Source organism: Equus asinus, chromosome 22, assembly GCF_041296235.1.
Source record: "Equus asinus isolate D_3611 breed Donkey chromosome 22, EquAss-T2T_v2, whole genome shotgun sequence".
Classification (NCBI taxonomy): Eukaryota; Metazoa; Chordata; class Mammalia; order Perissodactyla; family Equidae; genus Equus; species Equus asinus.
This window is the reverse complement of record NC_091811.1, coordinates 36029403-36568609: the sequence shown is the minus strand read 5'-3', so window position 1 is coordinate 36568609 and position 539207 is coordinate 36029403. Positions and strand designations below refer to the sequence as shown.

General features: G+C 38.2%; 1 protein-coding gene and 1 long non-coding RNA gene across 5 annotated transcripts; one reads left to right on the top strand and one right to left on the bottom strand.

Moving 5' to 3' along the window:
- The first annotated feature begins 62809 nt into the window (after positions 1-62809).
- Positions 62810-528036, top strand: ITPR2 (inositol 1,4,5-trisphosphate receptor type 2). Of its 3 annotated transcripts, XM_070494989.1 has the most exons (57): positions 62810-63379; positions 98107-98177; positions 149274-149389; positions 150507-150593; positions 152620-152778; positions 158224-158322; positions 158630-158713; positions 158995-159141; positions 164372-164467; positions 179600-179644; positions 188073-188224; positions 192425-192524; positions 193096-193256; positions 202082-202223; positions 204195-204356; positions 207881-208053; positions 209309-209428; positions 209538-209723; positions 211111-211362; positions 211827-211971; positions 213435-213585; positions 234517-234710; positions 238221-238350; positions 240331-240388; positions 241832-241997; positions 243052-243225; positions 271338-271427; positions 271535-271660; positions 274311-274433; positions 275083-275283; positions 277323-277574; positions 280598-280723; positions 294111-294239; positions 295467-295587; positions 310807-310997; positions 315977-316119; positions 321171-321279; positions 370918-371026; positions 372034-372221; positions 378407-378590; positions 379522-379778; positions 382826-383026; positions 385449-385559; positions 389545-389640; positions 391069-391191; positions 424229-424336; positions 428897-429089; positions 431860-431985; positions 439205-439380; positions 447480-447644; positions 450857-451052; positions 455199-455291; positions 465678-465808; positions 466861-467026; positions 478244-478404; positions 524464-524625; positions 525317-528036. In XM_070494989.1, the coding sequence occupies exons 1-57, from the start codon at positions 63288-63290 to the stop codon at positions 525401-525403; spliced, it is 8106 nt and encodes a 2701-aa protein (XP_070351090.1). In that variant the 5' UTR covers positions 62810-63287; the 3' UTR covers positions 525404-528036. The 3 variants fall into 3 exon arrangements, with proteins under 3 accessions (XP_070351090.1, XP_070351091.1, XP_070351092.1); XM_070494990.1 differs by lacking the exon at positions 455199-455291; XM_070494991.1 differs by lacking the exons at positions 62810-63379; positions 98107-98177; positions 149274-149389; positions 150507-150593; positions 152620-152778 and adding an exon at positions 153750-153812.
- LOC139041630 (uncharacterized) lies at positions 446565-453307 on the bottom strand. 2 transcript variants are annotated; one of them, XR_011497129.1, is made up of 4 exons: positions 453143-453307; positions 451761-451874; positions 450791-451027; positions 446565-447738 (listed from the first exon to the last, which is right to left on the bottom strand). It is a non-coding gene; the product is annotated as an uncharacterized lncRNA (long non-coding RNA). The 2 variants fall into 2 exon arrangements; XR_011497128.1 differs by having other exon boundaries at positions 450806-451027.
- Positions 528037-539207: the final 11171 nt, after the last annotated feature.

Below are 539207 nucleotides of genomic sequence, written 5' to 3'. Positions count from 1 at the left end.
TTTGTTTTTATCCCTGAATAGAGTCTTGTCCCCTCATCTGTCAGAAATGTCATGGTTATATGGTATATGTTTGATGAGTCTTCTTGCGCTTTGTCATCTGGAAGCTTATAACATGTTGCAAGGAACATGTTATTTTAATGTTAAGTGCTAGTTCCAGGCTTGTCATTTTTCCTCAAGTATTTATTAGAGGAGAGAAAAAACTCTGTTTAATATAGAGATTTGATATTTTCTATTAAAAAAACAAGAACTGGTATTTAAATAAGGGTTCATCAGCCTCCCTTGACAAGCCAGTGAAATTTACATTGCTCTCTTTTATCAGTTCTTGCCTCATTCTCAGCCCTTGCATCTATCCTTTCCCGTAAGCTAGAGCCGCTTTTATTCCTTACCACTGTGTTTAGATATACACATACACAAATCACACACAAGCATGACTAGGCCTAGTTAGCACTTGAGACTTGAAAGATTTAAGGAGCTGTAACCCAGTACTAAATGATTGGAACATACTTGCTTCTGGCTGGATTCTGACCTTTTGTATCTTGATACCCATTTTTCAACTTGGGCCCACTTGGGGTCCTTGGTTTATTTCTTGATCCAAAAATCTTTCCTTCACAGCCCATCTTCACTGACTGGGATCCTTCTTTATTCTCAGTTTATGCTTCTCCCTTCCCCATGTGCTAAGGCCATGCTGCTTGTTGACAGTCTTGCCTACATTTCAGTCTCCATTTTTAGATACTATTTATGAACTGCTCTACCAACTGGGAGAATATTTCTATGGCTGCCTTTTGAACAACTGTGCCAGTAGCTGTCTCTATCATCCCATGTTGTTGGTTGTTAGGATTCTTCAGCTGAGTCATTCTGTCTGCTTAACTAGCTATCTTTTGAGCCCCTCCTCCCCCACTCCTACAGAGGGTCAGGCTGTGCTTGGCCTTATCTTGAGATACATATTACAGCCTTATAGTGGAAGTGACCATTTTTGGAAAAAAATATAAGAATGTTAATTGTTGATTCTTTTAAAACAGGATCCACATTGAGGATTTACTAGTCAAGAGAAGTGGACAAAATTTAAATTAAGAAAAAAATTTTACCACTCATCCAATACTGAAATCTAAGTTTAAGTCCAGACTTAATGATTGTGGGAATCAAAGTTATCCTAGAGAAAACAGGTGTACTTTCAGTTATATTAAAAGATTCTGACATCAGCATGATGGTAGCAAAAGACATCCTTTGTTCGTGCCCCCTCCCCCCCAACACACAGAACAATTTGTCATCCATCCACAGACAAAAGTGCCTTTGAGGGAGTGGTGGGATCCAGCACCATAGGCCAAAGGACCTGGGAGGCATCTTACCCACCTGTGCATCGAGTAAGAGGCAGACAGATCTCGGTCCCAGCTGTGGATCCTGCAGTGGCCCATGAATCGAATCCAGCCCCTCTTGGCCATGGTCCAGGAATCCTTGGAAAACACTATCTTAGACAATTACCCACAGACAAAGAGCCTTTGTGAAAGTCCAGGTTTCTAGAGGACAAGTTTCAGCACACGTAGGAGCAAAAAAATATGAGTCTGGATGCATTGGAGTGGGTGAAAGAAATAGCTTGACTACCCATATCACCCTTCCTCAAAGGCAGCACAACTTAGAGCCAAGAGAGATTTTCTCAGCCTGCGATTTCTCCCACAGGGGAAAGGGAGAGCATATGAGTGAGCACTCAGCTCCCCCAGCTGTGCAGGATGCTGCCAAGGGGTCTCATTTCTCTCTCGCCCCATCCAGAATACTGAATTGTGAGCTACATGACTGGTGTCGGGGAGCGGGAAGAGGCTAGGAGAGTGGCAGATGGGACCCTAAGAGGGTCACAGGGTGTTAAAGGGATGCGGATGCTACTAACTGCATTGTGGACTCTATCAAGTAGCCCACTCACAAGCCACTGGAAACACCTCACCCTTGGATCTTCCCAACTGGCCCATAGGCAAACCCTAGCACTCCACATGCCTCACCCACACACTCCTACTACCTTGTGGCTGGCTCACAGTGTGTGCTCTCTATGGCAGCAGTGAGAGTGAACTTTTGACAGCTAGTGGGCATGTGCAGAAAGCTGGCTCGACTATGCAGGCCAGGGAGAGACCATAAACTTGAGTCTTAGTGCCGCCTTTGGGAAAACAAAAGATAGGCTGTCAGCACTCGGCCTGGTGTGTTGCAGATCCAGAGAAGGCATACAAGCTTAAGAATTCTGCCACAAGAGGGAGCAAGAAGCGTGGAGGTGGTGTACCCATTAGAAGTTCTGAGATAGCCACAGAATCTCTAGCAGGGCTGATGAGGATCTCTCTCTCCCGAAGGCAATTAGTAAAGACTTGGGGAGGTGACTGCCACTTCAAATACAAAGACAGCAATGTAAAACGTCAAGAAACATGAAAAATCAAGATAACACGACATCACCAAATGATCAATAACTTCCAGTAACTGAACCCAGACATGATGATCTACAATTTACCCAATAAAGAATTCAAAATGGTTTTAAGGAAAATCAATGAGCTGCAAGAAAACACAGAAAGACAATTCAACAAAATTAGGACAACAATACATGAACAAAATTAGAAGTTTAAAAGAGAGATAGAAATCATAAAAAAGAACCAAACAAATTCTGGAGATGAGAATACAATGAATGACGACCAGCCCGGTGGCACAGTGGTTAAGTGCACACGTTCTGCTTTGGCAGCGCAGGGTTCACCGGTTGGGATCCTGGGTGCAGACATGGCACCGCTTGGCAAGCCATGCTGTGGTAGGCGTCCCACATATAAAGTAGAGGAAGATGGGCACAGATGTTAGCTCAAGGCAGTCTTCCTCAGCAAAAAAAAAAAGAGGAAGATTGGCAGCAGATGTTAGCTCAGGACTAATCTCCCCCCCTCAAAAAAAATACAATGAAATGAAATGGAAAATGCGATAGCATCAATAACAGAATAGATCAATCAGAAGAAACAATCTATAAGAGGAACTTTGAAATTATCCAGAGGAGGACAAAGAAAAAAGAATGAAAAAGAGTGAGCAAAGCCTACATGTTTTATGGAATACCATCAAAAGAACAAATTTGTGAATTATTGCAATTCCTGAAGAAGAGAGCGAGAAGGGGAGAGAAAGCTTATTTAAAGAAATAAGCTGAGAACTTCCCAAATCTGGGGAGAGATTTGGATATCCAAGTTCATAAGGTTCATAGATCACCAAACAAAATTAACTAAAAAAGATCCTCTCCAAGACATGTTATAATAAAACTGTCAAAAATCAAAGACAAACAGAGAAACTAAAAAGTGGCAAGAGAAAAACACCTTGTAACTTACAGGGGAACGACTATAAAGCTGTCAATGGATTTCTCAGCAGAAACCTTACAGGCAAGGAGAGAGTGGGATGATATACCATCCAAAGGAAAAAGCCTGCCAAACAAGAATACTTTACATGGCAAATCTGTCCTTCAGAAATGAAGGAGACATAATGAACTTTCCCAAACAAAACCTGAGGGAATTCATCACCATGAGACCTCCCTTATGAGAAATGCTGAAAGGAGTTCTTCAAGTTGAAATGAAAGGAGTTAATTAGTAACATGAAAATATACAACACACTGGTAAAGGTAAGTATAGTCAAATTCAAATACTCCAATACTGTAATGAGGTGAAGTATTAACTCCTTAACTCTAGTATAAAGGTTAAAGGACAAGAGTATTAAAAATAAATATAGCTACAATATTTTGTTAATGAATACACAAAAAGGTAAATTGTGACATCAAAAACAAAGGCGGGGAGTATAACAAGTTTTTGCATGAGATGTTATCAGTGTAGAATAGACTGATATAGCTCTAAGATGTTTTATGTAAGCTTCATGGTAACCACAAAGCAAAAACCTACAGTAGAGTCACAAAAGGTAAAGAGCAGGGCATCAAAGCATACCACTGTGGAAAATTGTCAGTTTACAAACAGAGGCAGCAAGAGATGAAGAAAGGAACAAGGGAACTACAAAATAGCCAGAAAACAATGAATAAGATGACATTAGTAAGTCCTTAACTATCAATAATTACTCTAAATGTAAAGGGATTGAATTCTCCAGTTAAAAGGTGTAGAATGGCTGCATGGGTTTAAAAAAATAAGACCCAACAATATACTGTCTACAAGAGACTCACTTCAGCTTTAAGGACACACACAGACTCAAAGTGAGAGAATGGAAAAAGATATTCCATGAAAGTGGAAACCAAAAGAGAGCAGGGTAGCTACATTTATGTCAGGTAAAATAGACTTTAAGCCAAAATGGTAATAAGAGACAAGGCCATTATATAACAATAGGTAATATAACAATTTAAACTATATATACACCCCAAATCAGAGTATCTAAATATATTAAGCAAACAGTAACCAATCTGAAGGGAGAAGTAGACAACAATACAATAATAGTAGAGGACTTCAGTACCCTAATTTTAACAATGGATAAATCACCCAGACAGAAAATCAACAAGGAAACGTTAGGCTTTAGACTAGATGGACCTAACAGACATATACAGAACATTCCATCCAACAGCAGCAGAATACACATTCTTCTTAAGCACACATGGAACATTCTTCAGGGTAGATCATATGATAGGTCACAAAACAAGTCTTAGCAAATTTAATTGATTGAAGTTATACCAGTTATCTTTTCTGACCACAATGGTATGAAACTATAAATCAATAACTAGAGGAAAACTGGAAAATTCACAAATATGTGGAAATTAACACAATCCTGAACAACCAATGGGCCAAAGAAGAAATCAAAAGGGAAATGAAAAAAATATATTGAGACAAATGAAAACAGAAACACCACATACTAAAACCTATGTTATGCTTCGAAAGAGTGAAGTTTGTAGTGATCAATACCTACATTAAGAAAAAAGAAAGATCTCAAATAAATGACTTAACTTTACATCTCAAAGAGCTAGAAAAAGAACAAACTTAGACCAAAGTTAGCAGAAGGAAGGAAATAACAAAGATCAGAGCAGAAATAAATGAAATAGAGGCCAGAAAAACAATAAAAAAGATCAACAAAACTAAGAGCTAGTTTATTAAAAAGATAAAATTGACATCTTATCTAGACTAAGAAAAAAAGAAGAGTCAAATAAATTATAAATGAAACCACTGTGATGAGCTTGTTTTTAAGCTAAAGGTAAAAATACAATGGAGAGTCAAAGATTTGATAATTCTTTGCTCATACATAGTAGAACTTTAACCTATTTGCCAAATTTATTATTTATTGTAAATTATTCATGCCTTTATGCTGAAGATTGTAATGAGTAACTTGAATTGGCAGTTTGCAGCATTTTTCATGTTTTGAGATATTGTTGCCAATTGTGCAATTACTTTCCATAAAAGATGAGTCACTACATAATTTTGTTTATGGTAGTCATGGCCTGAGTGACATAAACTTATAATTGACCCTCTGGGTTTCCAAGGGGAAATAAGTGATTAGGATTAATTGATAGTGTGTTAATACAATTAACACAGAGGATGAATTATTTATTGTTTATCTTTTGACAATTTGATTCAGCAATTGTTTATTTTCCTAATTTCTAGATCAATTAGCCTTGTTTCTCAATCAGTTATTTTTGTATTTGGGCTTCTGATAGCATTTCTTACTTTTCCTCTGGCTAATGAGATCCATTTGACAATAGAATGGGAGTTAATGTCTTGGATGTTGGGAGCATGGCTGCTCTTGTTTCTGTAGCAGGGATCACATTTTCTTTGTAAGGTTGATGTTGAGAAGACAGTGGTACCCTTCTCCATAATTGAGGTGAAGGTAGAACTTCACACTCCAAGATAGATGGCCTTTGGGGCCTTAGCATATCCATTCTCCGGCTAATATTACTTATTAAGGTTCTCCTTTGGGGCTGGCCCCGTGGCCGAGTGGTTAAGTTCGCGCGCTCTGCTGCAGGCGGCCCAGTGTTTCGTCGGTTCGAATCCTGGGCGCGGACATGGCACTGCTCATCAGACCACGCTGAGGCAGCGTCCCACATGCCACAACTAGAGGAACCCACAACGAAGAATACACAACTATGTACCGGGGGGCTTTGGGGAGAAAAAGGAAAAAATAAAAAAAATCTTTTAAAAAAAAAAAAAAAAAGGTTCTCCTTTGAAACACCAGGGACTGAGGAACAAGAAAAGTCTTATAGTTCTTACAGAAATGATAAGCTACACTTGCTGCTGATGCCACAATCAGTATATACACATCAACAAAGCCAGAAGATTTCTAAGCCAGGGGCTATTTTCTATGCTAGATGAGGCTAGAATGCTGTTTTCAATTTACGACCCATTGTCTGGCTCAAGAGTAATGCAGATTCCACTATATATGATGTCCTCAATTGTGCCAATTTTGTATTCTGGTAACAGCATATACAGAGTTTGGATGGACATTTCCATCAGGCATCCTTAATTTAAACATCACTTGCTATATTACTCTGTTAGGACACCATTTCAGAGAACTGCCATCGACTAAACATAAGGCTCTGTTATACAGGGTATAATATTAGACCCTGGTCTCAGGGTAGTTAATAAGATTTGTTCAGGGCTGCTGGAGTTTAGATAGTCAGTGAGTTTAGTAATAAACAAACCAATCCTCTATATTTTCCTTTTTTTTTCTGAGGAAAATCCACCTGAGCTAACATCTGTTGCCAATCTTCCTCTTTTCACTTGAGGAAGATTCTCCGTGAGCTAACATCTGTGCCAATCTTCCTCTATTTTGTATGTGGTCGCCTCCACAGCATGGCCACCAATGAGCGGTATAGGTCCATGCCCAGGAACTGAACCTGGGCTGCCAAAGCAGAGTGTGCCAAACTTAAACCACTAGGCCACAGGTCCGGCCCCCATTTCTCTCCCTTCTTTATCAATGTGATGAAACTGTTTTTGTGCACAGAGTGTAAGTGTGGCAGGGTGTACTTCTGGGCAGCTTCAGTTCAATGGTCAAAAGCATCTGAACAGCTGGGCCTCCAGAATCAGCACAAAGAATAATTTCCTGAGGGGAATATTGAAAATCCAATTCTATGGGATATCCACACAGTATTTGATGAGTTGCTTTAAATTACAGCCAGCTCTCTGGGCCTGAATGATATTCATTTACTGATTTTATTGCAAGCATCAAATGAGTTGAGTTGTTATCTTCCTGATCATAAAATGTATCAAGGAGGATTGGGAAATTAAGTCTGTGCCCAATAGTTGCTGTTATCAATTGAATTAGATTAACAAATGTTGGAAATGTGTTGGATTGACTTAGAAAGAACAAACAAGAAACAAGTTTCAATAAACACCACTCTTTTTTTAAGTGTTTAAAGTAGTCTTGATGGTCTACTTGTTTCTCCTATGTTCACTTTTTGCCCTGATTTGCATAGGAAAGTGGGAAAGCATCTATTGATACTCACTAGATATATGTATGCCTTAGTAGGCCATCTTGTATTTGGGTACCACATAAGTAGCTCTAGAGAGAAGTGAAAAAGACTGACTTCTTTCATCTGTGTTTTTAGCCTTTGATTTGGGGACCCTTCTTCCATCTACTCAAGGGTCAGGCTCATCTGTCTTAAGCCCTGTCTGCCCTTCCTCTTCTGTTTCCTTCCTCTCTCTTCCCTTTCTCTCTCCTCCTCCCTTCTTCATCTTCCCTCTTACCATCAGCTGGTAGATTTTGCACTATAGCCCTGATGCTGTATCTACATATTCATGGAAGTTGTTAGTTTCCAAATTTCCTAGTCCTTTCAGCCTTAAATTATAATATGGAAGAAGATCTTGAAATTAGTTCATTGATAGTATCAAGTGACCAAGTCTGGGTTAGGAGGCTTCAGAAAAACAAAATTTTGGCAGTGGGCCCAAATTCCTAAACTAATTGTGTGTGTGTGTATGTGTGGTTAAAAGCTCAATGGGGAAATTTTAAAGTTCAGGACATAAAAGTTGTATAATTGAAAAGAGATATAGTGATAAACCAGGGCTTTAATTTCAAATAAGACATTTAAATCTCAAAGAAGCTAGAAATCAATGCAAGATGAAGCATTTTTCTAACTGTGGCGGACCATAGGGTTACAACATATGATTAGTGTCTTTCTGAGACAATTGAGGAATAATAATAACTAGACAGAGCATGGTGTAAGTGATGGTTTGAAGTTCCTTCAGGTCTGTGAATCTTTGATAAATCTTAATATTGTATTTAAGGTGTGTAGGGCATGAGATGAATACTGTATTTTGTTGTTGACTTTTCTTACATAATATATTAAAATTTTTTCTCCTGAAAATCTCTATGTTCCTTGTAGAAATATTGGAAAATACGGAAAATATATAGAGAAGAATATCAAGCACTCATAATTTCACCACAGTTAACATTAGGCACTCTATTTTAATCTTAACACTCTATTTTAATCTTAATATTTTAACCAACATTAGTTGGTTACTGCTTGCTAGTTAAAGACTCACTGAAAAATATAGCAAACAGGAAACTAAGCAACTACCATGATCTTACCTTGTATCTTATTAATGTCAGAAAGAGTCGCATATCTTGTTATCAATAAGGTTTTGGAGGTATGTGGGTGACATCACTATTTCAGTAGCATCCAGGTTAAACATGTATTGCCTGGCAAAGTTTTGCTAGTGCTTGAGGATTTGCTGAAAGCTAAATGTTCTATGCCTGAGTACCAGTCGCTACAAAAACACATTATAGTTTTTGAGCCCATACTTTCAGGTAACCCAAACACGGCTACAATTTTAGGCAGCTCAGAAAGAGACGAGTCAGATAAATCATGTAGCTGAGTCCTTGATGAAGTCTCCTTAGCATAAGACTGAGTTTTCATAATCACATCACATGACGAGCCTTCCTCTAAGAGGTTACTGGTGAAACAAGGAGTTTCCCAGGCAAAAGAATTGAGTTGGATGTTCTATGCCACACAAGTTTTGTATTTATGTTCCTGCCAAGAGTTGAAATTGTTTCTGTGGGAATGAGGAATGAATGAATCTGTTGAGAAACTTTAAGAGTCTCAGACATGGGATTATGCTCATGAAGATGCTTTTGCTTTAGCTGGCTCGACAAGGGAATTGGCTGAAGTCAAGGAGAAAATGGGAGGCTGCCAATGTCTCCCTTGCTGACGCTGAAGGTATCAAGAGACTGTTGGATCACTGTACAAATCCTTCCAGGTAGATGGGAACAGAGCCACTCCACTTGCTGAGAATTGTTGCCATTGAAGATCATCCTTCTGAAGGTGTGGCTATTTCCTGTATTACTTCTTCAGAGACTGAGGACCCAAGAAAATGAGAGTACCTGGAGAAGACAAGGAGGGCTTGTGAATACCAGGCTTGACTAATTGATTCTGAGACAAGGTCAGACAAAACAGGATGCTTTTGTATTTTTGTTCTGTGGGTTAGGGTGTGCCTCTGTATTTCCCACTCTGTAGAGTCTAGTTTTTCTAATAACATTAATATTGTTGAAGTTCTGCTCTGAAGGAAGCAAAAATCTGTGAATGAAGTAGCTGTTAATACCATAGAAGGAAGGACTGAAGGGAAAGCAAAAGAATATTCAAGTTGGTTGTCAAGGACAATCAAAAAGCAAGAGAATATTCAAGGTTGGTTGTCAGTGAATTCTGTGATACTACTGTGTGCAGTGGCTTGTAATTTTTGTGCACCTTAGAGTATTTGGAATAAAGTCAGGATCAAGGATAGGAGTGATCTGTCTTAAGGCAGCTTATTAGCTGGGAATTGATGATGCTTCATCTTGGGGAATCCAGTGAGTCACTAAGGTGGGTAACGAGACAGAGAAAGCCTTGCTTAGTTTTGTGGTCATTTTAGTTGACTCCATTGTTGTGAATGGGATAGCCCCTAACTGTCTGGGTCTTCTTTGAGATTTTTGAAGTAATCTCTAACCTTCAATTTTATATCCCAAAATTTGGTTAAGATACTTAGAGGAAGCATGCTGTTGAAAAACTTGCATTAGCTCGGGCAGTAACATAGAAATCTCGTAGGCCAACCACAGGCCAGTGGAATTGTACAGGGTGACCTTATAAATGAATCATGTGCCTAGGATCTTCAGCCAACACTGGAAGACTCCAGAGGTGTTTGTTTATCTTGCTTCTGAATGGGCTTATAGTCACTAAAGAAGGATCCAAGTGGAAATAGTCTGCCAGTGTGTATACTACAAAGAGACCCTCTTGAACACCAAGAGCTTCAGCAGCTGCCTTGAGAGTAATTTCAGCTCTAATAGAGGAAAGCTCCTTTGAGCCTCTTTGGGCCTTAACACTGAAGATTTAAAAGAACAGCACAGCGTGGATTATTGCTTTATTAGCCATTCCTTATTTTGATGTACTCCTTCAGAGTGTATATAGTATTCTCACATATATCATCTCATTGCTACCTCCAATAACTAGGAGGGAAGGGAGGACAATTATTATAATCTCTAGTTTATAGTGAAAGAAACTGAGATTCACAGTGGCTAAGTAAAATGTCCACAGGCACAGAGAGAAGTGCCTGGTCCAAATCTAGGTGTTCTGACGTCAAATTGGAAGGTAGGGGTTTCAGTGGAAAAGTTGTGGGTTTTGGAATTAGAAAAATTTTGAGTTATTTAATTTATCTGAGCCTCAGTTTCTTCAAACAGAAAACAGGAATAGCATTTACCTTGTGAAACTATTTTGAATAATAATTGATATGAGGCATTTTGTGAGTTACCTGGCACCCAACAAGTCCTTCATTCTACTGTGCCTTTCTTGTTCCTTTCTTCCCTTCTCTTCCCTTCCCTGTGACCTATCCTATTCCTCTCTTACCTGTGTCCTTCCCTGTGTCCTTCTTTTCATCCTACCTTGTGTCTTTTTTTTTTTTTAAAGATTTTATTTTTTCCTTTTTCTCCCCAAAGCCCCCCAGTACATAGTTGTATATTTCTCATTGTGGGTCCTTCTAGTTGTAGCATGTGGGATGCCGCCTCAGCGTGGTTCGATGAGCAGTGCCATGTCCGCGCCCAGGATTCGAACCAACGAAACACTGGGCCGCCTGCAGCGGAGCGCGCGAACTTAACCACTTGGCCACGGGGCCAGCCCCCCCTACCTTGTGTCTTTTCCTTCCTTCCATCCTCCTCTCCTTTCATCCTTCTGTGTCCTTCTCTTCCTTCCACCCTTCCCTTCGCTTTGCTTTGTTATACTTTATCTCACATCTTTTGCATCTAGACTGACAGTGTATCTCCTCTTGAACGGAAGTACTAGTTAGTGGTCCCTACAGTTACTAAATGTGCTCTTTTAAGTAATAGCCTGTGATTGGGCTTCCAGTTCAGAATTGGATTTGTGAGGCCAGTATCTTGAAGAGCATAGCTTCGCTGAGTGGAAACTCAAGTAATAACAGATTCAGACAGTATCCAATGGTGGGATAGCTCTAGTTTACTGTTGAAATGAGTAGGCACGCTACACCAAAAATTAAGTATAAAGGAAATTCTAGGTCTTTCAAGAAAAGGAAAATAGGATTATTTTTAGGGTGAAATGATTAGATTCTGTTTTATATGTTTCCATTTCTTCCCTCTATCTCCAAGACTTTCAAATGTGCCATGGAGTCCACACAGCTTTTCAAGTTGCAGGCTCTCCTAACTTCCCCAGCCTCATTTCCTGCCCGCCCCAACTGACACTGTGTTCCAGCCATACCAAACTTCATGTGGCTTCCCAAACATACCACACTGTTTTAATGTTTTCATAACCGTTAAACAGGTCCTCCTTTGAGCCTAGAGCGCCTTTCCTCATTTTCTGGCTAGCTAACTTCTTCAGCTTTAAAAATCTATCATGGACATTACCTCATGCAAAAAGCTTTTGTCTACAATCCTCCCCCAATTTGACTTAGCTACTAATTTAGCCTTTATTTCTTATATATGGTTCTGTTAATGCATTTATTACACTATATTATAATTTAATTTTTTTAACATTTCTGCATACCCTACTGTACTATTTATTAAGCTGAGTTCCTTGGCAGCAGTTTATTCATATTATCTCTGACTCCCAGCTTGAGGATCTGGCAAAGAGTAGGCACACACCAAATTCTTATTAAATGAATGAGTGACTAAATGAACAAAAGAATGAAAAAAGATGCAGTGATATATATGAAAGCACTTTATAAATTGTGAATTTCTGTGTAGGAGTTAGTTATTATTGGCCTGAACTATAATTTTCATAATTTTTCACACAAATTCTTTTAGAAGTTAAAAGCAACTTTCTAGAGAAAACTTTAAAATTTTAGATTGCAGAATAGTAAACAAGAAGGTTATCTCCATATTGGAAAATTATTTGAGGAAAATAAAGGCTCAAAATTTGAATTGTTAAACTAGGTAGAACTGCCTTTTAATTTGATTTTTAATAGATAATATATGAACACAATATAAAATTCACAAGGTACCTTTTTTACCCCCTCACCCTGACTGCCCAACTTCCCAGTTTCTCTCCCTTACTGTTGCCACCATATTCACATGCATTCCATGCTTATAAGGCATACACATATTCAGGATGCTGCCTTTTGAATGAGAAAAAGAGAAAAGACTGTTTCCAACTAGTGAACAGTCCAAGAGTATAAAATAAAATGGTATGAGAGGGGCGGGCCCGGTGGCGCAGCAGTTAAGTGCACACGTTCCGCTTCTCAGCGGCCTGAGGTTCCTGGGTTTGGATCCCAGGTGCGGACATGGCACCTCTTGGCAAAAGCTATGCTGTGGTAGGCATCCCACGTATAAAGTAGAGGAAGATGGGCATGGATGTTAGCTCAGGGCCAGTCTTCCTCAGCTAAAAGAGGAGGATTGGCAGTAGTTAGTTCAGAGCTAATCTTCCTCAAAAAAAAAAAAAATGTGTGAGAAATAAAAACTTAGTTCCCAAGATTTTATTTATTTTGTAGAGGTTGTTTTCTAATTCTAGGAATCACCATCACAAGCTTTGTTTTAAGATCCTGTAGGTTAGCAACATTGTAAAATGTCTCTACTTCCCTTTGTGATGGTCTTCTCTTCTTCACTCTTTCTCTAATACAAGGTTTTACTCCTTCAAAGCCTGCCCTTGCTCTTTTGACTAAACTCATAAGCTGAGCACCACACACAGCTGCCCTAGTACTTATTAATGAGGATACTTCCCCACTTGGAGATGGTATCAAGATCGCTGCCCACACTTCATTCCTAGCCAGCACATGAAGGGTAAAGATGATGGACGCTGTGCTTGCTGGAAACAGAAATCCCCAGACACTAGCACTGTGATTTGCTACTCCCTTCCCTCATCTTCCAAGGGCGGTCCTTGCAAGGTCTTGCTGGGAGAATTACATCCCTGCCGTCTTGGCAGTTTGATGTTACGAACCAGTGTAACCTGTTCAATTACACATGAAATAAAGTCTGAACTTGCCTTTAGGAAGAGATTTTAAATTTGTGTGCTCTGTTCCTGCGGCAGAGCAGTGATACCAAGAGTTAAAGATCTTTGTTGAGGTATAAATGTCAAGTTTCATCATAAACTAATGTTTTTTTAAGCGCTGAAAACATTCTTTCATCTTTCATCTCAGGCTTATAAAGTCCTTACGAAAAACACAAACTTTGAATAGAAATCACAAAGTAATCATCAAACTCATTAAAATACCTGGCTAAGTATTTCACTAAAAAACAGTTCACCAAATACTAGCAAATACTTAATATGACTGACAGTTAAGGCTTATGTCTAAAAGCGCTGTTTCTATTGAATTCAAATACTGGATTGTTTTTCTTTTCAGACTGGGTCCCTCATAGTAGATTGTTATTGATGAGCCTTTAAAAATACTTTTATTTTCTCAATTAGTGCTCTGAGACACCTATCCATAAATTATTGTAGGGAGCAACTTAGAAAATTTGAGCCCTATTTATTTTTAATATCTATAAGAACACAATGCTGAACAGGTGAGTCAGAGACACTTAGATGCTTACCTGAAATGGACTTATTTTCCCTTGGAAGGCATATAGAGACATCAGAAAATAGAGCAATTTTCCAGTAAGAGCAACTATGTCTGGCACGCTGCGAAGAATGTGAATCTCTTCACATGGATAGTGAGTAGTGACAGCCAGCATATTCATGGAGACAGATGTCAGCCTCAGCACAAGATTTGGTATTGCTGGAACTCTTCTGATCCGATTCATGGACAAATGGTGCCAGCGACGTCTGCTCCAGCGCATTTCCGACTGGTATCCATTGCCTCCGTATACTTAGCTCCACTTAGGTAACTGGACATCAATTTACTGAACCTCAAACTGCTTAAAAACAAAAGCAACAACAGTTGAGCTCAACTAAAAGTGCTTCTTGGGAAGAGGGAAATAGATTTATCTATCTTCAGAGCAATATTCAAGGTTTAGAATCCTTTTGTTTTCATGTATCATTTGCATCAACTAATGGCAAATTAAAATAAAAATCCTACTCTCTCAAAACATCAATGCTCGGTGACAGTAAAGAGAATAAGAAAGGGAGACCACTGATACATTTTGACATGGTGTCAGCCTTGCATTGCTTCATTGTGTGATCTCTATCCGGCTTTACCTAGTGATTAATATGGAACTCTTAAAAGGACGAATTGATGCAATAACACAACAACAACAACAACAACAACAAAGTACAAAACAAACACAAAAAGCCTTCCTCAGAGAAAGCCTTATTCCCATTTTCCTCTGTGTCCCTGTAAATAGACATCAGAGGTTTCTGACTTCTCAGCATGCCTGTTCCTCTTTTGCTCATAACACCCTCTCTTTGGGAAAACTTCCCTCTCCTTCCTCATGACAATCTGATGTAGCTGCCAATCACAGTCACCCATCTTTCTAGCCAAAGGGCTGAACAAATGACTCAGGCCTGGTCAATCATAATACTCAGTACCTCTTGCTACAGGGAAAAACGAGGTTTGGGTAGAGGACCCAGGCTCAGCCTACCAGAGTCTTTTTCTGTTTTCTGGGATTTTTATATGGAAACGCTGGAACATAAAATCTCTTGCTGTCCTCTAGGCTTGCTATGTTAACCTGCAGCTACCTACCACTATTCCTTCCCCTCCTACTCCACTTCTGTCCTCTTCCAGCAACCCCAGTTCACCTTCATCTGGTTTCTGTGACTTGTTATGGAACAGGCCAGTCATATATAGGCACTCTTGAAAGTGTCAAATAACCTCTTGCGCCAATTATCAATTTGTTGCCTCTCAGCTCCTGCATCTACACCGATAATGGACTGGTCTCTATAGCGTTTCTTCTTTACAGTGAGCACAGTGTTAAGTTTGCCAGTAGAGGGTGCAGGAGAGGCATTGCAGGAAGAAGGCGGCTTCTCCAGATTTCAGTGTGCCATGTTTTGCTTTTGCTAACTGCTGCTGTAAGGTCATCAATGTTGTGTGTGGAGGGAGATATCCTGTGGCACTCTGCACCAGCCAAACACTGTCCCTTGGTGACCTTGCAACCCATGAACCCTGTTCATGACTTCACCATGACCTTCCTGACATGGGCACTGGCATGTGTTCCAGACCTTGTGTCAGCAGGGGCACCCAGACTCTGTGCACCTGCCCACCAGCCTTGGCTCATCTGGGCCCTGGAGCATCATTTCGTGCTGCCTGGTGACTGTGGACCCGCTCTGGCCCAAGCAACCCAGCAAACTTCCTTACCATCCTGTGGGTGGCAACCATATTTTCTCTAATGAAGTCTAAATCCCACCCTTGGGGAGTGGGCTCTCCTCCAGGTTTCCCTGCCTTGGGCACTCACCAACAGAACTCAGATACCCTTTAGAGTTCTTTTACACCTTTTTTAGTTCCTCTCTTATTTTTAATAATTCTTTGTATAAAATTTCCCCTATTCAAATTTCTGTGAGTTTTCTGTTTCCTGATTGGACCCAGACTAATTGACCCCTTATTCTGAACATTACTTTTAGTTTCTGTGACTGTCTTGGTTCTTTTCTTACCTATATATTGTTAATGTTTTTATTATTGTTCCACCTCTGAAGTCTATGTAATATAGGAGAAGCAATGTTGTCGTGCATAGGAAAGAATTTGTAAACTATGAAATGACAGTTTATGTTTGTTGTATTTGTCATCTAACGGCACTTCCTCATCTTTGCTGGACTTTCTTTAGCCTCAGCCTCTCTCTGAATATTTCCAGGAGACTGGTTCTTGACTTTCGCCTTCTCTCTCTACCTTTGTTTTTCATATCTATAGACATTCTGGTCTCTTGCTGGAACTCTAGGCTCACGTCTCCGTTACTATTTTCATTTATTCTCCACTGTCTAGATGCTGGAAGATAATATCCTAAATTTTTAATTTGACAGTGAAGCCCTTCATTAACTCAACGTACTTGAGGACTTATAGCGTGCAAGGCACTGTTGTAAGTGCTGGGCACACGAAAGTGAACAAGATAGGCAAAGCCCCTATTTTTATGGAGTTTATAGTCCACAATTTAACCTGCATTAAATTGGCTCCAGGGGAAAGCGAACGTGTTATTTTCCTGCCTCTCTCCAAGTCATCATGCCTGAAATGATCTTCATCCTTTCTGTCTATCCAAACCCTACACTTTCTTTAAGACCCAGTTTAAACCCATCCATGAATCCTCAGTAGACAACTCCCAAAGCACTTCTTATAGGAACGATTCCAGCTTTTTCCCAGATCAGCTTACCTGAGAGAGAAAATATGCCCTTTTATAACAGTGGCTCAATATGCATCTATTCTCAATGGGTAAAGGAGCATTGGTATCAGAACCTCAGCATGTAGGTGTTGGGGCATATATAATTTGAAAGAAGATTCTGATATGTCTCCGTAGAAGGGTATGGCTCCTTTCCTGTTGGGGATCACTGGTCTATACTTTATGAAATGGGAATGCATTAGAAAGAAGTCAGTGGATCTACCATTTCTTGAGTCTTCCCTGCCCACAATCCCTGGTTCTATATATTACACACAAATTGTCAAGAAATCTGAAATGATTATTTGTTTTATTTGTAAATTACTATGTATATATATTACTATTATTAATCACCTTAACAACTGTTGCCCAATGCTTTAATTTTTTTTTTTTTTTGCCAAAGGATTCCTAAACTCGTTCCTCGGTCTTGTGCCTCACACTTAATTTCAGATTAAAAAAACCAAGGTTATACTTAAATATAAGAGTTGAAGCTATAAAACTTCTAGAAGAAAACTTGGGGAAAATCTTTATGACCTTGGATTAGGCAAAGAATTCTCAGATAGGTTATAAAAAGCACATAATTACTAGAATGGTTAAAATGGCACAGCCACTTTGGAAAACACATTGACCGTTTCTTACAAAGCTAATCAGATACTTATCGTAGCACTTCCCAAGTACGTAGTTTATTATTATTTTTATTGGCAGTATAACATTACCACAACTCCAAATTTGAAGTTACCTTAAAGATTAGCATTTTACTTTTCAGTGAGGTAATCCCTCCTTACAATATCTCTTAATGTTTTTAGTTGATTTTTTTTCCCTGAAATCACCACTTAGCTCCTCTTCGTCAGGTAAACATCTCCACCTCATTAGGGTCCTGTAGAGAAATCACTTCTCATCCTTTAGCCTTTTTAGTTGCTTGTCTCAGACCCTCTTTAATTTCTCCAACATTCTTTCACATGAGGAGAGTAAAAGTAGACACTACGAAAGGGATTCATCTTGTCTAAATATAAAAAGACCATTTCACCAAAGGGATTCCTGAGGATGCAATGGAACAAAGCCCCTGCAACACGCTTGAGGCTGCCTCGGGGAAGTGAGCAGATTCTATTAGAACGCCTGCCACCCCTGCAGGTTTCCCACATCTGCCGAGCTTCCAGCTTTGAACTCCCATGAATAGAGTGATGGGGCCAGGAGGGAATGCATGTGGGTCTCTGAAAGGGAATGTGGATCTGGACCATCTGCCATTTGTTTCACTATAGCATCTTGGAGTTAATGACCCAAGAAAGTTAAAATCCATCATTCTGATGAGTCCTGAAAATAGAAAGCCCCCTCCAGTCAACAGCTTGTCCTCTTATTAGACATTTAAGACTTTAACAACAGAATGATAAATGGAAAGTAGAAGAATGAATGGGAAGCACTCTGAATTGGAGGGAGCTAAGAGACCTGGGTTCTTGTCCCTTTCGCAATTAGCTAGTTGGGACACCTTGGGAAAACCACTTCCCTTCTCTGGGTCTCAGATTTCACAGTTGTTACATTAGAGAGGGTCAGACTAGAAGTTCCCTACGGTCCCTTTGGGTTCTTGCATTTTACGATTTCGTAGTTACAGATGTCAAGAACATCACTAAAGTGAATCATTTCCTTTGTGGCCGTTGTAAGAGAATTAACAAACTACCCTTCCTACTTGGCTCTAGAGAGAGAAGCACTTCAGTGACTCCAGAGGGTTGAAGAGACTGAACACTTCAAATTCCATTTCATAATACACACCGTGAAAGAAATCCTCAAATAGATTAACTGGATAGCTTGAGAATGTGTGATTGAGTTAGTTAGAAAGCTACCGTCCTTTTAAATATGTAGTAACTTTTGCTTTTTCTTCTATTCCCTGCAACAACTGGTAGCAATTAGAATTTTGTTCAGGCAGATGTTGCCAGAGTTTTAGATTCTGTGTTCCCTTCGGTGAAGAGGATGATTGAAGAAGTAAACAACTGAGGATGAGCCCATAGTGTCAAAATCTTGATTTTAAGGTACTTTTCCAAAAGAGAAGGACATTTCGAATGCAAGATCTAAAAAGCATGCCAATAAAAAAAATCTATGGCTAGAAAATTTGTGAAGTTTTGAACTTGTAAGGATTAGAGGTTGCTTCTTTTTCTTCCCTGAGAACTCCAGTGGCTCATTTAGATAAATTGCATGGAACCGTTGCCTAATTACTGCTTGTTTACGGTGACTGGGGGCCGCTTCCCTGTAGCCTAATTACAAAACTAGAAAATTCAGGGGAAAGACAAATACTGAATGACTTATTTCATCGTTTATCAAATTGGTTTTCATTGATTTCTAATCTTTCTGCATTCTTGTGTTTTAGGAGCACCAGCTTCAGACGGCTGGATTTTTAAAAATTCAGTCTTACATTGTCTTCTTTTAATGAGAAATTTAATACATTTTCATTTATTGTGGTTATCGAAATATTAGGATCGTAGAAATAAATCTTATGTTCTTTCTCTTTGTGCTGCCTTTTTGACCATCCCTCCTCACGGTTGCTGTCTTTCAAACTCCTTAAGTTTTCCCTTCCTCTTATTTGATTTTTCCACAGGTACTAACTTGGAATTAATACGCTCTGTGTCTTTTATTTTGGTGGTTATTCAGACTATTTTAATATGAATACTTGTCAGAATTTACAATTATTCAATATTTCGACCTTCCAAAAAATGCAAAGACCTTAGAATGTTTTGCCTGGTCACTCCTTCACAACTTGCAAGCTACTCTAATGATGTTCTAAGCCAATTATTACCATTGACTTTTATTACATTATAATCAATGTTATCAATTATTGCAAACAATCAATGTTGATTTATTTTGCCCAGATATTACCAATGTCTTTGTGAACCATTTCTTTTGCAACTGAGTCCTTCCTTTAAAATTACTTTAGTGAGCTCTTTTGGTAGTAAAGTCTCTCAGTTTTTATTTGTCTGAAAAATATTTTATTTCCCCATAGTTTTTAAAGGATATAAACTAATCGGCAGTTTTATCTCAATTGTTTATCCTGTTGAAGATATTATTCCACTGTCTCTGGCTTCCATCCCTGCTGTTGAAAAGTCAGATGTTGGCCTAATTACTATCCCTTGTGGGTAACATATCTTCTCTCTGTGTGCTTTTGAAGTCTTTTTGTCTTTTGGTGTTTTGCAGTTTTGACTAGGTATGGATTATTTTTTCCATTCTGCTTTTTTTGTTTGGTTTGGTTCAGTTTTCCTGGATTTGTGTCTTTTAACAATTCTGAGGTCTTCTCAGCCATTATCCTGACAAATATTACTTCTTACCTATTCTATTACCTTGTTCTGGAATGATAATTAGATCATACTCTACATTCCATATCTTTTAACTTCTATTTCAGATTTTTCATCTCTGTCTGAGATATATTCTGAACTTCTTTGTATCTTTCTTCCAGTTCTCAAATTCTCTCTTCAGATGAAGCTAACCTGCTATTAGTCCTGTCCATTGATATTTTTATTGATTTAAATTTTGACTCCTAGAAATTCTATTTGCTTCTCTTAAAAATCTTTTTGGACCCGGCCCTCAAGGCCTAGTGGTTAAACTTGGGTGTGCTCCACTTCGGTGGCTTGGGTTTGGTTCCTGGGTGCAGAACCACACCACTCTTCTGTCAGTAGCCATGCTGTGGGGGCAGCTCACACAGAAGAACCAGAAGGACTTACAATCAGAATATACCACTAGGTACTGGGGCTTTGGGGAAGAAGGAAAAAAAGAGAGAGAAACAGGAAGATTGACAACAAATGTTAGCTCAGGGTGAATATTTCCCAGTGGGGCAAAAAAAATCTTTTTTGGTTCATCTTTAGAGTCTCATGTTCTTTACTGATATTTTGAGTTTTCACTTTTATCTATTTAAACATGGTAAATATAGTTATTTTATATTCTGCATCTGATAATGCCAACATCAGAAACTTTCAATCTTTTTTCCTGTCATCTCTTACTCACGGTGCCTTGCTTCCTTGTATTTTGTGATAGACAACTGTGACCTTTTCCTTGGATCTTTATCTATGGGAATTTTTGAGGCCTCGTTTTTATTTTCTTCTGCCAAACATCTAGGGGACAATATCATCACTTTGAATAAAATTTTCAGCTTAAGGGGTTTTTTGGGGGGTTACAGTAGCAGCATAAATTCAGGCTGTAAATCCGTTGAGAGTCAGGCTGTTAACTCCTGTCAGACAGTGCTTTTACTTGGTTTGAACATCTGAATATTTCTTACTTTCCTGCTATCTCAGGAGTTTAAAAAGATATTTTTATCCAATATTTTGTTTGTTTCTACTGGGAGAGCCATTTAGGGCATCTAATCTGTCATATGACTAGAAATGGAATAGTTTTATAAAATTCCAAGTTGCATGCAATTTATTTTTGTCAATAGCATTTCTTTTCTAACACAAAGAGTCCAGTGACTAAAACGCCACAAAATTTGGATGGAGCTTAGCAGAAAGAGTAAATGAGAATTTATTACAAGGTAAAAGAGATTGTAGTTCTAACTATTTCCTTTGTGACATCCATGGCATATAGACCTGACACTTGTTGGTTTCAGGATTTGCTATACTTAAGATCTGTATCATCGACTTTGAAATGTGAGTTCTAAAAGACACTTGGGTGAAATGCCTCCAAGTAACTTAATAAACAAATTATACTGACTTAAGTGTGAGAGCCACTCTGGGAGTAGTTTGTACTTGATCCTGAGTAGGAGGTCCACTGATGGACGTAGTCAGGTGTGCTGTGCTGGCACCCAGAGAAAACATTCCTCCTTGCCTTTCGTTTTTTCTTTTCACTTGCTCAGTTGCCCTGTGGTCAGAAATGAGAATTGTTTTCTGAGAACATTTCTGAAAAATAGCTCACTTTGGAAATTCATGTGAACTATTCTTTTTTTTTTTTTTTTTTTTGCAGGGGAAGATTTGCCCTGAACTGACATCTGTTGCCAATCTTCCTCCTTTTTCTTCCTTTCCCCCTGCCAAAGCCCCAATACGTGGTTGTGGATAGTTGTAAATTCATCTAGTTCTTCTATGTGAGCTGCCACCACAGCATGGCTCCTGACAGACAAGTGGTGTGGTTCCATGCCTGAGAACTGAACCCAGGCCACTGAAGCAGAGAGTGTCAAACTTTAACCACTAGGCCATCAGGGCTGGCTCTGAGCAAACCATTCTCAATGCAAAGAGTGAGATGGTAAATGCTGTGTTCCTAGAAAAAGGCAAATGACAGTATCCCTATTTCTCCCTCTATGGGACACAATGAAGTCTGTTACAGCAAGAGTTCCTCAACCAAACCAACACAAAGAGGGAAACTCCACACTCAGCTGCTGCTTCCTGTAGCCCACACAGACCCAAAATTTCTTCCAGCTTAAAAATGCTCTCATTTCTTTAATTTACTGCAGACTGCTAAGAGGAACTTTCATTGTCTCTGGGAAAGCAGTAGCTGAATGTGGCTCCTCACCATAGGGAGAGCAACTCATGGCCAGTGATGACTCCACCCTCTTTCCTCCAAGTCCTGTTCAAGTAGGCATTCTAGAACACCAGTCAAAAAGAGACAGTGAAGCAGTTTAGAATGCCTGAATAAAAATCTCACAAATGGCTGCTTATTCAATAACTTAAAAAATATTGATTGAGTGGTCACTGTGGTCTGGCATTGTTCTAAGAGCCAGAGAGACAATAGTGAGCAAAACAAGCCCATCCCCACAGCTCCCAGACCTCCAGTGGAGGACACAGCTGAGAAAGAGACATTCCGTTATCAGAGTTTAAGGAGGGCCAGGATAGGGGTGGGAGATGCTGCCCCTAAACCATCTCTAGGTCCACCCGACTGGGTCCACACTGAGCTTTTAGTCAAAACTGTAATACACATCACAATGGAGCATATAAAACGGTATGCTAGAAATTCTCTCCCTAGCATAAAAGAGATACGGAGGGTGGGGGAAGGTGGGTAAGAAAGGGAGCAAGGAATGATGATGAAAATATTAGAATTATTTGACCTTTTTGACCTTTCAGAAAGGTTTCAAGTACATCTCACCAAGAAAGGCTGTTTAATAAATGAAATAAATTGGTACATTTGCCGGGCGTATGTAACTCTTAGACAAGAGTGGGAAAAGGAAGTGAAGAAAATTTTTGGTTTGGAACTAGGAAGTCAGATTTTAGTATTTTTCCATGTTCACAAAAACAGTCTTATTTTAAAAATTAAATCCTTAGGTAAATAATTGTTGTAGGGCAGTGAAAATACTCTGTATGATATAGTGGAGGGTGCATATCATTATATATTTGTCCAAACTCATAGAATGTACACTGCCAAGAGTGAACCCTAATGTAAACTGTGGATTTGGGGAGATAATGATGTGTCAGTGTGGGTTCATCAATTGCAACAAATGTACCACTCTGGCTGGCGATATTAATAATGGGGGAGGCTGTGCACGTGTGGGGTCAGGAAGTACCTGGGAAATCTCTGTCCTTGCCACTAATTTCGCTGTGAACCTAAAAGTGCTCTAAAAAACTAAAGTTTTGTTTAAAAAAAGAGAATATTTTACATCTTGATTGAGAGCTCTGAGTGCATCCCCTTAGAATGCAGCCATGTAAGTGAATCAGATAGTACAGACTAACAAGCCCATCGACACGCAGGCTCTGAAAGGAACAGGAATGGCCCTAGCACTCAAATGTGTTTTCTCAGGACTGATGGTTTATAAAGCGTGACATTCCCACTGCAGCATTGAGACCATTTGATTTCCTCCTTGGGGAGCCAAGCCTGAGTGCTGGCTCCCTGCAGAGCTCTCCCACCATATGCACCTTGTAAGTGGTCGTTGCTACTGAAGGCACCTGGGCTTCTCTGCGTTCTCTTTGCTTGAATTCCAGGAACAAAGGCAGAGTTTGATAGTTAAGTACTTTAGTGACTGTCTCCATATTGATTGTGGCAGCAAATCATCTTCGATGTAGTGGAAGCCTGACTCCAGGCCTGTAAGCTTTCTTCTGCATCTTGCCTGGAGAAGCCCAAGGCTGCCGTGTTTTCCCGTGGGCCCTGGCTGTCTGGCCCACTCACTGTGTGTTGTTTTCTCTAGACCAGGAGATCAGGGCAACCACCATTCTTCTTGGTGGGGAGCAGGTGAAGTGGGGTGTGGGAGTGGGAATACTTTTAAAATGGGAATATCGTGGGCACAGTGCTTACCAGGATAGCATAGTGTGATGAGAAATCTTTATTTTTCTCATGTCTTCAATGATATTCTTCTGCTCAGTATGCCTTTCTCATCACTAGTCCTATCTGAAATTTTTACATTTATTCTTTCTTATTGAAAAAAAAATCTGTATTTAGTTAAAAACATTACATTATTGAGAAAACTAAATTTTAAGTACCTGATCCTTTGCCGCACATTGTCAGGTCACAAAGAGAAGTTGTCTTAGGGGGTGGACGTAAGAGAGTGTTTGCATGAGTCCTGGGAAAATAAAATGCTCTTTCTTGGGAGATAGACTACAGATGGGATGCTGTGTGGCAGCCCTGGGTGTCGGTGATAGTCTTGGTGGAAGTGAGATAAGCATCAAGAGAAAGGAGGGGTATAACATGATGGACGATAACTTGGCCTGCTTCACACATTTTGCTCGGGGCAAAACTAGCACGCATCATTAGCATATTCACCCAGAGGTAATTCTTCTAGTCACCAGCAGGGGGACCTAGCGGACTGCAGTCAGGTGACTGCATTTTGAACTTACGGAGAAGGAAACCAACTGGCTTTCACTATGAACTTGGGGACCTCTGTTATGCATGTAGCTTTTCTTTAAATCGGTTGCAACTTCGTGCTTTATGTGGTTTTTATCGGTAGGTTTAATAGCTCGATTAGATTGAGGCTTTTGTTGTTGCTGATTCCGTGACAGATTCAATTGTCACTAAGTTTAGAAAAATTCATTCAAATCTCCTTAATTTTTCTGTTTGGTTTCTCGTTAGCTGATTTCAGTTTTTAAACCCATTCTCAGGCACGTTTTATCCATTCATATGAAATTCCAGGTAACTCTGGCCTGCGCAGGAATCAAACTTGACCCTTTCCTTTACCTCATACCCTACATCCAAATCTTGTTTGTTCTACTTTCAAAATATAGCATATGCCTAAATGAAGCCTGTCTCAACATTACTATCTTAGCCTAGAACACCATTACCCATTTCCTGCACCACTGAAATCGCCTTATAACTGGTTTCTTTACTTCCACTACCCGTTTCTAGCAACCCAGCTGTCAGATTGGGCCATTAAGTGTTCCAAGGTTCAAATGACAAACTTTTTTCAAAGAAATCGGCTTGGTGGCCACCTCCCCTCCCCCAGTTTGTTTTTGCCTTATCTGGATGGTCATCCCTGGGTCATCCCCTGACAGATGGTGTATGGGAAACTAGAGATTACATAAGTAAGGACAAGGAGCAGCTGTGGAGTGTGGAACCCACAGAGAAGGGCCATGAAGAGAATATTCTAGTTCATGTTGGATAGGAGGATTTTTGCAAAGGATTCAACCAATAAATGACTCTTACCTTAAAAACTTCTGCTTCAAAATAAACAAGTCCCAGAACAAAAGTTTAATATGATAAGAGACTCTGAAGGGTACACGTAGAAGTTCACATAAACCATGAGGAGTAAGGTCCGTGAATTTTCAAGCAAAGGTAAACATGGGGCTATCCAAACAAATAGGATGAGCTCATGAATAGGACAGCAGTATCCTCAGGAGCCAAGTTGAAAGGGATATTTTGTCTTTAACGAATTTCTGTTTTCCTCCAGATTTCTATTTGTAAGCTTCAAGTACTGTTTCCTTCTCGATTCTATCTGAAGTATGACTATCTACTACAGATACAGCTGTAGCAAAATGAATGCCAGTCTGCAAACTTAACTGTGCAAGAAATCTGTTTATTTTTCTGTTACCTAATTTCTGTTTTGAGCCCCCATTCCTCCAATGTGGCAGAAATTAATCTCTGTCCATTTGGGGATTTCTTCCCACCCTTCCCAGAGTTGCATCTAATTTCTGGAGGATGTTCCAGTGACAAGAGGTGGGGTCTAGGGGTGTAGGATTTGGGTCTGGTCTCTGGTCATCATTTGTGCATGCTGGCTTCCACTGTGATGGCCAACACTGGGAAGGTAGAAAACCTCCCACCCCTCCAGCTCCCACAGGGACCACACCCTCAATATCTGTCTGCTGGACACACCTCACAGTCATTTTTCTTCTAGGCTATTCTCACTCTTTCCCTTTGATCTGAGAATCCACAGACCTATCTGGAGCTTCCATGATCCCTCCTTCCCATCTGACACTTGAATGGGTGAGGGGGAAGGAGGGGAGTGAGACCCTTCTCACGGGTCACATTAGCATTTGTGTTCTCCTGACTTCTAACATACTTCTTTCCCCCACCCTGGGTGATCTCTCTGTAATCTTGGGTGGGAGCTCTTCCTCTAAATTACCAAGTAGACTTCTACATCTTACTTACGCCGTGCATGTTTCCCATTCCCCATGGGCCCTAGATTTTGGAGACTCAAAAGCCAAAAGTAGCTTATTTTTTTGTCTGCTTCCTGTTAATCTATTCTGCCTAGGGGTAATAGAACTCAGAATAACTTGTCGGCTGCTTGAACGATGGTAAGAATGAAGAAGTAGAGAAAATATTAGAGGAAAACATTGACTAATACTTCAGAAGTGTATCCTACTTCATAACTTTTTGTTGATTAATTCCCTAACAGAAGTAGCTGGAATAGCGTCTGGAACAGAGACGAAACCTTTTGATGCTTGCTAAACGATGCTTACAAGCTCCAATAAAATATGCAGGAGCTCTTGAGAAAAAATATTATTTGTAACAAATGGAAATGATTTAGGATATAATCAGATTATATAGGGGCCATCTCTGCTGTGATCTGGCTGTAGAAGCCTAGGCTAATCGCTTTACCTTCTAAGCATAGATTTTCTCATTTGTAAAGTGAGGATAACAACCTCTATCCCACAAGTTTTTTGTGAGAATTAAATTACCTTAAATAATCAAGGTGATGTATGATCGTCATTCAGTAAATGCTTGTTTGTTCCTTCCTTCATCCATCCTTTCATGTGTTCATCCTTTCTTTCATCAGATATGCTTGCCTTACTCCTATATAGCAAGACAAAAGCCACTGTTAATAAACCTTTTGTGATATGTACAAGTAAGTCATTGAGTGGGTGTGATTCTGCCCTAGCCATTGATCTAGTCAGTTATAGATATACATCCTAGGTAAGGTCAATGAGGATAAGCTCTAGATTCCCTTGGATCTGATGAATGACACTCATGACTAGGGCTCCTCCATTGCCCTTACTGATTTCCAGTGAATGAGTTTTAAGCAGAAACAGGACCTTTAATGACAGAGAGCCTTTGATTATACACAGTATGGACAACAGCATCCCCCTCACCTTTTCTCTAAATGAATGGCATCAGGGATATTTTCCAGGCTTCACATAGAGGGTTGGATGGGATAAAATCCTAGATCCAGAGCAGAATTCTTAACTACTCTTTTCTTTTAATTGAAGTATAATTTTTGTACAATAAAACACACAGATCCCAAGTGCTCAATTCAACGAATTTTTACAATTCTATACACCTATGTAACTACCACTGAAAACCACAATTTAACGTTTTCATCACTCCCCAAATTCCCTCATTCCTCCTTCCAGTCAATCTTCCATCTAAACCACAGAATTTTTTACTGTGAAATCTCCCAAATGTTCTTAGGAATGTCTTCTATTTTATTTAATATTTGAATTCTCACAACTTCCTTTTGTTGGAAGTAAACTAATGAGAGCCAACGTTTGCTGAGAGGTTTGCATGCATCATCTCAATATTCATAAGTATCCTATGGTGTACAAACTATTATTTCTTCCATTTTACAGATGAGACAACTGAAGTTTAATGAGATAAAGTAAGTTGCCCAAAGGGCAAACAGCTCTTAAATGACAGAGCTGGGATGGAACCCAGACTGGTCTGATTCCGGAACTTGACTTTCAAATCACTATGTTAAAGAGCAGGTACACCCTGAGGTTTAACTAATGACTGCAATTTTCCTGGGTCTGGATTTTGTGCATCTGTTATTTTGAGAAAAGGAGAAAGAGTAAGTGGGTTGATAAAATACCATCTTACAGTATAACTTCCGTTTCCTTTCTTATATCCTCACAAGCCATATTGCCTTTTCATTAACTCACGCCTGCAAGATTTTCACCAGTTGACTGTTAAGAACCATGATGAAGATCTTAATAATGGTGGCGATTATGAGAGCAAACATTTTTGAGGGCTTACTATGCGTCAGGTGCTGCGTAAAGCACTGCTCCTGAATTTCCTTATTTAGTTCTCATAACCACTTTCGGGGGAGGATCTGTTATTAACATTTCTGCAGACTGAAAATCTGAGGCTTAAGAGAATCCGAGTGACCTGTCCAGCGCTGCACAGCCCGAGGGTGCTGGAGCTGATTTTGAATCTCGTCAGGCTGTCCCGAGAACCTGTGTTTCAACCACTGCTGTGCACGGCCTCCTGATCCTCTATTTATGTCCTCAGTCCTGTTAATGAAAAATGGTCGTGGTTCTGCCTGAACCAGATTTCACCAGTGTAAATATGTGAGTGTGAACTCTGCCAGCTGGCACTCTTTTAGATAAGATCCTGTTAGTTCCAAACACTTAAGTCCACCTGGTCTTCAGAAACTTGGGAATCAGCCAGGCTGGCCCTTGGCCAAGTGGTGAAGTAGAGGAAGTTTGTCTCGGGCATTTTGTCCTCCTCTGCACTCTCCCGTATCCTCTAAGTATCCCATCAACCAAACACTCCTCTAATTTTCAATTCCTGGAGCCCACAACTTGTGGGAATGACAGCCCTTCAGCCGATGGCTGTTTACTTGTTGAGACCCCCCGATACTCCTTCAGCTCCCTGCCTGCCCCTGTTCCCATCTGTGTCTGAGTCCGTTCCACTCTGGCCTTCCCGTCCGGCCCTGTGTTAGCATCCTCGTGGAGGGAGGCTGGTGGAGGGCCTCCAGACAGCTGAGGCTTTCTGGAGAGAGGCCCCCTATCTATTTGGGCAGCCTCAGTGGTGTGTCTTCCAGGACTGATAGGAAAGGAAGGCAGGGCAGCCTTAGCGACAACAACAGCTAGTCACATAGCATTCAATCTGTGCCCAGTACTTATCTAAGACTTTATATGTATTGATTTATTTAGTCCTTACAACAGTCCTATAGAATGTGTTAGTCAAGGCTCTAGCAAGAAATAGGAGGCACACACAGATGGTATTCCGAAGAGAAGGTAAGGAAGAGACTGTTTGCAGATGTGTAGGTAGATTTAAGGGAACCAGTCAGGGATATTGAGGCATCTAGGAAATTAGCAGCAGTAGGAAGCTGCTCTCATGCCTAGGCCCAAAGGACAAGTGAGGAAATGGGGTATCCAGAGCCTGATGAGCTCTTCCGGAAGAGCTGCTCTACAAAGCCATCTGCCGTCATGGAGGGATGTGGCCAGAGCCCAGTGGTTGGGGGTGGGGGTAGCAGGTGAGGTGAACAGCTGGGAGGTCAGTGAGATGTTGGGGGAGCAAATACTCTAATACTACCTTCCTCCTTCCGATTTCCTGTTGGCTGAAACAATTAGAAGCCTGAAGTCAAGGAAGTCTGGGTAATACAGATCTGAAGTATCGGTTGCCATGGGGCTCAGTATGGGACATAAGGACAAACAGAAATAACCAGTCCATGAAGAAACCGAGGCACAGAGAGGCTAAGCAATGTGCCCAAAGTCACACAGTTAGGAAGTGGCTGAACCGAAGCTGTCACATCTACTCTAGTCTTCAGGCGTTCTCCTACACTTACATAGTGTCTTACAGTTTACAAAAACGCCTTCTCCAGAGAGATTTTGGCAGGCTTCTGAGGGAAGGATTTTGGAAGAGGTGCCCCAGTCATATTATTCTCCTTGAGCTGGGGCTGATTCTTGAATGGGGCATTTAGTACCCAGTAATGGGTGGCACTGCTCTTTGGGATGAATCTAGTCCAGGGCGTGGAAACCCATATGTGTCTAAAAATGGTTCCCACTGGTGGCAGAGGGGAGCCCCTATTGCAGATAAAAGGGCTCCATGCATCTCTTTAAAATGTCCCTGTACACAGGAGAGCCCTAGCAGAAATTACTTCATTGACAGATAGGAGTAACATTTTAGGCCCTGGGTTAATCATAACATGGTCAAGTTTATGAAACAGAAAGATCGTGAAATAGTAAGTTTGTCAGAAAACTGCTAATAAGATGGGGAGAATCATTTTGCCTCAACCTAGGAGAAACTGAGACTTGTGGTTTCTGGGTGAGAGAAGTCAGTACTCAATTTGAACAACTTCTGCAAAAAAAGGAAAAAAGCTACCCACCTGGGTTGAACCCGCTTGAGGCAGACCAACTGATAGAAAATATATACATTGTGTGGAGACATTTCCTGTGAAATGAGAAGAGGTACAGAAAAGCACTCTTTTGTGAAGATGAGAAGATTCAAGAGAAGAAAAAATTCGAGAGAAATGAAACGATTAGAATAAGTCCTTTTTATATTAAAGAAGTAAAACTCTAATGATAGCCTTTTATAGTTCACTAATTTATTTCTAATTAAGTTTTTTGTTTTTTCCTTTGTAAAATGAGGCAGCAAGCTTACTAACATACAATTTTAATGTTAGCCAGACAAAGGTTTCTACTAGGAAAAAGTAAGGCTGGGAAAGCGAGAAGAGGCCCCAGATGATGCATTAAGAGGCGTGAGTATAAGAAACATACCAACATTTCTTATGTAATTTAGCAACAGAAGCGTGTAGTATGTAATATGGTACTATGGCTTGGTATTATCCCTGGAATCTGGGAAAGGAAAGCAGCCTTATCGACCCAACAGTCCTACGACAGAACGCTATGAAGAGTAAATGAAATGTACTTGGCTTATAATCGAAGCAAATGTTGTGGACCTAGAGAATACTTCTTCCTTCTAGACATTTTTTCTCTCCCACTGTTTGTTCAAAAAGTGTTCTTTTAAAATGGTATCCTATTTGAAATGTGGAGGTTGGCTTTAGGGAAGAAATTTTCATTATTTATCATAAAGATGAAATATAATTGCCTTCATTGTTATTCTTTCCAGAAGTTAGCTATTTCTAGGAGTTGGTTATTAATAATATTCATTATATAGTAGGGTTTCAAATTACAGCTGGTTTATTTCAAGCCATAAATACTGGAGGCACACTATATAGAAATAGCCATACATACATGAAAAATGCACTATCCATCTTCCTTTCCTCTGGACTCCAGATTTCTTAGGATGCTGCGGGACTGGCCGTGGGAGAGTAAGGACCAGTAAAAGGTTGTCAGAAGGGGCTCCAATTGAATAACAATCTCAGGAAAGGAGAGTCAGAAAGATAAACAGTCTGACGTATGTGCATCCAACACTCGCAAGGGCAGGAGCTCATACCCGCAGTGAAAAGTAAAAATTGAGAATGAGATTTAAATGCTATTATCCAACTTATAAAAATAGAAGATAGGGTTGAGTGATGTCTTTAAGAATCTTAAAATTTAAAATACTATTTAAACCCAAGGATATTTGTTTATAATTGATACTTATAGGAAGTGGCCGTGACTATGGTCTTTAACCAGTTAGAAATAAAGTGTGTAACATTGTTTTCCAATCAGACTTATAAGATGATTTGGCCAATGGGATATAGAGGATATAAAAAGAGATTAAAAGCATGCTTTGTCTCTGCTTTCTCATGTTTTGGAGGTAGGGAAAGGAAAATGTGTTTGTTGAGCTTTGAAAATACTTCCTCATTACCTACGTGTGAGCTGTCCTTGAGTTAGGATGGAAAGGAAAGTTATCCTTATTCAGGGGGATAACTACTAACCTACAGGCTGTAATTTTACAGCAGCATCCCCCTATAGGACTCGTGTGCCTGCCAGTAAAGCAGGGCTTCAATTAGGCACATCCACCCTTTCCATTCACTCAGGCATCCTTCACTGGAACCTGGGACCCATGGTTGGGACCCATATGTGTCCCCACACCAACCCATCCTCAACAGATGGCTGTCTTCCCACTCCTGCAGTCCACACTCCTTCCTGTACTCTCCTTGCTCCTAATTGCTCGGCCCTCTCTGTCCTAGATAACCGGTGTCTCTTAGGAGAAGATGACACCCAGCCTTGGGGATGACTGTTTCCAAATGTAAGAGACACACCTAAGTAGTCAATTTCAAAGTGTGGGTGGTTTTAGATTAGATAAAAGTCGCTAATATTGGGAAATCAACATTTGCATTTCATATTCTCCATTCAATATTAATTTCTCGCATATCTCTGCATATCATGGTTTCAATGAAGGTAACTTCAACTGAGTCCATGTAGTGAGAAACTGACATATTTAACAGAGAATAAAATGTTATAAGCAGTTTCAGGACTGTCTTGGTATTGAATCCTATCCATCTAATAAAAATTTGTAAATATATTGTCAAAGTCATTGTATTTTGCTTTATCTAGTCATTGTCTTATTGTTCCCTACTTCCCTTCTCACCTCCATAAACCTCTAAAAAATAAGTTACTTTTATTGCACCTTTACTACTTGCCAGAAACGATGTCAGTTCTTCACAGGTATTTAATCCTCACAACAACCCGATGAGATAATAACTTTTCCTCCCAGTTTACAGATGATAAAAACAACAATCAGAGAGGTTAACTTTCCCAAGGGCACACACTAGTAAAAGAGAACAGGGTCTCGTTCTCAGAGGGTCATGTTCCAGAGCCCAAGCATTCAACCACTAACCTGAGTGTCTTTGCATGATTTTAAGTGGTTGACACTAAAGAAATGGTTTGACTACTTTTCATGTTTGCTCTTATGCATGCTGACATAAATATGATTGATAGCGAAGGGACCGTATGTGTATTCTCTTCACTTTCCTGCTCTGTGCCCTGATTTCTGTCTGGGTCCCTTATGTTCTTCCTGTGGTCACACCATCTGATTCTACAGTATTCTGAGCACTTATATGAGGGGAAGCTCAGTCAGTTGGTGATTCACTGCTGATCACCCCCACTGATCAGATATGTGACTCCATAGGAAATCTCATGTCAGTCAGACACATAGGGAAAAAGAAAGATCGGATCTCCTGTACCCAAGCATTATTTCTAGATATTGGAAAAGTGGCCAGCCCTCTAAGATATAGGCCTCTTTGGATTGTCTATGAAGCTGTGGCTTTCAAAATTCTTGAGCACAACTTACCATAAGAAATATATTTCTATTGCAAATTCACAGTAGATATATTTACATACACAGAACTAAAACAAAATGTCATTAAAACAACACTTAACTTTACTATGTTGGATGAGATTTGGAAGTTTCTATTCTGTTTTATTAATTTTTTAAAAAGATGCTCATCCAGATTCAGTAAATTGATTTCACAACTCACTAATAGGTCATGACTGGCAGATTGAAACACACTGCTATAAAGAATTATTTTTGACTCAACATATAATGAATTTTCACTAATAATAGATTTAAACCAAAATATGATTAATTCCTTGAATATCCATGAAAAATTTTGCAAATTATTTGTTTTTCCTTTGTTCCATATCTTTGCTGGAGACCAGAATGCCAGTAAGAGGGAACATCATGTGAGAAAGATGTTAATATTAGACATATGGGGGTTGAGATGGTGTTTGATTGTACACTAAGGAGATTATGGCCTTTCCTGAATCATGTCAGCTAAGATTACCTCTACAAAGTTATAATCCCTTAAAACATTAAGATTTGGTCGGTTGCATATTGGGGACAATTGGAAAAATTTGAACGTGGTCTGGGTCTGTGGGAATTACAGTTAATTGTATTAGATGTGATAACAGTATTGTAGTTGCGTAGGAAAATATCCTTTCTAAATGTTTATATGAAACTATTTATGGGTTATATGTCATGATGTCTATAATTTACCTCAAAGGAAACTTTAACAATGAGAAAAGACTGAGGATGGGCAGGCGGAGAAGCAGCACCAAACCTCAGTCAATGGCAGCTGCAGCTGATGCTACCATTGCCCACTGCTGCTTCTCCAGTCCCCTCTGTAGTTAAAACTCCAGTTGCTGGTGATGGGTAAGAAAGAAGAGGAGGGGAGAAGCTTCCACCGACCCACTGAGAGTTAGACGTTAAAAAGATTGGTGTCGTGATTCTGGTCATAGGATAGATGTAGGAAGCATGTCCTGCCTGTCTCTCCCACTGTGTGCAGCTATGCAACTTGAAAAGCATGCATGGAGCAGCTACCTGAGGTCTCTGAAAAGAAAATAGGAACTGGCAGATAGGGGAAGAGACCAGAATTTGAAGTAATATAAAAATAGCAGTGAGGTCTCCTATTTTTTAAACTCTAATATTGCCAACCTGGATTCAAGACTATCTGAACTCTGGGAGTGGACATCAGGGTGGACAGAGAGAACTCCAGAAGCCTCTAGTTTGGGCATGAGGAGTAGGAAAGGGGTTAGATATGAGTTCCTAGATGTAAAACCAAAAGCACAAGCTTTAGAAGAAAAACTGTCAATTAGACTTCATGAAAATGTAAAACTTTTGCTCTGTGAAAGACATTATTAAGATGAAAAGACAAAGTACACAGGGAAAATTTTTGTAAATCATGTATTTGACAAAGGACTTGTATCCAGAAAATTGTAAAAAACTTTCAAAAGTAATAATGAGAAAGCAAACAGTCCCCTCCCCCGGAAAAATGGGCAAAAGGCTTGAACAGACACTACACCTAACAGGATATATGGAAGGCAAATAAGGACATGAGAAATGCTCCACATCTTTAATCATGAGAGAAATTCAAATTAAAAACACAGTGAGATACCACTAAACACCTACTAGAATGGCCAAAATAAAAGATACTGATAATACCAAGTACCGACAAAGATGCGGAGCAACTAGAACTCTCAAACTTTTCTGATGAGAATGCAACATATTATCACCATTCTGGGAGAACATATGGCAGTTTCTTATAAAGTCAAATATTTAGTTACCGTGTGACACAGCAATACTACTAAGGGGCATATACCTTAGAGAAACGAGATCTAACATTCGCAAAAAACCTGTACATGAATGTTTATATCAACTCTATTCATAATTGCCCAAACTGGAAGACACAAATGTCCTTTAATGAGTAAATGGATAAACAAAGTGTAGCATATTCATCTATTGGGAATACTAGTCATGCAACAACTTGGATGAATCTAAAAGGAAATATGCTGTGTAAAAGATGCCAGTCTTTTTTTTCTTTTCTCCTTTTTCTCCCCAAATCCCTCTGGTATAGTTGTATATCTTAGTTGCAGGTCCTTCTAGTTGTGGCATGTGGGACGCCGCCTCAATGTGGCCTGATGAGTGGTGCCATGTCGGCACCCAGGATCTGAACCAGCGAAACCCTGGGCCGCTGCAGCGGAGCACATAAACTTAACCACTCGGCCACGGGGCCGGCCCCCAAAAGATGTCAGTCTTAATAGGCTATATACCATATGATTGCATTTATATGACATTTTTGAAAAGACAATAGGAACAGAGAACAAATTGGTGGTTGCCAGAAGTTACAGGAGGAGGGAAGATGTGACTGCAAAGGGATACCATGAGGAAATTTTTTGGGTGACGAAACTGTTCTATATCCCACTTATGGTGGTTGTTATTTGAATCTACACATGTATTAAAATTCATAGAAACGTATACCAAAAAAGTAAGTTTTACTGTATGTTGGTTTAAGAATAAAAACTTAAATAGATGAATCAAAAGTTGCAAAATTCTGACAACTGTTAAAACTAGGGAATGTCTCTTCTTTTCTGTATGTTTGAAACATTTCAAAATAAGATGTAAAAGAAAATAGATTTGTTCTGTCAAAACACTAGTTTACAATGCAGCATGGCACATTGTGAAGGAATCAGCCTCTGATTTCAGATTTTTAGTGTTAACTCCTAGCTCTCTAATAACTAGTTGTGTGACCTCAAGCAAGTTACTAAACCATCTGTGGCTTCAGTTTTTTAATCTATAAAAAGGGAGAATAATAATATTTATCTTTTACAGTTTTTTTAGAATTGAGTGAGTCAATAGTGTGCCTACATATAATAAACACTAGTAATTGTTATCTATTACTGTTTTTACTTTACTATCCCAAATTATTACAAACCATATATTTTGAATATTGAATTTTTGACCCATCTAATAAAAGTCTATGCCTCTGGATCTTTTATTTTAGAACAAATCAAACAAAACACAAAACGTTAAGATACTTTTCTACTAGTGTAGAAATTCTTTGCTTGGTTTCCTTGCTTCTTTTTTTTTTTTTTTTTTGAGGAAGATTAGCTCTGAGCTAACTGCTGACAATCCTCTTTTTGCTGAGGAAGACTGGCCCTGAGCTAACATCCATGCCCATCTTCCTCTGCTTTCTATGTGGGACGCCTACCACAGCATGGCTTGCCAAGCCGTGCCATGTCTGCACCCAGGATCCCAACCGGCGAACCCCAGGCTGCCAAAGGGGAAAGTGTGCACTTAACCGCTGCACCACCGGGCTGGCCCCGGTTTCCTTTCATTCCCAGGGAAATAAAAATTTCATTAAGAAAGCACCTGGACACTGTATTGATAATTGTTATTTTCTAGATCATTATTATTATCCTAATATTTTAGAAAATCTGCAAGAGAATTAAAATTAGTCAATATAGTTTTTTAAAGATAAACAATGTACAGATACTCTATCTCTTCCATATTCTATGGTCATTTTGCCTTTGAAAAGAAAAAGAAACTTATTTATACTCATCAAATGGAAGCCTATGAACTCATCCTTGATCCTGGGAAAAATTCTAGATCATATTAGTAGTGATTTATGAGCACCTAGAGAAAAACCAGCACAGATTCACAAGAAACAAGTTCATTGGATTGTCCTCACCTCCTTTGGTAGGATTGCTATCCAGGAAGTGTGGACCACTTCAAGGCCTTTGTGAAAACCTCATGATATTCTTTTGAATACAATTCAAAAATACAGGTTAATGAAATACAGCAAGGCCATTGATAAATGATGGTTCCCCAAATCTGGAGGGAGGTATATCTTTCTTGGTTTTTTCCTTTGTTCTTCCTGCGTTAAATATTTTGAGTGGTGATTTGATTAATGAAACTGAAATAAATATTTTTATAAAAATATCAGTAGAGTCCATGAAGATGGAAGGATTATGCACACTTGGATATCGGAATCAGGTTTTAGTAAATTCTTGATAGTTGAAAGGATGAGATGAAACAAAATAAAATTGATGTAGGTAATAGTTGAAGTTTTGTTTGTACATCCGGAAAATCAACCGTATAAATGGCATGCGGAGTTTTGCTACAATATATACGAACAAGACCTATATCAGCTTAAGCTAAATATGAGTGTTTAGTTTTCTATTGCGGCTATGTAAAAATCATCACAAATTTAGTGGATTAAAGGAACACAGATTTATTCTTTTACAGCTGTGGGTCAGAAGTCTAAAATGGGTCAGCCGGCTGGCTGCTCTCCTTCTGGGGCTCTCGCAGAGAGTTTGTTTCTTGCCTTTCCCAGCTTTTTAAGGCTGCCACATTATTTGGCCTATGGCCCTGCATCACTCCTACCACTGCTTCTGTTGTCACATCGTCTCTGACTCAGGCGCTCCTACCTCCTTTTTCTAAGAACCCTTGTGATTACATTAGCCCACCAGGATAATTTTCCCTTTTCAAGATTCTTAGCTTAATTGCATCTGTAAAGTCCTTTCTGCTATATAAGGTAACATATGCACATGCTCAGGGATTAGGTTGTGGACATTTTTGGAGGACTATTATTCAGCCTATCACAACAAGTCAACAGTGTGATGTTATTGCCAAAAGTTATGGGGTCATTGGATGCATTAATGTTTGAAATGAGATTACATTGATAATATGTAACAAATATATTAATCATATAACAGATAATAAAAATAATATTATATAATACTTCAAATAAAAGAGGTTATAGTTTCACTCTACTCTTCCTTATCAGAGAACACCTAGGTAATTGTGTTCAGCTCTGAATGCCATACTTTAAAATCTAACCAAACAGGGGGACCATCAAAGAAATATTGTGAAAGGACAAAAAAGGAGGAAATAAAATAAGAAATTGGAGCTGTCTACTGGGGCAAAAAAGTTGGGGGAGTATGTGATAGCTATCTTCCCTCTTTGAAGGGATGACATATGGAATAAACATTAGAGTTGCTGTGAAAAACTTTAATAGAGAAAACTCAGAAAAGAGCTGGAAACATCAGGCAAATATTTTCAGTTCAACGGAAGGAAGAGCTGTTCCACCTGGAATGGGCTCCCTTGAGAGCTATTGAGTTCTCTTTCAGTGGGGACGCTCGTGCCTAGACTTGTGATCTGTATAGAAGCAGCGCTAAAAAATGGAGAGCACTGAGCCAGACGAATTTCAGTGCCACTCCCACATTTCAAGTTCTGTGATTCCAATGACTAAATGTCTGCTCCTTCTTGAAGAAAGGAAAGAGAAAGAGCCAGAGCAGGAGAACCAATGGGTAGATAAGGCCTTTGTAATGGCCTGAATGGGCCGTTTTGATGAGTGACAGATTTATGGTGGAATAATTTCCTCTGTTTGTCCTGTAATGAGTGTTTGTACCTTGGGTTTGCAGAAAACTCCCTGCCCTGTGAACATTTCCAGCTGGATTTCAAAGAAAGGAAATGGTTTTGCTTAAGTGACAACAGAATTCCTGTGATTAATTTTTTTCCTTATTGTTTTCATCACAGGGAAACAGGTAGCTACTTGTTTCAGAGTAATAAACCTAAAGTCTTATAATTTCAAGATAAAAGTTTGGTAATTTATTTGCACAGCAAATTATTTCCTTAACGCCTGAACTTTACTTGGATCCTTTTCTTCTGAACACAGAAATATGAACTTTATTTCTACCCAGCAGCATCCTAATGCCCTCTCATAGCAAGTGTTACTTTCTACCAATCTATTCCTTTTCCATTCTACAAATAAAAATTTTTCTAATAAGTTCCTGTCTCTCTCTCACTCTCTTTGATTATTTCACATATTTTCCCCTCTATTCTAACCTTCCCTCTTTCTCCCACTTCTTCATCCCAGTTCATTGAGAAAAAAAGGAATCAGATGGCGCTTGCTCATCTTCCCATGAGCAATCCTGCGAACATATCCACTTCTGCACCCATCATCTTCCTCTTTCTTGCTGTTTCAGCGAAAGAAGTGTTCTTCCTTTTTTTTTTTTAATTCCAAAAGCACTTTTGGTTGAAGATAAAAGGAGAGCTAAGTTCTATGTTTGTGAAGAATTAGTGGAAGTCGTGTTAGAGAAGAACGGGCTACATGTGAGCAACAAAAGTGAGCTAAGGTTATTTTTGCTCCCATAAAAAGAGAAAAATAAAATGACTTTGGAATTCCTACTGTGCCATCTAAAATTTGATTGCATTCAGCGTGTGACAGTGAGGCAATAAGTCCACGAGCATGTATTGGCCTGTTCCCTGGTACACTGTAAACAGTGTTATGTTTGGAGGCAGTTGTATTGAAACTCAGGTAGAGTGATCACATCTTGATTCTGTTTCATCACAAGCATGAACTTATCCATTTCCTGAGTCTCCCCAGAGTTCTTTTCACTCTTCATCAGATTTTTCACAAATTTGTATATTAAACTTGTCTCATGAGATGAGGTCTTGCATCAGCTCCTGGCTGGATAAACAATTACTGGGCATTGCATGAAAAACAGAACTCTGTCATATTCTTTAAGAGATTTAAGAAATAATTGACCTTAGAAATTTAATACCATTCTACTACCCTTATGACAGCTTCCTGCAGGGCAATTTGGTTCACTTTTCTGCGAGTTTGTGATGACTCTGAACATTAGGAGATAGTGTCTTTTACAAAAATTTTTCTTTTCCTCCACAGCTTTATCCAATTCATCATTAAGTCCTTTGAGTCTTCCTTTAAGATAATTTTACATGAGTCCACTTTTCTTCATCTCTACCACCACCACGAGAGTTCACACCAATACTATTTTTTATCTAGACTACTACACTAGCCTTCTCACTAGTACTACTATATCATTTCTTTTTCTCCTTGAATCCTTTCTTCAGAGCAGCCAAAGCAATCTTGTGTCAAATACTGCTGACCAGTAGGACTGAAAGTTGTCTATTAGACACACAAGCATAGATGTCTAGGCAGTTGGACATAGACTTTGGAATTCAAGCCAGACTGAAACACTTTTGAGTGAAGATAGACTGATAAGAGAAGAGGTCCAATGTCTAAACCCTGGGGCACTTCATTGTTTAGATGTTGGGGATACAAGGAGGACCCAGCAAAGAAGACTGAGAAGCAGTCAGTGAAGTACAAGGAAAACCAGGAGAATGCGGTGTCATGGAAGCCAAGTGAAGAAGATGTATCAAAGAGGAGGGAGTCATCAACTCTGTAAAATGCTGCTGATAGGGCAAGTAAGATGAAGGCAGAGGACCACCGATACAGCATCGTGGAGGTCACAGGTGACTTCAACAAGAGTAGCTTCAATGGATCAATGTGGCAAAGCCAAAGGGTTTAAAAGAGAATAAGAGGAGAAAAATTGGAGAGAGCAAACATGCACAACTCTGTTCAGCAGATTTTCTGTAAGGGGATTAGCTGGAGTGGGGGTGAGTTCATAGCAACAGGATAGAAGGCACAGGAAATGGCATAGATGTGTTGGCAGGTGCTTGTGGAAGTTCTGTTTCAGTTGCTCCTATTTTCTCAATGGACTAGGAAACAAAGCTACCAGCAGGATGAGAGTGAGGATTGGGGAAGAACTGTGGCATTTGAGGAGGGAGGAGAAGGTATGAAGTAGTCATCCAGAAGAGTGGGAGAGTGGATGGATTAAAAGGAGTATAATGACTGCCACACTCCCTTGAGATCCAGTAGTTATGAATTTAGAATGAGACTGGTTAGTGTGGTTTTACATTTTTCCCTAGTAATATTAGTCAGCAGTGCAGGTATAGAGAAAAGTGAGCTTTGAGTTTAACCAGGGTTTGAGTTTATTATTAGGTAATTAATACAAAGAGAGAGAAGACAAAGAGTTGAAAATAGTGCATGGGAGTGATTATAATGATCGAGTCTAATCTAACTGAGTGAAAAAGGAAAATAGGACATGTGAGAGGCAGGTTACCATATAATAGTGGGGGATCAGTGGGACTATGGGGGTTAAAAGCTGTTGGACTTAGAGTAGTTAGAAGGATAGGAAGTAGATAGTAGAAAGGGAATAAGTTGCTTGAGACTGATGTTATGGGTTGTAATTGTTAGTAATGATGGGATCAATGGCATATGCATAGAAGTGAGTAGCTGAAGCAGAAAGGAGGAACTGGGGTTAAGTTAGAGGCCAGGATGTGAGAAAGATAATTTACACAGATATTGAAAGGGTTATGAGTTATGACCAGAGAGCTGTTGGCAAGAGTCATAGTGAGCCAGGAGGTAAATGTGCAGAGAATTGAGAAGGATGACTCAGGGGTCTATAGATGACTGCAGAAAGGAGGATTAGTGTGTATTTATAGTCTGCTGACATATTCAACCTGGATGCCACAGGACAGTAAAACTAAAAAGTTTTACTTCTTACATTCCATGAGGCTGGAATGTAACAGATCTCATAAAACAGGCACAAAGTGCTATGACAATGGTTCTCAAATTTTAACAAGCATCAGAGTAATTGTTAAGTGATTTGTTAAAATACAGCTTGCTGGGCCCCACCCCTCAGAGTTTCTGATACATTAGGTCTGGGATGGGGCCCAATAATTTGCATTTCTAACAAGTTTCCAGGTGACATGACACTGATGGTCCAGGGACCACAACTGAAGAACAGATGTGCTATGAAAACTCAGAATTGAGAGAGATTGCTTCTGGCTGGAGAGACCAAGGAAGGTTCATGGAAATATTCTTTATTTCTCTGCATATGTTTAGAAACAACAGTTTTACATCATCAAATACCACATATCAACTACTAAGAAGAGAAGTCATACTTTTGGGGTCACATTTAATTACTCTGCAAGTCAGAGGTGCAGAGGAAATAGAGTTCCTTCATTTGTCTAAAACTTTGTTGTATCAGATCAACTTTAAATTTATACAATGTTACACATCAATTATATCTCAATAAAGCTAGAAAGAAAAAGAAAATTTCATTGTTTAAAACTGATCTGATCTTCATCAAGTCCCCAGCTGCTGGATAACCAGCAAAAAACTGACCTCAGTTCATTTTGTTTAAAATTCGATCCCGTTAAACAAATTTAAACCATCTCTTTAGGTAAATATCTAATCTCTTTTGGGTAAAATGTTTGGTCTTTTAGATTTCACCTGGCGGGATGTGGTTTTGTGACCTTGTGGCTTTGGGGGGATGGTGTCCTTGTTCTGTGCTCTGGCTTCTCTGTTCTCTGCGGCAGTGTCTCTTGTCTGCCAGGTTGTTGCTCACTTTGCTGGCATTCTTGACTGAGGTCTGCACTGGTGTAACTCATGGTCTGGTTACTTAGCTTAATCCGAGCTCAGTGGTTCACCTTGACTGACTTCACATTATCTCGCTCACTTGGGCCCCCTCTGAGTTTCTGCCCTGTTCTCTCTCTGGCCACTGGCCTAGCAAATTATGGATCATCTCATCCTTCACCAGAGTGGGGAGAGATGTGCTATAGTGGCCCGGTGGCAACCCTACTGCATCTCAGTTCACATGCCTTCACATTCTTACCCTGGGGATCAGTGCTTTTGAGTCTCATCTATGTCACATAGAAGTGGAAGCAAACTTTGGGAACTTGGTCTCAAACTTCCCTCTCTGCCCAATTACACTAGGTCACCATTTTTTCTCTGACATGGTATCTTGCCTCCCTGGGCATTAGTATGGAGATTGCCTGGGAGGCAGCCTCTTTTTGGAACCCTGACTGGAAGCAGGGTAAGACTCCTTCTCTGCCCTCAGCAAACTAGCTTATGGGTCTTTCTCCCTCCTCCTGCTTCTCAAGCTCTGGAACGAGGGGATCAGAGCATCTCACCTCATCTCTCTTTCCTCCTTTCTAGTCCATTTGCTTACTGTATTTCATGCATTCTAAGGTGCATTCTCTACCCTTTCCGTATTTTAACATCTTTGAAATTGGGTCTTAGAATTTGTGCCATCTCCTGGTTTAAGTAACAGAATTTTTTCTTTCTTGGTGGTAAAAGGATGCATCTTAGAATCAATGCTCTCTTAGATTCCATAAAAAACTGCATTTCTCCATTTCTCCTATCTCACATTCTCCTACCTTCCACTTTATCCTCACAGCTGAGTGAATTAATGACACCAAAGTCATCGTCCCTACTCTGCGGCGATGTTCTCTGCTGAATGGGAGATAAAGAATTTAGTAAATTCCCTCTCCATCAGCCTAGCTTGCTAGCTTACTGTCTTGATCAAGAAGCCCAAAACAGGCCATTTTAACCCTAGGACAACAAGCCTCCAGGGCTTGTCTCTGAGATGGAGGCTGCATTGAAACCTGGCTTTAGAGGGAGGAAATAAAATGCATCTCTTTAATAGTTGCAAAACGTATGTGATACTTGTTACACAATTAAGATATCAAAGCAAAAAATACTTTTATAGGGGTATTTGCTGATAGTGATGGCAGCAATTTCATGCATATAGTAGTTTTTCAACACATTTTAATTTCTAATAATGACAGCTGATTTTCTAAAATTGATTGGAAAGTATTAGTATAGATTGAGCCATCTTTAAATTCAATTCTTTCTAACTGAAATAAGCATTTGAGAAACAAGTCACATAAAAATTTATTCATAATGGAAGAATGATAATGATCTACCGTTTAGTGAGAAAAGCTGGTTTCTAAAGAGTTTGGATAGGATTATCTCATTTTTGTGAAAACATATTATTTATATAAATATACATAAATAGTAAATACTAAAAAGATATACCAAAGTGATTAAAGCATTTTTATCTGGAAGGATAAGGAGTAGTTCTTTTCTGATTGTTAATGTTATTTTTTATTTTTCTACTATAAGCATGATTTATTTATATATTATTTTAAAAATTAGGCGTAATTTGGGGCTGGCCCAGTGGCATAGTGGTTAAGTTTGAGTGCTCCACTTCGGCAGCCTGGGGTTCTCAGGTTCAGATCCCAGGCATGGACCTAGCACTGCTGGTCAAGCCATGCTGTGGCAGCATCCCACAGAAAGGAGAGGAAGACTGGCACAGATGTTAACTCAGTGACAACCTTCTTCAAGGAAAAAGAGGAGAGATGGCAACAGATTTTAGCTCAGGGCCAATCTTCCTCACTACACACACAAAAAGGCATAATTAGTGTTATTAGGGTTAAATAAGGAAAAGACACAGCTGTATACAATGCAATAATCTAAGAAGAGAATGAGAAAATAATGATTTAATTTCTGATTTATGAGTGAGTCATCTGATTTATTTGCTTCTTAGTTTTTTTCCCCTTATAAAATGGAAAAAGATGATAGTCATCTAGCTGTGGAGATGTTATCAAGTCTGGGAAAGTTCTGTTTGCAAAATCAATAGGAAAAATGAGTTCAAAACAAAACAACAAAATAGAGAGCAAAAACAGATACCTCAGCTTAAACTCAAGTGTTGGGCTATTTCAATATAGCATGAACCATCGAGAGAATTGCTTCATTTCTCCAAATCATTTTGCATTGTTAGTAAACACCGTCAGAAACACCCACAAAATTAAATATTTTAACTTCTTCACCTATAAAATCTTAAAGAATTTTAAAATATTAACTGAAAATTGTATATAGAAATAGTCACCTTATTGTTGCTATCTTACGGATATTAAGAGTAATTAATACTGTTGATTCAGTCATTTCTCATAGTAAGATTGAATAATAATAGAAAGCTCATGATCGTTGATTCCTTTCCCTTCTCTCAGATACACCTCTGCTCTCCTAATACATCTTGGAATATGAATTATGTTGAACAAACTGATGAATAAGGAATTTCCTGTCCATCTGGAATATGCAAGTGTTACAGTGAGATAAAAGAATTTTCTTTTTAAGGTTAATCACCATTAAACATACTTGTAAAGTATCTGTCAGGAATGTAGATTTAATCCTTATGTGATTGTCACAAATTTATATGGCAATTTTCTTCAGATTACATAAAATTTAACAATATAATCTTTGGAATTGTACCAAAGAGAGAATAGATGAATTTTCTGTTAATAAATCCAATTTTAGAAATTCCTCTAACTCAGAATAAAGATGAAAAATCTAAAGGTGGACAAACTCAGTGTGCAGCTGGAAGCTATGAGGTACTTTTCATTACAAGTTAGGAGATTAATAAAAAATGAGAAAACGCAACTTATTTTTCCCAAAACATTGCCAAAGAAACAAGTACTGGTAATCTATAATATATATTGCAGTTTTGTTTGCATTTACTGATACTCTCCCTGTTTTCAGACATAATTTTTTACATTTTCTCCCTTTTTTCACTGTATCTATTTGAGCGTAGCTCAACTGGATATAAAAATAATTCTGAAAATTGTAAAAACTGTTAAAATATATGATAAATGATAAAGTTGTTCTAAGCAGCCCTTATAGAAATGGTTAGGCCAAGAGAATTTTGTTATAAGAATTCTTATTAAATGTTAATATGCAGACAGTTAAGTCTCTGACTTATAAGCAGACCATGTTATGGAGAAAGAATTGTGATGGAGGATGCTCCTTTCTGGCCTTTAGTTAGACGCTAGTCCAGATTTGCTGAAAATTGCCAACATAGAATAGTAGTAATAGTATGTGATGTTTGCTGATTTGATAATTATGACAACTTCCTGATTTGCTTTAGCTTTGCAAAGATGTCTTTATTATCCACATTAATACATACTAACTATAAAAAGGCATAACACCAATAAACTGTGTCCTTGATGCAATTTTTGCCGGTGAGACATGAATTCAAAATATACTACAGATTTGATAAAAACTAATATGCACATTTTTTTATTAGTTGTTTGGGAACAAACTGTATCCTGGAAGCTATAAAAACCTTGAGAGGACAAAATCAGAAATTCTCAGTATCAGTAAGTGCTCAGTTGTTTAATTATTACATATGGGAAGCAATTATTTTTAATCAAAATGCATCTTTTTATTCTTTGAAAAGCAGTCCATGAAAGCATCTGTGGCACTGACATTCTAAAACCCAAAGAATAAACACATCTTAGTGACTGAGCCGATCCTGCAAAGGCTGGCTCTTGCTACCCCAGACACGACTACATAGTCCTGCATTGCATGGGGGCTCGGGGGATGTGGGTGGGGGGTGGGAAGTGGGATCCTTTCCTTCATTACTCTCTTCCTTCCCCTCCCCTCCTCTGCCCTTCTACCCTCTCTATTCCTTTTGCTTTCCTTTTCTTTTCTTTCTATAAGTTTTCTGTAACTTAATAAAAATTCCTAGTTTTGTCTTCTTTGCAATTGATAAAACACATTTGTAAGAGTTATTATTCTATTAAAGATACACTACCAAATAATATTTGATTATAAAAAAATTCACAAACAGGTAGAAAACATTATGAATTGATTTCATTTTGGGATAAATTATGGAAATGAATAATAAAACATGTTTGGCTTTTATAAGTAGAAAATATTATTCCCACAGATGCTGAACTTTATTGTTTAGCTATTTTATTGAACTAATATTTTAATATATCTTTGAATGTGAAAATATTTGATATCCCTTAATTGTAATACAAACCACTCAGATCTGCCTTTTCTATCCTTGAGAGTCTCTAAACTAATAATTATCTTAAAAATATAGGTGCCATTATACTTGTTCATAGGTGACAGTATATAGTTTGATTTTTTTCCCTCAGCACACCAGTTTTCTAGACTCTCATCCTTGTGCCAAATGATTTTCTTTTTAAGGAAGATTAACCCTAAGCTAACATCTGCCACCCATCCTCTTCTTTTTTGCTGAGGAAGACTGGCCCTGAGCTAACATCCATGCCCATCTTCTTCTACTTTCTATGTGGGACGCCTGCCACAGCATGGCTTGACAAGCGGTGTGTAGGTCTGCACCTGGGATTCCAATTGGGAAGCCCTAGAGGGCTCGAACTTATCCCTACACCACCGGCCAACCCCCAAATGATTTTTTAAATAACATACAAGACAATACATCTCTATCAGAGGCAAGTGGCAGCCCAAGAAATTCAGGAGCTTAATTTTTATTGTCAAATTTTAACTTAAACTTGTCAAATGACAAAACTAAAACAATTTAGTAACAAGTTTGATATCCTTTATTCACGGGAAAACAACCCATGGATTGGAGGAGTACAGTGTCTCATGAGCAATGGAGCGTTCTTCCTGAGAGATTTTTGGGCAAGAGAGAGCTTTATAGAGTGTTAGAAGTGGCAACATGGACACAGGGCATCATTGGCTTGGGTTGCATATCTGACCTTATTTAAAAAGATCAAGGAACAAGGAACTAAGTATAGAGCCCAGCGCTGGCGTAGCATGTGGGGATTGGCTGACCGGACATACTGGGTTTCTAGTCAAGCAGAACATTTACAAAAACGCCAGAGTTGGTTTGCGAATGTGGCACCTCGGCAGAAGCAGCATCATCTTGGGTCTAGAAATTTATTTCAACAGACTTTGACATTTGTGCAGAAAATAAAGAGGAAAATAACAATTTCAGTAGTGGAGGAGGTTTTGCCTGCCTCTTGCTGAGTGTAGCTCCTGGAGAGAGCATGAGACGGGAGTGATCCATCTGCTCTTCTCTCTGCTTTGGTGGCATCTTACCTTTGAGAGTGTGAGTATGTGACTGTCTCCACGCGATTCTAATGTTTCAAGTGTAATTTTTTAAAATTTATTCAATTTTCACCTTAATTCTGATTTTAGAACTCAATCTTTAAGCAAGATGAAACTGGACTGTATAATTCATAAAATATTTAATATCAACTTTTTATTTTTCCTTAATATCTATCCAATTTTACGTGATTTACAAAAATAGGTTGGCATTTTCTAAAGCATGTTTAGGTCAAACTCCTTGAGGGCAGAAACAGTTTCCTCTCACTCTTGAATGACGGCCACTTAGCATGGTTCTTGGCACATAGTTGGTGCTCAATAAACATTTGCTGAATGAATAAAATGCCTGTCAATATGTTGTATTAACTTTTACATTTAAAGCATTTAGAATGTTTACGTCTACTTGCGTTATCAGAACATTGTCACGTGGATGATAACACAGTTTTGGTTTTTTTTTGAGGAAGATTAGCCCTGAGCAAACTACTGCCAATCCTCCTCTTTTTGCTGAGGAAGACTGGCCCTGAGCTAACATCCATGCCCATCTTCCTCTACTTTGTACGTGGGACGCCTACCACAGCATGGCTTTTGCCAAGCCATGCCATGTCCACATCCAGGATCCGAACCGGTGAACCCCTGGGCTGCTGAGAAGTGGAACGTGGGAACTTAACCGCTGCGCCAGGGGCCAGCCCCCAAAGTTAGTTTTATGTTTCCAAATCCTGTGTCTTGTTGGGTACAAGTTAACCTAGTCACGGATGAAAAAAACACAGGGAGACCCAGTTTGGGAAGAAAATGAAGGCTGATACTTGCATCAATTTGGTGGAAGAAATGAGCGGATATTCAGAAGTAGACAACATGAAAGCATCTAATGCAACGTAAACATTAACAGGGCTCTTGGGAAGGGACAAAAGCTATGTTAGAAATAAACGTAAATGGTGCCTAGTGAATGATGCTGTTTGGATTGGTAGTCTGTGTTGCAGGAGAGTTGAGTATAGAGAGAATGAAATCTCTCTCTCTCTCTCTCCATATTCCTGTGCTTCATCCAAGAAGAAGGCTGACAATAAGAAATTCTGTGAAGGAAAAAAAGGATAAATATTAAGTTGGAAGAAACTACTGATGACTAAAAAACAGAGATTTTAAAACTCTAAGAATGCAAAGGAAAGTTAATGTAGATTGGTAATATAACTGTCAAAAAACCAATATGGTACAACTTTACATGAGTGTACACCCGCATGTTGGGGGAGAGGGCATATATTAAGAAATCTTAGGGGCCAGCCCCGTGGCTGAGTGGTCAAGTTTGCAGGCTCAGCTTCGGTGGCCCGAGGTTCGCCAGTTCAGATCCTGGGCACGGACCTACACACTGTTTGTCAAGCCGTGCTGTGGTGGCATCCCACATAGAAAACTAAAATGACCTACAACTAGGATATACAACTGTGTGCTGGGGCTTTGGGGAGAAAAAAAAGAGGGAGATTGGCAACAGATATTAGTTCAGGGCTGATCTTCCTCATAAAAAAATTAAAAAATGTTTGTAAAAAGCTCCTATCCTTCAAACTCAGGGAAGGGGGCCCAGGACTAGGGACTGCCCAGGAAGTTGGGAGTGTGTGAGGATTCAGGGAGACAGCTGCGCCAGAAAAAAAAAAAAAAGAAATCTTAGTATCAGAGATATGGATAATTATGGAATGACTCTAGGGGAGAATATTTCAGATGACATGAGAATGGAGAAATTGTGACTTGAAAGTCAATTAGCGTGTTCACTAGAAGCAAACAGAACACATACTGCTAGTAAGTTTTCTTAAACTTTCTACCACTCCTCTCTGCTCTCCCTCTAGTTTCACCCACTGCCATTTACATATTCTTGCAGAAATTCTACAAAGCAAAGACAGACTCTTAAACAGTCTGCAAGGAAATGAGCATGCATTCAAAACCTGGTGCCATGCTTACACACAAACATAGGTAGGAAGTGACATCTGAGGCAGGTGTCCATCCTTTCAGGGAAATGAAAGTCTGTGTGAAGCAGCTGCGAGGGGTGTAACATTTGAAGGAAAACTGAGTTTTCTCTAGCATAAACTTACTTTGATAGCAAAAATACTGAGTTAGACCTATACAATAGTCTCAAAGCATTCTTAAGAGTAAACAGAATCTGATTTGGGAGAGTTTTGGGGAGGTGGGTTTAGTTCCCTCTATTTGAATTTCTGTAAAAAGCTCCTAATGAAAAGAGTTTAGCATTTTATCTCTCTATCAATATTTCTGTCATTTATTGCAAGGTTTACTCAATATCATGCCTGCTCCAGTTTGATAAGCAGAGATTTTAACAGTGAGTGTGGCCAAATCCTTGCTTAGCCTGAGGCCCATAGCTAAGGCAAAAATGGTAACAAGTTTAGTTGCAACACTTTCCTGGAACATGGTACCCAGAAATAAGCAGACCCCAAACACTGATAAGGTTGCCATGGAGAGCTACATTCCAGTTTTAATCCTGTTTCTGCCAAGAAGAAGGATGGATTCGAATTCTACGTGCTTCTTGAATTTCCTCATAGCAGCTTTTCGTCCTAAGATGTTCTGAATGATGCCGGGAGATTCTGGCCCAGCAACAACTGAATTACTGAAATGCCACGAAGCTTATGTGCTCTGCTTATGATTTCACTACAAAGAACATGATCAACATTTTCTTAAAAATACACATTAATAGGCAAAGATCAATTAAAACAACAAAATCAAACAACAGTTTCCTAGCACGTCTTCTGCACCGACGAATCTGATGATCCCGTTTTCTACTGTTCTGCATTCACTCTACTATATCAACTTAGACTTTGTTTGAAAATCTTTCTCATGATGTCTTCTTTTGGAATTTTTCCATATAAAAGCAAGTGTTATATATTGCTGTATGTCTTCCTTTTTCATTTAAAAAATAATACATGCCGTCTAAAACATTAGGAAAGTAGAAAAAACGACCCATAGTTTTATCACGCAAGTCTTTTTTTCTAGGATTTTTTTTCCTACATTTTAGTGTCCATGCTCAATATAGAACTTTTATCCTGCTTTTTAAATCATGAAATAAATCATTTTATATATTATTACATAGTCTTAATAAGAATCATTGGCTACATACCATGTCAGCTGCTACAGTGTACATCATTAATTTGTTTTTTCAATATTTAGAAACTTTGATTCCAATGTTTACTATTATTAATACTTTGATAAACATAATTGTGAATAAAGTAGTTTCATATGTAGGATATTGAAGTTATTATCCATATTGCCAGTTAAAATGGTTGTATAGGACATGAGATTAGCTGTTTACTGTCAGCATCGGTTATCATAATTAAAAATGTTTTTTGCTAATCTGATACCTGAGAAATGATATCTCACCATTGTATTACTTTTATTTCTTGCCTATAATTCATCTTTTGCCTATAATATTTGTTGCAGATAGTTTTCCCATTTTGTTTTCTTTTAACTTTTGTTTATTAGAATTTTGACATAAAAATTTAATGTTGTATGAATTAAATTTAAGATATTTGCTTTATGTTTTTATATTAATGCATATGTATTTCTAAGCTAAGAAATCCCTTATTCATAGAGTTAATTACTAAATTCCATTTTCTTTTTTTATGTTGAATAACAATACATTCACCTCAATTTATTTTTATCTTAAAATATAATGTAATATCCTAAAACTGTGCCAAACTAAACTTCTGCACATAGTATTTATTTCAACATCATTTCTTGAATAATCTTATGTTTCCCCATTGATTTTTGATGTTTTCTTTATCATATATTGAGTTCTCGCAAATAATCAGGCATGAAGACTGTGGCCATGTGCCTGATGGTCCAAGTAGCTGGTACGAAACAGGCCCCACTCACCCCTCCAGGTGTTTGCTCTGACACTGGTTAAGTGAAGGCCATGTTTCCAGGAGCATCCCTCAGGAGGCCCAGGCTTCTGCTTTCTCTGAGGTTTACTTCTTTGGTGCCTAGCATTTAAATAAACATGTACACCTCACTCCTCTCAGTCCTTTAGATTAAATTGACTTGGCTCACATATCTCCAAATGACTTGAAAAGACAGACAAGCCCATCAGATGCAAGCCCATTTCCAGAGCATTTGCCCCAAGCAGAGCATGAAATGGAAGTGTAAGGACCAGGATTCAGGAGCATTTCCTGGGCTAACGACTTCAGCACTGTGTGTGGACGTGAGGGGAGATGCAAGAGAAGCAGACGACAGAGTTCTTACCTCATGTTTCGGTTGGGTAATCAGGATTTAAATGCCTGAAATAAATACTACAATTCATACCATATACACAATCAAGAAGAAACCAAGGCAAATTTGTGGAAGGGGGCTGGGGTGAGAAAAAGACTCAGGAAGTTCTCCCTGGGTGTGTCCTCCTGGTCTTTCCCTTTTCTGAGTTATGGTGCAGTTTTCTCATTTCTCTCCATGTATCTTTCTAGTTGGGTGACCTTGGGTAGGTTTCTTAACTTCTTAAGTCTCAGTTTCTTCCGCTGTAAAATGGGGTTAATAACAGCAATTATGTCAATGCTCAGCACAGAGACTCAAACATAAAGTTATTAATATGTGTTAGCTTCCTTCCTCACAGTCTGTCTTTGCCCCGTCCCCCAAGACTTGTTCTTAAATCTTCCATTCCCATTGGCATTGCCCAGGTGGTGAGTTTGCCCTTAGTGGTCTGTTTCCCTTCATGAAGACAAGGTTAAAATTCCTGAAGGAAGCTTTTAAGAGCAGTCCAGAAATCCAGGGGATCTTAGAAACTGGACTCCACTTTGAGAAATTGCTCTTAATTTGGAATTTAGGGACGTAACGACCCAAACTGCCCTTCTATGGTCAGCAGAAGTCCATAAGAGGTGAGAGAGAGTCAAAGTTCTGCATGACATCTTCCTCGTTATCATCCGGGGCACTGCAAGCATGAGAGCATTCTCTGGTGTTAGACGGCAGTTTTCTCTGTGGGTTTTATCTGTTCCCTTCTGTGAAGAGATAAAAGCTGTCAGCTTGTGGAAGGCAGAGTTCCCATGTGACATTTTCAGGTGGTTTTGTAGCACTGGGCTGGAAATGTAGCTACTTTTGTTTCTTTTGTCTCAAAACTTGTTTTCCCTATTTTGTCTGAATTTTCCCCAATAAAAATTAGATTTCCTTCTCCGTCAGATATTTTTTAAAAACATTGAAATATCCCTGAAAGAAATTGAAATTTCAATAATTATCAAGCATTTCTTACTGTTTACTGAGGGGACTGATGTGTAAACGAAAGAACTATTGACTCAGAGTCACGGAGGGCAGGTCTGAGGCTGGCTCAGTCACTAGTGTGTCTTCTTGCGCGGGTCACAACATCTCTGATGCTCGGTTTTCTGATGACTTTCAATATCGCTTTTCTCTCAGATAATGGTAATCACAAAAATAGCTAACATTCAGTGAGGGCTTACTTTGTGCCAGGCACCATGCCAAACTCTGAGTGTATTTTCTAACTGAAACCTCACAAGGACCACAGGAGGTAGGCACTGTTATTACTCTTGTTTTACAGGTAAGGAAAAGGAGGCCTCAGGAGTTAAATGTTTTCGCAAAGACTTGCAGAGAGTAAATTAGTGAGTTAGTAACTTAAATCAGTTCTATGCAATGACTGGATTCTTAAACATTCTGGTAGACAGTTACAGGATCCTTTTAAGTGATTGATAAATGCTGTCCTGATATCTAACTGGAACTGTGAAATTATATTTGGAGAAGAATCATTGCAAATTGAAGTAGGCAAGATTTGAAATATTCATTTTTTTTTTTTTAATTCCCATTCTCCTCTGTTATCAAGATTGGGCCTTGAGCAATTCATTGGCAGGTAGTGTAAATATCTCTCAGGGCTGAGATCCCATCAAATAGATGAGAAGAATATTTTAATAGGATGTTAAATTGGGAGATTCAGTGGAGGCATCAAAATAAAATAAATAAGATCAAGATGCAAGTTTTGAAAGGAAACATTTGTAAACCAGGGCTATAATGTTTAAAGATCTTTCTCCTAGACCAAGGATAGAAAACTGTTGGTCTGTCAGGCATGAGAGAGGATTTTGTGAAGATCAGTGCTGTGGAGTGAGCTGCTGCTGTGTTCTGAGTCCCACCCTGCCCCCAGTGCATGGCAGAGGAACTGTGTGTGGTGGGGTGGTGGCAGAAAGTCTGAGGACTCTCACATCTAGTCTAGTAAGAAGAGTTTCAAAGGGACTGCTTGGGGAGCATGGTGTTTGTCCCTTGCTGGCAGGGAAACAAAGTTGACTGATGTCTGACTCCAGCTTTGGAAACAGAGAGGTTAAGGGTCAGGAGATGGGCTGCACGGTATTTTGGGCAGTAAATCAGACTTGCTGCTGCATTGCTGGAGTTTTCCCAGGCTAAGAAATTATTTCTTGTGGCCCACAACTTGAAAAGAGAGCTGGTTTGGGATTGTTCCTAAACTCTTGTCTACCAGATAACACTTTGACAGTAACCAAAACTAATGTCATCGAGCCAGCCCTGGTGGTCTAGTGATTAAGATTTGGGTTCATTTCCCAGACGTAGAACCACACCACCAGTCTGTGAGTTGTCATAGTGTGGGGCGGTTCACATAGAGACTTAAACTAATAACTAGAATACACAACCATGCCCTGAAGAAGTAAAAAAACAACAAAAAGCTAGCGTCATCAACAAGGAGGCAGATGGACATCGTGTATCTGAGGTACCTTGGTACCTGGGGAAGAACACATCACTGCTTGTATAGTTTTCTGGCTGGAAATCCCTAACCTCATCTAATTATGAAGAAATACAAGACAAATCCAAATTAAAGAATATCCTATAAGTAAATGGCCTGTATTCTTCAAAAATGTCGATGTCATTAAAGACAAAGGAAGGTTGAGGAAGGTACAGATCAAAAGAGACTAAAGAGACAGGACAACTAAATGCTATATCTGATCCTGGAGGGTATTCTAGACCAGGGTGAAAACATGCTATAAAGCTCTCTGTTTGGACAATTGATACATTGGAACATAGACAGTAAAGTTTTAGGTGAATATTACATTTTCTGAACTTGATAACTGCAGTGTTTATATATAAGAGAATCTCTTTGTTCTTAGGAATACATGAAGAATTAAAAGGTAAATGGGTATGATGTATGCCACTTACACTCAAATGCCTCTGAAAATAAATTGCGTGTGTGCGTATAGAGAAAGGCAATGATAAAAACATGTGGCAAATTTTAAAATTGCTGAATTTGGGTCAAAGTTATGTACTCTTTTTGTAACTTTTCCGTAAGTTGGAGATTACTTCAAATAAAAATGAAAAACAAGTCATTTTCTCAGCAAGTCCTCCCCACTAGCCAAGGTTTGTTTCAACCCCATCTCCCCCTGCCCACACTCAACCATCCCCTTCAGAAACGCTAGTAAGCTCATCTTAGACCTACTAAATCAGAACGTCAGAGGATGGGGCCCAAGGAGCTGTGCGTTGACAAACTCTCCAGATGGTTCTCACACATACTAAAGTTTGAGAAGTACTAGTTTAGACTAGTCAGGATCTATGCTTGGAGTTGGGGGTGATGTTAACGCCATTCAGGCTGTTAGATATGCATGAAGGTGCATGGGTATCAGGAGGCCACCAAAGGATCTACCTCACAACGATTCTCATAAGAATCTTCTGAGATTCTCCTTCTAAATCCCCCCCATACCACTCATCTTTCTCCTTCCAGCTTGTACTTGGAGGCCTCAGGGACACAGCATTTTCTAGTCAAAAATTTCAAGCAGGAAGTATAAATGCTAACATATATTTATTAAAGAACAAATCCACAGAACTCTCCATAGTGAATATAGATTGATTATGGTGAATTGGCAGTCATCCGTTGTTGGTCTAGTGAGGTAGCGAGGGGTGGCAGAGCTTTTTCCTTGTCTCCATGGAGGATATTTTAGAGGGAAACTTGTAAAGAGTGGTGGTGCCCATGAGAGGAGGAGCCTGCCTTTATCTCCTAATTGGAGGCAGGTTGGTACTTGGAATGTCAGACTTGTTGATCTGAGTAGGGAAAAAGGAACCAGAGAGAGATGAAAGATTGATAGAATGAGGGGGACCAGTGGAGCAGTTTATATGCCCACTCTGGCATGGTAAGGATACCTGAATGCAGGACTGGCTACATAATTTGCATGGCCCAGTGCAAAATGAAAATGTGGGTGTCTTGTTCAAAAATGACCAAGAATTTCAAGATGGCAGCAGCAAAACATCAAACCAAGCATGGGGCCCTTCTAAGCATGAGGCCCTATGCTACTGCACAGGTTGCAAGACTATGAAGCAGACCCTGCCGGAATCTCTCATGGACAAAAGGAGGCCAGACTTGCTAGAACCACATGCAAGAGGGTGGTCTGGCTGTAGGGTATATTGTCAGTGGCAGAGCTAAGGGGGTTTGAAAGAAGTCAGGCCTGTGTCAGCTCTCCCACTTCAAAGGACTGTGCACTGCAGAGGTCCTTCAGAGCAACTAAATACCTCTCCCGTGTGCCCAGCAGAGAGCCAACATTTACCACCTACCTGACAAGGAGGCCCCTGCAACTAGTCAGTGTTGGCCAGACAAGAGCAAGGGTCAAGAGAGGACTGAAATCACACACCCAGTTCAGAATGATACGTTTGCCCAGTTCATGCAGATCCTGCTTCCCTAGCGCAAAACCAAGGAGCTCAGAGCAAAGATGTATGGTAGAAGAAAAAGAACAGACCATGCCCCTTCCCTGTGGCTGTCCCATTGATCTAAGGAGGTCTGGAAGGGATGGGACCAACGTTTTAAACTGGACTGGGGGTGTGTGTGCGTTTAATAACTGAAAATAGCTAAATCCAAAGGCTCTCCTTGATATATCATTAAGGAACAGAACATGTAGATTTGACTGTTGCAAGAGAGTGATTTAAAAACCTGTATTTTATTTGTACCTCATGAGGCAGACTGCACAATAACTCAGTTACACATTAAAAATTATATTTATTACAAGGCAGAGGAGTGAGGAAAACTATGCATGAAAGAGTCAGCTGACAGGTAACAGATTACAAACCTTTCACTTCTAGTATTGATCTGAGGATATCCGAGTGAATAATGAGTATAAATTACCCTGAAAACATCGCTGATGGAAGAACTCTTTGCTGGAAGCTTATTTTTAATATAGTCAATCCTTTGGGAATAAACATTTCAAATATTACACTCTGCTCTAGTTATTACTTCTCCCTATAGATTTTTTAGGGCAATGATGACCAGGGCTTTTGCTGAAGTGATTTATAGTCTCAGCACAGGAGACCCTTTGAATGCCATTTGGTTGAATTGATGTTCAGGACATCTACTGTTGTCATAGTCAGAGGTAAGAAAAATACTTAAGCATTCAAAAATTCCACATCAGTTATTTATTGTTTCATTTATCTATCAACTATTTATTGAAGCCCTAAATGGGTACCACTAGGCCCCATAAGGACTAAAACATGAATTAGACACTGATCTCATTCTCAGGATGCTTCTAGTTTGGTAAGGCTCAAGATGTACAGAAATAACAAGAAGGCAGGGTGGAAAGTGTTACATGGTACCTTAAAAGGAAAGTGTACCTTAAAAGCCTGTGTCTTTAGATTGGGTATCTGGGCTCCTGCCCTGGGCTCTGAGTTTTAAAGGGCTCCATTCTGGACTAAGGAGACATGCCCACCTAGAGCCTGAGCTTCCTCCCACTTCTAGACTCTGTTCTCGGTATCCCAGACCCCAGAATCCCATGCATAACTGGCCCCTCACCCATCTTCCCAAGTGTAGACTGCACAGCTGGTGTGCACAGGGGAGGCCCAAGGAGCGGCCAGGGGATGGCTGTTTGGAGGGGTTGTAGATAGGGAACTTGAAAATGTGGGCCAACTCTCCCCGCACTACCTTAACAGTTTATTAGCTTAATTTGCAATTTTTAACATTTAGACTATGTCACAAGGGCCTCCAATTACTCTTGCCCTGAAGACCTACAAATGTTAGGGAAAGGGTGGCCTGGCTATAGGAATCCACAAAGAAGGAGAACTTTGCCTTCACAGTATCTGGGAGGCTTCACTGGGGAAGCGGAATTTGAGTACGTAGAGGTGAGAGAAGGGAAGGTGGGAGAGGAATTTCTGGCAGAAGGACCATCACACTCAAAGACACGGAGACTAAAAGTGCCAGCTTATAGGTGGGAAGACTGGCTTTCCCTGAAGACCTCAGGAGTGGAAGAGTAGAAACTGAGATTATAAAAGGAGGAGACCAGATCACAGATAGTGGAATGCTAGGATATGGTGAAATGTCTCATATTCTCAGCACAGGAGAATCTATTTATATGGACTGATACTCATAACATCTACTATTCATACCAGCAGGTTAAAGCCTTTGAACTTCCTTCTGCAGACAATGGGGTGTCATTGTAAGTTTGAGCAGTTTTGATCAGATCAGCTTTGTAAGGAGAGTGACCTGGCTTGCCATGAGGATGGTGAGTGGGGGAGACCAAAAGGGTGGAGACCAATGAGCTGGCAACACTATAGAACAGACTAGGATGAGGGAGGGCAAAGAGGAGACATTTTTGAGATAACAGAAAGGAAGAAATAGGTAGAGAAATAAATGAAAAGTGACTCTAAGACTTTGTGCCTGGATTCTTAAGAGGTTGGTGATGCCATTTGATGAAAAAGGTGATTTTTTTTGGAAGATGGGGACATTTTTGAGTTTGTGTAGTCACTCAGATGATTAGTGGGGAATTAAGTAACGCGTCTTACCCCACCTATAGCTTCACAGAATTCTTTTCAGTTGCACCCTAACATCCTTTCCCCAGTCTTGGCGGCTAGAATGAGGCTACCCTTGCCCAAAGTATGTGTCAGGGAACCACAAACTCAGAGGTCAAGTTAAAGTGAAAAAAGTGCTGAACACAAGTGTAAGTTTCAAGGATACTTTTTCATCACCCCAAAAAGAAACCCTGTGCCGTTTACTTACCCACTCTAAGCCCTAGGTAACGACTAATCTACTTTTTGTTTTCATGGATTTGCCTATTCTGGACACTTCATATAATATGTGGTCTTTTGTGACTGGTTTCTTTCACTTAGCCTGTGTCCAAGGTTCATCTACATTGTAGCATGAATCAGTACTTCATCCCTCTTTAATGGCCACATAATGTTCCATTGTTTATCCATTCATCAGTTGACGGACACTGGGCTTTATGAACAAGCTACTATGGACATTTGTGTACAAGTTTTAGTGTGCACATGTGTTTCATTTCTGTTGGATATATACCTAGAGATGGAATTGCTGGGTCAAATGGTAACTCTATGTCTAACTTTTTGAAGAACTACCTATGTGTTGTACCATTTTACATTTCCACCAACAGTGTCTGAGGGTTCCAATTTTTCCATACTGTTGTCAACATTTATTATCTGTCTTTTTGATTACAGCCATCCTAGTGGTTATGAAATGATATCTCATAGTTACATTGGTTTGCATTTCCCTGATGATTAATGATGTTGAGCATCTTTTTATGTGCTTATTGACCATTTTAATATCTTTGGAGAAATGTCTATTCAGATCCTTTGCTTATTTAAAAAATGGAGTTGTCTTTTTATTGTTGAGATCTGTTTTTAAAAATATATTGTAGATACAAGTCCCTTATCAGATATATGATTTGCCTATATTTTCTCCCATTCTGTGCATTGTATTTTCCCCTTTTTGATAGTGTCCTTTGAAGCACTGAAGTTAAAAACTTCTGTGAAGCCACATTTATCTATTTTTCTCTTTCGTTACTTATGGCTTTGGTGTCATATTTAAGAAGCCATTGCCAAATTCAATGTTATGAAAATTTACCTCTAGGTTTTCTTATGAGTTTTATAGTGTTAGCTCTTATAGTTAGGTCTTTGGTCCATTTTGAGTTAATTTTTGTATATGGTTTGAGGTCAAACTATTTTTTGATAATTTAATCTGCTTCTACTGATGGCAAACTTGATCTAGTCAGTTCTGGATAAATTCAGTAAGTTCAGGTTTTCCCAGTCACTGGAGGTTTAACTCAGTAAATTCAGGATTCTCCCTTTTCCTTCATTCCCCTCTTACGTGCGATTTAGCTAAGTCACAGTGGGTGAACAGAATTTGTTGACATGTAGCATAGAATGGGTTTGAATTAGAATTAGGTTTAAGTGGGGGTCTCCATCTCAGAATTAGCTTCAAAGGGAGGACAATAATAGAACCTGAAGAAAGTTTTGGGATGTGAGATTAGGGTGAACATGCACCCCAAAGGAAGCATAGTTACTCTTGGAGGCAGCAAGCTACACAGAGGTCCCTGAGACGCCGTAGAGATGGCTGCACTAGGTGATTTTCTTCCCCACTCATTCCACATAAACTTATTGATTGCCTATCCTGCTCCAAGAACTATTTTATAGCAGTGGAATAAAGCGGGAATGGAAACAGACAAGTTCTCTGCCATCATGGGACCTATAGTCTAGTGGGAGGAGACAGGACGATAAATAAATAAAAGTATAACATGCCGTGATAAAAAAAACTAAGAAAAAATACAGAGCAGGGGAGATAGCGAGCAAATGGGGCTGAGGATGGTATTTTATATAGGATGGTCAGGGAAGGCCTTCTATGACACCATGACATCAGAGCAGAGTCCTGAAGGAAGAGAGGGGGTGAGCCTCGCAGATACGTGCGGGAAGAACATGCCAGGCAGAGGGAATAGCTAGTGCAGTGCCCTCAACAGGAGCAGGATTGGCAAATGTGAGGGTGAGTGAGGAGGCCAAGGTGGTCAGAATGGAGAAGGTTAAGACAGTGGTGGGAGACGAGGTCAGAGAGGTGGTAGTGGTGGTGGGCTAGACCTGACCAATTGTTGCTCAGAATGGTTGTGCAGGTGTGTACTGCTCACTGCTCACTCATACGTAAAGTGCCACTCACACATGTGTACCTACACCACTCCACTATGTTGGCCAAGGGGGCAGATCAATATGGGGCCTTGCAGGCCATGGAGACGCCTTTAGAATTTACTCTGAGATAGGAAGGCATTGCAGTGTTTTGAACAGAGACTTGATCTAACGTCTATTTTAACAGCAACAGTCCGGCTTCTGTGTTGAGAATAGATCATAAGGGTGCAAAGGTGTAAGCAGAGAGATCAGCAAAGAGTCTGTTGTAATCCAGGAGAGAGATGATGGAGGCATGACCCAGGATTGTAGGAGTGTTGAGAAAGAGTTGGATTTTGTTTATAGTTAGAACACAGAGCTGACAGGATTTGCTGATGGATTGAGTGTGGCATGTGAGAGAAACAGAGGAATCGAAAAGGATGCCACGGTTTCTGAGTTGAGCAAATGGAACGATAGAGTTGCCATTATGGCTAAGGCTGAGAAGACACTTTTTTGTGTGTATGTGTGAAGAAGATTGGCCGTGAGCTAATATCCGTTGTCAATCCTTCTCATTTTACTTGAGGAAGATTGTTGCTGAGCTAACATCTGTGCCAGTCTTCCTGTATTTTATGTAGGATGCAGCCATAGTGTGACCAGCGGTGCTAGGTCCATGGCCGGGGACTGGAACATACAAACCTTGGGCTGCCAAAGCAGAATGCAGGAACTTAACCACTACGCCACCAGACTAGCCCCTGGGGAGACGCTTTTAGGGAAGCTTGGCTGCCAGAGAAAGAGAGCCTGAATCTTTGGTGGTTGGCTGACCATCTTTGTCCTGCTGGTGCAGAAGAGTAACCAGATCCAGTCCTCAGACTACACTGGACACCTCAGTACGTGATGGGTGGTGGGGATGGGGTGAGGGGCAAGAAAGACATTGGACTTGAATACATGGCTTGAAGCTTATATCTTTTCATTAGCATAAACAATCACTTGTTTTATCATGTATTATTCACAGACAGTTTGTGCCTAGAGGAAACAAAGACTTTAACCAATAATTGTTGAACATCCATTGGATGTATAGCACAGGACTGTGCAATATGGGGAACCATAGAATATAATGCACAGATCCCTTGGATAAACAGAAACCTCTGTTTCCAAGGCCATCACCTTGTTCCATATCGAGCTTTGAAATAGCTCATATGTCTGATGTCCTAGAGGCTCCTGTCAGTAATGTCATTTGTGCAGAGAGAGGAGGGCTTCTATCATATAATAGGCATTTCTAAGCTGCTAAGTAACATTTCCCAAAAGAGAACACAGAAGTTAAGAGAGAGCTGTCAGCTGCATGGTAGCACAATGACTGGGTCTAGTTTATCTCAACACATACAGGCCTTGTGCTGGCATTTCCTGGATTCTGGAGCTAACACTCTTATTTTCCTCTATCCTGCAGCCTTTCTAAACACAAACGTTTGAATATTAAGCTTATTCTTTCATATTTCATTATGTGATTCTAAGTCTCAACCCAAACCATCTTTGGACTGTAAGACATATTTGAACCGTAAATTTAAATTTTGGTCAGTTGCACAATTTGGCACCCACCCTTCTGCACGCCCTGAGCTCCTCGGCCTTTCTGCAAACCTTGCTGTGCGGGGATTACTTAGTTGCAGCTCTTTGATAGTGTGGCTAGTGTCACAACCGTCGCGCAAAGTTTGCCTTCTTCGGGTCTTCTAGAAAGCGAGGGCAAAGGGCTTCAAAATGTTGTTACAAGATGAGGGCTACAAAAGCAACAGAGAAGGCCTGGAAAAGTGTCTCGCCGCCGGTTTCATTTATGACCACCGGAGCTTCAAGAGTCAGCAGCTTTAACCGTAAACAAACGAAGACTGTCAGGGACCAGTGACAGCGCGCTCCCGGAGGTGGAAGGTTAAACCTCGCCTTGTAGTTAAGGAAGCGCCGCAGGCGCGGCCTTGCAGGCTTAAGAGAAGGTTCCACCGCCAACGGTTGGCTACAAAAATTGCTGGCTCGGCCAAGTGACGTTCACCTCCCTGGAGGCTCGCGTCTACCTGGACATCTGCTGACGGGTCAAGTTTCACTAACGCCATATACTTGAGACAAAAACCAAAACTACATGCTCCAAATAGAGGCCTTAGTTCCTCGCTCTCTCCCTTCCTATTATCTTTACCATGTATTTATTTTTTATTTCTATTTCTTCCTTTACTTCAACACCTTCCTCTCCCTTCGTCAGCCGATTACCCAGCCCCACTCCACCCACTCCACCCCGGCTCCTCCTTTCCATCTCCAGGCGTCTCGCCGGCTCATTCCACCGCTCCGGTCCTTCGCGCCCCTCCTCTCCCGTCACCGCTACTTCTCACCCTCCCTGCCCCCTTGAAGCTCCGGGAACGGGTCTCGACTCCGCCATCCTTCGCTTTCCCAGGCAGGGACTGTCACACCCGAGGGCCGGCCCCTCCAGGGCAGCTATACCGCCCTCGTCGCCCCTCCAGCGCCGCCGCGCGCTGCGTCTCCTCCCCGGCCCGCGCGGCCACAGCCGCGGCTGCCCGGGTGGCCCGGCCTCCCCAGCGTCGTCCCGCCCCCGTCCCGCTCCGCCCCCGGCCGCCGCTCCCTGATTGGCCTCCCGCCCCCTCCTCCCCAGGCGCCTCTCCTCCCCGGCGCCCAATGGGCACCACCACCTGGTCCAAAAATTCCCCCGAGGGGACCGAGGGGCTCTGCACCACCAGCTCCCGCGCCGCGGCGGTGACGGCCGCGGCGAGGCGCCGAGCGGGGAGGGGACACGGAGGGGGAGCGGAGGAGGGAGGAGGAGGAGCAAAGGTGTTGGAGAGAAAACTTCTGAAAGGAACAGGAAACCTGCCGGGGAGGCGGCGGCTGCGGCTCTCGGGGCGCCCGGGCGGCGCACGGCGCGGGGTGTCTGCAGCGGCAGCTTCGCTCGTGGCCGGCTCCTCCGGCGCCGGGCAGGGCTGAGCCCCGACCCTCGGCCACTCGGGCAGTGCCCTCCGCCGCCGCTCTCGGCGCCGCCGTCGTGCGCTCCGCTCCGCCTCTGCCGCGGCGGCTCCCCGGAGAGGGCGGCCAGGGCGCAGAGAAGAGGAGGGACGTCTGCTCTGGAGCATGAAGCAGCATGTCTGATAAAATGTCCAGCTTCCTCTACATAGGGGACATCGTGTCCCTGTACGCGGAGGGCTCGGTCAACGGCTTCATCAGCACCCTGGGGTAAGCCGGGGGCGCGGGCTGGGCGGCGCTGCGCTCTGTCTCTTCGGAACCCATCCCGGTCCCTGCGGGCGCCGCCGCCGCGTCCTCCCGCGCGTGGCCGGGCTGCGGGGGCAGGCTCCGCGCCCGCGGACAGCGCCGTGCGCTCGGCTGGCTCGCAGGAAGCTGCCTGCGGAGGCAAGACTTTCTCAGCAACTTCGTAATCTCCAGCTCAGAGACACATCCGAAAAGGAGGAAGTGATTCAAAAGCCCTGAGACAGGCCCTGCGAAGAAGTCTTCGCTGGCTTCTCCACGGGTTGTTTTGATGAAAATGTTTGTTTTCTCTTAAAGGTGAAACAAAACACCTCTCCTCCCGGTCTTTGCTCGCTCCCGCTCTCGAGCCCTGTCTCTCCGTGCCGGGTTTGTAAGAGCAGGCGATGAAAGTCCTTGGCCTTGGACATGAAACTCGAGCGATGCGGTGAGCCAAAGTGTGGCTTTGCCCTGCGGGAGGAGCGCACTGTCCCCTCTTTGCCGAAGTAATTTCCTTTCGGCTTTGCCAAACGGGAACTCGCCCCGCCGTCAGGGGCAGCCCAGGGGCGTCCGCAGCGCTGTCCCCCTGAGAGCTCCCTGGCGGCCTCCTGGGTTCTAGAACTCAGACCTGCTGCCCTCCTTTCCAGGCCTTGGCCCACTGAATCTTCAAGCTCTCCTGGAACTCGGCCAAGTGCAGGGCTCTTGAGATTCGACTTGATTTATGAATGGTGGAAATATATATATAAACATCACAGTGTGCTAGATGGTTAAGTAGGACTTCCTTGATTGCTAGTATTTTCTCTCTGTCCTGATTGTGAACACCAGTTCGCCGTTTCAATGCACACTGCAATATATTTTGATGCGCCCGTAGTTTTTTTGTTGCCTCGTGGTCTCAGTACTTGAGACACCCCAGCCTTAGAGGTTTCAGGCTGTGGAACTGGTGTTTCCACTCTTGGCTGGTCACTGTGTTCTGCTGTTGGGTTTTAGGACACATGACTTAGTATGCAGTGTCCCTGGACCGGGACTGCGAGCCACCGTGTAACGGAGTGGTGCTTGCTTGACACCGGACGTGGAAGTCACGAGTACTTCCACAGTTTCTGTTATTCGTGCATCTCCCTCCCCCATGGATGGAAGAAGATTTAGTTTAGTCCCTTTAAGATCTGTGTTATTTTACTTGTGAAACTGAAGCGTGGAAGAAAAACCGTGTGGCAAGTGCTTATGCTGGGTTTGTAAATCAGGAGCTCCCAGTGGTTTCTGAGAGAATACTTAGTCTAAGTTCAGTTTGGGACCCCTAACAACATTTTGCAGATGAAGTCTGCTGCACTTCACCCTTCCGCTCTCTAGAGGAGGTGTGTGGACTGTGGTAGTTAAGCAAGAGGGGCTCCAGGGCCCGGACGCTTGGGGTCAGATCCTGGCTTCTGCACTTGTGCCCCTTGTGACCCTGGTCAGGTTACGTAATCACTCTGTATCTCAGTTTCCTCAAGTCTAAAAATGGGAATAATAATGGTTTCTACCTTATAGGGTTGTGGTGGGGAAGAAATGAGTTAAGATATGTACACTGATCCGTGTGAAGCCTTAGCATGGTACCTGGCGCTTAATGAGCACTTGCTCATTATGTTAGCTGTTGTAATTATCAGTACCTTGGTGACTGCGAGCAATAGCTGCAGTTGTGGGCAAAATAATAAAAAGGATTAGGAATAGAGTATAAAACCTAGATAAATAAAAGGCCACGTTTTGCAGTGTCTTATTCAGCAAAGGTATGTGTTTGGGTAACTATGCACGGATAGGGCTGTAGTAGATGGTCAGTCAGGAAGCAGTTGTGGATTCTTTCCTGCTCATTTGAGAGATGGAGAAACTAGGAGGAAGAGAAAGGAAGTGACTTTCCCAAGAAACAGAGGACATTAACATTAGTGCCAAAAGCTGGAACTGTAACCGTCTCTCCAGATTCCCAGCCACGTGTGTGTTTCTTTGGTTACACATCATAGTCTTTAAGCCTTTAAGGTTGATCTTTAATGTAGCATATACATTTGTATAAATATTTCTTCTTTGTAGTCACTATTTCTAGTTGGTGTTTTGAAAGTTGAGTTTCCTTCGAATGTGTTTGTGCAGTGTTATTTTTCTGTTAACAAACTGAGTCTTGTTGAGGTTAGCGTGACAGGACCTCCGTGCAGCTTGATCCTAAGGTGAGGAAGGATCTTCAGAAATGCTGCCATTGGTGGAGTCTGGTGCTTTCACTGCATATTCCTTTTCTTTACTCTGTGGAACCGCATTACCCTCAGATTTTTTAGGGCTTATAAAGCTTGCAGGAGTATATGTCCCTGCCACATGAAATGTTATCTAGGTGGGGCAGCATCACCTACTTTATTAGCTTAGAATACAATTGGTAGATATTTTATTTTGCAAATTGGCTTTAGGGCTATGAAATCAAAGCAGCATGGCAGTTATAGTTTTTCATTGTATTGTTGTAGGGTCATTATTTATTCACTTTTGGTAGCAAAGACGTGAAGTGCATACTTCACGTTGAATTTCCTTGATCTTCTATTAGTTGGAGATCTCTTGTCCTAGGTCTGCTGCTAATGAGCCGTGTGACCTTGATCGTATCATTTATTCTCTTTTTGTGTCAGCTTGCCTTTCTGGAGACTAAAGAGCGTATATGCTGTGCCCACTTCTCTGGGGTATGATAAAATTATGTGAATGAAAGAGACAGAAATGGAAGAGCCCAATTTTTTTTTTTCAGAAAGTTGCTAGGAAAATCCACGTTATATTTTTTGTGGTCCTTAAATTTCTTCAAAAAGTGTGTGAAATGTTAAAGTGAATCAGAGAGCTGGATTGGAGACATTGGCATTGTTATCTATTTAACCAAAATAGTTCGTTCCATCGTAATATTAAAAACTCAATGGAAGAGCTAAAAATTAAGCTTAAAGTTTCTGATTTCTATTTTAGCTCTTTATCTCTTTGGCGCTTTTGATAGCATGATGATTTTTCAAATTCAGCTTAAGAGGGTAGATAATGAGAACGGAGTTCACAGAACACTTCAAGGTAATTAATAGATATTTGCAAATAAGTTTTGTCCGATGTTAATATTTAGTGTGTCAGTAAGTTTGGGAAAACATACATTGTTAGTTTTTTGCTTTTGGGAATTTTTGCAGTAAGGTAACAAATTCTTCAGCTGAAAAAAATCAAGAGTTTCACTATATGAGAGTTTAGCTGGCTCCTCTCAGGGGCCCTTCCAACTGGAAATGTGGAAGGATTTCCTTAGCCTCTGTGACCCTTTTAAGTTAGATTTCTCAGTCTGTGAGGAATTAGAATGCCCCGGTTGCAAAGATTTGCATTTCCCATTTTTCCTCCAGTTATCCTTTAACCAGTATTTACCTGATGTTTCTGAATCCTGAATTGTTGCAAACTGAAGTAGAGTATTGTTCTCTGAGCTTGTGTAGGTCCAAAACGGGCCTGGTTTGTATATTCTAACTTAATTTTTCATCTAAAGATCTATTTAGGAAACCCTTATATTGACTTAAGGAAAAGCTGCGTTAAATCCTATTGAATGAAGATGGTGAATGTATTTTAAATAAACAAATTTTTTGCTACTGGTACATTTTAGGGTTATAGTTTTTATTTTTCTTTTAAAAAGGAAGGAGGAAATTTTGGAATATGCTGTACAATTTCATATGCAGTATTGCTTGTCCCTTCCCTCTCCTTCATTTTCTTTATACTGGGATTTACTTCCCTGGTCATTACCACATCTAAGACTTTATATTTCTGAGTATATTAACTTGACCAATGGTCAGGTACCACACAGTAGACTCGGTGACAGATATATAACTCCTTCATTGTCGTTCTCCACTATCTGTTCTTGCATGGTTGAGAATGAGAAGTGTGCATGTGAGTATTTGTGTGTGTGTGTATGTCCATCTACATCTGTTTCAGGGATTGCTGCCTTTGGCTTGAGGTTTCTTCTCAGGGTCTACCAAGAATTGACACCCACTGGTTAAGGTCTCAGAAAATTGTCAGGTGACCACCCATTGATGCAAAGTATCATAATAGTCTCTTGGCCAGAGTGACAAAAGATTGGGGCCCTTATTTTTACTTCCTGCTTGGATTTTGGCCAGTTCAACGAACTTTTAAATTCTTTTGTTTCCATATTCAGTGATGGGCATCAGGTAGGGTGGTGGTGGTGTGTCACACAGTTTATAATTCTGGCTTTTTTCCTTAGATAAGCAAAACTGTGTAAATGCTTACGTCTTATTGTTTCCAATTATAGTGCCTTGAATTTCCCTTCCTGGTCTTTTTTTTCTGCTTAATGTTTTTGATATTTGAATGTTTTGCAGATTTGATTTGTTATCTTTTCTTTTTTTACTTTTTTAATTATGCTGTTCTTATCGTAGTTTTAAGAATCTGCCCCTTAATAGGACTCATCAGTGGAGAGTCATAGATGAAGCAAGGAATGGTTATAGTCATTTCATTTTGTCATAATTTGTAAGTTACCTTTAGTATCTTCCAAATAGCACCTACCCAAGTAACAGCCATTATTTCCTGCTATAAGTAGATGTATAAACTTAGCCTTGTTTTGGCTGAGGCGTATGTTGTGATAAAAGTATCTAAAAATCCATTGGACGTTTGCATGCTCGTTGAGGGCGGGGGAAGAAGACAATATAATTTTGAATACTGAGTTGTTTTGGAAACTCTCAGTGTTGTAGTCACGTTATGGAACTTGAAATCAGCTCGAGTACAAAGACAGTTTCTAAAGTAGTGAACATAAAGTCTATTTTGAGCTGAAAGGTTGACTCTTTCTTAAGCTTAGCAGTCCTTCCATAAATAACATTGCAGCTTTTAGACCCTCTCTTGTGGAGAGCTTAGTCAGGTAAACAACCATCCCTCCTCAAGTGCCACTGACACTTGGCTTGGATAGAATAGAATTCAGAGGCAGCTGCTTGACCTCATTCTAGGTTTGACAGAAGCTGTTTTTTTTTTTGCACTGGTAGCACTTTTCCTAATCACGTTTTCCCTTTGGAACTGTTGTTGTACAGATAGCATGTAGATAACTTACAGAATATAGACAGAATACTATAGACTCAAACTTTAAAACTTAAATTCCAGGCACAAGGTGTGTCTTCATATATAAAGATAAAAGAAGAACAGTGGACTTTTATGACAAATTTGTAGCATAATAACAGAATGAATTTTACTCCTTTTTTTTTTTTACATCAGACCCTGGTAATAGATCACCAGATTATAATCAGGGAAGTGAAACTTGAATGATCGTTCATTCATTCCTTTATTTAATGGAAAAACCTGTGCCTTTCAAATGTATTGATTCCTCTTTTGTGGTTATCTTTCTACTCCTATGCAGATTTAGATGAGAAAGTTTTCAGTATATGCCTTTAGAAAACTATATTTCAAATAAAAAATATATAAAATAAGATAGGTGGAAAATAGTGAAAGAAAATAGAATAGCGTATTAACAGTGGTGACACTGCATGGTACATGGATGGGTGATTTTCATTTTCATTTTTATATCTCCTATATTTCCCAGATTCTACATATGTCTCTTTAACTATGCATCTATTACTTTTATAATCAGGAAAGTTAACTAAAATTAAAATAATGTTTTTAAGGACTTTTCGATTTTTTGCTACTGTTAGTTAACAATATTTATTTTAAAAAGCATGAATAGTTTTCCCGCTCATGGTCAGTGGAGGAGGAAAACCACAAACTAGGAAATGCATGTTGTTGAAATAGATGGTCATATGTTTACTGTAAATAAAGTTTATTCCTGGTTATTATTATGACTGGTTGATTTAACTTATGCAGTAAATATATAACCTTTTTTATTTTAGAAATCTGTTTCCACATGTAAGAAGTACGTACTTTAGCATAGCTGACTTGCACATTTTAGTAATCTTGTTAGTCACTATCAAACTTTTATTGCCTGAGTCAGTTTCTATAGGCATTAGTTTGTGAGGCGTTTGTGTGTCTGTGTGTGATTGAAATCAATCACTTAAGTGTTTTTATTGAATATCTTTGAAATGAATGGATCAGCTTTCTCAAAATTCAAATCAATGATTGGTTAATAATAGCTATTTTATAGTTTATACCAACACCCACCCATAGGTCTCCAACCTTAAGTAAGAATAAGTTAAATTATCAGATTATTCAGAAAAACCCTTAATCATAAAATTAGAAATGTGTCCGCATCATGAATCAAGTCCATGTAACTTTCCTAGTAATGTGGTTTATGTGGAGCATGCTGCAGATTGAATCGTTAATTCATTCAACAAATATTTAATGAACCCTGACTATGTGCTGGGGATACAGTATGAAGAGACGTCAGCTATTAAGGTATTTTTAATTGTTATCTCAAAAACTCGAACTTCCTTTGAGAATTGTTAGTATGACACTTGGCTAGGATCTATGGGAGACACGAAGGCATTTGATGCCTTCTTTGCTCTCAGTGTCGTACAGGCCACAGGATCAGGAACTGGCTCTGTCTTTTTAGTCCTTGTGTCCTCAGCACCTCACACAATTCCTGGTACATAGTAGGTGTTGAATGAATATTTGTGAAATCAAGGTGGAAATAATTTAGTAATGGAAATAAGACTGGTATTGAATAACCACAACTTAAAGCAATTCTTTTCAAATCCCATAAAGATGATTAAAAACAGTATCATAGGGAGTCACCAGAAGATTCTTTCTTTCTGGCTGGTATGACCCAGAGAGGGCTTCCAGGAGGAGGTGATATTTGAGCTGAACTTTGAGGGATCATTAGGATGGATATTTGTCTTAAATCTATGCCCATAATTTGCTCATATATTCTTGGTACTTTTTCTTTCATTTAAAAAAAATTCAGTTAAATTTTACTGTCCTTTTTAATAGCTCCAAAAAAGCAAGCAAACAATTTGATATTATCGAGATATGCAAAAACAGAGTAATCTCAGAACATATTTTATGCTTATTTACCAAATATGAGAGCTTTAACTTTGGTTCAGACCCTCTGAGTTTATTTAGATAGCCTTCAATCCTTGTCAGGTATGTTAAGTTTACTGGGACCACAGATAATGAGGGCAGGACTATAAGCAGGGAATTTATACAATTTTTCCAGCTCCTTTGGGTATTCTATTTTTACTCCTTTCCTCCTTACTTCTCCCCATCCCCAATGTTTCATAGTTTTTCTTCATTGTTCATGGACCTAAATAGAATCTTATAGATCCCTGGAAGCTTTGGCAATAAGGACAACTTTTCATCTAAAATAGTTCTAAATTTTTTTGCCTTATACTGCCTATGGATTGTTCAACACACACGCACACTCCCACTTGGTAGAGAATACCCTTCTGGTATGTATGGAGTCCACCATGCCCTCTTTTCTTTCTGGTGTTTCAACAAGTGATAAAGGCCATAGATAGATTCTTATGAATGCAGGAAAAGACGTAGGAAGTGAACAAAGCATAATCTATATTCATTTCTAAATTCTTAGAATTCAAACGTATGTCATTGAGGTTCTATTACTAAGGTTTTTGAGCCACTGTTAAAATATCATCATAGAAATCTCTCTGTGAAAAGTACAAAATGCTGGACTTTTATTATATATTAGTTATCTAAAACAATTTCTCAACAGAGTCTTAGAGAAAACTTAGGTCTTTGATTAAGTAATTCCTGATATCTAGCTGTCCAAGACCTTGTGGTAATGACTAATTTTGAAACAATCACTATGAGCAGACACTACTGCTCTCCACATATTATCTCCTATTGAAAAGAGGATTGTTTAAATTATGTAAGAAATTATATGGTCATCAGAGCTAAATGTAAGAGCCCAAACAAACAAACAATTCCCGAAAAACCCAACAAAAACCAAAATTGGGTTAAAAAGTTGTTGATTAACTTTTCTAGTGGCAAATCAAAGTGTATTATTTGTAAAAATTTCAGAGAATAAAATTCTCTCCAACTTGGGTTTCAACTCACATTTAGTTAAATTATTTGCAAGCCTTATATTAAATTGTCTTGGAACTCTTGAAAAATAATCTATAGGTGTCTCTTGCTATCCTAATTCTCACTATCTGATCTCAAAAGCCCAGAAGATTTGGAAAGCAAAGGATACTTGTATATCACTTTGCCCACATGGATAAAGCTTAAGAATTGAAAGACTATATGATATTAGAAGTAAGTTTCTTTTGTTTGTAAGCTACAGAAACAATCTCTGGCTAGCTTAAGCAAAGAAGGAAATTTATTATAAGGATACTGGAGGAGCTCCAAGAAGTTGAATGATGAGCTGAACAATTCAGCATTAAGAAAGGCAGAAACTCAGGGCTGCTGTGGGAATCGCCATAGCAAAACCTTCTCCCTGGGCCTGCTGTTTACTTTACTTGGATCAGGAATTCCTATACTGTGTGACTCTTTTCTTCAATTTCAAAATACAGAGTGATAAAATTTGGCCCCACTTGGGTCATTCACTTATGTCCGTGAAGGGAAGTCACAGTGCCAGATCCGATTATCAGGGAAATCACTGTGAGCAGGGCTTCGATTTCTGCCTGCTTCTAGGGAAGTGTGATGTGGAGGAAAGAGAGCAAAGAAGACCTGGGCATGAGCTTAGATGTCACTGATTAGTAGATAATTTAACAGTAACTTCTTAGTGCATTTAAAATAAATTGTGGTAAAATATACGTAACATAAAATTTACCATCTTAACCATTTTTAAGTGTAAAATTCAGTGGTATTAGGACATTCACAATGTTAGGCAACCATCACCACTATCTATTTCCAGAACTTTTTCATCATCCCAAAGAGAAACTCTGTTCCTTTTTTACATCAACTCCCCATTCTCTCCAACCCCTCCAACCCCTAATCTACTTTCTGTCTCTATGAATTTACCTATTGTAAGTGCCTTATGTAGGAGGAATCATACAATATTTGTCCTTTTGTGTCTGGCTAATTTCACTTAGCATAATGTTTTCAGGATTCTTCCATGTTGTAGCATGGATCAGAACTCCCTTTTTGTTGCTGAATAATAATCTGTTGTAAGGATACAGCACATTGTGTTTATCCATTCCTCAGTTGATGGACATTTGGGTTGTTTCCACTTTTTGACTATTATGAATAATGCTATGAATATTTGTGTACAAGTTTCTATGTGGACATATGTTCTTAGTTCTTTTGGCTATATACCTAGCAGTGAAATTGCTGGGTCATATGGTAACATATTCAACATTTTGCCCCAGCCTTTCCTAGTCTCCCTACCTTGCTCTACCTTTTTTTTTTATTCTGTCTTACTACATATAGTATAATATACTATTTATTGTATCTGTTGTTTATCATCTGTGTACCTCTGGTAGAATGTGAGCTCTTTGAAGACAAGGATCTTTTGTTTTGTCAGTGAGTATCTCAGGCGCTTGGCTCCATAAATATTTATTGAATGAATATTTGTTGAATTAGGATATACATATTCTCAAATCTCTAAGTAGCTGTTAACATCCGTTCTTCTCTGGAAAAAATTCAGTGTAGTTGTTCTTATTTATAAAAGTATTTTGAGAATCCATATAGGTAGTTCTTTTAAAGTGAATGAAAGTTGTCATTGGATTTATGGTGCCATTAAAGTCTTGCCGTAATAGGTACTTGAATCATCTCTTGGGTCGGATCTATGCACCTACCTAGCCTAACGTGTGATAAAACTTACAGCCTGGAAAAAATAATGTATGTAGCCTTATTTAATGGTTTGCATGATATAGCCATGTTAAAAGAAAGATATTTCTGAAAGTTCAGTTTTGTTTTTGTGTGTGCAGAGTAAATTTGTCAGCATTTGTGAGTCCATTTCTTAATTTAGATCAGCCATTTCTATTAGTGGATAATACATAATACATCCATGGAGGCATTTTGTGCTTTAACTGCGCTTGGTGGAAAAGTTTAGTTGGAAATAATTTGTTGATATGAAACCAGAGAGTATTTGGGGTATTTATAGAACTTCAGAAAAATAGAAGAGGGCATATGACAATTTGTAATTTTTATTTTTGAAATTTAGGAATAAGTGTCTGGAAAAGGATAGGCATTTAAATATAAGTTGAGGGGGACAAATAGTCAGTATTTGGTTGTTCATTAATTTTTATTCCGTCTATTGACTAAGTCTACTATGACGTGCTTTGCCTCAGGCTTATTCGAGAAGATACGCGTTTGGCCATTCTCTTTAAGAACCTGAAATTCCCCAGTGTTGTGATTCACCCTTATTCTTGGAATCCTCACTGGTAGAAATGTACAAATGAGAACTTCTTTGAGAGTGTATTTGCGTATAGGACAGAGAAATAAAGTGAAAAAATAGAGGTATGTACAAATTACAAAATAATTTAAAAAAGTAAAACAATGTCATTCTGTTCCCTCTAGTTCTAACATGCTATGATTCTCTATGACAGATGTTTAAAAATGTAGTGTCTTTAGAAAAGTAATTTTGAGATGAGAGAAAATATTTTCAGAGTTTTGCTTCATTTCTGTAACATCCAAATTAATCCAATTGAAGTATATCATACCAAGAAAAGACAGTGACTTAAAAAATCCATTTCCAAATTACCAAACACGGTTACATTAGGAATCCAAAGTAAGTTAATGATTTAAGGACTAGTTACTTGTGTTTGGCTAAAGTGTTCAAGGTCATTGCTAATATCAGGGACATAACTACTTAAACATTTGCATTTCAAGTAGATTTTTGGCTTCTACCAGTTGTTTTCAAAGAGGGTAATTTCAGTCCTGATTTGTTAAAATAGGCTGGGAAAGTGAAGAAAGGAATTTAGTTGTACTTGGGGCTTTATAGTTGTGGCTAGGAATGGTAAATATTATGACATTTTAAGTGAAATCAAAACTCATTGTCAATGAAAGTTTAGTTATTTAAAACTTTGCGAAATTAAACCATCTCTAGGATTAATGACAAATGAGAAATGGGCCTTTGTTACCTTTCTTCCCTATTAACCTGGCAGGACATGATTTAATAGTTGAGTTCTAATTCTAAACCCATGAGAAGAATGAGCTTCCTTTCCGTATCAGTACAAATGAAGTCATTGTTATCTGATGGGTGAAACCAAGTGCTTATTTCCAAAGTCTTAGCCACTAAAGAATCTTCTAGAAAGTCTTTGAAATATTATCAAATTGCAAGTATATAAACACTATGTTAATTATTGGAGAATCTGGATAAAGAATTGCTTAGGCAAATTGTCATGTAGAAGTTTTGAGAGGCAGTAATTACCCTGGCAATAGATATCCATAAGTTATGCTATAAACATTTTCTAAAGAGTAGATCAACATTCATATTGCACATTTTTTTCAAAATGGAAGTATAATGAATATAATAAACTCTAAAGAATTAATATCAACTGCATAATTTAGTTTGAACCCTATTTAACTTATAAAAATGCATATTAATTTCCATTTCTATGTCAGGGACTACTCGTTATTCCCTTGCATTCATTTACCCCTTCTTCCATACTAACAGAAGTACTTGTTTGTGGGTGCCCAGAACAAAGACCACATTTTCTGGCTTCCCTTGCAGCCAGGTGTGGCCACAGACTGTGTTTTGTGGTCATGCCTTTAAGAGAGGCTTCTGCCAGCGCCCCCCCCCCCCCCCCCCCCCCCCCCCCCCCCCCGTTCAGCTATTTGTCATTTGGTCAGGGAAGACGCCATCTTGAACCATGCTGATGAGGCCAATACATTAGGAATAACAGAAAAATGAATCTGTTCTCTGGATGTCCTCCAATCCTGGCTCTACTCTATTCTAACAGAAGATGAAACTAAATGGACAGACAAGGGCTAGATCGTGTATTCCCCATTAGGCAAGGTGAAGCTGTTGAAGGATTTTTAAGTGGGAGAATGGAATGATCAGGTTTTGATCCAGGAAGATCAGGCAGTGAGTGGTAAAGAGAAAGAAGAGGAGAGGCTGCAAGTGGTAGGCATGGGAGGAATCAGGGTGATGCATGAAGGCAGCCTGAATCAAGAGGCTGTAGTGAGGATGAAAAGTAGCTTGTCATCAGAATCATTGAAGAGACAATATCTTTGTTTAGTGTTTCACTTAAGACTTAAAAGATTTACGGATTAAAATACTCTTTGTTACTATTGAGGCTTTATCACTTTTAAAAAAACAGAACATAGACACTTAAAAGAAGTTTCTCTTCCATTTGCTTACATTTGGATAAAATGTCATTAAGCCCAGCATAACTTCAGGCTTTCCAGGGTTCTCAGCTACAAGCCTCATCTTGTCCCATGCTCCCTTCCTCTGCTGTCTGCTTCAGGCACAATGCCTTTTTTTTTCTTTTTTAGTTGCACAAACATTCCGAGCTCCCTCTTACCGCAGGGCCTTTTCACATGTTTTTTTCCTCTGTCTGGTAGGTTTCCCTTCTTAACGCACATGCCTTTCACTAATTAATACCTATTTATCATTCAGATTTCAGCTCTGGTGACTCTTCTGCAGTGATTTTTTCCTGATCTCCCAGACTGTGTGAGCTCCCTTTGCTATATATATGCTCAGACAGCACTATATCCTTTTCCTTTAGAAAATTCATCACAGTTGTAGTGTTAATTTTACTTCTATTTCTATGATTATTGGTTATGTTTGCTTCTCCCACTAGACTTAATCTCTGTAAGGGCAGAGACTGGGTCTGGTTTTGTTCACAGTTTTGTCCCCTATACCTCGCACAGTATCTGTCACATAGTAGGTACTCAAGAAATATGTTGAATGAACGAATAATATTTTAGCATAATGGTTGAGAGGAGGATGGGTTTTTGATTCAGACAACCCTGGTTTCAAATTAGGACTCTACTCTTTCTCATGGGATGACCTTACTTAATAGTGAGAACCTCTGTTTCTTTCTCTGTGAAGTGGGATTATTGCTTAGTTTATAGTAGTGCCATGAGATTAGTTAACATATGTAAAACACTTAATAAGCATCAGGCACCTAAGTATTAAATAGGTGGAAACCATTATTATTACTTTTACTATTATATCTGACAAATCAACCTGAGTCTCTTTTTGGAAGATTGGCTAAGTTTCACTTGCACTGATGTTAACAGTTCTGCTGTATTATGTTTATAAAATTTTGCAGTAAACCAGTTTTTAAGCTGGTATTTGTTTAGTCGGCTGTTCAAAGGCACACTGCCGTATCTATTATTTATTTTGGTTTGGGATTTTTTTTTCTTCCTCACTTTGATAGTGCGCCTTACTAAACTGCAAGCACTTAAATTTATCTTTTGTTAGTGGTTTGATGCATGCTATCCTTTTGATGTAATGCAAACACCTGAAGTGTATCAACATTAGTAATAACCTTAGAATTGCTTGGTATATGTATGCCATATCTTCCTTGATTTAGAATTTTCAAGTCTTGTTATATTTTAAAGCCAACATGTTATTTTAGTTGCTAACATTTTTTCCCTGCTAGAACATAGTGGTAAAAGGAAACAATTTTGTTTTATTTATTGAGACAAAAACAAATGTTTGCTTTGCAGCCATTAGAATAGAGGTTTTGCACAACTTTCCACTGGACAGCTGGTGCTACTGTCCCTTCTCTGAAGTTTCCTATTGGCCAAGAATTCCAGTTGAACTTCTGTGACTGTTAGAGAGATTAGCAAAAACATTTATCTAATTTGGGTATAATCAGTTTACAAATAAACACATTTGTCTTGGATAATCTTGTCAAATTTTAAAAATGACTCATCAAATTATCATGGTTACTTATCTTGGGAATTCTAATGATTTTTAAACAAAATTATAGGGATCTGAAAGGCACTGAGAGTATAAACTTACTCCTGCCTCTTAGATATACCTAATGAACAAAATTGTGCAGGCTCTAGCCTTTTTTCAGTTAAGCCATAAAAGGAGATTTTCCTATTTACGGGATCTTAGTATATGTGTGCACACAAACTATTGAAATACCTTTAAAAATTAAAGCATTGAAAAATACTTAAAAAACCCCTCGACTTTGCAGACTCTTGTTTGAAAAGTTTTCTATGAGAAGATAGTTCCTTTTATCTGACATAAATTCCTATGGTGCAGTTTACACCAGTTTGCTCTTTCTAGTCAATTGGAGCAACTGGTAATGGAGAAGAGCTTGGAAAATGCCACATTCCTTCTTAGGACAGAGAACTAGTGAATTTGAAGACCATTTATTAATCAGGATGGTTTTTGGTTGCAAGAAACAGAAAACCCAATTAGAACAATTGTCAGCAAAGAAGAGAACTTTGTGATCCAGGTAACTGAAAAGTCTAGGCATGGCTTGTTACAGACTTTCTCTCTCTCCTTGATTTTATCGTCAGTGTCGGTCCCGTCCTCAGGCAGACCTCTGCCCACCGTGGCAGCATGGCTGCTAGCAGCTTCAGCCTTAGAGAACCCTATCCTCTTATACACAGAGCTGAAAAGAGAGTGTCTCGTTTCCTCAAACTCCAGAAGTACTGCAGTCATCGCTATTGCAATGACTAGGATAACGGTCCCATCTTCAGCCAAACTCTGCGGCCGGGGGATGAGATGCTCTGATTACGGAGGTGACATCATCTTGCTCTGAGTGGGCGAAGAAGAACCCTTCTCCCTTCTTCCGTCAGGGCTCTGTTGCCAGAAGGAAGGCAGTGCATGTTGAAAAGGCAAGGACAACAGGTGTCCACTACAGCCAGATAGGATCACCCCTCAGCCTCCACAAAGCCACATTTCCTATGTCCTTACAGTGAGCTTTTCAAATGTGAAGCCCTTCATTATTTTTGGTTCTTATGTGAGACTATTTCCTTTCCAGTTTACTACTTTTGGACTTTATATTAGCACTGTTTCAGGTGGAGTTAACTTCCTGATGAAAAGGAGAATTATCTGAGTATTTTTACCTGCCATAGTAAAGCTTCCATAGTCTGGTCTGGTCTCAACTTTTCTTTGGCATCAGCTCATAATGGAAAGGATTCCCAGGAAATCAGGGGTGGGGGTCAAAAGGGAAGGCAGCAGTTTATTGTATGTAAATGATACCCCAATAATGTTGATACAAAATGAAAAAAGAGAGGGGAGTTTATGAAACATACTTTTTCAAAATGAGTACATCATTTACAAGCACATGAATAAACATGCTTTGATAAATGAATCTCATCTGTGAAAGTATACACATTCAAATCTCTATTCTCACAGTAAACCTAATTGTGAATGAATTTGCTTTTAGTGTAGATAGCTTCTGTTTCAACACAAGTAGCTTATCTATTTTATGGAATAGTTGTGGTGGCTTATGTGTATACGATGTACATGAATTAATTATGATGGAGATGTGTACAAAGCAGGGTGTAATATAAGCAGGATTTAAAATACAAATTTTAAAATTAGAAAATCATTAATTTATATCTCAAAAATTAGAAAATTTTGTTGTTAAAATGCTTTTAATGAAAAATTCCCCCGGTAAAACAAATACATTTTGTGCTAGAGCTAGATATGAATTATAATTCCTAATTAATATGTAATATTTGAAATGTGACCTCTGTGTAACCTTTCCGGAAATGACACAGTAAATTTTTCCAGGTCTTAAAAGTCAGTATCTTCAACTCCTTTTTTCTATCTTAAATATTTGAAACTCAAATCTCTTTCGAACTATTGAAGAAATTGGTTGATTATGATACGACTATCTGGAAATTGTATTTAACTTCAAGGTTGAAGTCACACCATTGAATAAATAGATGTTTGATAATGAGTTTTTAAAGGTAATATGGATTTTGGAGAGAGCTGTTCAACTGCTTAGATTTGAATTCTTTTCTACCCTGAGGAGGTTCTAAGAACTTGGACAAATCATTTACTCTGTGAATTCAGCTTCATATCTTCAAATTGGGAGTACTAATAATACTTATCTTCTGTTGCTCAGTGGTCCTTTGCGGGTATGAAAGGATGTTATACCTCTGTGAGTATTTGGAAAGCTATACTGGTACATGTTAGATGTTTTAAAAATTATTATTATTTTTTCTTTTTTAATGATAAAGTCATCAGGAGGTCACCTAAACCTATTAGCAGGAGTTGAATCATATTACATATTTTAATATCAATGGCTTATTTTTCCGGATTTGCTATAATTTGAAAAGCAGGAAAATGTTTCCCCTGTAGCAGTGATGCAAATAAAAAGCAAATGTTGAATTAGTTACATAACTCAACATTTTCTTGCTTTTATTTTGTGTTTATTGATAAAGGATCCTAGTATTTGAAAAAGAAAAATAATTTATTTTAGTTATACATGTAATTAAATATCTTGTTTTAGGCAGTGGTTTTAAAACTGCTCTCCAAATATCAACTTATTCCATTTCAACAGATCAATCATGATATTAAGGTATCCTTTTGTTCTTTATTATTATTATTATTATTATTATTTTAATTTGAAACACAAGAGAGGAGATGAGACATGGATTTAAGATTTGTTGATTGTTAAAAAAAAAAAGCCTGGTCAAGCTATTTCTTCTAAACTCCAGTGTTCGGGGAAGGTTAAAGGGTGAAATACTAAATAGTAAATCAAGATATCCATAAATTAAAGGAAATGTCACATTAAGTGAGGGAAAATAAAACATTTCCTACCACATCCTTTCTTTTCCTGTTTTTAAATTCCAAGCTCTTTAAAGAAAACTTTTGCTACTCAGCAATTCTTTAGGTCCCGTTTGGAATGATGATGAGTCTGGCTTGGTAACAACAGCCCCAGTACTGCCAAGTTCTTGGAATTTAGATTTTCTACAGTCATGGAAGAGGCTTTTGATTGGTGTGTGAAAGGAAGGGAGGACCGAACATCTTGTGGTGCTGTGCTGAGGAGAAGGGAAGAATTGAAAAGGGTGGCTATGAGGAAAGTGGCAAGTCCCTACTTTATGACTTTTTTACATTGAGAGAGAATTCAGTGGTTTCGAATAGTGAATAAAGCAGGTAACTGAGGAGATGTCATTTCACTAATTTAACATTGAAATATGGGACACTACGGGAAAAAAAAGCTATAAAGAGTTTTGGAGACCATTTACTGTAGAGACGATCCATAAAATTGCTTTGCAAGGAAACTGAGAAAGGAACAGGGTGCTTCTATTAGTAACAGTCGATCTCAGTTCAGAGTGACTCAGGTGTCTTTCCCAGACCTTCTTCAGACAGGACGAAAACAGAGGGCCAGTGGGACTGAGAAGGTTTTTTCTTCTTTATGATTTAGGAAAATTCCTACTTATCTTGGCAGGAGATGCCATCATCCTGCGTGGATGTGGCGTTTCAGTGACAAAGCCCTTAGTGTACCATCCAGAAACAAGATGCAGTTGAAGAACTGTTTGTCTCCTAATGGCTGTATTTTTTCCATGTAATTTGTTATATGAACAGCATTATGACTTAATGTGCAAAGCTAAAACAACTTTAAAAATAAAAAGCTAAAAGCTGTAGTGGTTTGTGGGAGAGAGGGAGTGTATTATTAAATCTAAGCATGTCCAGTAAGATGGGGTAACCATAGGGGTTTGTCTTTTTCGTCTTGATTAGAGGTTTGGTTGGAAATCATCAGTTTGGCGAGATGAGTGGACCCTAAAAACAATTGCTCAGAAAGACAATTTAAAAAATACTTTTTTAAACCTAAAATTATTTTAAACAGGTTAAACCTGTTTAAACCTTGACATTGTGAAAGAGAAAGAATGAGACAGATAGATAAGAGAAATGATGAGAACGTGTGCTACACAAAGACAGTAGCTAGTTTTATTTATGGGGCAAAATGGCTGCTGGTGACATTGTTTTTCTCTCACCTTTCCAGGAGGCAAGAGAGACAGACCATCATGGAGGGATTTGGGAAAATCTTACCAAAATGTCAAATGAGATTGCCTATCCCTAGGGAGAAAAGAGTGAAGGTGGTGGGTCCCTGGCGAGGATGAATCAGTGAATTATTTGGGCAGGATAAAAAAGATTATTGTGTGCATTTGACTGCTTGATCTTCGGTTTCACTCGTAAGGATGGCAGGAGGTTGAGAAATAAATTGTTTTGCTTTGAAAAGGAATCTGCTTTGGGTAGCCTAGGATTAGGAGCAGCCAAAATGAAATTCACCAAATCGCATTCTTAGAGAAGGTTTTGGTGAGAAAATCATTATAATGCATCAGCTGCGGCTTAAACATCTCCAGTAGATCTTTTTTGAATAAGGGAAAGCAGTGACCCTGGTTCCTGTTTTTCTTTTTTACCAGATAGGAATCTTATGAGCATCAGTTTAGAAGAAAACCATTTTACAGAGGAAAGACATACCTTTCCTTTTGGGTCCAGGAAATGCAAGCGTGAAACAGATAGCCTATCTCTATGCTTCAAAAGGACTTAGAAAGTCGAGACTGAGATATTCCTGTCCACTCGATAAGGGCAGAATGCAGAAGGTGATATCTTTCTTGAGATTGTCTTTGTAAATTTATTTTCCTCTCGTTGAAAATTCTAAAGATGAGGCATATAACTTCAAGAGAAGATTCTATAGCATTAATTTCCCCCATGACTTTCCAGAGTTGTTGACATTTTGCTTGTTGCAAGTTAATTGCTCTTTAGTTGTATTAAATTACAACCTGGAGACTTTTAATTTCAAATTAGGGAAAAGAAAAAAATATGTAAAATTGGGTATTGATGATAGCAATATTTGTAAACTAGACCCTTTAAAACTTAATTCGAGGGGGAAGGAGGAGCATCCTCCTTTTGAAGAGATGTGTGCAATTCCTTCGCTTCCCATCAGTTATTTAGAAATTATCAAGCTGTATTTTGTCCCCAGACAGGATCCTAGGAAGCTGTGATTGTGTGATATAGAGGCGAGGGTCTATTTTATCTTCTCCATACAGGCCTTGATTAGAGCACTAATATTTGAGATGCTCTCCAGTTTACTAGGGGTTAAGGCAACCAGTTATTAACTGTTAGTTTCGTTTCCGTAGAAAAAAGGAATTATTAAAGGAGTCAGCCTCATAATATAAAGGAGAGTGATATTTCTGTGAAATGCCTGTTAAACAGAGTGTGTCTTTTTTGAACAAAACTATGCCAAGGTTAAGAGATGAGAATTTCCATAAGAACTTGGAGATATCTCAATCCTAAGGTATGCTTATGCTCTAAGAGTTTTTCTTAATCTTCTTGGGGGTCATATGTCCCTTTGAGACTAAGAGAAAATTTATGTTGCACTTCCCAGGAATATACACAAACGTTAAGATTTTACGTATATTTGAGGGTGTTCAAGACGCCCTGAAGTCCACTCCTTGGACCCAAGCTTGGGAGTACTTGTGCTAACATGCAATAATGGCTCTTACATCAAAATATAAGCTCTTGGTTTGGTCTGTGTTGTCCTCTGCTGTTTCCCCAGTGCCTAGGGCAGTGCCTGGCTCATAATTGGTACTCAATGAATGTTTATTGAATGAATGAATCAATGACAAAATTAATGTATTTTATTTTTTGGTATGTGGCTAGTTTGGATTTTCTGGTTGCTTATACTTTATCAGTTCTTTACTAGCTATGTGACCTTCATGACTACATTTCCTTTTTTTTTTTTTTTGCAAGGAACAGAAACCCAATCAATTTAAGTGAAATAGAGGCTTTTTTGGTTTGCATTACTGGGAGTACTAGAGGAGGTCTGGCTTCAAGTACAGCTAGAATCAGGCATTCAGTTGATGAGACAGGATTTTGTCTCTTTCTTCACTTCTTTCCCTGGGCTTTATTCTCTGGCTGACTTTTTTCCACCCATAGCAGAAAAAAATGGTTCCTGGCAGTTTAGGCCTACACTTTCCCTCATAATGCTTGATCTTCGAAAGAATCAGAACCTATGGTATTCTCCCTCCCCCTACTTTGCTTTCATTGTTCATATCTGCTTCTGTAAAGGCACTTTGGCCCTGCTTGGGTTATGTCCTCTCTTCTGGACCAAGCACTTTGTCTGGGGTGATGGGAGAGAATGGGGCCAAGCTAGGTCTCATACCCTCCCTTGGGTGGTGGAGGGGACCTGTTAGTTCTTAACCATGCCATGTTGAGAGTTATAAGTGGGAAAGGGGGGCCGGCCCCGTGGGCAAGTGGTTAAGTTCGCGCCCTCTGCTTCGGCGGCCCAGGGTTTCGCCAGTTTGAATCCTGTGCACGGACATGGCACCGTTCATCAAGCCATGCTGAGGCGGCATCCCACATGCCACAACTAGAAGGACCCACAACTAAAAATACACAACTATGTACTGGGGGGCTTTGGGAGAAAAGGGAAAAATAAAATCTTAAAAAAAAAAAAGAGTTATAAGTGGGAAAGGGAAGTTTCTAAAACGTAGGGGGCAGAATAAGAAGTAACAGATATCCAAGGCACCTTTTCTGTATAATTAGTTTAATTTAAGGTTGATATTATGGTCTGAGGGTGTCCACCAGTTCCTTACTGAGCACCTGGTTTTCTGGATGATATCGCCAAAGACACATATGTCTTCAAAGGAAAGACTTCTATCTTTCTTGCAGACTTTTTAAGAATTAAGAGAATAAATACCAACATTTGTACAAAAAGAAAAAAACCTGGGAGAGCGTTGTAGGCATCTTGTGAAACCTACTGTAAATCAGAGAGAGTTGCTCCCTTCAGATCACAGAGACGCTGATTTGAACTCACCATATATGACATCATGTTCCAGCTTTGGCTTCTCTTCTGTGCTGTAGGTCCTCCCGCAGGACATTGGCATGGGCTGAACACACTGTGCTTGGCAAGTCTTATAAATAGAACCAGTGCAGGTGATTCTGGGTGGGGAAGGAAGTACTTCGAAATGTATAGGTGTTGTTGAAATACTTTTCTGCGTCCTTTATTACAATAGAAAACAGTCAAGATAAATGATCAAGATTCCAAATGACTGCAGTTTCGGTTACTCTTTCTTTGACATGTATTTCATTTGACATTGGTTTTCTAATAATGCATATATATTTTTCTTGAAAGAGAAGAGGAAAACTTTCTTCCTGTATTTATCATGCAAGTTTGAGAATAACTCACTTAGGAAGATTCAGATGCATTTCAAAGCTTGAGATATATTTTGTTAAGTTGAGATGATGGAATATTTAAAAGCATAACACTCTCAGTTTTCTGTTTGGTTCATTGTGGCCCCATGCTGAGCAGGAGACTTAGTTCCTTGATGCACTACTAACTTTTGAACCTTAGATTTTTCATATGTTCAGATCTTTACCTTCAACTTCTTTTCATGTTTAGTAACTGAGTGTGAACTTTTTGGAAATATTTCCACACCTTTATTTATTTTTCTTGAGGTCTTAGTTTAGGGGTTCAGTTAGAATTTAGTGTGCCTGACACATAGTAGGTGTTCAATTGTATTTGTTTAATGAAAGGATGAATGAATGTTCATTAATATGTAACTTCATGAGCAGCAGGTCTGAGTCATATTTTTCCTGTTAAAAGTCATGTTTGAATAGCATTTTGTCAAGAAGTTGAATAAATTAATTTACTGAATTAATTAAGCAATTATTAAGTATTTATTCTGTGCCAGACACTGTCCATGTTTTTGACTCTGAAGTACTTAACTGCACCTTGTTTGAGTAAATACTATATTGCTCCAGTACTAATTGCTGTGATATTATATGGTAAATTAAAATAGTATATTTATATTAAATATAAATAATATTTGTAATTCCATCCTAAAACCCATACAGTGTAATAGCCCTTCAAGAGATGATAGCTGTTTATATCTTCCATGAAATTTCCAACTGTTCTCCTTAGTTAGGCAATTGATAACTTGTGTGAACACATTTATAGACCCTCAGTTTTCTCACCTGGATTACTGTGCTAGTGTCCAAAGTGGGCTCCCTACTTCTGTCCCCCTCTCTCCCACCAGTCTGTTCTCAGCTCAGCAACCAGAGGGGTCTTTTTACATATAAACCAGATCACCTTGACTTTTTTCTACTCCAAATCTTCCAGTGGCTCCTATCTCACTCAGAGTAAAAGTTAGGGTCTTTACTGTGATGTAAGAGGCCCTATAGGATCTGGACTCCCATTCCTTGACCTTTCTGACCTCCTTTCCACTCACTCACCTTCTGACTCACTCCCGTCAGCCTTGTTGGCTTTCTTGCAGGTCCTCAACCATGCTGAACGTGCTCCCAGGGTCTCTGCCCCGGTGTTCCCTCTGCCTGGAATGCAGGTCTCCTAGGTGTCTCCCTCACCTCCTTTAAGCTTTTGCCATGTTTTATGTTACCCTTTTTTTTTTTATTTAAGATTTTAATTTTTCTTTTTTCTCCCCAAAGCCCTCCGGTACATAGTTGTGTATTTTTAGTTGTGGGTCCTTCTAGTTGTGGCATGTGGGATGCCCCCTCAGCCTGGCCTGATGAGCGGTGGCATGTCTGTGCTCAGGATTCAAACAGGTGAAACCCTGGGCTGCCAAAGCAGAGGGCGCGAACTTAACCACTCGGCCATGGGGCAGGCCCTGTATGTTACCCTTTTTTATATAGCAGTTATCCTTTAGCACACTATATAATTTATGGATTTTTTATGTTTATTGCTTATTATTGGTCTCCTCCCCACACCCTCCCATGAGAGTGTTGGTTTTGTTTGCTCTTAGAATAATGCCTGGCACATAGCAGTTGCTCAGTAAATATCTGTGGAGTGAATGAATTTCCTAATGAGGAGATTTAGACTCATTTTTTCTGAAGTGATTATCTTACTGGTGAACTTCTTTCAATAAGTTAAGTGTTAATAATAAGTAATGATGGAAAAGATGATAGCTAATAATTATTGAGTATGTACTTTGTGCTTGGCGTTTATAATGAATAATGTTAATGATGATGATGATAATGATAGCTAACCTTTATTGAATGTTAACTTTGTACTGGGCATTTTGCATTAACAAATCAGTTAATTTTCAAACCAACCTTGCTAAGTTAGTACTGTTATTATCTTAATTTTATAGTTAGGCCAGAGAAATAACTTTCCAACATCTCACACTTAGTGTGGAATAGATACAAGTGTGATATTAGAATCGTAAAAGGAAACATATATTGTTAAATTTATATTATCCTATTTTTATCCTATTCTAGCAGAAGCCAGTGTGTCCCTTTCGGAACTTTTGTTTGTGTTTGTGATGACCACTGTCTGAGGGATTAGGAATTAGAACTAGAAGAATCCTTGCCTTTAGAGGTAAATTCATTACCTAGGATTAATTATGAATTCCACTTTAAGAGTACTACTATTTCTGCCTCCAAGGGTTGGAGAAGAATTTTTGTCCAACCTGAAAGCAAGGGAAATAATTTAATTTAATGCATATATAATGTAACTCTTTTCCGCCATGACTTATCTGCTTGTTTTTGTTTACCTCTGATTTTACCCTCAGTTGGCTCTGCTTTCAGGGGTCATGTGAATTGCTTCATTATTTTCAGATAAGGATTCATTCACTCCGTCCCAGAAAGAGAGGTCTCTGCTCTTTAATTAAAACCCTCCGAAACAGTGTATATGTCACTTCAGCCACAACTAGACCCTTGCCAATAGAACGAGTAAGTGTTCAATTATTTTCTTTATGCACAGAAATGGCTTAAAAGAGGGTCTTATGCCCATTGATTCCATCCATACCATGCTAGGTATGACTTTAGAATGACATCTGTGTTTTTTTTTTAACTCATATTTATTCACATTCAGCCCCTGTTAATTCAATGTTGGAAGTTATGTCTCTGAAGGAATTATATGACAATGGGGTTTTTTTTTTTAAGAAGAGTTTTTAGCTCTTCCCTTTTCTGGTAGTTCTTAGACATATCCCAGTTACTTGTTGACTCCAAAACAAGAGTGATCTGCTTTTAGCTTTAATAAGGTAACTTTTATACTCTGCAACTTTTTGGGAAAAAAAGTCTACTTTCTCATGCTGTAATGATTGTGGGAATTGGTCTAAAGTTGCCAGACGTTTTTCTGGCCAGGGAACTTCTCTTGCCAACTATTTCTTCCTAGGTATGTTTCTCTTTTGTGTAGGCTTAGCTGGGTAGTGGTAGTCGGTCTTCATATTCATCTCTTTTTAAAGAGAGTGGCATACTTAAAGGAACAGGGAAGAGGCACGTCCTAACAGCTATAAAACTAATCACCAATTGCATTGTGCTCTGACGATTACAAAGGAGAGAAATGTTGTTGGCTAATTTATGTTCTGTTCTGCCTAAGAGCTCTTACCGACTGGCTTACTTTTTGAGATCTCCTTTAGCCATCCACTTCTAGAATTTATAATTCACCATTCCTTTATGTTTGCTGAGGGGATGAGCCAAGGATGAACAGTTGTCTCATTATTACATATTTACTTCATCTTTCCTTCCTATCTTCTTCCTGCTACATCGTCATCAACCTCATTTTGTCTTTTGCAACTTGTTTTCTTTATCTTCATGGTTCATTAAAGTATCAGTTCATTCATGCAACAATTATTTTTTGTGCACTGACTATGTAATAGTCACTATGCTAGGTATTGAGGATATAAAGATTAAAAATAGACTGCTGCATTCCCCAAGGAGCTCACTGTTTATTAGAGACATGCAGCTGGAGATGTGATACAATAAATAATGGCCTGAAAGGATGCATGTCAATATGGTGGGATCATAGAAGGACACCCTAAGGCTCTGGGGGAGATGAGTGTGGGGTTTTTAGCTAAATGTAAGTTCACTATCAGCCAAGAAAATAATACTTTTTAAAAAATCCTGTAAGTTTAGGTTATATTTTGGAAATATAGAGGGATATGAAAACCATATAATCTGAAATCAGTTGAGGGACCTGGTATAGTAATGTTCTACCTATGCTCAAAAAGAAAATATTTTCTCCAGGTGTTGAGTTTTATATATTTCCATGAGAAGTGATATGTTTTATGTATGTCCATTAGATCAGGCTTGTTAATTATGAGTTTCAAAGCATGTATCCTTACTAAATTTTATCTCTTTGCTTATCAGTAATTGAGAAGTATGTTGAAATTGCCCCCTATGATAATGTCTTTGTTAATTTCTTCCTGTAGTTCTATAAATTTTGTTTTTATATTTTGGGGCTATTACATGTAAATTTAGAATTGTTATATGTTCTTAGAGAACTGAAGCACTTCTCATTATATGACAGCTCTATTTATCCCCAACAATGCTTTCTTTTCTTAAAATCTATTTTTCTGATATCACTGCTACATAGCTTTCTTTTCATTAGTATTTCTCTTGTCTTTTCCTATCTTTATGTTCTAGATATGATTCTTATAAATAGCATATAGTTGCCTTTTTTTCCCATCTAATCTGAAAATCTGGTTTTTTATTTGGAAAATCTGTCTTTTAAATGATAAGTTAAAAAATTAAATTTATTATGAGTTTTATTGACTTATTTCTACTCTCTTAGTTGTACCTTATATTAATCATGATTTTCCCCTGATTTTTTCTTTTTTCTTAATTCTTTTTGGATTGATTAAATTTTTGCTATTTTTCTTTTTATTCTATTCCTCCATGTCTACTGGTTTTGTATTTATATATTCTGTTCTGTGTTTCAGTAGTTTCTTTTAAAATTACACTGTACATACCCAATAGAGTATAAAATTAGTTAATATTTTAACTCAGTCCTGTACAATTCAGAACCATAGAGCTGTTTAACTCTAATCACTTTCTTTCTACTTGTATGCAGATGTCTGATATTTCAGCCTGTTTTCTTTAAACTCATGTTAGTCAGTCATTATTATTCTTTTATACTGGCACTGTTTGTTTAGATTAATTCATGTCTAACAGTTTTTTCCCTCCCTATTTCTTCTTCTAACTCATATTTTTCTACTAAGATAATTTTCCTCCTACCTGATGTATATCCTAGAAGGTTTTTTAGTGAAAGTCTGTTTGTGGTAAATTCTTAGTTTTTATTTATCTAAAAATACTTTGATGTTACTCTTGTTCTTAAAAGTTAATTTTGCTGGGTATACAATTTTGATTTGACAGCTAAATTTTCTCTCAGCATTTGAAGAATGATTCTACTATCTTCTGGCTTGTATAGTAGATTCTGAGAAGTTAGCAGCCTAATATGTTGTTTTCTGTATCTGTGGATTCATATCTTTCATTAGCTCTGGAAATTCTCAGCCATTATCTCTTCAAATATTGCCTCTTCCATTGTCTCTGTTTTCTCCTTTCTAATTATATATACTTGGTAACCTTCTTATCCTACCCTGTATCTTTCTTAATTCTTCTTTCATATTTTCTCTGTCCTTCTTGTCCTCTGTTTCGTTTTGAGTAATTTCTTAAGATCTATCTTCCAGGTTATTAATTAGCTGTGTCTAACTTACTGTCTTAAACCCATCTACTTATTTCAACAATTATTTTTCATTTCTAGAAATTCTTTATCAAATTTGGCCATTTTTGATGGGCTCTTATGCTTTAAAAAATTATCTTTCATGTCTGTAAGCATTCAAAATAGTTATCTTACATTTTTAGTTGATAATTACTGTATCTGTTTGTTGTTATTTGCTGATGCATGCATAGCAGCTTGTTGTCTTGTCTTATTAGTAATTTTTAAAATATTTGAGCTCGTATTTCTTGAATTTAACGTGCAATATAACAACTATGAACTCTGGACAAAATATAAAAAACAGCTATGTGAAAGTTCGAGAGGGGAACCCAATACAGGCAGAAACTTGGGGTGGTGGAGGTGTCTACACTTGGAATGGGACAGTGTCCCTAGGTGAGTTTCCCATTTTATGGCTTTCTCCTGAGAACACCTCCAAATTTGTGCCAATCAAGGGGTGGAAACTCAGATAGGAATGACAGTCTGGTAGTAGTAGACATCTGGACCTGAGCTTTGCCTAGTGAGTCACTTACCAGTATCAGTGATTTTCTAGCTCTTTGCAGATAATTGAGAACTGATAGTAGTTAAGGTCAACTCAGCCATCATTAAACAATTGATCTCAACTGATAGAGATGTCCATTCATCTGTTCAGAAAGGGACTTTGCAAATGCTTGACTTTCATGACAACAGTAGTGGACGGACTAGGAGAAAATGCTGCACAAACTGACCTGCAATAGTATTGGGTTCAAAGAGGTTGAGAAGGCAAGGTAGAGAGGATCAAGAAAAGGAAGTATTTAGCTGTGGAGGGAAAATTCTAGAAGAAAAAGTTGTAAATTTCTTTCTTTGCCTGGATTAGGGCTTTAAGCTTTCAAAATATGCAGACAAATCCTTTCTGAAATCATGGTCAGATATACATCTTTCTCTTTGAAAGGCAATGTGTAACTCTTTTAGTTTCTTTTTCTGCCCAGTTTTATCAGTATCTATACTCTGAAGATAATTGTTTTGCAAAATGATGGCTTCTTAGAGTAATTTCTAAAAAGGTTAATATGTGAGCGACAGCATTCCCTTCGTAGTCCATGTGCTACCCTTTTCTTTTGAAGGTCTTTAGGTCTTTCAGTGTAGGCAATAGCACTGATCAAAAAATTTGATCATAAGGATTCATCCAGTATTTCTAGGGGTTTCCATGTAACAATAATTCAAAATTTAGTGTTTAAAAATTTTTTTTTAAAATTTTTGGAAGATTGGCCCTGAGCTAACATCTGTTGCAATCTTCCTCTTTTTTTTTTTTTCCTTTTCTCCCCAAAGTCCCAGTACCTAGTCATGTATCTTAGTTGTAAGTCCTTCTAGTTCTTCTATGTGGGACGCCGCCTCAGCAGGGCTTGACAAGCAGTACTGGGTCTGCGCCCAGGATCCGAACTGGCGAACCCTGGGCTGCTGAAGCGGAGTGTGCGAACTCAACCACTTGGCCTTGGGGTTGGCCCCCAAATTTAGTGTTTATGTTGCAATTTATACATGGTTTAGATTGATTTTTATCGTTAATGGAAAAATAACTGGAAACATTTTAAATACCTAAAAACAAGCACAATTTCAACTTTGGAAGGAACTGGTTTTAGAAATATTAGCAGCAACAAACCTGTGCTTGATTGAAAAACTTATGTATGGAATGAAACATACTTTTAATATTTAAACTTAAAATATTTGTGTTGGTAAAAAATATTGTTGAAGTAAGATGTCTAAAAAGAGAAGATAATGTTAAATTTTATTGGTTTAATTTTTTAAAACCTCATATTTCAAATGGTAAACAGAAGTTAATTTAACTCTTGTCATCATGGACAAGTAAAATGTGAGTACAGCTACCACTGAGTTTGATATGTTGCATCTGTTTTGCATTTACAAGTTAGAACAATTTTTGGCAGAAAGTTTTGCAGTGAATTTATTTCCCTCTTTTCATGATTTGAATTCTTTATGGCCTTGGGCAGGGGTCTATCTACAGGACCTATCAGATATAAGGTATGAAATTGGACATTTGTAGAACCTAGTATTTCCTGTTAAGATACTCTTAATTATGAGATAAACTAATTGGCATACAAACAAGAATCTACAACCTGAGATTGGCTCCTTATTTGGGCAACTTGAGTATTGGTAAGAAAAAATGTCCCTATTACTAAATGGCAAGATTTTAAGTTTTTAAAATATTGTGTTCTTAGACTATAGTGAATGAATAGAACAAAGTCACATACTAATAGTTTGCTTAGAATGAGAAAATAATGCATATCCTTTTAAAAAATAGATACTAAATAAACTTTCAAACTACAGTGTATAAAATATTATAAATGTCAGAATTTGTCATCGAAAGATGATACTACAAGGCAACTCTAATTACAAAAACAGGATCAGAGAAATGAAAAACCACAGAAATGGAAGGAACTTGTGAGATTACAACTGCTCCATTTAAACAAATGAGGCACAGAGAGGTGAGGTGACTAGCATAGACACAACTGGTTATGTAACGGCAGACCAAGGATCAGAACTGGAGTATTTTTTCTTCTGTTCCAGTCTACTTCTTTTTTTTTTTTTAAGATTTTATTTTTTCTTTTTCTCCCCCAAAGTCCCCCGGTACATAGTTGTGTATTTTTAGTTGTGGGTCCTTCTCGTTGTGGCATGTGGGATGCTGCCTCAGCGTGGCTTGATGAGCGGTGCCATGTCCACGCCCAGGATTCGAACTGGTGAAACCCTGAGCTGCCTGCAGCGGAGCGCACGAACTTAACCACTCGGCCATGGGCCAGCCCCTCTAGTGCTACTTCTAAAGGAAGGTGAAAGGAGTTGAATGCTGTGCCAGGGTTATGGGGGCTGTGGTGATGGTGGGTGGTGGGGTTGTGTGGGGAGGAGGACCAGTTTACATAAGAAGCCAGAAGTTGTAGCTCAGGGAGAAATTCGTATGAGCAGCAGAGTAGAAATCCCAGAGCTGAGGATAAGGTTATTTGGATAGATTTCTGAAAGTACTTTAGAGGCACTCCATCATCCTTAGGAACCTAGCCACAATCTTAACTCACTTTCTTTGTAAAAGTATTTAATAACGTCCATTGTAGATTCTCCACCTTCTCTCTCCCACCGAATTCATTTTATTTAAATGTGCTTGAGAGTCATTTTGTTATTACTTAATGGTACAAGGATCAAATATGTGTGGTAAGCACATGTCAGGAAAATAATACACTTATTTGCGAAGTATTCAAGGTAGAAATGCCATTTATGGCTTCATGAGGAAAAAGACAAGCTAACATCCACCTATTAAGTGGCATTTTCTTTGCAGTTGGTGGAATAATAAGGGACTGGAGACCAAAAAATAATTTGCTTTCCTTTGGAAATCTATTTAAAAATCAGATAGCCATGTATTTTTATACAATAATTTATTTATACCTCATTATATTCCTAAAATACATGCTATTTTTGTTGTTAGGGTGCCAAGTCGACTCCGACTCCTAGTGACCCTGTGTACAGCAGAGCGGAACCCTGCCTGGTCTTTTTGCACCACCCTCTCACCTTCTGGTGCTGTATCGGACAATGTTCTGCTGCTATTCATAGAGTTTTCATGGCTGGTTTTTTCACAAGTGGTGGCCAGGTCCTTCTTCCTAGTCCGTCTTAGTCTGGAAGCTCCGCTGAAACCTGTGCACCATGGATGACCCTGCTGGTATTTGAAATCCTGGTGGCGTAACTTTCAGCATCACAGCAACACACAGCCACCACAGTATGACAACGGACAGATGGGTGGTGTGGGTCCCTGAGGAAATGAACCCGGACTGTGGCTGTAGGAGTGCTGAATCTTAACCATTAAACCACAGGGCTGGCTATATGCTATTTAGTTTTGCCTATTTGTGCCTTCCATGTAAATGGAATTCTGTAATGTTTACAAGTTTAGGACTTGGTTTTTTTTTAGCTCAGCTTTATGTTGTTGAGTCTTTCAATGCTGTTGCATGCAGTTGCAATTTATTCACTTTTTAATGGTTATCCATTGTGCGAAATTATTCGTTTAGTCATAATTTAGTTATCCATCTGTTGTTGATGGACATTTGGGTTTTTCCAGTTTTTGCTGTCATGAACAGTGCTGCCTCAAACACTCTTGTGCATGTCTCCAGATGTACGTTTGCAAGACTTCTTTAGGGGCTATAATATATCCAGTTAAAGTCTGATTCAAATATGTTTTGATTCATACTCATGTGTAAAATCATTCAGGGCCAGACCTGTGGTGCAGCGATTAAGTTTGCACGTTCTGCTTCAGCGGCCCCGGATTCGCTGGTTTGGATCCCAGGTGTGGACCTACGCACCACTTGTCAAGCCATGCTGTGGCAGGTGTCCCACATATAAAGTAGAGAAAGATAAGTGTGGATGTTAGCTCAGGGTGAGTCTTCCTCAGCAAAAAGAGGAGGATTGGCAGCAGACGTTAGCTCAGGGCTAGTCGTCCTCAAAAAAAAAAGAAAATTATAAAAAAAAAGAAAATCATTCAAAGTAGTTATTGAAATCTCCTTATAGATACCTTGGAAAGTCTAATAGTTGAATGATGTTTTTCTTATAAATTAAAATGAACAAATTATTTAGAGTTGTAACTTTATGAAGAGAAGATAGATATGAAGTAGAATAGGTTTTATGCTAGTTGAGTTTCAGTGACAGATTGAGAATTTTAGGCTAATGCTATAATTGCCCGTTTGGCTTACTTGCTGATTCAGATGTGAGAAAAATAAATGCAGCCCATTAAAAAGTGCTCTAATATTTTGAGTTGAAAGGTGCTATATGAGATGTTGTTATTTAGAGCAGGCTACCTCGGCCATTTTCAGGATTTGCTAATTTTGGTAATTTTCTGAGACATATCTGGATGGGGAATATTTCTGACTCTTTCTTTCATCTACTATTAGGCAACCATTTGTTGGTTCCAGTTATCTTTACTCTTTATGTGATCTACCAAAAATAACATTTTGATTTATTCAGTGATTCAGAAAGTCATTCGCTCAATTAATAATTATTTAGCACCTTCCATGTTTGAGGCCTAATACTTAAAGTTGGGCATATTATGGTGAGCAAAAAAGAAATGTGCTGATTCTCTTGAAGTTATAGTAATGGAGTTGTAGTGTTATAATTTATAGGTAGAGAAGTACTTATAAATGCGAAATCATGATGGAGTGTGATGTTATATTGATAGGTGGTGACCTAAGGTACTGTGGGATTGCAGAACAGGTATTCCCAATCCACTTAAGGATGGTTAGAGAGCTTTTGAAAAACAGACATTCTTAGTCCTGATCCCCAGAAATTTTGATTTTGTAGGTCTGGACCAAAGGAACCTTTTGTTGTTGTTAGCATTATGATGATTATTATTATTTGAACTCCCCATGTGATTCAGCCAGTTAGCTGAATTTGGGAAACACTGTTTATGAGTGATTAAAATGGGGCAGTAATCATGACAGGGTCTCTAAATGAATTAGCTAGGGATGGAATAGATGATTTTCAGATGATTTCTGTTCTTAGGTCAAAGGTTGATCTTTATATTTGTCCCTGTTCAATTGTAAATTCTTGTCCTTAGGTTATAAAAGTTAACTGCCCCAGTGGTGAATGGGAGAGCCTGGCTTATCAGCAGTGCACATGAAAAGGACCTAGAATTGTTGGTTAGCTGGAAACCCAATGAAAACCAGAGGTGGGCTTGACCACCACAGAAACTACTATAATCTTAGGATGCGTAATTGTAAGCTTAGTATCAGAAAGACGGAGGTGAGTCCCTTGTCCCCTGCGCTTGCTGGTGGCACATCTGTATTCATGTGGACAGTCACTAGGATCACATTTAAGGGGGATGTTGGCACTTGGGGTGTATGGAAGAATATTGAGCTCCTTGGTAAATATCCATGTGGGGAAGAACTGGAGAGAAAATAGTCTTGTTCCAACGGGTAAAAGATACCTTAGCCTATATAGTTCGAGAAGGAAGAACTGGGACCAAAAAGGGCAAGTTATTTGGGAAGTAAGTCTCATTTATTCATTGACTCACTTATTCATTTAACAAATATTTATTTAGTATCTACTGTAACTCATTCTAGTAGATGCCAAGGATAAAATGGCAAACAAGATGGATTCAGTCTTGACTTCATGGAGTTACAATTTATTGGAAGACCCAGACAATTAAGCAAGTGATAAGAAAATGTGTTAAGTACTGTGGTGGGAAAGACGGTACTATTTCACCTCCATAAAAACACATTTCTAGTATTAATACTGTCAGAAAGGTGGTAAATGGTAAAATCTGCCCCTGGAGGTATTCATGTAGAGGCTGTTGGGGCTATTGGAGAAGTTGTGCCGATAACTACCATTAAAATCCTGTTTAACTTTTAGCATCCATGACCGTATATGTCTGCATAACAGATCTACTCCTTGCTTCTTTCCACCCTTCCTATCCTGTCCTTCTTTTTCTTCCATTCTCCCCGAACTCAGTTGCAATTCTTTAAGTCTACGTGATGAAATGATTGTCTTAGTGATTTTCAACGAGGTTTGCGTGTAAGGAATAGGACACATTCTTAGGACTGAAGTGACTCTTAATTGTTATGTTTTTATCTGGACTACCAGGTAATTGAGGCTAGGTGTGAGTGTTTAGGTAAATGCAGTGTGATCTAACTTACAGCTTTAGTTTTTCCCATACCTCTTGATGGCTAGCCCACACAGTTGGGGACTCTTGGGGCGTTGTAGTGGGAGCCTGTGTTTCTGTGGGAATGGAGGGGCACAAAGAATAAGTAGAATGTCAATGCCGTTTATTATGTAACTTTTATGTGTCTAAATAAGGCTATGATTTCTTTTAATCATTTTGTTTTAAATTTGTAACGTATCTTAACTAATAAGAAAGCTGATCTTTTCCTTATAGTGTGTTTTTTAAAAATGTAAATATTACATTGTGACATTCTCCGCACTCTGAGTCTTGCACATTCAATGTTGCAGGGTGAAGTTGGATATTGTGGAGGTTTGGGTTTCCTTTCTCTTGACCCAACGTGACTTCCTGTTTCTAAGAAAACAGTTTTAAAAACTCTTAAAAGGAATTTCTTGCATGCTTGGCAGCTCTCGTAAAACCACATTTTTGTAAACCAGTGTGAATGAGGTATATAAAAAAATCAAACAAAGAACCATATTGCTTGATCCAAGTAACATTTTGTTTTGTGGAAACTGGATCCCATGGAAAAGTCTAGTGATTTAGGAAGTGTCTCCTTCCGGTAACCAGATAAACCAGGAACCAAAAGTTTCATTTTTAATTTGATTAATCATCCCCCTAGTTCAGGGGACATTTGATCACAAATTAGGCTTTATTCTGTGCTGGAGTTGATGCATACTAGTGAATCTGATTAACAAGTTTTTTGAAAAACAGTTGCAACTGGAGTGTCTCCCTTCAAATGAATTGAACAACTTGGAACTAATTCACATGCCTTCTCACCATACCCTAGAAAAACCCCAGTTATTCCCACCACATAGTCAATGGAGAAAAGGCATGTTAGTCAGTCTTTGGTGGTTAGATGTTCCTCTTTGAATGGGGGAGGTTCATGTCTCCTGGCTGTCAGATCAGAGATGTAGCTTCTCTCTCGGAATTGTCCTAGAGATTGGCTTCTCGTAATATTTTAGTAGGGATTAAACATGTTTTTGACTACAAAGTCAGTTTGTCGTTTGATTATATTTGTTGAGTACCTAGTATGTGTCAGGCACTCTTTTAGAAGCAGATAGTATGGTGAGGAATAAGGCAGGCAACGTCCTTGATGCTATTTATCTATTAAATAATCATTTAAGGGCTTACTATATGCCAGAAACTGTACAAGTTATTTTACAGATATTGAGTCTTGTAGTCCAGTGCTGTGTATCTAATGCTACCAGTGCTATGAGGTGGGTACACGTAGCCTTATTTACAGGTGAAAAGAGGGAGGCCCAAAGTCACCTAGCTAGAAAGTGGCCAAGCCAGGGTTTCAACACAGGATGAGTGCTCATAACCACCCACTCTATGGTCACTTTGTAAGCCTGACCTCAAACGCTTACACATTCCTTGTAAAACAGAACAAAACAAAACGTACATATAGGAAAAAAAAAAAAAAAAAAAGAAAAGAAAAACTACGGGTAATCTGACCACTGTTAATGTTTTGGTGTTTGTGTTCCATTTCTTATATGTGTATGTGTAGAGGTGTGTGTGTGTGTGTTTAAACATATATGATATCTTATTGATGGGTTACCACTTATTTTCACAGTCTAAATGTTTTGTGGGCTAGTGCATTTTTAAATAGAATTTTCAATAGCTCTACGGTGCTTTATGGTTTGCCTACATCAGGATTTATCTAACCTGTTTCCTACCACTTAACAGTGTTTCTTAATTTTCAATTTCAAAACCGCTGTTTAATATCTTTATAACAAAATCTTTTCACAAATCCATGATTATTAGAAGTTCCTTAGTAGAGAATGGTAATAAAACTCTTTGTAACTGTTTATACAATATTCACATGCAGTCTGTGCTTCATGAAGGGGACAATGTTAACAATGTAAACATGATTTTCCTTCTAGGTTAGTGGATGACAGATGTGTGGTGCACCCGGAGGCTGGAGACCTTGCCAACCCTCCCAAGAAGTTCAGAGGTAAGAAATAAATATATATTTTTTATTATGAGACCTAAGGGGGGCCAAGATTATTTTTGTGTCTTAAAATAAGTAATATTAAAACTTTATTCAATGTGAAACTTTCGAATATAAATATATCCACTGAAAATTCTTTCAAAAATTTCCCCGTTGTTTTTCTTCTTTTACACATTGAACAATGGATTTACAATGACGAATAGTTTCAATTTTTGTTCTGCTGGATGATAGTCTATCTGTTGAAAGGAAATCTTGGTAATTAACTGGGAAAGGCCATTTTTCAAACCAGTGAATATAAACAAATAATATATATTTATGTATTTCTGTGACAGTTATACCATAAATGTTAGTGTTTCATTATCAGCTTTTTAATTTATCTTTGTAAAATCTCCAGGAGGGTGAGAGTGATGTGTCAGCTTAGCTTATAAAATATCACCTTGGATGATGTGCAATAGCTAACAATTGCCATAGAACTCCTTTCTCAGTATAATTTTAGAGAAAGCTTGATAACATCAATTGAGAAATTGGTTATGGTAGGAGACTGATTATTGTAACTCGACTATTACAAAAGAAGGATTAATGGAATCTGCAGAGAATCATAGACAACTGAAACCAGTAATTAAAAGCTTGCTCAAATCAATTTCCTAGTTTGTATGTACTTATGATAATAAAAATAATTTTCAAACAGCATTCATTTTGAACCCACTGTGTATGCCTTCCTCCTCACAGTGGTGAAAAGCAGCTGTCCTTAATAAAGGATAAGGCTCTGGAGAGAGAATCAAGGGAAGTTCCCCAGAGCCCCAGACCCAAGTCAGGCTGTGCTGGGGAAGGGAGATGCTTACCATTCGGTAAATGTTTCCCAGGTTTCACTCCCTGTGATAGGCACTTTCTACACAATTCTCATGAGACTGCCATATACATTTCATTTTCCCTAAACTCAGAAACTTGCAGAGAGAGTGAGAAGCACCATAAATGTCCTTTGAGTTAAATCGATTGCTTTGAATAAGAGATCCAAATTTCTTCCCAAGTGGAGAAATTGAAACGGGTTGTGGGAGTTACACTGCCCATTAAAAGCACCCATAAAACTACTCAGTAAGGACACTCCCCTGACCCCGGGCCAGTGAGGTCTTCTCACAATAAACAGTCCCTGCTGAGGATTGACTCACAATAAACTGCCGTGCGGGAGAGTCAGCCGTTGTGACAGACGGCCAAGAGGTGCTCCAGAGCAACCTGCCAGAGACTGTGCAGTAAGTGTGTGGAAATGATCTCAGAGACAGAAGACGGTAGAGAAACCCTAATGAACGAGGGAACAATATGAAAAAAGAACAAACAGGTTCTAAAAAGTTGGAACTAGCCTATTACATAAAGATGAGGAGAGAACTAGTGCTTTGGAAGAGAGATCTGAGGAAATCACCAGAATGTTGTACAGAGAGATACAAAGAAGGAAAATATAAACAAGTTGTGAAAAGCTTGGAGGAGAGACTGAGAAGGTCCAGCAGTATCTAATCAAATTCTAGGAGAGGCTGGAGCAAATGGGAATGAGGCCATATGTAAAGAGATACGGGCGAGAACTTTCCTAAATCAAAGAAAAACACTATTCCTCGGGTGGAGGAGGCACATTGAGTTCAGAGTAGTGATGATAAACAAAAGCAAATCCACAGACTCTCCTTTGTGAACTGTAGCACGTTAAAGATAAAAAGAAAAGTTTTAAAAGCAAACTGGGACAACAAATCTGTACTCGTAACAGGAAAAAGCATGGGTTCAGGTTTTGACTGTATCGTTTGCTGGCTGTGTCGTCTTAAGTAGGTCGCCTAACCACTTTGAGCCTCAGAGCACATCTGTCATTGGCTGGGGGGAGTAGGGGTAGATAGTAACAAGAACAATGCCTACCACACAAGGCTTTGTGAGGCTTGAAATCTTTTTGGAGAATAAATATAAAAGTGCTTTAAGTCATTATACAAGTGATAGTTAAAATAGAATGGCATAGTGTGTTTCCTTTAAACGTATTTGACTCTACTCTTACATTATAAGCTCTTGAAGGGCACAGTTTTCTTTTCTCTTTTTTCATTTCCCAGGCACAAAGCTTTGTCCATAGTAGACATCCAAAAAAAAAAAAAAGCCATTAGATGCTTTTCCATGAGAAGCCCAAATTTTCCCTGGGATCATGTGATAAAACTTCGTTCCCAGGAGTGCCCCACACTTCACTGCCACAAGCTTGGTAGCCTTGTTCCTCTGTCAGTCAGGGGAGATTAATCTTTCAAAGATAAGCCTTCAGGGTTTGTGGCTGCCTTTTTTCTTTTCCTCTTTCCCAGTGAAGTGAATTGTTTTAAAGTGCAAAGATTATTTTGGTGTATCTGAGGGAACCCTGGAGTAACAGCTGTGTCCCCAGCAGGTAATTATATACAGATACTTGGTGTCATTTTATTCAGCGGGCACTAGTTCAAAATATGAATCACTCAGGTGCTCTATCTGGCCCCCTGGAAGGCTGGCTTTTCCTATAATCTAGTACCTGAGGTCATTGTCCTTGCTGATTGGCTCTCATTTTCTACTTCTAGTTTAAGACTAAACTATTTATCTTATTCCACTCGTTGGAGAAGGAGAGTCCTTTGGAGTCCCTTTTATCTTAAAGCTCTGACTCTTCTCCTGTGGTTCTTGGAAGCCCATCCTGATGGAGCCCCAGAGAACTCCCTGAGATGGCTTTGCCTCTGCCCTAGTCCTTACCCTGCCCAATAGCCATAAACAGACCTTGTTCTCCCAAGTGTCTCATCCGTTCACGTAGCTTGTCCTTTCACAGCTCTCGCATTTTACCATTCTCTCCCTGAATGCATATTTCCCATATTCCCTTTGGCTTTAAAAGCCATCGCTTTTTCATAGTTTTGCCTCCCAGAATCACCACCCCAGTGTTTCCAGGCTCCTCTGCCAAGTTTCCAGAGCACCCTCCCTTATTGTTATTTTTTAGATACTTGAAGAAACAATAGCATATCAACAGTTCAGCTACACAGTTCCTCTTGCCTCAGCCAGATAGATGATATTCTCAAATTAATTTGAAAAGATTTTTGCTTTTTATACTCTATGATTTATTCACGTGAATGATAAACTTTTATAGCTTCTGGGTAATTAAAAGTAACTCTAGGACAACTCCTTCATTTTTTGAGTAAGGAGCCAAAGTTCCAAAAGGTTAAAATGATTCTCCCCGAGACGCACAATTCTACGGTGAAATGTTCTCTTGACTGTGTCACATTGTCTAACCTGTGAACAGAGGAAGCTAAGTTTTAACAAATAAACAACTTCCCAAGGGTTATTAAAAGCCTGTCAGACAGCTAGTTTTCAGTAGAAACCACACTATCAGAATAATATTAACAGAAGCACAGTGGCTTTCTCTTAAGTGAGCGTAAAATTCCTTTAATGATTAAATATTCCCTATTTTTTGAAGATAAACTTTAAACTGGAATAAGTTCAGATGTACAGAGGAGTTGTAAAGGCAGTATAGAGAGTTCCCTTTCACCCACTTTCCCCTAATGTTAGCATCTTACGTAACCATGGTAATTTGTCAAAACTAGGACATTACCATTTGTACATAACTATTGACTAAATTCCAGACTTTCTTTGGATTTCACCAGTTTTTCCATTAATGTCCTTTTCCCGTTCCCAATACCTCCAGGATCCCATGTGGCGTTTAGTCGTCATGTCTCCTGAGTTTTCTCTGGTCTATGACACTTTCTTGTTCTTTCATTGTTTTTCATGACCTTGATACTTTTGAAGAGTGCTGGCCAGATATTTTGTAGAATGTCCCTCGGTTTGGGTCTGCCTGATGTTTTTCTCACGGTTAAACTGGGGCTGAGTTTTTGAGAAGAATACCACTGAGGTTAACTGCCCTTCTGCTTGCGTCATACCCACAGGATTTATCTTTTTTTTTTTTTGAGGAGGATTAGCCCTGAGCTAATATCTGCTGCCAGTCCTCCTCTTTCTGCTGAGGAAGACTGGCCCTGAGCTAACATCCGTGCACATCTTCCTCCACTTTATATGTGGGACACCTGCCACAGCATGGCTTGCCAAGCAGTGCCATGTCTGCACCCGGGATCCGAACCGGCTAATCCCAGGCTGCTGAAGCGGAACATGCGAACTTAACCACTATGCCACCGGGCTGGCCACTGATTTATCTATTTTTTGATATACAATTTAACCCTCCTCCCTAACACAAAATTATAGCAGTTATTTTTGTTGACTTTATATTCTTTTGGTTTTTCTTTTTTTCTTTCCCAGTTCCTTTATGCACCTCTCCCTCCATTCTCTAGAAAACTCTTCTCTACTTTGGATTTTTCCAAAAGTCTATGCCTATTGATACATGTGCATTTTTTTTTTAGGGAGAGAACCTGATATAAATCAAAGCAAGAGAAGTTTGTGTGTCCTTTTATTACCATCAGGGTGATAAAAACATAGAAGTTATGGAGAATCCAGGAAGCCACTCCCCAAGGGGGCTGAGGCAAGAGAAGACAGCCCCTTGTCTTGGTTGATTAGATACTCCCCAGGGTTGGGCCATTTGGTCTTGAAAATTCCAACTCTCAGATTCTGTGGTCACTTGACTTGTGACTATTTCACAATCCACCATGCCTGCCAGGTGGCCTCTTCTGGCAAGCAAAAAGTCCTTCTGAAGCAATAAGTCTGAATGCTTCAGGAATTGGGATAAAATAGAGAATTTCCCTGCATGCCATGCAACAATAAATAAAGCAAGTAGTGAAAATCAGGGGCTTGGGGGGCAGATCGACAAGATCACACTTCTTTAACTCAATTCCTTTTCTTCAGATATTTCAGGGGAGTCCTTTTGAAGGCTGAGACTCTCACCTTCTGCCTCTACTCATGGAGCTTGCATGCTCAAGTGCAAAAGTGAAAAAGTCATCTTGGGGCTGGCCTGGTGGCATAGTGGTTAAGTTCAGGCCCTCCACTTTGGTGGCCTGGGGTTCATGGGTTTGGATCCTGGGTGCAGACCTGCATATTGCTCATCAAGCCCTGCTGTGGCAACGTCCCATATACGAAATAGGGGAAGATGGGCAAAGATGTTAGCTCATTGACAATCTTCCTCAAGCAAAAAAGGAAGATTGGCAACCGAGGTTAGCTCAGGGCCAGTCTTCCTCACCAAAAAGAAAAAAGTCATCCTGCTAGTTTGTAGCTTTGACTTTTTATGTAGTTGAACATGTCAATCTTGTCTAATAGTGATTCTCCAGTATGAGCCAATTATAAATACTTCCTCTACCAGCTTAACAATTGCTTTATTGAATTTCTTCAGATTTGGTGTTACTGTAATTTTTTTTTTGGTGGTGCTGACTAAAATAACGAACATTTATTGAGCATTTCATACATGCTACACTGTGCTTGAGCCTTCCTGTGCCTTATTATTTAGTCATCTTAATAACTCTATACAGTCGAAACTGTTACTATCCCAAATTTGCAGTTGATAGAGTTAAGTATAAAGAAGTTATGCAACCATCTTAAGGTCCCTGAGCTCATTAGTGGTAGAATTGGGACTCAGCCCAAGTTTGTCTGACTCCAGTGCTGTTTGTTTTTAACCATTATAGCATACTGCCTCTTGAATTCTGCCCTCCTATAAGCTTTATCTGTTGGTCCTGCAAGGCCGCATAGATTAAATCTAATCCCTCTTACACATAATAGCCGGCAAGTATTTGTTGAGAATGATCCTATTTCTGTAGATCTTTTCTTCTACAGTTTTAATTTTTAAAAATTCCTTCACCTGTTACTAGCTACAAATTCTTTAGTGGTTTCTCTAGTCTTCCTACTGCCTTGTTTGTTTTCTAGTTTGTCTCCTGTTTGTCAGTGTAATTCTTAGTGGCGTAGAAAGAACTGAACATAGTACATTTGGGTGCAGTCTGATGAGAATCTGGCTCTTTTTCGGGTGCCACACTTGTAGCCCGAGATTTCTGGGCGGGGAATCCCTAAGTCACCTCCAACTGCTAGTCAACCCAAACTCCTGATGCTTTTTCATTGGCATCTCTGAGTCTTCATTTCCTTCCTCCTGGGCTGCGTGATTGGCACTTTGGAACCAAGTGGAGAATGTGTTACAGTTCATCTTAGTAGCAATGGCTACTGCCAAAGTCTCTCTCTCTTTTCTGGTTTTTTTTTGAATCGTAACTCTCATCTAAATTATTTATTTAAATTCCCAGCCTCATGACATCTTGAAATTTGTTAAGTTGATAAAAGGTATATGCATGATCCTCTCATTTCATGTGTTACTTCAATGTTACTGATTATATCTGAGGAGAAATAGATTAGAATGGTGTCAGTCAGACTACCTACAAATCACACCTTGGAAGACTTGGATGGAGGTAATCAGTTTGGGAGGTGATCCCTGGAAGCACAGATTCCGAAGTGGGGGAGAGTGAGCCTAAAGGAAGAATAGGCAATAAAGTGTTCATTAATGTCCACCACTATGGCAACTGGAACTCAGTCCTGCTGTGGCCCTCTAAGAAACCGTGAGGAACACGCCTCAGAAATCTCCTACCCAAAGACAGAGAGGCTGGGGCCAACTTCCATCCTCTGTGAGTTGTGGGTTGCCCCTGAGGGTCTTATCACCCCCTTCCACAGCACACTTCTGGGTTGTTGCTGCTTGCAGGTGAGCAAGTTCTCCAGGTGTCAGGAAAGCCCTCATGAAGAGAAGAAGAGAGATTGCAATTGGAGGCTGCCGCATGCTGAAAACTGTCCACTGCAGTTGTCAGTGAACTTGGGCCTGAGGACACATGTCCACATGACTTGTGCGTGCTTAGAATTTGCACCTCTTTCTTTGAAAGACCTGCAATTAGATTCTAAACCGTATGATGGAAAGACTGTGTTAGCCTGTGCTCTGTTGAATTACCAAGATCATGAACAGTGTTTTGTGTATTGTTGAGGCTGAATTAATTTTTGTTGAATTAATGAATAAAGTTCTAGAAACAAATCGTAACTCTTAAAGGCAATATAATTTCAGTTCGGTCATCAGATGCTTTTTTTGGGGTCCTCATACTACCTTATCATGTCACATAGTTACTAGCTGATTGCTTCTTTTATGCCAAAGCAATGTGTAGACTTGTTATTTTATTATAGTCTTAAATTCTATATGTCTAAATTTAAGTCCATTGCTGTCAAATGTGCATTGTAACATGTAAATCTGTAGTGTAACTAGTGTAACTAGCAGCAGAAGAAAACTTCTACGTATATTAAGAGAAGTTTTCTTAGGTTGTAGGATTTTGTAGTTTGCTGCTACTCAAATAAAAAAATTGCAATGGATTTCCAAGCCAACAATTACAAAATTCATACTAAAACATGTTGAAAATTCTCCAGTTGACTGTTATTGCTGTGTATCATGATCCTGTGTATTTGTGGTAAGTCATCATATTAAGAACCTTCTTCAGCTAATCCCCTATTACTAAACTCTTAAGGGACAGTGGAAATTGGGTAAGTTTACTCTTCTCAGTGAGGTTTCAGAGAAGGACCAAAGGATGAAATGAAAATAGGTTGCTTTGCCTCGTTGCTTCTCCCGTTGAAGCTGGTCAGGATTGTAAAAATGCTTGCACTTTAAGACACTTTAGTCTCTATTGGAGGCAAGTTGCGGTAGTTCTGGATGGTCAAGTAGGACAATTTTAGTTCTCATGGATTGCTGATTGTGAGTGGCAGCACTCACACAATTAATTGTGTGTCTAAAATGTATATGATGTATAAGGTTTGATTTGTGGCTTTAAATTGTGAATTTTAATTCTCTTCCTTATGAGTAAGGAGTGACGTGCAGAAAATTAACACCTGATGCCCGTGGTTTAGTAGAGTGAGAACAACTCTCTGACTCCCTCACTTACTAATCATGTGTCCTTGGGCCAATTTTCCAGAGCCGCCAGCTGATGTGTAAAAGTCTCCCTTGCGATGGTGTCTAGGAAGTTAATTGTATGTTTAAATTGCTTGTAAGTACTGAATAAATACCTTTTGTCTGTATTTCAACTTAATAGTCAAGACTCCTCTTTCCAAGAATAGAAAGTCCTATATATTGAAATTCTTAACTTTGAGTGCTTATGATGGCCTTTATCCATGTTGCCTTATTTTATTCTTAATAGACCCATTTTACAAATGTGGAAACCACACTTTAGAGAAGTAACATGCTCAAGGTCACACAGCTAGTAGGTTTGCAGGTTTGTTTGAAGCTGGTGTTTTTCTGCACTATAAGGTCTTGGGTACCTCCAGTAGAGATTTATTGAGTATCCACTGAGAGCAATGCAGTGTGCGAAATAGCTACTCAGGTTTAAACGAGTTAGAAATGAATGCTGCTCTCAAGGAATTTATAATCTAATGAGGGAGATAAGATGTGTATATAAATAGTAATAGCACAAGGGAGAAAGTATTAGGCTAAATAAAAAGGTGGTGCAGGTATTGTGGGAGGATGGAGATTCTGATTTCCTGTTTGGAGAGATGAGGAATGCTTCTTAATTAAGAGAACATTTGACCTGTAGTTTGAAGGATTTGTACCCGTGGGGAAGGGATGTCTAGGTTTTTCAGGCCTACTATGCGCCTTTTCATGAAAGCAGCTCTGAGGGGAATAATTGGTGTGCAAAATTAAGTTGTATTTCCTCTTTAAACAGTAACAGAATGTTTGGTATTCTTTTGAGTATAATACTGAGATGAAAGTGCCAAGGCTTTACCCCAGTAAATTTGGTCCTGTGCAGTAAGTAGGCAAGTACATCAATGACAACCAAATGTGACCAGGACTATGCTAACACCACTGCTGCTAATCATGACCATTTATTTAGTCCTTACTGTATGTCAGGTAATGTTCGAAATGCTTTATATTCTGTTAATCCATTTAATCCTTACACAACCCTAAGAAGTATGTATTATTATTAAGATATTATTATTATTTACATGTATTAGATAAGATGCTATAACAGAAATAAGACAACAGCAACAACAACAGAAACCAATGGCTTATATAAGATAGAAATTTATTTCTCTTTCATTTAATAGTTTCTAGGTGTGTGATCAAATACTATCTTAAAATTTTACCCTCCTCAACCTGGCTTCCAAAGTTGCTCCAATAGTCACCATTTCCCAGTCAGCAGAAAGGGGCTAAGAAGAAAGAAGGGTAAGAAGATTCTTCTTTTAGGAGGACATCTGGAATTGCATATATTGCTCCTACTCATATCTCATAGTAACATAGTCTGTTGGGTTGAGAGATGGTCCTCCAAAAGATAAGTCTACATCCTAATAGCCAGATGCTGACTGTTATCTTATTAGGAAAGAGTCTTTGCAAATGTAATTAAGTTAAAGATCTTGAATTACCCAGGTGGGTCCCAAATCCAATGACAAGAGTCTTTATTAGAGACAGAAGAGAGGAAGACACACACACAGAGGAGAGGCCATGTGAAGACAGAGACAGAGGATGGAGTTGTAGGGGAGGAAGAATATTTCCTCTACCCACTCTAGGTCCTTCTGGCTGGGCTACGAATTAAATTGACATGAGACAGAATAACAGGAGAAAATCAAACAAAGCTTTATAACATGTATACATGGGAGAGACTCAGGAAAACTGAGCAACTCACCAAAATGGCAGAGGCTCTCATCTTAAATACCATCTTCAGCTAAAGACAAAGGAGGATATTGGGAGTAGTGGTTTAGGACTCAAGGGAGTAGAAGGCAATTTACATGGAGATGGAAATGTGTATGGGCTAACTACAGACAATGTGACCTGAGAGACACGTTTTACATTACATTACAGTTATCTTACGGCATTAGCTCCTTCCTCGAACAGGCCCTTCTATTTTAAATTCTTTTAGGCAGTTAGGGAGAAGGTCAAAGTTTCTTTCAGAGTTTTTTGTTCTTAAAAATAATGAAGCCAAAGAGACACATTTTGGGGTGACCAATTCTGATCCCCCACAGAGTCATGTTGCCACAAGCCAAGGAATACCTGGAGCCATCAGAAGCTGGAATAGGCAAGAGAGGCGTCTCTCCTAGAGCCTTCAGAGGGAACGTGGCCCTGAAGACTCCTTGATTTTGGACCTCTGGCCTCCAGAACTATGAGAAAATAAATTTCTGTTGTTCTAAGCCCCAAATTTGTGGTAATCTGTTACAGCAGCCACAAAAAACTAATGCACATGGCTACATCTTGCTTCAAGGAGGCTGAAGAATGTGTTAGTGGGCTGGCCACAGCCATGTGCATACCTAAAACTCAAGAGTTCTGTTACTCAAAAGAAGAAGAGGATGGACATTGGGAGGAAGGGGTAACAGTCTCTGTCACATCCCATTTTATAGATGAGGAAATTGAGGTACAGAGAAGTTAAGTAACTTGCCTCAAGGTCATATAACTAGAAAGAAGCAAAACTTTGATTGAAATCCGGATCGTTAACCACTAACTATACTGCCTTTAAGCCCAAGGAGCTACAGAAGCACAGAGAAGAGGATTGTAATTGGCTTTGGAATTCAGAGGAAAAATGGAGGTAAGCTGGAGCTATGGAAGAATGGGCACTTGTCAACCAAGTGGAGAGGAGGAAATTGAGGAGAAAGAGCCATTTCTGGCTGAGGCACAGAGGCGTGGAGTAACATGACCCATTTGTGGTTGTGGCTTTTAAGAATGTTTAAAGCTTAGGAGAATTGGAAGAGTGGTGCAGATGAGCTTGGAGGAGGGTCCCGGTGCCTAATGGCCTTGTGTGCCACACTGACACATTTGATTTTTCTGATAAAGATAGTGGAGAACTATCAAAGGATTATAAGCTGGGCTGTGACATAAGCAGAATTGGAATTTTGAAAGACTATTGTCTTACATGAAGAGGTTGACGATGTAGGATGGGATGTCAACTAAGAGACTGTTAAAATAGTTCAGCAAATTTGATAATGGACTAAGACAGTAGCTATGGATGGAGAGAAGGGGATGTATTTAACCATATTAGGACTTGAAGATTAATTGTATGTGGGAGTAGGGTGAGAGGCGGGGGTGAGGGAGAGAATGTGTTCTGGAATTCTCCCAGGTTTCAGATTTGGCCATTGTGATAGACATTAGTAACATTTACTGAGATATAGAATATAACATAAACTACTTGATAGGGGAGAGTAATTGTGTCAGTTCTCTGTTACTGTGTGAGAAACACCTCCAAACTGAGTGGCTTTCTCAGCATCCCTCTATTTAACTCATGAATGTATGGGTTCGCTGGCTGATTCTTTTGTTTTGAGCTAGCTTGGCTGATCTTTGCTGAACTTGCTCATGTATCTGTGGTCACTTGGCAGCTGGATGGTCTAGGATGGCTTCATTCATGTGTCTGCTAGTGGATAGGTTGTTGATGGGGGCGGCTGGGCCGTGTATCTCTCATTATGTGGCAGTCTGGCTCAGAGTCTTCACATAGGGGGATAGTGTCGTGAGAACAGCAAGAAAGGACAAACCTTAATGCTCAAGCACTATTCAAACCTCTCCTTCTGTCACATTTGCTAATGTTATATGGCTAAGTTCAGATGCAAAGAGTGGAGAAATTGACTCTACCTTTTGATGGGAGGAGCTACAAAGTTACTTGCAAAGGGACATGCATACAGGGATGGGAAGAATTTATGGCTGTTTTGCAGTTTACCACGGTAATGAACTTGGTTCTGGCATCGTTTCTGCCAGAGTAGTAGATCTAGAAGATTGCTGGATATGTTTATGTGGAGGCTCAGGAAAGAAATCTAGATGGAAAATACAGATTTGAAATTTACTAGCCTGTGGATAGAATTTAAAGCTGTGTGAGTAAGGAGAAAAGAGTACCCTAAATGGAATCCCTGGGAATACCAACATTTAAGGTGCCCAAAGAAAACATAACATTATCAAGAGCCACAATAAAGTTTGTTGTTGTTAGTGCCGTGGAGTTGATTCTGACTCCTAGTGACCCTGTGCACAACAGAGTGGAACCCTGCCTGGTCCTTTTCCACCATCTTCTCACCTTATGGCACTTTATCAGACAATGCTCTGCTGCTATTCATAGGGTTTTCATGGTCAGTTTTTTTGGAAGTGGGTGGCCAGGTCCTTCTTCCTAGTCTGTCTTAGTCTGGAAGGTCTGCTGAAACCTGTCCACCATGGGTGACCCTGCTGGCATTTGAAATATTGGTGGTATAGCTTTCAGCATCACAGCAACGTGAAGCTGCCACAGTATGACAACTGACAGACCGCAATGAAGTACCACTACAAAAATGGCTAAAATAAAAAAAATACTGACAATGCCAAGTGTTGACAAGGATGTAGATCAACTAGGACTCTTATACATTGCTGATGGTGTACAAAATGCCACAGCAAGTTTGGAAAAGAGTTTGGCAGTTTCTTATAAAGTTAGACATTCACATACCATATGACTCCAAAATCTTACTCTTCAGGATTTGCCAAAATCAATGAAAACTTAAGTACACACAAAGATCTGTGCATGAATGTCTATAGCCAAAACTGGAAACAATCAAAATCTCTTTCAGCTGGTGGATGGATAAACAATACGTGCAATGGTGTATCCACATAATGGAATACCACTCAACAATAAAAAGGAATGAACTACTGATACACCCAGTAACACAGATGAATCTCAGATGCGTTATGTGTTATGCTAAGTGAAAGAAGCTAGTCTCAAAAGGCTGTATGACTCCATTTATGTGCCGTTCTGGAAAGGGCTGACGCAGGAGAGGTGAATCTAGCCAACTCAAGCTAGAATAGCCCTGAGAGGGAAAAATAGCCCTGAGGCTGTTAGAGCCAGTTGATCCAGAAATACTCTCTTGACTTCATTGGAAAAAAATGAAGTCTCCCTACTCTACACTTCTGTGACTTTTTTTACCTCCAATGGTGGCTATATGGGAAGATGGACAAAGACCTTATTTATTCAGGACTCTTTGTCTCTCTGGGTCTTCATAGGAAGGTCCTTGGTGAGGTCTTCAGATGTTTACATGGTCCAGTGTTAATTTTTGGGAAAAGAATGATCCTTATGATAGTACAACAAAGTACATTTTAATTGTTTTATAGGATACTTGCTATTCTAAATGATATGGAGGGTTAGACTATTTGTGCCTATTCCATATTCATTATTAACTTTGTATTTGCTGGGAAAGTAATCCTAATTATATTATTCCAGTGGAATTTCCTATGGGAAGTGCATTCTTTTTACAATATAGTTTTTCCAGGAGTATGTTGTGGTGAGAAGCATGGACTATTTGTAGAGCTGAAACTATGGCTCATTCAAAAACTCTTAGGGGCCGGCCCTGTAGCCGAGTGGTTAAGTTTGTGCGCTCTGCCTTCAGTGGCCCAGGGTTTCGCCGGTTCTGATCCTGGGCGCGGACATGGCACCACTCATCAGGCCACATTGAGGTGGTGTCCCACGTGCTACAACTAGAAGGACCCACAACTAAAAAAAAAAATATATACAACTATGTACTGGAGGGATTGGGGGAGAAAAAGCAGGGAAAAAAAAAAACTCTTAAAAGAATTAAATAGCTATTTTAAAATAAACTATTTCCCTTATCTTCTCTTATTTTGTCATGCGTTAGGCATATTAAAAGGCATATTAAGAAGTCAGATCACTTCGGTTTTCATAAGCTCTATAGCATAACTAAAGTATCCCCAGTGTGGGGGAGAGTGTCATACATATAGTATTTGTTATTTTAAGTGGAAATGTGTGTGAATTAAGATTGTACTTCTATGGTTTATGGTTGGTGGGACTTACTTGTTTTCCTCTTCTGAGTATTAAATAAATTAATAAAAATTATATTTTGTTTATGAAAGTCTCTGTGTATCTCCATAAAGCTGACGAATCATTAACTTATTCGGGCTTCCACTAAGATAAAAGATTGATTTGTACATTGTGTATTCAAGTCCGAGTCAACTGCCTTTTCTTCCTGGGTGTTGATTTAGCGAGTGAGCAGTTTAAAGATCTTCTCTGATCAGGTGCGCTTGTTTACATTTTGTGGTTTTCAGGGTAAACAGAGCAATTTCAGAATAAAGCCAACATTGCTGGCGGGTGGTAGTGTTTGCTTTACAAATGCTCGGCAGTAGTTTGGAAACTTTGTCTTTTAGAGAATAAGATAGGTAGAAACCTCATAATAGCCTTCACATGTGGAGGTTCAGCCTCAGTTGGTGAGGCACTGCTGGCTCACCCTTGTTCTTCTTGAGCCTTACTTGCCCTTTTTTAGCTGGGAACACCGACAAAGAGAGGTTGATGCCCTGAAATTAAAGTCATGGGTCCCCAGGGACTCACTGAGTCTTGGTACTTCTCGAACATTTTGGTCTATGGCTGTGATTGGTGTGTGTGTGTGTGTGTGTGTGTGTGTGTGTGTGTGTGAATCTTTCACTGGATGGCTTAGAGGTGGGTAAACTTAAATTTCCAGAGGCTCTCAAGGGTCATGAAGAACTGAAAGATGATAAGCTCCTTTAGAGAGTATCGTATCTTGGAAGCATAGGTATAGGTAGGCTAAAAATGCTTTTTAAGCTAGCGTTATTCTAAACACGAAGCTTCAGCTCTGTTTGGAAATAGAGCTGCAGAATTTGTCCCTCTGGTTCTATTTAGTTGTATGTGTGGAGCACAAATGCAGCTTTAATTGTTGTAAAAAGCTTCACAGTTAGGCAACTTGTATTTGATTATATCTGCATAATTAAAACCTCGATGTGGATAAGTACTGGAAGGAAAGGAGTTAAAGTTAATGGTATGGTTAGGTTGGGAGTTAGGTTCTGTAATGTTATCATATAAATGAAAAAAATCCAATACCGGAAATGTTACGTTAGAACAACAGTGTGACTGTCCGGTGGGCATATGTAAAAGCAAAGCAAAAAGCAACTGATTGAGGGTAATTCATGTTTTGATTTAATAACAATGGAAGTCCTTTAATTCCTGTTTCTTTTTCACCTTGTTTTCTTTGTGTTTATTTGACCAGTGTTGTTAGTAAAGTTCAAGGCAGGTATCACCACTAATTGGCTTACATATTCATAAGCCAGGAGAACAAGCTAGTTCTTTCACTGTTACACAAGAGATAGGTAGCACTCTTCTAGAGGCTACTTTGGATATTTTGCCTGTTCCTTCCTTGCCCTCCTAAATGCAGTTTATTAAACAGCCTGGAATTCAAGGTTTCATTTCTTAAATCGTCTAGAACATAAACAACCCAGAAACATTGACTTAGTTGAATAAAACCTTTGGGACTTGGAAACTGATTGCTTTTTGCAGAGAAAACAAAAGCAACAAGGAGCATTTATTGCATGTGCCCTGTGAGCCATATTGTCATGGAGCATCACAACCACGCCAGCTGAAGACAGTCCCCCTGTGGTGGCCCTGGGCTATAAGAGGTGGTCAATGCAAAATGTGAAGTAGGTAACACAAGAAGTCATAGGACAAAGACCTGCATATAGTTCTCTATCTTGGAGTGTCCTCAAGATCCTTTTGGGAGGCTCTGCAAAATCAAATTGTTTTGGTAAGGACACTGAGACATTATTTGCCTTTTCCATTTTGATTCTTTCTTGAGTGTACAGTGGAGTTTTCTAGAGGCTACATGAAGGGTGATGGTGTCACCTCTCTGTTGGATAATTAAAAATGTGCTTGTGTTTTACTGTGTTGTGAATTTCTCAGTTTTAGTTTGTCATACAGTAAATATAGATAGAAACAGCCAACAAAACAAAATCTCTTTGGGGTCTTCAATAATTTTTAAGATATTAAGAGGTCCTGAGACCAAAAAGTTTGACAACTGCTTGCTAGAGGAACAATCAAGTATCAAGAGTTAGGAATGAGCTTGACTGAATGATGGGAAAAGGCATATTGTCTTGTCCATTGTGTTAGGAGCAATGAACAGACAAGGAATAGGCAAGAACTGTGGTCAGGGACAGTAATTAGAAATCAGAAAGAAGATGCACCAAGGAGGCAGGACAAAATGAGGGGACAGGAGAAATAGCTATTTTCTGTGAGCTTTTTGAGAATCAGTTTTGTATCCCTACCATGGTGCCAACACCAGGATAGACCTTTGGTGAATATTTGTGAATGACTGAATTGATAAGTAGAACCAAATAAAAATCTGAGAAACATATGAGATGCAATGTTTATCACAATATTACTTACAGTGGAGGAAACTTAAATATGCAAAAAGAGGAAAAAGATTTATACATTATGATGTATCCTAAGTGGGAATTTAATATTTATTGTCAAGTAATATTTAATGACATTAAAAAATATGAAGTGGAAAAAAGCTTTATGTGAAACTTTATATATATGGTATATATCCTGTATACAGTTGTGTACTGCATAACAATGTTTTGGTCAATGATGAATTGCAGATACAACGGTGATCCCATAAGATTAGTACCATATAGTCTGTGTGTGGTAGGGTATACTCTCTGTTTGTGTAAGTACACTCTATGCTGTTTGCACAGTGGCGAAATCACCTAAGAGTGCATTTCTCAGAAGTATTCCTGTTGTTGAGCGATGCATGACTGTGTAGAATACATTTCCAGTTATCTAAAGTATATATGCATGTATAAGTGTATATTTTGGTAAATGTGTCTGTCTGCCTGTCTCTCTAAGGATATACACTAAAACAGTAAACATGGTTAACCTAGGGGCATGAAAAAAGATGGGACTCTTTTTTTCTTTATATTCTTTAGATTTTCTGATTTTTTTTCAGTGATCATATATCAGGCTTATATTCAGAAAAAACCCAGGCTTTTTACACATACAGACATACACACACACACACACACACACACACTTTTTTTTAAGCCACTAGAAAAAAATTTGAGTCGTTTCGTATTGAGATAGCTCTCTATCCCAGGCTCAGACTTTTTAAATTTCTTTGCTGCCTGTGTGAGGCTGGAGGTAGCGGAGTGGCGTGGGAATTCCAGGTGGGGGCTGGCACTGCAGCCTAGCATTGCCCTTACCAGAGGGAAGACACAAGTCAAGAAGTTGATGAGGAGATCTTTAACAAACTCTAGGCGCAGGAGGCCTGGCTGCTACAGATGTATCATGGAAAAGAGAAGAAAGCTTGTAGCAGCGAGAACAAGAAAGTAAAGAAGGAATGACTGGTGGATCTGCAAGTTGGCCTGCACTTTGCCATTTGGAAGGGTTAAAACTAAGACCTATAATAGGAGGAAAAATAATAATTAAAAATATAAATTATATGTTATATACACTCATACGTACACATACATATTACTGGCTTAAGGTTTTAGTGGTTTGAATTTTCTAGTACTATACAATATAGATTGTCCTTTACTACTTCACTTTTATCCTTTTTTTCTTCTCTCTCTCTCTCTCTTTTGTTTGTGGGGAAGATTGGCCCTGAGCTAGCATTTCTAGACAATCTTCTTCTATTTGCTTGGGGAGGAGTGGCCCTGAGCTAACATGTGTGCCAGTCTTCTTCCACTGTGTATGTGGGATGCTGCCACAACATGGCTTGATGAGTGGTGTATAGGTCTGCTCCCAGGATCCGAACCTGTGAATCCTGGGCTGCCGAAGTGGAACACATGAACTTAACCACTAGACACTGGGCTGGCCTCTTTCTTCTCTCTTTAGAGTAGTAGGAAATCTTTGGGCATTTAAAAGTGAAAGGACCATACACAAAAATTAACTAAAAAAGGACCACAGATTTAAATGTAAGAGTTAAAACTATAAAACTATTACAGGCAAACATTGGAGTAAATCTTTGTGACCTTGCGTTATGCAATGATTTCTTACATATCACACCTGAAAGCACAAGTGACAAAAGAAAAAATAGGTAAACTGAACTTCATCAAAATTGTTGTCCTTTTGGCACTGGCTTGGTGGTATAGTGGTTTGGTTTGTGTGCTCTGTTTTGGTGGCCTGGGGTTTATAGGTTTGGATCTCGGGCATGGACCTGCACACTGCTTGTCAAGCCATGCTGTGGCAGCATCCCACATAAAAAAACAGAGGAAGATTGGCACAGATGTTAACTCAAGGACCGTCTTCCTCAAGCAAAAAGAAGAAGATTGGTAACAGATGTTAGCTCAGGGCCAGTCTTCCTCTCACACACACAAAAATATTGTACTTTGTGCTTCAAAGGGCAACATCAAGGAAAATATAACCTACACTCAGAAAAAATATTTGCAAATTGCATATCTGATAAGGGACTTGTATCTAGAATATATAAAGAGGTCTTACAACTCAATAATAAAAAGACAACTCAATATAAAAATGGGCAAGGGATCTGAATAGATATTTCTCCAAAAAAAGGTATAAAAATGGTCAATAAGCACATGATAAGATGCTAAATACCATATGTCATCAGGGCAATGCAAAGAAAGTCACAACGACTATCACTTCACATTCACTAGCATGGCTATAATCAAAAAGACACATAATAACAAGCATTGGGGAGGATATGGCGATATTGGAAACCTCATACATTGCTGGTGGGAATGTAAAATGATGTGTGACTTTGGAAAACAATCCAGAAGTTCCTCAAAAAGCTAAAATAGAGTTACCATTTGACGCAGCAAATCCATCCCTGTGTATATATACCCAAGAGAGATGAAAGTGTATGTTCACACAAAAACTTTACACAAATAGTCACAGCAGCATTATTTATAATAACCCAAAGTGGAAACAACCCAAATACTCATCAACTGATGAATAGATAAACACAACATGATATATCCCTAAGTGGGACATTGTGTAGCCGTAAAAAGTAATGAAGTGCTGATCCATCCTACAACATGGATAAACCTTGAAAATACTATGCTAAGTGAAAGAAGCCAGTCATGAAAGACTATGTGTTGTATGATTCCATTTATATGAAATGTTCAAAAAGGCAAATACATAGAGACACAAAGTAGATTTGTGATTGCCTAGGGATGGGGGAGGAGGACATGAGAGTGTGGTGAGTGCAAGATTTCTTTCTGAGGTGATAAAAATGTTCTAGTTTATGGAGATGTTTGCAAAACTCTATGAATATACTAAAAACCAGTGAATTGTAGACTTTCAAGGGATAAACTTGATGGTATATAAATTATATGTTAATAAAGCTGTTAAAAAAAGCAAAAGGTGGGCCGGCCCCAGTAGCCTAGTGGTTAAGTTCAGTGCACTACACTTTGGTGGCCTGGGTTTGGTTCCCAGCCATGGACCTACACTGCTCTGTTAGTAGCCATGCTGCGCTGGTGGCCCATGTACTGAAAAATAGAGGAAGATTGGTACAGATGTTAGCTCAGTGTGAATCTTCCTCAGCAAAAAAAGAACAAAAAGCAAAAAGTATGTGGCCAATGTGATATAATGTTAACACTCAGGGCCAGCTCCGTGGTGTAGTGGTTAAATTAGGAACACTCTGCTTTGTTGGGCTGGGTTCGCAGGTTTGGGTCCTGGGTGCAGACCTACACCACTCGTCAGCCATGCTGTGGTAGCAACCCACATATAAAGTGGAGGAAGATTGGCACAGATGTTAGCTCAGGGCTAGTCCTCCTCAGAAAAAAAAAAAAAGTTAAAGCAACTTGGTGTACCATTATGTCTGTCCAATCAGCCAAAATATGAAAAATTAAAAGCTTTAAGAGAGGCTGTGTACCACTCCCCTTCTCTCCCCCCAAAAAAACCCCCTAAAAACAGAGAAGGTGGAAATAGGCATCTTACACTGAAGGAGAAACTATAAATTGGCACAGACTTTCTGGAGAGCTATCAGATGAACCAAACGTATTTTATAAGACTTTGGCTGAGGGAGGAAAATATAAGATAATCAGCAAGCAAAGAATTCTGATCTTGAATGTTAGGTAATAAAGTTCCGTCTCTACCTACTCATGAGCATACAAGTTCAATTATGAACCAGCTCATAAAATGTATAAATAACATAGGTTGTTGAGTCAGTATAGGATGGGCAAAATTCAAGGCAAACGAAAGCATCTTTACTTGTTTTGATGTATGTCCCGTAGAAAATACTGGCTATTTTGTTGGGTTTTCACACAAAATTCCAGGCTATTGCTTAAGTTGCACTTACATCAAGAAGTGTTCCAGGTGGTGTCAGTTAGCGTTTCCTTACTGTCCTCTGTGACGACAGATCTAGATGAAGGGCTTGATAATCTTATCAGTCAAAGCCTTTGTTCTATTGGGTCTTTGGGTAGCCCCAAAGCAGACAAAGAATTTGCAAAGAGACTTTTTTTTAGCTATGTTCTTCGTAAGAGCTAAAAAAGGAAAATAATAAAAATATTCAATTTAGGAATGGGTAAGTAAACGGTGAAATATCAATGCCAGTTAGAAAGAAATGCACTTTTCCATACACGTTCATGGATATACATTCCCCCATTAAGGTAAAAGCCTTATAAAGGGAGAAAGTATAACTGTCTTGTTCATTTCTTCAATCCCAGAAAAATATCATAGTGCTTGGCACATAGTAGGTACTTACTAAATGTCTAACAAATGAGTCTGGAAAATGTTACTTTTTGTTATGCTTTTCTGTATATTTGAAGTAGTTAATAATTAAGAAAAACTAAAAACAAAACAAAATATGCCTACCTTTATTGTTACCATGTAGCATTTTGCTTATTAATAAGGATTCAAAGAGGATATGTTCTTTTATGTTTTGAAATATTTTCCTTTAAAATTGTCAGTATGATGAAAAAAATAAGAGCAACACATGCTGTTCATTGTCCTAGAATATTAGGAGCTCCTCTTTGGTACAGATTCTCCTTCGTTCAGTCAGTGTCACAATCCACAATCCACAATTCAGGTTCCGATATCAGTCTTTCTGCCTCTGGTAGAAGGGCAGATAAGGTGTTAGGACCATTTTACAGATGAAACAAAAAGCCCGAGGGATAAGAAAGAAGGAGTGAAAAGGTAACTTCTCCTCTTACTTGACAAATATCGCTTGTTGGAGGAGGAGAAAGGGAAAAGGAAAGACAAAAGATGCCATTATTAGATCAGCCTCTGCTTTCTCCTGCTTGTCTCCCACCTGCAGTTGTCCTTGCCACACTTTGGGCTCTGCCACCTACAAAAGGGCTCACCTCAGACCTGGGGGACATTTTCAGAGGCTTCTGGTTTAGGCTAATTCTCTTCTTCTCAAGGCTTAATAGATTTACATTCTACTCTTTTTACATTTAATTTTATATTATATGTACTTTCCTATGTTGCTACAAATTCGTTATAATTATCATTTAGCTTTTAAAGTTACTATAGCCTTATTTAAATAACTTTTATGGTGAAATAAAGCATACATTCAAAGATATAGTGTATATATATGTGTGTGTGGATATGTGTATTTGTATAGATATGTGTGTGAGTATATGGATATAAATTATATAGGTACAGATATAGAACTAACTGGGCAGAGTCGAAAAGTAGCCCTGCTCTTTTTTTTTTTGATAGACACTATTTTTTAGAGCAATTTTCACTTCACAGCAAAACTGAACACAAAGTATATAGATTTCCGTAGAGAGAGATTTCCCATAGAGAGAGATTTCCCATAGACCACCTGCCCCCGTGTATGCACAGCCTCTCCCACCATCAACATCTCCCACCAGAGTGGTACATTTGTTACAACTGATGAACCTACACTGACACATCATTATCACCCCAAGTCCACAGTTTACACTAAGATTCACTCTTGGTGTTGTACATTCTGTGGGGTTTGACAAATGTGTAATGACGTGTATCCACCATTATAGTATCACATAGAAGTTTCTGCCATAAAAATCCTCTGTGCTCTAACTGTTCCTCCTTCCCTTCCCTCTAACTTCTGTCAGCCCCAGATCCTTTTTTTCCCAGTTTTATGGACATAATTGACACACAGCATTGTATTAGCTTAAGGTGTACAACATAGTGATTTGATAGATGTATACATTGCAAAATGATTACACAGTTTAGTTAATATCCATCTTGCATAGTTACAATTTTTTTTCTTGTGATGAGAACTTTTAAGTTTTACTCCTTAAGCAATTTTCAAATATACAATACAGTATTGTTAGCTATAGTCACCATGCTGTACATTGCCTCCCCTGAACTTATTTATCTTATAACTGGAAGTTTGTACCTTTTGACCATCTTCATGCATTCCCCTCCTCCCCTATCCTCCACCTCTGACAACCACTAATCTGCTCTCTGTTTCTATGAGTTTGGTTTTTTAGATTCCACGTATAAGTGAGATTATATATTTGTCTTTCCCTGTCTCACTTATTTCACTAAGCATAATGCCCTCAAGTCCATTCATTCACAAATGGTGAGATTTCCTTTCTGTTTTTTAATGGCTGAATAATATTGCATTGTATATATTCATTAATATTCCATTGTATGCAGCATATACCACATTTTCTTTACCCATTCATCTGTCAGTGGACACTTAGCTTGTTTCCATGTCTTGACTATTGTAAATAATGATGCAGTGAACATGGGAGTGCAGATATCTCCTCGAAATAGTGATTTTGTTTCCTTCGGATACATACCCGGAAGTGAGATTGCTGGATTGTATATGGTAGTTCTATTTTTAACTTTTTGAGGAACCTCCAAACTGTTTTCCATAATGGCTGCACCGGTTTGCATTCTCACTGACGGTGCACAATGATTCCCTTTTCCCCACATCCTCCTCAACACTTGTTATCTCTTGTCTTTTTGATGATAGCCATTGTGGTTTTGATTTGCGTTTCCCTGATGATTAGTGATGTTGGGCACCTTTTCATGTACCTGTTGGCCATCTGTGTGTCTTCTTTGGGAAGATGTCTATTCAGATCCTCTGCCCATTTTTTGAATTAGATTGTTTGTTTTATTCCTATTGATGTCCTTACATATTTTTGATATTAATCCTTTATCAGATATATGACTTGCAAATGTTTTCTCCTATTCTAACTTCTGATTCTTTTACTCTCTCCATAGTTTTGCCTTTTCCAGAATATCTTATGGTTGGAATTATACAGTAGGAAGCCTTTTCAGACTGGCTTCTTTTACTTAGAAATATGCATTTAAGGTTCCTCCATGTCTTTTCATGGCTTGATAGTTCATTTCTTTTTAGTGATGAATAGTCTTCATCATCTGAAGGCCCCACAGTTTATTTATCCATTCACCTACTGAAGGACATCTTGGTTGCTTCCCAATTTTGGCAATTATAAAAGATGCTGTAGACATCTGTGTGCAGGTTTTGTGTGGACATAAGTTTTCAGCTCATTTGAGTAAATACCAAGGAGCATGATTGCTGGATCAGATGTTAAGAGTCTACTTAGTTTTATAAGAAACCACCAAGTAGTCTTTCAAAGTGGATGTACTGTTTTGCATTCTCTCCCGCAAAGAATGTGCGTTCCTGTTGTTCCACATCCTTGCCAACATTTCATGATGTTAGTGTTTTGAATTTTGGGCCTTCTCATAGCTGTGTAGCCGTATTACATTATTGTTTTAATTTGCAATTCCTTTGCATCTTTTCATATGGTTATATGCCATCTGTATATCTTCTTTCATGAGGTGTCTATTTAGATCATTTCCTCAGTTTTTAATCAGGTTGTTTTCTTATTGTTGAATTTTAAGAGTTCTTTTTATATTTTGGATAACAGTCCTTTATCAGATATGTTTTTTGCAAATTTTTTTTGTCAGTCTGTGGCTTATCTTCTCGTTCTCTTGACAGTGTCTTTTGCAGAACAGAAGTTTTTAATTTTCGTTAAGTTCAGCTTATCAATTCCTTCTTTCATGGATCCTCCCTTTGTTATTGTATCTAAAAAGTTATCACCGTACCCAAGGTCATCTAGGTTTTCTCCTGTGTTATTGTCTAAACGTTTTATAGTTTTGCATTTTACATCTAGGTCTGTGATCCATTTTGAGTTAATTTTTGTGAAGAGTGTAAGGTCTTTGTTTAGATTTATTTCTTTTCATGTGGATGTCCACTTGTTCCAGCACCATTTCTTGAAAAGACTGTCTTTTCTCCATTGTATTGTCTTTGCTTCTTTGTCAAAGATCAGTTGACTATAATTATGTCAATCTATTTCTGGACTTTCTATTCTGTTCCATTGATATGTTTTTCTATTTCTTCACCGTTGTCACGCTGTCGCAATTACTGTAGCTTCATAGTAAGTCTTGAAGTTGGGTAACCCTTCTCTTTTTCATTAAGGACAAATTGAGGAGGGGTGAGGAAGATGGATGCAAAATTTCACCTTTGATGTGGCAGAGGCTAGGTTTGAAGATTTGGCTTTACGAATTTTGGCCAAGTGGATGTGTTAATTCTGAATCTAGCATTGAGGAGAACTCTACTCAGTCATAGGTAGCATTCAGCTTATCCGGTAGGCCCCTTCATTTACCCAAGGTATGTAAGCAAAGGGGTGGAAAACTGGCACAGTTTCACTATTCAAGTTCCCATCACCAGAAAGCAGCAATGGAAGTGGTGAAGAAATTTCCCACTAAGTGTACTGTTAAAAAAAACAGCCACGTGATCCCGACTTAAGAACTAGAACCTCCAAGTACCTTAGAAGCCCCTGGGTGCCCCTAACTCACTGCATCCCGTTTCTTTCCTCACAAAGATAACTACTATCCTGACTTTTGTGTTAATCATCCCTTTCTTCAGTTTTATCACTTACAACTATGTCTCTAGCCCTAAATTAAGTGTACATGTCTCATTGTTCTCTGGGTCCATGAACTTGGATGGAAAAAAATTACGTCTTTATTTTCATTAGCCTTTTTTCTTGAGTTTCACTATTTTTACTAGTTTATTGCCTTCAATTATGAATGTAAGTAATAAAACATTATTCTGAGGAAGGGTCCATGGGCTTCACTAGATTGCCAAAGGCCTATGGCACATTCCTACTAGGGTACTTTGCTAGGGGTAGCATTGCTGGATCTCAGAGAACGTGTGTTTTCACGCTACTGCTAGGAAACTAGCAGATGCTCCTTTCCAGCCTTTCTCACTCGGCTTCCTCATCTACCACAGAACACACATGATAATGTGAGTGACTGTTTTCTCAGGTCTCTAAAGGATGGTACCCAACTGGTCCATTCTAGATGGGTAGCAGAGAAGTGAATTCATTACATAGTGAATTCCTTAGGGTTTTAGGGCTTACTTCTCTCTTGGAACCGCAGTTTTGGCATTCAATTCTTGATTAGCTTACTGGGAACTTCTTTTTCCTGCACTGGGTGTAATGGAGTCAGACTGATTGAAGGTTAGACCCTGGCTACACCACTTCCTAGGGCTGTGACTTTGATGGGTTAGTTAACCCCACACTGTCTCGTTGTACACACTGTAAAACGACGGTGATATAGACATCCTGGGGTTATTTGAAAATTAAATAAAATAATTTGTGTAAGGTAACTAACATAGTTACTGGCATAAGGTAAGATCACTAAAGGTTGTTTTCTTCCTAACTCCCATTCCCTATATTATACAGAATCAGAGATACAGATGTGAAGATATAGTTAAATTTACCTTCTTTCCTTCCTTTCTGCCTTGGAGTGCTGAGAGTTGTTTTTAATTTCACCTTTATTACTCCAATGCATTCTTCTTCTTCTTCTTTTTTTTTTTGGTGAGGAAGGTTTGCCCTGAGTTAGCATCTGTTGCCAATCCTCCTCTTTTTTCACTTGAGAAAGATTAGCCCTGAGCTAACATCCACGCCAATCTTCCTCTATTTTGTATGTGGGTCATTGCCACAGTGTGGCTGACAAGTGGTGTAGATCTGCACCCAGGATCTGAACCCACGAACCCAGGCCGCCTAAGCAGAACATGCCAAACTCAACCATTAGGCCATGGGGCCAGCCCCAGTGCATTCATATGTGATTCCAGTGACCTGCATATTGCTATGAGTTTCCTGGTTCAAGCTTTGCTTTTGGATTTCGTGGAAGAGCTAACACTAATCACTGGCAGCTCTCGGAAGATGATGTGGGGGGTCACACTCCTTGTTTCTGGGCTTGCCCACAGCTGCTATTTCATTGTCTTAGCACATTGTCCTTTAGTCCTGTTCCACCACCTCTATTACTCTTTAGTCTATGAAGGCATCTTTCTCGCCTTTCGTTAGGTAGTTTGTGTGTGCCAGCTCATAATGTTAGTAATTTTGTATTTAATTTATCTAGATTTGCTTGGTGTTTGCAAAGCTTGTGTAATTTCCTTAGGTAAGATATAATTTACAACAGAATGACACCTCACAATTTAAATAGCAGCTGTTGAGAGAAGGCAGATAGTTATAAACTACTCTTTCTGTTCCTTAGCAAAAGAGCTATGCTGTGATGAAATGAATAATGTATTTTAGGACATAGCTGGGTTTGCCGGTGTGGTTTGATTTACATGGACAAAGGAAAAAAACCCTGCTCGTTTGAATTTGTTTTCAAATGAAACACAAGTTGGGTTCCTGTAAGAGAATTTTGAAAGAAGAACTGTGCTGTTAATGAGAAGGAAATTCTATCTGGAGTTCATGTAAGGCACGTAGCCCATCACCTACTTCTGGGGAGGGGTGTTTCTTTTGAAAGGTGAGAATTTATATGTGTGCACCACTTATTGAATGCTCTTTATGTGTTAGGTACTTTAAATTAAAAAAAAAATTTTTACCCCAGCTTTATAATTGACAAAAAAATTGTGTATATTTAATGTATATGACATGATTTGACATATGTATGTGTTAGGTGCTTTGATAGACCCTGAAGATCTTATCGTAAACAATACAGGTACTGTTTCTGCCATCGTGATGGAAACAGCCCACGTTGCCCAGAAGGTTTAAATTTGGCCTTTTGACTGTGGTCATGAAGGAGACTGTGTGCAGGGTTGGATGTGGTCCATAGAGAATCAATAACCTGTTGTTGGAAAAACCATGCATTTTATAAATATTTCCCTTGACATTCGAGAAGAAAGTTTAAGAGAACATGCTGACTGATTTCATCTGAGCTAAGGAGAACATAGAAAATCCCTCTTCCCATCCATGTGTCCAGTTCAAAAGGGGGAGCCGCAGACCTTTGAGAGATGGTCATGTCACTTGCAGCAGGTAAAAACCTTAGTGGAAATTGAAACTCAGTAGGATAGTCTGGCTACTGGATCAGACATCCTCTTATACCTGGAGCTTCTCCTTCAGTGTCTGGTCTGTGAAGATTTGGACATCCTCTTTTCTGACCTGTCTTTTAACAGAAACGTTACAAAGTTGGAATTTTTCAGAGCCATTATGGCCAGAAAGACTGCCATGGGGAAAGGTGAGTGTTAAGGTGGGGAATTCTTTTATCTTCATTAAGGACCATTGATCCTGACAAAATTAATCAAGTAAGGGGCCAGTTGCAAGGCGAAAAACAAACAACAAATAAGCAAAGCAGAGGGGAAACTAACATGAACAATCATGTTATGTACTGGGTAGTATTTGATGATTTCTAAATTTTTGTGTTCAACTAATCTTTTAAAATTGAGAAAAGGAGATATCAATGTATATTAAATGGATACGTAAAGTGCACTTTTATGTACTCTGTAGAGTGAATAAAGAAGATTAGAAGTGGGGAGATGGAGAGTGAGAAAGGTGGGAAGAGAGGATGAGTAAGAGACTGGCTCTAGGTGACGTAAGAGATAGAGATGAAGAGAGAGCCAGATGGGGGAAAAGGAGGCAGGAGGAGAGGTTCTCATTCGGGTCTGTTAATTTGAGCAGATTTTTTCAGAATCAAATATTAGTGACTATTAACATCCTTTGGAATTCTAACGAATGCATAAGCAATTATTCTTAACACTTCTGGACCTGTCTTTGACTTTCTACAAATTCTCAAGTAGGAGAGTCGTAACAGCCGCCTCCTATCCTTACTTTCCCATCTTATACGTGCTGAAGAGGATATTTTTCTAAGGACTCTGTCTAAAGCGCCATCACAACATGGGGAACTTCCTGAGAGTCCCATAAAATCAAACAGAGATGAATTTGGATCAGATAGAGAAAGAATAATAGTTGAGTTAGACATTTTCGTGTATTCAAAAATTATGCAAATATGAAAACTACTCATTATCTCATCTGACGATAGGAGAAACAGGCTGAAGCATTCAGAGGAATTTAACAGACAAGAAGGACTCTATTACTAACAAAGAGGGCTGTTGAAATGAAGATGAGTTTTTAGATGTCGAAAGTGAAATCTTTCAAAATTTTTGTAAAAAGGAGACTGTTCACCCATGTAAGTTAATTTTTAATCCTGCATATGCATTTGACCTCTCAAGACTGTTAAAAGGTAAACTGAGGCACATTAAAATTTGGAAGAGTTTATGTGAGCAAATATTGATTCTTATCAGGCAGTGCCAAACTGAAAGTGGTTAGGAGCGCTCGACGAAAGGAGCTGGGGCCAAGATTTTTATAGAGAAGACAAGGAAACAAAGAAATGATTTGATTGGTTGTGATGTAAGCGGTTCCCCTATTTGGGAAAGCCTCGCTGGCTGTTTGTGATTGGTTGTCCTCAGATTTCGCCTTCCTAGATTTGGGTGCGTTGACTCTGGCTTAGGTTCTGGTTTGCCTTGGTAGGCTACCAAGGCATTAGAGCCACCTCAGTCTAACGGCCTCTCTGTTTAAATAACAAGACTATAGACACAGCTCTGTAGTTCTGTGGGATTCTGCATGTGGTAAAAGTAATTTCATGCCTGGGTTTAAAATTGTGTTGTTCTGTAGTCTTGGTTTAGGACCTTTAAAACTTCTAATATAAGGTGATTCTTTTTGATGTTTCAAGCTCAGTTGATTTGAGTTGATGGGAGTTTATTGTTGGCATGTATGGAGAGGGGAGTGTAAATCAATCTGAGTCAACACCACCTGGGCCTCATGGTGACAGCCCTGGCTCTAGTAGTTTGAGGTTAGTCCTGATGATGCCACAGTGACTGTAGGAACTGTCCCCTCAGAAGTGGGCATCCATTGCTCTGGACTTGAGAGCTGTGGTCTTTCAACATCTTTGATCGTATGCCCCATCAGAAAAAAAGTGAGCATAATAGATATATTATAAATTATATATATGTATGTATTACTATAATACTGAGTACTATACAGTATTGAACATACACAAAAATAAATTTAAAATAGGGAATAAATATAAATATAAATTCAGTTTCTAGCATTTTCTTCCACACCCTAGGAGACTGTTTGGGCAGTCTCCTAGAGTGTTCCCACCTTTTTTTGGGACCTATTGCCCTGATATTTTGCCATTATGATGACTCAGCTGTTTTCATTGCCTGGGTGATGTTAACTAGTTGCGTGATCTTGGGCAGATGTTTAGATATTTGTAAAGTAGAGGTAATTGTAGCTATCTCATAGAATTGCTTTGGTGACTAAATGCAGCAAGATATTTGAAGTTGTTGGTACAGTGTCTGAAATGTTAGCTCCTTTTCCTGATGCTGTTGATACATTTTTCTCCATTCCCACTCTTTCATGTCTTCTGTTCATTCATGGTACCTACTTCCTTTTCTTCTTCTTTAGGATTTTTGCTTACTGCTTTCACTCTGTGTGATTCTGCTGGCTTTCTTAAGTCTCAAGTATGAGAGGATCCATTTGGACTGATTTGTTATATCCATATGTCCCATTTTACCTGGGACAATCCAGGTTTTTCAACTATCGTTCTAGTGTAATTACATTGGTTCTTTTAACTTTTAAAGGTGTCCTGGTTTAGAATAAAGGACATGGTCACCCTATTAATCAGTTACCATCAAGTATAGAGGACCTCTGTGGTGGCAGACCTCTTGAATGAAGGCCACCTCCTTGGCCGTGCATAACCTAGAGATGGTTATCTTCAGATGAGGTGTTAATCACTAGTTTACCCCAGCTATTAGCCGAAAAGAGGGGTTCCATGACTTACTACCTATAAGGAAATGATGAGGGGAGTGGTAAGTGTGGCACGCCCTCAGAGAGATGTCTAGTGTAACTATCTACCCTGATTACAAAATGAAAGTCAAGAATTTATTGGGTATTGATCTCAGAAATCTAAATCTGTGACCTGAAGCTCAATATCATGGTGAATATTTTCCAAATTGAGAAAAAGTTCTTTTGATTTGGGAAAGAAATGTGCTACTATTATGTCAGGTTACATCGAAGTTCATAACAGGAGTTAGATGTAGATCTTCTTGTTCTCGAGTCTCTCTAGAGAGAGCAGAATCATTTCTTGTTTTCTTTTTTTTTTTGAGGTAGATTAGCCCTGAGCTAACACCCGCTGCCAACCCTCCTCTTTTTCTTAAGGAAGACTGGCCCTGAGCTAACACCTGTACCCATCTTCTTTCACTTTATATGTGGGACGCCTACCACAGCATGGCTTGCCAAGCCATGCCATGTCCACACCCGGGATCTGAACTGGCGAACCCTGGGCTGCCGAAGCAGAACGTTCGAACTTACCCACTGCACCACAGGCTGGCCGCAATTTCTTGTTCTCTTAATGGTTTACTCGAGACTGTTGCTCCTTGTCCTGTGGAGTTTTTCAGTTCTGGCTCCATGCTTTACTCATATTGGACACTCATCAAATATTAATTAGCAATTGTGAAGGTTATTCTAACAGTGCTGGGGGAAAAAGCCAAACAAGATTAATAAATCTTGCATGTCTTCTTCACTTTCAAATGATTGCTGTGACCGTGTATCTGAGGCATAGTATTTAAAATTACTAAATTATGGAGTCATAGATAGAGGACATATGTTTTAATAAATAAAATGGGTTTTTTGGTGTTTATTCTGACTTTCATGACATTTATGGGAATTGATAAAATGAGAAACTAATGGACCAGATTAACTTTTGCGTCATCTGAGATCTGTAGGCTTGGTTTCCTAAAATGAACGTAATATTTGGTTGTGATCCGTACATCTGAAATGTTACAATCCTGGTGTAATACTTGAAAACAAGGGTCTTTATTTCCTCCTATAGAATCAGGAGCAGGTGGTGTAGTGGAACATAATATTTCATCATTTTGCCAAGAGAAAAAAATAAGGATTGAAACTGTATGAGTACTACAGTTAGAAAATCAGTTATGACTTACATATGGCTACAGTTCAGATTTTTCCACTAATGCTTGACATTTTACATTATAGAATAAGCAGTAACTTTTCCCTTAGAAATTTATGTGAGTAATATGTCTGGGTGATTGCTGCTTTGGATCACAGTTCATTTTTAATTTCCTGGTCTGGACATTTATAAGTCAATGCCAACTAATCATGAGTTCATTTTCATCCTCTAGTTTCCATATTGGACTTTCAAACTGAAGAGTAGGGATAATAAGCCATAAAAATTTAAGATGGAATCAAGCTAATATTTTTGGAGAAAGGATGCATGTATTTGAGTAGTGTATGGTACCATCTAGTCAAATCCCAGTAATGAATCTCACTTCTTTTAGTCATTCAACATCTACTTAAAGGTATAGATTTCCCTGGGTTTTGGACTTTTCCCTTCGCGCTCTTTATACTTCCATTTTAAAATTTCATTTATTCCTGTGGTTTAAATTGTCATCTTTATGCTGATGGATTCTAAAAGTTGTATTTCAAGTTCCTTATAATTTTCTCAGTCTCTCCAGTGACTCATCACCCATGAGTTTCCTGGAAGAAATGGTATTTTAGAATCTCATCTGTTGTTTCATGATTTAAAAAATGACTTATCTGAATATCAAGGAATGGCTATTCTAATTCCTATTAAGGCTAAAAGGAAGGTCTTATCTCACATGGAATATGGGACACCCAGTGGATGTGTTCTGCAGACAACTGGGAAATCATGGCACTAAGGCTTTTATGAGATGGTTTAGAGATATATATCTGGAATTCAGGGAGGAGCAATTGTCCAAACAGTGAGAAAGAATGATTTTTTTTGGGTAATATTTTAGGATTAATTGAGTGTTATAAAATTAGTTAGGGAAGGTTTCCTGGAGAAAGTGTTTGTTCAGGGTTTTGAAGTTAGAAGGGAGTTGAATTAAATGGAAAATTGATAGATTGAATTATTCAGATGATAGAATAGCACACATAAGTCTCTTAGGAAGGAAAAACAAGCTGTGGGTTTGGGGCAGGGAATTTTCTTGTCTAGACCAGAGAATCTCTTGGAGAATAATGAAGAACTTTAATGAAGTAATGACATGAAATAGGTGACTTGGTGGAAGACACTCAAGATGAGGTAAATAAATTTGCAGTGGATGCAGGAGAATTCTTAAAGAGGAAAATATGTTAAAAACAGTGTTGGAAGAAATTGATCCAGTGGTCTTGAGACTGGGTTGGAAGGGGAGATATGAATGATAGAGAGTCAAGCAAGGACATAGTTACAGTTGTCCTGCTCAGAGGTGATGATGAGCTGTGACCTTCAGTGAAGTTTAGTAAATGGAGAATCGTGGCTGTAAAAATAGAACAGGAGACATATCAGAAAAATATTATGGAATTTGATTAGACAAAACTTTGTAGTATTTGAATGAGTAGCATGAAGAAAAGAGGAGTTGAAGATGTTTTTAAGCATATAATAGGTTTGAACTATGTGAAATTACCAATATTTGACTTTTTAAACCTACCAAAGTGATAGTTTTATATGGTTCCTTGTAATATACATCTGATTGGAGATGGCTACTGTCAAAAATGGATAATGGCATCAATGAGGAACCCAAAATTGCAAGCATAGCAATTAAATGAGGACAAAGGTTTTAAATGACTGTTGGTATTTTCCAAGCTCTGAGCTGGGAGCAGAGTAAATTTTAGAATTGAGAACAAAATAAATAAATAAAGGCAAATTTCGTGAATTATTTTTCTTTGATGTTTTAAGCATGTACATTTTTCTGTATTACCTGAAAGTCCAGCTAAAACAATATGGGCTTTGAAACTGGGCTGAATTGTGCTTACCAGTGTAGAGAAATTTCGGAAGATTGATTACCTCATCAGGAAATTTGACCCTGATCTGGGCAATTGCTCAGTTTTGAATTATTTGGATATTTAGCATGAAAAAATAATTGTGAGTTTGAAAGGGAGTTTTTCTCACTTTATAGTTATTCTTATGTAGCTACTAAGAGAATTAGATTCAAGTTAATTAAGAAATTAAAATAAGTCTCTGAAACACACACTGTCATTAAGAGAACACTTGAAATTTTTGTAGAAGTCAGGCACATACAACAATGCACTGTTTTGAAATACCCAATTAGGCTGAGTCACCTTGATAATCCTCTACTTTTCTTCATGCAGGTCTTATTGTTGAGTATAAATTAGTCATACATGGCCCACATGTGCTTCAGTAATAAAGAAGATAGCATTGCCAGATTAAGTTTGTGATCTGATCTTAATTGCCGGATTAAGTTTGCGATGTTCTCAGCAAACCCAGGTGGTATGAGTTTCTAGATGAAATCTCCCTCAGACTTCTTTGAAAAAGATGTGCGTCACCAGACCAGATGTCCAAGGAGGCATGCCACACTAAGTAGGACCAAGCAGCCAGAGAGGAAAGAGTTTACATGTTTCAGAGTGGCAAATTGTCAGGTTGTTCTGCTCATTTCCTATTTAAACTCACATCCAGCGCTTCCTGAATACCGCAGAAAACACTAGCCCTGTTTTCTTGAAGCTCAGTGAATGTGGGACATGGAGCGAAGTAGAATGGGCCCTTTCTCCAGGTTCCCTTCATTTACATGCATATTTTATTGAGTCTTTAAGGAAGTGCCTCATGAAGAACTGTGCAAGAACGTGTGTGTGTGTGTGTTTTATTACATTTCGAGCTGTTTGTGCTCACTTGGGGCAAATGGGAGTAGATGTTTCGTATTTAATCCCACTTTGTGTTCCCCCTGCTTAGGTCCTGTTGGGTTATTAAAAGAAATTTAATGCTCAGTCTCTGAATTTGAGGGAGGTGCGAGATAATTTGGGGAGATGGGCGTCTGTGCATAAAATAAAGAACTACAAAAACAGTTGATAATCATTGTTGGATAGTAAGCATTGTAGGGGTCTGCGAAGGGGGTTTCTTGTGAGAAGGTATAGTCAGGGAAGACTTCTTAGAAGAATGAGGTTTAAGCTTCAGAATTAAATTTCAGTTAAATTGGCATTTATTGAATATATACTGTGCCAATCTCTGTTTCAGTAATGGGAATAAATTTGAGTTATGGATAAGAAACCCCTCTGTGTAATTCCCTTGATATGGGTAGGTAAAATCATTTAAATGCTTTTTGGTAATTGTGCTCCACAAAACAACACTATGACCACATTTTTTTTTTGTCTTTCTGTTTTAAACCAAATATTTCCTCATTTTTGCTTGGTGAAACTGTGATTCCCCCATAGACTTCTGTACCTTCTGTAAGTGAGAATTTTGTTAAGCAATTTCTTCTTCCTGGGAAGGAGTTCAAGGGTGCTTCTTCAAACCGGGTGAGTCAGCTGTCTTGGTAGCAATTGTTCTAACAAGCAGATGGCTCTGCTTTGCAGTTTAGGCTATCGAAAAACAATCCCGGACCATTTACTGGATTGTTAGAGTATCCAGAATTTATGCCTCAAATAAACTTTTATGTCTGCGGTGTCGAGGGTTCTTTTGTCTCCTGCCCGGATTCAGTCACACAGAGTGAAGATCACAGTGCGTCGTTGTTAGAAGTGCAGTCAAAACCGCGCATCGTTGGAACCGGCTCCTCTTGAGTGAAGTCACCTCTGCTTTCTGTCTGTGTTGGTTCGAGGATAAAAGGAAAGAAGCACCAGGGCTCCTTTATGTTCCCGTGTTTTCATCTAGCAGGCGAGGAGCACGGGAGGTCTGTTGTTCGTCATTCCGGGATGACATCAAAGCCCGCCCGTGCTGGCAAAGCCGAGGCTAATCCATGGGCTGGATGGGCCTCTGAGACCCTTGAGAACACGGATAATGCTGCTACCTGGGAAATTTTTCTCACTTTCACAAAACATTTTATCTGAAAACAGTTGCACCTACCATCATTTGCCTAACTTTTAACAGAGAACTTCTTCTGACCATCTATAAATGAATAACATTTTGCCTGCAAAATTATTTTCCTCCATACTCACATTTTCCTTTTAAAAGATCATAGTAACCACTTTACTTTACAAGGCCACGGAGAGGGTAAGACAATCAAGAGAAGAGAGCATATTTCCTTTTGCTTTATTGTTTTTGTTTTACTTTTTGGACATATCATGGATAGGATCCAATTAAGTTACTAATTAAGTAAGCCTCCTGTGGTTGTGTCTTATATCTTCTGTTTATGGTCAAAATAATCTATACTTACGATAAAAAATTCAGATTGTACTAAAGGTTGTGGGATTGTGTTCAACATCCAGGAATTAGTATAGCTAATATTTATTCATTTCTTTTACTCAGTTGTTCATGGGTATGTTCATTCATTCAGGAAACATTCATTGAGCACCTACTAAGGGCCAGGCACCTGTCAGGTGGTGATAGACTATGTAGCAAAATGAAGCAGGGTAACAAGGAGTGCTGGCTGGAAAGGGGTGGCTGTTTTCACAGGGCTGAGGGGGCCTCACTGATGTTTGAGCAGGGGCCTGAAGTAGAGGGAGAGTCGGTGATGCAGAAATCTTGGGGCAAAGGCACAGGCAGAGGGAGTGTCGAGGGCAAAGGTCCTGAAGTGGAGATGTCCTGGATAAGTACCAGTAAGTAGGGGTGAGGAGTGGCGGGGTGGAGTGGAACTAGTGGGTGGCCTGAGGGTAGCAGGAAGGTGACGTCAGGAAGGTCATGGGGCTGGCAGAGAGCCATTGGAGGGTTTTGAGCAGAGGCTGACGGGACCTGGCTCATATTTTCGCAGGCTCCTCCCCCTGCCACTTGGAGAATCAACAGAGGGGCAGGAGTGGACACAGGGAATCTTGTTAGGAGGCTGTTTCTATAGCTGGGGAAGAAATTACGGTGATTTGGACCAGGTTGATGAATTGGTAAGAAACCAGATTCTAAATATATTTTAAAGGTAGAACCTTTAGGAGTTTTGTTATTTTGGACATGAGGTACAAGAGATGGGTCTAGGATCAAAGATGGCCCTAGGGTTTTTAATCTAGGCAACTGGAAAGGCGAAATTGCTTCCTTGGGCACATACTATGTGCTAGACACTCTTCTGTGGGGTCTACACGACTGTGGTCTTATAGAGTTCAGGAATTTCTTTTTCCAAAAAATACTCTGTCGAGGGGCCGGCCTGGTGGCTTGATAGTTAAGTTTGTGTTCTCTGCTTCAGCGGCCCTGAGTTCACGGGTTTGGATCCCAGACGGGGACCCATGCACCACTTGGCAAGCCATACTGTGTCCGTGTCCCACATACAAAATAGAGGAAAGATTGGCACAGATGTTAGCTCAGGGACAATCTTCCTCAAGCAAAAAGAGGAAGATTAACAATAGATGTTAGCATAGGGACAATCTTCCTTACTAAAAAAAATATATATATATATAGATATTTTGCTGAAATACATAACTTACATTCAATAAAACATACGAATATTAAGTGTAAGCTTAAGTGTATCAAGTGTAAGCTTGTTAAAGTTTTACATATATATGTATTCATATACCCGTTATCTAGATCAAGATATAAAATATTTCCAGCCCTTGGAGGTTCTCCTGTGCCCTTCCCCCTCCCTGTCAGTGCCTCTGTTAAAGGTAACCACTGTTTTTACCCTGATCACCATAGATCAGTTTTGTCTGTTTTTGAACTTTATATAAATGGAACCATATGGTACATATTCTTTTTAAAATTAAGGTTTTTTTTATTGAGATATAATTCGCATACCATAAAATTCACCTTTTAGAACACACGATTCAGTAGTTTTTAGTGTATTTACAAGTTTGCGCAAGCATCACCACTCTCTGATTCCAGAAGTTTTTCATCACACCCAAAAGATACAGCCATTAGCAGTCACTTCCTGTTCCCCCCTCCTACTCCTGGCAACCACTACTCTACTTTCTATCCATGTGGACTTGCCTATTTTAGACATTCGTATAGATGGAAACATGCAAGCTTTTGTGACTGGCTTCTTTTACTTAGCATGTTTTCAAGGTTTATCCATGTTGTATCATGAATCAATAAATCATTCCTCTTTGTGGCTGAAAGATATTCCATTGTATGTATATACCATGTTTGTTATCTACCCTCAGTTGATGGGAATTTGGGTTGTTTCCAGTTTTTGGCTGTTGTGAATAATGTTGTTATAATCATTGATGTACAGGTTTTTGTGTGGACATATGTTTTCAGTTCTCTTGGGGTATACAGCTAGAAGTGAAAAGTGCATATTGGTTTGTGGCTGACTTCTGTTCAACATTGTGTTGGTGTAATTCATTGATGTTGCAGCAGTTCATTCTTTTTCATTACTTTTTAGGATTTCATTCTATGAACATACCACAATTATTTATCCCTTCTCTGATTGATGGACGTTTGGGTTGTTTCCAGTTCGGGGCTACTATGCATAGTACTGCTGTGAGCATTCTTTCCATGTCTTTTGGTGGGTGAAAGCACTCGTTTCTCTTGGGTAAATACACAGAAGTGGAATTGCTGGATCATCCTCTTTTTCTTTGTCTTTCTACGTCATTCCATCATGCTTGTTCATGCTGATGCTGGGCACTCTGCTGACCCCCTCTAGGAGTTCTTCCCTGCCTGGGCACACACTGAGGATTGACTCTTCTTTCCATTCCTTCTAAAGCGTCTTGTAACAATCCTCTCCTTCCCTATGTACTTTTTCTTCTATTGATTAACAAAGCAGAGTTTAGCTCATGCCTGCCTATGACTCAGTCTGTTTGTACGGTTACCAGCTAGAGAGCCTAAGATGATTTATAGTGGTGCATTCCCTTATAGTAGTGGCTACTATGAATTTTTGAGGGGCCTAGATCCCTTTTCAAATCTGATAAAAGTTAGAGGCCCTCTGATAGAAAATGCACCTGTGAACACACAAACACACACACACACACAGTTTTTCTTACACTTTTAGGAGATTTGTGGACCTCCATGAATCCCACCAAACTGAGTTCATTGTTCCCAGATTAAGAATCTTCTCTAATGCCTTAAAAAAATATCAACACACTTCAGTCGTCCCTTTACACTTTAAGATCTTCTATTCCAAGCTGTCACCGTCCACTGATGTAGACATGTGAAGGACCATATATGCATTGATATAAAACTGGTAAATACAGAGATCCCAACCTAGCTGGCAAAAGAGGTAAGAATTACTCGCACTTAAAAAAATCATTGTAATTGTGGAATCTTCATTCTTTTCAGTTTTGCTAGCATTTGAGAAATTTTCTAACTGTATCCTTCGCTACTCTTGTTAAACTGCTTAACTAGAAAATAAAAGGAATACATTGCAGTTGAGCTGAGGATATTTTGCCTTGGCCATAGGGACAGCTGGCATCCGAGTGGGATGTGCACCCCTCATCTCCCTCCCTCAGGGGGCGCCTTCCCCTCCTGAGCCTGGGCGAGTTTCCTGTCTCCCGTTTTCTTAATGGGTGAATAATTGGTGCTACTCAATTATAGAGTTCCATGGGAAGAATGTGTGTGGACTAAATGAAGTAGATAATAGTCCATAATAAATTAGATCTTCTTCTTGGAAAAAATGAAATGTTTTGTTTAAAAATTTATTGGTTTAAAATTTTTACAAAAGTAATAAAAAGTACAAAGTGAAAATCATTTTTCCTTCTCTGCAATGCCCATTTCCATTTCTCAGGTATGACCTCTGTTAATAGTTTCTCTTCCCAGAGTTTTTATCAAGCATATAAAAGCAGGGTGTGGATTTGTTTGTTTTTACCACAACTGGAATCACGTTATATGGTGTTGTGTGGCTTGCTTCTTCCACTTTGCAGAGTAGCACAGACATGCTTCAGTGTGTGTGCTATGTATGTGCCGATCTATCTTCCTTTCTTCTTGTCTTATTTTTTTAAAGCTTATTTTCCTTTACTACTCATTTTTAGAGTAATGAGTTGATACCCTAACCTCCCAAGTTGACCAATGAGTATTTTTTTATAACTATGAACTCATGGATTTTAACGTTTGGTCATTAATCTCAATGCTCAGATAGTCTCGTCTTTGTTCACTGGGAGCCTCTTCAAATCCTTTTGATCTGACCCGGTAGTCTCTGTTGGCTTCCTCGCTTTCAGGTGTGACAAGGTATTCTAGGCTGTTCTTTTCTCCAAATTAAAATTAAATTTTGGATTAAGCCTCAATTTTATTTCATGCCATGTTTTGGAAAATTTGTCTCACTAGGTTTAACCAGAACTACCTGCTGCACCCCTGGGTGTGCCTTATCAGTCAATCACCAAATATTTTTGAGACCTGCCGTGCGTGGGGAAGCAAACCAGTCTCCCCAGTCTTCCTCTTCCTCCATGCTAAGCAAACCACAACCCAAACAAAAAAACCCAAATCCCCATTATATCTTCAAAGTTTATCTTTCGTCTTAAGAATATTTATGAGAAACCACTGATCCATAGGAAGGTAAGTGATTGAAAGCTATTTACAAATATAATAGCTTATTTTTTTCAGTTTTATTGTATAGTAATTTACATACAACAAAAGTCACTCAATTTAAGTGCTCACTTCAATGAATTTTGGTAAATGTATACAGTTGTGCAACCAACACTATGATCACATTTCATAACCCCCAAAAGTATCTTCTTGCCCCTTTGTAGTCGATCCTTGTCGCCACACGAGTTTCAGGCGACCACTGGTCTTCCTTTTGATGCTGTAGTTTTGCCTTTTCTAGAATTTCATACAAATGGATCACATAGTATGTAGTCTTTTGTGTCTGGCTTTTTTCACTTAGTATGATGTTTTTGAGATTCATCTTTGCTGCTGTGTCAGTAGTTCGGTCTTTTTTCTTTTTTTTTTTTGGCTAAGTAGTATTGCATTGTATGGATGTACCACCACATTTGGAGCTGGGTTGTTTCCCCCTCCTTTTTTGGCCATTATGAATAATACTGATGTGAACATTTGCATACAAGCCTTTGTGTGGACATATGTTTTAATTCTCTTGAATAAATACCTTGGAATAGGATTGTAGGATCATATATTAAGTGTATGTTTAACTTTTCCAGAAATTTCTAAAATGTTTTCCAAAGTAGCTGAACCATTTTGTATTCATACCGTGAATGAGGGTATGAATGTGTGCATGTACCATATATGAGGGTTCCAGTTGCTCCACAGCCTCACCAACATGCAGTATTGTCATTCTTTTTAATTTTAGCTTTTCTAGTGGGTTTGTAGTAGTACGTAATTGTGGTTTTAATTTCCAGTTCCCTAAAGACCAATGATGTTGAGCATCTTTTCATGTACTTGTTGGTCTTCCATTTATATATATATTTGAAGTGTCTATTCATATCTTATTGGGTTGTATGTGTTCTTTTATTGAGTTGTAAGTGCACTTTATATATTCTAGATCCAAGTCCTCTTTTAGATACATTTTGCTTTTGCAGTTTAATTTTAAGTTGAATTTTGATAAGAAAGTGTCCAATTTATCTATATTTTTATTTGAAATACTAAAGAGATAGTCTTATTCAAAGAAAATAATAATACATTTTAAGCACAATTTTATAATCATTAAAGGAGAGAGAAAGAAAAAAGAAAGTAAAGAGAAAGTTTGAAGAAGAGCGAAAGGAAATATTGGAGAAAGAATGAAATAAGACAGAGTAAAGGGCAGAAAATGATTAGGAAAAAGTAGAGAATTAGATAAAACAAGAAAGAGAGATGGAATGAGAGAGAACCTAAGAAATGCAGGAAGAGAACAACAAGCAAATTTAAAGTTATGGAGGAAAAAGGAAAAATAAATATGAAAGGAGAAGACAAAAAAAATCCAGGGAGAAGAAAATGCCATCACTGTACCTTTTATTTCCTGTCTTATCTCCTGCGTCAGCTGCTCTGTCACCTCATTGCTCAGTTCCCTACTTCTCAGGCCAGCCTGTTTTTTGGAAGTCTTACCTTTGCTCGCACTCCCCGATTTTTCAATATTTTACTGCTCTTCCAGACATGCAAAATAGCTGGGTTGCATGCGTCCTTTCCATCTTTAATGTATAAAAGCACAGACTCTGAGGGTAGTGGTTTGGGTTTGAATCCTAGCTCTGCCACTTGCTAACTCTGTGACCCTGGGCAGAACCTAACCTTCAAGCTCTGGTTTCACCATCTGTAAAATGGGAATGATGCCAGTATGTGTCTCACATTTTTCTAGGAAGGTTAAAGAATCCATGTGAAGCTCTTATCTTATCAGTGCTTGTACATAGTGGTTGTTCATTCAATGTTAGCTGCACATTAGTGTGAGTGTGTTGGGGAGAGGAAGTGTTTCTTGCTTATTATTCTTTTTACCTTTGTCTTTCTGTTCATCTTTTAATTTGGGAGTTTCTTATGAAAGTAAAATACTTAAGTGACAAAATATCACAATAAGCCTCATGCTTCTGAAACTCCGACATATAAACACAACTGTATTTGTTCATCTGGAGTGTAAAGTTGGAAGTGATAATAATGGATATTTACACAGAGCTTTAGCTTTGAGCATTTTAACCTACTCCTCGCAGATATTTAGTAGCAGAAGACTCACAGGGTCCAGGGCTGGAATTTCTTGGTCTCTGTAATAGTGACAGGTCAAACCAAACCAGGCTGTGATAAATACAGCTGAGGCAGGTGAGAAGGCTGAGCTTTTCATCAGTAAATACAGGACGTGAATTCTGTCCTTTCATGCCAGTCACCTCTGCTCCAATTCCCATCATAAAACAGAAGGTAATATTTGGAAGGGCTTCCTTCCCAAGGCAAGATCCCTTCTGCAGCCTTTCTCGTCTGCCTCTGCCTGAACACTATTGTCGAAGTGTGCTTCCCTATGACTAACTTGTACTTTCTGGACTTTTCAATTGCTGACAAGATTTTTCTTACATTGAACTAAATTTTGCTTTGACTCTGGGACAGTATGGGTAAAACTTTCTTCCGTCTTTTACATGTAGACCGACAGCTACATAAAGCGAGATTATGCCTGCTCTTTATTTTCTCTTAGGCAACGTTTCCTTGTTCCTACTATTGTTGACTTCTATATTTTGCTGCTTTCCCATTTGCTTAACTTTGGGTACAAGCTAATTTGTGAGGGTGCCACTTACAATGTGGCATCTATAATTGAGCCTAGTATTCTGGATGTGTGTCCTTGAGCCCAATGATCTGGATGTGTTCCTAGTTCCTCTGGTTGCAACTCCGTTCTTCCAATAACCAGCCTAAAACAGCTGCATCAGCTTTTTAGCTGCCACATCACAGCATTCATTTATTATACTTGGGGTGATCGTACACTTTACTGTCCAAACCAGGACACGTTTGAGAGTGAAAGAGGACACAATTAATGGTTAGGGTTAGGTGACAAGCATAAACCATTGTCCTGGGCACGCAGGGTTGTGTGGTCACTTTAATTATATTAAGTTGAGCTTCAACCTAAAGTCTAGGCTGTTTTTTTTTTTTTTTTTTAATATTAGTTCTTAATAGCCCTGGTGCTTCCCTCTATCACATACTTAAGCAGTTGAATTTTTCTGAACATAAGTGCTGAACTTTGTGTTTAGGCTTGTTTAAAGTTTAATTGTGTTGATGTTTATCTTGTAGAGATGAAAATCTAGATTTTTATCTGTCAAATTAGCTATTCCTCCCCAGTCTGCGTCATCTGAAAATTTGATAAATATCTTTCCTATGTATACTTCCCAGACGTTGATAATCTACAGGATGCCTTCCCCAGATCTGTAGCACCAATCCACCTCACCTCATGGGGCCATCAGGCTCCAGTGGGAAACTGGGAACCAAGATGTTAGTGTGTTCCCTTCTCAGGTATTTGCATTTTAATAGGAGACAAAAAAGACTGTAAAACCTTTCAGATTAGAAAGAATAGATATCTACTCATTGTTTTCCAGGGGACTTGGAGGAGTTTCCTTCCGCAGATTCTGAGCATCCTTGGTATATCAGATAACAGATGCTGAATGTGAAGTTACCTGTAGACTTGTTAACTAATAAAAGACACCATCTGATGGATGGGTGTTATAGTAAAGGTAGAGGTCAACCAGAGTGGGGGTAAAAAGATAGTTTTAAAAGAGCATCTTCCTGTTTCATTGTAATTGCCTATATAAAAATTTGATGGGGCAATTAATAAAAGGATAGTTTTTGTGGATTTCAAAAGTCATTCGTAGAGCAAAAAAAAATGTTCAGTCTGTTTTCGGTTTCTTCTCTTCCTGACCACAGGATTTCTCTCTCTCTCTCTTTGTTTATACATATATTTAAAAAATTTTCAGTTCCTTTAACCATAACCTGTGCAAATGTGTAGTCCTCTAGGATAGGGACTTTCAAACACTTTTTATTGCAATTCTCAGTGAGAAATTGATTTTATATTATAATCCAGCGTGTACACACACACACCAGAAACACACACACACACACAGCAGAAACAAGTTTCTTGAAAGAGTGCTTGCTACTTGCAATGTTCTTTATTTCCCTTCCCTTCCCTTTCTGTTCCATCCATTCCATTCCATTCCATTTTACTCCATTTAAAAAGGGCTGATTGAGACCAAGTAAATTGATTGCAAACCTGGTTTGCACAATTACAGTTTGTAAAACACTGCTCTAAAGTTATTGTCCATTGAATCCTAAATGATCTGTAGAGGTAGATGCTTTATGGGGTTATAATCAATAGAAAGCTAGTCTCACTCGGGCATAAATCTACAATGATAATGATAATTAGGACTCCATGATCTTTTTTGTTCTTATGCATAAATCTCTGCTCAGACAGGACCTAGCACAACAAAGTGATTTTGTTTTAGGTCTCCCATATGAGAATAGTAATTAATTCAGTAGCTAGACAATGAACAGAAAGCAATTCTTCAAATATATCTATAACTTGGCGTAAAAGAGCCTGTGTTAGAGTTTTAAAAAAAATTTTAGGCTAGGAGTTATTATTGCCACGCTAAAATTGGTTTAAAAAGGCAAGCCTATCTCTCTAAAGTTAATTTACCTGTATTAATAGTTTAATTGTTCTGTTATTTGAAAATTGTTACTTTCTAAGTGGAGGGCTTGAGGCTGTGAAATTCCCTGCCTGCGTGTTTCTAGCTTGTTACTTCACTGCTTCTTTTAGGTCATCGTTAGAGATATTCAGATAGTCTCTTTTTTAAAATTTTTTTAAATTAATTAGTTAATTTTTTTTTTTTTTTTTTGAGGAAGATTAGCCCTGAGCTAACTACTGCCAATCCTCCTCTTTTTGCTGAGGAAGACTGGCCCTGAGCTAACATCCATGCCCATCTTCCTCTACTTTATATGTGGGACGTGGTCCACAGCATGGCTTTTGCCAAGCGGTGCCATGTCCGCACCTGGGATCTGAACCGGCAAACCCTGGGCCACCAAAGCAGAATGTGCGCACTTAACTGCTGTGCCACTGGGCCGGCCTTCAGATAGTCTCTTTTTAATATGTTTTTGGGTCTTCATAGGAGAAGTTCAGCATCTCAGAGTATGAACCCAGGGAAAGCTAGACCATCATGTTGTGTGTTTTAATTTCAGTGACTGGACCTAGATATATCTGTTTAAGTTTTGATTTGAGAAATGTAGAATGTCTTCTATTAAATTATGAAGATGGGCTTTGGAGACAGATGAATATGGATTAAGTCGAAAAACCAGCTTTGAGACTTTAGGATAGATCTCTAAAACGTTCTCAGTTTCTCTTTCCTCATTTATAAAACTAATGCTTACTTCACAGAGTTTTTGGAAGAATGAAATGAGGTGGTCTAGTTGATAACCTATGATGTATAGGAGGTACTATGCAAGTGTAATTATAAATAAAAATAAAAATAAACATAAAATATATACATATATAAAACTTACATGTGTGCATTTATGTATGTGTGTATATGTACATATGCACACACACATTTATGTATGTATGAATTCACTTCTGTTTCTTTTCTTTCACACCTGATATTTGAGTAATGGGATTTAGAGACTTGTGTTTTGATTTCTGAATCAGTCGGCTTATTACTCTTTTTTGATTATCAGCATTCATTTGACCCCTTGAGATTGGAAAAATTAATTGAAAAATGATACATTAGGATTTTCTGATAGAAATTTGACTTATGTCTAGTATAATGGTTTGCTTAATGCTAAAATTCGGACTTTGACAAGAATGGAAAGTAGCGTTGATGCATGTGATTACATTTTTCCTCCCCACTCCAAAGGAAGCAAAATAGAAGGTTTCATTTATTTTTGAGTATTTACTCATTAATGCGTGAATCAGGTGATAAATGTTTTTGAAACAGATTCTGTAACATTCCTCTTGATGTCTTAACAATTATTTAATTATATATGCACGTGGCATATTTCTCGTGAAAAACCCATTCATTAGTTTCTTTTGAAGTATTACCAACTGTTATATCTATCTATCTATCTTCATACTGCTTCTCTAGGTGTTGTATTATGTTGCAAGACTGTGGTAGGATGGAAACTGAGGCACATCTCACTTTCTGGCCAGTGTTTTTTCCATTGTCTATACCTGCTAACTACATTAAGTGCTTTAATAAATACCTTAAAAAGTCATTCTTTAATTGGCTAAAATCACATCTATTGTGAGAAAAAAATATTCTTAGTATTTGGTAGTAAAATGGTACCTTTCGAGGAGATCCTGCTGTGATAATTCCATCAGAGCTGAGGTGGAGATGTCCATGGTTGCTGTCTTTGGATATTTAGGGCTATTGTGTAGAAGTTGAATTAAATTTGTTTTAAATGGCCTCAGAGTTTTACATGTAGAATTATGAACAACATTTAAAATGAGACAGTTTTTGCCTGTATATGACAAGTCTGCTTTCAAATGGCACCATCACTAGCGGCAGAACACTGAATCGGGTTTGGAGGATCTCAGTTCAAGTTCCAGCTCAACTCCTTACCAGTTTTGTGGACTTAAGAAGAGTCTCACTTTCCTTCTCTGGAACATGGAGAAAATAATCCTGGCTAACTCTCAAGGTTGTTGTGAAGACCAAATGATCCTCATTACCGACATGTGGTACTCTCCATAGTTTACACAGTGCTCCATGGTAGGAAGCTGCAGTGAGCAAACCAAGTGCGTGCGTAACGTCCCTACCACCAAGGGGCCAGACAGTCATTTGTCAGGGCATTCAAGCATCCTAGGTGTGGTTGAACTTGCTCATATTTATAATCTGTTTTAATCTGGAGATTTTATCGTGAAGGGCCAAGGCAATTCCCTCTCTGAGTTTTTACTTCTTTATCTCGGAGAAAGGAAAGGTCAGATTTTATCTGAGCCCCCTTCCACTTCTAACATTTTAGTAGCCTACAAGCCTGTAACTACAAAAAAGCCATTTCCTCCCTCTTCAGTAGTAAAATAGCTGACTTTTGCCTGAGGAAGTTATCCTGCGGTCTTCATGGTTGCTCATCCATGTCTTGTGATAAATTTTCATCCTTCTAACACTTGCGATAAATTTTCTTTGGCCTTTGTGACATTCTAGAGGACACTTTCCATCTAAGATACCCTCCCCACACTTCCCTTAGGCTATGATCAAGGGAGGTAGATGTTTGGTTTGAAATTTCCATGCTTAAACAAAACAAAAGACACTTCTTTTTAAAACATACTCTAAACATAAAGAGTTTTATACAAACGTGTATTCACGATGTCTTTCTTAGAGAAACTGAAGAGCAAAAAGAGAGCTACCATTATATTTTCAGCTAATGAATGTGTACCTCTCCTCTGACCAACTGTGAATTCTAATTGCTAGTGTCCAGTGGCCCCTTGTCTGCCTGTCCCTTACCCTGGGGAGGGTTTTCTTACCACTTCCCATTTTTATCATTGGGAAGGTCCCATTGTCTTCATTGAACTTTGCTGCATCCTGTTTATATCATAAAGAGAAAAGGAAAACCTCCCCATGCCCTCCCTCCCTACCTTTCTCCACGTGGAGATAATAAAGCCCTTGGCAACCGTGTTCCCCGTAATCAGTATGAGGTAATTTTACAAGCTACCATGAAAGAGCCATTTGTTGAACGCCAGCTTTGTAACAGGCATTTGCTGATGGTTTAATATGTCTTGCCTCATTTAAATCTTACAACATCTTTAGGAGGGAGGAGAAATGAAACAGAAAGTTTCTTTCTACCATTCCCAAAGAAAGTTGCTGGCCACTGCATAACTTGAACTTGACATATAATAGTCCCAAATGGAGACTGCCTTAGATAACAAATATTTTAGAAAGTGCTTTGATAGGTACAAAGCAAAACATTTCAAAAGTATTTAGCTAGGTGTTGTAAGTGGAGGTTTAGACTGGTTTCCTGCCAGATTTACACAGAACCATGTGGGAAAGTTGCGTCTTTGACATACAGTGTTCTGGGCCGTGGATTACGTGCTCCACACCGCTGGAAGGGCTTTCCTATTTCTTCCCTCCACTAGGATTTACAAGCAGGCTAAAAATGCCGCTGATTCTTTCAGTTTAAAGTGAACACTTCTGGGAGGCTTAATTTCCTTCCCCAGTTGTTAACAAAAATGTTCTAATTCTAAGGCATAGTTCTTCGAATATTGCCTGGGCGAACATATCATGTTTTGTCAGAGCACTAACGTTTCCTGAACTTCTGTAATTCTGCAAAATTGTTGGCTTCAGGTCTTCAGGTTAAGCTTTTAAAAGAATGTAACTCAAATTGCTTCCTGTTATTTGTGTTTTTGGTGTTTGCTGTGTGAGGCAAACCTTTCCTTTTGTATTATTCTTTGAGTTTTGAAATGCTGAAGAGATTGTTAGCAAATTAACAAATGACACTGAGTAGTTTCTAATTGGAAAACCCCGTAAGACCTTTTTCTTTGAAGTATATACACCTCTGATTTTAGAGAGCCAGCAGACTCAGGAATACTAGAGAGCTAGTGTTAGAAGTATGGCGAGGAGGACGGGAGAGAGCGGACAGCTCTGAGATGGCGGGAGGGAGCGGACAGCTCTGAGATAGCTGGATTTCTCCTTGCTCATCAGTCTCCACCTGTGCTGGTGTTAGTGGCTGTATCTGCATATTTTAAAAGATGTTACAAAGTAAGAAAGATTGCAGCCTCTGCTCACTGCCATGCTGTTTCAGGGAACTCAAGAATTTGATACAAAACCACATTGTGGCATCTTAAACCAAAGGGGCAAACACGTTGTCTTGGGCAACTTGGGGTTTGGGTTTGGGTTTAATTAGAAAATTCTACTTTTGTGGCTCTTTGCTGAGAGCTCTGTAAGGGTTTAGTCATCTCTTAATCTTAGTGAAGCTATTGCTGAACGAATGAAGCAATATTAATAATAATACATTGATAATAGAGCTTTAAAGTTCACAGAGTACTTTCACACAGATTATCTTTTTGTGCACCTCAGCAACCTTGTAACTTAGGCGTGGCAGATATTATTGACACTTTTATTATGCAATAAATTTAGAAACAGACAAAATACTTGACTAGCCCAAGACGAGTGGGTTTAAAAAAAAAGTTTTCTAAAAGAGGCAGAGAGAATTAAACACACACACACACACACACACACACATATATACACACACATCCATCACCATCACCACCACCACAACCAACAAAAGCATTTTTACATAAGTCAGTGTATGCCCTGCGTTCCCTCCCATCAACCAGAATAGTCCTGTGGTATTAGTTCCCACGCAGAAACAGGTCGGTTATTTACTGTAATATAAAATGAGATGCCACCTGTGGGAGGTTGCTGACGAGGACCATAAAACGAAGGCCATGAAAATGGAAAGGGCTTTTGAAACCTAAGGCTTTGTATCTCAGACAGTGTGGGTGGAAGCTTGTTCATCTGTCCATCTTCACTTTCTCTCGCCGTCATCTTTTCCCACTCTACATCTAACAGATAGAAAGCCTGTTGGTTCTTCTGGTTTCTTTTAAATCTATGGCTATCTTAATATTACCATACAGCCCAAATTCAGATCCTCACTGTCTCTCAGCACACTGGCAGTGGGCTTTTGTGCTGGTCTTCTCACCTTGTTTGCATCCTCTAGCATATGCTGTAAGAGCTTAACACCCTTTAAGAGTTTGATGTTTCCTACGGGATGAAGACCATACTCCTTAGCCTAGCACATAGTACTCTGCAGACCCTGACTTCAGCCAAGCACTCCATTTTCCTTTCACAGCCCAGGCCATAGTTTTCCTGCATGGTCAGCGGGTCCCTTAGCATAATTCTTCTCTGCCTTTGTAGTGGCTGTTGGCTCTGGAACCCCTCCCCTCTGAGCATTTGAACCCTCTTGCCAATGTGCTGAATTAGTATTGTTTCTTTAAAACTCGGCTTGTGTCTCCCCTTTGGGAAGACTTTCTAGCCTCCCCTTGTGAAGCTGCCACATGCATCTTTGTGCCCCACAGCACCTTCTCCAGAGCTCCATTGTGAAACTTCAGCACGTGGTAGATGCCTGTCTCACCCAATCAACTGTGACCTTTCTGAGGACAGGATCTGAGTCTTGTGACCCAGCAGCAGGACCTGACCAGTAAACCTGGGTTGGCGGAATGTTTGGCTTCACTTCACAATACCTTTACCCACAACGATCAGGACCACAGCACACGCAGTTTCTTTGCGAGCTACCCAAAGATACCACTAATTAGAAGGGCTGCTGGGGTGGTCTAGAATCTAGGAAAAATATTTTCTCTGTCAAAGGGCCATTTCCGAATGAACTTAATTAGGAATTTGAAGTGATGGAGAAGAAAACAATTTTTCTCTTTCCTTTTCGTACGTGAAGGAAGTTGGAAGTATAGACTGCAGATTACAGAGTTCAGTTCTGCTTGAATACGGATTTGTGTTTTTGCTGCACTAAAACAATGCAGAATTTGGTTACTTGCCTAATATAGGACACTCAGAATAGTCTCTTGTGTTAAATTAGGAGCACTCTTTTGGAGGTATCTGTAAACAACCTCTGTATTTGTGCTTGAAAAAATTTGTCAATTCTCTTTGTAGTTGTTAACATATAGGAAATAATTTCTAGGGCTTATAAAATATGTTGCCAAGGAAAACACTTTTCAGGTCGACTTGGTGTTCACACACATGTGCCAAATGGTGATTCCTTTATCATATTGTAATTGTGACAGGCTCTCAGCCTGCGTTTAGCACTTAGAAGGTGTGTATTTTCTGCTGCTTATAAAATATTTAGTCATTCACATCAGTAACTTTTAAACCAGAAATTAATAATTAGTTTTCTGTAGGCTCGTGTGTGTATGAGCAGAGGGCAATCAATAGAATTTGTGTTTACAAGCTATATAAAAAAAGTTATTTCTTCAGAATTTTTTAAATTCCTTAAAAAATTTAGTTACAGTTCTTGATCATTTATGTCATTAAAAGCATGAGAAACTGGGATTTGAAAAGAGTTCAAGCCTATCATTTAATTTTATAATTAATTTTAAAGAGAATAAGAGAATGAGCGTATATATGATATAGTCAAGAATGTGGCTGAAGTGGATATTTGAGTTGACTGAATTTTATTTTTGTGATGTGTATTTGAAAAATGAGAATGATTATTATAAATATTAACACATCCATTAAAATACAGTAAATTTGTTACTCTGAATTCTTACAATTTTTTGTGAGAAAAATGAAAATAATGTTTGGATCTTCTATGTCACTATTCCTTTATCATAGAATATTAGGAATTGACCTTTATTCTAGATTGTCATCCATTCCACAGACATACAAAATCATTAGCGTATGGAAATATTGTTTAGTCAAACTTCCATTTTCCTCATTAAAAAGAAAAAATATATTTTGCTTTGTGCCTTAGAGAGATCACTAACTATATTATTCCGCTAGAATTTCCTATCTTGATATTTAGTGGTAGAGTCAGGACTATAATCTTGGCTTGTTTGTTTTCTTTTGCTTTGTTTTTCCATTATAACACGCTGCATCTCAGATTTCTACACCATATTCATCCCAGGTATGTGGAAACTTTGGGAATGGATGACTGAAATGGTCAGCTGTGATGGTTTCTACTTTTTGCATCACTCTGGCTGTCAAAGATACCATGAAAAAGTAGTTAATTGTGCAAGTTCAGATAAGGCAGTGAAACTCACTAATCTCATTCTATTCACTTTCTCAGACCAGGTACTCCATTATAATTAAGAAGTGCCTTGCCATATAATGATTACATTTGTTGGATTTCTTTATAAATAACACTAGCTATGGTATCCTTTAAAAAACCTAAACTAATGAAGAAGGGGGTATTTTAACAGTCTAATTATTTGAAAAGAATGTTATAGGGGGAATTTAAGAGTTGATGGGGGAATGGGCTAGATGACCTTTAAATGTTCTTAATACTCAGGGATTCCAAGATTCCAATGCTAGGCTATACGGGAAATCTCAGAAATACTGGTTGTCTTAGTTACAATGTTTTTGTTTTGTCATAGACTGTCTCTTTAAGGTGTGCCCTATGAACCGATATTCTGCCCAGAAACAATATTGGAAAGCTAAGCAGGCCAAACAAGGGAACCACACAGAGGCAGCCTTGCTGAAGAAATTACAGGTAAGGGCCAGGCTTCCATTTGTCTGGCTTAGTCTGGACCAAGAACTGCAATAACAAAAGATCTCTTTTGTAGCTTAGTGATTTCACTCAATACACAGAGATTTAGAATAGATGTAGCAACACATTGAAAGTGGAAAGGACGTTTAAGTTACAGGGTGTGACTCCTTATTTCCTGGCATGTAGGTAATACATTCCTGCTCCTATTTTGTAGGGTGTGTCAGACTAATTCAGAGTCACATCAAACTGGAAACCAGTTCAAATTCTCTGTAGGAATATCAAATCCAGTTATATTTTACTTGGCATGGTACTTAATCTTTTGAAAAACTATGGGAAAAGAATTAAAGTCTCTTGTTTCTGGTTTGGGCTGAGTGTAAATTTGATAGAACTTAATTTTGTGTCATTGAAATTCCTGTTACTTTCAGAATTAAAACTATATTTTGAGGCTTCAGAAATTCACCTACTCTCTAGCATTATTCTTCTGAAAGTAATTTTATAAGACCAAAGAGCCTAGTACTTTTCTGAAATTTCTTACATTAGAGCATCCAAAGGTATTTTGGGCCAAATTGCAGCATTGCATTGAGAGAATCATCACACTGTATTATAATCATGTTTTAATCTTTGACCCTCCTCCCCAGGCACCAAGAGTAAAGCAACTAGCCTATTTTATTTTTAATTTATTTACTTTTTTGACTTTTAAAAAATTAAAAAATTAAAAAAAAATTTTATTGAGGTCATAATAGTTTATAACATTGTGAAATTTCACTTGTACATTATTACTTGTCTGTCACCATATATAAGTGCCCCTTTACCCCTTATGCCCCCCCTACCCCCTCTGGTAACCACTAATCTGTTCTCTTTGTCCATGTGTTTGTTTATCTTCTACATATGAGTGAAATCATACAGTGTTCATTTTTCTGTGTGGCTTATTTCGCGTAACATAATACCCTTAAGGTCCATCCATGTTGTTGCAAATGGGACGATTTTGTCTTTTTTTATGTAACCAGCCTATTTTATTCATGGTTGTATTTTTTGTTCCTAAAAAAAACTTATTTCTTTGTCAATTACTGCACTCCACTTGCTATGTTTCCACATTGAATATTTGATAATCATTTTCTAGCATGCTGCAGAACTGGAACAAAAACAAAACGAATCAGAGAATAAGAAACTCTTGGGAGAAATTGTGAAATACAGTAATGTTATACAAGTAAGTGTCTATTTACTTTCTCTTAAAAGAGGTGGATGTTTTATGGGTAATTTGCATTTGGTAGGAATGCCAAACTCCATTAAAATTTTGGGATACAATAGTTTGTTCTTTGGTGAGAATTATGGATATTGTGATATTTTTACTTGATATTCCGTGCACTATTCTATGTGTTTGTGAATAAGTCTGGTGTGTACACATAAAGAAGTGAGCTTATCTAGATATGTGCACAAGTTATTACAACAAAAGGAAGAAGATGGGGAAACATAATCTCTAAAGGCCTGTAATAAAATAGTCCTTTAGAGTTAATGGACTAACGTGTAACGTATGAAGCTTTATCTTTTCATATTGTGGGGAGGAACATTTTCAAATTGTACTTTTAGTTGGAGATTGTCCTTGAGTTGTTATTAGAAGGTCTTCTATTTCAGTTGGTTTGCATACTGATTTATCTCAGCTGCAGTCCTTTCTTGTGCTTCACTTGGATCTTAACTTTGTACTTGGTTATTTGTTAATATATGCCCCACCTTGTTCCAAAAAGAATGTAAGGCATTTTCAAAAATACATACCACAAAACAAGATAAAATGGAAATAAATAAGGCAACTGTGTCAAAGGGAAAATAATGGTTGGATGAATAGGTGAAGTCAGGGGTGAGGCATGTTTATAAAAACCATGCTATATGAAGTCTGGTAAACTTTGGCTCAAAGCCTTTTTGTTGCCCACGTAGCTGTAAGGAAAGTGTGATACATTACAGCATTCACATAGGAGGTCCATAATATAGAAGTAAGTCAGCAGTCTAGAAGCACATCTGTTGCCAGGAAGAAAATCAGAGAAGTGTTTCTCCAATGAGCTCTCATAAAGAGGACACTGTTTAATATGGTAAACAATAGCTTTAACAACTTCCTTACAATAAATACTACAATGAGGTGTTTCATTGAGCTGTTTTAAAAAATAATATTCCTTAGTGTTTTGTTTATTGGCCAGTGGCAAAATGCCAGAGCACAGGGCAGTGGAAGCAGGTCTTTCATGGGACGAGGTGAGAGCGCCTGTGTCTGCAGCTCCCTGAATGTGTTACTTACTCTAATGATAGATTATGTGATACCTGTGGCATGGGTGCACTGCATGTCCCTTGGACAATCCTCCAGAAATAGAGTTTCTCTTAACCAAGTTTTGATTAATATTAAGTGCCAGCAAGTCGAGCTATGTTTTCATCAAGAACCTCAAGAGCAAATGTTTGCTTTGTCAGTTAGGGGCTGAGCCACGTGCGCCAACATGGTGGATCCCAAAGGAGGGGTGTTGGCCCATGATGGTTTTCATTGGTTTATGAGATAATTTCCTTCATATTGTGAGTATTAAAATGACTATTCTGTTTTGAAATGATTGTAATGCTAGACAGGAAGGTTATTTGTTTTACTTTTCCTACTCAGTAGAATAATGTCTCGGAATGATTTTGTCCATAGAATCCAAAAAAACCTGAGAAGTGGTGCTTCTGTACTCCTTTGAGACGCAAGTAGGGTCAGCGTCCTCTGTCAGAAGGTGCAGAGCCTGTTTAGGCTGCCCAGCCCGCATCCTCACAGAGGAAGAATTAGGGCTGTCTGTGGGCAGGGTTAATAATATTACATGGGTTGGTGCATTATTTTAGTTTCTTGGATATTCTTTAGTAAATTCGGTTTTTGTGGCCATGCAGGAATTGAGAAAGAATGTGGGTTGAGGGAACCTCCAGGTCTCCTTTGGGAAGCCTGGTTTTATTCTATTATTTATCAGTAGATAAAAATCATTTAGAGGTGTCCTCTGGTTTGTTTTCCTCATGTGCCCACTTTGTTTTGAAGCAGAATTGGGGGTGGAGGTGAGGAGGAACCCAAAGAAAGTCAACTCGGAAGGATGGTGAGTGAGGAGTCTGAAAAGAGTGCCTTTGTTTAATCTCCACCCAAGTTGTGTTATGTGGGCGCATGATATATCTATAAACATACACATGTAATTAACAGAAGAGATCAGAGAATAAAGGCGGTGATCCATGTCTTTTCCCTACAGCTGCTGCATATAAAAAGCAACAAATACCTGACAGTCAACAAGAGATTACCCGCTTTACTGGAGAAGAATGCCATGCGTGTGTCCTTGGATGCTGCAGGAAATGAAGGGTCTTGGTTCTATATTCATCCCTTCTGGAAGCTGAGAAGCGAGGGTGACAATGTATGTGAATATAAAATTGAGAGAGAAATGGTGCACTCATAAGGACAATAATTCTTAATAAGTGAGAATCCAGAAAGTACAAAGAGAGGAAGTATAGTTTTCAAACTTCAACACATTATTTTTATGTTAGTATGTTTAATAGGTTAAAAGTATTTATTTATGGCACAAATTGTGCTCAGGAATTGTAAAAAGATAACGTTCAGATTAATTTAAAATCATCTTTCAGTTAGAATTTGTGTGAAAGAACTTAAGTAACCTTAGTATTGGCTGAGACTTTTAAAAGAGAGGTAGAGTTTGTTTTCTTTCCTAATCAGGAGGGAGCATGGTTGTAAGGAAAATGAGCTGTGCTTACGAAATGTTGTCTACTTCTTTGAATTAATAGAGTAACACAGTGAATCATGACAATATTTCGTTTACTGGCTTTTTGGTCAACTGTTTACACTCTGTACATCTTAATAGATGTGTGATATATGAGGAGCTATAGATTGGCACCTGCTTGTTGATGACAATATTTAAAATACGTTGTGGAATATGTGCATGTTGTATCATGTAAATTTTAGTAATTGCTAAAATATTTTCTGCTACTTTATAGAATAGAGAAAATAAAAACTGTGTGAAATGATTCAATAGGCTCAATAGTTATTTTTGTGTGTAATAAATACAGTAGCTAGTGACAGTCTCTAGCACATGGGAGATGCTCAGTAAATGCTGGTTGACACTGAATACTGAATACCTTTTGTAAAAAGAATACCTTACAAATATTAGGTCAGATGATCAAGAAAAATAATTGAGATTTAGAAAAATTAACACTGTAAATTCAAAGCAATATAAAAGTATAATTATTCTGACAGAGTTTTCTCAATACTTTGATTACATTTTAAATATGTTTTGGATATTTCTTGTCTTAGAAATGTCTTTTTTTTAATAGTCAGTCTATTTTTTCCAGTGAATTTTGAAGTACAAATTCAATTCCACAGGATGCAAGCTTCATGGTTTAATTTGGTTAATAAATTATCTGGTGATAACCTCCTTAGGTAAGGTTTGGGAGAAGCATGGCATGCAGAAATGTAATGCACTTTAAGTTTTGTGTTGGATTCCTTAAAAACAGAAGCCCCACTTTTTTTTCTTTTGGCATCAAGTGATGTGTGCTGTGAGCATGGAATGTATTTTAATTTCAGTAGGTAGTTAATTACAATCAACTCTCAATTATTCAGGGACTGATTATGTAGTTTATGAACATCCTGTGTCTTTTGATGCCCTTTCTTGTGATGCTCTTGCCCTCTCCAGCCCTCCACTGAGTAGTGTCCCTGGCTGTAGATGCTCAGTGATGACTAAATGTCAGAACAAAGAAAACCTGGGCTCAAGCTCTAAAGGAATGCAATGAAATAATTGGATAAACTGGGGCCTTTGGAGTTGCTGTGGACTTTATTAATTCGTTCTATCTGTTTGTTTATTCATTCTATCTATTCCTTTCCCTGCTCCCAAATGGCTTTACAGGATCAGCAGAGAGTTGAATGTAATGAACTATTTCAAATACTTAGTTGTATTGGTAGAAGAAAACCCTCCCACTCAAACACTCCATCTTGGTTAAAGTGGACAATGTACTTCTTAAGTGCCTTATAGAAATCCTCCTTATGTAGATGTGTTCCATAAAGCATGGCTAAAACAGTCTTCCACGTTGCTTTTTGCTGAGACAGCTCACTGTTTTTGCTCGCCACTCCGTAGCTTTTGTATGTGATTAAGATTGTTGTGAAAGCATAAGCACACCCACAGCCCTATATTTGCCACATAGATAATTGTATTGTAATGCTCATTTTCTTCCCTAAGAATAGGTAGCATTTTTCTAAAATACAAGCCTACTGTATTTTATTGAAGGCAATTGGAAAGGCTGTCACTTCAAAACAAGTGGTTTAATTATTGCTGATTTTCTTCAAAAGCCTATTAAGATAAGAAGAGGAAATTGCAACGTTCAAAGGACTTTTAAAATTATATTTTACTATTTAGCAATAATTTAACTTATGATTTAGATTGTAAGTATCCAACAGGATGTTTGGTGACCAAAATGAAATGTAGGAAGGAGGCTGCTGATAGTCTGGGGAGAAAAATGTTCATATCCTCAAAAATCAATGGTTTCTATCATTTAAGAGCACCTTTGTCATATGTCTTATAGAATTGTGGGGTGTATAGTTTGGGGAGAAAAATAGATTCATGGATTCCTCAACTTTCGGCTGTCTAGAAGCTTTTGCTTACTGTTGAGCAGTTAGAAAGTCACTGGGGACAGCCTTGAGCAGAGTACATAAATATTTCATTTTCATTTATTTTCCCATAATTGAGTAGTTAATTTTTCATGTTCAACTTTGAACTAAGAAGACGTTAGTTCTTTACCTTGATGATAGATTTTAAAAGGGAGAAAAGGTCAGATATTCTTTCAATCAAGAGAAAAATTCAGCTCCTAGGGAGAAAGCCCCTTCAAATAGCACATAAATTTTTGCTGTTTTGCAAAACTAGATCCCTTGGAAGTCTAGCAAAGGCGGGACTGGATCCCTGGTGTTTTGATTTCTATGGCAATGTTCTTTTCCCCATAACAGGTGCCACTTCAAAAGAAGGGTCGCTGCCAGTAGTATTTACATTGCTCTTCATTTTCGGTACAATCCCAGCTTGAATCTTATATGGCTGTTACATAGAATCAACAAAAGTGATTTTGGAATTGGAAATTTTTTTAAAGATGTTTGTGCACTAGGGTGAGTGTAATATGGCAGAAAATGATTTCACCCTCAAGTTCTATATTACATATACAGCTTCTCAGAAGGCATCTGACCCTGTCAGTGGGTCAGGCCCCATGATGCACCCTTCTGAGAATATTACCATCTTCCATATTTGCCAAGTTTGTGTAATTCAGTGTGAATTCCCTGAGAATAGGAACTATTTCTTACACACTTTTGTATTCTTCTTGGTACTTCTTACCGTTCTTTTTATTTCTTTTGATTGGCGTCTTGTCTATTTCATTTGCAAGTTTCTTTCAGCTTGCTTAGTCAAAGTAACCATTGTCAAGAACAAGACCGAGGATCTGGAAATTAGTGAATTAATATTAGATTCTCCTTGTGAATAGGGTTCTTATGAACCCTTGGAGTTTGGAACATTTTGGTTCTATGGCTGGTCTCTTAAAAATATAAGATGTTACAAGTGGTGTTTTGAAGTAAATATAGCCTATGGACTGACTCAAAGCTTAAGACAACTATAGTAAAGTAGTAAGACTTAAAACAGTGGATATAGGTACAACCAGAAGTATTCTTTTAATTGGAAGGACATAGCTAAAATATATCATTATATTTAGCAACTTATTGGCTAATGTTTATATGATACAGATAGTCAACCAAATCCAATTTTTCCTTAAGAAATTGGAAGACCAGATGTAGCACTGGCAGAATGTGGTAGTAAGTCCCAGTATGCATAGTATGGGCGACTACTCAGACTGCTACATGGCTCTGAGACTTGGAGCTGCCTTGGTTTCATGTGCAATAACAAGTATCTTGTTTATTTTTTTCGGAGGGGGATGTTGGAAATTTGTTTATGTCATGTTGACTTTTATATGTTTTTGTTTATACTTAATCTTTTCAAATACCAATTCATGGTTCAAAGATAGAAAACAGTATAAAGATATATTGTGAAAAATCTCCCTTCTATCCTCTTTTCCATCTCCCCAATTCCTGCCCCTTCTTGCACAGTTAACCACTGGAAGGATTTCTTATGCGTATACTCTTACTTCCTCCCTCCCTTTTTTGCACAAATATAGCTCTGCCCCCATCCTCTCACTTAAGACTGTTTCGTGATGATCTTTCCTTATCTGTACATAGAGAGCTTCTATGATGGGTCTTTATGAGTCGCAGCATCTGGCTGATTATGGACTTGAAAGGCAGGTGATGAATAGAGACCAGTCTTGTAAACAATAGAAGTTATTTCTGCAAACCAAAAAACAACCTTCCTTTGCTCAAATAGTGAGCGTGCGCCTTCTCTATCATATTTGAATCTCCAGATATAGTTTGTGACAACAGTACCCCATATGTAAATGTAGACTCCTGTATATAATCCATAAAAGGTTAATTTATATTGAAAATTTGAAATTATAGAACATAATAAGAACATAAGATACAGGGAGAAGAAGTTTTATTTATTCTTATTGTCTGAGTCCTAATTTGTTTTTCAGTTATCTGTCAAACTAATCTATTCTAATATTCAGTTGGAAAGAAATATGCAATGAGAGAGTTGGTTTTCATTTCTGAGATAGTGAACAATTCCATAAATGAGAGTATAGCTTCTCCAGTAATGCCTTCTAACAGAATTTAACAACAAAAATAACTTTAATAACTCTAAAATTAAACTGTTCATTATTATCATTAAGAAAGCATAACTTCATTTCCCCACAATTTGAGTTATGAGTAAAAATACTTAAAGATAAATTGGACATTGTTAATGATAGCATAAATGAAAAATCAACTTAGGCTTAATTTCTCTACAGCACTTTTCCCATAACCAATTTAAAAAATTTTTAATTAAAAAAATTTTATTTAAAAATGACCAGGGGCCAGCCCCGTGCGCTAGTGGTTAAGTTTATGCGCTCTGCTTCAGCAGCCTGGGGTTTCACTGGTTTGGATCCTGGGCACTGACCTTGCGCTGCTCATCAGGCCATGCTGAGGTGGTGTCCCACATAGAAGAACCAGAAGGACCTGCAACTAGAATATGCAGCTCTGTACTGGGGGGCTTTGGGGAGAAGAAAAAGAAGAAAAAAAAAAAGATTGACAACAGATGTTAGCTCAGGGCTAATCTAAAAAAAAAAATGCATAGGCTTAAGAAGCAATAATAGTTTTGGATGTTTAAGATAAAAGTGAAGCAGATGCTCAAGGCCCAAACAATAAACATATTTCTACAAGGTCATACCTAATTCTTCATTTCCTGAATCCAGATGATGTTGGAATGTTTAATAAATTTCTGGGCTTATGGGAAAGATCAAATTTAACGGACTTGTTTTTAATTCCAGAGATAATGCAAATGTATAACATTTTCTGCTTGCAGTTGAAGTGGTTCTAACATTTAGGCAGATTGGTTTTTTGTGGTAGATGCATTTACTCTATCTGCTGTGCTCATGGTATAAGACCTCGTGTGGAGGCATAATGACCTGTTCATCGATGTTAAGAAAGCTCTAACTGAAATGGGAGGCTAACAGGAAAAGGATCTACACTAGCTTTATGAATCCAGACTGATAGGCACTATGGGACATGATTATGTGATCATTTATCAGAAGATATTTTACCTCAAAGAGAAAACAACTAAAATTTGTATGGAGGTGTTAGGTCAATAACAAGGACTTCTGGGCAGTTATTTTTAGCTTCAAATATAGCACCAAAGATCCATGCAGTGTCTCAACTGTAACTTATTTCTGATTCCTAGATTGTTGTAGGAGATAAAGTTGTTTTGATGCCCGTGAATGCAGGACAGCCACTACATGCCAGCAACATAGAGCTTCTTGATAATCCAGGGTGTAAAGAGGTAAGTTCGGGAGGAAGGGAAATGAATTTGTTGATTTTTCTCATGAGAGAGAGAAAAAAAATGTCATATTAGTTTCTTTCCTTGTTTTCATGAGCGTAAAGCCAGTTATGCTAATTAATATTCCTAAGGTACGTGTGGCTAATGAGTAGCTGTTGCTATTTCTGGATGGTCTTTTGAAGATATTTGCATTGAGGTACATACTTCATTGTCCAAAGTTGTCTTTTTTCTCTTTTTACTAGTTGACGTAATAATTTCTGGTATAAAATGGAATCTGCAGTCTTATAACGTAACATTTCTTCATTAATAGGTGAATGCTGTTAATTGCAACACTAGCTGGAAAATCACTTTATTCATGAAATACAGTTCCTACCGAGAAGATGTACTGAAAGGAGTAAGTATGTGCTACACAGAAAGTTTATTGGAAGACCTGAAGTCTTTCTGGACTTCTAGATGCAAAGCAAGTGTATTCATAGTTTAGAATGTGACTATAAACCTTAGTACTATGAGTGTTGTATTGTGTTTCCCCCCCATATTTGGAAATGTATAAATAATCATTAAAAGCCAAGTAGCTAGCAGAAGGGCCCAGAGTGTCAAAACCAGAGACACCTGCTTCTTATGTCTATTTATTCAGACTTCTGTTGGAAATGCATTTTTCTTGACGTGTTTTTATAGGGTGACGTTGTTAGACTGTTTCATGCTGAGCAAGAGAAGTTTCTGACTTGTGACGAATACGAGAAGAAACAGCACATTTTCCTTCGTACAACCTTGCGTCAATCAGCCACTTCTGCTACTAGTTCTAAGGCACTCTGGGAAATAGAGGTATGTAAATATTTTTTGGCTTTTGATAAATATACATATCAAAAAGACGAGATTCACTAGGCTGATTGTTTTATTGTTATAGGCATCATTTATGATAGACCCATAAAGCAATAATTTTTGTCAACCAACTTGTACCTCTTCTTTGCTCTGGCCAATTTGAAATATTACTACTTTCTTAACCTATCTTCTCTTGGGCCTCTCTCTCTCTAGCTTAATAAGGGCATATATATGATTTTGTTTTTAAAAAGCCCGTTGTGAAATGTTGTCAAGACTGATCGGACTGAAGGCCATGTGTCTCAAATGGCACTGGAGTTAAGATGGAGTAGAATGATTCACTTTAAGTAAAGACAGATACCAGAATTACATAGTCACTGAAAGAACATTTATTTCTTCTGGGGATGCCATTTCTATTGGAATGAGGAGACACATAGTTAAGCATTCATTCATCCTTTAAAAAGTATTTCTTAAATGTGCCAAATGGTAGAGTAATTAAGAAAAGTATGTGTTTTTCTTTAAAGGACCTTTCAATACAGTGATACACATGTATCTTCAATACAAGATAAACATGATCACCTATCAACAAGCCACATCTGATTAATTCTATCTTGGTTTAATGGACATCCAGGCTTATTGCAGTGGTTCTCAACCATTTTAAACCCATCTCTCTCCTTTTACAGCACATATTTTGAGACACTTCCTTCAATATCTTAAAATGAAATTGATGGATAATATTATTTATATATTCTCATGAGTAAAAATTAATAAAATGCCCAAATTCTAATATAAAGAAGAAATAAGGGGCTGGCCTGGTGGCATAGTGGTGAAGTGTGCATGTTCTGCTTCAGTGGCCCAGGGTTTGCTGGTTTGGATCCTGGATGCAGACATGGCACCGCTTGGCAAGCCATGCTGTGGTAGGCGTCCCACATATAAAGTGGAGGAAGGTGGGCATGGATGTTAGCCCAGGGCCAGTCTTCCTCAGCAAAAAGAGGAGGATTGGTAGCAGATGTTAGCTTAGGGCTAATCTTCCTCAAAAAAATGAATAAAAGGAAAAGTTTATAATAAAATAACATGTATTTCAAAACATAAATAACTACAAGATAAAATGTTTATACCTCTCTTTGATGAATACATTTGGATTTGAAGAAGTGGTAGAAGAAGAGCTCAGAAGACATTCTATGCAAGTACAGGAAAAATGAAAGAGAAGAGGTAAATGTGGGCCCTTGAGTAACTAGTGTTAGAGGAAGTAATAACGGAACAGACTTATTTGTACGTGATTTAAAAAGAAGAGGGAAGTAACCATAATTGAATTTGGGATAACGAGGCAAGTTAGACTGTTGAAACAGAGAAAATGAGGAAGTATGATGTTTATGCAAATGAGCTGAGCCTTAATTATAAGTGTAACATCAAAATAATTCTCTGAGTCATGACATGGTTTAGGATAGAGATGAAATAGTACAAAAAACATATTTTCTATCTTGAGACCCCACTACATGTTGAGGCATCCTTTCAGTCCCTAGCATTCAGACGAGACCATATTCTTCAGAGTGTTTGGAGACCATGTCCTACAGGAGGTGACAGGGAATTGAGAAACCCTTGGGAAAACAACCACCACCAAAGCTACATGACATTCTTTCCAGAAGTCTGCCTCACAGCTAATCCTAGGGTAGGACTGAAAGATAACAGGCAACCTGAAAATAAATACATAATTAAAATGTTTTTTACACCATAGATTTCTTTTTTTTCTTTTCTCATTAATTTTTTTTTATTGTGGTCATAATAGCTTATAACATAGTGAGATTTCAGTTGTACATTATTGTTTGTCATATACCATATAAGTATACCCCTTCACCCCTTGTGCCCACCCTCCATTCCCCTTCCCCCAGTAACCACTAATTTATTCTCTTTGTCCATAAGTTTGTTTATATTCCACATATGAGTGAAATCATGTGGTGTTTGTCTTTCTCTGTCTGGCTTATTTTGCTTAACCTGATGCCCTCAAGGTTCGTCCGTGTGGTTGTGAATGGGACGATTTTGTCTTTTTTGTGGCTGAGTAGTATTCGATTGTATAAATATACCACATCTTCTTTATCCAATCATCTGCTGATGGGCACTTGGATTGCTTCCATGTCTTGGCCTTTGTGAATAATGCTGCAATGAACATAGGGGTGCATAAGTCTCTGAATTGTTGATTTCCAGCTCTTTGGGTAAATACCCAGTATTGAGATAGCTGGGTCATATGGTATTTCTATTTTTAACTTTTTGAGAAATCTCCATACTGTTTTCCATATTGGCTGTACCAGTTTGCATTCCCACTAGCAGTGGATGAGGGTTCCCTTTTCTCCATATCCTCTCCAACATTTGTTGTTTTTTGTCTTGGTGATTATAGCCATTCTAATGGGTGTAAGATGGTATCTAAGTGTAATTTTGATTTGCATTTCCATCTGTGATTAGTGATGTTGAGTCACCGTAGATTTCTTAACATGGTGCTCCAAAAATTTAGAAATATAGGGATAGCAATAATGCAAGATATTATTTAAAAACTTTATTAATGGAATATAGTGATGAAAAAGTCGTACAGTGACTTCTCTATACAGCGAGTTCCCTGCATTTCATGTGTCTCTGCCTCTTTGATGTTTGGCTCTAAGTCTGTTAAAAGGACTTTTGAATCTTCTCTCTTATCTATTTATTATTAGTTTTATAACTTTTGCTGTAATTGTACCACTGCACTGAAACCCATTCCAACAAAATGCGTAGTTGGAAATGTTATAACCCATTGAGCTGTCAGAATGGAGAGAGTGAATAAATTATTCAATAATTTTGAGATAATGTCTTGAATTCATTTAAGCTTCCCTCTCTGTAGTGAATTGCTCTTAAATTATTGGACTTTTCATATAACTTGATGTAAAAACTTTTTAGTATGATTATATATTAAAGTGTTAGCAATTCATATTTGTGGTAGGTCTATTTCTGTTGGAGAGTTGGAAGAGGTAGGCTGTGGGACATTTCTCTATTGTGTTCTGTATCAGTCAGGAAGCCTGAACATCAATGTTTCAAGCAAAGAGGTATTTAATAGAGGAAATTCGGTTTCATCGTTGTTGGAAAGACTGCATGAGTGAAACTAGAGTGGGGAGCACTGTCTTATTTGAAGATCTAGTTGTGCCGGCAGCCACTACTGCCTCTTCTCTGAGCCCTCAGGGCTCTCCTCCTGTGCTTCGGGAGTCCTCGTCCTCCCTACCCTGTAGGAGCCAGCACTAGGCAGCTTCCACCCCCTTTACTGGAGCCAAAAGAGGAGCCTCTCTTCTACTTTCTCTTCTAATGGAATGTCTCTAGAACCCTCCAGCCCCTGTGGTGCAGGGGAGCACTTAGAATGGTGGGGATGGTCCTGAATGCCGTACACAATCTCTAGCATGTGCTGGATGCTCCTGTGAATTGCAGGATATATAATATCTTGGCCACTACCCATTAATGCCAATTGCATCCCTCTAAAATCATTGTGAAAAATGAAAACAGTCTCCATCTCTCCAAATTGTCCCCTAGGGAGCTATACTACCATTACTAGACCTGTTAGTGTGCAGGATAGGAGTTCTTAGTCTAGGATCTATGGTGACCTTCAAGTTATTTGTTAACCTCTAGCAATTGTATGCAAAACGTGTATGTGTGCATGTGAGACAACCAATAGATTTTATCAGATTCTCAAAGGTGTCTGTATCTTCCCCAAGGACTAAGAGTTCAAACAAGATCACCGTAGCTGGTGTGATTAGTAAAGGATTTGTGAAGAAGTTTGATTTGAGAACTGAGCCTTTTAGGATAGGCAGGTTTTCGTCACAGAGGGAGCCTTTCTGTAAGACTTCATCCACGTTGATGTATTTTCGTAGTTATTCTCTTATTTGAACTATTGGAGTAGGGGAAGACGTAGAAGCTGGAGTCTAGTAAGTGCATTAGAAAGTTGTATATATTAGCACACAGAATTTGAGCCTGGGCGGGAGTCCAAGGGTGGTCAATATTAACAAAAAAGAAGGTAACCTGTTGAGGGAGAATAATGAAAAGTTCTTCTAGCACTCTGATATGCCTTGTGATATTTAATCTTCACAGCAATCTTGTGAATCAAACCCATTTTGTGCATGAAGAAACAGGCTTGGAGATGCTAAATTGTTTGCTGTGATTGTACCATAGTAATCAGTGGAGCTGGGACTCAAACACAGTCCTCTTCAGACTGTAAAACCTGAGCTACTACACCAGGCCACCTGTTGTAACCAGCTGTGTCAGAGCTTCTGCTTTCATTCTCAGTGAGCCCAGTGGCTCAGCATCTGGGGCGAGGCCAGTTCCAAGGAAAGGTATCAAAGAACATAGTGTTAGTAAAAAGCACACGTGGACGGGGCCACGAATTGTTAGTCCAGATCTTCAAGCCTGGGTATTTGTGTTCTCTCTGCCCAGAGTGATCTCTTCCAGTCTCTCTGCATGACTGTCTCCTTATTCTCCACATTTCAGCTCACGTGTCCTCTCCTCAGAGTGACCCATGCTCATCACCATTTCTAAAGTAGCCTTCCCAAGTTACTCAGTCATGTGCTCTGTTTATTTCCTCCTGGCACTTGCCAAATCTTCTTCACTTTTTTTTTTTTTCGCTGAGGAAGATTCGTCCTGAGCTAACATCCATTGCCAATCTTTCTCTATTTTGTATGTGGGTCGCCACCACAGCATGGCTGCCAGTGAGTGGTGTAGGTCCATGCCCCAGAACTGAACCCAGGGTGCTGAAGTGGAGCACGCCGAACTTAACCACTAGGCTGTGGGGCCGGCCTGCCAAATCTTATTTATTGAAAGTTCTAATCTTATTCCTTGCTGTGTCCCTATTGCCTAGAAGAGTACCTGGCACATAGTAGGCTCTTCATGCAATCTGTTGAATGAATGTTTGAATAACAAAGAGGGAGGAATTCCTAGTTTCCAGTAATTCACAGTATTCCTAGTTTTGGCCTGGGAAGCATCTTTTGGAGCAAGGCTGTATTTACAAATATGAGGCATGGGCATCATGAGTGCACAGTGAGATAACTGTTACGTCTCTTGCTCATTTCTGGGGAATTTTGTTGTTCTGCCACATTGTCCTCTCATGAAAACATATATTAGATTTGACAAGTTAGCATTAACAAGTGGGCACTCTGTGTAAACTGTTGGCATTTGCTTGCCAGGAACATAAATATCTTTTAGCCATTATTGTTGTTGCTCTTTTTGTCTGTAGGTGGTTCATCATGACCCGTGCCGTGGGGGTGCAGGACAATGGAACAGCTTGTTCAGATTTAAACATCTTGCAACTGGGAACTATTTAGCTGCAGAGGTAAGATTAATGCATACAGCGTTATTAAATCTCTGATTCTGAAATAATGAAATAGGCCAGGGTTCTCCAAAAGATGTTGTATTTGTAGGAACAGTTATTGCACAAATTTGATTATTGCCTATCTTGTTCTGGGTTTGCATATAAATTATTCTTAAAATGTAAATATTAATGAAAGCCTTAAAATAGTCTTTGTCTTAAAAATGAAAACAACAGTAAAAACAGAATGCTGGTGGTTGGTTTACTCTAAGGTCAGTTATCGGGTAACTGACTTGCATATATATGTGATTAGTCCTGAAATTTTCTTTTTAGCTTCACCCTTCAGAATGTCTGCACTGGGGACATGATCAGTTCATCCATGTGGTAGAGCCTAGAGAGTTTCGGGTTTATCTTCAGTGTCCACTCGTTCACTGGTGGGGGTGTTTTTATTGTTCAAACCACTGGAAAGGAAAAGGTTTTTGTCCTGAGGTTTAGGTTTAGGTTTAGGACTGAATGGTCCTAAAGCTGTCAATAAAAATGGTAAACACATAAAGGTATTTTATTCCTCCACTAAAAGCATGTTGACAATAATATAGATATAAAGAATGAGTAGAAGTAACAGCATTAAGTTTTAGACATGATTTAATTAAAGTTTGGTTATCTGATTTAAAAATAATTTTGAAAATACTTGTTTTTAGATTTATGAGAATATCCGTTCATTCTACTCTCCTCAACTGTTTCTGTTTTTCAATTTGGAGTTTCTTCTGGGATTCCAAACGAGAATTTGGTCTTAGAATTTTTAGTATTACTTATCTAAGTTTTGGTTTTGGATTTGAGGGAAGGTAAGGAAGTGGGGACGGAGAATTGATGAGAAAGAGCTGTGGGAAACGGGAAGTTTCTGTAAACATAATGACCCTGTCTAAACTAGCACCCAGCCCCATTACCCTCTCCATCCTATTAATCTGCGATGATTTTCTTCATAGTACTCGCCCCTATCTGACTTATTGTACATTTTATTCTGTTGTCTTTCTCTGTCAGAATGTGCGCTCTCTGAAGGCAGGGTTTTTGTTTTTTGTCTTTTCACATCTCCTCTGTGTCCTCAGCATCCAAGACAGTGCCTGCTATTTAGAAAGTGTTTGATGAATATTTTTTGAATGAATGAAGGAATATGAAGGAGCTATTCAGGTTTCTATAAGCTTAGAGGATGGGAAGAAGGAGATTTCGAGATTTTTATCTGAGAGGCATTTGGAGCCATATTTGGGCAAATTAATCTCTGTGAGCTCCAGTTTCCTCCCCTGAATGGGGATAATCACAATATTTATACACAAAGAGAATTAAATGAGGTAAAGTGCTTGGCATAATGTGTGCCTCATGGTAAGCATCCAGTAAGTGATGCTGGCATGATTCATTTTAGTATATGATAAATAGGGGTTGTTCTTACTTTGATCAATATCTGACATTATTTATGATTCTGGTCAACTAGATGAAATACACCTTTGCAGTTTATGAGCTGTTCACACCATAAATGCTTTGAAGTAACTTTTTTGAAAAGTAACCCTTTGAACCAAAAATAAGCAGTAAAGTAGAGAATCTTGTCTAAAATAAGAATTAGAAAAACCTACTAGATGTTCTATAAAAAATAAGAAATAAGAATTCAAGTTCTCTTGGATCTTATGTTAGTGGCTCTTTTCCTGAATTCATTTTTCAGTCAGTGGCTGTTTTTGCTACTGATGTTCTGTAGAAAACTGACATGATTTGCACATTATTAGTTTTCCTTGTTAATTTCTGTAATTAAAACTTGTATCATTTGATACCTTGAAATGCTTAGATTATTAAGAATTAAATTGTTTGTTAACTTTAATGATGATCCAAGATCTCAATGCATAAATGAATTCATTAAAAATTGAAAAACAGAAAGCAGTTCATTCCTTGAAAAGAATCCGAAAGACTGTGTTTGCGTTCGATCTCTAGAGAACACGACTTCAAATGCCAGGTGCTATTTTGTCCATTAAAGAGTGTGGTGTCTTTGGAGGATCTTTTCTTTGACCTTTAATAATTTAGATATCTTTTTTATGGCAAAGTGAGAGAAAGAGAATTAAGCATTAAATATATATCTGAAAATTGAAAGTTAGGAGTGTGTTTTCTACTGATTTTAGCTCGTATAACAGAATGGGTGCTTCTGTGTAGTATTCTAAGGTCAGAAAGGAAGTCATAGCCTCAAAATACTGACATCCGGAAGTCAGGGTTTTATATTTCATGTGTCAGCTAAGTTCAGACAAGATCCTGGCACAGTCACGTCTGAGGATGCTTGTCTTACTGATGTGAAAGTGTCTGGAGGTGTGGCAAAATCACAGTGATTGTAATCACTATCACTTGATAAGAAATTGATTTCCTGGGGCCAGCCCCATGGTGCGGCTGTTAAGTGCTCACGGTTCGGCTTTGGCAGCCTGCGGTTTGCCAGTTCGGGTCCCAGGTGCGGACATGGCACCGCTAATCAAGCCATGCTGTGGTAGGCGTCCCACATATAAAGTAGAGGAAGATGGGCACGGATGTTAGCTCAGGGCCAGTCTTCCTCAGCAAAAAGAGGAGGATTGGCAGGTGTTAGCTCAGGGATGATTTTCCTCAAAAAAAAAAAAAAAAGTAAAAAAATTGATTTCTAATTCCAATTCCTCAACAGGTGGTAACTAGCCTCCCATAGCAGTTAAAAAACAATGATTATCCTTTATCATTTGCTTTTTTAAAGTGCTCAGTTCTTTAATTCAAAGCGTTATTCATGTCATTTCGAGAGGGTAGGGAGTTCCCAATATTTTGAGTTATAACTTCCTAGCATTATTTGTTTTATTGTAACATACCCTTATTCATAGGAGAGGAAAGGCTCCATGGCTTTTATTTTACTTTTTCAGTTTTCTCTTTAATATCTAGATACTACTCAAAAAATAAGAACACATATTGTGTTGTTGAAAACACAAAGAGTTGGGAATCATTATTTTTGGAATTTATAAAAATAGCAAACATCATCTTTAAGATTTCACACCATCTTTAACATATGTTTCCTAAGGGCCTGATAATGCGCAGCACAGTAGAGAAGGAAGCAGAACAGTCAGTCTTGGTCCTCAAAGAATTGACCTTCTAGTTCAGAAGACAGCATCAGTAAACAACCAGAGGATGACCAACAGGCAAGGTCACGTGGGGCTGATGAACTGTGCAGGTAGAGGTAGGTCAGTGTGAGATTAGGCAAAGAGAACTCTTGCTTGGGGAGAACTTTCCCTTGGTTCTCAAAGAAAGTAATGGACATGGGTTGGCAAAGAAATAAGAGCACAATCCTTGCAGAAGTTGCCAAGGAGGCAGACAGGGACATGGAATGTCCAGATCATCTGTAGATCATGTAAAAAGGGCAGTCAACTCAAGGAAAAGGATTCTCAAAGGAATTACTGAGTGACAGATCTCTTTGCTTGAGGTTTTTTTTTTTTTTTTTTTTTTTTGGTGAGGAAGATTGGCCCCGAGGTAACATCTGTTGCCAATCTTTTTCTTTTTGCTTGAGGAAGATTTGCCCTGAGCTAACATCTATGCTAGTCTTCCTCTGCTTTATATGTGGGATGCCACCACAGCATGGCTTGATGAACAGCAAATAAGTCCATACCAGGGATCCGAACCCATGAACCCCGGGCTGCCAAAGTGGAACGTGCAAACTTAGCCACTATGCCACTGGGCCAGCCCCTTTGCTTGAAGATTTTGAATGAAAGGTTTGGATTTGATCTAATTAGTAATAGGAATGAAGGATAAACTTCTAATAACCACAGGTCTCACAGCTTCCAGAAGTTTGGGGATTGGCTAGGGCTGAAGAAATAGAGGTGGTCCCTCATCAGCACGGATGATCTTTTAAAGATCATCTTTTAAAGGTGGACCAAAGACGGGGAGCCTGAGAAGTCAGAGAAGGAACTGGAAAATCGAATAGGCTGAGTCACGAACGCCAAGCAAGGGAGAATAGAGTTTCAAAAAGGAGAGAATACTACTGAAAAGGTTAGGAACAAAATGTATTTACAACATTTGGCAAGAACATGGTCCTCTGTGACTTTATTGAGAACGTATTTAGTGGAAACCAGAATGCAGAGGGTGGAGGAATGAGGAAGCCAGGAAGTGGAAGTAAGTGTAGACTGAGTTTTCATGTCATAGCTGTGAAAGGGAGAAACAGTAATAAAGGACAAGGACGAGTCCTATTAGACAGGTTTTTCTCAAGTATATTGAAAAAAGTAAGATGCATGAGAACTGAGCTGTTTTTGCATTAAAGGGAAGTACCTATCCGAGGGGCAGGTTTTGGCAGTGTGTTACTCCTTTCCCTTAGCTTTTCGACTCTCAACACATATATTTATAATTGGAAATGTTACTTTAATGTGCTGAGGCATTCCTGGTAAATTCCTGGTTATGTAATTCTTGAATTGCCTTGGAGTTTATGGTGTTTATATTGGCCAGTGTGGCGAAGAGAGCCTAGTGTAGTGGGAAAAAAAATCCATGTATACTGCGCACAGTCTATCTGACTTTAAGCAAATATTTAACCTCTCTGAACCTCAGTTCCCTTGTGTGTAAAAAAGGTGATAATATATATTATTTGGGATTATAGTGGAATTAAAGAAGATATCAGCACCGTGCACATGAAAGGAATACAGTAAGTGCCTTGACTCTCACTGAGAGAAAGGGGAGAGAAAATGAAGAGTCGTGATGGTGATGATGATTGTTCCTATGATCCAGAACTCGTATTTCTTTGTCAGTCAGATAACTTAAGAGGGGAAAAGTTTAGGGGCTTATCACTGTATACCTTGTGCCTAGAATAGTGTCTGATATTTAATTTACATCCAGTAAATATTGGATGATTGAATAGATCAATCATAGAGATTATGAGGTTGTAAATCCAGTCATTTCCCTTTACAGAAAAGGAAACTCAGGCTCAGAGAGGTGATTTATTTTGTCTAAAGTTGAAAAACAAGATAATGTCAGTATTCAGGCTGAATGCTAGACTTGCACCGCTTTGTCTCTATCACTGGTTCTACACTGAGGGGGACCTTGACTACCAGGGGACATGTGGCAATGTCTGGAGACATTTTTATTGTCATAGTTGGAGAGAGGTACCTACTGGCATTATCCTGCCCAAAATGCTAATAGTGCCGATGTTGAGATCTACATTATACTGAAATTGCACGGTCTTTTATTGACTGCCTGCTAGGTGGGAGCACTCTTTTGATACTGTGAAGAAAGCAAAGATGGTTCACATCTGGTCCTTGTCCTGTAAGAGTCTGCAATCGGGAGGAGAATCACCTTCACTCGATCCCTGAGACAGGGAGCTCTCTTTTGCAGTTGTTTCTATCATACGTACACATCTGAGATAACCGATTTTGTGTAATGTTTAAATTATCAACATCTATAGGTGGCCATGATAAATCTCACAGTAAGTTTAAAGGGTTGCAGCCTCAAATCTAAGCACAAATCTAAGAGAAAAAAACACCTAAAAATTTACTTGTGCCTATCCTTCCTAAACATGATATTTTATTTTAACCAGCACTTACTGGAGGGCTGAGTTATTCAGAAAACTGTAATAAGCCTATTGTTTGTGAAGAAATGAGGGAGGTACTCTCCAAGGGAAATTAGACTTTCGTATGATGAAGATTCTGTAGTCTAATTATAGAGACAAAACACAAATTGCAAGCTACTTAAGAATAGCACTGTTGTTTGTGTAAATTGTAGAAAACATCTAGGAATTAGAACACCGATATAACATAGAACACTGTTCAGATTTTCTTCTGTGAGGTACTATTTTAAGTGCTCTGAGACCCAAATTTCCAATGTGGGGAGGGGATTCCCCCCACACACAGCAAGCAATTCTCGGACACCAGCTGAGTGTCCTACCATTCAACTCAATTATGACACTGTCTACCCAGAGACAGCGTCAGGTTCCCCAGGTTAAGGGTTCAGTCTTACGAGACTCCCCCGACATCCCTCCCTCCACACACACACTTCAGATGCCAGTCACAAGCCCAGGTTGTCCTCTGTGCTTCTGACCAACTGGCTATAAATTGGAGGTTCCCACCACCTCCTCCTTGGACTTAAGATGGAAGTTACGAGTTCAGGTTGTTACCTGTACTTCTGACTGACTGGTCATAAATCAGAGGTTCCCACGCTCCCTCCTCCAGTTCGATTAATATACTAGAACAGCTCACAGAACTCAGAGGAACATTTTATTTACTAGACCACTGGATTATTACAAAGGCTATAACTCAGGAACAGCCAGATGGAAGAGATGCGTAGAGCACGGTATGGGGAAAGAGCTCGGAGCTTCCATGCTGTGTCCTGGAGCATCACTCTCCCCCAGTCTCCAAGTGTTCGTCAACCTGGAAGCTCTCTGAACCCTGCCCTCTTGGGCTTTTATGGAGGCTTCATTCCATAGCCGTGATTGATTAAATCATTGGCCACTGGTGATCAGTTCAGCCTCCAGCTTCTCCCCCTCTCCCGAGAGGTGGAGGGGTGGGACTGAAAATTTCAACCCTGCAATCACAGAGTTGGTTTCCCTGGCAACCAGCACCCAACCCTAGGTGACCTAGGGGCATTCCAAAAGTCACTCTGTTAACATAACAAAAGACACTTTGATCTCTCTCAGCGATTAGGAAATTCCAAGTATTTTAGAAGCTCTGTACTGGAAACAGGGATGAAGACTAAATTTAGATTTCTTTTAGTATTTCACGATATCACAGATGCTAAAGTGAATCAAGGTTTAGAAATGGACCTTGATTCAATTTAGAGATTCTAACAGTATTGTTTTAGAGAATTCAAGATTTATATTTGAGAAATATACGATTCTGGAAACCCATGGACAAAATGTGGAACAAAGTATTTAACTACGAATTAGATAATAAAGACATTTGTGACTTCATCAGATAATGCATTGCAGTACTGTATTATTAGACTCCTTAAAAGAACACTTTCTGAGGGCCATCCATGTGATTTGGTGACATGAGGGGAAGGCAAACAGTCATATATTTTTGCCTTTAAAACACAGCACAGTTGTCAGCATGGTCCTCACCATTTTGCCATAGATCTTTTATTCATCTCACCTTGTTGGTGCAGAGTTCACAACTATACCTGTTGGGGAGAAAGTAGTTTTATCGTATTTTGACTATGATAATATGGAAGCCTCAGTAAATAGTCCTTACACAGTCATGGGAAGAATTATAAAGCAAGTATCACAATTTCTGATCTGCTGCTTTCTCCATTTTCTTTCTTTGGATATTGTTAGGGCAATAACTTTTGATGATCCTTTCCAAAGCGAGATAGAATAGTGCGAAATAATTTTATTTGTCAAAGATTTTATATTGCCCTTTTTAAGACAGCTCTCATTTGTTTGTAGATAGGCCAGACTTCCACCAGATGGCAGTAAACACTTATTTCCTAACTACACAGTAGCCTTGCATTTAATTAATTAGTTAAAAACTTAGTATTCAGGAACCTGTACATTAGCGTAGAATCTTAGGACTATTAGGGCTGTAGTTTCGAATATCTCTATTTTTAGTTTTCTGTCAAATGTATCAGCCACAGTATGTGAAAAGGTCAGGGTTTGTATGTATGTATATGTGTGTATATATACATATATATATATATAAATAAAATAGAACATACATACCAGACTCTACACACACACATATATAAATATTATATAACAAAATAGAAATTGTGGCTGGCACAAATAAACATGCAGTAAAGGTTATTTTTTCCTTCTTTTCTTTTCTAGACTCATTAGTCAGAATTATAGATTGTCTCTGAAATGCCAGTCATTGGAAAGAGGAACATACATATATAATCACTTAAAAGTACACACATGATCGGGGCTGGCCCCGTGGCCGAGCGGTTAAGTTCGCGTGCTCCGCTGCAGGCGGCCCAGTGTTTCGTTGGTTCGAATCCTGGGCGCGGACATGGCACTGCTCGTCAGACCACGCTGAGGCAGCGTCCCGCATGCCACAACTAGGGGGACGCACATCGAAGAGTGTGCAGCTATGTACCGGGGGGCTTTGGGGAGAAAAAGGAAAAAATAAAATCTTTAAAAAAAAAAAAATAAAATACACACATGATGATTTCATGAGTTTAATGTTACACATTTCATTATTAAAAATGCAACATTTTCTTTTAAGAAAATGAACATGTATTGTGGACTTAGAAGCTTTCGGTCTGCTCCTTGCTGTCATGTTAGATGGAAAGTTGCTATTGTCTTTCATTAGGTTGTGGTACAGTCATGACTTTCACGGCCTGGGTGTTTATGATATTACTCTCTTTCTCTGTCTCTCTGCCACTTTTCTGTCCTGACTTGTCACATTCTTTCTCTGACCTCTTTCTAGTCCTCTTTGGACATTTAAATAAGAACTCCCTTCAAAGGTTAGTAGTGGGTATTTGCTCTTTATACTCTGTCACTCACTCCAGTGGACCATGAATTTGGTCTCAGATATCCCACTGCCATTCAAGCTCAATAAATATTTCTAAGATTGAATTATTTCCCCACAAAATAGTGACTTTTCTTAGTTTAGGGTTAAAACCTTGAGAGTCATGATAAATGTATTTTTCCCTCTCCGTTTACATATTCAGATTCTACTGTCTCTGTAGAACCTTCTGCATCGTGGTCTCCTTTCCGTTTCAGTGTTCTCATCTTTGTTGGGTCTCTGCCACCTCACACTTGAACCACCGTACTTGGTTACTTGGCCTCTTTCAGGCTCTGTCTCCATCTCCTGCTCACCAGGGCCGAGGGAGGACTTTTAATGTCTTGTTTCTGCAAATGTTTTCCCAAGGATATTCAAGATCTTTCTGAAGATGTAGACCTGTTAGCCTGGAGTTTAAAGGCTCCGTTGGTCTGGGCTGGCCTTCTTTCCTTGGGTGACACCACTCCTCTTTATGGAGGCAGGAGGGAAGTCATATGCTGTGGTAACTAAAAGGTGTGGCTTTGGAACCGTCAGAGCTGTGCATCTGAATAACCCTGCTGCTCACCAGCGATGGGACTTTGCCCAGAGTACTTCATTTGATGCGCTTCACATGCCCCATATGTAAAGTAGGGTTAAGAATCCCTTCTAACAGAATCATTGTGAGGGGAAATGAATTAACCTTTGAAGGCTTAGAAAAAGTATTCTATAAGTGACATTTATTGTCTTCTCACAACAAGTCTCATTTTCTCACCTATATGGCATTCACTTCCCCCCTCACTGCCTGTCTTCTTACTCCCTCTTTCCTTCTCTGCCAGTTATAATTCTACCCATCCTTCAAGGCTCATCTCAAATGCTACCTTCTCCATGAATAATTGTTGAATAAATTTGCCCACCACAGATCCCCCCTTCTCTGACCTATATTGTTTATAAATTATTCATTCCTGTCTTATGTCTCTTGTCACATTCTATTTTGTATTACAACTAACTGTATTTATGTCCTTTTCCCCCCTCCTAGATGGTACAGTCTTGTGGTCAGGGACCATATACTCTTTGTCTTTGCTAAAATACCATATGCCACAGTGCTTTGCCCATTATAGATGCTCTATTATTATTTATTGAATAAATGATTGAATAGCATATTAGGTCTCTCTCTCCAATGCTAGATTTATAATCTTTTTTTTCACGTAAGGAAATATTTCCTTTTAAGTCCTGACAGATTCAGGAGTCTCCGTATGACCATGTCTTTTTTTTCCCCCCTTCTTTAGAAATAATATATTTTTTGGGTCATCTTTGGTCAAATTACTTTAATAATTACTGCCATTATTATATTTAGAGAAAGAAAGCGGCGGTATAATTGACCCATATATGAAAGCGTATATTTATTTAGATTTTAGTTAACATTGGCGAATTTTATATAGCCATAGATTTGAGTGTCTTCTCCTCCTTCCTGTCTTTTTTCCTCCCTCCGTTGCTTCCTCCTTCTCATTATTATTATCACTTTAATGAATTTACTGAAGAAATAACTCTATATTAATTATTAAACAAAACCACATTGCGGGAGATGCAAGATGAGGCAACTCTAACTGATCAGCACCATCTTTAGCATTGTTGCCAAACACGTGAATATGTAAACTTTAATGACGTATAATTAGTATGATTAGGCTTTCTTTCTAGACTTTTCTCATTTTACAGAGGAAGGCCTTTAGTTCCATGGGGGTTAGGTGACCTTTCCTAAGACCCATGGTATTTCCTTACAGAGCAGAGTCTAAATCCAGTTCCCCAGATGTCCCTCCGGGACTGAGCTGGGTGATCCTAAGTGGGTGAGATATGTGAAGACTGAATTTCAGAAAGTAACATTGTCTTTGGGGCGGAACATGATTGACATTTCAGAGGGCATAAATGATTTTGTGTTTGACCTAGATACATTAATTTCTGTTTTGGTACACATTTTGGTTATGGATATATTGTAGTTTCCAGCATGAATTTGCTTTACAGTGTCCATGATCAACTATTCTAACGCTTATTGAATGAAAACTTTGACCATAAGGTATAACCTTGGTTAAACATGTGGCATATCTTTTGGATGTAATTTAGTTATAATTTTAGTGTGGATTTTTTTTGAAGATTAGCCCTGAGCTAACTGCTGCCAGTCCTCCTCTTTTTGCTGAGGAAGACTGGCCCTGAGCTAACATCCATGCCCATCTTCCTCTACTTTATATGTGGGACACCTGCCACAGGATGGCTTGCCAAGCGGTGCCATGTCTGCACTGGGATCCGAACCGGTGAATCCTGGGCTGCAGAAGCAGAACGTGCGAACTTAACCGCTGTGCCACTGGGCTGGTCCCTGGACTTTTTTTTAATTTAAAAGAAAATCTGGATTCTTTAAACAGAAAACAAATTAAAAAATATAAAACAGTGATATTTGACTAAAATAGCTGAAGAAACCCCTACTAGGCACTGTACTAGAACTTTCATTACTACTAAGTAAATGTGTGTCTTTTGAGTTTGATTAATTAGTAGACAGGAATTTGGTTAATTCACTATCTTTTGGCTTTTTAGTTTTCACTCTTGGATTTCAAAAGCAAGAATGTTCCTGTTTTGGAACTAATTATTTTATTCATAATTCAAGGGAATTTCAGGAGCCTGAGGTTTATATCTCCATAGAGAACGAAAGTTCAGCCTGAAATCTCCCCAAGTGTGGGCTTCACACTAATAGGCAATTTGTAATTGTATTCCTATTTTCTCTCTCCCTTGTATGTCATTTCTAAAAACTGACAGACTGCTGTTGAGCCAGTCCTGATAGCCTCGTGGTTAAAGTTTGGCACTCTTACTACTCTGTGGGCCCACGTTTGTTTCCCAGTCGCGGAACCACGCCACCTGTATGTCGGTTGCCATGCTGTGGCGGCTCACATAGATGAACTAGTAGGACTTAGAACTAAGGATGTACAACCATGTGCTGGAGCTTTGGGGAGGAACAAAAAATGAAAGAGGAAGATTGGCAATAGGTGTTAGCTTGGAGTGACTCCCTGCAAAAAAAAATAAATGGAAGACCGCTGTCATGTGACACTTGGACTGAGTTCTTCCTTCTGTCTACTCCCCTCCCTGACACCACCACTCACTTTCTTATTTGTTTAACTATAGTTTAGCTTTGTCTGTTCTTAGATTTCATATAAAGGGAATCATGCGGTGTCTGGCTTCTTCTACTTATAGTATGTATATATTTTTAATTGCCGTGTAATTGACATACCATGTTCTGTTAGTTTTAGGTGTACAACGTCATGGCTCGATATATGATCTATCTATTGTGAAATGATTATCACAGTAAGTCTAGATAACATCCAACACCATGCATAATTATAAATTTTTTTTCTTGTGATGAGAACTTTTAAGGTCTACTTTCTTAGCAACTTTCAAATATGCAATATGGTATTGTTAGCTATAGTCACCAGGCTGTACGTTACATCCCCAGGACTTGTTCCCTTATAGCTGGAAGTTTGTACCTTTCAACCACGTTAACCCATTTCGCCCACCTGCCACCCCTCCCCCCCGCCTCTGGCAAACACCCGTGTGTTCTCTGTATCTATGAGCTTAGATTTTCTTAGATTCCAGATGTAAGTGAGGTCATGCAGTATTTGTCTTTCTCTGTCTGATTTATTTTGCTTAGCATAATGCCCTAAAGGTCTGTTCATGTTGTCACAAATGGGAGAATTTCCTTCTTTTTTATGGCTGAATAATATTCCATTGTATATATTTTTGAGATTCATCCTTGTTGTGTATATCTGTAGCTCACCATGTTTATTACTCCATTGTTTGAATAGACCATGTTTTGGTTTGTCCATTCTCCTGTTACATGATAACCATTTTTGTCTAAGCCTAATTTCTGGCTCTATTTTATGTTCCTATCATTGTTTCCATCCCCCACTGGTCATCCCCATCATCCTCAAATGAATGTGTCAGTCTGTCTGAGTTGATATTTCTAGAATGCAGTAACCTCTGCATACATAGTTCTTTCTTTGGCTGAGGAAAGCTTTATTTTCTATTATTTTTGATTATTGCTCGTGTTCCACGCATATTTTCTCTTCCTTTTGAGTACACTGGTCACCCATTAGTTGATACACCCTTCTCTGCTCCTCCGGAACTATTTCCTTTTTCCTAATTTTCATTTCTTTATACCTTTTCTCTCAAGTGAGGGATAGCTCACCCTTTGCATCACCCATATCCTATAGCATCACTCTGCTTTTTATTGCTGCCAAAAGGGACTTTAATTTTGTATTTATATTTTCATTTTTAGTGAAACCCTCTTTAACTTTTTTTATAATTCATTATGTTTTTATATTATCATTCATATTATTATTCTTATATTTTATTTTTAGCTCCAGTTCATTTTATTCTGTTTACATAGAGGTAATGTTTACTTGTACTTTCTTGAATATACCAAACCATTTCCTGGAAATTTATTTTGCGTCATATCATAGAAAATATTCAGGAAGACTCTAAGAAAGAATTTCACCTTCTTCTGACATACTTTTTAATCAGTCCCATGTTGTTTTTTCCTTCCTTCCTTATTATCCTCAGATGGCTGAGCTCTGTGCATTACAAGATGGGTTGAGAGGATGATTCTTTTATTCCATTTTTTAATTCTCATTCCTCTTTCTTCATCTCCCGCAGCAGGGTGGCCTGAAGGGCACCTTCCCAGTGTAGTTCCCAGTTCTAGCGGAGTCGACTTTACGTACCTGGGCTCTATTGCAGCTGCTTCCTTCTCCTACCCCTTTGCTGTTTCTCTGTTATTATGCAGTGAAATTCCAGCACTCAGCAGCCACAGTTCTTTCTCTTCTCTGCTCTTTCATCACGCAGTGCTTCTCAGAAAGCCCTCCGCCTTTATCTGCCCCTTCTGCTTTGTGCACGTTTGTTTTCTGAGCTTTGTGGTATCTGTTTGGTCATGAGAAGAAAGAGGTAAGTCATGGGACAGTGGATGGGAGGACTAGGGAAGCAATTTGCTCCGTCTAACAGCAGCTTCTCAGCAATAGAAAAACTCTTCTTTTTTTTTTCTGGAAGATTCACCCTATGCTAACCTCTCTTGCCAGTCTTCCTCTATTTTTTTTCCTTTTTCTCCTCCAAAGCCCCAGTACATAGTTGTGTATAGTTGTGAGTTCTTCTGGTTCTTCTGTGTGGGCTGCTGCCACAGCATGGCTCCTGACAGACGAGTGGTGTAGCTCCAAGCCTGGGAACCAAACTTGGGCCGCCGAAGCGGAGCGTGCTGAACATTAACCACTATGTCATCAAGGCGGCTTCGAAAAACACTTCTGTATATGTTTTTGGTTGGTCAATACTCTGGGTCTCAGTGGACAAATAGTGGGAACCACAGCAGTATCTTCTTAACTGTGTTCACATGGCCACTAGCTTGAAGTCAGGTTGAGGTATGCCATGAGATCAAAACTGGGGAGTCATCTGCCTCTTCCCCAGCACTGTCTGCTTTAGAATTACTATCGATTCAGTGAAGATTTAGGGTTTAGGTTGTTTTCAGCCTCAGTTTTCATGAGATTGAGAGGTTTTTAAAAATTTTGTATTGCTTTTGATCTTTTTCTGCACCTTCGTTGACATTTAGTGATCAGCTGGGAAGGGCATTCCTCAGAGCTACTAGCCAATTTTGTCATTTTGAAAAAGACTCCCAACCTTACATTTTAATTTTTTTGCTGGGGAAGAATTGCCCTGAGCTAACATCCCTGCCAGTCTTCCTCAATTGTTTAGTATGTGGGCCACCAGTACAGCAGGGCCACTAATAGAGCAGTGTAGGTCTGTGCCCAGGAACCAAACCTGGTCCTCCAAAGTGGAGCACGCTGAGCTTAACCACTAGGCCATTGGGGCTGGCCCCAGACCTTACATTTTAAATGGTGACTTTGACTATGTGGGCTTGCTTGTTGTATACACTAACTGATTCACACTAAAATGATTAAATTCAATTGGACAGCTTGTTATTTTGAGAAAAACACCGTATGAGTCTGTCATTTTGCAAATTATGAACTAGTTATTTCAATATGACAGAGACATCCTTTTGAGACTGTGTCATCATATGGGAGTCAGGAATTATGGATTCTAACCAACTGGAAATGCATGAGGCCCACACTTGGCATGTCCAGAACTCATCTTTCTCATCAGAATGACCCCTAAACTCCACAATCTGAGTCCAAAGATATGTGTTCTTGTTTGTTTGTTTCAATGGTCCTATGCATTAGCCAACATATCTGATATATATCTGATATATATCTGATACATAGCTTCTCTTTGGCTCGATTTTCTTTTCTTGTGTGTATAGCATGTGGAGCATGATCTAGAATGACTGTTAAAACTTTCCCTTGGTCTGCTTTTTAAAATTGGTGTCTGAGTTATTGGACAACGGCAGATTTTGTGGCTGGCAAAATGATGAACTGTCTTGAATGCTTCCTCAGAGCAGCTCTCACTTATTTGAAGATGTCAACTGTTCTGATATAAACAAAGGCCATAAACATGGCATTTTAGCCACTGTCTCCTGCAACTAGGGTTTGAAGATAATGTTTTAAATTGTAATATTTACTAATAGTATTTTGTTAGCTTCTTTTTATGTTAAACTTAATTAAGTGTACAATAGTGAACTGAATTAAAGATCATTGGTCTTGTTAACGTGCATTTTTAGTAGCAATTTAAAACAAGTTTTGTTTTGTTTTTTTAGCTTAATCCTGATTATCGAGATGCCCAAAATGAAGGAAAAAATGTGGTGAGTAGAATTGTTTGTTCCCCAACAAATATCAAACATATTGTTTATATCTTCTATGGATAAATTGAAAAGTTAATAGGAAATTTGAAGACTAGGGACTCTCAGAGAGATGCTGTAAGAGGCTCAAGATCAAAGATGAAAGGTTAAAGATGATATGGCTTAGATCATTTGAAGATGTTAAATAATGGGTGTTTAGGGAAATTTCTAGCAGCTTGGAGGCTGTTTATGATAGAGCACTGAAGGCAACTGGCATCTGAAAGATACGTTGGGTCTAGGTTTAGTTTTTAGAAGTACATAGAAACTAGGAAGGAGAAATGGAATTATGGTATGATTTGACATAGGATAACAGGACAATCTTTTTCAAGCAAAATAATTTGAATTCTACTTATGGGGAGAAATTGAAGCATCAAGCAACTAGATAGATTTTTCTGATCTTCTAAAGTATGCTACTCAAAAAACATCTCAATCTTATTTTAAAGCCAATTTTCATTAAAGTATTTGTTATCATCACGCTGCTCATTTTGTCATCATTTGTAAAGAAGATGGCTTTATAATGACATGACTTAATTCAATCAAAAATTCAGAAATTTGGGACGATTTGATGTGCTGCTGATAAGACCTGCATGAGGGGTTGGATTTTTTTCTCTTTTTTTTAGTAATTTAGCCAGATAATTTGATGTAAAATAGACACAGTCTATAATTCAGTTTTCTTAAGAAGTTAGCAATCCCTTTTGGAATTGGTAGGTACTATTACTGCATCGTCCAGAAGTCTGCACTTTGGTAGAAAGAGTTGGAAAGTTTAATTAAAATGACTGCTGTCTTCACGTTGGTACACAGCTTTGTGTTTTATGAGGATATTGATGTGGGGTGTGAATCAAATCAGAATTTCTGGACCTGATTCCATCCTGTGTGACTCCTCTCTCCATCTGTCAGGTTTCCAAAAGAAGTAAGCTGAAATATCAGGTCATTGACCCAATAAGAACTTTAATTTGTGCCAACATGTCCCTAACATAGAATTAGCCTTGTTAGATCAATGGGATCTTCTATATATAATTCAATTTTATAACTGTGTGTGACTCTTCTCTCCTTAGTTTTCAAATGGCTGCCCCAGGAGTGTTGGGTTCCTACTTGCCTAGGATTTAGGAAAATGCTGTCAGTAGCCATGGTTAAAAAGCTAAGCAGGAATCCTGGTTGCTTTGGTTCTCCTTATAAGCTTGTCAATGCCTCCAGCCAAAGACCACCAGCAACACATCTGGACTTGAACAAGTGGGGTCTGTTACTCATTGAACACACACTATGGGGAACCATGGGGCATCTCCGTAAGAGGGTGTTAGGAAGAACCCATTACAGGATTTGGGCTTGTGTGAGGTGATTTTGGGGAGGATTTAAGGAACTGGGGCTTTGCTGTGGATAGGAATGCTGTCAGGAAGAGGAGATATCTTAGTTAATTTTATCTCTGGTCAGGGCAGACCAGAGCCAGGAGAAAGCTGTAATTGCTAAAGAAGCAATAGCTGCTCGTATTAGCTAGGCGAGAGGGATACTTAGTCATTTTTGTGGCTTGGACAAGGTCGTATTTTGTTGGTGTTCAGACATGATTATGGAGTCATATTGTTTTGTCTCGATCCATCCTAGTTGTGGAGTGGCTTTGCCTGATGTCGATGTTTTGTGAAATTGTTCACGTTCAGCAGGAGAACACCATGGCCTAGCTGTGAATGCCGGGACGGCTCTTAGCAACAGCAAGCCCTGGCTGAGAAAACCAGGCCAACTGTTGGATGTGAGGGGCTGCTGTTCTCTTTCTCAAGGTTTATTTTTATAATATTCTGTGTGACTTCTTCAGCATGGTGTAGGACAAGAGAGCTCTGCTTCTAGAACCACCATAACTTGCGTGACCCTGGACAAGTCAGAGAGCTTTCCTGAGGCTCAGTTTTCTCACCCGTATAATGGGACAAGGATGTTTGCCCTCCATCCCTCACCTGCATGTCATAAGGTTAAAATACAATCAGACAAAAGGAAACTCTTTGAATAAAAGATGTTAGAAGGCTAAAAATGTAAATTATTTCTATTAAAATGGCATCGTATCAGAGCTTCAAATCGTGCAATTGAATTAAATCTCTGTGCTCATCCTCTCCTTCTGGCTACATCTTATTTGGTGAAGCTATTGATGATTCTGGGCAGAGCTGAGTGGGAGATTATAGAGTATGAAGGTTTATGGAGTAGCACAGAGAATATAAATAAGGTATAAATCTGTGGTGGAGTTCACTTTTTGTGTTAATTAAGCTTTTAGTTAGACTTGATAGATTTTTTTCCTTCTTATTCTGAAATACAACTTCTTTATTCACCTCTAAAGGTGAGAAAGAGCACTTTTCTAAGTAATTTTTTAAGTAATTGTTACTAGGAATACTTTGCGTATAACACAGGTGGGTCTGCGTTTGCTATAGAAGTTTATGACTGGATCTCATCTGTCATCTCAGGGACACGTGCAACTAGAGACACTAGATTTCATTTTTTTTCTCTCCAAAATCCCTAGCTTGAAAGTAAATAAAACTGAGAATATGGAACAGTCAAGCTAACAATATGGCTTCTCATTTTATAGGCCGTTTACCACCTAGCAATAATTATGTTTCTGTCTAAAAAAGAAAACAAAGGAGCAGTTTGAGTTCAGCCTGTTAAAAATGAAATCAATTTCCCCAAACAGAATGGTATCTCACCTCCGATCTGGGTTCCAGTAACACTGAATTCACTGTGACCATGCTAATTATTTTCTTTTCTAATTTTCCCTATGTTGTCTATTTAATATCCCGTTAATATTTTTCCTGTAATTTAGAAAGCTTTATCAAAATGTTGCCTTCCATTTTTGAAGCTTCAAAGGTTAATGCATAGGGCTGCTGAAATGAGGCGCTATGTGTCAGAACTCCCATTAAGACCCAAATTGCTGTATTTATTCTGCAAAAGGAGCCTATTATTTGCAATCTTACAAATGTACAGCATCCACAGGGACCGTGTAAACATTGGAACTGTGTCAAGCCCAGCTGGGAAGCTGACAGTCATTAGCGTCTTTTCCTTAAAGGCTGCATCTTTTCAAATGGCTCTTTGAAGGGGTTTTTTTGGAATAACACCACTCATTTTAATTACCATATTTATATGGAATGTGGTGTGATATTTCAAGGGAGTGTCTTTTGTCTTTGCTGTGGTTTCTCAACCTCAGCCAAGACTGATAGAGTGGGACAGATGACTCTTTGTTGTGGGGTTCTCCTTTGCATTGTTGAGCAACATCCATGAACTCTACTCACCAGATATCAGCAGTTCCCCCTCCCGCCGCCAGTTGTGGCTGCTAAAAGTGTTTCTGGAAATTGCCACATGCCCCCTGGGGGCCACACTCTCTTCCTGTTGAGAACCATCAGTCGTTGTGCATCCATATACGTTAAACAGAAATAGTCTAGGAATCATGAAACTTTGCTGAAATATACTTGACAATTCTGTGGAATTTTTCTTTTGGGGGGGATACCAGATTCTCAAAGAAGACCCCCAAATTTCCTTGAGTTTTACTCTACCTCGGTGGTAAGAGGATAAGGAAAAGAAAGAAAAAAGCGTCATTTTAGGAATGAGTTTGAGAGTAATTGTTTGTTAAGGAACCATGGCAAGAGAAGTGTCTGCAGCTTTAAATGGCAGCGTTGTGTCTGTTACATAAAGTCAGCCTGAGAGCCCCGGAGGGTCTGAACTGAAACACAGATGCCTGCACGTCGCTATCCTGCCGGGGGCGCACACAGGTCTGAATCAGCCCTGAAAACGCATACATTGTTTCTTCCAGAATGTCTCAGGCTCCCAGCAACAGAAGTGCAACGTGATGTCTCTGCTAAAAATTCGATGACTCACAAATGAGTCAACAGAGAAGGTGTCAGAGAGCCTAGCTGCTGTGCCACCAGCACAGGCCCCAGGACAGGCAGGAGAAGCCTGGAGCCATCAGTTTACTCGGCCGGCTTTTCAGAACGGAGTTTCAACCTGAGAGGCTGTGGGCTATTCCTTCGGAGTGAAAATGCCAGCTTTGCAGGAGCCCCGCAGACCAGCAGACCAGGTTCACATTCGGAGGCCCTGCAGTTCCTAAATTGAGAGTGTTTTGGATAGCTAGCTGATGTTAAATTTAACACCTGTTGAAGCTCCGTTGTACCTTAACATATCACCGTATCATCGTGATGCTACAGGGAGAGCATGGTGCTTCTGTAATTTTGTGTAGGGAACTAGTATTTTTGTGTCTTTTTTCTTACTTAAAAAGAGATGTGGTTTTATCAACAAAAGCCACAAACACATAATTCTGAACAGCACTGTCTTCACATTATAGAAATATAATGTTGATTTTTCTTGTATATTGAAGCTTGATCCACATGTTAAAAAAGTGTATACTTATAACCCATTTTTCAGATTTCATTATTTAAAAGTTCAGAGGGGCTGGCTTGAAGTTTACTGTCAAACTGTTTATGAAGGAGAGTTTGTTAAGCAAATTAGCAGAGTATGAGAGTAAAGGCAGAATGTTTAAGACTACAGCACCGTTTTAAAAAACTTGTAATTATGTTTGAAGCTCTTTTTCACAAATAAATAATTGTTATGCTATTTATAATTAGAACTTATCTATTCATTAAAGCTTTTTTCCAAAGACCTAAGCAAATTATTTAGGAGTACCTTAGTACATCCCACTTATCCTGTGTAATTAAAATTAAACCACAGGTCTTAAATAACATGAGTAATTCAGAGAGACTTCTTTTAATTAACCCTAATTAGTGAGGTTTTTCTTTTTGGAAAAGATTTTTATTGTTGCAATGTAAGAATGTCAAAATAGAGAGGTCCCTGACTACTCTTGTTGGGCCCCCCCACAGGGAGATATTACCAAGAGGGATGAGGTAGGAGGGCAATCTCTAGGAACTTGAATGTGCTCTTTTTTTTAAATAAGTCTAGAAAATTCTTTTTATTAGCATTTCAAAAGGGTGCATACAGGAGGACTGACTCACACTAAATGAACTCATGAATGACTGATGTATAAACCATAGTGTAAACTTTCAATTGCTAGATAGATCTAAATTGTTGGGTCAGTTAGTGCATTTTCCTTGAAGGAAAATCTATATCAAAAGCTAAGTTATAATTAGAAGATTGGTGTGCAGGAGTCTCAGGAAACTAGATGACATATATTCCTTTTAGGGATATGGTATTCCTCCAAGAAGACTGGAATACTCATTCATTGTATCTTCACTAGGCATTGGTGAGAGAAATGGTCAATTCTTGCTCATTGACTCTCCATTTAATTAGGCTACATGCTCATCTTCTCCTATTAAAGCCTTTCTTCAAACATGGTTCAATATAATTGGTCAGATTTTATTTTCCTTAAAGTCATATTTTAATTGTGCCTTTCTAATGCTCCATATAAGCCACTTGTGCTCAAATCTCTTTGCCTACATATTCACAAAAATCCTGTGGGTTATTTGTACAACTGACTGACCTTGTCCATTATTTCTGTGTTCTTACATTCTGAGGCAATCTTCTCTCACATGTATTAATCAACACTCATTGTGTTGGAGGTTCTTTCTTTTGGCTGCCAATAGCATTGTAAAAATCCAGAAAAGAGCTCTTCTATGATATTTCTTTGTGACTGTAATTCTTGTGGTCTATTTCTCCCCAAGTTTTCATGTTATAAGGAAATAATGAAAACAAACTTTGTTTTCTTTCTTTTAGAATTATCACTTTCTCTTCTTAAATCCCCTCCTTCCACCTCTCTCTGCCTTCTTCATCATAGTCATCATCATCTTCAGTATCAGATGTCCCCACCATTTTTGCCATTGAGAAGGAGCTCCTAGTTGCACATGGTGTTCTCCTGGGCCCTGTGTAAGAGGATTGTGTAGCAGTCCTTGACACCTTCTTGCCTCAGCTTTTTGCAGTCAGTCGGAAGTGTGGTTCTCGTGTCACCCTTACATTTCAGAATATCCAGGGAAAACTGCTTCTTTGCAATCCATATCTTAGTATAACACCTGGATTTTCAAGTTGAGCTATGTGGCAGAGATCAATGAAATGGCACACTTTTGCATTTAGTTCCTTCCTTCTTCTTATAGGTATAGATGGTTTTAGTACTTTTGTCTTTGGGCCTTCATCCTAGTTTTATAGGTGGTTGATCTGTCTTTACTGTATATTTGCCTTTATCAGCGATATTTTATCTTTGATGATGTTCTTATTTCTATTTGTGGCCTTTTCTTTTCCACTGAAAGAAGTTCCTTTAATATTTCTTGTGAAGCCACTTTAGTGGTGATGAACTCCTTTAGAGTTTGCTTGTCTGGAAAACTCTTTCTCTCTCCTTCCATTCTGAATGATAACCTTGCCGGGGAAAGTATTCTTGGTTGTAGGTTTTTTCCTTTCGACAATTTGAATATATCATGCCACTCCCTTCTAGCCTGTAAGGTTTCTGCTGGAAAGTCAGTGGATAGCCTTATGGGGTTTTCTATGTATCTAACTTGTTGCTTTTGTCTTGTAGCTTTTAGGATTCTTTCTTTATCTTTAATTCTTGACATTTTAATTATAACATGTCTTGATGTGGGCCTCTTTTGGTTCATCTTTTTTGGGACTCTCTGTGCTTCCTGTTCCTGGATGTCTGTTTCCTTCTCCAGGTTAGGGATGTTTTCAGCTATTATTTCTTCAGATAGGTTCTCTGCCCCTTTGTCTTTCTCTTCTCCTTCTGGGACACCTATAAGGAGAATGTTAGTGCACTTGATGTTGTCTCTCAGGTCCCTTAGACTGTCCTCATTCTTTTTAATTTCTTTTGATTTTTTCTGTTCAGCTTGGGTGATTTCCTCTACTTTGTCATCCAGATTGCTGATCTGTTCTTCTGTGTCATCTACTCTGCTGTTGATTACCACTAGTGAATTTTTCATTATTGTATTCACTCATTATTTCATTATTGTATTGTATTGTAATTTTCCATTACTGTATTCTTCAGCTCTCATTGGTTCTTTTTTGTATTTTCTAATTCTTTGTTCAAGTTCTCCCTGTATTCATCTGTTCTTCTCCCAAGTTCAGTGAGCATCCTTGTGACTATTAGTTTTTACTCTTTATCAGGTAGATTGTTTATCTCTGTTTCATTCAGTCCTTTTTCTGAGGATTTGTCCTGTTCTTTTGTTTGGAACATATTCCTTTGTCTCCTCATTTTGCCAGGCCCCTGTCTTCATTTAACTCTGAGTTTTGGTCTCTGCAGAAGACATATAAGTCAAAGATGACAAGAGCTACGAGGTGTTGCTGGGTTGTGTGGGATTTAGGAGGTATCGGTCCTCCTCCTGCTTAGGAAGCCTGGCAATTCTTCTGCCAGTTCAAAGCTCAGTGGTGCTACCAATTTGTGCACCATTTACAGAACACACCAGAAAGAAACTGCAAGGGTTTTCTGATCCAAAGAAAATGATATTCACAATCTTGAGATGGAACTTCAAGTGAATGTTTTGGAATGATTAGGTGTAATATTTCATTGTCATGGCAGCTATTAAATAAATGCTAGTCATTGGATGTTGACTGCTTTCAATTGCCTTTTGAGCATCCCTTCTCTCCCCTACTTTCATTCAACTTCCTGTGATGGTATAATGGCAATCAGTTTCTCTCTCTCTTATCTTAAAATGTTACTTGTTTTGATGAATATGTATAAGTAGTTATATTTATGTACTTAATTACCAAGCTTATAGTGTATTTGCTGTATCACATATAGGTTTCATGTGCATCACATTCTTCCATGGGGCATTGGGAATCAGGGAAGTTCAAGTAAAAATAAATAATCATTCATGTTGTGTTGTTGCTTGCTTAAAATGGTATGGGTGACCTGGAAATAATGACTGAGTTTCACATCATCGTGAAGCCTTCTATTTGTGAAGATCTCACTTTATTTCACTTTATCTGCCCTTGGAGTATGTTCTTGGATCTAATGGAACAAACCGATGGACTGAAGGGGAACATTGCTGTTGCTCCCCCTTCTCTCCAGGTTAATGTCCCAATCATCTTTGGGGCTTTAGGCAGTAACTCTGAAATACTGCCATGCTTACTCATCAACTTATGAAATCTGTATGATTCACCACGCTGTTACTTCTCTGTGTTTGTTTTAAATTTGGAGTGGTCAAAATTACTACTGTGTAGACAGGCTTAATACAAGGGAGGGGACCATGACTATTGTGACTGTTGGTGTCTTGAGAATGTGCCCAGGTCAAGCCACCCCTCCAGGAGTGTGTGACTTTTCACTGTTGATAGTAATTCCCTCAAAGGCTGTCAGGCCTGAGCTGCACTCTCTGCATTATGTGAAATAGACATCTCTGTAATCCAATGAAGAAATAACGTTCAAATTTAAACCTTATCTCCCAATTAATTGGAGAAGATAGTAAGAAACCTGATAAAAGTAAGTAACCTTGCACCTCCTCAACAGAGAGATGGAGATCTCCCAACGTCAAAGAAGAAACGCCAGGCAGGGGAGAAGATCATGTACACTTTGGTCTCAGTCCCACATGGAAATGACATTGCGTCCCTTTTTGAACTGGATGCTACAACTCTTCAGAGAGCTGACTGTCTGGTTCCAAGGTAAAAAAAAAAAAAGCTTAAATGATAATGTTTCTTTGAATAATTTTACTGGTAGGTAAGGAATTAAAATCACAACGTTAATATAATTTTTCCCATATCAAGGGAGCAAGCGTAAGTGAAGAACGAGGGTGAAAATCATGCCTCTTTTGTGAGTAGATTAACATAATTTGTTTTATTCCTATAAATAATTAAAATGTGCAGGACCAAAAAAATTCTGAAAAATTTATGAGAATCATTTATTCTTATTACTTGTATGGTCTTTGGTTACTAAAATGAAAAACACTCCAGAAGCATTTCTGTTGATACTTATATAATTTATTTTCACATATGACAATTTCATATCAAATTCCAGATTTCATTCATTCATCCATTTGTTCATTTAGTTAGTCATTCAGTCAACAAATATTTATTGAACATTGATTACGTTCCAGGCATTGCCCTTGGCATTGGGAAGACAACAGTGAACAAACTGGTTATGTATTTAAATTCAAAAGGAGGAGAGAGGCATAGATAAATAAACCAATAATCAAACTATAAGGTCAGGTAATGAAAATGCTTTGAAGAAAACTTGAAGCGTATCGAGAGTTCCATTAGGTATGAGTTCAGAAATGGCCTCTCTGAAATTTGAGAACATTTGAAGACATTTGAGAAAAGATGTGAATGATTTGGGGGATCAAGTCCACTTCATCTGGGAGGAGTGTTTCAAGCAGCAGGGACACGAAATGGAAAAATCTTGAAATTTACTAAGGTGTGCTGAAGGATCAGCTGGGAGATCAAGAGCAGCTGGACCTGAGCAAGTGAGGGGGATGGCGAGGGGCATTGCTAATCAGGTAGCCAGAACTTAATGCAAGAGGATAACTTACGTTCTTTTGCTTGGATTAGACTATTTTAATTAAGCTCTTTGCCTACACTTGTCTACCTTCCAACCATAGCACTATGGCGCCCTCTCTAGATGCATAGAGGAGTCTTGCCCATATGATTAGGCTAAGAAGGATGGTTCTGAATTCTCCTTCATAGAGTGTGATTGTAGTTGGCCTTGGGCAGATGATAGTGGTTAGGCTGAAGTTTAGGTTGGAAGTTAGGTTGAACAATGCAGACGTTGTTGTGTAGGTTACTTTCAGGGAGGGTAAAAAGTTGCTGTATCAACGCTGCTGAGAAATACTGCCCTTTGAGCTTCCTAGGGTGTTACCTCACTGTTTTCATTTGGGAGAAATGTTGCCGAATCTTGGCCTTACATGAGCCATCTCTCATTCTTCCCTGTTCCAAACATATAAGCCGGTAAAGAGATCCCCTCTGAAGGTTTTACCTGATCCAGGTCTCTGGCTTTCTCTTCTGAGTATTGGGATCTTGATCAATCTTTACTGACTTTAATCATTTTAGATTTGAACTCATGAAAAGTTGAGTTCTTCTTGAACTCTAACCAAGAAAGTTTGCCTAAGGAAATGATAGGATCTCACTACAAAGTGTATGGGCCCTTGACAAGGCCCCTGAGCCTCACTTTATATGGAAGTGTTAATCTACTACTGTTTAGAACTGTTGAAGCTCTTCTCAGTATAGAACAGCATTTTGTATCAACATGGATTCACTTGTCATTTATTGTATCAAACCTAACATTAATTAACACTTAATAATAACTACTGTCATAACTCCTGAGCATTTTCCGTGTGCTAAGCCCTGTGGCAAGTTCTTTATAAATATTATCTTATTTAATTCTGGCAGCAACGCTTACAAATCAGGAACTGGCAACTTAGAGCAGTGCGTTTCAAGTTGGCTGTAAATTGAAATCACCTGTGCAGCACTGTGACCTCTCTGTGCTCTGGCTGCACTGAGACCAGTGAAGTCAGAGTCTTGGGGGGTGGGATGCAAGTTTGCCCCCCCCCCTTTTTTTTAGCATTACCCAGGTAATTCCAATGAGGAGTCCAATGTTTCTCAAAGTTCACACTCTGTGATCACTACTTCACAAACTTTAACGTGACCTGAGTTACCTGGGCATCTGATGACAGTGTAGATTCCGATTCACTCAGTCTGGGGTGGGGCCTGAGATTCTGCATTTCTCACAAGGCCTCAGGTAATGCCGATGATGCTGGTTTGTGGACTAGTCTTCAAATATCAAGGGCTCAGAGTAGTGGTTCCCAACCTTTCCTGCACATTGGAACACCTGGGGATCTTTAAAAAGTACTGATTCTTGGCTCCTACTCCCAGATATTCAGATTTAAATGGTGTGGTGCAACCTGAGCCATAGGACTGTGAAAATTTTCCAGGTGATTCTAATGTGCAGTAAAGTTGGGGAACCACTGGCTTTGAGTTGTTAGGTTAATTGGCCCATGTCACACTCATGAAGTGGAATTTGATCCTGGAGTGTGTGAACTTAAAGTCTGTACCCTTAACCACTATGCTACAGTGCCTTCATATTTTAGACATTCAGATTATATCAGGATCTTAATAACAACAGACTTGTGTAGCATAGGTCCTAAAGAGTTATTCATTTTGAAAATTCTTACAAATTGTAAATTATTATACTCAAGTGTAATCTCTTTAGCTTGGAACTCGGTAATCTAGGTTGACTCGGTAAGCATATATTGAACAAGTATAGTAAGAATAGGGGATATGGCCACAGAACGGAGTAAGCTATGGCCCCACTTTCCAGATACTTAAAATACAAGGGGGAAGACAACTGAGTTCAACGATCATCTCCTGTGTCATTTCATGCAGAAGGTGGTAAGTGGTATATCAGAAGTATTTGAGAATTTCTGATTATTTGGACAAGGATTGGATCTCTGCTATTTTAGGTTTTTGAAACTCAGTCTCTATTTTATCTACTTTTATAAATGAGCAGAATTATTATGTTGAATGAATTTTTTTCTTCCCCTGAGGCCCTTGGAGTTTTATTTGGTTTTCTCTTATTGACCTAATGCTTTCTGCGTCATGTTGTATGACTTATTTATACCTTTCCTTTCCTTCTGAACTCTCAGCAAGTTGAAGGCAGAGAACTTACCAATAATGCTTTTCTTTTAAAAGACACTTTACCCATTTTTGTGAAAGAAGTGATGATGATAAGAGTTTCACTACAAATGATAATATTTGAGTGGAATGGTGTCCTGGCTGCTCTTTCTCAGGCACTCTCTCACAGTTCATGTACAGTTGATTCTTATTTTTCTTGGGATGCTGAATTGGTAAATACTGAGCCATTGTTCCTAGGGGAAATATAGGGTTAGGTTCCTGTGAACCTCTGGTCACAATATTTTCATCAGTCAATCAATACATAACCTTGTTTTGTGTGTATTTTTGTTTAAAGATGCCTTATTTAATATATACTGTTGATTCATTAACATCACACTCACCACCATGAGCTGTACCTCATGCCTGAATAAAGCTTGTCTAACGCGAGTATTTTCTCCGTAATGCACATCACAGCCGTGCTCTTAGGAACACTAGACAGCATTTCTGCACCATGCTCAGGTGCTGTTTTAAACTGCGAACTCAGCAACAAAAAGCACAAAAATGTTAAAAACATAGCACGAAATAGACCATGAAAAGGACACGTTTACTCTGAGAGAGCAGAAACAAGGCAGAGCATCGCCTTGTCCGGCCTCGTTGGGAATATGTGCGGCCAGGGACTCAAATTTTTTGCCACCCTGTGAATGTCTGAGAATGACTGCAAAAGCACACTGAGAATTGATTTTGGGGTTACAAATAAATTTTAGTGAGCATGCAATCCGTGAATAATGAGGATCAACTGTATATACTTTTACATGCAGAAGATTAAACTACAAAAAGGACTACATCAGGCAGCGGTTTTAGCTGAGATGGTTACTCAATCAGTGGTTCGCACTTTAGTATGCATCTGAATTGCCTGGAGAGGCTGTTAAAATACTCATTGTTGGGGCCCACCCTCGGAGTTTCTGATGCAGTGGGCTGGGACGCAGCCTCAGAATTTGCATATCCAACAGGTTCTCAGGTGATGCTGTTGCTGCTGGTCCAGGGGCCACACTTTGAGAACCACTGGTCTGGGTCATAATACTGCATGCTTTGAAATAGTCTGTAGTTCAGAATTTTTCATAAACCAGACTGGTCTGCACTTGAGTCAGTTACTAGTCTAAAACATATTTATTTTCACATCGTGTATGAGACTGTTAAATGTGGTAGTACATAAGTGTGCAAATTTTTTATAATCTGTTTTTCATGTTATTTTGCTTTTAGGAACTCCTATGTTCGGTTAAGGCATTTATGTACCAACACATGGGTAACCAGTACTAGTATCCCCATAGACACAGATGAAGAGAGGCCTGTTATGTTGAAGGTAAATATTGCTGAGAATGGTTGATTTTTCAGCCAAATGTCGTGTTAATAGGATCAGGAGGTGTTTGACATGTTCCTTACAATCCATCTTCGTCAATATTAGAGGTTATTGCAATTAATTTCATCAAGCACTTATGTCCACTAGTTGCTTAGGTAGCAAACTAAGTGGCTTGGCTGCAGTGGGGCTGTGATGCAGGAGGATGATGCCAAATGATGATACCCATCAGGAGGAAGATTCAGGGGGAGATACCAAAAGAGTGGGAGCAGCATGTAGAAAGGGGAGGGGATTCCAGGAGTACATGCTCTCTACTCTGCTGACACTGAAGCAAAGGGCAAGTGTGAAAGGGGTACGTTTCCACTTGGGCTTTGGGAACAGGGCAGGAAATGGGCACGGAAGGTCTGTGTGTCCCTACAGCCTTTCATAGCGGATGATGCATGTGGGGATTATTGGGTTTGGATAATCTGTTCCTGTCTTATATTTCTTAAACAGTAACAAGATGCGTTAGTACTTGAAAAATACTGCATAGTTATTTAAACAAACAACTAATCTTAATGGGAAAAACACTTTGCAGATCGGAACCTGCCAAACAAAAGAAGATAAAGAAGCATTTGCCATTGTGTCTGTCCCGCTGTCTGAGGTCCGAGACTTAGACTTTGCCAATGATGCAAATAAAGTGCTAGCGACCACAGTTAAAAAACTGGAAAATGGCACAATAACTCAGAATGAAAGGAGGTGAGTAACTTTTTTAAATGGCTCTTAAATCATCAAGAGTCAGTTGCCAACTCTTGCAGTGAAGCTCAAGTAAATGAATGACTCTAAGGGAATATTTAGAATGTTCTCCATAGCAGAACACCTGCTTCTGAATGAGCAGATCGTGGTGAGTGATGAAAATGGTGACATTAAAATCTGGTGGAATATTTACGTTTTCCATTTTAGCTTGGCTTGAAAACAGTTGTTTTTAGTTACTCTCTGATCTTTCTTTTTAAATGTGTCATAAAAAATTTTCAATACCTTTTGCTGAACTTGATTTGATATCTGGATTTAGAGTTCTAAAAGTTCTAACAGGAGTTTTATGTTTTTGTGTTCTTATTTATTCAAGACACATTTCTCTGCTCGGGAATCACAAAACAAACAAATATATAATACCAGGAAACAGGGTGTAGTTCTCTATCTCTGTAACTCCCTCAGAGAAAGTGGATCCTTGATTCTTCAACTCTGGTTTTGGGAATAAATGAGAAAGAGAATGATACTGATAGTTATCAATTATTTATTTCATCCCTACTTTGTGTCGGTACTGTGTTAGGCACTGTAAATATATTTTATCTAATCCTTCAAACAGCCCCAAGATGGACATTATTCTTATTTTACATGGAAAATTGGAAGGTTAGGCAAACTGGGGAAGCTCACACAGTAAGTGGGAGATTCAATCATGTGTGGTTGTAAAGTCAGTATGTTTCCAAGATGCCAGAGCACAAGAATTCTCTATATTTCTCCTTGCCATGATCTGCTACATATCTTTAAATCTGAAGCAGAAAAACTATTGACCAATTTCCTAGGCATTCATCAGAACTCTCATACACAGCTGGGGAGGTGATAATTGGTATAAGCACTCTGGAAAATAGCTTGATGGTAACTAGCAAACAAAGATGGAATCCATCTTCACGTAAGTGGAATCATGCAGTGTTTGTCCTCCCGTGACTGGCTTATTTCACTTAGCATAATGTCCTTCAGGTTCACCTGTGACAAGATTTCCATATTTTTTAAAGCTGAATAGTATTCCATTGTATGTATATATTGCATTTCCTTTATCCATTCATCTGTTGATGGACATTTAGCTTGTTTCCGTATCTTGGTTATTGTTAATAATGCTGCAAAATAGTCTAACTCATAGAAACAGAGAGTACAGTGCTGGTTGCCAGAGGCTTGGGGAGAGAGGGAAATGAGGAATTTCTGTTTAATGGGTATAAAGTTTCATTTATACAAGATGAATGAGTTCTAGAGATCCTCCATACAACATTGTGCCTCTAGTTAACAGTACTGTATTATGCACTTAAAAATTTAAGAAGGTAGATCTCATAAGTGTTCTTAACACACACACACACACACACGAAGAAGCAGACGCTCCAACACTCACCAGTTCCACTCCCGAGAGTGTTCTTGAACATCTGTCCAAAAGAAGCTTCTACACTTGTGTACAAGGACACATGTTTAAGAATGTTCAGCCTTATTCTAAATAACCCCGAACTGAAAACCATCCAAATGTTCATCACCAGTTGAATAGGTGCGTACAATCTTGGTATATTCCTACAATGAAATACAGTAGAGCAATGAAAATAAAGGAACTGCCTCTATGAATAACAACCTGGATAAATCTCATAAACTTTAGATTAAGCAAGAACCAGACACAAAGGCATTCCCTGTAGTAATATTTGTGAAGTTCAAGAGTAAACAAAACTAAACTCTTTCTTTGGGATGCTTAAGAAATTGGCAGACAAAAATTAGACTACTGGGGTGAGCATGATGAAGTGTATTCAGAAATGGATAAATAATAATGTACACCCGAAATTACATAGTTATAAACCATTATAATCTCAATAAAATTACTTAAAAAAAGAAGAAACTGGCAGACTATAAAGAAATGCAAGGAAATGATTGCCATAGAAATCCAGATGCTGTTCCCCTTAGAGGGGAGGAATTTGAGGAGGCTCCTGAAATGTTCCATTTCCTGCTGTGGGTGGTGGCCTTATGGGGTTCACATTATAAGTATTCCATAACTAAACGTATATGATTTATGGTCTTTTAGATATTTATCTTACAATAAAAAGGAACAAAAAAATCCAACTTGCTTCCTCCCACCCCTGTCGACAGAAAAACATCCTAAATGTGCAAACAATTGGAATAATTGTTTCTCAGCTTCCTCTGTTCTTACCTCTGTTTTCCCCCTAACAAACCTGCATTTGAAAACAACTATTGTTTGTTTTCACAACAATTTCTATTCAATCTTACCTCCAACCTTGTTGGGGGAAATAAAAAAAGGCCAGAAGCTGAAACAACTGCCCCACTCTTCTGGACTACAGATAATTAATTATCTGAGCCAAATTATGACAGATAATGGAATCCGATATGCAGATAGCACTTTTTATTTGCCTGTGATTTGTCTGTTAACTCCTCTTTTGATGAATCTGTTTGTTTCTGTCACTCTCACGTATGCACAGAAACTTACTCAGCCTCCCTTAAAAAATCTCCCTTGCTAAGCAGTAAGGTCTTCCTTGAAGAAGAGGACAAATAAAGATTCTGATTATGAGCACTCCACCGTTCCTGGCTGCAACCCTGAGCTAGTCGCTCTTCTTAAGTTGCCGCCAAAGAGAATCTTGACCTTTCAGCATGATTCTAAGGAAGGTGCTGGACCAGGACTGACCAGGATCATGCGTTTTCGTTTCCCTTGCTTCTTTTCCCATTGTTATAGAGTGAAAAACATCATAGCAAAAAGAAAGTCTTGCCTGAGAAATGGGAAGTTGCAATTATTGATTTTAATTTAGTAATTTCCAAAAAGTCACCTTCCATCAAAATTTATTCAAAGCTGCCTGTCAGCACAGTAGAGCTTATTGGTATAGTTGAATGCATTTGTACTATTTTCTTGGTTTTAGAATTCAGTGTAAAGTTCTTTCTGAAAATACCTCACAACTCTGACTTTTTTTTCCCTCTGGAGAATGAAGTTATTATTAGATATTCTTTTCTCAAAACCAGGAAGAATGATACAAGGTCAAAGCCAAGGTGGTAGAATATTGTAGATCTGGCTCAAAAATGCCTGTGTTATTTGAATCCTCTCTCTCTCTCAGCTGCCTCTTCCCTCACCCCAGGAACGGACTCAGGAGGCACAGCTCCTGTGTTATGCTCCAAGGTCTTCAACCTCAGACGTTTTTCAGTGGAATTTTCTGATCTTATTTTGCATAGTTGCATCAACAAAATAGATAATACATATTGGGAACGTATTGGGGGTGGGAGAAGAGGGAGAATGGAGGGAGGTTAACTGCCTTTCAGAGCTGGAGAAAGTGACACATACAATCATAAACCAGAATTTCTGCACCATATTTTTCCTCTAAGGGTACAGGAAAAGATGTGGCGTTCCTCTACGGCGTGTATAGTTCAGTATCTATTTATTTCCAGCACTATTGAACTCCTGGTATATGCCAGGCACTGGGGCATGCAGCATCCACATGTGGTGATAATGTGGTAGTGAACAGCCACACTATGGCCATTTCTTCATTCAGTTTACTGACTTGAGGTTGGTTCTAATTCCCTGCGATAGAAGCTCAGGATCTGGAATATTGGTCATTCAACATGTGATCACCAGATCAGATGTCCTTCTGATTCAAAGTCAATGTCTTTCTGTAACAACATCATTTTCACTTAAATTTTATTTGCCTGATAGTACTGTCTCTGTACTAGCTCTCTTTTGTGTAGTGTTTGTCTGATACCTCTTTATCAATATCCATTTATTTCAGATTTCCTGGTCATTTTGTTTTAGTAATATCTCTTGTGAGTAGCAGAGAGCTAGATTTTTGTGTGTGTGTGTGTGAGGAAGGTTGGCCCTGAGCTAACATCTGTTGCCAGTCTTCCTCTTTTTGCTTGAGGAAGATGGTCCCTGAGCTAACATCTGTGCCGGTCTTCCTCTATTTTGTATGTGGGTCACCTCCACAGCATGGCTTGATGAGCAGTGTGTAGGTTGGTGCCCAGGATCCTGTGAACCCTGGGTTGCCAAAGTGGAGCGCACAAACTTAGCCATCATGCCACTGGGCTGGCCCCTGGATTTTTAAAATCTAATCTAATAGTCTATTTTAATTTTCAGGTTTAATCACTTTCATTTGATAAGTAATGTGTTTGGATTTATTCTTATTGTTTTCTTTTTCCTTTAGTGTAGCTTTTTTTCTTTTTCCTCTCCTTTTCTCTTGCTTTCTGTTAGATTAATAAAGTTTACATTTTCTCTCCATTTTTCCTTTTCCTCTACTGGTTTAGAAGGTTTAGGTCATATTGCTATTTTTTAGCAATTGCCCTTAAGTTCTTGTCATACATTTTAACTGTATATTCTTTCTTACAAAACTTGAAGTTATTAAATATTTCTGTCTTCTCATAGGAGTAAAGTACCTCTCAAGGCTTTAATTATGCACTGGTGTTCTCTCTCTCGTTTTGCTTGCAATAGTTGTCTAGAACTATAGCTCTGTGTTTATTCTTTTCATTTAAAAATTTTAGTTTCTAAAAATTGCTTTTGTTGTTAGTTATATTTCTTAATATATTTTACCTCTTCTTCTGCTTGCCCTTATTTCTTGCATCTCAAGTCTTCTCCCTTAGCTCACTTTAATTTTTGCTGAAATTCATTCTTTAAGCCATTCAGTCAGGATCTATGGGTTATAAGTTTGGTCAGTTTTTTTTAATATATGAAAATGTCTTCATTTTACCTCCACTGTTATGTGCTACTTTACGTATATAGTTATTGTAGGGGAGGAAGACATTTCCTCTACCCTCTCTGGGTTCATCTGGCCAGAGAACGAATTAAATTCACATGAGACAGAATAAGAGGAGAAAATTAAACAAAGCTTTATAACATGTATACGTGGGAGAGGCTCAGGCAAGCTGAGCAATTCGCCAAAATGGCTGAAGCCACCACCTTAAATATCATATCCAGCTAATGACAAAGGAGGATGTTGGGGGTGGAGGGGGAGTGGATCATGGGAGATTACCACACAAGTACAGTAAACAAATGCAGATTTAAGTCCTTGCCTTTGGCATTGATTAAGAGTTTCTAGAGATAAGGTCATCTCCCTCTTCCTGGTACAGAGAGGGAGACAACTTTACAGATGGAGATTTCCCTTACAAATGTAAATGTTTCCCAACAAAGGGTAAGTAAATTCTACTTTTCAGTTGCTTTCCTGTCTGCAAAGTAACCAGCCCCAAATAATCCTCATACCAGAGGGACATATTTTAGGATGGCCAATTCTAGGCCCCCACATTATGAATCTATAGAATGTTAGATTGACAATTATTTTCCTTTAGTATTTTAAAGTTACAATTTAATTATTTTCTGGCACATTTTGTTACCAATAAGAAGTCTTTTGTTGATAGAGTTGCTATTCTTTATTGGCATATTTTCTTTGCTTTCTAGTTATTTTGTAGATTTTTTCTTTGTCTTTGATGTCCTGAAGTTTCACTACAATGTGTTTACAAGGAAGTTCTTTTCTTACGTATTTTTTTATTGAAGGTATAATTGACATACAACATTATATTAGTTTCAGGTTTACAACATAATGATTCAATATTTGCATATATTGTGAAATAATCACCACGGTAAGTCTAGTCAACATCCATCACCACACACAGTTACAGAATTTTTTTTCTTGTGATGAGAATTTTAAGTTTATTCTCTTAGCAACTTTCGAATACACGGTACAGTATTATTAACTGTAGTCACCAGGCTGTACACTCCATCTCTGTGATGTATTTATGTTATAACTGGAAGTTTGTACCTTTTGACTCTCTTCACCCATTTCACCTACCCCCTAACCCCCATCTTTGGAAACCACCAATCTATTCTCTATATCTATGAGCTTGTTTTTTTTTTAGATAAGGAAGATTTATTTTTGTTTTTCCGGCTTGGTACTTAGGGTATGCTTTTAATCTGATTACTTATGTCTTCCTTCAGTTCTGGAAAATTTTCAGCCATTTTCTGTCAAATATTGCTGCTTTAGCTTTTTTCTGTCTTCTCTTTTTTGGAATTCCTGTTAGATACATGCTGGATCCTCTTAATTTATCCTCCTTATCTCTTAACTTGCCCTTTACAATTTGCCTCTTCGTATCTCTCTGTGCTGCTTTCTGAATTGAATTTTTGATACTGTCATAGAAATCACTAATTTTTCTTAGAATGCATGCAGAATAGTTTGCATTCATGAATTAGATTTTTAATTAAATGAGTATAATTTGCTCATATTTCTATTAGTTCTTTTGCATCCCCGCCTATTCTTCGTTTGTATCTGCCCCTTTTTATGTTGCCTTTTTTGTATATAATTGCTTTCTTTATCACTTTGATGATGGAAAACACACTTATTTAAGAGTTATTTTGAAATTGTTCTGTTACTTGCATTTTGTTGGTGATGAATCGGCCTCTTGATTTTTAAGTATGATGACTGGTTTTCTTAGTGTCACTTTTCCTCATGTGCTTTGAAATTTGAGTATTCAGGCTCTTCTTGGGTGGGAGATTTTTGCTTCTCCTCTCTCTGCCTTCTCTCATCTTCTCTATCAGTTGTATGGTTGCCTCCACCTGACTGGTCTCAACTGGTCCACAGCCAGATCTGATATGGAGGGCTCAGAGTTCATGTTTTATGGTAACTTGAGGCATTAGCCATTGAGATCAAAGGTGGCTGGGTCCGGTCGTGTCTGTGAGCTTCCTCTTTTTCCTCCTGCCTCTGCACAGCCAGAGCCAAAAAGGCGCCACCAAGTTGTTAAGGTTCCTTTAGGAGGTGGAAAAGGCCTGCTTTTGTCTCTGCTTTCCTACCTTTAGCTTAGTTCCCCACCGTGTACCAGTCTTTGTTATTTTACAAAGATTGAACATTCTCCCTGCTCATCACTGTGTTTTGCTTATTTTGTTCCTGATCCACAAAGCTTTTTATTATGTTTTTAGGTATGTCTTTTTAAAAAATATATTTTATCTATCATTGCTGCCCCATGACAAAGTCATGCCAAAAGTTTTTAGTACAAGAAAATTAATAAGATTGAATGAGTTAGTAGGACCTAACCGCCTCCTAGTATAGAATTAGAGTTTGCTCTAAACTGAGGAAACCCAATTTGCTTTGCCACAGGTGGAAAGCTTGAGGTGAAAAGGCAAACAACAACAAAAAAAGATTTCAACAGTTTCAGAGGTCAAAAGAGAAGACTAGTTTTCTTGACTTCCATTTCCCCATCATCAGAGGAGATGGGCTCAGCTAGTAGTAGTATACTTCATACTAGTATAGTGATCCTCACTTAAGAGTGTAAATTTTCTTCATCATCGTTCCATTAACTGTCACCAGTTTCCTGCCCGTTTGGAAGACTTTGAAGCAGAGTGATTTGTAGTTGCTCCCAAAGTTGTACTTTCTTAGATGCCTAAACATCTGAATACACTTAACTCAAAACGGCAAGAGAAAAAGAACATTAATAATTAAAAAAATACAGATACTTATGCTCAGACTGGACTTGTGGATTGAGTGAATAACATCTGAGGTTCAACTTATTTCAGTTTGCTGAAATATCTTGAGTTCAAAATAGTTTTTTTTTTTAGTAAGAATAACAGAATGGTTTGGAAGACATTGTCACAATTTCAAAAGAAATTCACACCACATTTTCATGCACATGAATCATATTTTACATTTCTGTGGCTGGCCTCAGGGGTTATGTGAGTGAATCTTATCAGACACATTTTCGAAAAGAAACAAATTGGGTTAAAATTTAAAATAGGCACACCAAGAAAACATAGAATCTCTGGAATTTTGAACTGGAATTTAAGATCCCTGAAAGTATGCTGAAATTTGGATGTGGGTGGCAAAATTCTGGATTATGGGTGTGTCCACTTGGCTTCATGTAAATAGATTCTCTTTCCGGAGGTAAATCTGGAGATAGGATCAAGATGCTTCCTAATTGAATGCAGTCTACTTGTCTGGAATTGTTGAATCTTTTAAATTGTAATCTTCTTATTGATGTGATGATGATTGACCATGCTAACGATAGTGAATGGTTATCTTAACGTATATGCCTAAATATATGTGTATATGTATTTGTTGGACAAGATTTTTAAAAAATTAAAAAAATTAAAAATTTGTGTAGAAAATGATAAAGAGCAGATAGAGGAAAGAGGAAGGAGAAAGCTAGAGAGGAAGGATTTTCAAGACATTTCAGCTACTAAATGCCACTGAAGTTCAAGTAATAGTTAAAATAATAACCACAATGTAGAGTTAAAGGTGAACATTAGTGTATGGTGTAAAATATATGTTTTTGTAGATCGATTAATACTTTCAGAACAATTTAGAGCATCTGACTGCTTACTCTCTCTCTATTCACAGATCATTTAAATTTTTCCTAGTCTGTACATTAAAGATGTTGAAATGTGATGAGGATTAGGAAATGTAGTTTGAATCAGTAGTAGAAAAAAGGATTTGTATTTAGGAATTTAAAAGTATAGCTGTTTTCCCTTAGGCAGAAATACTCTTTGCTAGTCAGTCATAGAAAAGCATCTGGTGGTGGTATCCTATTGACTCATCTGTTATTGGGTCTCCCGTGGCTTTATTTCATAATAGTTTTTGCAAATACTTGATTAGAACTGGTGGGAGGAGTTGCGGCTGGAGGAATTGGAGAAGGGATGTTCTTTGTAAAGATGTAGGTAAATGTTAACTACATTAGGTATGTTGTCTGTGAAAGAATTCTTATTATGAAATAATTTTCCAGTGTTTCAGTTCTTAGTGTTTATTAAAAAATTTTTTTTTTCTAAAATTAAGCACATCATAGAGTAAAATTTCCTTTCCATTTTATGATAGATTCGTAACCAAGTTATTGGAAGACCTCATCTTCTTTGTTGCTGATGTGCTTAATAATGGACAAGAAGTTCTGGATGTGGTTATCACTAAGCCAAACCGGGAACGTCAAAAATTAATGAGGGAACAGAACATATTGGCACAGGTGAATGTTTTTATGTACTAAATTTGCATATTTTATTATTTTGAATTATAGTATCAAGAAAGTCCTTGTATTATCTATTGCTGTGTAACAAATTACCCCAAAACTTAGTGGCTGAAAACCATAGACACCCATCTCACAGTTCCTGTGGATTCAGAATCTGGGAGTGATGTAGGTGGTGGTTCTTGCTCGGGGTCGGTCACAGGCTGGAGTCAAGGTGTTGGCTGGGGCTGCAGTCATCTCAAGGCTTGAATGAGAGAGGATTCACTTCCCAGCTCACTCACATGGGCCTCTCCACAGGACTGCCTCAAGAGAGAACAAGAGAGGGCACCCAGATGGAAGCGACAGTCTTTTTATAACCTATTATTAGAAGTAACATCTCATCAGTTCTATGGTGTTCTGTTAGAAGTGAGTCAGTAAATCCAACCCATAGACAAGGAGACAGGATTGCATAAAGGTATGAATTCCCGGAGGTAGGGATGGTTGGAGGCCATCTTGGAGATAGTTTCACATAGACCTCTTAAAAAACCTACATAGTCAGACTACCTCCAGAAAATGTGCTAGAATAATTTTGTAGGTAGAATTTCTAGGAGAACCTGTAAACTGCAATCTGCATCTACTTCTTACTTCTTTCACTTCCCTAGGAAAGTAAGGCAGTCTGCTCATCAGGTTACAAGTGCCCTATACAATAGTCTGGGTTTTTTCCCTGAAAGTCTATGTCTACTTCTATACTGTGTTTTCCTGAAATTGTTCATAACACACCAGTAAACTAATTCACTTCCTAATAATATGCACATATGGGCATGCCTACTTTATGTATTTTTATTCTGTTAATTGTTATATAAAGTAATGAGCTTCTGCATTAAGTGTGGACTCAAGAAAGATATTTAAAAAAATAAAGATCATATTATTAATATATGTGTTCTTGTGGAATTGGGAAAGGAAAACAGTAGATGTATTGTCAATGAATATTCTATAGCTGATTGAAAATATAAAATCAACATTTTTCTCAAAGAAAATAAAGATTGCAAATCTAATGAGACAAAGTCTTTTCTGAAATTAGCATTTCTTTTGTATAAAACATTTGATTTCAAGGACTTTTAGGACCTTGAATGATTTATTAATATTATTTCAACCAACATATGTCAAATCTTTTATTTCAGTATTATAAAGTTCAAGGTTTAGTAAATATAGAATCATTGAAGTAACTTTAATTCATGGTATGTTTGTGAACTACAAAGGATAATTCTTTTCCACTTTGCTTTCCTGTTTTAATGTTTATGCCCTTGTCTGGATGCTTTTTCATAAGCAATTTACTCATCCTACAAGCTCATCTCGAAGTGATGCTACCTGCTGTCCTGCTGCCTAAAAGAGTTATATTCCTCAGTGCTTCTTAAATACTTCCCAACTGCTAACCTTCGTACAAGGAGAGTCTGGGTCACTGGATACCACCAGCTGTCCATGTGGCTCCCTATTTTTTCCATTTGAATGCTGATACAGTCATTGCTTTGGCCACACCTTTATGTAACAAGAACGATAAGTTAACTCTTTTATAAAGAGGTTTAGAAGCAATATTTGGAGGCAGTTTTCTGATGTCAGTTTCAGATGAAAAGTAAATATTTTCTTTATATTATTTTGATTTTTGGAAAGTTATAGAAAATAATAGAAGTACTTATAAAGCCTATAGAAATTAAACTGTATTTTAGTTCATCTGAATGTGTTCATGTAACTTGGTATAACTCAACATCTTTATATTTCTTATTTTAATGAAGTATAATTTCTAAACAAAATTGAGCATTTTATTTAAATAATGTTTTTGCCATTCAATTTAGGGAATCCTTTTAGAGTATTTTTCTGTTCCTTCATATGTTGATCCTATATCCTAAATCCTTGTGCTTATTTGTGAGGAAATTAAAACATTGTAAAACACACACCTCCATTCATCAGAATAGGTCGTTGTTTTTGTCCTAATAGGTATTCGGGATTCTTAAAGCACCCTTTAAGGAGAAAGCAGGAGAAGGCTCAATGCTGAGACTTGAGGATTTGGGAGACCAAAGATACGCTCCCTACAAGTACATGCTGAGGCTGTGCTACCGCGTGCTGAGACATTCACAGCAGGACTACCGGAAAAATCAGGTCAGAGGGTGGCCCTCATTTTTACCTCTGTTTAACATTTAAGGAATGGGCAAGGTTCTTTGGTTATTGTTCTAAAACTTATAAAATAGGAATGGGAAATTCTGCTTTGCAATGAAATGTTTTGTATTGGCGGCACACAAAAATGACCTATAAGTATTTTTGAGTTGACATATGTATTTATTATTCCATATGAAATTGGAATCATTGAAGGAAAATATCTGAGTCTTTCGGTGTGCATGGTATTAGCTCCTGCTGGGCAGGCAGCATGCTGGATATAGTATGTATAGAGGAATGAGACATTTCTTGGCAGTTCTAGGAATATGCGAGGTAGCATTCAACACAGCATTCAAACCCAGCCTCTTCATCATCTCACTATTGCCTCTTAGTAGTTTGAAAGTTTTTTGGCAAGAAAAGATAATTTGCTTTGAGAAAAATGTGTTAAAGATACCATGGCTTTGAAATTCTGTTTAAAGATTAAGAAAAGGTCTAAAAAGAATATGTAAAGCAGAGTTGCCAAAAGACAAATAATATGTCAAGGAGCAAGAGTAAGGAAGGAGACAATATAAATAAATCTTTAAATACTTTTTAATATAATCCTAGTTATAAACATCCTTCTTTTTAAATGAAACCGCTGTCATTGGAATTATTTTTTCCAACTTCATTGCGTTTCTTTAAGATGGAAAAATAATGTAGGTAGGGTTGTTCTTATTTTATTGGAAGAAAAATTAAGTTCTAGAACATTAAATGACAGACCTTCAAGTGCTCAGAGAGTTAGCATCTTTGAAGCCCCCAATATGAAGGCCTATCTAATTCCGTGAAAGTCTGGGATGGAGCTGGGCTATTCTTGACTTGGCCTCAATTCTCTTCTTGGGTCTGGAAAGATGTGTTTTGCTAGACAGGCCACCACTCCACATACGAGCAACGCTGTATTAGAGAGATGAGTTAACTGAAAAAATCAACAGGTCTAGAGAGTTTACCTGGTGTTCTCAGACCCACTGGGGCCCACGATGTGCACCATCCTCGATTGTGCTCGGCTTTTGGAAGGGTCCTGAGGAGCCCCCTGTCTATAGCACTGCCCTGTGCTTCAGAGCCAGGTCTCCCTGGGGTTGGTTGTTCTGCTGGCTTGTAGTTGGTTGTCCTGGCAGCACATCTAACTGATGTCCTTTCTTAGTCCCCCAAGGTCTGGCATACAGAGTTCTTTCTCATTCCTTTCCGCCTTAGCTGGGGCTTCGTGTGCCTAGGGTGCTGAGGTTTGTGCAGTGTCTCCTCTGAAAACAGTCATCCTTCTGACAAATAGACATACACACACGCACATGCACACACACACACACACAGCCCCTGTGATTTCTCCTCTCCTTTGTTAGTTCACCCTGCCCGGTCACATCGCTTCTCCAGGCAGTTTTATTCACTTTAAGATACCTGCCTCCTGGATTTCTTTAGAGCATATGACTGTGGGTGGGGCGCTCGTTCTGTCTTTTGGGATATCTCCCCAAGAGGTACATCATTGAGCTGACAAAAAAATAATCATCAACATTCATTGAGGGTTAGATATTATTTTCCCTCACGTTCTCTGTATGCTCCAATTGAATCTAAGTGATAATTGAAAATATTTTTCTCATTTTGATTGAATTCAGAATGCTTTGTATTAAGCATAAAACAGCTTTCTGATATTTTTAGAACACGATTTTAAAATGTAAGCAGAAAGACTTTCTACTTTTTACATAATTACCTTGTTTTCCTTTATTTTCACCTATATTTTATAGAGTCCTAATAGGGAGTTCTTTTGTGATTTAGTGCTAACCCAAGTCTTTAATGTTGAGTCTCTGTTTATTGTGATTTATAGAATTTAGTAACACCTCTAATTTCATTTTATTATTTATCAACATCTTGGTCTATTTATCACACATCTTGGAGGTTTGCCTTAGACTGGAGTATGATTACAATAATCGTAAAGGGGTATAAATCAATACATATCTTTAAAATGATACAGTAACAGAAGACATTTACTTTACTTAACTGGCTACCCAATATAAAGCCATCATTTTCAAAGGCCACAAAATTGCTGCCTAGAATATAATTAGATTTGTGCAACCAATATCATTTTCAGGGAATAGATAGGTTCCAGTAAATTATACCTAAGGCAAAACCACTTTCTAATCAATAAATTCTCCCATCATAGAAACAGAGATGCATTCCCAAGGAGAATTGCCACGAAATTGAAGTGAAAACTTTTGATTGTGGAAGGGGTTAAGCTCACCAGTTCTGTGGTTGTGTGAGATGTCTTGCTTATATACTGCATGTGGGAAATAAGCAAAAGTGGCTTGGAAAATAGGAGAGTTAGTGTGAAGAATAAAGAGCAGATTAAATGCATGATTGAAACTCCCCAATGGCTTTCTCTTGCTCTTAAAAACGTTTTTCTCCTCTACCATGGCTCATGAGGACCTACCTCTCCAGCTTCAGCTCTTGCTTTCCTCTCACTTACCATACTCAACTTACAATGGCTGGCTTTTGTTTATAGAACACAAAAAGCTTAGTTCCACCACCCCAGGGCCTTTGTACTTGCTACTCCCACTGCCTAGATGGCTTGTCTCCCTATGGCTGCCTCTTTTTTTTATCATTCCTATCATTTCATCATTTTAATCATTTGCATCCTAGCACAAATGTCACTGCTTCAGTGTCCACCCTATCTAAAGTTGCCCCTATTTCCATCCATCTGTTTGTTTCATTTCACTTACCAACATGCAAAATGATCAGATGTTTTGCTCATTTACTGCCTTTTTTCTCACTAGGGTGTGAACTCCATGAGAGCTTATCTATCTTGTTGTCTGCCATATTCCTAATTTCTTGAATAGTGTCTGGAATGGAGTAGACTTTCAAGAAATGTTATTGGATAAATAGATCTGATCAGTAAAGTGATTAACCATATTATCTTGTTTGATAGCTTTTTAAAGATAAAAAGTGGTATGAAATTTTATCATTATTTTAAGGAGAAGGTTTATTAGATTATTGTGGTATGTGTATGCAAAAAAATCACTGGAAGTCCACCTGGGATCTTCATGTAACACTCTAGATCTCATGTCTCATGAACAAAATATCAGAGTCATTTTCTTCCTATAATTATGCTAAAATCATCGGTTATGCCTTTTAGTGAGAGTTAGAAGAAGGGCCTCTGTCTGTTAGGCTGGTGAAATCCTTAGTTACCATGTCATAAAAATTTGTCATTTTAAACAGGTTTATTTTTGTTTTTCCCACATACACTGCAAGAGTGTATGCACCCATATTAAAACATATTTCTAGGTATATAATTTTCTGTTATAATTTAAATTTGGTATATGCTACTGTGTTTTCATTTCCTTTCTCAAAAAGTCCTGTTTATTGAAGAATTACTCACTCGCTGTTCTGTTGACCATAATTTTTAGTGAGTTTTATGTTATGAATAAATTAATCAATGTTGCTGACCCTCCCAGAACCTGTTATTTCTAAGCTCTTTGGCAGTGCATTCTGACAGTCTTTCTTCTTTACAGGAATATATTGCTAAGAATTTCTGTGTCATGCAGTCCCAGATTGGCTATGATATTTTGGCAGAAGATACCATAACAGCTTTGTTGCACAACAACAGAAAACTACTAGAGAAACATATCACAGCCAAAGAAATAGAAACATTTGTCAGTTTACTCAGGAGAAATCGCGAGCCAAGGTTTGAAGTGGTTCATGCAATTTTCTCTACTAGTGGGGATTGTGGCTTTTTGCTTTGTTTTTAGACCTTTTTAAAGTTTGAGTTCTTTCATATCACTAACTTGCATGGACAAATCTATATTGGGCTTCTTGCTATAATAATTATGTAGCTTAAAGAGATATTACTTCAAAGGATAACAAAACCCTTTATAGGCGTATTTAAATGTAATTGATTTTCCCTCTGACAAATTATGTTTTTATAGTGCTTTATAGGTTTTTTTTTGTGTGTGTGTGTGTGTGAGGAAGATTGGCCCTGAGCTTACATTTGTTGCCAATCTTCCTCTTTTTGCTTAAGGAAGATAGTCCCAGAGCTAACATCCGTCCCAGTCTTCCTGTGCTTTATATATGGGATGGTGCCACAGCATGGCTTGATGAGCAGTGTGTAGATCCAAACCTGTGAACCCTGGGCCACTGAAGCGAAGCATGCGAACTTAACCACTATGCCACGGGACTGGCCCTAGTTTTTAAAAATATATTTATATACATTGTCTCATTTAAATCCTGACACATTCTCATGAAGTGTACTTGTCATATATTATTATCCATATTTTAGAGATGAGAAATAGAAGCCTAGAGAGCAACTGGCTCAAGAATACCCTAATAGTAAGGAATAGTATCCTAGGTAAATGAGGGGTTTCTGACTCTGTGTCAGGTTCTCTTTCTATTGCACCATGCTGCCTTATCTGGGAGAAATGAATGCAGGAAAGTCAAGCAGACTGACAAGTTTTCTTGACTAATTAATTAGCGCAGCAAATGAAAGTTAGAAGGTAGGAATGGGCCTCTGACTCAACCAGACCATACTCACTTTCATTAAGCGTGTGCTTTATTCCTATTTTACTCCATACACCATTAGCTTTGGTCTCCTTCTGTTTTGTTCTTCAGTTCCAGGGTGGTCTCACTTTAGGGCAGATAAATGATTTTCTAAACATACTAAGTCACAGTGCTGTGAGTTGAATATCACCAAATAACTACGTGTAAACTTTCATCCTTTTTTAAATACAAATACAAGATTTGTATTAAATATAAATAATTGGATGTTTAATTTTTTTCTGATGATGCAGTAGATAAGCAACACATTAGAAAAATGTTGCATGGAAGTAATATTAAAAATATATCTAAAAAGTTACCTTCATTATACCCCAAAGGATATTTTTCTTGTGATGATTTTATGAAATGCTTTTTCTTATTGTTCAACTTAATTTTTTTTCTCTTGCCAGATTTTTGGATTATTTATCAGATCTGTGTGTGTCTAATACCACCGCTATACCTGTAACTCAAGAACTCATCTGTAAATTTATGTTGAGCCCAGGCAATGCAGACATTCTCATTCAAACGAAGTAAGCCCAGATAATGGAGGCATCTTTTTTTTCATGATTTGTAAGCGTTGTAGTACCTTATCATATTTGTAAGTGAGCTTCTTAATAGATTTTGTGTGTGTATTTCAAGGCTGGTCTCAATGCAAGTAGACAACCCCATGGAGAGCTCCATCCTTCCAGATGACATTGATGATGAAGAGGTTTGGCTGTACTGGATTGACAGCAACAAGGAACCTCATGGCAAAGCTATCAGGCACCTTGCTCAAGAAGCAAAAGAAGGCACCAAAGCTGATTTAGAAGTTCTTACCTATTACAGGTAAAGTATTGTAGAGAATTGTAATTCTTAATCTCACACATTCATTGAGAGATGTTTCTCTGAAACGTTTAAAAGTCAGATATCTATGAAGAGGAAATTTAAAAAGCCATGTCAGAATTAGGGTAGCTGAAGTATTTAGAATTATTTAAAATATTCAAAATGAAAATTAACATCTAGGGGCTGGCCTGGTGGCACAGCGGTTAAGTTTGCACACTCTGCTTTGGCGGCCTGGGTTTTGCCAGTTCGGATCCTGGGCGTGGACCTGTGCACTGCTTATTAAGCCGTGCTGTGGCAGGCGTTCCATATATAAAGTAGAGGAAGATGGGCACAGATGTTAGCTCAGGGCCAATCTTCCTCAGCAGAAAGAGGAGGATTGGTGGCAGATGTTAGCTCAGGGCCAATCTTCCTCAAAAAAAAAAAAAAAAAATTATCCGTGTTTTCTACATACACCACTTGCAATTTTCTGATTTTCCACTAATTTGGAATTGTTGTGCAGCAAAGGACTTTTTCCTGTTATTGATTGGAGTGGGTACAGATGAGACACATCTTGGGATGTTAGGTAATGGAGTTGAGAAATGGAACTAGGGCTGGGGAAGCTGATCCAGCTGCAAAAGTGGCCTCAGAGAAAGTTAGCCAGTAGTTATGTGTATAGTGCTTATGAATATGTGGAGACCAAGGGCTTAAGAGAAACTGGTGGCTGTATTTATGAAAGTTCAGTGGTGACATACAGCAGCAGAAGTTCCAGTGGTAGTTTCCAGTGCTCTGTATATTGGGAAAAAGACCCTAGCTGGTGTCTTTGAATTTAAGCCCAAGGCAGAAGCCCTGGGCCAAGTTGGGCACAAATGACTGGAATCTGAACAAGGCAGAGAATGCCTCACGCTCCCTGGTTTCCATAGCTATCGCAGCTGTTCCAAAGCCAAAGGCTGATTCTTGATCTCAGAGGCTGATGAATGCAAGTGTCCTGAAGCCATTTGGATTGATCACATTGGATTGATCCCAAGTTCACAGCTTGGAAGCTGAGTGGGTCTAAACTTAGAGTGCAGATATTAGAGTCTGGAGCTGAGTGGGACTGAGGAAGGCAGAGAGAGATGGTTTTGTGGGAGCTGTTATTCATAGCCTTCATACTTAGTGTATTTGTAAAATGACTCTCTCCACCAGACATATGTTGCTGGAACAAGTAACAGAAATTTTAACTGAATGGGCATAGAGACAGTTTCACTTGTGTGTTGTCATTTGATCACTTAACCTGCTACCAAAAGAATTTGACTCTAGTATCACATACACTTGGAAATATTGATATCACAAAAGTAGATACTGATTCATATTGTGATGTTTAAGAACTTTATCATGATAAGACAAATAATGTAACATGTTTAATATTTTCAAGGTACCAGCTAAACCTCTTTGCAAGGATGTGCTTGGATCGCCAGTATCTGGCTATAAACCAGATTTCAACGCAGCTCTCTGTTGATTTGATCCTGCGGTGTGTGTCGGATGAGAGCCTGCCGTTTGACCTCCGAGCATCTTTTTGTCGCCTCATGCTCCACATGCATGTTGACCGGGATCCCCAGGAATCTGTGGTGCCTGTTCGCTATGCCAGGCTCTGGACGGAAATCCCCACAAAGATCACAATTCATGAGTATGTTTGGAAAAATTCCTCCAGGGCTTTAAATTCAACAGATGAACTCAAAATCAAAAGTCTTCAATTTTTGAAATGAAATATATGAAAAGGCATTTCTGTGTTCAAACTCAGTATCTTAATCTTCCAAATGCAAATAAGATACTGCACTCTTTTTTTGGAGAGTAAAATGGAGACAACTCTTGATAATAGAAACATCATTCTGGAAACTGTGAAACAGATCATATTCATAATAGGAGTAACAATTTGTTGAGTGCTTAATATTATGGTGGACTCATTTAAGTGCTTTACCTGTGTCAACTCATTTCGCAATAGCACCATTTCACAATTGAAGACACAACATCTAGAAAGGTTAATTATTTTACCCAAGCTTAAATAGCCAGGAGGCTAGAGTATGTATATTTTCCTATTTTTAAATGATTACCGTCAATTTAACTTGCTTTATGTTCTTTCTGTCTTTCTAGATATGATTCTATAACAGACTCGTCCAGAAATGATATGAAGAGGAAATTTGCGCTGACGATGGAATTTGTCGAAGAATACTTGAAAGAAGTTGTAAATCAGCCCTTTCCTTTTGGAGATAAAGAAAAAAACAAACTGACATTTGAGGTATTTTTAAAAAACAATTCATTCGTGAGGTTATTCAATTTTCCCTGTCTAAAATTTGATGCATTGAACATCAAAGATTTTTCCCCTCTAATATTTAGGATGTTTTGGTAATTAGGTAGTTTTAGTTCATGAAGGTATGATTTCCTCTGCCATTGATTAAAAGATAGATTTGATGCTTTAATTATACCTGATGTCTGATACAAAATAGTTTATTTGTAATTATCTGTTAGATATTCTTTTCTTTCATGTTTTTTGGGTTTCATTCATTTGCGTAAACTTTATTGCATTTAATGAACAAAGACATTTTTGCATATTTATATTATGTTTGGATATATATTTTTTTCATTTCTGTAGAGGTGATATTTTTAACCTCATTAAACTGAATTGAAATACCTCTAGTTATAATATCATTTTGGGGCTATAGTGACTAGAGAAGATACCAGGACTTGATACCTGATATGTTAGGTGCCTACTGGTGTGTAACAAATCACCCCTAAACTTAGCAGCTTAAAACAACAAGCATTTATTATCTCACGGTTTCTGTGGGTCAGGCATCTGAGAGTGCTTAGTTGGGTGGTTCTGGCTCAGGGTTTCTTGGGAAGTTGTAATCCACCTGTTGATGGGGGTTGCAATCACCTGGGGCTAGATGATTTGTTTGTAAGCTCACTCACATGGTTGTTGCTGGCCGTACTTCCTTGCTGGCCGTTGACTAGACAGCTCATTTTCTTGCCATGGGGCCTTTCTGTAGGCTGCCTTAATGTCCTTACAGCATGGCAAAGGCTTCCCTGCAGACATTTGAGAAGGAGAAAGTCCAAGATGGAAGTTGTGGTCTTCTATAACCTAATCTTGGGATAGACATGCCATCACTTCTGCTGTATTCTGCTGGTCCCACAGGCTAACTGTGGTGCATTGTGGAAGGAGACCATACATTGGGGGCCATTTTGGAAGCTGGCTCTCACACCTAGTATGTCCTATGGTATCCAGAAGACCACAATCAGCATAGGGACATATATTTCTGGAGAAATTTCATGAATAGTATCCATTTATTAAAGTAATTCATTAATGTGACCATTTATTAAGTGGTATCCTGTTGACTTTAATAATATTAGTTAGTATTAATATTTAGTTAAAAAGTAAATCATTCTAATGTAAACTTCTTTAACCACCTTAATGCACTTAAAATCTTGTCTTCTTGGTTTTTTGCTGACTATTGACCAGACACCTCATCTTCTTGTCACATGACCCTCTGATGGGGTGGATGAGCCAATCTTAGTGGGATTTAATTCTAAATTTGAATAAATCAGAGTTCAGTGGTTGCTTTTGCAGGTATTTTAATTTCTAGGTGTTAAGAAATGACAAAGTTCAGAAATAGCTGTACTAATTTAAATAATAAAAGTCAGTATTAATTTCAGTTCCTAATGTTTTTCTTTTCTTTCCCATCCTCCCCTTCCTCTTTTATTAAGGTGGTCCACTTGGCTCGGAATCTTATATACTTTGGATTTTATAGTTTCAGTGAATTATTAAGGCTAACAAGAACACTTCTGGCTATCCTAGATATTGTACAGGCCCCCATGTCATCATATTTTGAAAGATTAAGCAAATTTCAAGATGGAGGTAAGAATCTTTGAGGAAAGTTATAATCTTTTTGGTATTACTTGGAGGTAAGATAAGAAACAAATCGATAGGGAAATGGTTGTTAATGTGTACCTGCTAACATGTATGTCCAAATAAAAAGTAATCCTATGATAGGATTGGGTAATAATAGGCTGGATTTACAAACATGCTTCTTTGTTTTTTTTTTTTTTTAAAGATTTTATTTTTTTCCTTTTTCTCCCCAAAGCCCCCCAGTACATAGTTGTATATTCTTCGTTGTGGGTCCTTCTAGTTGTGGCATGTGGGACGCTGCCTCAGCGTGGCTTGATGAGCAGTGCCGTGTCCGCGCCCAGGATTCGAACCAACGAAACACTGGGCCACCTGCCGCGGAGTGCGCGAACTTAACCACTCGGCCACGGGGCCAGCCCCCATGCTTCTTTGTTTTTAAAGCTAAAGTTTGAAAGACAAATTCGTAAGATCAATGAGTTTCATCTTTAGGAACTAACATTATGGCCAATCCACTAGTGAAGATATGATGTGTCAAAAAAATAAAAACACCTTAATATTTGTGATCATCATCCTATGAGTCATATGCTAGCTATGCTTCATAGCAGGGCATAGAAAAATGCAAAGAATGGGGACTCTAAGGATCGTACCAGAGAAGTAGTGAATGCAAAGCCAGTGTGGACAGCAGTAGAGTGAAGTGGATAAGAGAATTGGCTTTTAAGTCAGAGTGCCTGTATTCAAATCCTGCCTTTACTACTTATTACCTTAGGCGAGATGCTTAACTCCCCTAAGAGTTTCTTCTCTCATCTGAGATATGAAGAGGATAATAATAATATCTTCCTCACAGTTTCCTTGTGAGAATTAAGTGAATGTATACAGTATATTCAAAGCACTTACAACAGTGTCTGTCTCATAAGTGAATTAAAAAATTTTTTGATGGTGATTTTCTTAGGTTGGATGACCTGAAAATACCCTGAGGTAGAGAATTGTTTGCGTGAGGTATATTAAAGAGTGCATGCAGAACAAACACCTGTAAGGAAGTGAGGAAGGTAGCACTGGGTAGACAGAGGAGCTGATCCACAGTGCAGTTAGAACTGACATGTCAGCTGATCGTACTGGGAGCTCTGGAGCTGGGATGGCCCTTCAGCATTGTCACAGATTAAGGCAAAGGGGATGAGCCTTGGATCCTTGCATCAGCCAACCGTTGGCTGTGGACTTCATCATGGAGGGGTGTGTAGCCTTGGATAAGGCAGTTCCCTTCCCTTTGGCCAAGGTTCACTCCTGGTGAGAGGCACAGCTCTGAGAAGTCAGCAACCATGATGCCCAGGAACTGGGGCTCTAGGTGCCTCAGCTCTAAAGAGGAGATGTGAGTGGAGCACAATGTATCCATTACAGTATCCACTACAGGATTAAAAAAGTAAAACCAGAAATCTAATTTCAGATATAAGGAAGGAATATCTGGTTAAGAATTATAAATGAGGAATTTCCAGGTAACTGAAGTAATTAATTGCTGCTGCCTAAATCTCCATTCCTTCTACATCTTCCGAAAATCTGTACAGATCAAAAGAGGCAAATTAAACCAGAGAAATCCCTCACCTTCAGCAGAACTAGAAGACAGAGGACAGTAAAAACTTCAGTTATTAAGTAAGAAAGTAACATCAGTTTTCAATAGAGCTGTCTCACAAGTTCTTACTGTAAGCCTTTGTGGATGGTTAGCTGGATCTGGGAAAAATGTATGGAAGAGACAAGAAAGGATTGTATGCAAGTGACACTCAGAAAGAGAAAGTCTAGCCTAAGTGTGAAAATACTGAAAGAGAATCCAGATAGATGGGAGCACTGAGTAAAGAGGAAGGGACTTAGAGGTACACAGGTGGCAGTTGTGGAAAAGCTATGCTTCTACGATGACAAGGTTAAGAGTAAGGGAGGGCACCTTTTGGAGTCTTGTTGGTGAAGGGAAAAAGAAGCAAGATGGGGAAATCCTGAATACCACAAGATCAAAGAAAACCAAAAAATTGGAGGCAATATGATTCCTTTTGTGTTGCCCCCCACCAAAACCCAAACTGTAAAGAAATTGCACTTCATGACTCTGACAGGAGAGGGTGCTCTTGATCTAAAGATCATATTGTCAACCTTGTCCAAGAAATGGATAAATGAACTCATCATCTATATGAAATGACTATAAGATAAAAACAGAATGGAGAATGAAAACATTTCAGTTGATGGAAATTCCTCTCTGAAAAGCAACCATGAAAGAGAAGAAAATTGTAACATTGTAACATGACACTCTAAACTGGATTAAATATCTTCAAATAAACTTTGGGATATAAAAAACACCTTGAATCATAAATTCAAAAACTAAGATTAGAAATGGACCAAAAAGCCAGGGAGAAATGAAATGAAAGTTGATTGGACTCAGGAAAGAAATAGAATAAAATGGTAGACTTTATTTCTTTTTTAGAATTATATATTAATTACGAGGTATCAAAAGGAGAGCGGATTTTGAATGAAAGTGTAAGAAGCAACATTTAAGAAAAGTGAGAACAATGATGAGAATGTCAGTGATATAAAGAAACAGGTAAAAAAAAAGTCGGAGAGAAAGTGGTTGAAACAGACAAAAGGCAAAGAAGAGCCATCATGTGAATAATTGGAGTCCCTGAAGAGGAAAAACCAAACAATGGAACAGAAAGATATTTAAAATTACAATCCAAGAAAACGTTCTGTAAATAAAAGATCACCTGAATTCTACATGGTGAAATTGTGCAGAATGGTAATCTCCAAGACATAGCCTAGTAAAACTATTATATATAATATACATTCAGAGAAAGTGGAGAGGAGGAGAAGGAGGCACTATGAGAGCAGGTGGAGAAAAAAGGAAAGGAAAGATGCTTCCTGGTATGATGCTTATACAATGTCCACTTTACTTTCAACTAAACCATTCTCAATAAGTTAGAAGTTGATCTTGACGTTTGATTTTAGTGCTTATGGTCTGCTTTCAGACTATAAAAACAGTATAAAAAACAGTGTTTTTTACCATAAAAAGCAGAATTTTCTTCCTCTGAAAATTTGCAGATGTCTTGTTTGCACTCTTCACCGTCCTGTCCATGTTTATCCTCTAAGACACATTTTTTTACTCTTTTACAGTTTTTATAATTCTCATATTTTCTCATGAACTCCAGTCACCTCTCGATACCTAAATCATTCTTTCAGCTACCTGAGAACGATTAATTAATTTGTTCAGTAAGCAACTGTTGTATGCCAGACACTGTTCTAGTCACTGGGAATAAACAATGGACAAGATAAACAAAGTCCTTAGCTGCAAGGAGGATTGATAATAAATAAATAGACAAAACCCCGCCTCTCCCCTTGTTGGAGGAGATGGTCAGATACTAAACAAATGAATATACACTGTAACGTTAGCAAACACGTTGAAGAAAAATAAAGTAGGACAATGTGGGGAATGATGAAGTAAGAGAGGGGCAGTTATTTTTGGCTGGGATGGACTGAACAACCTCTCTGACATTTGAGCAGAGAGCTACCTGCATCAAGGAAGACAGTCCTGAGGCCGAATAAGTTTGGTAGGTGTGAGGAGCAGCAGGAAGGCCGTTTGGCCGAGGTAAAGTGAGATAAGGGGAGATGAGTAGGAGAGAAGGTCGGAGAATCCCGGATTGTAGAGATGTGCAGACCTTTGAATTTGAATGTTGTTCTGAGTTTGACGGACAACCTTCGGAGAGATTTGAGAAGGGATTGATATGATCTGGTGACTTTGGCTGCTGAGTGGAGAACAGAGGATATCTGTGTGGGTGTAGTGTTGGGAAGACCATAGTTAGAAGGCTGTTGAGGAATTGGATGATGGTATTTAAATAGGATGGTACTGGTAGAAGTGGTGAGAAGGGATGAATTTATAATTTTATAGTCTTAACTGATAGAACTTGGATGTGGAATGGGACAGAAAGAAGAGAGCCAAAGGTTCCTAGGTTTTGAATCAGCAGCTGGGTGATTGTGGTAGTATTTATTGAGGTGGGAAAGACTAGCAGATGAGTGGAGTTGAGGGAAAATTAGGATTTCTGTTTGGGCCTGTTAGGTTTCAAATGCCTAGTAGGCATCTAAGTGGAGATGTTATGAATAGTTGGATGTGGGAGTGAACTTAGTGTTTTCTCAGGGTAGGAAATATAAATGTGAGAATCAGTGCATGGGAGACCTTCAAAATATCAGACTGGATAAGATCACTTAGGGAATGATTGTTCATTGGGAAGAAATGAAGTCTAAAGATTGAATCCTGGGATGTTCCAACATTGAGCCGTGAGATGGAGAAGGACCCAGCAAAAGAGATTAGGACAGAGCAGCCGGTGAGTAAAGAGGAACACCAGGAGAATGTGATGTCTTGGAAGCCAAAGGAAAAGTAACGCTAAGTAATTTAATTGTTTGTTGACTTTTATAAATACACTTCCTAGATAGCTAATATTCGTCAAGGACTCTGTGCTAAGTGGTACTCTGTGTGTGAAGGATTACCTTCCATGTAGTGTGACTTGGCCTTAGCCATGACACACACAATTTTACTCCATTATTAAAATATGGAACACCATAATTTTACTCCAGTGTTAACAATGAATCATGATAGTTTTTATTAGCCAATTACATTTCTCTAAGAAACTTCTTGTTGTGTTGATAGGAAATATTTATATATGTACTGCATGAAACAAGACTCAGAGATTTCTTCCTTTTGAGAGTGGAATGTCATGTAGAGCAGCATCTCTTTATTTGGGGAAATGCATTTTCCTACTTTGAGGATTTTGGCTAGATTTTTGGAATCTGAAAGGATATGCTTATCCCCCTATATAGTAGTAAATACCCAAGAAATCTCTATTCTAGTTCTTGATGTGTTGAAGCTAATTTGAACTTAAGGACCATAGTTTTCAGATCACTTCTCTTGATATCTGCAAATCAGAGGGTAAATTATTTTTTTATACATTCCTGTGATTGGGTACATGATGTAAACTGTGAGAAAATATACTTTGTTGTTCAGCATGATTTGATAACAATTGTAGTTATACTATAGATAATACCTCTGAAAGAAGTTATAGTGGGCTTTCTTCATTCCTCTCAACTCTAAAAGTCCTTCTCAGGGAATCCTTTTTGCTTTTACTAACATTAAATGTTTATTTAATGTTATTAACTTGCAAACGTTTGGAAGAACAATGCTTTTATAGTGAAATACTCCAATCTAGATTTCTTTGGAGCATATCTATAACCTGCAAGACAAAAAAGGAAGGTGCTATATGTTTTGTCAATGTTACCTTGAGGTGCATTTGAAAAAGTGAATATGTGGCTTTATTTATATCATATAAAATAGAAAAGAATGTGCCTCACAGGGATACATTATTTTCCATAAAGTTGCCAATAATGCGAATGTAATGGAATTATGCATGGATTTCAGATTGTTCTGTCAAAAGTTTTCTTTTAAAGTACCAATATAGAAAAGCGTATTCAGGGAGATAATAACTTGCCTAAGATCCATTTGTAAGTTAGTGGCATTGCTAAGAATTAAAGTGTAAGAAATTAGTCTTCCTATCCTTTGTACCACTTAGATTATTTGTTAGTCCAATGATCTAATATTTTAGAAAAATTGTTGTTGAAGTTAGAATTTTGTTTCATAATACTTTTTAAGTTTAGACTTATGGAGGGGATCATTTTAATAGATATTCTTTATGCTGAGTAAACAAAATACAGAGTTTAAAATTTAAAAAAAATTGGGACAAAGCAATGTTATATGCCTCTAAATGTGATGCACTGAGGACACAACTTCACCTATTTTGTATTCATGATCTCCCACTAATCATGAGGAATTATCAGACAAGTACGAATTGTGGGATATTTTATAGAACAACTGGCTTGAACTTTTCAAAAATTTCAGTTCCATGAGAGATAAAGAAAGATTGAGAAACTATTCCAGATTAAAGGAGATTAAAGAAACATGACAATTAGATACATTATTTGGGATCAGAAAAAATGTTACCTGCAGAAGACATTATTGGCACAGTTGGTGAAATTGGAATATGAATTTTATATTAGGTTGTAGTATTATGTCAGTTAGATTTCCTGAATTTTATAATTATATTGTGGTTATGTAAGACAAGGTGCTTGTTTTTGGCAAATATATGCTGAAGAATTGAGAGTTAAAAGGTCATGATGTTTAGAACTAATTCTCAAATAGTACAAGAAAGATATAATATATATATGTAAAGAGAGAGTGAGAGAGGGCACAAATGTGGCAGAATTTGTGAATCTAATAAATCTGGGCAGAAGGTATTATGGAATGAGTTCTTTGTACTCTCTTGCAACTCTTCCCATAAATTTGAAAGTATTTCAAAATGAGACAGTTAGTAACTTAAATAATTAGCCAAGTAGGAAAATGATTTATTTTATGTAAGACAACACTTCAGACTTAAAGGATTACCTTACAATTCTACTAGGAGGTGTGTTAGTATAGCTGAGTTCTGTTAAACTATAAATTCCTAACAAAAGTTCTGTGAGACTCTATAAATTCTTAACAAAAGAAGCAAGAGAGAACACATTTCTGGAATCTCCAAATGTGGAGACAGGATTGTCAGGCCTGGGAAAAATTCCTGTGGTACAGGGTGAGACAGAGGTTGATGCCAGAGAGGAAATCCCAGATTACAGAAAGTACCTGGTGAAAAAAAAGAACATTTCTTTTAAAGGACAACTCATAGGAGTCATAGCATGTTGCCACATTACAATACCCAGTGTATCATCATCTTGGCTTTTTTATATTCACGTGATTTTGATTCTCTTTCCTTATTTTAGTGAAACTTTATTTTCAATTGGAAGTCATTTGTAAGGCATATTTTTAAAAAATAGGGAGTAATTCTGTAAGCATTGTTGCTAGACAAACCAGTCCCTTTAAGTCAGTGATAACAGTTTTCTTTTCTTATACCACGTCTGGAAAATTTTGTGCAATAGAACCAGGTCTTTTTTTATCCTTCTGATCTACTTACCACTTACTAATTCTGCTCCAGCACAGTTGGGGTTGGACATTCAGAGAAATGTGTTTGCTAGTTGTTTGGCAGGTCAGACCCAAGGAGCCGGAAGAAGAGGTGTGTCTGGAAGGAAAAGGCTTCTGTTCCCGGAGTTCCATTTCGTGCGGCCTCCGTGGCGCCTGCCTCAAATGGGGTGTGCACACACAGCATTCATTTATCTTTCTGGGAAATCCTGTGGGTTTAGATGTCAGTGATTAGCATTTGAGGCGATGGGGATGGCTGGCTTGGAAAGTGGCTGTTACCGAAGTTTTCCTTTTCTGGGTCCTTGGTGATGGTGCAGCTCACCTCCATGTCCCTGTGAGTTGTCCTCATCCTAGAGCTGGTTGAGGGGCTGAGTCTAGCTCCCGGGCTGTGACTGCTCCCCATCACAGTGGCTTTCAGTCGGCATGCTCAGCAGAAATTGCTAGGCTCAGAAGCAGCTTTTCATTTTTGTGCCCTAGAGGCAGTCCATTAAGAAAATGATCCAGGCATTTTCCCAGGGAGACACAGGGAGCTGGCATGGCCCTGTCCTGTGCTGTAGTGAAACAGAAGATCCTAATCTTCAGAACTGTCAATCCAGTACCTTTCATTGGCTATGTACTTGCTTAAGAAAAGCAATATTGTTTTTAAACAAATGTATTCCCTCTCAGCAGGCTATGTTGTTGACTCAATTTGCTTTGCCTAATACCCATCATTTGCTCTCAGTGATTTAAAAATGCACAGGCACCATTCAGTGTAATTGATCTTTCGGGTCGAAGGATTATGTCAAGCAGTGCCCTTCTTTGTTGTGTATAGAAGTTAAAAGTAAATGCATACGCTGGCGGAAAAACTGGATATTTTCAATATACTCTCGAAAGTGCATTCCATTTAAAAAATGATACTTTTTTTCTCTTTATGCTTGCTGAAGGATTTGTAATCCAAGGATTGATACTACTACTAAATAAGATCACTTTTTACAGCAGGTGGGTATATTTTGTTGTCCTGGAGAGTCATTTAAATCGTCGGGGACAAATGTGAATACTACTTACACATTCCTCTAACGAGCAAAATAACATGGGAACTCTGGATGGTGAGAGTATCATCTCCATTTGAACGGAGTATAGAAATGGTTTGGGTCTAATTCATTATTTAGTTATCCCAACAATATTATTCCACTTATCTGTTTGTCGTTGGAATGGAACTGGGGTTCAAATTTAACCCTCTGACATGGCGCTGTAAAATCATAACCACTGAGTAACATTTAGGCCTAGTTAGGGTGTCTAGGCCACCACGATCATTTCTTTTCACAACTGTCTCCCTGCCCTTGAACTCACCGCAATTTGAAAAGGCAATATATCGGAAAACTAGCAAAAGACCAAACAAGAGCTGACTAGTTTCTTTTTATCTTCTATCATTTTGCTTTTTCACAGCTCCAGATTCTTAGGTGTTTCCATCCAACTCCAGAAATGTGGGCCTGGTTATAGTCGGTAATCAGATAATCACTTTCGTTGGCCTATATGTTATAATGTTGAAAATGGGAAATCAGTTAAAAAAAAGTCAATAGAAACTTCCACTTACTTTTAGGATTTCCTTTCCTTAGAGGTTCCAGGTTAGGAGCTGAAGTGCCTTTGGTCTTAGAGAATAAGGTAGAGGTAACCCTGACAGCCTGAAATTATCTTTCTGCCCTAAAAAGATTCCAGCTGCACGGGATGACTTATAACCCTGTGGGCCCAACCCTTATAGGGAAGAGAGAAGCAAGGAGGGTAGTGAGAGGCACTTTGGATATATGTATATCCAGGAGCACCCCTTACCCCAGAAGGTTTGGGGAAGAGAGTAAGGGCATGCTAACTCTCCATCCAGTGGCAAAGAATCAGCTGCTTCTTTAATTTTTTTTTTTTTTTGCCCTGGCAGAGATTTCACATGATCCACCTTGAAATGCTTTTTCTGGCAGCATAGTTGCTATTAAAAAGGAGAAGGGAAATTGAGATGGGAGGTGGAGCAGAGACATTTTTTAATATTGTTACATGGGTGGGAAAGGAAGAAAATATTTGCAGGCCAAAAGTCTGCCAGAAAATAGTTTCTTCCTCTGTGAAATTAGGAGGTTAGTCTAAATGTGATCTTTACAGTCTCTTTCAGTTCAAAACTGTGATTCTTCAAAGATTAGTATGTAATTTTTATTCGCTCTTGGCATCCTTTTTAATATGTGTGTTGCAAATCACTCCTTTTAACAAATATCCATGAAGCATATCTCCTGGTTAATAGCTAAGATTGCTCATTGGAAAGACATCAGCTAGAATGCCTTGAAACCAGAAGCCTTGGTTCACTTAAAATAAAACATCGAATGTCACAAAAAAAGCAAGCAAGCAAGCAAGCAAGCAAGCAAGGACTTACCTGGATGCAAGGTGGGGCTCTGAGGAGGTGTTGTGGAGGTGTGGGATAAGAAAGAACAGAAACAAGCTTTGGTACAGGGACCATAACTGAAGAGCAAGTACGGAAGGTACAAGGCAGCTTCATTTTAAGAACTCTCTGCGGTGTTCCTTCATCTTTGAATTTTTTGTCTGACTGAGCTCTTTTCGGGTCTCTGTGAAGGATTTAAGAATGCAGTGGCGTCCACAGTGTTCAGAAGTGTTGGCAAGGTTTACTTGCAAGGGGAAGACCCACAATTAGCAGTCATCATTTGAAAATCTTGTTCATTGATTTCTGGACTTAATTTTTCCCACCACCATTTTGCCTCTCCACATTCTCCTTTAGATGGCCGTATTCTTCTCTCTGTCCTCTCTCATCTCTGCTTTCAGAGACGTCCCTTTGCTTCAGGCAGAACTGTCTTGTCTTCACTATATGTCTTACTCCTCACACCTACCTACTTCCCATATGCTCTTCCCTTCTGCCTGCACCTTCTCGCTATCCAAAACAGATACTTCTAGCAAAGGAAGCTTTGGACTCAAAGAAGAGGCAAGGACATGTGTGCAATCCTATCCACAGTGATAGGTTTTCTCTTGTCCCTTAGTGTATGTGTGTGCTGTGTCAGAGGAGCATGTTCTTTTCATAATGCCTTGAGATTCTTCCACTGATTTTTTCTTTTTTTTTTTGAGGAAGATTAGCCCTGAGCTAACATCGGCCACCAATCCTCCTCTTTTTGCTGAGGAAGACTGGCCCTGAGCTAACATCCGTTCCCATCTTCCTCCACTTTATATGTGGGACGCCTGGCACAGCATGGTTTGACAAGTGGTGCGTAGGTCTGCACCCGGGATCCGAACTGGTGAATCCTGGGCTGCTGAAGCAGAACATGTGAACTTAACCGCTATGCTACCGGGTGACCTCTTCCATTGATTTTTAAATAACAATGACGACAATCTTCCAGCAGCTCTAGAATTACTTATTCCAGGTTCAGTTCCCTGGGAAACAGACTCTGAGACAGGTTAGCACAAAGGAAGTTTGTTAGGGAGAGCTCTTAGGACCAACACCAGTGGAATGGTAGGGAAAGGAGCAGGAATGGGCAAAGGGAGAAATTGGGTTGGGATGCAATCTTCGTGGAAGCATCTGAAGTGGAGCTGTCCCTTCAGAGTTGTCTCCCATTGGGTGAGGGGGCTGAACCTTTATGTCCCCCGGGCTGCCCTGGAGTGGGTGAGTGGCCTTGCTTGAGGCAAGACTGCAGACAAGTCTGCACACTCAGCAGACTAGTCAATCCCCACAGGGGACTGACATTTGAGGGCTGTCATCCAAGTAGCACTCCCAGCAACTGAGGCAAAAATCCTTCATTTGTGAAAGAGAATCTGAGCAGGGCCATCGCAGCATCCACCAGAGGGAAGTTTGCAGCATCCACCATAGGGAACTTCCAGAAAAATACCATGATTGAAAAAACTGTAAACAAAGCTTAAGATCTCATAGGAAATAGAGACTAGGGAGAAAAATAGAAATGACTTTAAAACATTTGAATGCATAACAAAGTTCTATATGTGAAAAAAAAAAATTCTAGAAGCTACCTACTTCCAAATGCCCCAGAATCACTGGCATCAGAAACAGGTTTTGGGCAGCAGGTCTTTTCTGGAATCCTCTTCTTCAGATGTTAAGGAACATTTCTGTGATGTTCTGATCATCTTAGTCTGGTTCTCCCACCAGCTTTGTGCTTTGCTGTCTGCACCTCTAAGTCCTTTCTGGCTTGATGTTTAATGTCTTTTACACTATTATTTATTTTTTTATGCTTAAGCTTTTATAAGTTTTAGAAGAGATCCCTACGTAACTGTCAAGTTTTCTCTTAGTTGTCAATGGTGCCTAAGAAGACTTTTCCCTCCAACTCTGGGCATGATCTTCTCTTTCTATATCAAGGTCTCAAACACATGATCTACACTAGATCATGTTCCTTTTTAAAGTCAAATACATATATAAAAATAGGCAGAGCATAATTATGTAATATGTCTACTTCAGACTGAGTTTCTAAACATGCACCAGGCCACACATTTGGCAAAAGAATACGATATAAAATGTATCTATTATTCACATTCAATACCTAGCACACCTCTAGATCTTTTGCATATTTTTATTGTTAATCCTTTTAGCACACCTCTAGATCTTTTGTGTATTTTCATCATTAATCCTTATCACAATCCAGCAAGTGAGGTATTATGGTTACTATTTTGCCCAGAAAACAGCCTCTTAGGAAGATTAAATACTTTGCCTAAGACCATGCAGCTTGTAGTTGCTGAGCCAAATTTTGAATTCAGGTTTCTTTTCTTTTTCTCTACTTCTTTACCAAAATACCTACAGCCCTACAGTCGATATTCTTTCTGTCGTTATCATACTGCATTCTCTGTATATGACTTCCTCATCTCCAGGGACCTATTTTCTACTTTTTAAATATTTCCCAAGAAGAGTTAGTGCAAAACAGTAGGTGTTTACTAAAAAGTTTCGATTTAACTTGAAGTGATTTTACAAGTCAGATAAAAAAAAAATTTCTTTTTTTGAGGAAGCTCAGCCCTGAGCCAACATCTGTGTCCATCTTCTACATTATCTGTGGGACGCCTACCACAGCATGGCTTGCCAAGGAGTGCGGAGGTCAGAGCCTGGCATCTGAACCGGTGAACCCAGGTCGCTGAAGGGAACATGTGAACCCAACGCTGGGCCACTGGGCAGGCCCCTCCCCCCACCCCCAATTTTTTTTAACAAAGAATCACCCCTTCATGAATGGTTATTTGGCTTGTCTTAGAAACAAAGTTTCAATCACAAGTCTTAAAAGTTTCACCACTTAAATATCTCTTGAAGCTGAATATTCTTCTTCACTCCTTGCAATAGATTTCTGCCTGATCTCCCTGACTCTGTTTTTAGCTCTTTCGCCACGTTCCAACATAAGGATCCTTCTAAATCATATACTCTGCTTCTTTTACTAGTTCTCATCAACTCTAGAGAATAACAACGCAGTTCCTTAAGTTGGTGACCAAGAGTCTTCATAGTATGTATTATAAGCCTCTAGCTCTGTTTCTTGCTGTTCTCCCTGTAATACTGAACAATTTTGTCCTCGTAGCCACTTTTTTATGAGCTACTTCTGTATCTCATATATACTTGTATAACTTGCTTTTCATTAGGGTGAATGTAAGTGACATGCCTTATATAAATATGCATGCATTTGAAAGAGAAAAATATTTAGAGCCCTTAATATTCCAAATATATATTTATGTCTTCTTTTGTTAATTTTGTAGTTATTTTTTATGTTTTTCCTAGTAGACTTACAAAAGGCTCTGTGACTCTTAGAGTTACTACCTAGATAATTCAATAATAAAAATTCAAGTTTATTGACTGAGAGAATCAAAGTGAGGAGAAAAGCTATGAAAATAGATTCTCTTTCTGGTTTTATACCTGACTCATACCTTGCCTAATATACTATTAGATACATACTTGGCTTTCAGAAATATCTATTGAGTAAAATGCATTTGATGAATGTATGTAAATTGCATGTTTTATATAAATATGTATGCATTTGAATCATAAAAATATTTTTCTAGACCATGACATTCCAAATATATGATTGTTTTTCTTTTATTACTTAGGAACTTATAGTTTGGCTTTCCAAACTTCCGATGAATGGAGATGCCAGTTTCTGTTAAAATGCTTGCTGGTATTTTGTTCCTGCAATTTTATTTTAACAATTTTAGTGATTAATACTATACCTTTTCAGTGATCTCTGGTGCACCATCTTAATAGAAGTAATATGATTCAAATATGCATTTGTTAACTGTGTAGGTTAATAAATTTCGGGATTTAATGAGATGATGCATGCATAATTTATATTACACTAAGTCACAAAGTAACTCTATTACTTCTTTATAGTTCTCTCAGTCCTGGGTTATTCACATAAAGTTATAATTCATAAAATTATTTTTGTTATACTTTGTAATTGATTTGACTCAGTAGAGGCAGAAAACTCTGAATCTAGGTTTGTCTGTGTTTCTGTGGCATGTGTCAGAAACAAAGGCATCATCTGTAGTTTTTGGGTTTTGGTTTCCCAAAGGCATCAGCCATACAGTGGGTGAAGCACCTTCCACAATTTGGTGTGGAATTTATTCTTGTTTCATGTTATCTTTAAGCTCTAAGGGGACTCTGAAACTTGGAGAGTTACCTAGGAGGAACTAGGTATGAATGATTCCTGGCGTCCAGGAAGAGCTACTAACATTACCACATTGAGTTACTAGGGCAGAATCATTACCTAGGATGACTTCACAAATACTGAGAACGACTAAAGAGGACCATGTTTTCCTCACCTTCTCTCTACTCCAATTATTTCCTTTAATTATAAATACTGTTTGAGCCTCAGAATCTGATGCCTCAAAGTCTGAATACACTGAGATAGGTTCCCCAGTTCTCACAATTGCTGGTCAAGAGAGTCCACCAGTGACCTACAGTAAAGCACATTATTGGATATTGGAACCCAAACATAGATTTATAGAATGTTAGCCTATAAAGGGGCTGTAGAAATCATCTACACAATATATGAAGTTCAGATCTTCGTATAAAACCCATTACAGATGGTCATCTGTGATCTCCTTGAACACCTGAGTGACCAAGATTTTATTGCTGCAAAAGGCAGATCTTTCTATTTCCAACATCTCCAACTTTTAGGTCTTTTTTGTTATGTTATCCTAAATATACTTCTCTCTAACTTCCAACAAGCAGCCTACTTTTGTTTTCTGGAGCCACGTTGAAATCTGACATCACTTCCACATGTCAGTCTTTCTCTGTTTGAAAATGGCCATTGTGTCACCTAAGTGTCTCCTCTTCTCTGTGTAGTCATCTGCAGTTCCTCTTATGATTCAAATATCATTGATCACTGGTCTGACCAGCACAGAGGCAAGGACAATTATTTTCTCATTCATTCTGAACACTTTACTTTTGTAATGCCATCTAGATGAAAATGAGTGTTTTTGGTAATGATGACGTATTGATTCCTACTGAACTTGAACACAACTAAAGTTCTAATTTGTGCTCTGTTCCATCACATTTCCCCCATCATATACTTAAGTTGATTTTATTTGGACCTGAGTGCAGGGCATTTTATATTTTGATTTTACCGCGTTGGATTTAACTCGTTGCTTTTCAGCCTCTTAATGTAGTTTGGGATTTGATGGAGTTATTCACTATGTTAGTTATCCTTCTTTGTTTCATGTTATCATTGCACTTGAGAAACATGCTATCTCTGACTTCACGAATCACTGACAAAAATACTTACCTGCTCAAGGCAACAACAGAGTAGTAAAGAACTAGAGGCCTTTCTGTGCTTTAACAGTGATTGGTTTACTAGTACTCTTTGGCTATAATCCTTAAACTAAAATCATACCTATGAAACTGTACCATCTTCAATGTATATACCTATGGTATGATAAATCATTAGAGTGGTTGCTTTTGGTGGTGCTGGTGAGGGAGAGTGTAGAGAGGATTAACTGGGAAAGGGCACAAAGGAGGTTTTCTGGGGTAACGGAGATGTTCAGTATCTGGATGACCTGTGGTTTATATGGGTGTATACCCTTCCTTGTCAAAACTACTGAAATCTTTCATGTAAGATCTGTGCATTTCACTGTATTTAAATTACATCTCAATTATAGAAATAGTATGGAAATTCATTTATTGCTTGGACTATTAACTGTTAAGAATTAAAGATCAGTTTTGCAAATTAAAATCTTGAGGTTTGGAATATTGAAATGACTGTCAGGATTTGACAGTGATGAAATCCAAAATAAGATGTAGAACTCAACCGCTGTTTTGTATGAATTGCTTTTTCAGTTCATCCTTTGAACAGCACTTCTTTAGGGTGTGGGATGGGAAATAATTTTCTTCTAAGCAGTCTACTTGATATTCAAAAAAGATGGATAATAACATTACTATATTTTAGTAATATGTTTTTAATAGATTTTGCTTTGTTCTATTTCTAAGCTCTTAGAAACTTGGAATCTGAAAATGGATTATCAACACACTGTATTCAGTGAGTGTTTATTTGTCCATTAAGTATTCTTTATAAACCACTCTTCTGAAGGACTTCTCCTTTTAGAGGCAGTGTTGTGTGTCAATCATGCCACAGTGTAAGAGATTATAAGCTATGATTATGTGATGGAACCACACATTCATTAGTAAGGTGGTAACCACTATAATAGAACATGATGAAATGGAGAAGAGTTGTTTTTCAGAGATGTAGTGAAAGCAGCCACATGTTCTCCACTTTTCATTTTGAATTAATACCTTATCATTTTATGGTACTTTTTATTCTTCATGACCTTTTTGCACATATTATGTAATTTTATTCTCACAAGAAATTGGGATGTATTTTATTAGGATTAAGATTCTGAACATTGGATGGTGAAGTGACTTGAAAAAGATCACACTACTCTAATATAAATCCTTCATTCCATTCAAAGTCTAGTTCAAAGTTGTATCTCTTTGGTGAAGCTGCCCTTCATTCTCCTCACCCAAAGATAACTTTCCCAATTAAAAAAAATTTCCTAAGCAGTTTTATATACTGCCCATGCTGTACTATTATCATCTCTTCTGCTTTGTATTTGTTCTTAAATTTTGGGGGGACATGTTTTATGTTTTCCCAGCCATATTGTAAATTCTTCTACTTCTTTTGTATCCTGCCACCTCTGAGGTCTCTAATAGAGAGCCAGATGACCATTAGGTACTTAATAAATACTTTCTGAACAAGGGCTGCTCTTAAAATTAAGTTGTGTGATGTAAACAAAGTGCCATAAGTAGTGTGTGGCCTATTATATAATAAGAAATGGTTGGATAAGATCACTTGAGAATAAGGTGAGAAATTCCTTATGTGATTAATAAGTAATTCCACGTTTGCAGTACACATTTTTAGTTAGAATATTTTCTGTCTGCATTTGCTAGGTTGTCTGTGTTCTAGTTTAAAATCTTTGGAAACTTGTAAGGTGATGGTCTATTAGTGAAGCAACATGGTGTGGGGAAAAAGATGCACGTTGACATCAGTTGACCTGAATCTGAGATCTGCCGCTTTCTGGCTGTGTCCAGTGTGATGGGTCCCCCAGCTCCCTCCCCTGCCATGAAGGGTATATATGGCCTCGCAGACTACATGGGATGTGATATGCCCTTGATAAAGGCAGATTCTATGATTTCCCTTATCTCATTGGTATCTATTTTATTAATTTTTCTTTTCTTGTTTTTAAGTAACGTGAAATTGTATATGCTTTTTGAAAAAAAGTAGAAAATTAGAAAAGTTTAAAGGAAAACAAGCAAAAACTCATCTTGCTAAAAGGTGGAGTATGTACCTGTAATGTAATGATACCCACTTTTTTATATGAGCCTTATAAAAAAGTTATTCTTATATTTAATAATTCATTTGTTCATTCAATCTTTTTTTCTTTTCTTCATGCATTAATCTAACATTTATTGAATGGCTACTGTGTGTCGGGCACTATTCTAGCTGTTGGAGATAGAGCAGTACACCAGGCAGAATCACTGTCTTCATGGAGCTCATGTTCTTTTGCTTGTTTGTTTGTTATGAGGGGACATACAATAAACACATAAACAAATATAACTATGATGTGATATGGTGCTAATGCCATGCCTGAAATGTAAAGCAGGAGCATAGATCCAGAGTGATGGCAGTCCTTCTTTAGAGAGGGTGGCCAGAAAAGGTCCGAGGAGGTGACGTTGCACCAGTAATTAGAAAGGAGTGAGGCAGCAAGCCAAGTGACCCTCTGGATAAGAGATCTCCAGGCAGAGGAATAGAAAGTTCCCTCCAGGTCCAGCACATGGATGGAGTAAAAGCCTGATGTGGACTGGATATGTAGCTATCCAAAATACTGTGATCTAACTTGGAAGTGGGAGAGCTGGTCATCTCTTGTCTTCATAGGGTGTTAAATCTTGATCTTCCATTTAATCCAGGTTGGTAACTGTTAGCCATCACTCTGCTTATATCATTAGCTTCACTGAGGCTTGGATCGTATGTTAATGTTTTTGTTTTCTTTGCATACAGAAAAGTCCTTCTATAACCCAGACCTTCAAACGCTGGGAGGAAGCGCTGCTCCAGAGAATGTCTGAAATAGAAAACTGCTCTAGTTCTGGAGAGTGTAGGCGTTTTCCAGCAAGCAGAGGTTTATAAGGAGCAGGGATGGGAAATAGGAAGACTTCCTGAGTCATGTCTTTTCTGTTTTAAATGAATTATTATAACAGCAGATGCATTTATTCAAATCCAACTATAAAAATATGTTTCAGGGAAACAAGGATGGTTTTTGGATTATCCATCTTTTGGCCTGTATTACTATATAACGTTGAGCTGCCTTTAGTAGTCACCGAACACGTGAATTGCTGTGAACAATTATTCACAGTACTTTTCTAATCAAGTACGTCTCTCATGTCTTATAAGTGCTCAGAAGGTTTTAGAAATGTCTATTTATCTGAAATCTAAACAACTGGAAAATTCAAATTATTGTCTTTATTCTTATGTATTCATAGGAGAAAAGTATTTCTCATAGAGATAACAGATAAAGATGACTTTAAAGAAAAGAAAACACTAATGGACGTAAAATAAATTTCAGTCAAGTAAGAGTCTATTAAATCTCTCACACCTTCTATAAATCCATATAACTGTTAATTGTTGAACCCATGTTTGAAATGACTTTTGAATAGGGAAAAATTAAATTATGGTCAGCACAAATTTAGTGTTATGTAAATTTCTTACTGCTTTCCACTTCTCTGGAATAGGTTATGAAGCTTGGCTCATGGAAACCATCAAAGAGAAAAAGCAATGTATTCCCACTCCATTCCAAGTCACCTTTCCGAGAATGCATTTAGTATACCTGTCTTACTTTCTCTTGAGGGAATTAGGATTAGTAAAAATATCTCTACAGTCATGTAATGAAAGAACCTGAACAGTCCATTTGCTTTTGTTTCTAAGCAATTCCTTCCTTCACACTTCTACTTAACAAAAATGACTCCCCTTTTTTTAAAGCGTCTCAGTATACTTTATACATAAATCCAAATTCTGGTTGCTGGGTTAACATAAAAGACATAGAAAAGCTGAATTTCTAGGGGTTAATTTGTCCAGAGGGTTTATATTATAATACAGTAGGCTTTTCACTGAATCCTTTTTAGTAGTATTAACTAATTATGGTTGAGAAGAGGAATAGTAAGATTTCTTCTTTTGTAATGTTGAGGACTGATTCCCTCTGACTTATATAAAGTCTAGAATTAGAAATTTTTCTGTGGAAAAGTGGATACTGAGAGCCTGGCATATCTGTGATTTATGTGGCCTTTGACTTATGTATTTCAAGGTGTAATAATTCACAAGTTAAGCACTTCTCATCACGACCAAGCAATTCCAGAAAATACAGCATCTCTTAATTTGAGACCTCTGAGTTGGCCATACATGGAGATGTAGGGGAGTTTTGTGGCGACCACGTACCACAGGCATCTAAGGATGTGGTACAACTGAAATGAACCCTGTCATGTCATTGACAACATGTGTTACGTATTATTATGGTTCTGGCCTCTCCATTTTAGTTTCTTGGTGACAGGACCTATATTTGGGGAAAAGAATTGTCTGGGCTAACTTTCTGTGTAATAATCATTTGGATTAAATGATTATTTTCCATGCAAATCTAAATAAGACGCAGACACTGTGGGTGCCAAGGATTTCTGTGTGAATCAAGAGTAAGAATAACAAAGGAGCCTGTTCTGTGTTAGTGGTGAGAAAGCATCTCTTGGAGGCTAACACATATACATACTCGAATCAAGACTCCGATAAATATACTGGTTGAACACTGATGACCCAAAACTATTGCCAACAACCAGATGTCCATGTAGCAAACAGTGCAAGGATTTGGAAATACTCAACTGCTATGGTTGTTTGAGAACTACAGACAATGAAGCATTCTGCCTCAAGGTTATTCTGATAGAAAATGGGGTGCTCTCAAATCCTTTGTCTCGACTTTGTCCAGGCTTGGAAATTACTTTTTGTATATATTTTTTTCTTATCCCCTTTTTTTTGGATTATGCAAGCAGCAGTGTAATAAAAGGTCCTAGACTCTCAGGATGAAAACCCCAATTAATTTCTGCCTGGAAGACACCACTCTAGAAAAAATGTTTTCTCCTCTGCCTACTCAAGAATGTACTATTTGAGTACTACCCTCTTTTGTGTATGCTAATTTCACGTAGGGATGAGATAATGAATTTTAAAAGGCATTTTACCTTTCGCAATGTACATATAGTAGTGGTTACCAATGGCTTGGTGGTAGTTGTGGTCTGTGCACAGGACCATGAAGATGCTCTTGAGTCATCTTTTAAATATTTTCCTTTTCTTTGTTTGTCTTTCAATCCTGTAGGTATTCCCACAGTTTATATTCTTCACTTAGAACTGAGAGTTTTGTCTCATCCCATCTTATTTCTATTTCCCTTTCTCTTGGTTTACACCCTGAGACACTTCGGGAAAGGAAAATTCTTTGCCAGATTCCTAGGCCTTTGTTTGAGGCAAAGCTCCATGAACACCCACGAAGCAGAGACCACTGTTCTGAAAGGAAAGTAGACAATTGTTCTTTTGAATCTTTTGCTTTTTGTAGGAATTTAGAAGTGAGAAATAACAGTCAGGCTGGAGAATGTAAATTGTGGCAGTGTCAGGAGGATCCACTGGTACAGCAACTCGTGGTCAGTGTAGGGAATGAGTACATCGGCAATTTTGTTAGAGGACAGATGATGATAAGCCAAACTCAAGAGAAGACATAGAAGAGGAGGATGCCTCATTGAAAATGATCATGTTTGTCCCTAATTTCTTTGCGTAATTACCTCAAACTTAATTGCTTTCTGTGGATTTTGAATAATGGTTTTCTATTCAAACTGGATGAAGGAATGGGAAGTGTGTTGGTTGTTATGTGGTTTTTCTCCACAAAAGACTTTCTTTTTCTTAAAATCAAGTCGTAACAATCCTTCTCACAAACTCTTTTCATAAGCGTTATAAAAGCAAAGCTAAAAAATCCTTGGTTTGAGGGTAAGATTAGGACATTAGTCACCATTTAAATGTTTTTATGTAATCTCTGTATCCTCGCAGTTCACTTTATTGTAGAGATTAGTAACCTTCATTTTGCATTATTATAGAAGTTAGAGCCTACTGGTGTGATAATTGCTAGGACTTACTGTGTTCTATAAGGACCTGATTTGGATGTCATTAGAGTTAACAACTCACCCTTGGCATGTCATTTGAAAGCATTTTCTGAGAAAAGTAAACTTTTGTTTTTAAAATCCGCCATTTTGAAATATGTCTGCAGTATCTTAACTTTACCTGCAAGGAAAGAGCCAGAGCGGTGCTGATACTATTTTTTCCTACCTTTAATACTTTTCCTATCATGTTTTCAGTCTGGTTGTGACCAACTAGATAGTATAGCTGTTTCTTCAGGTGTTGTGTGTGTTGACTGAGGGACTTTTCTCATGCCAGGAAACAATGTCATGAGAACCATCCATGGAGTGGGGGAGATGATGACCCAGATGGTGCTCAGTAGAGGTTCTATCTTCCCCATGAGTGTGCCTGATGTTCAGCCCAGCATCCACCCCAGCAAGCAAGGGAGCCCCACAGAGCACGAGGATGTGACTGTGATGGACACCAAACTCAAGATTATTGAGATTTTGCAGGTATGTTGCATAATGGAAGTGAAGTGACAAATATCTAATTGTGCTTATTGGTTTAACTTCTTGCACTTTTTGTTCCTAATCACTGTGTAGCTGTTCTGGAATGCTCTTGATCTAATTTTACTTCTTTTAAGCTAATGACAAGCCTGGTAAGAAATCTCATCACACTGACACTATTTAACATATTTATTACATTTGTTCATTCCCATTAAATGTATTAATTATGATATCTAACAATTGTAGAGTGCTTTGAGGCTGACAAAACCTCCTTCTTACGTATTTTCTTGTTTAGTATTGACCCTGATTAATTTTACCTTCATTTAAGAAGGATTTCAGAGCAGGCAAAGTTAATGATTGAATTCCAGTCATTCTTTTCCTATTTTTAATTGAATTGGATGTATGATTCCATGTATCTATGTTTACCATTGTAGCAAGAAAGTCAAATAAAATTTTATTTACTATTAACAGAAATGATAATAATTGGTTTTGGTATTTTATATTAGTGACTATCTCTCTTTGTGTTTTTGTTTCCAAGGGGCTAGCAATACTATATATATGTTTTAAAATTAACCTAGTCTAATACCTAGCTCTATGAATTTAAAGAAGATGAGTTATTATTTCATGCCCAATGATTTAGTGACTAAATTTCTCATTACTGTAGCTATGAATTCTTAACATTTTTTTTTTTAAGTTTGGAAAGTAGTTTTATGATACTTTAATTATAGCATTATTCCAGATTTGGAGAATGGAGCTTGGCATTTTCAAGGATCTATTAAGATTCTAGATACAGTTTACTAAGTCTTTCCTCATAACTTAATGTAGACTGAGCTACCCGAAGTGTGTTAGTAGTCCTGGAAGGGTCTGTACCTTTTTATTTTAAAGTAATTAGATTTATAATCAGAAAAAGGTTTCACAGTTCCTCCAGGAATTCCAAAGGCTGAATCCTGAGAAAGATTGGCAGGCCTCCCAATACTGCGTTCATGACCCTGAAAAAATCACTTCGTTTTCCTATTCTTAAACTGAGAAAAGTTGTGATCACCTGACCTGTGGACTTAATGAGCCCGGAGCTTAACATCCTCCTCCCCATGGGACACCCTCTAAAATACGTGACCCCATTTAAGCCCACAGTTACAGAAAAGCAGCATTTAAAAAACAACCTCTCACAGCTGAAAACACGAGGAGATAGAGTTACTATGGTGGGGCAGTTTAGGGCTGACTCATTTTCGCTGCCTCTTTTGGCCTCTTTATGTTTCTTGTTGAACCTCTGTTTTCACTCTGATTTTCATGTCTCTGCATGTGGGTCTGATTCACTGTGTCTGTGTTCCTGGGTGCTGCTGTTGAATGTGTTTCTTTCTTAGAACATCTCTTCAAGAATTTCTTGGTAGCCACTTTCCTTGTACAAGTCTCCTGCTTTCTGCCAGCAATTCCTCCTCTCAAGGTCTTCCTCCCTTTTCCCATCATTTCGTGTCTCTCGCTGTTTTCAGTCTTTTTATTTCTCTCTTTCGTTATCCCCTTCTATCCGTCTTTGGATCTCTCTCAGCTCTCTTTCTCTGCCTCTGTTTTTGTCCTTCTCTTTCCCCTTTTCCTTCTACCTTCCATTTATTTTTCACAATTAAATATTTTGGAGGATGAAAGTTTTAATTTTGGTTATATTTATAAAATACACTTCTGTGAGAGCTAAACTCTAACTAAAAATTAACAAGTGTTTCATTAATTTGTTTTATTAATTTTTTCTTTACGTAGGTTTAAAAACTATTATATTTAAGCACCTGCCGTCTATCCTCTGCTCCCAGCCTTCTGCTCAAAGCTCCCAAATCCAACGGCCCTTTCTCAGTCCCCTTTTCTCATGATCTGTCTGCTGCTTAAAAATCCCCTTATTAACTAGAATCAGGTCAACCAGTACGTGTTGCGGCACTCACCATATGTTAATAAAAGAGCCTCTTTGGTGTTCGTTTTCCCTCTACTTTCTATGCTCTTCAAAGGCAGGTCTTATATCCTTGGCACCTTTTTTGGACCCTTGGCCCTACCTCAGTACCTGGCATAACAAATGTTTCTTTAACTTAAGTGAACATAGCTGACATGGAGCATGTGTGCTGCCCATAAGGAGCATGGGGGTCTAGCAGAGGAGAGAGAGACAGAGGGACAGAGCGAGTGATTCAACTTTTGACCTGTAGGGGTAAATGGTGTGCTGGGTGAGCAAAAAAGAGAAGAGTTAGTTTGGACTGAGGACCCAGGGAAAGCGTCATTAAAAAAGGGATTTAAGCTGGACCTTGGAGGATATCTCAAAAGCTGGTTATTGTGGGGTGGAGGAGGTGAATATTCAAGGTCAAGTGGACACTGGACAAATGTGAAGAGGCAAGAGAAACTGTAGACGTTCCATCCAGTACTGTTGGAACAGAGACGTGAGAGAGAGAATGAGAGAAAGGGAACAGAAGGAGGAAGGGAGGGAGGGAGAGGGAGGGAGAGGGGGGAGGGAGGGGGGATGTGATACAAGAGTGGCATAGTGAGAGAGAAGGTTAGATTGCACCATGGCATACCAGGTTTTCTAAAACTTGTGCGACTGTTATTGTTTACTGTCCACATGAGACTCTTTTGAGAGTGTAAGGAACGCTGATGATAATTATGCTGGGACAAAAGGTTAAACCAGGCTTATCTTAGGCAAACTGAGACGGAGGGCAGCCTTGTGTAAAACCAATTCTCTGTTGTTTCCCTTCTCAACTCAGAAATCTGTAGCACATACTTTTTCCTTCTTTGATCTCCACTGAATTCTCTGCCACGTAATTGAGCCCTCAATAATTTTCTAATTACATTAACAATGCTACATTTTGTTTTCCCAACTGGATCATTGGCTTCTTGAGGGCAGTGGCTTCAAGTGCTTGCATTCTTCATAGTGCCTAGCACAGACAGGAACCTTCTTGGCACTTAGTCTCTGTCAATGCATCAATTACGGAGAACAAGGACAGCTCAAACCCAAGGAAAACAAGGATCAATGAGGCAAATCCATGATATAGTTGGATGTTATTACTCCAGCTGCTCTTGTGTAGCCTAGATCCAGGACTAATTGTGGTCTAGCCAGAATCCACACTATTGCAGCTGAAATCTCAGCCTTTCTGTGCATGAATGAGGGTCGCAGCTGCAGCATTCTCCTCCCAGAGCCAATGGAGACTCTGCAAAGTGCTCAATGAAATGATGTCATTATTACCTCTTCATCCAGACCCATAGGATACCTCTATTTGGAATATTCCAGAGAGGAATCATGGGGACTCAAGTTTTCTTCTTTCCAAAAACTATTTTTGGATTTTACTGACATTGACTAATGGAAATGTATCACTTTTCTTAGTCTTTAACCGATGAACACGTATGAAACTAGACTGTTGAGTTGACCAGTAACCGTTCTAACTAGTTCATGTGAAATGTTGATAGTTCTGTTGTTGTTAGTGTCTTGTAATGAATTGTATTTTTAAACACTATGCTATTAAGAGAAAATTATGTTGTTTCTAACGTTTCTTGTAGTTTATCCTGAGTGTCAGACTAGATTATAGGATCTCATATATGTTGTCGATATATAAGAAGGAATTTGGAGAGAACAATGAAAATGCTGAAACGTCTGCCAATGGCTCTCCAGATACGTTACTACCATCAGGTATCTCCTTTGTGACAATATTTACTCTTTGTATTTTATTTTCCTGAGAACTTGAAAGTACCTTTTGTAGTTTAAAACACAGTGGTGTTTCTATGAGACAAAAATGTAGAAATAATCTCCACAAATGACATGAAGGAACGGAGACAGAGCATTAAATAACTTGCCTAGAATGGCAGGGAAGATATTTGCTGTTACTTGGTTCTAAGGCCTTTGAATAGAGTTTCTTCTGTACTCTTCACAACTCTATGAGGTAGAGGTACTGTTTACTGTGCCGTTTTTTTAGATCAGAAAACCAAGGTCAGGGGGGTTTAAGTTGCTAAAGGTCATGAAAGTAGTGGAGCGGAGATTCCCCCTGAGGTCTCTCCAGCTCCAGAGTCTGAATCTTTTAGGCATTCTGCCATTTTGGTGAAAATCCAAGGAAAATTTTTCTGCCTGGGTCAAAGAGCAGTGGGACATGCAGCCGCTGAGAGGGAAGCTATTTTGTAGGAAGGCATTGCCCAACCCAGGAATAAAGACATGGCATTCCCCAAAGTTCTGAATGTGGTTGTTCATTTTCTTTTGTGTGTGTGTGTTTTTGCTTTGCAGGGTTATAAACTGGAACTATATGTCAATTTTCACACTTAAAAAGAATAAGAGTGAAGCTACTCTATCTTTGAGTGAAGGAGCATAACAATGAAAGAGAGGAAAATAATTGTAAAGATTTATAGAAAGTGCCTAATGAAATCTAAGAAATATAAAATTACCATTTTTCTGGATAGATCAGGCCAGTCATGGCAGGCTGGAAACTATGTCGTATTAAAGATTTAGCCAGTTAGGATTCTTCTTCCAGGGATAGGATTTGTACACAGATATAGAACTTTCTTCCAACTGCAACCACTGTGACAACGTCAGGAACTCTCTTCTTTGTCCATCAGTCACTTCGACAGGAATGACTCGGTGTTTGTAAGTGTGTAGTTAGAATGGATGCTGCACCAGATGTCCCTTTGTCTGACTCGGCACCATCCGAAAGATGGCATGCTTCTACAGAGTTCAGCTTGCCTAAGCGAGAAGTCACTTCTGGTACATTTGCAACAGTGTTGTTTTCATGCTTCCCAGAAGTGTAGAACCCCAAAGGGCTATTTTCGGGAATGATGCAGCAGAACCAGAAAGTCTTGTTGGCAGTTGCACTGACAGTAGCGTAAAAATTATTGGCTCTCAGAAGCCAGACTTCTGGAAACAGGAGCTCTAAGTGTCAGTAAAGGACGAGAGGGAAAGTCTAGGGGCACCCCCAGAAAACCAGTTCTCTCTGATTTTACCTGATCTCTTTCATTTGTTGTATTCCTAAGAGAGAGCTTTCTGGGAGAATTCTTTTTCTGTTTTTATATCTTGCTCTGTTTTCTTTCTATGCTTTGGAGATGAGAAATTTGTGTACTTATTATTTAAACATGTTATTTTAAAGGTATCTTCAAAATGTTAGTGGTGGGGATGGGTGAAGAATAATGACTGGTTCACATAAAAAAACAATTAAGTACCCTGTCCACAGGAAGAAGGGATGGAATTTTAGAAGTAAGCTTAGGTAGAAAGACCATGTTTGGAAGTGCCATATAGTAACAGCATGCATTATAGGTATGTTTTGATTCTTTTAAAAACATTATCCTTCCACGGCCTCACCCATTTAAATTGTATGTAGTATGTGTGTATATGTGTGTGTGTTTGTAGTTGATGCATTTATATACATGCTTATATAGATGAGGCAATGTTGTAAATGGTGATTTCTGATCTTTTAAGTATATCTTTGACTATAGCAATATATATTTAAAAATGTAAATGTCAATTTAATATATTGATATCTAAGTGGAACCATATTGTGACTCTTTAAACTGTTAATTGACTTTTGGTGCCATAGAGAAATTGGCATGGTGGCATGCTAATATTAATATAAATATCATGACTCCCGATTATGATGAGGTAAAGAATGGATTTTACCATTTATCTTTGCAGCTATTGTTCCTGATATAGATGAAATTGCAGCTCAGGCAGAAACTATGTTTGCTGGAAGGTATAGTAACATTTGTGTATCTTTATCTTGTGAATAAGATTTTACTTAGAATTTTATTGATACTTTGTTATTGTTCACTTCCCTATATCTATTTAATTTTAGATCCTTTATTGTTGCCAACATAAGAGAAGCTGATCATTTACTGTAGAAGAGAAAGCATAGCTTTTCTTTAGGTGAGGTAAAAAAAGGACAAGAGAGATGACATCAGTGTATTGAACTTTTCCCCGAATTCTTTGCTTTTCTTTCCTCAAATAATGACAGCCCACGACTGCCTTTTAACTGCCCTGATGTGAATATCGCTGCATCTTTCAAAACATTGCCTCCCTGAATCTGAGAAATTTGAGGCAAGAAAGTAACTTCTTTCAACATTATCTTCAACTTTATATGTGAGAAATAAATCTATTTTCTGCCAATTGGAAATATCTATAGTTAAAGAAAACGAAATGCCTCTGGCATGACTACCCTTTTCTGGTATCAGGAGCTCTGCCAGTTATTGTTTTTAAGTTTCTTTCTTTTTCAGAAATGAAACTAATAGCAGTCAAAATGAAAAGTAAAAATAAATAAATAAATAAAATGTCTAAGCTGCAAATTATTGATTTTCCAGGGTTCATTTTTATTACACATTTGCCATGAGAACCTAAACAAACTTCTATACTAAGCCTTTTGTTGCATTTTCTTTGGTTGACGAGACAAACAAGAATGAAGAATCAAGAAAAAATGAAGGGATTTTTGTCTCTAGTGAACATTTGGTTTAGCTTTGTTTTTGTATTGTTTTGCCAGTTGTGTTGTTGTTGCTGTTGTGTTTTCCTATTCAAGTATTTCATTATTCCTGAGAAGAGAGAATAAACCAGTGTGTGATTGTCACCTTAAGATAAATGGACCTTTTGTCCAGTGGAATCTCGCTCAGAGTTTGACTGTACCAAACACACAAGACTGCTCTGGTGATGGTTGTGTGCGTGTGTGTGCGCACACACTGTCCTTCCCCAGCGCCTCACCACCTGTCCTGGAGAGTTCTCTAGGGCTCTGGAGAAAGTCACTTGTTGGTGTACATCCAACCTAGTATATCTCCTCAATAATCACTTTTGGATTTATTTGGATTCTTGTTTTTATCTATGCCTAGGTGAGCAGACCAACTCATTCTGGTTTGACTGGTACTTTCCCAGAGCAAGCACTAAACGTTCCTCATCCTGGGAACCCCCTTGGTCTTGGACAAACAGGGACAGTTGGGTGACTCTGCTTTTATGGACAAACACAAGCTTTTCTTTGTGCTTTGTTTCCTTATCAGCTAGATGAGGAAAGAAAAGAGTAAAAAATTTCTTCCTTTTTACTTTCCAATTTGGGAAAAAAGTGATACAGCTTTAAGAACATGTACACAATTTTACCCATTTATGAGTAGATTTTATGTAAATATAAGTTATTTTAGGATTATTTTTGGTTTTACAGAAGGGAAAAAAATCCAGTTCAACTTGATGATGAAGGAGGCAGGACATTTTTACGAGTCCTCATTCATCTGATCATGCATGACTACCCTCCTTTGCTGTCAGGAGCCCTGCAGCTACTGTTCAAGCATTTCAGCCAGAGAGCAGAAGTTTTACAGGCATTTAAACAGGTAAGATTGGTAGCCCTCGATGGTTCCATAGCAGAAACTCTGAAAATGTTGTTTATATCATGCAACCTGACTTCATGGTTGCAGAGTTAATGAGACTGTGCGGCTCTTCCTGGGGACACTTTCTATTTTTAAAGACAGATATGGCCTTGTCTTATGCCAAGACATGATCTGCTTTAGAGAGAGTTCCCCACAAGTGATTTTCAGTTAGTATCTTTAATGTAAATGACAGGCAGTAAGATTTAGGAAGGTACTAGGGGATAATACCCATATTAGGAATTTTGTTGCCGCTGCTCTTATTTTGATCCCAAATCTTACTGGTAGATTTGGGTAGGACAAGCAGTAATGCTGAAATCAATGTTTTGTGATTGAAAAATGTATAAATCCAAAGGAAAGGAACTGTTAAGGATCTAATCTTTGTCTTCTTTGAATAAGACGTCGTTCTTGAGGCTGTTAATGAAGAATACCTAAGTGCTTACGTGTATTGCACTAAAATTTATTTTATTTAATAGGGCATTGGTCTCCATTAGGAAGTTTTCCAAGAATATGTTAAAAATATGAAATAATTAAGAGGACTATTATATAAATACATATAATTATGCATATATTTGTATATGTCATATATAGAAATTAAAATAAAAGTTTATATCATGAAGTTTAGATTGTATCTATCAATAATTTTCTTCCACTTATTTTTATGTTTCTCCCTTTTCAAACAGATAGTGTCTCAGAAAAAATTAACTTTAGCAGTGATATTAGAGTTAGGGTATCTTTTATTTTAAATTACTCTTTAGTGCTTTGAAAAGCTTTGCTAAGGCTTACTTTTTTTAAAAAAATAGTTCTTCATAGCATATGAATATATTGTGTGGAGTTCACAGTACTTCCAGGTAAGTTTTCATGGTCAATTTACATCTAAAATATTAATAAATATTCTAGAAATATTAAACTGCAACTAAGAGACAGGTATGTTAAAATACTTGGGATTTTAGACATAAATGAAATAGTAATACAGCAAGTTCCGAAAGTAAGTTAAGGATTGAAATTCTTCTGTTTTCAGGTGCAGTTGTTGGTGTCCAATCAAGATGTAGATAACTACAAGCAAATCAAGGCAGATCTAGACCAGCTTCGACTAACTGTAGAGAAATCTGAGTTATGGGTTGAGAAGAGCAGCAACTATGAGAATGGAGAAATGGGTGAAAATCAAGTAAAAGGTGGTGAAGAGCCAATTGAGGTTTGTTTGCAAGATCTATTTTGAAGTAATCCAAACAATAACTTTTAAATCATGTGCACTACAGTCAAAATTGTTTATAAAGAAAAGTTTTGTTCTGAGTCACCGGCATAAAATTTTCAGTCGTCAAGTCAATCAACTCCATAAACCTGTACTTTGGTTATTCTTGTCAATTGCTGCCACTTCTTACCTCATCTACCTACTTTTTCACTCTTTCTCCTTTCTACTGCAAATCCTATAATCCAGGAATCAGGACAATAAGAGGCAGAGAAATGGAGAAAAAAGGAATGGGTCCTAAGCCTAGACCTGTAAAAAGAAGTGAATTTTTCTTGTCACCCTTCACTGTGCTTTGTATTGCCAACCTGTAAATCATTCCTTTCATTATTGCACATACTTATACAATATTTAAAAATACCTAAATGGAAGGACAATATACTTTATTGCAGTATGAAAATACCAGAAATCTCTGTTTGATCTAAAGAATGGTAAGATGGTCATCATAAGTCTTCCGTTATATTGGTTTTAGTTTTCAGTGGGTTAATTAGTTGCTGTTTTCCATTTCACTAAATAGTAAATAACCATTTAAAAATTTTTAAGCAGTGTTTTAGTGGTAATACTTAGATAAGCAGACCAGTGCCAACGTTGTAATTGATAATATATTAAGTTACTTAAATGTGTATCTAGTGTTTTATTCAGTTGTTTTTTAATCTGCAGGAATGTGGACTATTAGAGGGGTTTACCTACCTGAACTGTTCTCTTTGTTGGAATGCCCAGAATATTTTGTAGTGGAGGGTGATGATAGAGTAGGAGATAATTAGTCACCAAAATGCTGAAAAGTTCCAAAGGGAAGTTCAACTGGTGGCTTACTGCTTCTACTTATCTCAGGAGTAATTACCACTAATCTATGCAAAATCTTTTACTTACTCTTTCTAACTCAGATCTTTTTGTTGATAAGTTCCAGGCTTTTTAATATAAGATTGCACTTTCTGATAGAATATTTAAACATATTAAGAGATATATTATGCCTTCACAAGTTTAGAATACCTCTTCTTTTTGCAAATACATATTTGCACATATTTTAGAGAATAAATATAATGCTGCTTCCCCTTTCAGAACATTTCATTTTTTAAAAAATAGAGAATAGCTCTAAACCTTAGGAAAATGCATTATGCTCTGTGAAAGTTTGCAAAAAAAAAAAAAAATCACCTAAGAGTATAGATGAGATGTTCCATGAAGAATGTTAGTCACCAGTCTACAGTTCAAGTTCTGAGTCACTGAGAGAAAGTGGAGAAAAGAACTTGTATCATAGTGTATACCCAGGGCATCCTCTGGGCAGTTTAATAAACAGTTTGCATTGACGTAAGAAAGAAGATGCATAAGTCGTCTGATTGAGGATGTCTTAAAGATAAAACTGCGTTAATATGGGTTATAAAACTATTTTTCTGGGGACTTCAGATGAATAGAAGCCAATGAAACTGGAATTTATTTATTTATTTATTTGTTGAGTTCACGATTTATCAGTTCAGGAAATGGTAATTTTAGGGGCTTCAAGCAGGAAGTGATTTAATATAAGGAATTAAATTTTTGGAAAGTCTAGAGGAGTACAGTTTGGAGGCTGCCCCTGGACTATTGATTTCAAGGTCAAACAATCATAACTACAATTCAGAGGGCGAGAAGCTGCTTTAGCTGCTGCCAACACTACTGCTGCCACCACCACTGATCACACCTTAAAAGCATGTGACTAGACAATGGAACACTCATATCTATTGGGATTTGCTTTTCACCCCTCACAGCCACAGGAAGATGGCCTTGAATGGATAGGGTGTTAAGAGCATGGGTTTTGGAGTCAGACACTGCAGAATTTGCCATTAAGCATGTGTGTGACTTTAGGCCACTTATTTTAATTCTCTAAGTTTTATTTTTATTGTCTGTTCCATGGACATAATAATAGTAACTTAGCTCATAGGATTACTGTGAAAATTAAGTGATCACACTCTGTGCTCATGGCATGTCAGTTACTATGGCTTCAGTGGGAGAATATAAGCAATAAGGTGACATTATTTACATACAAGTCAAGAAGTAAGGCTCCAACTTGAATTAATTTATTGTCTCAATGCGGTCATCATGGACCAATGGATTTAATTCTGAGACTGATCTTTCTCGTGGTTGCGTCATGACAGCAGCATCCTAGACATCATACCTCTGCATAACACCACTAAGAAAGAATATCTAGGCCTTTCTGGTCCCCTGATGTTTGGGATAAAGAATACCTTTTCCAGGCATCCCTCAGTAGATTCTGTCTTGTATCTCCTTGGCCAAAGCAAGGCCACATATTTACCTCTAAACCAATGGACTATATGATTTGTTTAGGCTAAATAAAAGATGGTCCTCAAGCTAGGATACCCTCCGCTAAGTTACATGGGAGAAAGAAAGATGGCAGAACAAAATCAGAATCTGCTAGCAAGGAAGAACGAAGAAAGAATGTTGGTTACAACCAACAGTGTCTGCCAAAGTCAGCAGTCAGTGAATGTTTATTATGGTTATTATTGTTTCTTATGTGAAACATATTGTGCTGTTTACTATGATGGATCTGGAATTATGAAATCTTAGAGTTAAAAGATGCTTGTAGAGCTATCAAGTCCAATTCCTATGTGATATTTATCTTCTCTCTAAATAGCTCACCTAAGTGAGATATTTCTTAAAACAAAATAAACTTCCATGATGGGAAATTCACTACCTCCTGATGTAGCACATTCTATTGAAAATAATGTGCATACAGCATGAGAAATAGAGTATTTCCATTGAGAAGTTCCTGTGGTGCCTCCCTGTGTCCCAGAGAAAACCATTATCATGAGTTTATGTTAGTAATTTTCTTGCTTTTCTTAATGGTGTCTGTATTTCTAAAACATAAGAAATATATGAAAAATATTTCATTTAGTCTGTTTTATATATGTTTTTGTCTTCCATCCTTATTGATGTATAGCTGCAATGCATTCATTTTTCTCTAATATATATTACATTGAATGCACATGTTTATCTAATTAATTGTAGACAGACATTTTCATTCTTTACAGTTCTAGTAATTTAAAAGAAAATTTGCTACCAAAAGCAATGCTACCTTAAAAACTTTTGTAGGTCACCTGATGCACAAGTTTAAGTGATTCTTCAGGGTATACATTTGTGTGAAAAACATCTAGGGTATTCACCTTTACCCAATAATGCCTGTTGTCTTCTAAAAACCAAGTGGCACTCAGTTCAGCAGTATATGAGACTTCTCGTAGCTCCCCAGCCTTATGACTGCTGGTTTTCTCACTTTTCCATTTTTGATAATTGGGTGTGTTTTATATATTATCTCTGTTGGGATTTTAATTTCCTGAATTACTTGTGAGGTTGAGCATATTTTTATATGTTTATTGGTCATTTCACTTCCTATTCCAGTTCAGATTAAGCTAAATTCTGTATGGGTAGGTAGTTAGGTCCAACCAATTCATGTGTACCTACTACTAAGGTTAAAAATATGGTGATGATGGGGCTGGCCCCGTGGCCGAGTGGTTAAGTTCGCGCGCTCCGCTGCAGGCGGCCCAGTGTTTCGTCGGTTCGAATCCTGGGCGCGGACATGGCACTGCTCGTCAGACCACGCTGAGGCAGCGTCCCACATGCCACAACTAGAGGAACCCACAACGAAGAATACACAACTATGTACCGGGGGGCTTTGGGGAGAAAAAGGAAAAAATAAAAATCTTTAAAAAAAAAAAAAAATATGGTGATGAAGACAATCTTTTATCTATTCTTTCTTTTTTTCTTGGTTTATAGTGTTGGGAAGATTCTCCAGTACAATGTTGGATAGATGTGGTGATGATGGACATCTTTGTCTTGCTTCTGATTTTAAAGGGAATGATCTTAATATTTCACTACTGAACATAATGTTTGTTGTACACTTTTTGATACTCTTTATCAATTGAAGAAATTCCTTTCTATTCCTAGTTTCCTTTTTTTTAACCATAAATTGTTATTGACTTCAATTAAATGCAGTTTATGTGTATATCAAGATTGTTGCTTTTCCAACAAAATGGCAATAAGTATATATTTATCAATAGCTACTTTAAATGTCAGTGGACTAAATGCTCCAGTCAAAGGCATAGGGTGGCAGATTGGATAATAAAACAAGACCCATATATATGCTGCATACAAGAGACACACTTGAGACCTAAAAACACTCACAAACTGAAAGTGAAGGGATGGAAAAAGATACTCTATGAAAATGGCAAGGAAAAGAAAGCTGGGGTAATAATACTTATATCAGACAAAATAGACTTTAAAACAAAAACTGTAACGAGACAGAGAAGGGCACTACAAACTACATAAGGGAACAATCCAACAAGAGGAGATAACACTTAGAAATATCTATGCACCCAACATAGGAGCACCTAAATATATAAAGCAATTATTAACAGACATAAAAGGAGAAATAGACAGTAACACAGTAAGAGTAGAGGACTTTAACACTCCACTTACACCAATGGATAGATCATCCAAACACAAGATCAATAAGGAAACATTGGCCTTAAATGACACATTTGACCAGATGGACTTAGTGGATATATATAGAACATTCCATCCAAAACAGGCAGAATACACATTCTTTTCAAATGCACATGGAACATTCTCCAGGATTGATCACATATTAAGCCACAAAACAAGTATCAATAAATTTAAGAAGATTGAAATAATACCAGGCATCTTTTCTGACCACAGAGGTATGAAACTGGAAATCAACTACAGGAAGAAAATCAGAAAAGCCACAAAGATATAGAGATTAAACACAATGCTACTGAACAACGATTTGGGCCAATGAAGAAATCAAAGGAGGAATAAAAAAATACGTGGAGATAAATGAAAATGAAAATACAATAAGCCAAAATCTATGGGATACAGCAAAAGCAATTATAAGAGGGAATTTTGTAGCAATACAGGTCTACCTCAACAAACAAGAAAAATTCCAAATAAACAATCTAACAGTGCACCTAAAAGAAGTGGGAAAAGAAGAACAAATAAAGCCCAAAATCAGTAGAAGGAAGGAAATAATAAAAGTCAGAGCAGAAATAAATGAAATAAAGACTAAAAACAAAAAAAAAATAGAAAAGTGTCACTGAAACCAAGAGCTTGTTCTTTGAAAAGATAAAGAAAATGACAAACCTTTGGCTAGACTCACCAAGAAAAAAAGAGAGAAGGCTCAAATAAATAAAATCAGAAATGAAAGAGGAGAAATTACATTGGATACCTTAGAAATACAAAAGATTATAAGAGAATGCTATGAAAAGCTATATGCCAACAAATTGGATAATCTAGAAGAAATGGATAAATTCTTAGACATACAACCTTCCAAAACTGAATCAATAAGAAATAGAGAATTTGAATAGACCAGTCACCACTAAGGAGATCAAAACAGTACTCAAAAACCTCCCCACAAATAAAAGTCCAGGACCAGATGGCTTCCCTGATGAATTCTACCAAACTTTCAAAGAAGACTTAATACCTATCCTTCTCAAAATCTTCCAAAAAATTGAAGAGTGGGGGAGGTTTCCTAACTCATTCTACAAAGCCAATATTACCCTGATACCAAAACCAGACAAGGACAACACAAAAAAAGAAAATCACAGGCCAATATCACTGATGAACATTGATGCAAAATTATCCTCAACAAAATACTATCAAATCAAATACGACGATACATGAAAAAGATCATACACCATGCCAAGTGAGATTTATTCCAGGGGTGCAAGGATGGTTCAACATCTGCAAATCAATCAATGTGATACACCACATTAGCAAAATGAAGAATAAAGATCACATGATCATCTCAATAGATGCAGAGAAAGCATTTGAAAAGATACAGCACTCACTTATGATAGAAACTCTGAATAAAATGGGTAAAAAGGAAAGTAGCTCAACATAATAAAGGCCATATATAACAAACCCACAGCTAATGTCATTCTCATTGGAGAAAAACTGAAAGCTATCCCTCTAAGAAAAGGAATGAGATAAGGATGCCTGCTTTCACCACTCTTATTTAGCATAGTATTGGAAGTCTTAGCCAGAGCAATCAGGCAAGAAAAAGAAATAAAAGGGATCAAAATTGGAAAGGAAGAAGTGAAAATGTCACTATTTGCAGATGACATGATTTTATATATAGAAAACCCTAAAGAATCCATCCATTGAAAATCTTTTAGAAATAATAAATGAATACAGTCAAGTTGCAGGATACAAATTCAACATACACAATTCAGTTGCATTTCTATACACTAACAACGAAGTAGCAGAAAGAGAAATTAAGAATAAAATCCCATTTACAATTGCAACAAAAAGAGTAAAATATCTATTCATAAACTTAACCAAAGAGGTGAAAGATCTGTACACTGAAAACTATAAAATATTGCTGAAAGAAATCAAAGAAGACACAAAGAAATGGAAAGATATTCTGTGCTCTTGGATTGGAAGAATTGACGTAGTTAAATGTCCATACTTCTTAAAGCAATCTACAGATTCAGTGCAATCCCTATCAAAGTTCCAACAACATTTTTCACGGAAATAGAACCAAGAATTCTAAAATGTATATGGAACAACAAAAGACCCCAAATAGCCAAAGGAATCCTGAGAAAAAAGATCAAAGCTGGAGGTATCACACTCTCTGATTTCAAAATATACTACAAACCTGTAGTAACCAAAACAGCATGGTACAGGCACAAAAACAGACACACAGATCAATGGAACAGAATCGAGAGCCCAGAAGTAAACCCACACACCTGTGGACAGGTAATTTTTGACAGAGGAGCCAACAGTATACAGTGGAGAAAGGAAAGTGTCTTCAATAAATGATATTGGGAAAACTGTACAGCCACATGCAAAAGAATGAAACTAGACCACTGTCTTACACCATACACAAAAATTAACTCAAAATGGATTAAGACTTGAATGTAAGACCTGGAGCCATTAAGCTTCTAAAAGAAAACATAGACAGTATACTTTTCAACCTTGGTCTTAGTGGCATATTTTCAGGTACCATGTCTGACCAGGCAAGGGAAACAATAGAAAAAATAAACAAATGGGGGTACATCAAACTAAAAAGCTTCTGCACAGCAAAGGAAACCATCAACAAAACGAAAATACAACTGAACACCTGGGAGAAGATATTTGCAAACTATATATCTGATAAGGGGTTAATATCCAAAATATATAAAGAACTCATACATCCCAACAACAACAAAACTATTAACCCAATTAAAAAATGGGCAAAAGATCTGAACAGGCATTTCTCCAGAGAAGATATACAGATGACCAAAGGCACATGAAAAGATGTTCAGCATCAGTAAGTATCAGACAAATGCAAATCAAAACTACAATGAGATATAATCTCACTCTAGTCAGAATGGCTATAATTAACAAGACAGGAAACAACAGGTATTGGAGAGGATGTGGAGAGAAGGTAACCCTCATATACTGCTAATGGGAGTGCAAACTGGTGCAGCCATTGTGGAAAACAGTATGGAGATTCCTCAAAAAGTTAAGAATATATCTACCATATGATCCAGTTATTCCACTGTTGGGTATTTATCCAAAGAAGATGAAAACATGAATGCATAAAGATATATGCACTCCTATATTCATTGCAGCATTATTCACAATAGCCAAGACTTGGAAACAACCTAAGTGCCCATCAAGGGACGAATGGATAAAGAAGATGTGGTATATATACACAATGGAATACTACTCAGCTATAAGAAAGGATGAAATTTGGCCATTTGTGACAACATGGATGGAGTTTGAGGGCGTTATGCTAAGTGAAATAAGTCAGAGGGAGCAAGTCAAATACCATATGATCTCACTCATAAGTAGAAGATAAAAACAATGACAAACACATAGAAACAGAGATTGGATTGGTGGTTACTAGAGGGGAAGGGAGGAGGGAGTCGGGTGAAAGGGGTCATTAGGCACATGTGTATGGTGATGGATTATTGGGTGGTGAACATGTTGTAATTTACACAGAAATCAAAATATATAATGATGTACACCTGACATTTATATAATGTTATAAACCACTGTTACTGCAATAAAAAAAAACAAAAGATTAAAAAAAGTAAAAAACCAATTTATTGCTACTATTAGTCCCAGTTTCAGATGAATAAATGAGAGATTAGTGAAGTTCCATAACTTATTCATAAGGGGCAGAGCCGAGACATGAACCCTTGGTTTTAATGACTAAACTATACTGCAAATTTGTCAACTAATAAAGATCACTTTGGTTAAACATCCAAAACAAACAAACAAAAAGCCAACATTGTTACTTTTCTTTAATCCTAATCTGCTAATTTTGATAACATGAATCATAAATAGAGCTTCTACCATAGTAACTTTGCATTCTAGAATAAATAGATCTTGCTGTATTTTTTACACTGCTAGATCCACTTTGCTAATACTTTTGTTTAGGATTTTACATCTGTGTCGTCAGTGAGATTGGTCTGTAATTTTCCTTTCTTTTACTGCTCCTGGCAAGTGTTGGTATCAAGGTTAGACTAATCCTATAATAAAATGAGTTGCAGAATTTTCCCCTTTCTTTTCATAAGATTGGAATTATCTGTTCCATGAATATTTGATAAAACCTACGTGTAAATCTGCCTGGGCCTTGGATTTAGTTTGTGGAAAGATTTTAATTGCTGATTACTTTTTTTTGACGGTTATAAATTCATTCAAATTTTTTTTTTTTGGTTCAGTTTGTTGTATATTTTTCTAGCCATATACTTAAGTTTTCAAATTTAATGGCATAAATTTGTTCATATTTTTCATTATGTTTGTAAATTTCTACTATTTCTGTAGCTTCATTTTCATTCACTCCTTTTTCATTTTTGATGTTGTTTACTTATGTCTCTCCTTTGTTCTCTCTTTTTTTTTCCCGAGGAAGATTAGCCCTGAGCTAACATCTGCCAGTCCTCCTCTTTCTTCTGAGGAAGACTGGCCTTGAGCTAACATCTGTGCCCATCTTCCTCTACTTTCTATGTGGGATGCCTACCACAGGCATGCCATGCAGTGCCATGTCTGCACCCGGGATCCGAACCAGTGAACCCAAGGCCACCAAAGTTGAACGTGGGCACTTAACCACTGCACCACTGGGTCAGCCCCCTCTCTTCTTTTTTCTAGCGCAGTCTTACCAGAGTTGTATGTTATTGTGTTCATCCTTTTTAAAGAACCTACTTTTGGCTTTGTTAAGCTTCTGGATTTGTTTGCTTCTGGATTTGTTTGCTATTTTATTATATTTATTCTACTATTCTCTTTATATGTTGACATACTTTTCAGACAAAAAAAATTAATAGTATAATTTCCTTCTAAGGGGCTGCATTCCACAAATTTTGACAAATGATATTTTTATTATTGTTCAATATTAGATATTAAAAAATTTCCATTATGATTTCTTTTTTGGCCCAGAATTTCTTGGAAGTCAGTTTTTAAATTTCCAAATGTATGGGCAAAATTTACCTTTTTTTGTCATTGAATTTTTAATTGACTTGTGGCCAGAGAATGTGGTTATGATGATATCAGTTCTCCAGAATTGGTTGAGATTTGCTTTATATCATCAGGTTTTGTAAATATTTCCTGTGGACATGAGAAGAATGTGAATGAATGTCATATTCCTTAGATGTGGCTAGCAAATCAAGCTTATTAATTATGCTTAAGTCATCTATCTACTTATTAGCATTTTTGTTTTCTTTCTTTATTTAATTTAAAACAATTCTTGTTTGCTTGACCTATCAATAATTGAGAGAGATTTGTTGACATTTCCTACTACAGTGGTAGGTTTATCAGCTTTCCCCTGTAGTTCTATTAATTTTTGCTTTATGTGTTTAATGGTATATTATTAGATGCCTATAAATTTAAAGTTATTTCTTACGAGGAACCAAAAAATTTTATCAGTTGAGAGTTATTTTCTCCCACTTCTGATGATGTTATTCCATGTCGTCTTGCTCTCGCTGCTGTTGAGAAGTTTGCTGTTTGTTGAATAGTGGTGCTTTGATTCTGAAACTGATCAAATGTATGTTAAACCTTATTATTGGCTTCATATCTATTAGTTTCTTTTTCATATTTTCCATACCTGGCACTTTGTACTGAATTTGAATTAATTACTCATCTGAGCCTCTCTTTGGGTACGTCTTTTTTGCAGCTTACTTTTCCCATTGACTTTTTAATTTCAGCCGTTATACTATTTCATACCTGCAGTTTGGTTAAAAAACATCTTTTTGGTCATTTTTGATCATCTTTTGTATCTTGCCAATTTTTGTGATTCCACGTGGATAGCCTGTATGTAATAATTCCAGGATCTGAAGCACTTGGGAGTTTATTATGATTCTCACTCATGTTGCTTGTTTCGTTGTATATTTCATCATCTTTGATTATGAGCTCATATCTTTTTTTTTTTTGAGCAAGATTTGCCATGAGCTAACATCTACTGCCAATCCTCCTCTTTTTGCTGAGGAAGATTGGCCCTGAGCTAACATCCGTGCTCATCTTCCTCTACTTTATATGTGGGATGCCTGCCACAGCATGGCTTGACAAGTGGTGTGTAGGTCTGCCCCCAGGATCTGAACCAGTGAACTCCAGGCCGCTGAAGTGGAACACGTGCATTTACTACTGCATCACCGGGCCAGCCCCTCCTATCTTTTTTTAATAGACTTTATTTTTAGAGCAGTTTATGTTTAGAGAAAAATTGTGTAAAAAGTAAGGTGAATATCCCCCCTCATTTTCCTATTATTAACATCTTTTTTTTTTTTTGCTGAGGAAGTTTGCCCTGAGCTAACATCCATTGCCAATCCTCCTCATTTTAGCTTGAGGAAGTTTGCCCTGAGCTAACATCTGAGCCAATCTTCCTCTATTTTTTTGTGTGTGGGACACCTCCACAATGTGGCTGGTGAGTGGAGTAGGTCGGCGCTTGGGATCCAAACCTGCGAACCTGGGCTGCTGAAGCGGAGCACATGGAACTCTAACCGCCTAGCCACTGGGCTGGGCCCCTATTATTAACATCTTGCATTAATGTGGTACATTGGTTACAATTGATGAGCCAATGATATGTTATTTTTAACTGAAGCCCACAGCTTACTTTACGTTTCACTCTGTGTTGTACAATTCTATGGGTTTTTTCAAATGCATTATGTCATGTAGAGAATCATACAGAATAGTTTCACTGACCTAAAAATCCTCTCTGCTCCACCTATTTGTCCTTTCCTTATGAACCTCTGAGCCCCTAGCAACTACTAATCTTTTTACTGTCTGCACAGTTTTGCCTTCTCCAGAATGTCATATAGTTGGAATAATATATAGCTTTTTCAGACTGTCTTATTTCATTCAGACTATGGTTTGAGCTTCTTCCATGTCCTTTTGTAACTTGCTAGCTCATTTCTTTTTATCACCGAATAATACTCCGTTGTCTGGATGTACTACAGTTGGTTTATCCATTCCCCTCTTGAAAGACATCTTGATTGCTTCCAATTTTTGGCCATTATGAATAAAGCTACTGTAAACATTTAAGTGTAGGTTTTGAGCTCATATCTTTTTGACTTCGGACATGAGGATTGAAATCAGGGCTTGTTTTCCTCCTTAGAGTATTTGCGATTGCTTCGGCCTGTTGCCAGGGGGCGCTGCTAGCCCGAGACCACGTTGTTCTCTTCCCACACACCTGTCAGAAGGCAGGAGTCTCAGTTTAGCTCCCCAAACTGGACACTTGCTTCGAGCTGACTTCCTCTCTGGGTTGCAGAGCTAGTGTTGACATTTGCCTTCAGGGACACTTATCAGCTTGCCTTGAAGCTTGGAGCTCTCTGATCTGGTTTCAGGTTACTTTTTCCCCCCTTGTAGATGGAGGCTGGGGTCTTTTGGGGTGCTCCTTTGTTTTCTATGAGCCCAAATAGATACTATATCTAGGATCTAGTTGTTTTGTTAATAGGAGGGCCATTTGCAGTTTGAAGTTCTCTGTTCTTGCAGAAGTCCTTGGGAATGTGTTTACTTAGATATTTAATAATTTAAAAAAATTCTTATGAACTTAGATTCTTTGGAACTTTATACATATGTGGACTTCCTCTGAGGCTTGTTAATCCAGAGAAGATTTCATCTGGTGGATCTTTGGGATACTACATTTTGTGACCATATTACACAGAGCTCTTGGCTTGGGACTTTTGACGCCCCTTTATTAGTAGAAATTCTAGTCCCAAAACTTGAGTGACAGTGGGTTGTCTTTGTGTATGGGAGCTCAAGAGAGTTTTTCTCCCTTTTTTTGGCTTCGACTAAGCCGTGGCCAAGACAGGTACCCCTGTGCTCTTCTGTGGGCCCCGTCTTTCTCTGGTTGATCACTGTGGGTGTCTCCTTTAGGGATCCAGTTCTCAAGCAGGGTCTCTGATCAGACCTTCTGTCTTGCTTGGAATCCATGCTGTTTCCTTTCCATTGTGTGTGTGTGTGACGTTAAAACTTGGTATCCAGGATATTAGCTATGGATTGATGCCCTCAGGGCTAACAATGAATCCAGGGCTTGATTACTGCTCAGAAATCTTTATGTATTTTTTATATTTTCTGGCCTCCATTTGCTTCTTTCTCTTTACTAAAAAGAGGTATTTTAAGTATTTTGTCTATCACTTTTAGATGTTGTGTACTCACAGGGATTTCTCCACATTTACTTCCTCGTGTTCTATATTTGACAGTTCTTAACAGTAGAAAACTCTTCTTTATTTTGAGCCCACGTATTTATCCAGGTAATGTCTGTTTATTGGTGCTAGGTTTGAGGCAAGGTGGACCATATCTGAACCTCCTCCCCTTGATTGCTGTCGTGTTTCTCCAGAGCAAAATCCTTCCTTTGAACATTCTGTGTGAAGTGTAATTGCAGTCCCTTCGCCATCATGCTTACTTGCCTTTGTACATGCCTGCATTTCACATTTCCCTTTTTAAAGTTTGATATCTGGAATCAAATCTAGTATTTGAGATGTGGTTCTTGCTCTCAAAGAATGAACACGCATAAAAGAGTATGACAAAGTGTATGATTAAATTCAGAACTGTGCAGTACAGAAAAGGGAGAGGTCCATGTGGGCCTCACTTTTGGAGAAGGCTTCACTATTTTGAAGGATTGGGAGGATTTAGTCAGCTATTGTATTCAGGAGTAATGATGAGAGAAGCAGAGTTCAGCAGGGATAAGTCATTTGTGTTTGAAGTGGCTGGAAATTGGGAGCATTTGAGGATTCCTGGGTAGGGAAGTAAGTATACTCTCTTGGAAAATTTAGTCTGGCAGAATCCAGGATGGATCAGCAGAACAAGAGACTAAAGATGGGGACCAATTAGGATTCTCGTGCCCAAATTCAAGGTTGAGGAGTTATGTAAGTGTGAACGAGGGAGGCAGCAGTGGAAATGTACACAAGTAGGTGCATCGAGAAGCCAGGAGAATGGTGCATATATAATAGATTAATATAAGGAGAAAAAAGTGAGAAACTATAAAGTTACTAACTTGTACACAGCCTAATACTCTATATTATACCATGAAACAACTGCCAAAGAGAGTGACAATTTATTATAAACAGGATGAAATATATCACAATATCAATGGAAACAGCCAGTAGCAGGCAGCATGCACTCTAGCAGTCCAATACAGATAATAATCCTTTGTTGTTTAGTAAATCTTTACAAAGGCTCTAAACACAGGATGATTGGCATTGTTTTAAAACAGCTCATAATGGTCTAACTTTGTGCCTGCTTAGATATCAGAAGACCAGATGACATTAATGTGCTTCTTCATTTTAGTAATAAAAAATGTTTCCAATAACATAAAAATGTTTTTTTTTTTTCTCAGTGGTAAGTTCTGTTTACTTTGGGCAATAAGTGTGAATTGACAATCTGTCTCCTAATACTAGCAAATCTCAGCATATGTTCCAAAATTATCCCACTACTGTAGCTGAACTTTTATAAATAAGGAGGAGGATAGGATGGATTTGGTCGTCTGGTAAGCCCATTGCATCCCTACTACCTGTGAGCTTTATTCCCTCTTGTATGTTATAGTGTTTCCCTTTATTAAACTTGTCTTCCAGGGCATTAAAAGCCTATACCCTCATTGCAGAAAGCTTAAGCGCTGGAGAATAACAAGTTGACAATATCAGCAGCATTACTAATTCATCACATTCAAATACGCGTTCACTTCTAAATATAGGAAGGAGGGATTAACTCAGGAAACCATATCCGAGTGGGTTAAGTCAGGATTGCCCTTTAGGTTCATCCACCTCTTTATTAAGGGTTGAGAAGCAAGGCACGTGGGCATCACAGTGCTTCTAAGAGAAGTTCTCACTTGTTATGTGTTTTGGTGGTGATTAATTTTTCTTTGCAATGATTGTGCTTCTATATCTGTATATCTATATTTATCTCTACATCTATCTACCCACCTCTGTGGGGTTGCCTGCTTCTTTTAAAAAAAACTGTTCTCACTGATCTAAATTCTGATGTTTAAACCGTCTCTCTAGTTTTTACTTCCAGCACCGTTTTTTTCATTTTCGGGGTTTCTAATTGGTTCTTTTTCATATCCATGCATTCTAGATTCATATCTGCCTGTTTTTAGTTCATAATTTTTTGTTCTTATTAATGGATGTGTGATGTAAGGAACATAATTTACTGAAAAATGTCCCTAAGGGCTCACCTGGGTTGTGTGGATAATAAGCTGCCCGGACTCTTTGCAGGGGTGGGGGTGGGTGGGAGAGGCCAGGGGGAGGGGCCATGTCTTCTTTTCTAAGAGGCTGTGTGCCGTAATTTGGCTTCTCATGGGACCTGGGGCTTCCAGCCCTCAGCAGGAACAGTCTAATTCCTATGGGCCCCATAGCTGGTGTTCCTGACCAGATCCTATAAACAACAGGCACCTAAATTCAGACTGTCTGGTGCCCAAGAAGTTTGGGTGTACCTTCATTGATAGGTTACTCTCAAACTTGCCTGTAAGTAGTTACTACGAGGTGGGGGTGGGGGGTGGTTACTTGGAAATCTAGAGCCATCCTGTGTTCAGCAGAGCACCCCCACCTCTCTGGGATGACGGACGGATGGGGGACACATGCCTTCTCTTCTCTTGCTGACACTTGGCTTGTAGTTTCCCCTTTCCCAGTGAAGCTACCCCTTATCCCTGCTGAGTGATGCTGTGGAGTCATTCTGAGCATGTGGTAACCACAGAGGGGTCCACCTGGTGTGAGAGATGCTATTCCTTACTTTATCTCTACGATTATTTTAAACATACTTATATTTAAAAGTCCTTTCAGAAGATTTCTTGGTTGCTTGCAGTTCACTGGGGATGATATAATCTCATTATGGAGTTTTTTGCTTGTGTTTCTTAGCAGTCACTTTCCTCACAGGCATTTGAATTTTAGTTTGCAGATTTATCTTAGTGCAAGAATGAATTGAATTCTTTCCTTCCTTCTCTCCCTCCCACTCTCTCTCTCCCTCCATTGGTTTTTTTCGGCTTCTCTCTAGGCACAACTTCCTTGTCTGATGGTTTTTTTATTACCTCCACATCCCATTACTCTTTAAAGCAAAAACTGGTTTTCATTCTTTGCCTACCACTTCTGATCTTTTTCCTTTGATGAAACAAGCAGACAAGGAGGCAGATTCCTCTAGAAGGATATCTTGAACGAAAATTGTGCTCTCCCAAGTCTTAGTACTTCAATTCTGCACAGCGGGAAAATAGTTCTACATAAACTTTGTTTCTTCAGCAAAACTTTTGAACTGTCTCTTGACAAAAGTTACTGGTAGAATGTCTGAACTTCGTGGCTGGGTGCAGAAAGAGTCCCAATGGTTTAGACAGAATTTTCCTCCATGATCTGACCACTGAGGGACACTGGGATAACTGCATGAAGAACTTCTATCCGTTAATTTTGGAGAATACTTTCCTGCATTTTCCTTTTATGGAATTTGTTTTCTGGTCTCTATTTTCTATTTTTGCCCCAGACCTCGTATATTTATTTTACTTGTTTATATGACATTATGTATCCCTGTCCTTTATTGTCTGACCTAATGCTACCGAAGGTGATTGCTACAGATGAGTGTCACTTCTGAAAACTAATTTTTTGGTTTTGACCCAAATGCTACTTTACACATCCTCATTCTATTTGGTTGTAATGCAAATTTTTAAATGTAATGCTTACATCTCCCGAATTTCTTCCACTATAAGAGTCTTTCTTGTCTTCTGGCCTATATTTAAAATTAAGGTTATTTTAGCATAAACTTAGTATTTCCCTTCATGTTATAAAGGACAGTTACTATGTTACTCATCTTTTTTTTCACTTTGTCATTTGTTCTCAATTTAATATAAGTTGTTAGTGAGGAGTCTAAGTTCCTGTATGGTTTCTTTTCTTCAGCAAGTGGCTTACAAGGAAATTAAAGTTGATTCACTCAAATCAGAGCATACATATGTCACTACACAAGGCATCAATATTTCTGTAGTGATTGCTTGCTAGAGAGTGTGTCTTAAAGAAGTGGCTGATTCCTTCCTCTCACATTCTATACATACAACCCCCTTCTCACAGCCACACCAGGGTGTGCTATAATGTGGTCGTGACTAGTGATGCTTCCTTCTCATAATGTGATTATCAGGTGTCAGACAGTCTCTCAGGGCTCTATTATGTGGCTGTTTTCTTTCTTTCTTTCTCTTTTTTTTGAGGAAGATTAGCCCTGAGCTAACATCTGCTGCCAATTCTCCTCTTTTTGCTGAGGAAGACTGGCCCTGAGCTAACAACCATGCCCATCTTCCTCTACTTTATATGTGGGATGCCTACCACAGCATGGCTTGCCAAGTAGTGCCAGGTCTGTACCCCGGATCCAAACCGGTGAACCCCGGGCCACCGAAGCGGAACGTGTGCAATTAACTGCTGTGCCACTGGGCTGGCCCCTATATGGCTGTTTTCATTTCCTGCTGACTGAAAGGTTGCTTATCCTTTATCATGTTATATATTATATTATACAATATATTATAATACATATTAATATACATGATATAAATTATATAAAGTACTGTAGGAAGTATTATATAAAAAGTATTGCACATTGCTGTACTATAATCAGTTCCTGCATTCTTATGAAACCAACTATTGGTTTACATTAAACATACCTAACATCAGTATATTTCCTGTTTTTCGTAATATCTCTCTAAGCAAAGAGAGAGGACTCCAGTGGCACACCCTTTTTTGTTACCTTATTTATCAGAGCTACAGATAGTCAAGAACATTTGGGGTGTTTTCTAGGACATCTGATTAAATCTCATCAAATATTAATTAAAACAAAATCAAATGAGTCAGAAAATGCCAATATTGTATTTGTCTTGGGACAAAGGGAGAGGAAAACAGGTTTGGAGTAAGGTTAGGCGTATGTATTTACCCTCTAGAAAGGAAGGGATTTGGGCCTGAGTGAGGGGAGTCTGGAGGGAAGTTATCTGCCAGCAGTGCTGGACGCCCTGTAGATCCCTGGCCTAGTGTTCAAGCAGCATTAGGCACCAACCACGGAATCAGAAGCTGTCAACCTTGACCCCATGAATGGTCCAAATTTCTTCACATGCAAGGTCAGATAAGTACATCTAAGATGATTTTAGTGATTCTGTAATCCCCTAGATATCTTCCTAAATGACTGGTATACGATGTTAGTCTTAGATGGGAGGGAGAAAAAAATACCTCATCATCCCACAGCGAGATTGTCGTTCAGTTGTTTGAAGGAGGTCACATTTCTTATGAAGAGCTTCAACTAAGTTATAATCTGATTTGTAAATCAAGCATAGAAGACTAATTATTAGATTTCTTTTTTCATGTTTTGGTGGGATGTGGGAAGGGAAAATGAAGACGTTTGACATCTGGAGTTGGGAGGGGAGTTTGGTAAATGATGCCACTGATTCAGTTGAATAGTGGTTGCAGGAAGAAAAGGCCAGGGATACAGATGGTGAGCAGAATGCTTTGTAGTCTTGTTGACTTGATGACATTGCTGAGGAAGGACATCCTTTAACTTCAGCTGGGTGGGGGCAAAGAGAAGACAGGCACTGAGCTATTTTAATCATGCAGCTGCAGATGCAGGCGGTTCTACATCATAGGATTTGGAAAATTCTTTTTTAAAAGAGTGATTGCCCTTGTTTTAATTAAGGAGCCAGATCCCCATTAAGTGGGGCCAATATTTAGGTCACCATATAGTTCATACAATATTATTTGCTTGTATCATTTTCGCTATTGATATAAAAGACTTTCCTTGCCTGATGCAAAATAAAATTTGGGGGAAGCTGTATTCAGATCCAGTATTTGTTTAGCTATTCACTTTTTTTTTTAATTGAGTGAATGATAGGTTACAATCTTGTGAGATTTCAGCTGTACATTAATGTTTGTCAGTCATGTTGTAGGTGCACCACTTCACCCTTTGTGCCCACCCCCCACCCCACCTTTCCCCTGGTAGCCACCAATCTGTTCTCTTTGTCCACATTTTTAAATTCCTCATATGAGTGGAGTCATACAGAGATTATCCTTCTCTTGCTGGCTTATTTCACTTAACATAATTCCCTCAAAGTCCATCCATGTTATTGCAAATGGGATGATTTTGTTCTGTTTTGCAGCTGAGTAGTATTCCATTGTATATATGTACCACAACTTCCTTATCCATTCGTCTGTTGATGGGCACTTAGGTTGCTTCCATGTCTTGGCTATTGTAAATAATGCTGCAGTGAACATTGGGGTGCATAGGACTTTTGGAATTGCTGATTTCAAGCTGCTTGGATAGATACCCAGTAGTGGAATGGCTGGATTGCATGGTAGTTCTGTTTTTAATTTTTTGAGGAATCTCTATACTGTTTTCCATAGTGGCTGCACTAGTTTGCATTCCCACCAGCAGTGTATGAGGGTTCCATTCTCTCCACAACCTCTCCAACATTTGTTACTATTAGATTTAGATATTTTTGTCATTCTAATGGGTGTAAGGTGATATCTTAGTGTAGTTTTGATTTGCATTTCCCTGCTGATCAGCGATGATGAGCATCTTTTCATGTGCCTATTGGCCATCCGTATATCTTCTTTGCAGAAATGTCTGTTCATGTCTCCAGCCCATTTTTTGATCGGGTTGTTTGATTTTTTGTTGTTGAGTTGTGAGAGTTCTTTATATATTATGGATATTAAGCCTTTGTCAGATATATGACAGGCAAATATTTTTTCCCAGTTAGTGGGTTGTTTTTTTGTTTCAATCCTGTTTTCATTTGCCTTGAAGAAGCTCTTTAGTCAGACGAAGTCCCATTTGTTTATTCTTTCTATTGTTTCCCTTCTCTGAGAAGACATGGTGTCCAAAAACGTCCTTTTAATACTGATGTCAAAGAGTGTACTGCCTACGTTTTCTTCTAGAAGCATTATGGTTTCAGGTCCCACCTTTAGGTCTTTGATCCATTTTGAGTTTATTTTGGTGAATGGTGAAAAAGAATGATCAATTTTCATTCTTTTACATGTGGCTTTCCAGTTTTCCCAGCACCATTTGTTGAAAAGACTTTCTTTTCTCCATTGTATGTACTCTGCTCCTTTGTCGAAGATAAGCTGTCCACAGATGTGTGGTTTTATTTCTGGGCTTTCAATTCTGTTCCATTGATCTGTGCACGTGTTTTTGTACCAGTACCATGCTGTTTTGATTACTGTACCTTTGTAGTAAGTTTTGAAGTCAGGGATTGTAATGCCTCCCGTTTTGTTCTTTTTTCTCAGGATTGCTTTAGCAATTCGGGGTCTTTTGTTGCCCCATATAAATTTTAGGATTCTTTGTTCTAATTCTGTAAAGAATGTCATTGGGATTCTGATTGGGATGGCGTTGAATCTGTAGATTGCTTAGGTAGAACGGACATTTTAACTATGCTTATTCTTCCAATCCATGTACCTGGAATGTCTTTCCATCTCCTTATGTCATCATCCAATTCTCTCAGAAAGGCCTTGTAATTTTCATTATATAGGTCCTTCACTTCCTTAGTTAAATTTACCCCTAGGTATTTTATTCTTTTTGTTGCGATTGTGAATGGTATTGTGTTCTTGAGTTCTTTTTCTGTTAGTTCGTTGTTAGAATATAGAAATGCTACTGATTTATGCAAATTGATTTTATACCCTGCAACTTTGCTGTAGTTGTTGATTACTTCTAACAGTTTTCCAATGGATTCTTTGGGGTTTTCTATATATAACATCATGTCGTCTGCAAACAGTGAGAGTTTCACTTCTTCCCTCCCTATTTGGATTCCTTTTATTCCTGTATCTTGCCTGATTGCTCTGGCCAGGACCTCCAGTACTATGTTAAATAAGAGTGGTGATAGAGGGCATCCTTGTCTCATTCCTGTTTTCAGGGGGATGGCACTCAGTTTTTGCCCATTGAGTATGATGTTGGCTGTGGTCTTGTCATATATGGCCTTTATTATGTTGAGGTAGTTCCCTTCTATGCCCATTTTGTTCAGAGTTTTTATCATAAATGGCTGTTGGATCTTGTTAAATGCTTTCTCTGCATCTATTGAGATGATCATGTGGTTTTTATTCCTCAGTTTGTTGATGTGGTGTATCACATTGATTGATTTGCGGATGTTGAACCATCCCTGTGTCCCTGGTATGAATCCCACTTGATCATGATGTATGATCCTTTTAATGAATTGCTGAATTCTGGTGGCCAAAATTTTGTTTAGAATTTTTGCATCTATGTTCATCAGTGATATTGGCCTGTAGTTCTCTTTTTTCTTGGCGTCCTTGTCTGGCTTTGGTATCAGCGTGATGTTGGCCTCATAGAATGTGTTAGGAAGTGTTCCATCCTCCCTAATTTTTTGGAATAGCTTGAAAAGGATGGGTATTAAATCCTCTCTGAAAGTTTGGTAGAATTCCCCAGGGAAGCCATCTGGTCCTGGGGTTTTATTCTTCGGGATGTTTTTGATTGCTGTTTCAATCTCTTTCCTTGTGATTGGTCTGTTCAAATTGTCTGCTTCTTCTTGAGTGAGCTTTGGGAGATTGTAAGAGTCCAAGAATTTATCCATTTCCTCTAGGTTATCCATTCTGTTAGCATAGAGTTTTTCATAGTATTCTCTTATAATCCATTGTATTTCTGCAGAGTCTGTTGTTATTTCTCCTCTTTCATTGCTGATTTTGTTTATTTCTGCTTTCTCCCTTTTTTTCTTTGTAAGTCTGTCTAGGGGTTTGTCAATTTTATTTATCTTGTCAAAGAACCAGTTCTTTGTTTCATTGATCCTTTCTACTGCCTTTTTCGTTTCAATAGTATTTATTTCTGCTCTGATTTTTATTATTTCTCTCCTTCTGCTGACTTTGGGCTTTATTTGTTCTTCTTTCTCTAGTTCAGTTAGGTGTAGTTTAAGATTGCTTATTTGGGATTTTTCTTGTTTGTCAATATGTGCCTGTATTGCGATGAATTTTCCTCTTAATACAGCTTTTGCTGTATCCCATATGAGTTGGTATGGTGTGTTATCATTTTCATTAGTTTCCAGGTACTTTTTATTTCTTCTTTAATTTCTTCAGTGATCCATTGCTTGTTCAGTAGTGTATTGTTTAGTCTCCACATCTTTGTGCCTTTCTCAGCTTTTTTCTTGTAATTAATTTCTAGCCTTATAGCATTATGATCAGAGAAGATGCTTGTTATTATTTCAATTTTTTAAACTTTGTAGAGGGTTGCCTTGTTTCCCAACTTATGGTCTGTCCTTGAGAATGTTCCATGTGCACTTGAGAAGAATGTGTATTCTGCTTTTTTAGGGTGAAGTGATCTATATATGTCTATTAAGTCCAATTGTTTTAGTTTTTCGTTTAGCTCCACTATTTGTTTGTTGATTTTCTGTCTGGATGATCTGTCCATTGATGTGAGTGGGGTGTTGAGGTCCCCTACTATTATTGTATTGTTTTTAACCTCTTCCTTTAGGTCTGTTAATAGTTGCTTTATGAACCTTGGTGCTCCTATGTTGGGCGCATAGATATTTATAAGCGTTATTTCTTCTTGATGAAGTGTCCCTTTGATCATTGTATATTGTCCCTGTGTGTCTCTCTTTACCTGTCTTATTTTGAAATCCACATGGTCTGATGTAAGAATTGCAACACCTGCTTTTTTTTCCTTGCTATTAGCTTGAAGTATGGTCCTCCAGCCCTTCACCCTGAGCCTGTGTTTGTCCTTGGGGCTGAGGTGTGTTTCCTGGAGGCAACAAATTGTTGGATCTTGTTCTTTAATCCATTTTGCACTCTGTGTCTTTTTATTGGAGAGTTCAATCCGTTTACATTGAGAGTGATTATTGATGCATGTGGACTTAAAGCTGTCAATCTGTTGCTCATTATCTGGCTTTCCTGCTTTTCTCTTCCTGTGTGCGTTATCCTACCCATTTGCTACTGCAATTTCTTATGCTGGGTTTCTTAGATTTTTGCTTATTTATGTTTTGTGTCTCTGTTCTGTTGTTTAGTTTAGTGTCTACCCTGAGGTTTGTATTTAGAGTCTCGTGTATAATATAGTCTATTCTCTGGTGGTCTCTTACTTACTTTGGCTAGACTAATTTAGTCCCTTTGCTCTTCCCCTCCTAAATAATTATTTTCATTTCTTATTCCAACTCGTGTTATGAATTTGTAGTTAGAGTGATAAGATTGTCCTTGCTTTGGTAGTTTCCTTACCTTTACCCTAATGCTATAGTTGAATATTTGCTATCCTGCTCTGGTTCTATCCATCAGTCTCCCTAGTCAGTGGATTGTGACCCATTTCTCCCTTTTTTCTTTTTTCAGTATGAGAGCCTTCTTGAGGATTTCTTGTAGTGGAGGACTTTTGGTTACAAATTCCTTTAACTTTTGTTTGTCTGGAAAAGATTTAATTTCTCCCTCATATCTGAAGGATATTCTTGCTGGATAGAGTATTCTTGGCTGAAGATTTTTATCTTTTAAAGCTTTGAATATGTCACTCCATTCTCTCCTAGCTTGTAAGGTTTCTGCAGAGAAATCCGCTGAAAGTCTGATAGGGGCTCCCTTGTAGGTAATTCTCTTATTTCGTGCAGCCCTGAGTATTCTTTCTTTGTCATTCCTTTTTGCCATTTTTACTACCATATGCCTTGCAGTAGGTCTTTTTACATTGACAAATCTAGGAGATCTGAAAGCTTCCTCTACACACATTTCTCCCTCAATCCCTAGATTTGGGAAGTTCTCTTCTATAATTTCATTAAGTACACTTTCTGCTCCATTTTCCTTTTCTACGTTCTCGGGAATTCCTATGATCCTTAAATTCTTTCTCCTCATTGAATCTGCTATCTCTCTAATACTTTCCTCATTCCTTTTAATCCTTAGTTCTCTTTCTTCCTCTGTCTGGAGCAATTCAGCCTGTCTATCTTCGATTATGCTAATTTGCTCTTCTATAGAGTCTACCCGGGCATTCAGAGAATCCGTATTCTGTTTTATCTGGGCCATTGTGTTTTTCATCTCTAGTAATTCTGTTTGATTCTTCTTCATAATTTCAATCTCTTTTGTGAAGTAACTCCAGAATTCGGCTTGTTTCTCTATCTTTCTCTCTACCTCATTGAGTTTTTTGATTATAGCTGCTCTGAACTCATTTTCATTTGGTTTACCTAATTCCAAGTCCTCAGGACTTAATTCTATGTTTTTATTGTTTTCCTTCTGGTCTGGGGCTTTTATAAATTGCTGGATGGTAGAGGAGCAGTTTTTTCGCATGGTGGTAGAATTCAGTTGCAGTTACCACCTGTCCCCACTAGATGGCGGTCGAGAGCCACGTGTTCTGAGCTCGCTGCCTTTGGGTAAGATGTCGCGCCCAGTGTGCTTTGCCGGGGCGGGGGCGGGGGCGGTTTCTCTTGCGCACCGATCTGGATTCGATCACTTCTGTTCTCTGGTCTCCCCCCTGTGTTTATGGGGTCCCCACGTACGGAAGCTTTCCCCCGTCAGCGGGTTTCCACTGTACCAGCAGCAGGAGTCCTAGACCATCCCCTGGTCGTGCAGCCCCTCCCCCGCTCCTTCCCGGACCCGCACAGCAATCCCGGTTTCTAGGGGATCCAGCGATGTTCTCTCTTACCCCGTTCCAGCTCCTCCGAGGCGGCAGTAGGGGCTCTGTCTTCTGTCTTTTGATACTGCAGGTCTCTGAGTCCCGGCATTGGGTTCATTAGCTGAAATTCAGGCTTTTTTTTTTTTTCCAGTCCTTTGTTGTACTTTGGAGGGGAGAGAGTCCCGGGTCAGGTCACCCCGCCATTTTGCTCCACCTCCTCTCTAGCTATACACTTTTTGAGTCTCTACCTAGAACCTGGCTGCCCACTCAATTTCTAGACTCTTCTAGAAATTTCTAGACCCTTCTAGACTATTCTTGCTATATTGTTTCTGAATCTACTGCTTTTATAGTAAATACTGTGCAGTATATATATATGCAATTAAAAATCTAGCTGCTTCTATGAAATCACTTAACTAAGCAGTTTCCCATATTCCATTAGAGGAAATGAATTCAAGTTCTTCCAGATGATAGGAAGCAATTACAATAAAGTGCGAGTACTTTTGGAAGGCCATATTTATTCTTCATCACTGTTGTCAAAAGGATAATTTGGATATCTACTACAAGTGTGGCTCTGTTCTCGGGACCAAAGTTTTATAGGATCTAAAAAATATCATCAGTTTCTGCTTTTCCTGGAGAAAAACTCTTGGAGCACCTTTACTTGGAGCCTTTTGGCATCAAAGTAAGAAAACAAAAACTAACTGTAGTTATGTAGTTTTCATATTTCTTAAATTCCCCTGATTATTGCTTTGGAATCATCCAGATGTTCTATGGGTTAATATTTTTGTTCAGTTTAATTACATTGAATTATTTTCTGAAATTAAAAGGAGCTGTTTATTGAAATCTTCAGTGTTGCCTCTTTGTGTTGACTGCTGGCAATGTTAAATTAAAATAATTATTCTTTATAATTCCCTCACTTACAGAGGTTAGCATTGTCTATATCTTCCCCTGGGCTGAATTAAAGAGCGTAACTTCGTGTAATGTAGTACATTTTGCCTGAGATTACTTTTCTTAAAACGAGACAGTTGCTTTTTCTTCAAGTCATGGTTTGAAAAATAAACTTGAATATATCTGCCAAAGTTTTGCCTATATTTTTAACCGATTTTTCAAAAGTTGACATATAGCAGAAAGATCTCCTCTTTACCTCAGGAGCTTTGTCAATCTTTGGATTTGGTAATATATTAATCCTGGTTTGTGATCCAAACTTGGCTTTCTTTAATATTTCTTCTTTTCCAGGAAAAAAACCCCATGAACATGGCCTTTTAAAAGTTCAACCTCTACCTTTGTTCTCAGAGAAAGGAAATTTAATTATATTTGTAGCTTTTGCAATTTCTACTTCTCATCAGAAAATTATTTTTGCTGTCAAATACAAACCCTGTTTGTCTCATTCTCTGACTTCCAGTCCTTTTCCATCTAAATATCTTCCATTCATGTTAGCCACCTGCGCTCCTTGCGTCTTCTACACTGGCTTAACTTACATATATAGTTTTACATTTTCTTCTACAACCTTTTTTTCTTTTCTTTTCTTTCTTTCTTTTTTTTTTTTGTGAGGAAGATTGGCCCTGAGCTGACATCTATGCCAGTCTTCCTCTATGACATATATGGGATGGGATGCCGACACAGCATGGCTTGATGAGTGGTATGTAGGTCCGTGCCCAGGATCCAAACCCACCAACCCCGGGCTGCCGAAGCGGAGCACTATGCCACTGGGCTGGCCCCTCTTCTACAACTTTGTAGGATTCATTTAGTGTTTATTGTCTTGCAGACAATATCTCACATTCTTTTTTCTTTTTTATGTATCTGGGGTGAAGGTTGAACTGTTTCATTTCCCTCCTAGTATTTATTAAGATAGATGACACAACCCTGGAATCTAATGGTGACATGTAGAATGCTTTCAGTGTTCATATCCTTTACTTTTTGCATTTCTAATTCTATTGAGTAAGAGACAAATTGGTCAGAGAAGTAGAAGGTAATCTTGAAGAGTATGATGTCATAATAAAACAAAGAGAGTGGGGTTTAAAGAAAATGGTAGTGAACCACAGAATTAAATATTGAAGGAGATATTGAAGGAGGTTTTGGTAATTATGCATCATTGGCACGTAAAGCAATGTTAGTGCAGTGTGGAATAGATTATCTTTTTGAGAAATATGGTGAGGGTGATAATCTGAGATGCAAGACTACTTCCCAGGATGGGCAGTATCACTGAAAGTGCTTGGTTAGCCTTAACCTGGCCCTATTATCTAAAGAGATGAGAAAGAATCAGTAGAGAGTAGAAACTGCGCATACACAAGCAACAGGGATGAAGCAGGGAGAGGAGGCAGGGGAGATGGAGTTTTAAAATCCATGCACCAAAAATTCTTTTTCTCTGAGACACAGCAGGGAAGGTTGACAGGTTTGTGGATGATTCTGGAAGTTTTGATGGAAAAGAGAACAGTCTTGTAGGGGAATTTCCGTAAACTCAGTAAAATGAGAGAAGAGGTTACTTGCTAAGGTGGAGGTCAGCCTGGGGGCCTTCGTGTTGGACAGTATTTGCCTGAAGAGAAGCCAAAGAGGAACACAGAGCTTACTGAGGTGTGGTGGTGGCTCAGCACTGATCGAGTCACTCTCCTGCTTGAAGCCTTTCATCAGAATTCTTTGACTAGCAAGGAAAGTATTTTTTTCTTTCTTGGTTTACACTGATTTTGTGATTTGTCACAGACAACAGTAGGAACAACAGTTTGGGACAGATGAAGTTGTATTGAATGGCTTCATATATTTTTGTTACTTTTTCCTGAGCTTAGATTGGGGTCCCCTTTACTGTTTGAGCCCGACACCATCAATATGGTCAGAAGTTTAGGGTGTTTTTTGACCCAGGTTGAACTTGGCATTCATCCCAAGCACAATTTTGTAATATTATAAGTTAGGGAGGTAATCAGACCCCGCTCTGCCTAATTGCCCACTCTCTTGCAATGTGCACTGTCAGTTCCTGCCATTTTCTACACACTGTTTTAATTGTTCTTTCTGCCTTCCCTTTGGCTAAGGTGACTTCTTCACCTGACAAGTGTCCCCCTACCCTCCCACACGTCTCTCATACTTAACTAAATAGTTTTCGTCTTTCAAGACCTTGGCTTAAACTTGACCTCCTTCATAAAGCTGTCCAAAGCTGTCGCTATTCCTCTCTGTCTCTCTGAATAGTGAATTCTGCTCAGTTCAAATCTTATTTTCCTATTTCCCCCTGTTTTCTTAGGTAGACTGTGATTTTCTTGTAGGAAGGCTCATATCTTCTATTTCTTTTAGATCCATTCACCATTGTCTGGTACCAGGTGTGTATTAAATCTTAATAAATGTTCATGTATTAAATTGTTTGTAACTGGGTCTTATTTTCAAATGATGACTCCAGTAGTTGATATTTAAAATATTTGTACTCCCTATATTTGTTTTTTATTGTACTGCTACAGATAATGGTTGTTAGAATGGAACATTTTTGATGTTTCAGGTCCTCTTAGCAAGCTTCATTAATTTAAAATATTTTAAATTTAAATTTTATTTTCCTCTCTTCATTTTCATGATTCTGTGCATGCTTGGTTCACTCCAAGTCGTGACTCTTGAAGATGTCATGGTAACCTGGCAGAGAATTCCTGGGTTAAGGTGTTCTTTCCTCCCATCCCTGAAGTGTTTTTCAGCTGTTATGATATGCTCCTTCACTCTTTTTTTCCTTGCAGTTCATACCTGATGATAAAATTATACTTTTTACGCCCTGGGTTTTGACTATTCCTTCTCCTTTAGGCAATATAAGGCCATGATATGTTTGATATATTTAGTGTAAGAAAATACACTGGTCACGTTATGTGTAATAACTTTTCCTTTTTAACTTAATTCATTAACTATTGGTAGTGCCATTTATGTTGTATTTTGCTTGTTATTGGGAAGTGGTAATTTGCTTAACTCATTCAAGCCAAGGAACTTTTTATGGGATAAAAAAGTACAAAGGAAACATGTAAGTTGAATAATAAAATCAAAATAATAAAAAATGTATTTATTACAAAATAAATTTATTTATTACAAAGTTATAAATATATAAAAATACATATTTATGTTTATTTTAGGAATCACACATTTTAAGTCCAGTGCAAGATGGAACAAAGAAACCTCAGATTGACAGCAATAAGAGCAATAACTACCGGATTGTAAAGGAGGTCAGCAGATGTAAAATACTTTTATATGGGTTTATGTTTGCGTGGCAGGAATTTTTGCTAACATAGTATATTTGTTATACTTATTGCTTTTCTTCTTCTTTTTAAAGATTTTGATTAGGCTAAGTAAGCTCTGTGTACAGAACAAAAAGTGTCGGAATCAGCATCAACGATTACTGAAAAATATGGGAGCTCACTCGGTGGTGTTGGATCTTCTGCAGATCCCTTATGAAAAGGTTAGGTCTTACTTTTCTCTTTAATTTTTCATTTTGATACAGTTTCAAATATATTGCAAAGTTACGAAGAATTTTTTCCCCTGACTTATGTGAAAGTAAGTCGCCAACCTGATGCCCCGTCACACCTGAGCCCTTTAGTGTGTATTTCCTACAAACAAGGACATTCTTCTACATAACCACACGACAACCTTCCAAATCAGGGAAGAGCATGACACTCTACTCCCACCTAATCCTCATGCGCCGTTCACATTTCTCCCATTATCCCAGTCGTGTCTTGTTTGACAGAAAGATCCACTTCGGATACAATTGCTGTTTGGTCCTTATGGCTGGTTAAATCTCATCCTGAATCCCCCATGACATTGACACTTTTGAAGACAGACCAGCTATTTTGAAGACTGTCCCTTAATTTGGGTCATCTGAGGTTTCCTTGTGATTAGATTCAGTTATGCATCTTTGGCAGGAATGTAACAAGTGACACTAAGTTCTTCCCACCACTTCCTGTCAGGCTGCACACAATTTTAATTTGTCCCTTTACTGCTGGTGTTCACTATGATCCCTTGATTAAGGCGGTGTCTGCCAGGATTCTCCACTGTGAAGTACTCGCTTTTGCTTTGTAATGAATAAGTATTTTGTGGAGAGGCTCTTTGAAACTAAGTAAAATATCCCATTCTTCATCAAACTTTCCATTTTTTCAGTTATTTATTTTCATCAGTATGGACTTGTGGATGCTCATTTTATTCAATAGGTTATATTAGGTTTCTTTCATTATTTATTTCGATTCTCAGGTTGTCTCAGATTTGGCGAGTGGAGCCTCTTCAAGCTAGCTTCTCTGTCCTCTAACATGTCCTCATCATTCTTTGAGTAGTTCCTTGCTGTTTTGCACGTTAAAATGTTCCAGGCTCATCTTGCATTCTTCTTGCTCCACCTCTGATATCAGCCATCTCTTTAAGTAGTCCCGGAATCGTATTTGGAAGCAAAGTTCTGAGAACTAAGTTTACTTATTGCTGTGAGAGTTTTGTCCCTCCAGGCCCTCTAAATAGACAAAGCTAGGAAATATGTGTGTGTGTTAATATAGTTACTCATTTATTAATACTCTGTATTAACTAATCTTCCTTCACTACTGCTGCCCACTCCTCCATACGAATGCCCTCTGTACCTCACTCAGGCTCTGACACCCCCAGGTGGATGCCCTCTTTATCTCTTTTGGACACCAATGAACCATGCCAGGCCTCTCTGTGTGGATGCCCTCCCCACTTGTACTTTCACTCCTCATACTGGATTACCCACCCTCTGACTTAGTTGCTTTTTAGTATGTAAATTTATAAATGCTACCATTCCTTAGGTGGCATAATTCATAGTGTGGCAGAGAATGTAGTAAAAGGCATTGAAAGGTAACAAAAGGAATTAAATCCTTAGCACTTATTATCCGCATTATTTTATCTTTGATATTGTGACATGGACATTGGACATGTGATCAATTGCTTCTTCTAATAATATAACTGTAGCATTGACTATTTTACTACTCCTTTGTGTTTGTAAGTTTGCTCAGTTTTAATAACTGGATTGTTCAGAAACAAAAAAAAGAATAAGATGAGAATTTCAAAGAAGTATCAAATACAGTAGAACTGGCCTTGGTGTTCTTTTGTACCGGCCAGGTTTTCAGTGGGAATTGGGTATTCCTGTGGCTGAAGTCCCTTTGATCTCTGTTGACTATCCCCGGATTACACAAGTAAAGGAAAGTGTTAGCAGATTTTGAAATAAAAATTTCCTGTTTTTAAGTTAGGGATGGATTTTTTTTTTTTGGCTTATTAGTTTAGTTAATTCATTCCTCTTTTAAATAGGAGGAAATAGGTCTATTAATAATCTTAGGCTGTTTGTTTTGTTATAGATGGCATAAACTATAGACTCTTAGATTAGGGAAAAAAGAAAACATTGAAATTATTTAATAGGAGCTACTACTCAAAACGAGTCCATCTTGTATCTGACGCTGATCACATGACAAGTGAGACAATCAACTAACCAGAAAAAATTTAGGTGGTTTCAGTGATATTGTTAAAAGACCATTTTTAAGAAGAGAACTTTGCATTCTTTCTGAGTTTTGAGACTTAATTTTCTTATTGAGATTCTATAAGCAAATGATAGTATTGTGGGACTTTGGAAAATGATAGTGAATAAGGAAAGTGACTAAACAGTACATGTGTTTAGAACGAGGGGGCAAAGAGAGAGAGGAGAAAAGAGGAGAGGAGAAAGCAAAGAGAAAAAGGAAGAGATGGAAGTAAGAGACAAAGTAAATAGCAAAAGGTGGGAGGGGAGAAAGAGGCACTCTATACAGAGATGGGGAAATGTAGTGGACATGCAGAAAGGCTGGGGAGAAAGACAGACGGACTGTGAAAGAATAAGCAGGTTGAAAGAGTGAAGCAGAACAGATAATAGGAGAAGTAAAGATAAGGTGAGAAACATCTAGAAAACAGGAGTGAGGGGATATAGTGGGGGTAACCAGGAGAAGTGTAGAAATAAAAGGTACAGAGAAAGGGGAGCATACAACAATGGCAGAGAGGAGAAGTGTGCATGTGAAAGAACGTATTTTTTGATAATATTTTTGCTCTGGTATGTTGTTCTGCTGTCTCACGTGCTACTCTTTAACTTACAGAACGATGAAAAGATGAATGAAGTAATGAATCTGGCCCATACATTCCTGCAGAATTTCTGTCGGGGAAATCCACAGAATCAAGTTCTCCTTCATAAACACCTGAATTTGTTTTTAACTCCTGGTGTAAGTATTTTAAAGACTTCTAGTATTTATAGTAAAGTGTCCCTCACATTGGTTTTAGCAGCATTGATGAATAGAAGTTTATTAATCTTCACCACTTCATTTCTTTCCTTGTAGGAGTTCTCTAAAAGTGATTATCTTTTATTTCCATTAGGGAAATATTTAAAGAGACTTGAAAAATTACACAAATTTTACCTGCAAATGACAATTTCGTTTAAATGTATATAGTTTAATCTTAGGAAAAAGGTATAATAGAACAAAGAACTGACTCTACAATGCCATGAGTAAGATAAATATGGAAAACTCAAAGGTGGAGTTACTTCTGCTTTGTAAAATGAGTGTCAGAGAATACTAGGGAAGTGCTAACTTTGAAAAATAGAAAATTAAATTAATCTCAAGAATACTGTTGCCACCATGTTGACCTTTATGATAATAAGCTCCTTTTTCCAACTAGATTCCTTTGTGATCTCAGTTTTCTTTTAATGGTAAATTATCTCATTGCATTTGTAGAAGACTAGCACAGAAAACTCACCATGGCTTTGCATAAAATATACAACCGATCACAAGCAGGGAAGTTAGTCTGAGTACAGTAGAATAGAAAATTGAAAATTGATCTTGTCAGAATTACAAGGGCACATTCCTCTCTGTTTAGCTCCTTGAAGCAGAAACCATGCGGCACATCTTCATGAACAATTACCATCTGTGCAATGAAATTAGCGAGAGAGTTGTGCAGCACTTCGTCCACTGCATCGAGACGCACGGCCGCCACGTGGAGTACCTGAGGTTTTTGCAAACGATTGTAAAAGCAGATGGCAAATATGTGAAGAAATGCCAGGATATGGTAATGACAGAGGTATGTTCTCCGTTTGCATTTTATCAGCTTCACATAAACAATATGCTCAAATATGTGTTTTCTGTTGATTTAGAATGAAAAAAACCACCAACATCATAGGTTTGGAAAGCAGTTTAATCATGACTGCTTAACAAGCACAAATATGATTTGCTTAAATCTAATGAAAGAACATATCATAAGTTGATTTTATAATTTTCTGAGAGTTCATTTTTCTTTGTGATCCTTAATGTATTTGTGTGTTTTAAGTAATAGGTAATCCAGTGAAATGTTATAGATTATTTAGAATGAAAGTGGAAAAATTTTATATTTTTAAGATTTCACAATATAAGAAAAATGGATTAAACTCTGCTTTCCCAGTGCCTTTATTATTCTGTTCCTGAAATATAGAATGGATGTTCTCTGCTACTATTTGCCGAGAGCTTTGAAGGGAATTAAACTAATTGATAGAAATTATCCATCAGTGATGTATTACATGTGAAAACTTGGCTATTTAGAGCAAGATAAAAATTTAAGAAGAGAAATGGATGGAGTACTTCATTTATTTGCTCTTTTCATTGGGATGTTTGACATTGAGCGAGATTTATGCAATGAATAAGTTACTCACCAGGAACCTAGTGATACGTTGGGGAACTGACAGCTCTTTGAGCCCACTGGGGTAAATCATTGATCTGTGACCTGATGTTTCTCTAAAAGCTTGTATGGATTAAGGCAGATTTCAGCCATGGATACCAAACAATTATGTAGTAGATTATATTGAGTTAGGGCGATTTTCATAATTAGATACCTTAAATTTGGGAATGGGGATGATTTCTACTTTGATACAATATGAGTCCTTTCTGCCCCATAGAAATCTTAAAATTAATTCAGCTTAAAACTTTGAAATTTTAATATAAGTTACTGTTATTAAACATTTTAAGGAACACTTAAAACTTGTAAAATTTCCCTTTTTCTTATTTACATTTACGTTAACATTAGTTCTTCATTGTCTAGAAATGTGGAAGGTAGTTTGAATTTGTACTATCATCATCAAGGGAAGAAAGAAAATGGGAAAGCAGCAAATATTTAAGCCTGTCCTATGATACTTATTAGGTGAAGTGTCTCTATGTGTCAAGAAGTATTTGTAATATTATATTGTATTAATGTATAATGCATATTTTTGACACATATACATTCTCTTTCAACAAAACTTTCAAAGTAAGCCAATGAATTATCTTATCAATTTAAATGTGATCAGTTTAAATAAAATAGAGAAAAAATATATAAGCTGTGTTACCCACCAAAATATCTCACATTGGAGTCAGAAAATTAGTACTGATAATAGATAGACAATGAGACGTTATGGAGTTTGAGCAATAAAAGGTAATTTACCATCTGCTGAAATTCTCCACTAAAATTATATAAATGAAATAGGAAGGAAAATTTTTGTCCTAAAAGCCCCTACTTATTTATTTCTTTGTCTCTCTTTCTTAAAAGTCTTCTTTTTTTCTTTATTTGTCCCATCTCTGCTTTCACTTCCATTCTCTACTGATGCCCATGCATGACACATGGAATTTTCAGATTCTTGTAGAGTCGCATTTGGCTCAATGTACTTGCTTACTTATTCTGTCAGTACTGAAGGGGCTGAGGATATCTTATTCTGCTTTAGTAAAATTAGACTTATGAGAATTCTCATGCTTTGGCAATAGAGTCTTCCATTTGAAGTAGAGGGAAATATCTTTCTTCGAATACTTTGCAGGTTTAATTTCTGTGGGTAACTCTCTGATGAACAATTTACTATCATCTGTGTCATTTAGTTCTTGCCCCCATCCACCTCTCCCATAGCTCCCCGACTAGTTTTGATAACATTCGTAGCTAATCACTTGGTGCCTGACTGGAATCCTTTTACCATCCTGCCTTGGTATAGTTCTTGTGTAATATGGTCTGTGTTTTTACAAAGAGATACATGTGTTTCCTATTTTTAGGAGTAGACCTAGCCTTTGGAAATAACTGCAAGGATGAACATTTGGACTGCTATGTAGACTCTCTTATTATCATTTCAGTTGATAAATGGGGGTGAAGATGTCCTGATATTTTACAATGATAGAGCATCATTTCCCATCCTTCTCCATATGATGTGTTCAGAGAGAGACCGAGGGGATGAGAGTGGCCCCTTGGCCTACCACATCACCCTTGTAGAGTTGCTGGCAGCATGCACAGAGGGGAAAAATGTCTACACTGAAATCAAGTGCAATTCCCTTCTACCCCTGGACGACATAGTGAGGGTGGTGACCCATGACGACTGCATCCCTGAGGTAAGCCTGGCAAGAGCTTAGCAGCTATAGAATTGTTATTACTTTTTTAAGTGCATAAGTACCAGAAATCCCCATCCTACTGTTTATAATGAGATAATATATTTAGTCAAGAAATTGTACTTAACTATATAGCTACGAAAATTTAAAAGAGCATGAAAAAGTTTACTTTTTTAGTTCTATGAGAAGCTATGAAAGATAATAAACCTTTTTAAAGTATAGCCACTGTTGGTTTACTGGAAGCTACTACAGGAGTCTCTTAAGTTCTAAGTATGGCAGTATGATCAAACCGTAACCTCAGGTATGTTCTTGAGCATAAAATAGATACTTCATAAATCATTCACCATCATCGCTAGGAGAGGCTAGGATGGTGCTGCAGGATAGCCTGTTAGACTCGGTAGATTTACCTTGCTTTACGGAATAGATGCATTTTTGGAAATATGGACACATATTTTGTTTTATTCACACATTATCTTTTACCCTCTGTCCTAGTTTGGCTCTGATGATAGGGAAGAAACTCATTAGAAACTGGTTGTCTGCCAACAGGATTAATGAGGCTTCCAGGAATGTACATTGCAACATTTTCTTTCTTTTCTACTGTTGTGGCATATTGTTGCAAAGTTCATAAATGTGTGATACACTGAGTATGATATAAATCCACATATTTTAAATCACAGTAACTTAAAAGTTGTCAAGTTAGGTTAACTTTTCTACTTCCAGATAGTCCTATATAGTGATGGACTTGAAGTTATATTTTTGGGAAATTTTGTGGAATTATTGACACCTCAAACCAAGGGTGCTTCATGCCTTGATTGATCTGAAATAAGATGGCAAAGAAAGGAAGCGTAGTGTAGTGATTAGATCCATGGGTGAGTCTTTATTTGAGATCCTAATTCTGGCCGTGCCTCTTCCCACATGCAGTTCTCTCTGACCACAGAACTCCTACGTATTATGTTCACCTGCTTCACTGCTCTTCAGCCTTCAGATCTTGATTCAAGCATTTCTTCTTCAGGGAAGACTTCCCTGGCCTCCCATAGTGGAGGCTACAAGAGTTTATAATTCAAAATTTGACATGTCAATTTTGTTAGTTAACAAACATCTGTAGCCCTCACATCATTTCCCAAGATTATAAAGTCAATGAGGATGACAACTAGGTCTGTCTCTGTTCACTGTTATATTGTCTGAACCTGTCTATGCTCGATTAATATGTTTTGAGTGAATGAATGAATGAATTAAAGAATGAATCAGAATTCCGGATCTATTACTTTCAGCTGTGTGACTGACCCAGCAGGTTACTTAACCTTTCTAATCTAATTTCCACAATTTTAAAGTGAAATAATTATAGTGTGTTCCTGATAAGATTGTTGGAGGATTAGTAAATTAAGTAAGATATTACTTACTTAATATAAGTAAAAAACCCCACAAAACTTGTTAATTACTTAACATACAAAGTGCTGAAGGTGTTTTCCATGTAGCAGACAATGAATAAATATTAGCTGCTGTCAAGATGATTATGATGATGCACTGAATGGCTCGGATGTCTCCCTACCCTGTGATCGGTACTTGGCACAGGTACCCTGTCATTGAAGGTTTGTTTTAGACCTCAGTCAAGAAGAAGTAAACACTAAGGGCATGAAAGCTGGCCCTGTATTCCTCATTGTTCTAACTTGGATGCCATGAATCCCTGAAACTGTTTACCTGATTTTTTATGTATATGCATTTTCCTGGGGAGATTTATAACTTTCATCACATTTTCATAAAAGAACACAGAAAAAGAAAGGGTGAAAGAGAATGAAAGACAAAAACTAGTGCCCTACACACTTTAGAAATGGTATATGTTGGTGAGACTCAGCTCAGTCCTCTATGAGGAATTTTGCTAAATCTGGAAAGGAATTTTACTACCTCTTAAAATAATACAATTTTTTTTGTAAACTGTGAGCCTGTTTCTTCTCAGACATAGTACAGTGGTTACAGGGGAAGAGGGGTGGAGGGTGGGCACAGGGGTTGAAGGGGAGCACCTATGTGGTGACAGACAAGAAATAATGTACAACTGAAATTTCACAATGATGTAAACAGTTATGAATATCAATTAAAAAAATATTTTCGGGAGCCGGCCCGGTGGCGCAGCGGTTAAGTGCGCACATTCTGCCTTGGCAGCCCAGGGTTCACTGGTTCAGATCCCGGGTGCGGACCTGGCACTGCTTGGCATGCCATGCTGTGGTAGGCGTCCCACATATAAAGTAGAGGAAGATGGGCATGGATGTTAGCTCAGGGCCAGTCTTCCTCAGCAAGAAGAGGAGGATTAGCAGCAGTTAGCTCAGGGCTAATCTTCCTCAAAAAAAAAAAAAAATATGTATTTTCGAATGGCAATAAAGTATTATTTAGTCAACACATTTAAACATTATATTAAAACTCTCTTGGTTGCAAGTGACAGAAACCTAACTGAAACTAGGTTAAATAAAAAAAGGGAATTTTATTGACTCCTGTATTTGGGAATTTGAAGGATAGTTGTTCAGATGGATCAAGAGGTTCAAACAATATCAGAATTCTTTCCATCTCTTGTTCCCTTTTCCTTTGTGGTTTTGCCTCATTCTCTTCTTTTGAGCATAATTTTCCTCTACACACCTGAAGAAGATGGCTTGGAGTTCAGGTTTACCTTGTTCCACTTTAGCAGAAGGAGAGAGAGAATGACAGAGACAGAAAGAGAAGGGGAGAGGAGAGGGAGAGGAAAGGAGGAGGGGAGAGGAGGGGGAAAGGGAGCACTTTTAACTCCTAGTGTCTCCACTATGGTAGACTGGGGTTAAGTGAAGTGCACAGTGTCGCCCCAGTCACTGGGGATGGAATACGAGGTCATGCGTTTACCCTGGGTCAGGGCATAGAGAGTTGTAATAAAAGAAGGGAAATGGGAATGCTTTCTATAATCAACTATAGGAACTAACACAGATTTTATTTAATTTTTCATAACGATATTTACAAATTGAACAATAAGGAAAACTCACTGTCTTTTGCATTTGAAACTCGCACAGGTTAAAATTGCGTATGTGAATTTTGTTAATCACTGTTACGTTGACACTGAAGTGGAAATGAAAGAAATCTACACAAGTAACCACATTTGGAAATTATTTGAGAACTTCCTGGTAGATATGGCAAGGGTAAGTTACATTTTGACTTCTTTAAATACTTTGACTTTTAAATTCTTTACACTTTGATTTCTTTAAATACTACTTCATGTTTAATAAGGTCATTGATATGTATTTTGACTAAACAGTGTCAAGCATCTGGGTGCAAACTTGGAATTAAATCTGCTATCTTTGGATGTAATCCATTGCGTTCAAAAAGTTGTGAATGGGTTTCACAAGATTGTGAGTGAGATTTAATGATTTAATATACACAAAATGCCAAGTACAGTGTTGATAGCAACAAAGTGTTCATTTCTACTTTTACATCTAACTGTGTTGGTCTGTTATTAAATGCAATTTTAGTGGCCTTTTTGCATTGGTTAGAGAAGACATTTGGCAGAGGTCAATTTGTATTCACCCTCTTCTCATGAATGCAATTACAAACCATAGACGGAAGAGATCTCAAGAGGTCCTGACTCCCGCTTTCAGACAGATAGCTACGTGACCAGACTACTCGGGACTCAGCATTGCTCGCTGTTGGCTGTTCGGAGTCTGCTTTGGAAGTGTGCTCCAGTAATTGAAGCATCTGGTGCTTTTTACTCATGTCCATCAAAATATATTCTGCTTTTTCCTTTGAGTCCGTTTCCTCTTGTTTGGCTTTCTTGGGGGGGATTGGGAGGTCATGTGGAGCTGGTTGGCATTTTCTAGATACTGTCCAGCATATGTTTTTGCTCTGTTAATATTGTGTAAATGATGAATGACTGAAGAAAGGAAGAAAGGGATCTCCTTGATAGATAGCACTTAATTTCAGTTAATATATCTTAACCTTTTTTTTTTGCGTTCTGAATTATCATAACATCCAGGGTGTATTATTTTAGGGTTTTTTTGGGATATTCTCTAGTTTTCCATTTACAATTATGAGACTTAATGTTCAAGTAAGAGTTTCACCAGTAGAAGATAGTGTATAGATAACTGCTTAGAACTTTTATGACTTATGGTGGCCTGTCCCAGTCCTTTGGCTTCCCGCATTCCTGAGTGCTGGTAGCTTTACGTAGGCTTCCTTTAGATGTATTTGGAGAGGAGCTAGTGAGGTCCATATTTCCACTGTCCTATAAGAATGGATGCCAACTGTTATCCATTAGCTCACTGCCTCTCCACAATCCTTTCTGGAAGGAGGGAAATCAAAGGGGATATAATAAAACATCGACTGCAGACCCGGACATCAGAGAAAAATCTTGGATGATACAATAAGTCATGTATTGTTCCAGTCCAGGAACTCTTATCTAGTCAAGGCTTGCAGGTGAAGTGTGCTTATCTTTACCTTTGATGTGGTGTAGCATGAGTGAGCTCTGCTGTGTGCGAGCATGTGTAAAGTTAGGCAGTTCCTATTTTACGTCATTTCTGTGTAACTACAAGCCACTCATTACCCTTCTCAGGTAAACCTGCCCCTGGGGAGAAATCATCCTGTTTTACACAGGACTTACACACCACTCATAGGTACCGCCATGACCTTGTGAAGCCCTACATCTGATCCGCTACAAGTATCTCCAGAGACCTTGAAGTAAAGGATAGTTTATGTGCCGATGACTGAGCTTTAAAATTGCACGTGTGGGAAGATATTAAAGAGATTATAGACTGATTTGCAGAGCTGCACAGTGCTACAGACTAAAGATAAGCTTGAAAAAGACCAAGGTCACATTCTAGGCAGCCTGAGCTGCCAAGCTAAAGGACTTTTACTTTTTAAACCAAAGAAAGCTGATGATGATTGCCATTGATTATGCTACCTTGGAAACACTCTTTCCATTGATGTGTTCATAAGGCAAAGATGTATATATTCTTTTTTTTTTTAAGAAAGTATGCATGTAGGAAGAATTTTTGTTTTAACTATTTTGGTTAAGTAGACAATGTTATTTGTTATATAAAGGCTCTAGGGGAATTTCAAGATCTTGGTTTATTCACTCATTATGTCTAACCACAACAGCTTAGCTCTACTGCAAAAGCATTTTTTTCTTTCCTTCTTGTTTCCATCTTATTCATATTTTAAAGCAGCAATTCTCTTATCCTCTCACGAAGAATGGCAAGGAATCACCCTTCCTATTTCAGGAAGGGACAGGAAACATGACATTTCCATATCTGGAGTTAGTCTTTCTTCCCTTGAAGAATGATTAAGGGTCACCACGTACTTTCAAATTCAAATACAAAAAATGTGGTTAAATAAGTGGAATGTGACCTTCTAGGCAAATTTCCAGTTCAGTAGAGCAGTAGTTCTCAAACTGTGGTGAGTGTCAGAATTATCTGGAGGGTTTGTTAAAACACAGACTGCTGACCCCACCCCCAGAGTTCCTGATTCGGTAGTTGTAAGACTTGGCATTTTTAACAAGTTCCCAGGTGATGCTGAAGCTGTTGGTCCAGGGACCACACTTTGAGAACTGCTTTGAGAACTATGCAGAGCATAGTAGTTAAGAGTAGGCGTTTTACAGGTGTTAGCCAGACCAGAGTTCAAGTCCCGATTCTGCCTCTTACTAGCTCAGTTACCTTGGGCAGGGTACTTACCTCTCTGACTCTGAGTTTCCTTATTTGTAAAATGAATACAATAATAACACATTCCTCATAGGATTATTAGGAGGATTCAATGATATAATACAGTTAAAGCTCTTAGCTGTCCTTGGCACTAAGAGAGTTGGTAACATCATCCATTTCGTCCATATCATGGTAACATCACCGGTATTATTACAAGGGTATATGTAGCCTTTAAAACAATTTCAAAAAGCTTCCCCAAGACCTATATCAAATAATAATGTTGAAGATAACCAAAAAGGAGACCATTCAGCACAGGCAAGAGCCAGAAATCATGTTTATGAAGCTGGACATGCACAATAGTGACTTGACATAGAGATGGACGAAATTCAGATATCAGAACAAAGTTATGAAATCCTGGAACAACTGATTTACATCACTGAGAAATGGTGAAGATAATCTGGAGAAAAGAGGTTTGGTAAATTGGACCTAAAGAATCATAGGATCTCCGAGTTGGAAGAAACTGATAGTCATATAGGTCACAGTCGTAAGCACCTGCTATTTCCATTAACAATGTTCTCACTATTTTTTGAGACAACTAGTATCATTGTTGCACAACTTTAATTGTTAAAGGATCTTATATTGAGCCAAATTTTTATGTATTATAATTTTTACCCATTTCTTCCTTCTGCAGCAACATAAAATGATTCAGTTCAGCAAAGATGTGGGTGTTTAAAAGTATACAATTTAAAGGAATTTAAGATCATCTAGGTTGACCTCAGAATTTTGCCCCTGAGTTCCAGAGAGATGACTTTGCTAGTACACGGTGACTGTCTAGCCAGTAGCAGAGCTGGGAAGTCTGCCGCAGCCCAATGCAGTGATTCCCACAACGGCTCCTCCTTGTTATTTTCAGTACACTTTTGGGTTCTCTCTAATTTGTCAGTGTTTTAAAAGTATAGCATTTGGGATGGAACCCAGTGCTTTAGTCAGGGTCCAGCCAGCACAAAGCAGATGATTATTTTAGTAGAATTTGGAGAACAATCATGAAGGCAGATGAAATATTAGTATGTGGTGGCACTCACGCCACCTGCCACCTTTCTTATCTTTCTCTGGAGTCAGCATGACCAGGTTCTTTTTGTTTGGTCGGGGTAAAGCTCTCTAAAGAGTCGCCCTAATTAGTATCTTTCGCTTTCCTGTTTGTACCCCCTTGTCTTTTGTCTTGTTGAGACCCATATAAAAAAAACTTTGTGAAAGACTGTTTTGAATAAACTGGTGCTAGATTATTTCACATACTTGTTCCATTCTGATTTCCTAATAGAGACAGCATCCATGTCCTGTAAGTACACCAGATTTGGGCAGGTAGCAAAGCTAGTAGACCCATGAAAAGTTGTTCTGCTCTCCTTCAGAGTGTTTAATGAGAGCCCGCTGTGATCTACGTTCCAGTTCAGCTAAATTGCTGTTTGTAGAGCAGAAGTGCTTTTCCTTGCCTTTATAATTGGTTGCTGTTTCAAAAGCTAGGGGATTTGTGTCATTATTAGAAAGCACATGGAGGTGAGTGGGCTGTGGTCAATGTTAGCCTCATACTATATTTTTTCTTTTAAAGATGTTCCCAATTTTGCTATCAATTTCAGGATTCTCTAATGGCCAATAGTACTCTAAGAGATGTATTGGCAGAATGAAATTAGACTAAGAAATAACTTAGAGGCACCCCTAACCCACTGTCATGTCATTGTCCCATCAATCACTGCTTAACAAGACAAATCAGAGTATTTCCTTTTCAGATAGATCACTTAAGCCATTCTCTCCCTTTACTTAGCTTACCAGATGGGTAGAAAGTAGGAGTAAAGGTAAAATTTATATGTACTTTGAAACACACTTTCCAAGTTCTTTAATTTGGTAGGATTGAATAGGTTTTCTTTGCTTGATGATTTGATTCTATAATTTTCTTGACTTTCTTAAGTTGAACGAGCCATTGAAAAGTCTCATTTTTAAGAACTTCTTTTCATGTGGCCTCATTAGCTAGCATTGCAGGGAAGTGAAGAGTATAAAGTATTCTATAAATCTTATTCTTCATGTAGCACCTTTCCTTCAGTTGTAATTCTATTTTTCTCCTCAACTTTCATGCTGAATTGTAATGATGGTGCCCACTTGGAATGAACACTTGTTTGACTCTTCTCGAATGATGTTTGGTTGGAGCCTGGCCTGCATCGTACTTTCTGCTCTTCAGATCATTGGCAGCATTTATCATAGTTGGTCAGTTTCTTTTTGAAACACTTCTTCCCTTAGGCCCCAGGACATCAGTCTCGCTCTTTTTGCTTCCCACCTCATTGCCACTCCTTCTTAGTCTCCTTTGCTGCTCCCTCTGAATCTTCCCAGCTTCTTAATATTGGAATGTGCCAGGTGCAAACCTTAGACTTGCTGCCTTCTCTTGGGGAGAAGTCTACAATCTCTTGCTTGCTGATCTCATCCACTCGCCTAACTTTAATACCAGGCTGATTGAAGCTTGGACCCTTCCCTGATGTCCAGTCTCACATATCCAACTGCCTACATGATATCTCCACTTGGCGTATCCAGCCTCAAACTCTTCATTCACTCCCGTGTCTCAAAACGAATTCCTTTCAAGTCTTTTGCGTCTCAGTAAATGGCTTTTCCGTTATTCAACCTAGGCATTCAGGAAAAAACCTTGGTGTTGTCTGTTAACTTTATTTTCTTACACTCTAAATCCAGTCCTTTGGCAAATTCTGCAAGCTCTAACCTTAAAATGCCAAAAATATGACTACTTCTGAATACTTGCATCACTACGACCCTGCTCCTAGGTACCGTTAACTCTCATCTGGATTATTGCAATAGCCTCAGAACCTGTTGCTCTGCTTCCACTCTTCCCCCTGCCTCCATCTTTTCTCCATACAGCAGCCAAATGATTTAAAAAGAGAAGAAGGAGAAGAATGTTGGTTCAGGTCACTCCTTTGCTCAGATTCTTCCCAGAGTAAAACCCCTAGATGATTGGGCCTCTCCCCTGCCCACCGACCCTTCCCCACGTCCTCTTATTCTCCTCCTGGCCAGCTCGCTGTTACATCTAGTGGCTTCTTTGCTGATCCTCACATATCCCAGACATACTCCAATCACAGCACCTTTACACCTGTGGCATGCCCTCCTCCCCCAGGGATCTTCCTGACTTCTTTCAGTTCCCTGCCTAGTCTTCAGAGAGGCCTTCAGTGACCACTCTATGTCAAGTAGCCACACCTTCCCTCTGTCTCCTCTTCACTTGCTTTTTTTTTCTTTGTAGAACCCCACTTGACATTTTTATATGTATTCGTGTTTGTTTCTACTGAAACAAATGAAGGGCAAGGACTTTGTCTGTTAGGTTCACCACTGCATACCTGATCTAGGACAGTGTCTCACACACAGTGGCTACTCAGTAAGTATTTGTGGAATAGGTAAATAAATGTCAACTCAAGGGGCCGGTTCCCATGGCCATGTAGTTAAGTTTGTGCGCTCCGCTTCGGCGGCCCAGGGTTTCGCTGGTTCCGATCCTGGGCGTGGACATGGCGCTGCTTGTCAGGCTATGCTGAGGCGGCTTCCCATGTGCCACAACTAGAAGGATCCACAACTAAAATTATACAGCTGTGTACTGGGGGGATTTGGGGAGAAAAAGCAGAAAGAAAAAAAATGTCAAGTTAAAAATATTTAAGAGGTGAATTTGAAGACAAAGTAAGTGTGGTCTTAGCATAGAATTAAGTAGGCATATCAATGGAATGAAATAAGTAGCCAGAAACAGATTTTTACATACGTCAGCTATTAACATATAGTAAAGAAATTGTCACCCATTAGTAGGGAAGTGATTGGTCATTTCCAGGGATGAGCAAACTTTTTCTATAAAGAGCAAGATAGTTAATATTTCATCTTTTCAGGCCATATCACAACTGTTCTAGCAATTACTAACGGGAAAGGAGCCGTAGATGAATGGATACGGCAAGATGTGACTTATGGGTTATTGTTTGCCCACCTCTGGATTATTAAATTAATCATATAAACTCCATGGGGTAGTGATTTTTGTATTTTTTTTTTTCACTGATGGATCCCAGGTACATAGAACATTCTTAGCATGGAATAGGCAGTCAACAAAAATTGTTGATTTGAACTAAATCAAAATGACATTTGAGGACACTGGTTATTTGGGGTGAAATGAGCTCAGCTATTAACGTAACATCACATAATAGTATAAATTGCAGTGGATTTTAGAGGTAAATATGAAATGATAAAGATGGATGGAAATGTAGGTGGAGATCTGTTTTTGAATGAGAAAGTTCTTTTTAAGCATAAAAGCAATGGATGAAATTGGCTAAGGAAAGCAATAGACATTTAGCTATTTGAAAATTTAAAACTTAAGTACATAAAAACATCGTACATAGAAATAAACGACATCAAAATAGAAAAAGTTACTATACCTCTTAAAAAAGGCTAATAACCTTTACATAAACAACTTATATGTATATTAAGTAAAACACTAACAATCTAATAATAAAATGTGCAAAATCCAGGCATTGATGATTTATAGAGGAAGAAATACAAGTAAATGCCTGAAAAAAGTCAACTGTTAAAAATTATTTAAAAATACAAAGGAAAATAAGATCCAATTTCCAGCTATCAATGTTCTAAGAGTAAAAAGATATAAGTAAAAAGATAATATTAAATGTTGGTCCACATACCTTGCTGATGAGAGTATAAATTTATGTCATTTTTCTGAAAAGCGTTTTGGTAATACACTAAAAAATACCTTCAGGGGCTGGCCCGGTGGTGTTGTGGTTAAGTTTGTGCACTCCGCTCTGGCGGCCTGGGGTTCACAGTTTTGGTTCCTGGGCGCAGACCTAGCACTGCTCATCAATCCACGCTGTGGTGGCGTCCCACATAAAATAGGGGAATATTGGCACAGATGTTAGCTCAGCAACGATCTTCCTCAAGTAAAAAGAGGAAGATTGGCAACAGATGTTAGTTCAGGGCCAATCTTCATCACAGACAAACAAACAAAATCCTTCATACTTTTTAACATGTCAAGTAACTTACTTTCCAAGAATCTATCCTCAGGAAATAATTAGAAATGATATCAAGGATTTATGGTCAAAGAGGTTCAACATGCTTTTATAATAATATAGAGTAGGAAATAATTTAAATATTTAGTAATAGAGAAAGGGTTCAGTAAATTATGATATATCCATAAGATTGATTTTAAAGAGTCCCTGAGATTATTTTTTGAGGATTTTTAATAGTGTGAGAAGTACTGATGATTGAATGATGAGTATAAAAAGGAGAATACAAAACTGACTATCCAGAATATTTCAACTGTGTAAAATATATATGGCAGAGCAAAAAGATTAGAAGAAAAGATTCCAAGATGTTAACGTGGTTTTATCTGGATTTTAGGATTACGGATAATTTTTGTTTTCCATTTTGTATTTTCCTATATTTTTTTCAGGGTTCCTACAATTAATATATATTGATGTTAAGAAAAATATTATCTTCTTAAAAAATGAATTTAGAATTCTAAGAAAGCCAATTGAGCGTATGGGCAGATGACTCATGTAAAAGGATATAAAAAGCAAATGTTTGGAAAGTTTTGGCCTTATGAATAAAGCAATGCAAATTAAAGTAAATATGTGATATCACTTCAAATATTTAAAGGAACATTTTTACTGTCTATGAGGAATACAAAAATGATCCTTAGGATTTGTATTCCTTGGTCTCTATGATCAAGAGTATGTTACTGGCCCTAGAGTTATTGTATCCTGTAGGGTAACAAATTGCCACGTTAAAATTTAAATTTGGTAAAATTAGGTAAAATGAAAAATCGAGTCCCTCAGAAGCACCAGCCACGTTACAGGTGCTCAGTGAGCGTGCACGTCTAGTGACTACTGTGTTGGACATCACAGATATAGAAGATTTCCGTCACTGCAGAACGTCCTCGTAGACAATGCTGCTCTAGCATATGATAACTTATTTCACCAAATCTATCGTCTTTGGAAGAGTAGCAGTCCCTTTTAGGGCAGAAGAGAGAAGGCACATCTTATATGCAAGGAGAGAAATGTCAGACATAATTATGTCTAGAAATTTCACTTAAGGTTTGTTTTTTCAACAAATGCTTTGAAATACCTACTATGTGCTGAGGTGCTGCATGTGCAGTGGTGAGCAAGTCAGACGGGTTCCTGGTGTCCAGGGACTTACATTCTGCTGGTGGAAACAGATTTTTACCAGCTCTTCCCCCAACACCTCCAGGGCTGTTTCCTCACTTCCTTCAGTTCCTGTTAAAATGTTGCCTTATACAGAGATGTACCCCAAGCCATTTAAATAAAACGGTAGTCCTTGACCACACCCACTCCTCCTGCAGCATTCTCTGTACTGCTGGCCCATCTTAATTTTTCTCTAGAGTCTATTATTTGCTCTATTTTTACCAATTATATTATATATTTATTAATTTGGCTATTGTGTGTCTCTCTTGGTTGGAATAAGGGCTATAATAGAGTAGGGACTCTGTTTAGTTTGGTTCACTGTTCTAACTCCTAATCCAATATTTAATTTTCGTTTAAAAATTTATGTCCCTAAGTGATAGTTCATGAAATTTGACAAATATATAGTAAAACTCATCTGGAAGTGGAAGAGGACAACTATTTCAAAAGGTGGATTTTTTCCCCTCGGAAAAGATAATGATGGTGGACTTATTTTTCAAGTTGTAAAACCATTGAAAATCATTTCATTCTTATAGAGTTGGATTAAAATATTTTTAACATAATGGTGTATGGAGTGATTTTGGGGGAAATTTAAATAGTTATTGGTGACATACTGTAAGACAAACCTCAAGTAACCTAAGAGTGAGGCAAGAAATCACTATTCAGTAATGTTTGGAGGACAGTTGGAGATCAATACAGGACAAAATTAATCCAAATCCATAAATCAGGTCATCTACAGCAGCAAATTCCAGAGAGCTTAAGGAGTTAAATAGGAGTCAAGATGTATAAGGGATGGAAGAAGGACTCCAACAAAAAACCAGAACAAAAATGGATAGAATATCATTTTCTTTTCTGAAATAGGTTTTTTTTCTTCTTTATATTAAATGGAAATAATCTAAATAAAAAATAGTGCCTGAATGCTAATAACAACTGTTTTATACAATGAATTGTGTAACAAAGTGCATATTCTAAATAAAGAGTCAGAATGTGAAAATACATGTGCCACAGCAACCAAAAAGTGCTTATTCTGAAGAATATGTTAAACTGATACATAAGCTATCAGTCATTATCCAGGTTTCATTTAAAGTGGTTTGAATTGTCTATACATGACAAAATATAGGCATGAAATGATTACATGAGAAGTGCCCAGCCTTGTTAGCAATGTCAGAACTGCAAAATAAAATAACTTTTAGGTATCATTAAATTGGCAAAAATGATAATTTGCACATAAGAGCAGTCAGTTTCAGCAGGAAACAGGTGGCACGCTTCAAGAGATATGGCAGGGTTAAAGGGATCAAGAAGGGACAGAGGAGTGCTCAGGAATTGGGAACAATGCAAAAGCTGTTTCCACCCCAGGCCTGGAGGGGCAAGGGGAGTGCCAGTGTTACTGGAGCCCAGAGAGAATTTGGACACTGCAGAAGGACTCCAGCAGGAGCTGTACCCAGAGATGCAGATGCTGCTAAAGCCTCAGCAAGGAGAAGGAGATGGGGATGGAGGCAGAGACAGAGTAGGTACCTGCCTGCTTTCTCTTCCACTCTGATCTCCTGCCAGGGCCTCGCATCAGCTGAATCCAAACGAAGCCTGGAAACAAGAGGTAGTTGGTGGTAATGAGAGAACATCCTATGTATCCACAGATAGGTTGTTAATAGCATTGTAAATTTGTTATTTCAGAGCATCAGCCCAGCAAGTAGTATAAAACTGTCTGTATCCCCTCATCTCGTGATTCTTCTTTTGATGAAATATACTAAAAACATCCAAAAGTAAAAATAATAATTTTGTACAATTCCTTATAACAGGAAAAGAAAAAAAGGAATCACATAAAATACTAGCAAGAAGGAAATAACTAGGAAAATGATTTGTATTTTTGGTTACGTATACCTCAACTCATTCCAAAAATGGATTATAGTATGGTGCTTTAGTATAGTATGATATGGTGCTGACGTATAGTATAGTGCTTTAGAATGATGGAATAAATATAGCCTTTTAACACTTTTAAAGTGTTTAGATAATGACAGTACATGAGAATGTTTTATAGGAAATAATGGTATGTAAATAAAGTGTGCAAACAGATTGAAACTTTGAAAATAAATGTATTACACATAAAATGTTAATATGATGTAATTTTTTTGAGCCACTTTCCATCTTTATTGGAAAGAGGCAGTAAAAATAAATAAATAAAAGACAGGTTAAAGAAATATTATTTACTGAGTTCTCTTTTTTCTGAAAAGTTTGAAAGTATTTTAATAAGAAAGATGGCTTCTTACATCTCTTGCCTATCCATTACATTACAGTGTAGGATACAAGGCTCTAGAGGTAAAAATGGTATCATTCATATGGGGCAGAAAAAATATCTTAAAAAAATTATTTGAATTTCTTATCCAAATGAATTGAGGAATAGGCTCCACATAGTCTTGAAAACCCAGACTGTTCATTACTCAGGATTTTCAGGAAAGCCTTTATCTAGAAATAGATTACTTTTATTAATCTAATATAATAGATTTTTAAATTTTTAATAGTTAATAAAAATAAACTTTTATTAAAAGTAAATAATTACTGTTATTAAAAAGTAAATAGATTACTTTTATTTGATGGAAGCAAATTTCTGGGTGGTTTTTTAGCAAATGTCCAGGTTCAGGTAATGCAGCCTGATACCATAATAGCTCCAGAGAGCCCCACACAATTGTATGAAATGTCACTGGATGAGGAAGAAAGTTATTTGGGCTGGTTATGGTGGAATTGGTCTGCTGCCTTTTCAACTTGAGTATGTTTTTATCCTACATATCAGAAAATTTCACTATAAAAGCCAGTGCTGGAAGGACACTAAACAAAATAAATCCCACTTCATATCCATCATGAGAAAATCAATTTTATATTATTTCTAGGACCACATTAAATTTTAGTCCTAGGTTAGAGGTCTAAATATAGCTGAGGCCAAAGTTAACCTAAAACAAAATGAGTCCTTTCTTATTCTTTCATTTTTTAAAAATTTATTGTCATCACAAATCTTCTTTTCTTCTTCTTTTTCTCCCCAAAGCTCCCCCAGTACATGGTTGTATATTCTAGTTGTAGGTCGTTCTGGTTGTGCTATGTGGGACGCAGCCTCAGCATGGCCTGGTGAGTGGTGTCATGTCCGCACCCAGGATCCGAGCCAGTGAAATCTTGGGCCACCAGAGTCAGCGCGAGGACTTAACCACTCGGCCCGGGGCCGGCCCCTATTCTTTCATTTTTAAAATTAATTGATTGATTCATTCATTTCACAAACATCTTTTGAACATCTTGTGTATGCCAGGCACTGTGTTATATGCTGGAACAAGAACGAAAACTAAAAGATTAACTAAGCAATAACTGAAACTGAAAGATTACATAATTTGACATAATATTTTTCCTTTAATTGCACTGTTCCTTGCAATAACTCCATGAGGTTAGTTCTAATACGACCCTGTCAAGCAGGTGTCATTTGATAGATGAGGATAAAGTCAATTGCCCCCCCCCCCATGAGAAATGACTTAGAAGCAAAACAAACCCTGTGCTCTTTCTTCTAACTCCATTTGGCACACACTTGTTATTTTCCAAACTAAAACATTAGGACATATTTGAGAAGGGAGTTTTTTTCCCCTTTTGTGAATTTATTTGTGTGAAAGCTTTTAAAGCAATATCAAATTAAATTAGATTTACTTATTCTTTTGATGAATCACCTTATTGAAAAGAAGAAAAATTATGTAAGAATTTGGAGTGTCTTGGAACATCTGGAACATATGGCCACCATATTTACCGGCCGTAATTGTGTGAAGATTTGAACTTTCTTACTCTACCCTGGTTTTTCAGTCTTTTCTCACACCCTATGCTTTCCCTCTCCCTTTTTATCTTCATGTTTCTTATCTTTTCATCACTCAACTTTTTAAAAATTTGTTTTTAACCATGTATCTTAGCTTTTGCAATTTGTCTACCCTGACATACTTGGGAATTTACAGTTTGTTTAGCAAAAGCACCGATTGCTGCCTCATTTAATCACATGTAAAGATCAGAGCAGGAACCAGGCCTGTGTTCTTTTCTGATTTATCCTCAGCTCTAGCATTATATCACCTTGCTTAACCTACCCTGAGAAGAAAGCACACAGAGCTACTCTTTTGTGCTTCCCAGATAATCTGTGGACGAAAAAGTCAAAGTTGTTGGAAAGTTTTATTTTCTTTTAGCTTTCTGTTGTACTGTCCAGATGTTTTCTGTGTTTGCATGCTCCAGTTTGGGCCAGGTATGTATTATAAGTGAAAATGTGTAGAGATATAAACTACCATCAATCACGTTCACTACTTTCTTATAAGAACTGTTTCCTCTTTGATTTCCTCACATTGAATGGAAAAGTGTTTTCCAGCAAAGCCAAACTTGGGGATGGAGGGAGAAGGTGGGTGTGCAAAAGTAGAGAGAAGTGGTGCGGGAAGAAGAAGCCGGAGTCTGACCGAATTCTGGTCCAAGGATGAAATGACAATAAAACTTAAAGGAGAAGCTACTGCAGAATGATACAATTTTAATGGATTTTAGGCAGAAATGTGTCTATTTAAAGTAACTTTAAAAAGCAGAAGAAACATTATAAACAATATCAGGATAATTTTTTAGAACATTACAGTGTTGAGTTATAATTCAAAGATGTAATAAAATGTATTGAGTTGTTTTATTTTTCTTTCCAGGTTTGCAATACAACCACAGACAGGAAACACGCAGACACCTTCTTGGAGAAGTGTGTTACTGAGTCAATAATGAACATTGTGAGCGGTTTCTTTAATTCTCCTTTTTCAGACAACAGTACCAGCCTCCAGGTAACTTAAACACATGAATACAAACCATTCTGCTGCACAGAATTTATTTACCTTATTTGAGTGAGAAAAAACTTTAATCTGGTCAAGGAAGTCACTTCCTATACTTCTGAAGATCACTCTTCTCTCATATTATTTACTATTAACCCCTTCTGAGTTTACCAACTTTATTTTAAATAAAGAGGACTTATCTTCAAGTAGAATTATTCTTCCTCTCCCTCTAAGCATAACAGGAACTTTTATATCTGTATATTGACTATTTGCCAAGTGTTGAAATGAATGATACGATTCTTTAAATGGATAGGCATTTTGACTCAATAATTCTACTTTAGTAATTTATCCTCAAAAAATTAGCAAGGATTTATATACTAAGATTTTCATTCAAGGGTTTATAATACTTTACAATTGATGTCAACTGTAAATGTCCACAAATAGGGGAATAGCTAAATAAATTATGGTATAACTGTAGCATGGTTTATTACATAGCAAGTAAAAACTATGTTTTAAAAGAAATATTGATGACTAAGGAAAATGATCATGAAGTAATATTAAGTGAAATGGCCACAGAATTGCATTATAGTATCATCCAAATTTGTGTGTGTAAAGATATGTGCATATATATGTAGAAAAACTCAGGAAGTAAATATCTTCAAAATGTTGGTACTGATTCTCCCTACGTGGTAGGATTATTGGCAATTTTCCTTTCTGCAGTTCCCAAATATTCTACAGTGATTGTGTATTATCAAAATGTAATTTCAATTATACTTTCTTTAGAGAAAACTTTTAAACTATTAGATAAAACCATATGAAATTGTTTTTGTAGGTCAAAATTGTTGTCTCCTCTACTTGAGCATCATATGAAACCAAAACATTCAATCAGTCAAACAAACAAATAAACCCAGAACACCTGCTCTATTTATGCTTGGAAATAAGCCACAGATTATAAAAAATTTACTTACATTTATGTCATTGGCTACAAGAAATGCCATGTTTTTCTGATTAGGAATATAGTTGAAATGTAAATAATCAGTTTTTTATAGTATCTGGCACAGTGCCTGTCATGAAGTGGGTAGGTAATAAGTGTTTGTTGAATGAGGTATTCTTTAAATAGCCCTGAAACTCACAAGACTGGACTGTATTTTCTTTGGATGAGCCTTTTTGACAATGCGTGGATACCACATCAGGAGTGTTAATGGTTTAGCGGCCTATTTTTGTACTCTCTGTTTTCAGACACATCAGCCAGTTTTTATTCAGCTCCTACAGTCTGCCTTCAGAATTTACAATTGCACTTGGCCAAATCCGGCGCAGAAAGCTTCGGTGGAGTCCTGTATCAGAACTTTGGCTGAAGTGGGTAAGTCAGAATGTCGGATTTTACTTATTTTCACATCTTGTTAAAGAAATTGGGCTTTTGCAGGTTTTCAGTTTACAGCTTAATAAGAAAGCAGGTATGGTTTCTGTAAATCTGAAGAGCAATGATCAGCAAACGACTCTGAACTTTGCATACTTTTTGGGAGGTGAATATAATTATTGTATTTCTTTTTTAAAAATATTTGAAAATTGGGGCCGGCCCCGTGGCCGAGTGGTTAAGTTCACGTGCTCTGCTGCGGTGGCTCAGGGTTTCGCCGGTTTGGATCCTGGGGGTGGACATGGCACCACTCTTCTGGTCACATTGGGGCAGCGTCCCACATGCCACAACTAGAAGGACCTGCAACTAAGATATACAACTATGTATGGGGGTGATTTGGGAAGAAAACGCAGGAAAAGAAAAAAAGAGAAAGAATATTGGCAACAGTTGTTAGCTCAGGTGCCAATCTTTAAAAAAATTTTTTTTAATGTATTTATTTACTTATAGTTTTTAATCATTATAATTTCTAAACTTAAATTTAATATTGCATATGGCACTTTAATATAGCTCAGTAAGATTTTACAGGAGTGAGTTTAGTTTATCTCTGATTTCTTTATGGAATTGTCTTGTCTATTAAGTAACCTTACTTAGTAGCCTTACTTATTGAGACCTTCATAGGGCAGTCGGACTTTTTGAGGGATTTTTAGTTTTCCAATTTTGTTTAAATCCATCAGTATTTATTGAAGGTCTATCGTATATAAAAGGCTTCAGAAATTACAAATGAAATAGAAGCAAGGAGATTATAGCTGAGGGGAGGTTAGTAGATTCTATAAAGAGTTTCTCATAGATTCCTCTTTTCTTTTCTTTTCTGTTTTGAAGTTAATTAGGGCCATCCGACAGATGGCAGAGGGGAGGAGGGAAAAGAATAAACTTTGCTGGACTTAAAAAAACAAACAGAGGGGCTGGCCTGGTGGTGCAGTGGTTAAATTCGCATGTTCTGCTTTGGTGGCCTGGGGTTCACCAGTTCGGATCCCTGGTGCGGACCTATGCACCACTTGTCAAGCCATGCTGTGGCAGGAGTCCCACATATAAAGTAGAGGAAGATGGGTGAAGATGTCAGCTGAGGGCCAGTCTTCCTCAGCAAAAAGAGGAGGATGGGTGGCAGATGTTAGCTCAGGGCTAATCTTCCTCAAAAAAAAAAAAGGAAAGAAAAAAACAAACAGAGGAGCTTGACCATTCTGTCAGCTAATGGTGGTTCTGCAGGCAGTGGGGAGGGCAGCTTGTAGTGTGTTTCATCACCACTGCTGTTTATTCAGTGCTCACCATGTGCATTTGTAAGCAGTTTACTTGCATTATCTCATTTAATCCTTAGATAGGTTCTTTGATTATTTACATTTTACAGTTGAGGAAACAGAATTATCTAGGCAACTTGGCCAGGGTTATAGTTATGTTCAGTAAATATTCGATAAATGAATATATGATTTAACTAATTAATGACCATTCAAAATTTTTTCAGTCTTTTCCTCCATCTGCAATTTGACCTAAGTGATTTTATATTAACAAAATTTAGTGACTGCTCAATTTTAATTTAAATAAATGAAATCGAGTTATAACCCAAGATGATCAATTGGAAATTATTAGAACTAAGAGACTTCATAGAGTTCATCTAGGTGATTAATTATAAATAAGTATTAAACTAGACAGGTTTTCTGTGTACCAAAAGGAAGCAGAGCATATACTGTGAGAAAGACATTATTCACAGTAGCAATAAAAATATTAAATACTTAAGAGAAAACAAGAAACATGAGAGAATATTGTATTACTATTTTGAGGGATATAAAAAATTTTAATAAATGGAAGGATGTACTATTCCTGGATTGAAAAATTCAGTCTATAAGGATGTGGGTTCTCCTCAAATAAACTAATGATTTTAATGCTTCCACACCGGGGACCCCTGCTTCGCATGCGTCCTCCTCTTCTCATAGTGCGCTTGGGCTTAGGTACCCCATGTGGGGCCACACCTCACAAGGATGCGTCCTCTGGCAGCTTAGCCTCTCACACCCTCCTATGGAGGCATCTTCTTCTTCCCGCATAGGCTCCCACCGTCTCCCTCAGGCTGCTACTCTGAGGGACGTCCTCTCCACCCGGCTTGGCCTCTTACTTTCTGTGCTGGGTCACTCGTTCATGTGAATACCCTTGTCACCTTTGACACCCCATGCCAGGCTGTCTCCCAACGTGGACGCCCTCCTTAACCCATTTAAATTCTGATTCTCCACTCCAGGCAGCCTCCTACACAGGCACCTTCCGCTCCTTTTTGGGCTTGAGCCCTCTGGACGCCTCGCCTCCTTGTGCATCTCTTTCCCAGCGCTGACACTTAACTTTGCTCTGCTCCTGCTGAAGGTTTTAGGACTGAATGGTTAAAGAAGGGAAGAGAAAAAATAAAGGAAGAGGGCACAATATATACTGTGTAAAAAATAAAGAAGGACACAAAAGAGAACCTAATTCTTGTTTTAGAAAGATACACATAGCAAACTGTCCAGAAGCCTATAAATAAAATATTCACATTGCTTATCTCTGAGTGGTGGAATTTTAGATGAATCTGGTTCTATTGTTCATGCTTTTATCTAACTTCTAGGTTTTTAATAATATACTTCTCAAGTGATAATAAAATAGTACCAAAAGCATTTTTATTTGGACCAAGTCAGCTGGGAAATATAGTAATCCTCACAAGATAAAATCCAAAGGAAAAGCAAAGAAATGTGATGATGTTATTTTTTGCATAGGAATGCATTATCTTAGCTGCCAAGTGTATTTCTATATTTTTCATTTTAAGGCAGTCTCCTCTCTTCCTGCTTTTCTTCCTTCTTTCTCTCTCTCCACCACTTCTTCCTCCTCCTCCTTTTTCTCCTCTTGCATCTTTTCGTCCTCCTCTTCCTCCCTTAGTATTTAGCAAATGCAGTGAGGGAAACAGCAGTTGGCCCTACCCAGAGCATAGAGGGTGTGCTGTTCGTAAGACTTAAAAATCGAGAGATGAAGAACTTGGAGCCACAAGTGAGATTCCATGTTGTACTTTCCATCTGCGTTCCAACATCAGTGGATTCCTCGTGTAGTCAGACCAGTTCTTGCATAGCAGGATGGCAGAGCTTTGGGGGTTTAAATAGCCACTGAAGGCATGTTAGTCTGAAGATATCTTTTATTTCTAAGGTATAAGCTTTTGTTTTCTCCCGTTTTCTATGCTAGCCAAAACCTTATGATTTAACAGGAAATTTTAGTTCCTTTTTTGCATGCGATAAGGACATGTGTGATAGGAAGTCTAAAAAAATAATTATATGTAAGGGTATAATCAAGGTGGATTTGGAAAAGTGATGTTTTGGTGTAAAATCTCAGTTTTTATCTTTGTGAGAAGGCATGTTTTCTGTCTCTTCCTTGTTTGTCCTTTCCATCCGAGTTATGAAGCTCTGGAAATTTTATCCCCACTGTTGCTCTCCATTTGTACCTCTCCTGCCCTCCCCTCCATTAAGGCCTGGTGTAACTCCTCCTCATTTCCCTCTTGGACCACTGTAGCAATTCACTGTTCTCTCCTTCTTGCTTTCCTCGCTGAAATAAATCTGCCCAGAATAATCTTCTTGAAATTCTCTCTCTTGTTTTAAAAACATCAACAACAAACTCCCCAGCCTTCAGCAGCGTCCCTTTGTCTAACAAATGAAGGATGGATTCCTTATTGTAACATTTGTGGCCTCCACGACACAGCTCTGCCTTCCTTTTTTGACCTTGTTGTTCACAGGTTCCCACACGTCCCCTGTATGACAGCAAACTTAGCTATTATGCCCTGTGCATGGCTCATATTATAACTTTCTCTCTCTTTCTCTGTTTCTTTCTTTCTCTGATTTCCACCATTGCCACCTCTCAGCATCTTTTTTATTACTCACATTGTTTTTGGTTCAAATTCCTCCATAAAAGCTATTCTTGACTCTCATATCCAGATCTGAGCTCATCCCCATTTGACCACTTACGCTTTTCTTACGGTCTTCATTTTATCTTAGCTTGTATCATTCTAAGTCCTCATCTTTTCCCCTCTGTTAGATTTTGAGGGACAGTGACTATGAAGTGCTGTCACAAAGGCATTAATAGAAAGCTATTGACTAGGATGAAGAAGGTGAAAAGCAAATCCTGCTTTGTGATGGTTAGACCACATCTTTTTTTCTTGATGGATGCTGTTCATTGAAACATAAATAACCAAAAGGAAACACATTAGGAAATGAGCATCCGTGGTAATGAAAGGGATGTCGGCCCGCCTTACTTGAGTAATGATTGAAAATATTTGAAGTATTTAGATGAAGAAGAGAAATCTGAGGGGGAACATAATAATTACTTTCCAACATTTTGGGGTGAGGACGGACTTCTTTTACAGGCTCCCAGGGATAGGGTTGTAACTAGTACATGGCAGCTGCGAGAGGCACATTTTTGTCCCACTGTAGAGAATAACTATTTCACAATTAGTACTCTTTTAAAGGCTTAGGGATCACATTCGATTCTTCCCTCTTCTTCACTCCCATTGAACACAATGGCAGGTTCTCTTGGTTCCACTGCCAAACGTATCTTTTTTTTTTCTCTTGTGTGACACCCTTGTCCAAATTCACCATCATCTGACATGGCTTATGGAAGAGTCTTGGACTGAACTCCCCACCTCCACTCCTGTCCCACTACAGTCCATTTCCTACATGGCAGGTAGAGTGGTCCTAAACTGTAAATCAGATACATCACTTATCTACTTAAAACTCTCCATTGCACTTAAAATTTGTATTCCTTCCCATGGCTTACAAAGCCTTTCATCATCTCAGCTTCCCCTACTTCTCCCAGTTTCCTCTGCCCCGTCCCCCCACAGCTTTGCTCCACCCACACTGGCCTACTTTCTGTTTCCCATCTACATCATGGTCTCTCTCGTCTTAGGGCATTTGCACCTGCTATTCCCTCTGTTTGGATCCTCTTCCCTCAGATTATCGCATGCTCAACAGTTACTTGCTCAGTGAAGTGTTCCAGAACATCTCTATGTGGTGACCTAGCTTCTTCCCACCCCTTATCCTATCTTACTCTTTCATTTTCCCCTTAGCACTTATCACTATTTGAAAGCATCTTGTTTCTTTGTTTGTTTATTTTTTGCTTCTCTGTTGTCTGTTTCTCCCATTAGAATGTAAAGTATGAAAGCAGGGGCTTTGCTTTATTCACTGATTGCCAGGGCCTGAAAGTGTCTAGTGCTGACTAAGCAGGTTAACGAGTGTTTGTTGACTGACAATAATCCACGGACTAGATATTTTGCAAATAGTGAAATTTAGGCTTAGAAGGGTTAAATAACTTGCCCAGTTAATAAGTAATCAAGTTGGGTTTCAAATCCAAGTTTCTCTGAGTATGTAGTTTATACTGTACCTTGTTACCCCAGAAGTCCTATCTTAGGAAGCCCTAACCTATAAACTAGAACTATTGACTTACAGGATAGGGATCTCTCTAAAGTTTTATAATTCAAGTGCAAAATCATTTTTGTGTTTTAGCAACTTTTTAAGACTACGAAGAGGTGCTAAAGTTAACACAATTCAAATACGTAAGAATTTATAATATGAAAAAGAACAAAGTATACATATTTAAGAAAATTATAACAAAATCAAGAGAATACTTTGTTCTTATAAAGCAAATTTTCAGTGCATTTACAAATCGGTAAACACATTTCTGTAAATGTAACTATCTATTATAGTTACATTTGCGTAACATTTTATACTTTGTAAAACACTCTCAGGTACGTTAGCTTAACTCATTTATCACCAAAAATACTTTGTTCATTTCATTGTTTGTACATTGGCTACAAAAGGTAGTAAAAATCGGCAAAAGCGCTTACTAAATCAGCACTTACCTTGCTGAGAACAGCGAGCATTTATTAATATTGGACAGTGTGGTAAACCCTGTGATGTGGATGCTGTTCTTAGTCCCATTTCACAGATGGGGACGTGAGGTTAGTGAGGTTAGCAAGGTTAGGCAGCATGCCCAAGGTCACAGAGGCAGGATCTGAACACTTCTAGACTGGCATGCTAGCAGACATTTGTGATGCTCTACTATATATCACAAATCAGTTTAAACAAATATTCCCTGTTTTATACTTTTAAGATAGAAAATGTGGCTCAAGATGTTAATAATGCCCTTCATTAGTTACTGTTCCTCAGTTTACTCATTTACGTGAAATACAATAGCACGTTAGAAGCACTTTGAGAAAAAGCATCCAAGAGTTATTTCTACATTATTTCACTTAAAAAACAATTTCGTTCCATGTGTTTCATAATCTTAAAATGATTTGGGGGGGAGTTAATGTTGGGTACTTTGTTGGCAACATATCTTTTTTCCAAATTGAAATTCTGTAAAATGTCTTTTACAAATGGTTTGAATAATGAATATCAATCTTCGAGCCAATTGTTCCTCCCAAATTTGAACATGTATCAAATATAAACCCTTTGAGAAGAGAAATTGAGTTTCTTTTAAAACAAACATATCTGGGATGTTGTATTTGACTGTACAAAGAGTTTGATATAATACATCCCTCTAATTATGATTTTTTTTTTAGATATTTTATTTTTTTTCCTTTTTCTCCCCAAAGCCCCCCAGTACATAGTTGTATATTCTTCGTTGTGGGTCCTTCTAGTTGTGGCATGTGGGACGCTGCCTCAGCATGGTTTGATGAGCAGTGCCATGTCCGCGCCCAGGATTCGAACCAACGACACATTGGGCCCCCTGCAGCGGAGCGCACGAACTTAACCACTCGGCCATGAGGCCAGGCCCTCTCTAATTATGATTTTTTAAAGCTCTACTATTACTTTAAAAAAATTAAATCTGAATAAGTTACAAGATAGGACGAAACCATAAAGTTTTTCACATATTTATTGATTCACTGATTTATAATGATCACTCATTATCTGAAAGACATTATTCTAGTTTGGAGAAATGCAGTCTGTCAAACCATGTTTTCTGCCCTCTGTGAATTTCTGGTACATTGGAGGTAGATATGATATGTACAGAAATGACAAAGCAGAATAAAACTAAGTATCTTATCTGTTACAAAGTTCTAGAGTCTGACACAGTGCCTAGAGCACAGTAGGTACTCAGTGAATATTTATTGCGTGAATAAAATAAATGGATGAATACAAATAAATGAGTGAATATCCTGCTTTTGTCATTGGCTGCATAATATCCTGCTGTGTGCCTACATTCTTTTCTTCCTCCAGTTTTATTGAGAAATATTTGACATACATCACTGTGTAAGTTTTTAGGCATACAGCATTATGGTTTGATTTACATAGATTGTGAAATGATTTTCATAATAGGTTCAGCTCTCATCCATCATCTCATACAGATACAATAAAAAGAAAAGAAACAAGAAAAGAAACGAAAAATTTTTCTCCTTGTGATGAGAACTGTTAGGAGTTATTCTCTTAACTTTCCTATATATCATACAGTAGTGTTAGCTAGTGTCATCATGTTGTACATTACATCCCTAGTACTCATTTATCTTATAATTGGAAGTTTGTACCTTTTGACCACCTTCCTCCAGTTCCCCATTACCCTACGCTCTGCCTCTGGTAATCACATGTCTGATCTCTTTTTCTATGAGTTTCCTTTTTTTTTTTTAAGATTCCACATATAAGTGTTCCACATATACAGTATTTGTCTGTCTTTGATTTATTATGCTTAGCATAGCGCCTTCAAGTTCCATCCATGTTGTCACAATGGTTTTTTTATGGCTGATTGATAATTCTGTTGTATATATTTGTACCACGACTCCTTTATCTATAGATCTGTTGACGGACACGTAGGTTGTTTCCATGCCTTGGCTATTTTAAATAATGCTGCTGTGAACTTGGAGAGGGGGCAGGCAGATATCTTTGTGAGTTAGTGTTTTTCTTTCCTTTGAATATATTCCCAGGAATAGAATTGCTGGATCATATGGTAGTTTTATTTTTAATTTTTTGAGGATCTTCCATACTGTTTTCTATAGTTGCTGTACCAATTTACCTCCCCACCAACAGTGCACAATCCTTCCCTTTTCTCTACATCCATGCCAGCATTTGTTATCTCTTTTCTTTTTGATGATGGCCTTTCTAACAGGCATGAGGTAATATCTCAGTGTGGTTTTAATTTGCATTTCTGTAATGGCTAGTGACGTTGAGCATCTTTTCAGGTACCTGTTGTGTGTGTCTATATTCTAATTTAGTTAACCCCATTATTGGATATTTATGTTGTTTCCAATCATTTTGCACATGAGGGAGAATAAGGTAAATACCTAGGAGAAGAATTTCTGGGTATTTTAATTTTGGCAGATACTGTCCTCTGTAGAGATTGTTCAGTTTACATGCCACAGCAATGTAGAATATCTTTCTCCTCGATAATGTGGTGTGTGATCAAATTCTTAGATCTTTGCCAATCTTGTAAGTAAAAATATTATAGTTTTATAAAGATTTTATTTTTTTCCTTTTTCTCCCCAAAGCCCCCCCGGTACATAGTTGTATATTCTTTGTTGTGGGTCCTTCTAGTTGTGGCATGTGGGACGCTGCCTCAGCGTGGTTTGATGAGCAGTGCCATGTCCACGCCCAGGATTCGAACCAACAAAACACTGGGCCGCCTGCAGCAGAGCCCGCGTACTTGACCTCTCGACCACTCGGCCATGGGGCCAGCCGCGATATTGTTACAGTTTTAACGTCTGTTTGTCTTTCTATGAGTGAGGGGAAAAAACCTTTCCATATAATTGAGTCATTGGCATTTCCTTTTCTGTAAACTGTCACTTCTTGTGCTTTACTTTTTCTATTTTCTTTTCCTTAATAATTTGAATAGCCCTTTACTTATTAAGAAAATGAGCTCTTTACCTATAAGTAACCGATTTTTGTCTTAATTTTTCATTTTTCATTTGAATTTTTATTTTGTATTTTTGACATGCTGGAATTTATTTTCTTTTAGGTTTTCCTTCATCTTCACAATGATGTTGATCAGTCTGAGATCTTGTTTTTTTAATTTCCATTAAGAATTTTCATGGTTTTAGTTTGTCTGTCTGTCTGTGTGTTTGTTGTGGCTGTTTACAATCTGAGTTGTCTCGAATATATTTAGTTGTAAGATATAAGGTATGGAGTCAACTTTATTTTTTCCAGATGACTAGTCAGGTGTGCCAATACTAGTTCTTGCACAACCCATAAAATTATTGGCAATTAATTGAGAATAGTTTGAGTGCCAAATAGGAAAGATGCATTTCATACTTTTAATGTTGTTCATATTTAAAAACTAGTGCTTCAGCACGGATTTATTCTGGATAGTTTGACATGGCATGACTCTCTGCCCACCCCAGTACACCCTCCTTGTGCACCCACTGTTCTTGTTCTTGTGGGTGTGTACAGCAGGGCTTGACAACCCACCAGGTGTGCTAATTAATGCTTATACTTTCTGTTGCCTTTTCCCTCTACCTGTCAGTTTATCTACTAAGCATTTTTTTTCCGTGGCACCTATCACTGCAATATGTTTGTTCTCAGACATTTGAGTCTAGCAGGTACCATCAGTAATTTTGTCTAATCAAAAAATTCACATAATATTCAGTATTTAATAACTAATAATTAGAAATAGATTTTGATTACATCTTAAAAATCACTGTAAAGACTTGTCACAGCCAGAGAATTTTCAGGATTTATAAGCCTAATTAGTAGGTTAGCCTAATAATCAAAATACCTGTGAATAAAGATAGCTCATTTTATAGAGCTAGTATCTTTAGGCAGAGCTCTACAAAAGATAAATGCATTCATAACAGCCCATCCTCTCTCCTGTTAGTTTTTTAAGGACTCTGTATAGTTATTCTCTGACAAAATAGCCTTCAGAAGGTAGTATCTCAGTTGCCCTCTAACTTAGCAGCGAAATAAGAACATTTCTTTTTTAAACATTTTAAACTTTAATGTGACCACGAAAGCACACAGTTGGAGTTAATGCTCCATGCCAGAAGAATGACTGGTTGTAGTAATTCATTAGTTCTTTCTTATTGAGAGAGACAGGGAGCAGGGAATAACCGTTAATCCCAGGAATACATCCTAGTTCCCGTTTCAGTATATTTATACCAAAATTTTTCTAGCTTAATAAAAGTAATCTAAGTTTGGGTCATATTTTTGGCTGCTTTTGAAAAATATTCTTCTAGTTATTAATGTTCCTGTAAGTGAGATCATGAATTAAATCTTTTCTTTTTCTAGTCACAATTTTCTTTTCTGCTTTAATTTGTTTTTTTTTTTTTTTTTGGATTGGCACCTGAGCTAACAACTGTTGCCATTCTTTTTTTTTCTGCTTTTTCTCCCCAAGTCCCCCCAGTACATAGTTGTATATTCTAGTTGCAGGATGTTCTGGTTGTGCCATGTGGGACGCCGCCTCAGCATGGCCTGATGAGTGGTGCCATGTCCGTGCCCAGGATTCGAACCAGTGAAACCCTGGGCCGCTGAAGCAGAGCGCACGAACGTAACCACTCGGCTACGGGGCTGGTCCTCTGCTTTAATTTTTAAACAATATGTAGAAAACTAAATTAACATTGTCAATTTTTCTTTCAGATTAATATTTATAGTAGTGTTACAGAGAATCTATTTCAGGCCATATCTTTAAAGGTATTGATATTTTTACAATTGCTTGAAAAATTTTTATCATTTTCTGCACAAATTGACTTATTTCAACTCAAATTCTCTTTTCCCCAGTTGCATAGTTAATTTTCTTTTATTGCCTAGAAATTATGATTTAGCCCTTGGCTAGAGTTTACCTTGGAGCATGAAGAAGTAGTATATTTTACCCAATTAATTTATATTGTGCCATTTGTGCTAAGACAGAAGACTAGAAAATGCCAGTTAAAATGGTAGAGTTTGGGGAAAACAAAACAAAAGAAAACAAAACCCTTTCAACAAAGTTTGGGATAGTGGAGTCTTCTCAGCCTGGTTTGTCCATGGTGCTGGTTATGGTGGAATAGTGGCAGCAGCACACTGGAGCCTCTGGGGCTGGGTGAGATTTCCCTGAGCTCAGTAATGGGGTGCTGCACTGCTGAAAATAACAGAGGTGGTGCCACTGGACCTTTCCACTGGTGTCATTAGAAAAATATTCATCGAACACTTCTTTGTGTAATTCGTATTGACAGCAACAACACTTATTTGATGGGCAGTTTTATCTAATGTACCTGATTCCTAAAGGGGACATAAATCCACGTCCCCCTCCTTCATTTGTTTAAACGTTAGTGGAAACGTAGTTGTAATATGTTTTGGGCAACATTAAGGTTTATAATTTTTGTTGCTTATATATAACATATAAGTAGTATTGTCTTCCGTATGGATTTTTGAATGGTTAGAGCAAACCCAGCCTATGTGTGAAGCAGCCAGAAAAGGAGGAAAGTCTCGCCAGGATTTGATCATGGTGCAGGATTAAGTATTTATAAAAATATGTGCAGCCTGGCAATGTCGAGGCCGCCTGTCCTTCAGATGGGACAGGAGTGCAGTTGCTGTGCTGTGTGTGATGGACATAAACAGAGAGGTTGTATGCTTTGGACAAGGGAAGTTTATAATGAGCATTGGGGAAACGTTCACTGGGGAAATCTGGGCAGTGGTGCAATTGATTGTTTTGAGTTGCCTTAGAGCTATTATTATTTCCTTAAAACTTCAGCTTGAGCGCTTGTTTAAGTTGGTAACTTTGTCTTGGTAGCTAAAATTATCTATTGTTGAAGATGTATTTAAGTATCTGTCAGCTTCAGAGAATTTTTAGCAGCAGAAATAGTACTGCCTACTGTTGTTGCTTTCCTTTCAGTATATGAAGCAAGCCAGAGTTTCTCTCTCTCTCATTTCTTTTTTTTTCCTTCCTATTTTCAGTCATTAAAAAAAAAAATTCTGCTTGTGACTATCATTATAACTTTAAATAACATCCTTTATTCTCTGTCTCTTGATTTAACAGTTCTAAATAGTGTCTATATCTCCACATTTGTGAAAAATAAGGAAATTAATGTATTGCCGTCCTTTTTACCTCTTCTCTCTTGATAGACTATTGGTTTTACATTGTTATGATTTGTGGTGTTTGTATTCTGTTCGGAAATATAATGAAATCTCTAATTGGTTGACAAAATTTAAAAATCATTTATCAGAGTTTACAATATAATGATATATAAATATTTTTCATGTATAACCATTAGTGACAAAAAGGTAACTCTATAATAATGAAACTTTTCCAACTGGAAGAGAATTTCCCAACCGTTAATATCTAATTGATCTTCTTTCATTTGTGTCTTGCTTTATTCTCTTCTCCAGATTCATACTCAGTTGCCATGATTTCTTGTATTCATGTTGACGTTTTCTTTGATTCCTTTCTTGGTTTTCTTTGGAGTAATCTTCATAAGGGCTTCAGAGAAAAATGTCTGAGCCTGACATGTTCTAAAATGTTTTTACTCAGGTATCACTTTTGATTTTTAGTTTAGAGGGAAAACTCCTGGTTTCAAAACTTGTTTCCATACAGTCTTTAAAGATCTTGTTCTACTGACTTCTGGCATCCAGTATTGATGATTATAAGTCTGGTGCCAGTCTATTTTCTGTAGGAATCCTGTTTTCTCTCTGGATGTTCTTGCAATTTTCTCTATATTAGTTTTGTAGGGCTGCCGTAACAAATTACCATAACTACGTGGCTTAAAACAACAGAGATGTGCTATCTCACGGTTTTGGAGGCTGAATGTCTGAAATCAAGGTGTCAGTAGTGCCGTGCTCTCTCCAAAGACTCTGGGGCCAGATCTGTTCATGTCTTTCTCAGCTTCTCGTATTTGCTGGAAATCCTTGGCTTGCAGCTGTGTAAATCCAGCCTCTGCTTCCATCTTCACATGGCGTTCTTCCCTCTGTGGGTGTCTCTGTTTCCCTTCCCCTCTTCTTATAAGGACACCGGTAGTAGTGGATTAGCACCCACTCTAATTTAGTATGACCTTATCTTACCTTGATTACATCCATGAAGACTCTATTCCAAGTAAGGTATCTGTAATTAGGACTTCAACATGTATTTTTTGCAGGCACAATTCAACCTGTAAGAGCATTGTAAATTTTCACCAGAATGTGGCTGATATAACTATTTAAAACTGTTTAACACACAGTGACCCTTTTTTTTTTAAGATTTCCATCTTTCATCAGCTCAAGGAAATTGTCATTTATTATTTTCTTAATCATTTCTTTCCTTCCATTGTCTCTGATATTTCTTTCTGGAACTTATATTAGATATTTGTCTTCCGGTGTAACCTTCCCTATTTCATATTCTCTCTGTTTTATTTTCCCTTTTGATCGTTTATGATTTATGTTCTAGAAGATTCCTTGACTTTCCCAGATTATCAACTTGGTCTTTATTACTATCTTTTCTTCTTCAGCCAATTTTGAAATGTTTGCTTGTGCAATCATATTTTAATTTTCAAAATTTCTTTCTGTTTTCTGATTTTTTGGATGCAGTATATACTCAGATTTTCTGAGGACAATAATTAGAATTATTTAAAGATATTTTGCTCTTCCCTGAATCATCTCTGTTTTCACTTGGGCCAGTTATTCTTAACGCTCTTGGTTTTCGCTATGGTTCTTGGTGGTGAGTTCATAATTATAAAGATCTGTAATGACTGTCATGGCTTACCACTGTAGTTTTGAGAGTCTGTTTCTCTACTAGCAGTCTCATATAAATGACAGGGTTGACCCAGAGTTCTGGGTGAAGGGCTGAACAAATGATATTCAGGCCTTCCTTTGGAGTGTGTGTGTGTGTGTGTGTGTGTGTGTGTGTGTGCGTGTGAAGCAGGAGACAGGCTGGGAATACTAGCAAGTGTTGAAATAACGAGGGCTTTGTTCAGATGTTGGAGTCTTTTGTATATTTTTCTGTTTTTCTGGAGCTGTCTCTTCCCTCGTCCCTGTTCTATCCCTTGGTTGATGAAGATCTCTGGAGTTGCTTCAAGCTCTGTTCTGCTTCTCTGTCAAGTCCTAACACCTTCATTTGGCATTCTCTCCAGGCAGGTATTCCACTTCCTTGAGAGAACATTTCTACATTTCTCTAACTTTATCCTCTGGGTAAAAACCACTGCTGCCAACTGCTCTGTTTATGCTGGTCAGAGGGAGGAGGACCTTAACTTCCCAGCTATTCAGATCCTATTCTTTAATGAGTTGCCCAGATGACTCCCCCATACCCCATTACCACTCTTACTGTTGGTTGACTGTGCACCTAGGAAGACGTGTTCTAACTCTAATCTCTTGTACAGCAGTTTGTTCTCTTTCTTCTCTGATGAATTAATCCCATCTTCATTCTGCTTTCGAAAATGTTTCAACATTGCTGTTTTCCTTATGGCAAATATTCTCCTTTTTCAGTATTGTGATAGAAATCTAGTAAAATATCACGTTCAGTGGATTCGGGGAAGAAGGACATGTATTGTGTGCCATCTTTCAATGCAGATTTTTTGTATTCTTCAATTTTTTATTTCTTCTCTCAGATATTTTACCACATGACATAGTGTGTGTGCACACACATACACATTAATTATATTAACGAATGGACTGGCAGGATTTTATCTTGTGTTTTCTGTCTGCTTTCTTATTTTCCTTGGCATCTGGGTAGGGACAAATTTGCATGGTTGTTATACAGTGTTTTTCTGTATTGATGCTATGTGAAGTACATTTCAAATATGAATCATCAAGAATTCAAATACTAAGTTCTTGAATGTTTAATAAACCCCTTTAGTAATTGGTCTTAAGAACTGAAATTCTTTCAGGTTAAAAGCCTTAGTAGTTATATAAAACAATTTAGTGGCAGAGTTTAAGTTTGGTGGTTTTTTTTTTCTGGTTTTATTGAAATATAATCGACATAAAACGTGTATTGATTTAAGGTGTACAACATAATCATTTGATATATTTATATATTGCAAAATGATTACCACAGTAAATTTAGTTAACATTTGTCACTTCATATTGTTACAAATTTTTTTTCACTTAATGAGAACTTTTAATATTTACTCTCTTAGCAAGTTTCAAATATGCAATACAGTATAGTTAAGTATAATCATCATGTTGTACATTGTGTCCCATAACTTACTTATCTTATGTTTTTTTCTTTCTTATTTGTTCTGTGTTTATGCGATTATTTTGATAATGTGTAACAAGCTTTAGTCGAATTAAGAGGAAAATATTTCAAATTTTTTCTTTTCAGCAAAGAATCGTGGAATTGCCATTCCAGTGGATTTGGACAGCCAAGTTAATACGCTTTTCATGAAGAGCCATTCAAATATGGTGCAGAGAGCGGCCATGGGTTGGAGACTATCAGCTCGCTCTGGACCACGCTTTAAGGAAGCTCTTGGCGGGCCTTCTTGGGATTATAGAAATATTATTGAAAAGTTACAGGTACAATGAGAGGATGAAATTGCGTTAATATTTTCTAAATTTTACAATTTTTAGTATATGTAGTCATACAAATAAAATATGATTAAAAATATGAAATTCTAGTTGAGGACCGGGCTTTACAATTCCCTACCAATACTACCCTTTTTTAAAAGCATAGCTTCTGGGGAAAAGTCGTTGTATTTTATTATTAGTGAGTGGGTCTTAATTATGGTAATTATTATTTAATTAATTATTTATGTAATTAATTATGGTAATGGGTCTTAATATCAAAATAAAAATCATAACACCAATAATAAAATTTGGTAAAATAATTTACCATGAAGATTCATGTAATAAATTAGATATTCATAACCTTGCTTCAATTTATCTCTTAGTATTCTCTTATACTCTTTTGGTGAGAATGGTGTAAGCACCTTTACTCCCAAGTTATTTGCATAGTATCCCACTCCTGTTTTTTGGCCTGGGCATTCTGGGACATTGAGTAAAGAGAGACATTGTATTAGTCTGCTCAGGCTGCCATCACAAAATACCGCAGACTGGGTGGTTTAACCAACAGAAATTTATTTTCTCACAGTTCTGGGGCTAGAAGCCCAAGATCAAGGTGTTGGCAGGTTTGTTTTCTTCTGAGGCCTGCAGTTGGCTTGCAGGTGGCTGCCTTGTCACTGTGTCCTCATATGGTCTTTCCTCTGTGCACACACATGTCCTAATCTTCTCTTCTTATAAAGACACCAGTCATATTAGATTAAAGCCCACCCGTATGAATTCATTTTACCTTAATTACCTCTTTAAAAGGCCCTCTCTCCAATTATAGGCACATTCTGAAGACCGAGGGTTAGCACTTCAACATAGGAGTTTTGAGGGACACACAATTCAGCTCACAACAGACATCTTCTCACCCACATAATTACAGAATTTCATGGAGCACATTAGGGTATGGTTTGAGGAAATTTTTGGCTTGGAGAATAGTCAAGATATGAATTGGAATAAATATTATGAGAGGTCACAAGTAGATTAATCGGTAGGGGTTCAGAGTTTTAATAGATGACCATTATATGTGATTATGAAGACAAGTTAGACTCAGTATGAGAAACTTGAAGGCTACAAGTCGTTAAAAATTGGGAGGAAAATGGCATTATAAGTGAGTAAGCAGTTATTGGTTTGCAGGATATACTTATCAGGAAGAGACTAGAGGAAGGCAGATTCGTTAAGAATTACTAAAAATCTCAGGCAGGCAGCAGTATGAATGAAATGAAGAAACAGATGTTGCCGATAGTAATGAAAGCAGAGTCAACAGACCTGGTGGCTCTTGGATGGAGATAGAGAGAGGGCCTGAGAGGTGTTTAAGAGGCACTGATGATGGAGACTAGCTGATGTTATTAAGGCTCTGTATTACAAGAGGAAAGGAGAGAATATAGCAGAAGGATGTTGGTTATGGCTGTTGAAAATACACTGAATTAGGTTATCAGGCTCCTGAATATATTGAAAGTTAAGTCTATATTTGGAGATAATAGTTGGAGTGAGGATAGTGGATGGTATTGCTAAAAGAGAAAATATAATGATAGGAAAAACAAAGAACATATTTTGTGAGGCCAGAAGTGGCAGAATGGCCAAATAAGAGAGAAAAAAGGCAGGATCAGAAAGAGGAGGAGCCAGGTTCTTGAGAGCCAAAGAAGTAGAACATTTCAGAGCAGAGAGAGATAGTAGTGTGAACCAGCATAAAGTGGGTATGCCTTACACTTATTTGTTTTTTTTTTTTTGCTGAGGAAGATTCGCCCTGAGCTGACATCTGTGCCAGTCTTCCTCTATTTTGTATGTAGGTCGCTGCCACAGCGTGGCTGCTGACTAGTGGTGTAGGTCCATGCCTGGGAACTGAACCTGAGCCACCGAAGTGGAGTGTGCCAAACTTAACTTAGGCCAGGGGGCCAGCCCCTGCCTTAACTTCCTTTAGCACAGTCATTGGTATTTATTAAATAAATATGTAATTGGTAAAAACTCTATACCAGCCATTATATACAGGAGATAGAGCAGTGAGGTTTATGCCCTCATGGAACACACATCCTAACACATTAAATAAATGACATAATGTTAAAATTGAAACTGCTTTGAATAAAGTAAAGCAGCGTAGCAACATGGTAGAGAACTACTGGGAGAGTGACCCTATAGTTAGGGAGCTCCTCTCCATTGAAGTGCATTTGAGTTGGGACCTAAATAATGAAGAGGAATAATCTTTTCAAATACTTGAGGACAGAGAACTTTATGAGGAGGGAATAGTAAATGGCAAAGGTACTCAGGTGGGAACGAGGTTGGTGGTTTTGAGGAACCAAAGAGAAGCCCATTGGAGCAGGAGGTTGGTGAGCAAAGGAGGAGAGTGTTATGAAATAAGGAGCCAAATTATGTACAGACTTACATGGTAAGGCATTTGGATTTTATTCTAAGTGAGATGGCAAATCACTGGAGATTTTCAGCAGAGGATAAGCACAACTTGGTTTACCTTTTAAAAGATCATGGTGGATTTTGAGTGGTGAATAGATTAAAGGATCCAGACATGGCAGCAGTGAGTTTATTGCATTAAATCAGGCAAAAGGTGATGATGGCTTGGCTTACGGGGGCAGCAATAGTAATGAAGAGAAGTGGATGAATTTTGGGTGTATGGATGGGTGATATGATGGAAAGAGGAATCAAGGATGAGATGGGGTATGATATGCTTGGATTATTTGCTAAGATAGGAAAGAATGGGAGAGTTGGAATCAGGAGTTCTGTTTGGGGAATTTTAAGTTTGAGATACCTGTCTAGGTATCTATGTGGGTATGTCAAGTAGGCAGTTGGATATATGAGTCTGGAGTGGTTTGGAAAGATGTCCCTGTGGGAAGTATAAATGTGGGAAGTTTTAGTATATATATGAGATTAAAACCATGGACTTGGATGAGATCTCTCAGAAGAAAGTGTAGATATAGAAGAGAAAGGACCAGGAGCTACCAGGAGTTGGTGAAGGAATGGTCAGGACATAGGTGGAAATATAAAGAAAGTGTGATGTCACAGAAGCCAAGAGCAGAAAGTGTTTGACAGAATAGGAACAAGTGTGTGAAACGCTTGGCAGTGGTTGGGTAAGGTGGAGACAGAAAAGCAACCACTGGATTTGGCAACAGAGTGATGATTGCAGCTGGCTGGTACTCAAAATTAGTGATCACTAACATTTATTAAGGAATAATAAGTGGCTAGTATGTGTTACAGGCTGTTCTGTGGACTTACCTTTAATCCTCACAGCAAGCCCATGTGATTGCTAGTATCATAATCCTGAGTTTTCACATGGGGAAATAACTAGTTAGAGAGATTACGTAGTTGGCCCAAGATCAAAATAAGAGATGAAAACAGAATTCCCCTCATAGGAGCCTGAGCACAACTTGTTTAGTAAATGCAATGGAGAAGAGAGGTAATCTGAAAAACAGGAACATTTCGGTGATGTTTTATTAAATTGGTCATATTTAAGAAGTGTGTTCTCTTCCCACCTTTGTACAATATATAGTTTCCCATTTATTTTATTTCCTTCCTGGTAGTCTCTTTTAACTGTCATCAGAAATTTCTCAGAAAGCTTATTTAGAGTAGTTGACGTAAAAATGATCACTTTTGCTAAAAGGGGAAGAAAGAGTTAAACAAGAGTTAACTTCTGAAATCTAGCCGTAAGAATTGGACAGGTGGTGCCCAATCCGTGTTGCTGTAGCTGAGAGTAACAATAAGCAATTGGCAGTCAATTTTCTGCTTAACAAAATATGCCATAGCTGTGGGTGAATACAGTATTGCTTTATGTGAGAAGAGTTTTTTTGTCTTCTAACGTAGTTATTTTAAAAACAAAAAGGGGGTACTTTAATCATTAAAGAATGTCCAGTAAATTATCAGTGTCCACAGTCCATTTTAGAAACATATCACTTTGGATGCTTTCAGCTATAATTAACACAATATTCAACTTAAAGTAGCTTAAACAATAAAAAAAAAATATTGCTTCATGTAACAAGGAATCTGGAGCTGTGGCTCTTCCCGAGTTGGTTAATTCAGTAGCTTGACAGGTCAGGGCCCTACCACCATAGATCTGTTGGTTTTCAGGTTAAGGCTGGTCTCCAATGGTCATATGAGGGCTGCCTCACATTTTGGATTCACACTCTTAAGCTGTCTTGAGAGCTATAGGAAGAGTCCGCCCCTTCCTCCTCCAGCACATACCCCCACCTGCTCAGCAGACTTCACCTGATGTCTTATTGGCCAGGACTATCTCACATAATCATGCCTAGACCGATCACTGGCAGAGGAAGTGTGAGGACCATGACTGCCTTAAATTAAGCACCCTTGACCCTAAGCTGAGGGGGCTCATCTCCCTGAGAATGTTGCTTCCTGACTGAGAAAAAACATGGGGGTTCTGTTAGCAAGGAGGAGGGTGAGGAAAGGCTGTGGGATAGGTGACCAATACCATCTATCAAAAAATGTAATTTCAAATACTATTAAAAGTCATTGAACCCTATGTAGTACAATACTGCTTCAAATAATGTATCAAGGAATTTCTCCAATGGAAGAAATTGTCAGTTCTAAATGACCAATAGCATATGAAATCTTTTTTTAGCTGTTTCTCAAGCATACCTCAGTTTATTCCAATTTGATGAATACCTATCATGTCTCCATTACAGTCCTAGACACTACAGGACCTATAACAGTTAGTTTACTGATTTTTCATCTTGTACACATATCCTTAGAAATCATACAGCTACCCACCCCTCCCTTATCTTATAAATGAAAAAGGAGACCCAGGCAGTTTTCATACAGAGAACCAGACTGTACTTAAAGCACAGACGTTTGGTGCCGTGGGAAAGTAGGGTACATCTTCTCTGAAATTCCCACGTCTCATTCCTGATTAGCGCTCCTAGGCCTGTCATATCTTCAAAGGATAAAATCTGACTTAGGTCTTCACGTGGGTTTTCTTGTGCTTTATTCCTTAGGATGTAGTGGCCTCCTTGGAGCAGCAGTTCAGCCCGATGATGCAGGCTGAATTCTCAGTGTTGGTTGACGTGCTGTACAGTCCAGAACTCCTGTTCCCTGAGGGGAGTGATGCACGAATAAGATGTGGTGCTTTCATGTCCAAGTAAGTGAGTGCAATCTGGGATTCCGCTAGTGTCTCCAAACTGAGATGGCCTCTGACACATTTCTCCTTTTTTCTGTCTTGCTGCATAATGACAGTCCGCAGAGTATGTGAAAGACCTGAAATCCATATTAAAATATACTTCCAAAATAATTAATTTGATTCACTTGAAATTTTGGTGACGGTCCAGTTGTTATATTTTACTAAAATTTACTGAAAATGAAATGTGTTGTTATTGGGCACAAAATATTACATGAAATAATATCTTGTTTCTGATTCTCTATAACTATGTGATGTGACCTTTAGAAAGATTCCTGTTTAAAATCATTGATTTTCATTAGCCTAGAGAGGAAGGACAGGGAACTAATGTTTATTGAGGCCTTAGTTTGTGTGTTATTGTCCTCTGTGCTTACCTGTCTTATCTAATCTGCACCAAGGCTCTGAGAGACTGAGAGGTCAGCCTCATTTTAGAGATGAGAGAGCTGATGCTTGGGTGTGCTTCAGGGGAAGAACTATTAAATCTTGACCCAGGACTCTGTCATGCTGCCTTGATGAGCCTCATCCTCAGCTCTTTCCTTTACTTATTTCTGTCTGCATTTTTGTGGTTTGTCAGATCGCTTATAGCTGATATGTTTATCCTAGAATATCTTCACTTTACTGGTAAATGAACAGTTCTCAAGGCAGATCTGCAAGTGTAAGGAGTTGTGAGAAAAAGTGTAATTAGCTCCAGGAAGAAGAGACACGTTAATGTTGAGGGCACTTCATTGAGTGATTTGCAAGTAATCACATGTTGACTCAAGGTGGCCAGTCAGAGGTAGTTGGTCTTCTTGGGGAGAGTATCTAGGCGGAGAGTCGGAAGCGGCTGCCAACCCTCTTGACCATTATCCATCACAGTTAATTCCTATGTGGTTGAGGCTATTGCTGAAAGAGGTCTCGAAGCCTCCTCTATGGACTGTGACATACTGAGGCAGAAATTGAAGGACTAGGGGACATAAGAAGTGTGTTGCTTTCTTTTACCAGTTAAAGCTCGGATTTGGGGAGAGAAAACAAGATAGGGGATGAGAAGAACTGATTCCAGGGATCATGTTGAAGAATAGTTACAGTTTGTATATTATGGCAGAATCATGTATTCTTGGCTCTAGACCCATTGTATCTTAAGGGAACTGGGAAGAATGTGTTTGTCTGCACACTTGCCAGCCTTCTAATACAATTTTTCAGTGAAGAGGTCCAGAGTGTCTGCCAAACTGATGAGTGTGGAGGCAATTAGAAAAAAAGAAATTAAGTAGAGTTATTGCCTAGTAATTCAGTATAAAAAGAGGGTCTTTGAAAAATACCCTTTACCTCCTATGAATATATATCAATGTATAGAAATAGGTTAAAACTGGGTAGCACACCTGAGAATTTTAACCCCAGGAAATTAATGTAATTCTATAGGTATATCCCAGAGACTTGATGGTCTAGAACAAGGGTTGGCAAACTCTGGCTTGCAGGCTAAATTGGTCCCCTTGATAATTTTTGCAAATAAAGGTTTACTGAAATACAGCCACACACATTCATTTGCCTGTTGTCTGTGGCTGCTTTCATTGCTATTATAGCAGGGTTGACCACTTGCCACAGAGACCGTATGGCCCGCAAAGCCTAAAATATTTACTATTTGGCTCTTTAGAATAAATGTTTGCTGACTTAGTTTCAAGAATTACCTGTCAATACAGTAAAATTTAAGTTGATTAAAATAAAAATAAAATACTCAGTTCCTCACTCACATTTGCCACATTTTAAGTGCTCAAAAGCCCTAAGTGGCTAATGGCTAACAAATTTGACAGCACAGATGCAAAACATTTCAATTATTGCAGAAAAAATTCTGTTGGATAGCACCGGTTTAGAACTTGAAGATTTAGGTCTATGAGAAGGTGGCATAAAGTGACTCAGAATGTCAAGAAAATATTGACCTGGGCTGAAGATGAGGCCAGGCTGTTGCAACCCTAGGTAAACTAAAAGGAGAGAAGCAGAATGATATGATAATGGGAACATATTCCCGATCCTACGCTCAGATGGAGGAAAAGGATGTCACACATACTTCAGTGGTTAGAGAAGAGATGTTTGTGCTGTTAGGATTGTGTTACGGCCAGAGGCTAAGGAAGATCTCTTTCTTGCTCTTGTGCTTACCCTACTCCTTCCTCAACTCTGAAGAACCAGGGGTTTTATTTGCAAGGATATCAAATAAAATTAGAATCCCACTTTATTAGTAGCTATGCAAGGGACCTTGTATTACTGGGCAGAGCTCTCTGGTAAAGCTTAATTGGGAAATATAGCTTAGGTCTAAGGCCTTAGTGGGGCTTCCGACTTCCCCTAGTGAATTTAATTCTTGGAACTTGTTGACTCAGAAGGGTCTGCTGGAGACTGTGAGGGCTAGATCCCAGGAAAGAACCCAAATTCACGTATCTACTTAGTCACGTAGAGAAAGGAATAAAGAGAAGAGAATAGGTCAGTGTGGGTGTTAACTTTTAAGGTGTCTGATTATAGTCCATTCAAATCAGCACTTTCTCTTCCCTTATGAAGGAGAATCTCAGTGTTTTTCAAACTGTGGGATGTGATCCATTTATGGACTTAAAAATTAACTTAGGGAAGAGAGGCAACCATTAGTTTTAAAAATGAATTAGGAAAGAACATAACATATCAGAGTGCATTTCATACAGTAAAGCCAACATTTTTGTTGTTTTTACAAACACACTCACACACAGGCCTTTATATGGTGTATTGCTTTGTGAAACTTATTTTTTACTTAGATCATAGAAAAAAACATTTGAAAGCCACTGATCTAACTCAACCAAACATTACGTGATAGATGAATACCTTATATAAATCCCTAGCAAATGATATTCATCTTTGTGCTTGATATTTTCAAATAGTGACTGAATTAAATATTTTATCTAAAGAAGAGTTAAAGGAAATTAAAATAGCCTGAGAGGGAAAAAAAATCAAAAGCAATTTACAATGCCCATCGAACTATGTTCCTGTATTCCAAAACTATCATGTGAAAGAAAAGACCAAATAGAAATTTTAGAGAGGCAGGTTTTGTCCTTGCAAAGAGAACTTTAGAACAATTACTCTGCCTGCTAGATCTGACCGCATGGATATCAGACCTTGGATGTGTAAAAGGAAATCACGGTTCCTTCGCTGCATGCTACTCCTTCAGCATGACATAGGTGTCATTTAAAAATATCACTGTCCATCTAACCAATCCATAAATTTCGTCATCTGTGATCTACCCTTCTCCTTTTCTTCCACTTCTCATATGTCGTTATTTACCAAGTCTTGGGTATTTTATTTCTATATTGCTTCTTGTATCCTTACCCCATCACGTGCCCTGTTCATCTCTTGTCTTGTTCTCACTATTCCACATCAGCTTTCACGCATAAGCAGGGCTACTCAGGTCCTTTAAAACAGTGGTTCCCTATTTTCTATAGAGTAAATTCCAGACTCTGTAGCGTAATATTCCCAGTTCCTGCTTTTCAGATCGCATCTCTTACATTCTCTTTTTCGATGTCTGTAAGTGTCAGCTGGCAATTGGAGGACTTACCAGGTTTTGGACATGATGGTCGGCTTTCTGCCTCTGCTGTTTGTTCATACTGTTCTCTTTGCAAGGATGCCTTCTCCCACCACTTTGCCCTGCCAGCTGAAATCGTCATAGTTAAATGTTATCTCTTCACTGAAGTCTTCTCTGATCAGCCCTAGGCAACTCCCCCAACAGAATGTAATAGTTTCTTTGTCCAGTTTATGGCATTGCCATTACCTCTGTTATAACACTTGTTATATCATGTAAGAGGGGCTATGTGCAGCCTAGTGTGTGTCAGGACTCTTGTCACAGTAACTCTGAGACTCGAGATTGGTGAATTGCATCATGTCACCCCAGAATGGTGCTTCAGAATCTTGACTCTGAAGTCAAGTGGGCCTGGGTCTATTTCTGGATCCCGCCACTTAATAATTGTTATAACTAGAGGCAAGTTACTTTATCTCTCTGGACCTCTGTTTTCTCATTAGCAAAATTAGCCTGATAATAGAACCTGTAGCATCGGCTTGTTGTCACGATGAATTGAGAGTATCCGTGGGACATTCTTCTACTTCACCCTGACACCTGAGAAGCACTTACTAGCCATCATCCAGCGAAAGCTCACTTTTCCTCAGGGTTATGTCCCACAGCACTCCTGTTATGTCACGGAAATCAGACCATTCCATTATATTCTACATCATTTTGTTTTTCTAGGAAGATGTAGGTCTCACAGGGTCATTTTGAGAATCAGCTTTTTAAGAGTTATTAATACTAAGCTATAAATTCTGATTATGAGCACTTTACTTGATTTTGAGTTCTTGGGGATGGTATATAACTGTGATCCTCAAACTTTTCTCCTAACGGCACACCACTGCAAAAGTTACCACTGTAAAATTAGAGATTTTGCCCACATTCTAGCAAAAACAGTAAATGGATAGACTGTCTTAATGTTACTCTTTTTTGTTTCTGCTTCTAATCACAAAAACTACCTGTTCCTACGAAGCGCTTGCAGTGAAAAATAGCGCATGATTATTAATGGAAATTGGAAAGCAGCCTGTTATGCTAAGGCTGCAGTTTTGTGTACTGCTACTGTGTAATTAATGTAATATGGTACATAGAAAGTAATGTATATATAACATAATATAATAAAATGTAATATACTGCAAATATTCATATTTCTCTACTAGTAAAGTTGTTTTAGTTCATACAGTGGGATTGAAGATAATCAATGTTTGTTGTTTTTCAAAGAGTATTGTGTCCCACTAAAGGTATGCTACCTGAATAAATTTAGAAGCACTGGGATATACTGCTTGTAAAACAAAGAATGTTTTATAATGCAGAATCTAAAAGATGAAGTGTAATTTTAAAACTTTTGAAAACAACTATCTTGTTTACTTCATATTCTTAAATAATGGTGTGATTTTTTTTCTTATAGTATATGATGTTAGTATATAGCTTAAAGAGAAATCACTCTCCTATTTAAGGTTTAATGTTTTTCTTTAAGGTTGATTAATCACACAAAGAAACTAATGGAGAAAGAAGAAAAACTGTGCATTAAAATTCTTCAGACTTTACGAGAAATGCTGGAGAAGAAAGACAGCTTTGTGGAAGAGGTATTTTTAAAAAATTTTTAGTATTTGAAAATAAAGTGGAATTTCTGGAATACTGTAACCCATGAATTATGATAGGCTATTATTTGATTACTTGTATTACATATTAATGGCATGTGTACCTAGATAAATTAGATCATTTGAGTCTTTTTGGTATTCATCTTTCATGTCTGCTTTCAAATGAGAAATAACTAAGATTAGAATGGCCCAAGTATTTGGTTTGTTTGTTTTATTATATATATATTTTTTTAAAGATTTTATTTTTTCCTTTTTATCCCCAAAGCCCCCCGGTACATAATTGTGTATTCTTCGTTGTGGGTTCTTCTAGTTGTGGCATGTGGGACGCTGCCTCAGCGTGGTCTGATGAGCAGTGCCATGTCCGCGCCCAGGATTCGAACTAACGAAACACTGGGCCGCCTGCAGCGGAGCGCACGAACTTAACCACTCGGCCACGGGGCCAGCCCCTGTTTGTTTTATTATATTTTATCTTGAATATGTATATTTTTCTCATGTAGCTACCATGGACCAAATGATCTTTTTTAACAATGAGCAACTGAGATTCATTATTAAGATTTTGTATGAAGTTCTGCTGCATACTGAAATGGTTTATGCATTTTGGCATATGTTGATTTTTTATTGTAAATATATGTTCATTTCATTTTCTATAATATTATGCCAAGTATTATTAAATAGTACTATTTTTTATGAACAGAATAGTAAGTTTCTATTCTTAACTGTATTAATTTAAGTATTGCACAAATGCTTTTCAGGGACTATCAACTTATAGATAATAATTGTCAGTCTGTTATTGAAAGTGACAGCTCAGGTGCTCATTAAGAGATAGCTAGCAGCATGTTTAATACCCAAGGTGATACACTTAAATGTAAAATGTAAGTCTAGCGAAGTTTTTTTTTTAGGTAGCTACCTACACTTTTATGTTAGGTATCAAACAAAATTTGTACCATGTTCCTTAATAACTTTTGGTCTGTTTCTGTAAATACTAATCATCTGATATGTTTAAAATTGGAAAGATTTCACTTTATTTATTAATTTATGTATATGCTACCTAATTCCAAAAAGATTGTGGTGATAGGTTTTTTTAAAAAAATATAATCTTGTAGAAAAGAAAAGCAATGGAATCTTGGATATTCATAGAAGGGGCATAACTTCAAAACACTCCATTTGAATCAGTCTTTGCTTCTGCTTTGCATTAGTTCTCTTCATTTAAACTACATTTGGGAAGCAAATTATTGAAATAAAGGTGGTCAGTGCAATTTTAGCAAATGTTTCTGTGACATAGAACTCAAGAAAAATGTTTATAAGTTTGAATATAGGGTATGCTTTTAAAAAGTGGTAAATAGAGTTCCTTGAGATTTTTTGTTGTGTTTGTCTGATTCCTTAAAATTTTTCTGTGGATGGTTTGATTTTGACTGAAGTGCTAGATCCTAAAGTAGAAAAATGAGGTCAACCTAAGTTTTTGACAGAAGCGTGAGGTTTATGATAACAGTAACTTGTGCTTATGTACCAGGAGATACATGATAAGCCTTCCAGTTTTATGTAACAGATTATTACTGAATTACTCTAAAGGAAAATAGGAAAGAAATCAAGTAAGATTTTACTTCGGCTAGTGAAGAGTATTTTCCTATATCGCCCAAATCACTCTAAAGTAAATCATGCTGGCGTCTCTTTCTTCTTTCCGTTCCCACTGCTGTCACTAGATCGAGCTTTCATTATCTCTTGTCTAGAAGGCTCCAGGAGTCCAGTCCCCTGAGACCTCCTGGAAAGGAGGCAGGGCTGCCATTTTCATAACTCCAAGGGGCACCATTCACGTAAGATATAATGTGAATGGCCCCACCAAGACATAGCCCTCAGGGAAAAGTTAGCATGAGAAAGGCTAGTTGGGATTATTCACTCAGTCATCTAACACACATGTTGTGAGCAACTATTAAAAGCTGGTTATTGTGCCTGGGCACTGCGGAGGAAGAGATGAATGACACAGCTTGCTAAGGGCCACCATGGGGTACACTTCACATCCCAGTGGACTCCTGTGATAGTCTACAGAGATCGTAAGAGCCTTTCTGAAACCATCAGGGGCTTTGCATTACCTTGGTGTTCCAGGTTCTCCATTATGTCCCCTACACTTTTCCCCCAACCCTTCCTCCTCCATTAGCCTCCAGAAATCTGTGTTACTTAGTGTACCTGAAATGTCCCTCAGGGTTATCCTGCCGTGAACCTTGCTCTGTCTGGAATCATGGATTGCTAAGATCCAAAGAAGCCTCAGTATCCCTGGTGTTATCTTTGTGCAGGAGCTAGAGGGTAGTCCTTATCAATTATTCCAGCCAGTGGTGATACCTTTCTCGAAAGAATTACCAAGATCTTTTGTGCCACTCTTTTATGACACTTCAGGCTGTTTCTGGGTATTTAATCCAAGCTCCTTGTTTTACAAATGGTATCATTGAAACCAAGAGAGGTTAAGTGGTTTGCCTGAGGTAACACAGCAAGTGCCAGAGCAGGGCTTAAATTGGCTGAGTTATCCATGCCAGTGGAGGGGAGTTAAATGACTCACCAGTCTGGGCAGATTCAGAAACTGGTCAAAGCTATTATTTTACAACTCATTGTGTGCTTTCAGGAAAAAACACTTCTTATAAGTGGCTGTGTTTTTATGATTGTATTAGTTTTCTATTTACCAAAAACTTAGTGGTTTAGAACCACACAAATTTTTTATCTTACAGTTTTAGAGGTCAAAAGCTTAAAATCAAGGTGTGCCTTCTTTCTGGAGACTCAAGGGGGAATTTGTTTCCTTGCCTTTCCCAGCGTCTAGAGGCTGCTTGCATTCCTTGGCTCCTGACTGTGTCCTCTATCGTCAGAGCCAGCAAGGTAGCATCTTCCAATCTCTCTCTCTCTCTCACACACACACACATTCCATTGTCACATCCCTTTCTCTTACTCTGACCCTCCTGCCTCTCTCTTATAAGGATATTTATGATTACATTGAACCCGCCTGGATAATCCAGTATAATCTCCCGTCTCAAGGTCCTTACCTTAATCACATCTGCCAAGTCCCTTTGCCACGTAAGGTAACATGTTCACCGATTCTGGTGGTTAGGGTGTAGACCTCTTTGGGGAGAGCCATTATCCAATTATCACACTACTCCTTTTGCTGACAGTGAAAAAGGGCATGTAGAATGTGGATAGAGACCTTAGCTGTGGCTGATACACATTGTTGTGTAGGGCAGTTTAAATTTGAATGAATATAACAAAAAATGCTGTGAAGTTATAGTACTTTGCTGTTTTCAAAGTATTTTAAAATATTTTGCTACCTTTCAACAATTCTAGGAAGTATCTAGAGCAGGTGGTATTGTCTCCACGTTTGTACTGTAGAGAGACTCAGAGCAGTGAATTGCATTGTCATATAGGTTACCTAATACTGGTTGTCTATACCCAATCAACTATATTTCTGCTGAGTGTTGAAGCATTCCCAAAAGATCCCTCAGGATGAGATCAAAACAGAAGACTCAGGATTTTTCACACTCGCTATCCTGATATTACATTTGAGATTCCACCTATTTAGATTGAAAACGTCACCTTAAAAGAAAATCTCCATTTTCATTTTTGTTTCTTTGACTCTGATACCAGAAATGTGTGTGTGTGTGTGTGTAGCTGGTAAAAATTTTAAAAAAGCACTGAAGCATAAATTTGTGTCGTGGTTGAACCAGATGCCCTTTAAAGCAATTTTCAACCTTGAGATCCCAATTTTCTGATTTTGTCAGCCTTCTCTGTGTGATATATTAAGGAAAACCATATGTGACTACATTTTATCTGGTATTTAGTCAATTAATTTGAAAACATTTATAATTTATTATACCTTTGATTACAATTCCTGAATTAATTTTATTAATATTCTTCCTTGTTTCGTTCCTTAGTCTGTGCCAAAAGGCTGAGAGATAAGATGTGGATGGGCCATACCTTGAAGATTCCCAATAAAATAACTAAAGGAAAATTTAATTTTCTGTTATGCACATCTATGTATGAAATCATCTAGTGATCATACATGTACTGTATGTTATAGTGTAAAGTATAGTACTTATTTTTATTGATGGATAAAACATGAAAATTGTATATAGAAAATCCTCAAGGGGAAAAGTTACCTCAGTTTTATAAAAAGTCCATGTAAGTAATGTTTGTTTAGATAGAAAAGCAAAAAATTCAAAGGATGTAACTCTCACAACCCTGAAAGCTCAGTGTTCCTTTGGGACTGGTCATATTTGAAAGGCTTCTTTTAGGTAATAATAGCAGGCATGTTTATTTGCACTTGTAAAAAATATGCATATTGGAAAATTTGGGAAGGGAAAGAGGAGGAATGTTTTAAAATGGAGTTAGAGCAGTACGATTTCTAGTGTTCTCGATCCTTAAATTCATTTTATTCTACTCTTAATTCCATGACCTTTCTACCACAAAAAAGAAATAGCTGGTAAGATATGTGTGCTATTGAGCAGAGTAGCTTAATTATAGCACCACACCTTTGTTTTGCGTATTTAAAGATATTTTAGGTCCAGATCTGAGTGAGGGTTTACCTGGAGGGGTGATGGAGATAGAAGGAGATATGTGCATTGGATAGAGGTGTGCTGATGAAGGGGGAGCCAGAAATAGGAAGGACTGTGTTCAGAAGACTGGCTTGGTTTTAAGGAATTTTTTTCTTTTGGTTAGTTTTCTGCTATATTTTTTAGTATATATTTTCATTAAGATTTGTTGAACATTATAAATTATTTCTCATAAAAAAGGAGAATCATATATAAATCATAAATAGTAGACATGTCTATAAACTGACCCTACATATATAAAATTTGTAGCTTCTTAATAGAAACTCAGATAACACGTACTGAAAATATTCACTGATAGCCTATGGAACTGGTAATTTAAAGTCACTTTCTTTATATTGTAGTCCAAGAAGTTGACCTATTAGAATGCCAATCAAAATTTCCCCTGTGAATATGTCCTTATCTACCTACAAGTTACACTAACATACATATAGTCTACAGGACAACAAAGATGTTTAGTCAAGTTCAATGTTCTTAAAATGTTCAGGTTTAAAATGCCATATATCCTTGAAATATTATTGGAAAGGGATCTAGAAACTACCTCTACAATAGCTGTGATGCGGTTAAGTACTAGGTTTTTTTGGTTTTTTTTTAAATTAAGGTTATTAAAGTTAACATCCTTGTGAAATTACAGTTGTACATTATTATCAGTCATGTTGTAGGTACACCTCTTCACCCCTAGTGCCCTCCCCCCACCCCCCGTTTCCCCTGGCAACCACCTATCAGTTCTCTTTGTCCATATGTTAACTACCACCTATGAGTGGAGTCATACAGAGTTCGTCTTTCTCTGTCTGGCTTATCTCACTCATAAGTACTAGTTTTTATAAAGTAATAATTGCTAGCATTTACTGGGAGCTTAGTATATATCAGATATTGTTTATGATCCTTTAAATGTATTATCTTATTTAGTCTTCTACTCTGTGTTATAGATAGTATTATTATCTCCCTTTTACTGATGAGGAAACTGAGGTATAGAGTTCAAGGTCACACATTCAGTAGGTGGGAGACACCTGGTATTCCACTCCAAACATTTTGGTTCCTGATCTCACACTTGGCACTAGTGCATTAGAGCCAAACAGATTATATGATTTATAATCACAACTCTTCTGTTTCCTCAGGTATTCAACTAAATAAAATGAAAAATTTCTTTAATTTTATTCTTGATAAAATTTGCATACCGTGTACTGGAAAGCCATTTATTCAGTGAGCTGCCAAGGAAAGGCTTGTAGATTTTAGACTAAGCAGATTGAGAACAATATGATGCAATAGCTATATAGGCATTTTGAAGATTTATTTTTATGGACCTACAGATCAATACAAGAGCTCCTCAAACCCCACCCTGTAATCATGGTCTGAGTTAGTAGCCTGAATATTAGATATAAAAGTTCTAAACCATACTTTATAAGATGACTGTCGTAGACAGCCCCTTGTGGAAATGTGGCATTCAAGAACAGGATAGCATCAAATTGAGAGCTGTGGTATTTACAAATGCCCAGGGAGGGTAGGTGGTATTTACACATTGAACAGTGATGGCAGACAGTGGCTTCTTGATTTGAAGGTTGGTATCTGGAGGGGTATGGAATAAAGATCTTTAAGAAATGATGCCTTGACTTATTTTTAAGATATCTTCCATCTTTTTTTTGAACTCTAAAATTTATTGTCAGCTCAGTTAACAAGAATTTATTCTTTTCCTTAGCAGAAAAAAAAAATCATTGTAACTAATCATGTATTTCTAATTTTGAGGAGTAGCAAAAAGAATATTTCAGAATTATACCAAGGAACTTCACTCCTACATCAAATATGCAGACCTGTCAGCCTCAGTAGTAATTGCATTGTTGCGAATACATACGTTGTATCAAGCGCCTCTTATTGTAAGAGTGTGTGCAGAACGATTCTGCTTCTCTGCACATACTAATTTCACTTTCTAGCAGGCAAATAAACAGGTTTAAGTAGAATTGCTGCACAGAGTGCACTGTAGCTTAAGAATTTGATAATAACTGTTTTGGTAAGGGAAAATAAATTTCAGTTTTATCATCAGCTGCATTTTGTAGACTTTCTTATTAAATACATTTTAGAGGTGAGTGCAATTTTTTTTGCACTGTTCCAATGTTGTTTAAACATTAAGTGATGTTGCCATAAGTGAGAGTGCAAAAGTATTGGATCGTCTTAATCATTCCCGTATTGTGAGTGTGTGAATGTGTGAGTGTGTGTGTGTGTTGTGTTTTAACTAGGTAACTAAATGGTTCGAAAGATGAAAATATATTGATGTCTCCACACCATAAGAAACCTGTTTTAGAAACGTAAATACTCTTCCACTTTGGAATTTTTGTTTTGTATTTTCACTTAGGCAAAAAGACTTTGATCATTAAGGTGGACACAAAAGCAACAATTGCTTTTAGAAATTTACTCTTGGATTGCTGGGCTGTCTTGGTCACTTATTAGGCCATAAAAGTGATATTTACCAGATTTATTAAAGTCACTGTAACCTCGTTATTACAAAAAATTATAAAGTTCTTAATTACACGTTATGTTTACTTTCCCATTTGAAAATCTGACGTAATAACATCATTGCCTCAATGGCATTTGAGGTTTGTTATGACTCCATAGAGATTGATGACTAAAAGGTCATGGTGAAAATATTACCAATCCTCAAAAATTAGCCAACCATTCATGGCCTCTAGTAAGTGTAAGACATTTGGCGGTTAATGATTGTGGGTGAAAAATGGTATTGTGAATAAAAAATAAACTCGGCTAACAAAAATTAAAAAAAAAAGAAGAAGGTCACTAAAATTAATATATTAAATTATCATGTTAATTATTTCCCACCTAAATCTAACCTAAACTCTTTTTCTGGAAGCATTCCATGATTAGTTTCTTTTAACTCCGTATTATTCTAGTTTGTAATAATTTCAGCACTTTGTGTTATTAGTGTAGACCTTTTAATATCGTGCCTTATGAAGGTTTTCTTTGGTGTGTGCTGTGATTTTAAATAGGTTAGAAACTCCTTGAGGATAGGTCTGAGGCATTACCTGAGGAAGTGCCCAGAAGGCCTTTCAGTGCTGACTCTATGAAGGTATAGTTCTTCTGTATTCCTCTCCGGTCCCACTCCACACGCCACAAATGTTGTGCTTTTGAGGGCAGGGGCTGGCAATCTTATCTGCTAAAGTATTCCCCATGTCTAACATTGTGCCCTGCATCCAGAAGTTGCTCAGTAAATGTTTGTGGACTGACTTCTTTACACACAATAGAAATAAATGTTATCAGCTGTCTGCAAGTACAACACATTGACCTTCACTAATTGTATCTAAGAAGTAGGTTCTAAAAGTATCACTTCAAGTTATACTTTGCATCTCTTTGTAATCCAGGAAGTGGCAGGTTTCTTGATACCTGACACACCTGCAAAGTTGGGCCAGCAGCAGAGAGAGCTACAGCGTAGGGGAGGGGGGGAGGAGATTATCTTGCAGAAAGCGCAGTGTTTGATGGGCTGTGTAGTCTTTGCTTGTTGTCTGGCTTGGAAAGCAAAAGGAGAAGAAATGGGGAACCCCCAGACACAGCAATGGTGGGAACCCAGCTAAGGGAGACTGGAGCAGAGGAAGGATGATGGGATCTGAAGGCAAACAAGTGGGAGGAAGGCTCCAGCCACTGGGCTTCTCTTTCAGGAAGAGCTCCCTTCCCTGAGATGGCACCTGGGAAGAACAAGCAAGAAACTCAGCCCACAGAAGAAGTGGGAAAAGCCCACTATAAGACCAGGGGAATGTGGGAGCAACTGTGGTTCTGGAGAGAGGCTGAGGCTCGGTCATCTGAACTTGGACACTGAGTTTGCCAGATTAACTAGAGAAACTAGCTTCAGAGTCCACCAACTGTTGATCTCAAGAGACATCAGCGTCTCCTGCCACAGGACAAAATTGGTCTTTGGCACGGCTCTGTGCTGTTTCCGTTGGGAAGAGGAAAGGGATATAAAGGCTGTGAGGCAGGTTGGGCCTGACACCTTTCACGTTTTCTGTCAGATACTTTCATCTTTGGATCGCTATTTGAACAGGTCCTCACAGAGAGTATACGACCTAGTGTATGAGGCACTAAAACCACATTATTATTATTATTGTTCTTATTATTGTTGATTGTGCATCTCTCCGAAGCTATTTGCAAAGCAACAATGTGTCTGTGTGCACTTGAACCCTCACAATAACTCTCTGAGGTAGGAAAATGTTTTTTCATCTCCATTTTATAGATAAGAAGACTGAGGCCCAGATGGTAAAATGATCTAGTAAGAATCATACAATTTGTAACTGGCAGAGCAGGGGTAGGAATCGTTTTCTGATTCTGTGCTGTATATGATGCTTCTCCATATGTAGGGTAGGGAATTAAATCATGCTGGGGGAATACATGATTGTTCAAATTTGATTTCACCTTTTGAAACCACCCCTTTCAGCCATTTTACTTGTTTTACTACTTTTTGAAACCTGAGGGTTCAAGAAATCTTAAAAAAAATAAAAATGAAAAAGAGAAATGTATTCTCATCCACTTTCACTGACATGCTCTAAATATATCTACGATTTTTATGGTGTTTAATATATAATAAAAGCCAGATGATTTACAATATTAATTCGTTTAACCCTCGTACTAACACATTGAGGAAACTGCTGCACAGAAAGGTTATGGAACTTGCCCAAGGTCACACAGAAAAGAAAGGGTGGAACCAGAGTGAAAACTCAGGTTTCTGCTCCAGAGCCCATGTTTATAACCACTACATGAGACTGTCTTTCATTCTATTCTGGTTTCAGCTCACAAAGCTGTGGGAATGTCACCCATGGCTGTCAGAGGAAAACGATTTTCTTGTTTAAAATAGCACCTTAAGGTATTTCTTCCTGTGTTTAATGATTTTGAACGTGTACCATTTGCTGATTTCTTCAGGGTAGGTTTTGTGTCTGCACATTCCATCTGGTGCTTGAAAATCTCAAGCAGTTTTTTGGATAAATCTTAGTTACAACAAAACAACTCACAACATTTGGAATATTTACGGATTGTTTAACGTGATTGTTAGGTTTATCTGTTCTCAGTTGTTCCTAGCCTTTGGCTGAATTTTTAATTAAAACTCAAATTATAGACTATGCTACTTCTACAGTCATGGAATAGGGAAAACAAATGTGATGTGTTAATGAACACAACATAGCAGCTTGGTTTAATGAGTCAGTAGCACAAAATAATCTAAACGAGAGTACATGGACAATTAAAATCAGATCAAATGCTTATTATAATTAATATCGGATAGATGGAATAATGTTGAAGATACTAACTTAGAGACATGTGCTAATGTAATTTCCATCCCAGGTATTGAGTTGATTTCACGTTCTCTCAAAATGCCAGAGTGTAGTAATTGCCAGCAGGTAAGCGGTAACCAGCAATAATCTGACACTTGGGCGCACCTTTGAGAAGGGTGCTTTCTTTATGCTTCTCACCAGCTACCACCTTGGCGCATGCAGTCCTTTATCCATTTATTCATTCAACAAGTAGGCTGTACCATATGTAGAGTCCTCACTCCCTTGGCAGAGGTAGACAAGCCCTTTGGCTACCAGGCCGATTGCCTGCTCTCTGGAAAGCTTTTGCCATTCTGTGCACCAAGTGTAAACACTAAACCCGTCCTCCAGCCCTGGCTCCACTGTCATCTCCATGACATTCCATGACTCCTTTGACCCCCCTATTTCTCTCCTCTTCAGTCTCCCAGACTCTTCCTCTCCCTCTCTGTCCCACTCTGCAAATGCTCCTTTGTCCTTATCTTCTCTAGGTGTTCCCCCCACCCTCTGCTTTAAAGGAAGCCTCACTGTCCCCTCAGGCCACCCCGCTTTCTCAGCAGCTCTGTCAAGTGGAGCCTCTTTTCTCTCTCATCTGCTGTGTGGATTCTTGACTGATTGTTACTTCTAAACTGATTCCTCTGCCCTCTTTTAAGATCCTTAGCTCCTTTGAGGGTAAGGCCCTTGACTGTGTGACTCTGGCATCTACCAACATCCTAGTCACTTCCTCTCATCCATCCAAGACTTTGGAACCTGGCTCGCTGTCTGTGACGCGGCCTCCAGACTTGCCATCATCAGGGATGACTTCAGCCCACATAGGCCGTGCATTCAATACTCTGGCTTCTCAGCCCTTTGACCTCTGCTTCTGCACTGACCTTCTTCCCTCCATGCCCATCACCCACTTCTTTGGTAACACTTTGGTGGTTTTCATCCCCAGGAACTGCTTCTCCTCCACATGGAGAATTCAGACATCCTACTGGCTGACCTTTACCCTTTCCCTTCAGCTTGCTTATTTAACTACACCCGTTGTGGCTGTCCTTTGACCTCATCAGAACCACTGACCCGTCTAATTTCCCAATTGCTCAGCTTGCTCCTTTCCTCTGCTTATTAACCCTAGATTTCAGAGTCACAAGCCCAACTGCTGAGCAGCTGTTTAAGACAGGACAGTAACAAGCAGTCCTAACAAAACAGCATGGAAGAGGGGAGGGGTGGTTCCTCATGACAGAACTGGAGTATTGTTGCCAAAAGATGGGGAAGGCATGCCAGGCAGGCCAAAACAACCAATGACCACTCCAATTTCTTCTACAATTTCTGTTTCTTGACAGATTGAGTTATTTAGATTATTTGTTATTTGGCTGATTTTTCTATTTATGTCCCACCTAACTGTATATGCCACCTCTTTCCAAATGAAACCAGAATTCTTGGCTCAAAGTTCCCGTACAAAAAAAGCTTCCACTTCGCTATATACACAGGCACCCTGTGTTCTCCAAAATTGAAATGACTGAGGATATCTTTTCTCAAGGCTGAGAAAACATATGGACGAGAGTATGGTACTTCTCATAGTCTGTAGCCTTTTGACAAGACATCTGCTACAACATTTTTTGTTCTTGGATCATGGACTGTTGTTTGCCAATTTTTTTCATAAATATTAATCTTTGAAATCTCAACTGACATATAAGTTGTTCTTTTTGGATTCTTTCCTTCTTTATGTGCACCATCTTTAAATAATTGAGTTATAACAAATAAGGTTTTTCTTATGAAAAATTCCTATTTTAAAATCAGGGGCTAAAATTACTCATTCAAAAACTCGTTTTTTTGTTTTTTTTCCCATTTCAATTCTCCCTCCTTTTTCTTTACTTAACTAAATTTATTGTCATTAGAATAATGCTTCTGCATTTATTTTGCAAAAAAGAAGTCTTTCACTTCAACCCTTGAAACTACCTCAGGAAGACGTTTAAACTCAACTTCCCCAGGCATTTCATTGATTTAGTTCCAAGGTAGATAACTGTTCCTTCTTAGTCTGAAACTGTGAAGTTTAGAACCGGCTCATGATTTTGAACTGGTCCACGAGTAGCCTATTCAGGATGTTCACTAATGGCATTTGACGCATGTTGATTTCTAATCATACCTTTGCTTGAGAAGATAGTTGAAAAAGTCCGTCGTGCAAGATACGATGAGCACACCTTCCACCAAAAGGTGTTATTTAATGGCTATTGATAAAGTCTTACTGGACTCGTGTGGCCTCTACCATGCTCTAAGTGGTACATATAAAGCATTCCTAAGGTTCCATGCAGGTTTTTGGGCTCGTTTTTATTAAGCATGGTAGTTCCTGATTTATTTTACCTTTACCTTTAGGGTTCAGTAATTTAGCACATTTTAAATTGTTTCAATTATTGCTCAACTAATAAAACACTTTTTAACCTCAAGAATGAAAAGCATTTCACACAGATACTTGATCTTAAGGCCCGTTAGCAAAGAGTTCTCTGTGTGTTAAGCCAATGATGCCAAACACAGCAAGAGACTAATTTTGGAGGAAGATTATTTGATCCTGATGCCATAGGATCTTCTCTTCCTTAGTAAACTACCTGTTCGACATTGAATTTAATCTTTTTTTAAAAAACAGATTTCAAGAACAAGATGTTGAGAGGGCTGCTTTATTCTGAGGTTTTCATCCGAGGTTTTTTTTTACTTTTTTTTTTAAGCCAAGATACTCTGTTATTAAAGGAGATTTAATAAATTGGAAAATATAGTAATTCATTGATGTGTGATGAAATTGTTATTTCTTCAGCTCTTCTAGAATTGTGTAAAAATTAGAGTAGAAAAGCTTTTTATATTTTGCTCTCTCTAAAGGCTGTGTCAAGGATTGGAATGTATCTCACAGTTGAGATCAAGCACAGTTTCCTCTGAGGTCTCTTGGCAAGTGTCAGCTCTCTCCTACATCTGCCATTTTCTGAAAGTAAAATGAGATTCACATGTTTGCATACCATTTTGCTGATTCCTGCCAGGGATGCTTTCTGGAAAGAGCGTACTGAATATTTCTCCAGTGTCTCTATTTTAGGGAGAAAAGAGAACACCGCAAAAATTGAGGAGTACTCCAGGATTGGGCCAGAAGCTGAGGAGAAGATGAAGGGCCCCCTCTTGGGAGGTCTCTGCCATGGTGGCTAGTGATTAGGAGGGTGGACGTGTTGAATGGTGTTGCTCTGGGTCAGGGATTAGGCACCAGAGACAGGATTATTTGGAGAAGAGCCTGGCCTCGCTTGTACCATTTTAGTCAGATGACCAACACCTCCTGAGAACTTCCCATGCATTGCATCCTACCTTGTGGTGAGATACAAAGAGATGAAATGATACCACCTGTGTTAGTTTTCTAGGGCTGCTGTAGCAAAGTACCACAGACTGATAAACAGCAGAAATTAATTTTTTCGCTGTTCTGGAGGCTGGTCCAAGATCAAGGTGTCGGCAGAGTTGGCTCCTTCTGAGGGCCATGAGGGAAGGATGCGTTCCAGGCTTCTCTCCTTGTGTGTAGACGGCCGTCTTCTCCCTGAGTCTTTACATGGTCTTCCCTCTGTTCATGGGTCTCTGTCTAAATTTCCTCTGCTTATAAGAGTCATATTGAATTAGAGCCCACCCTAATGACCTTGTTCTAATTTAATTACCTCTTTGAAGACTCTTTCTCCAAATCAGGTCCTACACTGAGGTAACGGGAGTTAGGACGTCAACATGAATTCTGGGGTGATGCAATTCTAATACCACCTCAGTTTTTAATCCACTCATAGTTAAGACAATGTAATGTTTGCAACAGTGCAAACGTTTTCTGTGTATGCTTCTCTCGTGTTCATTTTGTGGAGGGCAGCCAAAATGCGCTGAGCAGATTGCTGGCATCTACAAACAGAGATTTAGGAAGTTATTTCTAAACATTATTATTTAAATCAGTCTAAACCAACAAAGAAACATTGAAAAGAGATTTTGCTTTCCTCTTGTTTCATGTCTTAGATTAATGTTGAAAGAAAACAATTGATTGGCATAAAAACTCCAGTGATGCTGAGAAGTACATGGATAGTTGTTTGAGCATAAAATTGAAACATTATATAGTTCTGACTGCTTCTGAAAACACAAAATGGGAAAATTTGAAAATTTCATTGAATTTTAGTGTTTGTGATATTCTTTAGCCTTGGACTGACTCTCAAAAGCATGGTCCAGTTTTTTTCGTGAGCACTTTTAACAGTGTTTCAGCATGGTCATGAAGAATTGCAAGTTTCAGATATGATCTGTGGAGTTTCTGTATTTGTTACAAATTAAATTAAAGAATTATTCTGGAATAACATTTTAACAGTTTATCATAGCAAAATATACACTTGAAATTAAAAATGTACCTTTTCTGGAAGAGTGATTCATACTATTTACAAGTATTTGTAAACTACCTATGCACAATCTTACTTTACCAAAATTTATTTTGGCAAATGACCAGTTTTTAAAATGGTTATTTCTAATGACCACATGAAGATAAAGTGAATTTTAAAAAACATAGCACAAGCAAGAACACTACTTTCAGCCCATGAGGCAGTCTAGCCTCAGCACCTTACTCCTTGCCACCTGTATGCGATAGATAACAATGAAGTGATAAGTTCTCATTATTTTAAAAAAGAAAATGACTCAAGGCATAGTTATTACTTTGCTAAATATCCTGGTTTATAGAATGTTTTTCTGATTTTTTGTTGAGAAAGATTTGCCCTGAGCTAACTTTTGCTGCCAGTCTTCCTCTCTTTTGTACGTGAGCCACCACCACAACATGGCCACTGATAGATGAGTGGTGTAGGTCCTGGCCCAGGCCGCAGAAGTGGAGCACCCCGAACTTAACCATTAGGCCACCAGGGCTGGCCCTAGAATGTTTTTCTGATATTTTTAAGGCAGTGTTATTTTATTTTCTTAGGTGTAAAGTTTTTCTGCTTGTATATTTTAAACTAGTTCTCTCATAGCAACAAAAGCAGGATGAGCAGTATCAGAAAGAAAACACTTCAAAATACGTTCAGAGTATAAATCCTTCTGTCCTCAAACAGGTGACTATTTGCGTAGCTAAATTAATGTTACTGATTGTTTTTGTTCTGATTCTAGTATAGTCTCTCCTATGAGATTCTACATGATTTGTTGCTTCACTAACTGCACAGGTAAAGGGAATTTTCTTGAATCATTCAGATATACATTTATCCATATATGTAAATGCAGTAAACATGAGGCATAGAACATGGTAGCAGTAAATCAAAGGTGTCTGTGAGAAAATACCACCCATTAAAACCAAGACTGAGATGCGTTATTCTGGAAGTGGCTAGTCAGTCTGAGCTATAGGAGAATAGCAATCATCAGAGCATTGTTCTCGATGTATCACAAAGCTAAGAGGAGTGAAAAACCCAGGAACATTTATTTAAAACCAATATTTATACCTGTCCACTGCTGAGTTTCTCTAAATTTAGTTTTTTACTCTAATGTAATACACATGGCTAATGTGTGGTAAATGAATGGTTAGAAGTAGGTTCCAGACTTTAAAGTGAAAATATTTTGTCTGATTTTATTGTTCACTGCTGTTATTTTCTGTACATTTATTGAAACGTCGTACACACATGACCTGTAGTGTGTTGCCCTGGTTTGTACTTCACATTCCAGATATTTCAGTGGGCAGAATACAATGCGGTGCATGAGGAAAGTCCAGTGAATATTTATGGTAATCCAGGGAACCAGACACAGAAATGAACTTGCTGGGTTCCCAGAGGTTTATCTTTTATCTTACACTTAAGGGTATTTAAGATAAAAACAATTTGCTGTAATTGATTTATTTTACCAAATACACTAAACATTTAGTGGCTAAATCCAAACCTAAAAATGTTGATAGTTCAACACTAAAAGTGGATTTAAATTGAATCACAAAAGGGTTTATTCTAAAAAGATTTATTTTGGCTTTTGTATCATCTGCTCATCTTTGCTGACTGTACTTTTTATGATTTAATATAAATTAGATAACATGCATTAAGAGAACCCCAAATCAGAAAATAAAATAGTTCTGGAAAGAAGTATTTCTTTTTTTCCTGAACTTATCACTACAATTCCATGTAGATATACTACAGTGACTAACAAAGCTACATGCATGTGGGCTTTCTACCCAGAACCATGTTCATACCATTTAAGAACCCAGGAGCAGAAAATTTAAGGTTGAAACTGACTTCAGAGAATCCTACACTAGGTATGTACACTTCCCGAATTTGGAAGTAGAAAGTAGGAGACATTGTATGTGGAGATCATGGCTGTGTTTATACTAGTTGTTCACGGCCCCTATTGCTGGCTCAAAGAGTAACAGAGTCCTTCTCCTACCTTAACTCCTGATCCATCAAAAAAGAGAAAATCTCCAGGATTAATGGGGAGAATAATCCTCAGTGAACAATGTCATCAGAAGATTATTAGTGTTGGCAACACAAAAATGAAGTTTCCATGATGTAAACATGGACATAAGAGAATGGCCCAAATAATATCAAATATTCTGTGACCTCTGGGTCTTTCTTTGCGGTCTTCAGATCTACAAAATTCCAGAATAAATGATGAGGAAGTTGGTTGGTTTTCTGGCCCACATTAGTGAGAAAATAACACATCATCTATAGATTCTTGAGTTTATATAACTATTTAAAATGAATTTAATCAATCTGACTCTGTACACAGATCAAGTATGGCATTTAAAGTTACCATGGACAGTGTTGAGAGCACTGGGCTGGGACATTGGGGCTCTTGCTGTATCACCTATGAGCCTGGGATCCTAGACCCCTGGGCTCTCACCTGCCTCATCCTTCAAGTAAATTAAAATCCGAAGCTGAACCAGGAGATCTTTTGAGGTCCCTTCTCTCATGCTTCTCTCATTCTCCATCTGTTTCCTGGATTTAGATTCTTAATGTAACTATGATGTAAATAAATTCCTATTCAGAAATATCAGAGGGTAAACTTAAGCTGCCCCACAAGATTATAAGGCAAAAAAAAATTATTTAATGCCTACTATGTGCCAGGAATTCTGCTTACTACCGAAGACATAATAGTGAAAGAAAACAATCAAATGAAATGATAAGGTTCATTCTTGTGTGGAGCTTACTTTCTGGTGGGGGAACAGATGATAAACCAGTACATTAACAAATATGTGTTAGGATGGGGGAAGTACTGTCATGAAAAAATATAATAGCCAATATCTATTGAATGTTCATAGATACTGGGAATCATTTTAAAGATGTTAGATGTACTTTATATAGATATTTAATCCTCACAGTAACTGTATGAGGTAGGTACAATTTTAATCTCCATTTTATAGATATCAAAACTGACATACAGGGCCAGCCCCATGGCCTACTAGTTAAGTTTGGCATGCTTCACTTAGGTGGCCTGGCTTCAGTTCTCAGGCACAGACCTACACCACTTGCCGGCAGCCATGCTGTGGTGGTGACCTACATACAAAATAGAGGAAGATTGGCACAGATGTTAGCTCGGGTCAATCTTCCTCAGCAAAAAAACAAAACAAAAAAACAAACCTAAGGTGTAGAGAAGGTAAGTCATTTGCCTCAGGTTCCACAGACAGAGTCGGCTGGTGACCCAGCTAGGGTTAGAACCCAGGCAACGTAGTTTTTAGGATCTTTACTCCTTAATACTAAATTACCTCGCTGCCTCTCTCCAGGTGAAAGCAGGGCAAGGAGAATGAAAAGTGATAGGGATTTGTGTTGTATGTGGGCTGTTCAGGGGATGCCTCTGTGGACCTGAGGAAGGGGAGGGAACACACCATGCAGGCGTCCAGGGCAGAGAAAACAGCAAATGCTAAAGACCCGAGTTAGCTGCTCACTTCCTGTATTTGAGAAACAGCAAGGAAACGTGCTGGAAGCATGTCTGGAGAACAGCTAGTTATAGGTAGCACCAGGTCATGAGATCTGAGAGGTGGGAGGGGGGCTTTCTCATGTAGAGCCTTTGTAGGCTATTGTAAGGACTTTGGTTTTTCCCGAGTTAGACTGGAAGCCATTGGAAGGTTTTGGGTATAGGAGTAAGTTAAATCTGATTTACGGTTTACAAGGACCACTGTGTCTGCTGTACAGAGAGTATACTTAGGAATGAAAGCAGGGAGAATTTTTAAGTGGTTGTCGCAGTATTCTAGGTGAGAAGTGAAAGTGGCTTGGACCAGGGTGATAGCACTGGAGGTGGCAAGTCATAGGATTGATTCCCTATATTCCCAGGATATATAATGAAGTTTGAGTGGACAGATTTTGCTAATGGATTGAACGTGATGTAAAATAGAAAGATGAGTCAAAAATGACTCCAAAGAAACGTGACCTCAGTAACTGGAAGAATGGAGGTGCCATTTATTGTGACAGGAAAGACCGTGAGAAGAGTCTTACCCACCTTGTGTCCCCAGTGCTCGGCACAGCAACTAGGTATCGCAAGGAACTGAACTATTTAGGGTGTGGAATTATTCTTACTTCTGCCAGGTTTCCTCAAACAAATACAGCGGACAACGGCAATGAATTTTAGCCAAGAGTATGTCCCCTTTGCATGATATTTTGAACATACAAATGGCCCCAGTATCAAAAAGGGAAATGCAGTTTTAATTTGGAGGGAGATTGAATTTCCTGAGTGATGAATCTGAATTTAAGAAAAGTATGTAACATAAAGTTTCATCCTTCTACAGAGTATACACCAATTTTGAGCAGGATTTTGGTGACCTGTGAAGAAATGTTATTTCAATACAGCTTCTCCCTTCAGGTTTTCATAAGGATGAGCGTTGTTCTAAGGGACTAAGGAAGAATATGGAAGGGGATGATAGGAGCGACACTATTGTTCTGGGATGGATGCAGTGTTCCTAGAACACCTAAGTTTGTAGGGTCTTATATTTAGCTCTATAGACCAAAATGAAGATTCAACACCTGGTAAGGTTCTAATTTGATCTATTAGGTAGCGTTAGGGCTTGAGGAGGTCCCTTAAATAACCCCCTTCTGGGATTTGGAACAGGTGAGAGATATAGGAATCATGAGCTTAATGTCAAAATGCCACTTTAACAACTGGAATGTCCAACTGGAAAACATGCTTTAGATCATGGATGTGCTTGCTCATATTTTGCCTAGTAACAACCCCACGCTCCCCCAAAGGGGCAAGCCTTTTAGAGTGTGGCAGAGAGCAGGTCAGAATCCATCTGCTCTTGTCAGGAGGAACTCACGAGAGGCTTTGCTAAGCATCTTCTTATGCCTTCTTTCCCACTCACCGATCAGATAAAGTACTTCCTCTTTTCTGGGGAGGAGTGAGTGAGTGGGCAGAGAGAGGTCAAAATGTTGCTAATGGGAATTCCTCCACCCTGGATACTTGTTGTGAGCAAAAAGGAACTTCCCCACTGACCTTTCTCCATTGGGAATTTTATCTCATTACATAATAAATTTTCATTGCCTTTATCCATGTTAAGTTCATGTTGCTGTGAGAAATACTGTCTATGTGTACTCCTTGCTTTATAGTATAGGAGCAGTAGGTCTTAACTTTTTCCCACAGAAACATATTGATTAAGAACAAGCCATCAATATTGGTACTTCACTATTGCTGCTGCTAAACTTTGCATAATTGCCAGTTTCACTGATGCTAAATCCTTTCTTTACTCTGTGAGTTTGAGAACCGCTAGCATAGGTATGTTTCATTCAAGACTGACTAAAGAAAGTTTCGTTCGGTAAAATGAATATTTGGAATTGAGTTTCCCATTAAGTCTACCGGTATACATGATTTGAAAGGTGTTCATTTGATTTCCCCAAAATGCTGAGCGTTCAACTGTATCAAAGCCATATTGGTTGGTGGTGTAATATTTGATAGAATTTTCAGAATTTTGCTAGACATGGTAATCTTCATCATCAATAATAAACATTTATCAAGAGCCTACTTCATATAAAGTACAATGCCAAGTCCTGAGCCACCAAGAAGTGTTAATTAGCTGCCCACAAGAAGCTTGTATGTCAATGTAGAATGCATGCCGTGTGCGTACGTGTGAAAAGTAAATCACATGAATTGAGCCTATGCTGCCTGCTAAGTGAATTATAAAGGTGTTAGAGGCAGGATGTTAAGTCATGCACCAAAGACATTTTTGACAGGTTGGGGATGGCTACAAGCCATTTCCCAGGAATTATTCATAAAACTTGAGACCCTGGAAGTGCTTGTTCCTGTTAACTTCACAGGAATAGATCATTATGGGCGTTTTGGTCCTACGAAATTTCAGGAAGGAGGTAGAATTTTACCTGGTCCTTGAATATCCCAAGGATTGAGTCGTTGGTGCCCTCCTCACCTCCATATGCATTCTTCTTCTTAGTAAATATCATCAGCATCCCCCAGCTGCTCAGTCAAAACCTTCTGTGTCATTCTTGATTCCTTCTTATCTCTCACCGTACGTGTCAAATACATCAGCAAGTACCATTGATTCTACCTATAAATGTTCCTTGAACACACCCGGCTGCCTGTCTGCCCTGCTACCTCCTGGTCTAAGCCCTTTATCCTGATCCAAGACATCACCAGCTCCTGCCTGGACTGCCGCATGACCTCCTAACTCATCTCCCTGCTTCCATTGTTTGTAACCTCCGATCCATTCTTTCCATAGAATAATAGTTGTAAATCATAAATCAGATGATGCCATTCTCCTGTGAAAATGCTTTGGTGTTTTCTTGTTGCTCTTTAAAAGGAAATTCACATTTCTTACTAGAATTAATTGTGCCGTCTTTTTAACCTTTTCCCCTTATTTTACCATAGGGTAGCCACAATGGTGTCCTTTCTCTTTAGAGACTTTCTCTTTCTCTGATCTCTTTCTGTTTAGAGACTTTGCATTTGCCATTCCTTCTGCCTAGGATTCTGTTCCTCTGGCTATTTGTGTGCCTGACTCCTTTTATCCTTCAGGTCTCAGCTCAGATGTCACATTCGCAGCTCAAATGCCTTTCTTGACAACCCTATCTAAAATAACTTCCCCCAGGTGTCCTCTCTTATATCACCCTATTCATTTTTTTCATAGGACATTTCAGAAATCACAAACATCCAGTTTCATTGTTTTGTTATTGTTTGCTTGTTTTCTTCTCTCACTATAGGCCTATAACTCCGTGAAGATAAGAGTCTTGTCTTTTGCAAGTGTTACTGAATCTGCAGTGCATATCACAGTGGCTTGGATTACTCAGTAAACATCTGTAAAATGAATAGAGGATATAGTTTATGTAAGCAGAGGGGAAAGAAAGAGACATTCCAGGCTGGATGGGAGTGTGAGCAAAGAGCTAGAGACAGAATGTGCATAGCATCGCAGTGGGTGTACCAAAGTCTTGCTCAAGGGACTGTGGAAGCCTAGCAGGAGCATTGTCAGTAGTGGCTAGGGTTGGAGGTTCAGGCCTGGGGCTGGGCTATAGTAACTGAAAGTGAAATAGTCTAAATGGTCAGTGCAAATTGTATTCAAAGAAGGAAACAAGAGATTAATAGTGGAAGAACCGTATTAAACAGCAGATGTGATAGGATGAGACCAAGGTTGTAGAGAGAAGATGCCAGAGAGCATCATGAGGAGTGCATGGTGGGAGGATGAGGGGTAAGGGCAAAATAGTTCAGGATGAGCTTTGTGAACAAATCATCCGGAGCACCGTTCTTGGTGGGGATAAGCCTGTTTATATGGTGCCAAGTTTTATTTCAGTTGTGCTTGGATATAAATTTGGAGAGTAAAACTAACTTGTAGAAGGTCTTCAAGTCAAAGCTGTGGGAAGAGAATTCACCTTGCAGTCAGTCAACTTGAAGCTACTGAGGGAAGATGTTTGATCAAGGAGAGGCTTTATAAGGTTAATCCTGCAGTGATATCCTTGGTGAGAAATGCTGTGGGCAGGGAAACCAGGTAGGAGAGGATTGTGGTTGTCCAGCTGAGAGCTTAGGAAATGTATTTAGAAGGCTGTTTCATTTGAAAAGGATGGAATTTGTACGTCTGTCATAAATCCCAAACTAAAAACTATTCAGAGGAAGTTATTATGCGAGGAAGGGCCTGAGGACCTGGACTTTGGGAAGCTTTAGGAGTAGAAAGGTCGGCAGGAACATAAGAGTGTCTCTTCTTGGCCCTTCCTTGTCGTCTACGTCCACACTCCCCTCATGGTGGTGATACTCATATTTTGCATTGAAATCTTTTGAAATTTCCTCTTTCTGTCTCTTCTCTGTGACAAATGGGCAAAGAGCCTATAGAGCTGGGCTGCAATATCACAACTCATCAGTAGGTGTCACCATCTTACTAACGGTGAGACTTTCTCTAGTCTATAGCTTTAAATTACGTAAAATAAATGTTTTACTTTATCCCACGTATATTTTGAGTTCTCGCTCCATAATTTTTTTTCACTCCATAATTATTAATATTTATTCAGGTCACATGAAATCAAAGCAAAACTTTTTCTAAATCTAGTTACTTAGAATAACATAGTCACATTTCATTCAGAATTCTGTTTTTTAGTAATACTTTTATACAATTGATAGCCTGGCTAATTTTAGCTACTTCAATACTACGTTATTTATTTTGATAATATTTTAATATCTGGTGCAGCTATAGACACATCTTGAAACCAGAAAAATGTGGTTTGTGTACTTTGCTTTCATTTTTTTGGTTTCCTTTGTTTTCATTTTTTTCTCTCCATGTAATTTCCACCATCACAGAAAGTTCTATCAGACAGCCCTGACTAAACTGATCTCTCTCTCTCTCTTTTTTTAAATCTGCAGACATCACCATGTGCCTGGGTTCAGGATCTTGTACATAGATACGTTTTTAAAAATTTGAAACAAAATATGGGTAGCTTTTTTTTTTAAGTGTATATCATATTTCAGCCTCAGTTTTAGAGTTTTTTTTTACATTAGGGCACAACATTAGCAATAAAATGGAAAGAAGGCGAGGGTTAAATGTCTAGGTTTATATAATAGATCAGTATTTTCAAATCTAATAACATTACTTGCGAACTAGATATGCTTAATATTTTTAAATTGTGCATATTCTAATTGATCTTTGGAAATAGAATGCTAAGTGTATGAGTCTGGGAATTTATAGGAGCCCCTGTGAGTCATGTTCAGGAATAGCCAGCTTATGTTTGACAATTGGTTATACTCTATCTAGTGTTTTAAGTGTGTAATTCCCACACCTTCCCAATTTGAAAATTCATTTGAAATGACAGAGATAATATTGTATTTTCTAGTGTCTAGGAAAACTGCATTATTTTCATTTACTGTCGCACTTTGCTTCTGACCACCAAATGTGTGGGTTTTTCCCCCATCGACCAATTCTCCACCACCAGCTGGGTGTCCTAGAATTTAACTCAATTGTGACACTATCTACCTAGAGGTAGTGTCAGATCCCACAGGTTAAGGGCTCAGGCCCACAAGACTGTTCCTCTCCTTCAGATGCCAATCTTGTGATTGGTTGTTGTCCAGATTGTTACTTCTGTGTCTGACCAACTGGCTATAAATCTAAGGTTCCCATGACCCCCTTCTTGGGTTTGATAATTTGCTAGAGCTGCTCACAGAACTCAGGAGAAACAGTTTACTTACTAATGATATGTTTAATATAAAAAGATACAACTCAGGAACAGCCAGATGGAAGAGATGCATAGGGCAAGGTATGTGGGAAGGCGTATGAAGTTTCCATGCCCTCTGCAGACATGCCACCCTCCCAGCACCTCCTGTGCTGGGACCTGTACACCAGCCTGGAAGCTCTCTAAACACTGTCCTTTAGGGATTTTTATGGAAACTTCATCCTATAGTCATGATTCACTGTCAACTCCATTTTCAGTCTCTTTCTCTTCTCTGGAGAATGGGGGTTGGGGGCTGAAAGTTGCAAACTTCTAATCATGACTTGGTCTTTTTCGTGATCAGCTCCCATCCAGGAGCCCAGCAAGAGTTGCCTCATTATGCTCCTGCCACCCAGGAAATTCCAAAGAATTTAGGAGTGTGTCAGACACTCATATTGCTCAGGAAATTACAAGGATTTTAGGAGCTTCTTGTCAGGAACCGGGATCAAAGACCACATATTAGCAGGAGCTGGGGGAAGAGACCAATATACATTTCTTATTGTTCCTGCTTAGTTATTTGAAAAGTAGAATATTTGACGTTTGGTTTCTCTCTTGCTTGCTTAGAAGCTGTGGTGTTATATGTGTTTTCTCTCCTGGTATAATCTTGTGTGCTGTGTGACTGGTTTTAATGAACTGTTTCTACCAGTGGGGAAATGGTCCCTATTTTATTTGCTGCTTTGGAAGTCTCAAAACATGTGACTGTCCGTGTGAACGCTCTGTGCAGATTAAAGCTGCAGGGCATGATTGGAGGAGGCATGGACTGCCAAGCCACCGAGGCGGCTAAGAAGGCATCCTCTGCCAACGACAGCATGGGCTTATGTAACGCCTGCAGTGTCTGGCACTGTGCTCCACTGGAGACACATCACGTGTTGTGCAATGCTCTTGGCCCTGAAATTCAATTAGATTGCTTTGAACGATCCGTGAGTCTGCATGAGATAAGCTTTTACGGCTCCACACTAGAAAGCAAATGGGTTGATTAGCTGCACGTAAATTGATAAATTGCCATTGTAATTCCAGCAAGGATATTTGCATTATATATACATCATCGTGCCACAGAGGAGCAGAATTTAAGCATTATGTAACCTGGATAAATAATGGGGGAAAAAACCCAAACCTCACGTCTAGAGAAAAAATATTTTCTTACAGACGCTTAGCAATAAATTTTCTTCTTTAAAAATAGATTTTGCCATTGTTTTGGGAAATCTGCTTAAAGGCTGCCAGTATTTTATTTTTAAATGCCATGATCTATGAATGAGAATAAAGAAATTGATAGAGTGATAATTTGGTGGGGGGGGGAGGAAGGAACTTTCATTAGAAAGAATTTTAAATGGAGAGTTCAACGGCCTTTTAATATTGAGCGAATTAACTTTGTGAAATCGTAGCTGATCGATTTAAGGAATTGGGAACCATCAGAAATTAACACCATATTGTTTGGCTGAGAATTCTTGATTATCTTTTCACAAAAGGAGGTCTGGGACAGAGGAAGGCAGGTAATAGTAAATGTTGAGAAATTGAGAAGTTGGAAAGAAGTTGAGGATTATTATCATATTAAGGGCTTAAAGAGCCACTGGGAAACAACCAAAGTCAATGATGTGAGCTGGACTTGCCCTGCTCCTTAGATACCCGCATTTTCCTCCAAATAGGATTTAAGGTTTCAAGCAAAAGCCCTGGAGAGAAGTTGATCTTATTAGAATTATTTAGGACACTGAGTTGAAACCAAAGACACTGAAATGTTATGCAGAAAACTTCCCTTTTGCTGTATTAACAGGGATTAGGTGTACAGTTCCTTTGTGATTCTAGGTAAGGTGTCTTAAACTGTAGCAAAACCAGTGCCACTGTAGATTTTTACCCATTAAAAAGGCTTTTATTTCTCTCGTATCTTTTGAAAACCTTCTTAGGACACAAATTTGCTCAATGTAACCTTATATCCTGACTTTAATGTAGGTGGACATTCATGAGTGGGTTGTTTTCTAACATGTCATTTTAAAACCCAGATTTAAAAAATTTTTTATTTTCATAGATTATCTAAGTTTTGTGAGATTTAATATGGATATGTATTTCCCATTCATTTACTTTTTCTAACTCTCTGCAGTAGGTATTATTATTGCATTTAACCAAAGGGAAAACAGATGCGTAGAGAGGTACAATGAGCTCCCCAGGGTCACACTGCAAGGAGGTGACTGGATCAGGGTTCCAAAACAGACCATAAGCATTCTCATCCCACTATATTAATGGCCCCTAAACGCTGTCCCATGGACTGATGGCTGGCCCGTGTTTTAAGGGAATTGTATTTCGTTACCCCTGGAGTGAAGGTCTGGGAATCTATCATTTAGCTTCCCAGGTGCAAGAATTGCTAGCTACTTCATGTCTAATATTCTGAGCTAGAGAGATAGTGTTAGAACATTTCTATTTATGCTGTACTCTCTCTCTATATATATATTCTGTTCATCCTTCTGATAAACATATATATGTATATAAATACCAAACTGTTTTATATATCTGTTTTACCTTGTATATGCAAACCAAACTGCAAAAAACAGTTCATTTTTTTGTTTGTTTCTTGGTAAAACTTTAATAGAAAATATTCCTTTCTAGAATAGACATAAAATATTCTGTGGCTCACGTAGCAGTATTTTATAATAGTCAAAAGAATATAGCGGGAAATGTAATTCAGTAAATGGCATCTGCTATGAAAAGGCTAGCCTCCAGGTCTTAAATTGATGCTGGCTGGTGTAACTTTGTTAATGAGTGAATTCAGAGTTGACTTAAGGAGTTGGTGATGGAGGGATGGCTCATTATCATCAGTGAATGTAACTTGCTGCTGCATCTGTAGGAAATAATAAAATGGGACTGGCTCATCCCCTACCCTACCATAGTTGAGTCTGGGTTTTTTGTTTTCTTTTCCTGTTTGCGTCTTTAAAAGATGATGTATGATCCATCACCGTTGGGGCTGGGGCTCCATAAGCATCTTTCCCTTCTTTATCCCCCCTCCTCTATCTTTTTACAAAGATCATCTTGTTTTGTACCACAAATATTTGTTTCAGAGGGGGCTGTTTGCACAGGCCAGATTAAGTCTGTTTTAACTCTACCTGCTGCATGACCAGAGCACGTGGCTTGGCGATAGACTCCAGAGGGGCCTCTGAATGCGTACAACGAATCTGAAAAATTTTGACAGTTCTAAGTTAATCACCAAGGTACAGACAACTTTGCAGAACATGTACTTTCTAGAAGCACATTCTTAGTGGTTCAGCTGTCAAAGTTCGTTTACCCAAGTATATGACTGGTAGCTAAGACATTTTTAACTTAAATTTTAGTATTTACATAATACTAGTATTACATAATAAATAGAAATAATTTTTTCATGTGTTGCACTTATAAAAGTAAATAACAAAGTGAGTTATGGTTTACTGAGCCTCAGTCATGAGTGAGTAAACTTTTGTTTGCAAATGAACCAAATATTAATGTTAGCTTTGCATAACTCTGCAAATGCACCGCTTCACAAAAATATCTTCAGGTAATAAAATAAATGAAGTCAGCAATACTCAGGTTGGTTAAGTGGGGTTTCCTTTTGAGGCTTTATATCATAGAAAGGAAGGTACTCAATGGCAGAATCTGAGTCTTTACTGTTCTTTCTTTCACAATGAGTCATATTGCTACATTAACATGATGATACAATTTATCCAGGTACTCTAAAAAGAAACAAATTATATTCCTTACATAAATGAATTCTCCCCAATTCCTGACTTCTTCTGCTCTAATTTTTCAAGGTCGTATCATCCTATAGAAGATCCATGCCCAGGAATATCTAATCAAATTCATAAGTAGTATGTGCTTAAGAAAATAAAAAGAAAGATTTACTTGATGTATTAGTCAGGTTTGAGTGAGGAACAGAAAAAACACAGGTCATTGTAACAGATTATTTAGTATAAAGAATTGTTAACTAAGAATTGAAGAAATGAAAGGCTAAAAGAGAACACTAAAATGTCATACATAGCAACTTCAAGAAGCGACCATCACCCCAATGACTGGAGCAAAAGGAAGGGATTGGACTTACTAAAACTTAAAAATTTGGAGGAGGGGATCCCATGGGGCTGGATGCAGACTTCTGAGACCGGCAAAGGCCAGGAGCAGATGTTTCCGAGGGAAAGGCATGATGGGAAAACGACAAACTTGTGTCAGTTGTAGCTATGGGCAGGAACCAGCCCTGCCAGAATAACGTGTAGCTATAATGCCACTCACAGGAACAGGAAGCAAAACCAGGAAGTCAACAAGAAGCAGACAAAGAACCAATCTCTTCTTGCTCTATGTAGCCTTGCAGTCTCCCTTTCACGCCTCCTGTCGGCAGAGCCTAGCCTGGATCCTGGCAGCAGAGCAGAAATGTGGCTTATTAAATTCTAGCCCCAGCATCAAAAGGGCCAGTTTGGAGCTGAGAGGCAATAGATTAAATAACTGGCAGGCTCAAGTTTCTTTGAGAATCTTAAGAAAATTCTCTCAATTAAAAATTATTTGAAATTTAATTTTTGAGTAGGTTATATACTACATGGTACGAAAACATAGAGAATAGTTTCTTCATGGCCCTTGGAACCCCGTTTCTGCCATCCCACCCACCTCCAACTAGATAATCATTGTTGCTAGTTACTTGTGTGGCCTTTCCAAGTTTCTTCATGCATACCGAGCAAATGCAAATATATATTCTTCTCTCTATCATATTGCTCATCATACCACTATTTTACACCTTGCTCTTTTTACTTAACAATATATCGTGTTGATCTTGCCATTTCAGTACATAGGGAGCTTATTCAAGTTTTTAAATCTCGTTACCTTAATGAATTCTCTTACTGTTTTCAGTTTTCATTTTATTCTCTTTGATAGTCACAGGATAAAATGACATCATCTGCAAATACTGATAGTTTCCAAATTTTCTATCTCTAAAATCATTTCTCTCTGCTAACTGTTTTGGCTTGTACATTCAGCACAATGTTAAATATTAATGGTAATAGTGAACATCTTTGTCTCTTTCCGGCCTTACGTGGAGTGTCTCTTGTATTTCCTATCAAGCATGATTTGCTTGGATTTGGGGATAAGATAAATATATTTTCTTTTGTTAAGGAAGTATCCATTTATTGAGCTTAATTTTTTAAATCAGAAATGATGTTGAATTTTGTCAAATGGCTTTTCAGCGTCTATAGAGCATGACCATATAACTTTTCTTCTTATACTTAATATTTATAATATATTTTCTTAAACTTCCTAAGTTGTTAATATATTTCTTAGAATTTCTAATATTGAGCCATCTTTGTATTCCTGGAACAAACCCCACTGGGTCATAGAATTTGCTAACACACACACACATGCACACACAGTGATACTTATAAAAAGATTGTAGGGGTCCGGCCTGGTGGCGCAGCAGTTAAGTGCGAATGTACGGCTTCCATGCCCAGGGGTTTGCCAGTTCGGATCCCGGGTGCGGACATGGCACCAGTTGGCAAGCCATGCTGTGCTAGGTATCCCACATATAAAGTAGAGGAAGATGCACACAGATGTTAGCTCAGGGCCAGACTTCCTCAGCAAAAAGAGGAGGATTGGCAGCAGATATTAGCTCAGGGCTAATCTTCCAAAAAAAAAAAAAAGATTATGGGTATTTGTTATTGGTGATCACTGTCAAATTTTTATATCAGTTTTGCTTAATTCATAAGAATAATTTGTAAATTTTCCTCTGCTCTGAAACAATTAAATAGCGTTGGAATGTCTCTTTAAAGTTTGGCAGAATTTCCCTGTGGAATTATCTGGGCTTGGTGCTTTTGGGGTATTTAGCTCTTTGACAATTTCATCTTTGGGAATAGTTCTTTTAGACTTTTTGTGTCATTTTGGTTCAACTTTGATAAATTATAATTTTGTAGAAAATTATTTGTTTTATTTAGGTTTTCAAGAAAATTTTTATATGGAGTTGAAAAATTAATGTGATCATAGAAAATTTTATGATCATTTAGATATTTTTGGTTATTTCCCTTTTGCAAGGTATTACTCAGTGTTTCAGCCTTTTACTTTTCTTTCTTTACTAGTTTGTGTGATGGTTGATCTTTTTCATTTTTTCCAAAAGGGCAAGTTTTTAAACACTTATTTGTGAGTGCTATCTTTCTTTTCTAATGCATTGCATTGGACTTCCATATTTAAAAGTCTATATGGTTTAAACTTTTGCTATGTTTTTCTTTTTGAGTATGACATTTAATTTATTTTTATTGCTATGAACATTTAAGGCTATGGATTTTTCTCTTAGCACTGCTTTAGCTATATCTCATAGCATCTCTTTATATATAGAATTTTAATTATTATTGTTTTCTAGAAATTGTTCAATTTAGTGTAAATTTTCTCTCTGTCCCAAAAGTTGTTTAAGGAGAGTTTGTTATTTTCCAAATACAAGGAGACCTTTTGTTTTCAGATTTAAAAACCTAATTCCAAGTTTTCTTATTTGTTATCAATGTTATACTCTCCAAATCTTCTGTATGTTTAGGAACATTCTATTATGTTATGTCTTTTTAACTATTTATTTTCTTCCATTCCTTTGGTTTTCTTCCTCAGATCTCCAGTTGTGCTTATCTTGACTCTCCATTCCCGATCTTCTTTCGTTTTCTCTTTTAACTTTTGAAGAGATTTCTTAGTATCTATTTTAATTTGTTTTTCTCATGCTTATCCTCTAGGTCCCTCTGTTTTCTCCAGTGTCTAGCTTATTTGTGTTCTTTCCAATTATTTATTTCTGAAGAAATATTTTCTTATTTTCATCTCCTACTGTGTTTTTACCATCTCGTCCTGAATTCTTATCTTTTTGCTCTGCAGTAGTCTTTTATAGAAGTGATTTCATCATAATTTTTAATAATGCATGTCAAACATTTTTGGTAACAATTTTAATTTATATGTATAATTCATGAGTGCCATATATTGATGTCTTTCTACTGTATTCCATGTTTTCTCCCCTTTCGTATCCATTTTATATTTTTTTTCTGTTGATACGACCAGTAATTTACAGGAGAATTTTGAAGGTCCGAAAACTCTTTCCTTTTCTACCATCACAAAGACAGAGCACATCCTGTAAATATGGCTACTCTGAGGATTCCTTTCATAGCCATAGTTCCATTGTATTTCTTTTTTTTTTTTCAGAAGAGCAATTTAATTTTTTTTTTCCTTTGAGGAAGATTAGCCCTGAGCTAACATCTGCTACCAATCCTCCTCTTTTTGCTGAGGAAGACTGGCCCTAAGCTAACATCCGTGCCCATCTTCCTCTACTTTATATGTGGGATGCCTACCACAGCATGGCTTGCCAAGTGGTGCCATGTCTGCGGGCCGCCAAAGTGGAACGTGTGCACTTAACCACTGCACCACCAGGCCGGCCCCTTGTGTATTTCTAACACTGCCTTTCCTCACCCACATTCTTGCATCTAATGTACAATATGGGTTGGAGCTTTTGTATTATCTGGTGTGCTGCTTAACTTGAGGATGTATATATATATTTTTATATTATATTATTATAATTATTTATTTATATATTATTATATTATTTATATTATTATTTATTTTTTATATTTGTTTTATTTTTAATTTAAAATTATTTTAATAATTTTTATTTAAAATATATATCTATGTAAATATATATTTTAAATATAAATTTTAAATTTATTTTTATATTTATATTATTTATTTATATATTATATTATATTATACATTAATATATTATATATATTATTTATAAAATATATGTTTATATATTTATATATATATATATATTTTTTGGTGAGGAAGATTGACCCTGAGCTAACATCTGTTGCCAATCTTCCTCTATTTGCTTGAGGAAGATTGTTGCTGAGCTAGCATCTGTGCCCATCTTCCTCTATTTTGTTTGTGGGATGCTGCCACAGCATGGCTTGATGAGCAGTGTGTATGTTGACACCTTGGATCTGAACTGACGAACCCTGGGTGGACCACCAAAGCCGCGTGTGTGAACTTAACCACTATGCCACTGGGCTGGCCCTGAGGATGTATATTTTTGCCTTTTCTTTTTGGTGCTTCTTCTGGGCCATCTTACCACTCAATGCTGCTTCTCTTCACTTTCTCCTGCATGCCTTCTGCCTGGTGGCTGCTGATGTGGGCAACCTTTACCTGTCCTTTGAAGTATTCTGATTATATCTACTTCTTCCTTTTGCTAAAAATGGAGTTTTCAGGATTTCGTTTTATTCTCCTTGTTGTTTTTGTTGCTTTCCATGGAAGAAGTATAATGATGTTAGATTAATTAGCCATGCATATACTGGAGATAAGTGTGAGCTTTTAAAGAACAGTATTTTGATATTAGGGCTTTGGCAGTTTACACAGGTAATACAATAATTACAGCAGATGCTGCTCAAATGTGGAAGTAAAATAATGTTCAGATTTCCCTAAAAAAGTCACTGTAAAAAATGAGAGAGGAGCTGCTTTTCTCTTTCTTGCCTTTCATTTTCTTAAAAAAATTTAGTATTGGAATTTGGTGCTAATATTTTGACATTCCAGGACAGTTATTTTCATTATTAAATGGCATGAAGTTTCTGGGTTTTTTGGTGTTCTTTTCCCCTAGACTTTCCTTCTTTTTTTGTTTTTTTACCTATAGTTTGTTTTTTCTCTTTCTCTTGTTCTCTTGCTGGTACTGGAGCCAACTGGTTCAATCTGAGTAAGATTTTTATGGACCCTGTTTTTCACTGTTATTTTAGGTGTTTTGTTACTTTTGATAGTACAACATATGTTAGTGGGTGCTGAGTTAGAAATTACTTTGTATATTTGTTAAACTGTCCAGAGTTTAGAAGAATAATTTCCTGCCATCTTTCTTTTGGTTGGTGAGAAAACACACAAATTCTGTTCGCTTGAAGGCCAATTTTTTAGTCTGTTGTTATAAGTCCAGACAGCAGTAGATAATTATCTTTTGCCTGAAGAATTAATCATAGTTTAAGTGAAACTTTTAAGTGATAAAATAAAAAATTTAAAGTCAGGGGCCGGCCTGGTGGCGCATCAGTTAAGTGCACGCAGTCGGCTTTAGCGGCCCGGGGTTCGCGGGTTCAGATCCCGGGTGCGGACATGGCACTGCTTGGCAAAGCCATGCTGTGGTAGGTGTCCCACATATAAAGTACAGGAAGATGGGCACGGGTGTTATCTCAGGGCCAGTCTTCCTCAGCAGGAAGAGGAGGATTGGCAGCAGTTAGCTTAGGGCTAATCTTCCTTAAAAAAAAAAAAAATTTAAGGTCAGCTGTTCATTAAAACGTATTTCTTTTTGATTATTGTTAGTAACCAAACTTAAAATGACTTGAATTAAGATTAAAGGTGAAGCTTTAAGATGAATTTCCCTTTTAAAATACAGTTCTCAGCAATAGGCAGAAAATAAATGAATAGCGATCAGTGTTCCAACACTGTAACTACACATACAGTAGCAAGTTACTGGAGCTGACAGTTTTCAAATGATAGTAGCTGGTTATGTAAGTCGCCCAAGATGGCTTGCTGTACTATTATTTCCAGACAGAGCTGGAAATAACATGTGCCAAAGCAACAGGCAGTCAGACAAAAACATAACAATTTACTTTCCAATAATTATCATCATCTCTAGCCAGGCTGGAATTTGATTGATCAAGCAAAGAAGATTTTCTTTTTGTATGGATTTATTTCAAGCCTCGAAATATCACTACTGCAGTAAATATTCCTATAAAATCATTTTCTGGACTTCGTTAGAAGAAATAGCAATAATCACTTCGTTCTTTGTATATCAAACTAAATTGATACAAATTCCAGCCTGTACGGTCCATCAATTCAATTATCCTTTTTTCCTTTCCCCACTTGTTTCTTTTTCTCTCTCTGTTTAAAAACTGCAGTTAATTTGAAGCTTTTAAGTGAGAACTGATTATATTGAGGAATTTAGCTCATACTTCTTCCATAGCTGGTGAAATAATGAAAAGTAAAAACAAAATCTTGCTTCAGATTGTTCATAAGTATCACATTTAATTTAAGTATCATATTTAATTGAGGAATTTCTAAATACTTTTAGAGGCTTATTAATCCTTAAGCCATCACTGTGGAAGAGAAATATTTCCAGAGGTTCACAGATGGGACAAATGAAAATGGACAGATGACAAGGCTGATGGAAACACAGCTGAATGCTAGAGAGCATTGTGAAACAGTTGATGACGTGCATGTGGCCTGAAGTCAGTTGATTTTTTTCGGGGTAGCTTTTATGAGACTGAATCTATTCAGGGAGGACCACAAGGGAGAGAAAGGGTAGGACTGTGTATGTGTGTGAGTAATAATTGTAATAATGGGGATTTGGAGGCAATGGACAAATTGGATAGGAGAGAGGAGGCAAAAATGCTGGAAAGAGGGAGTTCAGGGACAAGTTAAGGGAAACGTGGAAAGACTCTGATGTTGAAGAAATTATCCATATTCCCAGATGACTTTCTTGGCAGCCTCATGACTAGCCTCTGCTCAGAGTCAGAGTTTCTCCAGATGGAGGTGGGTCTGGACAGAATACCCGCCCAGGACAAGACCAGTGATTGCCCGTCCAGGCTGACCCACACTGGCCTGTGTTGTTTAAGGTAGCACTGACTAATGACACAGATCAACCTGAAAGCCTCTGTGGCCTCATATAGTCAAAGTTAACTTAGATTAGCCGAATAAAAGTTAAAATTCCCATTTGAGTGTTCTGGCAGAGCAGCTCTCTTGCAGGAGAGGGCTATCTGATGGTACCTTTAACAATGGGTTTTTATACAATTTTTTATGTCTTCCAGAAGGAACAACAATACTAATACATGTTTATCAAGGGGTTAAAAATGTTAGCATCGTGGCAATATTACAATGAGTCTTAATTCTGACTTAAGCAGAGGCTTTTAAAATGCAGGATGGAAATGACTTTCACAAACTTGAAAAGCCCCCTGGGCATAAATGCAGCATCCTCTGCTTCGCAATGATGCTGCAGGGTGTCTTCCTGTAAAGCGTCAGCTCAAATGCTTTAGAGTTAAAAATTGGTTCCCTTCCCTGTCCATGGAGAGGTAAAATAAGGGCAGAGGGATGTTTTCCGCTGAGGCTTGAGATGAGGTGAAGAGTAGATGAGGCAGAGAGGTATCAGGAGGTTGTTCCAAGTGACAGAAGCTGCAAAGCGTGAGATTTTAGTGCCTAGAACCGTCAGATTGTGTGAAAAGGCGTTGAGGAGGTTAGGGCTAAATAAACTGATGGAAGCCGAAGGGTGAAAGTGGAAGACAGAGATGGTTTAGACTTCAAGACTTAATTTGCAGCTCGCGTGGGCATATGGAAATACCCATCTGCCCTACCATCCTCCGGTCATTTATACGTTGCTCCCACACACGTCCCAAACATGGTCACACATATGTTTATACATTGATCCCACATATGCTTGAGAGTACTTGTTTTTTATTCATGGAGGTCAAAATAGGATGAAGAATATTTATTTCATAGTAAGACTTTTTAGGTGATTTTGAAAAACAAAAGTCTAATTCTAAGAAATTTTTTTTATTAGAAAATTATGAAAAGGGCAGAATGCACAGGTATTTGGACATAGAACAAAATGGATGAGACGGTATTACTTACAAAAAAGTTATTGAATATCTGGTAAGCCCTGGAGATGCATGATGAACGATTCGTTATACCCTCATAGAGTTTGGAGTTTAGTGAGAAAGTCAGGTACCAACTAAATAGTTGGACAGGCATTGATTAATTTCTTTTCTTTACTTAATTACTCTGAAGGAGAAGTCCCGAGTGCTTCAGAGTGTGTAACAATAGGTTCGAAGGCTGCCTGCACCGCTGATGAGATGAAAGTGGTGTTCTCCCCCACCTTGAAAAAGTGAGACGCCCAGAAGCAAAAGGGACTGCAAGGAAGGGATTGCTCACAGCTCAGGTGAAAAGAGAGAGAAAACAGGAAAAATTTGGGAGGCTCAAGATGATAGTGAATAAGAAATAGGGAGGAGAGCTGGCAACAGTAAAGAAAACTTGATTGGGGCAGAGTTCTATTTACTACAGGTATTTTTCTAGGTAGAGTTTTTTTGTGTGTTGTTTTGCTACCAACTTCCGTCCCCAACACTTTCAGTGAACGTTTGCTAGTTTTTCAAAAAATTGTCTTTATTTTCACGTGAAATTAAAACAAATGCACGCTTTTCAGAAATACTTGGGAAGAGCTTGACGCAGTTGAGTTGCTGCTAAGCAGGGTGTTCTGTTAGTTTGCTGTGAGCATCAAATGAGATATTTGTGAAATTGTCTTGATACATAATCAAATATTGGTTTAATTTGATTAAAATTTACTGATTCATTTGTCTCCTTTATTAAAACAATTTGTGTTCTTTCTCCTCGACTCATGCTGGATCTCATGTAACGCCTGGACTAAGTGGTCCAAAGAAAACAAGTACGTTTCCATGCATGCTGATTATCTCTGGAGTTCTGGGAATAAATCCTGACTTGATTGCCTAATAGTGAAAGTGATCTGGGGACATGGAAAAGCTGATGCTGTGATTTTGTCGTTTTTTTTCTACTCTAACCTGTTAAGGTCATTCTTTCTGCCCTAACAGTGTTTGGTCAGGTCTTCTCAGCAAAGTGGTGTAGAGGAATATCTCCTCTCTTTATTGGAGCTACATGTGTTCTTCTCACGCTTTCTTTTGTTTAATTCTGAAATGGCTGGTGAATAACAACATTGTGACTTTTATGCTACATCTGGAAGATGTGTAGACATATTTCATGGGAAGGAGCAAAGGATGGTGGGTGGAGTAACCTGGTTGTAATTATAGTGTACATTTGTTTGGGAAGATCAGCATATTAGTATGCAGTGGCTAGATTAATTAAACTCAGCAGGAGTAATTCAATATAGTTGGTTCCTTTAAAAGCTAAATATCTTTAAAACTCTTGAGTTTTGCTGTAAATCTTATGATGATAGATGCATTTTGAATATGTCTCTCCCCCTACTATGAATTCTAAAGCGATTTAAAAATTATCCTTTTAAAAGCTTTGCCTCTCCTCACAATCCCCCCCAAAAAATCTCAATCGACTTATCAACAAAATAAATTCTAGCGTCTTCCTTTAGGAAGATTAGTCTTTTTTTTTTTACAAATATATTTTGTGAAGCATAATTTTCATGAAGTTGTTTATAATTTTTAGTTTCTACACCTCAAGCAGTGTGAGGTATCCATGGAAACTGTCTAGCCTATATTCGGTGCACTGGACTGCCTTCCCACACAGGTCACGACATACACAGTCCTAGATACTAGCTCAATTTATTGTGCCTTAAACATTAGGCAGTTTTAACAAGAAATTGGCTCCTAATTGACACACAATTTCATATTTAATTAGCAGTTTGAGCCTCTCTACATTTTACTAACAGATGTAACATTCAAAACATGTGCCATTATATTACATCTGGTGCACAGATGCATGTAAATGCAGGAACTTTGTGGCAAATAGCAGTAATGCCTCAACTGCTTAGCAAAAATTTGGACAGAACTGACATTACTTTCTTTAAGATGTGTATTTTAAAATCATTTAAAGAGTGAATTTCTTTAACCAACCTAATGGATTTATTTTATATTTTTATAACAGCTTTATTGAGATAGTTACACACCATAAAATTCACCCTGCCTACAGTTCAGTCGTTTTTAGTGTATTCACAGATTTGCAAACAACACCCACTGTCTAATTTTAGAACATTTCCATTAGCCCAGAAAGAAACCCCATTAGTAGTCATTCCCCATTCCCCAGTCCTCAACTCCTGGCAACCACTAATCTACTTTCTGTAGATTCGCCTCTTCTAGACATTTCATATAAATGCAGTCATAAAATTTGCCGTCTTTTATAACTGCCTTCTTTCACTTAGCATAATCTAAGTGAAAATCTTAGCAAATTTACTTCTGTAGATTTGCCTCTTCTAGATAATTCATACAAATGCAGTCAAAATATGTGGTCTTTTATAACTGCCTTCTTTGACTTAGCATATTTTCGAGGCTCATCCATATTGTAGCACGTAGCAGCACTTCATTCCTTTTCTATTGCCAAATAATATTCCATTGTATGGATATACCACATTTTGTCTATTCATTTATCATTTGATGGGCATTCAGGTTGTTTCTACTTTTTAGTTATTACGAATAATGCTGCTATTAACATTCATTTACAAGTTTTTGTGTGGACGTATGTGTTCATTTCTCTTTTGCACATCCCTAGGAATGGAATTGCTGGGTCATATGGTAACTCTGTGTTTAATTTTTGGGAAGAGCAAAACAGTTTCCCAAAGTGGTTGCACCATTTTATATTACAATCAGCAATGTACAAGGGTCTATTTTTCCACATTCACAGACTTGTTATTGCTGTCTTTTTTATTTTAACCCTCCTAGTGGTGCAAAGTAGTATCAAGGGGTGATTTTTTTTTTTTTTTAAGGAGGAATGGCCCTGAGCTAACATCTGTTGCCAATCTTCCTCTTTTTGCTTGAGAAGGATTGTCACCAAGCTAACATCTGAGGCAGTCTTCCTCTATTTTGTATGAGGGATGCCACCACAGCATGGCGTGATGAGCTGTGCGTAGGTCCGTGCCCAGGATCCAAACCCACAAACCTCAGGCCACTGAAGCAGAGCATGCGAACTTCACCACTATGCTATGAGGCCAGCCCCAAGGGTTGATTTTTTTAAAGGAAAGCAATTTAATATTGTCTCTGCTTCATAAATAAGTTAAATGTATCTCTTTTTCTTTTCCATTGCTCTTGATTTGTAATTAAACATACCTCTTGTCTCTATCAATATTGTAATTTTCTTTACTAATTTTAATGCAGGCCTGACTCAGAGCATATGACATCAAAACTTAAGATGCTGGTAAATTGGTGGTTGAAGTATCGTGTAGAAGATGTAGTGATGAAACAGGGAAAACTCTAAAAACAAATAGTTTGATTTTAAGATTAAATTCCCAAACTTCTGGCATAATTTCATCTTGCTTTGTATGAACTGAAAAAGGGATATGATAGTGATGCCACATGCTGTGCAGCTTAGGAGTGTTACAAGGCCAGTTTAAAAGACATTCTTATTTTTTCATTCAATATAATATATCTCATCAATTCTAATATACCATCAATTGTATCACTAGAAAGAAAAAAAATGCTGCCAATTGAGCTATGAAATACCATTGATTTTAGAGTGACCTGTAATTCAAAAATGTTAAAATGTGGGAAAAAATGTGTGTGTTAGAATCATTGAAATAGAATGGAAAAGAAAATGTACTTGTGTACTTCTTTTTTTTTTCTTTTGGAGGCAACCCAGTCGTCTATACTTACCAATACTCAGGAAAGAAAGCAAGACATTTAATACTTCAATGACTTGATAAATACCTTTTGCAAATATGTGTTAATATCCAGGAGTATAAGAGTGATATATTACAGACACACTTACACATGTGCACACACAAAGAAGAGAAAGATAGTCATTGGCTTATTCTTTCCCAGTTTGGGAGTATTAGATCAGCAACCTATAGTTCCTTGAAATGGTCCTTTTCTCTCTCCTCTTCGATTTACTGATTAAAAATAGCTCGTTTACTTCCAGTCAAATTTATTGAAGTTTGTAGGCTTGCTTTTCAGCCTGAGAATGTTTTGTTTCTTTCAGAAGCTAACTTCGACAGGTGATTCACAAGCCTGTGAAAATCCATGTTTTATCATGCAGTTGCCCAGCCCCCAGTGCTACCAAGCAGCCATGTTTCCGTATCAGCACATGTGCTGTGCATGTTATTAAAAGTAAAGTGTTACTTTCTTAGTGCCCAGGATTCCAGTTACAGTTCTAGGTATATAAAGTAGTGAAATATCTGCCAGGGTGTATGCCTCCGGGAATCAAAATGATTTTCAAAATCGTATTTGAAAGACTGTAATAAGCCTAGTCAAAGACTTTCAGAAAAAGCCTTCCCGTAAGGTAGGCGGTTGGCACTTTGTCCTTGAATCAGCTCAGGCATCTTCAGGTTTGTTTGAATTGACACCTTATTTTCTTTTGGTAATAATTGTATTGGTCCTTTGGCACCTTGATGAATATTTGAAGGATTTCTAGTTTCCACTAGTTGTAAATCATTGTCTCATAGTTATTCACTGTGAAATTCTTTGAAAACTATGGTTCTCATATAGAACACAATTAGGAGCTCACTAGGAGATAATCGTTATATTAAAGTAGGCAAAATATATGGTCTCATGGACAGTTGGATGCAGGAAATGATCAAAATTAGACCTACATATTTTTTTAATGTTATAACAGGAAACACTAAAGAAAGAAAATGGTTTTCATTTCATGAGGGAAAAATGAGATAAAATAGAATTAACTTTAATTTTATCTTGTATTATAAATTATGACACTCAGACATAATATTTTAAAAGAGCATAGTGACGTGGTATCTTTTTAAAATGAGCTATTCGTAATAATATTAGGAGTTATGTTGCTAAGTCAAATCCTTGCATGATGTACAAATTCAAGGTGGTTTCGATATTTTTCAGTAAAATACGAAAATCCCATTTCAATAGACATATTGTAAGGAAAGAACTTGGACTGGACTTTTTTTTTTTTGATGAAGATTAGCCTTGAGCTAACATCTGCTGCCAGTTCTCCTCTTTTTTGCTGAGGAAGACTGGCCCTGAGCTAACATCCATGCCCATCTTCCTCTACTTTATATCTGGGATGCCTGCCACAGCATGGCTTGACAAGCGGTGCAGAGGTCTGCACCTGGGATCTGAACTGGCGAACCCCAGGGTGCTGAAGTGGAACGTGCGAACTTAACCACTGCACCACTGGGCCGGCCCTTGGACTGGACTTTTGGCATATTAGTGTGTCCTCTTGCATTAGGCCATGTCTGCAATCATTAATTAATATTTTACCTTCCAATCTTTCAGATCGAATGTTGGAAGTGTTCATCTTTATTTTTAAGTGTTCTAACATTTTGCTTGTTGGATTCAACGCAACTTCCTTCTTTCAGCCATAGAACTATGCATTTGTGTACTAAAAATATTTAATATGCAAGTAACATTGACTATATCTCAAATATTTGCCAAAGTTATAAGACATGATTTACAACATACATCATAGTCTTTAAATAGGTGACACCTCAACACACAATTTTGTTGGTAAATATAGCGATCACTCATTTAGAATCATTCATTCATACATTCATTCCAAAATATCTATTGAATACTTAATGTGCCAGATTTTGCACTAGGTGTTGGCGTTGATAGTCAGCCAAAAAGGAAAAAAAATAAGGCACAGTCCTTATGCTCATGGTGCTTATAAACTAGTAGGGGAGATAGAAATCATTCAAAGATTGATATAAATATATATAAAATTGAAACAACTGGTTAAGTACATGGTGTTAAGAGAGGACTGAAGGACAACTGGCTTGGTGAGGTTAGAGAGGATGACTCTAATATGGTTGAACTGACATCTAAAGGTGGAGTAGGATTTAGCTAGGCAAATGGGAGTCCTGGGCAGCAGAAAGGGGTCCTGGAAGCTTGGCTGGCAAAAGGCAGCATGTCTTGAGGCAGAAGGGAGCATGATGAGACACTGGAAGGCTTGTGTGGCAGGAGGAAGATGCAGATTGGTTCAGGGAACTACGATGACAATGGTTCAAGATTTGTAGGTGTCAGATCATGAATCCTCACCTAAGCCGTGCTACGGATTTTGGTCCATATTCAAAGAGAAGTGGATAGCAACAGAACGTCATATGTAGGAAGCAGCCATCATTATGTTTAATATTTCTTGAGTATTTTCTCTTAATGGAATATTGTATTTAGAATATAAAATATAAAATACATTTTATAATATAAAAATACATAAAAATATACAAAACACGATATAAAGTTTACTTTATATAAAAGAATATGTACATCATTTTTAATTATAAAGCATAACATAATGAAGACCCATGAATCCCTTAGCTAACCGAAGATTGAACACATTACAAATAACTTGTATCTACCTGTGTGTTCTTGCCTCCCCTTCCAGAGGCAACTGGTAGCTCTCAGTTTTCATACCACACTGCATATCTTCTAGGACTTGCTTCCTTTTCTCTCTCAACCTTATGTTTCTAAGATTCATCAAGGTTGGTGTGTGTTGCTGTGAGGCTCTAGTTTGTTCATGTTTATCACTGTATCATATTCCACTCTGGGAATAAACTACAATTTATTGATCCATTTTCCTGTCAGTGGATATTTGGGTTGATTTCAGGGTTTTTTTGCTTGTTGTTTGTTTTCTTATCAATGCTAATACAAATGTCTACAGTGTGGTGGTCTGTCTCTTTTGGGGCACATGTTTCCTTGGGAATGGAATTGGTGGGTGAGAACATGTGTTTTCCAGAGTGGTTGTACCAATTTTCATTCCCACAATGATCAACATACTCTTAGTGTTTGGTGTTGTAAGCCTTAATTTTTGCCAATCTAGTGGGTATAAAATGGTGTCTTATTGTAGTCTTAATTTGCATTTCCCTAATTACTAATGAAGGTGAGTATTTTCTCATGTTTCTTGATCATATGTGTTTATGTGAAATGTTGGTTCAATTCTTTTGTCTGTTTTTCCACCAGATTATTTTTTCTCATTGATTTATAATCATTATTTATATGTTCTTATAGTCTAAATTTTAGTTCTCTATTGTTTCACAACCCTCTGAATACTGAGTGGAGAATGAATTAGAGGGGCACCAAGTGAATATGGAGAGACTTGTTAGGAAGCGTAGTCTTTCCTATTAAACAATCATGTGATAATTTTGTAAATAATCTACAAAATGGATGTTGTTTTTCATTTGCCTTCTCTTAAAAAATTGGAGAAGATTGGAGCTGGATATTTATGTCAGCAGTTAAAGCTATGGCTGTCTTCATGGTCCAGGGCATAGTAATACGCCATATATGCCGCCGAGTTGTTCAAGTCTTATTTTCCCTTAAACATTAAAAAAATTACAATAACTGTCTGTTTATCACTTATTATGGGCTAAGAACATAAAGCTTTTCATATGTAATTTCTAATCCTTAAAGTAACCTGCAGTATGGATATTATACACAGATGGGGAAACTGAGTCTCAGGGTAGTTAAGTAAAATTCTTGAGTTCACAGAACCAGTGGTAGAACCCAGATCCAAATCAATTACATTGGGATCTGAAATAGTATCATTTCCACTAAGAACACAGCCCTCCAATACTGGGAACATTGGAAGCTTATAAATCATATTTATTTGTTCTAAATTGTTCATAGATATTATTTCATTTGATTCTCAAAACCTTCCTTTGAAGTTATGCTATGCAGAGCTCCTCTTCATTCCATTGACTCCATCAATATTTTTATCCTATCTGAAGAACTTCTACCATATTATTCCCTCGACACCTCTTCAGAGTCACGTGCTCCTCTCACTCCGCTGTGAGCCAACACTGTCTTGGTTGTAGGTTAGTGGATCACAGCTTGGAGCTCACAGACTGCACTGAGAATGTAAGAGACTCCATAGAAGCAGGAATGTGAATATAGGGCTGGAGAGCTGGTCTCACCTCTCTTTGTGTATTGTCCCTTATCTCTTGTTCTGCCACCTTGCAAAGTAATACCTGTGTATCAAGCTTTACTAAATGACGTTGGAAATATAATAGGAATCATAGCACTTGAGGATCTAAAACAGCAAGCTCAATATGACTTTTCCCATTGTCCAAGAGGAAATCTGTCCCATTGTACTTCATGTTATTCAGATCACATTCAGTTCTGTCATTTATTCCCATCTCCTCCCACTCCTGCTGTATGCTCTTGTGGTCTCTGAGACCTCCCAAAAGCTGAGTCTATTATTGTACTGTGTATACCATACCATCCCTCAGAGACACAAAGTCTTTGCAGAAGCTTTGAAATTATCACTTGAAATTTTATTTTTCCCAGCCTTTGGTGTGAGTGCACTTGCTTGCCTTGGCAGCATATTGGTTCCATTTTTTTCAGTAACAAACAGTACGCTGGTGGGTTTCTATACTATGTATCAGGGGATTATGGGCTTAACTTTAGCGGTTGTGTGCACTGCCATTTGGATATAATTTTATGAGGTAGTGATTTATGATCTGTGAGTCTAGAAGTCTTGCTTCAATAGGAAATTGGTGTCTAAAGCTCGTCTGTTCATCTCTTGCTTATGTACTCTTTTCTCAACTCTTTATGTTCTGGAGATCAGATGAAGACTGCTTACTCAGAAAACTAAACAATTACAAGCAGAAAACTCCATTCTCAAGTACTATTGGTGAGGGATTGCCTAAGTTCTCAACCTCTGAATTTAAGCAGACCCTGTATTAAAATGGTTGAAGTGTGTGAGTCTGTTGGGTTTGATGTGAGTCAGTATATTTCCTGGAAATCAAATACTGAGAGGCTTTTATTGTACCCTAAAGGAAATAAATAGTTTCTTTTACTCCTTGCTAGTTCTGGGGCACAGACTCATCCCCTCACAAAGCCTTCTCAGCAACCCTGTTTGTCTAGAGGCTAGGATATTTGATAAACCCAGAGTGACGACTGAAGTCACTCTTATCTCCAGCATCATCATCAAATGTTTAAATATCATCCTGTACTGTTTAAATGTTTAAATTTCACAAATGGAATCAAATGGTCTGGTAAGGATTATTTATATTCAAAAACAGTGCCATATGTTTCAACTCTACGCATTTGAAAATTCTTTTAGCATATGTTGCAGAATATCTTTTTGCATCGCCTCCCCTGGTTCCTGACACATGGTAGGAATGTAATATGTCTTTACAATGAATAAAAAAAAGGGGAAGGAAGGAAGATGAAAGTAGATTATCATTGCAGGGTATGAATAATTGGTTTTAAAATTTTCCACAGTCTTTTTTTTCCCTCATAAGCTCGTTTATTAGAGTTGTTGAGACATCTGTATGTTTCTCTAGATTATAATGATTGTGTCATTGTGTTGATGAAGAGCATCTTGTGAATGTATATAATAAGAATACTGCTGTTCAAGTTTGTGTTTCTTATCTTATGAAAGCTGGGAAAAAGCATCAGGGGAGGGAATTGGCTTCCACTCCTTGGAGTCAGCGAATGAAATTCAAACCATTAGACAGCTAGATTGTAGGAGATTGGCCACATTTTCCCAAAGGAGTTCCTTGAAGACGTAATTGATTATAGTGATGGAACTAATGTAATTCCATTAGGGTACAGCTGTTGCAATAATTTATTTGAAATTAGAAATGTACCTTTTTACCCCTGGGAATTCAAATGAGGAAGAATATTTAATCAGATATGCCATCATTAAATTAAAAGGTTATGGAAACACCACTTAGGCTAATACCAAGTTTAATGTTGAAATGATACTATGTGGAGAGTATGGGTACACGCAATCACCTCTTGCAGATCTTGTCTAAGCTGATTAGTAGCTAATCATTAGTCCTTGAGAGAAAACCCTAAATTAAACATCTTTGGTTTGCAATTTTCATTACCTTTTGAATTACCACTTGAGGATTTAGTTTTCCAGGATTCTTATTGTGGTGTCATGTTTTGATGGTGTCTTGATTATATTGTCCACAATGGAAAAAATATTACTTTTGTGTATCATTTTTCCAAGGGAGAGGGAACAGATGTGGAATCAGTACCTCAAATATCTCGCCCTTGAAGTCCTCACTTCTAATACTATTAACTCCTATTAAGGCAACCAGTGTCGTGCTTTCCCGAAAATCAAAGAAAATCTTTAGTCCTTTCTAAGACTAATACATTTTTGTTATCCTTTCTATGCATGAAAGGCAGTCATTTCTAGGCTTCTTAATTTTTGATACATTGGAGTTGGTGCAACAGGAAGTAGCCAGGAAAAAGCCAATCCTCCCACATATTCACAAACTGTCAGCATGACTTCTCTGGCCAAAAAAGATGTCTTTTTATGGAGATGTTTTGTTGTAATTTCAGAAGGTGGTTGTTAGTTATCTTGGCTACCTTACGTTTAGCACATCTGGGATGTGTTCACATGAAGACGTTGGCTGAAAGCTGTGTCTTGTGGCCTGGAATTGACTCTGATTTTGAAGACTGGAAAGGACATTCCCTGCTCCTGGGCCTAATCCCACACAGACACCTTCCGTGGGAAGCCCAGTCAGGAATTCACTTTGGAATTGAAGAGCAAGTACAGAAGTCGAACTTCCCGATAGTGGTAGAATTCTTTTCAAAATGGCTTAACATACTTGTAGTTCTTTCCCAAATTTCTGCCATGGTAATTACAGCTCTGAGATAATTATTTACAATCCCGCCAGTGGAATTTCTGACAATGGTCCTATAATTACTTTATTTGAGTTAAAAGAATTTGCAGAAATGACTTGCATCAGAGCCCTCACCACTATAATCCATCACAGATAGTGCAAGCCACCAAGAATGTCCCAAGAGAAGTTGGGACACAGTACTTACCTATCATCCGTCAAGTCAGAACTCTATATTTGGCAGCAGAAATCAGTTCTGCTACACTTGTGATGTAGCAATATCTGAAGTTTTCCAATCTTAAATGAGGATGACTAAGACAAACAGAACAGAATCGTGATCCATCTGAACCTATTCTACATTTATTTTTAGCACCAAAGTTTGCCTTTGCTGAAAACAATGGAGTTTGAACTAGGGTAGACTTTTTTCCACTTCAGTTGAAATTGTAAGGTCCATTTTATATAGTGAAGTACATGTATATTAGCTCACAAGTAGATAATTCCAAGGACTGATTAATAGTGGGCAAATTAGGATTTCCAGGCAGTTTATCATTTTTGCCATTGTCTTAGTACATGAGAAATTTTTTTCACTTTTTTGGGGAAGGTTTGGTATAAAGTGAGAAAGTATGTACAAAAGCACTTGGTAAATTGTAAACTCTTCCATAATCTGGGTGATATTAATACTACCAACAATAAAATCAATATGCACAACTTATATAGCACTTATTATGTGCTGGGAACTGTTCTAAGTACTTTATGTATTTTTACCTGTCTAATCATCACAGAAGCCCAAGGAGAGTAAGCATTATGACTATTCCACTTGACACTTGTGGGTCTGAGGCACAGGGTGGTGAAATAACTTGCTTAAGATCCTCCAGTTAGCCTGGTGGCATAGAGGGGATTGGAACCCAGGCAGTGTGGCTCCAGAGTTAAGAACACAGATAGAGGGAGTCCCCTCCCCTTTCTGTAGTGTTCTGAATATTATGTTAGAAAATATATACATTACATTACATTACATTAGAAAAGATGTGCTTCTAACCAGACTGGGCTTAGACAAGAAGAGTGTTGCTCATTTGATCTTGATGTTTATGAATCTGATAAGCACCTGTGATTTATTTGATCTGCACAAAGAGAATTTAGAAATAATGGCAGAGTTCTACTCTGTGGTTAGTTTTAAATAAACTTATTTTCTAGCAATATAAAGGGCATGTTTTTAAACAAATGGTAAAATGCAGTTTTCTATTTCTCTCTTTATAAAAACCAAACTCTTGTTTGTTTATCTCTTGGTGGGGTTCTTGGAGTAATGTGGTTAAAAGGCTCTCTTATGGAGAATAGAAAGGAAGCTAGTTCACAGGGACCCTACTCACAACAGGTTTTCTTCCGGACAATGAGACTGACTTGTGAATTTCAAGAAAAACAGGCCTGGATTTTCACGTTTGTCAGCTTTAGTCATTACATCAGGGCCAACTGTATCTTACAGGATTAGAGTGAGAAACAATACATTGGTCTGTGGAGGTGAGAACCATGATTAGTATGACAAACTAAGCTATCCTTTAAAGAAATGTAGTTCTTCAGTTAATATATTCTCAAATTTTTCTCCTCAACTTACAACTTCAACCCCATAGTTTTTGGGTCTAAAAACGCTCTTTAGCCATCTCCTTCTGCTGTAATGAAACACACAGGAAAACCCCATTTGACTCCAAAGAAATGTTTTATTTTGTTTCCTCCCCTTTTGGAAGGATCCTTCTTTGGCCAGGTGAAATTAATTCAACTCAAAAGGCTTTCTTTTAAAATAAAAAAGGAAACACTTTTCATTTGTTATGTCTTCTCTAGGTGTCCCACTTAGGTTGTATAAGGGATAAGTAGAGTTATATTCATTGGTAGAATAAAGTCTCACACCTCACTGTTTCTTCCAAGACTAGTCATCACCTTTACTCACTACACCCCTCCATGAAAAGGTCTTAAAGGAAGAAAATGTGAAATACGAAGCAATAATAAATGTCTGTGTTCTAAATACTTAAGTATTGATAAATAAATAAAAGTCACTATAAGGATAAACAACTCCAGACACTGCAAGTATCTATTAAAATTCTTGGCACAGTGACTTTTAGAACATATTTCTTGCACATTAAACAGCTTTGCTCTGATGAATCTATGGGTTAGTAGGGAAGGTATGCACGTAAAGCCTCTTCAGAGTTGACTCTTTCCTCTTATGTGCTTCTTCAGGGCCTAGTATCCATCTCTATTATGGAACTGACCTTATTGTAAACTCTGTGAAGGGAGAGTTATCTTATTCACTTAGGATAGTACCTGAAACACACTAGGCACCTAATGAATATTGGTAGAATGAAGAGGGAAGATAGGACGTGGCCATGAGTAAGAATGGAAGAAGAGCTTTTTCAGGCAGAGAGTATGATGTGAGCAAAGAGAAAGACTTAGAAAACTGTGGTTGAAAAATCATCACATGGTTCAATTTGGTTAAAACATAATGGGTGAAGGCACTCCTGGAAGCTACAGTTGAGAAGATAGAGTAGGTAGGATCTCACAAATGATTGTCAATTTCAGTGGAGATGAGGGGGATAGTAGATGATCCCTTGAGTTTGGAGCCTAAATGACTAAAAAGATTCTGATGTCCTTAAAATAAATTGAAAAGGAGAACAGGTTTATGAGAGAAGGGCTATTCCATTCTGAAAAATTGAGTTTGAGGTGCCAGTGAACCTCCAGATGTAGATGAGGACATCTAAGTAGAAACAGGATGATGAGAAGCTTAGGAGAGCAAGGTCAAGGATGGAGGAAACACATTTGCCGTCAGAGCTGCAGAAGAGATTGTGCAACCAAGGACCAGATGAAATTGCTGATGGGGAGAGAGAAGACAAGGAGAGGAGTGCAACAAGAGAACTAACAGAACCAGAAGGTCTTGAGAAAGAAGGATAACTAAAGCATGAGAGAGAAGGAGCAATGAGAATCATGTGTCACAGCATAAAAGGGAGATGTGCTTGGGGAGGGGGGCGTGCAGCCTGGCGTGGGGAAATGGCCTGGACTTTGCAGTCAAGAATTGAGTTCAGCTCTTGCTCCACCGCCTGTTAGCTGCATGATCTGCAGCTAATTACACAAGCTCTTATGCCAGTTTCCATACCTGCAAGATAGGGATAACGTTTCAGTAGTTGTGTTCATTTAAATTTTTAAAAAGTTTTAAGAGGTATTCTTTAAATAATACTTTAAAAATCACTTTTGTCAAGTAAAAGAAGAATAACCAATAAAACGGAAGATTTGGAGTTATCTATTTTTCTTATGTACATACAAGTGACTATATCGCAAAATATTTTCTAGATATCTTGCACAAAATTGAAGTACGAAATCGAAGACTTAGGAATTTTTGAATTACACGTTTTATAAAGGACTATACTCTTTTTTGCCCACTGTCTTCTGAATAAAGCTCTTGGAGTTTAAGTATAATTCACTCTTGGAGTTTAAATGTAATTAAGATAAAAATTAAATGTAAATATAATTAAATATAATTCAGTCTTATCAAGCTTAATTTTTGAGCACCTGCTGTATACCTAGTACTTTTCTAACTCTTTTTACTGAGCTCCTCTAACTAAGGCTTTTGCTTTCCAATTCTTAGAGTGCTTATGAATCTGCTGTTTCTTTAGGCACCACTGATATTCTTAAGAACACTGGGATCCTCAGTTTTTGACCCTGTAAATGTTAAACTTATAGTGTTTGTGATTTTCCTAGTACATTCTATTGAAAATACTATATTTTATTCTTTATTTCTGGGAGAAGCAAAATTGTTATTTTCTTGGGAAATATTTGCAAATTTTGTCTCAGAAAATATGTAGCATAAAGTTAATTTTTCCATGTCTCAACATCATTCATAAAATGCATTTTAAGTGGCATTTTAATTTACTGTTTTTTTCCCCTTTTGTTAGCAAATAAACAATAACTAACACTTACCTTATTCTTTTTATTAGGGTAACACGTTAAGAAAAATACTCTTGAATCGATACTTTAAGGGTGATTATGGAGTTGGTATGAACGGACCCCTCGCTGGAACCTACAGCAAGTCTGCACAAGGCGGAGGCAAGACTTATGATTTTTTCCTCATTTTAAGATTCTCATAACATATCTTCATGCTGGTGTTACTCTAGTATTTTGCTTAAAAGAGTACATAAAAAATTCATTTAAAAAGCACTACTATTAGCCATAAAAGAAAAGAAGGAAATCTTGCCATTTGTGACAATGTGGTTGGACCTTGAGGGTGTTATGCTAAGTGAAATACGTCAGACAGAGAAAGACAAGTGCTGTATGATCTCATTTATAGATGCAATCCAAGTAAAACCAAACTTGGAGAAACAGAGATCAGATTTGTGATTGCCCGAGATCGGGGGTAGGCATTAGGGAAGGTGGTGAAAACGTACAAATTTCCAGTTATAAAATAAATAAATCCTGGGGACATAATATACAACACGATGATTATAGTTGACAATACTGTGTCCTATATTTGAAAGTCACTAAGAGAGTAGATCCTAAAAGTTCTCATCACAGGAAAAAAAATTGTAACTATGTGAGCTGATGAATGTTAGATAATATTTTTGTGGTAATCGTTTTATAGTATATACGTATATATCAAATCATTATGTTGTACACTTTAAACTTATACAATGTTATATGTCAATCATATCTCAGTAAAACTGGAAAAAAATAAAAGCACTGCTAAAAACATTGGTACAATTTTGGGTTCATAAAACAGATTTGAACAATTGAATTAATTTTGCTTTTTGACTTTGGAAAATAGTTAAACTGTCGTAATTTCTTAATATGTAAGTTAAGGACAAAAATAAAGCTATTTTTCTTTTTCTAAAGTATTTTTTATTAAGAAAAAATATTTAATTACAAATGTCATACATTTAATAAAAAGTTATGTTTTTACAAACTTTTGACTTTTTTTTAAAAAACCTGTTTTCTATTATATTTAACTTTGTAGGGAAAAAAGCTCATTGATAAATATTCTTAAGGCCTAAGAATTTGAAAACTTTATATGCTAATAATGTCTGTAATAAAGGTTTATTTATTTTTCCTAATCACAGGAAGCTTTTCTGGACAAGATTCCGATAAGATGGGGATATCAATGTCAGATATTCAGTGTCTCCTGGATAAAGAAGGTGCATCTGAACTTGTCATTGATGTTATAGTGAACACCAAAAATGACAGGATTTTTTCAGAAGGCATTTTACTTGGCATTGCCTTGCTTGAAGGAGGAAATACGCAAACTCAGGTACCTGCTTATCATGATGGGCATAGCATATGTTACTTGTATTTCTTATTTACTTGTCATAGAAACCACGGGAAAGTACTGTTATTTCTTTTAGCTTCTCATGACTATCTCAAGTAAAAAAAACAACCTTGTATCACATTTTCCTTATAAATTTGTTTGACTTGCTATAGAAACTATAGAGCACAAATTATGCAGCGAAGCAGAACATTTCCTAGAAGCATCCTTTCTAACATTGTACCAGAAATTCGGATTTATTTAGAGAAATTTTAGGCCAACTTTTATTAGATAAAAATGACATTTTGACTCATCTACATTAAATCATAAAAAAAGGAATTAAATGTATTATTAAATGAGGTAATATTCTAAACTCCTCACACAGTTTTTGGCATTATAACGGGTTTCAATAACATTCACCATCCATCTCAGCACATTTCCTCCTATGTACTTTTTTCAAAGTTTAGAACAGTAGCATTACTTGTTGCCGCATATCTCCCTGTGCTCATTACTCTAACATCTCTGAGCAAGTGAATTTTTCACTGGCCGGGGGAGAGAAGAACCATTTTATTTGTTCATTCAGCTCAGGTGGGGTGAGTTGAAAGTCATTGTTCGTCTATGCAGTGCTCCACTACAGTGACCAGTGTGCTCAGCTGCATGCCGGGATCAGACCCTATTTCCAGAAGACACATTTCATGTTGAAACTCATGCCGAGTTGCCCCTGGACTCCTCTGCACCAAAAGGCAGAACGTGCTGCATGAGCCCAAGATCTGGGAGGTGCTCCCAGAGAACGCCCATCATCCTCCTAGACCTGCTCCTGCCGCTCACTATCTGCTCTTTCTAGGTTTGCCTTGGTCGGGAAAGGAAACTATGCTTACAGCTAAGTGGAAATTCCAGAATCCATTTTCCCCATTCATGGCAAGTAGAAGCCACATCTCATTTAAAAACTAGGATATTTTCCTTTATTTAACCATCAATGAGCAACAGGAACTTCACTATATGACATACCCGATAGCAGCTGGCTTTAGGAAGAAAGGCCTCATGAACGGAGACCAAAAAACAACTCCAAAATGCTGAGACTCCTTAGTTCAAAAACAAGTCTTGAAAATCTCGTGGTCCTGAAGCTGCAGCACAGATTCCCCTGAGGAAGTTGGGGAACCGCGTGGTGGAGGGATTTGAGTGGGTTTTCTTGGAAATTTTCGTGTCTTCTACAACCAGATAATCAGTTGGGACTTTCTCAAGAAATTGTCTAAGCAACTGCATAATGTTAGGTGTAGCTTATTCACAGATGAGTGAAGCATTTTCTTTTGGCATCTCTAGGTAGAAGCAATCCTTGAGATTCCACTGCTTTCTAGATTCCTGTTTCTGGGCCACTGAGGATCATCAGATGAGATTATCTTTCACCTTCCATACGTATTTATGCTTATTTATGTCCTCTTCTTGCTGGAGAAGAAGGCAGCTCCTGTCAGAAACCACATGTTCCACTTTGAAATTCCTGACAAGTTCTTCCCTACATCCCTTCACAACCAAAACACCTTTCAGTTATTTTTTTATATAATGTTTCTGTGGCAAGTGTCACTGGTGACTTTTTCTTTCTTTTTGAAACCTTTTCAGTTTAGGCTTTGGGACACCAACCTCTTCTCTTCCTACCTCCTACCATTTCTTCTTAGCCTCTTTTTCTTTTCTTTTTTTAATTTTATTTTTTTGCTTTTTCTCTCCAAAGCCTTCCGGTACATAGTTATGTAATTTCAGTTGTGGGTTCTTTTAGCTGTGGCGTGTGGGACACTACCTCAGCGTGGCTTGATGAGCGGTGCCGTGTCAGTGCCCAGGATTTGAACTGGCAAAACCCCGGACCACTGAAGCGGGGCGCGTGAACTTAACCACTTGGCCACAGGGCTGGCCCGTCTAAGCCTCTTTTGAAGGCACTTGTTCCTTAACTCTTCTACTTAACTCTTAACTCCTGACATCTCTCAAGTTTCTTTGGGCTCTCGTCTGTTTATTTTGCTTGTTCCCTCAGCCTGATCTCATTCATTTTGACATGTTAGACTTCCAGTCAATGCTGATGATTCTCAACTCACTCACTCAAGTTCTAGACTCTACGTTCAGCTATCTTCCAGAAATATTTAGTGGGATGTCCCATAACTACCTTGAACTCAACATGTCCCAAACTGAATCCACTATTGTTCGCCATCCACCCACTCCTCCTTTTGCTTTACCTTTCTCAGTGACTGGCAACCTACCCAGCTGTCTGGCCAGAAACCTGAAAGCCAGCCTTGACCTCAACTTACTCACCCTCACTCTCTTCCCAAACATCTCATCGAAGGCCAACCTCTGATTCTGCCCTGTTGACGCCTGTCATATCCATACTCTGCTTTCAATCTCTGCACATCCAGCTATCTTTACCCATCCCTCTTATCTTTTCCTGGACCATGATGAGTAGTCTTGCAGGAACTATCCCTCATTCCATTTTCACCCTTCTCCAAATCATTCTCTGTGTTGCTTCCAAAGATATCTTTCCAAAAAACATGTTATTCTCCTGTTTAAAATCTGTCACTTGCCCTATAAAGGCAAACTGCTTGCCATTGTCCGTAAGATCCTTCATGGATCTTAATCTCTTCAAATTTTCCAACTTTTCCTTTCTTATTCCACCTCCCCCCTCTTCTCCTCTCTCTTGTGCGCCAGCTATACTAAGCACTTTGTAGTTCCTCAGAGGCGTTGTCTTATTCCTCATGTTACTTTCTCCTCTTTGAGGACTCAACTCATGAACTTCTCTTGGAAGCCTTTTCTGATCCCATGTCCCACTAGGTGGAATTGTTCTCTAGTTACTATATGCCTCTGCCGTATCCTGCAGACATCTTCAGTAGCATTTCTGCCACGTTATTGCGCCACTTCATGTGTGCCTCAGGCTCTGTCTAGTAAATTATAAATCCTTAAAGGTTGAGACCACGTGTTGTTCATCTTTTTATGCCTTGTGTCTGGCACCATGTCTGGCGCAATCTAGGCGCTCAATAAATGTTCAGGAATGGTCTGAGTCAAGATGTACCTCCTTCACAGTCTTCCATATCTGGCTGGGGCCTTTGGCCACCACTCCTTTATCTGAGTTCCCATAGCACTTGTTTCTTTAATGCTCACTGGGCACTTTGCCTGTGTTACTTTATCATTATTTGTATGATACCTACCTTTCCAATTAAATTTTATCTTTCTTAAAGTAGGGGATCGTGTCCTGTTCTTTATATCTACAATGCTTTATGGCCATTCAACCAATATTTGTTGATGAAATAACATTAGCTTGTTTTTGTTTGTGAAAACCTTTTAAGATGGGTTATGACAATCTCATTTACCAGCCTACCCCCTTTAGGTTTCTCACATCTACATCATTGTGTAACCCAGATGTCAGCTGTGTGCTCCTGGCTCTAAGAGGTCTATCTGGTTGGGGTCAGCTTGAATCCCATTCCTTGCCCTTTAACAGTCTAAAACCCACTCCTCTCCAAGACTTCTGCCAGTCCCCAGGGGCGTTTACATTTTCACAGTCTCCTTAGCCACTGAAGTCTTGCTTTCTTAGTTCGTTGATTGTGTTGACACCCCTATTTCTGTGCTCCTGAGATAGGAATCTGATCCCCTTCCTTAATCTCTACCCTCTTGGCTTCATAAGTCACTTTATATGTTTAGTGTGCTTTATTAAAGATTAGTTGATGGGGAGGATAGAGGAGGTACTTATATTACAATTTTAAATTGAACACTAATAACAATAGTGAAAAGAATACCTGCTAAATACCAGGTCCTGTTCTTAGTGCTTTATATGTATTAACTTACTTAATACTCACAACAACCTATGAGGTAACTTAAATATTATCTCATCTTACCAAAGAAGCATCTAAGATAGACAGTGTAATTTCCTTACCCAAGCTCTCATAGCTGTTTAGAGATAGAGCCGGGATTCGAACCCGTGCAGTCTGGCTCCAGAGTCTGTGCTCTTAACCACTATAAGTATCTCCTCTCTAAAACAGCCTTCTACTTCCTCGCTCCTGGGAAGGTTCACTGGCTGACTCACCCTGCATCATGCCCTAGCTCCTCACTTCCTTTCCCTTCTCTGTCCTCCCGTTTCTAGTCTCCCTCCTCTTCTCGGGGGAAACTCCTTCCTCTGTGGCCCACGTCTGTTTCTCCATCACCCTTGGCTCCTGAAAAAACCTGAAAGTTTCCCCTGATACTCTGTGCAACTGATAGAGGTAGTTTCCTAATTAAAAATCATACCTTTCATAAGAGAAATCCTTATGCTACCTGTTGAGATTATATACATATATACATATATATAACATACTTTTGATTTTTATTAAAATCATACTATTCGGCTTTGTAGAGCCCTAGTTTAAAAAAGGCGTGTCTATGTAAATAATCTGTTTTTATGAGCTGAATAGGTTACTTTATAAACTTAGCAATTTAGAGTCAGAGAATCTAGATTTAACTCCTAGCCCTACCACTTACTAGTTATGTAATATTGGGCAAGCCATTTAGGTAGGTGATCTATAAAATGGAAATAAAAACATTCTCTATTCATCACACAGTTGTACTGAAAGTATCAGTGAGATAACGTATGTCAAGGGACTACATAAATTATAAAACTTTGTTTTCATAGAGCCACAAAGTTTCTATAACTTCCTCATTAATATATTGGAACCCCCTTCCACCTTCTAACTCCATTATATTGAAAATATTAGGGTTTAACATCAGCTTAATTTGTGAGACTGTTGAGGTCTGTAGATGCTGCATTTATCCTTTGAATTAACAGAACCGGCTCGACTGTTTCACTGTCGTTGCCATGGTTACGGTGGCTTTTTGGCCTGCTTTCTTGAGGGGTTGCTAGCCCTCTGCTTAGAGCTTCCCCTCGTAGGTATGAAGCCAACTTCTAAGGCTTCATAAAACACTCAGTGAATGTATATTGCCCGTATCGAAAATTGCAGGACAGGCATCCATTTCCTGACCTGATGCCCGTGGCGTCTCACTTGCAAGTCCCGGGACCTGTGGGTCATGGTTCTAGGCCTTCTTTCAGGAAAGCGTATCTGCAGGAGCCAAACTCCCCAAAATTGGCTGTCTAGATTTATTGGATTATGGTCAATTCTACTTGATCTGGAAATCATTATTTTTTCGTTTGTTTTCTTCACACTGTCTCTCATCAAGGTTATATAACTCTCTTTTGGTTAGTACATTACTGAAGTCATTATCATTAATTTTTTTTGCTTCCATTTCTCTTGTTTGTGTTGTGTCTATCCCATGGTTTTGTAATAATAACTTACCGTTTCCCACCCAGTGCAAATTCTGTCTTCTCTAGAGTGTGTCGTCTTTCCTATCTCCTACCTCTTTTGGATAATTCCACAAGTCACTAAGCAAACAATGATTAGAGCAGATATTCCCAAGGTTCAGGATTTCCACCTCTCACTAAGATATGTTTTATCATACTGTTTGGTGTTGAATTCTTCCTATATCATTATTCACTCTAAAGCAGAATTCATTTTACACATTTTATGGTGGCTTCTCCTAGACCCCATGCAAAACAATGTAGCTAATGAAGTACCAAAAGAACTCAGTCCTATTTATCAGTGGATTCCTGTGAGTAAGGCTGCCATGGTAACACAATCTAAATTAAATGTACTTTAATTTAGATAAAGAGGAAAATAACTCTTGTAACTGTCCATAAACTCACATTTGCATAGGATGATCACTGGATTAGTGGCTGTTTTTCACTGTGGATTACAAACTCATGAGGCAGGGATTGTGGTTGTTTTTCCTTTTTGTTCTACTCCTAGTGCTAGCATAGGGCCTGGCACATAGTAGTCACTCAATAAGAATGTATTGAATCAATACATGACTTCATAATAACATCAAAATCAAAGAACTCTTGGCATGCAACTTCTTACAGTGCCTTTGTAAATCTTAAAATAAATGATCAGTAAGGATGAATTAAACAGCATATGAAAACATGTTGGATTTTACTGGAAAGTGCTAAGCAAATACAAGCTATTATTAGTATGCATTAACTAGTACAGGAGACTGGCAAAAGCTGTCAATTTCTGAAATAATAATGGGCAGCACGTTAAATGTGTTCTTTTATCCGTAATGTTTATGTTTATTTCAAGCATAAAAACACTACTTTTCTCCCCTTGGGTATTGATACCTTAAAATATGTTTTCTTGCAGTATTCTTTCTACCAGCAGTTGCATGAACAAAAAAAGTCAGAAAAATTCTTCAAAGTTCTCTATGACCGAATGAAGGCTGCTCAGAAAGAGATAAGATCAACAGTGACGGTTAATACCATAGACTTAGGTAACAAGAAAAGGGATGATGACAATGAATTGATGACATCTGGTCCACGAATGAGAGGTAAAGAAATAGTTGAGTATTTGGGAGAGTAAAGTGAGAGAAAAGAGGGTAATACAGAGTTTAGATCTCACTTATCTTTGTCATCTCCCTTACCTTAGTCTAATTATCCCAACTGTGGCTCTGAATTATTATGGTCATGGGGGTTGACCTTGAAACAGCTTTGCAAAACCAAACTCAAACAAGCCTTTAGTGCAAAGTGACTAATGACATAAAAATGTTTGATTTCATTGTGGAATGCATAGCAGAGAGCAACTATCCCAAACCTTCTGAGTGTTCATGAAATTTAAACTTTAAGAACAGAAATTACAGCACTATATGCTAATGAAAGATTCTTGGTAGTTGGAGTAACAAAGTCACCAGGGTAGTAAATAAAAATCATATAAATATTAACATTTTGAAGTTGGCCGTGTTTTTCCCGTCTTCTCGTATTCCTGAACGCTGATTTTTTTTTTTTTTTTAAAGATTTTATTTTTTCCTTTTTCTCCCCAAAGCCCCCCGGTACATAGTTGTGTATTCTTCGTTGTGGGTTCCTCTAGTTGTGGCATGTGGGACGCTGCCTCAGCGTGGTCTGACGAGCAGTGCCATGTCCGCGCCCAGGATTCGAACCGACGAAACACTGGGCCGCCTGCAGTGGAGCGCGCGAACTTAACCACTCGGCCACGGGGCCAGCCCCTGAACGCTGATATTTTATGTTTATCAGAAAGACATCAGCCCTCGTAAAATTCGCTAGGCATTAAGATCTTTAATATCCCAGTGCAAGTTTAATTTTTTAGTAACTACTTCAAATTACTTTTGGGAAATTGTTGCACCTCTTGTCAGATGATTTTTAACTCACTTGTTAGAGAATTTGGGCGCCTGGTTGTCTTTTTTTTAATTTTAATGAGCAAAAGGAAATTAATTCAGAAATATAAGAGTACTGCTTTATTTTCAGTAAGAGATCCATCATTACACTTAAAAGAGGGAATGAAAGGGCAATTAACAGAAGCTTCTTCAGCAACATCCAAAGCATACTGTGTATACAGAAGAGAAATGGATCCAGAAATAGACATTATGTGTGCAGGATCAGAAGCAGGAACTGCGGAGGAAAAGTCTGCAGAGGAAGTCACAATGAGTCCTGCAATTGCCATCATGCAGCCGATCCTGAGATTTCTTCAGTTACTATGTGAAAACCACAACCGCGAACTACAGGTATTTGATCTTTATTTGTGTGAAAGCTGAGGTTGCAGCCTATGATTATAAGGAATTAAATTCAAATAAAACTAACAAGTAGTTTTGGAGAGAGAATCAATAAAACCAGCAGTGCTTTTTTGAAATGGGAAGAAACTTTTGTATCTAAGTAAAGAAAAATAAGAGGAAAGTTCCTTTATGTGTGAAAAGATCAGGCTCAGACAGTACTATCCTTTGCATCCTCAACTCATGTCTTTTTAGCCTTGATGGGCATCGTCTAATCCTAGTATTCCAGTATTTGTTGACTAAGGTCACATTTGCATCACCTGTAACTTTTGTGATTTCGTAGACTTCAGAAACTTTTATCATTTCCAACTGAATTCATATTTCTTTTCTTTTTTTGGTGAGGAAGAGTGACCCTGAGCTAGCATCTGTTGCCAATCTTCCTTTTTTTTTTGCTTGAAGAAGATTGTTGCTAAGCTAACATCTGTGCCAATCTGCCTCTGATTTTTGTTTGTGGGACACTGCCACAGTATAGCTTGATGAGTGGTGTGTAGGTCTGCACCTGGGATCTGAACCCATGAACCCTGGGCAGCCAAAGGGGAGTGCACAAACTTAACCACTATGCCACCAGGCCAGCCCCAGAATTCATATTTCTTGAGTGAGGATACAGAGTATATTTATATGTCTTTATTGGAAATGGAGTTAACATAAGAGAGGATTTTTTACAACAATGAAGGCTGATACAAGTGTAAATGAATATAGTCCTGGACTTACATCTTTTTTGGTACATTTTGACTTTGTCAAATAGATGAACTTAAGGATGCCTAGGAATTTTGGCCCCTCGTCTTTTTTACATTATTTCTACACATTGCTTATTGTCACCATGGCAAAATGACATGAAAGGTGAACTGGTTTCTAAGAGCACATACCAGTATTAGAGAGACAGCAGAGTTTGAAGTTGTGTTCTCTAGTAAGGGTCTAGAGTGCAGGTATTCTGAATTGATAAGAAATGGTAGATTCATGTAACTTGAATTAAATATCCTCCAAGGGGATGAGAAGCTCAGGCATGAATGAATGGCAGAAGCCATGACTCTTGTGGACCACCCCACCACAACTTCAGAGCTGTTGGCAGGCAAAGGCCAGAAGCATTACTTCTAGAGGGAAGATACTGAATATGTGCCTAGCGCTTAGCCTGACCCATTTTGTCTGTTCGTGTAGGAGGTAGATATGTTATATAGTATCTGATTAAACATTCTACTGATAGGAGTGTGGGATCAGACAATTTGGAAAATGCTTCTTATAAAATAGTTGTTTTAGTAAAAATATATGATAGAATTATTCACAATAGCTAATATGTAGAAGCAAGCTAAGTGTCCATTGACAGATGAATGGATATACAAATTATGGTACATATATACAATGGAATATTATTCAGGCTTAAAAAGGAAGGAAATTCTGACATATGCTACAATATGCATGAAGCTTGGGACATAATACTAAATGAAGCCTCAGTCACAAAAAAGACAAATACAGTGTGATTCTACTTATATGAGATTTCTAGAGTAGTCAAAACCATAGAGACAGAAAGTAGAATGGTGGTTGCCAGGGGCTGGGGGCAGGGAGAATGGAGAGTTGTTAATAGGCATAGAGTTTCAGTTTTATAAGATGAAAAGAGTTCTAGAAATGGTTGATGGTGAATGGTAGCTCAACATTATGAATATATTTAATACCACTGAACTGTATACTTAAAAATGGTTATGATGGTAAATTTTATGTGTGTTTTGCCACAGAAAAAAAATTGAGAGGCCAGCCTGATGGTGTAGTGGTTGAGTCTGCGCACTCTGCCATGGCAGCCCAGGGTTCATGGGTTCAGATCCCGGGTGTGGACCTGCACACCACTCATCGGACCATGCTATTTTTGCATCCCACATACAAAATAGAGGAGGATTGGCACAGATGTTAGCTCAGGGCCAATCTTCCTCAAGCGAAAAGGGAAGATTGGCAGCAGATGTTAGCTCAAGCCAATCTTCCTCACCAAAAAAAAGGGAAAAAAAATCACAAAAACAAACTAAAAGAAAAAAAGAATAAATGATAGAAATAAGTTCAAATAAATACATTAAATAATAAATTAATACAAATAAGTAATAAAATAAAAAATAAAAGTTTCCCTCTTTGCTTACCCTTTCACCATATTTACTCCCCCAAAGAAATTACTATTAACAGGTTATGTTTCCTTCTAGAAATTTTTATGCATGTATAAGCGTATTGATCTTTACATGTAAACCTTTTTTAAAAAAAATTATATAGTGTCCCTCAACTTCTCTTTTCATTTAGCAATATGTCTTATTACTAGATTATATTTATATCAGTACATATTAAAGAAATACCTCATTTTTATAGCTTTGCAATGTTCCAGGGTTTGAATATACTCTTATTTACTAAGCCAGTCACATTATGATGGCTATGGTGTAGTTTCCAGTGTTTGCTGTTTTTGCAGTGTGCAATGACCCTCTTGATGGAATTGTGTCCACAAAGAATATATATATATTCTCTCTATATATAGTCTCTCTCTCTATATATAATAACTTTGTAGAAATGGAGTTGTATGTTAGCTCAAAATTTTGCTAGGGGCTTCAAGTTGCCCTCCGTAATGGTTGTATCATTTATTGTTTGAAGCTGCACTGTTCATAAAGGGTCATTTACTTGAAAATTTGATTGCTTCTTTCCTTAATTAACTTCTCTCTAGTTTCCTTTTTCCTTACCCTATTCCTACTGCCTATTATTTTTGCCCTCTCTATATAGTTTTAAAATAATGATATTGAGAAATGTTTGCTGTGAAGTATACTGATAAATATAGATCCCTAAGGAAAAAAACATGAGTCTTTCTTTTTTCTTAAACCTAGGAGAAATTTAATAAATGTGAACACTTTCTTACAAAGAGCAGTTTCATTCCATATTGCCATGGGGATCTTTTCAAGTTAGAAAAACACAAGTACAGAGAGAACTGAAAACAATTAGCAGTGATTTTTTTTTAACCCTTTGGGTATATTTTCTTTTGCCTTCAGAACTTCTTGAGGAATCAGAACAACAAAACCAATTACAACCTTGTCTGCGAGACCCTTCAGTTTCTGGACTGCATTTGTGGAAGTACCACGGGCGGCCTGGGCCTGTTGGGTCTCTACATCAATGAGAAGAACGTAGTGCTGGTCAACCAGACTCTGGAGAGCTTGACGGAGTACTGCCAGGGTCCATGTCATGAAAATCAGGTAGGCGTGAAAGCAGTTCTTCATGCAAAACGTTCGTGACTAATTAGTAAAGGGATCAAATTGGTGAGCAAGCCAACCTTTGTGTACATGTAAAAGATCTTTCTGCTTGCTTTGCCACATATTTTTACTCTCCTAACAAAACATACAGAGACTGAATTATAGACTAGCAAATACTATGCCATATTTTAATTTAATTTCATTGTAAAAGAAAATTCCCATGAAAATGTTCCAGAGAGAAATCACACATCAAAAAGTAGAATATGTTTTTTCATCCTTGATCAGCTTTCATCTCTAGTGACTCTTTCTAGGATTTGTGGAATAAACTCCCTTGGCTTCTTTGGCTCCACTGCAGTGGGTAGTGTATATTATCTCCTTTATAGTCACAGTAAATTTATGAAATATGTATTATTGCTCCCATTTTACTGACCATATATTCTGACTCAGAGGTTGTGACATTCCAGAGTCTCAGAGTGACAGAATCAGTAAGTTGTGGAGCCATTCTTGAAACTCAGGACTTTTGATTAAGTCTAAATAGAGTGCTCTTTTGACTGTATTAGATTTTCTGGGGCAAAGTCTCAACTCTCTCTTGCAGAATGTATGTCTCTGATTCCGTTTTCTTGGATATCAAGGACACATTGTGAGAGTAGAAGAGAGAACACTCAAGCTAGTAAAGGGAAGGGAGCCACCCTGGAGTTTATTAGTAGACTCTTCACACATCTACTCAAGTGTTGTAGGTCTGCTGTCACAAGCTTGGGTCCACTCTGGAAGAAAAAGTTTTCAAATCACAAACATTTCTGGAGATAAATTTTAAAGAAAACTTTGAGACCAAATATCAATGCGTAACATAAAAAAGAAATTTGCTTTCCTATCGCGAATTATATAACATAAACACGCATATGTATACACACATATATGCATAAAAATATGCATACACGTACATACACACATACGTAAGAACATAGAATAAAAACACAATTACTGACAGAATAATTTGTTATGGGGCTACTTTCTCCCCCTCTGTAATGTGCATATGACATGGTAAAAGAATTTGTGAATTTTGCCCTTTATTTTCCTGGATTATATTTCAGTCTCCTAGGGCAATGATATACGAAAACCTAACTGTTGATTTAAAGCTAAGGAAAAATACACAAATTTAGAGATTTGGTTTTTTTGTTGGTAAAAATATGTGTATCTATAATAGAAAACATGTGTTCCCTACTTTTGGTCTTAGAAGAGGATGAAATTGAGTTTTGAAAGTAACTTACTAAATTAGGTAAGCACTAAAAGTAAAAACTAATAATAAAATAACATGAACCCCACATTCTCTAAAAATCACTTACCCTGAACCGTATGCTCTGAAAATGTGTGGAAGGAAAGAAGGTTGGTTGCAAGCAGATTCCAGAAACGATCTGCAAATTGATTCCCTCTAAGTTTAGCAAACATTTTAACGATCAGGAAAACCTCGGCAAGTGTAGAAGATGGATGGAAAACACCTTTCCTTTGTGTTAGGGGGGTAAAAATGTCCTTGTATGGAGGGAGAAATGAAGCCCCTTCTGAAAAATAACAGTTATTTTAGAGTAACCTTGATTTGACTCTTTCCCATTTAACTCCCCTGGGTTTCAATTTTTCAACCCCTTGACACTGGGTGCTGCCTTGTAACATGGAGTTCCACAAATTCCTGGTTTTCAAGTTCTATAAAATAAAGTAAGTTCAGAGTCCTAGCACCATAGTCCCTAATCTTCAAAATACTGTTTCTCTCTCAAGATGTTTTATAAACTTTCCCCCAAGTAAATCTCTCTATAAATCACTCAAGTTTAAAGAATCTACTGAACTTTCCTCAACCACTGTCATTGACGGGACATCCGCAAAACACCAGGAGGTGTCTATATTCCCTGTCTGTTGCCACCCAGCAAGTGCAGCATCACTTTCACTCATTTAGCATTAAGTAGCAGCTAAATTAAAATGCTACATCAGTACCAATAAAGTTTGTTTAGCCAAAAAGATCACACTTCTTCTGTAAATGGGAATATTCTCTCAGCCAGGATAAATCATATCATAAAATCCTAAATTTAAAGAATTCCTCTATTGAAGGGCATATGAAAATTTATTGACTGAAAGAGAACTTAACCAGTGTTCTTTGAAATTCTATAAAAATGGTCCATTTTAAGAGACACCCATTACACACAGTGTATCTCTCAGTGTTCTGCATACAAAGCCATTTAATTAATACTAATCAATTAGTAGTCAGACTCTATGCAAAAGAAGAAGTAAGACTTAAACCTTTGATTTAATCTCAAAGTAAAATTTTAATTATATTTTAAAGGTCAAAAAGCTAAGATAATTCTGTTATCTTATGTTAAATGATTTCTAGTGCTCTTATGTTATAAATAGAATATTATTTTATAAACATTTTGTTTTCTAGACGTGTATTGCTACTCATGAATCTAATGGGATTGACATCATCATTGCTTTGATTCTAAATGACATAAATCCTCTTGGTAAATATCGAATGGACCTGGTGCTCCAACTAAAGGTAAAAGAAATCCACTATTCAGGGAGGAAAAGTGACATTCTCTATTTAAAATTCCCCTTCACAGCTGACTCTAAATCTTCAAGTAGCTCTTGTAAAAACCAAGATATTATCATATTTTCAACTAATGAATTGACAGGGAGAGATAGTGAAAGCACAATGTACACTAAATTTCTCATAAAATGTCAAATAAACTTTGCGGTAATGTCAGTTGGAGAGTACTTTATTGGAAGTTCTTTTAAGTAGCCACTTTGTTTCACTACTTCTGGTTTTATTTTGTATTTTTCATTATATAGAGGAGCAAAAGGTGCTGAACATTCACTATACCGTATATTTTTAATTCTTCTTAACTACAGAATTCTATCTAGGAAATCACAAATATAATTTATAATTTATATATAAAATTATGTATATAAGTATACATATATAGATACAAAATTTTATATATAGTTATAAATATAATTTATAAGAGGAGAGCTGCATTTTAGTTTTATGGCTCTCTTTTTTCTAAAAGGTGTTTCTTTTTACATTAGGATCTTATTTTTTCCCCAAATACTATAAGCTATTTTCACATTCTTTTAAGAAGTTGTTTTAACTTAAGCCATTCACACACTTCTGAGCAGTTCCATTTATCAGAGCTCAGGAACACAATGGCATTTAAAAAATTTCTTCAATCTTTTGATCAAATGGCTATTGACAAATGAATATACACAAGAAACTATATAAATCCCCCAAACAAAGGCATAATACTCAATTGAGATGAATTATTAAAGCCCATATAATTGTGTTTAGTGTTAAACAGGTAAAAAAAATCATTGGTTAAATACAAATTTTCTGTAAAGACACATCTATCCAATATCATAGTGAATATAATTTAATTTCATATGGGTAAATTTATGGCTAAGAATAATAGGAATGATATTTTTGTAATTCTGTTTTTAATTATAGATTTATATATATAATGGAATGTATATATGTCCTGCTTATGAGAAGATTGTGCTAATGGCTCTTAATAAGCAATTGTTTCTTTTAATAGAAGAGATGAATTTGTATTTTTTCGCTGTTTTCATTTGCAATATGTATAAGCTTTGGGTCCTTCCATTCATAGATTAAAATGAAGGTGATCCTTATGTAGATTGACCTTATGTCGTTTTCCTCATTAGCATCATGCTTCAGTTAGTGAAGACAGCCTAGGCCTTTGTGACAGAGAGCCTAATTTGAATTACTAGGAAAATTTTTATTTTATCTTAAATTCATCTTTAACCGTAATTTATAAAGAAACAACATATAGAAGCCTTGGCCTTTGACTTTTTAAATCCTTTATTACTCTAAAGACTTTATCTTTAAATCTCTTCCTTTTTTTTTTTTTGGTGAGGAAGATTGGCCCTGAGCTAACATCTGTTGCCAATCTTCCTCTTTTTGCTGAAGAAGATGGTTCCTGAGCTAACATCCATGCCAGTCTTCCTCTACTTTGTATATGGGACGCTGCCACAGCATGGCTTGATGAGCAGTGTATAGGTCCACATTCCAAACCTGTGAACCCTGGGCCACCAAAGTGGAGTGTAGGAACTTAACCGTTATACCACCAGGCTGACCCCTAAATCTCATTTTTAATTGCTATAACTTAATGAATGAAAATACGGAATGACTCATCAATTTAAAACAAGTGTAGGCATACAGATTATTTACAAATGCAGACCAATGTAAAAAAACTAAATGATGGGGTCTGACTTAACAGTACAAAGATATTCTTAGCTATTCAAATGAAAATGCTCTTTTGAAAGAGCATCATTTAAAATTTCATTTATGTTACTAAGCACAATTTATGTATATCTTTTCAAAATATGAACGGATTTGACATTGAAATATTTAAATGTTTACTCAAAGAATGAGGTGAGCGTACCTTTCTAAACAATCTTTCAGGCTTTGTACATAATGGCCAAATGAGAACAATGTTTCTACGACCAAATGATATATACTGGCGAATTTTAGGGGGCTTCCATGGCTAGGGTGCTTTTAATTATAAATTCTCTGTAACATTATAGAGATACCATATTAAAAATGTTGAGGTTTTATTTTGTATCACTCACCCCTAAATTTAATTGCTTAATCATTTATAATTTTAGGTATGCTTAACTCTGTATCCTGGTTTACTATACAATTGTATGAATTTTTTCATACACTTGTCTTGTCCTTTAACTTTTTAATTTATATTTCATTGCTGATCTTTGACTGTGAAGTGCTGAGTAGGTAGGTTTTTTGTTTTGTTTTGTTTTAAGGACTCTAGCTTCCTTTGGAAGAAAATCCTCTGTTAACACTGAAACACGCGTTTGATTTCTTATATATAGGCTCTTGTAGTTTCAAATTGATTCAGATTTCAGTGGGTCATTTACAAGATTTCTATTCTTAAAAATAGTATGAAAATAAAATTGGTTAGAAAAAATACCATATTGTCAACAGCATTCTGAAATTGGATGTATTTTTAAGCTATTGTGTATTGGGCCTGCTGAGTGAGGTTCATTAGAGAATACAGTTAGTGTTGCCAAGGTTTTAGCTTTGAATTCTGTGGAGTCAGTTCAGATCACTGTAAGTATTTAAGCTCTGCACTAATTCTGGAGCCTTATTTTTTTAGGTGTGTTGTTTGCACAGATGCTAGTTATCAAAATGGATTTTAGGATTGGTACAAATCTGTAAAAATTGAAAAATGGAATAGAAACAAATAATACCACTTCCCCTGCAAAATACTAAAATCTTTTCAGGATGGATCAGTGACATTGGTATCATCATCATCATCATTGTTACTAATATTAGTCATTTAAAGATAGTCTTTAAGCTGTACTGCTGAAAGAAAAAATAGCTGAATAGAATTTGGTATTAAAACTGCTCAGTAAAATTAATTTGTACAACTCTAACAAAATTTGTGTGGTGAATGTCTACTCACACCAAACAACTGGTTCAATTTAAGTTTTCATCCTATAAGATGTTAATTTTGAGTCACTAAGAAGCATCTTAAAGCCATTTGAGTTGACTTCTTTTGTGCTCCTATCAAAGATGGTGTGTAGAGGTTGAGATTTTTTCTAAAAGAATATTACAAAACCGCTGTAGAAATATCTCCCAGGTAGTTTTTATCATCTTGCAATTTGCCGCAATTCTAGGGCAGCGCTGTTGAAAACACAGGGTACAGAAACATCTTTCCAGATGTTGAGAATGTTGTGCTTCCTGAAACACTGTGGTGCCTGTTTGGGATTATAAATTGACTGTATCAGAAACATTTTACCTATAGGTAAAAATGTTTGAGACAGTATAGTTATAAACCAAATTTGGAAGCATAAAAGACAACATAAACTATGGTCATTCTCTACTAACTAAGCAAAAATAGAAAATATTCTTCTGCAACCCAGCTGGTAAGCATGTTGCATATATATTGCCATATAGTGAGATTAATAAGCTATGAATAAATTTATATTTTATTTTTAACTCATGAATTTAGGAGTTTAAATATTAATTTTCACTAATAATTGCAGAAATTTACTTAAAATTTTGATTTGTTAATATGTATTAATGTTTTGTGTTAAAAAATTGTTAAATTCTTTAAGTTATATCCCATTTCTGTAAAATGTGTCATTGATACTGGTTCACCTTGCTGTCTTGTTAAAATGTCATCATAGAAATGCATGTTTAGGAAATAGTGAAGGAAAATATGATTACATTTTAATGCATTATATATAAAGTCAATTTGTGTTTACAACACCTTTTAACCAATATTTAAAATATCCCTTATAATATATCACTGATTCGTTATTTTTATAGTGTATTGACAAAGAAGTAAAAGATTCTATCTTAAAATGTTAATAAGCCAAATGAAATTAGTTTAAAGTTCTGTTTGATTAAAAAACACTTTCCTGGTAATCTCAATTAAAACAAATGTGGGGATCGTTAATCCATGAAATAGACTTCTCACGTGTGTTAATTCCATCTGTATCTCTAGAACAATGCCTCCAAGCTTTTGCTGGCCATTATGGAAAGCAGACACGACAGCGAGAATGCAGAAAGAATTCTTTTTAACATGAGACCCAGGGAACTGGTAAGAAAACTTTTGAAAACTGTGTTAATACTGTGTAACCTAAAAGGGTATACATGTCAGGAAAAAAGTCTAGTCACTTTCGCTACTCTACCAAGGTAGAATAGCACCTGCATGACAAATACCTCGGAAGGCCCCTGATGGCAAAGCCTGTGTGATTTGGGTCCTTAGAACTTCATCCATTCTAAGCACTTTTCTTTACCAGATTGTCACCCTCTACTAAAGTGTCTGCAAATTCTTCTTGCCAGAAAAAAAGTTTACTTTAGTTCGTGAATTGGAATATATGAGGAAGATGTGTAAAAAATGTTTGTATCCCTCAAAAATTTTATTTCTGAAAAATAAAATAAAATCAATATCTTTTGTGCTTGTTCTTATTGGGTGAAATGTTGCACGATGCTTGGTCTGGAGGAAACGGTGTGGAGACTTGATGAGGACTCCACAGAGATCACTAGTGTGTCTTCCTATTGCAGAGGTTGTTTTCCTCCTCACTTGTGACATGGAAATTATGAAGTAATATTGGCATGCTTTCAAAGCACTGAGTTTCAAAAGCATTGAGAACATACTCAAACTGTATAACTCAGTTCCCCAAAGACTAAGTCCCACTCTTATGAGCACCATTGTTGGTGCTATGGGGAAATCCTATGGAAGGCACTCTTTTGTTCTCTCTTTAATAGTAAGGAATGGAATCGAAGACAGTAGATAAAGAGATAAGATGCAGTATGATTTAACATAGATTTAATGAGAGCCTAATATCTGCAAGGCAGTGGGCAAAGAGGGGCAAGACATTCCCTATCTTTATGGTTAAATGGAGCAATGAGTTATATATTCATTCAACGATACCACTATCCAGTAGCCCTCTGAAAATAGTCTTTCCTCTGTCTTTATCCCATCATCTACTTCCTCTTGTGACCCACCTTCAACATCTTGCGTGAGTTAGTGCCTCTGCCCCATGCTTGCTTCAGTTCCTCACATTTAGCCCTGCTGTAGGACTGTTGTGTTCGCCTCTTGACTTACTGACTCCCCCACTGGACAGTAGTTCCCTGAGGGCAGATATTCTATTGTATCCACTGTTGGGTCCTCAGTGCAAAGGGCAGTGTCCAGTACCATATGTTCCTGTTAACTAGTGGACGCTTAATAAATAATGAATGTGTATCATGGTTCTAGAGTCTCCTAATTCATGGGAACTTTGGCACTGTCAACATTCAAACATCAAAGCAAAAATTTCCAAGGAAAACAGGGAATATTATAGAAAAATACTTCCATGTTCATTTAAATAAAGATGGTTTCCAAGGCCATTTTCATTTAGAGTTCTTTTATACTTTTCAAGTCTTAGAAAGTGTTCTAGTTTTTTATTATACTTCATAAACAATGTAAAATGTATATTGTTTGTGGCATTTCAAGGCTTGTTGTTGCTATTTGTGTTTTTGCTAGGTTGATGTGATGAAGAATGCCTATAACCAAGGATTGGAATGTGATCATGGGGACGATGAAGGTGGAGATGATGGTGTTTCCCCAAAAGATGTGGGACACAATATCTATATTCTGGCCCATCAGGTATCATATTTTACATCTTTATATTATTTTGCTAATCTTACCAATCATGTTTTGTGTCATGGTTTATCATCATATTTTCAAGTTCTGGTCCCTTCATTTGTTCAGCATTTGCCCATCTTGCTCTGGGCCAAAGAGAGGGAAAAGCTCCCAGGGTGCCTGATTCTGCCCCCAGGGCTATGCTAGGGGCTGATCCACAAGAAAACAGTACCAGGCACCAAAAGCATCTGGACCAGGAGGGAGAAGACAGTCCCATGTCAGAACCTAAGGAATAGGTAAACCGTGGAAACAAATGGAAGTCTTGAAGGAGAGAGGAAAAGAGGCTGCTGAGAGGAGTGTAAAGTAAAGGGGGACACTGAGGTCTAATCAGGACAACCTTGCAGATGACTTCCGGCCTCTTTGAATTGTCAGTTGGGATGCTTCCTGCAGAAGCCATAAAGTGGCAGCTTCTAATTGGTTTCCCTTGGAATTCCTCACAAATAAGAGGCTAAATTTTAAATTCTTTTGGAGGAACCATTTCCATTTTATAGTAACTTATGAAAACATGCTTCATAAGTGTTATTTGATAAATTTAATTTGATTAACATGAAGATCAACTTTAAATTTGCATCTTCTAGTGTAGGTTTGTTTAGAAGTTAAAAATTTTAAATGTACAAATGCCAATTTGATTTTGTCTGTAGTAATGCTCTCTTTTTTACAGAAAAACTTTGTAGACTTTCCCAATCTTTCCTTCTAGTAATTTTCTCCCATTAACAGTCTCTCCCTTTTCCTGCTTCCCTGTACATCTTATTAGTTAATTGAACAGACACTGATAGATGATTCTGAGTATATTTATTATATTTATTTTTGATTTTTTCCATTTTATTGAGATATAATTGGCATACAGCACTGAGTTTAAGGTGTTAAAAGGTTGCTCTTTTGACACTTCTTACCCTTCTCTGTCCTTTGTGTAACTGCCTAGTTTATGTAAACTTAAATATAATTTTTACAAAAAATTCAAGGAGTCAAATTCTAAAAGGTGTTTTTTAATTCAATTTATTTAAAGTAAAAAAACCCCTCAAAAACAATTCACATATTTCTCTCACCCCCAACCCCCTGCCTCTAGCAACCACCAATCCGTTCTCTGTATCTATGAGCTTGGTATGTGACATTTCCATTTTCATTTTTCTCCAAGTGTTTTTTGATTTCTTCTTTGCCCCATTGGTTGTTTAGTAGCATGTTGTTTAATCTTCACATATTTGTGAATTTTCCAGTTTTCTTTGTGTAAGTAATTTCTGATTTCATATCATTGTGGTCAGAAAAGATGGTTGATATGCTTTCAGTCCTTTTAAATTTATTAAGACTTGTTCTGTGGCCTAACGTATGATTTATGTGGGAAAATGTTCCATGTGCACTTGAGGAGAATGTGTATTCTGTTGCTTTTGAATTAATGTTCTGTAAATATCTGTTAAGTACACCTGGTCTAGCATGTCATTTAAGGATGATGTTTCTTTATTGATTTTCTATCTTGGTGATCTATCCATTGATGTTAGGGGATGTATTAAAGTCACCTACTATTATTGTATTGCTCTGTTTTTCTCCCTTTAGGTCTGCTAATATTTGCTTTATATATGTAGGTGCTCCTATGTTGGGTGCATAAATATTTGCAAATGTTATATCCTCTTGTTGGCTTCTCTGCTTTATCATTATGTAACATCCTTCTTTGTCTCTTATTACATCTTTGTTTTAAAGTCTATTTTGTCTGATATAAGTATAGCTACTCCAGCTTTCTTTTGCTTTTCATTTTCTGGGAATATCTTTTTCCATCCCTTCACTTTCAGTTTGTGTGTGTCCTTGCATCTAAAGTGAGTCTCTTATAGGCAGCATGTCGATGGATCTTGTTTTTTATTCATTCAGCCACTCTGTATCTTTTGATTGGAGAATTTAATCCATTTACGTTTAAAGTAATTATTGATAGGTATATGATTATTGCCATTTTTTAAAAATTATTTTCTGGCAGTTTTTGTCATTTCTCTCTTCTTCTCTTGCTCTATTCCTTTGTGATTTGATGACTTTCTTTAGTCGTATGCTTATATTCCTTTATCTCTATTTTTTGTCTGTTTGCTATAGGTTTTTGCTTTGTGGTTACCATGAAGCTTATATATATCAACTTACATCTATAACATCTTAAATATGTTTTAAGTTGTTGACAACTTAAGTTGATCCCATTGTAACGCTCAACATTATTACTCTCACCTCTCCCACATTTTGTGTTTTTGATATCACATTTTACATCTTTTTTATCTTGTTTATCCCTTAACTATTACTGTAATCATAGTTGTTTTTACTGCTTTTGTCTTTTCGCCTTCATACTAGCTTTAAGTGACTAATTCCCTACTTTACTGTATATTTACCTTTTTCGTGAAATTCTAAAAGATATTAACAAAAGAAGTTGCTGTTCTGTAATATAGTTGGATCATGGAGAAGATTTTTAGGTCTCTCATAGTATTGCAAAATTTACATATAGAACAGAAAAAGATAAGAGCACATGAGTTATACTTAGAAAGACAAAAGAATTTTAGGTATAGAGGAACTGAAAGCTAAGGCAAAGGACAAGTTGAAGGAAGTAGAACACAGAGATTTAGGATGTGGAAAAGATGAAGTGTTAGAGTAAAAGAGAAATCTGGTGACAGGAATTAAGTTGAACTAGAAAAAAAATGACTAGAGATTGAATGTGAGTGGAAAGAAAAAAATCACAGGCTGAGAATGAAAATCATATTGGCTACTAGAACTAGAATACAAAAATGCGGTGACACAGCATGTGTACATGGTCAAGGAGTTACTTCAGAAGCTGTACCGCTGTGGAAGGACAATATCAAAGAAGAGTAGGGAAGAGTGAGCAGTCATAAGTTTTAGAAGAAGGAAGTAGAGGAATACAGCCACCCATATTTTCTTGACTGAAAGCTAGTCTTGCTCTGTCTGGAGAGGTTATTCCCTCTGCATGAGGGAGCAGCTATATGAACAAGACCAGCTAAGTCAGCCCTGGAACCAGTAGAGTGGTGGATGTTTGAACCAGACCACCTCATATCCATGAAGAAGACATTTAAAAGTGCAATCGCATATTACCAGTATAATATAAGTAACAATAAAAATGTCAAGGTCAAGAAAAGACTTGCTGTTAGGTCTGTTTAAAAGTAGAGAAGACAAATTTTAAAAACAGGCTAAGGTGGATGTTGCGAAAAATGGAGAATGAGGATAAAGAATGCAAGAGCTATTCATAGATCAAAAGATAATGATATAATTTATGAAAGAAGTTAAAAAGGAAGACAGCATAAAGGTCAGTGATTTTGATGGATTTGAGTTTACGAAAGTGCTTGGAGAGAACAGATTAGATTCGAAGATGATGGTGGAATTGTTCAAGGAGTAGGAATTCAGAAGTAGTAAAAAATTAACAAGGGGTTAAAAACAACTTACTGAAATGAGGAGATAAAACAATGGCTGTGAAAATGGCTTGAATGGATATATAGAGGTTTCTTAATTTCCCAAAATCAAAATGTTGGAAAAACAGTAGTTCACAGAGCCAGGATGGTGCAATACAGAGTTACATAAATAAAGCCAGACTTCAGGAAGAGAGAGAACGTCAGACTGAGTAAAGGGAAGAAGGAGATTCTGAATTGCTGTATACTTTAAGCCTTGTGATTAAATTCTAAGAGCATAGCTATGAAATGAGAGTTCGTGTGGGTGTCTTCTAGGCGCACAGAGGGGAAAGGGATGACAAAATATACGGAACAGTGTATGTAATTGGCAGTGTAGAGTTAAGCAACTGTCTGCTTATTTTCTTATAGTGATATGGGGGGGTTGTTACCTTGCCACTTTATAAATGTATTCTCTATCAAGTGACTCCTCCCATCAATGTTTCATGAAAAATTTAGTTTTTACTCACAGAAGAGAACCCACTATGCTCTTTTGATCTTTCCACAGTTGACTTCTATGGCTTTTGTTAGGCCAGGATATTATATTTGGTTTCTTGGGGGGCCAAACATGTTTGCTGAGTTCCTCATGAACCTGTTGTCCAGACAGCTCCCACACCAAGGCACAAATGCCAAAGAGCGCCGGGTGTGAGCTGTGCTTCAGAAGTAGCCATGTAGCTGTGCTTTAGGGGGTTGGTGGAGTCCAGATTTCACTGTTTTCATTGTGAATATGGAATCGCTTGGCTCTTGCATGCTGATGACCGTGCAAATTGGTTTCTGCCTTTGCACAGTTCAGTAATTCCAAAACCGAGGTTCAACTTCCTCCTTGTTTTACTATAATCATCTTTTGTGCAGACGGTTTATTTTGGTTCCCTCAGACTTTCAATTTTTGTTGTTACTCTTTTCATGGCAGTAAAGTAGTTCTGCTTTTAATGTCAAGACATCCCTTTTGCTCCTTCCTGTGGTTGGTGTTACAAGAAACAAATAATGCTTCTTGTAAGTGTCTTGTCTCATCTACATAAACTATAAATACATCAAAAAGGGAATTTCTTAAGTTCTAATACTATAGTGTCGTGCAGAGAATTTCCTTAAAATTCAGCTATGTGTCCTTTTTGACTTTCTGTCTTCCACATGATCTCCTCACACTTCTCTGCCTCCTCTTTCCACTCTAGTCTTGGTCTTTTATAGTCTGCTTTCTTCCTGTTGCTTCTCCTCTTTTTTCTTGTCTTTCTATAGTATAGTCACTGTCCACAATCTAGAACATTGTTCAATACTTTGGATATGTTTAACATGTATTAAGCCATATTGTTTCTCTGGTCCCATGGAGCAATTTCTGTTTTTCTGTCTGAAATCCTTTATTTTATTTTCTCCCTCAGCTTTATTAAGATATAATTGACACGTAACATTGCATAAGTTTAAGGTGTATGATGTGTTGATTTGATACATTTGTATATTGCAAAGTGATTACCGCCGTAGCACTGGCCAGCACCCCCATCCAGTTGCATAATTATCACTTCTCTTTTGTGGTGAGAATATTTAAGATCTACTCTCTTGGCAACATTCTAGTATATGATACAGTGTTATTAGCTACAATCACCAGGCTGTACATTAGATCCCCAGAATTTGTTAATCTCGTAACTGGAAGTTTGTACAATTTGACTAATATCTCCCCATTTCCCCCACTTCCCAATCCCTGGTAACCACCACTCCACTCTTTATTTCTCTGAGTTTGACACGTTTAGATTACATATATAAGTGGTATCACACAGTATTTTTCTTTTTCTGTCTGACTTATTTCACATAACATAATGTCCTCCGGGTTCATCCAAGTTGTCACAAACAGCAGGATTTCCTTCTTTCTCACGGCCGAATATGATTCCAATATCTATACACATCTATCTATATATAATGGAATATATATAGATTGATGTGTATACACATACACACCACAACTTCTTTACCCATTCATCCATTGATGGAAAGTGAGATTGTTTCCATTTCTTGGCTATTGTGAATAATGCTGCAATGAACATGTGAGACTATTTTAATACCTACTAGAATTAAGTATATGGAGAAATGTTATATGCTTTGCAGGCTGGGGAGAAATATTAGATAGCAAGCCTGTGGAAAGCAAAAATAACTCCTGGCTCATCAGGCAAGAAAGGATGGATCACTTTAATTACCTATATGAAATTATTTTTAAGATATAGGCTTTAAAAATTTTCATGAGCATTTCCCCATGTCACTAAATAGTCTTTGAAAATGTAATTTTAATGTCTGCATAATTGTTCATCATTTGCATGCACCATAATTTGTTTAATTACTCCTTATTGTTAGACGTTTAGGTTTCTAATGTTTTTGATATTATAAATTATGCTATATTAACATTCTCGTACGTTAATCTTTGTCTGCTACACTGATAATTTCCCTAGGATAAATTAGAAGAAATTTAATTACTAGGTTGCAGGGTAGTAAGTATGTTATAATTTTTGATGCATATTATAAAATTGTTTTTCACAGTGTGTGATGGATCTCATCTTACTCAATCCTAAAATTATTACCATCTTAAAAAAATCTTTGCCAAACTGATAGTATTTGGAACCACTCAATAAGTGTTTGTTGAATGAATTAATGAATTATAGATGAAAGGGGATCTCATTTTAATTCACATCTTTTTTTAAAAAAATTTATAATAAATATCACAGTAAAAATAAAACTGACAATGGCTAAAACTAAACATGCTAAGACTTGTTTCTGAATAAAAAATAATAGAGTTAAATCTTAGCAAATTGAAAATCTGCAAACTTTGGTAAGCCAGATGGACTTGGAAAAAATAAGTCCTGGAAAGGAAGCTTAATGGTTGAAGCTCTCGCTGGCAAAAAAAGAAAGAAAGATAGAAAAATTGATCAGCGAATCAAACCATTCTCACATCTTTTGGATTACTAATAAAATATACTATCTCTTAATATGTTATTTGGTGATTTTTATTTCTTCTTTGAATTACTTGAATATGTGTTTAGCCATTCTTATTGGGGTTCATTTTTTTCCTAGTGAATTTTAATTAAGGTTAATAAACCTTAGTCATGGTTAGTTATAACTACTTCTTCCTAATTCATTTGCTTTTTAATGTTTTTTTTCTTTTTCTTTTCTTTTTTTTTTTTTGAGGAAGATTTGCCCTGAGCTAACATCTGCCATCAATCTTCCTCTTTTTGCTGAGGAAGAGTGGCCCTGACCTAACATCCGTGCCCATCTTCCTCTACTTTAAATGTGGGATGCCTACCACAGCATGACTTGCTAAGCGGTGCCATGTCCGCCCTGGGGATCCGAACTGTCAAACCCCGGGCCGCCGAAGCAGAACGTGCGCACTTAACCGCTGCACCACCAGGCCGGCTCTCTTTTTAATGTTTTAATAATAGTTTTCTTCCATCACCTTGAGATCTGTTAAACACTCACTAGATTTTCTTCTAGTGTATAATGAATTCAGTTCTTGTATTTAATTATATATAATCTTTCCTTGTCATAATGCAAGAATAATAAAAAGGTAAGTTCTTGTGCTATTTCGTCCCTAAAGACATAGTCCAAGACTTAGTAGTAACGGCAATCCATGAGGACAGGGTTTGTAGGAGTTACATGAGTGTGATCTAGAGCGTGGGTCACAGAGAGACCTTTAGTAGAAGAAATCAGAGCCAAAATCCAAACCACTTTCAGGGACAAAGAGGGCATGTGAATGAGTGATGTGGGGACAGGCGAGGCTGGGACCACCTGGTGATACTCTTTCAAAGCAGGCAGCCATTACTTACCTCTGCTGACTTTCCAGTTGGGATCACAGGCCCTGGATTTCCACTTCTTCCAGTATTTCAAAAGAATCCTGAATTTTGAAATTTCTTGAAAATGTGAAATTGCCTAATTTTTAAAAGTTGACAACTCATTCAAAATTTTTCAAAACAGTAAGTAGTGAAACAAAACTCATCAGCAAGTAGAATCCAGCCCATGAGCCATAGTTTTCCACTTGTGGAGTAAAGGATCCAAATTTCTCATTCATTTTTTATTGATTTGCATGGATTTTTTGAGTGCTTACTAGATGTCAGGCACTGTGCTAGATACTAGGAATACAGCAGTGAAGTGACCAACCAGAGATCAATGCTCAGGGCATTTCCATTCTGACAAGGAACAATGAAGAGCAGGCAAACCAGAGATAGCAGATAGTGAAGCAAGCTATGCAGTGAATGAGAGTAGGGTGTGATGATAGACAGTCATGAGGTACTGTTGTAGACTGGGTGATCAAGAGGATTTTCTCTGAGGAGATGAAGTTGAAGCTAGATCTAAGTGAAAAAGCAAAGCCAGCAGTATGAAGTTGGGGAGCTGTAAGGGAGCATCCCAAAGAGTAGCTTGAAAGTGGCAATGAGCTTGACATGTTTAGAGGAACAAAAGACTTGTGTAGCTGGACCCTCAACCAGCTATTAGCACTTGAATATTATAAGAATCAAATGCAAATTCACCTGAGGCTGACTTATTATAAGATAGTCATTCAAGAACATTTATTGGGAACCTCTTAGGTCGGGCATTGTTTCAGTTGCTAAGATGGAAAGACGAATAAAGATACCATCAAGAAGCTCACAATTAAGTGTGTGTAGAGGGAGAGAGAGACAGATAAATCATTGTAATTTAGTGTGTTTTTGTTAAAATGAGGTATGTAGAAGATACACTTCCCTTAGGAGTCAGGAGAGGATTCATGGAAGAGATGACACTTGAACTGAATCTTGAAGGATAGAGGCATGGGGGAGAGCACTCCAGGTGGAGGCGACAACTTCCGCAAAAATACACCATAGATATTGTAGAGAAAGGAACTTCTTTTGGGAATATTGGTAGGAATCTTGTGTGGTATCTACTTATGTCTTTATATGAAATGAATAATAGTGATTTGAATGAAGTCAACATCTTTGATAACTGTAATGACCCTGATTGTAGGCTCTTAACAAATGTTGCATGAATGAACGAATGAATGAAAAATGAATGAATGACTAGGATGTGATATACTCTAAAGCTTTAGTATTTTATAATTTAAGTATTTTAATAAAAACCTGAATAAAGGTATTTTTCTATTCTCATCATCATTGTCATGATCAAAGTTAATGAAAATTTTTCCCTGGAGTATAAATTCCTTGTGCATAGACACACTTTTTTTCTGGTGCTATGCCAAGTACATACCTAGCATACAGTAGCTATTCAAGAAGAGTTTGGGGCAATAATTTCTTGCAAAAATGCATGCATGCTGATATTTTTATGTAATACAGGTACTATGTAAGATTAATAGAATCCTACAAAACTGAAATTAGCATTCTGGCAGTCAAGTATCTTATTCAACTGCTATGGACTTTCTTTGTAGTTTTGTAGATGACTCTGCGAATCATGTCAGCAGATGTGACATAGGTAGGGCCCTATGATATCTTCCCTCATGCCAGGCACTTTTGTTCATGATGCCACCTCTCCTCTGAACTAATAAAATATCTCCTCTCCTTAAAACTCCCTTTAGTATTACCTTAGTTCCGTTAAGATCCAAATTGAGACCTACTTACCCCATTTCCTAGGTAAGTTTTAACCAGCAATCATCTTTTCTTTCTTTTGAATTCTTAGATCTGTTATGTTCACCCCAAACTGCATAAATACTTTCATACTAGCTTATGTTGTATATTATTCTAGAATTTTACTTTATTTCATGTATTTAGATCTTAGCTTTTTAATTAGTAGTAGATTCACAAAATCTGGGCACCCATGAGGCCTCATTTTTAAAAAAAGAAACTTTCCATGAAGAAAAACGTCATGGAGAAAGAATGCTTGGGTCAAATAGATTTAAATCCTTTTATAGGCACTTTACATATCTTTCACGAAGCAACAAAGAATCTTAGATTACTGCCATTTATATGACCTCTCAAATTCATGGTTAATGATAGCAATAAAAAATGCCATCCAGGAAATGGATTGAAATTGGACTTCTAATTGTTATTTTGGTGTAAGGATCATGAAGCCAAGTTCAGTGGAAGCAATTATTTTTCTGCTTAACATTTGATGTTTGGTAGATGTGTATTTATTTCTGAGTGACGGAATTATTAGAGCATCAATCTGAATTCTAGCAACGTGGAAGCCCTTTGCCGTGTCTTGGCTCCTCCTTAGGTATGCTCTGACTGCAACTATATCCATGGAATTTAGAGTCTATTAAGAGGACTAGAGATATCAGGCAGGACTTCTTCTATATATATTTTTTCCATGCAAGAAAATGCATAGCATTTCTAGCATATTTTAGACCCTTGGGCTATTACCCTGTCACCAACCAAAGCCAATATCTCTTTCTTTCCTTTCAGGAGAGATAGAGAGGATGGTAGAAATGGCTATCATATTTCAAGGACTGGTATTCTTTATGTCATACTGAAAGAATTTGCTAGATGTCCTGATAAGTCCTCATTAATCGTTTTTTTCCTTAAAAATTCGATCTCGGCTGACATTGCTTGAGCTATGTTCATTTTAAGGGATATGCATATACATTACTCTAAATAGCTAAATTTTAGTTTGTACTAAAGTCATATGAAATGTGTATATACTCAGACTACCCAAAGAGTTTTCCTTAGAGACTTACACTGCTTACCTCTTTGCAGCTTCTATTTTCTTATGCTAATATGGAGTCATCAGGATTGCCTCATTTACTTTATTTGTAGGAACAGGAGGATGGGTTTGTAATTGGATACATAACTTCCATCTTTAATATCTTTGAAGGGTTTTAACTAGCTTACAATTGCTTCTTCTTTATTATTACTTGTGGTACAGAAAGTGGAAAACACAGCTGGGTGTTTCAGCTCACAGAGGCCCTCGTAGCTCAGTAATATGCTGGCAAGAATATTGTACAAACAGCTTACTATTATTCGCCCTTGCACCCTGTGTTATCTCCATTAGCTGATAGTGTCACTCAACTTTTCTGCCTTCAGCTTTCTCACCTATAAACATATGATGGCTATGCATGGCTATGTTCGCAGAGGAAACTTTCAGGGACTTATAAGGACACAAGAGAGTGCTTGGAGCGTGATGGCTCTTTTACTGAATTAGATTATGTTTTAAATAATGTAATGGAGTAACTAATCAGCTATTGGATATTGATTATTTATTTATACCTTATTTATGAAAGGAATTTGAGGTTGAATAAGAAATGCACTTGTATAATTAGACTGTTAGAATTCGAGATCAAAAGCCTTGAGAAGGAAAAGGAAATCTGAGTATGCTGAGGGTCTCAGCTAATATTCTTCCTGTTTATCAGTGGTAGCTCTGAGCTTCTTGGTAACTAAGAATGAAAAATAATCTGCAATACAATTAATACCTAAAGTATTCATTAATGACTAACTTTTTTCTGGTATTTAATTCTAAAAGGAATTTATACAACGGCATCATACAGAACAGTGGACAATGTTTTCTAAACAGTTCTGCAGAACATGCTAGATTAAAAAACGCACATAGCTGTTTTTTTAGTCCTCAAGGGTAAATAATGATAAATTCATCACTTCTGAGATATAATCAAGAGTGAATATAAATAAACTTGAAGTGTGTGCGATACAACAGTCATTGTGAAAATAGATATGCAAGGTCACTTCAGTCTTTGATAATGTAGAAACTTTCCGATATGTGAACTTAGTTGAAAAAAAGTTTTCAATAACAAGAGGTTATCTTATTAAATCGCAGAAAATTGACTTATCCTAATTGCCCACCTATGTGAAAAACCTGCTCTTAGTCTTGGCAATAGATATGTAGAAATATAAGCAACTAAAGGAACTTTGCTTGAAAACTTAACATAATTGAAAGTTTTTAAAAGAAATAAGAAAACCAGGATCAGCTATTTTTCTCCCTGCCAAAAAGATATTTTTCTATGTTGCTGTCACAAAGCAGTTTGAGGTAATAAAATACATGATTATTAACTATTGTTACTTTGAACATTAATTATTCTATGTTTCTTGGCAACTGAGGCAAAACAAGAAATACTTATGTTAGGTGATTCATATATAATGCCAAAAAAGCCCCATATTGATTGAGTGAAGTACAGATTTCTTTGTACTTAATTCTAAGGGGAATTTATTGAGGGAACTCTTGTGTAGTAATATTAATTATTGCTAGGTGACACAGGGTTAGATTAATAGGCTTTCCTTGCTAATATACTTTAGTAATAAAAAAGGCCAGTCAGACACCAGATTAAAAAGACTTAGCTGTATCAGTTGTCATGCATTCTCTGTAGTAAGAAAAGGTAAACAGAGTTTCAATAAAAATCTTATAATATAAAAGGTGACAATTTTCTACACAAACATTTCTGCATGTGCGTCGGCATCTGCTTAGAGGCCGGTGCATCGAAAGTGCTCCATGAATATTAAGGCTCATCAGAATTACTTTCAGGACCTTCTCTGGCTAAATTCACTCTTAATTCCTTCTTAATTCAATGTGTATTTATGTGTCACTTACTATAATCTGGGTCTGTTCTCAGTGCCGAGGATAAAGCAGTGAGCAGACAGACGAAATCCCTCTCCTCAATGAGCTTACGTTCTCCCTCCTTGAGATCACATTGTTTATTCCTCCTGGGGCAGGTATTCTATAGCTGTCAATTGTGCCCTGGACAAGGAATGCATGGGTGTGAAAATGAGATATAGTCTTTACCGTCATGGAACTTACCATTTATTACAGGGAGACATAAAAGCAATCACAGCATGGTAAGTCCCATGGAAGACAGGGGGACCTGGGGTGCTCTGTGATCTCAGCTTAGGAATGTGCATGGGAAAGTGAGCATATGGCAGAGACAGAGAGGGGGAGAGAGAGAGCCAGAGGGAGAGTCAGAGCAACAGAGAGACATCAATTTTCCTCTATACTTGGTCATTCAGTCATTCACTCAGTGTTCAAGCATGCAAATCTGTGTCTCTAAAAACCCCCAAGCCCACTGGCTCATAACTTTGCTCCCTTTTATGGCAAAACTATTCAAAAATTGCTATCTCCAATTCCTCTCTTTCTCTTCTCTCTTATTAAATCCATTCCTGCAGGGCTTTCATCCTCACCATGCCACCAAAACAGCGAGATCACCAGTGGCCACCACCTTGCTAAATCTAATGGTTTGTCCTATTCCTCATCTTATGTGACCTGTTGCTAACATTTCCCACAGTTGGTCACTCTGTTCTTGAAATACTTTCTTTACTTAGCTTTCACACAGCACAATTTCCTGGTCTTGCAGCTTCCTTCCTGGCTCCTCCTTCTTAGTGTCCTTCACTCATTCCTGTTCCTCTCTCCCACTTCTATCAAAAGTCTTCTAGTCAGAGTGTTCTAGGACTCATCCCATGAATCTCTTGTCTTCCCAACTGACCCTCACTCCCCAGAAGATCTCCTTCAGTTCCATGACTTTAAACACCAGCTGTACCATAATAAATCTCAAATTTACATCTCAAGTGTCGGCGTCTCTTCTGAACACTAGACTGGTACATCCAATCCTTGTTTGAGATCCGCAGTTGAATGTCTTTTTAGGCATCGCACACTTTACATATTCATAATGGAACTCTTGATCTTCCTACAGTCTTTCCAGCTTTGATACAAACCCAGACACTGACTCCAGAACCTGAATTTCTTATTACTTGAACACAGGGCCAGGTTGATGCCTCTCCTGTGTGTTCTCATTGCACACTGTGCTTACTCTGATCACGGAACATCTATCACTGCATTATTGTGGGCTATTTAGTTGTTTGTCTCCTTCGCTAGACTCCAAATTCAGTAAAGACAGGAGTTATGTTTTATTCACGAATGTGTTGCCCAGTGCATAGTACTGTGTTTGATACAATAAATACTTTTTATTGATTGATTGAGTGCATAAATGAGTGACTATTTTTTTTTCTGCTTTCTCTCCCCAAACCCCCCCTGTACACAGTTGTATATCTTAGTTGCACGTCCTTCTAGTTGTGGGATTAAATGAGTGACTATTACAGTCAACAAGTACTATATAGATGATTGGAGAGGAAATAGGTTAACATTGACTGGAGTTACTGTAGAGGGCTTTGTGGAGGGGCTAACATTTTAGACAAATCTTATATGCTGATAAGATTTAGATAAGCAGAGAAAAGAGAGGAAGGCATCTCCATCCTAGGGAAAGAATGAGCAAAGGTAGAGATACTATTCACTATGATATGTATGTGGAGGTTAGATGCTCTGGGACATTACATCAAGGGATGGAGAAAGCAATGTTGTGCAAATATGAGAGGTAGCAATGGAGGGGCACATCTTATCAAATTGTGGAGTGCTTTAAGTACCGAAAAGTGATTCAGTAGAAATATTTGTTGAAATATGACATAGCATAAATTTCTGCTAAACTATTCCTTAAGGTACTTAGTTCTTATGTATGTTGCCATAAAATTAATGAGACATTGACGATTTTGTAGAATGCTAAACACAATAATGCAAAAACAAATGGCACGGAAGTCTGCTTTAGAGATATCCACCAACTCAAAAGCATTATTACCAGTCTTAAAAATATCTTTTAATGATTGAACTTCTATTCATGCACTAATTTATACCCTGACATTAGTAAGCAAGTATTTAAAGATAAATCAATTAAAAATGAACCCATGAACAAAAATAATTAGTAAACGCATAAGCCAATATAAAAACACTTATGTTAATCAGTAAGTAATATTCTGGATATATGTGTTTGTGTGTGTGCTTGTTTGTATCTGCCTATGTTTATTGATTAACTTATTTTTCCAGCTCAAACATAAATGAAGAAATTTCAACTATAAAGTAAGGCTGACACTTTGTCCTGAAGACACATTGTAGAAGTATAAGATGGGTTGGGATGGCAGGACAGAGGGATCTAACTAAGATTCTTTTATTCAGTAGATCCAACTGTAGAATATTAAGGTTGTGTATGAAAATAGCATTTTTCTGATTTAATAGCTGAGAGACTCAGGTAGATGTGTGTTTTACTAGTAACGTGATGAGCTTGCTCAGCCTTTGTGTTTTGTGGCTGTTGGTGTATTTTGAGTTTCAGAATTATTTACAGAGGCACGGAAAAGTGGCAGACCACTGTGACAAAATAATGCTAGAAGATAACCTCTTGAACTAAAAAAGTGAACTTTCAGAAAGGGAAATAGTTATATCCTCGGCCAGACTAAAAAAGTTCCCCTTCTATGTCATAACCAAGTAGTTATGTGAAATTATACAGTAGGGGAAAGTTCTGGAAAGTCCCTTGTTGGGATTTACGTTATCAGTGAAATAAGATCAATTGTAGGGATATGAAATTGTTTGGTTCAAAAGATCTCTTCTAGAAACCTATCTATGTTATCTATCTATCTATCTATCTGTCTATCTATCTATCTATCTTATCTATCTATCTGTCTATCTTTTTATCAGCTGTATGAGACCTGCAAATTATTTGCAAGTTTGTGTTAATTTTATAAGGGATTTGCAAACTTTTTGAAAAGGGCCACATAGTAAATATTTTAGGCTTTTCAGTTTATACCATCTGTGTTGCAAATACTCCACTCTGCCATTCTAGTGTAAAAACAGCCACAGACAATATGTAAACAAATGAGCATGCCTGTGTTAAAATGAAACTTTATCTTGAAAAACAGGTAGCCTGTCCGATTTGACCCACATGCCATAATTTGCCAAACCTGCTTTGGATGATTTTTATAATCTTCACAGTCAGAAAGTTTCCCGTGTTCCACATTTGAAATAACCCTATGAGGAACAATTGATAAGTCATTTATTTTTAAATATTTTTTATTTAATGTTTAATTGACTTTGTATATGGGTGTAACACGCACATACGTACACACAAACAGAGACATATGCTTAGAGTTTCTGACTGGATAAAAGAGAACACACTGGAGGTTCTTTCTTTCCATTGCTGTGATTCTGTGATTTCAGTATTCTGTGAACAGTGGAAGCCTGATCATAAATGAAAATTGATTAACTGAGTGACAGGGCAGGCATATGTTCATTCATTAGATTAGAGAATGAAAGAATCAAGTATGAAATAGGAGTATGAATGAGTCAAGTAGAGTAAAAGCAGAAGGGTGGGATGTGAAGGCAGAAGTAATTGGAATGAGATAGCTCTAGGGGTCGAGGTCAGAGGGCAAACTAAAGACATAGCTAGGGGAAAGGGTAGTTTGCTGCTTACATCTGATACTCAACTTGGGAAACCATTAGATATTAAAGTTGAGGTCAAAGCAGTGGTTCTCAAATTGTAGTGTGCATCAAATACCTGGACCCCATTCCCAGAGGTTGACTGAATAGGTCTGGGGTAGAGCCCCAAATTGCTTTTTACTGTACATCCTGGATATTTTTATTCAAGTTGTCCACAGGCCACGGTTTCAAAAAAGCTACTCCAGACTTTTGCCCTCCTCAGCTTCCTTCCCTAATTGTCTGAGGGCCTGATCGCCTGACCCAGATACAGCCTCTTCTCATTTGCTTCCCTTCCTTCTCCTTTTGTGCTTTCTACCTTCCTGCCATCAAGCTAATCTGATTACCACGTAATTTTCATTTATGTTAGCCTCCTCTTTTCAGAAATTAAATGAATTAATATCTGCTGTTTATCAACAGGAAAATATCTTTTAAAAAATAGCTCACACCAAAACAAACAAAACGAAAACTGCCACTGTCTCCTCCCTGAGTATGTATTCCTTGGCTCCAAATGGCAGTGTGAAAATCCTGAGCCTCTCACTGCTTATATGTAAAGTCCCTAATGACCAAACAAGAAGAGAAGACCAGAATGGCTGGGGCACAAAGCAGAGATGGCCAGAGATGAGGCCAAGCAAGTAGGCAGAGTCAGATCAGAAGGGCATGTAGATCTTGCCAAGGGTTTTGGCCTTTATCCCAGGAGCAATGAGAAGCCATCACCATAACCTAAGTCCAAGTACCACTTCATCTCTAGCTGATTTCATGACTGGGAATAGCATGAGGAGCGTAGGAAGGATGTGAGGGTCTTTTATAACTCCCAGGCATAGAGCTAGTGGTGGGGAGGTGATGGTGCATTTCACAAGACTGGAGATAGAGAAGGCTTGGGGGTGGAATAAGGAGAGAAGCTTGGTTCTAGATCTTTGGTATTTGAGGAACTTATGGGACAGTGAGTTGGAGATATCTAACATGCAGTTGATTAGATGTCCTTGCTTCTCAGAAAAGAGAGCCAGCCTTGGAACATGGATATACGGAGACTTTAGTATATAGATGGTATTCAAAATGGCGGATGTAGATGAGACTTCCCAGAAAAAGCAGTTGGAATGAGAGGAACAAAAGATCAAGAAAGGAACCCTGAATAATATCATACTTTAAAGGAAGGAAGGAGGCAAAACCTATAGAAATGGGTTGAGAATGAGAGGTCTGAGGCAATGGGTCATGAAAATGAGATAGAGACTCACCAAAAAGAATGAGACCATCCAAAGAATTCAATAAATAAGGTGCAGTCATAAACCCAACTCCAGGATATGGGACTTAGCAGATCACCAACAGTCTTACCAAGAGCAATCCATATTGAGTGGGGGGGACCCAAAACGGACAGCAGTGAAGAGAGAAGGCTGTGGGATTACTACCTGAAAAATAGATACACTCTAAAAAGCACATTAGAGTCAGAGAAGCAATAATTCAGAGGATCTCAGCCTAAGTATCCTGTTCTGATCCTTATCTTAAGCAGAATGAAAGAGAAATGTCAGTTCTAAAACTTAAACAGGAGGGAGAATGAGATAAACACTGGTGGCATTACAACTCACATTGTCTCGCTGTCGTCTGAGCAACTTTACACCCTCAATACAGTACAATTGCTCTTCAGAAGAAGTTGTGTTGCATTGTATGTGTGTTTTATTTTAAATGCCCATCTCCAAGCTTTTCTAAGGCTCCTCATATTTACATTTGCTTTGCTTTTAGCTCAGTGGCATTACCTAAAAGCCATACCAGTTAAGGGCTACTAGGAAATACTCACAGGTTCCAGTCTGCAAGGCAGATCTTTATCTGCCAGGTGAGGGATTTGTTTTAGCTTGTACCCACTCGGCGTGGAGCTTTACGGTTCTCGTCTAGTAAGGCATGCCATGGGATCACAGCCACGGTGCTAATTAAATGTCAGTGGGTTTGGGAGCTGCAGCGAGGCCTTCACGCTCAGACTGCTGAGACAGAAGCAGGAAGGAGAGGCTCATCAACTTCCCTGAAGCTTGTTAGGGTAGGGTAGGGTAGGGCTCGAATTCAGACAGCTCCAGGGTTCACCTCCTAAATGGATGCTGCAAGAGGGCCCACAAATGAGCTCCAAAAGGAATAAACAAACATATGTCTATCTAGTTTTAACAGAAAACAATTTCTTTGGAGAGTTTTCCTTGAAATTGTTCCCCTCCATCACCCCCTGTTTTATTGACTGTAACACTGATTCTAGAAGTGCCTCATGTTTAACTTGTGTTTAAAGTTGATCACTCCCACATGTTGAACCTTGCCACAAACTAAGGCAGAGGTTTTCCAAAGTAATAAATTAAACACATGTATCAAGAAAAGATCACTGCTTTGGGTGTGGGGGTGGTGACAGGCAGCCCCTCCTAGCTTTTCCTGAGGGCCCTGACATTCTCCTTTCTTATGTGTTGCAATCTGGGTTTACTGTGGCACAGGGAAACTCAATCTTGAGAGCATCAACTGCTTCTCCCTCAAATTTCTCTGAGTTCTGTTTCTCAGTGAGTGGCACGATTCTCTAACCAGTTTTCAAACTAGAGAGCTGGCATTCGTCTGGATATTTCTACCTCCCCGCCAAGACAGCATGTTCCATCCATTCTACCCTCTACAGACCTCTCAGATCTTTTCTCTCTTCTTGCCAGTTTCCTCCCTCTGCCATCATTTCTTGCCCGGACAACTGGAGCAGCCTCCTGTCTCTGCCTCCAGTCAATCCACTTTTCAATCCACTCTCCACAGGGAAGTCAAAGGGATTATTCTAAAATGCCAACTGGTTGTGTCTGTCTCACTAAACTTTCAGTAGCTTCCCATAGAACAGAGTATGTCCTCACTAACATGGCTCAGAAGAACTTTGATGATCATGCGCCTGATTACTCTTCTTTTTTCCTATTATTTTGGCTCAGATTTATTAAGTGCTTACTTTGTCTCAGGTGTTGTGTCTCATCTAGTCATCACAATAACTCTCTGAGACAAATAGTAATAAAGTATTGTTACTAACCTCATTTTGCAGAAGAAAGTGAAGCTTAATGAAGCTAAGTAGCTTGCCCAAGTAGGATAGAAGGGATTTGAACCCAGGTCTGTCCAGAGCCCATGATGCTAACTACTATACAATCCTACTTTCTACCCGTCTCTGTCACCATCCCTCTTATACTAAACGTTCCAGAATCTGCTCTCATCCTTCACTACCACCTGATCCAAAACTGCCACTGTCTCTCACCTGGATTATTGTCATAGGTGTCTACTTATTCTCCCTTCTTCCGTTTACCTGTACCTCCCTTAGTGTCTTCACTAACATACTAGCTGCATAGAACCCTTAAAAACCTAATGAAGATTATGTCACCTCTCTGCTCAAAGCCTTCTAATACTTCCAGTTTCTGAGCAAAAGTCAAGTTTTGGCATTGGCTTAAAAGCCTCCCAGTATGACCTGGCCCCTCTACCCAGCTCTCTGGCCTTCCTTCTTACCTGGTCAAGCCACACTGGTCTCATGGCCATGCTTTGAAGCCAGTAAACACCATCTTGCTTTGTGCCTTTGAACTTGCTGTTTCTTCTGCTTCTTAAGTTTCTGTTAAAATGGTCTATTTGACTTAAAATGGCAGTCTCCGTCCCCCTAGTGTTCATTACTCCCATCCTCTGCTTTGTTTTCTTCTTAACACCTTCCTATTTTGATAGATGATGTATTTATTTGTTCATGTCTCCCTCTACCACCAGAAAGTCAACTCCGTAAAGGCAAGAGCTTCATCTGTTTTGTTCACTTTTATAACCCTAATGACTAGAAAATTTCTGGGCACATACCAGGGGGTCATTAAGTATTTTAGAATGAACATACAAGGCATACGTTAATCATTGTGTTTAGCTCATGATTGCTTAAGTTATAAGGAGAATTTTTTTATTGTATTGGATTGGGGTAAGTGGGTCTTTTACATTATGTTAAAATTGCATATAACGTGCTTTGTGGATCTCTCATTATTCATTTATGGATAATTTATGACCTCATCATATAATACCAAAGAAGCTTCTAATGCAGGAAATAACTTTGCCTAAAGTATCTAGATGTTTGTGTTCAATACCTGTATCCTTAAATGTCTTCTCTACCAGTTAGCTATATATTTTTTTAAGAAAGAAGAACAGTTTTTCTAGATGAGTTGGTCTCCAAATTTTCTTTCCTCCCTTCCTCTCTCTTTTTTGCATACCCTCCCTATGTCTTTTCATTTGCAACCTGGGGAATTTAACTTCTGAATGACTAGGTAACATTTAAAAGGGGGTTGGATGTCACAGAATGAACAAGTAACAAAATACATGTTTGAAATTCTTTGTCTCTTTTCAGTTTGATTCAACTGATCTGAATCCTTCCTTAGAGTTGAAATTCACCTTGTCACCTCATTTCCTCCTTTATTAGGTTTGTCTTTGAAATACAGAAGTTCACTTGAGCAATAATTCTCTCACTTTTGAGAACCACTCTATCTAACAAAAGCTGACCTTTTTTTAAGCAGCTGTTGATTAGACAGTTAAACATAGAGACAGCAGTAGCATGATATTTCTCAGTCTGATGTAACTCAGAAATAGAAAGCTGCAGAAACCTGAGGTTGAAATGCTTTCAAGCAATTGAAGCTTAAAGTTCCTGAAAATTGTCTCGTAGTGCTTCTTCTCAATTCCTCATATTCCACCCCCGATTTTACATCTGGCTAATTTGCACACTTCAGATTGGATTCCTGAGCACCCTGGCAGTGTGAGAACTGTTGTAGAACTCATCATTATAATTCCAAGCCTTTAATTAACCCACTTTAAAGTGGTTTTGTCAAGACTATGAGCAACAGAAAAGCAATTGACTCATTCTTAGAATAGGTATATCATATTGGAGAGGAGAAGAGTCATATTGTGCTCCTTACTAAGCCTGGTTGGTTCAGGAACATAAGGAGCAGTAGGAGCACAGATCCTTCAGTAGTTCTAATTCTTTTTGATATACTCTTGTAGGTATTATTGTTATTTCGTGGCTAGGTAGATTAGATATAAAAAGGTCAAGTGATTAGTGCGTGTTCTCCTGAAAGGTTAGTGGCAGAACCAGAGATAGTCCCTCAGTCGGTTAATAAGCCCACTTGCTCCAACAGTTACTCTGAGAGCAAGGGCTGTCTAAGTTTCCCCAGTCAACCACAAGACCTATATTAATATGATCAAAAGCCTCAAAAAAATGGCTTTCTTCACCTCTTGGTAGTTGCCTTAGAAAAAAAAAAGACTCACTAGAGACAGTGAAAGAATCAGAATGCTTTGAAGAGATAAGCGATGCTGTAATTCCTAACTTCCTTATATTGTAAGTATATGACTGATTGCTGTATTCCAGAAATAGGGATTAAATCGTCTTTCACATTTACAAATTGTAATTCAACATTTTCTAAAAATCAGTGTCTTTTGGAAAATTAAGCACATTTACCATTAAAATTTGAACAAGCAAAAATGCTCTACGCCGTCTATCCATCCATCCATTCCATAAATATTTATTAAGGAGGTTTTCTGTGCTGGCCACTGTTCTAGATGCATGACACACAACAGTGAACAAAACAAAATTCCTGTCTTCCCAGGACTTCAGTTCTAAGTGAGGGAGATACACTAAATCAAATAAATAATAATTCACGCTCACATATCATTATTTTAATTATCGCGGAGAAGAATCCTTCTGTTCTGCTAGTGTTACCCAAATCACATTTGAAAAATCGCTAGGGAGGAGACATGATGGTAAATAGTGAGCAAATTTATTTCTAGATGCTTGAGGAAGCTACTAAAGTAGTATTATCCTCTCATCTCTGGGTCTGCAGAAATACATTACTTCTTTTATGGGAATAGTGAGACCTAGAAATTTCAAAGACTTGTGTTTATTTATATCAAAAAGAAATAATGTCTGAAGAAATGTCTGTCTTTCGTCAGTTCTACAGAACAAAAGCAGAGACTCCAAGTGTACATCATTTTAGGGTTTCCTAAAGATCAGCTGCTGCCTTCTTTTTCTTATTAATGTTCACCTGCCTTTTGGATAACCCCACTAAACATGTAGAATTAGCGTCTTTCTTGCTTCTCATTCTGAAATATCTTATTTGTTTTGAATAGGACACTGCAACAATGATTAATATAGAGTATTTTTGTGAAATGCTGATTTCAGATAAGATGGCCTACTTACATACAATTTATTTTCATGTAGTTTTAGTCATTCAGAAAATATTGATATATATTCTTACATTGGTATCCAAAGCAATTAAGCATTATATTTCATTAAATTTTGCATGAAAAAATGTAAAATGACAGATATTTCCCCTTAAAATGATAAATTCTTAATAATAGTAATATACATAGCTTCTGAAGTATTGAAGTGGTGGAAAGTATGACCTGTTTTAGTTGAAAAAATAGAACTAAAGAGTAAATTTGACTTAAATAATTGTAGGGAAAGAGCTTGTTTTAGAAGGTAATGTTGTTTATCTACCTTTTCATGAAAATAAACTTATAAACTAATTTTATAAACTAATATATTTATTATATATTATAATTATATAAACCTCCTTATAAACTAGTTGTTTTACTTGAATGGGATTTTAGTACAGAAATCTAACATCCATTGCCAATCTTCTTTTTTTTTGCTTGAGGAAGATTAGCCCTGAGCTAACATCTGTGCCAGTCTTCCCCTATTTTGTACGTGGGACACCGCCACAGCATGGCTGATGAGTGGAGTGGGTCCTGGCCCAGGATCTGAACCTGCAAACCTGGGCCACCAAAGTGGAGCACACAGATCTGTAACCACTTGGCCACAGGGCCAGCCCCCCAGAAATCTTTTTAAAAGAGCAAAGTGAGCTGAGAAATTGGAAGCTCTGAGTGATAAATGAGCAGTTTTTAAAAATTAAATGGAATACTTTTGTAGGTTTGATCCCAATTTCAGTTTTTTTGAAAAAATTTATTCAGTAACTTATTTGCTGTTATTAAGAGTATCTAAATGTTTACATTCTCCTCGTAGGTTTTTGAAGGGAAAAACTCTTCTAAAAACAGTTGCTTCTTTTATGTTTAATTTTAGATTAAAAAAAAAAGTGGATTTCCTGTCAAGAATCTAAATTGGTCCTGGTGATAAAATCTATTAGGACAACGGTTCTCAAATGTCACCAGAATTGAAATCACCTGGAGGGCTTGTTAAGCCAGCTTCCTGGGCTGCACCCAGCCCCCTCAGAGTTTCTGATTCTGAAAGTCCTTCTGAAGGTCAAGATGGGGCCCAAGAATTTGCATTTCTAGTGAGTGATGCTGATGTAGCTGGCCCAGGAGCCACATTTTGAGAACCATTCTATTAGGCTGAATTTAAGCAATCATTAGGAAATCTAGATTCTTTATCACATCACTTTGTCATACTTTATGTCAAAGTCATAGTACAAGGGTAACTTACTACCTTAATCGTTTAAAAATGCCTTGATTCTTGTGGGCCATTTACTTTGGTTTTTTCCGCTCCTACTTTGCCCTGCTTCAAGGGTTGAGCTACCAAACATTTATTTATTATAACCACTAAAGGTCTTTTATTGATTTTACTGTAATTTCAGACAGGCCCTAATGAATAGGAGTCCAGGTCATCTGAAAATTGAGGTTTTTTGGTTTTTAATTTTAGTGAATTTCTTGTCATTTTGCACATACCTTTGTCTTAGTTTGGCCATTGTTATAAATGGAAATACTAGACTGATGTATAAAACCATAGAGGATTTATTTTAGATATTAGATAAGTAAAACATGTTTTTTAAACTCCTTGGATAAAGACACTATGGTGTAGGGTACTGCTGGCATTCTAGGGTCCCTCCTTCAGACCTGCAGGGAGAGAGAAGGGACTAGTCCCTTACTTCCCTATGGTTGTGTGTATGTGGTAGGGATGAGAGAAAACAGACTTGAGATTTCGTGCTTTCCTTTGGGCCTGTGGTCCTTTGGGCTGGTGGTCCACGGGTCCTCCACAGCTGCCTCGCAAGGTGCACAAGAGTTCTTGCCTTCTCTTTCCCACGTTTGCTAAAGCGTTTTCCTCAGAATGAAGGTCCTTCTATTCTCTTTCCTGTCAATTGCCACACTTTCTTCTTGGCCATGCTTTCTTTGGGGGTTTCTCTTTGGATTCTCAAGAGCCTATTTTGGAAGTCCAGAAAAATGGACATCATTTCTTTCTCTTTCCATTCTGGTTACAATCCAAATTCTGCTCGAGACAATATGGACAACTGTGTTTGACAAGGGAACAAGGAAGTCTAGGAAAGAGAAAAAAGAACAAGAATTCACATTTTAGGAAAAACTGAGATTTGTTACTTTTTCCATTGCGCTGTTTGGTGGAGAATCAGTACTTTCATCTGCTTCCCATAGCCTATCTATAATACCCTTCCCCATTTCTTCTCCTCCATCTCACCCCTCCCCCCAACTCTCTGATGTTCTCATCCCTCTCCTGTGGGAAACAGCACCATTTCCTCCTTGAGAAAAGAGCCCTTCACTATGTAACCTCAGACTTCAGCTGGATATTACTGGAGGTTTCCTGCAGCCTGGATTCTGCTGACTGAAGTGGAGATGATGTGCTTCTCTCTACTAGAAACGCCTGGAGCTGATTTCCTTCTAAAGTGTCGAAGTGCAAACACTCCTTGCCACAGTGAATATTTTCTTGCTGAGACCACACAGTTCAGTCTCATGTGAGAAAGCCTTTTCTTCTTCTTAACATGACTTTGACCCTACTCCTGACAGAGTAATAATTCTGGCATCAATATTCCAGAGGAACAGTTATTTCTTCTTTTGTTATTTTCTTTATAAAGGACCTCACAGTACTGAGAGTAGCTCTGGACAGATGGCATCATTCCCAAGTGGATTCTCTCTAAGCCCAAATTCCTTCCTTAATAGAAGGGGAAGAATGGGTAAGAGGATCTCAGTTTATCTTGCCACAATTAAGAGAAAGATTCCTTTCTGGTTTGTATTTATATTAGCTCCTGCTGTAGATGGAATGTTTGCATCCCTCCTAAGTGTGTATGTTGAATCCTAACACCCAATGTGATGGTGTTTGGAGGTGGGGCCTTTGGGAGCTGATAGGTCATGATGGTGGAGCTCTCATAGGATTAGTGCCCTCGTGAAAGAGGTCTGAGAGAGATCCCGTGCCCCTTCCTCCAATGAGGTTATAGTGAGAAGACATCCGTCTATGAGCAAGCGAGCTCTTCCCAGACACCAAATCTGCTGATGCCTTCATCTTGGATTTCCCAGCCTCCAGAAATATGAGAAGTAAATGTTTTGTGATTTATAAGCCACCCAGCCTGTGATATTTTTTGTTATAGCAGCCTGAACAGACTAAGACAGCTTCCTAGGGCTACCATCATAAATTACCGCAAACCTAATAGCCTAAAACAGCAGACGTTTCTTCTCTCATAGTTCTGGGGGCTAGAAGTCATAAATCAAGGTGTTGGAGAGGCCATTCTCTCTCTGAAGGCTCTGGGATAGGATCTTTCCCTGCCTCTCCTTATCATCTGGTGGTTGCCAGCAATCCTTGATGTTCCTCGGCTTGCATCACTCCAATCTCTCTTGTCATCATATGGCGTTCTCCCTGTGTGTATGTGTCTGTGTCCAAACTTCCCTCTTCTTTAAGGACACTAGCCATTGGATTAGGGCCCACCTAATCCAGTATGACCTCATCTTGATTACATCTGCAAAAACCCTATTTCTGAATAAGGTCATGTTCACAGATACTGGAAGTTAGGACTTGAACTTATCTTTTTAGGGAGAACAATTCAACCCTCAACAGTATTCTGTATTCAGACTCTTCATATGGGCATTTAGTATGGCTCCAAATTCTAGTCCTATCTCTCACTACCCATCCTCCATGACTTTGTCAAAGCAGATCCCTCTCTCTTCACAGAATGGCTTCCTCATGCCATCCTCTCCTCTTTCTACCTACAGACTTTTTATCCATCCTTTAAAACCTTTATCAGATGGATTTCTTACATGATTCCTTTTCCAACTGGTTGGCTTTACATGATTTCTTTTTTAGTTAGTTGGTTTCTAGTTTGGTTGGCTACCAACCAAATGTGAGTCTGTGTATCTCTGCCTTTATTTTCGCTCATATTAATTGCATTTCTATAATTGTTTTAATTCCTCCAACTGGAAAGTAGGTTATTTAAAAGAAGAAAATAAGTCTTAGTTATCCCTATATAATCCCACAATAGTTTTATGCTAGTATATTGTAAGCATGTTAGAATAGGTAAAATCTTAGTTAACACCCTTTTCTGCTGATTTCTCTCTGCTTCAAACAGGAAGAATGTTTGGTGTAAAAGCATTATACAATTATTAACCTAAACAGATAAGGCAGTTATTCTGACTCCAGGCTCCAGTTCACTTTGTGATCTTTGGAAAGCCAGTTGCTGTGTCATTTTTACCAATTAATAAAAGTGGAGCTCACCTGAAAAAATTCACAGCTAAGAAGTATCAAAGAATAATTATTTTTGAGTACCATTCAAGTGCAATTGCTTGACTTTTTACTCTGTCCTTACTTAGACCCAAACGGAAATGAACATTAAAATCCTAATGATAAGAAAATAAATGTGAAATGGTTTAATAAGGGATGCTACTAAAAATGAAAAGCCTACGTCTGTCATCTTTACTCCCAAATCTTGGATTTAAAAAACTGCACAATGTTAGTCAAAGACCCTGCTACAGATTATATGTGTTTATGTATATGGTTTGTACTTATGAGTGTGTGTATGTATTTTATCTATATATACATAGACACATTTTAATCCTATTTACTATTGAATATGTATTTAACTAAATTACAAATATGTCTCAATTAGTAGTGAGGTGTGTGATTTTCCTTTTTTCTTTTCAGCACATAATGAAAGAATCGTTAGCCCTTCTTGGCATTCTTTCCCTGTGCAAGATATGTCTTCATTATTTTATAAAGCTAATTATCCACCAAGGCTTTTGATTCCTTCCTCACTAGTATATATGCATATATCTGCTTATGTATTACATTGCATTTTGTTTTAAAACTTTAATACTATGATTGATCATAAATTATCTCAGAGCTAGTGTTTCTATTTGTAATAATGAGCCAATAAGTGTTCTTTATTGGTAAAATTCTTTTGGCACCACTTACTAAGTAGGTATGACAAATGTAGGCACCATGTCCACACCATATATAAAACAATTGCTGCTACTACCTAATAAAGATTGTTGTGGAATATAAGCATTCCTAGGACCCAAAGCTTTCCTGCCTATGACATTATTCCCTTTTAGCATTCAGTTATGTTGCCCATGTTCAGACGCTCATTGTTGCTAATATTGATTGTTGGTTGCTTTTTCAGACCGTGTTGTGTAGCGACATCAGCTAATTTCAAGTACTATTGGGAGGGTCTCTGTCAAGTAAAGTTGGATATCATAAGACGGCCGTCCTTCAATGTCTTCATTAGTTGTTTTTCAGTTTTTAATTAGGATTTAAATTAGATATCTTACTGTGATGGCTCTCCTCAAATGTGCTATTCTTGTCCAGAACTTACCAAGTGATTTCACCTTTGGTTTCCAAAACATGTAATAGGAATGATACTGTTCTCTTTTGGATTCTTGGGTGGTTTTTCTTTATTTATGTCATATTAAAGGGTACATGCAGAGACTAGTAGACAACATGTGGCTAGAGAGCCCATCACTAAGAAAAAACTGATGTCTTTAGTTGGCAGTGTGGCCATTCTACATATTCTTAATGGAATTACATATATAGTGGACTAAATCTTTTTTTTTTCCTCTTTCCAGTATCTTTATTTATTTATTTTAAGACAGACATGAATATTTTAGCAGTTATTGGTTCGCTTACTCTTAAAAGGAACCGTTCAATCAGAACTCTTTCAAGAGAGTTGGATTAACTACAGAACAAGGAAGAGAAGGATATTCTCCCCTTTGAGCTGTTAACATATTTCATATAACAAAGGCCACTGAAGTGAATCTATTGCTTCCAGAACCATTGTTCTAGGAGCTTAGCACCTCCTCTTAGTTCTCATTCAGCCTAGGGGACTAAATCTTTAAAAACTGTTGGGCCTATGTTAATTGGTCCATGAGAATTTGTACTATGCTTTTAGAAAACTGTAAATTTGGATCAAGAGAGCTCTATATTGATACCAGTCATTTTCACGCATTTCAAGAATCGTTAAGATACTCTTTACTTCTTTTATATTTTGTCTGTATAATAGGGATGCTATCCTCGCTTCACAGGGTTCAATTCAACATTTATTGAGTCACCAGTCTCTCTCCAAATAGTTTATAATATAGCAGAAGGGATATAAGTACATGAATAACTAGGAAACAAGAAACAATATCGAAATATTTTATTTCTGCAAACACTGGGAATTCTACCATCATCTGATATCTAATCTGATTTTTTTAACCTTTCTCTTTTATTGAGGAAACAGAGAGATAACTCACTGAGATTTGAGAGTCCTTGCCCACTTAAGTGCATAGTAAACATCATTAATTAACCCATTTCACCATGGATTCCGCAAATATTTATTGAATCTATTTGATGTACTAGGTTCTGTTTTTGGCTCTGAGAATAACTTACTCAGAGATGAGTAAGACCAGGCCCTTTTCCATGAGGATGTCACAGCCCACTGGAGAGAAACAATAGATACTAAGAGATGATATAAGAAATTTTACTATTTAGATATATACGGGGCACTGTTTGAGCACAGAACAAGAGAGAGCAAATGAAGGGACCTTGGTTACAAAGAATATAAAAGATATCCAGGTAGAAAAAATGGTGCAATTATTTCTATTTTGTTTTTATTTTTTTAATTATGTATTTCAAATTTTCCAAGTATGTATAGATTACTTATATAACCATGAATGCAAATATTGTTTTAAATGTTTGAACATGTAAAGAGTGGCCTAGGCATTTAATTTTTTTTAAGTGTCTTTAGAGTGCCACTTGTCTACAATAAAACAAGACAAATCTAAAATCATCTCATTGAGACCATAGGAAAGAGGGAAGTTCTGATATGTTTCTATTAAGCAGGATATACTAAATGAAAATTATTTGTATAGATTTATATATTAATTACGTTAAATAAAATAGCATTATTGGTTTCTTAAAATTTAGTAGTTTTTGACACTATGAAGTGACTATAAAGAATTAGAAGTTTTAAAATAAATTTATAAGGAATTTTTTAATTAATGTCTCACCTTTGAAAGCTATCCTTTATTTAAGATTTAAAGAATTCCAATATTTACATTCAATAGATTAAAGAAATACGTATTGAGTATCTACTGTGTGCCAGACACCGTTCTAAGCCTTGGCAATCTAGCAGTGAACAAAACAGATGAAAATCTGTATCCTCTAAGAACATTAGCTTACTCTCTTATGGGAAGAAATAGTTAATAAACAGATCAATTATAAAATATGGTGTGTCAGATCATAGTATGTGCTATGGAAACAAACAAGCAGAAAATGAGGTTAGATGTGTTAGGGGAGGTGGGTGAGTTGATCTTTTAAAGGGTGCTTATTGATAAGACAGTATTTGAAAGAAGTCCTGAAGTAGGTGAGGAAGCAAGTCACACAGGTATGTAGAGGCAGAGAACCCAGGCGAAGGGAGTAGGAACGGCGAAAGCCCTGAGGTGGAAACATGCTTCTCAGGTTGAAGGAACAGTCAGGAGCCCAGTGTGGCTGTGACTGCAGGGAGGGTCCTGGGAGAGGAGTTCAGAAAGGTAGCGGGGCCAGATTCTGGAGTCCTTATTGACCATGGTGAAGACTGGCTCTAACTCTAAATGAGATGGCAGCCATCGGAGAGTTTTGAGCAGAAAAGAGGCATGATCTGACCAAAAGGATGACTCTGGCTCCTGTGTTACGTCTAGACTCTGGAAAACAAGGGTGGAGCAGGGAGGCCAGTTAAAGTCTATCCCGGTATTTCAGGTCAGAGAAGATGGTGGCTTGGACCAGGGTGATGGTGGAGGTGTGAGGAGCAATTAGCTGATGACATGTGGGCACACCTAAAACCTGGTCATTCCTAATCACTGCTCCTTGCACTCTGTCAATCAGCTCCATTTCAAGTATCTTACTCTGACTAGCCCTTCCTAACTAGCTCTTCCTTGTAACACCTCAACTCCAACACTTATTTTTTACCACATTAGAAGCTACAATTCATTGATCCTACCACCTTTTCATTGTCCTTTGTGGCTTCATTTCCTTCCTTATTCACTTTAGTTTCCATGGTTCTATTTAAATTCCTTGCACAGACCCTTAATTTCCACCTCTCTCTTTTTTGTGTGTCATTCAACTCATCCAGCAAAACCACAAATCTCATTAATTACATCTCTCTGCCTTTTTCATGCCCGGATCCAGACAGCTGAACATTGCTGAAGAAAAATATACAAACATGCTTAGTGGCCTCACTTTGACCATGACAGAAAGAGGACCCATAGGGCTTCCTGACACTCCTGTGACATTTTCCAAGTCCATTCACTTTCCCTAGTTGACTGTTTCATATCTTCTCTTCCTCAAATTTCCAATACCTCCTCTCTCATCCTCCTTGTTAGCTTCCTACTCTGCCGAGAAAATAAAAGTAATTAGAGAAGAACTTCTCCGTATTGCCACCATCAAAACTGCCCGCCCTCCTGAACCTGTGCTCGTATTCCCTGCTGTCACAATGGGTGAATTTGTTTCTAAGGCAAACCTGTCCGCTGACACATACTAGATCATTCCATTCTCACCTAATCAGGACTTTGCTCTAGCAAATATTTCATCTCTCTCAACATGATATTAGGATTCCCATCTTTAAAAACCCTCCCCTGGGGCCAGCCCGGTGGTGCAAGGGTTAAGTTTGCATGTTCTGCTTCAGCAGCCTGGGGTTCACCGGTTCGGATCCTGGGTGCAGACCTACACAACGCACATCAAGCCATGCTGTGGTAGGCATCCCACATATAAAGTAGAGGAAGATGGGCATGGATGTTAGCTCAGGGCCAGTCTTCCTCAGCAAGAATAGAGGCGGATTGGTGGCAGATGTTAGCTCAGGGCTAATCTTCCTCAAAAAAAAAAAAAAAAGAAAAATTAAAAACAGAATCCCAAACCCTCCCTTTTACCCTATCCCTATTTCTTGGCTCCCCCTTACAGCAATACTCATCAAGAGTTGCCTATACTCATTGCTTAGACTTGTTCTCCTCCCATTCTTATATAAACTCACTACAATTAGGCTTTGTTGTCCACCACTGCCTGAAACTGCTGCTTTTAAGGTTACCAGTGACTTCCACATTGCTGAACCCAGTGACCCAGTCCTCATTTGACTGTCAGCAACATTTGACGCAGATGATCACTCCCTCCATCCTGAAGTTCTTTCTTCCTTTGGTTGCTAGGATACCTGGTCTCACTGGTTTTGTCCTACCTCCCTGGTCCAACTTTCTCAGTCTTCTTTGCTGATGCCTCTCATCTTCCTAAACCCTATTGGAATTCATTGAATCTCTTTTTTCCGTCTAAGCTCAAAAGGTGATCTCACTAAAGCTCATGGTTTTAAATATCAGCCATATACTGACAGTCCCTAAATGTTTAGCTCTAGCCCCCGCCTCTACCCAGAACTCCTGACAAACATATTCAACAGCCTGCTCGTCATCTCCTTTTGGGTGATATCTAAAGCTTCAAGTGTCCAAAACCAAAAAGTCCTTATTTTCTCCCCCTAAATGTGCTGCTTCTGCATTTTTTCTTGAGTAAATGCCATTTTTAAACTTTCAGGTGCTCAGGTCAATAATTCTGGAGTCAACCCTAACTTCTCTGTTTTTCTCGTGTCTCGGATCCAATCTGTAAACAAATCATGCCAATTTTACCTTCAAGAACCAGCCACTTCTTAAAACATATGCTGAAGTGTCTAAAAGATTACAATAATTTTATCCTTTGAAACATGTTTAAAGATTTAGAAACAGCTACAAGATACAACAAGTTTCATGACTACAATTTGTAATAAAAATCTGTAAAATTCACATTTAGTCAAAAATAAAATGTAAATATAAAACGGAAATGGCTTTTTTGAGTGATTTATATTTATTTTTTGAGCAAAAGCCAGTTCTAAAATCATAGTTTCGAAAATGATTCCCTCTAGAGCAGCATCACTGGAATGAATATTTAATTTACCAAATTATCACTGCCAAAGATAATGCTTATTTGGTTTTATAGGTTCTGGATTATTGTTTAAAATTATCTCCATTCTTTATAATCACAATTTGAATTAACATCTCTCGAATAGTACAAAGACTTACTTATTGCTCGTAATGTTGATAAGAATCCTGACTCTGGAACCTACTGCTTGAGTTCAGTACTGGCTCTGTCATTTTCTAGCTATGTTATCATGAACAAATCCTTTAAATGTTCTGTGCCTCAGTTTCCCTAACTGTAAAATGAGGATAATAAGAATGCGTAACCCAGGATTTCTTAGTAGGATCAAATGAGATCATGTACGTAAGTGTTTAGGATAGTACCTGGCACAGAGTAAGAGACGGGAGCTGTGCTAGCAGTAAGAGGATTATATGGAGATTCTTTGTTACCAGAAGCCCTGGGGGAACTTAAGGCATAAATAGAATATCTGAAAGGTTAAAGACATTACAAAGTTTCGGGAATTAAGACAACCATAAAAGAAACATTGAAGGCAATATATATTAGTTATCTACAAAGTGAGAGAACTAGCCAACAAATGCCATCGACATTCAAATGAGAGAGAAAGATTCCTTTTACTAACAGCAGTTTAAGATAATTTTGGTGAAATTTTTGTTTTTTAAATGCCCAGTTTCAGTTACAATAAAACTGAGATCTGTACCCATAAAGCGTCCATTTTGACATATGAATATGGAGAAGTATAAGACTTTAATACAAACTGCTAATGTAGAGCTTTGATTAGATGCCATAAAAGAAACTCTTTTGAAATGCAGATACCTATTTATGTGCATATAAGAAGCTACCATTTATATTGATACCGCTACCCACTGAACTATCACATTGTTGATCAAGTTGTTTTATATGCACGTGCAGTTTAAATTTACATAGGGAATATCAATTATATGTCACTGGGGGCTTTTCTTCTTCCTGGTGTAATTATACATTTGTTGAATATATAAATTTAATCCACAAATATTAATTTGAGCATCTACTCTGGACTCAGTCTTCAGTCCATGAGAGACTCCATCTTCTCATGCTAAGAACATATAGATTGCCAAATAACAATGTCAGATTGACGTAGTAATAGCTGATCCTTGTGATTGCATTATTTATGCCTTTGAAATAGACATGCTTTTCTGCAATGTAATTAATTGTGTTAACTTGAGAACTGTGAAGCTGTGTGTAAGAGTGGACTAAGTAATTTCAAAGTTTGTCTCCAATAAAGGAGAAAAAAAGACTCAAAATCTTTTTTCCCCTCCAGCTGGCCCGCCACAACAAACTATTACAGCAGATGCTCAAACCAGGATCCGATCCAGATGATGGAGATGAAGCCTTAAAGTATTATGCCAACCACACTGCACAGATTGAGGTAACCATCTCTTATTTCTTGAAAGAGACCAACTGTGAAAAGATATGTTTACTTTCTATATCAGACCATTTTCATAATCATTTCCTAGAACAATGAAGCAGAATAGAGTGATATAAACTATAAAAGTATATACTAAAAGATGAGATATGAGGAGTAATCTATAAGAAATTGAGATGCACATCTTTGAAAGTTGTCTTGATTTTGGACCAGAACTATATGTAAATTTTCTTTTGTAATTAATAAGATTAGTTTTGTTTGGGTCATGAAAACAATCAGTGCAGAGCAGTGGGGTTTTAGAGAAAGGATTATTATAATAGAAGCTATCATTCAAGAAAAGGTTTCTTTTTAAAAATTATGTAGAAGGCTTATTAAAGAGATCTCTGTGTAAGCAAGTATTCAAAAGTGTAGGAAACATGGAAGGCACTAATAAAGTTTTCATATCGATATCATAAACTTAGAATAGAGTTATTAAGTTTCCATTTTCAGTTTGCAACAATTGACCCCACCCACCGTCATAAATGAGACGTTATTAATAGCTGGTGGCAGTTCAAGAAGTGTAGGTCAATATGGACTTACGTGTTCTGAAATCCACCTGGCTGTCATTTACTAGCTATGGTATCATTTTGATACTGGTTGGCAGAGCTAATCAGGCAGGAGTGAGCAGAGCAGTCGATGCTTGTCGTCTGTAATTTACATTCATACATTCATTCACTTTGGCAGATATTTTTTAGTTTTTAAGAAAGTGCACGATGGGCATCACTGCTGTTAACTCTCAAGATGCGTAATTACTGTATCTTATTGTTTACTATTGCCAAACCTTTGGAATAATGAGCATGATTACCTTGTGTCACAAAATGGATTCCTTGCTCACGTTTATAAACGTTAGTAGTACTGCGGCTTTGGTAGGAGACTTGACCTCGTGGAACCTGTCAACTGGACCAACAGGAAAAATATTGCTTACTACAAGTGCCTAGGAACTGGGAGGCTGGCAAAGTCAGGAAGCTGCAGAAATCTGATGCAAATAGATCATCAAACCACGAAGGTTCTGAGGAAGGTCCCAGAAGCCAAAGTACAAAGCTCGGTGATTAGAAGAGATCAGATATAGGAGGTAGAGTGAGTAAGCCAGAGTTAGGGGTTGGGTTAATAACTGTGTGTGAGAGATGGGGGCTGTTGTGGAAGTTGGACTTTTACTGGTTTTCCAGCAGTGAGGAAGGATGTAGCTGTAAATATATAAATTCAATAAATGGTCGCTGAGCATTTATTCGCTACTAATTACATACACATATAGAAGATAATTCTATATAGTAAGTGTATAAATCAAGGGCCAAGGAAATGTAGAAAAAACAGTAATTAACTGTGCCGGGGGAATTTCAGGATAGATTTCACAGAGAAGGTTGCCATAAAGAATATATTGAAGATTGGATAGAAGTTTCTCTCTACTGAAGATTGGGTATGGGGGCCGGCCCCATGGCCGAGTGGTTAAGTTCGTGTGCTCCACTTCGGCAGCCCAGGGTTTTGCCGGTTTGAATCCTGGGCGCAGACATGGCACCCCTCATCAGGCCATGCTGAGGCAGCATCCCACATGCCATAACCAGAAGGACCTACAACTAGAATATACAACTACATACCAGGGGGCTTTGGGAAAAAAAAGAGGAAGAAAAGAAGATTGGCAACAGATGTTAGCTCACCTGCCAATCTTTAAAAGAAGGAAAAAAAAGGTTGGGCATAGGATTTCAGGTAGAAGTAAATGAAAGGAAGGGATGAAGGAACAGAGTAGGGGGATGGCTTTTTTCAAAAATTTACTGTAGTTGCTATCTGGAGAAAGGTTTGGAAAAGGGATTGAGTTAAGGATTGCAGGTTGATCAGATAGGAAGATATGATATAAAAGAATATAAAAGGTTAGAGATTGTGGTATTGAAGATGACAATCTAGAATGGAGGAAAATATACATGCATATATCGTATATACATATATCTATATATATGTGTATGTGTGTATATATATAGGGCTCAATGCTTGATGTACGTAGGCTGAGGGAAATGGTGTGGAGAAAGGTGCTCCCTAGGCTTCTTTTGAATAAATGGATAGAAATTGGAGTTACACAAGGGTATCCTAGCTTTGGAGTTAAAAGGCAGGGGAGGATCATTTGTTGATTCTTAGATAAATTGGATTTGAGGTGACTTTGAGGCATCCACAATGCAAGATATAAAATTCCAGGATTTAAAGGAGTGGTCTGAACTGATGATCTAAATTCTTCACTTTGACCAATCCTCATGCTCAAAGACCAACTCATGAGACCCACTCAGAGAGGCCTCCCCTCCTTCCTTCAGGCATTAATTAATTTCATCCCACTATGTTCCCACGGCAGTTTGATCATTCTGTTAAATATATCACATTGGATTATTGTTAGCTTCTTATAGGTCACTTTTCCCCTACCTGAGGCAAGAACTGGTCTCAGTCATCTTTGTATTTCCAAACCTGAACCCTGTGACTGGAACATAACCACAAAAATACCTAATGGTGAAAATAATAGTGTGTTCATAATTTGTAGACTCAAAGACCCTAGGAAATAGGAAGGACCTAGTGGGTGACCTGGGGTCTATCCAGTTGTCTAAGGATTTGCTCTCTAATGATCCTGCTTCTGTTTTAAATTCTTCCTGTGATAGAGGTCTCACTACTTCCGGAGGACATGATCTAATTTGGAGCATCTCTAATAATTAGAAAGTTTTTTTTTAATAAAGAGGGCACACTAGCCCACTGTAATGTTTACCCACTTTTCAGAGCATTGCTCCCCTGTCAACATGTTCCCCTGTCAACATGATAGCTTGGCTGTAACATTTGGAGAACCATCATGATTAATAAACTGCAAGCTTTCGTAGATTGGGGTTCGTGTTGTTTTTTCACTTTGAATTCCCCAGGGTTTCTTGCCTAAGGACTGAATAAGCATTTGGTGAATAAATACCTTGAAAAAATTATCCATCTTTGGCTTTTTAGAGTTAACACGTTCCCATTTCCTTCAGTAATCCATCCAGTTTGTCAATGCCCCTTGTAAAATAGGACAAGCAGAATCATACATGACATTTCATAAAGAGACTGAGTACTTTGGCTTATAATAATCAAGATACTATTTCTGAAATGCACCTTGAGATTTTTTTTAAATGCTTGGTGCTGTAGGATAAAGTAAACCTTATTTTTATCCACATAGTTTCCTACCATATACCAAATAGGTTCAATTCTTCTTTCATACAATTGGGTTTTTTAAGCTTTGTTCAGAAATTTTTATGTACCATTACTGAATTTCATCTTGTTTTATGATAGTGTTCTAGCATGTAATTTACATATATAACATATCATTTAAGATAGCTTCAGTTACAAGTATCAAAATGGCAGACTGGGAATTATTTAAGCAATAAAAATATTTGATTATTTCATATAATGGGAAGTGTGGAGGTACGAGTAGTTCTATCATTGATTCAATGACTCAATGATGTCTTCACACATTCAGACCTTTCCTTAATAAGTTCTTTATTATGCTGGTGATATCCCACCTCATGGTTGCAAAATGGCTACCAAAGTTTCAAGCACCATGCCTTACACAACCTTTTGTTCAAAGTAAGAAGAAAGAAAATACAGGCAAAGAGGAACTTTTGTGTTGTGTATTTGGTTTGTTGTTATTATTTTGTTTGTCTTATGCAGCTCTCTGCCTTTTTAGGAAGCAGAATCTTTCCTGGAAGGCCCCTCCCCTCAAGGAAATTTCTCCTTATGCCTCATTTTCCAGAACTAGGTCACATGCTTACCACTATACTAGTCAATGGCAAAGGGAAATAGAATGACTCTTCTGGCTTCATCAATCCTGATTCGTTCTTGAGGGTTGGGCAGAGTATATAAACGTGAACCTTGAGGTTGAGTCTACACATCCTTGTTACATAGTGAAGCTGTATGAAAATATTCAGCCTGTTTTTTTGTCTAAAGTTAAACTGTCATAAATACCAAATAAGAGAAGTTCAAAATAATGAATATTTACATCTGAGTATATGCTTAAATGGATATTAGACCTACAAAAACAGGTGAAGGAGAAAACACGTTAATGATACAGGGCACCTTTCTGTGTGGAACTTAGGGCTCATCACGTTGAGTGTATCATTTGTTTCTCAGCAGCCCTTTTTAGGAAGAAGAGGCTAAGATCAAGATAGAAATATACCAAGTGCTGTGTTTAAGGTTACTTAGCCCATCACTTGCTAATTAAGACATTCTTAGTTCTCTGATGTACTTTATGAAAATAAACAGGAGTGGCAAAAGTTTAATGCTAACGCAGAAAGAATAAAGAGTTTGGTGTTTGTTATTTTTAACAAAGTATAGTATTGAAGATACATTAGTCAATTTATTTGAAGAGAAAAATGTGAAATAGTATGGTAAAGGACTATTTTAGATACTTCAAGTTGGCATATTTTTTCATAACTGAATTCATCAAATATCATTAATAAATTTGTGCTACAGACAAAAAATAGTCTTAGAGTGAGGTGTCCAAAGGCTAAAACAAGTGCAAATTAATGTTTTCAGATTGTTCGGCACGATAGGACCATGGAACAAATAGTTTTTCCCGTCCCCAATATATGTGAATATCTTACACGAGAATCCAAGTTCCGTGTGTTCAATACAACTGAACGGGATGAACAAGGAAGTAAAGTGAATGACTTTTTCCAGCAAACAGAGGATCTTTACAATGAAATGAAGTGGCAGAAGAAAATCAGGAGTAAGTACAATCAACTAAAATGCTTAGTTTTGAGCATAATGATAGATAAATTGGTACTTTGGGATGCATGGCAGCATTCATTTAAATTGGTTTTTAATTTCTTGCCATCTGATGTTTCTGAAATCACTTATAGGCTTAAGAATGTGAGCTCAGTCTACAACTGGAGCCAAGACACCTGCAGCTGAATGAAAACAGAAAACTCTGAGTAATTAGATCATGTTTTAGTGCTGATCCTATAATGTTATAAATATTATGAAATACAAGGTTGAAGCTGTCTGTTTCAACTGTTGAACAGCTGCAGGTTTGAAGTCCGTGAATAGGCCCTGACTGGCCTTAACAGTCCTTGAATGGGATGGGGAGACGTTGGCACCGGCGTGTTCATCCTCTGTTGTCTTATAATCTGATGATTGAGTGGATTGTTTAATGTTTTTCTGAAAGTTGGTCTTTCTTTCAACATATCTTTACCTCACCAACTCAGACTAAAATTTTGTGACGCTTGTATTCAAACAGAGCAATGTTACAGTGAAAGTTACAGTTAAAAATTAGTGTAATGTAATTTCCATTACTTATGTTTCAGGACTCAAGTCCATTTGGAAATATTGAATTTTAAAATCGAAATTTTTTAAAGTTTAAAATAAATTTCACTTTATTTTCCCAGATAAGGAATATCATGAGTTTTTAACAAAAATTCGTATGGGGAAATTCTTGGTTAGATCTTTTCTGTCTTTTGGGAAAATTTTCCGGATAAGCAGGCATACATTCTCAATACCTCTATTCAACAGTTTTTATCATTCTAATTTTCGAGGAACTTTAATGAGTGTGGTTCATGAATTTGAATGGAGCTTGAGAAACACCATCTTCAGATATAAGATTATGGCAAGCATTTTCAGGCTTTCTTAGCAGAATCTTGGAGAAAAATAAAGAAATTACTCTCCTTTAGCATTTTACCATGTAGAACCTTATGGAATTCAGAGAAAATTTTGGGTTTCCAAAATACATCTGAAAACTCAACGATTTTATTTGGGACATTTGAAAATCATACATTTTCTCCTTTACAAAAAAAGCAAATTAGATAATGAACTAGTGCTTGTGGGGTCTGTTATTTTGGATAAATATTTTGTCATTTATCAAAAAAACAAATCTTAAAATAGTTTTCAGTGTACATTTTACTTTTAAAATTTGGAAGCAACTTATTATGAGGTTATAAACAGAATCCAGTTCATTTGGTGGATTTATAAGTGAGAATTTGTAATCACAAATCTATGCGTCAACATCTTCTAATTTTAAAAATGAGGATGTCAGGGGGCCAGCCCCGTAGCTGAGTGGTTAAGTTCATGCACTCTGCTTTGGTGGCATAGGGTTTCGCCAGTTCAAATTCTGGGTGTAGACATGGCACCGCTCATCCAGCCATGCTGAGGCGGCATTCAACATGCCACAACTAGAAGGACCCACGACTAAGAATATCCAGCTGTGTACTGGGAGGCTTTGGGGAGAAAAATGAAAAATAAAATCTTTAAAAAAAATGAGGAGTTCTAATTCAGGAATGATGGAGATGCAGATGTTTACAGTTTATGGTGCGTTAGTCAACTAAATGCCATCGCTTATGAGAGCCTATTCTTGTGTTGGAATGCTGCATTCTAAGAGAAGGAAAACAAGATGTACTGAAGGGAAGTGCAATTTATAAGTAAGCAGCAGACCCCAGATTGGAATGCACAGAAGATATTTTGAAAAGTGTGTACTTTCTATGTGAAAATCACTGTGGCTTTCCTCCTCAATTAACCCCAATAATTTAAACTCGATTTTATTACATTAAGAGTTAGAGAACGGACAAGACCTGAAGAAGTCATGTGGGTGCCCAGAGCAGGCTAATAAATTTGACTCCCTTTCAAACTTATATGCTTTAACATATCTGTTTCGTTATTTACGAGAGGTGGAAAGAAATTATTTTTGATTGATGTAAACTATATTCAGTAGATGCATTGTGTCATTCATTTCTGATGACAGACACAGAATCCCTTTTCTGAAAATATTCAGCAAAGCCTTCCCCACTTATTGGTAGTTCTTATTGTATCTTTTATTTTCTTCTGCTGTTGCAGATTCAACAAGTTCTTAGAAAGGATTAAGGTTTAAAACTTCGATAATATAAATCACTAGTTGCTAGTAAGCAGTACTATGCCATGCTGTTAAGTTTCAGAGTTTCAGATAACTGTGACTGTGTCATAGGAATTTTCATCAGAGAGGTATTTGTGCTAGGAGTTTGGGTTTTTTTATTTGACTGTAAGGCATAGGAGAGGGACCAATTTATCAATTATAAATTGATACAGTTTATCAAGTTATCAAGTTTACAAATCAAGTTATCAGTTTACAAATTATCAAGTATAAATTATACAGTGATGTATACCATTCCATCAAAAGGGGCCCCAGGCAGCTGCTAAGCTATCTTTCCCCTAATCTGCCCTAGGAATATATTAAAGAGAATTATTACAGGATCATCTTTTCTGACCACCTTTAGCAATTGCAGAATTACTCACTCTTCTACAGTGGTTTAGGGGTAAATTGGCTAAAGGATAAAGAAGGAATCAAATAGAAAACTCCCTTATGGTATTGATTATAAACTTTCTAAAATAAAGTCATATTAAATATTTCTTTAAATGTGCTTTTACGCTGGTTCACAAAAATGCATTTAGTAAAATTTTATTTCAGTAGGGCTCTTGTGTTGAAACCACAATTTATTTTTCTGTTCTATCCCATTGTATTTCTTTCTCACTAGATAACCCTGCGCTGTTCTGGTTCTCGAGGCACATATCTCTCTGGGGGAGCATTTCCTTCAACTTGGCTGTGTTCATCAATTTAGCTGTTGCTCTCTTTTACCCATTTGGGGATGATGGAGATGAAGGCAAGTGTTTATCTTTCTTTAGATGATAAATATTATAAAGTTCTAAAAATAATACTCAATGCCTTGCTTAGCTATTTAGAGCTTCAAAATAATAATAATTTAATTCTTGATAAATAGATTTTTCTATATTCATTGGAAGTAGAGAATAAATGCTGTAGAACACTACAGTAATACAAATGTTATTTTTCAAAAAGCTCATAAACAAAGGAGGTCTTAGAGCTATATTATATATTGGCAAATAAGACAATGAAAAAAATTTTTATTTCTACTTAATTATTATGACCAAAGGCATTTTTATACTATATCATCTCAATTATATAAATATATGGGGAAATGAGAAAGTTATGCTAAAATATTCATTGTGATTACCTTAAATAGTGGAATTTATATTGCACTCTTTGCTTTGCTTTCTGTCTTGTCTAAGGTTTCTATAATGAGCATACATGGAATCTGAAAAAAATTTTTAAATGTATAATGTAAGACAGAATATAATAATAGACAGTATCTCAGATCTCGGAGTAGAAGGTTAACACTTTGGTTTCCAATATAGGACTTTTCTACAGGGATAATTGACTATGAAATTAATATTATTAAACTAATAATACATGAGGTTTTATTAAAACAAAGAGAAATTATCCCATTTTAAGTGAAATGGGAAATAGAGGAGAAATACGCTAAAGGGTGGGACCGTGGAAGTTGTTTTGTTTAAGTCTGGCAAAGTGCATGGGAAAATGTCTTACAGTCTTGGGATACAGTCAGCTAAATAACTTTGGAATGGACATGTGAAGAATGGCTTGGAAGAGAAGATGAGCGATATCAGCAAAGAATAACCACAAGGTGCTTTTGTATCTCATCTCTTCATAGGATTATTGTGAGAATTTAATGAGATGCTATAGTAAAGCATTTAGAATAATGCCTGGTATGTATTTGATAAAGCTTAGTTGTTAATATTGTTGTTGTTACACAGTAAATATTAATACTACAGAGGGAAGCCCAGTGAAAGGGATGATCTGATGAGAACAACAGGTATGTAAGACTATTTCAAATGAACTTGAGGTGAGCAGGAAGGGAAATGGGAATCCAGGAGTAGTTTGCCATTGCAAAGGACTATTACAGATAACAACAGATATCAAAGTTCTAACGTTTAGGTATAATATGAGTGGACATAAGAAAGTTTGACTTTTTGGAAGTCATGCCAGTGCTAACAGAAGAATATTGAGCAATGGAGTGGATTTGTCAGTTAAATAGCAAATGAAAATGTGGTGAATATTTGGCCATCCATTGTGCGGAAGTTGCAAATATAGCAGGAAGTGGAAATAACTTTCTCTTCACTGTGTTTAGTCTCATTTAGCGATGATAGCCCTCTTGACACAAGAATGTAAGTCTTGTGATGAGAGAAGTCCAGAATGAAATGATAAATTAGTATCTGCACAGAGAATGCTGAGAGTAAATTGTAGAGTCCTGTTTAATAGAAGCCTAATGTCTTAGATATGGAAGGAATTCTGAAAACCGTCTAATATTAAATCCTCGTTTGATGGATAAAGAGATGGAAGCCCAGAGAGGCTAAAAAATGGCAGATCTCAGAGTAGAAAGTTAACTCTTTTGTTTCTAATCCAGAACTTTTCTACATGGATGACTAGGTTGGAAGCATATAGACAAGAAGAAGATATATTTTCATACAGGATACAATTTCCCCTGAGTTCCATTCCATAATATTGCTTACTTGACTACCAGAGCCAATGTATATAGCCTCTGCTGCCACCTGTTGTACATCCAATATAATAGTAATGGGCAATGCCACCCTTCTAGACATCTACTCTTTACTCATTTGGGAGAAAGTGGAACACCTGATACATTTTTAATACTCACCAGACTAATAACAGTTACAATAGTAATATTGATAATAATAATGGCAGCTGATGTTGTTTGCCACTTAGATTGGGTCAGACAAAATGCTAAGCACTTCACATACATAATTACATTTAATCCTCCTGACAGTCCTGTAAAGTAAGCACTTCATCCTCATAGATGTAGAATCTGAGGCGTAGGAAGATTTGCCCAGTAATTTGGGAATGGAGTCCAGAAATTCAAGGACAACTGGTCCTTGAACAAGAACTTGAAACCGCATAGTAGAGTTTGGAGTAAGACCCCAGCCTCAGAAGGAAATAGGATCATCAAAAAAAGACTGGAACACCTGATGCTTCATCATCAGGTGCAGACACAGACTTTACTCTTCAAAAAGGACTGAATAGAAATTAAGAGTGGTAACCAAGATGGAGGCTCAGTCCTAAGCATCTGAGTATGGGGATGGTGCTAAGAGAAAGGGAAAGGCATGAGCTGCCATTTTGGCAATATGGAATCCCAAGGTTATGTTTGGGTAATCTGATTATAGCTCTAGATAAATTATGAAAACTTCATGAATTCAAGGTTAAAATTTTGGTCAGGATTAGCTGCATCTCTAACTTCAGTTATTAGGCATAGTTAGGAAGGCCGAGGAAACAAAGGTAAGACTGATAAGCACACTAGACCATCAGAACTGACTGGAGAAGGGAAATGCTGTGCTGGATGTACAAGTTCTCTAATGTCAGATTTGGTCGAACATGGGCTGGATGACTACTTCCCAGGAGTACTTTGAGATGATTTAAAGATGAATTAGGTCATCATTAAGATTCCTTCCAATAACCTAAAAAAAAGCTATGGGGACATGTCAAAGAACACAGGATCCAACTTGAAAGTCCTCCCAGTGGCCATAATTATGGAAATTTTGAGAAAAAAAAAAACATTGATAGTAATACATAATAATCCATAGAATAAAAAAAAAATATGGAAGTCCATATTGATGGAGAGAAGAGAAAGCTCTTTCTTACAAAGCATTCCAATTAATAATTTTAGCAGTAATAATGAGCATAGAATATCACCATTTGGCTAACATCACAGTAGTAAAGATCATCAATGGGTGCTAAAATTACTAGGTGAATGTTAGATGAAAAAGTGTAATGAGAAACAAGTTATTGACGTAGTCTTAAAGTATTTCCCCACAACATACTTATTAATTACAAAAGAAAAAATAGTAACTTTAAAGTGGAGAAATCTCTTTAACTAAATGATCGATGTTAATGTCACTATTAATGAGACACAGCAACATTGCACCATTTGCCAAAAATGCATAAACTGAGGAAATTTCAGACAAACCCAAAATGAGGGACATTCTACGAAATAATTGGCCAGTACTCTTCAAGCTTATGAAAGACAAAGAAAGATTGAACTTTCCAAATTATAAGAGACATGACAGTTAAATGCAATGAGTGATCCTGGCCCAGAAAAAGGACATTAATTGGGCAATTGGTGAACTTTGAATAAGGTCTGTAGATTAGATAAAAGTAGTATATCCTGTTAATTTTCAGATACTGATCATTGTAATGTGATTATGTAAGGTTTGACATTTGGGGAATCTAGATGAAGGGTGTATGGGGATTTTGTTTTATATTTGCAACTGTTAACGTAAGTCTGAAAGAGTTTTGAAATGTAAAGTTAAAAAAGAGAAAATAAATAAATATGTGGATTCCATCCAACCCTGAGGTCCCTGGATTCTGGGTATAGAAGTTGATTACCAAATCACCTGGTGAAGCCTGGGCCAGAAAAAGACCTGTGGTCAAAATGGGCCACCTTTCCCAACCCCAGACCCTTATTAAGCTGCTCCAGAATCACTGAGGCCACTGTGGCAATGAGGACAGAGGGAATGGGCTGTGTATGCATTCTCCAAGCCTATTTCCAGCCTGATCACAAATGAGCTGCTGGGAATTACTTGTGCCTCGATAATCTGCTTCACACTTGGGTTATAATATTAACTGAAAGAGTAATGTCTCCCTTTGACTGCGGTGGTAGTGTACGATAATTAACGGGAGCTACTTGAGGGGAAGGTGATTCTAGAGGATCAGCTTATAGGGCACCCCACCCTCCCAACCCCTGCTGCAGGTAATCTCCTTTCATTGCCAGGCTTTGCAGAGCTCTGTGTGAATTTATTCAAGAATACAGGGCTTATTTGTATGGCTACAAGTTTTGATTTTGGTTTCCTTGTTTGGCTGATTGGTTTATTTGTTTAACGTATGTTTATCTGGAAAAGAAACTTGTGCCAAAGTTGAGGAATGAAGCGTTGCTGGTTGGGGCTGAAGTGGCAGGTGTTGGAGCTACGGACTCTTCTAGATGGCCATTCAGAAGTTGAGCATTGCCATACCAACCACCCCTGCCCCGTTTGGCAAAGGCAGACTAGTTAGTGGAGAAAATTGGTGCAATGGGAATTTCTTACATTTAGATAGCATGCGATTCTTTTTAAAAAAAATCATGTTCAAATTTCGGGTGTAATTGTTTTTCCCCTCAAGTGCTTTGTGTTAAAGAAAATAAGTTCTTCAAGGTGATTTTAATGCATTCAACTTAATAACAACCATCAATGCAGTGCAGCCATGTGCCAGGCACTATAGTAGGCCCTAGAGATACAAATGTTGGTAAAGTTGTCCTTGTCCTCAAGGAGCTCATGGTCTAATTAAGGGAGAAGAAAGCAGTAAAGCACAATAGTGAAGATCACCCATGGATTTTGGAATGGATGTCTGCTTTAGCTGGACTGAGGTGAGGGAAAGAGGAAAGTCTTCTGAGGCTACGTAGGAGGCAGAGGAATGAAGAGAGACTGGGAAATAAGAAGCGGTATGTTCTATACAGCAAACTATAAACAAGTCAGTGTAGGGTAGATAGGAGAGTTCCACTATGTGAATTGAATTGAGGTCTTCAATTTTGCTGTTTGAATTTTCCTTTATAAAGGACAAATTTCATACTTGCTAAGATTTAAAAACGTATAAAGTGAATTCTAAAAATTTTTTCCATTAGAAAAGTAATACATGCTCATTATAGAAAATTGATACAAATATAAAGTATTAAGAAGAGAAGACAGTCCCTGCTTTCCCACCCTTAATGGGTAAAAATTGATTTTGACAATCTGTACTATCTTCTCTAGAATTTGTCAGAAGGTTTTGGTTTATTTTTTTTAGCATTAAATCTTCAGCTAGAAACCCATATGATCATTCTTACAGAATATGATTGCAAATTATTGTCAATTGTCAGCTGACAATACTGTAAATTAATAGCCATCCTAAATAACTTTTAAATTTATTTATTAATTCACAAATACATATTTAGCATTAAACTGTGTGCAAGGTACTATGTTAGATGCTATTTGAGTTATTTCTACAAAGGAATGAAAAACCTAGTTTTAAGTGCATGGTTATAATTTCTTATTTAATCAAGGGGAAATCTTGGCAAGCCATATGCTATCTGGGAAAGAGTAGTCAAGATGTACTTATGTGACCAGGCATTAATGATAGTCTACAGTGCACCTATCAGGGCCAAAGTTGAGACTTTTAAAATAAGAATGTCACACCAAGTGATTGCTTATGAATTATCCTGAAGAGTCCAGTGATTGGCTAAAAGTTGTTACATGTGCAAAGATGTTGGCAGTTCTAGTAAAGTTGAGAGTGAAGCGCCACAACTTGGGGAACTTATAACTGGAGACTTACTTACTCAAAATGAGCTCACAGATTATGTTTTTGTTTATTCATGTAATCAACAAATATTGATCTATTACTGCATGCCAGGCACTGTGATTGGCCCAGAGATGGTCCCCACCCTTACAGAGTTTACATTCCAATGGCGTCCCAATAAGCATGAGAGAAAGTTGAAGATTATTCTCTCCATGGCTCTTTTAGATCTGTGAAGTCAGGGCAGTTGGTGCTCAGGCTAGGTTTTAGTAAACACAGAGTGGTTACATGCCAACATCATCTTAAACGTGAGTTGGGCAACCATTTTGGTACCATTGCCAGAGGACAGGAATTGAAGGTAACTTCCAGAGCAATTTACCCCTTGGCTTTCTTCATCTTCAAAGTAATCTTTTCAGATCATAAATTTGGTGAAGGGACAGATCAAATCTCTCCTCCCAACCTTCTTTCATCACTGCTTGCTGTAAGAGATATCATGGGAAGAACAAACATTGTAAAAATAAACATGTCTAAACCAATACTGTTCGTTCTCTGACTTTGTTTTGTTTTTTAATGTCTGACAGGCTCTTCCTACTGTCTTTTGATCTATTAACACTCACTATGAACATTCATTGAAAGAGTCCAGATAACCCCATGGTTTCGATAATAGCGCAAAAGCCCTGCATACCAAAGCTTTCAGGGTATTTTGCATGCAGAAGTTAATTTTATAAGTAATAAAAAAGAGGTGTGGCCCAAAGAAATAACTAGTAGAAAGTCTCCATTTTGTTGTTTCCCCTCTGACTTTATCAGCCTATAGACATGTGTCTGAGGTCCCAGAGCTGATCTAATCAGCCAAAGAATGTTGCTCCTTCATTTACTTCTGCAAACGCAGCACCACATGACCTTCAGAGGGTGAGTCCTTGAATCCACATGTCAGCGCTAATGTCAATGAACTCTACTTCTTTTAAAGGGAAGTATATTTTTAAACCCTGTCTTGGGCAATTTCAAAAGAAATTTTGTTTGTAATGGAGTTCATTTTTAAAACATTTGAAACCTTGTTTTCTGATGATTTAAATAGTTCAACATTTTTTTTTAGAACTTGAGTTGGCCTTTGAATACACACACTCATATATATACATATACACTCATACACATATACACACGCACACTTTAACAGTTAAAGCGTGTGTCTATTAAACACTGGGTATTCTACATTCTGAATTCCTTAGAGGAATCTGTAATATAGAAACTTGATAATAATAGAACAAGACAAGGTATGAGTTCACTGGAAACAAATACCAGCTTCCACATGATTTAGGTGTGCATTAATAGTTAATCATAAATTTATTAATCGTAAATTTTGAATTAAGATTCCCAAGTGAGATTCTTCTATTGAAGGTATTTAGCTTATCACTCCTGTAGGAGAGAAAGATGAACAATTCACAGACTTAATGGAAGAAGCCTTAACTAGTGAGTATTTAAGCAGCCTGAAATTAATCACAAACTTTCTGGAAAAGTAATAATGAGTAATGTGTTCAAAGACATTTCCTCTAAATATACAATGTTTAGAGTGGGTTGTTTTGAAATTCAGTGTCTTTCCAGCTTGACTTGCTTTATTATTATATAAAATAGAGTGGCAAAGATTTTAACGTTTTCTAGTTTTGTTCTTAGTAAAACTAAACTTCTACATTTTACAGGTACACTTTCTCCATTGTTCTCAGTTCTTCTTTGGATAGCAGTTGCAATCTGCACATCTATGCTGTTTTTCTTCTCCAAGCCTGTGGGTATTCGGCCATTTCTTGTGTCAGTAATGCTGAGATCAATATATACAATAGGTCTTGGACCTACACTAATACTTCTTGGTGCAGCTAATGTAAGTACTTTACTTAGCTTTATGTTGTTATAGATTGATTAAGTGTATTAAAAGTAAAAATGTAACTGTATGGTTTAATTCATGTGTGCACAGTAAATTCTAATTTATTGTGAATCTAAATTAACCAGAGTTTAACCTGTGCATTCTTAATTTGGAGAGAAACAAAAAAATCACAAGTAAAATTTGATATATTTAAGAAGGTAGCATTTGGAGCATGACCCAATTCTGTAATCAATTTAATCCAATCCAATTTTAATGCATTCAGAGCATCCTATACCTGCAGCTATTGACAAAAATGACTCTGAGCCACTGTTAACATCCTAAGGTAACTTCTAAATCATCCAAGAAAGATTAAATTATATTCAGTAGAATTTCAGAAGTGAGTACCTTTTATGAAATGACCAAGGAAAAAGGGCTGCTGTATGAGAAAATAGGAAATTGGGCTCTTTTTATGTGAACAAAACCTATAAACTTGTGAAAGGCATAGATGAGATTAATATTTTTTTTCACTAAATTTTAAAGTAATAGAACAAGGGAGCACATTTCAAAACTTGAGTTAGGTGAGTTTAGAATAAGTGAGCCAGAGTACTCTTCCAAATAGCAGTAATTGTACCCAAAAGGCAAAATTTTGAAGGGACTAGACAGCTTTCTTAATGGCAGAGCCTTAAAGGTATATGAAGAAAAGATAAATCAGGTTGATGAAAGAACAATGGCCAGTTAAACAAATAAATATCACTAACATCTGTGCTGAATACCTAAAACACTTTCTATTTCTTTTACTGGGTATCTAACATAATGTCTTATATTCTGGTATCTGTATATAAGCCTTATTTCCTCTACTATATTATATAATTCTTAAGGATAATGATTGATCATTCAATGTCTGGAATATTATTGACACTCATCAAATATTTCTTAAGTAAATTTTCTAATGAGTGAATGAATGAATGAGTGAAAGATTCTTTTCGTATTCTTATACATTGACAGTGGGTACATGGCAAATATTTCTTGAAAATGAATAAATTAATAGTCAGCCAAACTTTTGAAATCTATAAAGCTGAACAAGTATGGCCAATTCTATGTTTCTGACCCTTATTGTGTTATAATTCTTCAAAAATTGGAAATGATATATATATGACAGCTCCCAGTTAACAAGAACATTCAGGCAAGCAAATTACCAATTATTCCTCAATCATTGTCAATAAAGGGAAGTGTACTATACATACTGTCACATTCATAGGGATAATCCTGCCCTCCTCACTCCCTTCCAGCTCCACTGTTTTCCACCTTAATACCTGGCACTTAATACCTGGCACTTAAACATTAAAAAATTGTTTACATGAGGGGCTGGCCCCGTGGCTGAGTAGTTAAGTTCACGTGCTCTGCTGCAGGTGGCCCAGTGTTTCATTGGTTCGAATCCTGGGCACAGACATGGCACTGCTCATCGAGCCACGCTGAGGTGGCATCCCACGTGCCACAACTAGAAGGACCCACAACGAAGAATATACAACTATGTACCCAGGGGGCTTTGGGGAGAAAAAGGAAAAAAATAAAATCTTTAAAAAAAAAATGTTTACATGAACAGAACTTGTACTTCCAATGCTTTGGAAATTAGCTAATTTTGCAATATTGCCAACCTAGCTAATTAAGGAAACTTCATGGATTTATCTAAATTTTTCTAAACTTATTAGTGTGTCCAGCTTATTATTTTTCCTTTAAAAAAATACACTGAATCTTGAACCAAATTGCTTGAAGAAGCAAATAATATTCATACACTGGTGACTGGTCCTCAATAAGACATTAATCCAAATGAGAAAATCCAAGTTTGATAAAATGAAATAATAGCTAGATAGAGTTGGGCCAAAAATAACAAACAGTTTTTGGGTCTGTGTTATCTAATAGACACTGAAAATACCAAGAGGTAGAGGATGTGGTTCTTGCCATCCAGAAGCTTCAAGAGTATATAAAGAGATAAGGAATAACATTTTAATGTCTATGGGGAAAACCAAAAACATTTGGAATGAATATTTTTCTTTTCCCCCTCAGGGGACAAGATAAAAAGACAACCTGTCTGGTTTGGTGAGAATAATTCTACCATAAGAAATGACTATTCATATGAGAGGCTAGATTTAAACTTTACTTTCTTCGTGAGAAGAAATATAAATGGAGATACATGTTTCTTATAAACTATATGAACCTGTGAGTACTCTCAGCCTTCACAGCATAAAACATCCGTTTGCACAACCCCTAAAAGGCATGTTATGATCTGCCAGTCGAGGGCATTTTGACCAAAGAAAATAATCAACTTCCATTTAGGACAAACAAATAGAATGAAATAATTGTAATCTTGATGTTATAGATATTGATAGAAGAGTTTTCATCTATAGTTTTGATATTGTACAGATTAACTAAAGTATTTTAGTGTTTTACCTTAACTTTTAACATAACAAGCTCATTACAAAATTATCTATGGTTTACCATTTCCCAGGAGACAGGAAAAAAAAAATAAATGAAAACATAAATCAATCATGTTTTGTACCTTAGGTTTTAATATATTTGTTAATTTACACTTAAAAGTTTGCATTGTGTAACAGGTGAAATTCCAAGTGCTAAAATTATAGCTATCAGAAACAGAGAAGACAAAAGAAAATATCTACTTGACAGTTAAGCTTTAATGAGAACCAGAACTCTAGAGCTTTGGCAAATAATCAGAACTCTGGATTTCATTCTTCTCATCAGTGAAATGAAGATATGAAAGCCTGGTCTATCCTCACTGGGCTGTTGAGAAGATTAGTGTGAAGAGTTAGGAAAGAACAATAACAGAGATAATGAAATGTTAGCAGTAAAGGTTACCACTTACCAAGTACCTGATCCGTAAACTCTGATTAAATTGTAAAACGTGCTATCGTGATTGTGAAGGTGTTTGTGTTTTGGTTCACAGAGAGTCGTTTCTGGACTCAGTATTTTTCACAGTGTTAAGCAAGTGCAGAAAATCCCTTTTTTGGAAAAGGAGTCAAGTGGGAGGAAAAACCTCAATCTGTGTTCTGAGCACTTTAGTATTATCAGTTCCTGTTTATGATGATGCTTCATTTTTATCATCTTTACTTATTTCTAAAAATTGAAATTTCGTTTAGATTGCAACTCCTTCTCTCATGTTGTCACAGGAGTTATCTCAATATTTGAGATGTTTCAAAAAATTGAAATGTTTTTCTCTGTTATAAAGCATATCTTATAACCCAGTACAGTCACACACCACATAACGACGAGTCGGCCACGGATGGACCACCTGTACCACAGTGGTCCCATAAGATTAGTACCATATGGCCTGGATGTGTAGTAGGCTATATCATCTAGGTTTGTGTAAGTACACTCTCTGATGGTCACACAACGATGAAATCACCTGACAATGCATTTCTCTGAACGTATCCCTGTCATTAAGTGACACATACTGTACAGTTTTCTTCCCATCCTCTACCTTGCATTTTTAGTTATTGGTAATAGAAATTAATGTATTATTTTGGCAAATATAAACACATCTTTTATAAATTTGAGATCACTTAATGTTTTTTCATACCACTAAAATTATTTGTAAACCTCATTTTAACAATAATATTTCTAGTCATATGGATGTTATCTGTTTAACCATTCCATTGATGTTTAGATTTTAGATATTTTTATAATGAATAATAATGTAGTAAATACTTGTGAAAGATCTTTTAGTATCTTCTAATCACTTCTTATCTACAATGTTTTTTTCCTTCCCTGGTAGTGCCTAGAAATGTGTAATTTATTTAATGGTTTTTGTAAGTCATTTGCCTTTCTCACAGTTATTTATAATGTGCAAATGTTTCCTTATGCTGGAAATTGGTCTCACCATTTTGCAGAGAGGAGAAGCAAATGGAGTTGAGCAGATAGCTGGCTATTAACAATAAGGCACAGGGCTCCAAGTTTATAGTGTCGCATCTTTAGTTACTTCCTATAGATAGTTTCCTGGGAGGGCTCATGTTACTGTTAATCTATAAGATTGAGTCCTACCATATGTTCGCTTGACATATACAAATTCAATTATATATTCTGAGTCAAAAATTCATAGTCTCTCTCCCTCTCTCTCTGTCTCTCACACACACACACACACACACACACACTATTTTTCACACAATGTGATCACTGAATGCTCCTAACTTCTTCTGATATTCGGTTGCAGAAACAGAAAACTGCCCCGGTGCTGGGGGAAACTAGCATGTGCTGAATTTAGTAAGAGACACTACAGTTCACACTACCATTGTTTACTGTACTGTTTTGTTGGCAATTTAAAAAATTTCCAAGGTGATTTTGACTCCATGAAAATTTTGCCTTAGGCTTTGACCATAGAATCTTATCCTGCCTAAGATGTAACATCACTGAAATGAAAATTTTTTAAATCGAATCATCTCATTTTTAGTAAGAAGGTTGATGAAAATATGGCAGTGTAGTTAAAATGTAGTTCAAGACAATAAATTCAGTTTTACTTTTCAATAAATAGTAGACAATCCTTTTTTTTTGGCTATAATTTATTCTTGGAAAATAGGTCATGTTTTCCCATAAGAGCAGTGTAAGATGTGGATAGAATTCCTGATCACGGACATAGAACCAGAAAAAATGAAAAAAGATAATATAAAAGCAGTTATAAATTTCTGTGACCACATAAAATAGTAAAATTTAAAGGACATCACATAGAATTCTAGAGCTATGAGGCACCTTAAGGATTATTTACTTTCAGGCATTTCATTTTAGAAATGAATATACAGCATCCAACAGACAACAGGAGGATTTACCAAAGTAATTAGTGGCAGAGCCAAGAGTGGAGACCAGATGGCCCAACTTCGAATCCAGGGTCTTTCCACCATACTATACTGTCAAAAGTCTTGCAAGGACATATCAATGAACTATAAAGTATATATGAAAATAACTACTATACTGTATAATTAATTTGCCTAATTAAAATTAATGAACTTGCTTTAGTATACATTAATTAACAAATGAACATTAATTTTGCTTTTGTTTTTAGAATTATTGGTAAATCACTGGGATGGCATATATACTTTTAAAAGACTGCACAAAAGGTTTGCATTGATGGTGTTTCCTTCTCCCACTCCCTGCCTTTCTCCCCCGCAATCATACAATTCACCCCACCCCCAACAAAACAAGTATCAAGAGCATCTTTGAAAAATAGATGGAGAAAGAAACAAAATACGGGACTGCTATGGTCATTTATATTGGTATTTGTGTGCTGACTTGAGGGTCCTTTTAACACCAGTTCCAAAGTTCCACCAGTTCTTTTAACCACCTTGCCCAGTTCCCACACACTCCATTTGTTATTGCCTACATGGACTCTTGCCATAGAAAGAATGATTGCCTACATAATGGTATTGACAGGTGAAGGACTGGTTAGACAATACCAAGTAAGTCATGACATTACAAGGGAGAATGTTTTTGTAACTTGTTGATTCTCTGCATAAATATTCCAAGCTTTCACAGAAAATGCTTATATTAAAAACAATTTGTAAATTGTAAGGTCATGGTGCGGGAAAAACCAGAGTTCAATTTCTTTTCTATGCAAATCATTTATTCTTGCCCTCATTTCTCATTGGTATGAACACTTCAAAACAAAAGCACAATGTCCTTGTTTCTGATCTCTACAGAAATAGGTGTATGCTACGGCCAGTGTCAACTCCACTTCACATAGGCTTAGTAAAGAGAACAGGAACATATCCATCAATATTGAGCTCTAGGTCAACGTTCAAAAGAAAGAAAAAATCAACCTGAAAACAAATAAGGCAAATCTTGATTTTTCATGCCAAAATGGCAGAGGCTCTTTTAGGCAGAAATGTGTCCTTGCTTTTACTTTATTTAAGAACTGAAATGTATTGCCCTTTTGAGAATTTGAATTCAATGTATTACTTTTTCTCAATGTATAGGGCTTATAAATAATTTTCCTGCATAATTTTTTTGTGATTCAGTTTAGAGAAGTAGAGATCAGGAAGCAAAATATTAACAATTTGTCTTAAACGTATCATTCATCCTTCTGAAAAGTCATAATTCCAACTTTGAACTTTATTTTTTAGAGAACTTATTTCTTTTTCATGTTGATGAACTGTAGTGAGTGAATCAAGGCAAATAATTCGAATTTAAACAATAGTCATTCTAAACAATTTAAAGAGTGAAACACTGAATATGACAACCTGGATACCCTGTTTTTCACTATTTTCATAAATGTTTATTGTCAAATACTACACTTATATCAGCACCTTCTATATATTTCCTGAAATTTTAAAATAATGACTTGTTATAATATTAAACTTGCTCTTGGCTAGTAAATATAAAGATGTCCATTATACTGTAGCTATATTTAATAATAATGCAAAGATGTGATGATGAGACACTGTATAGTGAAGTAAGATTTGTTTGACATTATTGGCATTGTCAACAAGATGATGAAAGAATTGATAACGTCAGTTACTGAAAGGATAGTTAATTAGCAGGGGGAAAACTTAGGAAAGGTTTGAACTTTTTAGTTGCGCTGTTGTTGATTTGGTTTGCCTATATTCGCAACATATGATAACCCACTTCTCATTTTATCTGTATTTATTTGGAGTTCAGAAAGTTGAAGGAAAAGATTCTCTAAGCTTTCAAATTTTACTTCTGCCTCAAAGTGTTATACTCCTTCTTATGTTATTTAAAATGATTCCATAAGACAATTTCTTTCATATGTATTGAAAAAATCCACAGTGTTGCAAAGAGCAACCTGTTTTCCCAAAGTTGGGTTTGGACATATGAAGACAAATGTGGTGCTCTTGATAACTTAAAGAACTCAGGGAACAATTTGGAAGAACAAACTGAAGTTTTGAAATTTGTGATTCCTTGATGACGAAGAGGCAAAATTGGCTCTTCCATTTATAAATAATACAGTGATTCTAGAACCAAATAGATAACACTAGGTTTATGGTAACTGTGTTCTTTGGAAAGTATTGCACAGATTCTTGTTATTGTCAAAGACTTTCAGGATAAATTTCTGTATTCTAAAATTATGCCACAAAAGGCAATTTTAGATATAGTTTTAATATGAATATTCTCCATAGGACCAAGCACAATAAACACTTCAAGATGTTTGTTGAATAATTACCACACATAAAGATTCGAAAATATATGCATGCATTATATTTATTTTAACTTATGTATATGTTATATTTTTATATATTTAAAGTAAATTAAATGCAAAAATAATTTTTTATTGGCTTCCTTATTTAAAATAATACTCAGTAGAGAAAGTCCAGGGTAAAAATAATTAAGGACAGACCTCTGGATATTTTCTGAAAAGATATTTTTCTGTTACATTTCCAGTATAAGAAAAATATTACAGGGGCTGGCCCCGTGGCCGAGCGGTTAAGTTCGTGCGTTCCACTGCAGGCGGCCCAGTGTTTCGTTGGTTCGAATCCTGGGCGCGGACATGACACTGCTCATCAAACCACGCTGAGGCAGCATCCCACATGCCACAACTAGAAGGACCCACAACAAAGAATATACAACTATGTACCGGGCGGCTTTGGGGAGAAAAAGGAAAAAATTTAAAAAAAATCTTAAAAAAAAAAAATATTGCATATATTACTTTTAATATGAAAAATATAATAATGGTAGTATTTAAAGAGCCATTGTACTAAGCCATATGTACATATGCATTATGAATTATTTAATTCTCTGAAGAGTTCTATGAGGTGGGAGTTTATTACCAATTTTCAGAAGAAACAATCAAGGCTTACAGTCACATGACCTAGGTCATGCAGAAGAAGTGGGACAGCCAGGATTTAAATTCACATCTGTCTTGATTGCGTGGCTGGTGCTGTTAGTCATTCTCCTCTCTTTTCCTGGAACTGCAGAGGATACGACTTTTGCATGCATTATGTTTACATGCAGATTTGTAAGCAGTGCTGAAAAATTACAAAATGCGAAATCACAAAAGAAAACCACAGACCTTGTGAATAATAGGTTTTGTCAATGACCTGTTATTTATGTGAATTTCAGGATGAATAAGACAGTAAAATCTAATCTTTTCCTCCCTTTAGCTTTGTAATAAAATAGTATTTCTGGTGAGTTTTGTCGGAAATCGTGGCACGTTCACCCGAGGTTACCGGGCCGTCATCCTGGATATGGCCTTTCTCTACCACGTAGCGTATGTCCTCGTTTGCATGCTGGGCCTCTTTGTCCATGAATTCTTCTATAGCTTCTTGGTGAGTACATCTCTACATGGACAATCACTGCTGAAAAAAATGCACAATGCTTCTTCTTATGCTTCTTTCTTTGACTTTTTTTTTTAAGCAGGGCCTGAAATTCAGGACAAATTATGTTATTTTTAGAATTTCCTTGCAAAGGCATGAATTATTATTTTTAGTCTTTTTCTCTGAGAAACCACATGAGTGGTAGAGCTCTTTATTTCCTCTCTGAGAAGGAACCAACGACCCCACCTTTTGACCCAGGCTTCATAGAGCAGGTTGCTTTTGGTTTCAGCCAAATCATAATTCCCTTTACATTTAGAGATTCTCCAACAGAGGATGGAAGAAAAGGGATGTATTTTCTTGGTACTGGAATCATTGTCTTTTGTTTACAATCTCAAGTATTATGTGTATCTTTACAATGGCATATAAGTAAAATGGGGGGAAAAACTGCCAACCTGGCAAAAGTACCATGATTTGTTTTAAGTAAAGTCTTATAGTTTCAGATTTAATATGACATTGTTGTTAAGCTTATGTACATATATCTAATTCATTAAATGGATTTTCAGATTTCTTCTAGAGTTTGTTCTTTCTCCTGGTTATCAGATTTCCTTCCTACGTACATGTTTTATGGGCATAAACCAGGAGAGGAGTCAATACGAATGTATGATAATGTTTTGAAACTTAAAGCACTACCTGGTTAGCATCATGATGCCATAGGAGCAATTTATTTATATCTCCAGCATGTAGTTGACATGCAGTAGAGCGTACTACCCAGTAAAATAATTCCTGAAAACAAGTTGAAAATCTAAAAACATTAAGCTGACCCAATTTGCGTGAGGGACAAATCCATTGCCTCCTGCTTCCCTGTAATGTCACACACCCATGTGGCACACCCTGTCGCAAGACTGAAAAGAGGCTAATTTTCCATTTCCTCCAAACACTTGAAAGAGTCACAGCGAAGAGTGGACTTTTCCCTTACGTTTTCATACAAAATTATCTTCTAGGAAGTTAAGTTAGTTATTCAGCAATCAAAAGGAGGGTTTTTTCCTATTCCAGGGATCCAAATGATTTCCCTCTCTGCTCTGATTCACAAGAAAAATTCCACTTAAAAAAACTCTGCCTGTGACATATAAAATCCTATTATACCTAGCACTTTTACCTGACTGTGGTATGTAATATTCTATAGTGTTTGTGTGCTTCAAACTTTTTGTCTATAACATGGATGGAGTTTGTGTGGGAGACCAGCAATATCAAGATCCATTAAGGAGATAAAATGAAAAAACATGTAAAATGGTGTATGTAAATCTTTATATTTTCCAAGGAAAGATATTTGAAAAAATAACAGACATTTGAATTATTATATGAATTATTAATAGTAATGTTACTTTTACTTTATATTACTTAACCTTATTTTCCTCTTGTCTTTTATCTTTCAAATCTTACATAACTGATGCTAATTTGTTTTCATTGGGTTGGTTACGAAAAGGATATAGCCCATCTTGAGGGTACTAGAAGGAAATTGTAATTGACATAATACCAAAATGTTATTTAAACATTCTAAAAATATTTTTTATATTTAAAAAAATATATGAATGTGCATTCTTGGTTGTGTCCACAAATGTCAGTCCTTTATCCAAAATCATAAAAACTACACTCTTGATTTTCCCTTCAGAAATAAACAGAAAAAACCATCAATCTGTTGAAAGTCAACACCTTTGGCATTCTCAAGATCATGATTCCATGATTATGGAATGGGGCCCAGGAATATGCATTTTTAGCAAGCATCCCATGGGCTTCTGAAAGCTATAAACTTTCAGAAATTATCTAGAAGTGACCTAGAACCCATTGCCAGACCTTTTCTTTACGTCACTATTGAATTAAAGTAAAGGAAAATCTCCTTTATGTCAACTAAATGCTTAAATAAGTTGAATAAGCCAGAGTGTCGATAATTTGAAAATTAAAAGGTTGAATTTGCATTAGTCAATGTCTATCCTGAAGAATATTGAGTTTCCTTCTAAAAGTTGCTGCTCACTCCAGGAGATAAGCAGATAGCCAAATAGTTAAACTCTTTTTTTATTTGACCATCATAAAATATCAGTTTCCTAAGGTGAGCAAACAAGTTAATATCTTTACAGCAATTATTTGCAAGACTATAATTAAATTAGAAAGTAACTGTATAACCTTCAGTACTTAGAAAAACAGAGTATGACCTTGGTGTTTCTGAAAGGATGCATGGCACTGATAATTGATAATTCAGAAATTCTAATCCCTGCCCACAGATAGCCGAAGACAAACCCCAGTTATTCCAATTTGAGAAATACTGTTCATTTACAAACTGATATTTATGCCTTTTTAAGTGAATGTTAATTTATTGCTTTTAACCAGCTTTTGATAATAAAACATGTACTTGCTAACGTATAATTTTAACTTTATAATATAGCAATAAATAAAATTGTTATTTGTATTGGCTACAAATAGAAACACATACCTAGGTTCTTGACTAGTGCATAGATTTTCTACTCCTAAACACAAAATGGATAATAAGTAATTAGAGGAAGTGAATTAGCAAAATTCTGTATTATATTTTTGTTTATACTTCTGTTTCCAAAGTATTTACTACAGTGATAGGTTTCTCCCTCATTATACCACTTTAGTAAGGAACGATGTTTGCATTTCTCAAATATTTTTAAATTCCATACCTTTTATATTGCAACAGGCTTATAAAATTATTCTCCTAATTTCACTTCTAATCCCTTGATTAAACAATACATTTAATGAATCTGTCAATTATTCATCACTTAGGTGAACCTAATTCAGGATTCTGATTTTAGACATTTTACATATTCCAGAAGAAACTGCAGAATTTTAGTAAGACTGAAAATAAGGAATAAGTAGCTAAGTTGGTTAAGTATTATAATTTTTCTAAATTCAAGTTTGAAGCTATGCTATTTCTGTGTCTTATAAAATTGAAGTTATGTTGGTTACCAAACCAAAAGATGCACATTATGTGTTGTGCTAGGGTTATCTTTATTGAAAAACAGTTTATTAATACATTCCAACTGGAGAAGAAATATATATCTTGGTTCATTTTTAAGGTATCATTTAGGTTGTTATTTTTCCACAGATAAACTACAATGGCTTGCATTTTTATTTTCAGTTACCTTAAATTTATTCACCTTTTGCTCCCTTGCATTTTTTTCTTGTTTTTGTTTTCTTCATTTTTATAGCTTTTTGATTTGGTGTACAGAGAAGAGACCCTGCTCAATGTCATAAAAAGTGTCACACGGAATGGCCGCTCCATTATTCTAACTGCAGTCCTCGCTCTCATCCTTGTCTACTTGTTTTCCATCATTGGGTTCCTTTTTCTGAAGGATGACTTCACTATGGAAGTGGATAGGCTGAAAAACAGAACTCCTGTTACAGGTATTGCTATTACCACTAAATGAGCTTTCTCTGACGGCAGACAGGACTCGTCCGTAGCTTGTTAACAGGATCACAGATAAACACTAACGGAGGAAGGGTTTTCTTTCATGCCTTTGAGCCCATGTTCTTCTTCACTAAGAGCTCATGGATGTGAAATACTTTTACGCTGTATATTAGCTGTCAGTGTGTATAGGAAAATCCTTACACAAGAGACATCGTATAACTCAGTCTCAGTAAGAAAGTCTCAACAATGCTGACTGTATTCCAGGAGCCAGTCAACAACTTCAGCACAGGATAATAGCTTTGGGATTCTTTTCCTCCTCTTTCTCCCTGTCTCCCCCAAGAACAGCATCTAGCATCATTCACAACCATTATCTGGTACATGTTTGCTCACAGGACATCATATTATACTTAAATAACTGAAAGTGACAGATGCTTTGACTTGGCAACCGTCAGATAGTAAGAGATTTGATATAGAAAAAGGACTCAAAATATTGTCATTAAGAGGCTCAATCCGTCAGTGTGTGGCTGTTGGAATTTCAGTGCGATTTTTGTTTTTGTTGTCTGACTGGTTAGACATCATCCATTTTTACACTCACTGTGATTCTTGTGGCGTGAGGGCTGCTTCTTTCCAGCTTTTTTTGAATTTTTATTTATTTATTTTTATTTATTAAGCTTTCTAATGGTTTCTTTTTCCCTGTCTCCTACCTTTTCTTGTTTTGGTTAAATTTCCTTGTTGCTCCTTTTCCTCCTCTCCTGCTTTGCCAGATAGAAATCAGAGTTTTGCGCTTTGCTGTTAGTTTCTCTGGCTGAAACTGCTGCCTGTGGGTTGCAGAGAATGGAAACCACAAAATGACTCTCTCTCTCCTCAAACCATTAAATTGAGAAGTACAATTTAATTAGTGGTGGCTTAGAAATAATATTCTTGTTTGCCTTTAACAAACATTTCTTAGTTATTAAATTGATGATGTATGGTAGTTTCTTTCTTAGAATATGGGATAATTAAATGGCATTTAGATCCATTATGAAACCACATGAAAGCTCCTGATCAAAGCACAGAATAGAATCATACATAGAATGATAGATATTAAACTTGAGACTAAATTTCATACCTACATGTTAGTCTTTATTCACAGAAACATGAAATACTTTGTTACTGCCTTTCTTGTTCTTTCTTAAATATTGCTTTTCCCAGAGTTTTATAGGTATAAATATTTGGAAGAAAAGCTCATATATATAAATATCTCCAAAACCGCACTTTTACTAAACTTTCTGTGAATCATAAACTATGTGTTCTCAAAAATCTTCAAGTTTTTGTTATTTACTAGGCATGATCACATTGAGTTATTCAGTACAGAGTGAGTCTGAAGCTGAAGCATCTTAATTTCTGAATTCAAATGTGCACAATAGTTACTGTTTCATGAATCAAGTAGTAAATATTTCAATTGTGTTATTTAAAAAGAAAGCTCATATCATTATATTATGAATATATTTTCCTTAAAAATATAAAAAATGCCTTTTTTCTTTTTGTTTTACAAAATAGGTAGCACTAGAACTAAAATGTCAAGATCTGCACTAAAAATATTTATGTATATTTCTGTAGAAAGCTGTTAAGAGAAAGCATTTGTAAATACTGTGAAAATCTAACATGAGAGCAGCTAACAAAGTTAAACCTTTGATTCTTCATAGATTGACACCGTTTTTGTTTCATAGCCTGAGAATGTATGTGATAGCATGCCCTGGAGAAACCACCGATATTTTCATAATATTTTTAATTTAATTTCTAATACCATATATTATGTCTATTGATACATAGCAGAAAGTTGATTCTTTCAAAGATCGAAAGCTATTTTCTCCCAAAGTTGAGTGAGATTGTGGGGGATGGCACACCTAGGTAGCCCGCAAACTTTGGAGTACAGGAGTGTGCAATTCTTCAGAGAATGTGAAACAATCAGAAAACCAGGAGGTGGGAGCAAAGAGGGGAGGTTGAGAGTTCTAGAGATGAATAGCAAGAGCATAACAGGCACATATGAGAGTGAGGACGGACAATTTGCCAAGGGACTGGGAATTTAGGAGAATGCGGATCCTACCTCTGGCACCAGTGCAGTCTGCAACATGGTAGATGAAGGAGCGTCCACTAGAGCAGGGTTCAGAGGAGTGGCTGTCGTAGCAAAGCCCAGGGAGTTGGAGGGAAGGTTGTGTTTGAGGAGTGGAGGTTACAGTATCTCTCACACTGTCCCTTCTTCCCCATTCTCATTGCTGCTTTCTTGTTTATTTCCTCTCACCCAGAATACTGCAGGAAGCTCCTATGTGGCTTCCCCACCATCAGCCTCTCCTCTGCCTTCCCAAGTCATTCGTTCCAACCACAGCTCTGATTCTGTCTCTCATTGGTTTAAAAACTTTGTTGGGGTCTGCACTGGCTGTGGGATACTTGGTTCAGAATCATTAGCCTGGAAACTCAGGTCTCTCTGCCTTGTCTGTGCCTTTGCTGGCCTCTGTGCCCTTTGTCATACAAATTGCACCTGGAATTGCCACCTTTTCTCCCTACCTCATCTTTCTATGTGTAAATCCTGTGTCTCCTTTAGATGGATCCTTCTTTGAAAAGCTTTCTAGGTTTTTTTCTGGAATTCATCTCTCCCTCTCCTGATGCACTCCATCACTTTATCCGTACTCCACTTCTTTCATTCAATTATATCTATACATCTCTGTGTTCCCTGCTTGATTGCTGGTTCTCCAAGGCCCCTACTCCAGGTCCTCAGAGCCTAGCACAGTCAGTAAGCATTTATTAAGTAAGGGAAGGGCCACCAGAGCACACTGGGAAACCCCACCTCTCTGACCACCTGACACCCACTCCACGCCCCAGTGAGGTACCCACTTTTTCCCCCATGCTTGCCCCAGTCAGAGATAAATGTGGTAAAATGTGTGGCCTCCCTTCCTGGTGGACTCCAGCTCTCTCAGCTCCGGGGCTTGTGTTGGCAGCGAGCCCAGGCTTGGTCCATCTCCTCATCGTGTGTCTTCCTAACTTAACTCCAGCTCTCATTTGCCACTTCTACTCTCATCTCATCAAAGAATCAGGGTAACTTTGGTGTGGTGTTGCTCTGAAATGCACTTGAATATTTCTTCAACCCTTTGTATATAAAAACGAATTTACTCCCAACCCTCCGTCTTATGGACTTTCCTTGATGGCTTTGTGTGAAAAATAGATTTGAGAGGAATGAACCTCTTCACTTTGTATTATTCTTAAGATTGGCACCTGAGCTAACAACTGTTGCCAGTCTTTTTTCTTCATCTTCTCCCCAAAGCCACCCAGTACATAGTTGTATATTCTAGCTGTGAGTGCCTCTAGTTGTGCTATGTGGGATGCTGCTTCAGCATGGCCTGATGAGTGATGCCATGTCCACGCCCAGGATCCAAACCAGGGAAACCCTGGGCCGCCGAAGCGGAGCGTGTGAACTTAACCACTCCGCCACGGGCCTGGCCCCTTCTTTTTGTATTATTAACAATATTTTTAAAAATAAAACTTTGTTTCACACAGACAGGAAGGTTGCTATTTTCTATCCCATTCTGGGCCTGGGAAATAGATGGTAAGCCAGCAAGCAGATGGATCCTTTGGAACTAGAAAAGAAAAGAAAGACCCTGAACAGGGATCTGGCAGAAGATTCTCCCTTCCCTGAGGCGTTTGATGCCCTGTTCCCTGGAGCTACATGCTTTGCTGTTAGCACTGCCACCACCTGCAGTCTCTCCCTCAGCCCTAGAGACGAGTGGCCTAGAGCTTAGGGAGAGCCAGCTGGGTTGAGGAAAATGTGTTCCTGGCATTCCAAGTCAGAACCCTGAATGCATTTGGCCATGGAAACATTCTTACACATGGTGGTTAAGGTCTATGGGATTATTAATACTTTATCTCAGCCACTTTAAAAAGATAGAAAAGGCTTTTAGTGGGTTGGCCCATGAACATATTCTTTATTTATAAAATTGCTTCAGTAGGCAAAACTGTGTTCAGAGTTCCAAACGAAGTTACTGAAAGACTTTAGGAGCACAGCTAAGTTGGAGTGGTGCCTTCTGCTTATGGGCCTTTGTAACTGTCTGCTCACTTCTTGTCGTTTGCATATTTGTCTCTATACCGTGTTCTGTTTCGTGTGCTCTCAGGTAGTCATGGAGTTCCTACTATGACACTGCCTTCAATGATGGGAACGTGTGTAAAGGACAACTGCTCACCCACAATACCGTCTCCAAATACAGGTCTGTAAAAAGGGCTCCAGAGCAGCATGAACTCGATACTTTGGAAGTTATGTTTATTTGGTAAATGTTACCACCACTTAAAGAGTTGCTCAGGGAATTTCATGGTGGGTTGTAATAGATGAATGGAGGGTAAAAGAACCAAAAAGTTTCAAAGTAGAGAAAAGATTCCCATATCTGCCATTTTATATCCCCACCTTGTTCCTTATATCATTTCGACTTGTGAGAATTTGTCAGATTTATCCTGTAGAATGTGCTGCTAAAAATTGTTACCATATTGCAAACCCATACCACACTAAGCGAACCCCTCATTAAATGATTAGCCTTTAACAAAGTATCTGGAAATGCATGGGCTGAGAACTCAAGAGGCTTGGTTATAATCCTGGACTTGCCACTTTCTAGCTCTGTGTCTTGGATATATTAGGCAAATTTCCTGGACTTGGTTCAGATGGCTTGCCCAGAGAGGGAGGAAAAGAGGGAGGGAGGGAGGGAGGGAAGGAGGGAGAGAAAATGAGAGAGAGAGAAATAGAATATGATACTTTCCCTGCCTCCAAAGGAGCAAATGGAACCATGCATATAAAAATAATTTTTTAAACTCTGAATTGTTCTCTTAGGATGTGGCAGTAGTTTGGAAACTATGGCATGTGTGAAATTTAATGAACTGTATAAGGAATTAGTGATCTGTTTCCAGAAGCAGCAAAGATTTAGAGAGTATGTGTCTTTAAATATATCAAGAGTTTTATATATAAAAAAGGAGTGGATTTAGTCTGTGTTATGTCTACAAAGGGAAAAACTGGACTCAGGGAAGAAATGGTTAAGCACCTTACGCTTAAATGTAAGGATGAACTTCCCCACTTCCATCTGGGGGGACATTGTTTGGTCATAATGATAGGGCTTTCTTTCCTAAGTTGCCTTTTTTCCTTGAGATGTTGGACTGTTGCTTGGGGGAAAATGGATTGTCCCTTCTACTAACTAAGTGTTTCATGCTTTATGACCTAAAGGGAGAATTAAACACATGAATACATTCCATCCCAATGTCACAGCAGCTATAGGCACTGTGAGCAGTTGCCATCAGGACTGCTTTTCTCACCTACCTCCTGGGTACTCAGTCAAGGCTCACAATGAAGCAGCTCACTCTTCACTTGTTTAGCTTTGCCGTACTCTATAGTTTCTAAAATCCTGTTACGTGCATCCTCCAGTTTAAACACCTTCACTTTATTCAGGCCCCTTCACACATTATAGCGGTGATTCCTTGATGTAACTCTCTAGGGCAAGAAGCTGAGTGGTGCTATCTTATTTTGGATGGTGGAATTTGGAATCACACCACACTCTTGACCCATATTTGGCTGACTCGGCTGAAATGCCGTTCTTCTCTGGTTCAGCTGTCAAGCCATAAATGCCTATCCCGTACTCATGTAACTGAGAGTTTGGAACTTCAAGTATAAAAACGATGCATTTATGGCTATATATTTCTGCCAAGCCACAAACCAAGGCCATCCCAGTTTGTCCTGTGAATAGTTAGGAGTTTTTTGACCAGATAATCTCTAGGTGTCAGATCCCTTCCAGTTCTCATGTGCCATGAGGCTCATGCTCTCTTTATGGATCCCGATGCTGTTAAGCAATATATTTATTCTCTCTCATGTCATCCTCAAGTTTGATAAGCTCTGGGACAGGGATTGGCAAACTTTGACCCATTGGGAAACCTGAATTGCTGCCTGTTTTTGTCCAGCCCTCAGTCTAACAATGGTTGTAACTTTTTTTGTTTTTTTTTCCTTTAAAGAAAAAGATGCAATGGAAACTGTATGTGACCCACAAAGCCTAAAATATTTGCCATCTGGCTGTTTACAGAAAACAATTTCCCAACCTCTGCTCTAGAAGATTTTCATTACAGGTGCCAGAAATGTTGCAGAGGACACTGCTAAGGACAGAGTCCTTTGGCACGCTACTGGAAACATACTTTCATAGGGATGTGGTCATGTTTGTGCAACTCTTCAGCCATATAGAACTGTGTCTTAAATAAACTATCATCCAGACCGTGTTTCTCCATCTTTTTTCAAAAAAATATCATAAGACACCTCAAAGCCTCCCTACCAAAGCCCAGACACATAATGTCTGCCACATCCCCCATCTGAGGCGAATCTGGACCCCTACTGGCTTCTCTTGATCCTGACTCCTTCCCACACTGTCCCTTTAATGATCCACTTTATTTTGTCTTGGGGATCTGCATCAATCTCATTTGTCAGCAGCTCGCAGCCCGGCACAATCTCAAATTCAAGTCTACAGATGCTCCTCTCCTTTATCATTATGCATGATTTTTTAAAAGCGCAGAAAGCTATTTTGAAAACTTGGATATAGTTTAGGTAGCTGGGTAAAATTCAATCGTTCTTAGGATCTTTTGGCCGCCTTGAACTTCAGTTTACTGTCACCAGCACCTGTTATCTCCTTTTCAATTCAACATGCTATCTCCTTAACAAAGTATGAAAAATAATATATTAAAAATTTACATTCTTGTTAGCACAAATATTTTAACAACATGCGCAAGTATAGTAACCCTATTTGTGGCTTGCTCTTCTATCTCTGAATATTACTTGACAATTATTTCCTTTATTTTAAAGCAGATATATTTTAAGCGTAGTCTGATTTTATGAACAAAATATTGCTTTGCCAGTGAGCCAACAACAAGGCTAGTGTTCCTCCTGCCAGAGTCCACAAGGATGGCTGACCCAAGAGGTCCAGCCCAGCAGCTAAAATAGTGGTGCTCATCCACAGCATGGTATCCAGAAGCTCCTAAGGCACAGGGCGATAACTGCCAGAGCCCACTCTCCTAGAGGGAGATCTTCCAGGTTTATACATAGTGTGAGCTGTTGGCTGCCCAGCTCTGTGCAGTTCTGTAAGTTTTGGGCTGTCTACCATTCCCCAGGCATTGCTGTTGATGCTCAGCCAAGTATTCTACTGTAATTGTTTGATATGGTATTACTAATTGTGACGTTTTGATCTTAACATTGAAAAAAATAAAATGAATATTTTTGTAAGACAGGAAATTAGTTAAGTCAACTCAGTATAATTGCCTGATGATGATATTAATAATTATAAAAATCTTGTGTATTCACTTATTCATTCGTACAGCAATACCTATTGAGCTTCTGCTATGGACCAGCCACCATGATAGGTGTTCAGGTTTGTTTGAATGTAGAAACATGATCCTGGTCCTTAATGGAACTTACAAAACAGTGAAGGAAGCATAAAAAGTAAGAAAATATGGCGAGTACTACAAATAGTGCTATGATGGGTAATCACAAGAGAGCCTGGCTGTGGAGAGATTCAACAGAGAGGCCTTTCTGAGGAGGGGTTATTTAAATTGAGGCTTGGAGGATGAGAAGGAGCCAGGCAGACCAAGAGGAAGGAGAAATGCATTCTGGGTACAGGGACCAGCATGAGTGATGGCCCTGAGGCATGTTCCAGGATAGATAGATGCTGCTGATTATCCTCATAATATAGGTAAAAATACTGAAGGACAACGACTTTAAGTAAGATCACACCAATCTCGATCTCTGATTCCAAGGCCTGTGCTTTAACCTTCTAAGTAGTATTACCTCCTAATTAAAGGATTAATCTCTATAAATTCTTTCTTCCTTAACCAAAATGAAGAGATTGTTAAAATCCTGCCTATCATATTGCCGTTCCCCAAGAATGCTTGGATAGATTTTCTTTATGCATGTTGTCTTCTAAAGGCAATTGCTTAAATATAAATATTTTCTGTTACATATTTATCAACTGGAGTTGACTCCCTCCTTGCTACTCTCATCCCCAGGGACATCTGGCAATGCCTGGAGGCATTTTTGGTTGTCACAACTCTGGGAGAAGTGCTACTGGCATCTAGTGAGTAGAGTCCAGGAATGCCTCTAAACATCCTACAGTGCACAGGACAGCCCTCCAAACACAGAATTATCTAGGCTAAAATGTCAATAGTGTTGAGGTTGAGAAACCCTGTTATATTCTGAAGTCTGTTTGGATAGTGGTTTATAACTCTGAATATAGCAAACCGCCCTCATCTGCGATTTTGCTTTCCACAGTTTCAGATACCTACACTCAACTGTGGTCTGAAAATATTAAATGGAAAATTCCAGAAATAAACAACTCATAAGTCTTAAATTGCCATCATTCTGAGTAGCGTGATGACATCTCGTGCCATCCTGGTCCATCCCTCCTGGGATGTGAATCATCCCTTTGCCTGCGTATCCACGCTGTATATGCCACCATTAGCCTGTTAGCCAGGAAAAAACATAGTATGTAGTATAGTGTTCAGTACTATCTGCAGTTCCAGGCATCCACTGGGGGTCTTAGAATGTATGTATCTCCCATGGCTAAGGGGGAACTACTGTACAAACTCATGAAAGACTTCCCATAAAAGCCCCTACAACCTGTTGCTCACCTAACATTTTACACAAAGGACATAATTTCCCTTTTCTCTATGGACAAATAGGGACAGTTGTTCCAAGTGTATTAGCCCAAGGGCAAACTCTCCATTTTTAGGCTCCATTTGAGCTGGGAGTTGTGGAGAGGCAGGTATGATTTTGCAGAGAAAGCTCCCAGAGTAGGGAGAAAAGGATAGTGTAGGAATTTCAGCACTGGAGTTGTGACAGAGACACCATTGGGAGCCAGAAGTGCTGGCAATAGCTTTTCACAATCAGGGATCATTCCTAAATCAATATTAAAAACTACAGCATGCTTATGTTAATCTACTCTTTCTTCTCTGCCCTTTTTACATTTGACGTGGTGAGGGATAAAATTCATCTGATTGAAAATTCTGTGGATTTGATCTTCTAGCCTTGGCCACCTTTAAATTTTGACCACATGTATTTAACTGCAAAAGCAGAGTGAAAGCTAGGACCTGGCGTTTATTGTACTGCTGCTGCTGTGTCACTTAGATTTAAAAATAACTTTTCTATTTCTAAGACCGGGATTAAATTTTAATTTGCAAACCCTAGTGTGCATTTGTGATGGGCTTGGTTTGTTACCTTGTGGACAGCAGGTCCACAATACAAAAGACCCAGACATACACAGTAGCATAATAACAAGCCTTGTGGTGGTTGGGAGCGGCCTGTTCCCAAGGACACTCCAGTGGATGCGGGTAGGGTCATTGTCCCAGCCACAGCACATTTGCTCAGTAACTGGCAGCCAACTGTGGTTGAAAACAAAAAAAGGCACTATTATTTCATTTGCTGCAGACCTCCGTGACTTCCTAGACAAAAATATTCACTTAAAAAAAACCCAAAAACTCCAAAGTGGATTTTCTAGAAAGATAAGGCCTTTTTGAGGCAATTTACAAAATATAGCGTGGTTATTTTCTAAGTAAAAATCATTTGAATGTCTAGAAAAAGGAGGAAGTTCACAGATGTCTAACATTTATGAGTAATTCGAGTTTAATATGTTTTGGTATTTTGCTTTAACAAAAAAGATTGATGAATACCCAAAACAGATCAGCCCTAATGGCACTCTACATTTTGGCTTCCTACTGAGTGCCCAGGGTTTTAAATTTTTTCCCTAGTTAAAATTTTTTTAATTGGCATTTCCATAATGAATTGATTAAGTTAAAGTTTAAGACTAACAAACGAGAGGTTTTCAACTGCACTCAGAATTTCAAATGTATCTCAATGACAATCTATTGCTTTCTAAGAAACCATTAAAAATGAGTAATTTAATTATTAAAGCAGAAAAAAAAAGCATTATTAAATACTCTTATTCAAGCAGGTCCTGTATTAAAAACAAAACATAGACTAAAACCTCAGATCGGGGGAAATATTTCAGAGCCAACAGGATCTATTTTTATTCCTTTCCTCCTATGAAACATTTTATTTCTATTATGAATTAAGAAAAAAAATACTTTTTTACCAGTATTCAAGTGAAAATGAGGATATTTTAACCTTGTGTTTTAAAGTATAGAATTTGTTGATTATGTTAAAACTGTAACTTTACATAACATTTAACAGCCACCTATCAGTATGGTAATTATGAGACCTAGAATTTATTTTGCCCTCTGTGCTAAGCAGTGTTCTAAGTTCCTTACATGTATATATCTAGTTTTTTTAACTGTCTCCACGTTAAAAGTCTGTTTCCACTAATTCTTTCCTTTTGCATGTGAACAGTCATGCTCTCTCACTTTTTTAATAACTATCTCCATTTTCATCATTACCTTCTTGCCACCATTAGCTAGACCATTGTTCTTACATCTGAAATCTTTTCCTTACTCTCATCTATTCCTACAAACACTCTTAGGTCCTAATTAAACCTTCCTCTGCATTCTGTTATCCCCTCCAAACTAATATCCTATCAATTTCCTTCCTTGCAGCACCAATTTTTTCTAGAAAACAATTCGCCTACACTCCCTCCTTCAGCTTCTGCATCAACTATCTTCTCTTTTACTATTTGCCATCTTCCTGTTGTTTCCTGATGACATAATTGTTAAATCCAGTGACCTTTTCTTGTTTCTCATCGCCTTTGACCCTTCTGTAAATTTGACGTTTTTTACACCTTCTTCATCTTAAATTATTTTCTTCCTTAATTTTGGATCACAGAACTCTCCCAGCTCTCTTGTCCTCTCTAGCTTTTAAAAATGTTTTCACATCTTCTTATCCTACAAACATAAAAATCATCTGAGATTCTTTCTTTGTCTTCATCAAAATACCTTACATCCAGTTCCTCCTTCTGAATTGTCTATTTCTGTGGTCTAATGGGACTATCTTTTCCCAAGTGACCTCTGCCTGGAAGCTTCGGTGTGATATTTAACACTGCCTTCCCCCTCTTGCCTAGAGTCCCGTGAGCTCCCATTCATTCATCCTTCCCATTCCCACTGGCGTTGCCCTGTTGAGTCTCGTAGCACATCATGCCTGAATTATTGCAGCTGCCTCCTAAGTGGTCTTTCTACCTCCGTTGTCTCCTCTTCAATTCCCCCACTATATCGCTGCCAGACTACTTGTCAGAAATCACTGCATTGAATATTTCTTCCCCTACCCCCAACTCAAGATTTCCACGGTCCTCCATTGCCTTCCAGGTAAAATCCAAACTCCCCAGAGCTTCACAGAGAGTTCCCAGCTTTCTCTCTCATTCCTATACATACTGGTTTATTTGCTGTGCAATATAAAAGTGAATCTTTTTTCTACCTCTGAGGCTCTCTGCTCATGCGATGTAAAATGCCTCTCTACTCCTCTTAGTCCATTGAATATTCAAGGCAAACCTGGAGTGTGCATTAATTAGAAGGACCCCCCTCTAATTGTCCATAGTATTAAGGATTCTCTCCCCATTCTAATCTCTTTGCTCTACTTCTGTGGCTTTTGTCACATGTTAATTTGTCTTGTTATTTAAGTCCATGTTTTATGTCATATGATTTCACCAGCTAGGTGGTAAACCACCTTGCCGCTGTTTAAAGTTCTGCAGTGGCTCTCCATAGCTTTCAGGATAAAGTTTAAACTCTTCATCTTGGTGTATAAGTTGCTCCATAATCTGGTCCCTGCCTGCTTCACTTCTCACAGCTCCCACAGTTGTGTGCACACACCAAAGGCCCGGTCATTCCAATCCACCTGCAGTTCCCCCAAACATCCGTATGCTTTCATGCCTGTTTTCCTTTGCTCATCCCATTTTATCTGCCTGAAATGTCTTACTTCACTGATTTTACCAGCCAAGCATGCCCCCCTTTCAAGATTCAACTCAGATGCCCCCTCCTTCGGGATGCTATCCCTGATGCTTCAGCTCATGAAATGCACATCCATCCTGCCTCCGTGGTACTCTGTGAGACTGCACCGCCTTTGTTCATCTGCCGTTGTTCATCTGTTGTTCATTTCCTAGGGCACTCTAAGTTTCCTAGGTGCTGTGATACTTTCATCTTTCCATCTGTATTCCTCGCGCCTAGCCCAAGAGCTGTTGAGGTAGTGAAACCAGGCAGATTTGGCATGAGGAAGGCCAGCTGGTTATGCAGGTAGGTCTCCACAAGGTGTCATTTACTTAGGTGAATTTATCATGATCAGGGCCTGGCTTTCAGCCTGAAGGGCCGAGAACTTGGCTTAACATATTGCAAGCATCTCACAGAGGTAGACCCTTATTGACTGAGCTCATAGAGGCTACTCTATAAAACCAGCATGCCCATGCACTAGTATGGGCTGGCTTGACTGGACTCTTGCTGGGCTTGACCTGACTTGGGTGTTCTCCCCGTTTTACTGTCATGCAGAAAGCCACTTCTCTCGCTATATATTTGCAGCCAATCTATTTTATTTCACAATGGCTAATCACGTGAATTGTATGTGGCTTTTACTAGCTCACCTGTTAAAGAACAAACAACCTCATTTCTAGATTCTTGGAGACGCACAGGAGCACTTTCCTATAGCTTCTATGTACAGATGAATCTAGCACTTAATAAGTTTTTAGTAAACATTTGTGTGACATGACCAGGTGGTTGCTGATTGAATAAATAAATGCAGATCCTGCCACTAGATGTAAGATTGCTTTGATTGAAAGTCTAACCGTGGCAAAGTAGCATATAGACATAGTGTACATGACCTCATTACTGGAAAGCCATATTTCTCTTTAAATATTCCTTTAACTCTCTTACGCATTTCTAACTATTTTTCTTCATTTTCCTCCCGGCCGTCACATTAGAACCCACCACCAGGTGCTGGGGGCCTGACTAGCGCGTCACAGACTGGTCTTTCCCATCCTTTCTCTGCCTACCTTGTCGCTTCTGCTGCTCTAACTGCTGCCACCACAAGCCTTGTGTCTTTTCCTTATATCTCCTTCCTCCAAAAGCAGTTTTATTTCTTCTGCTTTCTGAATCACATGTGCCTGGGGCTCACCCCTCAGGTAAGTGGCCCAGCACAGACTGCCGATAGCTTTGATGCTGCATTTGATGCTGGCGCATCTCTGACTTCAGCCCTCCTCTCGGAAGTGTGATGTTTTAAAAGAAACTGCTCTGAATAAAGTGAAAATATCAGGCTCCCTTATCCATGTGATGTTAAAATAAAGTCAACTCACAAGAGGAAAATCAGCCTTTTCATAACAAAATACCAAACAGGCCATTGGTCATGGATCATGTAGACAAAATTAGACTGATTCTTTTTTTTCCCTGGGTGGTGGTGGTTTTTACACTTCTGCCTTGACATGCAGAGTGAGGCTACACAATTCCAAAATTCAGTGCCACTATGATCCTTTAACCTTGTAACAACAAGAAAAATACTTTTCTGTTCACTTATCAGTGTTGGGAAATCCTGATTCTGATATCCATTTTAGTATAAACTTTTCATTATTTTAATTGACTGTGAAATTATTACAAAATTTGGTAACTTTATACTTAAAGTAACATTAGGAATATTTCTGTCACATTTGATTTTTTTTCTCTCTCCCAATTTCTCCCTAAATATTTTCAGATAAATACGTTCAGATAAAATAAATTGTTCACATAAATACATTGTGTTTCTTACCTGTAGTTCCATACCGGTCATTAAGAAAGCTTGGACAGGTGGTCAGCCTGGTAGTGTAGTGGTTAATTTCACGTACTCTGCATTGGTGGCCCAGGGTTCACGGGTTTGGATCCTGGGTGCAGACCTACACACCACACATCAAACTATGCTGTAGCGGCATCCCACATAAAAAATGGAGGAAAGATTGGCACAGATGTTAGCTCAGCAGCAATCTTCCTCAAGCAAAAAGAAGAAGATTGACAACAGTTGTTACCTCAGGGCCAATCTTCCTCACCAAAAAGAAAAGAAAAAAAAGAAAAGAAAAGAAAAGCACACACGCTTAGACATTGACCAAAATAATGAAATAATATCTGCCCTGATTTGTAAGCACCTACTTTGTGTATGCCAATCTCTATGCAAAGTGTCTTACATACCTTAAATATAATCCTTAAATAACCCTCTGAAGAGTTTAATCCTTAAAAAAAACCTCCCCATTTTACAGATGAGGGCACAGTAGTTAAGTAACTTGCCCAAATCCTAGTACTGCAACAGAGTAGAGTTTTAAGCTGGTCCCAGCTAGCTTCCTTGTGGATGCTCTACCCCCTGCAACATGTTTGCTTCCTGGGCGAGTTGATTGTGTTTTCAGGAGGTCTTACCCCAATCTCCCTGCACCACAACAGCACACAGTGAATATTAGCTTTCTTATATTTTGTCCTTTTCACTCTGTCATTTCCACCAATGCAAGGAAAAGTTATAGCAGGATCTTATATGTGTGGCTATATCAGTCTGTGTCAGTCATGTGCTGCCACATGTAAAATAGATGTTATTTGACTTCAAAAAATTGTCATGGCACAGTTCTGAAGAAATCAATCTTTGGAAGTAGATAAGAGTGTATTTTAAAAACATGCGTTTGCTGCACTGTTTAATTTGTGTGTTTTTATAGCTGATGAAGAGTATGAAGACGGAATTGAAAGGACATGTGACACTCTCCTTATGTGCATTGTCACGGTCCTGAATCAGGGCCTCAGGAACGGCGGTGGTGTGGGAGACGTGCTGAGAAGGCCATCGAAAGATGTAAGCTGGAGAAAAAGTACTTTTTCAAAGAAGCACATAATCATTTTTTAATGTTTCTTAACAGCATTTACAATGTGTTTTTTGTTTTCAGGTACTATATTGTGTTGTTTGCTTTAAAAGTATGACAGTGACCGTTAAAACCAATTAATGGTACACTAGGAGTACGTAGAAATGGCTAATGTGCTAAAAATCTATGTATGTTAGTAGGGTTATGAAATTTTCCTAAGTTTGAACTGTGTATTGTATTATAGCAACAAAATCAGGACTACAGACTTCATAGAGGAATTGACTGTTATATCAACGACAGAAACTAGGCTGCCTCTTGTCTGTCAGGTTTCTCAGGCATGAAGGTTTACTCTTTGCCTCTGAAGAGGAATAGCCTTTGTTATTTATCCTTGAATATAAAATTTGAACATATTCTAATAAGATTTCATATATTAAAATAGCAAGGCCAAAAAAATTCTCATTAGCTGCAAAATCTCAGGTGCCAGGCTGGGAGCTTGAAAAATCTCGGTTCTTCATCAGGCCAGCTCCATCATGTCGTCAGTTCATCTAATATTTCCTCATCTATAAAAAAGCTAAACTACGTGATCTCTAATGCATATTATAACAGTGTTCATCAAATAGAAATAGCTTTAACTGTGTGTACTTGACTCTGAGCCTAAGAACAAAACCTGCTCCAGAAATTGACATATCATTAGGTCCTCTTCAACTCTCTAATCTCTGACTTTAGAATTGGTATTTGTCTATCTTTTGTGCAGCTTCTGGGATAAGGGCCCACTGCACCAAAATACATTTAGCAGAATGACATGGTAAAGTGGTTTTTAATAAAAGGTAAGTCCCTCCATTTTGGGGGGTGGGTTGCATAAGTCACCCACTTAAAGAAAACAAAGAGAGAAAGTGGATCTTAGTTTTCCAACTTCACGTACTGTTTATGTTCATTCAGCAAACATTTATTGAATATCTTTTCTGTGCTCGATGATATGCTAAATCAACATGGCTTGAAATTGCATGTGCAGGTATATATTATATATTTTTAATTTTCATTTCAGGAACCCTTGTTTGCTGCCCGAGTGGTCTATGACCTTCTTTTTTATTTCATTGTTATCATTATCGTTCTTAACTTGATCTTTGGTGTTATCATTGATACTTTTGCTGATCTCAGAAGTGAAAAACAGAAAAAGGAAGAAATTCTAAAGACAACTTGCTTCATCTGTGGTAAGTGTTCCCAAGATACTAAAATAATAGATGAAAAAACTGCCCAGGAGGAAGGAGGGGCTAGAATGATTTTTATTTGTCATGCTTTGGGAAAAATTATTTCAAAATGAAAGCTGGACAAAATTCAGATTATGTAACTGAGCATTGGACTGAGATTCTCTGTTCCATAAATAGGCAGAAGAATTACATCCCAGAGCTATCTTGTCGTTATTTCTGCAGTTTGTATGATTCTCTGACTATAGAATGTGTTGCAAAATGCCATAAGGTTCCACCAACTGGCAAACAGATTTTTAATCACAGTAACATATTGATTAAACAACAGAATGATTTTTATTTTATTTTGCTAGATTCTGAATTCACACATGATTTTTCCAGCAGCTTGAACTTCTACTTACTGAAACACTATGTTTTGGGTTCTGAGCTGTGCTTTCTCTCCGTTTGTACACTACCCTCACCCCACCACCACCACACTGTCCTCCTCTTGTCCTATCTTAGCTCCCTCAGGTCCACCTAACCTTCTCTTTGCCCTTGACATTCCCTTTTCTCTACCCTCTTCTGCATAAACCTCTGCCCTTTGTGGCTTTAGTTGTCTCTCTAGGTGGCCTAGTCACCCTAGAATCCATCCCCCTCCTTAACTAATCACTGACTCCAGGTTACATTCACCATCTATTTTTCCATGTTGGGCTGAAGAATCTTCTAGTAAAAGTCATAAAACAAGCATAAGGGCTTTACTACAGCATTATTCTATATAACCCAAATTGGGCCCTCAATAAATCCCATTCCCTCCTTGATTCACTTTTTGTCAACTGTCTCATTCCCCTCAATGGCTCTTCCAAATCTTTCTATCATTCCTCCAATAGTCGGAGGTGTACCAAGTAATAACCTGTAATAATGAGCTGTATTCCAAGGAAGAAAACATGAATTAGACATGCCCTTCTTCAGGGTGTATAGAAATCTGTTGCAGAATACAAATACAATAAATATCATTGCTATCTAATGTGTTAAGGAAAATGACAGAGAAGTTCACAGGCTGATATGGGGGCAGGAGAGAGTCAGGAAAGTCTTGCTAGAGGACATGGTGATGGAGCTGATGGTAAAAGAGGGAAGAGAGGTAGCTATATCAAAGTGGCTAGAAGCAGAGTGGCCAGCATAAGGAAAGGCATGGAGGGAAGAACAGCCCAGGAGAGTCTTCTGTTACTGTAACCAGCTCAGTGATGTTGGAGCATAAATTTCAGAGGAGGACATGCCAAGAGAAGAGGTTGGCCAGATGATATGTGGTCTTCTATATTAAAAAGCTTGGGCTATGTCCTGTAGACTTATAGAACATGGTGAAGCATTAAAGAATTTTAAGTGGAGGAGGAAAGAGTCTAATTTTTCTTTTAGAGCACTATGGCAGCTATGGGAGGTTGTTCTTCAGAGGACAATACTGGAGGCACAGTAATCAGGTAGGAGGTTATTACTATAGTCCACGTGAAAGGTAATGAAACTTTGATCCAGGAAAGGTAGGATGACAGTATTAAGGGTAGAGGGCAGAGTCTTGAATTATTTAGAAAATAATAAGTGTTGATGAGAATGTGGGAAAAAGGGAACTCTTGTGCACTGTTGGTGGGAATGTAAATTGGTGCAGCCACTGTGGAAGACAGTATGGAGGTTCCTTGAAAAATTAAAAATAGAACTCCTATACAATCCAGCAATTCTACTTCTGGGTATTTACCCAAAGAAAACAAAAACACTAATTTGAAAAGATACATGCACCCCTATGTTCATTGCAGCATTATTTACAATAGCCAAGACATGGAAGCAACTTAAGTATCCATTGATAGATGAATGAATAAAGATGTGGTGTATATATATAAATACACACACATATGTAGAAATATTACTCATCCATAAAAAAGAATGAAATGTTGCCATTTGCAACAACATGGATGGACCTTGAGGACATTATGCTAAGTGAAATAGGTCAGACAAAGACAAATATTGTATGATTTCACTTATTTTGGAATCTAAAAACCGAAACAAATGAATGAACAAAACAAAAAAGAAACAAACTCATAGATTCAAAGAACAAACGGGTGGTTGCCAGAAAGGGGGTTGGGGGGACATTGGGCGACATAGGTGAAGGGGATTAAGAGGTACAAACTTCCAGTTATAAAATAAATAAATCACAGGGATTTAATGTACAGCATAGAGGATGTAGTCAATAATATTTTATAACTTTGTATGGTGACGAATGGTTACTAGACTTATCATGGTGATCATTTCGTAATGCATGTAAATGTCGAATCGCTATGTTGTAACCTGAAACTAACATAATATATGTCAATTATACTTCAATTTAAAAAAAAGAATTTTTAAATCTCAGTGGTTAGGAATGGATATGAGAGATAAGTTGGATGCCTGGGTGGATGGTAGTATCAAGAGTTGAGTTTGAGAATAGAAGAAAAAAACAAATTTTAGATAGGCATATGCTAAGTTTGGCTTTGGAGTTATCGAAATTGAGGTGCATACTGAACACCCCAGTGGGATATGCCCAGCACAGTGGTCCACAGAGAATGAGTCTGCACTGGAGACAATAATTGAAGAATCCTCAGCCTGTATGCGGTGGTAAAAGCTGGAATGTGGAGAAAGATTTCTGAGTAAGAAGAGAAGATGGAGTTTAAGTGGAAAATATAAGCATGGAAGAGTTGAGAGAGACAGAGAATCACACACACACAAACCTGTCAGGCAGAATGGTGTGAGGAGCGCCAGGAATGTGTGGCACATGGAAGTGAGGAGAGAACACAGCCTTGGGAAGAAAGGGATTGATTATCAACTCTGTCCAAGCAGAGAAGGCCAGTAACATATGGACTAAAGTAGAGCCTTTGGATTTCTCATTTAGGAGGCTTTGGTGATTTTAGATAGTCATTCCCACAAGGATGAGGGCAGATACCAGATTGTACAATACTTGGGGGAGACTTGCTGGAAGGAAATGGGGCAAAAAGAAGAGTCTTCTCTTTATATGTCTAGAATACATGGAGGAAAGCAAGACTGACATGGAGCCTAGGAGGATGTCATACGATGATTTGAGGAAGAGAGCCATTGCATGGAAGGGTGTGAGTTCCACGGAAGAAAAAGATGCTGCCCTTGAAAATCTTCCCATGCATCTTAGGATCTTGCTTTTACACTGCTTCCTCTAAGCCCTTTTCTTTGCAATCATAATAACTGTTATGTCAGCACACTACCTCTGAAAAACAGGGTTCTTTGGAAGAATGTATCAGTAGGGTGTGAGCCTCATTCTAAGACATGGTCCTGTCTCCCATATTTTAGTAACAAAAAATGTGAACAGCAAAATAAGCCCATCACTTAACCACCCTTCCTGTTCCTCTAAGCTTTCCCTTCACTGTCCGAATTCTCTTTGGCCTTTCACAGTTCTTTAAAAAGCCTGTAACTTATAAATTCCTTTAAACATCGCAATAACCCACATCACCAGATTGAAATGTTTTTCTCAAATCTGATCATTAGTTTCCTGCTGACCTTTCTTCTACCTCAGATTGCTTGTACTCTGGTTCCATCACAAGGTCCTATGTTTTTCTCCCAATCCCTAAATAAAAGGTTCTGATTTTATCACTGACTCCTTATCTCTTCTCTCTGCCCTCCTCTTTAACGCCATTTTATGCAGACGATAGCCAAATATGCAACCATAGCCCCAACCTCTCTCCAGACTTGTCCTTTGTTTTCAGTTGTTGACTAACATTTAGAAAGACATGACTTCCTGGCAGCCACAGTTACTGTGTCTAGAAACCAGTTCATCATGCCTTTCCATCTCTTTCCTGTAACCCAGCAACCTATCCTGACTTCCATATTGCAATTAATGATATTCCACTGTGCCTTCAGGTATCTGGGCTGGGAAAACTCCTCCATTGTTTTTAGCATCTCCCTTTTCCTCTTCCAGGTGCACTAGTTACCTAACGTGTTAATCAATCTGCTTTCACAATCTCACTCGCTTCCTTTCCTTTATTCCCAGAGCTGCACCTGGTTTTTCACACTCACCCTGGCTCGCACCCCCAAATGACCTGCTCAGTGTTGCCAGACTAATTTTTCCACTTTGAATTAATCATTTTCTTACTCAAAAGGCTATCAATAGCATCACACAGTTTATAACTCTAAACCTCTAGTTTTCCTGGCGTGAAAGGTCCCCACAATTGGACCCCTTCTTTCTTTGCCTACTTTTGCACCTATTGTTCTCCTATTTATAGCTCCGGTTCCAGTCCAACTGCATTATTCATCTGTGACTTCTAGACTCTCCCTGTGTTCTAGTATGGTATTTCCATTTGGAATGCCAAAACTCCTAAGCTATTAAACTCTTGCCCTCTCTCTGAGGCCCAGATCTAAGGCCATTGTTCCGTGAAGGTTTCTCCCATCTTACTAACCAGAGCAAACATGTCTGCTCCTAAATTCCTGACACCGCTCTTAGCTATATGCTACTGTGCAGATCTTTTGCTGTCTTATCTCCTCTGCTAGATGCTATGTGCTGTCATATTGTAGAAAGTGCGTGAACGTAATAGTCAAATAGACATAAGTTTACAATGGTTCCACATCTAGGCTATGGGGTCTTGGCCAAGTTTCCTTTCACCTTGAACTGTTGTTCCCTCATCTGGAAAGTGGGGAATATAATGCCATGTTTGGGGGTTATAGTGAGCGTAAATGAGATTGTGTATATCAAAATGCCTAGCTCAATGCTTAGCTGACAGTAAGCCCTCAATATTTGTTAATTTCTCTTCTTTAACAGATACAGATCTATGTCTTGTCCATTTTTATGCTTCCATTGTATGTATTGTGTATCATTCATAAATATTTGCCTAATGAATGACTATCCAATAAGTCGGTTCCGAATTAACATTGTCTCTGTACTTAAGTGGTTTATAATCTATAAAAGGAAACTAAGGCTAGTAAGTACTAAATTGATACATACTGCAGACAGAAATCCTGGGTGCACTGATTGCAACTTATTCCAAATTTTGTCACATGCAGGGTATTGTTTCTGGGGGATGCACAAGCCCACAGGGATATAGGGTGATATATCGGGAGTCACAAGGAGATGTTAGGTCTACATGGTCTGTTTTCCAGAAGCTTCACATTTATTCAAAAATTTGAGGGCATTTAGGCAGTTTAACCTAAGAGTAAATTTAAATAGTATTTTTATATTAGAACAAATAGAATGTTGTAAAGTGGAACAAATTTAGTGTGAGCATTTAAAATAAAATAGAAACTTTTTTAAAATTGAAAAGTGGTCCCAGGCAATTGTAGCTGCTAATCCTTGCAACCTCAGCAGCATAAGCGTTCTCTACTCTGCGCTCAAAGGACCACATGTGCATTAGAAATATGTGAGAAGCATTATGATAATACATATCTAGATGTGCATTCGTTCCTGGAATCGCTTACCATATATAAGATCTAATACATACCATCTATATTATAAGAACTCAATTGCAACAATGATTTAAACACTTGAAATATTTGGGAGTTGTACTAGTAGACTATAACATAGTTGTGGTCGATCTAGAAATGGTTCTTGGAAGAGTTGGGTGTTAAGCTGTGATCCAAAGAGGGATATAGTATCGAATAACAGAGGGGAGAACTCCACAGTAGGAGAGAACTGGCTCCAGGAGCATTCCAAGTGACATCCACGGTAGCAACAGAGGAGGTAGGGTCTGTGACAGGCAATGAGAACGGATGCGACTTCTCTGGCTTTGAAGGCAATGACCAGACATTTGAGAGTTATGACTCAGAAAACAATTGCTAGTGATCCAGAAGGCAATCATGATAGAGTGATGATTAGCAGATGACAGAGCTGAAGCAATAAGCATAGAAATTGGCTCTGGTATCCATATTAATTATTAATTTTGAATTACCAGAGGCTAAAAGTCCAGTGAAAAGGAGATGTCAACAGACCAGGTGTGACAAAATAACAAAATGGAGAAAGGACTTAATATTAAGTCAGAATTCCTATCATAAGGATAGTTAAGTTCCTAGAATTAAAGATCTTTCTAGATGATGTATATTGTCAGAGACGGGCCTTCTATGTTCTTCTCTCAGCATACTAGTCCCTTATTAGCTGTATTTATGCATTAAAGTCAGTCATTCGTTTATTTGTTCAGCAATTACTTATTAAGCATCTGCTAGGTACCAGGATATTGCAGTGAACAAAAATAGACAAAAAACACTGCCAAGCTTATTTTCCAACATACATAGAATGTCAAATGGTGACAGAAAAATAAAGCAGAGAAGAAGAATGAGGATGCTTGGGTGATGGGTGGGTGTGTGCCCATCCTTAGTCATACTATGTGGGAAACACTGCATAATATACGGTCTTCTTTTTCCTGAAAAGTTTGTATTGAGCACACAAAGCTTCTCATATCCTTCCTTTCTTTCTCCCTTGGTCATCTCATCTCATCCAATGCCCTGGCTTACATTATTCATTTTGTGTCATTTATACTTGAATCAGTGTTTTTACATCTTGACCTTTCTGTTTGGAATTTCCAGCTTCCTACCTGATTTTCCCAACACTGGTGGTTCTTTAGGCATCTTAAACTCAACACCTCCCAAATCAAACATATCCTTCCTCCAAAATCTCTGCTTTCTCTTTTTTTTCTCCTGCTGTAGTGATATTATCATAAACTCAGTCATTCAAGTCAGAAAATTCTGAGTTATTCTCGATTCCTCCTAAATGTATACCTCTAATTGGACATCAAGCTCTCTTAAATTTTCATTCCAAAATTCCTCTTCAGTCTCTCATATTCATGTATTCAGTTATTCTGTCAACTTTAGTTGAATGCCTGCTGTTTTTCAGATGCTATGCCAGGTACTGGTACTACTAAAATAAACCAGACAATAAAGTGGTAGAGGCTAAGGTAGAAATAGACAAATTTTCATAGCAAAGTGCTGTGGGCACAGAGAGCATCAACTAACTGGCTGTGTCTGTGGGAGTCAGAGTAGCGGCAGTGGTTGAGCTGGGTCTTGAAGAAGGGATACCTGTAAGGCGGGAAAGAGACTAGATGGGGGCATAGAGTTCTCAAAAGACTTGGTGTGCTTGGAGAATGGTGAGAAAGTCAGAGTGACTACAAGAAATGTGCACAGAGTGGATTGTCAGTGCATGAGCCTGAGGATGACTTCAAGTTCCCTGGTTGACAGGGACTTCATTAACAGAGGCAAAGAAGGGCTAAAGAAACAAATTTTTGATGAGTTGTGTTTGACATGCCCACAAGCTATCCAGGAGGATTTATCCAGGCGGCAGCTGGAAATAGAAACTGAAGTTGAGAAGAAAGGTCAGTACTGGGGATAAAGATTGAGAAATCATTAGCATGAGGATGGTTGAAATCATGGGAATGAACAATAAAGTTTAGAGAGTGAGACCCAGTGAAGATGAAACACAACCAGTTCCCCTCTTTTACATTCCCCTCCACTGCCCTAGTCCCCTGATGTCCTCACCCTCAGCCTCTTCTCCTGACAGTCTTCCTCAAAATCCTGCCACAGGAAGTGACTTAAAGCACAGCTCTGTACCTGCTAGGCTTCACTCAAAAGTCTACAGAATAAAGTGCAGGCTCCTTGGCTTTGCGTTTCAAGCACATCGTGATTTGTGCCTTGTCATCTCCATTTCTGAATGTTCTCTTCTGGCCACACCAGAGGAATTGACATGCCCACAGACAGGTCATCTGCTTTCATTTCTAGCTTTGCCATGCTATTTCATCTGCCCAGGAGGCAAAAGAACGTGGCTTTGGAGTCAGAAATTGACTCCACTGACATTTTCACTAACTAGAGGCGTTAACCTGGGCAATTAATTGAATCCCTCTGAATCTGTTTCCTCACATGCTAAAAGGTCAGATTGGATTATTGTAATTATAATAGTATATTTAGATATCTTTACAGTTGTCAATATAAATAGGTGTTCAATAAAAATTAAGTACCTTTTATTACCATTGATCCTTTCTCCACTTGCTATAATCATGTTTCATAGGCCAGACATTTAAAGCTTTACACCTCTTTTAAACCTTTAAAAATGTACCTAGTCAGAATTCATTTTGCCCTCCTTTATGCTTCCTTGGCAGTTTATACCTCTTCAGAATATAACACAAGTTGTCTGTTTCCTCTACCATATTCCAGATTAATAGATAGTAGATGCATTATTTTTATAGCCCTATGTACCTTGCAAAAGATAAGTAATTGAATTGAATTCTGGGAAAAATCTACTTCAACATTTTCTCTCTTTTTTTTCTTTTCTGTAATAGCTCTATTGAGATATAATTTACATACCTTACCACTCACCCATTTAGTGTGTACAATTCGGTGGTTTTTACTGTACTCAGAGTTGTGTATCCATCATCACAATCAATTTTAGAACATTTTCATTGCCCCCAAAAGAAACCTCATACCCTGTAGCCATCACCACTCCACACCCCCGTCAAACCTTTCATCCTCCTCAGCCCTAGGCAACCATTGATCTACTTTCTGTCTCTATAGATTTGCCCATCCTGGACATTTCATATAAATGGAATCATATAATACGTTTTGTTCTGTGTCTTGTTTCTTTCACTTAGGATGTTTTCAAGGTTCATCTCATAGCGTGTATCAGTACTTCTTTCCTTTGTATTGAAGAAAAATATCCATTGTATGACTATACCATATTTTGTTTAGCCCTTCATCAGTTGATGAACATTTGGGTTATTTCCACTTTTTGGTATTATGAATAATGCTACTGTGAACATTCACGTACATGTTTTTGTGTAGACATATGTTTTTATTTCTCTTGTTTATATACATAGGAGTGGAATTCTGGGTCATAGGGTAACTATATGTTTATGTAACCTTTTGAGAAATTGCCCAACTATTTTCCAAAGTTGCACTATTTTGTATTTCTACCAGTAGTGTATGAAGGTTCCAATTTATCCACACCATCACCCACACTTGTTGTTATCTGTTTTTGGTTATAGCCATCCTAATGGAATAATACTTCACTAGTGAAATGTTTTTAATTCATTCAATCAATATTTTATTCAGTGCCAACTATATACCAGGCACTGTTCTAAGCTATTGGGACCATTGGTAAAAAAAAGAGACAAATATATCTGCCCATGGACAGGCAATAAATAATAAACATAATAAGTTTCTATGTAAGTTCCTGGATAAAATGGCATTCCTCTCTTCTGTGCTGATTAGCAGGCAGGATTTTTCTTGCACAGTTATTTTTACCTCTTTATCTTAAACTTGTAGTGCAGTTTAACTTAACAACTTTGATAGGGCGGTATTCAATCTGTTAGGAGTGGTAAGCACTAGAGGAAAAAGAGGCAGAAAGGGGAAGAGTGATTGAGAGTGTTGGCAAAAGGGAAGGGACAGATTATAGGATTAAATAGTGTGATCAAGTTAAGCCACATTGAGAAGGTGAGATTGGAGCAAAAACTTGAAGGTGAGTGAGTTAGTCAAAGAGAGATCAGAGAGAAGAGTATTGTGGGCAGAGGACACAAACAGTCCAAAGGCCCTGAAGCAGAGATCTCTGTGCAAGGAACAGTGAGGAGGCCAGTGTGGCTGGGTGAGAGTTAGCAAGGGAGAGAATAGTAGGGGACAAGGTTCCAGAGGCTGTGGGGCCAAATCACTTAGGATTTAGTAAATAGCTATTGTGTGGGTCATGCTCATGCTCCACCACTTTTCATTGTTTATCTAAAATTCAGACTTACCTGGGTATCCTGTATTTTATCTGGCAACACTGCTTATAGACCATTGTAAGGACTTTGAGCTTTGTTCTGAGGAAGTGAGGAGCCACTACAGGGTTTGGAACAAAGGAGAGACACCGTCCTACTTAGGTTTTTAAAGGATCATTCTGCCTGCTGCGTTGAGAATAGGCCATAGAGAATAAAAGTGAAAACAGGGAGGCCTGAGAGGCTACTGAAGTCATCAGAAGAGAGATGATAATGGCTCAGACCAGGGTGGTAGCCATGGAGGTGGTAAGAAGTGATCAGATCTGGATATGTTTTGAAGGTAGAGCCAAAAGAATTTCAACGTGAATTGGATGTGATATGTGAGAGAGAGAAAGAGGATTCAAGGATGACTCCTAGACTTTTGGCTTGAACAACTGGAAGACTAGAGTTGTCATGGAATGAGAAGAGGACTGTGGGTGGAGCAGGTTTGGGGAAGAGGGTTAGATTTTATTTGAGGGCTGCTGAGATGATGATGATAGGTCAAATAAGATGAGGCAGAGCCATCAGCCAGCCAAATTTCATGGTATTTTCCATAAAAATATCCAATAATATAATTTAAAAGGTCACCCCTTCATAGGGGACAGATTTTTTGCTTATTGTACTATTTAAAACGTCTGAATGGTCAAATGGCCTTTTTTCTTTCTTTCTTTCTTTTCTTTTCGTTTTTTAAAAATATAATTAGGAAAAGAGTAGCCAGGATTGGAACCCAGTTTCCTGGGTTTTTTCCTCCAATATCTGAACTGGAAAACCAGACTGAATCCCAACATGTCATTTTACTTGGCAGGCTAATTCATTTTTCCATAGATGTTTTTCTTCATCTCCATTCATTTCCTTTCATCCACTGTTCAACCTTTGAGAGAAAAGAATCTTACTACCCAGATCCTCTCTTCAGTCTCCTTCCAGAGGTTGAAAATGTGCCCTGGAAATTGAGCAGACCGTCCTCTCCCCAAAATGCTGGAACACAGCTGGACGAGTCTTTGAGTCCTTATTGCATTCAGAGCACAGATTGCTGTGCAGATTCACTTGCCTTTCACTGGTTTTGAAGAGATGACTTTCTCAGCTGCCTTCCCTCTTTTTTCTCAGTTTTCTGCATGAAATGACATTTGTTTTCCATCCTGATTAGCAAGCGTGCCTTTTCTTGCACAATCATTTCGACTTTCTTTTTCTTACACTTATCGTCCAGTTTAATTTGACAATTTTGATGTGGCTATGTTTAAAATTATGTGCAAATTTTACTTCTGTAATTGGACTGTGTGTTTCCAAGGATCCACCGGGAAAAAAATGTTAGTTGGGAAGAAATCTATAAACTATGGCCTTTTTTTCAGGAGGTCTTGTGTACTGTGTTGTTTTTAATCATAACATTTTAAATTGGCACACTCTCACAGAAAGCATTTTTTGCAATAATTATTATGTTTTGTTTTATGCTAAGAAGTGAATGCTGATTAAATGACAAATTACATACATTGGTGTTTCCTGTGTTTTGCAGGACTCGAGCGAGACAAATTTGATAATAAAACTGTTTCATTTGAGGAGCACATCAAGTCAGAACACAACATGTGGCATTATTTGTACTTCCTGGTCCTGGTGAAGGTTAAAGACCCAACTGAATACACTGGACCTGAAAGTTACGTGGCTCAAATGATTGTGGTGAGTGATCAGAGGGTTTTATTCTGGGACTCTTGCATTTCGTATGCTTTCTGCTTCTCTCCCCTACCCTTCTCTCAAAATATAAAGGTAATAGCAGTCATTGTGTTAACTTTTAAATAGAACTGTCAGTCACTGAGGAGCCCCTTTCTGGCCTCATCATTTGTTCCCAATGGACTTCTTGGTTATACAAACCAAACCTAAGTCTCAAATACGCAGATGGTATTTTCTGAAGAATTTTCTGTGCAATGAATAGCACCATCTCGGTTATGTCTGTCATCTTCTGACCTCGTGCCTCCTGTCATTGTTGATGTCTCAATTCCTGAAATCTGGAACTTTCCCATTGGCAAATATGAACTGAAGATTCATACTTTAAGAAATTCCTTGCATTTCAGAAATCAAGCGTTTAAGAAATTAAACTGTGTTTGGGAAAAACATAAGGTTCGATCTCAGTGGGAGAGCACTGGCTTTCTGTCAGTATACACTTTGGATAGATTTACCAGTGTTGGCGATGGATTTGCACTGATCCACATCCAGTTGCTTATAACTCCTCACTAAGATCAGTAGCATTGCGCAGAGGGTGTGGCTGTCGATGATTCAGAGTTTCTTCTGTTTCAGAGAAGATTGAAACTAACTGGCTTAAGGAGAAGTCAAAGTTACAACTTTAGTGTATCCATGATAGATATTTAGTGAGTGAGTATCATGGCATCTGATACATATTCTTGCATTCTTACAATAAACATAGCTGTATATTGGATTTTCTTTTTCTCAAAAATCATCCTACAACATTGTGTTCACTGTTTGAGAATGAAGCCTTAGAAGAGTCATGGGCTTCCCTGCTCCTTGGTCCTAAGGATAACATTTAGTAAGCACCAAAGCCAAAGTGTCAGGAGAGCCAGGTAACAGTGGCTCTGTATCTTTCCCTTTGAGAGCTTATCATCTACTTAGGAAGACATAAACCATAATATAGAGAGCAACCAAAGAATATTTCAGAGGCTAACATATTAATAAGTTAATATTGTAATAGTTTACCTTACCTGACAATATGTGTGTGTTACAGGAGAGCTACATGTAAATTGAATTTTTATAGTTCAGTATTTTTCATGCTTTTTTGTTATTGACTTGCATCATACTATAAGGTGTTTTCTCTAAATTCTTCATATGACTGTGGGCAGAACCTAATATTCTTTCTTTTCCCTCATGTTTTCTTTTTTGCCCTCTCTCCTTTCTAAACTAGGAAGAAAGGTAATCATTATGAGAATATGCATTCATAGTCGTTATTTATACATTCTTGATCTCAAGATTCTCAGAGACTATTTGTGTGAAATATTTTGTCTCTGCTTGCTCGGGGGGAAAAAGTATGTAAAGCAATACATTTAAAATGTGACCTCACATTGTTATATTTTTATCAAAGTTTGAGTAAATTTAATTAATATACATTTATTGGGCAGCCATTCTTGGACTAAAGGGTTTCAGGGAATACACTGAAGAGTCTGATACATTCCTTTTCTGCCAAGGAACACAGAGCTTAGTAAGAAGGAGTGGAGAATAAAAGCATAATAGGCTGAGCTCCCCAGGAGCGGAATAAATAAAAATCTGTGAAGGCTTACAGATGTAGAGAGACATCCAGCTGGGAGGTGGTGCAGGGGAACTGGGGTGTGTGTGTGTGTGTGTGTGTGTGTTGGGGGACAATCATCAGACAGGGTAGATGGGGGGGAGGGGGTGTCTGCTGGATTAAGAGTGAGTTCCTGTAAGAGTGAGCAGCCTGAACAAAGGCATAAAAGTGAGACTCTCAGACACTCTGGGGATCATTATTTGCCCAGTTTCACTGGCACATAGTTCACCTGTAAGGAAGCTCTGAGAGCTATGACAGAAAAAATAGATTGGACTTTTGAGCAGTAAGTGTAGGCATTTGGACATTATTTCATCAGCAATGGGAAGCCATTGAAGGTTTTAACTAGAGAATGGTGTGGTCTAGGGCAGTTGTCAGGCAGTGGTGTGTAGGCTGGTTTGGTGAGGGGAAAGATGAAGTCAGAGGTGGGTTTTTGCATTTGATGAGATTAGGGGTGGGGGACATGGGACGGGGCAGGCAGGAGCAGGGGAGGTGGGAAGCTGTAAGATGAGCCAAAGATGCCTGGCCTTGTGACCCTGGTCTTTAGGAGAAAGGTGGTGTATCAGTTTCAGAAAGTCTCTTTGTTAGAAGAAGCTGGTCAGAGAAGAAGACTTGTTGATTTTGAAGTGAGACTGGAGGCCGAGTCATAGATAAGGAGGGACAATGTGGTGACCACAGCATGAGCCTTAGAGCCAAAAAGATCTAGGCTTAAATTTTGGCTCTATCACTTCTTTGCTGTGTGGTCTTAGATATCTTGATTGAGTCTTTGAACCTGCCTGAGACTCTGCCTCCTCATCTAAAAGGCAGAAAATTGGTGTAAGATGAGTGAGATGATGCGTATAAAGTGTGCAGCACAGTGTGGGTACTCAGTAGTTGACAGTTTTCACTGTGACGGTCCACATGGAATGACAATTGAAACCATCAGATTAGAGGGAGGTGGGAGAGGGGAGAAAATGTAAAGAGAGAAGAGAAGAGAAAGCCAGAGACAGAACTTGGGGCATCCTCCATTTAGGAAAAAGAAGAAAGACGTAAAAGATGTACAAAAAGATGTAAAATAAGTAGAAAAGAAGCAATAAAAAGGGCAGAAGGAGAACCGGGAAGTGGAGTGTGTCAAAAGCCAAGTGATGAGCATTTCATTGTCAGAGTTCAACAGCATCAATTACTGCAAAGAGGCCATAAAGAAGAGACAAGTCAAAGCCTTTGGATTTTGTAGTAAAGAAATCATCAGGTGAGTTTTACAATAAAGAGAAGACTGCTGTGAAAATGTTGACCCATCTTTAGCCTTAACATTAAACCAGCATTTTGCCAGGCACTTGTGTTTCAATGTTTAAGTATCCACGTACTTATCCTTATTTCTGCGCGTCCTCTTCTGTCAGAGATCTCTCCAGAACCATGACAGGAGGGAGAAAAGCTCACATGCTTATTCCAATGTGAAATGTCTCATTCTCATCCAAGCAGTGCACATCCAAGAGAATGGGCACCGTTCCTGAATTTTAATGGCCAGGAGAAGGAACAGTGATATTAAGCTTAGAACTGATGGAAACAGAAAGTCATTCACATGGAAGATGATTGTTCATTTACTCAGATAGCATTTTTGGAAATGCTTCTAAAAACCTGTAGCTGATGAACCTACTTCAGAAAATCTGCTATTCCAAGCTCTGTGGAGATTATGGCCTTGTAATCCTGAACTTGTGAGAGAGAGAAGATTTTAGAGCGTGGAGCAAGTTGAAGCATGTCTGTAGCCCAATTCAAAGACTGTATTTATTCTCTCTCCAACCCAGGGGTAACTACTCTTAACAGTTTGGTAGGAAACCTTCCAAATATTTTCCTACTATTTTTATTTTTGGACTTAAAGGTAGGTTCATTTACCAGTTGTTTGAAGTGCTGGTTTATCAATAGGGCCTTAGAAGAAGTCTTGAATTCTTCATGATTGATGTAGCTTTTATGCTCATGGATTTAAGCAGAAGAAAATAAGGAAGTTCCTCGTATTTGTGGACAAAACACTTCATCTGAATTCTACTGCGCTGTTTAAGTAAATCTCATTTGTACCTTGGGACCCTTAGCAAATGCCTTTTTTCTTCTGGTGAAATGAGAAAAAATAAGAAATAATACTTTTACACTTTCAAGGCTTCAACTTTATTCTTTATTACCATGTCAAAAGGAATATTTATACAATATGCATTAAAACATACATTACAAATAAATTAATATATTGCTTCAAGGAGTTAAAATCTTAGGAAATATATTTGTGCCTCTGTATCTTTCCAGTAATAGGATCAAGATTCCAGAATATTAACAGAAACTTAAAACTTTCTTATCCCCGCCTCCAAACCTTAAACCAGGCTGTTTAAACATCCACTGTCTGAGTATCTGAATTAACACAAAGCATCTTCTGGATGTTAGGGGAGATCTGACTAGATCAAGATATTTAGGGAATATATTTTCTTCTGGCAGGCAAACCCTCATTTTTGATAAGGGAATTGGTGTTTTGCAGTCATATTTATTGGGAACAGAAAATGAGAAGGGAAAAGGAAGGACCATGCAGAAAAGTAAAAATAATGAAAGAGAATTCAGTAAACTAGAGGCAAGGGTCTAAAGGGCAAATCCTCCAGCCTGTACTAGTAATGGCCTTTGAGCATCGCTAAGCCCTTTGCTTCTCCCATTACCCAAAGGATGATGACTGAGGAGGAACAAACAAAATAGAGATCATTAGAAAAAATACCCAAGGCTTTTAGATGTTTCTCTAACAATTTGGGGACATTTTCAGGTTTCCAGTGTTCATTTGCTGAGATATGTTTGGGGCCATTGGGGATATTTAGTAGTTAATTTGACAAACAGTGGGATCAAAATCAGAGGTGCCTGGAAGAGCAGATACCGTGTGTCTTCAGAGAACTGCTGCCTCCCCCGTGTGTTCTGGTGTAGTGAGCTGCAACCAAGACCCTGGCTGGCCACCCCCATGACCATGGTTTTTTGGGGACCATTTCCTCAGTTTGGTGCATGGCACTGTTAAGCTTTTCTACTTATTTGACTCTTGACTAAAAAGTGTTCCTAGACATCACGGTAATGTCAGCTAGGACAATTTAACTCATGTTTTGGTTAACATAATAATTATCTGTCCTGACACAAAAAAATAATTGTAAGTTTCTTGAAGGTCACAACCAGGTATAGCATAGCTCTTTGTTCTGTGCATTACCGGGGCAGGTAATATCTGTAATATGTATTAAAAGCAATTTAATAAACATTGATTACCTCCTGTATGCTGGCAGCTGGGCTATGGGTTTGACATATAAGGATAAATACGAAATAGTTTCTTTCTTGAGGAAGCTCAAAATGTTTATTGAACGAATAAATAAAATAATGAGTGAATTAACAAATGAATGGTTTCTTCCTAGCCCTCTGGTAGTTGGACATAATTTACAGAAAGATACACCGACATAGCTGCAGGAGTTTGGAACGTGAATTTCTCATTAGTGAAATGTCATCTTTCCCGTTTTAAAATTGGAAGATAAAGATGCAGCAGGAAGGGTTATGCCACCTGAACGAAGTATAATGAATGCAATATTAAAAATCGGGTGGCTGATTTGAGAGGCAAGGCAATTTAATCCCTCTGTCGTCTCTTTCACAGTATTTCTCGAGCCCAGCTCCTCCCACACATGCACAAATCCTCAGGGGTGTGCCTGAGGCTGCTCTCCTAGGAGACGGACAGGCGTATGCATTGGTGGATTTTTCAGCATAACTCACCCTTAAGAGTGAATTCTTGGGGCTGGCCCCATGGCCTACTGGTTAAGTTTGGTGTGCTCTGCTTCGGTGGCCTGCATTTGGTTCCAGGGCATGGACCTACACCACTTGTTGCTGGCCATGCTGTGGTAGCAACTGACATACAAAATAAGGGAGGAGGATTGGCATAAGATGTTAGCCCAGGGCGAATCTTCCTCAAGCAAAAAGAGGAGGATTGGCAACAGATGTTAGCTCAGGGCAAATCTTCCTCAGCAAAGAAAAGGAAAGAATGAATTCTTTCTTGCAATAATCTGTTAAGAGCTCAAAAAGAGAGTGATCGTCCTTTTAATGAGATAGAAAAGAAACCTAGTCACCCATACGGAAAGAAAAGAACTAACAATTTTCCAGATGTTGTTTTGTATGTCTGGAACTCAAAATCAGTCTTGTTTAGTTAAACTGTATTTTCAAACAGTAACTGTTGGAGGGGGAGATGTTTGGGCTCATGAAAGACATCGAGTCTTCTGAGATTTATATACACCCCTCCTGCGTTAGCACCATTTGCCAACTTAATTTCTGCCTTATTGTTATGTGTCATAATTATGAAATTATATGTTCGGATTCTATTATTTCTAATTTATGCTAATTGTGTAATTGGATCTGATTAAGCCAATTCTGTAACTGCTCAGTCTTTGAAACCTATCTTAAAGACTTTAGAACTTAATAAGATACTTTTTTAAATGTTTACATTTTAAGGCAAGCCAAGGGGGTCTTTGCAGCTCACAATCCACAATTAAGGAGTAAATGTATACTGTACATTCAAGGAGGCACCACTTTCACTTTCCACATTTTAAGTCCAGACATGTGTCTTCAATTTAAGAGGGATCTTTTTCAATTCCCAACTCTGGATTTCACTGTCATTGTGGGATCTATCCTCTACATGGTTCGAATTTCCTATTTAGGATTCACGTGTAAGATCTATGAGTTACCACATTTTTGCGTACATGTTAACATCTTTCTAATCCTCTTTTTAGCTTGTGAAATGGTGAGTACTTAACAGTGCCTCTGCACAGAGTCTTCATTAGTGCTGGAAGTGAGAGTAAAAGGATTTGCGTCCGATAGTATTTAAATGAAATTCATGGATGGAGGTGGGATGAGGCTAAAGACGAGGGCAGGTGAGGCGCTGACTCTGAGATGTCATTGACAACTTCCGAAACTGATCAGAAACTGAATCTGGTGGTGTCCAGGTGGGTAGTCCTCAAAGTTAAAGAAGCCAGAAGTGGCGTTTGTTAGTGCTTTTAATGAGTGTTTAAGGAGAAGCTGGGCATAAAGGAATAAACCTGGGCATTAGGCTCTGAAGTTTGACTTCTTAGGATTTTCATTTGAAAGATTGGTGACTTTGCTTATCTCCTCTGCACTTCACTTTACCCTTCGATGAAATAAATATAATCAGCCAGTCAGCACTCAGAATAGAAGCAGCTGACCAGCACCTGGATCCTGGAGGCCTCCTGCTGTGCTGGCCCTGTTCCTTTAGTTGCTGGGTCATGGGGAGCAGGAAAGGGCTGGGATCTCAGGGGGAGAACCTGGGCAGAGAAGGCTGTAGCACCATCGGAGGAGGAGGGTATTTAGAGGGCTTGGGACCATGGCTGATTTGGCAACTGGGAAATACTGCAATAGTTTTAGCAACTAGTATAGCCATATCTATGGCCCTGGATATAAGAAGACTTTCCTTGCAGAGTTGCTATGAGGAATAAATAAAATCATGCATATGGACACCACTGCCACTAAGATAACTGACATTTGATGCTTTCTGACTGTGTGCAGGTGCTGTGCTAAGTGTTTGACGTACGTGATCTCTTTTAACGCCTTATAACAACCATGTAGGCAGTTGGCTATTATTATCCTCATTCTACACATGAGAAAACTGAGCCTTAGAGAGGACTGGTAACTGGCCTGAAGTTACACAGCTGGTGAAGAGGGATGCTGTGTCCTTTATTGTGCCAGGCACATGCAAGTGGTCAATACAAGTCCCATGATGATTTGAAGCTGTACGATATATAAAGCTGGCAGCAGTGGTTCCTTCGAGAGCAGGCCAGGCTAGCTGTACCCTGCGCTCTCAGCAGCATATCTCATGCTCCACAGAAGAGGGACTGTAAACATGCAGACCAGGGCAGGGCGGAGACCTGGCTGGGAGACAGGAAGTCAGCTGACAACCCTACAATGGCAGGAAGGCCCGAGAGGAATTCAAATAGGAAAAATGTACTCATTCAGAGCTGGTTGGCGACTGCAAGCTTCCTACAAAGATTAGAAGTATCACAATTACAATTATTACAATTGCAGGCAAGAAAGACGGAGGCTGCAGGATGTTTCCATTTAATTTGACAAGCATTTGCCGGGGAACACTACGCACGAGGCACTGATAGAAATAAGAATAAAACATCGTCACTGCCCTCACAGAACCATAATTTAATAGAAAGGACAGGTCTATTCACCAGAAATGATAGTGCAAATCAGAACTCTCATGAGACATATAATAGACGCACAAACACACAGCAGCTGGGGAAATCTTAAAACAAATTACACAGTTAGACCCCTGCCTAAAACCCTTCGGTAGCACTTAGCATAAAATCCAGACTCTTTTCCGCAGCCTTCTTATACAGCCTGGCCCCAGCCTACTCCACCAGTCTCGTTTCATCCCTCCTTCTATAGCCAACTACAGTACAACCACATTGACCCTTTTCTTTTTCTCGAAAATCCATGCTTTTTCCCTGGTCAGAGCCTTGGCGTGTGGGTGCCTGTGTGTGCAGTGTTGTGCCCCAGCTCTTTCTATGCCTGGCACCTTCCTTGACATCCGCATTCCAGTTACTTTCTATCCTATCACCCTTTAGAGCATGTACATTAGTCTGACCTAATATGGTTTTCATACTTACTGACATACTGATTCCTCTCCACTATGACTGAGGCATTTATATGTCTGTTTGTTTACTGCTGTGTTCCCAGCACTAGGTTAATGCCCAACACAGAGTAGGCACTCAGCATAGATTTGCTAAACAACGTGAATAAGACCTGGAGCCAGTGGAGCCCAGATGACAGGACACTTCTTTCTGGCTTCAGGGACTAGGGACAATTACATGGAGAAGATTATGAGGAGCGTGTGACCTTAAAAAATCAGGAGGATTTTGTCAGAAGGGATGGAGGGGAATACATTCCAGGCAAAGTGTGTGTCTTAAAGAGAGAAGGAGAACAGAGAAAAAGAAGGGAGACTAATTAAGTTTATCATATGTGCTAGCAGCTTTGCATGTTGTCTTATTTAATTATACCCACTCTATGTAAATTGAGGCTCAGAGAAGTTTATTACTTATCCAAGGAGCTCAGCAAATAAGTGCTTGAATCAGATCCAAACACAGTTTTTTCTGGGGCCAACGTCTATGATTTTACCTCTAGCCATGCCTTCTCCTGGTGAAGAAACAGGTAAAACTTGACCAAGATCAAATATATGTAAGCCAAGTGTTGGAGAAAAGGTAAGGGAAGAAACCCAAAACCCAAAGACATCCTCTGGAGGGAGGAATGCTCTTTCTGCTTCTCCAATATTTTAAGGAATTAGAATTCTTCATTTCTAAACTACAACAATTGAGGTATGATCCAAAATGCCTTGAAAATGCAGACCAATAAATCATTTTCCATCAGTTAAAAATTTCTTCATCCAACAAACACAGGTTGAGTGCTTATCATGCTTCAGGCACTGGGCTCCTAGGGATTCAGGCTGAGGCAGATACTGTAGCTTCCTTCGGGAAGCTTTGGTGAAATACAGGAGACAGAGAAATCAAATAAAGGAGTGGGGATGGCACAGCGCAGCGGCAGAGCTCGCTGCAGAGCCGACAGCCTGGGAAGGGAGGCCTCACGAGGTCACGCCTGGATGCTTGAGTGAGTCAGGTAAATGAGACGGAGCAGGTGGAGGGAGCAGTTTGGCCTGCCTAGAGAAAGAGTGAGGTTATCCAGAAAGGCAGGAGGTAAAGCGCTAACCGGGAGCCAGATCATAAGGGCCTCGCGTGCATGGAAGTTTTGGCTTTACCTTGTAAGCTAAAGGAAGCCTCTCAGAGATGTTGAACCAAAGAGACAAGGTCAGATGTGTATTTCAGAAAGCATGTTCCATGGCAGTGTAACAAATGGATTCAGGGGGGCCATCCTGGAGCAAGAAAAAGACAGGGAGAAATATTTCATTACCCAGTATCAATGATGAGAGTTGATATGAAATACCACTGGAGAGCAAGAAGAAATGATGGATATGAAAAGATCAGGTAGAGGACTTACTGAAGGCAAGGGGAAGGTGGTTTAGGTATCTGACCTTGGATAGTTGGGGGTGGTGGGTTGAGCAGTGGGGGTCAACCTAAATCCTAGGGGCTCCACAAGAGTCAGCTGAGGAGAGGTGATGCTCTCAGTTTGCCTCACAGTATCTAAGTGTGTAGGTCCAATCTGGGTGACCAAGTGCATATGTCCAATAGGAAACTGAAGACATGGGTCTGCAATTCCAAGGAGAAGTTAGAAAAGATAAACTACCACAAGGGTAAGATTCAGTCTCTTTTGTTCACTAGGGTATCCCAGGAGCATAGAACAGTGCCTGGTATATAGGGGACATTCAAAAAAGATTTGTCAAGTGAGCATAAAGATTTATGAGTCACTGGAGTCTACTTGATAGTTGAAGTCACAGATGTGGATGAGGCCGTCCAAGGAGGAGTGTATAGAGGGAGTAGTAAATCTGGGAAAGCATGCCCTTAGATGGAAGGACACATAGTATTTTAATAGTAATAACAATTAATGATATTAATAATAATGCCAATAATTTACCACTCAGATTTTAAGTAGAAAGTAGAACTTTTTCTCATCAAAAAGTAGAACCAGAAAGGAAGCCTTCATAGGAAGGCTCTGAAAGAGGATTTTAGCTTTCCATCAGCCAGTGAACCCAGAAGTGTTTTGATCAGTTTGTGGATATCTTGTGACCCAACTTGATTAATAAGTTTTAGTATAGAATTATGCTGCAAACCCAAATATCTAGAGCAAAATGGTTTGGATTTTGTTCAATATATAGAAGCCTCTTTGAAATAGTGACCCAACCTAAGTAATTTATTTTAAAATTATAACAGGATGTTCACGTCTCTGATTCTCATAACCTTAATAAAAAGATTTCTTCCTGCTGTGCCGAGGAAAATTCTTGTTTCCCAGTTCTAGTCATTACCGTAAGATCTTGTTCAATTCTCAGTTGGCTTTCTGGAATAATAATGTCCACATTGTTAGGACTGATATATTTTACTCAGAAATTCTGGCTTTCTTCCAGAGAGTAACAGATGCCATCAAAATGTAAGTTGTGGGAATGAGAACTATATACCGTAAAGCCACACGACTTCTGTCTTAATGGTTTTTAATAGACTAGCATAACCCGTGCCATATCATGAGTAATTAGTTAAGATAGCAATTAGGCTGAAACGCTATTCTTATGTTAGGTAAGGTTATCAGGCAAGCTAATTTCCATTGGCTTTTGGACTAGTTTTATCTAAGGGAATTCCTGAAAAATAATTGCTGAATTTTACAAAAGTGATTCAGCACTTGTATTTCAAAGATTAGTCATTAATGTCATGTTAGAGGAATCAGTTACCTTTATGGGGATTTAGAGATCAAGGTGTTTTGAAATAATAGCATCGGAGATAAGCTACCCCAGCTCTGAGGCTGTTTCCTCATCTGTAAATGGGGATAACTCCTCCTTTTTACTAGGATTCCTGTATGGATTAAACAAAATCACACCTATCCTAGTGCCTAACATGGAGTCTGACTCCTAGTTATTGCTCAACAAATGTTTGATCGTTCCACTTCTACTTAAAATATTTGGCTACTTAAAATAGTCTCGTTAAATTTAAATACCACTTTGCAGATTCAGAGCATTCTTCAGCCCTTAAGTGTTCAAACACTTTACTGATTCTGCATAGTGTTCCTCTTCATGGTTAGGCAATGGTCAACTTTCATTTGTCCAGTAAATTCTTACTACCTCCCATATCCTAGGCATCGTGCTAGCCCCTGGAAAGAGGGGCAGAGGAGATCAAGACAGGCATGGCCTGTCACAGAGTTTTCTGTTTAGAGCTTTTGTTCAACCAAAAGTCAGGAGCTCACTTAAACATTTGAATTCCTTGAACCGTTGAATCCACTTGAATTTCACAAGTGATATTAGGACAGATTTTACCACAAAGAGGTATGACGTGATGCCATCAGGAGTGTCCCAGAGAGGACACGGGGGCAGAGCTATGGTGAAGGGGAGTGGTGGGAGGTGCCATGGAGTCAGAGCAAAGATTCTACAGGAACAGCTTTTATCTGGCTTGCTTAAATGTTCACCTTGGGCGATGAGGGGGGCGAGCTTTGCCTTTTTCTCGGCTATATGATGGGAGCAACAAAGGAAGTCAATTTCATTTTCCAAAGAGTCCATTTTAAGCTTCTTCAAGTGAAGAACTTGCAGTACTTTTCAGTCATGTAATCACCTTTTTCATTTTTTCCAACATTTGAAGAAGTTTCAGTAGAAAACACACGTTTTGCTTTAGAAAGACTATTCTGGCTTTCTAAGTTTCCTTCTGCACTGGTGTTCTACTGTCATTATTAACTCCTAAGAAAGGTTTCCAAATGTTTGTGTTATTCTGTGAGACTACTGATTAGCATTTCAAACATGACTGACATAAAAAAACACCAGTTCACCCGAGTCTGAAATTCAAAAATAGCTGAATAAAGAGATAATTACCCAGAGTTTTTGTCTGGCTATCTGGGTGCCAAGCGGTGCTATAAAGGCCCTGCTTCCACCTGTGACTTTGAGAAGAGACTTCCGCGCACATCAATTCCTCATTCGCAATGAGAAGCTAAATGGTTTCCAAAGTTTCTTCTATCCTCGTTCTAAAATTCTAACAACTTCTATATTTAAAATATTTCTTTATGTGAAATTTTGAGCATGTTAACGTTTGTTTATATTATACACTGAAAGTAATTGTGGCAGGAGTTCTGGAGCGGTCAGAATTTGACTGCTTCCATTTTATTTCCTGGGAGGTCATGTATGAATTGAGACCCCTCCCTCATCCCTGGCTGCAGTCTGGCTGTTAAATCCCAATGGTCTGCTGTCCACATGATTACACCTGCGTGCTGCCGGCCTTCTCCATAGGACAACACTGATTAGGGACCAGCCCACGGGTTTTCTTCTAAGACCTGGAGCCTAACCTTCTGAGAGAAAATTAAACTGTGATTCTGGCAGGGCTTGGGAAATTTCCATTGTCTCAGGCTGCACCTGTGCTGCAGGGCCCTCGAGAATTCCTACCTCCTGAGCTGAGGGCCTCGTATCATTTGGAAGGACTAAATCCAGTTAGAAATATCATTTTAGAAGACAAAGACATGGTGCCAACAGATATATAATAAGATAACTCATTTTATCGGGGGATGATAAAATTTATTCTTACTTGAGAGCATCATGTTTTCCTCACTTTGTTTTCTAGCATATAACTCACTTGTGCGCAAGTAACGGAGAATGAAATAAGAGCGTGGAGTGTTGAAAGGGTGTTAGGGGAAGCGTGCTGTGTGAGAGAGAGAGACACGGCATGGCAGAGTGCTTTAGACACTGACTGGGGGACTTTGGCAGGCTTGGCAGGTCATTTAACTTCCCTATAATCTCAGTTTCTTCAACTGTAAAATGGGTAAACATCCCCACCTATGTGGTTTTTATGAAGATTAAACAAACTATTTTTTTTTTTGAGGAAGATTAGCCCTGAGCTAACTGCTGCCAGTCCTCTTCTTTTTGCTGAGGAAGACTGGCCCTGAGCTAACATCTGTGCCCATCTTCCTCTACTTTATATAAACAAACTAATATTTATGCAGTAACTGATGCATTATAAATGTCACATTAAATTTTAAAATGCATATGAGTGTTTGAGGATCATTATGACATTTTGGGGCTCCAGAAATTATTCTTTATTCAACATCTCTTATTTAGCACCTACCGTGTCTGTAGCAATGGATTAGAGACTGTAGGGGGCACAAATAAAGGACAAATAAATTCTCAGCCTTCAGGAATCTTGGGCCTAATTGGGAGGGCATAATATCTGATTGTGAAGGTCAGATGATAACACCAGGCAGGAACATTTGTTGAGCTACAGATGGGAGCTATCCTGCAGGTTGGGGAGAGGATGCTGTGTATAAAGGACAAAAGCAGATTTGAGTAATTGATATCAAAGCATAGGTGGGCCCACCTGCCTGGATTAGGTTGGGGCTAAATGGTGGCAGTAATTAGTTGCTCAGGGTAAACAGTTTCTGCTTGATCCCAAGAATAAAGGAGAGACATTGACGATTTTTAGGTAAAATTATATAGCTTTTTTTAATGGGCTTTTTAATGAAATGTCATATAGTCCGTAGTAGGCGATAATGAAAGGGCAAGGGGCTGGAGAAAGGGAAACCAGTGACTTTTGCACTAATGGAAAATGTGATGGAAGGAACCTAGAATAGAAAGGAAGGGATGGGGGTGGCAGAATGAAGATTTGACTAAGAACGAGGATGGGCTGTTGTCGTCGTTCCACTGCCCATGAACTAGGCTGGCTTGCCCTGGCACCTGCGTCTCACCCTGGGCCCAGCCTCCCTGGTTTTCTTTCTGAGGTTTTCAGTTCTCCCAGCCTTGTCTCCTGCTGTTCCCTTCACCTGGAATACTTATCATCAGAAACTACAGTCCTCCATTCCTGGACACCCCACTGTGTGGGGGCCTGGGGTCCCTCTGGAAGAACACCTTGTCATATTTTACCCAAAGCCCTCACCACTATCTGAAATTATTTGCCTGTGAATTCGTTAACTTTTTTTTCATTTGTCTTTGTTTCCCTGGGAACTGGACTCTTGATTGTCTGGTCACTGTTTCCCCAGTACCAAGAACAATTTCTGGAATAAAAAGGCTCTCAACAAATATCTATTGAATAAATAAATGAAATAACTGATCTCTGAAGTCTGTCCAGCCTAATTTTTGACTCCCTGATTCCACATGAAAGATAAAATAAGAATACTGTTTTCTGACAGTGGATTTAGGAGAAAGGAAAGAAGATTAAGGTTTCAAATTTGGGTAACTAGAATAGTACTTTTTTGACAGAAATATCAGTACTTAACCCCTCCCCCAAAACATTGAGGGAAACAGTAATTTTGGGTGCCAGCTCATTCCACATATGGTGACACTGGGCCAGCCAGAGAGCAATGATTCCATGGTTCCTGGAGATCACAAAACTGGGGTTCAGGAGAGAAGACTGACCAAAATTAAAGATAGTTTTGGAAATCATATAGAAGATCTATGTTTGCTACCTGGCGATAACAAAGATCAATTTATTTAAAACTATTACTGGAGCTATTGATATTCAAATGAAAATTCTACATGGGGGAAAATAACCTAAAGAAAAATGGTAAGAGCTTTTAGCCTGGTAAATCAATTTTAACGTGTAATATTTACATGGATTTGCTCACCATTTAGGGCAGAGTAGTGGTCACTTCCCACTAGGACCTGGCTGTGGATACATCATTCTCCCCAGGTCCATTCTGTCTTGTGCAGTGATGGTGACCTGGGATGCTATCCTGACACCAACTGGTACACTGTAATAAAATTCTGAGCTAACTACCCAGAGTTAGCTCAGACCCCACAAGTTAGAGGCCATGGTCTCAAACAAGACTGCCCTTACTTCAGATGCCAGAAGCACTTTGAGTGTCCCCAGGCCACCTGCACTTCTGACAAACGGGCTACAAATTCAGGGTTTCTCATGACGCCTTCGGGTTTGATAGTTCACTAGGATGATGCACAAAACTCAGAGAAGCCTTACACTCACAATTATAGTTTTATTATAAAGGATACAGATCGGGAACATCCAAGTGAGATCTGTGTGGGTTTCAAACACAGTGCTTCTGTACCCTCTTTCTGGAACAAAGTATATCATCCTCCTGGCACAGCGATGTGTTCACCTAGCAGGAAGCTCCACTGAGCTTCAATGTCCAGAAGTTTTATTGGGGTTTCATTACATAGGCATGATTGACTTAATCACTTGCCACACAATTGAACTCAATCTCTAGCCCCGTTCCCCTCCCTTGTGGCTGGGCTGACTCAAAGCCCAAACCTTCTAATGATATGGGTGGTCTTCCTGGTGACCAGCCCCCATCCTGAGTCATCTCATCTCTTAACATAAACTCAGGTGTGATCTAAGAGGTTCACCAATAACAAAGACACTCCTAACCCTCAGGAAATTCCAAGGGTTTTAGAATCTCCCTCTCTAGAATCAGGAAAAAGACAAGTCACATTCTTTATTATACAGCAAATGTACTCCCCATTTTCTCTACTTGCTTTTGTTGCTTTCTTTTTTAGTCACTTAATTGGAAAGGAACTTTAAACCCTAACTAGAAGTTAGGGTTCCTCATTCCTTTATCTCTGTTATACGCAACATACGCTCCATCAAATGTCTTATCTGCACTATCTAGTGAGAAAAAAGTGTATCTACTACCTCCTAGAACTCCCACCACTCTAGTCCAGATAACCTTCAGCTCTCACCTGGTGTGCTGAAGGTGCCACTAAACTGGTCTTTCTGCTTCCATACTTGCCCTTCTACTGATTATTGCTCTGAGAACAAAGGGATAAATTTTAAATGTAGATCAGAACATGTCACTCCCCTGCTCAGAACCTCCACTGGCTTCCTAGTACCCAGTGAAATTCAGACTCCTTGTCCAGGCCTGTCCGCTCTGACACCTGCCGTCCTCTGCCCCTCCCTCATTCATCAGCTCCAGCCACACTGACCTTGCTGTTCCCACTCTATGCCACACCTGTTTCTACCTGAGGGCCTTTGTGTTTGTTCTTCTCTGGGCCTGCCACAGTCTACTTATTCTTTCACATCCTGCATGTCTCTACTTAAATGTCACCACTTCAGGGAGGCTTCCTCTGGTCGCCTTTTCAAAGAGGGTCCCTTCTCCTGACTATATCACTCTTAATCCTCTTACCCTGCCTGTTTATTTCCCCCAAACACTTATTGCCATCTGACGTTATGTTGTATATTTATTTATTTTTATTGTGTGTTTCCCTCTTTTGAATGTAATCTGCCTTAGGGCAACACCTTTGTTTTGCTTACTGCTGTATCCTCAGGACTTAGAGGAGAGGAGTGGCTGGCACATGGTAGGTGCTTAGTAAGTATTTGCTGGATGAATGGATCACTGGATAGACAGACAAATGAACAAGAAATAAGTAATGATATATCTTTAGTGATTTAGCTTAGCCTCCTCATAATGCAGATGATGGCTAGTAAGCAAAAGGTGTAGTATGAAGAGCACAAGTCTTCAACTGTCTGAGTTCACATCTCAGCTTGGCTGCTTCCTAGCTGTGTGACTTTGGGCAATTCACTTAACCTCTCTGCCTCACTGTCCTCATCTGTTAAAAAAGAAAAATAAAATATTATTTACCTTAATAACACTTGTTTGAAGTCCTCTAGTAATGAGGAACTTGATCCTTCCCAATACTTACAACTCTTCAATTTACACACATTCAAGTGGAACCTCTCATCAGAAAATCCAACAGAGCTAAAATTGACCTCTTGGACCTAGAAGACTGAGTTAGAAACTAAGAGACACAAGAGGACTTGGCCAAGTTATTTAACCTCCTCTTACTTCCTTTTGTGAAAAACAAAGATGTTGAATTAAGTCTATCAAAAGACCCTTCAAGCTCTGATATTCTGTGATTGTATAATCAAAACCACAAGTCTGGACCACTCGGAACATAGAGGTTGATAAGAGAATCATATACCAACCTTGAAGAAAAGCCATGGAGCTGTCTTCTTTTTTTCTTTTTCTTTTTCTTTTTTTTTTTTTGAGGAAGATTAGCCCTGAGCTAACATCCATGCCCATCTTCCTCTACATTATATGTTGGATGCCTACCACAGCATGGCTTGATAAGCAGTGCGTAGGTCTGCCCCCCAGATTGGAACCCATGAACCCTGGGCCACTGAAGCAGAGTGCAGGAACTTAACTGCTATGCCACCAGGCTGGTCTCCAAGGAGCTCTCTTCTTTATAAGGTTCTGTGCATTCAAATGGTCACCAAGTAATCCTACGGTGTCAACTAAATTTACTTTGCAGGACATAGCTGGTCACTGAAGATCATGGTTCAGTTATTTACGATTAGCTTGCCGGCTCTGGTCTACAGAGGGCAGTGGCAAAGAAAATGGAGTTGCAGCTGGAGTCAGATTTAGGTCGACAACCCATGTCAGCGATCTCTTTTCTCTCTTACTCTTTCTTTAATACGGTACTACCTAAGAAGGAATAGAAATTAGTTTATATCATTAATGAAAGACAGGGCACTATCTAAGGAGAATCAGATAGAAACGTGGGCTAAAAACAAATGAGTGCAATTTCTCCATCTGGCAACATGCAAATTATTTGATCTGTTCATATCTTAGTAACACAGCGAGTCTTCCCAAAATAATTTGTCCCTACTGCTCATTTTTACTTTTTCCAAGTATGTGTAGTTTGGTTCTATTGTCAGATTTCTCCTCTTCCTATAACTTCATTGTTTCATTAATCTTCCATATCTGCATTATGAGTTTTTGTCAGATTTTTATATTCAGTTGCAAACCTGCTTTGTGAAATCTTCTTTCCTATCCTCATGTTTGCATCTCTCTCTTCTTCTCAGTGGTTTGGTGGATGTGAATGTAATAGAAGTTAAGAGTACATCATCTTTAATAAAGGAGAAAATACAGAGTATGTAGAAATGGGGTGAGCTATAGAGAAAGAAATCAATCAAGTTGACAAATTGCATCCATGGGACAAAGTGCAAAATGCTCGTTTCATGAAGTATTTATTGAACAAGTTTATGGAGAAGATGGTTAAAATGTATACAGAAAAGTAAGGAACCATTTTGTTCAGTTTAAATGACATTCATGTATTTTTTACATTATGAAATCTTTCAGTATTTCCAACAATCCTTGATATAGTATTTTATACAATTGCTTCAAAGGGCCTTCAGAGATAAAAGTATATATCGAGGGTTGTAAATTGGGTACATCCATTCTATATATAATAGAAGCCTCTACATTCACTCCACGGTATTCAGTAGATCCAGAATTGCATTATGGCTTGGGGATTTGGGGGAAGTTGAGGTTTTGAATACTCCTCAAAGCTCACAGTTAACTGTCATTGTTTTTAATCAATCCTAGTTCAAATGGCACGTGGGTGATTTTCTGTAGGACCAAGTAGTCGTCTTATGTTCCTTCTGTTCACTGTGGAAAAGAAGTCATAATGTTGACTTTATAGAGCCAGAAAATTTATTCTTCCAAAATTAGCAAAAATGACAAAATTACTTTTCTTTCCTTCCGGTTGTTAGAACTATCAATATAGGCATCCTTTCTAGAAGAGACTGCTCAACAGATTGTTTTTCTTGTTGTTTCTCAAAAGGAAACATTCAAGCAAAGTACACTCTCTCAGATAAGTGGTTGCTTCCCTTCTGTGATGGATGTGAATGGGGGTAGACAACAGGAGGAGGAATAGTCTCATAAAAACTTGCATTCTCTTTACAGTTCTTATCCTGAAAGAAATCCTAAAACAATAGTGGAAAAGAACATGGTATATTGTATTTGAGTTATTCCAACAGCAACAAAAGAATATATTTTATTTGGAAGATAGAGCAGAAATAGGGCTGTAGTTGGGCAATTCCTGATAAAGACATCCCTGCTAATGAAAAATATAATCTGAATCCACTTTCTGTAAAAGAGATATCTAATAAACATCAAAATATCATACTAAAATTAGCAAAAAGAATTGTCAACAAAGGCTTTATTAAAAAACAGTTACTGGGCCAGCCTGGTGGCATAGTGGTTAAGTTTGCGAGCTCCACTTCGCGGCCCGGGGTTTGCGGGTTCAGATCCTGATGCAGACCTACACACCGCTCGTCAAGCCATGCTATGGTGGCATCTTACATACAAAAATAGAGGAAGATTGGCAACAGATGTTAGCTCAGGGACACTCTTCCTGACAAAAAGCAGTTGCAACGGGGTGTGAAATTGTAGTTAAAACTCACATAGCCCCTATTACTTGTTTGCAATTTAGTTGGATTTTCTTGTTTCCCCCTCCTGTTGCTGTAATTAGCCATTAAGCTAGGAGAAACTGCATTTTCTGCATCATACAGGCAGTGTCTTTAAAGTTTGCAAAGAGAGCAAGGGAAGCAGGCTAAACCATTTCATGAAGAGACCAACTAATGTAGGAAAATAAGAATGTTTGTTGCGTAATCACTAAAAACTTGTCACCAAGCAGAAGAGGATATTTAACTGGTAATTAATTTAAAGTAGATTTCTCTTCTGGTGTCTTTTTAAAGAAATCCTATGTATTATTTTTATTTTCTAGTTTAAAATAATTTATAGTTTTCATAGTAAACTGGACAATGTGCAAGAATAATATTATATTACCTAAAAATACGCAAGTCAGAATTGGTTTCATGGAGGCACCAGCTGTGAGACCAGTGTGTGTGGGAGAATTTCCCCTTGCACATTCACTGACTATTGTGTCTGAACACCTTAACTGCCCTCATCATTTGACATTGTCTTAATTAGACAGAATTGTTTTGTTTTGTTTTTTTGGTGAGGAAGATTGGCCCTGAGCTAACATCTGTGCCAATCTTCCTCTATTTTATATGTGGGACACTGCCACAGCATGGCTTGATGAGCAGTGTATAGGTCCATGCCTGGGATCTGAACCTGCGAACCCCAGGTCACTGAAGCAGAGTGTGTGAAATTAACCACTACACTACCGGGCTGGCCCCCAAAATTGTTTTTAGGAAGCATCCTATTTCAACTCTAAGTGATAGATTTGCCTTTTAATTAAAACCTTTTATTCCTTTAAATAGTATGCAAATATTATCCACAATTTATTTTCCATAGAGAACATCTTCTTCTCTGCTTGTTAACTTCTAGAATAAATGCACAGATAAGCAAATTTATTTTAGGATTTAAATGGTAAACTCATATATATAATGGTAAACAAGCATGAACAATTTAAATTTTCAAGGATGTCATGTGTACTTAATGAAAATTCTGATCTATTACTTCTGAACTCCTGTCTCTTGAGTCTGAGGATACAATATGTCCAGGAAAAATTAAAAGTTCATAAAAAATGATTAATGTAATTAAAGTTGCAGGAGGTATTTCTTTAATCCTTGCATGTTTTTGCAATGTACAATGCCCTACTCTTATATCATATTAAAAATACTGTTAGGTACTCAGGCTAAAGGAATTACTAAGCTTTAAATTTAATTTTTATTCTGTATAGTGGCATTATTCATTTTCCTTTCCTCAAGTCTTTTGTGTTCAAGCATGACAACTGTCTGACTTGCTTAGAGTTTCCAATTTAACCTTGCTAGTAAGCCCTGAAATAAAACTGTGGCTTGCTTTTGTACTCTAGCTGAGCCAGCGTGATACCAATGAGCCTCGTTTCACAATTCATGTTCCTCGCTGTCATTCCCAAATTATATCAGGTAACTGTAGTTAGAATACTGCTTTGCTAAAAATGCTTTATCCGGATCGAATGGGAATGCAGTGATACTGGGCTACCACCTGGGGAGGCTGACCGACCACAGGTCACCAGATGGTCTCTCTGGGGCAGTCCTCCAGACAGGCCTTTTCTTGGCTGATAAAATTCTAGAACCTGCGCTAAACTTTGCAGGCCCAGATACTAGATGCTGTCAGGGCACACAGAATGAATTGAGGTGGGAATACACTAATCAGAGTCAAAAGACAGAGATGTGGATAAATGAGAATGCATTGATTTAACAAGATAAATTATTTCCAAGCGGAACAGATGTGCATGATGGCTGGTCAGTGTATTTTTTCCTGAAAAGCCAGATTATAATCAGATGTTGCCTAATGAGCTGAGGTTCAGAGTGAGGGAGTTAGTTGGATGCTTGATTTGAATGTTTAGTGGATCAGACTGAGATAAGCTGATGCCACCTCATCACTGCACATAGCTATATGTTGGAATTTAAAAGAGCTTGAATCCTGTGTATGAGTCCTGGCTTTCCCTCTTCCTAGCTCTGTGACCTTGGGAAATACTTAATCACTCTATGTGTGAGTTTGCTTCCCTGTAAAATGAGATAAGACTGGTACCTACCTCAGGGTTATTGTGAAAGCTCATCCGTTCATTCATTCATTTCCAACTATTTATTAAGCACTTGCTATGTGCTGGGCATTATTTTAGGCACTGGAGAACAGCAGTAAACAAAACAGGCAAAAATCCTTGCTCTCATGAAGTTTATATTCTAATAGCAGGCAATTAACAAAATAAATAACATGGTATGCTAGATGGTGATGGATGCTACAGACGAAAATTAAGCTGGGAAGGGAAAATAACTAGAGTGGCAGAGTTTCTTCTAAATACAATGCAACAATAAATGTAAATATGACATCATCTGGACCATCATATCTTTTATTCTAACTTATTATTACTGTTACTGTCATTTTATTTTCCATGAGGAGCATGCAGAGCCTAGCCAAATATCCCCAGGAGAGTGCTAGGCACGCAAGCCAGTTCTGCTGCCTTCTGCCTCATTTGTTCCAAGCTAACTGCCTTCCCCCTGGTTAACAGAGTTGCCTTTAGATGTAATTCAATTGATTAATGAACTGCTGGGTCTTTCTTTGTTCTGGAAGACCTTTTATCCTTACAATGTCACTATACACATTTCATTTCATTTATCATAAGTTGAGTTTTTAAGTCTAACTTCAAGCATTTTAGAGGTGTCTACATACTTAGAGTGATTTCTAGGACTCTTTTCTAAAATAAGCTCATGAAAAGGATGCCAATGCATCATGATCTCCAGAGAAAGGGTCTTGGTACCTGGAAATCAAAAACCTAGATTCTAGTTCTTACTTTCTCATTTTCTATGCAACACTGGTTAAGTAATAACAGCTGCATACCTTAGTTTTCTCTCCTGTGTCTTGGGGACAATTGGGCTTGCCTTCACAGGGTTCATGAGAGAATAAAATGAAATAATAAATATGAAAGAACAATGAACTATTTAAAGTATTCCGTGATTGAAATGGTACCAATTTTAATAATGTTGTTAATGGCTGCTCTTCCACTTTTCCTTTCATATCTATTCCAATCTTATTCTCTGAAGCCTAAGTAGAAGTTGAGATGATAAAGCAATAGCTTAGAGAATCTTAGGGCTGCAAAGAACTAGTCCATTCCTCCAAAGAGAGGATCAGAGAACAAAAGTACTCACCCAGGATCAACCACCAGTGGTTTCCCCCATCTTTTGTCGCCCGAATTATGCACTCTTTCAACTGCATTACAAAGGGGTGCTGAGGGAGAGTGAAGGTGCTGGCCAGGATAGAAGAAAAGATACCTGTAAATGAGGTTGGGTAGCTAGATCATCATTGGGCTATAAAGTTATACCAAGAGACCAACAAGTTTAGATTTGATAAGTTAGAAAATGATGGTGTTTGAGCAGAAGAGCAGCTTATGACAATGGTTTTAAGGAGTTCTTGGCAGCATTGTGGTAGAGAAAAAGGATCTGATATGAGAGACATAATAGAAATATAAGTAATCAGTAGCTAACTAAAAATAGCAGGTGGGGAGGTGATGATAGTAAGTCTATCCACATTCTTGCATCTGTCCCTAAATATCTGAGTGCTTGCTAGGCTTGGGTGCCAGGCACTAAGCAGAGGGAAATCTGAGTGGTCCTTAGGTGCATGTGACATCAGGGAAAGATGGAAAGACGCTTTTTCTAAATGTTATATTGGCATTTCAGCTCCAGAAGCACTATGTAAATTGTTTTATTTTTTATGAAGAACAGATCTTGTGAGCTCTGAGTTTCCTCTTTAGCTCAGGCTGGAGATAAATTGCCGGTGACCAGCTCTGAGGGAGAGCCTGTCCAGTGTTGTCGATGAACTTGGCCAGGTGGCATGCTGCTCTGTGCACCATCCGGTGACAGGTGGCTGCATATGATCCCAACCTGTTTAACAAAGCTATATCACTTTCACCCCAGCTTGAAGCCTGGGAATACAGTGTGCTTCAGCCGTCATAAATGTATTTATTACAATGGAATTCTACTCAATAAGGTGGTGATTCTGTGACTCAGGGAAAGCGCAGGAGACTCTGTATTAAAAGTAGTATTTGGCTGGTAGAAAGTTAACACTGTGCATTGCATCAGCTACCTTCTTCCTATAAAGTTTGCTTTGCAATAAAATGCTTGTCAATATAAATAAGACTTTTCAAATTTGCGGCTTAACCTGATAGTACACATCAAAATAATCTCTGCCTCACTGTATACACTAAGCATGTCATTGGAATGTTGCCTATAAATGTATTTTGTGTTGAAAATTGAATCATACTTCCGAAGCACCAGGGGAAATGGTTACTTAAAGAACTCTTGTGATTATTCCTTTAGGAAACAATCCTTTTGAAGTGAATAGTAAATATTCTATTTTGTTTGTTTGTTTGTTTTTGTAAATCTGGTTTTTATATATCTTATTAGCCTAAAACCACCTGTATCTTAGGTTATCTTTTTTGCCAGAAATAGTTGGTAATTGTGCACCATCTAAACTGATACAATCTGCATTATATAGTTGTATTGCCAAATCATTCCCCACATTTTTTAGCAAATTAAAAAAGAGCTATGAGGCAAGGGAGTAGGGGGACAAAGATTACTCTGAGGAACAGAAATGTGGGAAAATTATGCTAAATCTTATATGAGACATAAACTATGACCAGGGTATAAATCATAACCAAATACCTTAAGTAACATTGGATAAATGTTGCTATAATTCCAATAGATAATGTAATTTTCAACCCAACACAGCACAATTAAATGTGAGGCTATTAGTAACATTCTTTTAAGTTCTAAATAAGTACCCCAATTCCAAAAAATTATTAAACCTCGGGGTGAACAACTATAATGTCTTTTAAAAATATTTACAACTGTCATACAAAGATATAATCCAATTACATTAAAGTCTTAATAGAAAGAAAAAATATATTTACATCTGCCTCGTGAAATTTATGAATGTAGCAGAACATCTATTGAAGAGCTAAGGATAAATTCGAGTTCAACAGGACCTTGGAAGTCTTGGCTATTAACACTGGCAAAACCATCAGTTTTCCATTCCTAGTGATAAATTGTAAATCCAAATAAATCCTGTTTGTTAGGGCACTAGAAAGCCTTGTCGGCTCTGAAGTTAAGTAGGCATGTGTTCACTGGCAGTGAGTATTGAAGCCACAAACCAGGCCAAGGTACAGACATCTCCTGTAATCTAATTTTCAAGCACAGAATTATGGAAAAGCCAAAAATGACTCCAAGAGTAAAGGCTTCTTTTAACACAATTCATAACATGACCATGGGCTTTGTGACCGGGCAAAGCTAAGGTCAACCTCACTTCTCCAAAACAGTGGGCCTTAAGAAGAGGTGACAGCGAGGCCAGAGCAGGAGAGGGAAGAGATAAACTTGATGTGTGGAAGTGGCTCTCTGAGCCCGGTTGGGTAAGATAAATAAAGAAGGAGGAAGTCAAAGAGGATTAATAGTATGTTTAATAAAATGTAGAAGGGCTAAAATACCTTGGAAAAAAGCCCCATAGCTTTCTTTGAGAGTAACAGTGCAGATACACAACTGGGGTCAGCTCTGACTGTGTGGGCACCCGGCTCAGGAAGCCTGACCACAGGCTGCCCTTGTGAAGAAACTGAGACGAAAATAGAATTCTCCCATTCTGGGGTGGCCTCCCTCTTCTCTTTGTGTATCAGTGATTTTCAAACAGTCGATTTTGAGAGCCATGGCGACTTGAGGGATTTACATTTTAAAAAGTGGGCATGCATAGGCAAAAGTTGTGTTTGGGGATATGGAACAAATGACTAGGCTCCTCATTCCCACAATGTTACTAAGCAGTGGGGTGGGGCAGAGTGGAGGGAAAACCCTCTGAAACTCCCAAATAGGAGTTGATGTGGAAAATTTTTTAAACTCACGTCAGGATGACTCCTTGTTCTTGTCCTTGAAAATCTGTTGACTTCAGGGATGTCATAATCCCATGAGGCCAGTTACAGATCACTCTTCCCACTCTCTCTGTCCTCTTTGCCCCTAACCGTATGTTCCCGCACGCTGCACCTACACTGCCCTGCCCTAACTCCCATTCCATTCTCCTCCCGCCAAAAGCATGTTATAAATATTAGCTCTCTTTCCCCACAAGGGAAAGACATTGCACTAGTTTCTCTACATCATTTTATCAAATTCTGATATAAATCCTAAAAGAAAGGCATTATTATCCCCATTTTCAGAGAAACAAACTTAAAAAATAATCTTCTCTGATCACACACCTAATGAGATGCAAAGCTGGGATTCAGACAGAGATCGAGCTGCCTCCAAAACCCCTGCCTTTTGGGTTTTTTTACTTTTTATTTTTTTATTAAGGTAACATTGGTTTATAACATTTTATAAATTTCAGATGTACATCGTTATATTTCAATGTCTGTGTTGTAGACTACGTCATGTTCATCACCCAAAGGCTAATTACCATCTGTCACCATACCCATATGCCCTATCACCCATTTCACCCTCCTCCCTCCCCATTTCCCCTCTGGAAACCACCAATCTAATCTCTGTATTTATGTGTTTGGTAGTTGTTGTTGTTGTTTTATCTTCTACTTATGTGCAAAATCATATGGTATTTGACTTTCTCCATCTGACTTATTTCATTTAGCATAATACCCTCAAGGTCCTTTCATGTTGTCACAAATGGCAAGATTTCATTATCTTTTGTATACCACATCTTCTTTATCCATTCATCCCTTGATGGGCACTTGGGTTATTTCCAAGTCTTGGCTGTTGTGAATACTGCTGCAGTGAACATAGGAGAGAAAATATCTTCATGCATCCATGTTTTTGTGTTCTTTGGATAATCCCCAGAATTGGAATAGCTAGATCATACAGTAGTTCTATTCTTAATTTTTTGAGGAATCTCCATACCGTTTTCCACAGAGGCTGCACCAGTATAAAGTCCCACCAGCAGTGTATGAGAGCTCCCTTTTCTCCACATCCTCTCCAACACTTGTTATTTCTTGTCTTGTTAATTATAGCCATTCTGACGGGTATGAGGGATATCTCATTGTAGTTTTGATTTGCATTTCCCTAATAATTAGTGATATTGAACATATTTTCATGTGCCTGTTGGCCATCTATATATCTTCTTTGGAAAAATATCTATTCAGATCCTTTGCCCATTTTTTAATTGGGTTGTTTGTTTCTTTGTTGTTGAGTTGTGTGAGTTCTTTATATATTTTGGATATTAACCTCTTATCAGACATATAGTTTGCAAATATCTTCTACCACTTGTTAGGTGGCCTTTTTGTTTTGTTGATGGTTTCCTTTGCCGTGCAGAAGCTTTTTAGTCTAATGTAGTCCCATTTGTTTATTTTTTCCTTTGTTTCCCTTGCCTGGTGAGACATGGTATTTGAAAACATACTGCTAAGACTAATGGTGAAGAGTGTACTGTGTATGTTTTCTTCTAGAAGTTTTATGGTTTCGGGTCTTACATTCAAGTCTTTAATCCATTTTGAGTTAATTTTTGTGTATGGTGTAAGATAATGGTCTGCTTTCATTCTTTTGCATGTGGCTGTCCAGTTTTCTCAAAACTATTTATTGTAGAGACTTTCCTAAAGACAAATATATGGTAAAGGTAGCAGATCAACCACCTGTCAAGCTAATATGAAAGTCAAAACACAAAAGTACAAAAAATATCTCTCTTCATGATAAGATGTTAAGAGATACACACACACACAAAAGAGGTTAAATATGATATCAAAAACATAAAATGTGGATGTCAGCCCTATGGTGTGGTGGTTAAGTTTGGCACACTCCACTTCAGTGGCCCAGGTTCACAGGTTCAGATCCTGGGTGCAGACCTACACCACTCATCAGTCATACTGTGGCAGTGACCCACATACAAAATAGAGGAAGATTGGCACAGATGTTAGCTCAGTGACAATCTTCGTCACCACCGCCAACAACAACAAAACACATAAAATGTAGTGGAGAGGGGAATAAAAGTGTAGGGCTTTTGGTAAGAGGTCAAATGTAAGAGACCATCAACTTAATATAGATTGCTATTTACGTAAGTCATTATATATGAACTTGATGGTAATCACAAACCAGAAACCTATAATAAATACCCAAAAAATTAAGAGAAAGAAACCGAACACAATACTAAAGAAAGCCATCAAATCACAGGGGAAGAGAGCAAGAGAAGAAGAAAGGAACAGAGAAGAGCTACTAAAATACCCAGAAAAAAAGTAACAAAATAGCAATAAGTTCATATTTATTAATAGCTACTTTAAATGTCAATGGACTAAATGCTCCAATCAAAAGACATAGGGTGGCTAAATGGATAAATAAATGAGCATCACATATATGCTGCATACAACAGACGCACTTCAGACCTAAAGACACTCACAAACTGAAAGTGAAGGGATGGAAAAAGATACTCCATGCAAATGGCAATGAAAAGAAAGCTGGAGTAGCAATCCTTATATCATACAAGATAGACTTTAAAACAAAAACTGTAACAAGAGACGAAGAAGGGCATTACATAATGATAAAGGGAACAATCCAACAAGAGAACTTAACACTTGTAAATATCTGTGCACCCAACGTAAGAACACCTAAATACATAAAGCAAATATTAACAGACAAAAAAGGAGAAATAGACGGTAATACAATAATAGTAGAGGACTTTAACACTCCACTTACACCAATGGATAGATCATCGAGACAGAAGATCAATAAGGAAACATTGGCCTTAAATGACACATTAGACTAGATGGACTTAGTAGATATATACAGAACAGTCCATCAAAAAACTGGAGAATAAACATTCTTTTTGAATGCACCTGGAACATTCTCTAGGATAGATCACATATTGGACCACAAAACAAGTCTCAATAAATTTAAGAAGACTGGTATAATACCAAGCATCTTTTCTGACCAAAACCCTTGCCTTTTAAATCACAGCCTGCTTTATTGTTTCCCTGTACATCCAAGCATCCTCTCATTTGGGGACTATTGAGAGTGATTTCACCTTGGTTACTGTCATCATGGAGCATAGACCTCCCAGCATGGCATAAATCACTTTGCACGTTTTACCTGAATATTGCTTAACTCCAGACCCTTGTAAAAATGCAGTAGCAGTGGCAGAACACTTTTTGCCCTCTGCATCCTCCATTTTGGGCTCTACATTTATTCATCTGACATTTATTGAAAGCCTGCTATGTGCAGACACTGTTCTAAGCTCTAAAAACAAGTAAGAACTTTCACTCTATTATTGGAAACAGACAATAACCACATAATGTAGATCATGTCAGGGAATGATGAGGAAAAACAAAGCAAGCTAAAGGAGTAGAGAGGGATGGAGGTATATTAGATTGGATTGTCAAGAATGACCTCTCTGGGGAGGTAACATTTGAGCAGAGACCTTGATGGAGTATATGAGCAAGCCTTGGAAAGAGCTAGGGATCAGCAAGAGCCCTGACAGGAATGGGCTGGACGTGAGGGAGAACCAGCAGGACAGCCCACATGGCTTGAGCTAGTGAGGAAGGCAGATGGCAGCCTAGGATGTAGGAGACAAGAGGGACAAAGACTGGATCATGCAGGGCCCCATGGGCTAGGAAAGGAGTTTAGATTTTAAGCTAGGAAAATTTATTCTAAAAAATATATCAGTGCTTTCTTTTTTTTTTTTTTTTTTTTGAGGAAGATTAGCCCTGAGCTAAGTGCTGCCAAGCCTCTTCTTTTTACTGAGGAACACTAGCCCTAAGCTAACATCCGTGCCCATCTTCCTCTACCTTTTTTATACTTGGGACGCCTACGACAGCATGGCTTGCCAACCGGTGCCATATCCGCCCCCAGAATCAGAACCAACGAACCCAGGGCCACTGAAGTGGAACATGAGAACTTAACCACTGTGCCACTGGGCCGGCCCTAGTGCTTTCATTTTTTGATTCAACATCGTCAATAATTTGTAATACACAGAATTCACTCCTGAGAAGAAAATGGGTAGAACATACTAAGTAAGTAGTTCAATCCAGAGAACATTCACAGGCTGGTGGATTTTAAATTGCTCCTAACTCCTCAGGCAGAATTGGTAGGGGGTAAAAAGAGAACTTAAGATCACAATCCAACAGCATCCTTCTCACTTTATTCTTTTGCCATAAATATACCCTGGATACATCTTTCTGCCTTCTATGGTCATATCCTAAGTGTGTTGATAGCTGCAGGTCTCTGACTGTGTTCTGTATTCTTTAAAACCGTCCAATTGAATATCTGTTATGTATAGGTCTCATACCAGCAACAATTAGCAAAAGCAAATGCCCAATTAGCCCAGTTACCTAGACTACCTGTCCTGTAGCTTCTTCACCATGCGACTATGACACATTGCCCCTCTTGCCATCTGCAGCAGCTAATAGCCACATGGCCCACAACCAGAGGTAGTGAGCAGGGCTGGTGCCTTTTCTGACCCCAACTATTCCATTTCAATCCCAACTAGGGGTATTGCAATTCAATTCTGGTACTAACCACCCAGAGTTAGTACAGACCCCATAAGTTAGAGGGCATGATCTCCAACAAGAATGCCCTTACCTCAGACACCAGCCACACTTTGGGTGTCCCCAGGCCACCTGCATTTCTGACAGGCTGGCTATAAATTCAGTGGTTCCCATGACCCCCTCAGGCTCAATAATTTGCTAGAACAACTCACAGAATTCAGAAAAACATTATACTTATGATTACAGTTTTATTATAAACGATACAAATCAAGAGGACCAGCCAAATAAAGAGACACGTGGGACGAGATCTGGGAGGGAACATAGAGCTTCTGTGCCCTCTCCCCCATGGAATCCAGGTGCATCACCTTCGCTGCACATCAGTGTGTTCACCAACCAGGAAGCTCCACCAAGACTCAGTGTCCAGAGTTTTGGGTAAGCTTTCATTACATAGGCCTCATTGATTCAATCATGGGCCACATGATTGAACTCAATCTTCAGCCTCCCTCTTCTCCCTGGAGGTTGGGCTGGCTCAAAGTCCCAACCATCTCATCAGAAGTGCTTCTTCTTTCAGACTAGCCTCCATCCTGGAGCTATCTAGGGGCCCACCAGGAGTCACCTCATTAGCCTAAACTCAAGTGTGATCCAGGAGGCTTGTGAATAACAAAGACATTTCTATCATTTGGAAATTCCAAGGGTTTAGTGTCCCGCTAGGAACAAGGAACAAAGACCAATCTGGTTCTTTGTTATACAACAGCATCGCAGCCAGGGAGGGTGACAGACCTGGGAGTGGTCAGTTGGCAGTGAGGAGGAGAGTAATGGAGGGAGAAGCAAGTTGGAGGAGAAACTTGAGATCAGAAGTTGCCCACGCTGCTATGGAGGCCATAAACATGTATATATACATGGTTTCAACTCTCAAGGTATGTATCATCTAATTGAGGAGGCAAGATACATGTTTAAATTAGGAAGCAATTTAAAAATCAGCCAGTATTCATTGTAAAATGTCTCAGGGAAGCATCTGATTTCTCATCAGCATGGAGACCTGTGTACAACAGCCAATCATAACCAGGCATTACAGTATTTCATCGACTGGCTCCATCATGTGTCGGCAACAAGTTTTACATGTAGAAATTCCTTCAGTATGTGTTTCAATTTTCTTTGTCTTCTATCAGATTGATATTCCATAAAAACAAATAATCAGGGGAATGTTTCAAAAATGGCTAAAATGCATAAAACCTGAAGAGCCTCCGTTGAAAAATTGGGGAATTTATTTGTATAACTGCACAAAAATTAGAAATGCAGCACCTGCTGCTTGATGAACGATAGTTTCCACATTGCGTTTGTGTCCAACTGCTCTCTGACTCATGGCTGCAATTCTTGTTCGCCAAAACCTTGTGCCTTTTGTGACTTGGCATCTTATCATTATGATCAGCCAGGAGCCCTTATTCAGAAAGAGCCACCATCCTCTGGAGTTACAGTATACTACACTTTTCTTTCCATCGCTTCCATCCTGGGCAGCCCGTAGCTCTGCTTCATCATTTGAAGTTTGCCTTGTTCTTCCTGCTTGAAATTACCTCATTTCTTCTCACATTTCACAGCTGCTTGGCAGCACTGTGTGTCATCACCTACAGCTGCTGGGCTCGCTGTGTTCAGGACTACATTATCCATGGACCCAGCTAGTCAGCTGTTGATGCATTGGCGGCCATGGTAAAATTCTTTTCAAGCTGTGTGCCATCCTGTAGTTCTTCCAAGTGCCAGAGCCAGCTAGACAGTGGTCACTGCTATGCTCTGTGAAACTATAATCTAACTTAGAGTTCCATCCCATTTTGACATTACACCCACCTTGCCCCATTCCAGAAGAACGTATTGGTTGGACGCGATTCAGTTTTTTTTATTCAGCATCCTTCAATCCACATGATGTTCTACTTGAAGAATCTAGTGGAGAAATTTTAGGTGCTTGATGTTAATGAAAAAGCTTGGCCTGAGTGTAAGATTTCCTTGGTGCAAGCTGGCGCATCCTATTGGTCTAACTTTGAATTTATTGTTAGGTTTCTGTGTTGTGCTAACCCAAAAGAGCCTCTCCAGGTCTTTATTATGACCATGTTCCAACTCTTGGTGATAGACTTTTGAAACAATTGGCAGACTGGTACAGAGGCCAGTGATGATAAAAACTAAGGGAAAAATTTTGAATTTTATAGGGGAAAGTCATTGGAATCAAGGAGGAATTTCAGTAGAGTATTAATGTCCATCCACTTTATAAGAGAGAAAGAGAAATGGGAAATAATAAAATAAGAGTGCCAGGTCTGTACTACTCTTGTGAGAAATATGTCAAAACCCATATTTATAGGCAATTTGCAAGTGACCAAAATACTTATGACTTCCTAGCAGATAGTACCTCAGAATCATCCTCTCAGCAATTTACATACATAACTGCGATTTTCTGATCTACAGAGGCTGCCCAGATCCTGTTACAGAAATTTTTCATTCTCCTAAATAGTTGGTCCAGATACCATAAATGATAGTCCAGGTTTTAATGGAACCCAGAGGGACCATAATTTTGACTGGAATGGTCCTCGTTATACCATTGTCTCTGCAAAATTGTTAATCCCCCTTTCATGCTCAAGTATGTTCCCCTTAGCCAACAAATTATATGATTACTCAGTGAGTGTATAACATGAGTACAGTTAAGGATTTTCTGTAAGGTTCATCCGATGATTAGTGGTGTTAAGATTTACCAGTTAGGTCTTGAATTATCTAGGGTGGTTGTTCTCAAACTTGAGTACACGTCAGAATCACCTAGAGGGCCTGTTAAAATGCAGTTTACTGGGCCCAAGCTTTAGAGTTTCTGATTCTGCGGGTCTACAATTTGGCCTAAGAATTTGCATTTTTAACCATTTTCCAGTTGCTGTTGATGCTGCTAGCCCAGCAGAGACACACTCTGAGGAACATCAACTCTTTTCCTCTGCTTGGGTAGTATTTTGAAGACAAGGGAAAGGACTTAAGGAGAGACCAAACAAGTTAAAAGAACAATTTGATAAAATGCCTTAATACCAAGGACATCAGCTAGTGAGCTGGCTGACTGCAAACTCTGTATCATCAGGCTATGGCAGGTGAAGCTCTGCGATGATAACCACATGCTGGACCCTTATGTGATTTTGACATTTGATGACCATTCATTAAACAGTTTGCTCTCAAGGGAAGAAAAAAAGAGCATTCTTTTTTTTTTTTATTCCAAAGGAGGACTTTAAGTAGACTTTTAGAAGATTTACCCTTTTCTTTGTGTGAGACAAATATATATATACACACACACATACACACATTTATATGTGAGACAAAACAGGCAGTAAAGTTCAAACAATGACGGAGGCAGTTACTAAAGCAGCTTTTAATTCCATTTGTTATTGTGTTGCATTTGACTCTGGTGATAAGACTTCTGGGAATGTTTTTCTCTAGAAATAGAGTTTTCTGTGTAGCCATTGTGTGTGTGTGTGTGTGCGTGTGTGTGTGTGTATGTATGTATAAAATTTTCCTTGAGCTCTACATATAAATTTATTACTCTTCTTTTAATAAATTTATTATTCTTAATTCTTCTCCTAATAAGTCACATACAATGGAGATGAATACAAAGATTATATGTGAGAGAAATTTCAGGAGAGTCCTGTCAAAATATCAGACAGGACTTGCAGAAAAGCCGTTTTGATTTACATTTTAGAAAGAAATTTATCAAGTTGTAGTTTAACTGAAACATGCACTGAGCCAAATTATTACTGCTTATGATTAAAGCAAAAAATGGTTGTGTTATTTGAACCTCTGCATGGTTTGAAAATCCAAACCCCTCTCTTAGGGCTACTTTTAGATGAGCGGATGAAGGCACGCAGACAGATGCTTGGGTAAAGTAGGGTAGACTCTTCTGTAAGAGTGAAGCCAAAATCTCACATCTACTCTTTCTCTGGGCCATTCTGAGTCTGATGTCACCAATAGCTATTCAATATTTTCTCAATAGTATTTGAAATATAAATGGCCCTTCCTTGTTTTCATTGATGACTCTTGGATTTTAAAGAGCAGGGCGATCTTAATGTAAACATGCTTTTCCTTGTCGTAATTGAGGAGAGTAAAATCCAACGTACATAAGTAAATACAGAATAACTGAAAGATTCTTAAAAAAATATGATTAAACCATGAACCCAGCAAAATGAAAATTGAGATAGTGACACATTCTAAGGTCAAGAGACTTTTAAGATCAGGGTTATCTTTGGTGTATCAGGAGACCCCGTTGTCGTCCTGGTTTTGCTCTAATCTTCTGATATGTGACTTTGGGTCAGTGGTTGAATTTAAACTACTTTTAAGGCTTCCTCCATCTCTATTAGTAAGGGACATTCTCCAGTAGTGTGCTAGTTAAAGTTTAACAATCAGTTCTAGTGGTAGTGGGAAAGCTCTGATGGTAGGCATTTGCCTGTTACCATAGTGTAAATACTCCCACAATGGCCGATTTCAAACTACCAACATGGTGTCACTGAATGCAGAGTTAGGAAACAACGGCATGACCCAGTTCTCTTCTCTGGGAGAACAGCTGTGGAGTGCTGGCCCAATAATCCATTTTAGAGGCTGAATTATCCAGTCTGTTCACATTAATCATGCTAACCAAATATTTTGAGCTCTGTTATTGCAATCTTATCCTCCAGGAGAAGGTGTTGTCTGTCAAGTGTGCCTTTCCAAACACTCAGTACTGACTTCAAAGCCCCCTTGGTTGACATTGTGGCAGCAGCTCCCTCTGCCTTACTCCTGCCACCTTTGCCAAAGCCATCATGAATGCCCACCAGGAGACAGTGGTCTCCAAATGGCAGTCTACCATGTCCGTTCTCCATACAGCAGCCAAAGTGTTCTGTTTTATTTTATGTGTGTTTGTGTGTATGTGTGTATCTGTGTCTGTGTATGTGTGCATGTATTTTTGCTGTAAACTGGGAAATGCCGTTCCTCTGCTGGGAGCCAAAATCTTCCTTGGCTCCCACTGTATACAGTGCTTTCCATAACTGGTCCCAGTCTACTTCTGGTACCTCATCTCCTACCACTCCCTGTCTCTCACTTGGTACCACACTCCAGTTACACCAACTTTCTTTCTGTTCTTCAAATATGCCAGCATCATTTTCAGCCTTGGGGCCTTTTTATTACTGTTCCCTCTGCCTGAAACTCTGTCCCATAGTCTCTGTGCAGAACTATCTCCTTCTTGTCAGTCAGACATCACCTCCTCAGAGCAACCTTCATGGTCTACACAATCTACAGTCGCTCCCTCTCTTCCCAAGATAATCTTTCAAATTACCTTTTTTTCGTAGTACTCAACCTTATCTGAAATTATTTCCTTTATTTTCATTTGTTATGATCTCCAAACCCTTCCTCCCCATCATTCACCTTCCATTAGAATGTAAGCTCCGTGACAGCAAAGACCCTTGCTCAGCTGTTCAGTGCTTTAACCAACACATGGAACAGTATCTACAACATAGTAGGTGCTCATTAAATATATTAGAAGAAAAGGAGGAAGAAAAGGAAGAAGAAAAGCTTTTTGCTTTGGATTGATAAAGAAAGGGGTATTCTTCATACTAATAAGGTTTTACTGAAAAATTCAGGTTACTATATTCATTTGCACCATATACAGCTCCTAATCCTTCATCTGTTTTACCAACAATATATATCAAATGTCCTTAACATACAGATTCTATCAAATGGAAGAAGCAAGAAGAAATCAGAAACAGGTACTGCCCTCAAAAGGGCTTATTAAACCAAACAGTTCACAGATTTCTCCTCTGTGTAGTTGATGACCCCATAATTAATTAATTACATCATAATTAGTACATAATTGTATATTATAAAGTGTAATTATTCTATAGTAATTAGTTAGCTGTATGACTTGGATAAGGACCTTAGCCAGTCTACTTTAAAGTTTTATCATCTTTATTCTGGACAAAACTGGCCAGTGTTAAAATAGCACTTGGCTCTTTTAATTCCTTGACACTTATACCAGTTGTGGTTCTTTAAACAATAGCAACTGGCACTGGTTATCTTAGGGAGAAAGGGAATTTGTGGAACGGATGTACCGAATTAAGAAGAAAGTGACAACCAGGCTCACTGTGGGTAGAAGGCAAGCAAAGTGAGCTGACCAGAAGGTCCTACCTGGGCTGGAGGGAAGGTGCTGCTGCCACGGCTCCTGTGCCCTGGCAGTTGGCCCTGGCACTGATGGCATCACTACAGCCAGAAGTAACTGCTGCGACCATTGTGAACAAAGGGTATTCTGTATTGTCCTTGCTTCTTGGCATCACTTTCTCCACATCAAAATCTCAGGCAGGAGCAACCCATGGGTCACTCTTAGGTCATGTGACTGGGCTCTGGCTGTCACCGGGAGGACAAATAGGGTATCAGCCTTTTCATCTTCTATGGCAGGACACTGGACCCAGCCTTCCACCGCGACTCCACGGTGGTGGTTTCCTCAAGCACAGGAAGGACTACAGATGCTGAGTAGCCAAAAGTTGGATAAATGCCCACTTGAGTATTCAATACTCTGTTCAAAATACTTTGCTCCAATCTCACCATGACGAAATCTCCAGTTTATTTCTATCCTGGTGAGATTTGCAAATGTTCATACTTCAAATTATTTGCAGAAGAAAATAAATATTTATGTTCTTTGATAAAGAGGCTGAGAGAGTAATTTAAGATATTAAATATGGAAATTAATAAATAATAAGATTAAGAAAGTGTTAAAGTCCCAAGGATAAACATATAGATTAACTGGAGTTATGAATTGACAGGAAAAGAAAAACACAAACAGGAAGGGAAGTGACTGGCTCTAAGGAAGTCCATAGGTAGGACCTTGGAGACATCTGGCATCCCTGACAGTCTCCTCTGATGCACAAGCTTTACTTCTTTCTTTCTTTTTCCTCTGTGGTCAGAATCTTTCCCACTTAATAGTTCTTTAGGAAAAACAGCAGTAGGGATCTAGGAGAATACTGGGGCAGGCCCTTGGCTTTCTTGAGCGCGCCGCACAGCTGATTGGCAAACAAGATCCCCAACACTGATTGGGTTCCAGTCCCTGAGTCTGGTACTGCTGTCTCTCTTGGAACCAGCTGGCCAATGGCACAAAACAGCTCCAGCTGCTGGACTCCACTCTCCTCTCTGAGCGTTCCCTACCTTGCTTGCTGCTCACAGTTGGATCCAGTGCCCCATCCTCCATAGCCCCCCAGCAACCCCACATCATAGGTGCCCCACAGCCAGTGCCCTTCTCCACCTTAGTGTTCCCACTTCCCCACCTAGCAATCCTGCTAGTTGTTGACAAGAGGCCTGTTGCTCCCCAGCTGCCCTAACCTGCCATTGATCCAGACTCTCTTAGTCCTCCTCAGCCATGGTCCACTCTTTCTTCTCACTGTGGCTCCATTCCTGGGTGCCCATCAGCTGGGAACAGATCAGGAACTCACCATTCGCAGAGCTAGCTGATGTGTTCTGTAGACTCTGAAGGGGCAAGGTGAACTGAGTCAGAGATAAGAAAACTAGGACCAAAAGAGAATTCATAAGCAATTTCACTTCCGTGGATAGCCACTGCCCTCCCAATGTAGACAGTCAAGAAATTGCTAAGAGGGAGCATTGGGAAGGAAGGAAAAAGGAGGAACAGACAAGCAAGGTAGGTTCTCTGGGGCTGAGGTCTCTGCTCCCAGTCCAACCTGTTGTCCCCAATGGGACCAGACACTCACCACCATGGGCACAAAGCTAAGCGAAAGGGTCCTCATCACACTTTGTAGCAACACCTGTTTTTCCAGGTCACTGCTGAGAGCCCTGCTTTTCAAAATTGGTGCATTTTCAGATTACTGTGATGGGTAGGCCTTGAAGAGCACAGTTCTGTCAAGCCCCCAGATAGCCGAGGCCCACCATCTGGCATACAGACCACCCGTCAGGCATGACTTTTTGGTCTGCCTAGTGCATGCTGTGCCTCTCATCCATTGCAGGAGGCCTCAGTCCTCGCTATTGGCTAACTTTACCGGAATGTAGTCCCCTCACCAGTCTGGAAACGCTCTAAGGACAGGAATTTTAACTTATGAGTCTCTGCAATTCCAGAGCCCGACATTCTTCCTGACACTCTTTTGTATAAGTTTGTTGAACTATTTTGATCCTCTTTTCAGCAGAGGGGGTCCACATTCACCTGCTTCACTCTGGCTCCCTAAGGTGAGGAAGCCACAGGGAGAGGGGCCTGCACACTTTCAACTCTGCAGAGGCTGGAGCCTGCAAGACCATGGTGCCCTCCCGCACGTCCGCACTGGGAACAGGTCATTCCTGGCTCCCACCACAGCCATGCTGCATATACAACAAGGGGCCTGGAGAAGTGGACTGGCCAAGGCCCTCCCAGCTGTAACTTTTTGATTCCAAACTGTGGCCCTGCTGAGATCAGTAACCCTGTTAAGTCATTTTCATCCCAGCACTGCCTGCCTTCATCTGCACTTTCATTGGACCTGTTTTTCTCTCTGCCTTTTGGAGCAATGACTAGATTAAATAGGCCTTGTCCCTGGAAGGCTCCCAGGCCAGCAGTCCCCTTCCCATCAACACCCTGGAGGTGGTGTCATGGGAAAGGAGCCAGGCAGGAGCACAGCAGTGGTTCCAGTGGCTGTTTCTTGTTGAGCATTGTTAGTTGCCATGCACATCTATAAGGTAAGGGCTCCAACCACTGTGCATGTTGCCTCAGCTTCCAAGGATACTTTATATTCATATAGGGCTTTATAATGTTCAAACCCCATTCACATACGTAATGCAAACTGAGCATTTAGATTTTTAAAACATTTGAAGGTATGACAATGGCACTGTAAGAGGATTTGTTGTTTTACAAAATCATTCAATACAGATTTGCTTTGGATAACTAACACATTTAAAGTTGCTCAATCCACACAACTTTGGTACTCTACTACATTTTCAGGAACCCACCAGTTGCAGAAGGAAGATACAAGGAGATAGAGAAGGAAGACACAGTTAATAAGGGCCAGCAAATGAATCTTCCAGTCCTATAACATGGTATTTTTCTAATGCAGCAAAATTTACTCTTCTTCCCTGCCTCTTTTTAGAATGAGTTATCGAGGTTTTCATTTATTTGTCAATCCAGGCATATAGTGTTTTAATTTCAAGATACAGCTGGATCCTTTCTCTCACCTTCAATACCTAAAGTTTATCAAACAAGAGTATGTTTTCATCCTTCCTCATGAACCCAGAGCCTCCATCTGAACCTCTACAAGAACCAGTCTTTTTGTTGCCTCCATTGAACAACACTTGTCATATACAGGTGCGATGTTCACTAGGAAACTGGCCAGAAATCCAGATGTCAATGTTGTGGATGTCTTTTTATTTTTTGAGATAATACCTAACCTGCCAGCAAGGCCGCCATGTTGGTAGGCGGGTGAGAAGCCCGCCATGCCCCCACTTCATTGAGCAGAGACTGGGATGGACCGCGTGAAGTACTGCCCCTTAACCGCACTTCGGGAAGAATCTTTGTTCCAGGTTATCTTCCTAGGTCTGAAGTTCCAGGAAAGCAGGAAGGGTCCTCAGGTACCTTCCAATAAGTAAGTAGCTGCATTGCTAGTGTTCCTCTTGAGAGCCACTGCTACTGACCTCTTCAGACCAATAGTGCAAAAAGAGGAATGCAGTGGGTCATGCTGAGGCTGTGGGGAAAGAGTTCTATTTTAGCCTCAGATGCCTTGCAAATGATTTTAGAATGGGAAATGCAGTAGAAACCTAAGGCTTAGAATAGGATGGTAACCAAGAAAAACCTTAGGTGAAGGTACTTATTAAATGGTTTATTGATATTCCATTACAATGTAATACAGTACATGGTATGTTCAACACGTTGCCCCTCATTAGCGACATTTCAGAGCCCTCTGCAAAATTGCCGTGCATGTTGAGCACTGATGCTTTTCCATCAGTCACTGCACATGCATCTCTGATACAATGCCTGGAAGGTTTGTATTTCTGATTTTCAATAAATAAAGCTTTAGCATATCCTAGAAGAAGTAATCAAGGGGGCTCAAGTTATAAAATATATTTATATATCTAAAACTCTCACAGAAATCTCTGTTGTCTTTGGGAAGTTCAGAAGCTAAGCATTGACATCTCCATTAGGCATGGAGAAGTAGTCCAGTGCAGAAGATTTCCAATTACACAGCGTGGAGGCCAAAGCCTGGCTCAGCCACTTACAACACCTGTGTGACCTTGGGCAAGTAACTAATCCTCTTCCTGCGTCAGTGTTGTCATCTGTAAAATGGGGATGGTAACAGTCTCTATCTATGGAATTGTTTTGCGTATTGGCCATTGTATGACTAGGTAGCCAACAAATGGGATCTATTACTATAATGTATAATACAGTGCTTGCTTTCTCTGTAGCTTATATGCAGGCAACTTTTAATGCGTACCTAGTAGAACTACAGAGACATAAGACAATTTCTCCAATGTTTGGCTCATGGAAATCAATCTCATTTCTTCTTATCGTTCTGATGTGGAGAGAAATTATTGCAGTCTTTACATTTCCTTGAGCCTGTGGTCCATTAAGCATCAACAGGCATAGATTGTGTAAGAGCTATTCCACTACGTAAGATGGAAGAACTCGTCCAGAAGTGGAAATCCGGTTCAGGGATGTCTGCCACCATAGTGTTGTAAGACCTCAAGGAAGCCTAAACTTTCTAGGTTTCAGGCTGGGCATTTGTAATACACTGAGCTTGGGTTATGTGGTTTCGAGATTGCTTCTAGTCTAAATGCTATGTTTCTGTTTGCTCACTTGGCGAGCTTGAGGCTTATCTCAGCAATTTGATTTTTAAAGTTTTCCTTGCATTCATAGCTCACAGAATGATAGCTAGAAGATACATAGAGACCACCTGGGTAACATTCTGGTTTTACAGATTAGGAAGTGGGGACTCAGAGAGTAAGTCTTTTTTTCCCCTTTATATCACAGAGCTAGTTTTTGGCTGAGCTAAAACCAGGACCCAGGTGTCCTAACTCCTAGGTCAGTGCTCCTTCCATTATACCACATTGCCTCTTTCCCACCAAGGGGGTATCACATTTACATGTGGTGATGCCAAATATGAAAACATAGCATAGCTAAGCTTTGACTGACACTGACGACCTAATCATTTTATTGTGTAACTACAAAATTAAATAAGGCAAATTGATCTAACTGTTGAAAGGACTATTTGAAAGATTATTATACTTCTATCTATCAATCTTCTAGTCATCTAGAAAGATACATTATTATCAGAATTTAGGAATAGCAAGAGGGTTATGGTTGGCATGCTCTGTGTCCTAAAGGGACTTCTCAGAGACATGACTAGTTCATCTTTAGGCTTTGCAGTTTAGAAACCTTGAGAAACTCTGTATTTCCACTCACCAAGTTACTAGGATCTTACTTTGTAACCTCAGAATCTAACAGTTAATCTGCAGCTTCTCTGACTTTATACTACCTTGTGGTCAAATATTTTCATTCCTGGTAAAATAGGGAAGTGATTTCATATTGACTAACCAAAGTCAACATGGGAATCTACTAGTCGTGTGCATGATCACAAGATGTACATAGTATAGATGAGTAACCGAGAAATAACAAATCAAATCCAACTACTTCGTTAGATGGTGGGCACATTACAAGTCGCCATGGTGAGGAAGTGGTGTCCTGCTAACCAGTCACTGTTCTGCATGTCTGTCCTGCGGTTCTGGTTTAAACAGAAGTCTGGGGTCTCACATTTTGTGCCCTGCTCTGGCTGAGCCTTCTCTGGAAGCCACTCATTGCGCCATTAGAGCAGAGGGATGAACTTTTGAGAGTTTAATTGGGAGCCACTTTCTATGAAAAAGTATATGCAGTATTTATTCTGAGGACGTTCTTGTATTTGAGTTAATTTTGGTGAAAAGAATGTACTTTTTTCACTAATTTTGAATAAACACCAGTTGTAAAAATTATTTTTAAAAGACAAGCTTTATTCATAAAAAGAGGGCAAAAAACAATCAATTTAGGTGGGTTATTTTTTTCCCATTTTTGTGAGAGGTGTAAAACGTTCAATGCAGGTCCCTGGAGAATTAGGAAAAGGAACCAACTTATATACACAGGAAGGGAGAAATGAAACAAAAAGCAGAAAAATAGGAGAGAAAAGGCCAAGGAAAAACAGACAAAAATAGAAAGATACACGAAGTGAAAGAAAGATGAGAAAAACCAAAAGAGGGTTAGAAGAATGATTTTTAGGGACTAAGAGAAAGGGCAATAGAGCCGTGTGGCTTCCTGCTGAGCACTTAAGCAAGGTATTTTCATCCTTCTCTGACTGAAGTCTTCTCTCCACCAAGACTGTGAATTCCATGAGCACAAGACTTTGCTGGGTTTTACTCACTATTGTTTTCCCCAGTGCCTAGCACAGACAGAGTAAACACAGTAAGAATTGGTAAATGAGTGGATGAACAAAGGAACAAGTGAAGAAAATGTGTAGGGGAAGAGAGTCCTGTGGCCCAAAGAGCTGCCTGTTGTTTCCTCAAAAGCAGGAGGCCACGGACTGGGCTGATCCCGGCCCCACTTCTTTGGAGGCAGTTTCACAAAGTCTCACCCTTGTTCTCTTTGACAGAGTCACAGTCTACTAAGCATTAGAACAAGATTTTGCCTCTGCTTCTTTTGGAAACTTTCTGCAAGTTGATGTTTTCACCATCCTCACCTTGGGTATCACTATAACACCTGGTACCTTGTCGCCCTGGGTCCAGCTGTCTGAGGCTTTCAAGCCCTGCTGTTCTAACAGCCCTCTCCTGGAATCCCTGTCCTGTTACAGACCAACTCTGCTTTCCCAGAATGCTGCCTTCTTGGCTCTCCTCTTCTCTTTTTAGACTCCTGGTGGCAGCTGCCTATTTTCTCAACCCCTCTGTACTGAGGGCCCTAGAAGAAGGTTAGCAGACTCGGCTGCCTATAGCCAAGAAATCATCACATCTTCACCCTCACATGAAAAGGCATTTTTCAAGCCCTTCCCATCACTGTCCTCTAATACCACCTGGTCACTCCTGTAATTCATCACAGAATTTGGCCCTTGGCCACCCACAGCCTCCTCATCCACCCCAGTTACTGACCTCCTTCAGGATGACTTCATGGGCTTTGTGCATGATTCATCCAAAAGATGAGCCTTTGCAAATTGAGTGATTTTTTTTAATTGTAGTAAAATATACATAACACAAAATTGTCCACTTTAGCTATTTTAAGTGTACAGTTTTGTGTCATTAAGTACATTTACATTATTGTGCAACCATCACCACCATCCATCTCCAGAAAACTTTCATCTTCTCAACTAAACCTCTGTATCCACTAAACACTAACTCCCTAAATTCACTGGTATTTTATCAGATTTAAGGCTCTCTCACCTAGAATTTTCCTTTCCTGAGGTTATTCTATCTTCAGAATTTTGAATTTTATTATTCCACGTTTTGTCCATAGTATCCTATCCTGTCAAGAGACCTCGATGCAGATAGGTCAGTGTTGGGATCCCAGCTAATTCATTTGCTAGCCTCAGTTTCTTCATTTGTAAAATTCAGGTAATAGGTAGTATTGTAGATAATATAGATACTAAATAGATAACAGAACTTAAGTTCATTGGATTGTTAAAAGGATGAAGCACTTTTAGAGCATTTATAGAACAGGTCTGCTCTTCTCCATCCTTCGTACCAGTCCACACACTAAAGTTTCTCACTTCAACCACTGCTTTGCTGATATTCCTAGCTTCTCCACACCTTTGTCTTTCTGATACCCCTTCCAGGGGACACACCATCCTGTATCAGTCCAGCTCTCTGCCTCAACTGCACATCCACCTGGACTGTTGGTGAACAACGGTCTTTGCTGGAGTCATTACAAGTCACAGTCTCCCACTCTGCTGGGTCATCCATCCTGCCCTGCAAGCAGTCAGTGGGCCTCTATTTGGTTTCTTCCTCCCATTCCCCACAAGTCATTTCAGGACTTTCCCTTCCACTCCATCTCCCTACCCCACTACTACCCCAGTGATGATCATTTATCTTCTCTGTCTCCATGGACCAGAGTTCTTAAACTTAAGTGTACATAAGGGTCATACATGTCTCCTAAGAGGTTCTGATTTGGTAAGAGGTGGTGGGGTTGGAATCTGCAATTTTAGTAAGCAACCCCAGGGGATTTTGATATACACCATGCACAGTTCACTCTTTGTGGAGGGCTGTGCTAAGCCACAAGCTTCTTGAGAGCAGACATCTTGTCATATCTGATTTTCATCTCCAAATACCTGACAATAGATGTGGAAGTATTGATTGAATGAATGAATCTGACTGTCTCTCTACACTTCAGAAAAAGTTACCATTCTCCTTTGAAATGCTAATTAGCTACAGCTATTTAAAAGCAGTTTAAAATTCTTTAATATGTTGTTTTTTGGGTTTGGGTTTTTTTTTTTTCTGGCTGAGGAAGATTCACCCTGAACTAACATCCATGCCACTATTCCTCTGTTTTTTAGTGTATGGGCCACCAGCGCAACATGGCCGCTAACAGAGCAGTGTAGGTCCACACCTGGGGAATGAACCCGGGCCACCGAAGCGGAGCACACTTAAGTTGACCACTAGGCCACCAGGGCTGGCCCTAATATGGTTTTCTTAATTGAAGAATAATTGACATGCAATATCCAGTTAGTTTCAGGTGTACATCATAATGATTCAATATTTATATACATTATGAAATAGTGGCTATCGGGGGGAGGTTTGGGGCTGCAGGCAAAGTAGGTGAAGGGGATTAAGGGGTGCAAACTTCCAGTTATAAAATAAATAATTCACAGGGATGTAATGTACAGCATAGGGAATATACTCTTTAACATGTTTTATCCTTATTCCTTTACCAGCCCTTTTCACTGCCATTGGGGTTAGGGAACTCTAAAGAATTTGTTATTCTCTGACTAGCAACAGCTACCACAAAAAGCTAGCCCAAGGACCAGGTGAGATCAAGACAGAAGGGTAGTGATACATAGGTTGGGCCTTTCCATCTACCTTAGGGAAGGAAAGCACTCTGATAATTTTCATTCTAGGGATCCTCCAGGCAGAAGTCATTGTAGCCACTGCCATGGGCTTCTCTGGATTGGAAAGAATCTTAAGCAGGAAGCTCACTGCTAGGGATGTTAGGAGAAGATGACTTAGAGAAATAGACAGGTAAATAGAGATACAGACTGACATACTCAATCACTGCTGGAAGGGCTTACCTGGCTTCAAATCCTAACTCTGCCATTTACTAGCTTGTAACATGGGTAATTAAACTGTTGGGGCCTCTTGTTTCCTCATCTGTAAAATGGGGACAATATGATTTATGTTGCAAAATTTTTTGAGGATTGAAAAATGTAGCATAAGTAATGCACAGTGATTCTATGATATTAGGCAATCAGGCAGAGTTTGCAAGAGGGCTAGGTATCTGGTTAAACTGACTGTCTCTACTACAATGAAAGGGAAACACACACACACACACACCCCCCTATACCCAGTCCACCTAGAAAAACAGAAGTGGTACCAGCATTGCCCTCTGAGGAAGTCTAAGTCTGAAACCTCACCCTCACTGTAATAAAGTGTTTCCAAAGGGACCAGACAGAGTAACCAGGGGCCATGCCCTCCCACTTCTCTCTTCCCTGAGTGGAGCTCAGAGCCTGTCTTGGGGAAGTGGGAGATGAACTAGCGTGGGTGGCTGGAACTGAAACATTTCTTTCACTACCCTCTTATTTCACCACCCCTTTCTCTTCTGTGCCAGGGGCAAGGAGAAACAGCTCATGCCTACACTGTACCCACATACACTTGGATCTGCTCTCCCCAGCCTCCAGACCATACCTCACATCATTCATCAAGGTTCACTGATCGCCCACAGGGTTCAGGGTACTCTTCTAAATGCTTTATCCGGGACCTCCCTGGGAGTCCATAAGAAGTTTGTTCCAAAATTTAAGATCTTCCTGCAGCTCATGAAGACCAATGTCTAACCCTCACTTCATTCCCACCCTCAGCCCCTCTCCACCCCTGGCCAGAAAGAATACCTTTTGCTTTGAGTGCTAAGAAACACTGACTTCAATGTTAACGATAATCAGCACCTATAAACATTCTTTACAGAACTTCAGGCTCCCTTCCATATTCATTCCCTTGTTCCTGAACATTTATTTGCTTTTAGGAGAAGAATTTGGACTGGTTTCCTCGGATGCGAGCCATGTCTCTCGTTAGCAATGAAGGTGACAGTGAGCAAAATGAGATTCGGAACCTACAAGAGAAGTTGGAATCGACCATGAGTCTGGTCAAACAGCTGTCGGGTCAACTGGCAGAACTCAAGGAGCAGGTCAGTGTGCTCAGTGGAGCTGGGTGGGGGGGAATCTTTCACCTCTCTGAGCTAGGGGAGACCCAGAGACTCCTGGGAGCAAGATTGTTATCCACAGAGGATTGCAAATTCCAATCAGGAAACCCCATGCTGTGCTGTAAGAACCACATCTCATCTTCTACTTATCCCACCTCCCCATCTTATGTGACATTTCTTCCTCTATGGAGGGAGGAAGGAAAGAACAAATGTCAAACACAAAGACCTCTTTGGACTTTTTGATAGAAAATCCTCTTTTCTGCCATCATAGCAATTACTAAACTCATCGGAAAGGCAGATCATCCTTAGTATCTGTCATTTCGATGCTATAATCAACACCTTCACCATGTAAAATTGTTAGCATTAGTAAAAATAATATCAAAAATAAGCGTGGTAGCCGTTAAAATGACTATGGGGACAGCAATGATTGTGTGACAAGCAAAGGCTGCTTTAAAAGAACCATGGTTCCTATTTCTTAGCCACAGAGAGGGGTTTGCTTTTTGCCTCTGTTATGGAAATTCACTTAAAAAAATATTTTCCTTTTTTTGATAAATATATGGTATATGATGCCAGACAGACTGTAGGTACTTGGGAAATACTAACCCCCAACTGTGTGGCCCACCAGCACTGGGAAAGAATGAGAAAATCAGCTGAACACACTCTCTTTTCCCCCCAGATGACAGAACAAAGGAAGAATAAGCAGAGACTGGGCTTTCTCGGATCAAACACACCCCATGTGAATCATCACATGCCACCACACTGATACCATGGGGGGAAGCCGTGACTAGCCTTTCATCAGTGTCCTGCCTGATCACTGGATAAAGAACTGAGATGGAGGGGAGTGAACAGTGCCTATTGTTGAAAAGTTAAAAACAACCAAGTGCCAAGATGTTGAGTGGTTTAGCTCCGAGAACAATTTATAACTGTGTTTTCATGGTTGAGAAGACCAAACTTAAAATGCAGCCACTAGCAAGCACACATCACGCATTCTTAATGCAACGTGAAGTAGCTTGCTCAAACGCACGGAGGGACAGGGAGAGGCAGGGTGGAAGGAGATGCAGCTTGGAGAGAACTGCCTTTTGCTAAATCGATAAGAGTCAGTTTTGTCTTAAACACTGACTGCAACTTTGGTCATGGTTGATTGGAATTTTATTTCTTTTAATTACGGCATATAGGTCAGTGATGCAGGAAGTCCTTTGGTGGCTAAGTTTTACTAAGGAAAATAACTAAAAAGATTAAAAATGAGAGTTGCAACAAAAAATGTTAATGCTTCCAAACTGTAGCTGTCACAAGGCAATTTCCTTATTTATAACATGCAACATAATGGATTTACAGCTCTAGGAACTTAGTGCTTCGGAGTCTAGGCCCCTCACACTGACAACACAACTGGAATGTGATTCCTTTCTCCCACATTCAGAGAGTCTCTGTCAGTATGGAGCGCAAAAGGAGATTTTCATGTAGCTTGTTAAAAACATGTTTTAAGTCATGTATAGGCTAAGATTTTAAAAGATCTGGGGAAGAAAAAGCTGACAGTAAGCCCCAGGGAAGAATTTTTTGAGAACATATATATGCTATTAAACTATATTGAGATTAATAAATGAAAACGCTTAAAGGTGACAGGAAATATTGAGAAACTTATGATGGTGGCATTGCCTTTTATAAATATGGAGTAAAAGCTATTTGATTCATGTTTGCTGTGCTTAAGGAACTGAGTGGTTTTATTTAACCTGTTCTTGCAGTTAGGAAAAAAAATCCAAGAAATTTATTGAATGCTCGAAAAAAATGCAGCATTTCAACTGCCTATTTTAAACTATATCAGTAAGAGCTTTTGGAAAGGTAGAAAGATAATAATCTCTTCCCCAAATTGTTTTTGTGTTAAATTATGCAGCCAGAATTTGTGGAAGAAGAGAATAACCTGCCATGCTCATCTTAGTCTTAGAGACTATGCTTTTAGAATGTTAAAACAAAATTCAGATAATGAAAGTGACAGGAGAACTGCTGTGTGGCAAGGAAGCAAGGCATGTGACACCAGATCCTGGGGGATGCTTTGCAAATTGACCTTCTGGCCCCTGCCCCCTCAAGAACAAAACATTGCCTCCAGAGTCTTTAAACTCTCAAATTATTACCACCGAGGTTTAAGGTCCAGACAAGGTTTGCTATGACCATTGTTAAGGCTTTGGATTGTTTTAATATAGTTTAAGCTATTGGCTCCTGAAATTCTCAAATCATGATCTAGGTAGATTATAAAGGATGCCTGAATCAATCCTTCTTCCACACACTGTTAAACTGTAGACTTGGAGAGAAGCTGTTGAAGCCGAGAGCAACAAATTTTTGAACTGAATCTACAGGTACCACCTCCACCCCCAGTACCTCCCCAGGTTAAGAATTCTTCACTCTGACATGACAGTATTTTTCCTGACCAGTCACTGAAGGACTATGATCCAAAAATACTAAGAAATTGGGATATATATCTGCATGCAGGACAGAACTTTGAACCCAGTAGGCATTCAATAAATGTATGAGAAATTCCACTGTCATTCAGTTACCCTTAATTCTTTGTTAAAACTTTAAACTCTCTTATATATTTGATTTTTTTAAATGGCTTCACCAAAATTGAAGTAGACCAAAGCATCCATTTTTTTAAATCCAAGACCATCATTGTTATTAACAGGATTAGACGAAGTACACTTTAAAATATTTTAATTAGGCAGAGAGTTTTGCAGGTAGGGAAAAGAAGAGAAAGATGGATGGCTACATTTCGGTATAGGAACCTAACTCTGAGCACAAAATAAAATATTTCTGATGTCTGAACATTAAGAGAATAAATTAATTTGTACAGGTGAGAGCAACCTGTCTTTTAGATGAACTATCTCATCTTTTCTTACACTGTGATAGTTCTTTTTTATAGAAAATAAGTCATTGGGTATATAACTGCTATCAAGAAATGGCCTAACCTCTCCAGCCACGTGTAGTGGCAGCTCTCTGTTTCACAGCATATCGTCTCCCACGGGAAGTATCCAAAAGAGACTGCAACCAAGAAGTCTCTTATTTAATCAAAAGTGAACTATTTCTCAGTTGTGTTTCTCTTTCTTTCCTGCCTAGATGCTTAGAGATTACAAAGCAAAATAAACAAAAACAAGGCAACAAAAAAGCCATTTTCCAGGCTATTAAATTCATGATAGAGAAGATAGTTGTGGGAAATTTGACACTGGCTATAAATTTATATTTGTTTTGTATATGTTTGTTAATGCAACTGGAATATTTGACCTAGGTGAGTCTCAATTAACATTCTCATATTTATATAGTGATATTAAAATAAATACAATTATTTTGATTTTGATGTTAAGGGAAATGTTTTATTATTTAGTTATTAAAATTCATATTGGTTTAAAAGTATCAGTTTCTGCTGAACATAATTTTTAATTTCAAAAGGATTTTATTCCTCTACATGCTCCATTCTGAAGCCCAAGAGTTTCATGCAAGTATGTTTCCTTAATTAAAATATCAATATTAAATGAGAACAACTGTTTGTATCATATGACTATAATGTTAATAAATAAATTATACACAGGTAAAATTTAGCATAGCTTTACCCCTTAAAAAAGTTAGTTTAGAATCGGGCTTATTTTCATTTCATATTGAAATTTTTCTGTTGGTGATGAGGATGCAGTTTCTAGTAGATTGTTGATAATATCAGGAAGATACTTCATTCAAGCCAGAACCAATTGTGTACTTATTTCCATATTCTCAGCCCCCAGCTCATTGCTTTGGCTACCCTTCTTAGTTTATAGTTGTTTTATTGCAAACAGCAATGCAGGAGGGCCCACCCCCTCCCGCCACACCCCACGGCTGAGAATGAGCGGAGAGGCTGGAGATCTGGAGAGTTGGGGGAGGGAAGGTAAAGACTGGGACTTCACTAGGGTTAGGGAAAAGAAAGAATAAATAGTAGATAAGACAAAAAGGGCTTACCCTCTGGCGCCCAGCTGAGTGGGACATAAGTGAGTAAATATTTCACAGGCATGATGATGTAACAGATCACAGACTCAAGAGATAACCTTTAAACATGCAGAGAACAGTGCTTTGTGGAGAGCAGCTATAACAGGCGTGATCTCTCCAGCTGTTATTAAATCTTTAGGGAATAACAGATCGGCATAGTCTGACCAACAGACCCGTTCAACATGTTACAATGCAAAACGGAGTAGAGCAGACATCTTAAACACAGATGCCTACAGGAGCCAGGCAGGTGACAAAACTGGAGTTATGAGGTGCACACCGTATGTAGGGAGTGGGGAGGCTGTGGTGAGCTTTCTATTTGCCAAATTTGGCAACCAATTCCAGTTTTTAGAAAAAGCCTAAGGCCAGTTGAGGCCGACTAGTCACTCATTTGCTCTCTCTGAAATAATTGTTTAAAAAGCCATCCCATTTAGAGGAAGAAAACATACAATACCAAAAGCCAAGCAGAGGAGCAAAAATGCATGTGAAACTTGAGAAATCTGAAAACAAATTCAGGTATCATCTCTGGACTGGAGTGTTTCCACAGACTTGAATAATTTATAAAATTATCATACCAGTAGTTTTCATATCACCAGCAGCCTTTTTTTTCCTGCAGGAGAGGATTACTATATTTGCCTCAAAAAACATGATTCTAATATAATATGTCAAGACCAGATAAGTATAATTTATAAATTATTATTAATAAAATTGGATTTGTATAACTTTTTTTGTGTTTTACTTTAAGTGCTGTCTTTATTTCTTACCATTTTTCTAAATAATATATCCATTGGTATGAAAGTCATTATTATTGCTATTATATGTAGCGAGACATGGGGGACAAATAGTCTGGTGACCTGAACCACCTTGATGAGCCAATCCAGATGGACAACTGCGCTCACCATTTATTGGGAATTGTCCAAATCCCCGCTTGCCCAACACCTCCTGGTATATCTACATTGTGTCTGAGACTCAATGTGGGCTCAGTGGGCACAGGCCATTGGTCGTCTAGGATCCCCTGGCTCTTAACACTCAATGCTTCAAATGATAGTTCCTCTCAGAAGAGAACGAAGCATGTGACAGTTGAAATCAAGACAAGTTGCACGAATCACATGCAAACCGTAAACAGAATTCTTTGCTCATGTGGGCGTTTTTCAGTGTGCCTCAATTCCTTGAAGCAGTATGGCAAGGATTGTTTTGTTTTTGTTTTTGTAATCAGAGGAAAGGTTGAAGGAGAATGGGCAATGGGTTCCTCTTCCAGGGAGAGTAATTGGCATGAAACGCAAGGGCATGTATGTGAAGGGGAGTGGATGGATGTCCGCAAGTTACCCTGCCTTTGAGTGGTCAACCGCGGTGCTTTGAGGAAGGAAGTCTTAGGAAGGCCTTAGTCTGTGTACTTTAGCCTCTCTTCTGTCCCTCCCAACAGCAGAGGTGCTGGCACATCACATGGAGCCTACCACATGGCAAACAAACAAACAGAGAGACCAGACTTGATGCAGGTAGAATATTTATAGGAAGGGAGATTAGTTATTGAACTCAGTTTGACTCAATTTAACAGAAATTCTGGTTTTTATATTTCCATGTGGATTTTCCCCTAGATTAGCCTGTTCCCTTTTAACTCTGGTCCTTAGGGTAAGATCAGCTCCAGGTAGAGTTGCCGTCCTCACAGCTGTGGAAATGTGGATACAGGTGTGGATTTCCTTTGCAATCCACAGCAGCTCATCCTTCCAAAGTTCTCCTCCCCTCAAATCTCTTGCATAACAAAAAACTTCTTCTGAAGCTGCTCCCTGTTCTAATAACTATGCTTTTAGTTTTGTCTTTATTATTGTCTTCACTTTGGACAATTGTATTCATCTTTACATATGCCATAACCTGTTCCTTCTTCTCTTCCAACGTGGATCAAATGTTTCTTTGTGATCCTGGTCTTCGCAGCAGTATACTCAAATAGAAATTCTATGAACACAATACCTTAAAAATAGACTCTGCTGTATAAAAATATTAATGTATTTTATATCAGTTAAGGTTTTACTGGAGAAGCAAAATCATGATGCGTAACATGGACTGAGAGATTTATTTTAAGGATTTGACTTCATGCAGTTGTAGTGAAGAACTGGTGAAGAACTCTGTGGAAAGCTGGTGCTTCTGCATCTGATGGTGGGTCCAAAGTCACTGTAAGTCGGTGGGGCTGGCAGTCAGGAAGAAAAGCTGGGTGTAAAGCAGGGAAGAATAAGGATAAACTGGAACCCATGAGGACAAACTAAAATTTGCATCTAGCTCTCACCACCTCCAGACTCCATAGCCCATGCGACCTAAAAAAGAAGCTGATGCCTTCACCGTGGAGCTGCATGTGCTTCTGATCCAGGACTCAGAGAACTGAAGGAAGAGATCTGATGGAGCTGGAGGACTGTGCGCTGACTGGTGCCCCACACCAATGAGGAGAGCCAGGAGATCAGGCTGTGAACTGCAGTGGCACCTATTGCCTACTCCTTCTAAACTTAATGACCGTTGCTTCACTTCCACCTTCCAAATCTCGTGAAAATATCTCCTGTGGTCAAAATTAACCTGTAATCCTGTGAGAAAGGGGATTCTGGGAAATGCAGTTCCAACTAAGTTGAATTGACCTAGTACAAAGCCACTCTACTGGAGTAGAGCTTAATGCTCACCAGTAGTGATGGTCCTTTCATACTTTGCATACTGGACACACAGAAGACACACTTCCCAGAACCCATTGCAATTGGGTGGAAACACGACTAGTTCTGAGCAGTGGATTGTGAGTGCAGTTGACAAGCTGAGGTAGTAAAAAGCCCCTGTACAATCTCCAGTTCTTTCTCTGCTGCATCAATCATGGAGGCTAAGATGGAACCAGCATGAATTGCTGAGTCCCCTCTTTAAGGGGAGCTACCCTGGAGAGCCTTGAGATGCACAGCATTCATGTGAGTGAAAAATAAACTTCCTGTGTTAAGCCACTGAAATTTAAGGGTTTTTTTTGGATGTTGGTAAATAAATGATATCGAGTTATGTGTGATTGTTACTGCAGCATAACCCAGCCTACCTGACTAATTTTTTCTGTTGTTGTTACTGCCTTCAAGTCAATTCCGACTTCTAGAGACCCTGTGCATAGCAGGTCAGAACCCTGCCCGTCTTTTTGTGCCATCCTCACCTTCTGGTGCTGTATCAGCCAATACTCCTCTGCTATTCATAGGGTTTTCATGACCAGTTTTCTCAGAAATATGTGGCCAGGTCTTTCTTCCTAGTCTGTCTTAGTCTGGAAGCTCTGCTGAAATCTGCCCACCATGGCAACCCTGCTGGCATTTGAAATAGTGGTGGCATAGCCTTCAACATCACAACAACACACAGGTACCACAGTGTGACAACCAACAGACAGGTGGTGTGGTTCCCTGACTGGGAAATGAGCCAGGGCGCAGAGGTGAGAGCACCAAATCACCACCAGACCACTGGGCTGGCTACCTGACTAATATAGACATATGTATTAGGCACCAGAAGACTGACCCAAATTTACAACTTCTGAGATTTATCCAGGAAAAATGTAAAATAAAGATAAATCTATATATGTAAAATGTTCATCATATCATTATTTATAATTCAAAATTGAATGCAGTCCAAAGGTCCAGTAATTGGGTGTGTTTAAAAACTTATGATTCTGTCACAAGAAGGAATGTTGTGAAATCTATGAGAAGTATATAATTTGAGGCAACATTGGAAAACAGGGGGGATAAACGTAAAAAATGGCTACAAATTATCTATATACTCTTAGCTATATAAAAGCGTGTTTCTCAAAAAGACTTGAACAAAGTACATTATAATGATATTTGTTTTAAAATAGCTACAGGATTATACATTATTTTCCTTTTTATTTTTTTAAACTTTTTGTAGTTTTTAACATTGCTTTTATAGTTTAATAATGACATTTTAAAAAGGGAATGAAAGTTGTAATAAGTCCAGCAAGTGTTTCCTAAAAGCAAATTTTCCCAAATGCATTTACATTTTTATAGGGTCACTGGAATTGTAGATTAAGTGAATACCATAGCCACAATTTGTATTTACTTCACAAGACATTTAATAAAATTTACATGATAATCCTATGGACAAGATAGAAAAATTTGTCCTGGAAGAGAGTAGAGTTCTACAAATATGTATGCAAGTGAACAGTTTTACTTAATGTGAAAGTATCCTTGGCCTACTGTTAGATCTCTGTCCTTGGCCTTTTCCTGACCAACATTTATTTTAATGTCTGGGGTAAAGAAATAGACAGCAAAATTATAAAATGTGGAGATGACATAAAGTTGGGAAGTAGAGTGTACATGATGGATGACAGAGTAACAATAATGTCAGAAAACTGGAACAATGAACAAAGCTATTCTGATGAACTTTAACTCGGAGAAATGTAAAGTTTAGCTCCAGAAAGCTCAGTTGCATAAAGATAGGATAGAATAGACAACCATTCCTGTAAAAATCCAACAGACTTCGAGATTGTGAATAACCTCTAGCTCCATATTTATATATTCATTTGCTTCAACATATGTTTATTTAGCGCTTAGTATATTTAAAGAATATTGCCAAAGTCCAGGAAAGATATGATGAGGGTTTTATTTCAAAGAGTAAGTACTAGGGCTAGAAAGAGGAGTTGGTTACAAGAAATATTCAAAAGGAAGAATCTACAGAACTTGATCCTCAATTTGGTGAGGAATAGCAAAAAGGGAGGAATCCAGAATGATTCTTGGGCTTTGGGCTTGATGAATGGGAAAAAAGTGATGCTGTCTATTGAGATAGGGAATCCTGGAGGAGTAGGCTGTGGGGGGAGGATAAGATGAATTTGTTCTTGGACATACTGAGTTGTAGTTCTTTAAGAGACATCTAGGAAGAAATATCCATTAGATATTTGGATATGTAGGTCTAGAGTCCACGAAAGAAGTCAGGACTAGAGATAAAAGATTTAAGAGTCATCAAGACATACATGGCAGGGGGACCAAAGGAATAAAGGAATGCTAAAAGACAGAGAATAGGCATTCAGGAGAGAAGGTCAAGGATAGAGCCCCAAAGAAAATCTAGTAAGAGAAGCCAGAAAAAAAAAATGAGACAGAAAAATGAGAGAGCTAGTGTGAGAAGAAAAAGGAATGATGTTTCAGAAGGCAAGGGAGGAGAGAGTTTCAAAAAGGTATGGAACATCCTACCAAATATGCTGGTAGACTGTCAGAGCCTCATGTATCCCCTGCTGACTTTCTATTCATAAACACATAAAAACTAGAGAGTAATACCATACCTAGTGCTTTAATATAAAAACAAAATACCATAATCATACATAAACTAGATAACTCAATACCATTACTACAGCTAAGAAAAATCTCTTAAGGACTTTTTCTAACTGCTGCTGGGCCATGCGCTAGACATTCCATTCTCAGAATCAGTTTGTGGACAGCCTAAGGTAAGACAGTGGGAGAAAACTTGGACTCAGTCTCACAATTTGTCTCTAATTCCAGGACATGGGCCACCCTCAACTGAAAAACAGGAGGCCATCCCTTTTTACATGAGAACTATGTTCTGAGTCAGTCAGTTCCCATGTCAACCTTCCCTTCCGTGCTTTCCTTCCCATCAAATCTTCTCATTCTGCCTCTAGAGAGAAACTTCCTGTATATGGCACTACAGGAAGTAGAATGGGGTGGGCAAGAAACAAGGTTCATCTTGACATGTCTGCTCAGTGGAGGAAAAGCGCTGTGAGCCTGGACAGGAAGGTTGCTGGAAGTAATGTTTACTGGACCTTGTGGTTCTCCACATACATTGAATAAAAAATTATGCACTGCATCTGATTCTACTTTAAGAGAATCTAGACTCAGTGTAGAAGGAAAGTACTTCTACAAGGATTGCTTGCTGGGCACTGCCATTGGGGGTGCCAGCATGCATATGAACCTGCTCAAGCAAGAGGAATAAAGTAGGAATGCAGAAAATGGTCTTCCACCAAAAGGAGCTCTGTGTTCTCCTTCCCCTGGCACTGCCGATTGAAGGCAACTGCAAAGGTAGCACCATGCAGTCTCAGTGTGGCACAAGACGCCCTAAGGAGACAAGTCCCAGCCACACTTTCAAGTCAGCCTTCAGATGGTAGACATACAACTGAATGCTGAACTAAAAAGAAAGTGCCAGAAGAGCTTTCTCCACATCTGAATTGGTTACATGAAGGACTACAGATAAGTATAAGCTCAGGAAATTTTAAATGAGAAGCATATCACTATCACCAGTTCAAACTTGCTTCATAATTGTAGGCTCCAATTTCTGGCTTCAAGAACACATGACGATTTACCTGTGTTTTTCAACAGTTTTAACATTGTTCTATTGGTTCGACATGTACATTGTGGTATGTCCCTTCTATTGGTTTAAAATGACACAGCAGCGCTGTGTGTGGACACACATATAAACACAAAATAATAGATGTACTGTACTACAAACTCTTGAGATTGACATTAAGTGTACCCTGTGCAACCCTATTACTCTAGTGTCACCTTTAAAGACCCTGGGCTGGCTCAGGGAATGAGCTATGCAGGCAGCCAATCCCACACAGTGTGGTGGCCAATTCTGTGAAGGTCATGCCCATTTCTGATCAGCCAGATTCACTGTCTCCTATCTGATATGAACTGTCTATTACTCATTAGTCATTCTTTAAATTAAAACTAACTGTGTGTATATGGAGGATGAGGGGATAAAGTAGACAACTGACTTCAGAACACACTTTGTAAAAGAGCACTGATGGGAGGAGAAAAATGACCATTTTCCCATTAGGTCACCATATTGGCTAAAGGTCGTTGATACATCCCTAAGTGAGATAATTTACTGAGTTCTAACTTTGTGCCTAATACTATATTCTTGGTGGAAGTGGCAGGTAGGGAACTAAGAAATAAAAAGACATGACTTGTCTTTTAAAAACTTAGCTATGGAGAGATACAGAGCCATAGACAATTGTGAAGCCAGGTGGTAAGTGTGATAAGAGAGGTAGATATGGAGCCCAGAAGGAGGAGCTTGGAGGAGAAGGAGCGGAGTTCACAGCTGGAGCATTCACGTTTGTGCTAATGCTCATAGCAGCTAACCTTCCCAGAGTGTGCAGTGAGGCTCTCTAAGTGCTGCACAGCTTGAACTCGTTTAATCCTCATATAAACCTATGAAGTAAGTATTATAATCACCTCTAGTTTAAAGATGAGGAAAGTGAGGCAGGAGGAAGTTAAGCAATCTGCCAAAAGTTCCACAGCTTAGATCTGAACCAAGGCCGGCTGATTCTAAAATCCATACTTTTAGCCCATGTGCTATCCTGTGTACTGAAAAACAAATAAAAGATAGAGGATAAATAATCTTCCGGAAGAGGTGGGAATGTAGCAGTGACGTTTAATAGTTATGGAAAGGCAGAAGCAGGAGAGGTAGAGGCAGGAAGAAAGCTAAGCAGTTCTCAGGAGATGAAGATCCAGGACAAATGCCTGAGGAATAGGAGAAAATGAGGACAAGCTCTGCCTCTTTGTACATTTATTTATCCATCAAACATCCGGCAGGGTCAGACATTGTTCCAGGCACTGAGCGAGGCACTGGAGATAGATAAATAAAACATAACCAATGTTGTTGAGGAGCTCACATTTCAGGGGTGAGACAAACCAATATATATTTCAGTACAATGTAGTAAATACTATGGTCAAAGTATAGAAGGTGCCATGGGACCTCAAGAAGAAGGCGCTATGTCCAAAGTGCGGAGCGAGATTGCACAGAGGAAATGACATTGAACAATTGAATGGGAAGTTAGAAGTGACCAAGGAAAGGGCTTAGGGAGAAGGGGCATTTGAAGTCACAAGCAGAGTGAAAGCAGAGAGAGAGGAGAGAAAATGAACCATGTTCATGGAATGGCCAAAGTCATAATGGCTGGTGTGTCATGCAGGGGTAGTAAGAGCCAGGCTATGAAATTTTTCCATGTTATTATCCTAAGGAGCAATGGGGGACCAGCAGAGGCTTTTATATGTATATATATATAGGACGCAGAACATGATCATGTTTAATTTAAGAATGTAACTGGAGGTAGAGTGAGGGATAGATTAGAGAGAAAGAAGCTATCAACAGGAAGGTCAGTTTAGGCAGGAGGTTGTTGCAAAGATCCACCCAAGAGAACAGAAGGCTTGAACCAGGACAGTGATGGTTTGAGAAAGAACCATAGACAGGCCCAAGAGACATGAATGAGGTAGCGGTCCAGGACTCTAGATCAATAGAGGGAGAGCTGTTGAGGATTATCTTAAGGTTCCAATTTGGGAGAGAGGGTAGATGTCCATTAGCAGGCAGAGAAAATTCATAACAGTGAGTATGTTTGTGACATATTTAGTTTGAGGAATGTACAAAGCATCCATGTATAATTGCTAAGGCAAAATTAATATCATTCTTGTCATCTCCTAACACCTTATTTTCAGTGCCAGATTGCTTCATTGTAGAGACATTAGTAATGGATAGTAGATATTGGGTAACTGAATCAGTTTCCTGAACATTACAGATGGAGCTGCAATACTTGTGGCATACCTTGACTTTAGTTAAGAAGAACCAAGGTTTATATCGTTTTATAGTGCTTTGACATATGTTGTTACTTTCAATCACCCCAGCAATCCTAAAGATGTGTTTAATATCCTTCCAAGGTAATATTTAATATCCTCCCAATTTTACAGATGAGGAATCTAAGTTAGTTGTCTTAGTTATCACAAAGTTAATAGCAGAGCTAGTACAACACCACCTACTTCAACCTTTGCCTGTAGAGAGAGGTCATCCTCATGAGGCTGCAAACCCACCAAGGTCAGAACTGGTTGTGTTAATTCTTGTGGTCCCGATGTTTATCACAGTGCCTAGGATATGATAGCACTGAATCACTCAATTTATTCATCTGTGGAATGAATGAATGGATGCCACACATCTAACGTTCCAGAATTCTTTACTTTGTTAAATAACATGACTACATTCTTGAGTAAATATTTTCATGGAAATGAAAAATTAAAGATATTAGTCAGGCAGCTGTTACTACACGTGAAATAGCTGGGGAGAGTGGGTAGATTCCATTAGTTAAAAGAACACATATGAGAAAATGAATGTTTTAAAAGAGAATACGTGAAAAGAGATATTTGCATGTAATCTAATTTCCCAAACTGCTGGCAGGAAGTCCCTTTGCTGAATCCCACCTGAACAAGTGTTTTCGTTGCTTACTTTCCAAGGGTGTGTCTATACACCAACTCTCCTTGCCGTCTCTGCCTGCCTCTCTCTATTTTATTACATGACATTTTCATTGAGCTATTGAAATTGGATGTGTCAGACACATTAAAAGCAATGGCAGTTGTGGCAAGTTAGTTGATATATTTTAAAATAAACCAAGAGGGCCATGTAGATGTCAGGGGAATAAATTGCTCTGTTTAGCAACAAGTGATTTATTCAACTACTGTAGACAGGGTCCGAGGGATGCCAAGCTGCATACATTTTGGCAAAAGCTAAGCTATTTTCTCAGAAATCTCTCATGTGGGACCAAAATAAGAGCAGGAGAAGTTTATGAGAAGATTAATTAAATTCTTGATTTGGGATTGACCCCAAGGAATAAATTTTATGTTCCATGTGCTACAAAATTGACCTTGTAACATTTCTGAAGGTGTGACACGTTCTAGAACCATCAGGTATTAGCATTGACCCAGACTTCCTGGGCTGCACTCAAACTGGAGCAGCAGTATTTCTCCCTAGCTTACCTTTGAGGGCGAAGTGTGATGTTTCTAAGACGGTGGTGAGCAGAAAGGCAGAAGTGTGGGATTTCTCTCTTTCTTCCTCTCACCATTCAACCTGGGTAAGTAACTGCTCGATAGAGGTCATCAATATACGTGAATTGATTGGAATCTGAAGTTGAGCAAGTACAGCACAGTAGCTAAAAGTAGCTGGAATCAGAAGGGCCAGATATGCATCCTTGTTCTGCCACTTCCTTGCTGTGTGACCGTGAACAAGTTTCTAGCCTTTCTGTGCCTCATTTTTGTCATCTGTAGATGAAGGTAGTAATAATACTGACCACATACAATCAATGTGAAGTTAAATGAGTTACTGCAAAAATAGAGGACCACTCGCAATTGTCCCTTCTCTTGTCTTATCATCAATCCTTCTCTATTTGTTCATTTGCCTCAGCAGACACATATACTGTAATAGATTCCTTGAAAAAGAATCCTTGATCCTACATCCTCCACCAGTTTTGATCTTATTTCTTTTCTCTCATTTACATCTAAACTCCTGGAAAGAATTGTGCATATGCTTTTTGATCCACTCCAGTTAGATGTTTATCTCTATTATTCCAATGAAACTGTTCACCAAAATTACCAGTGGCCTCCATCTTGCCTAATCTAAAGGTCAATTCTAAAGGTCCTGTTATGGAACACTTTTCAGCAGCATTTGGCCCATTCTCGACTCTCTCCTTCTGAAACAATACTCTTTCTGAGTTCTTTTCTTACTCCGTTGGCCACTCTTTCTTAGTCTCCTTTGCAGGCACTTGCTCACTGGAATGCCCCAGGGCTGTCTCTGGAATTATCCTCTCC

Coding starts and splice junctions, on each gene's coding strand:
- ITPR2 (XM_070494989.1), top strand. CDS start 63,288: ATGTCTGATAAAATGTCCAGCTTCCTCTACATAGGGGACATCGTGTCC. Junction 383,027..385,448: donor GTCCATGTCATGAAAATCAG/GTAGGCGTGAAA, acceptor TTTGTTTTCTAG/ACGTGTATTGCTACTCATGA. Junction 455,292..465,677: donor AATACCGTCTCCAAATACAG/GTCTGTAAAAAG, acceptor GTGTTTTTATAG/CTGATGAAGAGTATGAAGAC.